Source organism: Esox lucius, chromosome 15, assembly GCF_011004845.1.
Source record: "Esox lucius isolate fEsoLuc1 chromosome 15, fEsoLuc1.pri, whole genome shotgun sequence".
Lineage (NCBI taxonomy): Eukaryota > Metazoa > Chordata > Actinopteri > Esociformes > Esocidae > Esox > Esox lucius.
This window is the reverse complement of record NC_047583.1, coordinates 33,647,823-34,197,500: the sequence shown is the minus strand read 5'-3', so window position 1 is coordinate 34,197,500 and position 549,678 is coordinate 33,647,823. Positions and strand designations below refer to the sequence as shown.

The following is a 549,678-nucleotide window of genomic DNA, read 5'->3' as shown; positions in this document are numbered from 1 at the left end:
CCCCAGAGTGGCGCGATGATATTAAGGTCAGGAGACTGATGGCAACTTCAGAACCTCCCTTTTTCTGCTGTAACCACTGGAGGGTCAACTTGGCCTTCTACTTAGGGTCATTGCCGTGCTGGAAAGTCCAAGAGCGTTCTACGCGCCACTTGTGCAGAAGAACGCAAATTGTCTGCCAGTATTTTCTGATAACATGCTGCATTCATCTAGCCATCAATTTTCACAAGATTCCAAGTGCCTTTAGAGCACCCCCCCAAAACATCAGCATGCAACCACCATGCTTTGCAGTGGGGAAGGTATTCTGTTCTCTATAAGCCTTGTTGACCCCTCTCCAAACATACCGCTTATGGTTGTGACAATGAAGCTCTATTTTGGTCTCGTCGCTCCAAATTATAGTGTGCCAGAGGCTGTGAGATGTGTCAAGGTTTTGTTGGGCATATTGTAACCAGGCTTTTTTGTGGCATTGGTGCACTATAGGCTTTTCTGGCAACTCGACCATGCAGCTCATTTTTGTTCAAGTATCGTCGTATTGTGCTCCTTGAAACAACCACATTTTTTCCCAGTATGTATTTTTCCTGATGTTACCTGTGGGTTTATCTTTGTATCCGGAACAATTCTTCAGGTAGTTTTGGTGGAAATCTTTCTTTGTCTACCTGTCCTTGGCTTGGTATCAAGAGATCCCCGAAATGTCCACTTCTTAATAAGTAATTGAACAGTACTGACTGGCATTGCTTTGGATATTTTTTTTAATCATTTTCCATCTTTATAAAGTTCCATTACCTTGTTACACAGGTCTTTTGACTGTTGTTTTTATGCTCCCTATGGCTCAGTATCTAGCCTGCGCAGTGCAACCACATGAGAGCTAACAAACTCATTGACTATTTATACAAAGACACTAATGGCAATGTAAAAAGCCACAGGTGTGGGAAATTCACATTTAATTGCCATTTTCACCTGTGTGTGTCACCTTATGAGTCGGTAATAAGGCCAAACATTCAAGGGTATTTAAACTTCTGATCAGGTCCATTTTGTTGATTTCTGTTATCATTATGATTTAGAAAGGAAACAAAACAACTGTTATAATAATTGGCTTCAAATTATCACTATCCGTAAATAAACTTTTTTGCATGATCAGTCATTTTCAAAATCAATGTCAACATTTCACTTTCTACCAGGGTATGCAAACTTTTGAGCACAACTGTACATATTCACATCTATACATATATATATATACATGTACACACAAACATGCACACGCATATATACAAGCATACACATACAGCTCCGAAAAATATTAAGAGACCACTGCGCCTTTTTCTTTTCTTTCCAAAAAAGTCAAAAAGATTTAAAATTAAGAGACCAGTGCAAATTGAACGCTTCTGTTCCTCAAAACTTTCCTTTTCAACTTTTTTGGAAAAGAAAGAAAAGGGTGCAGTGGTATCTTAATTTTTTCTGGAGCTGTATATACACTCACACACACACACACACACACACACACACACACACACACACACACACACACACACAGTGTGCGTGTGTGGCTATACATGCAAGCCTTATTCTTGCATTGCTTATTCTTGCACACAAATATACATGGGTCTCAAGTGGCTGAAATAACCTAAATCTAAAGCAATTGCATGCATACAGTGTGTGATGAAGAAAACCTACATGTTTCCCATCCAACTCAATGTTTCGTACTGTAGCCTGTCCTCACTGATTGCCCGAGAAGGATCTCCTAACAACCTGGCATACAGAGGATATAACATTTGCTGGTTTCCTGACAGTGACAACCTACACACGCCAAGTTTGATTTCTCACCCCCTGTCTGTTATTTCTTTGTTCTGTCAAGGCCTATTGAATGAACTTCTTAAGTATTCTCTGTTAGCCCAATTTTTTTTTATATAACTCTAGTTTTGTTAGCCTACCTTTAAAAAATTTTCATAAGCCTATTAAATGTGCATTTTCAAGATTCGCAACATTCTAGGCTACTTAGTTTTGTAGGGTGGGTGAGACAACGGGTAGATTTCTTTCTGCATGCATGCATGTCTTGACTTGACTTGAGTAATTCTGACAGAACATGTTTTTCTACTCACACTCCTCTTATTAGATAGTATCAACATTTGTCATGTTTGCACAATTTGTTATTAATGAATAACTTAAAGTAGCAGTAGACATCGTGGTGTTTTTTTCGCAGCAGCTTGACCATAAAGGCCTGATTTACACAGTCTTCTCTGAACAGTTGATTTTGAGATGTCTGTTACTTGAGCTCTATTAAAGGATTTATTTGGAATGCAATCTGAGGTTGGTTAACTACCAATTTCTAAGGCTGGTAACTTTAATGAATTTGTTCACTGCAGCAAAAGCAACTCTGGGTCTTCCTTTTTGCGTTTGATAGTTTTTGTGACTGCACTTGATGAAACTTTCCTAATTGTTTGATTTTGCAATTGACTGACCTTTATGTCTTAAAGTAATGCATTACTGAAGAAACACCCTTCAATGAGTAGGTGTCCATATTTTTGACTGGTACTTCCTTTGAGGCAAGTTGTGTACTCTGTTGGTCAATAGAAAAGTCCGAAAAGCTGCAGTGGAAACCTACTCCAAATATTTCAAACTAAGACTAGTGGTGTTGTTTACCTCAAAGAACTTGTGTGTTGTATTCCTCAAAATAATATTTTTATTTTTGCTATATTAACCTAATTCTCAACTAAACAATACAAGAGTACATCAGGCTTTACCAAGCAAAACAGAACACCAAAGTAATCAGGAAAATATGTAGCGTGTTGCAGTGTCAGCAAATGACATCAGCTTTTACTGGAGATCTTCACAAGTTTTAAAAACAAACAGTAATAAACAGCACAAGCTAAAAGTGTCAGTCCTTTTGCAACTACAAAATTGATATGTGTTCTGAAATCAATCGTCTAAACTTGTAGAATCCAGAAACACACTTGTCCCATTAATGTGTTTATATTCTAACCGTGTTTCTCAACCCTGCTCCTGGACACCCCCCTGCCCTGCATGTTTTAGATATCACCCTGCCCTAACATAACTGATGTAGCTCATGAAGGACTTGATAATGAGCTGATCATTTGAATCAGGTGCGACAGAGCAGGGAGAGATCTAAAACATGCAGGGCCCAGGAGCAGGGTTGAGAAACACTGCTCTAACATCAGCATGGACTCTGTCATAACCTTGTATTTTTTTTATAACCTAGGTTCCCTCCCGGGAAAAACACTAGCAATATAAAAAAAAATACTGATAAGTTACCCTAGCAGATAAAAAGGATGAGAATGAACATAACACCTTTTATTTTTCAGGGTAAAGAACTAATGTCTGTACTATGTGGAACAATATGAAATGGGCCAACCTGAACATCTTCTGTTTTGGAATTAATTGCTTAAACAGTGCAAAAGAAAATGGTCCCATTCTTCACAATTTAAGTGTATGTCTCAAATGCATTGAAAATGTAATAATTACTATAATACATCAAGAGGTATGCACTGCTTTGTGATTATTGCTCTTGACTGCAGGAAAAGTTGTTCAGGTGTTCAACATTGCAACATTTTCCAAGCTTGGCCACATTGCACAAACACATAACTGCATAAAAAGTGTGCAACTCCACGCAGTTTGATTAGCCTACATGAAGGCATGATTCAGGCTTAATTCTCTTTATACTCAGTAACGCAAAATCACAAAGTAAACACCCATAAGAAAATTATTCAATATTAAATAAGCATAAAGATAACATTATTTACAGACGTCTACTGTTTAATTATATACCTGAATACTCAGAGTGGCTGCTCAATAGCTACCAACGAAAGTGATACTACAAAGTATTCAACGGAAAGTAGCACTCATAACTCCCAAAGCGACTCAAAACAGCACTAGACAACATCAGCAATTGCTACTTTAGTACAATAAGCTTGAATGAAACGTGGACTAATAAAAACAATTAACACACCTCCAAGATCCTGTCCAAGTCAGATTTGGTGAGACAGGGGTAGTCTTTAAGTATTTTATCCTTTTGTACATGGTATTGTTTTGCAGCAAGTTTCCAGTTCGGTTCCTCAAGAACTTGGAATATTGCAGCCCCGATGGACAAATAAAAAATGATTGCAGAAGTTAACAGAGGACCTTTATCCACCATACTTGCAATAGTTCAATTTAAAAGTTCGCGGGAGAGTGGCCCCAATTTAAATGTCAAGCGGTTGTGCCAAGCACATGGTTAACACTCGACTTAAACCAAGCTTGACTTTTCTTCCTAACGAGTTTTTTGGAAAAACTTGTCAAAAATATTTTCGGTAACATTTGCTCTGTGGCAAAATAATCTAAAATGTTACAATAACGTGTCCGAAATCCGCGAATAGGAAAGCTGTGGTAAAACTCCAACACAGAAACGCTGGCAATCTGCGGAGCATGCTGTCCGTCTGAGCCGTTCTGATGCAATTTGCAAATTATTGTAGACGCGTTGCCTACTCAACTACTAAAACAGACCGGCAAACCGAGGAAGCATAGAGCATGATAGAGGACTCAAGGCGCAAACAGACAGCATTGACACAGCGCATGAGGAAATTGATAACTAGCAACTGGGTGGGATTTCCTATGGGTCAAGGACATATAAATTGATTGACAACTGACATAATACATGTTTTAGGTCTCTCCCTGCCAAACACACAGCTCATCTAGGACTTGATAATGAGCTGAAAATTTGAATCAGGTGTCATAGAGCAGGGAGAAATCTAAAACATGCAGGGCAGAGTGCCTCCCAGAGCAGAGTTGAGAAACATTGCATTATTCATTGCCATTCATTCCACCATTTAGAAATAGTCAACGAGTGGCTCCTGTGGTGTTGGACTGGGGGTGAAAGGGGTACTAAGTACATAGGGACCTAACATGTAGAGGGGCCCTTGAAAATGTCTTGAATAAAGGGGGGGGGGGGGACTACTTCAAAATGAAAATGAAATCAATGGCACTGCCCTTGCGGTCACAGACAAACATAAGAAGACACATATTGATATGTGAAGTCTATCTAAGTCTATGGATAAGGAACATAATTATTAAACCTTTATTTCAACAAGGAACACAGACTGAGACCAAGGTCTCTTTTACAGCTGGGCCCTGCCTATACATGTTAACACATACAGTTCAGGTTCAATGATTAAAAAACAAACAGAAAAAGAAAAAAACACAGTGTACAGACAAAACCAGACGCAGATAATAAACACAAGACAAAGAACATTGCTTTAAACACCGGTGTTATTCCCTCAGTGGCCTGTTTTTAGTAGGTATTGGGCCTAGCAAGATCTGCACTGTCCCTTAGGTGTACTAAACAAATGCAGTTAACTTGTTTTCGGGACATACATGTCTATTCAAATACATATAACACCCCCAAAAGAACAAATCATGTGTTACTCTCGAGCTTTACATACAAGTCATGTATAATCAGAGAATGCCTGACGTACCACTCTGGAGGATTTATGTACACCAGATACCCTAACCCAGGGACCTACCCACCATGCACAAGGCCCTTCAACACATCAAAACATGTAGCTTATTTTAAGTTCTATACTTATGTCAGTGCACAATCAGGCAAAATGATCACAGACAGGCAACACAAAAATAAAAATCAGTTAAGGTACAAAAAATCTATTTAGGTAAAACAAAGAAATTAAAATCAGTTAAGATGAAACGATCAGAGTAAACAGAAAGATAGCAGCTGATTGATACATTTACACAGAGGTTATTCCCTTGATAGCATAGAACTTGCATTACCCACAACAGTTATAAGCAAAACAGAAATTAAAATCTTAATCGTAACAGGAAAGGGCAGTTATATCTAATGTTGATAAGTGATGATAAACAAGAAGGTCGTTTATTTAGAAGTGCTTTATTGAAAAACACGCAAGCGTATTGTTCTTGTCTCAAGGACAGCAAAGTCCAGCCCACACTTTGATACAAACTAAAGTGGTGAGTTCTGTAGCTAGCACCCGTAATAAACGTGTATAAAAAGGCACAATGGTAGCATTCAGTGGTTTAAGTGTGGATGCCGTAGCATCAGGGGCGACTGGTCATTAGGGGCAGGTGGGGCACAATATTTTTATTTCTCGAAGATTATAATTTATTATCTATGAATATAGCATCTTCCTGAATTGCATATCATTTGTGTTAGGATTTTATTTCATGTTCATTGGTCCCTGCCTTGCTGCTTCAGACTGCGTTCTGCCGATTCGAGTTCACAATAGTAGGCCATAGGCTATGCGTGAAACCCCTCTCTCACAATGTAATGTACATTGTACGTGTCAAAATATTAATACGCATGCTCAGAATGTAAGTGTGATCAATGTAGATCACACAAATTTGATGCCAAGTGGGGCTGACAGCCGGTAGACCCACTACAGCGTCATTTCAAATTTCAGACCTGATTGGCTGTCTGTCTGGCGCCAACATTAGTCGGGAAGAAGAGTGAGGAGGGTAGATTGTCTTAGCTAGCTTGTTAGCTTCACAAATGCCAGATAACTTGAGAGAATGAAGTGGCACTGGTTTGAAACCCTTAATTTGGAGGAGAAACTTGAAGTAAAGCGACTTGGTGCCCCCCAGCCACGGGATATTGTCATCACTCAAACTGCTGGTAAAAGTAACCGCGGGTTTAACGTGGAGAGTTTTTTTAAGAACAAGTGGCAAACGGTTTGCATACAAAAGAAGGCACTCTTCTGTTTTCCATGTCTGCTATTTGGTGGAGATGGTACTTGGTCAAGGACAGGTTACAAAGATTTGAAAAAAAATTCTGAGAGGATTGCAAAACATGACAGCAGTGGGAGTCATCTGGACAATGCTGTGAAATTGGGCTTACTTGGAAGGGTAACTGTCACAGACCAAGTTGACAGTGCATACAGGCGCTTCATTGAGCAGCATAACAAACAGGTGGAGGAAAACAGGTACGTTCTCAGTCGGATCATAACATGTATTAAATTGTGTGGAAAATGTGATACCACACTGCGGGGGCATGACAAGTCAGTGGACTCCCTGAATCCTGGAATATTCAGATGCATATTCGAGACTATGTGTGAGGGCAGTTCGAGACTTCAGAGGCACTATGACGCTCAGCTCATCTTCAAAGGGACATCCAGCACTGTTAGACTGTATGTATAAAGTGTACAAGGAGGAGATAGCAAAGCAAGTGGACGAGACATAATTTGTTGCCATACAGGCAGTTGAGACAACTGATGTATCCTGTAAATCACAAATGGTGGTTGTGTTGCGATACATGTTGCCTGATAATACAATGACAGAGAGGTTTTTGGAGTTTGTGGAAGTCAAAGATAAAACTGGACTCTGCCTCTCTTATAGCATCAATGGTGTGCTGGAACCACTGAAGCTAGGAGAAAAGCTGATTGCTCAGACTTAAGATGGTGCGTCTGTAATAATTGGAAACATCCGAGGGGTACAGACGCTAATGAAAGAGACAAACCCAGGCGCTCAAAAACGTGTTGCAGCACTTGCTGAGGCAACATAGAGATGCATTCCAAGGCCACCCGATTTACGATGGAACTTTATAAGTAGAACTGTCAATGCAGTTTGGGAAAACCGTGCTGCGCTGCTCCTGTGTATGGAGGACATACGCACACAACCAGGATGGGGTTAGGCATACGGCCTGTCAAAAAAACTCCGGGGCCGAGCCTTTCTGCAGCTGCTGGAATGTTTTTTCTTCCTTATGCCAAAAGTTGATGTTTTATACAACACTCTGCAAAAACAGAGCATAGATGCATCTGGGATTAGTAGTGCACTCATCCATTTCAAGGAGAATGTCCAGAATATGCAGAAGCAAACTGATGAATGGGCTGCCACCGTTCACAATGGAACAGACAAGCCAGGCCAACGAGTAACCAACACAGCGCCTGTGATGAATGAGGCATGCAACACAGTTATCTCCTAGGTGGAGCAGAGGTCTTCACAAAGGGACCACCTGATTGCTGCCAAGCTGGTTGACAGCTCGCTCTTCCTACAATTTGTCCTGTCATTCCCTACATCTGGGCCTGACTGTGCGGTGAAACTATGGCCTCTAGAAAACGAGGAAAAGTTTAAGTCTGAGCTGACCACTCTTTACCGCCATACTGCATCACACTGGTAAGAAAGCCCTGTCTCTGTCTCTATCTCTGTTAAGATCCATCCATGAGAACAACCTAGAGGAGGCTTTTGCTGAGACCGTCACTCTGCTGAAAATTATCATAACACCTATGACGACATCCGAGTCAGAGAGGAACTTAATTACCAAAGTCATCGTAAAGTTTGCCCAGAGGAAGAACCGCCGTGCCACCTTTCTCTTCAAGTGAGGCCTCAGCCTTGGTGAGTGAAAGCATGTTTTATCATCCTGCCTTTGTGGTGCTGGTCCGTGCATTGGTCATATTTTTGTGCTGGATTGATTGATATAGATGGTGACGAGTGTCAGTGTGTCCATGCTTATCTATTAAGGTTGTTGTCATAGAATGGATCTGTATCCCTAAAAAGTTGTCTTTCCGCTTCGTTGTGGCCTTCAGTAGTGTTGAGCTCATTGATGTTCGCGTATGGCCCTGTAGGCACATTTGATCAGAGCTTGGTTGCATTCCTAATTTAAGTTTGTAAAAGTGACAGTGGTAATTTTACTGTGTGTGTCTGAGAGAGGAGAGCAATTACACAAGAAGGTATCTCTCTCTCTCTCTCTCTCTCCAGTATGTGTACTACAACACCTGGTAGAAGCAAGCCGCCCTGCAATGTTTCTCAAGTGTTTTGTGGAACCATGCTGTTAAATAAACACATCAATAGCAAGAGGGAGTTTTGTAGCTTTACTGGTATGTATCCTACATTTTGAAATGGTTTGTGCACCACCAACTTTTTACATATAAAAACACCAATGCGTAGCATGCATGTAGATAATATCCCCATTGTCTATAACTGACATAAAAGTATCTTGCACAATTTGTTTTCCATTTGTGTAGGACAAACATGTTCTATTTCTATAGAGGAAGCCTAGTTTGATCTTTAGCCTTTTGCAGAGTTCATCAGCATGTATTTTGAAAGACAATTTATCCAGCCAAATCCTAATGTATGTATCTTAAAGTATGTATATGCAGAGGCTTGATTAATTTGAGACCCATCTAAGTACATGAGTGCAAGTGTATTTTCAACCTGCTTTTTCGACCATAAAATTAGTTTTCTTTACATTTAAAACCAGTTTAAGTTGTAAAAAAGGCCATTGTAGTGTCTTGAAATCAGTCTCCTGCTGCAGTTATGCTTGGTCAGCCAACGACGCAGTAGAGTGCATGACAGTGTCTTAAACATACAGATGAATATTTCTCAGAATTGTTACAATTCTTTCAAAACTCTAAGCAAATCTGATATTGACTGAGTACAGCAAACAATCTCAAAAGACAAGATTCAACTGAAATACATTATGTTCAAACAAAGTACATGCTTACATTTTGATTATATTTTCTTCTCTATTGTTAATGAAATGACTTAAAATCACTATGTTCGTTGTTCCCAATTGATCATCACTCAAACGTTTTGATTATGCTGTATGTATTTTACATTGTTTTGCCTACTATGCACAGATTTAAAAGTACAGAATCACCATCCTAAGGCCATAGATTACTGTGTAACTTCAGTGGGATTCAAACCCACAACTTTGTTGTTGGTTGTGAGCAGGCCCAGTTTTAGATGGCTTTGATTGAGTGGGCATTGGGAAATGCTGTGGGGACAAGATGTGGTCCTTGCCATTACTGAGGACAGTCAGGATGGGGGTTGAGTATAATAAGCATAGTATTGATTGAAATATAAAGACTGGTAATTGTAAGAGTTGAAATGTATATATTAGCAATAGGTAGTACGCATGTGATTGGCAGAGTCAGCTTGCCTATGTTGTTTGTGCCAACAATGGTAAGAGATATGTCGGGTTAATATTAGGTATGTTGAAGGTAATGGATAAATTATAAATGAATACAGTATTGTTGCATTATTGTCATTACAGAACCATACTAATGCATGATTGTGCAATGTTACTTCTGTAACAGGTGACGGACAAATGATTCCCCAGGTACAAAAGCACGGATGGAAAGGTTCCGGGATGGTACAAAGGAGATGTTAACATGGGTGTGGAATAAGGTTATAATTGTTTTAGGTGTGATTCTTCTAGGAAGAGTTATTTAATAATACAATGAATTTTGAATGCTTGTTTATTGTAATTTATACTTACCTTCAGCAGAGCAGTACTTCCTTATAAGTAGCACAAGTACTTGTGATTAGTTTTATTATTTTAAGAATTGTTTTGTTTTCTTTGGGATCCTGGCACTGTAATTGGTCTACTGGAAAATAAAAAGGGGAATGAGACTGTTGCAACCCTGTTCTTTGCTCCCTTTGTTTGCTATGCCAACACCACTTAGACTATCCTTTCACAAGTATATGATGCACAATATAAGGCTATTAGCAGCTTTGAGTCTTGACTACTATGTATATAACAAATATGTGACAGAATTCAGAAACGGGGGCGTATGTCACATGTCACAAATTTTCAGGAGAGCCTTTGTAAGAATAAAAACGTTTTGGCACATTTTGGTTTTAAATAAAAATATTGGCCACCTACCACAAAGAGACCCAACCCAAATCAACAACAGGGTGCACAATAGGCCATGCCCTGATAATGTTTTCCCACAATTATCAAATTTTCACCCCAAATGACCTTGAATGCTGTTTTTTGTGTACATGCCTCATTCCCCAGGAGGTACAAAATCCTCCATCTTGGATTTTTCTGTACAGTGAAAATTTCATGAAACCTATAAAAATGTACTTCAACTGAAAAATAACTGTGATTAACCTGTCCAGTGGCATACATGTGTCTTATACATGTCTACCCTTTGGGTGGTAAAAGCTAATAGATAATATACAAGATGGCTGTCCAGTGTAAAATTATATATCTAAACTTCATTTGAGAATAATATTATGGCATAATGAAAATATTGCTCCACATATAACTACCAGACAGACAACTGTCCCATTTCACCCACAGAGGGAGCTACTGGTCACGTCTTAATGCATTTTTTCTACAATGATGCTATTTCCACCCCGATTGACCTTGAAGAGTGATTCTTTGTGTACATGCGCCATTCCCCAGAAGGTACAAAACTGCATCAAGAAACTATCGTGTCCGTCACCTTGGATTTTTTTTGTAGGGTGAAAGTTACATGAAGCCTAAAAAAAACTTTAAATCAACAATAACTCAGTTTGACCTGGCTAGCTTCATGCATGTCTTACAAATGTCTGCCTATAAGGTGTTTAAAGCTAAGATAATTAATAAAAATCTCTCAGTATGTCTGACCAGAGTAATAATAATATTATACTGCTTACCATGGGATTATTTCTGCCGCCATATGCTTACAAAGTTGTTTTGGCTGCTTCCCCATGCTAACCATGTCACAGGAGAACTCCATCTCATGGGTGCTTCCCACTATATTTAGGGGTTCTCCGAAGGGGAAACCCTTTTGTTATGAATAGTATTCTTATAAGGAGTTCTCAGAAAGAGAAATCCTATTGTTATTGTTAGTATTCTAATTCTTATTATTTTATTATAATTAGGGGTCATCTGGTACCCTATTAAAATTGTTCGTTTTATTATTATTATTATTAGGGGACCAAGCAGCGAAGCTGTGGAACCCTTTTGTAATTGTTAGTTAGGGGTTCTCCGGAAGGAGAAACGAAATTGTAATCATTAGTATTATTATTAGGGGTTCTCCAAAGGAGAATTTCTGTTGTCTTTGTTAGTATTTCTATTCAGGGTTCTCTGGTAGGTGAAACCCAATTGTAATCGTTAGTATTATTAGGGGTACTCCGGTAGGAGAAGCCCTATTGTAATCAGAAGTATTATTATTTGGGGTTCTCTGAAGGAGAAACCCTACTGTTATGTTAGTATAATAATAATAATAATTATTATTATTAGGGGATTTCTGAAGGAGAAACCATGTTGTTATTGTTATAATTGTTTTTATTATTAGGGGTTCTCTGTTACATTTCCACCCCAATTGACCTAAAATGCAGATTCTTTGTGTACATGCCTCATTCCACAGGAGCTACAAAACTGCCTCAATACACTATCATGTCCACCCTTCTTGGATTTAGTTAGCCCTTTACACTAATGCTAATGACCACTATTAAAATGAACATAAAATCAATTACGATTTACAGTTGGGAAAAAAGAATTTGATCCCCTGCTGATTTAGTGCATTTGCCAACTGACAAAGAAATGATGAGTCTATACTGTGTGTGTGTAATGGTTATTAAAATGGTTATTTGAACAGTGAGAGACAGAATAACAACAAAAAAATATAAAAAATGCATGTTAAAAGTTTTATAAATTGATTTTCATTTTAATGAGTGCAATAAGTATTTCACCCCTCTGCAAAACATGGCTTAGTACTTGCTGGCAAAACCCTTGTTGACACGACACAGAGGTCAGATGTTTCTTGTAGTTGGCCACCAGGTTTGCGCACATCTCAGGAGGGATTTTGTCCCACTCCACTTTGCAGATCTTATCCAAGTCATTAAGGTTTTCAGACTGACGTTTGGCAACTCGAACCTTTAGCTCCCTCCACAGATCTTCTGTGGGATTAAGGTCTGGAGACTGGCTAGGCCACTCCAGGACCTTAATATGCTCCTTCTTGAGCCACTCCTTTGTTGCCTTGGCCATGTGTTTTGGGTCATTGTCATGCTGGAATACTCATCCATGAACCATTTTCAATGCCCTGGCCGAGGGAAGGAGGTTTTCACCCAAGATTTGACTGTACATGGTCCCGTCCATCATCCCTTTGATGCAGTGAAGTTGTCCTGTCCCCTTAGCAGAAAAACATCCCCAAAGCATATTGTTTCCACCTCCATGTTTGATGGTGGGGATGGTGTTCTTGGAGTCATAGGCAGCATTACTCCTCCAAACACGGTGGGTTGAGTTGACGCCAAAGAGATCGATTGTGGTCTCATCTGACCACAACACTTTCACCCAGTTCTCCTCTGAATCATTCAGATGTTCATTGGTAAACTTCAGACTGACCTGTACATGTGCTTTTGTGAGCAATGGGACATTGCGGGCGCTGCAGGATTTCAGTCCTTCACGGCGTATTGTGTTACCAATAATGTTCTTGGTGACTATGGTCCCAGCTGCCTTGAGATCATTGACAAGATCCTACCGTGTAGTTCTGGACTAATTCCTCACCGTTCTCATGATCATTGCAACTCCACGAGGTGAGATCTTGTATGGAGCCACAGACAGAGGGAGATTGACAGTTCTTTTGTGTTTCTTCCATTTGCGAATAATTGCACCAGCTGTTGTCACCTTCTCACCAAGCTGCATGGCGATGGTCTTGTACCCCATTCCAGCCTTGTAGGTCTACAATCTTGTCCCTGACATCCTTGGACAGCTCTTTGGTCTTGGCCATGGTGGAGAGTTTGAAATCTCACTGTGGCTAGTGGTTTTCCAAAGTTACTAGCCATAATTTTGTTGTTGGGGAATTATATTTTATTTGATAAAACTTGACTATGGTCAGAGGTGTCAAAAGTATTCACATTCATTACTCAGGTAGAAGTATAGATAATAGGTTTTAAAAAGTATTCTGTAGAAGTATTAACTCAAGCTTTTTACTCAAGTAAAAGTGTAAAAGTTCTGGTTTCAAAACTACTTAAAGTATAAAAGTAAAAATAATGTAAGGGTGGGGGGAAATGCCATTAAGGACAAAAGCTTAGGCCGCGCCACAGGGGCCTATAGTGCACTACCCCACCACCACAAAAAAACTTTTAAAATATTTTTTTTATTAAAAACATCTCTCTGGGTGTCATCACCTTATCGTGGTGGAGAGGTTTGTGTGTTCCTATGAACCTGAGGGCTGTGTTGTCCGGGCCTTAGTGCTCCTGGTAGGGTTTCCCATGGCAAAGTGGTCTAAGGGGAGGAGTCTAAGAATGGTTCAAAATACCCCTATGTACAAACGAGGAAGAGGAGGAGTTACCCCTGTTCCCCTGTTCAAAAAGGGGGACCAGAGGGTGTGTGCCAATTGCAGGGGTATCACACTTCTCAGCCTCCATGTGAAAGTCTACTCAAAGGTACTGGAAAGGAGGGTTCGGCAGATAGTCGAACCTCAGATTGAAGAGGAACAATGCGGATTCCATCCTGGTTGCGGAACAACCGACCAGCTTTTTACTCTGCAAGGATCCTGGAGGGGGCCTGGGAATATGCCCATCCAGTCTACATGTGTTTTGTGGATCTGGAAAAGGCGTATGACTGGGTCCCACGGGAGATACAGTGGGAGGTGCTGCGGGAGTATGGGGTGAGGAGGTGCCTTCTGAGGGCTATCCAATCCCTGTACGTCCAAAGAGAGAGCTGTGTTCGGGTTCTCTGTAGTAAGTCGGACTCGTTCCAGGTGGGGGTTGGCCTCCGCCAGGGCTGAGCTTTGTCACCAATCCTGTTTGTAACTTTTATGAACAGGATATCGAGGCGTAGTCGGAGGGGGGAGGGGTTGCAGTTCGGTGGCCTGGGGATCTCATCGTTGCTTTTTGCGGATGATGTGGTCCTGATGGCATCATCGGTCTGTGACCTTCAGCACTCACTGGACCGGTTCGCAGCTGAGTGCGAAGCGGTTGGGATGAGGATTTGCACCTCTAAATCTGAGGCCATGGTTCTCAGCAGGAAACCGATGGAGTACCAACTCCGGGTAGGGAATGAGGCGTTACCCCAAGTAAAGGAGTTCAAATATCTCGGGGTCTAGTTCGCGAGTGAGGGGACAATGGAGCGGGAGATTGGCCGGAGCATCGGAGCAGCGGGGGCGGTATTGCATTCACTTTACCGCAACGTTGTGACGAAATGAGAGCTGAGCTGGAAGGCAAAACTCTCGATATACCGGTCAATTTTTGTTCCTACCCTCACCTATGGTCATGAAGGCTGGGTCATGACCGAAAGAACAAGCGGCTGAAATGGGTTTTTCAGAAGGTTGGCTGGCTTCTCCCTTAGGGATGGGGTGAGAAGCTCAGCCATCTGTGAGGAACTCGGAGTAGAGATGTCATATTAATATGTTAATGTTGAAAAATTTGGGGTGGACCTGTCTGAACCGCATTCATGCCCATTGAAAATGAACGCATTTTAGTACAATGCACATACATTAAATAACCATATACAGTGGGGAGAACAAGTATTTGATACACTGCCAATTTTGCAGGTTTTCCCACTTACAAAGCATCCAGAAAATCACATTGTATTATTTTTAAGTCATTCATTTGCATTTTATTGCATGACATATGTATTTGATACATCAGAAAAGCAGAACTTAATATTTGGTACACAAACCTTTGTTTGCAATTACAATTGCTGTAGTTCTTGACCAGGTTTGCACACATTGCATCAGGGATTTTGGCCCACTCCTTCATATAGACCTTCTCCAGATCCTTCAGGTTTCGGGGCTGTCTCTGGGCAATACGGACTTTCAGCTCCCTCCAAAGATTTTCTATTGGGTTCAGGTCTGGAGACTGGCTAGGCCACTCCAGGACCTTGAGATGCTTTTTACGGAGCCACTCCTTAGTGGCCCTGGCTATGTGTTTTGGGTCGTTGTCATGCTGGAAGACCCAGCCACGACCCATCTTCAATGCTCTTACTGAGTGAAGGAGGTTGTTGGCCAAGACCTTGCAATACATGGCCCCATCCATCCTCCCCGCAATACAGTGAAGTCATCCTGTCCCCTTTGCAGAAAAGCATCCCCAAAGAATGATGTTTCCATCCCCATGCTTCACAGTTGGGATGGTGTTTTTGGGGTTGTACTGGCAATTTGGCTTTCTCATCCAATGGGTTTTGAAAAGGAGAAAGGAGAGAGAATGCAACCGGTGTGCAATCGACATCTTCCCACAGTTCAAGTAGGATTGTTGAACATTATAATTGGTTGAATGATCAATGGATGTTCAAAGCATCAACCTTATACAGTGGATATAAAAAGTCTACACACCCCTGTTAAAATGCCAGGTTCTGGTGATGTAAAAGAATGAGACAAAGATAATTCATGTCTTTCTCCACCTTTAATGTGACCTAAAACGTGAACAAATCAAACTGAAATCTTTGAGGGGAAAAATTCAAAATATAAGGCTCATAATATACCTGGCTGCTGTGATGGCAATTTCTAAAGTCCAAACTATTTACGAAAATGGTAGGTAAGACAGAGGAAAACTCAATTTGCACAATAATCAGTTTATTCTTGCAAGGAGAGAATACACAGGTTACAAAGTAACAATGAATAATCTCTAAAGTAAAACAGGACAAGCATCATCATTTAAAGAAGAGTAAAAAGGGGTGTGGTAATATGTATGTCAATAAAACACATTCACATGGTAATCCTTTTCAACCTTTTAGGAGTCACAATGTCTGGACACCCAAGGATATACCCTAAAAGTGTTATACAGATTAACTAATTTACGAGTAACTAATCCACTAGTGCCAGTCAAGGATGATGTTCAAGGATGTCTCCCTGAGACAAACACCAGACCCCACTCTACCTACATTCCTTTACTTATCTAAACATGGGGACTCAGTCCTTTAATCAGTAAGAACACATCAGTGTAAGAAATTTCCCTGACAATCCGCCCTATATCATTAAATGTCATGTAATACAAACATGCAACGTTTAACCAATCAGACCATTTACATCTATTCATTAAGCTTCAGACTACTACAAACAATGCTCCTGAACAACATGATCTTTTATGATATCATCATCATCCCAGTAATTTGGGAACTGGAACATCTCTGAAACATCGGAATCCTCATTTACATGCTGCTGGACCATTACCTGTATGGCAAATTTAGAAACACACATTTTTATTAGACAAGACAAAAATATACCACAAACAAAACAAAAAGGCAATGGCGGCTAAAGCAGTAGTCAATAACTTGTATATTGTCATCCCCCAGGGACCTACCATAGAGGAAAGTCCTGAGAATGGGTCCCACCCATGAACTGTATGAAGCTCTTCTATTCCTTTATTAGTTTCTTGGACTAAATTAATTACCTTTTGTGATGCATCTGAAATGTATGTACAACATTCAGATCCCACCACCTTACAGATACCGTCCTGAGAAGCCAAAATCATATCTAGGGCCATTCTGTTCTGCAGAGCATCTGAACGGGTTTCACTCAGCTCCGTGCCTATTGCCGCAATTGTGTCAGTTGTCAAATTCATGTGTTTCTCCAACACTTTGGACAGAGCCATTATCTCTTCCTGTGAGGTATATGTGCCATATCCTGGGATCAGAACACTAAATATATGTTGAGTTCTAGTAAGTGTTCGCTTATGGCGAAATTGGGACTGATATAAGGCTGCCATTTCCCTGTGATCTGCTCGCCTAATCAAAGGGACCAAGTACGCCATATAGCATACTCCACCTGCGTCTCTAGGAATGCAACTGTATGCTTTCCCTCCACAGACTATATAGACCTGCTCCGGCAAAGCCCCTAGAGTCGTGAAGTTGGTTTGAGTTGTGGTGGAGCAATCACTTTGTCCTAAACTCTGTGTGGCTCCTGAAGCACCTGTAATACAGAGTGAGACATTATGCAATTCATAAACAGGTATTGGTGACCAAATCTGGGCACAATCACGCAACCTGAGTTTCTCAGGTATAGCTGGAGTAGAACAATTATGTAAATTGATGGTCATTGAATCTAAATTCATATATCTCTCCCATGGGATATAGTTAACCACCGCATCAATACGAATAGAGAAACCTGAGGGTAAGGGATTACAGGTCATACCTGATCTGACTTCATCCTCCTCAGTGCGACAGTCTGTCTGCACCAGGATCATTTGCATCCTTACAATGAAGCCACGTGCTCCTACTCGCTCGGTGTAGGTTAGCCTAAATAATTTGGATATATTCACTCTCACAGGACGACGGTGATTGTTAAATTCTACTATCACCATATAGACCAAATCTAAGTTAGCCCCACCCGGGTGGTCAGGAACGGCAGACGGGGTATAACAGTCCTTATCTGGTGGTGTCATTTGTGCTGCCACCTCGGTCCAACCGTGTGCCTGCCAGTCTGCTACTGAAAATGGGATAGGGGTTAACATAGGTGAACGTGAAGATGTAGGTATGTGTTGACAGATCCAACAATCAGTCATGTTCTTGTGTTTTGCATAGTCAACCATTATCCTAAGGGCTATGTTGTCTGGCTCTAACAGTGCTCTCCTTACTCTATTTGGTTCAGGACGTCGTGGTGCAGGAGTAGGAGCTACAGTAGTACGTGCAACTGTTAAGGGACATATCATAGCGGGTCTACCTTTAGGGAAGTCAGGTGATCTGCAAGGGGTGTCATCCTCATCGGTACTGAAACACCAGTAATCCTGGATTACTCCTAGAGGTTTGGAAATGTTAACAGTACAATAATCATTATCATAACATCTCCACCTATTCACATGGTTAGGCAAATAGTATGAGGGAAACATAGTGTTCCCTCCTGTATATAGGTGAGTCCAATACCACTTATTATCCTTCAACACTGGGCTTGTCAGTACATAGCAATCCCCATCCGGGGGCAGTTCATCATGTCACAAGAGATTAACCTAGTCTGTTCAAAATCAGGCCCTATCTGTCGTTCTGACCTTTTCTTATGTCTCTTTCCTTGCTTCATTAGGTGTCATATTTACAATCTGTCCAGAATCATCACAGTGCGGTTTGGAAATCCACACTATCGGTATGACGTTGATAATACTCAAAATCAGCAGGCACCCGATGGTGCATCTTGATCCTCCAGACCTCCTGAAGGGGTTCCATGGTTCTTGTCTCTCTGGCTCCATGGTCGCAGGATGTGTTGGAGTTGTTGGTTACTAGCACCACAACCCACGCCGCCCTTAGGTAACTTCAATTTACCTATTCTTTCGCCGTATCTTCTAACGCTGGAGCCTTCTTACAGTGCGTGGCGTGGACCCAGGTTCCTCGTTCAGCAACCTTGACAGCAGACTGAGTGACCAGTTGAACTTGGTATGGACCCAACCAGCGTGGCTTGCTCCAGTGCTTTCTCTTGCAGTCCTTGATGACTACCCAATCCCCAGGCTCGATGTCGTGCAGCGGGCCGTCAATGGGAGTTGGTAGAGCAGCTTTTACACTCCTGTGGATGTTGTTCAGAACCTTTGACAGATTAGTGCAGTAAGTTAACATTGTATCATTCACATGTTCTGTGGTGAGGTCTGTATGAGTAGGGGCACCTAGGCCTGTGTTCATTGGCCTTCCAGTGATGACCTCATGAGGGGAGAGGCCTGTTTTCACCCTGGGCCTTCCTCTCATGTATGTAAGCACAAGGGGGAGTGCTTTAACCCAGGTCAACCCTGTCTCCTCACCCAACTTTGAGAGTTTCATTTTAATTGTTCCATTTTCTCTTTCCACTGCCCCTCCACTCTGCGGGTGGTGGGCACAGTGAGTCTTTAGATCAACTCCTAGGTACTCAGACATCTTCTGAATAGCTCCGTTCACAAAATGTGATCCATTGTCACTTGACAGTTTTTTAGGAATACCCCATCTGGGTATGATTTCAGTCAATAGTGCCTTAGCAACCGCCGTTGCATCAGCCTTCCCAGCCGGGAAAGCCTCAACCCATTTGGAAAACATATCAACAAACACAACACAGTATTTCTTTCCCTCGCAGGGGTTCAACTCTAAAATCCATCATTACATGGTCAAAAGGACCATCAGGAGTAGGATGGCTGGACTGGGGGACTGCTTGTCCCCGCCCTATATTAAACCTCAAACACACTAGGCATTTTGAACAAAAATGTTGAGCATAATTCGTAAAGCCCTGTGTGTACCAATACTTATTTACAATATTCACCATCCCCCCTTTTGAAGCGTGATCTTTACCATGAGAGAGCACCGCATAGAAATGAAACAGACATTTTGGTATGCAGGGATTACCATTAGGACCTATCCAAACAGTATTCACATAGGATGCCCCTGCATTCTTCCAAGCGGTTCTCTTTTTAGGCGAAGCCTGAGATTGCGCTTCAACAAGATCAGAGAGGGAAACTGTGGGGGTCAGATGGGTCATCTGCAAAGCAGAATGAGGGGGTCTGAGCAGCGGCTTTAGCAGCTGCATCTGCCCTGCGATTCCCAAGAGAAACAACATCTCTGCCTGTAGTATGGGCCTCACATTTACAAATGGCTACTTCCTTAGGTAACAAAACAGCTTCCAAAAGGTTACGAATAAGGTGGCCATGTTGAATCCGTGTACCAGAAGAAGTAATAAACCCCCTCACTTTCCACAATGTACCAAAGTCATGTACAACACCAAAAGCATATCTACTGTCAGTGTAAATGGTAACACTTTGACCCTCAGCAAGGATGCAAGCTCGAGTGAGAGCAAACAGCTCCGCAGCCTGAGCGGAAAGGTGGTGTGGCAGTCTGTGACCCTCAACCACATCATGATCAGTGACAATGGCATAACCCACTTTATTGACAGCAGAAATAGGAGATTTACCAGCCGAACCATCAACATAAAAAACAAGATCACAATTCGGTAGAGGTTCATCAGACAAATCATCACGAGGAGTACACTGTTGGTTAATAACAGAAAGGCAGTCATGCGGCTCACCATCCACCTCTGTGGGGAGGAAAGTGGCCGGGTTCAAAACAGGACTCCTTACAATAGTGACATGGGGTAAAGACAGTAGAACGTTATGATAATACAGAAACCTAGCACCTGACAAATGACTAGTCTTGTGTTCCAACAAAATAGAGGCAACAGAGTGAGGAACTTGTAGCTCAAGTGGGTGATAACACACCAGAGGCCGAGACCGCAAAACAGCATCTGCTGCCGCTGCCACAGCCTTCAGACAGTAGGGAAGGCCTTGTGCAACAGCATCCAGTCTAGAAGAAAAGTATGCAATTGGCCTCAACTTATCACCATGTTTCTGCATTAAGACTGAGGACATATAACCATTCTTTTCACAAACTGCTTGAACAAACTTCTTCTTAGGATCAGGGAGCCCTAAAGTAGGAGAGGTAGCCAAGGCCTGCTTTAAGGACCTAAAAGAAGCATCTCCCTCAGGGGTCCACACTACCCTATCATGAGACGCAAGCTTCTGGCCATGGGCCATGTCCTGTAAGGGCCGTACCAAACGGGCATATTCAGGAACCCATTGTCTACAGAAACCTGTCATGCCCAGAAAAGACAGAAGTTGAGTTTTAGTGAGAGGTTTTGGGATGCCAACAATGGCTTCTATTCTGTCTGCACTGAGACTTTTACCCTCTGGTGTTAGTTTATGGCCCAGAAAAATAACTTCCTGCTGGACTAGCTGCAGTTTATTCAAACTGGCTTTATGACCTTGGGAGGCCAAGTATTGTAACAACAGTCCTTTTCACATGCATCTTTATCTGGGGAACAGACAAGAAGATTATCAACATATTGAATAAGGGTGCTTCCATGTTTAAAGTGGAACCCTTCCAAGTTATCTTTTAGCGCGGATGCAAACACGGCAGGAGATTCACAATAACCTAGAGGCAATCTGGTCCATGTGTACAATTGGCCAGAGAATTCAAATGCAAACCAAAATTGCGAGTCCTTGTGCACCACTGAGAAAAATTGACTATTACTTGGAACTTGAGTCATGATTGTATATGGATCAGGTACAATCGGTGCGCGCGCATATACAGCCTCATTAACTTTTTTAAGATCTTGTACAAATCGCCAAGCCACAGGTTGTCCAATCACTTTGGCTTTCTTTACTGGGAAAATAGGAGTGCGACAGGGGCTGTTTGGACATGGGACAATTATACCTTTTTCTAACAATGCTTTAAACACGGGAGCTATCCCTTCAATAGCCTCCGCTTTCAGTGGGTATTGAGCCTGGCATGGTCTATGGGGTCCTCTAGGCGTAACTACAAGAGGCTGTGCATTGTTAATCAACCCAACATCATATTTATGCTGTGACCACAAGGAGGGTGGAACTTCCGCTAACCTAGGATCTGTAGCAGCCACCTGGACTGCACAGACCTGACGGACCCAGTCGTCATGCGGCACAAGATGTACTTCCCGTTTACCCAAAACGGTGCACCCAAACCTCTCTCTATAGGCCTGGGCTGCCACGGAAAATTCCACTCCCACCATGTGACAAGGGACCCAGTCCAACACTTCCTTGCACCCCTTCACCCAAGGACCCAAGCTTGCCCACGTGCCAAACACAGGTTTAGCAAGCGGGACATGGGGGTCTGAACCCTCCACATCAAAAAAGCGAGACACCTCTCTCACATTCCACACAGACCATGCACAAAACCCTTCCGAAGACCAGTATACATATTCACCCGTCAAAAAATCACTTTTACCATCACCAAACCACACATCCTCAAAACCAACATCCTGACTTTCTGAAACTTTCGCTGAGCAACGCAAGTCGCCCATTTCCATAAACTACCACTCAATTTCGGAAGCGGATCCCATTCCTGGGTTCTAAGGACAGAATATCCAGTTCCAGAATCAACCAAAAATTCTATCTGTTTACCATTAATTGTAAGAAACATTGTGGGTTTCACTTGGTACTCTACGTGTTCTCTAAATGCTTGTACATTAAGTGTCTGCATAACATCAATATATGCGGGGTCATGTAATGGATTGATCTCACCGGTAGATGGGTCCTGTCCTGCCCCCTCCGAGCGTCAAAACCCCTCCTCCTGGTAGCCTTCGTTTCTCCGAGTTCCCCTTGGATTGTTCACTGTAAATCCACTGGAATTAAAATTGTCTCTATTGTTTTGTCCATCTTCCCTTGTGTCTTTTTCAGGACAATCGCGTACCCAATGTTCAAACGAGCCACACCGATGGCAACCTTTGTCATAGTTGTTTCGGTTAGCAGACCCTCGTCCTCTGCCTCTAGTCTGTGTTCGTCCTCTCGCTCTGCCCCGTCCTCGGCCTCTTTGGTCGTAGCCGCTGTAAAAACCTAGTTGGGTCATCTGTAATTTTGTTTCACGTTTCCCTTTATCGGTTTGTCTCTTGGTCCTCGCAGACTTTTTCAGCGTGCTTGATATATGGCCAAACGATTTCCATGCGGCCCTCGTCCAAGGCCACACAGTGTTTCTTTACATGTTTCTGTAATGTTGGGAGCAGACCCGCAAACAGTCTCATCTTACACTGTTGTTCCCAGGGAGAATCATTACCTCCATCTGGCTTGCGGCCCATTCCACTGTAAATTTCGAATTCTTTCTCAAATCTATTACGATAGTCTGTAACTTTTTCTCCCTGTTTCTGTTTGCAGTCAGAAATTTTCTCCCAGTTCATCCGTCTCGGGAAAAAAACACCTATACGTCCACATAACGCCATGATTATCAGCCTGTATTGAGAACCAATGGCCCAATTATACGGCCCATTATGCACGGGCCAGTCTCCTTTCACCCTACCCCACCGTAACTGTAATGCTTTCATCATTACCATTTCTACTTCAACTATATTCGGTTTATATTGGTCAAGCATCTGAAGGAAAACACGATTGAATTCCTCTTCACCTTCTTTCTCCGGGTTGGGCAGCGAACCGGCTACGTCTCTCAGGTCGGCAGGAGACCATAGGCGGTAGACTAAAAGAGTTGGGGGCGTGTTGCCTTCACCTCCTGCAGCAGGATTCGCAACTTCTACCATCGGGAAATGACCTTCAGGCTTCCCAGACGACGTGACGCTCCTGGTCCTCCCAGCAATTGGGGATGTCGCACCAAGGTCGGCCACGAGCGAAGGATAAAATTTCCGGGCAGGAGGGGGACTATTTTGAGACAGCTTCGGTGGCTTTTCCGCCATTGATTCAGGTACAGCTGCAGACTTTTGCACAGTGTTATAAGGAGGAGGTCGTCGAGGAGAGCAGTCCAGGTCCACATCCACTCTAGTAGGAGAAGCCAGAACACATTGATCAGTAGTCCCTACACTACTCTGTCTAAATCTTTTATCAGTCTCTTCTTTCCACATACCATAAGCTTTCCAATCAACTTTTCGTTTCCCTTTCTGTATTTTTTTAATTTTCCCCTGCTCGTATTCCTCCAACTTCTCTTTCAATCCATGCAACTGTCTTTGGCTAAAGCTGCCATTTTTCGGAAAACCCAAAACTTCCCAGAGATTCAATTGTTCACAAGTCCAAACACCATACTTATCTTTCATTATCTCTGCTGGCCCAACGTAACTACGAGGGACATTTAATGGTTTACTGCCGGACTTACCCATGTTCAGAAAACCTGGCAAATTAACGTGGCGAAATGCAAGATCTATTTTAGTCTAAATAGTGTGCTCTAACACATATACTTGCGTCCTAACGCAAAAAGGGAGTCCTAACTCTTAGTATACTCGCGCCCTAACGCTGAAGTGCCCTAACACTCTTATCTCAATTAACGTGTTCCTAACACCTGTTAATAGACCCGTCAGCCCGTAAGTGAGATAATATAACTGCAGTTTTAAAATGTGCCCTAACACATATCCAATGGCCTTTTCCAGACTGTATTGTGTTCTTACCTCCAAATTCAATTTCCACGGGCAACCTGTACTGATCATGCACGAGTCTCAGCTCCAGCCAGGCACTCCTTCTCAACCCCACAAAGGATAGCCTTTTTACGGGGGATAATGGAATTTCCAGAAAATCTCTCTCTGGCCGTGCACGGTTAACCTGTTTGGAAAAAGGACTCAAGCCGAGCAGGATTAGGATCCCGGACGAGCACCCCAAATTGTGATGGCAATTTCTAAAGTCCAAACTATTTACGAAAATGGTAGGTAAGACAGAGGAAAACTCAATTTGCACAATAATCAGTTTATTCTTGCAAGGAGAGAATACACAGGTTACAAAGTAACAATGAATAATCTCTAAAGTAAAACAGGACAAGCATCATCATTTAAAGAAGAGTAAAAAGGGGTGTGGTAATATGTATGTCAATAAAACACATTCACATGGTAATCCTTTTCAACCTTTTAGGAGTCACAATGTCTGGACACCCAAGGATGGACCCTAAAAGTATTATACAGATTAACTAATTTACGAGTAACTAATCCACTAGTGCCAGTCAAGGATGATGTTCAAGGATGTCTCCCTGAGACAAACGCCAGACCCCACTCTACCTACATTCCTTTACTTATCTAAACATGGGGACTCAGTCCTTTAATCAGTAAGAACACATCAGTGTAAAAAATTTCCCTGACACTGCATAAGTGTGCACACCCTTAAACTAATACTCTATTGAAGCACCTTTTGATTTTATTACCGCACTCAGTCTTTTTGGATAGGAGTCTATTAACATGGCACAACCAATCTTCTTTGCAAAAGTGCTCCAAATCTGTCAGATTGCAAGGACATCTCCTGTGCACAGATGTTCAATTGGATTCAGATCTGGGCTCTGGCTGGGCCATTCCAAAATGTTAATCTTCTTCTGGTGAAGCCACGGTTTTGTGGATTTGGATGTGTGCTTTGGGTCATTGTCGTGCTGAAAGATGAACTTCCTCTTCATCTTCAACTTTCGAACGGACACCTGAAGGATGTGTGCCAAAATTGCCTGGTATTAGGAACTGTTCATAATTCCCTCCACCCTGTTATTTTAAGGGGACAGCAAATGTACACTGTTGTACAAGCTGTACACACACTACCTTACATTGTAGCAAAGTGTCATTTCTTCAGTGTTGTCACATGAACAGATATAATCAAATATTTACAAAAACATGAGGGGTGTACTCACTTTTGTGAGATACTGTACCATTATCCTTGTAGGAGATGTGCGCGTCAATGTGCAAAACCATGCCCCCACATATGTTCTGTTGTTATAGGAACTTGTTAAGTTATTTAGCTAGGTAAATTTAAAAGGTAGCTACTATTAATGTTAATGGTTTTAAATATGGACCAAGTACAATGTTGGTCTTAGGTGACGTTTCTTAGTGTCTGGTGGCCACCAGATTTAACCAAAACACAGTACTTAGTAGTAATAGTAATGGGACCTGTCTCAATAGTATTGTGTATTAATTGAGAATAAATCAGCTTTTCAGCGTTTGTGTATGGGATGACCGAAAGCATTACATTCAACAACTATGAGGCAGGTTATGTCCATGACCATGGCAGCAATAATGACACAACAGGTCTGGTTTCAGGTAAATAAAATGTAATGTCTTTAATAATATTGTCACAACAGGTGGTGTAGTGCAGTGTTGCAAGTGCAAGGAACCAGGTGCAGGCAGGTGTAGTCGGTGTTGAGTCTTTAATTTATAAGAAAATAAACAAACACCGAGCACAAAACACACAAAAGCAAAGGGCTGACTAAAGCAGCAAAAACGACTATAAGAAATGGTACAAGTACTTACAATAAACGGCAACACACACAACATCCAAACATGACAAGCACAATGAGCCACCATGTGGGGAGCAGAGGGGAAACATATATTCACATACAAACGATTCAAATTGGGACCTGGTGTGAAGGATTGAAAACATGTGACAGTCCGGGATGTGTTCGTGAGAATATGGGAACTTGTGAAAATATGGCACGGTGGCGCTGCTGCTCACCGCACCATGACAAATATATAACAATACAGACACAATTGCAGGGTACTTAATGCTCACTGTGCTGGGACATGTAAGTAACCTAATTGTTTTACTTGGTAAGAACTAATGAGGTCTTTGTAAATTAACAGGTTTTGAAATGAGAATATATGAGAATTGAAAAGGAAATTAAAATATGTATTGTAATACAAAGGCAGTTATTTAAGTTGTGTTAGTAACTGTCTTATAAAGTTTTATGATTTTGTATTGTCTTTAAAGGGTGTCTTGCTTGTCTTGTAGTAAGTAATCGTCAACAGCCAGCATTAGTTGTAGGGAGTCATCATCTGGCAGGTAGTCTTCACTCTCTGTGATTGTAGTGTTGGTGTTTGGGTTTAGTTGTTGTGATGGTACATTCAGTGTGGGACAAATGCTTACTGGTCATCTTTGGCGGATGTGGATAATCACCTTGTCCATCATCAGCAGGGTATCTGTCATGTGGTTGGGGTTAAGGTTGTCAAAACTTCCTGAGGAATAGTTTGTGTGATGATATGCAAGTCCAGTTTCAGGTCCATTGTGGTGCCGTCATCCTTCAGGACAGTTAATTGTCCGGTGTAACTAATGAGCATCTTGGTTTTATACTTCATTTTACAGTCTTTACAGAATATTAACTGTGTTTCAGGGTTGTTATCCAACTTGTGTTGCTTAATACAGGTGTTCTTTATTTCAATGTTTGCTGCCATGACTTCACAACTGATTTCAGTGGCAATGTATGGGAGAGGTATGGGAGGGTTTTGCCTTTGGATTGGGTTGGTGTAACTACTGTGTCGGTGGTTGTGTTGATTGAGCCATTAAACGATGTGAAGGAAACCATGATGATGTGACTCCACTTGCCTAAGTTCTGTGTTTGGTTTCCCCATAGCGTCAGATGCATGCTGGCAGTGTGATCTGCAATGGTGTACAGTGTGGTTTGAGTATCGTCTCCATTGTGGTTTTGTGTCTTCATCTGTTCTCGTAGCTCTTAAACAAGAACTGTTATGTTGTACTATAAGGAAATAGGAGAATGGAAAATTATAACAGGTTATATTAGTAATGTATTGATATTTGTAAAAGTTTAAGAAACACTGATATTGACATTTATATTTGTTGTACTTTTTAACTTTGTAATATAGAATGCTAAATATATGTTAATAATGTGTAACAGTTGTTGTTGGCAATGAGAGTTTTTACACATTCTATTAAAACAATTAGGTATGTAATATAGGTTTTATGAAGTATCAGTAAGCCTTGCTGGTAGAGTTAGTTTAAGAAATTATGAATAGTGTGTTTGTGAACCTTTAATGTTGTCAGTAGATTTTAGGTGGCTTCATTGTGTCATTTGTTGTTGAAATATATTCATAAGAAATAATGACAGAGTATAAGTGAATGCAAAGGAGGGAAAAATAGCTACTTATTTTACTGTGTTATTCTAATGAGGAAAATAAAACGTTATTATTACAGTGCAGCAGCGAAAGATATGTATGCCTTAGTAATGGTGTTACTAAGAATGATTGGTAGGACCACTCTTGATAGTGGGAAAAGTGTGTTTGCAACCCGTTGTAGTACACCTGTTTTCATTAACTTATAATAAGTTTAGTGTTACTTACTTTCTTTCCTTGCCGGTTTTCTTCTTGGATTTGTTTCAGGGTTACATTCTGTATGTGATCTGCATCATCAGGAAGGTGTTTATATTGAACGCTTGGGATGACCGTAAATGACGGCCCACTGTTTATCAGGACATCCCCATTGGCAGGATTTTGTGATGATGGCTGGAGCTTGGAATTGGTGATTTTCAGTAGGCTTCTGAAAGAGAGATGTGAAATGAGGATTAATGTGGTAGGCATGGTTAATTTAAAGTTGCATAGAAGAAACATATCACGGATAATAATGTAATTTAGTCTGTTAAAATATCAAGTGTATGGCCACATACACTTGAATTACCAATAAAGGATTGTTTCAGATGAAAAGCGTACATGTTTTGGTATAGGACATTATAGGTAGTACCTGCAGTTTAACATATAGGTTGAACACATGCAGGTGTCAGGAAATATTTATGTAAAGAAGTAATTTATGTGAGTCCTGTAGTTTGATGTATGTTTTGTGAAGTTTTAGCTTACTGGTCTTTCTCCACAGTGGTGAAATAAGGGTGATATTTTGGGTTGAAAACCAAAACCTTTCGATATTTTCTGTCTTCCTGCGAAGTAGCTGTAAAGTAAGGGACGTTCTTGAGGCTTAATTTCACTGGGGACACTTTGTGAATGTAGCCGATAAGTTGCACGTGGGATGTCTTGGTAGGAGATGCCATCTGTTGAGAGAGAAAATAAGATGTTGAGTTACATCCTATAACAGGGGCATAGAAGAATTAAGGGAAGGAGGTGGTCATGACCCCCAATATTACAGATGGGTCAATGTGATCCCCAGGATAAGAGTGAAAATGCAATACAAACCTACACAGGTGTCTTATACCAATGCAAGTATATGTCATATGGATGTTAGGCAGCATTTTCAGTTACTTTTGGTGTAAGCATGATTTAAAATGTTTAAATTGGTAAAGATTGTTCCTGAGTGACATTTTGGGCGGAATAGCAAATTGGTGAGCTACATTTAACATTACATTCAGAAGAACAGCATTATGTTTTCATTCAGGTGTGATGTAATTAGGCCAGTATTCCCTATGGCATATTTACTTCAAGGAAAAAGTGAATAGAAAATGAATGTAAGAGGAGGCTCTTCCCAGCAAGCAACTGTGGCGGGCGTTTTTATATAACGTGCGTCGCAGTCGGGCCGCCCGTGGGCCGCTTTTATGACAATGCCTTCTAATAGAGCTTTAGGCTCCAGAATGGAAACACTTTCTTAACTAATGCTTAACAGTTGTCAGATGTCACAGTCCACTGAATAACTGTAAGTTCAAAAATAAATGTAAAAGCCAATATGTTAGCCTCATCTTATAGGTCTTTATCAGATCTGTTAGATTCTGTCCATTTCTGATCCATGAACAAAATGAATGCAACCGGAAGTCAGGGGAGAGCCTTTATTCAGCATGAGGTTTACAATGATAACCTTCCATAGTTCTTTCATTTTTCTCTCCAAATGATTACAGCGTAAACACAGTCATATATACCAGGAAACACAGGAGGTGGTCAGTGTTCATAGCCAACCATTACACAGACTATTATAAGAAATAGTTTATCCTACAAAATACCCTTGTATGGCGTATTCCAACCTATGACCCAAGGGTCTATTCAGAGAGTCCAATGACAGTCACATACACAGTTCCTAGCAGTTGATATGGACAGGGTGTTTGGGACTCATCAGTAATGAGGCATCACATTTCCTACCTAGTGTCCTTGGTACAGAGATAGTTAGTACTCTCATACATTGTGTCTTAATTCAATTACTTTTCATGCTCAATATCTCTCAGATCTGAAATTATCCTATAGGATTATCTGAGCCGAATTGTATACCTGAACTTCCTAATCCGATATTTAAAGTTTACTTTTCACATGCTTTTGTTATAGTTCGTTCGTGTTTAATACATGGATTATGTAATGGTCCCTTCCTGAAGGGACCATTCCACTTCGTGTTTTCTGTGTGTCCTTGTCTTGTCCTTGTATGGTCTTTCCTGTTCTTGTTTCAGTTAATCGGTATATTCAGTTCACCTGTGTTTTAGCCCCCACCTGTTTCTGTTCTCCTTGTTTCTCAGTGTATTTAGTTCAGCCCTTTTCTCCTTGTCATTGTTGGTTATTGTGTGTATATGTATACCTGTCATGTTTGTGTGCGCCTGTGCTCTAGAACCACGGACCCATTAAACTTTGGGAATTGTTGTAGTACCCGGCACTCCGTTTAGTTTTCTTTATTTTTTGTTTAATAAAAGGGGGAAACCCACGAGCTTCTGCGCTTGCCTCCGTCTCCATATCTTCAAACGTGACAGTTTAGTCTATGTTGCATTTTTTAGGTTATCAATACGTCTAATTTAAAACGTAGACAATTGGTCTGTTGTGATGATACACTACATGTGTTTCTCCAAAATGCTTGTCTTCTGCTAAATTGTAGGCTTTAGGCTAATTTATTTGTTAAATATAATAAACTGATTAAGCACATCCGTTTTATGGCCATGTGCACACATGTAGGCCCATCACAGTGCATGTGGGATGTATTATAGTTTTTTTAGAACAATTGCATTAACTGCAGTCCAGAGCTGCTGAGCTTCTGAAATAAATTTGTCGTCACCTCTCACACAAAGTCAGCCGCGTTGCATATCATGCGATTGTGAATAACAGCCTATATTTGAAATGTATTTACAACAGTTCTACCCAACAAGAATCGTAAGTTAAAGGCATCTGATCGCATATCTCCATTTAAATATTTATAAAACAAGCTACCTGAACCGTGGACTACAGGCAAGTTTAGTAGAACCTCAAACCAAACATGCTGAAGAGTGATGAACGCTCAAATAACCTGTCCTTAACCAACTGCGAATCATAGCTGTTTTGAATGATATGATGTTGTAGAGAAAATTACATCAGAATCTCTGAAGAAGGAGAGGCTTTGGTCCATATGAATTTATTGATAAAAAAGTAAAAATACATGAATTACACTGCAGCGGGCCTGTAAATAGTTGTTTTAACCCTTAAGTCTCCACATCTATTCGCCCAGATCTATGTCCCTCTACCGGTTTTATTTCTCTAGTACCAGGGGCGGTTACTTTTCACTCTTGTGAGTAAAAAAACATCCTTATTGGCTCTTCGTTGGCGTGGTGACATGTTGGACGAATCTCATTGGTTTCTTCGCTGTCCAATGAGGGAAGGACATGCTCTAAACTCTGCCCCCTTGGGGGTCATTTTCGGTCACAGATCAACAGATTCTTGCATACAGATGTGAAATCTTTTACAACCTAGTCTAGGACATCAGAGGGTGGAAGACAGAAAGTTTCTTCCTGTTGTATAGGAGGCGGTTTAATTTGCATGTTAATTGTTGGGTTTTAATCCTCTCTCTCTCAATAAGACAGGTGAAAAGTCAGAGTGAGTGTGGGTGGGTGTGAGACAAAAGGCTGTCTTCACCTATTCTTCAGAGAGACAAGGTGTGAGAATTACAACAGCATGATGGAGTTTTAAACCTTGACAGTTATTGTATTCAATCATATTTTCCTAACCTGGCTGCAGCATACAATTTAATAAAACAGAAACATAGAAATACATGGTTATTGAACGTGACATCAGGCCAGCTTTCTTGAAACCTTCTTGAAAGATATCCCCTTCCCCATTACATAATTTATAACTGTGATGAACCTTATCATAAAACGTATTTAGCTCGACTGCTACGATTAACTATATTATAACATATACTTACAAAGCATGTAGAGGTCTGTAATGCAAATTAACATAAAAATCATTCAAGGTGATTTTCTGGATTTTTGTTTGAGATTCCGTCACTCACAGATGAAGAGTACCTATGATAAAAATGACAGACTTCTACATGCTTTGTAAGTGGGAAAACCTGCAAAATCGGCGGTGTATCAAATACTTGTTCTCCCCACTGTATGTGGCATCACATCTATGATAAATGTTTTCATAACATACACTCACCTAAAGGATTATTAGGAACACCATACTAATACTGTGTTTGACCCCCTTTCGCCTTCAGAACTGCCTTAATTCTAAGTGGCATTGATTCAACAAGGTGCTGAAAGCATTCCTTAGAAATGTTGGCCCATATTGATAGGATAGCATCTTGCAGTTGATGGAGATTTGTGGGATGCACATCCAGGGCACGACGCTCCCGTTCCCCCACGTCCCAAAGATGCTCTATTGGGTTGAGATCTGGTGACTGTGGGGGCCATTTCAGTACAGTGAACTCATTGTCATGTTCAAGAAACCAATTTGAAATGATTCGAGCTTTGTTACATGGTGCATTATCCTGCTGGAAGTAGCCATCAGAGGATGGGTACATGGTGGCCATAAAGGGATGGACATGGTCAGAAACAATGCTCAGGTAAGCCGTGGCATTTAAACGATGCCCAATTGGCACTAAGGGGCCTAAAGTGTGCCAAGAAAATATCCCCCACACCATTATACCAGCACCACCAGTCTGCACAGTGGTAACAAGGCATGATGGATCCATGTTCTCATTCTGTTTACGCCAAATTCTGACTCTACCATCTGAATGTCTCAACAGAAATCGAGGTGAGCTCGTGCAAATTGTAGGCTCTTTTTTTTCCTTTTTGTAGTGGAGATGAGTGGTACCCGGTGGGGTCTTCTGCTGTTGTAGCCCATCTGCCTCAAGGTTGTGCGTGTTGTGGCTTCACAAATGCTTTGCTGCATACCTCGGTTGTAACGAGTGGTTATTTCAGTCAAAGTTGCTCTTCTATCAGCTTGAATCAGTCGGCCCATTCTCCTCTGACCTCTAGCATCAACAAGGCATTTTGGCCCACAGGACTGCCGCATACTGGATGTTTTTCCCTTTTCACACCATTCTTTGTAAACCCTAGAAATGGTTGTGCATGAAAATCCCAGTAACTGAGCAGATTGTGAAATACTCAGACCGGCCCGTCTGGCACCAACAACCATGCCACGCTCAAAATTGCTTAAATCACCTTCCTTTCCCTTTCTGTAAGATTCAACATGATGCCAGAAATGTTAGATTACAGCATTCCTTTTACTAATAAGCATGCTTTAGCAGTCATTTCTATATTGACATTGCCAGGTTAGAGCTTTTATAGAATGTTCTGACCATTTTATAAGATCATCATTGTATAGTTAATCATGTGCACTGACATCTGTACCTATTCAACAAGGCTATTCAAGTCTATAATATAAATAAATGTTTGATTTCCAGGGAATGCCACAGAAATACATGTGGACGATTGAGAAGGAGTGTGAGGACTGGGTAAATTTTCTATCAGTCCCACTCCAGGCTTTTTACATGGATGAAATACCTTCTTAATATGTATTTGGTTATAAAACAGCAAATGAAGATATAAGGAAACTGCAGTAACTTGCATTGATTTCAGGGGGTTCAAATGACTCCCTCAGGTAGGTTGGAAGCCTGAAACTAAAGGTCGACAGGCAAGTGACATCTCACACGCTGACTTGTCTGACTTTCTGGTTGGACAAGCAATGTAGAAAGAAGTAAAATTGCATGGCACTAATGTCCAGAAGCAAGGCTTTCTTCAACTCTGTCTGCATTTGTTGAGTTTCAAAAATGAGACCAGCTGCAAGCTCAATAGCAGTAGAAGGCCAGAGAAAGCATTCCATCCGGCATAAGGAACTTCCTAGTTGAGTGAGCAGGTTTAAAAGATATGATGTGCTTCAGAAGACACAACTTTGACAATTGTTAAACAGCATTAATTACTTGCATTATATAATTAAAATCCAGTTAGGTTGGTTATGCCATTAAATTAAACACAATATTTATTTGAATTTAACATATTTCACATTTGTTTCATGATTTTTTATTGTGCTTTTAAATTGTTAAAATTGCATTGTTAACACAGATGACAATACAAAAATCTGACATAGTTTTTGCATTGGACACAGTTACCTGATTTGACTTGTATATGCACTTAATATCTTTCAGTTTGGCCTGGAATTTATATTTAATAACACCATTGCTCCTGAAAACATTTAGTGTTTTCTTTTTCATGGTGCAGCTATATTTCTTTAGAGCCATTTTAGGGTATAGACCTGCTGGAATTTGGTTGTGTTTTTAACTGATGGTTGAAAGCGTAGTCAGGACACTGGGAATTCAACAAATATACAGGCTTGTTTTAGTGGGTGAATGATGGTGTAAATTTCCTTTATCAATTTCTTAACTGAATACTACCCAAGACCTCTCACTTAAACTGTATAATGTCCAGTGGGAATTAGCCACATAATGCTAAATTATCTAAAAGTAAAAATTGCTATGAGTTACAATAATTTAGATTTTTATTTCACAATAATGAATTAAATGTTTTTTCTAGATTTTCGCAAGGTTTATGTTTGCGGCACGTGGACATGTTGCAAGATGGGATTTGTAAGAGCAGCACCACACTTTCAAGGATGGCAAAGAAACTTTGTCACATCTGTCTTAAAAGCATGAGAAAGCATTGGAAGCAAAAAGGGCAGAGAATAGGTGGAGTTGATGTCATCGTCTACATTGATGAAAGCAAGTTCTGTCATAAAAGAAAGAAAGCATGTATTCTATTGCTAACCTAGTAATTCTGTTGAAATCGATAATTGAAATGATTGCTTTAAAGTCTAAATCTGCAAAATCTGCGCACAGAAAAAAGAATATTGAGAATATTGAGAGGACCTGGCAGACCTACAAGAAGGAGGTATGGCGTTTGCGGTGCAACCGGACAGAAACGTCGCTGAAAAGGCAGCTCTGCTTTATAGAATGGACATACTGGTTTGGCAAGAGACACAAACTTGGAATCCTTGGTAGACTTTTCAAGGACATAAGGAACATTAAATAATATATTTTTTCAATTGTTCAACGTTTTTACATGCTTCCTCCAAGCAAATGTTGCAGAGCCAGTAAAATGTTGCAGAGCCAGACATACTAAATGATTCACTTGCATTTCACTTTATTTGGATAGTCGTAAGGTATATTTATAGATGATTACTAGAGTTTGTGAATGCACTGAAGATGTTGATTTGTGGATATTTCTTTTATGTGAAGTAGATATGCCATAAACAGTCAACTAATCTTCGCTTGTGTTTCACTTCATTTTGATGTCATAAGACATATCTATAGATGATTACTAAAGTTTGTGAATTCACTGAACATGTTGATTTGTAGATATTTATTTTATGTGAAGAAGATATGCCATAAACAGTCAACTAAGCTTCACTTCTGTGACGGTAATTTTATGGATCAGAACTCTTTTAGAAGGAAGTACAGAGACGAAATACTCTTGGCACAAAGTAACAGTTCATTTATTATTTGCAAATAAGAGAGAAGCGTCAAACGCTTACATACATAATCATCCGAGGAGTCTCTAACTCAATATAGCTCATTCAACTGTATATAAGGGAGGAAAAGGGGTGTGGTAAGATGCCCTGTCTCATGTCAATAAAACACATTCCCTTTGTTCTATCACACAAGTCAAATGCTATCCTCCCCCACCTTATCCTTCCTGCCATAATGTTTACTGTTGTGTTTACCTAAGCTTCACACAAAGGACAGCTCTCCTTCCTGCCATGAGTAACTTCTTCAATTCTAAGAGTTCTTATAGCATCTGGACAGACAACAGATGCCCCCTATGCAAATACCAGATCCCCCACATTCCTGAGGAACAAAAGACTGACACCCTTCTTCTAGGCAGGAGGATATGGCCCAAATACCTGTTAATCCTCTGATATTATACAGACATGTGTGTCACAATCAAAGTAAAGATTTACATATCAGCCAATGGAAAGACAGACATTTCTCAAATGCACCTTAGTCAAAAAGTTCGATAACACTTCTGTTTAACTTTATTTGGATAGTCACAAAGCATCCTGTATCTACAGAATGACATCACGTCTTGTGAAATTGTTACAGATACATTAGAGATGCTGCTAATATACTCCTACATCTTTTCTACAGATGTAATATAGATTACCCAAAATAAAAAATACTTTCTGAGATGGTACTGATAAGCTACAAATGTGCTGTAGTAATGCAGTTGAGTATCTATAGATACAATGAGGATTTCTCTAATGAAAATGAAAAGATACATTCAGGACATCCTACTGATATGTTACAAAGGTGGTTTAAATGCTGTTAATGTGTTATAGATGGTTTGTTGAATATCTACAGATGGACAACAGACACTTTCTTGCTGAATGTCTACAGACATTCACTAGTGAATTTACGATATTTTGTTGACAGTTTGTAGATCACCTACAGATTAACTGTCGAAAGTCTGCAGACATTCAGTTGAGAAATGATATTGATATTCTGTTGATAATTTGTAGAACACCTACAGATTGACTATCCAAATAAAGTGTTACCGAAATTTGTGCCCAAGCATATTCAAGGTCACCATGCTATAGATCTATTTGCATTGACAATCTCTTTCACCATCACCAAACTGTCATTTTTACTGGTGACTGCACCTTGTTGGTAGAAATCTTAAAATGTTTCAAACAATTGTGGTTTTAACTGATTATCTTGGTAATATGGAAGAAATAGCTGCAATAAACTATGGTAATACTTCTCAGAATCTTTGGTAGGTGAAATGCGTGCATATCTTATCACTGCTGATTCTGTTCGTGTTCTTTTGATTATGAAGCCCATATTATTTGTAAGTTTGACAATGTTAGGTTGATTAGCAACGTATGATTTTGATAAAACTCTGAAGTCAGAGCAGAACTGTCCAAGGCACATGTGTTGAAATTGTTCAGTTTGTGGTCTGTTTCTATATCGGTCTACCAGACTTGTCATCCAAATGTTTGCATCTTGTGTGCAATTGTCTGTTGGTATGTTTTTAAGGACATTTAAAGGCAATGACATCTTCACTGGGTGTTCTCCAGTGGGAATGAACTGGACTAAGCGAGAGCTTTCTTTTAAATGCATTCCTGTCAATTTATATGCAGCTTTTTGAGCACATACTTCACAATTATGCAAGTATATGCTACGAAGTCTCTTGAGTGATTGTTTTGCATCTAAGTTTCCATTGATTGCTTCTTTTTTTGCACTTTCCAGTGGTAAACCCATCTCTCGTTCTGCTTTGGAAATATATGAATGTCCATGTTAGCATTGCAACTATGCAATAAATGTGGATTATATTGGTTTATCCAAGCATGATTTGGTAGTCTTGGCAAAACCACACTTGTTTTATTTGTAAAATTGGCATTTGCTTTTTCAAAATCACTCTGAGTCATACCCAAGTCTTCAAACAGAAGGTCAGAAGTTGCAAAGTTGCTGTGCATTTTCTTGTTGAGATTTTATGTTGGCAGAGTTATGCATGTTTCTTGCAGTTGAGTCATTGTCAGCTCTTGGCCTGGTTATGAATGTTTGTTTACTGGCAGGTCTAGGATATCCAAATCTGCATTCCTTCTTGTTTTTTTTGCAAGCTTTTGAATGTCTTTTGCTATGCATTTGAACATCACTTACTGTTATATGTAGTTCTTCATCGTCTGCAGACGGCAGGTTGCATTTCACAAATTTGTCCACAAAGTCAACAACCTCAGTATCAGTATTTCTATCAATTTGTGGTGCATCTTTCACCCAAAAAAGACAATGAACATGATGTGAACCTCTCTTTTGGAATTCCACTCTGTACCAGTAGTCAGATATATTACCTATAGGTGCAGCTGGAGACATTATAACATATTTTAAAAAGCAATGCCACCTGTGGTCAAACATTCTTGCTGCTGTCACAGGGTTGCGTTGAAGTATTCCACACTTTTCTGACCAGGTGAAGTCATCTATATTCAAATCTTGACCTTGTAATCTGATAAATGTGTTAAGCATTTCTGGCCATCTCATATCAGCTGGGGAAAATAAGCAAAACCCGGTTGGAATACAAAGTTGTCTTATCATAGCAAAAACATTTTTTTGTGCTGCTTGCCAAAATGGAGGTGTACCATGAATAGGTCTCAAAATATTGTATCCTTCATCACGGTGTAACATAACAATGGAAAACATTGAGCTTTGTTTCTTTTATCTGTTAGTAATCAATTATTTGATTCTGCAGGTCCAGTTGATATGACACTGTTGAAATGCTGATCCAGCACTTCTTGACCCAAATCTACAGGTTGTAAACAGGTGTCCAAAAACATTCCATGCTTTGTTTCAGTAAATGTAAAATCCTCTTCCTCTGGTGTTTCATTGGTATTGTCACGTCCCGGCTGTGCCCCTAGCCATCTCTGCGCTGGGCTCGGGGCATAGCCGGGACAGGACAGGAGGTGGCCTTTAGCCACCTCTACTCCTTTTTTTTGGTTTCCCCAATTGGAGGCAGGTGTTAGTTATTGCCTCCAATTGGGGACCCTATTTAAGTTTAGTTTGTTAGGCCCCAAGGCGTGGTTCATTTTGGTTTTGTGTATCCTGTGTAAGGAAGACCCACGTCACTGGTTGCTGCCTTTTTGTTTGTTGGAGTCCTTCTTTCTTTTGTTTGATTAAAAATGGATTACCTTCCCTACCTCTACTCTGCGCCTGTGTCCTTTCCATCCCACGACCGTGACAGAATGAACCACCACCAAGAGACACAGCAGAAATGGACGGTAGGGGAACTCCTCGGTTGGCCGGACAGCGACACCGAGGAGGAGGAGAACCCCTACTGTCCTCTGCGGCACACCGGGCCTCCACAGCATCCACCCCGGAGGAGACGTCGACGGAGGAGACGTCGACGGAGGCGACGTAAGCAAACCTCCGTGTGTCCGCCCCAAGAATTTCTTGGCGGGGTGCAGTGGGGGCAGGCGGAATGGAAGGACGCGGCCGTGCCACCCGTGCTCACGTGTGGGGTAGTCCAGGTGCCCCAGCCCTGCCCGGTGCCAGCTCCTAGGCGTCGGGCAACAACGCCGGGGGGGCCTATGAGGGCTTTCCCTGATGTTGGGAGATGTGAGGACTGGTGGGGCTATCGGGACCCGCCGTACCGGTTCTCGCAGCCAGCGCCCCCCGCTGCCCAGGAGCCGCAGCCAGCGCCCCCCGCTGCCTGGGAGCCGCAGCCAGCGCCCCCCGCTGCCTGGGAGCCGCAGCCAGCGTCGCCAGCGCCCCCTGCTGCCTGGGAGCCGCAGCCAGCGCCCCCTGCTGCCTGGGAGCCGCAGCCAGCGCCCCCTGCTGCCTGGGAGCCGCAGACAGCGCCCCCTGCTGCCTGGGAGCCGCAGCCAGCACCCCCTGCTGCTTGGGAGCCGCAGCCAGCGCCCCCCGCTGCCTGGGAGCCGCAGCCAGCGCCGCCAGCGCCCCCTGCTGCCCAGTGGCCTCAGCCGCCAGCTCCTCCCGCTGCCCAGTGGCCTCAGCCGCCAGCGCCTCCCGCTGCCCAGTGGCCTCAGCCGCCAGCGCCCCCCGCTGCCCAGTGGCCGCAGCCGCCAGCGCCCCCCGCTGCCCAGTGGCCGCAGCCGCCAGCTCCTCCCGCTGCCCAGTGGCCGCAGCCGCCAGCTCCTCCCGCTGCCCAGTGGCCTCAGCCGCCAGCTCCTCCCGCTGCCCAGTGGCCTCAGCCGCCAGCTCCTCCCGCTGCCCAGTGGCCTCAGCCGCCAGCTCCTCCCGCTGCCCAGTGGCCTCAGCCGCCAGCTCCTCCCGCTGCCCAGTGGCCTCAGCCGCCAGCTCCTCCCGCTGCCCAGTGGCCTCAGCCGCCAGCTCCTCCCGCTGCCCAGTGGCCTCAGCCGCCAGCTCCACCCGCTGCCCAGTGGCCTCAGCCGCCAGCTCCTCCCGCTGCCCAGTGGCCTCAGCCGCCAGCTCCTCCCGCTGCCCAGTGGCCTCAGCCGCCAGCTCCCCCCGCTGCCCAGTGGCCTCAGCCGCCAGCTCCTCCCGCTGCCCTGTTTTCGCCGCCGCCAGGACCCGCCGTGGACTGGCCGCCGCCGCCCGGGCCCGCGGATGACTGGCCGCCGCCGCCCGGGACCGCGGATGACTGGCCGCCGCCGCCCGGGCCCGCGGATGACTGGCCGCCGCCGCCCGGGCCCGCGGATGACTGGCCGCCGCCGCCCGGGGCCGCGGATGACTGGCCGCCGCCGCCCGGGCCCGCGGATGACTGGCCGCCCGAGGCCGCGGATGACTGGCCGCCGCCGCCCGAGGCCACGGATGACTGGCCGCCGCCGCCCGAGCCCGCGGTTGACTGGCCGCCTTGTCCCGCAGTGCCTTCACCTGCCCAGGAGCCCCCGCATCGTCCCACGGCGCACTCTCCTGTCCCGGCCTCAGCGGCGCCCTCGCCTGTCCCGGCCTCAGCGCCGCCCTCGCCTGTCCCGGCCTCAGCGGCGCCCTCGCCTGTCCCGGCTCCCCCGTCTCCGGCTCCCCCGCCGGCCGTCAACCCTCCGCCGGCTCCCCCGGCTCCTGTTCCTCCGCCGGCTGCCGACCTGCCGCCGGCTCCTATTCCCCCGCCGGCTCCCCTGTCTCCTATTCCTCCGCCGGCTCCCCCGGCTCCTACTCCTCCGCCGGCTCTCCCGCCGGCTCCGGACCCTCCGCCGGCTCCCCCGGCTCCCCCGGCTCCTGCTCCTCCACCGGCTCCTATTCCCCCGCCGGCTCCCCCGTCTCCTATTCCTCTGCCGGCTCCTATTCCTCCGCCGGCTCCCCCGGCTCCTACTCCTCCGCCGGCTCTTCCGCCGGCTCCGGACCCTCCGCCGGCTCCCCCGGCTCCTGCTCCTCCACCGGCTCCTGCTCCTCCGCCGGCTCTCCCGCCGGCTCCGGACCCTCCGCCGGCTCCCCCGGCTCCTGCTCCTCCACCGGCTCCTATTCCCCCGCCGGCTCCCCCGTCTCCTATTCCTCTGCCGGCTCCTATTCCTCCGCCGGCTCCCCCGGCTCCTACTCCTCCGCCGGCTCTTCCGCCGGCTCCGGACCCTCCGCCGGCTCCCCCGGCTCCTGCTCCTCCACCGGCTCCTGCTCCTCCGCCGGCTCTCCCGCCGGCTCCGGACCCTCCGCCCGCTCCCCCGGCTCCTGCTCCTCCACCGGCTCCTATTCCCCCGCCGGCTCCCCCGTCTCCTATTCCTCTGCCGGCTCCTATTCCTCCGCCGGCTCCCCCGGCTCCTACTCCTCCGCCGGCTCTTCCGCCGGCTCCGGACCCTCCGCCAGCTCTTCCGCCGGCTCCGGACCCACCGCCGGCCCTTCCGCCGGCTCCGGACCCTCCGCCGGCTCCCCCGGCTCCTGCTCCTCCGCCGGCTCCTACTCCTCCGCCGGCTCTTCCGCCGGCTCCTGACCCTCCACCGGTTTCCCCGGCTCCTACTCCTCCGCCGGCTCTTCCGCAGGCTCCTGACCCTCCGCCGGCTCCCCCGTCTCCTATTCCTCCGCCGGCTCCCCCGGCTCCTACTCCTCCGCCGGCTCTTCCGCCGGCTCCGGACCCTCCGCCGGCTCCCCCGGCTCCTGCTCCTCCACCGGCTCCTGCTCCTCCGCCGGCTCTCCCGCCGGCTCCGGACCCTCCGCCGGCTCCCCCGGCTCCTGCTCCTCCACCGGCTCCTATTCCCCCGCCGGCTCCCCCGTCTCCTATTCCTCTGCCGGCTCCTATTCCTCCGCCGGCTCCCCCGGCTCCTACTCCTCCGCCGGCTCTTCCGCCGGCTCCGGACCCTCCGCCGGCTCCCCCGGCTCCTGCTCCTCCACCGGCTCCTGCTCCTCCGCCGGCTCTCCCGCCGGCTCCGGACCCTCCGCCCGCTCCCCCGGCTCCTGCTCCTCCACCGGCTCCTATTCCCCCGCCGGCTCCCCCGTCTCCTATTCCTCTGCCGGCTCCTATTCCTCCGCCGGCTCCCCCGGCTCCTACTCCTCCGCCGGCTCTTCCGCCGGCTCCGGACCCTCCGCCAGCTCTTCCGCCGGCTCCGGACCCACCGCCGGCCCTTCCGCCGGCTCCGGACCCTCCGCCGGCTCCCCCGGCTCCTGCTCCTCCGCCGGCTCCTACTCCTCCGCCGGCTCTTCCGCCGGCTCCTGACCCTCCACCGGTTTCCCCGGCTCCTACTCCTCCGCCGGCTCTTCCGCAGGCTCCTGACCCTCCGCCGGCTCCCCCGTCTCCTATTCCTCCGCCGGCTCCCCCGGCTCCTACTCCTCCGCCGGCTCTTCCGCCGGCTCCGGACCCTCCGCCGGCTCCCCCGGCTCCTGCTCCTCCACCGGCTCCTGCTCCTCCGCCGGCTCTCCCGCCGGCTCCGGACCCTCCGCCGGCTCCCCCGGCTCCTGCTCCTCCACCGGCTCCTATTCCCCCGCCGGCTCCCCCGTCTCCTATTCCTCTGCCGGCTCCTATTCCTCCGCCGGCTCCCCCGGCTCCTACTCCTCCGCCGGCTCTTCCGCCGGCTCCGGACCCTCCGCCGGCTCCCCCGGCTCCTGCTCCTCCGCCGGCTCCTACTCCTCCGCCGGCTCTTCCGCCGGCTCCTGACCCTCCACCGGTTTCCCCGGCTCCTACTCCTCCGCCGGCTCTTCCGCAGGCTCCTGACCCTCCGCCGGTTTCCCCGTCTCCTATTCCTCCACCGGCTCCCCCGGCTCCTGCTCCTCCGCCGGCTGTCGACCCTCTGCCGGCTCCCCCGGCTCCTGCTCCTCCACCGGCTGTCGACCCGCCGCCGGTTCTCCTGCCGGCTCCTGTCCCTCCGCCGGCTCTCCCGTCTCCTGACCCTCTGCCTCCCCGGCCTGTCCCTGCGGCTCCGCCTCCCCGGCCTGTGCCGGCGGCTCCGGGCGCTGAGCCTCCACCGGTCCGGGTGTGGTCGTCCCGGTCTTGCGGTCGGGAGCCCGCGCCTTTGGGGGGGGGTACTGTCACGTCCCGGCTGTGCCCCTAGCCATCTCTGCGCTGGGCTCGGGGCATAGCCGGGACAGGACAGGAGGTGGCCTTTAGCCACCTCTACTCCTTTTTTTTGGTTTCCCCAATTGGAGGCAGGTGTTAGTTATTGCCTCCAATTGGGGACCCTATTTAAGTTTAGTTTGTTAGGCCCCAAGGCGTGGTTCATTTTGGTTTTGTGTATCCTGTGTAAGGAAGACCCACGTCACTGGTTGCTGCCTTTTTGTTTGTTGGAGTCCTTCTTTCTTTTGTTTGATTAAAAATGGATTACCTTCCCTACCTCTACTCTGCGCCTGTGTCCTTTCCATCCCACGACCGTGACAGGTATTACTTGTTCTGTTAATCTCACTTGGTTGTGCTTCATCCTCAATATCATCTTCATGATTAATATCAGTAGCATCATCAGGTCTAGTAAATAGGTTTTCCCAGTTTAAGTTGTAACTTACATCATTATAATATTTGTAATTTTTTACTAAATATGTCAAAGCATCTCTGAAATGTTGACTTTGAACATACTGATATTCATAGTGGCCCTTGTATGTAAGTTTGTGTTTCAATTTAATTCTTACCATTTGATTCTCATTTTCATTCCTTGGTAAGACATTTGTTACATGTGATAAATTTGATGGTACGCATATAACAGGTCCAACTACTTCATTCTGTGATACTTTAGGTAATGACACAACTTTCATAAAAGGCAGGTTTTTAGCCACGATGTTGTTCTAAAGAATTAAGACATTTTAGTTCAGATGGAACTGGATCTAAATGTAAATTAATTACCACGCTTTCTGAAGGCATTTTACCATTCAGTATTTTCAGTACTATGTGTAACAAATCCATAGTTTGCATGATGGACTTTCATGATGATTAAAATCTTTAGTACAGTTTCTTTCACATTCGTGTAGGTATGTAGATGTAACGCATTTCTCAGCTAAAAAAAACAATATCAGGACCTTTTGCTGTGTGACTGCTAGACGACTGGTCCATTGGAACAAAGTGAACATAATTTTTTGCATTAACAGCTTCATTTATCAGAGAAAGGTTGTCACAAACATTAGTTTGTGTTGCATGTGTCAGTGGCCTTAAGAAGGCTGTTGCTATATTACCCATTACTATATCATCTTCCTTTTCAGTCATCTCAATGTCATGTGCATTGATTTGCTCTGTGGCATTACAAGTATCACTTGATAACACATCTGTTTCTTGTTAAAACTCAGATATAGTGTTATATTTGGGTGTGTTTGACCTTTGGTATTGGCCAAGTACTGTTGTATGTACAGACACATATCCTTCATTACTGGCCATGTTTATTTTCATACTGTGTGTACCTCTCATAACTTCACTGTACAGTGGTTTTCTTGTCATTTTGGCACTGTCATACATTGCATCACCGGCCATCACCTGTAATTTCACCCCAGTAACTTCAAACTGTTTGCCACGTGCTCTTAATGAGACTGCCAAGTTCCACATATGTTGATTGAGCTCCTGGAATGTCACATGATGGTTAAGTTGCTTTATCTTCAGAGTGGAGGATGTGGTGCATGCATGAGTCAAAAACATTAAGCCATTTGTCTCTTTTTAGAATTACACATGTACTGCCTCCAAATGTTACAAAACATTCATCATATTCTTGAAGGATTTTCTGAAGTGTCTCATTTAATGTCCTAAACACATTCTGAAGTTCTGCATAATACACAGAATCACCAACAGATCCTACTTGAGTTTCTCCAAACTTTGAGAATATGGTATTACATATTGAGTGTATGCATGTCAATTCAGCCAACAAAATGAACCCATTTTCGTTGTTGGTAGGGTCTATCTTTCCATTCATTTTCATGGAATCATACAAGTCATTACCTTCCAAAAGAATGGTGTCAATGTCATCCGGCTGCCAAGAGAGAACATCTGTCATTTGACTCATCATTACTGCTGTTAAACTGTTAGTCATACATTGCTTACCACCATTTCGATAAAACATCTCATGTCCCTGGTGGAATGAAGACTGCACAAAAGGTACCTGTGGTTCTTCACCAATCACGTTATTTGGAGGTATAAATCTTGGTTAATAATTTGCAACATTGTATGGGACATGTTGCAACAGTTGTAGAAGGGTTTTCAGAAATATGATAGGATGTATAATACATATTGTCAGCTTGTTCAGAGTTGTTAAATGTTTTAGCATTTTCAGATTTGTTTGCTAGTGAGCAAGATTGAGGTTTGTTTGCTAGTGAGCAAGAAAACTTGTCAGGTTTGCAGGTAACCCAGTTGTTCTTCCTCGCTTGAGACCTTCAATGTCCTTTTTTGCATGGCATCTAGAAGAAAGCAAACATAATTACATATTATGTATCTTATAGTAAAACAGGTAAAGTAGAATAAGACATGTAGCTTTGCCTCCATGCATCTATATGGTCAATGTTATAGAAACAGCTGAGCACATTATGCAATGTTTTATTTACTAACCATGATCATGAATAAATATTGTAAAGGTTAAAACCATTAACATCACTAGACCAAGTATGTTGTCCTCCAGCCAAAAACTCACTAAAATCATACTTGAACAAACCAAAGAACATTTCCCATTTGCAGATTAAACATTAGCCTATATTTCATTGAAGGTCTACATGATAAGTAGCTACCTTAATTTAACCTAATTATTTACAAAGGAGACAGTGGGCAAAGAAAAATGTTACAGACCAAGGGAATACTTTAATATGTATGTTTAGACCATACTAGCTAATGTTAAACCATTTAATGAAAAATATTTCAAAGCCAAGTGAGAAATCTGTGCCAGAATGTAATAATGCCCTCAATTTCCATACTATATGACATTAAGTACAATCCCATTATCCACATATCCTACAACAGTTTTGAAATATATTATTTTACAGAGTAAATTTCATTAAGTTGTCAATTTTTTGTGATTATTACTGACAAATACTGTTCACGAGAATTACATCAGAAAGCATTTCTAACATTTTAGTGGTAAAATATTATTTCTAGGCAGTTGGTTATAGCGACGTAGTAAAATTTGTAGATTTGTTTAATTTCGATGATCAAAAGACTATACCATGAGGCAACAATAAAACCCAGGTTTTCATTTATTAGACAAATGCCCTCCCTATTCTTACTATGAAAATATGTTGACTTTGGTAGGGCATGGGCATATAGCCTATGTACCCATGTGTTATTGCTAAATAACAAACCCAGATTTCATTTTAATTGTTACAATTTAAGTTACAATTGATACGTTCAGCTGTAGAAACCAATGATTACAGCGAAATGACTTAACTATTGCGAATGCATTATCTACCGAGGCTTAAACCCACAACACCCTCTCTACCAAAGGCACATTTTTAATAACTAAATCATTGGTTATAATGTTCATGTCACCAGAATGATGTAAGGTGAACTAATGCTAGATTAGGCTGAGACACTTTTAGCATTTATTTTTGATGAAATAATCATGGCAACGTTGCATTCCACTAAACATTTGCTTATATTAGGAAGTCATTGTACAAATGAAAAGAGAGAATTAGCCTAATTACATGAGCACAGATTAGCTACTAAGGCTTGAAAGCATGACATCATCTCTAAATGGTCAAATTATTATTAGCTAAACCATATGTTATATTCTTCATGTCACCAGAATGATTTTAGATAGACTAACGTTAGATTAAACTGAGGTTAGTTAAACCTATTTCCATTAGCTAACATTACTACCTAGCTAACGTTGATGGCACTTATCGCTAACGTTAGCCATTGTTTGACTCTGCTAGGTAGATTTTTATAAATGAAATCATGGCAACGTTGCATTCCACTAAATATTTGCCTATTTGTGGAATTAATTAGCTACTGAGCATAGATTAGCTACTGAGGCTGGGAAACATAACACCATATCTAAAATACAAATTATTAATAGCTAAACTGTCTGTTATAATGTTAACGTCATCAGAATAATTTTAGATCCAGTACAAGCCAGACTCCTAATAAAAGCCACTAGCTAACTAATGAGGCAATATGAATTCCATGAATGGTATAATGTGTGGCATTGGGGGTTAAAGAGGGACAACAATTATTGTTTTGCTGGATGTAGCACAGTCACATTATATTCGTAATTTTACAAACTCTCCTAAGTATTTCTGAAAATACTTAAACAGCGGTACTGAAGAATTTTCCTGCAAAAAGTATCCAATGTACATTACAGTGAGGTGATGGAAAATAAGGCCTTTACACACTGCATTGTTCCAGGCTAAGGCTGGCCCCGGGTTAGCTCAGCCTGTGTTCACACAAGAGTTTATTAACCCTGGGCTAAGGTTTAACCCAAGGTAAGGATTTACACTCGTGTTCCTAAGCCCCCAGGCTAACAGAAAAATACGACCTAATACCATTTTACATTCTATGATAAGCTGCAAATGTTTCGTTCTCTCTGGCATGCGAATAATGCTACAGTAGCCTACATAGCTGACACATGATCAGTGTTACGCTACCACGATTCAATTCATGAGTTCATGACATCGATTGATCAAGATGCCCATCCTGTCGGTATTTGCTTGAACATCTTTGTTAAAACTACGCAAAGAAAGAGAAAAGAGAAAACGCTGGGCAACCTTCATTCATTCGACATATTTACTGCATTTACATCCAACGCAAACTGGAATAGCTACTACACTAAGATTTAGTAGGTCTAATGAAATTACAAAACATTGCAGAGTGAAAAGACCAAAATGGACAGAGCTGTTGGTAACGGTGCGGGTCTCCAGTGTATGTAAATTAAGTGAAAGGGCACGTTTTGTGACTGGACAACAGACATTAACAGCATTTTTATGTCACCATTAACAGAGGTTACAAAATAACAAGGGTTATTTCGTCATTTCGTGCTAACCCTGCTCCAGAGAATGGCCAGTTAGCCCTTGGCTAAGGGTGGTGCATTCCCACTTCAAAATATCCAAGTGCGAACATGTGATTAGCACTGAGCTTAGTGGGCCCTTAGCCCAGGGCTTTGCATGCTCTTAGCCCTAAGCAAAGGTGCAGTGTGAACACATCAAGTGTGGTTGGATGTATTAAACAATCTCCAAAGCAAATGAGCACAAGCAAATAAAATAGGGTTATAAATAAAAACAATAACATTAAAATAGGATTTTTCTAAATATTGGATAATGTTCTCAACATTAGCTTACATAAGCTCTAATCATTTATCAGTGGGCCCCACTTTATAATATTCTTTAACCTATGTTAAGTATTATTGAAATTGTAATTTTGTTTCATTTATAATTTCCCCCACATAGTTCTCCCTTTGAAAATGTAGCCTACAAAACAAATTATAGACACAACACAGACCTTTATTTTGAAGGCAACACGAAAATCAGAAGTCTTATTGTTTCTGACTAATCTCTAATGTAGAGTCTTACTGTTGCTAAGTTAACTAAATAATAGGTCTGCAAGTATAGAGCTGTATAGTTGTTTTTAACGGTTTAATTTGTTTAACGGTACACTAACGGTAATTGCATGGATATCGTGGAGGTAGTGACAACTGGCCACAATCAATGACATGCGGATACTTCACAGAATTCGAAACTTTAAATTTTGCAGTTCGAAATCTAAACATTTTCTAACTACAATCGATATCGGTTAGATATCAGTGTATTTTCTAAGCTCATATAGCGTAATTTAAATGACCATGTAATCATCCCCTCTTTAAAGTCAATAGCCGCTGCACAAGCTTTGTACTTGGCAGCTACATTTATCTACTACCTTGCTGGTTAAAACAAACTATTAGTTGGTTACAGTCCTAACCTGCATACCAGTCAAGTAAATACAGTTCAGTAACCAAAACAAATGTGTTGGACGGGCATTTGATTTCCAAAGTGGAGCACTTTATTCTTACCAAGCAAAGAAATAAGGAACGTACTCTCAATAACAATGTCCATTCCACGCTGTAAGCCAGCATACTTTTCGTAGTTGATCGATTGAAAGTGCCACACAAATCCTTTCCCTGACTGATACAGCTGGTTGCTCGCAATTTCTTTGTTTTCTCTAATAAGGCTTTGCCAGTATATCCGCCAACAAATAAAAATGTTCTCCTCCATTGTATATTAAGAAACAACTGGGCGCAGTACAAATCTGAACAAAAAATCTAACAGAAAGCACTGCATCTACTACATCCTTAGCCTGAATGGTTGCTAGTTGGGGGTTCGGTCGACCCTTCCTCACAATTTCCATGTTTTCCCCAAAAAGGCTTTGCCAGTAAATCCGCCAACAAATGCATTTCTTCTCCTCCATTGTGCGTTAAAAAGACAACAGGGCTCAGTCCATATTTAAACAAAAAATCTAACGCAAAGCACTACATCTTACAATCCAAACCCCACTAAAGGAAGTTAAAATAAATCTTAGATGTTCCTACATTAAGTTCTAACTAGTTTTATCTCAGTTAGGTGGGATAATACCACCTGAAAAATGGCCATAGGTGCGTCCTGCTGGCGGGGATGAAGCGTTTGCCGCTTTTACTTTTTTGTGTGTAATGTAGGTTCAGAATTACCATATGCCTTTGATTTTGTAGCTTAGGATGACAGCGGCTCACTTCAAGAGCAGGTGAAGCAAGTAGGGACAATGTTGAAGACGTTTGCTCTCACTTGGCAATCAGGTATAACTTGCAAACAACACCTGTGGTTGTTAGTTTAATACCTGTACATGTAGTAGACCTAGATATAAATGTCGTAGTTTAGTATTTGAGGGACCAGGACTGACTACTTTATTCTTTTATTCTGGGAACCCCTGTAGGTGCGTTACCTGAAAGGAGCATCTGACCGTGAAGGCAGAAAAAGCCGCACAGCTGAGAAGGACCCACAGCCGACCCCTTAAACCTAGGCTGACTACTGACACCCCAGCATCACTGAACTGGAACACTTTCTTTATCCTGCAGTCAGTAACATCAAGAAGCCAGAAGTGCCAGACTACACTCACCAAATCCACTCTGTTTTTTTGTATTTTAACTTCAGTATTGGCTTATTTCATTCCGTCTTAACGATTCTATTATAGTTGGTAAATCCTATTTCATACATGTTACTTGATATTGCACATTAACTAGTACCAAAATTCTACTTTCATTTCATCACTGTGCTTAACTGTTATTCTATTAATAATAGCTTGGAAATACTATTTCGTACCTCTGATACTTGATATTGCACATTACCTGGTACCAAATATTCTATGTACTCTGTTTTTAACATCAGCATTTTTCATTCCATCACAGTGCTTAACTGTTATTCTATTGTTAAATATAGCTTGTAAATCCTTGTGCCACAGGTCAGCATTGCAGTTATAATGGTCTGTTCTACTACTGTTTTTACCTCTGTATTTTTATATAAATATATATATCAAGTTTTGTTTATCACAGATACAAGAGACACAGATCTTATTGCAGCACGGTGTAAATCTTGTGCTCCAGGTCAGCAATGCCATTATAACGGTCTATTCTACTCTAGAGCTTTACTCTAAATTATTACCACTTTTCCTATTGTTAGAAATGGCTTGACAATGTGATGTTATACCTTGATTTATTTGGTATCCTGCACATTCTTTGGTACCAAATATCCTCATTACTTATGTTTACTGGTAATTATTTTCATCCCAGAGCTGACCTCTTTATATTATTAACAATTATTGTGTTTGTGTTATAATTTGCTTGTATGGCTGTTTTTACCAAAATTTAATTGGAAACCTGCATGTTCTGTAGTGTGTATTTATATGTATATTTTTTTCTGCCTGTTATTTATTTCAGTGATCTGACACATCTTGTTTGAATGACAGTTACTGTACTTTGAAATGTGGAATTAAAACACCAAATGGAAATGTCTGGTTTGATCAATCATTATTCTCGATAAACTGCATGCTATGAATATTACATATATATATATATATATATAAAAGCGGCAGATCGCTCGAAAACAGCGTTTGCCGCGGAAGGTCCGCCTTTTAAAAAGCGGGTGAGCCGGCAAACGTGTTTGCGATTTAGACATTCTGATGCTTCTACTGTCTCTGGAGGACCGCCTCCGGTCCGCCGACTCATTGCTATCTGAGCTGCTACGTGCCGAAAGCCAGGCTTATTATGGCAAACTCCAAAGTTGATTGGTTGAAGAATATGACAATCAACAACCTCCCGGAAATCTATAGGTCTCAGAAAATATTTTCCCGGAGACAGCACCCCAGATAGCAATGAGTCGGCGGACCGGAGGCGGTCCTCCAGAGACAGTAGAAGCGTCAGAATGTCTAAATCGCAAACACGTTTGCCGGCGCACCACCGGCGGCAGCCGCTTTTTAAAAGGCGGACCTTCCGCGGCAAACGCTATTTTCGAGCGATCTGCCGCTTTTATATATATATTTAATATTTATAGCATGCAGTTTATCGAGAATAATGATTGAGCAAACCAGACAAATTTCCATTTGGTGTTTTAATTCCACATTTCAAAGTACAGTAACTGTCATTCAAACAAGATGTGTCAGATCACTGAAATAAATAACAGGCAGAAAAAAATATACATATAAATACACACTACAGAACATGCAGGTTTCCAATTAAATTTTGGTAAAAACAGCCATACAAGCAAATTATAACACAAACACAATAATTGTTAATAATATAAAGAGGTCAGCTCTGGGATGAAAATAATTACCAGTAAACATAAGTAATGAGGATATTTGGTACCAAAGAATGTGCAGGATACCAAATAAATCAAGGTATAACATCACATTGTCAAGCCATTTCTAACAATAGGAAAAGTGGTAATAATTTAGAGTAAAGCTCTAGAGTAGAATAGACCGTTATAATGGCATTGCTGACCTGGAGCACAAGATTTACACCGTGCTGCAATAAGATCTGTGTCTCTTGTATCTGTGATAAACAAAACTTGATATATATATTTATATAAAAATACAGAGGTAAAAACAGTAGTAGAACAGACCATTATAACTGCAATGCTGACCTGTGGCACAAGGATTTACAAGCTATATTTAACAATAGAATAACAGTTAAGCACTGTGATGGAATGAAAAATGCTGATGTTAAAAACAGAGTACATAGAATATTTGGTACCAGGTAATGTGCAATATCAAGTATCAGAGGTACGAAATAGTATTTCCAAGCTATTATTAATAGAATAACAGTTAAGCACAGTGATGAAATGAAAGTAGAATTTTGGTACTAGTTAATGTGCAATATCAAGTAACATGTATGAAATAGGATTTACCAACTATAATAGAATCGTTAAGACGGAATGAAATAAGCCAATACTGAAGTTAAAATACAAAAAAACAGAGTGGATTTGGTGAGTGTAGTCTGGCACTTCTGGCTTCTTGATGTTACTGACTGCAGGATAAAGAAAGTGTTCCAGTTCAGTGATGCTGGGGTGTCAGTAGTCAGCCTAGGTTTAAGGGGTCGGCTGTGGGTCCTTCTCAGCTGTGCGGCTTTTTCTGCCTTCACGGTCAGATGCTCCTTTCAGGTAACGCACCTACAGGGGTTCCCAGAATAAAAGAATAAAGTAGTCAGTCCTGGTCCCTCAAATACTAAACTACGACATTTATATCTAGGTCTACTACATGTACAGGTATTAAACTAACAACCACAGGTGTTGTTTGCAAGTTATACCTGATTGCCAAGTGAGAGCAAACGTCTTCAACATTGTCCCTACTTGCTTCACCTGCTCTTGAAGTGAGCCGCTGTCATCCTAAGCTACAAAATCAAAGGCATATGGTAATTCTGAACCTACATTACACACAAAAAAGTAAAATTTAAGAAAGAATGCACGTTCTCACCTGCTTGTGCATTGCATTTTCTCAGGGCTTGGTTCTCCTCCCTCAGAGCTTGGTTTTCATTCTGGAGTCACTGGAAATCTACATAAAAAAATAAAAAACAGATTATGGATAAAAGGATTCCTAATCTTAAATAGAAGCAATAGTTTCCAAGACAAAAAACGTCACAAATAACATCACTTACTTGTACTCAAACTCTTGGCTCTGTGAAGTGGAGTCTGGATTACTGGGGAGAAACCTGGTTCTGAGAAAGAGGGAACAGAAATTTGAAAATCTAACAAAGTGTATAGTTTAGTTACAGGATCACAAATTAAGCATCACAGCAATACATTTTACATACCAGCTCTGAAGTCTACAGATGGCTCAACATTTTCCTGGTTTTCTGGAATCGATGCAACTTCTGTAGAATGTAGTGATTCAAGTGAATGTCCTGTTTGTCCCTCTCAACTCTTCAATATTATTTTCCTTTTGGCCCAGTAACTAAACATTGTGACTAACAATGCATTTACCTTTAAAACTAAAACGATTGACCAACAGTAGGTCTCTTGGGTGAAGATAATCGGTTATGCTCTGGCCAAGGTATCTGCAAGAAAACATGAACAAAACCGGATTGTTAACGTTAGGAATATACAGTAGCTATGCTGTGGGGGGGAAACATTATCAGCCAAATGTGGAACAGTGAAATTGTTAAAAATAAAATGTATTCACCGAGTGTTGTGATTCAAGTGAACACAGAATTTTCCTCAAACATAAAAAGTACAGCAGTTCAGAGAATTAGAAATCATAATCGCCTTAAATCCAGTACAGTAGCAACACAGCACAAAACTTGCTAGCCACAGTGTGTACTGTAACAAAGGCAAAACAGCATGTGCTAGCTAACACTTACTCTAGCTACTGGACTAGCAGCATACTTGTTCAGGCAAACAACATAATTTAAACAACATATATACATCGTTATTTTTTTAAGAAAACACTAAAAGTTAAACTTAGTCTTTCTAGATGTAAAGCTTTTGCTACCTATTATAGCTCATAATAGTTCAACATGAACTAACAACATTGCGTAAACAAGGCTACTTTAGCTAGTTAGACAAGAACAAAGATGACTACACATTTTAAATGTATAAACTAAAAACAATGTAAACATAATATTGCGTTACACAAAAAGGAAACATGTACTTACTTAAACGATGGTAGTCGATGACTTTGCTAGCTAACAAACTGCAGGCTGTAACTCGCGATTGAGCGACGAACTGATGCGAATGTGTGTCCAAACCAACATGGCCGGTCGATTTTGAGAGTAGCCTTGTATTTAAAAGCGTCTTGCCGTTGGAGGACCGCGGTCCTTTGGACCGAGGCAACTGCCAGAGAAAATGAAGCAGTCAAGAAATCTCGCAAGAAATGGGAGTGACGTATTCGGCGGCAAATGTTTCATCCCCGCCAGCAGGACGCACCTATGGCAAGCGTGCCGCACAAGCCCTGAAAAGTGAAGCCAAAATGTCTCGATCGCCCCCTGGTGAGTGGTCCCAGTATAGGTCATAAACCCCGCCCTCCCCATGTTATTCAATGGGACGCGAGACCAACTAAACAATTAAATTACCATTCAAATATATTTTTTCCGAAGCTGGTTTCTGTCATTTACTGTAGTTTGTATCACGCTAATGTAAATTCAAGAGTTTGTTTTTAAAATAAGTTTGTTTTTAATTAGTTATTTAATGCTCTAAAAACGGTGGTGTGACGTCGTGATTCACAGCTGTGATTGACAGCTATCTGAGCCGAGGAGCCACTGAATCTTCGGAGGACTGAGGAGATTGGAACTTTACATTTAATCTCTAAATTTCTATAATTGATATAATTTCACACGGACATAATGGGTTGTTCTGCAGTACATTGTGCTAACCGATCTGGCATTTCCAATCGATCTTTGAATTTTTTTCGGTAAGTTACATTTATAAGCTATTTAATTAGTAAATAAATGTAATGGGCTAGCTAACGTTAGCTAAAAGACAACAAGCCTCGTTAATAGCCATGTTAATAGCTAGCAGGTGATCGTTAGCTAGAAGTTACCAATTATTTTTGTATTAGGCCTATTCTAAATTAAGGTTAAACATGATGTAAGTTAGGCTATAACATATCGTCTAGGTTTAACAAGCAAAGGTTGTACTGTACTTGGACTTGCGATTGATTACGGTATGCGCATTCTGCGAGGGAGAGTGAGGGCGGGGCACAGGGGTGGGGCCGTTGATTTCGCGGCTTTACGGCTTTACTTCCTTCTCGCTACTGCGCATAACTACTGCGCAGAACTGGTCCCAAGATCGCTATCTGCGCAGACGCAAGTCCAAGATGTCAGCGCCGTATCAGGACACTGGTGGCTTCATTTTTCACCAATGGAAAAGAGCGAAAGGGCGTCGTCCATTATTTATACAGTCTATGACCTATGGCCGACAGCTTAGGGCAAACAGAAGCCGTGCGGATATTTTTTGCTATCTGGGACATGCGGAAAATCTGATTGGATAAAAGCTCTGATTTATCTGAGCTGCACTGGAAACAGCACAACCTAGGGAGAGAAAAGCAATGAAACTATGTCAGTAGACTCGTTGGAACTAACTGTAAAATACATCTAGGGTTAATGAAAATATATATTAAATTAAACAAATTTAATTTTCTAGTTCTCTTTATCACAAAAATGGCATCGGGTCAGCAGCAGTTTAGAAAAATATTGTATTGTATACCAAATAATAACTTTATCAGGTCGTCAACATTTTGTAATTATTAGCGACAAAATGTTAACTAGCATATCATTAATGACCATTTCTGAAATTTCCGACATAGATAAAAAATACAAACCCATTCCCAATTATCATCTACCTACTTTGTTCAATTGCATTATGTTTTTATTGATGTTGCAAAAGACTAGAGAATTTTACCTACCTTACTTGCTGTTCGGTGAAGAAAAAAGACTGATCAACTTAACATTACATGATGCCTGGTCTGCCGCATACAGGTGCTGGTCATAAAATTAAAATATCATCAAAAAGTTGATTTATTTCTGTAATTCCATTCCAAAAGTGAAACTTGTATATTATATTAATTCATTACACACAGACTGATATATTTCTAATGTTTATTTCTTTTAATTGTGATGATTATAACAGATCATGAAAAAGACCAATACAATATATATATATATTTTTTAATGTTGGCCAACTGAAAAGTATGAACATGAAAAGTATGAGGATGTACAGCACTTTGGGGCTGTTTTGCCTGAATTAATTCAGCAATGCAGCGTGGCATGGAGTCGATCAGTCTGTGGCACTGCTCAGGTGTTATGAGAGCCTGGGTTGCTCTAATAGTGGCATTCAGCTCTTCTGCATTGTTGGGTCTGGCGTATCGCATCTTCCTCTTCACAATACCCCATAGATTTTCTATAGGGTTAAGTTCAGGCGAGTTTGCTGGCCAATTAAAAACAGGGATACCATGGTCCTAAACCAGGCACTGGTAGCTTTGGCACTGTGTGCAGGTGCCAAGTCCTGTTGGAAAATGAAATCTGCATCTCCATAAAGTTGGTCAGCAGCAGGAAGCATGAAGTGCCCCAAAACTTCCTGGTAGACGGCTGTGTTGACCTTGGACCTCAGAAAACACAATGGACCAACACCAGCAGATGATAAATTATACAAGTTTAACTTTTTTAAATGGAATTACTGACTTTATGATGATATTCAAATATTATGACCAGCACCTGTATGTGGTATTTCACGATTTGCAACTTGTCTGCTAAAGATTGTTTATCAAACAAAGTCAGCTACTGGTGACAAGATGAGTGACTCAAAGACAGGAAGGTAATCAAGATTGGAACTTCCGGTCAGATTGGTGAATCGTCTTGTTCAACCATCTTTGATCGCAGAGACATTTGGTCCCAGAATTCAGTGGAATGAAAACAAAAATAGCTGCGCACGTAAACAGTAATTAGCCAAACAAGCACAACATAACCTTAATAAAGGTGTTTTTCACTGATTGTATTTGTCCATTGCTAAATATGCAAGAATCGGAATTCATTATTTGTCACCATCTTTAGTGAAATAGGGAATAATCATGTAAATAAGGCATTATTAACACAAACCATTGTCTGCTGGTTAGCATATGTTTTATTGATAAGAAATGTGGAGTAATCCTCAGGAAAATAACACGTCTTAGAAGGTTGCTCAATAAATATTCAGTATACTCTTTAACAGTACTACTGCCCTAAATAGTTTCAAAATATAATATTAACCAGTTGAAATCAGAATACTGCTCCATATCTAATAAGCAACATGGTGTTTATGGGCTGCTGTGGTGGAAATTTATGTTGTCATAATATACAATTGTGGAATTGTCAGTGCATACTGAAATAATATGCATTAAGAAATCATGCTGAGGGGCCTTCAGTGATATTTCAAAATGTACTTTGTAATTAATGTAATTTGATGCAATAGAAGTAGCGTTTGAAGCTTTTTTCACAAGTTCAGAATTGCTGAAAAACCATTACTCCTGACTTAATGGGCCCCAAATATTTTCCTTTAGAGGAGACGGACTTATACACCTCTTTTCAAGATTTTATTTTAAACATGGTGAGTTTGCAAATGTGGGGAAAATCTTTGGCGTCATTATTGTCGTATTGTCTTTTTTAACATATGCACCAATTAGAATCATGTGTCTATATGTATTCAAAACCACGCCCCTACCCATGTTCATCTGTCCATGGTGACTATGTTTTTTAACATACTGGCCTGACTGACATAGCTTTTGAAGATCATTGTCCATAGATGCCAAATATCAAAGTGTGTGAAGATCGGATATTTGTTGCCAGAGGAGTAAATTTTTTTAAAACGTTTTTCACAAATTCAAAATGGCCACCAAACAATTAAAGCAAAGTTAATCAGTCCAAATAGCAAATATGTTCTTTGTCAGGAAGTGGACTTATCTACTTCTTTTCATGGCTGTATCTCAAACGGAGCGAGTATGGTGACCTTGCTAATGTGAAAAACCTCAATAGCCCCACTGTGTGGTTGATATGAAAATCCTTGCAGTCAGTTTTTCCGTATGGCCCTTGTCAACATACACACCAAGTAGAATTATTATACCTTTATCATTATATCATTACATCAGTGAACTGTTGAAACCTTAATAATAATAATAATAATAATGAACCGGATCAAACACAATAGGCTTTCACCAGTGAACTACTGAAACCCTAATAATGAACAGGAACAAACACAATAGGGTTTCACCAGTGAACTGCTGAAATCCTAATAATAATTAACTGGAACAAACACAATAGGGTTTCACCAGTGAACTGCTGAAAGCCTAATTAGTTAGGGTGGCTGCTGAAATCCTGAAGGACTATAAGTGATCGATATTTGTGATCACTATTGCAGGGCTTCTGGTTTACGAAGTACACAAATGAGACATTGTTATTTGCAGCGGAATGTCATTGTTCCCGTGGAAAAGAAATGAAGCCTCTAACCTCTACTGTTCTGGAGCAATGAATAAAAATGTGTGACCTGGACGCGCCAACACGTCAACTAGATCTTTTGTGATCGTAACTGTGGGGCTTCTGGTTGACGAAAGTACAACCATGTTGTTATTTACAGCAGAATTTCCATATTAATGTGAAAGAAGAATGAAGCATCTAACTTCTACAGGTACAGAGCAGTGAATAAAAATGTTTTTCATTGACGTGCACACGCATCAACCGACCTTAGACGGTGAAGGAGTGACGGTGATAAAGTGGAGAAAGCATTGGATCACTTGACAGCTGAATAACAGCCTACTGTCTTTATATTTATTGTAGCTAATGTTGAAGTATAACACTTTCCTGAGTTGGTTTGTTGGAAAGGAGAATAACACACCAGGAGTCAGGTCAATTACCGTACCGTATATTCTGTTTATTACAAAAGCTTTTGGAGACAGAGTGTCGCCACACAATGTCTAAAGATCAATCAGTCACATCAGCATTAATTATACTTCAAACACGCCTAAAAGTGGGGGCTGAATATGGCAAGCATGTGTGCCATTGGTCCAGTTTATGTTCTATACCTTATATGTGTAAATGCAGCACAAACGTCATCTTGCCCTTTGTGGTTTCTGTCTTGTCTATTCTTAATCTGACACACAAGCTCAATCTGCTCTCTCTCCCCATCAACAGCCTAAATATGATTTCCTGTTTTCTACTTGCAACTTTCAGTTTCAGCTTATGCTACAGACATTCAACATTTTGCTTCAATGCTCACAACAGTTTGACAGCTTATACACTCAATGTATCCACAATTCCCCCTTTTGATCTCTCGCCAGAGAGATCACCCCTATTCGCCAAGCTCCAGTTCTCCCGGGTCGTGCTGCTCCAGTAGAGGCATCAGCATCCCTGGTGACGGTCCTGGAGCCTTCTCAATGGCTCTAGAGATCACCCTCATGGCGAGCCCTCTTATGCATGGGATTCAACAACACCCACAAGTAACCATTATAGCACAAAATGTAGCAAGCGATAAAAGAACAGACATTATCAATCAATCAATCAATCAATTTATTTATAAAGCGCTTTTTACAACAGCAGTTGTCACAAAGTGCTTTACAGAGACACCCGGCCTTAAACCCCAAGGAGCAATTATCAAACCTTTCCACTGGCCGAACATCTAGGTCATCCATTCCTCCAGCAGGTTGTCTATCCCAGAATGCTCGTGCATAGTTCGCGAGAGAGTCCTAAGGCCCTGCAGTGCCTTAGCAACCGACCCGTCAGGAGCTGTATGAAAGTACAACACATGTCCCCAAACATCGCACAAACCCCGCCCTTCTCTGCCAGTAACATATCAAGGGCTATGCGATTTTGCACCGCCATCAACGAGGTGGGGCCCAGCTGTTCTGACAGGCCCTCGAACGCATCGCAGGTCAAATTAGAGAGACGTAGGACATTATAATGGACGTAGTTAATACGGTCTACATTCTTGTTTGGGGTGACAGGGAACAAAGCCGACAAAATGGGAATATTTTCAAAGCCATCTATATAGGTCGGGGAGTCCGCAGTGAGGTTGAATGTATCAGCCAAGCGACGGCCTATTATGTTTCTACGCTGGCGCCGGGTGAGAGCGTCGCTCCTTTTTGCCTGGAGTGATATAACTCAGCACTAAGGGTGCTGCTAAACGAACCATCGCACATACCCCCTGGATGCCTTTTGAGATACGTATCAGGAGTCGGGTGCCCCCACAATAGTAATACAGGCCAGACCGGGCCCAGGGTCCGATAATAGATCGGCTCTGGATCGTGACATAGCACCACTGCGAGGGGATCTCCCCAGCGTTCATTATGTGGAAACAGGTATATCCCCCTCCCCCTTTATGGGGAGTGAACGGCCCGGTCCTGGTGTCGTTAGCTATCGGAGGGAACATGCTTGCCAGGGTGGTACAGTTCGCCAGGGAAGCACTATGTGTAAGAGCTAACATGCACTGATATCCCCAAGGGTCCTCTTGGTGTATAATTGAGGTCGAGAGGCGGCACATGCCACACAGTCCCCTAAATCTTGTTCTTTGGCATTTTGCAACATCCAATCAAGCCAAATATTTCTCTTGCGATACACTGTGGCTCTCTCGATCACCTCTAACGGTTTCAGTTTGGTGTAGTCAACTTCTACCACTTCCCCGGATTGCGCATGGTGAGGTGTCCACAGTCCCTGTGGCTGTTACAACTGGGGAGCTGGTGGTCGGCGCCTTAATGTTGACCTTAATAAACACTTTGTTGTCTGTTCCTGACTGTTCCACTCCGAGAACCAAGTATACGCTCGGACCTCGTCCCATCCCGGGCACCAACCATCAACCGGCGGACGTCCCCACATGGAACATGCCCCATCTATCACTGGCGTGTGACACACATACAGGTCGTAATCTCTCCACGAGCCATTGAATCCCCCGCAATCTATAAGTCAAACGTGAACGCAGTATGTGACCCCTTGACATAATCCAATTCGATACCCCTGCCTTTTTTCAGGCAGGAGTCCTCTTTTTGTGTCACATGCCTCTTCGCTGGGGGAGTGGAGACCCGATGCCAACCGGGGAAACCTGTAGCAACATACAACACACATATCATTATTCCACCAATGCCCATGTACCACTTTCTATTATCATCTCCCCAGACCTTTCTCTGTAACCCTGTCATCTTGGTACGAGTGGTAGGAGCCACTCTGTGTCCTATACCCCCTTTTGTTATAGTATTCTTCAGTTCCTTCCCCTAAAAGTCTATTCCCCTGGCACCGTCCTTTTTCTCCTTCTCTCGCTCATAGTCCCGCAGTTTCCTGGGGTCCGCTCCTGGCACCGGTCCGGCTGGTTTTGGTCCTCCTTCCGTCCACACTGGGGCAAGCTCCTCCTTCCCGGTTTGGATGAGGTCCGTCCGATGGTGTACACTGGCTCCAATGATACCACGTCTCTCCTTTGTCCCTCAGGCGGGCCGCATGGCTCGTTCTCTCCACCACCTGATGAGGATCCGTCCACCTTGGCTCCGACCACTTTCGCTTGATGACCTTCAGCAGCACCTACTCCACCTGGGGCAGGTTTTGGTCCAACGGGTGCAGGTTCCATCTTTCTCCAATTCTGTTGGTGAATTCTGAAACGAGAGCTCGCAATTCATCAAAATACATTCTTTGATCTTTGGGCCATTTCTCCCCTTCCGGGACCGCAGGCCCTGCGGCTGGTATGGGGTGAACCCGGTGGTCTGGTTTAACGAGCATTGAATCGTCATGAGTGCCAGTGGCAGTGCATCTACCCAGTTCAATTTGGTCTGTGCACATATTAAAGCCAACTTGTTCTTTAAATTTTGGTTCATCCTTTCTACCCTTCCCTGGGACTGTGGGTTGTATACAGTGCCAAAAGCATGTTTTAGGCCCAATAAGCTCTCTACCTTCTGTAAGTCACTGTTCTTAAAGTGAGTCCCGTTGTCTGACCTAATTTTCTCTGGGAAGCCGTGTCTGGGAATGTACTGGTTTATTAAACACTTGATCACTGTCTGACTGTCCTCCCTTCTTGCCGGCCAGGCTTCTGGCCACCCTATGAACACATCCACACACACTAACATGTAACGGCACCCCGGTACTGTTTCCCCCATGTCCGTGTAGTCTATCACTATCTCTTGTCCACGTCTCGTTGTCATGGGGAACGCCCCCATCTCAGGTTTAATCGTTGGTTTTGGATTGTGGTGAGTGCAGATGGTGCATGTCCTAGTGTAGTTGTGTACCATGTCTACCATAAACGGATGCCACCAGTGGCACAAGTTTCATAACATTTGAGCCAGCCCTACATGGCCCAGCCCATGGGCTTCTGTAAATCTCCTCGCATAGCTGGTGGAAGTATTACTCTACCGTCTGGCGCTCTCCAGTTCCCTCGCGTCTCTGTTGCTCCTCTCTGTCGCTGTAAGAAGTTAATGTTTCATATAGGATCTGTCTCTATCATTGTGAAAGCTTTCGCCAGTCAATCTAAATTACGTTCAGTATAAGCCTAGAATAACATGTTCCAATTGAAACAGTTATGTGGTTTTCATTACTGTCAGATATGAAACACCATGCTTCCTACCTATAACGCTCAGAGACAGTACAACCTTTGAGTAATAACAAGATGTTCCAGTATGCAATAACAACTAGAGATAACCAAGAGGAAAAGGACATGTGTGTTATGACTACTGAACGCTGTGCTTCTAAATAAAAACAAGTCCACCCATGGAGAAGTGTGAGTGGCTGAGTTGAATCCTACTGGCAGGCTCGTTCCTGGCTCAGTTGAGATCAATGGCTCTCTCCCTTCTGCAGAAGTGACTTCTAAAACGTCTTTCTGACTCTTGGTGTGGTTCTTTCTCATTAGACAAATTAGACTATATAGAAGTTTGGTGAACTGAACCCAACAGTCGCCAAATTGTTTTCTCTTGTGGGGATGCCCCCTTTTGATGTCTCACTAGCTCGTCTCTCTCAGGAGTCTTGCCGTGGCTGCAGGGTGATCCATCTTTTCCCTCCCATGATCCCGAGTTATCTCCCTTCACTCTAAATATACCCAATCGGTCTCTGGTGCCTGGGTGAGTACCATACATTTGACGCCTGAGTGGTTGTCCAATCATTGCATTCGACCGCCCTTTTAACCATGGGCCCCAGGTCTTTTGCTTGGTGTTTAGGATGCAGGGCCAGTGACACATGCGGGACGGACTCCTCCGCCATCATGTACCACTGCTCCTGCTTGTCAGTCAACTGTACATCTGCCGCTACCCCTTCAGGGCCTACATATATGAATTTAGACCTGATCTGCCACGTGTCCCCAAACACTGCATCCCCAAACCCTTCTCTATACACCTCGTCACCCTGACAATCATAAAATAGGGTCACGTGAGGGGGGTCTGGTGGAGGAAAGTACGGCTCGAGGAGGGAGATCCACGGCCTCCACTTGAAGTACTGTGACAGAATGCCCTATTTGTCCGCCTTTACCAGTATCAATAGTCCCCAGTATATCTCTGCTATTTCACCCTTCACCGGTTGTACCAGGTACTGCCCTTTGCGTGTGGTTTCAGGTCCGCATACCGCCGACGTCCCGTCCGGTAACGTAACAGTTAGTCTATCTGGAGAACATAAAATAGTAGCCCCCAGTTTTATTAGTAAGTCTCTTCCCAATAGGTTCACTGGTGTGTTTGCCGACACCACATATGGATGGCTGAGGGCCTGTTTGCCCAGTATCGTTTTAAGAGGAAATGTCACTGGCAAAGTCTGTCCCACCCCTTCAAACACCACAACCTCCACTCTCTAGGAGGATAGTAGTCCTGTGGCGGGAGGGGAGGGGATGGTGGAAAAAGTGGCACCTGTGTCGACCAGAAAGGGGAAGTCCCTCCCGTCGACATTCAGGGACAGCATAGGGTCTGCCTTTCCCCCGCTGTCCCCTCCCCTCCCTGTGGACCGTCATTCCTGGTCCCACCCTCCCTCATAAGAGAGTGGGTACTGGCCAGGCGCACTAGGTGGTGGCACGGCGTTTGGGTTGGGGACTGGCGCTGCCCCTTGGTTTGGGTATCCTCTGCCTCTTCCGGCATTCTGTGGGCACTCCCTGGAACAGTGGTTCATATCCCCACACGTAAAACAGGCTCTGTATGGGACTTGGGCTCCTGGAGCCCCTGTTATGGAACCTTTTGACTAAGCTGCATTTGAGAAATGTCAGTTTTTCCATTTGGCTGATATGTAGATCTTTACTTTGATTGTGACACACATGTCTGTATAATATCAGAGGATTAACAGGTATTTGGGCCATGTCCTCCTGCTTAGACAAAGAAAGGTGTCAGTCTTTTGTTCCTCAGGAATGTGGTCCTTGGGAGGAAGTAAGATCAATTGGATCTTTAGGTAAACACAACAGTAAACATTATGGCAGGAAGGATAAGGTGGGGGAGGATAGCATTTGACTTGTGTGATAGAACAAAGGGAGTGTGTTTTATTGCTATGAGACAGATGCCAGCATCTTACCACACCCCTTTTCCTCCCTTATATACTGTTGAAATGACATGTATCGAGTCAGAGACTCCTCGGATGATTATGTATGTAAGCGTTTGACGCGTCTCTCTTATTTGCAAATAATGATTCATAAACTGTTTAATTGTGCCAAGAGAATTTTGTCTCTGTACTTCCTTCTAAAAGAGTTCTGATCGATAGAATTACCATCACACCCCTCTACCTCTACCCCGCCCCCTCCCCCTCCCCCTACCGTAACCTCCCCTCGGAGTCCCTGGCCGATAGGGCGCGGTGAATGCCCCTTGGCCACGTGAGGTTGGGGTGCCCATGTGGGAACAGGGTATAAATCGGGTGTGTCAGGTTCTCTCGAGCCTAGGGCTGCCATCTGTATGTCTCTTTCTCCCTTCATTCACTTTCGCTTTTGCCTCTCCCAGCTGTAAGCGCAGCAGTTTCTCTTTCAGTTCCTCTATCTGCTTCTCTTTTTCTGACTCCTCGTCCTTAGCTCCAACTGTTGCCGGTTCACCGCCTTTCCTTCCTTGGTCCACTTTTGATAGGTACTAACCACTGCAGACCGAGAACACCCCACAAGGGCGTTCTCGGTACAGTCCTTTCGGGGCTGTCGCTGGGCAGTACGGACTTTCAGCTCCCTCCAAATATTTTCAATTGGAAATGCTTTGACCCAGTCGTCTAGTCATCTCAATTAGGCCCTTGTCAAAGTTGCTCAGATCCTTACAGTTGCCCATTTCTCCTGCTTCTAACACATCAACTTTCAGCAAAGAATATTCACTTGCTGCCTAATATATCCCACCTACTGACAGGTACCATGATAACAACATTATCAATGTTATTCTCTTCACCTGTCAGTGGTCATAATGTTATGGCTGATCAGTGTATTTTTCAAGAAACAATAAATTGTCTCCGTTTCAACATTTGATATGTTGTCTTTATATAATGTTTTATTGAATACAGGATTTAAATTATTTGCACGTCATTGCATTATGTTTTGAGTTACATTATAAGCAGTGTCACAATATTTTAGGAATCGGGTTTGTACATTGTTATCTATTACTCAAGGTATATGATGATATTATTCATCTTATTTTGTTGGCTTATACAATGGGTGGATACTGATGAATAACACACTGCAGCTATTCTGTAATCGTTGAATGAATCTCACCCATTGAGAGGCAGCAATCCATCCACACAATGGGGACGTCAAGTATTGTCTCACCTGGATGTCATCACGAGAAGGAGCCCTTGAGCGGTGTAGGTGTAGTGATTGTATGAGTTAGTGAACTGTTGTAAGCTGTTGTATCCAATGTAGATGTATTGATTGTATAAGTTAGTGAACTGTTATAAGCTGTTGTAACCAATGAAACAAAATATTAAATGTTTATAATATGAGCTGAAACTGAAGGAGCAAGTAGGAGAATAGGAAACCCTGTTCAAGCGGTTGCCGGGGAGAGAAATATTTAGTATGTCTGTCTTTTGAGAAACAGGACACAGGTTAGAGACACACACACATAGTCTGACAGGCCAGACAGAAACCAGGAGGGGACAAGAAGATGTTTGAGTTTATCCTTATAAGGAATAGAACTGGAACTGGACCAATAGCACACTTGTTTTGTGAATTTAACGACTCTATCTTTTGGGCGTAGTAGAAGTATAAAATTATCTGTTGAATGTTGATCCTTAGACATTGTGCGGCGACGCGTGTCTCCAGAAGCTTCTGTAATAAATGGACATATGATACGGTAATTGACCTGCTCCTGGTGTTTTATTCTCCTTTCCCACAAACCAACTCGGGGAAGTGTTAGACTTCAACAGCGGATACAGAGCAGGATTGATGGGCGCTAAGGGATGTTAACAATAGGGCCCCCAAATGCCAATGCGAATTGGCGTTTGAGTTTGATATTAAAATAAAGCTGCCATTTTAAAACTACCACACTCTAACGTTGTTTGAATAGGTACATTTTACAATGTTCAGTGACTTTTCCTGGGGTATTTAACATTGTTCCATTGTCCGAATTCTAAACTCATAAACTGAGATGAGAGACGAACTGAAAACTATTTTGAGACTATTAACTAATTGTTCTTTTACCCCATTTTCCTAATCTGCCAAAATACCACGTCAATTGGTGTTGGAACCAAGGGAGGCGCTAATTGTTATTCAGGCTCTCATCATCCCTTGCTGAATGAATGTTGTTAATTGATGAATGGGGGATAACTCCCAGATAAAAGATGATAGTCTTGGCTGAGGATGATGAGGTGTAATGAAGATGAAAATGATGGCACCAGCATGACTCAAATCCTTTTTTTCCCCCTAGGCTTAGTAATAAAATATAATTAAGTAGAGAAGCAAAATATCAAATACAGCCTAAACTTTGTAAATTTTCACTGATTATTTTACCGGACATTCAATTCCTGACACTCCTACCACTCTGGCATCGAGTCACCATACGCAGGAGATTTCCTCACTGGTGCGAAGGAGAAGGTGAATTGAAGGTCTGGGCCTGGCTCGCCATCTTGAATCCCGTCTATGCACGTGCACACCTGCACGCTGCAGACCAATCCTCGCTCCGACCAAGCTTCAACACCAAAAAAACTGACTAAAACTGATGTGGCTTAGTTCTCATAAAATCCCTGTCAGTTCCCGACCAGGTAAGCTATGTTTTTCAACTGCAAAATCAACTTTTCTACTCTTTTCCCTGCTTATTGGCCACCTTTCGGGGCTGTCACTGGGCAATACAGACTTTCAGCTCCCTCCAAATATTTTCAATTGGGTTTAGGTCTGGAGACTGGCTAGGCCACTCCAAGACCTTGAGATGCTTCTTACGGAGCCACTCCTTAGTTGACCTGGCTGTGTGTTTCGGGTCGTTGTCATGCTGGAAGACCCATTCCTCCTCTGGATCATCTAGATGGTCATTGGCAAACTTCAGACAGGCCTGGACATGCGCTGACTTGAGCAGGGGGACCTTGCGTGCGCTGCAGGATTTTAATCCATGACGGCGTAGTGTGTTACTAAAGGTTTTCTTTGAGACTGTGGTCCCAGCTCTCTTTAGGTCATTGACCAGGTCCTGCCGTGTAGTTCTGGGCTGATCCCTCACCTTCCTCATGATCATTGATGCCCCACGAGGTGAGATCTTGCATGGAGCCCCAGACCGAGGGAGATTGACCGTCATCTTGAACTTCTTCTATTTTCTAATAATTGTGCCAACAGTTGTTGCCTTCTCACCAAGCTGGTTTCCTATTGTTCTGTAGCCCATCCCAACCTTGTGCAGGTCTACAATTTTATCCCGGATGTCCTTACACAGCTCTCTGGTCTTGGCCATTGTGGAGAGGTTGGATTCTGTTTGATTGAGTGTGTGGACAGGTTTCTTTTATACAGGTAACGAGTTCAAACAGGTGCAGTTAACACAGGTAATGAGTGGAGAACAGGAGGGCTTCTTAAAGAAAAACTAACAGGTCTGTGAGAGCCGGAATTCTTACTGGTTGGTAGGTGATCAAATACTTATGTCATGCAATAAAATGCAAATTAATAATTAAAAAATAATACAATGTGATTTTCTGGATTCCGTCTCTCACAGTTGAAGTGTACCTATGATAAAAATTACAGACCTCTACATGCTTTGCAAGTTGGAAAACCTGCAAAATCGGCAGTGTATCAAATACTCCCCACTGTAATTGTGAAGTGGAAGCGTCTAGGAGCACATCAATTGTTGCATCACTCACCACAGAGTTCCAAACTGCCTCTGGAAGCAGACATCAGCACAAGAATTGTGCGTCGTTTCACGTTTCCATGTTCGAGCAGCTGTTACTCAATTGGGTGCTTCCAACTTTGTGGTGACAGTTAGGGGAAGACACGAGTGGTAATATTGGTGATCACATAGGAAGGGAAGAACATATTGGTGTGATGGTCGGGAGTCTACATACTTTTGGCCCTATATCGTATCTGTGAAACTACACAAAAAAGCTGAGGTTGGCTCTACTGAAACCAAGCAGTAGCCTTACAGCATCATAGACAGTGCTAGTGAACTCACAAAATATTTATTGTTCACATTCTTTGTAAGACTGCTGCCGACAATAATACGAAGTGTTCAGTTCCACTGACACCACAGACAGTACAGTTTGACTGACTACAAACTGCTGTAAAATAAAGCTGCAGCATATGCTACCACAGGCGGTTCATTATGATATTAGACTGATCTAGGCCTAATTTCATTGGCACTCAAATGTATTCCTACCCCTTCCACATTTTATTGTGTTACAACATGAAATCAAAATGGATTAAATAAATGTTTGCCACTTATGAACACAAAAGAAGTCTATGATTTAAAAGTGAAAAAAAATTAAAAATAAATACCAATTCAAAACAGAAAATAGTTAAATGCTTATGGAAATGCTTCTATCATGCTAATGTTCTTTTGTTTCTCTACTGTCTCCTTATATCTTCCTTTGAACTTTAAAAATATTTTCCAAATGCTGGGCACTGTCTGGACATTTGTTTCCCTCTGCAACTGTTCAAACCAGTGTCACAACTAACACTAAAGGAGACATTGAAAGAATATACAGAGTAGTCCTAGGCCTTTCTGTGCACTTTCCTGACACAAGGTCCTGAACCTACAAACCTGTGTTGTGCTGAATTGTACCCCCATTTGTGTGAACAAACCCACAAATCTCTAGTGCTGCGACTTTCTTTTGTAGATGTTTTCCCATCATTATGTTGTCAATTTAGCCTTTGTTTCACTGATGTTAGTAGCAGAAAACAATGTATTTCTGTCCTGAATGAAAACAGTCCAAATCACTTTTCTGCATTGTATTATTGAAAACACATTTTGTTCGCCCAGGATGCACACGTAATGTGTGAAGTGTGTTGGTTGACATCTCAATAAATACATAAATGCACTTTACCAAAATGATACACCATCAGCTCCGGCATCTCGCCAATTTTATTCAACTAGTCTAAATTTATTAATGCGTCATTTTAAAATCTATCATATGCAAAATTCAGGTTTTTTAATTAGATCTGTCTGTGCTCTGCATTTGAAAACACCTACTCTGGGTAATTAACAAAATGTGACTTGTTTTGGGCAATAAAAATTACAAAAGTAAATCTCAAGAGCAAAGAAAACAATACCAAATGTCCTGCCGACCAGAGCACAAACTGGCACAGACACTAGTAAGTTACATTTCAGTAACTAGTTTGCAAGTATTTCTGTTATTAGCTGATTAGCCAGTTTTTAAGCTAATAAGCAAACTCAACTTATTCAGTCGGACCGTAGTTACAAGTAGCTACTTTCACAAGCTAGGTCTTTAATGTGAGTTTTTTAAAATATAAAAAGATATCCAAAGACTTTTTTTTAGCCAAAACTGCCAGAAGAATTGTTTGGGATACAGGAAAAATAACCCTATGTACAAACGAGGAAGAGGAGTTACCCTGCCCGGAGGATGCCCGGGGCCCCCATCTGGAGCCAGGCCCAGAGGGAGGGCTCGCTGGCGTGCACCTGGTGGCCGGTTTTGCCACGGAGCCCGGTCAGGGCTGCACCCGACCCCAGCGGTTCCTCCCATGAGTGGTGAGCCCTAAGCCCCCTCTCCATCCTATGGGCTCACCACTCATGGGAGGAACCGCTGGGGTCGGGTGCGCTGCCATATGTGTGGCAGTGAAGGCCAGGGGCCTCGATGGACCAGACCCGGGCACCATGGGGACATGGAACGTCACCTCTCTTTGGGGGAAGGAGCCGGAACTTGTGAGGAAGGTGGAGCGCTATCAGTTAGATCTGGTGGGGCTTACATCCACACACAGTCTCGGTTTTGGAACCGTACTCCTGGATAGGGGATGTACTTTATTCTTCTCTGGAGTTGCCCAGGGTGTGAGGCGCCAGGTGGGGGTAGGGATACTCACAAGCCCCCAGCTGAGTGCCGCTATGTTGGAGTTTACCCCAGTGGATGAGAGGGTTGCCTCCCTACGCCTACGGGTTGTGGTGGGGGGATCTCTGACTGTTGTTTGTGCATATGCCCCGAACAGCAGTTCGGAGTATTTGGCCTTCTTGGAGACCCTGAATGGAGTCCTGTATGGGGCTGCAGTAGGGGACTCCATAATTCTGCTGGGGGACTTCAACGCACACGTGGGCAAAGATGGAGACACCTGGAGAGGTGTGATAGGGAGGAACGGCCCCCCTGATCTGAACTCGAGTGGTTGTTTGTTTTTAGAGTTCTGTGCTAGTCATGGATTATCTATAATGAACACCATGTTCTAACATAAAGATGCTCATAAGTGTACGTGGTACCAGAGCACCCTAGGCCGGAGGTCAATGATTGATTTTGTGATTGTGTCATCGGATCTGAGACCGCATGTTTTGGACACTCAGGTAAAGAGAGGGGCGGAGCTGTCAACCGATCACCATCTGGTGGTGAGTTGGGTCAGGGGGTGGGGGAAAACTCTGGACAGACTGGGAAAACCCAAACGAGTAGGGCGGGTAAACTGGGAACGTCTGGAGGAGGCCCCCGTCCAAAAGGGCATTGAACCTGAGTGGTCGATTTTCAAAGCCTCCATTGCCGAAGCTGCGGCGGGGAACTGTGGTCTAAAGGTCTTAGGTGCATCAAGGGGCGGTAACCCTCGAACACCTTAGTGGACACCAGTGGTCAGGGAAGCCGTTCGACTGAAGAAGGAGGCCTTCCAGGATATGTTATCCCGGAGGACTCTGGAGACGGTTGCAGTGTACTGACAGACCCAAAGGGCTGCGACCTCTGCTGTGAAAGAGGTAAAACAGTGGGTGTGGGAGGAGTTTGGGGAAGCCATGGAGAAGGACTTTCGGTCGGCACCAAGGTGTTTCCGGAAAACCGTCCGCCACCTAAGGAGGGGAAAACGGGGAACTATCCAAGCTGTGTACAGTAAGGATGGGACACTGTTGACCTCAACTGAGGAGGTAATTGGGCGATGGAAGGAACACTTTGAGGAACTCCTAAATCCCACTAACACGCCCTCTATATTGGAGGCTGAGCTGGAGGCTGATGGGGAAGCATTGTCAATCTCCATGGCTGAGGTAGTCACTGAGTCACTGAGGTAGTCAAACAACTCCACAGTGGCAAAGCTCCGGGTATTGACGAGATCCATCCAGAAATGTTGAAAGCTTTGGGTGTGGAGGGGATGTCTTGGGTGACACGCCTCTTCAACATTGCGTGGGAGTCGGGGAAAGTGCCTAAGGAGTGGCGGACCGGGGTGGTGGTTCCCCTGTTCAAAAAGGGGGACCAGAGGGTGTGTGCCAATTACAGGGGTATCACACTTTTCAGCCTGCCTGGGAAAGTCTATTCAAAGGTACTGGAAAGGAGGGTTCGGCAGATAGTCGAACCTCAGATTGAAGAGGAACAATGCGGATTCCGTCCTGGTCGCGGAACAAGCGACCAGCTCTTTACTCTTCCAAGGATCCTGGAGGGTGCCTGGGAATATGCCAATCCAGTCTACATGTGTTTTGTGGATCTGGAGAAGGCGTATGACCGGGTCCCCTGGGAGATACTGTGGGAGGTGCTGCGGTAATATGGGGTGAGGAGGTCTCTTCTGAGGGCTATCCAATCCCTGTACATCCAAAGTGAGAGCTGTGTTCGGGTTCTAGGTAATAAGTCGGACTTGTTCCAGGTGGGGGTTGGCCTTTGCCAGAGCTGCGCTTTGTCACCAATCCTGTTTGTAACTTTTATGGACAGGATATCGAGGCGTAGTCGGGGTGGGGAGGGGTTGCAGTTCGGTAGGCTGGGGATCTCATTGCTGCTTTTTGCGGATGATGTGGTCTTGATGGCATCATCGGTCTGTGACCTTCAGCACTCACTGGACCGGTTCACAGCCGAGTGCACCTCTAAATCTGAGGCCAAGGTTCTCAGCAGGAAACCGATGGAGTGCCTCCTCTGGGTTGGGAATGAGGCGTTACCCCAAGTAAAGGAGTTCAAGTATCTCGGGGTCTTGTTCACGAGTGAGGGGACAATGGAGCGGGAGATTGGCCGGAGAATCGGAGCAGCGGGGGCGGTATTGCATTCGCTTTACCGCACCGTTGTGATGAAAAGAGAGCTGAGCCGGAAGGCAAAACTCTCGATATACCGGTCAATTTTCGTTCCTACCCACACCTATGGTCATGAAGGCTAGGTCATGAAAGAACAAGATTGCGAGTACAAGCAGCTGAAATGGGTTTTCTCAGAAGGGTGGCTGGCTTCTCCCTTAGGGATAGTTTGAGAAGCTCAGCCATCCGTGAGGAACTCGGAGTAGAGCCGCTGCTCCTTTGCATCGAAAGGAGCCAGTTGAGGTGGATCGGGCATCTGCTAAGGATGCCCCCAGGACGTCTCCCTAGGGAGGTGTTCCAGGCACGTCCAGCTGGGAGGAGACCTCGGGGTAGGCCCAGGACTAGGTGGAGAGATTATATTTTGACACTGGCCTGAGAACGCCTCGGGATCCCCCAGTCAGAGCTGGCAAATGTGACTTGGGAAAGGGAAGTTTGGGGTTCCCTTGCTGGAGCTGCTTCCCCCGCGACCCGATACCGGATAAGTGGATGAAGATAAGATGAGAAATGAGACAAAGAAAAACCCACAGGTAATGTCAGGAGAAATACATGCTGCTCTGGAAAAAGATGATGTGGTTGTTTCAAGGAGCACTATACAAAGATACTTTAAAAAAAATTGCTGCATGGTCAAGTTGCCAAAAAGAAGCTTTTACTGCCCCAATGCAACAAAAAAGCTCAGTTACAATGTGCCTGACAACACTTTGACACGCCTCACAGCTTCTGGCACACCGTAATTTGGAGTGACAAGACCAAAATAGAGCTTTATGGTCACAATCATGAGTGCTATGTTTGGAGAGGGGTCAACAAGGCCTACAGTAAACAGAATACCATCCCCACAGGGGCCATCACTGGCTCCTGACCTTAAGGTTTTAATATCATCTAGCCACTCTGGGGAGATCTCAAACGTATGGTTCATGCAAGACGACCAAAGACTTTGCATGACCTGGAAGCATATTGCCAAGATAAATGGGCAGTTATACCACCTGCAAGAATTGGGGGCCTTATAGACAACTATTACAAAAAACTGCACACTGTCAGTGATGCTAAAGGGGGGCAATAGACAGTATTAAGAACTAAGGGTATGCAGACTTTTGAATCAGTTCATTGTTTTCTTTGTTCCCATGTTTGTTTTATGATTGTGCAGTTCTGTTATAACCTACAGTTGAATGTGAATCCCATAAGAAATTAAATATGTTTTGCCTGCTCAGTCATGTTTTCTTTACAAATGGTACATATATTACAAATTCTCCAAAGGTATGCAAACTTTTGAGCAAACTTTAACTAGCTACTGTTCACTAAGATACTGCAACCAAGTGTCTGCTGCTTATGGTTGCCAGATGTTATTGACAGTATACCACACAAAAAAAATATGTCCATACAAACCTGTACATCAATACGTCCAAGCACATTTTTGCTCGCACACATAATTAAAAATAGCCTGATTGTGTGGGAAACCGCCCCATCAGGTGACACTGCTGCTAAAGACTGTTAAAAATCAAATGTTTTGTTTAGTGATTAAAATAATGATCGCGTACCTGGTCGTCAAGGGAGAGAGTAATTCAATTATTTATTGCAGCATTTGATAGTCCATTGTTCGTGATGTTACAGACTCGATTTCATCTCACTCAATCTCAAAGAAACTTCCGGTCGTACCTTTACTTTATAGAAACTGCAACCTGGAATACACATCACAATACTGTGAGCCCATTGGCTTATTACTGTCATGCTTTGACTGAACGTGACTTCCTGTGTATGGATAAACAAATATTCTGTTGTAAAGTAAACATACACTTCAACACACATTACATGTTCATCACATGTTTGATAAAAAAGTACAATAAAATTCCTAATGAAAAGAAAAGGCCCATACACTTGTATGACTAAGACAAAAAAAAAGAGTATCTGATAAAAATGAATGTAAAAAAGACACAATTGACACACCCCACTCTGGCACATTACTCAATGTATGACAGTCATCAGATCCTCCCCCACCTCAGATTATAAGGGTTAAGAAACATATTGACATCAACAGGCTACTATGAATGGTAACAGTGTTCAGCAGAAAATCTGACCAAAACATAACATTATGATTAAACATTCCATCAACGTCCATTGAACAATAAAAAAAAAAAAATTGTCCGTATCATGATCCATGCTATAATATAATACAAAATACTCATGCATATCCTGTTGTACCTTTTATTTTTTTTTACCTGTTAATAGGGAAACATTCTACCTTAAATAGGGAACGATTCACTATCCAAACATACCATGACAGCTGTCATAATGTCAGTCATTAAGCATCATCACAGAATACGTCGAAGTCCAATATTGGGATTGTCATTGTGCAGAGTTTCCCACCTATCTTGCAAGAAACAAACCTTAATACATATGAATTTACCATATCAGTTCATTTAGGAAAATATTTGATTGTAAGGAATTAAGTTAGTTTCCAATCAAGTGTCCTGTAATTCTTGTCTGCAGTCTTCTCAGTCTAGTATCAGTGATGAAAAGTTCCAATATCAGTTATTGCAGTCAGTGTGATGTGGACCCAGCAACTTGCCTGGTTGTCCTAACAAGTCAGTGTAGGTGTGCATGGAATAGTGAGTTTCCAACACTTCACTAATTCAAGATTAACACCACAACAGTGTCTTCCAATGTGTTGGGACCATGTGACCTTTCCAGTCAACTCGCCCGTGGTACTCTGTATATCGAGTCCTTCAGGACTCAGGTGGATTCTCCTCTCATCTCACTGTCGATGAGTCATTCATTCATCAAATGGAGTGTGAAGACAAGTGATCTGACCCTGGCATTGTTTTGTAGAACTCTTTCTTGAACATGTTGCTGGTACTCACACACTCAGTTGTCTATATCCAGTCTGTAACGTGATGTATCATCAGAAAATTGATTGTGATGTCCCGATCTGTCCCGAACAGTCCAAACTACCATCCACTGGATATTGTTGCTTCAACTCCCAACAAGCAAGACAATAGATCAGTCCTGAAAATGTGTGGATCTCAGAAGTTCCATCATTAGTTTGAAACTTCAACCCCATTAACACAATTATAGTCTATGTCAAATTTCCTATTCATCTAGAACTGGCTTGGTTGATGTTTGATTCCTTGTGCTATAATTATGAAACTCCTGTAGTTTCTTGGCACATGCCTTACTAAATTGGTTTGCCCTCTAGGGGATAAACTGCTCAACAAAATTTTAGGAGAGAAAAACTCCAGCCCATGTTCCAGGCGTTCACCTGCTGCAACCACCACAGGGATTGTATTAGCATATCTACAGCACCCAAATTTTGCATTTTTACAGGCAATGGCCAAACTACTTCATGTAAAACACAAACACGGTCTTATTTAAACTCCTAAATATTAGGGAAATTCTCCAACTTTGATTCATTTTTATTCCAAATGACAGCCTACAGAGGGAAAATCCATTTTGGAGTTATATGGTAGCCTAGAATTCACTTCTGAAAATTTGTGCCATTGGGAGGGATTCCATCTGGCAAGCTTCAGTGATTCAATTACTTTGTGCTAAAAACCCTCATTCTTCTGTTCATTGTTGAATTGTAAGATGGTATTGTCTTGTCAACTCAAAAATGGTGCCTTACATTTACATTTAGTTCACTGATAGTGTTTCTAATTTATCTAGGCTTTCAGTTGGTGTCAGTGCTGTGCTACACCAAAATTACTTGTTGGGAGCCAACATTGGGGAACAGTGATCTAAAATAAAGATCTCGCTCCACCTGGTTTGGTAATGGTCAGTTAGTTAGAACCAGTAAAGCTTGAGTTACAGCCCTGAAGCTGGTAAACTTGCAGATGGTCATACCAGCTATAGCTACTACACGAACTGGTAGATGGTAAGAACTGGTTTAAACAGGTCCAACCAGCTACTAGCGAGCACAGCTACCTGCTACATAAAATCGGCTTGGAGCTGGTAACATCTTAGCCTGGTTTTCAAGCTGGGCTAACAAGCTCTCAAACATGATACAAACCACCTAAGGGTCCCTCAGGGTACAATGCCCCATTTCATTATTTTTACTATTTCCCACATTGTGAAGACATCAAAACTATAAAATAACACATATAGAAGCAGAGTGGAAATGGAGTTTAGTTAAAATTTGTGCAACATCATTGGGGACAAGCTGATAGGAGCATTTAGATTGGATACAGTGGTATTTCTCTACTGGCTGGGGAACAACTTGGACAAAGTCAGTGGAAAAATACAATTCATACTGTAAGTGGTCAAATAAAAACATAAAACATTCAAATTTTATGTTGTAATTCTAAAATAGCATTACGTCACTCAGACTGTGATATCACATTGCTTGTACATATCAGCAGCTAGTTCATTAACATGGATGAGTTCCCAAATGTAATTTGGCTGCAACAATGCCATGATGAGTAAAAAATTAAGTGTTTTGTTATGTTTATTGCACACACACACACACATATATATATATATATATATATATATATATATATATATATACACACCGATCAGCCATAACATTATGACCACCTGCCTACTATGTGTAGGTCCCCCTTTTGCCTCCAAAACAGACCTGACCCGTCGAAGCATGGACTCCACTAGACCTCTGAAGGTGTGCTGTGGTATCTGCAGGGTTGGGTAGGTTACCTTTTAAATGGAATCTGTTAGTTACAAGTTTCCGGTCCACATTTGTAATCAGTAACGAAACATTCTGATTACTCAAATTCAGTAATGTAATTTGAGTTACATTAAAATGTGGGTGTTTTCAATTACTTTTGGATTACTTTCATATTAAGAGGCATTAGAAAGCAAATAGGGATAGCCTATAACCAGTTGAACACATTTTGCAGGATCAATCAATGTTAGCTTTTTACTTCAATATGATTGGGCTACATCTCCACATTACACACTAAAGGTCTGTCAGATATTACGTCGTTCCAATTAATCCAATAACCCTCGATCTTTCAGAATCAGGCTGTTTATCTGAACATAATCCAAAATCGAAGGATGTGTTAGCCTTTTCTGTAATTTGTTTTATTCAAATGTTTTATTGTTTCAAAACATTGTTGTGTAACGTTCCCAGCCAGACGGGACCATTGTGCTTCGTGTTTTCTGTGTCCTTGGTTTGTCATGTCTTTGTTTGGTCTTTCCTGTTCTCGTTTCAGTTAATCAGTATATTCCTTTCACCTGTGTTTAGCCCCCACCTGTTTCTGTTGTCCTTGTTAGTCTGTGTATTTAGTTCAGCTATTTTCTCCCTGTCCTGGTCGGTAATTGTGTTGTTGTGTTGTTAGTGTCATGTTTCACGGTCCTGTCTCCTAGTTATGTTTTTGTAGTGCATGGCACTCTGTTTTTGTTTTCCTTTTGTTGTCATTAAAGACACCGTTTTGACTCTGCATTTGCCTCTGTCTCCCTTAAACCGTGACATAAATAAATATACATTTCTCAAAAAGGGTATTGACGTTGTATATAAAAATATTTTCTTGTGTACACTTTCGCGCATACAGTAAATCTGCAGTAGTCTGATGTTTTGCTCCACAACCACCAACACTGTCAAAACATCACAGAAACCCAAGGCATGGGAATGCACATTTGCAATCATGAACTTACGCACACAAATACGTTTTACCTGATTATTAGGGCCACCAGTGATGGATTTTCAAAACGCAAATGAAAGAAATGTACTGCTTAAAGTCAATGTCGTCAGTAGGGTTGCCACCTGTCCTGTATAATACAGGATAGTCCCGTACTGAAAAACAAGAAACCAGGCAAGCCTAATTCAGCCGGCCCACAGTGGAAAGGGTTGCCATCTTGAGATTCGAACCCAGTTCACTCACGTGAAGGGCTGTGTCGTTAACAACTACACCACAGAGCTACAATTATTCTGGGTGTCGGTATAGCCTCTTGTCTCTATACTGAATCCTATTTTGCCCCTGGCCATTCGTGAATTCAGTTGATACAGTTAAATTGACTAATGTTTCCCACTAAATTTACCTCTACCACAAATGGAGGCTATGTATTGCCTTTGCCACTGGTCGTTTTAACAGCGTATATGTCAGTAATAAGCTTTACCGGTATCTACTAACTTACTGGAATAGTCATAAGTCATAATTGAGTGAGGGTGAGGAGGGGACTTAGCCTCTCCATTTCCACAACACTTAAATTTGGAGAGCTGACATACAGGTTCCCAGAATCTTTCACTCTATAAACATAAAATAGTAGTTAGAGCATGACGGACGTCATGCATGCATGGCTTGCTGAGGCTATATGCTAGCAAAATGCACAGCTGTCAATAACATTTGAAAGTTGTATTACCTGCAGAAGTTACGCATTCTTTGTAGCTTAGTGATTACATCACTTAAAGCACATCGCATTTGCAGATGAAGGCAAGAGAGCTAGCCTACATTCCTAAAAGTAATTAGTGAATTACAGTATTGGGAAGAATCTTACCCAAACTATTTTTGGGGGGCAAATAATTCTTGCTGGGGGACATTGCCCTAATGCCGCCAGGTCTGTTTACATGATTAAAGGAATAATACATAAAAGGCAACAATACATAATAAAATACAATAGTACATACACTCACCTAAAGGATTATTATAGGAACACCATACTAATACTGTGTTTGACCCCCTTTCGCCTTCAGAACTTCCTTAATTCTACGTGGCATTGATTCAACAAGGTGCTGAAAGCATTCTTTAGAAATGTTGGCCCATATTGATAGGATAGCATCTTGCAGTTGATGGGATGTGGGATGCACATCCAGGGCAAGAAGCTCCCGTTCCACCACATCCCAAAGATGCTCTATTGGGTTGAGATCTGATGACTGTGGGGGCCATTTCAGTACAGTGAACTCATTGTCATGTTCAAGAAACCAATTTGAAATGATTCGAGCTTTGTGATATGTGGTGCATTATCCTGCTGGAAGTAGCCATCAGAGGATGTGTACATGGTGGTCATAAAGGGATGGACATGGTCATAAAACAATGCTCAGGTAGGCCGTGGCATTTAAACAATGCCCAATTGGCACTAAGGGGCCTAAAGTGTGCCAAGAAAACATCCCCCACACCATTACACCACCACCACCAGCCTGCACAGTGGTAACAAGGCATGATGGATCCATGTTCTCATTCTGTTTACGCCAAATTCTGACTCTATCATCTGAATGTCTCAACAGAAATCGAGACTCATCAGACCAGGCAACATTCTTCCAGTCTTCAACTGTCCAATTTTGGTGAGCTTGTGCAAATTGTAGCCTCTTTTTCCTATTTGTTGTGGAGATGAGTGGTACCTGGTGGGGTCTTCTGCTGTTGTAGCCCATCTGCCTCAAGGTTGTGCGTGTTGTGGCTTCACAAATGCTTTGCTGCATACCTCGGTTGTAACGAGTGGTTATTTCAGTCAAAGTTGCTCTTCTATCAGCTTGAATCAGTCGGCCCATTCTCCTCTGACCTCTAGCATCAACAAGGCATTTTGGCCCACAGGACTGCCGCATACTGGATGATTTTCCCTTTTCACACCATTCTTTGTAAACCCTAGAAATGGTTGTGCTTGAAAATCCCAGTAACTGAGCAGAATGTGAAATACTCAGACCGGCCCGTCTGGCACCAACAACCATGCCACACTCAAAATTGCTTAAATCACCTTTCTTTCCCATTCTGACATTCAGTTTGGAGTTCAGGAGATTGTCTTGACCAGGACCACACCCCTAAATGCATTGAAATAACTGCCATGTGATTGGTTGATTAGATAATTGCATTAATGAGAAATTGAACAGGTGTTCCTAATAATCCTTTAGGTGAGTGTATAATACATAGAGGGCAAGACTAAAATGGAAAACTTAAGACTACTAAAATTATGTAAAAACACTGCCTCCACCGGCTTGCCAACTTCCCATAGTGCATCCTGGTGCCATGTGTTCTCCAGGTAAGTGACACACATGCACCCGACCATCCATGTGATGTAAAATCCATGTGATTCATCAGGCCATGCCAACTTCTTCCATTGCTTCGTGGTCCAGTTCTGATGCTCACATGCCCATTGTAGGCACTTTCGGCAGTGGACAGGGGTCAACCATGATAAAGAGATTATCAGTGTTATTCACTTCACCTGTCAGTGGTCATAATGTTATGGCTGATCGTTGTGTATATATAGTGCTATTTATTTCAAATCAGGCAAAACATCATTTTGTGTTCAACAGTTCAGGTCCACTGTGAATAGCAATGCAGTTTTTACACACACAAAACAGTCAAGATTGACGGAAAATCTAATTTCACAATTTCAGTAAATTCATTCAGTGAACTGAAATTAAAAAGGGTAAATTTTTTTTCCATAGGCACTTTCAATTTGGTAATAGAATATCTTTTAATCTTCTGGAAAGACTGTAAGTGAAATGGATTTGACCTCAACCACAAGTGCAGTGCCACCATACGGTGCTGCGAAAAGAGAAAAATTGCATTATAGTCCATATCAAAGACAGTTATTCAAATTAATAAACAAATAAACAAACCAAATAGTTTCATAGGTTATGAATGAAATGAGTTTCATGATGTGTTCTTAATGATTTTTTCACATTATGGGTGGGCTCCTTTTTATGACTCAGAAAGTAAATTATTGAGCAAACAGTTCATCTTCTTCCTCCGATTTTTTTGGTTCCAGGCTTGCGTTGTCATTCTCAAGAAGGCTGCGGGAGAAAGTCAAAACAACAGCATTTACCCAGCACCAACACAACAACAGGGATATTCAAACAGCCAATGAAAACAAATATGAACTAGTGAACCAAAGTACTCTCTAGAATGCAATACAGGATACACGTGGACTTCATAACAATGAAACTGCATTGGCTCAAACCCTATTGTCTCTCTTGATGTGAAATGTGTTATTTCACCTTTCCACAATGTTGTCTGTAAGCATATTCTAACTAAGGATTCTAATTTATCTGTGCCATTGTGATGGCTAGTATTTGAGAGTGAATTCACAATGCTACATCTACAGTGTATTCAAGCAAGTTCTTGTGAATTTGCATATAATTTGACTGCTTTGCTTTCAAAAATCAAAAGTAAAAAATGATCAGACTAAGGATTTATTTCTTAAAGAGTATAAGAAACAGCTAACAAGTGTAACACTATCACACCAATATATCTGATAAGGAAAAGCAAGTGAAACGGTGGAAAGTCTCAATAATTCATAATGCACAATTAACCTCTCCCTCCATGGTCATGTGATATGGGGGAACATTCCAAGACCATTTCAAGAGCAAGTATTGAAAAGCAGACTAAAGTATGAGACATTTTTCTCAAGGAGACTATCTTGCTCTCAATCTCAAAATTGCTTGTTTTTGTGTTCACCCAATTCGTTCTTGAGTAATTTACGATAGGGAGACACACTGGTTGGTTATGCAAGTGGTTCCATACACATATGCTAAAAACCCAGCCAGGGTAAATAACCAGCCTAACATTTAGTTTCACATACATTGCTCAGGCTGGCATCCAGGCTAGTATCAACACACTATGCCTATTAGCAACGAGGTTTACAGAAATGTGAAACAAGCAAGTCTACCGTTCATTATTGGATGTACAGGTATACAAAGCTTAACCAAACAGCAAAAGACAAGTTGGGTAGGGGAATTTGGCCAAGGTCTGAGCCTGATGGGAGTAGAGGATTAATACGGCCAGGTAAAACGCTCTGTGGGGGTGAGGAGGGGACTGACTGGCCTCTCCATTTCCACAACACAGAGCTGACATACAGGTTCCCAGATTCTTTCTCTTTAGCTACATCAAAGATAGGACATTCATATATACCACAGGTTTTGGTCTTAGCCCCAACAGTGTTAATATAAATCTTTAAATACTGTCTTGTATTTAAGGCTTGTATTTAAGCCCAGAACCTGAAACTAAGAATGAACTATTGAATTAACTAAGAAATTGACTTTTGGTGAACAAATCTGCCATGCAGAATCACTTCATAAAATCATGACTGAAAGATTTTGTGTTTACATTATTATGAGATCTAATTTAACACATCTTATTCAATGAAACAACACTTTCCCATTGTCAGACACTTTCAGACATTTCCCATGTCCATTCCTGTAAGTTGCTAGACAAAAAAGTGAAATTTGAAAATCAAACTACCTTTAGTTTTCTGAGTTCAAATTTGACTGAAACCAAATGGAGAGTGTTCATGTTCTTGCTAACAGACAGTAATTGTCTTAAGACCCTTGATTGTCAAGCATGTCTGGTGCTAGCCGTCATGAAAGGAGATTTAATTAAGCTGGGTTTGCATCAGGTAAAAAGTTACTGCAGAAAAAAACACTTATAGATAACATGCTTTCCTTGATCTCCAACTGCCTACTGAACTCAAGTAAAACAAAATGCATGCTTTTAAATCAAAATACGATATTGACAATTCCTCCATGCAGATCTCCTCTAGAGCAGTGATGTTTTGGGGCTGTTGCTGGGCAACAACAGACTTTCAACTCCCTCCAAAGATTTTCTATGGGGTTGAGATCTGGTGACTGGCATGGCCACTCCAGGACCTTGAAATGCTTCTTACGAAGCCACTCCTTTGTTGCCCGAGTGGTGTGTTTGGGATCATTGTCATGCTGAAAGACCCATCCACGTTTCATCTTCAATGCCCTTGCTGATGCAAGGAGGTTTTCACTCAAAATCTCATGATACATGGCCCCATTCATTCTTTCCTTTACATGGATCAGTCGTCCTGGTCCCTTTGCAGAAAAACAGCCCCAAAGAATGATGTTTCCACCCCCATGCTTCAATGTAGGTATGATGTTCTTTGGATGCAACTCAGCATTCTTTCTCCTCCAAACACGACAAGTTTAGTTTTTACCAAAAAGTTCTATTTTGGTTTCATCTGACCATATGACATTCCTCCTCTTCTGGACCATCCAAATGCTCTCTAGCAAACCTCAGACGGGCCTGGCCTTTTACTGGCTTAAGCAGGAGGACACGTCTAACACTGCAGGATTTGAGTCCCTGGTGGCGTAGTGTGTTACTGATGGTAACCTTTGTTACTTTGGTCCCAGCTCTCTGCAGGTCATTCACTAGGTTCCCCCGTGTGGTTCTGGGACTTTTGCTCACCGTTCTTGTGTCTTTTATACTGATAACAAGTTCAAACAGGTGCCATTAATACATGTAGCCAGTGGAGGACAGAGGAGCCTCTTAAAGAATAAGTTACAGTGAGAACCAGAAATCTTGCTTGTTTGTAGGTGACCAAACATTTATTTCATAGTTGACGTGTACCTATGATGAAAATGACAGGCCTCTCTCATCTTTTTAAGTGGGAGAACTTGCACAATTGGTGGCTGACTAAATACACTTTTTCCCCACGGTATGCAGTTTGCCACTGGCCATTTTAACAGCGTATTAGCCCCATATGGAAAATAAATGTATTTTAAATATATTTCTGAATACATTTTGAAAATATATTTCCGAACACATTTGAAAAATATATTCCTGAATACATTTGGTAAATATATGTATTTATTTTTTAAATTGGCCCCTTCAATTTTTAAATGCATGTCTAAATATATCAGAGAATCGCCAAGGTGGTGTTCCGAACCTGCAAACTTATGTTCCACACTCAGGCGCGCTAACCACTACTCCAAACAGGATTAAGTTGATACGAGAAGCAAGTAGTGCGATAATCAAGTTTTCCTCAGTACGTTAGACTATATTTGTGACTAAGAGGAAATGTATTTTGGTAATGTACACATCTATAAAATGTGTGTGAAATTACATTTCATCTTTTTACTTTCACAGGACCTGAAAAATGCATTTTAATATGGGCTTCAAAATACCTTTGAATACATTCAAAAGAGCATTGTTAACGGTGAAATACATTTGGACAAAACTGAAATGTATTTATACATTTTCAAATACATTTCAGAAATATAAGTTGAAATGTATTTTGAATAAAGTTAAATGTATGTATACATTTTAACATACATTTCAGAATAAAAGGTGAAATACATTTTGATACCTGAAATGTATTTTGAATAAAGATAAATGTATGTATACATTTTTAAATATATTTCAGAATAAAAGGTGAAATACATTTTGATGTATTTTGAATAAAGTTAATTGTATTCGACATATATTCATCAAACATTCTACATACATTTTGCATTGCAAAAATATATTTATTTTCCATAGGGGCCGGTACTAAGTTTTCCGGTATTTACTAACTTACTGGAATAGTCAGAAGAATTGAGCAATTGCTAGCAAGTCTTCCAAAGCTATTTCATTTCATGGCATAAGAACATATTTTTTTCTTTCATGGCAAAACAACATACTTTTTTCTTTCATTCATGGATGACATTTATACAGTAACTATCAACAAAGGGAACTAACTTTTTCATCAAGTGAAAAGATGAAAGTATCGTGGAATCCACCAGAAATAAAAATGCTGTTGCTCTCAATAGATTCGAACTTAGGCACATCTTCCACATGAGGCACATGTCTTTAACCACTATGCCACAGCATTACAAGTTTCAGCAGTTGCTAGACTCCATTGAGGATTGTGTTAAACTGACTAATGTTTCTTATTAAGTTTACCTACATCTTAACTGTATTACTTTTGCCACTGGCTGTTTTAACAGCTTATTAGCCAGTAATAGGCTTAATAGTATCTGCTAACTTCCTAGGAATAATCATAAGAATTGAGCAATTGCTAGCGAGACTGAAGATTAACTTTTCCATGCCAGAAACAGTCGCAATATAACAGTCTACAGTTTCAGTTAAGGCTTACTATAACGTAACTACTGTATGCTAAGCCAGCAAATGTGTTTGTCTATCCTGACCCAAAACGCATGCATGGATGCATACTTTGAAAATCCACCAGAAACAGTCACAATATAAACATAACGTTTTTTATTTCAGGCTTACTATAATGTAGATACTAACAGTTTTAGCCAGGGAAGTTTTCATCCATACAGAATAATTCATAATGCGTACTTCCCTTCACCTGCGAGGAGATACAAACTCAGGACCTGTAGTTCACAAGTCCATGTCTCTAACCACTAGACTATTTAACAAGGGGCAGTCGCACACTCAGTAAGAGACATTCTCTCTTCTTAGCCGGCTCCGCTTATGCGGTCCGGCAGAAATTCCTGACAGATTAAATGCGTAAATTATACTTTTACATTTTTCATAAATATACATTCAGATCACTAGATAAGTAAGACTGGCTATATTATTAGGCTAGATTATATCAGATTCATGATCAATCAAAATGTATTAGACTTATGGGAACTGACATAACTACATTGCACTTACTGTTAATTAGCCTAATTCAGTGAGGCTTGAAGCCTTTCTGACCTAGTAACCCTTGGCATATTCATTCTCGGCGGTTACATCTCAACAGGGGCCAACTGAATAGCCAAAAAAGAATGTGGCAACAGCTTTGATATTAGATATCATGCAACTTCCATCGCAGATCATCTGACAGCATAAAGGGTGAACAATTATGTAGCACACTTGGCTTGGCAGAGCATTCATTTTAAATTGCTCAGCGTGATTAAGAAGAGTTGATGCAGTGGTGTCATTCAAAATGTAAATTCCAGTTCCAAATGATCTCAACATTGCTCACATTCCAGAATAGTATTTGTAACTTTGGGTCTGACATTGTATGAGGTTTAAAATCTGGTTTTGCATAGGCCTTCTGTGGCTAGATGTTAGTGCTATTTGATATACTTGGTTAGGAAAGGAAATACCTGATTGTTTCCTGATTGATCTGTGCTGATAAGGTGAAACATTATCTCTGTACAGTACAGATACTACTTTGTGTGAGGCAGACATTGAAATCTTTCCATAGTTAAGGCTATGGAAAGATTTCCGATCGGCATAGTCTGCCTCCACAGGTCCAGATGGTGACTGGCATGCACATGGGTACAGTCCATTGCGCCTAAAATATTGGCGAAGCCTGAAAAAGTGGATTGAAGCTGGTCAACCTGTAGGCTATTTTAACTGTCACATACCTGCAAATTAATAAAACACCTCCTTGATTCTTTGTGTTTCAATATGACCAGTGAAAGTGATGAAAATATTCAGGTACTGGTTTAGAGCAAGACATACCCTTATTTCCTGGCAAGCAATTGCCTTCGCAAGACCTTCTGCATCACCAACACTCTACAAGAATTTCCCACATGCAAAGAGACGCAGAGCAATGCAGACAGACTGAACAGTGGTTCCTGCAGACTGCATAGGTAAACTTTGCTGGGCCTACTGAACCTGTACCTCTCCCACATATACTCATCAGGGAAGCCCTGTGGAGAACCTCTGTCTCTGAAGACCCTTGGGGCTGGTGGTGTAAAAGCATTTGGTAGATTCTGAGCACCTTCATCCACAGGGTTGAGACACATAATCATGACAAGGTAGGTCCCAATCAGTCCCAATACTGGCATACTATATAGGATATATACAAGGATTTGTGGTTGATGGATTTGCTAATTTAGTTGTTTTATGTTCTTGTGTATTCTGTGTTGTATGTATGGTTGTACTGCTGCCTGTCTTGGCCAGGACACTCTTGAAGAAGAGATTTTTAATCTCAACAAGTATTTTCCTGGTTAAATAAAGGTTAAAAAAAAATAATATATATATATATATATATATATATATATATATATATATATACACTAAACAGTACATACTTTACCACAATCCGCAAAGTACATACTGTACTTGTAGTACGTAGTATGCGATTTGAGATTTAGACAGTCTAGGCCTATTTCAATTAACTATTGGCTTTTGAAGACATGAAAGTGGTAAGACATGCTTTTCTTAACTTGTTTATTTCTATTGATATGTTCTTTGGAATTAAATTAAACACGTCAATTCATGCTTGGTCACAATGTCTGAACTTATGTTTCTGAACATGGACAGGACAAAAGTGATGCGAGTAAGAAAATACACAGAATTGTCTTTTGGGATTCTGTTTCCACCCATTGGTCATTCTTTGAAACACAGCTAAATTAAGCTTGACAGTTAGCCGGGAGGGAGCAGGCTAATTCAGAGGTATAAATTACTGAAGAGGGACTCCTTTAAGTCACAGTAATGGAACGGAACTCTGGTTAATTTAAGTGAGACTTATCGAAATAAGCCTGGATTTTCCTTTATCTGCCTTGATGGAATAGCCCCCTGGACTTTGGTGACACTGTTTACAGACACAGTGGTGTCTGCTGATCAGGTAGATCAGGGGCTATTTTATTTTTTATATTTTTTTGGGTACATTTTTTATTTAGGGCTATTCATAAGATCCGGGGCTATAGCACAGACGCCCAGGCCTAACAACGCCACTGAGTTCTCCCATTTTCTAATGCAATATTTAAATATGTGTGTGTATGCCGCGGAAGAAATTTAGAGGAAAGGTTATTTGGCAATATAGTTGCTAGATGCTTTGTACGGTGTTTGCAAAGTTTATATGAAAATGTTTAAGGCTGTGTGATTTCTGTAATTTAGTTTCTTTGAATATATTACATAGCCTAACCAACTTTCAGTATTGAAACTTAGTCACCTTGTTTTTCATAAATTACAATCCTTGTGATTTGAAGGTTAATTATACTATTTCACACAACGCCTGCAATCTCCCCAATATTGCATGACAAGAGGCAAATGTTCTTTCTTCCTTTTCGGTAAGTGGGTTAGTTTGACTCTGTTCGCCTACAACGACCATGTCCGACGAAAAGGCTTGGAACCCCCTATATCCAATAGTTGGAAAGCGCTTTGTCTTTTAAAACAAGTATGTTCTGTAATCTGTGACGTCCGCAATATCACCCAACAAACTGGGTTGAGATTTCGAAGCAAGCCTCGCTTCATGTGTCCCATCACTACCCTTTCCCGTCGACTGGATACCTGGTGTTCCGAACCTCCTGCCTGGTCTCTGGACTACCCTACTAGCCTTCAGATTTTTCTTGGTGTCATTTCGTCTGGCTTTCCTTTTAATTTTATTTTTTAATGGTTATTTTTATTAATTAATGGTTATTTGAGCATTAGTTGCCATTCTTTATGTCTTAAAGGTTCTGGCCATTTTCCTCTCTCTAATTAACAAGAGGTTTTCACTCTCATTTCTCCTGTCTCAAATCGCAATACTGCAGTGTGTAAAAATCCCAGGTGGTCAGCTCTGTCTGCTGGAAGTGCGTAACTGGCACAAGCACATGCCATGCAACTGTCAATGTCGCTAACATCATGTGTCTTCCGTATTGTAATATCTGGTCAAACCGTGACAATATCTCTTTACTAAGTCTGCATGCTATGTTCTATGTTTTGAGTTATGGGAAGATGATTCACAACCCTAACCCTAACAACCAGGCGTACCTAATGAAGAAGCTGGTGAATTTAAATCAAAGAATATTCTAATTTCTTCGCTAACCAGATTATGAGAACAAAACATACCCTCACCTTTGAATTGCACCCTACCATAACATTATTTGAATAAATATATGTAAATATATATATTATAATGGTCAATATACACTCACCTAAAGGATTATTAAGAACACCTGTTCAATTTCTTATTAATGCAATTATCTAATCAACCAATCACATGGCAGTTGCTTCAATGCATTTAGGGGTGTGGTCCTGGTCAAGCCAATCTCCTGAATTCCAAACTGAATGTCAGAATGGGAAAGAAAGGTGATTTAAGCAATTTTGAGCGTGGCATGGTTGTTGGTGCCAGGCGGGCCGGTCTGAGTATTTCACAATCTGCTCAGTTACAAGGATTTTCACGCACAACCATTTCTAGGGTTTACAAAGAATGGTGTGAAAAGGGAAAATCATCCAGTATGCGGCAGTCCTGTGGGCCAAAATGCCTTGTTGATGCTAGAGGTCAGAGGAGAATGGGCCGACTGATTCAAGCTGATAGAAGAGCAACTTTGACTGAAATAACCACTCGTTACAACCGAGGTATGCAGCAAAGCATTTGTGAAGCCACAACACGCACAACCTTGAGGCGGATGGGCTACAACAGCAGAAGACCCCACCGGGTACCACTCATCTCCACTACAAATAGGAAAAAGAGGCTACAATTTGCACGAGCTCACCAAAATTGGACAGTTGAAGACTGGAAGAATGTTGCCTGGTCTGATGAGTCTCGATTTCTGTTGAGACATTCAGATGGTAGAGTCAGAATTTGGCGTAAACAGATTGAGAACATGGATCCATCATGCCTTGTTACCACTATGCAGACTGGTGGTGGTGGTGTAATGGTGTGGGGGATGTTTTCCTGGCACACTTTAGGCCCCTTAGTGCCAATTGGGCATCGTTTAAATGCCACGGCCTACCTGAGCATTGTTTCTGACCATGTCCATCCCTTTATGACCACCATGTACCCATCCTCTGATGGCTACTTCCAGCAGGATAATGCACCATGTCACAAAGCTCGAATAATTTCAAATTGGTTTCTTGAACATGACAATGAGTTCACTGTACTGAAATGGCCCCCACAGTCACCAGATCTCCACCCAATAGAGCATCTTTGGGATGTGGTGGAACGGTAGCTTCGTGCCCTGGATGTGCATCCCACAAATCTCCATCAACTGCAAGATGCTATCCTATCAATATAGGCCAACATTTCTAAGGAATGCTTTCAGCACCTTGTTGAATCAATGCCACGTAGAATTAAGGCATTAAGGCATCTGAAGGCGTAAGGGGGTCAAACACAGTATTAGTATGGTGTTCCTAATAATCCTTTAGGTGAGTGTATATAAGAACAATGATTCACTCCCAAACTCACATACACTCAAGCACAGCTTTCTCCACAGTGCATTGACTCACTTGCAAACAGAAGACAACTGCATTGGTACCAATTCATTTTGAATTAACTTATGAATGTCTATTTCCCTGTTTAAAAATATTTTTTTAAATCAGATGAAATCGGAATTTGTGTTAAAAGCCAATTCCTTTTCAAATTCATTTGGAATATTTTACTGTAATTAACATTTATTTTTTGTAATACCAATAAATAATACCAAAATGATCAATATTACGAACATTAAGGTAACACTTAAATCACACATCGGGTCTCGATGAAGGAAATATAGTAAAGATCAAATTCATTACGGTACATTGTGTAATTAATTGAGAACAAAATGGCATAACAATGGTCAATGGAAACCAAAATAACCAACCAGTTGAGGGCTGGATTTAGTTGAAAATCACAGGCTGTTCCAACTTGCGTAAACAATTGAAATCACAGGCTGTTCCAACTTTCATGAATATCATCACAGCAAATCATTATGTGACTCAGTAATGTGTGTGGCCCCCACGTGCCTGTATGCACTCCCGACAACATCTGGGCATGCTCCTGATGAGATGGTGGGTGGTGTCCTGGGGGATCTCCTCCCAGACCTGGATCAGGGAATCAGAGAGCTCCTGGACAGTCTATGGCGCTATTTTGGAAGCACTGATACATAACGTTCCAGAGGTGCTCAATTGGATTCAGGTCTCGAAAACATGAGGGCCAGTCCAGTGCAGCATACCTACGTCATCCAGGAATTGCCTCATCATTGCCTGCACCAAGAGGAACCCATGGCTCACTGAACTTGAAGATGTGTCTGAGGATTTCATCCCTGTACTTGATAGCAGTCAGGGTACAGTTGGCTAGCATGTGCGACCCTCCAAGGATATGCCTCCCCAGACCATCACTGACCCACCTCCAAACCGATCATGCTGGATGATGTTGCAGGGCAGCATAACGTTCACCATCGCTTCCCCAGACTCTGAAATAACTGTCACATGTGCTCAGTGTGAACCTGCCCTCATCTTTGGAGAAAATGGGGCCCATTGGCGGACCTGCCAATTCTGGTGTTCTCTGGCGAATGCCAATCGAGCTGCATGGTGCTGGGCTGTGAGCACAGGTTCCACAGTAGCCCGCAGAATGTCATTTTGTAGGACTCTGGCACTGCTCCTCCTGTTCCATCTCACACACAGGAGCAGATACCGGTCCTGCTGCTGTTGGGTTGATGCCTTTCTACGGCCCTGTCCAGCTCCCCTCGTGTAACGGCCTGTCTCCTGTTATTTCCTCCATGCTCTTGAGACTGTACTGGGAGACACAGCAAACCTTCTCACTACGGCATGTATGGATGTGCCATCCTGGAGGAGCTGGACTACATGAATGGGCTGCAGGTACCGCCTTATGCTACCCGAAGTGATAAGGACACTAGCAAAATGCATACGTAGAGAAGAATCTTTCAGGAAGGATAAGGAGAGAGCAATGTTCTGAAGCCACCACCTGCAAAACCATTCTTTGTTTGGGGGTTGTCTTGTTGTTGCCTCTCCGGTGCACCTGTTGTCATTTTCATTTGCACCAAAACAACTTACGCTGATTCACAATTGCTTATGCTTGCTTAAACTTCCTTAAACCTCAGGAATTGATATCCCTGAAGTTTAATTGACTTTGCATTATACTGTGATGATTGCGTGTTCTCTTAATTTTTTAGAACAGTATATATAGACTTTAGAATGTTCTCATACATTTTCCTGCATATATGAAATAACACCTACTTTTGTAAGACTTAAACTTCTCTTTTCCACAACCACAGCAATGATACATTCTTGAGATTGAAGTTTTCAACTGGTACTTACTGTTTTTTTAACTAGTAGAATAATCACAGTCCCAGATAGCCAAAAATATCTGCACGGCTTCTTTTTGCCGCCGGCCCTAAGCTGTTGGCTATAGGTGCGTCCTACTGGCGGGGATGAAACGTTTGCCGCCGAATACGTCACTCCCATTTTTTGCGAGATTCCGCCGGCGATTAGCCGTCGGTCTGACTGCTTCATTTTCTCTGGCGGTTGCCTCGGTCTAATGGACCTAGCTAGCAAAGTCATCCACTACCATCGTTTAAGTGAGTACATGTTTCCTTTTTGTGTAACGCAATATTATGTTTATATTGTTTTTAGTAGCCTTGTTTACGCAATGTTACTAGTACATGTAGAATTTTAATGAGCTATAGTAGGTAGCAAAAGCTTTACATCTAGAAAGACTAAGTGGAACTTTTAGTGTTTTCTTACAAAAATAACGATGTATATATGTTGTTTAAACTGAACAAGTATGCTGCTAGTCCAGTAGCTAGAGTGGCTAGTAAGTGTTAGCTAGCACATGCTGTTATGCTTTGTTACAGTAGACACTGTGGCTAGCAAGTTTTGTGCTGTGTTGCTACTGTACTGGATTTAAGGCGATTGTGATTTCTAATTCTCTGAACTGCTGTACTTTTTATGTTTGAGGAAAATTCTGTGTTCACTTGAATCACAACACTCAATGAATAAATTTTATTTTTTAACAATTTCACTGTTCCACATTTGGCTGATAATGTTTCCCCCCCACAGCATAGCTACTGTATATTCCTAACGTTAACAATCCGTTTTTTTTCACCTTTTCGTGCAGATACCTTGACCAGAGCATAACCGGTTATCTTCACCCAAGAGACCCACGGTTGGTCAATCGTTTTGGCTTTAAAGGTAAATGCATTGTTAGTCACAATGTCTAGTTACTGGGCCAAAAGGAAAATTATATTGAAAAGAGTTGAGAGGGACATTCACTTGAATCACTACATGCTAAGTTGCATTGATTCCAGAAAACCTGGAAAATGTTGAGCCATCTATAGACTTCAGAGCTGGTATGTAAAATGTATTGCTGTGATTCTTAATTTGTGATCCTGTAACTAAACTATACACTTTGTTAGATTTTCAAATTTCTGTTCCCTCTTTCTCAGAACCAGGTTTCTCCCCAGTAATCCAGACTCCACTTCACAGAGCCAAGAGTTTGAGTACAAGTAAGTGATGTTATTTGTGAAGTTTTTTTGTCTTGGAAACTATTGCTTCTATATAAGATTAGGAATAATTGTATCCATAATCTGTTTTTCATTAGGGCACTTGACTTTCTGGATAAAAGGTGTCGAGGTGTGTTGTACATTCCATTAGCTTTGCACAGTTCAATTATTGTTTCATTACTGAATATGCAATCTCTGCAGTGAAATTACAGCTGTTATGTTTGTTCCCCCAGCTCGTCAAGTACTAAGCTTTACACCCCCAGCAGCAAATGTACCTTGGCAGCATGTGGGTGGAAACGCTGGAGGTATGTAATATGTTGCGCTAAACTAAGTTTTACATTTAAGTCCAATTCATTAAATGTATGCAATTACTTCAAACATTTTTACGTCAATGATTATCAATAGGAGAAAGTCATCGCTTTGTTATTGGCCCTTGGACGCCCCTGGCATCTCGTTTTACAGCACAAAGTTTTCAGCTATGAAGGTATATTCTAGGGCTATGTCTTATTGTCCAGTGTTTTAACAGTATTGAAAATATTGCCTTTAGCAGTTTATTTTTTTATTTTTTATGTAGATTTCCAGAGACTCCAGAATGAAAACCAAGCCCTGAAGGAGGAGAACCAAGCCCTGAGGGAATGCAATGCACAAGCAGGTGAGAACGTGCACTCTTTCTTAAATTTCACTTTTTTGTGTGTAATATAGGTTCAGGATTACCATATGCCTTTTATTTTGTAGCTTCGGATGACAGCCGCTCACTTCAAGAGCAGGTGAAGCAAGTAGGGACAATGTTGAAGACGTTTGCTCTCACTGGGCAATCAACTGGAACAACTTGCAAACAACACCTGTGGTTGTTGTTTAATACCTGTACATGTAGTAGACCTAGATATAAATGTCATAGTTTAGTATTTGAGGGACCAGGACTGACTACTTTTATTCTGGGAACCCCTGTAGATGCGTTACCTGAAAGGAGCATCTGACCGTGAAGGCAGAAAAAGGCGCTGCACAGCTGAGAGGGACCCACAGCCGACCCCTTAAACCTAGGCTGACTACTGACACCCCAGCATCACTGAACTGGAACACTTTCTTTATCCTGCAGTCAGTAACATCAAGAAGCCAGAAGTGCCAGACTACACTCACCAAATCCACCCTGTTCACTGTGTTTTTTTTTTTTTGTATTTTAACTTTAGTGTTGGCTTATTTCATTCTGTCAGTGCTTAACGATTCTATTATAGTTTGTAAATCCTATTTCATACCTGTTACTTGATATTCCATCAGTGTGCTTAACTGTTATTCTATTAATAATAGCTTGGAAATACTATTTCATACCTCTGATACTTGATATTGCACATTACCTGGTACCAAATATTCTTCTTACTCTGTTTTTAACATCAGCATTTTTCATTCCGTCACAGTGCTTAACTGTTATTCTATTGTTAAATATAGCTTGTAAATCCTTGTGCCACAGGTCAGCATTGCAGTTATAACGGTCTGTTCTACTACTGTTTTTACCTCCGTATTTTTATATAAATATATATGTCAAGTTTTGTTCTGCCGCTTTTGGCGGTGAGCCGGCAAACGTGTTTGCGAATAATAATGTGTATTTACACAGAAATAAATAATTCCTTCCATTGTATGTATTATTAGTTACGCATTTGTACAGTTCATAACCTTTTTCATGCTGTTTATAATTTTATTGTTTGGTCACAAACTGTTATTGTTATTATTACAGTAGTTAGTAGTAGCCATATAGTTGTCCTAGATACAAAGTATTATTAATGATGTTTGTGTTGTGTGGTCACTGTGGAAAAAAAGCAGATGCTCTTCTGTCTTGCATTTAACTCAGACCACAATTCGTTGTTCTAGCGGCCACTACTGGCGAATGTTATATTTATTGTGTTTGCACTTCAACCTACCAAACCAGAAAGTGTTAATTCTGTTACAAGTTTGCCTGCTGTGGAGGTTCCGGCAAGATAGCGGATTGAGCCGTCGCGATTTTCAGAACTCTTCACAAAGTAGTCCTTAAATATAGATAGAAGTTGTTGAATTTCCACTCTGAAATGTGATAATGGATCCGAAACGTGTCATTAAACCTGCAACACTTAAAATAGAACCCAAAGAACAGAAATCCTCGCCTAACGTCAAAAGAATTGAAAACGTGCGTGAATGTATCTCTGCTAAATAAAAGGGACCAATGTGGTAATGATTCCGCTCCACCAACGCCTACCAAGCAACCTGTGGAAAAAAAGGCCAGGTTGACTGAGGTCGGTGTGGGTGATGAAGTTTCTAAGAAGACTATTTTAGAGGCGATTATGGCCCTGGAAAAGAGAGTGGATGTGCAGCTAGCTGACTTAAAAGAGAAGGGCATCCGTTTTGCCGAGGTGCTGCCACGGGAGGATTGTTAAGAAAGACGGAGGTTGTGGCCTCTAATTGAACAAGCAAGGCGGTCCGGGAAACTTGCTTTCTTTCGGGGTCCACGTGGATCTGTCGACGGACGGCGGATTGGAGACGACAGGTGAAGTTGAGGGAACATGGGCTGTTTATGCTTATAAAGCAGTGGAAACTTTTGGAGGGACGAAACTTTCCCCAAAGCCTAAGTTTTTTCCTCGTCTGATGGGTTAACAACTGTTAAACTAGCATTCTTCTGTTTTCTCATTTGTGGTGTTCATGGAAAATGTGAATCTGTTTTGGTTCTTTGAATGTTATGGTCTTGAAAGACATTGTTAAATGTTTTGTTTTGTAAAGGGCGGAAATCTCACTGTTTGTTTTTACAAGAGACTCATTCTTCTAAAGCTGATGCAGCTTTTTGGACTAATGGGGAGACAAAATCTTATTTAGTCATGGTTCTAACCAATCTGGAGGTGTGGCGATATGCTTCAACAAGTTCCCTGGAGAAATACCGACTCATCAAGCCAATGGAGATAGACATTATTTGACGGTGGTAATGAAGGTGGAAAGTTTATTCTTTATAATAACCACCTTTTTATGGTTATAATAATGATGGTCAAAACAGAATACTGATGGAAAATATCACAAATGTGATTTCAGAGATAAAAGTACTGTACCCTACCGATTACATTTTAGCAGGAGGTGACTGGAATATGGCACAAGATGAATGGGATGATAGAATGCCTCCTAGACTAAGGAAAGTTTTATAACAGACAACAATTTGATGCATAGAGAATCCTTAATCCTGGGGTTAGAACATTTTCATGGTTTAAGCCTAATGGAGATAGTAAATCTAGGATTTATTACTGGTTGGTAAGCAATAACTTTCTGGCATATGATAAACAAACTCAAATTTCTAGAGCGCCACTATCTGATCATTGTTTCATGGTTCTGATTTTAGAACCCACAGTGAGGGTAACCAGAAATAAAGGATATTGGAAGTTTAATTCTAAGATGTTAAAAAATGAATATTGTATGAAGGTTAGGGAAATTATAAGAGATAATGAAAAGGATGATTCAATTGGAGGTTATATTGGTAGGTGGGAATTTACTAAATTTAAGAGAGAATTCACAAAAATAAATTGCAAAGAATTAAATAGGGAAAAAAGACAATATGACAGTAATTTGTTGCGGGAAATTACCCAGTGTTGTAGTAATATGGACCTAAATTATCAAGGTAAAAACAAGTTAATGGAGTTACAAGTCCGATTAGATGAGCTTTAACTTGAAAGAGCACAGAGGGCCTTTATAAGGTCAAGAGCGAAATGGATCAAGGCAGGTGAAAAGAACTCCTCATAACTTAGTAGTTTGGAAAAAAATTGACATCAGCGAAACTCAATTATTAGTTTAATGATAAATGGGGTAGAAAGCAAAGATTTCAGGAGTATAGATAAGCAAGTATTCTCATTTTACTCCACATTGTACACATCAAGTTATTCTGGTATAGAGGCTGATTATTTGTTTGATAAAATCCAGAATGCTGAATTGATGATACCTTTGAAGATATTTGCGAGTCAGATCTGAGAATCAAGGAGTTGGATTCAGTTATTCTCAAGATGAAGTTGAACAAATCTCCAGGGAAAACCTGTCATCATTTTGGATTTGGGGAGACATTTTGGAATATAATTGGGATGCTATTTAATGGAATAAATAGTTCTGTAGCTCTAGGGCATGGCATCTTTCCCCGATTTGAGATTAAGAAAGGAATTTGTCAGGGTTGCAGCAGCTCTCCACTTTTATTCATAATGGTAGCAAAAATGCTGTCCATTTTGATCCAGAATAGTTGCATGTAAGGGTTAGTTGTAAGTGACAGACGAATTACCATAAGTCAATTGGCTGACAACACAACTTTATTTGTTAAAAATGAAAATCAAATTCCCTTAGCCTTACAAAATATTTACCAGTTTTCAAGAGCTTCAGGCTTACAATTGAATTTAGATAAATGTGAAATTACATGATTATCCCCTGCAACCTCTGTAAAACATAATGGTCAAGTCACAAGTTAAATACTTGGGGATTGTTATTTCCAAGGATAAGAAAACTACAGACATAATGAATATATGGAACAATATAGACAAGTGTAAATTAATCTTAAATAGGTGGGTGCAGAGAGATTTTATCCAAAATGGACAGCTTATCCAGACTTATTTATCCGGCCTTCTCTTTACCCATCTCTACAAATATGATTAAAGCCATAAACAGGGTCAATTTTAATTTAATATGGAGAAACAAATGTCAGTACATAAGGAAAATTGACATGGTTAAAAACTATGAATGCGATTGATTTTGATATAATGAATGGTGTCTTGAAAATGAAATTGTTAAAATCTTATTAATAACAGGCAGTCCTTTTGGTTTATTGTCCCCAATAAATCTTTTTTTAAATGGGTGGAATAGACTTTCTTCTGCGATATGATTTTGAATGCAATTCATTACCAGTCAAACTTTCTGCTTTCCTTTAGCAGGTCCTTCTCTATTGGAAGTTAATCTACAAACATAATTTTACACCTCATAATACCCCAGTCTGGAATAATAGATACATATTGATAAGCAGAAAATCTGTGTACATGGGTAAATGGAAATCCAAGGGAATCTGGGCAATTGCTCATTTTATGTACGGTAATGGAATCTTGTTACAGCATGAGGAGTTTTATTTAAAATATCAACTTCAATGGAATGTCAAGTGTTATGATACAGTGGGGAGAACAAGTATTTGATTATGTTTTAGTTAATATTTTTCTGTGTACTGTGTAGATGAACAGCCCAGCTGAAGCACTGGTGGTTTGATCGTGGTCTACTTCCTGCTATGTAAATGTAGTAGCATATTTTGGAATGCACATTTGTATTTTGGGGACAGATTAATTTTGATTGCATTACGTAGTCTTTATTTTACAGTTTCACTCCTTTATCTTTTTTCACAATCTGTCTTTAATAAACCTGGAGCTAGAAGGCTATTTCCTGACTCTTGTATCATCTGTGATAGGAGTTTGGCTGGCTATCAAATTTGTGTTAAGGTACACCTTAAGGAGGACAGTACAGATACATCTAAAGATATTCATACTTCGAAATATCTCAGAAACATAAAATATTGAACAACAGACTTGTTTCTTAGAAACAAAGTACCTAAAATATTGGATTAATTACTATAAGAGTGCCTCTGGAAAGTATTCAGACACCATCATGTTCTCCACATTTTGTTGTGTTGTAGACACATTTTATAATTAATTGTATTCTTTTGTTGCCATTAATCTACACAGAATACCGCATAATGATAAAACATGACATGCCAATTATTGTAGCATTTGGCATCGATCACTGCTTTGAGTCTTCATGGGTTTGTCTCTAACAACTTTGCAAAATTGGTCTGTTGTAATGCCAGATGTATCTTCGCCCCAATCTAAGGTTCTGTGCACTCTAAAATGGGGTTATCTTAAAGGCTCTCTCTGTATTTTGCACCATTCATCCTGTCCTCAATGCTGACCAGTTTGCCATAGTTGGACAACACCTTCCTTAGACAACTCAATGATGATCAAAGGACCCAAGATTAATCTGAGCTCAATATGGAGTTTTATATCAAAGGATCTCAATACTTATTTTTATAAAATACTTCAGTTCCTCCTTTTCAGTTGGCATGGCATGCATTTCTAAAATGTTTTTGTCTGGTCATTATGAGCTATTGTATGAAGATTGATTTTGTAGATCATGTGGATTGATTTTACTATAATCAATCTCTGAAACCAACAAAATAATTTTTTGTCTGCTGTGTGTGTGTTTCTTTCAACATTTAATTGATAATAATGCTAAATTACTGAACACATTTCTTTCCATTTCAGGTTATTTTTTAACATATCATATGTCACAGTAGTCCTTAAATAGTCCTAGTCCTTAACAAAAATATGAAAGAATGCTCTAGAGTTATCTTGCCACGTAATTCCATAAATAATCTTCACTATCCACTCTATACATTTTATTTTCACTATTCCAACCTATATCCATAAACAGCTGCCCAATCCATAAACAGCTGCCCAATTCTAAATTGAAATACTTAAACATTATAATGTAATATAGACAAGTAAAATCATTATTGAATTAAATGTAATTATTAAATAAAAATCTAGAATGTGCCTTTATAAATGGTTGCTGAAGTTTGCAGTTAAGAATGAATGCTGAATTTCGCTTCTGGTTTGGTGGTTGGCATTGGCCCACCACACACATGCAATGCATATCTTATTCATGTTCGTTTTTAGATTATTATGACTTACTAAAATAGCATACTGTAAATCATTTTGAGTAAAGTTAGGCTTTATGTCATGCAAAAAGAGCAGAGAAGGCACATTTAACTTAAATGTTATTATTTATTATTATTAAGGACTAAGTACCCCTCCAAGAACTGCCACCTTAACGTGGTGGAGGGGTTTGAGTACCCGAGTGACCCTAGGAGCTATGTTGTCTGGGGCTATATGCCCCTGGTAGGGTCTCCCAAGGCAAACAGGTCTTAGGCGACGGGTCAGACTAAGAGCGGTTCAAAACCCCCTAAATGAAGAAAAAACATTTTGAGTACCGTGACGTCGCCCGGTATGGCGCAGCCGGGGCCCCACCCTGGAGCCAGGCCCGGGGTTGGGGCTCGTATGCGAGCGCCTGGTGGCCGGGCCTTCCCCCATGGGGCCCGGCCGGGCTCAGCCCGAACGGGCGACGTGGGGCCGCCCTCCCGTGGGCTCACCACCCACAGGAGGGACCATAAGGGGCCGGTGCGAAGAGGATCGGGCGGCAGTCGAAGGCAGGGGCCTAGACAACCCGATCTCTGGACACGGAAACTGGCTCTAGGGACGTGGAATGTCACCTCGCTGGCGGGGAAGGAGCCTGAGTTGGTGCGTGAGGTTGAGAGGTTCCGATTAGAGGTAATCGGGATCACCTCTACACACGGCTTGGGCTCTGGAACCACACTCCTTGAGAGAGGATGGACTCTTCACCACTCTGGAGTTGCCCATGGTGAGAGGCGGCGGGCTGGTGTGGGTTTGCTCATAGCTCCCCAGCTCTGCCGCCATGTGTTGGAGTTTACCCCGGTGAACGAGAGGGTCGTTTCCCTGCGCCTACGGGTCGGGGATAGGTCTCTCACTGTTGTTTGTGCCTACGGGCCGAACGGCAGTGCAGAGTACCCGACCTTCTTGGAGTCTCTGGGAGGGGTGCTGGAAAGTGCTCAGACTGGGGACTCTATTGTTCTACTGGGGGACTTCAACGCCCACGTGGGCAACGACAGTGACACCTGGAGGGGCGTGATTGGGAGGAACGGCCCCCCGGATCTGAACCCGAGTGGTGTTCAATTATTGGACTTCTGTGCTAGTCACAGTTTGTCCATAACGAACACCATGTTCAAGCATAAGGGTGTCCATCAGTGCACGTGGCACCAGGACACCCTAGGCCGCAGGTCGATGATCGACTTTGTTGTCGTCTCATCTGACCTGCGGCCGTATGTCTTGGACACTCGGGTGAAGAGAGGGGCGGAGCTGTCAACTGATCACCACCTGGTGGTGAGTTGGATCCGATGGCGGGGGAGGAAGCTGGACAGACTCGGCAGGCCCAAGCGTACTGTAAGGGTCTGCTGGGAACGTCTGGCCGAGTCTCCTGTCAGAGAGATCTTTAACTCCCACCTCCGGCAGAGTTTCGACTGGATCCCGAGGGAGGTTGGAGATATTGAGTCCGAGTGGACCATGTTCTCCACCGCCATTGTCGAAGCGGCCGCTCGGAGCTGTGGCCATAAGGTCTCCGGTGCCTGTCGAGGCGGCAATCCCCGAACCCGGTGGTGGACACCGGAAGTAAGGGATGCCGTCAAGCTGAAGAAGGAGTCCTATCAGGCCTGGTTGGCTTGTGGGACTCCTGAGGCAGCTGACGGGTACCGACAGGCCAAGCGGGCTGCAGCCCGGGTGGTTGTGGAGGCAAAAACTCGGGCCTGGGAGGAGTTCGGTGAGGCCATGGAGAAGGACTATCGGCTGGCCTCGAAGAGATTCTGGCAAACCATCCGGCGCCTCAGGAGTGGGAAACAGTGCCCTACCAACGCTGTTTACAGTAGAGGTGGACAGCTGTTGACCTCAACTGAGGATGTCGTCGGGCGGTGGAAGGAGTACTTCGAGGATCTCCTCAATCCCGCTGACACGTCTTCCATTGAGGAAGCAGAGGATGAGGGCTCAGAGGTGGACTCGTCCATCACCCGGGCTGAAGTCACTGAGGTGGTCAAGAAACTCCTCGGTGGCAAGGCACCGGGGGTGGATGAGATCCGCCCTGAGTACCTCAAGTCTCTGGATGTTGTGGGGCTGTCTTGGTTGACACGCCTGTGCAACATCGCGTGGCGGTCGGGGACAGTGCCTCTTGGATGGCAGACCGGGGTGGTGGTCCCTCTTTTTAAGAAGGGGGACCGGAGGGTGTGTTCCAACTATAGGGGGATCACACTTCTCAGCCTCCCCGGGAAAGTCTATGCCAGGGTTCTGGAGAGGAGAATACGGCCGATAGTAGAACCTCGGATTCAGGAGGAACAGTGTGGTTTTCGTCCGGGCCGTGGAACACTGGACCAGCTCTATACCCTCTACGGGGTGTTGGAGGGTTCATGGGAGTTTGCCCAACCAATCCACATGTGTTTTGTGGATTTGGAGAAAGCATTCGACTGTGTCCCTCGCGGCATCTTGTGGAGGGTGCTTGGGGAATATGGGGTCCTGGGTCCTTTGCTAAGGGCTGTCAGGTCCCTGTACAACCGAAGCAGGAGCTTGGTCCGCATTGCCGGCAGTAAGTCAGACTTGTTCCCAGTGCATGTTGGACTCCGGCAGGGCTGCCCTTTGTCACCGGTTCTGTTCGTAATTTTTATGGACAGAATTTCTAGGCGCAGCCAGGGGCCGGAGGGTGTCAGGTTTGGGGACCACACAATTTCGTCTCTGCTCTTTGCAGATGATGTTGTCGTGTTGGCTCCTTCTAACCAGGACCTTCAGCATGCACTGGGACGGTTTGCAGCCGAGTGTGAAGCGGTGGGGATGAAAATCAGTACCTCCAAATCTGAGGCCATGGTCCTCAGTCGGAAAAGGGTGGCTTGCCCACTTCAGGTTGGTGGAGAGTGCCTGCCTCAAGTGGAGGAGTTTAATTATCTAGGGGTCTTGTTCACGAGTGAGGGAAGGATGGAACGGGAGATTGACAGACGGATCGGTGCAGCTTCTGCAGTAATGCAGTCGATGTATCGGTCTGTCGTGGTGAAGAAAGAGCTGAGCCGCAAGGCATGTCCCCATGTCAATCTACGTTCCTACTCTCACCTATGGTCATGAGCTTTGGGTCATGACCGAAAGGACAAGATCCCGGATACAGGCGGCCGAAATGAGCTTTCTCCGCAGGGTGGCCGGGCGATCCCTTAGAGATAGGGTGAGAAGCTCGGTCACCCGGGAGGAGCTCAGAGTAGAGCCGCTGCTCCTCCACATCGAGAGGGGTCAGCTGAGGTGGCTTGGGCATCTTTTTCGGATGCCTCCGGAACGCCTTCCTGGGAAGGTGTTCCGGTCCCGTCCCACCGGGAAGAGACCCCGGGGAAGACCTAGGACACGCTGGAGTGGCTATGTCTCCCGGCTGGCCTGGGAACGCCTCGGTGTCCCCCCGGAAGAGCTAGAGGAAGTGTCTGGGGAGAGGGAAGTCTGGGCATCCCTGCTTAGACTGCTGCCCCCGCGACCCGGCCCCGGATAAGCGGGAGAAGATGGATGGATGGACTAAGTTAAAAACTGGTCCATACCTGTCTTTAATAGCAACTTGAACACCAAACTGTTCCTTTTATTGCAGATGACAGGGAGGAGAGAAAGAGACAGCATACGCCATATCAAGAGTGGGAAGGACATTCAATATTTTAGTATTTCAGCAACATACATTTCTGTCTGAATGAAAATTGCTTATCTCTCATAAATACGGATGTCAGCACCACACACTCACCATGTTAAAAAAGAAAAAGACGTTCATAAAAAAAATTATATGGTGGCAAGCTACAATTAAGCAGCGGAGGATCAGCAATATCTCAATGGGAAACACTGGGATCAGTTAGTAGTCCATTGCGCTTAAAATGGTATTGCCATTTGTATGTACTCAAAACTGAGTCACTCTCAAGAAGAGATTTGTGTGACTTAAATGTAAATTTAAAATTGATGTAAAATTAAGTAAGGTGTTACAGAAGTAACATTAAATAACACAACCACTATTTGACTAGCAACAAGAGTGACCCTTATGGCCTGTGCCACTTACGGCCACAATGCCACTTCCAGATGTTATTTCAAATGAAGTACTTCACAAGAAGTTTGTTGTTGCTTACGTATTCACGCTCATAAATGTAGCGTCTTTCATTGATATTCTCTTCTTTATTTTGGTCTGGTCCTTGTAGCTTTTTTAAACATATAAACATTAATCAAATACGTTCAACTACCTTGAGTGTTCAATGTCCTTGAGCGGCCCAGTCAAAGCTCAGACCTGAAACCAATTGATAACATTTGGAAGTAGCTGAAATTTGTTGTTCAAAGGTCCCTATATAAATTGTCGGAGCTTGAATTACTTTGTCCAGATGCGCAAAGCTGGTGGAGACAAAAAAGAATCCTGGCTGTAATTTCTGCCAAATAGGTCTACCAAATATTAACTAAATAATTACAACATTTTAATTTTTATATATGTAATTAATATACTTTTAGTGTTTATCTCGAAACATCTACTAATTAAATCCCTTTTGATGTCATGTTGGAAATGTCAAAGGGTTGATAAATGAGAGCTGCTTTAAGGGCTTGGTCACTAGTAGTACCATATGTCTGCAAAGATCTTGCCCTTTAATTAATGTCAATGCTAATAGTCCGTTTGGTTTGCCTCACTATGCAAGTCACCGACACTGGATCCAGTAAAAAGAACCACAGACCATCATGCATCCCCTTCCATGTTGGACAGTTGATGTCACACACTGAGGAACCATTCTTTTGCCTACTTATCAGTGTAAAAAAACCCTGTGTGATGAACAGCAGGGTCATAGATCAGTCTTTTTCATATTTGGCCATGCTTTCTTACCACCACTTGACCTGTCAAACCTGCAGCTCGAAGTCTTCTCTTCGCAGTTGAAACTGAGACTTGCTTATTTCGACCAGTGTTAACCTTGATTGCCTTTTTCTCACCATTATCTTAGCAATATACTACTTCCTCTAGTTTCAATTCAGTCCAAATAAAACTTAAGAGGGTGTAGTGGCACGGCGTCTGTTCACACACTGCTTTTATTCAGTGTGCATCCACTTTCAAGCATGTATCCCTCCTGAACTGAATTTGTAATTGGCGGTTCCAAAATGATACTGCACCCGAATGCAATATTAATGCTGAAAGTTATGTCTATATCCTACAGCATTATTTCTCAAACGTTTTGCCACTAATGTCCCCATGTCACCAAAATATTTTAATAATAAAAGATATACAATATTTCTGGACCCCCTTACATAATATAAACTCTTCTCCATTACATTTTTGCTAAAGGTATGGCAAAAGTGAACAATAAAAATTTGCTGTTTGAAATGAAACTGCAATCAGACTATATTTTGTATAAAAAAAGAAAAGAAAAAGGGCTTATTTTTTGTGGGTTATTTACACACAATTTAGTCCACATTTGATGTAAGCCTGGCTTCCATGTAATTATACAAGTCACAGTACAATGTAGGACTTACAGTACTTCTAACAATCTTCACATTTTATTAAGAGTCATGGTATATGTAACAATTTCCATTCTTTACAACAAACCCTATAATAAAATGTTACATTGATGTCACAGTACAATTTGTACAGTATATTAAAAGCAAAGAAACATAGCTGTTGTGACCGGCTGAGTCAAAGTTTGACCAATTGTATGTATCTCTTTAGGTATCCATACCAGAACAAAGAATCTTAAACAAAAAAGTGAATTAGTGCATAGGTGAATTTGATTAACCTTGTTGTGTTCAACTTACCTTGATGAGAGGGTTAATTACTCCAACATTGGGGCTGGTGTTGAACACTTTGTTGAAGCTGGACTCTCTGTTGACCAGCTCCAGCTGATAAAACTTCTTGTCATCCTACCAACAAAATAGGAAATACTTTTTAATGTTCTTTATGAGGACTACTTCAGAAAACAGTTATATCCTGTTTTATAATGTACCTAAAAAACCTAGTTCCCAGATACTTCTTATCAAATTTGCGGAACAATGACTTCAGAAGCACCCATCATAGCCTATAAGAAAAATGCCAGAAATTGACATAACATGAGTTTTTTAACTTAATGTTAGATGGATTGTCACTTTATTTACTTCCATGGATTTTAAGCAATATTGCATTCGGAAATTATTCAGACCCCTTCACTTTCTATCACATTTTGTCATTGTCCAAGCAAAATCAGGTATTCAGAAAACAGAAAAATCATAGGACTGGGTGGAGGGGTCTGAATAATACATTCTGAATACCAATGTATTATAAGTATTCAGACCCCTTCACTCAGTGCTACGCTCCTTTGGCTGTGATAACAGTCTAGAGTCTTCTTGGGTATTCAAGCTTGGCTCAAGCTCAAGTTCCGGCAGGTTGGATAGGTACATAGCCATTTTCAGGTCTCTTCAGAGTTGTTTGATTGGTTTCAAGTCTAAGGTCTGGCTGGGCCACTCAAGTACATTCACAGACTTGTCCCGAGATCACTTCTGCATTGTCTTGTCTGTGTGATTTAGGGTAGCTGTCCTGTTTGAAGATGAACCTTAGCCCCATAGTGCTCTGGAGCAGGTTTTGATCAAGGATATCTACAGGTGCTGTAAATCTCAACAACAACAAAAAACGGACACCTTCATGTATTCTAGATTCATTACACATAAAGTGAAGCATTTCAATACTTTTTCGTGTCAGTCTTGATGATTACAGCTTGCAGCTCATGGAAATCAAAAATCCGGTATCTCAAAATATTAGAAATGAAAAATGTACAATACAGAAATGCCGACCAGAGAAGAGCTAATTCTAATCAGCTAATTCTTGTGAGATACACCTGTATGTACTACATGCTCTGTTAATCTTTCCCTTGATCCTAACTAGTCACCCAGTTCCTGCCGCTGAAAAATATGATCCCAGCATCATGCTTCATTAAAGAGATGGTATTGGCCAGGTTGATAAGTGGAGCCTGGTTTCCATGAAATAAATCTTTGTGTTAAGAGACCAAAAAATCTCGTATCTCATGATGAGTCCTTTAGGTATCTTTTGTAAACTCAGAGTGGGCTGTCATGTGCCGTTTAATGAGTGACTTCTGTCTGGCCAATGAGTAAAGGCCTGATTGGTGCAGTGATGATGAGATGGTTCCCTTCTGGAAGGTTCTTCCATCTCCACAGAGGAAAACTGGTGCTCTATACAGAGTTGACATCGGTTTCTGGACACAACCAAGGCCCATCTCCCCCGATTGCTCAGTTTGGCTGTGTGGCCTGCTCTAGTAAAAGTGTGGGTGGGTCCAAACCTATCCAATTTAAGAATGATGTAGGCCTCTATGTTCTTAGGAACCTTCAATTCAGCAGAAATCTTTCTGTACCCTTCCCTAGATTCGTGTCTAGAAACGGCGCTCAACAACCAATTCCTACAATCTCATTGCTTGGTTTTTGCTCTGGCATACACTGTCAGCTGTGCGACCTTATATAAACTGGTGTGTGCATTTACAAATCGTGTCTAATCAGTTGAATATAGCACAGGTGAACTTCAATCAAGTTGTAAAACATCTCAAGGATGACCAATGAAAACAAGATGCACCTGAGCTCTAAGCCAAAACCTGTTCAAGTCAAACCTACGCTTTTGAGTTGACCACCCACCACCAGTTTTTTGACAAGGGCCTCTCGCTCTGTCACCATGCTCTTCAGCTCTGAAATGACCTGTAGGTCCTCCTGACGACTCTCTCTGTTCCGAAACTTATCCTCTGTCCCCTCTAATCTGCAAGTGGGTGACACATGAAAACAAGACATTAGTATTAGACAATCATAAAAATAGAACAATAGAAATCCAGACATTATCACCACTTCTAATCATAAACCCTAACCGTATTATCGATTCTAACCTAAACTTGTCATCGTGACACAAATGCATTATTTTTCTCCATCTAGTGTACACATACAGCAGTACCTTATTTGACATCCAGATGGTGCATTCAAAGAGACCAAATTAGTGCATCACAAATTGCATTACGTGGGGCAAAAAAGTATTTAGTCAGCCACCAATTGTGCAAGTTCTCCCACTTAAAAAGATGAGAGAGGCCTGTAATATTCATCATAGGTACACTTCAACTATGAGAGACAAAATGAGAGAAAAAAAATCCAGAAAATCTCATTGTAGGATTTTTAATGAATATATTGGTAAATTCCTCTGTAAAATAAGTATTTGGTCACCTACAAACAAGCAAGATTTCTGGCTCTCACAGACCTGTAACTTATTTTTTAAGAGGCTCCTCTGTCCTCCACTTGTTACCTGTATTAATGGCACCTGTTTGAACTCATCAGTATAAAAGACACCTGTCCACAACCTCAAACAATCACACTCCAAACTCCACTATGGCCAAGACCAAAGAGCTGTCAAAGGACACCAGAAACAAAATTGTAGACCTGCACCAGGCTGGGAAGACTGAATCTGCAATAGGTAAGCAGCTTGGTGTGAAGAAATCAACTGTGGGAGCAATTATAAAATAATGGAAGACATACAAGACCACTGATAATCTCCCTCGATCCGGGGCCCCACGCAAGATCTCGCCCGTGGGGTCAAAATTATCACAAGAACGGTGAGCAAAAATCCCAGAACCACACGGGGGACCTAGTGCAGAGGGACCTGCAGAGAGCTGGGACCAAAGTAACAAAGGCTACCATCAGTAACACACTACGCTGCCAGGGACTCAAATCCTGCAGTGCCAGACGTGTCCCCCTGCTTAAGCCAGTACATGTCCAGGCCCATCTGAGGTTTGCTAGAGAGCATTTGGATGATCCAGAAGAGGATTGGGAGAATGTCATATGGTCAGATGAAACCAAAATATAACGTTTTGGTAAAAACTCAACTCGTCGTGTTTGGAGGAGAAAGAAAATGCTGAGTTGCATCCAAAGAACACCATACCTACTGTGAAGCATGGGGGTGGAAACATCATGCTTTGGGGCTGTTTTTCTGCAAAGGGACCAGGACGACTGATCTGTGTAAAGGTAAGAATGAATGGGGCCATGTATCGTGAGATTTTGAGTGAAAACCTCCTTCCATCAGCAAGGGCATTGAAGATGAAACGTTGCTGGGTCTTTCAGCATGACAATGATCCCAAACACACCACCCGAGCAACAAAGGAGTGGCTCCGTAAGAAGCAATTCAAGGTCCTGGAGTGGCCTAGCCAGTCACCAGATCTCAACCCCATAGAAAATCTTTGGAGGGAGTTGAAAGTCTGTGTTGCCCCAACAAAGACAGTGTGTGAAAACCTTGTGAAGACTTACAGAAAACGTTTGACCTCTGTCATTGCCAACAAAGGATATATAACAAAGTATTGAGATTAACTTTTGTTATTGACCAAATATTTATTTTCCACCATAATTTACCAATAAATTCATTAAAAATCCTACAATGTGATTTTCTGGATTTTGTTTTCTCATTTCGTCTCTCATAGTTGATGTGTACCTATGATGAAAATTACACAATTGGTGGCTGACTAAATACCTTTTTGCCCCACTGTAAGCATGCAAGCAGAAGAAGAGGGGATTGTACATCTGTTTATTAACATTTGAACAGCGCCATTCATATGCACACACAGCCCTTACAGTATCTGGAGGGCAGAGATCTTGTCCTTCAGTAGCTCCTGGGCTTTGTTAAAGTCTGAGAGCATGATCTGTGTCTCTCTATGGTGAACAGCGCTCAGCTCCCCCAGTTCTCTTTCATGTCTCTTTGTCAGGTCCTGTTCATGAGCCCTGAGGCACAAAGAAATATGGAGAGAGTGAGAGACACACACACAGTCACATACTACCACATTAGTTCCACAATTTCTAGTTCAGCAGATCTGATATGTAATTTTAGTTCAGTTTTAGTTTGTTCCTTTCACACCTTTACTGTTCAATCCTCAGTAACTGGTTTCACAGCCCACATAAATCATGCAGACATTTCTCTCATGCTGGGAAAATGCCTGATTGCAGAGAGCTATTAACTATTTGCTGCAGGTGCATTGTTATAGAGTAATTTTTTTATTTTTTTTTTAAGTCTGATGGCAGTGTGTCGATACAACATGTAGAAGTTTCTTCTAGGGATTTTTGATCAATTGTATTAAATTGCAACATAATAACCAAGTTATGTCATGGTGGTCGTGGTGACGGTACAGAGTCCTTGTTAGACTGTGTAGTTCTGATGGTCCGTCAAATACTCATAATTTTTTCCCTAAAGGAACACGAGAATTCATTGCATTTCACAGTGGACAGTGAGTTCTGATGGGTTAGTAAGCTTGTCAACCATGACAAATAGTGTGGGTATTATTGATATTCTTGTTGATCATTCCAGATAAATGTTGCTGTCTGGCCCTGCGTAACTCATTGTTGAAGCTACCAAGGCTTTGTTTATAGATGTCATAATGAATTTGAAGTTTTGTTTTCCTGCACTTACATTCCGCTTTCCTACATTCTCTTTTCAGTGCGCTTACCATCATGTTGATTCTCCATGGTGTTTTCTGTTTGCGCATAGTTTTCTTTACCTTTACTGGTGCAACACGATCCATGACATTCAATATCTTGGTATTGGAAATATCAAGGAGTACATCAACTGACTCTGCACTTATAGTTGAGAGATAGCTATGGCTTCCATGAAATGAGCATTGGTACTCCCATTAATGTACCTTTTCTTAACAGAAACAGAGTTTACTGGAACATTTGGGGTGATAAGTGATTAAAAAAAGACACAGAAATGATCAGACAAGGCCATGGCTTTAACCCTGACAGAGGAAATATCAAGACCTTTTGAAATAACCAGATCTAGAATTTGGCTTTGAGTGTGTGTATGCTCTTTCACATGTTGAGTGAGATCAAAAGTGTCAAGTAGTGCAAAAAGTTATTTATTGTCTGTACTATTATCTATGTGGATGTTTAAGTCCCCTGTAATAATAAACAAGTTATAATCAACTGATATAACAGAGAGTAGTTCAGCAAAACGTTGGGGGTACCCTTCAAGGAAAAACAGAGGTATTCAAAATAAATAAAATTACCTAGTGTATTTTCTTTGCACTGGAATGTATCTTTGAATAGGGCAGCCACTCTTCCTCCTTTCATACCATTTCGATACGTATTCATATAGTCAAAGAGGGGGAGGGGGGGTGCGATTGAGGTGGAGAGGGTGAGTGTGGTGGAGGGTGGGGTGGGAGTTGTTGTGACCCCGTTTGGGACAAGGACAACTTCTCAAAGCATTGGGCGATTTTAGTTAGAGGGTCAGGAGAGGGAGGGTGGATTCTCTTCCTATGACTACTGTCCTTCATGGTTATCTTGTTTGGACATGACATTCCAAGAATGTGACGTAAGTTGGCACCAAGCAGCCGGCATCCCATGATGTTTGGATGAACCCCATCAGGTCTAAAGTGGTCTTTACAGTTCCAAAAAATTATGAAATAGTCAATAAACCTTATCCCGTAGTTGAGGCATGCTGATCTCAGCCATGTATGTTCAGCCCAAGGAGTCTGCTAAAAGATTCAATTCCTTTCCCCAAGGTTGGAATGAGCCCTGAGATGAAAATAAGTTGTTGAAGTAGTTTATTTTCCCAGTGTGGATAATAATCTGCATGTTGCTTGGATGTGTAGGGAGAATAACTGGTAACATTTCTGTTAGAACTCTGACTGATGTGACAGCCATGGTTAGGATTTCAGTCTTGGCCATTCTGATATGCTTGGTTATGTCATCCCCAATCAAGGTAGTATAAGGTTTATCAGATGTGGAGTTAGCTACGTTTCTTATTTCCCTCGTCGTATAGGTGGTTTTAGGGCTATTTCTTGGATTGTGGTTAGCCCTAATACTAGTGTTGCGGTTAGCTTCCCTAGGTTAATTTACACACATTTCGTTCTGAGTCAATGGATCGTACAACGTCAGACCAAGTCCCCACTGGAGTTGATGCCTTCAGTCTAGCCCCGGTGCTATGCCAGTAAGATGTGTCATTGGGGATAGCTGGTTTGAAAGCCTCTGCAGATAATCCATTGGCATTAGCACATGTCCAGGGGAGAGTGTCAGCCAGGTCCGTGACAGAGTAGTCTAAATTTGAAGTAATCCCTTGTATACCAATCTGTGTCTATCCATTAGCGTTTGTTAGCTCAACCCCTAGAGTAGCTGCTACAGAGTCATTAAATTGTTCACTCTCACATATTTCAAATTGTGCTATCGTCTCATTCAGTCACTCGCTCTGAAATTACTCTGATCAATTCACCAGTTTTGACTGCGTTCTGTTGTGGAAATTCTTGAACTGATGTATTCTTGGTCGTCCTATACATGTATGAATGAGTTACTAGTTAAAGATGCCGAGAGGGATCTGGTGTTTGAATAGGCGACATCCTTGACCGGCACCGGTGGATTAGAGGGTTACTCGTAAATCTGTATAACCCTTTAGTGTCTCTGTTGATTATCCAGACATTGTGTCTCCTCAGGAGTTGAGAAGAATAAGGTGGGGGGACAGCCCATCCTTTGGGTAAATGTTACACAAGACAGATGGGCAACAACTTACCACACCCCTTCTAACATTTAAAATAAATACGGATTGTTCATGTCTTACGGCAGAGACTCCTCGGACGATTATGTTTGTAAGCGGTTGACGCGTCTCTCTTATTTGCAAATAATTAATAAACTGTTAATTGTGCCAAGAGAATTTTGTCTCTGTTTCTTACTCTTTTGAGAGTGTCGATCGATGGAATTACCTGTAACGATGGTGGCGATAGTGGAGGAACCAGGCACAGGCGAATACACTCAATGTAGTCGTGTTTAATAGAAAAACAAGCACAAAAAAATCAAAATCAAGAAAATCAAAGGAGCTGACAGACAGACAGCAACAACAATGATCGACAAATGTGGGGAGCAGAGTGGAAACATTTAAACACATACTAACGAGATGATTGGGACCTGTTGTGAATAGTTGAAGACGTGACACGAAGACAAGTCCGGGATGCGTTTGTGGAGTGATGGGAACTGTGTACGGGACGGTGGCAGTGATCCTCACCGCACCGTGACAGTACCCCCCCCAAAGGCGCAGGCTCCCGACCGCAAGTCCGGGAACAACACAGTGGGGGAGGGCGGGACGACGGCACCAGGACAGGCAGAGGCTCGGCACCCGGAGTGGCTGGAACGGGCCGGGGAGGCGGACCCGGCGGAACGGGCCGGGGAGGCGGAGCCGGTGGAACGAGCGGAGGGTCGAGAGCCGGTGGAGGAGCAGGGAGAGCCGACGGAGGAGCAGGGAGAGCCGGCGGAGGAGCCGGGGGAGCCGGCGGAGGGTCAGGAGATGGGAGAGCCGGCAGAGGGTCAGGAGATGGAAGAGCCGGCGGAGGGTCCTGGGCAGGAGAGGGCACCGCTAGACGAGGCGGCCAGTCATCGGCAGGCTCGGGCGGCGGCGGCCAGTCATCGGCAGGCTCGGGCGGCGGCGGCCAGTCATCGGCAGGCTCGGGCGGCGGCGGCCAGTCCACGGCGGGCTCGGGTGGCCAGTCCACGGCGGGCTCGGGCGGCGACCAGTCCTCGGTGACCACTGGGCAGCGGGAGGAGCTGGCGGCTGCGGCCCCTGGGCATCGGGAGGAGCTGGCGGTTGCAGCTCCTGGGCAGCACGGGGCGCTGGCTGCGACTCCTGGGCAGCAGGGGCCGCTGGGAACACCCGGCACCTTGGGGCTGGCACCGGACGTAGGGACAACTGCGGAGCAGCAGCTGGGGGAGCAGGGTGCCGTGGGGTAGGCCGCAGAGCAGGTAGTGGAGCACGCCGGATGGCCAGGGGACTACCTGTCCCATCTAACCTGTGGCAGGCAGGAGGCATGGGCTGCCACTTCCTCCTGCGGCCTCCTCTCCTATGTCCCGTCCTCTCCGCCTCCTGCATCTCCTGTAGGTGCCCCTTTATCACCTCCTCTTCCTGCCGAGTGAGGGGCTTGACCACTCCCCATTGGTCTACGCCCCATAGCACCCCCCCAATGTCTTGGGGCGACCTCCATTCTTGCTCCCCCAGGGGTTCTTCCACCACTCTCCCGTAGTCAACCTCCTCATCGTCCGAGGAGAGGGTGTCAGATCCCGAATCGCCCTTCATGGAATACTCCCCTCTCTTCGGATGAATAAATCTTCTAAGTGGTTGATTCATTCCTCCAACAGCTGTCTCAGCTCCTCCATCAGAAAAAATCCCTCAAAAATACTAAAGAACTATGCTGAGGTCCTCTTTTAAAAATTACATACAATTGTAAAAATATGAGTAAAATGAATACAAAAAAGAAAGGGTGGCAAAATGCAGGAAGCAGGGGAGTTGTGTTATGCGACTAACAGGCATGAAAGCAGAAAGCAGTCCACAGGTAATTGGAAATTTAAATATGTTTTGTTGTTTTGGCTGTGTACTCCCGCATATTGGATTTCCAATAAGACAATGACTAAGAGGGTCAGGTGCAGATGGTCAGCTTCAATACAATTTTATTTATATTCATAAACAGTGAACCATATATGAATTACAGCCCTATTCATAGCACCCCCCCACCAAAATGAATACGGAAAATAGCTGCTCAGCTGTTTCAGGGCCAGGTGCAGGTGTGTCCATGCATTTTGATCATGCACAACCGAGCTAACAGAGGTGATTCTAGATATGACGTTTGCATTTGGAGTCTGTTGCTGTTGTATCGGCCTCAACATGAGGAGCCCAGAAGTATCAATGCTAGTAAAGGAGCCTAATATGAGGCTAATATCTAAATAAATATGCCAGAGACATAGCCAAAACATTAGGTGAGTTAAAACCAGCATTCTGGTAATTTTTAAGCAAGAACGCATTGGTGAGCTGAGGAATAGTAACCGATGACTGTTAGACCACTGTAGTGGATGACCAAAGAATTCTTTCAATCCTTTTCAACTTTATCAATTAAATTTTAACCATGCATTTTAACTCATGCTTTGGTATTACAAACAATTCAACATTTAGGTAATTTGTGCAACCCAACTGGCTTGGTAAATATCATGCTGGATGGTTCCGTCTACTTTTTACCAAGCTCTGGGTTTATCTGATCAACCATACTGACTTAGTTTTAGGGGAGCATTAGATGAAGAGCATATCTATTTTGTAACATAACAAAAACAGAATAGTGGAGCATTTATTTTCTGGTACAGAATTTATTTAAATGCAGACATTCTCCAGAATAATATTCAGATTTAAAATGAGTTGATTTGGAGTGTTTCACAACATACTTAAACACATTTTCAGAATGCCAATATTTTAAAATGTTCAATGCCATGGTTGCATTTATAAAGGGGATTTTAACTGGGGTCAAATGTAACTATTCAAAATAATGTACAAAAGTAATTTACCATCACTTGAAATAGATGGTGAAATTCTGATTAACCCTAAATAAATTTCTTAGTTGCATACTGCATAACCATGAAAAAGCTGTGAAAAGGGAGAAAGAGAATGTCAGGGAATTGGCTGAACAGAAGCAGAAAAAGGAGGAGAAACTGAAAAGTCTGAAGGGAGGGAAAGTGGACACAGTGGCTCCTCCCTCAGTTACGATAACACCCTCTCCATGGTACCCTCAAGCTGAAATGAAAAAAGCAGCCAAGGCATCAGGTATCTGGAACCACACATGGACTGACCTTCCTTGTTGGGACTCATTAGACTCAGGTGACGATTCTGCTGATGATGAAATAAATGTCAGACAGACTGAAGTCCAAGTTAGTGAGACCAGACAAAGGGGGAAAGAAGGTTTTAATGACTTATCATAACCCTGCTGAACCAAAACAACTTGATGAATGGTCTAAACATCAAAAACATCCCAGTGAGGTGGGAATGAAGACATGGGTTGCTATTAAATGCTAGAAGACCATCTACAATTTCCATCCCATGGATGAAGTGCAACTCCTTGGATTTGTTTTGACAAATTGAGAGAGTCCATTCTCTTACAAGATAAGGGCCAGGCCTGATCTGCTGAGGAGCGACGGACTCCATCCTAGCTGGAGTGGTGCTCTTCTTTTGTCTAGGAACATTGACAGGAGTCTCACTCCTATAGCTTTAACATGAGATAGGGTGCAGGTCAGGCTGCAGGCTGTTAGCCAGCCTGCTAGCATAGTGGAGTCTGTCAATAGCATAGCCAGAGTAGTTAGTACAGCTTTACCTATTGCCACTGTGACTCGTTCCAGGCTGAGAAAAGTTAAACAAGGTAGTGCTAACAAAAACAACCTTATTAAGATAAAGCCTTCCTCCACCTCGGTCAAAAATAAAAATAATTGTATCACTTCGCATCTCAAAATGGGACTCCTAAATATTAGATCTCTTGCTCCAAAGGCAGTTGCGGTAAATGAATTAATCTCTGATCATAAACTAGATGCTATTGGTTTATGTGAAACGTGGCTAAAGCCTAAAGAATTCACTGCCTTAAATGAGGCCTCTCCTCCTGGCTATACTAGTGATCATATCCCTCGTGCATCCCGAAAAGGAGGGGGTGTCGCTAATATTTATGACAGTAAATATAAACTTACTCTCAAACATATCACAGAGTTTCATTCTTTCGAAGTTTTACTCATGAAAGTGAACCAGGCCGATAAATCATTTTACATAGCTACTATTTATAGGCCCCCCGGGCCATACACATTGTTCCTCAATGAGTTTCCAGAATTCTTGTCTAACCTTGTAGTCATGGCAGATAGTATTCTAATTTTTGGCGATTTCAATATCCATATGGAAAACCCCCATGATCCTCTTCAAAAAGCCTTTCAAGCCATAATCGACTCAATGGGTTTCATCCAACATGTCTCAGGTCCAACACATTGCCACAATCATACCTTAGATTTAGTCCTGTCACGAGAAATAGATATTGTAGATCTAATAATTTACCCCCAAAATCCTGGATTATCGGATCATTGTCTTATTACATTTACCGTTAAAACAAGAAATTCACTTGCCCCCCAAACAATGAGTTTCAAAAGCCGTACTATAAATTCTCGGATTACAAATAAATTCCTTGATATTCTTACTAGTTCGCTCTTAAATGACAGAGTAAATAAATCTGTAAACGATCAAATCGAGGATCTAAACTCAATACTGCGAAATACATTAGACATAGTTGCACCACTAAAAACTAAAGAAATACGCAACAAGAAACTTGCTCCTTGGTACACCGACAATACTAGAGCACTTAAGCAAGCCTCCAGAAAATTGGAGCGAAAGTGGCGCTCCACCAAGTTGGAAGTATTTAGACTAGCCTGGATAGACAGTACAGTACAATACCGAAAATCACTCACGTCTGCTCGATCAGCTTATTTCTCCAACCTGATTGAGGCGAACAAAAACAATCCAAAATTTCTCTTTGATACAGTTGCAAAGTTAACAAAAAAGCAAAGCTTAGCATGTGAAGTGGGTCTTCACTTTAGTTGTAATGAATACATGAACTACTTTGATGAAAAGATCGTCACCATTAGAAAACAAATAACTGAATCCCTAAATAGTTATGGTCCTAAAAATCTCGGTTGTCCGGAAAATTTCCGGAGCCTCCCTGATCAGGTGTCAATGGGGACACTTGAGTTTTTTGATACCGTATCGCTCGACACATTTACAAAATTTGTAATGAGTTCTAAACCCACAAACTCTCAGCTAGACCCGATTCCTACAAAATTACTTAAGGAGTTATTTCCTGTGCTAGGTCAGCCAATGCTGAACATAATAAATTGCTCCCTTTCCTCCGGATGCGTACCAAACTCACTAAAAATTGCGGAAATTAAGCCTCTTCTAAAAAAATCGAATCTAGATCCCGACATATTAAACAATTATAGGCCAATATCGAACCTCCCGTTCCTCTCAAAAATCTTAGAAAAATGTGTTTCCCAACAACTGAATGCCTTCCTAAAGACAAAAAACATTTATGAAATATTCCAGTCTGGTTTTAGATCTCATCATAGTACTGAGACTGCACTCGTGAAGGTAACAAATGACCTTCTAATGGCCTCAGACAAAGGTTCCGCATCCGTCCTGTTGCTTCTTGATCTTAGTGCTGCTTTTGACACTATTGATCACTCCCTTCTCTTAGAGAGACTGGAAACCAATATTGGGCTACGTGGACATGTTCTAGCCTGGTTTAAATCTTATTTATCTGAAAGATATCAGTTCGTTAGTGTGGATGGCATATCCTCTGACAAGTCAAAGGTATGCTTTGGAGTTCCTCAAGGCTCGGTTCTGGGCCCATTACTTTTCTCACTATACATGCTCCCTCTGGGCGATGTAATCCGAAATCACAATATTAACTTTCACTGTTATGCTGATGACACACAGTTATATATTTCAATGAAGCATGGAGAAGCCCCTAAATTAGCTATTTTGGAAGCATGCGTTTCAGATATTAGGAAGTGGATGACAGAGAATTTCTTGCTCTTAAACTCAAATAAAACAGAAATGCTCCTTTTAGGACCCAAAAAACAAATAGCGTTGTTAGCAGATCTCACTGTGAACCTCGACGGCTGCATGGTCGTATCCCAAAAAACTGTAAAAAACCTTGGCGTTACCCTTGACCCTGACCTCTCCTTTGAAGAACATATAAAATATGTCTCAAGAGTTGCTTATTTTCATCTTCGAAACATCGCAAAAATTAGAAACTTCCTATCAAAAACTGATGCAGAAAAATTAATCCATGCTTTCGTTACTTCTAGATTAGATTACTGCAATGCTCTTATCTCTGGTTATCCAGACAAATTAATAAATAAACTTCAATTAGTGCTGCACACAGCTGCTAGAATCCTAACTAGAACAAAAAAATTTGAACACATTACTCCTGTCCTGGCATCCTTACATTGGCTGCCTGTTAGGGTTAGGGCTGATTTTAAGGTTTTACTCTTAACCTATAAATCAATACATGGACTTGCTCCTACTTACCTTGCTGAAATGATCCAGCCATATATACCTACACGTAACCTTAGATCGCAAGACGCAGGCCTTTTAATTGTACCTAGAATTTCTAAACAAACAATTGGCGGCAGGGCCTTTTCTCATAGAGCTCCACTCCTGTGGAATGATCTGCCAATTAAGGTTAGAAATGCAAACTCAGTGCAAACTTTCAAGTGTCTACTAAAAACTAATCTCTACAGCACGGTTTATAATTAGGTGTAGCCTGGCCCGGGGGCGTGAAGGTGACCAGTAGGCTTGATACTGTCCACCCTTGCTGTCTTGCCAGGTGGGCTCTCGTCGCCACTGGGATGCCCTCCCTCCAATGCCCTTCGGGGGAAGAGTCACTGGCTTGTTGTTGACTCTCTATTGCGCACTTGTGCAGTTGGGCTGTACGCTCCTAGCAATACTCGGCCCTCATTCAGGGGGGTTGCGGTTGGTGAGTGTCCCTTTGGTTGATGCCTGGCAATGTGGTTGGATTGATTTCCTGCCTGTTGGGCCCTGTCCGGGGCCTCCCCCGGGTAGGGCCACAGTGTCACCGGACCCCCCCGTCTCAGTTTCCAAGGTGTTACGCTGCTATATTATTGTGCTGGGGGACATGAGGGATGTACTACTAACTTTTCTCAGTTTCCTCCAATTTTAAATTTTAGAAGGAGATGAGGTCCTGGTCCACACCTGCGGATTACCTGGTTTGGGGGGACCATTGCTGTTCCTGTCCTTGTCCACTTGGTCATACTTCTGACCTAGTCTAAAATCAAATATACTCTGGATTTAGCCAAGAGAAATTTATTTATTATTCCAATTGGACTCTTAATATCTCACCCGGCACAGCCAGAAGAGGACTGGTCACCCCTCTGAGCCTGGGTCCTCTCTAGGTTTCTTCCTAAAATTCGACCTTCTTAGGGAGTTTTTCCTAGCCACTGAAATTCAACACTACTGTTGTTTGCTCCTTGGGGTTTAAGGCCGGGTGTCTCTGTAAAGCACTTTGTGACAACTGCTGTTGTAAAAAGCGCTTTATAAATAAATTTTGATTGATTGATTGAAGGTTGTAACCACATTTGGTGAGGATGCCCAAGATAACAGAAGTGGATGGAAGACCGTACAGGCCTATGTCAAAGACTTTACCAATGTCACAAGACATTGGGGAAAGATAACCAGATGTGTTCAGAAGCAAAAGGAATCATTCTTAGATTTTGAAGAACGATTTAGGGCTGTCGTGATCAGACAGTTGTTTACCTGGAGTGGAGGAAGATGGTGCGCTTACTGACATAAAAAATTGCGCTATTCTTCATCAGTTGATGCAATCCATACAAGAAGATCTGAGAAAAACGTATGTTGCTACTACTAAAAATTGGGATGAGTCTACATACGGAGAAACAGCTGATCCTGTAGCATGACTGGATAGAGACATGAATCAACACAATGTCACTAAGCCACCTGTCATCAGGCGGATGCAGGTAGGAAACACATCTAAAGTAATTCAAAACCAATCAAGTAAGATACAAGGGGCATGTTATTACTGTGGAATCCCTGGCCACAGGGAAAATTATTGTTATAAGAAAAACAAAAGGGCCAAGACAGGTTCAATCAGAAACCATGGTACTTGGAAAAAGGTCAACAATCCTAATGACACAATGCTAATGCACAAAGGTTGCTGGAAGTGGCAGAAGGAAACTAACAGACCCCCTTGGCCCATCTCTGCTGGAGTACACATGAAGTCTGATGGGATATATGTGAATATGTTAGTAAACAACAAAAATATTTTTTTGTGGACACAGGAGCTGAAGTTACTGTGATGCCCACATCCTATGTAAAACACATACTTCCTGTGTACAACGGCTAGAAGATGAGAGCTACGGATGTGGGAGGGGGGAAAACAGACACGCAACAAACAGAACCATTATCATTTTATATCTTGGGCCTAGATGTTATTATGAAACTGAAGGTGGAAACCACAAACTTGAAAGACTACCCTATATGGACCACCAAAAAGAACAAGTGTGGTTTATTGGATATGGACCCTGTATGCCTAATAGGTGAAGCACCACCTTGCACAAAACAATACCCTATCAGTAAAGAAGCCATGGCTGCAACAAAGGTAGTTATTGGAGATTTACATAACATGGGCGTTGTGGAAAAGTCACATTATGCTTCAAACAGCCCTGTCTGGCCGGTGAAAAAACAAACAGGCGCATGGCGTGTGACTGTAGACTACAGCAAATGAAACCATTTCCAAACTCACCCCACTGGTGGCAGACACATCTACTATTTTCGCCTCACTGTCACGTGAACACAGTTTTTTTCCTTAATTGACATGGCTAATGGCTTTTGGTCAATACCATTACATCCTGATGTCAGACCGTGGCTTGCCTTTACTGTAGTCAGTCAGCAGTATCAATGGACACGTCTACCACAGGGTCCCCTCCATATACCATCAGTTGTTGCGGAAGCACCTACAAGATTTGCCTTCAAGTGTATTTGACTGTGCGGTTCTCCACACTTGAAAAGAGACAGGTTCTCACTCTTTGAAGTTATAAACTGGATTCCACTCAATGATTAGGCCATATGAATTATTCCCATTCATTTATTAGCAATCATGAAGGTAAAAAACCTTTAAAGAAATAAACATACACACAACATGCTGTTAATCACCAATAAAGTGCATAAATGGCAAGTTTTAACATGACCCAATTATTTACATGCAAAACTACATCAAATATATATTACTTAAGCTTAACCATTTAAACATGATTATTTAATCAAGCACACAATATATTCTACATAGAAAGTTAGATGCAAAGTATAAAGATAGTAGATATTGCACAACTTCTTAACTCTGACACATTTACCTAATTAACTAGATTTTAACCATTAGGAAATGCTTTTAACCATAATTATACCTGCATTGATATTTTAACAATTGTACAATACATTTTTAATTAAATCATTAGTTGTATTTAAACCAATATATGATCCACCATGTGTCATGAGTACTATATTCCAATACTGGTACCAATAACTAACAGCATATCAAAGATCGGCGTTTCTAAATCAGGAGAGTTTAGAGCTTACCGGCTGTCACTTTATAGTTCCTTTAGTGAGTCCCCATTTGCACAGTATTTAAACAGATTAAGCTCTATTTCTCGAGCTAGCACGGCTGTCTGCCGTTACATCAGCTCCTGATGCATACAAACAATAGCAACAGTGCGTTGCCTTATCCTTTGCCCAAGCATGCGCAACTGATTGGCGAATTAGTATCACCTGGTACAAATGAGAGTGCGCAGGTGACGGACGAGTTGCGCAACACCTCCCACTCGATCTTTCATAGTCCTCTTTGAAGATCGCACAGCGTAGCAACCGTCTGAAGCCTCTATTCCTCCTTCATCTGCTCTTCAACTGGGAGAAGAACGACAAGGCGTCTAATGTCCCTGTGGAGCACAGTACCTTGACAGACCCTCTTCCCATCACGAGATACCGATTCTTTGATCGTTGACTCCTGAACAGGGACACACAGGCTTGGAGAAACTCGAACATTTACGTCCCTTACGATGCCCCTTGGATCAGAGTTTACACTGACGACTCTTCCAAGCTTAAACTGCCCCCTTAATGCATTTTGATCACATAGCCAGACGATGTCTCCAATGGCGACGTTCCTCTCTGCTGTATGCCACTTGTTCCTCACAAACAGGTTTGAACCAGCAAGTTGGCTCCATGATCTCCAAAAGCAGTTGACTTCAGTTTGCATTTCTCGCAGCCTTTTATAGGGGTAACTATCAAAGTCAAACGTCTTGTAGTCCCCTGTCGGTGTGGCTCGACCAAGCAGTAGTGTATTTGGTGTCACATATTGTATGCAGCCCTCCTGGCTCTGAACTCTCGCATCAATGGGACGTTCGTTTGCCAGATTGGCTGCTAACTGAAGTGCTGTTAAGAACTCGCTGAAAGTGAGATTTGACCCTTTTCCGAGACTCTGGAAAGCTCTCTTTGTAACACGCACTGCAGCTTCCGCAGCTCCGTTTCGGTGCGGTGAATCAGCTGGATGCACCTTCCAGGTAAACAGTGTTCCTAACTGCATAGTATTCTTAACTGCATACTCCTCCAATGTGGCTTTATCTTGACTTTCCAGGAAAGCATACAGATCTTTCAATACAGGTTTTGCACCAATGAAATTGGTTCCAGGGTGACCAGACCTTTTGGGGATGACCCCTGACCGCAGTGAACCTTTGGTATGCCATTAGAAAGCTCTCCGTAGATGGTGCATTGGCCCGCTCTGCATGAATAGCTCTACTTGCCATGCAGCTGAAGACAACTCCCCAAACTTTCATTGATGCTCGTCTCTTGACATCATCCCTTACTAAGTAGGGTCCGAACAGATCGATGGCGGTGAACTGAAATGGTGCAGCAGGTCTAGTTCTCTCTTCAGGAAGGTTACCCATTATTTGCCGGCATGCTCTGGCCTTTGCTTTTTTGCAGTGGACGCACTGGTCAACAACCTTTTGAGCAACTCTTCTTCCTCGACTTCCGGTTATGTCGGGTTGCTGAACGGTCACGTTTTTCAACGCTCTCGGATAATCCTGTTTTAAAATCTTTATCTAGATCCCATAACCAAAAGAAACGTTTTATTTTTTGTCGGCTGATCTGCAAAACATTCAACATGTCTTCACGACAGCACAAAAAGAAGAAAAAAAAAAAAGATAATACCGATTCAGCTGTTGACGACCCAGGACCCGCGTCTGAAGCTGATAGCACACCGGTCGGCCCAAACACTCACACGGAGGCTGATAACGTTACTCCACCCGATAACAACGTAATCCTTTCAGCTATAAACGGTTTGAAGAGTGAGTTTCGATCCCAATACAAGGAGGTTCTGGCAGTGATTAAAGAAGTTAAAGAGGATCTCTCTACTTTCACTGAAAGACTTACTGAAGCGGAGAGTCGAATTAGCCAAGCCGAGGATGACATTAGCGGTCTGCAAGGAAGGGTTGTTAAACTCGAAAAAGCAGCATCGGATCTTGCCTCTGCTCTTGACATGGCCGAGTGCAGAAGCCGACGCTCTAACATTCGGATTCTGGGACTTCCAAATGGAATTGAAGGAAATAATCCTGTTAAGTTTTTGGAAAGTTGGCTTCCACAGCTCCTGGGTGCGGATACCTTCCCGGCGCCGGTGATAATTGAAAGGGCACACAGGCTACCCAGCAGTGGCAAACAAGCTGGTCGAAACGCATCGATAGGCCTAAAACAATGATACTGAAATTACTCAACTATGCTGACAAGGAAAGAATACTGAGAGCAGCCCGGGAAAGAGGTACAGTGATGTTCCAGGATCACCATATTATGTTTTTTCCTGATCTATCGTCCGAGGTGTTGAAGCAACGAAAACGATTTGAGGAGGTGAAGCTGGCGCTCCGAAAGAGGAAGATTACGTACGGGATGATTTTCCCCGCCAAACTTCTGGTGATCTTTGGAGACCGTCGTCATTTCTTTGACTCCCCTGAAGAAGCAGGCAAATTCATTGCGACATTGCCAGAGAATGTTCGTGAAGCGGAGCAGCCAACGCCTGAGTAACTCATTTGTTCTTTGACACTTTGCATTAAAGTTTAACCGTCCACTTTACTGCTGAACTCTCATAAAAATTTTTGTTGGACGATTAGTTTGAAAATGCCCTATAAAACGTAAGTTTTTATTTTTTATTTTTTCTCTCTTTCCACAATTCGTAAAGGTTGGCTTTGATTTGAATATTAAGCAGAATCATTAAGTTGATAATTCAGCATATTTTCTTTTGGTTAAACGGTCACAATGCTTGGTCTTGAGAGCGTGCATTTATTATTTTTTGTTTCGTCAACCTAATAGCGTTCCTATTAGAGGACCGTTAGAGTACGTAATGACAGTTCGAGTCGAAGAAAAAGGGATGTTCGCCGTGCATCTGTGTGTTCTAGTGCATGAGCTGGGGATGGGGTTTATTTATTTTTTTTTATTTTTTTTTACATCTATACTTGCAGTTCAGTTTTTCTGGTACATTTTTGTACTTTACAAAAGTTACAGGGTCATTAACGTTGGGACTACCAAGAATATTTAAAATATTTAATTTTGGTGCAAATGTCAAGGGATTCTAGTCTTACATTCACATCTTGGAATGTGCGGGGGCTCTGTAGCCTAACTAAACTGAAACAAGTGATGCACAGAGTTAATTACCTCCATCCTAAAATATTATTCCTGCAAGAAACGCATTTATTGTCCAGCGAAGTCATTAAACTGCGTAGAAGATGGCCAGGGCAGGTTATAGCAGCATCACATAGCTCGCGTTCAAGAGGGGTAGCTGTGCTGATACATAAATCAGTTCCATTTCATATATTAAAAACTGTCCGTGATCCATTGGGTAGATATGTTATAATCAGTGGTAGGATGTTCAATGAATATTGTAATCTTGTAAGTGTTTATGGCCCTAATGCAGATGAACCAAATTTCTTTAATAATCTTTTCTTAATTTTGTCTTCCCTTCAAGGTAGCTTAATAGTTGCTGGTGACTTTAATTGTACCTTAAATCCTAAATTAGACCGTTCCACAGGTATTGACACTTCACATTCGCAAAGTAGGAGTAGACTTAATCAATACATTAAGGACCTTGATTTAAGTGATGTCTGGAGGCTTCAAAACCCAACGAAGAAAGAATTTTCTTGCTATTCCTCTTCTTTCCATACTTACTCCAGAATAGACTATTTTCTAATTTCGAAGGATTTGATTGATTATATATCTAACTGTAAATATAGCAGTATTGTTTTATCAGATCATGCAGCATTATCACTGGAATATACTCTTAGAACCATAATCAAAAGCCCCTCTAGATGGCGTCTAAATATAAAGTGGCTACATAACCCTGAATTTCTGGATTTTGTTGGCAATCAAATAGACATATTTTTTGAGTTTAATACAAACCAGACATCAGCTTCAATAAGATGGGAGGCATTTAAGGCCTACATTAGGGGGCAAATTATCAGCTTCACTAGTTCTAAGACAAACAGATCTGTCCTTAAAATGATGGAATTGGAACAGAGTATTAAAGACTTAGAAGAAGATATTTTCAAACAAGATACTCCTGAACTGAGACATAAACTTTTGCTACTTAAAGCAGAATTTAATGACATATCTACTAATAAAGCTGCAGCTAATATAACTAGGCTAAAACAAACATATTATGACCAAGGAGAAAAGGCTGGAAGATTATTGGCATGGCGAATTAAGGCTCAACAAAATGAAGGGGGAATAAACAAGATAGAAACTACAGATGGGCAAAACACCTCAATTCCAATTGAAATTAATAATGCTTTTAGAACATATTATGAAGGTCTTTATAAATCGACACCTCCGGAGAATTCCCATCATTATAACACATTTATGGATGAGATTCAGAAACAGTCACTGTCTGAGGAAGATTCCAAAATATTAGATCAACCAATTAAAGTGGCAGATCTGAACGCAGCCATTAATTGTATGAATAGTGGAAAGGCTTCAGGCCCTGATGGTCTACCCATAGACATTTATAAGATCTTTCGTGACAAATTAATAACCCCATTGATGGACATGATAAATGAATCATTTAATAATGAAGAGCTTCCCCTTTCCTTGCGTTCAGCCCTTATAACTTTAATTCCTAAGCCAGGGAAAGATCCCACGAAATGTGGCTCTTACAGGCCCATTAGTCTTTTAAATTCAGACACAAAGATCATTTCTAAAGTTTTAGCCAGTAGACTCGATAAGTATTTACCTTTACTGATTGATCCGGATCAAAATGGCTTTATAAGAGGTAGGCAAGCTTTTCATAATATTCGTCGTGTGCTAAATGTCATACACTCAGCAAAAGGAGTCTCGGATACAGCTTTACTTTCTTTAGATGCCGAGAAGGCTTTTGATAGGGTGGAGTGGGATTACCTTTTTGATACACTCTCTAAATTTGGTATCGGTCCGTATTTTATAAAATGGATAAAAATTCTATATTCAAAACCCACAGCAGAGATATTGACTAATAATATAATTTCTAAATCTTTCCTAATGTCCCGCGGAACACGTCAGGGATGCCCCCTCTCGCCGCTCCTTTTTACATTAGCTATTGAGCCTTTGGCTATTGCAGTACGAAGAAGTAGAGATATCTCAGGGATTACAATTGGTGGTCTTGAAAATAAAATATCTTTATATGCTGATGACATTATATTATTTCTATCCAATTTAACTACATCTGTCCCTTCTTTATTGTGTTTAATTCAATCATTTGGATCTTTTTCAGGTTATAAAGGGAATGAGTCCAAATCTATGATCTTATTTCTAAATGAAACTGAACGTCTCGCACCTCCCTTCCAGACCCCCTTTAAAAATGCTCATGAAGGTTTTAAATATCTTGGTATTAATATCACAGCAGACATAAATAGTTTGGCTACCAGTAATTATAATCATACAACTAAATTAATCAATGAATCAATTAATAAATGGTCATCCCTACCAATTTCTCAGATTGGACGTATCAATATATTAAAAATGAATGTTCTCCCAAAATTCTTATATTTATTTCAATCAATTCCTCTGCCTCCACCACATAATTTTTTCTGTAATATGAAGAAGCTTTTCACCAATTTTATTTGGGCAAATCGTCGTCCCAGGCTGAGGCTCTCTCTTTTGTATTTACCATATGAAAGAGGAGGGTTGCAGTTGCCTAATCTTAAGTGGTACTACTGGGCAGCTCAGCTAAGAGCAGCAATGTTTTGGTTTACAAATGATAATTCTATCCCTTGGGTAGAGATAGAAGCGAGCACAACTCAAAAATTGCCGTTGAATCTGTATCTGTATTCAGCACCCTTGCCCAAACTGAAAAAAAACACTTCCAACCCATTTGTTAAAAATACTATTGTGGTATGGTATGACGTTTTGAAACATATTGGACAGATTCCACAATTATCACAATTTGCTCCTATTTGGGGAAACACTATGTTTACACCAGGGACGCATGATGGTGGTTTTAAAATCTGGGCATCAAAAGGTTTGAAAAAGGTGGCAGATTTATTTAGCAATGAGACTATGCTTAGTTTTCAAGAATTAAGACAAAAGTTTGATTTGCCTAAAACTCATTTTTTAAAATATCTTCAAATTAGGAATTTTATCAATAAATCACAGCATCATTCTCTTCTCTTACCAGAGCTGTCCCCTTTAGAAAAAAGTACTTTGAATCACCTTAATGGCGCTAGGCAAGTTTCCTTGTTTTATAAACTGATTTCCACAAGCTGTAAAGAAAATACTGAGAAAAAGCGTTTGGCTTGGTGTCAAGATATAAGTGAAAATATAACAGAAGATGAATGGCAGAGTATCTGCTTAAAGGCCCAAACCCAGACAATTAATACCAGGTTTAAACTTCTACAGTACAAGTGGATAATGAGGGTATACATAACTCCAGAACTGCTTCATAAATTGAATTCTAACATTCCCGATCAATGTAAAAAATGCAACATAGATATAGGAACTTTATACCATTGCTTATGGAAATGCCCTCAAGTTCTACTATTTTGGGGAAAAGTTTTGGACTTTTTGTCACTGGTGGTGAAACAGAATGTCCCCAAATGCCCTAAACTTTGTATATTTAATATTTTCCCTGCAACTTGCACTTTAACTAATTCTAGTAAAAAAATTTTGACCTTCTGTTTATTACAAGCAAAACTTGTAGTTGCCCGTTATTGGAAAAGCACAGAAATCCCTAACTTTAAACAATGGTTGCAAGAATTGTCTGGTTGTTTAGCTATGGAGAAACTCACATATATTGTTAAAGGAAAACCTGGAAAATGTTTCAAAGTATGGAACCCTTTTATAGAATTTTTGAAAGAAGCTGAACCAAATAGTTTATTTCCTGTGTAACCTTGATATCACCTTGTCTTGATATAAATGTACCATTGTCTTGATACTTGCATAGTATAGATGTTGTAGTTATTTTATATTTTTTTATTATTATTTCATTATTATTTGTATTGTAATTATATTCTTATTATTTTCTGTTTTTTTTTTTGTTTTTTTTTTATGTAAATGTGTCTAAAATGAATAAATACAATGTTGAAAAAAAAAAAACTCTTCTTCCTCCCAAAACCCATGCTTTCTTTCTCATCCTCAGCAAGGTGCCTGCCACTCCATCATGTCCTTCATTATGAGCTTCACGAGCCAACAAGTTTGCAATCCAGGCATCAAAAGGCAAGAGGGGCACAGTTTTGAGGTCCTCATTAAAGCCTTGAATTCTGCCACCACACACCAACAGTCCAGTTGCCATGTCTCTGTAAACAACCAGACGGTCTATTGTGGTATTTGAGAAGACTACATCTCTTTGCACTGCTAGGCAGAGGTCCCTGAATGCATCTCCTCTTTCTTGGAGAGTGACAACACCAGCTGATGATACCGCCTCCCACTTTAGTCTGTCCATTTTCTTGACTTTAAGGAATTTCTTGCCAGCTCTCCAGACCAATGCCACTGTTTTGATGAGTCGTGTTAGGTTGCTGAATCTTTTCACATCAATTAACATTTGAACAGTTGTTCCACCAGGTGGCCTACTTGACACCATCTGGGTTGAACTCTGTTTTTCTTCTGGCTCTTGCTTCTTCAGCTGAGCTCTGGTAAGTACAGCGACAAACACCTTCTTTTGGATCTTGGCAATGTTCTCCCTGGCTGCAGCAGCAACATCTTTAGCAGATTTAATGGGCCACTCATTTACTGGTAGACTGAGGAACTTTGGACCTGACTGCCACTCAGAGTCCTCACCTAAATCCTTAGGGCCAGCTCCTCTCGTGATGATATCTGCAATGTTCATTTGCCCTGGAACCCACCACCAATCATGGACGTCAGTGCTACTTTGAATTTCTCCAATTCGGTTTGCAAAGAAGGTTTGGTAACCATAACTCTCTCTCTGTACTGCTCCTAAGACTGTCTGACTGTCAACCAGATGGTACCACTTGTCAATTTGAATCCTGCAATGTCTTTGGAAGTACTTTTTTAACCGGGCAGCAAACACAGCTCCACAGACCTCAGCTTTTACAACATCACCCTTGTGATCGAGGGGAGTCAGTTTGGCCTTGGACTCAACGAGCCTCACGGTAATGCCTTGACTACAGCTCCATCGCAGATACAACACTGCTCCATACGAATGTTCACTGCCATCAGAAAAGGTGACACCAAAGGGTTCAGTGGCGGCATCTAAGGGTGTCAGAGGCCTGATAAATTTTACTTGTCCCAGCTCAGCATATTCTTCCAAGAGTTTGATTGCATCGTCCCGAAGCCCTTCCGATAGAGCTGCATCCCAGGTATTCTCGGTTAAGCCATAGTTAACTTTTGCCTCCTGAAAGGCTCTTCGCACCAAGATTGCCCCTTTTTGCTTTGCAGGGGCCACCAAGCCTAATGGATCATACAGACCTGAGACTTGACTTAGAAGTTCTCTTCTGGTAAGTGGATTTGGCGTGTGTGATCTCACTTGCTCTCCTGATAAATCTTGGCCAAGTCTCATTTTTCTCTTCTTCTTTGAGAAGTTGACGGCAATCATGACATGGAGCCTGTCCTCTTGTACCATGTAACCAAAACCAAGAGCCTTGTTATCCTCTTCCGACAGCTGATTTGGTAAGATGAAAGTCTTTGGCTCAGTTTTCCTTCCTCTGGACTCTCGCCTCCCACTTTGATCGGAGTATACCCAGGGCTTTATGTGGAACCCGCCAACCTTTAGGATCTCCTCGACATTGGACGTTATAATTTTCAGTTGATCCATGCTGTTGTGGGAAGTCAAAATGTCATCGACATAAGCATCTTCTTGCAGCACCCGTCGCTCTTCCTTGAGGTGGCTGAACATAGGTAGGTTTGCAGTCTCTCGCATGGCCAATTGAGCAATACAGCCTGCTGGTTTGTCACCTATATTTACCCTTGTTACGGCATACTCTTCAATTTCATCTTCTCCAGAATCACGCCAGAGGAACCTGTGCAGATGGACTTCTCGGTCCTCCAGCCAGACAGAGTTATACATCTTCCGTATGTCACCCAAGGCAGCAAAGACTCCAGCTCGAAACCTTAGCAAGACAGCACGAATGGGGTTGAGAACGTCGGGACCTTTGAACAGCAGGTCATTCAAGCTCACACCTCTAAAATTTTGGCTGCTGTTCCAGACAAGCCTCACTGGAGTCGTGACAGAATGAGGATTTGGAGCGATTAGGTGACTGATGTACCAAACTGGTCCGATCCAGCTCTTAATTACCTCTTTCGACAACTTTATTGCAGCCTTACGATGGACCATGTCATGGACTTGCGCTGTGTAGGCGACTTTCCATTCTGGTTCCTTGGCCAGCTGTCTTTCTGTCCTAAGGAATGTTGCTTCGACGGCCCTTCTGTTATTTGGCAGGGAAACTGGATCCTCCTTCCATGGATATTTTGCATGCCAGTGGGGTTCCTCACAGTGCTCATCTCCAGTTACATACGTCAAGCCACTTTTCACCATTTCCACCTCTCTTTCTTCAGCGAGCGTCATTTCCTTGCCACCTGGCTGGCAACTTCCGCAGCGACAACCACCACACTTGGGCTCACAAGCGGCTCCAATACTGTCCCATTTCCACCATTCTAGGAAGTCTCGCTTGAGCGCTGCAGTGCTAGATTGACAAGCAGGATACACAGGAGAGTGACAAGTAACTGGATTTTTACAGGTAAACTCTTCGTACTTGACTGCTGCAGTCCTCATTGAGCGTGCAAAGTGAGTTTTTGACATGTGCGCGGTTACAGCAAGCTCCTCAAAAAGATCAGGGTGACTACCTCTAATAGTTTTCCCGAGTGGGCCCTCCCAGAGTACAAGGTCTCCAACTGCACAGATCTTCTGGGGTACCAGTTGTCCTTCCTTATGACTTATAAGAAGTTGGATTTCTTTGGGTCTTACCAGTTCATGCAGTGGAACGTCAGGGAATATTCTTTGTAGCTTCTTGGCTTGGCAATACTGTCGAGTCCATAACACACTAATTGGTGTGCCTTAAGAGTGCCTTTAGGGGTGCTTACTCTGATCTTCAGCAGGTACCGCTTGGTTTCAACGGATACCTTCATTCCACCGACTCCATGGACCACTAGAGTGACTTCTTCACTTCGAAGGTTCAATTCACTTGCAGCTTTATGAGTGATGTAGTTCGTGTCCGAGGCCAGGTCAATCAGTGTTCCAACCTTTTGTCCAGCATTAGCCGTTGTCTGTTGTAGCATCATGATGACTGGAAATTCTTGCATACCACTTTCTGCTAAAAGCCCCTGCTCACTTGCCCCAGAGTTGAAGGTCCTGGATGCTGAATTGCAGAATGCATCTCGACACTGCTGAGCCATTTCAGGTAACAGCCTGGAGAGGAACTCCTCCTGAGCCTCTGTGCACTTTCCATCTCCCGTTGAGCCAAACTTTGACCTTCTCTGGGGTGTACCTTTGGTTTCAGCATATGGACACAGGTAATAATGGTGTACGGAGTTTTTCAGGTCCTTGCATCCTTCCTTTCTGCACAGGTAAGTGGTTTTGCAGTATGCACCCTCATCATGGATTTCCAGACATCTTTTGCATGCCCTGAGTCTCCTTACTGCATCCTCTCTCTCAGAAGGTTTCAGCGTCATAAATTTTTTGCAGAAAAACAGCTTATTCTTGTGTTTGCTGTCTCCACAGACAATACAACCTGCTTGGTCACTGCTCAATTTAGTGGCTCTTGTTCTGGCATGCTTCGGATCAGACCTGGTCTCCTTTCTACTGGGTTTGTCTTCTCTTAACTGCTCCAGCTGCTCATATATTGCCTCCTGCTCTTTGAGGAATTCGAGGAGCTTGTCGAAACGGGCTTGTGGTGCAACAGCATTCTTCCCATCAGCAACGTAAACCAGCCATTCCTTTTTTAGTGACTCTGGGAGTTTACTCTCAATGGATTTTGTCACCAAGGGATTTTTCATTGCGCCGGTGTCTCCAAGCTCAATTAGGTCATACAAAGCCTTTTCAATTGATTGAATAAGCTCCACTATTTTCCTAGCTTGGTGACCTCTTACTGACGGAATTGCTTGAAGCTCTTCCACAATTTCAATGGCAATAGCAGCTCTATTTCCAAAGCGATTCTCCAGGACACGGAATATTTCTTCTGCTGTATTGTAAGTTGCTAGTCGAAGCTCTCTGGCCACTCTATCATCGAGACTGTCAAGCAGCTGAAATTTCTTCACTTCTCTTGATCCGGTTGGTTCGCCTTGCCTCTGGAGCGCTTCCCACTCCTTCCTCCATCGATAAAAATCACGTTTACATCCAGCAAACTTAGGGAGGGAAGTAGGCTTCAACTTGATGGCTGGCCTTGGACTATAAGTTGTAACATCTCTTTCAGAATCCTGCTCGGTTTTTGCTTGAATAAATTCAGCTTTTCTGGAAATCAGTCTGGGGAGACAAACCTCGAGCTCCCTCAGACGGCCTTTAAAGTCTTCTTTTTCAGCCGAGGGGGCCCAACGATTCCACTGGACATTTGCTTCTCTTGCGGCTTTAACCAACCCTTCCAGGTGGTTCAGCATGAAATTGTATGCTTCCAGGTTTGCACAAGGTTGAACAGAAGAGACTCGTTCACTCTCTGCCTCAGCCACTTCGAAAGCCAGGGAAATTTGAGGGTCCCCAAAGCTGGCCCAGAGAGTTTTCAAAATTAGATCTTTACCCTCATTCAGCTTCTGATCACATTCTCTTGCCGTCTTCTCTAGGTCATCCTTTTGTTGTGAACTTAATTCTGGCTTGTCCTCAGCCTCCATCTCTGCGATGAAACCAGCTTCCATGTCCTCATTTGCTTCCATGACTTTTGTGGCTTGTAGTGAAAGATCTTTGAAGCTCTCCTTGAGTTCCGCCTCACACATGTCCATATGATTCCTCGAAATGGAATTTTTGAGTCGAGAAAATAGTCTTTTTGCGCTGGTTCTTTCAGCTTTAAGCTGCTCCAACGATTTTGCCTCTGCCATCTTCTGGTTAGGGCAATGTGAAATTTATGCACAACTTGGGATGGCACTACGGCAGTTTATCTTCCTTCTTTCAGGCCTCCAGGTGAGTCTCAAGCCCTCCTGACAGCCGGTTTTTTACTGGCAAGTGTATTTGACTGTGCGGTTCTCCACACTTGAAAAGAGACAGGTTCTCACTCTTTGAAGTTATAAACTGGATTCCACTCAATGATTAGGCCATATGAATTATTCCCATTCATTTATTAGCAATCATGAAGGTAAAAAACCTTTAAAGAAATAAACATACACACAACATGCTGTTAATCACCAATAAAGTGCATAAATGGCAAGTTTTAACATGACCCAATTATTTACATGCAAAACTACATCAAATATATATTACTTAAGCTAAACCATTTAAACATGATTATTTAATCAAGCACACAATATATTCTACATAGAAAGTTAGATGCAAAGTATAAAGATAGTAGATATTGCACAACTTCTTAACTCTGACACATTTACCTAATTAACTAGATTTTAACCATTAGGAAATGCTTTTAACCATAATTATACCTGCATTGATATTTTAACAATTGTACAATACATTTTTAATTAAATCATTAGTTGTATTTAAACCAATATATGATCCACCATGTGTCATGAGTACTATATTCCAATACTGGTACCAATAACTAACAGCATATCAAAGATCGGCGTTTCTAAATCAGGAGAGTTTAGAGCTTACCGGCTGTCACTTTATAGTTCCTTTAGTGAGTCCCCATTTGCACAGTATTTAAACAGATTAAGCTCTATTTCTCGAGCTAGCACGGCTGTCTGCCGTTACATCAGCTCCTGATGCATACAAACAATAGCAACAGTGCGTTGCCTTATCCTTTGCCCAAGCACGTGCAACTGATTGGCGAATTAGTATCACCTGGTACAAATGAGAGTGCGCAGGTGACGGACGAGTTGCGCAACAATGTCCTCATTCGTCATACAACATGTGGACAACATCCTATTGGCATTCGAAGATGAGATGACACATGCATGAGACCTCCGAACACTGCTGGACCATCTACATGCAAAAGGTCACAAGGCCAGCCCCGACAAAGCACAAATCATGCAGCCACAAGTCACCTATCTATCTGCAAAGGAACCCACTACCATTAAAGAAGTATGTTCTTTCATGGGCCTGTGTAACTACAACAGATTTGTTTGCTGAAATAGCACAACCCCTCAACAATCTCCTAAATGGCAACCCTGACTCAAAATTTCCTGTTCAGCTTACAGAACAACAGAAAAATGCCTTTGTCATACTCAAGATGGCAGTGTCGTCAGTACCTTCTCTGGGCATTCCTGGCTCAGGACGACCATACACCTTTTTATGTGGCTTAAAAAGACCATGGAGATTGCCAAAAGCCTGTGGTTTACTACTCTACGAAATTGGATGATGTGGCCTTAGGCTGGGGTCCTTGTCTGATAGTAGCAGGCAACCTACATTGTGGTGTTCCTGGAATCACCACTTGTTCTTGACCAACAGCTTATCATCAAATGCCCAAATGCTGTGCACACTCTCTTGACTATGAACCGAGCTGCACAAAGGCGCCTAATATCAGCATACAGCGTAGTACACCCTCTAATCCTGCCACCTTGATTCTTCCGCCTGATTCAACATTGCTTGAACACAACTGTTGTGAGTAGGCTTTAGACCAGCAAGTCCATCCCCTTGTGAATCCTTTACTTGGTCTCCACAATGACAGTTCCAGCATTGTGGAGGGGGGGAGGAGGAAAGAGGGTTGGGCAGTTACTACATTAAGTGATGTAGTGGCATCTGGTGTTTTACCAGCAGGAAAATTCAGCGGCAAAGTGGCAGAGCTAGTGGCTCTGACAGAAGCATGTAAACAGGCTTAAGGGAAAACAGTGTTTGCTTCTGTCCACTTTTGATCCATGAACAGATTCTTTAAACAAACAAGTCAGGGGAAAATCTTTATTTAGCATGAGTCCAAAATGTTGATCTTCCATAGTTCTTACATGTTCTCCAATGATTACAAATTTAACACAGTCTTTAATGCCTGGACACACAGGAGGTGGTCAGTGTTCATAGCCAACCATTACACAGACTATTATAAGAAATAATTTATCCTAGAAAATACCCTTGTATGGTATATTCCAACCTATGACCCAAGGGCCTGTTCAGAGCAGGCCCAGTGCCAGGACGAAGTGACTGAGGGGGCAACTAAATTGAGAGGGGTCAAATTTTTTTGGCTACTTTATTATAGGGTATTTAACCCTTTGATCCATACAATCACACCAGTGTGATCAGGCTAGAGCGGCCCCTGGAGCATACGATCAGACCGCGCTTTTATTTACTCTCATTTAGCTCAAACAGTGTTTATAACTTTACTTCCTAATTGTAATTGTCTGTAGATCTACACTATGATATTAACAAGGTAGCAAGCATTCAAATCGGGACAAGAAGGGTTGCTAATGTACCAACAAGCAGCCAACACTAGCAGTCATATTTTTCAAAAATGTAACATGTCTGACACAAAAAAAAAATGCCATTAGTGACTAGAACATCTTCAGATTGAGAAAGGTGATTAGATGAGTAACTCCGGATGATTATTTACATTTGCTCGTCTTCCGGACAGATTTTTCATACTGGGAAAACTATGATTTGTCCCTCCCCAATATATCACTGTAGAAATAACTATGTCATTTCAATAATATTTATAACACGCAATGAAAGCACTTGAATATAGCACGCTGATTATAGATACTTAATAGCGTGTTTTTAAGTTTCAAAAGATTGCGACCGCCGCCCATTGCCTCACAAAGGTTCGGTCCAGTCCTCAGCAGTGGCACATCATGCAGGTACTATAACTATAGTGCGTGTGTGGGAATCTGAGGGACTGTGTCGTTTGTGGCTGACTATCAGTAACTACATCAAACAAAGGATATGTAAGACATTTCTTTACTTCTACCACTCAATACAATAGGACACATTCATAACCGTTACCTACATTTCTTCTGCAGTAAATTACAGGTCACATTGTTAGCTATAGTGGTTCGTTGATGTTTGCTAGCTACAGTAACACCAGTGTTTGCAGCTGTTTGAATTCAATGCAATGTATGTAGTGTTCCATACCTGGCAAAGTGACTGTGTTCATGTCAACCATCCGAAAGACACTCAATGCGCGTAGCTAAACCAGACAGTTTATTTTATATTGGTAGGGTTCACACACACACAATAGCTGAATTTTGCAGAGCTACAGTAGTGAGCAAACCAATGGTGCAAACTAAAACAGTATACCAACACTACTTTTCGTGTCCCCCTCAGGAATTGCTCTTCAGAAAAAAGCTCAAAGTAACCTTCAAAAATCAATTTTTTCACTGATCGTATTTGTCCATTACTAAATATGCAAGAATCGGAATTCATAATTTGTCAAACTATAGAAAGCTTCTGAATATTTACGTAAATAACTTATTTACACCACCTATTGTGTGATAGTGTATGTTTTATTCATACCACAAGTGAAGCCTGTCAGAATCTTTGGCGCTGCAATCTTAAGAAAATGGATAGCATTTTTTATGGTTGGTCAATGATTATTCAATATACCTTTTTATCAGTAGCCTATTACTACCAGTAGTAGTTGGCTAATATTATTGAAATATAAAATTAGATGCATAACTAGTAAGCAGCATGGTGTTTTTGGGAAGCGGTGGATGAAATGAATTGTGACGGCATAAGCACACACTGAAATCACGCGCAGAAAAACTCAAGCTCAGGGGGCCATCCATACCATCATCTACCGCTTATCCAGGGCCGGGTCGCGGGGGCAGCAGTCCAAGCAGGGATGCCCAGACTTCCCTCTCCCCAGACACTTCCTCCAGCTCTCTCGGTGGGACACTGAGCCGTTCCCAGGCCAGCCAGGAGACATAGTCCCTCCAGCGTGTCCTAGGTCTTCCCCGGGGTCTCCTCCCGGTGGGACGGGACCAGAACACCTTCCCAGGAAGGCGTTCCGGAGGCATGCGAAACAGATGCCCAAGCCACCTCAGCTGACCCCTCTCGATGTGGAGGAGCAGCGGCTCTACTCTGAGCTCCTCCTGGGTGACCGAGCTTCTCACCCGATCTCTAAGGGATCACCCAGCCACCCTGCGGAGAAAGCTCATTTCGGCCGCCTGTATCCGGGATCTTGTCCTTTCGGTCATGACCATAGGTGGGAGTAGGAACGTAGATTGACTGGTAAATCGAGAGCTTCGCCTTGCGGCGCAGCTCTTTCTTCACCACGACAGACCGATACATTGACCGCATTACTGCAGAAACTGCACCGATCCGTCTGTCAATCTCCCGTTACATCCTTCCCTCACTCGTGAACAGGACCCCTAGATACTTAAACTCCTCCACTTGAGGCAGGCACTCTCCACCAACCTGAAGTGGGCAAGCCACTCTTTTCCGACTGAGGACCATGGCCTCGGATTTGGAGGTACTGATTTTCATCCCCACCGCTTCACACTCGGCTGCAAACCGTCCAAGTGCATGCTGAAGGTCCTGGCTTGAAGGGGCCAACACGACAACATCCGCAAAGAGCAGAAACGAAATCGTGTGGTCCCCAAACCTGACACCCTCCAACCCCTGGCTGCGCCTAGAAATTCTGTCCATAAAAATTACGAACAGAACCGGTGACAAAGGGCAGCCCTGCCGGAGTCCAACATGCACAGGGAACAAGTCTGACTTACTGCCGGCAATGCGGACCAAGCTCCTGCTTCGGTCGTACAGGGACCTGACAGCCCTTAGCAAAGGACCCAGGACCCCATATTCCCGAAGCACTCTCCACAGGATGCCGCGAGGGACACAGTCGAATGCCTTCTCCAAATCCACAAAACACATGTGGACTGGTTGGGCAAACTCCCATGAACCCTCCATCACCCTGTAGAGGGTGCCTTGCCACCGAGGTGGTTAAGAAACTCCTCGGTGGCAAGGCACCGGGGGTGGATGAGATCCTCCCTGAGTACCTCAAGTCTCTGGATGTTGTGGGGCTGTCTTGGCTGACACGCCTGTGCAACATCGCGTGGCAGTCGGGGACTTCAGCCCGGGTGATGGACGAGTCCACCTCTGAGCCCTCATCCTCTGCTTCCTCAATAGAAGACGTGACGGCGGGATTGAGGAGATCCTCGAAGTACTCCTTCCACCGCCCGACGACATCCCCAGTTGAGGTCGACAGCTGCCTACCTCTACTGTAAACAGCGTTGGTAGGGCACTGTTTCCCTCTCCTGAGGCGCCGGACGGTTTGCCAGAATCTCTTCAAGGCCAGCCGATAGTCCTTCTCCATGGCCTCACCGAACTCCTCCCAGGCCCGAGTTTTTGCCTCCACAACCACCCGGGCTGCAGTCCGCTTGGCCTGTCGGTACCCGTCAGCTGCCTCAGGAGTCCCACAAGCCAACCAGGCTTGATAGGACTCCTTCTTCAGCTTGACGGCATCCCTTACTTCCGGTGTCCACCACCGGGTTCGGGGATTGCCGCCTCGACAGGCACCGGAGACCTTACGGCCACAGCTCCGAGCGGCCGCTTCGACAATGGCGGTGGAGAATATGGTCCACTCGGACTCAATATCTCCAGCCTCCCTCGGGATCCAGTCAAAGCTCTGCTGGAGGTGGGAGTTAAAGATCTCTCTGACAGGAGACTCGGCCAGACGTTCCCAGCAGACCCTTACAGTACGCTTGGGCCTGCCGGGTCTGTCCAGCTTCCTCCCCCGCCATCGGATCCAACTCACAACCAGGTGGTGATCAGTTGACAGCTCCGCCCCTCTCTTCACCCGAGTGTTCAAGACATGTGGCCGCAGGTCAGATGAAATGACAACAAAGTCGATCATCGACCTGCGGCCTAGGGTGTCCTGGTGCCACGTGCACTGATGGACACCCTTATGCTTGAACATGGTGTTCGTTATGGACAAACGGTGACTAGCACAGAAGTCCAATAACTGAACACCACTCGGGTTCAGATCAGGGGGGCCGTTCCTCCCAATCACGCCCCTCCAGGTGTCACTGTCGTTGCCCACGTGGGCGTTGAAGTCCCCCAGTAGAACAATAGAGTCCCCAGTTGGAGCACTTTCCAGCACCCCTCCCAGAGACTCCAAGAAGGTTGGGTACTCTGCACTGCCGTTCGTCCCGAAGGCACAAACAACAGTGAGAGACCTATCCCCGACCCGTAGGCGCAGGGAAACGACCCTCTCGTTCACCGGGTAAACTCCAACACATGGCGGCAGAGCTGGGGAGCTATAAGCAAACCCACACCAGCCCGCCGCCTCTCACCATGGGCTCAGGGGGCCGTTAAGGGATCTTTGAAATGTATGCGTGAAAAGGTTAAAACTTAAAAAAAGGGGGACAGAAAATACAACTAAATGGGCTAAGCCCCCTCTTGCCTCCTCGTGGCGCCGTGCCTGATTCAGAGAGTCCTATGACAGCCACATACACAGTTCCTAGCACGTGGTATGGATAGAGTGTTTGGGACCCATCAGTAATGGGGCACCACATTTCCTAACTAGTGTCTTTGGTACAGAGATAGTACTCTCCTACACTGTGTCAAGGTTAATTAAATTACTTTTCATGCTCAATATCTATCAACAGCAAACATCTACATTGGTTCAAGGTAAGCATTTGGTGTCACACATGATTTTGGAAAAATCTGGAAGAACAGAGGATTCATGACGTCACTGTGGGCTCCCATATAGAATAGACCAAAAGATTAAGTATGGGAATGGATGTCAGCAGGATGCAAATTCAACAAAGGTGTGTGGAAATACAACCTTAGGTGGATAGCACCAAACGCACTCCTCCCATGCCTGATAACTCAGTCTCACTCTTTTGGGACATGTTGGCATTGGCAAAATAATGTACCGTTTTGTTGGAACATGGTGGAACCGTGGTGAGTGGAAGGAAGATGAAACTATTGTAGCGAACTGCAACATCTGTATGGGAAACAATACAAAGGGAAAATGTGAAAGTGCAGAGATGTCTGGCACCTGCCCCGCCAGGACCCTTCAGACACTTACAGCTTGACTACATTACTCTGCCTAAGAGTAAAGGATTTGAAGATGTGTTGGTAATTGTTGACCTTTTCTCACAATGGGTGGAGGCTTATCCTACCGAGAAAGGGACACCACAGCACACAGCGAAAGTTCCCAAATGGGGATTACCGGAACAATTGGACTCTGATCAAGGAACTCACTTTCCTGGGAAAGTGTGTCAGGATGTAGCTCACCTCCTGGGCATAAACTGGCGACTAAATTGCCCTTATCATCCCCAACCAAGTGGTCATGTGGAACGCCAGAACCAGGTTGTGAAGAGCAGATGAGCAAAAAAGAAGGGATAGCGTGGCCTGATGCACTTCCTACCGTCATATGCAATCTAAGAGCTACAGACAACAAGACTGCAGGTTTTAGTCCATTTGAGGTTGTCACAGGCAGGCCTATGTCACTACCTGGCATGCTAGACCAGAGAAAAGCAGAAATAAACATCATGAGTGATACTATGCTTTATTACTGTATGCAACTGTCAGAAGCAGAAGCAGGGGCAGACAGACAGGTGAAGGAAGTTAACCAGATGGGGGAGGACAACATGTGACTTGTGTCAAGCCCAGAACATGTGATAGAACAGAGGGAATGTGTTTCATTGACAAGACATATGGGCAACAATTTACCACACCCCTTTTCTATGTGATATATACTGTTGAATGACCTGTATGGAGTTAGAGACAATTATGTTTGTAAGCGGTTGACACGTCTCTCTCATTTGCAAATGATTAATAAACTGTTAGAATGTGCCAAGAGAATTTTGACTCTGTACTTCCTTCTTTAAGAGTTCTGATCGATAAAATTACTATTACAATTTGGGGTGCTCGTCTGGGATCCTAATCCTGCTTGGTTCAAGTCTTTTTCCACAACAGGTTTACCGTGCACGGCCAGAGAGAAGTCTCTGGAACTCTAGTATCCCCCGAAAGAGGCCTATCCTTTGAGGGGTTGAGAAAGAGTGCCTGACTGGAGCTGTGACTTGTGCCTGATCAGTACAGGTACCCAGGCTTAAATTTCGAACTCTGGAGGTACGTGCACATTACAGTCAGTGCTTAAAAGGAAACTGTTAACAGTACGGTGGTTGGACCACTGTGTTAAACACTAGTGTAGGGTGTATCTCACGACTGGGCTTGAGGTACCGGGGTGACAGATGGCGGCTTGACGGCCGCTCCATTGTGTTCGCTCTGGATCCGCATCTTCGCCGCGCTTGGTTTGCTGGGTTTAATTATGGGTAAGTGCGGCGGTACATCTTTGACGGTCTCTTGTGTTTACGCTGGACCGGCAAACATTGTGTCTGTCGTTTATGGTGTTTGGACATGTTTCTTTGAGTGTTATTAGGTTTTCCGGTGACTGGCGTTTTCGTTCGGTGACGGATGCGCGGCCTGCCGGGCTGGTTGGAGGTAGATGGCCGTGGTAACGTATGGAAGTTGCAGGAGGTGTAATGTGAAGTTGTTTGGAAGGCGTAGGCTACGGTGTGTAGAAAATGTTGACTGATGGAAGCTTTGGGAAAGTTGTGTGGGGTGTATTGATCTGTGTTGTAGCCCTTTTCGTTCAGGTTGTCCCCTCTGACCGCCCCCAACCCCCCGCTAGGACTTCTTGGAGGTTTGCGTGGTCCCATCATTTCCCTGCAATCGGCGTAGCCAACCCCCGCCGGAGGCCGAACTGGCCCCCATTTGGTTTTGCTCTATGGACCTTTTCATTGTCCATGGTGGTGTTCGCTCCGCTTTGGAAGTGTTGAGCTTGTCTACACGGGTCAAGAAAATGTCCAGAAGTGGGGAGTCTCAGGTGTTTGCGGTGACTGAGACCAAAGAAGACTACAGACCCGGGGTTGAGGGAGAGTTTTTCCTAGCCACTGAAATTCAACACTACTGTTGTTTGCTCCTTGGGGTTTAAGGCTGGGTGTCTCTGTAAAAGCACTTTGTGACAACTGCTGTTGTAAAAAGGGCTTTATAAATACATTTGATTGATTGATTATCTGCTTAACCTGCAAAAAAAACTAAGAGAGAAAGTGAGAGTATGGGTGTTTCTATGAAAAAGTAAATATCCTGCCTCAGTTTTGCTAAATTACAGTTGCAGTGGTTTCATAAAAATGTATCAGATTCTGATCCCTTTTTATGCATCTTCACCCGAGATAGGCCCCTGGTTGCCTATTGCGACTGGTTCTGTAGTCTCAAGGCTCTGCTTTTTCTCATGTTGTACTACCTTGCAATGAGTAACATACTGTATATATATATATATATATATATATATATATATATATATATATATAATTAACCTTTTTTAGCCTCAGTAGCTAATCAATGCTCAGTAACTAAATTAATCCACTATTTTCATTTGTACAATGAATTGCTTTTATGCCCATGCCCTAACATATTTTTACAGTAGGAATAGGGTGGGTATTTTCCAAATCAATAAAAATCTGGAAAGTTATTGGTTTTATTGTTGTCACCTGTAATAGACTTTTGATCATCAAAATGAAATAATTCTAAGAGAAACAGTTAGCTTAATCATTGATGTTATAACAGATACCTTTGAAAATTATAATGATTATCTCTTCTGACACCATCAGTATCTTACAACAAGCAATACTTCCAGTCAGTTACATTTATTACATTCTGAAAAGTGTGAAGCGGTGGGGATGAAAATCAGTACCTCCAAATCCGAGGCCATGGTCCTCAGTCGGAAAAGGGTGGTTTGCCCACTTCAGGTTGGTGGAGAGTGCCTGCCTCAAGTGGAGGAGTTTAAGTATCTAGGGGTCTTGTTCACGAGTGAGGGAAGGATGGAACGGGAGATTGACAGACGGATCGGTGCAGCTTCTGCAGTAATGCAGTCGATGTATCGGTCTGTCGTGGTGAAGAAAGAGCTGAGCCGCAAGGCGAAGCTCTCGATTTACCAGTCAATCTACGTTCCTACTCTCACCTATGGTCATGAGCTTTGGGTCATGACCGAAAGGACAAGATCCCGGATACAGGCGGCCGAAATGAGTTTTCTCCGCAGGGTGGCTGGGCGATCCCTTAGAGATAGGGTGAGAAGCTCGGTCACCCGGGAGGAGCTCAGAGTAGAGCCACTGCTCCTCCACATCGAGAGGGGTCAGCTGAGGTGGCTTGGGCATCTTTTTCGGATGCCTCCGGAACGCCTTCCTGGGAAGGTGTTCCGGTCCCGTCCCACCGGGAGGAGACCCCGGGGAAGACCTAGGACACGCTGGAGGGACTATGTCTCCCGGCTGGCCTGGGAACGCCTCGGTGTCCCCCCGGAAGAGCTAGAGGAAGTGTCTGGGGAGAGGGAAGTCTGGGCATCCCTGCTTAGACTGCTGCCCCCGCGACCCGGCCCCGGATAAGCGGAAGAAGATGGATGGATGGATGGACATTCTGAAAAATTCTAACAACTTCCTAGTTATATCGTTTGGTGCTTAAGTTGTTGTCCTGCTCTGATTGTGTCAGAATTTTGAAGTGTCCATATTTATCTGATGCAGAAAATGTTATTATAATAACATTTCAGGTAAATGTTACATTGCAATAGTTTTCAGGACATGCAAGTACACTCAGTTTGTCCAAACAGTGGCGGCATATTAGCCATAACACAATATCAGTTGTTCTTTGTCACTCAGTGAGATTACATTTGGTACACATGATCAGGGATCAGTGTGAATGTTTCAAGTTGGCCACATGGGGGCACTATAGGTAAGGAAAAAACATAGATGTCGTATTGCTTGCAACGATGGATATTGTTATGGAACTTTTTGACTAAGGTGCATTTGAGAAATGTCTGTCTTTCCATTGGCTGGTATGTAGATCTTTACTTTGATTGTGACACATATGTCTGTATAATATCAGAGGATTATTAGGTATTTGGGCCATGTCCTGCTGCCTGGATAACGAAGGGTGTCAGTCTTTTGTTCCTCAGTAATGTGGTCCTTGGGGGGAGTAAGGTCAGTTGGCCCCTTTTGTAAACACTACAGTAAACATTATGGCAGGAAGGATAAGGTGGGGGGACAGCCCACCCTTAGGGTAAAACCTATGTGACACAAGACAGATGGCTAGCCACTTACCACACCCCTTTTTCTATGTAATAAATACGGATTGTGCATGTTTTGAGTCAGAGACTCCTCAGATGATTATGTTGGTAAGTGGTTGACACGTCTCTCATATATGCAAATATTAATAAAACTGTTAGAATGTGCCTAGAGAATTTTGTCTCTGTTTCTTACTACTTTAAGAGTGTGGATCGATGGAATTACCATCACAATATACATTGAAAAAAGTGTAATCTGGCTAATTGTAGCTTCAATGCTGAAACCGGCTAAATGCTGCTTGCAGCTTTAATTATTATTATTATATTTTTTTTTGCAAATTCCTGTGAGATAAAATGGCTTAAAGGTGCCCAAATTTTTATGGTAGTAAGGGACAAAGGGCCGCATATTCTGGTGCAGTGGCATGCATGTTGGCCTCATCGTGGCACTTTCACAAGCCTCTACAGTCACACCATTTGCAAGCTCACCACGCCGACCCCTTGTGACCTAGAGTCTTGAAAATTGGAACATAGGTGTATCTGTGCATGATGAAAATCTTTGCCATTGGGACCCATAAAGTCCACAATGAAGGATTTTCCACCATAATATGATTCTACTTGGTGTGTATGTTAACAAAGATGATACAACAATAATGACTGCAAAGATTTTTTTATCATCCACACAGTGGCGCTATTGAGGTTTCCCACTTTTGCAAGCTCACCATGCTCAACCAATTTAAAATAAAATCTTGAAAAGATGTGTATTAGATATAAGTCCATCTCCTCCCAAGGAACATATTTGCATTTGGGACCCATTAAGTCGGGTATAATGTTTTTTCAGCAATTCTGAATTTGTAAAAAATGCTTTAAACACAACATCTATAGAATCAAATGACCGATGTTAAGTGTGTTTTAATTTGGCCACATGGGGATACTAGTGAAAAGGAGAAACCGAACATGTAATATTGTTTACAGCTATGGACATGAGTTGGTAATATGTCCTTTTGGAAAAACTGCAATCTGGCTACTAATAGCTTAATGCTGAAACCCCGCTAAATGCTGCTTGCAGTGTTAATCTTTTCTTATTTTTACATGGGTAGTGTTATTATGCTATAAAGACTTGTTGTTATGACATATAAATGTAGTACTTTAATGTCATGGGGGGAATTGTGAGAAAGCATGTCTTTTCCTGATAATATAGATAATAAAATAGTTCTATACTTTTGTTAGAAAACACAACACAGAAGAATTTTGCTCTGCAAATATGTGCCATTTTCTTTCCATTCTTGGAAACGTGATGCTCATTACCCCATAAATCCCCTATATATCCTGTCCATACATCCTGTGTGTGGATCCAAGAACAATGGACACTATAAAATAATGTAGGGAGGTTGGAACATACATTGCACTTACATGATTGGAAGACAGCCAGATAGTGGCAGGGATGTGTTAAAATGTGTTTAGTATAAATGTACTGTTAAAGACAGACATTTGGAGAAGCACACAGACATCTGGAAAGACCAAGAACAGAGAGATGGAAAGAAGGCTGAACAACTAGGAAAGACATCTACTATAGTTTGTGAATAAATAACAAGGAACGCTTCTCCCCCTGACTGGGTCCGTTAGTTTCTGGCTCTTTTGCAGAATAATAACAGTGTGCTCACCCAACAAGTAATACTACTGTAATACTACTGTATGCTTGTATAGGTCTCTTAAAAACCTTGCAAAGCTGGATTTTACAATTTTCTCCCACTCTTCTTTGCAGACCAGTTTAAGGGTAGTCCAATTGTGAGTGGATTTCATTGGCACAGCAATTTTTAGGTTAGTCTGCAGATTATATACAGATCAGATCTCTGTTTGTACTATTCATAGGTATGTGTTCAATTAAAATGAACATTTTTGTTTCATTCTATAAACTACTGACAACATTTCTCCCAAATCCCCCCCCCCAAAAAAATGTGTAGAAAACAACTGTTCAAAATAACCAAACAAATCTGATTTTTTTTCAGACCTCAAATAATACAAAGAAAACAAATTCATATTCATTTTTTAACAACAAAATACTAATGTTTTAACTTAGGAATAGTTCAGAAATAAATATTTGGTGGAATAACACAGATTTTTAATCACATCTTAAATGCGTCTTTGCATGCTATCCACCAGTCTGTTACATTGCTGTTGGGTGACTTTATGCCACCCCTGGCAAAAATGTAAGTAGATCAGCTTTGTTTGAAGGCTTGTGACCATCCATCTTTCTCTTGATCAAATTCCAAAGCTTTTCATTGGTATTCAGGTCTGGAGATTCGGCTGGCCATGACAGGGTCTTGATCTGGTGGTAATCCATCCACACCTTAATTGACCTGGCTGTGTGGCATGGAAAAAACAATTCTCAGAGTTGGTGAACACTTTCCGAGCAGAAGGAAGCAGGTGTTCTTCCAGGATAACCTTGTACTTTTCTTGATTCATGCCTCCTTCACAAAGACAAATCTGCCCGATTCCAGCCTTGCTGAAGCAACCCCAGATCATCACCAATCCTCTACCAAATTTCACAGTGAGTGAAATTGAGTCTCTTCAGGTCTTCGTCTAACCATTAGATGACCAGGTGTTGGGCAAAGCTGAACATTTGACTTGTCAGAGAAGACCTTATTCCATTCCTCTACGGTCCAATCCTTATGGTCTTTTGCAAACTTCAAAAGCAGGGTTTTTCACAACATGTCTTGATATTCACTGTCCCCTATAAATTATTGGTACTACATATTATGGCCGTAAAAGGACTCACATTTTCAACTGTACTGTACAATACGGGAGCCTCGAACTTTATGGTTTATAATTATTCTTGTTGCTTTTCCAACACCAAGAGGAACAGACAATTGTTTCAGATGGGTGCAAATCTAAATTTATAGCAGTTCAAAAAGGAATTCCCCAGGGTTTGATTGTGGATCCATTACTGTTTACAATATATATATAAATTGTATTTGTAAGAAAATGTAGTTTTCACTTCTGTGCAGAAGACACAGTACTGTATGTGGCAACTCCTCTTCTATTTGCACTTGCAGTCTGACTTTTAAGCTTTACAAAATTCCTTTACAGATCTTCGTCTGGTTTTAAATCCAAATAAAAGCAAGTTTATGGTATTCTCGAGGTCCGGAAACATAGGTGTGAATACCATATAAATATCTTGGAATTTGGTTAGATAGACTCTCTTTTAAAATTCACACTACTGAGTTGGTAAAAAAAAAATTAAGATCAGAATGGGTTATTTTATGGAAATAAAGCGTGCTTGTCATCTCGACATAAAAATGTAATTGTTCAGACCACTTTTATGTCGGTGTTAGATTATGGTGATATACATGCATGCCTCAGCTTCTGTTTTAAAAAGCCTGGTCTCTGTTTATCATGCCGCTTTATGTTTTATTACCGAGGCAAGCTTTTATACACACCACTGTCTTTTATATACTGCTCTTAGTTGGGATTCCTTGCAATCCAGGAGGGCAAGACACTTTTTGTATGTTTATAAGGCAATCCTGCAGAAACATACATATTATCTTACCTCTGAAATTATATTGAAAAACAACTTAGGTAGGTACAACATAATTCTCCATCTGTGCCCCTAAAACTTGGAATGAGCTACAGGATGATCTTAGGTTGAAGGATACTGTGTCCATAATACAATCAAAAAAGTGTCTGACTGAACATTGTACAGTGAATTGTACTTGCTGTTTTTGTTTGATATCAGTTTTTAAATCTTTTCTAATTCATGTTTTTATTGTTTGTTGTAATACATGGCACCACTGTAAATGAGACCTTGGGTCTCAGCTGGTTTTTCCCTGTATAAATAAAGAATAAACAACAGGGAGTGGTGGTGTAGAAAAATGAATGACCCAAAAGTACATCATGATACAGTGGGGAGAACAAGTATTTGATACACTGCCGATTTTTCAGGTTTTCCTACTTACAAAGCATGTAAAGGTCTGTAATTTTTATCATAGGTACACTTCAACTGTGAGAGACGGAATCTAAAACAAAATCCAGAAAATCACATTGTATGATTTTAAAATCATTAATTAGCATTTTATTGCATGACATAAATATTTGATCAGCTACCAACCAGTAAGAATTCCGGCTCTCACAGACCTGTTAGTTTTTCTTTAAGAAGCCCTCCTGTTGTCCACTCATTACCTGTATTAACTGCACCTGTTCGAACTTGTTACCTGTATAAAAGACACACACTCAATCAAACAGACTCCAACACACTCAATCAAACAGACTCTAACCTCTCCATAATTGCCAAGACCAGAGAACAGTGTAAGGACATCAGGGATACAATTGTAGACCTGCACAAGGCTGGGATGGGCTACAGGACAATAGGCAAGCAGCTTGGTGAGAAGGCAACAACTGTTGGCGCAATTATTAGAAAAAGGAAGAAGTTCAAGATGACGGTCAATCTCCCTCGGTCTGGGGCTCCATGCAAGATCTCACCTCGTGGGGCATCAATGATCATGAGGAAGGTGAGGGATCAGCCCAGAACTACACGGCAGGACCTGGTCAATGACCTGAAGAGAGCTGGGACCACAGTCTCAAAGAAAACCATTAGTTACACACTACGCAGTCATGGATTAAAATCCTGCAGCGCATGCAAAGTTCCCCTTCTCAAGCCAGCGCATGTCAAGGCCCATCTGAAGTTTGCCAATGACCATCTGGATAATCCATAGGAGGAATGGGAGAAGGTCATGTGGTCTGATGAGACAAAAATAGAGCTTTTTGGTCTAAACTCAACTCACTGCGTTTGGAGGAAGAAGAAGGATGAGTACAACCTCAAGAACACCATCCCAACCGTGAAGCATGGGGATGGAAACATCATTCTTTGGGGATGCTTTTCTGCAAAGGGGACAGGACGACTGCACCGTATTGAGGGGAGGATGGATGGGGCCATGTATCGCGAGATCTTGGCCAACAACCTCCTTCCCTCAGTAAGAGCATTGAAGACGGGTCGTGGCTGGGTCTTCCAGCATGTCAACGACCTGAAACACACAGCCAGGGCAACTAAGGAGTGGCTCCGTAAGAAGCATCTCAAGGTCCTGGAGTGGCCTAGCCAGTCTCCAGACCTGAACCCAATAGAAAATCTTTGGAGGGAGCTAAAAGTCCGTATTGCCCAGCGACACCCTCGGAACTTAAAAGATCTGGAGAAGGTCTGTATGGAGGCGTGGGCCAAAATCCCTGTGGCAGTGTGTGCAAAACTGGTCAAGAACTACAGGAAACATATCATCTCTGTAATTGCAAACAAATGTTTCTGTACCAAATATTAAGTTCTGCTTTTCTGATGTATTAAATACTTATATCATGCAATAAAATGCAAACTAATTATTTTCATACAATGTGATTTTCTGGATTTTTGTTTTAGATTCACAGTTGAAGAGTATCTATGATAAAAATTACAGACTTCTACATGCTTTGTAAGTGGGAAAACCTGCAAAATCGGCAGTCTATCAAATACTTGTTCTCCCCACTGTATAAACATGTTACACTTTTACACAAGGAAATAAAGAATCCAGATACAATTCCCATCTTTTTGTACTCTTCAACTCCCGTCTGTACTAGATAAACTCTCAAAGTAACTTGTTCTCCCCACTGTATATTCAAGATTTTTTGTTGAGACAATATTCATGATGTATTTATTTGTGTGTGTGTGTTTAAATATGTGTATATATATGTGTGTGTGTGTGTCTGTGTGTGTGTGTGTTGTCATTATAATCATAAAATATACTTAAAATAAAACCTTTTGTTGTTTATATACTTTTTAACCTTAAAGGAAAATACAGGAGAAAGTTTGAAAATATTTGTTTTGTACAACTTTTAACCATAGCATTTTCTAAAACATTAACAAATGAAAAAAAAACACTGGTGTGCTGCATTATAACTATATCCCAAATGTAATATATTTCATATTTGGAATACAGTTATGTCCATAAATATTTGGACACTGACACAATTTTCATAATTTTGGCTCTGTACACCAACACAATGGATTTGAAATGCAACATCCAAGACACAATTGAAGTGCAGACTTACAAAAATGTATTCAAGGTGTTGAACAAAATGATTGTATGAAACGTTTAGGAATTACAACCATTTTCATACAGTCCCCTTATTTCAGGGGCTGAAATGTAATTGGGTAAATTAAACAATCATAAATAAAATGTACATTTTTAATAATTTGTTAAGAATCCCTTGCAGGAAGTGACTGCTTGAGGTCTGGAATGCATGGACATCATCAAACGTTGCGTCATTCAACAAGTTGGTTGAATGACGGTTGAAGACAGCAATATTCAAATAGTACAACAGATTGTCGATGGGTTTGAGAGCAGGTCTTTGATGGAGTCACTGTACAACATTCAGGTTTGTGTTCTTGAGCCACCCCAATGTTGCATTGACCTTGTACTTGGTATAATTTTCCTACCGAAAGGTACATTTCCTCCCAAACCTGAGACTTTTAGGAGACTAAAGCAGGTTCTCTTACATTATTTTCCTGTGTTCTGCTTCTTCCTTCATGTATATGTGACAAAATGTAATGTTTTAAGATTGTTTTGGTTGTTGAACTTGCAATCAAATCAATGGATTAATCAATGAATGCACCAATTAGTTTGTAATTTAAGCGTGACTAAACTAAATTAGTTTGGAGTTTTGTACTTAATGTTTAAACAAATCCAAAATGTAAATGGTAAGGGTAATGTCTTTCACATTCATATTGATTATTTAATTTTAGACATACTGAGAGCTGTGAAAAACATTATTTCTCCTCAGGGTTCACTAACCACTGACGCCAATGTTGAATAGACGTCTGAATACTTAAAAGAACATTTATTCAAACACGCATAGATCCAGAAGCAACCCAGAAAAAATGCTTACTTAATTTGCTTATCCTAAGTCCATGGTTAAATGGGATCCTGGAGACAGTGAGTCAACCACACTTTCCAGGGAGCAACCACACTTCCAAGGGCACTAAATGTCCATTATCAATTATCCTTTCAAGGCAGATGGGCTACATATGCACATCTTTAAAGAAAAGATGGACTACAAACAAACTTTCCCCTAGATTAAACAGAGAATCCATAAATCAAGATCAAATCAAGATCTTGTTCACAGATTAACAGAGCCCTGTGGACCAAGTTACTGAGTTGTATAAACAGGGTCCTGTTAATTACTTGCTCAAATGTACTCTTCCACACAAATTACTGGGTACCTGATTTGCAGATTGGCCTCACTGCGGACCCGGAGCACCTCCTTGCCCTTGAGCTCCAGCTCTCTGGTGAGGGTATTGATGGTTTCATTGAGAGAATGGATCTCGTGGTCTAAGTTTGTGATTCGGTTTGTTCTGCAGCACACATCCTGCTGTAGGGCTGATATACGACCCAGCAGGTCTTCTTCCTGGTTTCGAGTCAGAAAAATAATGAAATAACATAATCACAGTCGTAGGACAGACAATTACATTGAAATGCAGTCAGTTTAAGAAGTGATTTTAAATTCCAATGCTTTAAAAATAAATGTTAGGATAATGGGAACTGTTGTTTTCTTTTCTGCAAGTCATTTATCGACTGTAGTAATGATGTCACCTCACGTAGAGCCACAAATATGCATTAAGCAGAGTGTTACTGATAGAACCAAAACTCTGCACTCGATTTTATATACTTTTTTAATCACCCCAACTTCAGGGTTCAACTTCATATCGTTAGACCTGCAAATGTAGCAACATCCCACAATCGTAATGAACCCCAAACATAATACAGATCTGCAGCTTTTAATGTAATAATCCCACTAACATAATAAGTTTTCCAACAAACTCAATAGCAGTTGCCAACCACAAACGTATTACATCATAATTAGCGTAGACAGTTTAGCCAGGAAACTTGAATGGTAACTGGTCACCAACGCATCAGCTGATGCATGATTGCTCCTATTACCAGGTCAGATTGTATACTTGTCTACTTAATCATCAGGTTACTCAGTCAGATGTTGGTGGTTGTAAGAACAAGAGGGATGTTGGTGGTTGTACTTCACCCAACTTTGGCTAGCTCTGGTAGCTGGAGGTTGTATGATGTCAACATCCAGCTACCTCAGCCCATGGCACTGGGGTAGTAACGGACACCTCGTAATCTATGGAGTTAGATATCTGTCAAAAGGTTAAGCGTTCGTATTGTTAGGATTGTAAGAAAATACATTCAGAAATTGGTATGACTGTACAAAAAGTAATATGTAAAACATAAAACGTGTGAAATGGACACATTAAGTAAAAGTTGAAGTGTACCTATGATGAAAATTACCGGCTTCTCTCATCTTTGTGGGAGAACTTGCACAATTGGTGGCTGACTAAATACTTTTTTGCCCCACTGTACCTATGTTTTCCTTTCAATAGCTTCATGTCAAAGTGTATGGTTTTGAAACTTACTTGTAGTGAGAGTAGAGACCATAAAGTCATCCCCCATTGTTAATTGCTAGAACAATCTTGATGTTGTTGTATGACATATGCATGAAAGTAGCGATTTTGGCTGACCGCCACTATTTGGTGTAACACACACATGCATTAAAGTGGGACAAATTAGGCTAGTATAACTTACATATTTAATCTGTCAGCAATTTTTTTACCAAGCCATCTCCCTTGCCTTGTTAAATGCGGCAGTATTGCTCTTTTTGGTGATGTAATGTTCAGCAGGATTTGTTTCGCTGTTGAGAAGATTTCGCTTTTTGACGATTGCTTGTTCTGGGCTGCTTATGTATTCCGTGCACGTGCACAATGCAAGCTTGTTCAAGCCTGGTTTGAGTAAACTTCCACCAGACACGGTTACCTTGTGTTAATGGAATGACTTGATCCTTAAGTGAAAGTTGGCATTCATTCAAACCAGGTTTTTTCAAATAAGTGCAGATTTCATTAGCTGTGTAGCTGTGTTGATGGAACACCCCCCGTTCAAAACTGTGTCAAGTAATCAGGTTTATTTGAATGGGTGAGCAAAGTATATGAGCCCTGAATGTATTCTGATCCTAGCAATGCCTCTGGTGGGAACCATCTTGTCAAGGATGTCGTGGTGGTGTGAAGAGAACAGAGCCAAACGCAGGAATGTCGTTGTCTATTCTTTATCCATGTGCAATAGGTATACTAAAAAATTTTTTTTTACTGAACTTCTCTATACAAGGCGAGATCTCTTCTAAGAGGGAAGAGTTTTGGACTCCCCCTCTATACCAAGCTGGATAGAGGCTGTGTGGTTACACAGAATTTCAAATGGCGTACATGGACAGCACACCGGACCAGCAAAGCAACCTTTTGGATATACAGATGAACTCTGAATTGCTTTCAATTAAAAATAAATATATATACATATATTTATTTAAAAACAAAAGGTTCAGATAGCAGTGGTGGTACAGTAGTTGTTTGTAATAGTATTTTATTGTTGGTTGTTATTTGTTTTAATAAAATATTTATAATTGACTGATGTTTTTTAAATGTCATTATATCTCTGTCCAACTGGTGCAGATATCTAGATTCCGTTTTGATACATTTCCATTTTGGGTTTACTTTATTTTGAACATACCCTCTCATTTAAAATTGTCATTAATTAATTAGTTTGTGGTGTTACATGTTTTAACTATTGTGAATCAGACTCTGCTTCATTTGTCTACACCAAAACATACTTGCTGAGTAGGTGTAACTACTGTGTATCTATGTGGGAACAGACACTGCTTCAAATAACAGCCTTCTTTCCTTGTAACCACAGTGTATTTACGTGGGAACAGACACTGCTTCAAATTACAGCCCTCTTTCCTGGTACTTACACTAAAAGTGTTGTTTGTACCATGTAAAAACTAGTTACAGATGATGGACTTGCTAGGAACTTACATGGTAAGTAAGGGTGAAGTTCAGAAGGTACTGCAAAGAATAAGCTACAACAGGATGATGGTGTGAAGATGTGTTATGGAGTATTAACTGAAAACAAATGATAATTTATCACATTTATTTTATTTTTATCAGGTGTTATTACGAAATAGAGTGGTTTTAATTTGTATTTCCACCACAAGCTAATGGATTTGTATCTACATTTGGAAAGAACACAACATTTAGGAGATTTGCATAGTGAGACAGGTTTATCCACATTAAAGTATGCCTTCTAATTTTAGAGTTTAATTTTCCTCAACAACAGTAAAATCTGACAAACTCTTATTTGTTAAGCCTATCAATTTCATTAGTCAGTTTCTTCCTTTCAATGCGACGAAATAATAGCCTACATTGGATCGCTTTCGATCCGGCATATTGGAGAAAAAAACTTTCATGTGGGTGCCTATTATGAGGAGAAGCATTGGGGCCTGTAGGACATCTAACAGATAAGTGCTTTCTGTGGCTTGATTCGTAACACGCAACTATAATCAATTCATACATTTGTGATTGAGGTCAACGCAGCTTTTGGTTTGGCAAGAACCGTTTGCCCAAAGCGTGTGTTGGTGGTGAAAAGTTGTGCAAAGCAGAGAAAAGCGCATCATCTTTCTGTTCCTTCTCAAATCCTTAATGCTGCAAGTGAACTTGCAATAAAATAATTAGTAAAGTCACATTTAAATGGTAAATTCACAAGCACAAATAAGAATGACAATGATATACTTTAAAAATTGCTTTTTTATCACCTGTCTGTTCAATAAGTAGTTTTGGAGTAGTATATAAGAATAAGTACTCATAGAAGTACACATAACACCTTCATTGTTCCTACATAACTATCCATTCCTACCATGTACTTACATTCTTGTTACTAAATAGTTACTTGGAAACTACCCTGTAAGTAACAGGCTGAAATTTTAAGGGTTACCAAGAATTCTTGTTGTGGGGCGATGCCCTCATGCAACTGGGTCTGTATACATGATTAAAGGAATAATACATAAAAGGCAACAATACATAATATAATACAATACATAGAGGGCAACACTAAAATGGAAAACATTTTGTAAAATCAAATCAAAGTAATACAATAAGAAGTTAAGAGAAATTGTATAATACCATCAATAGATTAAAACACAGTAAGAGGATGTTAAAAATAAGTAAAGAGTGGACTTGACAAAAACCAAGGGACAACCTCAGACTGAACTAAAAGCAAGAGAAAAAGGTGGGCCTTTAAATTTAATTTAAAATTGCAATGGTGTAATGGGACTTAATGTGGGATGGGAGATTATTCCAGAGCATGGGACCAGCAACAGACAAAACTAGGCTACCCCATCCTTCCTAGAGGGTGGGTTCTTGCTTCTTCCAAATATACCAAATAGTTTATTTTGAATGACAAAACATCTTGTTCATGTCTATGATCAGATGTTTTAATCCGTAATATAATTGATGCAACTGTTCTTAACTCTTATTTACTCTATTTACATTACATTCATGTTCACAGTAGCTGATGACTGAAAATTATGCTTAATAGCACAAATTGGTGCATAAATATTCACCAGAATGCAGGAAATAAAGCATCTGACACTCTCATAGGGGAGGACCCCCAAACCCCCGCTTCATTTGTGTTCCCCAGGCTTGGGGCCACTGGCAAAGTGTCCCTTATTTTCCCACATTAAAAGTGGCAACCCTGTGCCCAGCTGCTCCCAAATCAGCCATTACACACCTGCTTTGCCAATCACCAGCAGCTTTCAGGAGAAGTCCTGACGTCTCGTCCCGGCCGGATCATTTGTCATGTTTGTTCGTTCCTGCCTTACCAGCAATTTTCTATAACTCATTGTTCACTATTCCGTTCATGTTTGCCAGTTCGTGTTTTTCCTGTTTCCAGTCCGGTAATTCAGCTCTCCACACCCGTTAGGAATACCTACCACAAAGGACTCACTCTCTCTTGCACCTGGGATTTTGGCCCTGTCGCCCCCTCGAAAATAATTGCTGTCACCATCTTACCTGGACCGTCTGATCCTGTTTGTATCACCACCTGGATACTCACCTGTACCACCTACCCTGGATTACGGACCCCGTTCACAGAACCCACCTTTCTTCCCAAGCCCTCCTCACGCGTACCCTCCTTTATCACTATTTTAAAAAGGGGCATTATAAAAACGTATCCTATTTATGTGCCACTTACAATAAAAATATTTATTGAATTAATTATTTATATATTTAGACCCGTTTGGTCTTCCATTGAAAACCAGCTAGCTAGAACTGGGTAGCTAGTCAGCTAACATAGCTACCTGGAGGTCATTTGGTAAGAGTTATATTTTCTGAGGGCGATGTATGGGTGATACGCTGTCGAGTAGGTTGATTTCCAGACCAGCACTATGGCTGGTACAACTTGCTCCTGCGAGGCACCCTGCGGTGGGAATGAATACTCAGTCTGAGAGCGCTCCTAACCAGTATCGAAACTCCAGTAAGTGGGCAAAGTGTGACAGATAATTTTCCCATTGACTAGCAAATCGCTGGCATCATTGGGGAGATCTGAGTGGAAAAAACCAAGATGGGCACACTGACATGTCGCTGTGGGATGTTTGCAATAAATGATCATTTGCCACTAGGCTAATCATAACATTTCAGCTTCACATTGGTCAAGCCCAGTTCAAGTCTTGTGGGCTTAGCATTTAGCAGTTATTTTCGCTATAGAACAAGTATCGGCAGTGGCATACTAGAGTGGGTTTACGGGGCTCTGCCTAGAGAGCTTAGAGAGTGTGGCCAAGAAAGTATATAAGATTTCAGAAGTTTTATATACGATCAATGATTCTTGGAAAGACCTTGTGTTAAAATGATTGTTAAATTTTAGAGGACTGCTTTTTTCGTTTAGTGCTGTATAGCAATAGACTATTACTTTTATACTGAGTAGGCCTATTGGCTGTTTTATTCGATTTGTGGTGATTATGCATACCTTTTTTATGTTCTATTCATTTTATGAGAATTTTAAATAAAAGTAATTCCTGAAATGTATTGACAATTTTCTCAAATTACAAATTGTAAGCCAATATGTGTGATAATGCTGTTGCTCATTCAAAAACACAAACTACCTCTAGGTCGTAAAAGTGAGCATCTTTAAATAAATCGGAATATTGTATGGTATAGTGTACGGTAAAATATGAAATGTTGAATGTGTTGCTTTATGCACATGCAAAAAAAGGCTATTGTTCATCTTGTTTTCAAACTGTATGGATATACACCAGTAACGTGTGGTGAAATCTTGTCATGGGTAGGCTGTTACCTATCAATGTGGCATATATGTTTATATATTCATTCAGTTAATGTAGCAACCCAAGTTCATATCAGGCATCATCACATCGCTGCCTGGCGCCTGCATACAGCAAAGTCAGTCATATGTGAGGCAAATGCACAATCAAATCTAATAATCAGATTAATGGACACATCTCTCTTATGACTTATACAACAAACAAATGTTTTGTGCGGTAAGAGAGGGAGGCGGCGCGGTGTCAGCGAACCGACAAGCAGCCTAGTCACTCCTTCAAAATGCGCAAACGTGTACAGACAGCCACACACACACACTATTGGTCTGGTGACGGCGCACCATGATTAAAAAAAGGTAACTACAAAACAGCATTTTAACCCACGAAATGCACCATAATCGCAGACAGACATACAGTACAAATGTGGCAGAGGTGACGGAGCACCAGGGTATGGAAGAGAGAACATTTTGTTGTCAGCGCACAGCAGGCCTAGCCCACCATCAGACAACACACACAAGCCAATATAAGGGTTTTTAAAAATAATAAATAAATGAATAGTTTCCGTTTTAAAGGGGGTGCGTACTTTTATTTGTAGACACCCTCTGGACAAAGATGTCAATTACTTTGTTGTAAAAGTCCTCTTTGTTGGGTGTATTTCTCAATTTCATGAGTCTCTCTTTTTCAATGGTAATAAGAGCCAAGGAGGAAAGTCTGTTCTGCTCCATTCTGTTACGGCTGTAGGTTTTTATGCGCTTTAACGCAGAAAAGCTCCTCTCCACAGATGCGGTAATAGATGGTATTGTTAAGACCAGCTTCAAAAGTTTTGTGGCCTAAGGAACAGTCTCCTGCAGATCATGCTTGGTCAAAAAAGTTAGCAGCTGCACAGGAGTTTTTCCTTGGACGGTTTGCGAACAGTATAGGCCCACCAAATCAGACTTTAATCTAATCAGATCAAAGAATTTTGCATATGTGGACAGGCTCTCTAATTTTTGATCATCAAATTTACCTGACGGTTCACAGCCTTTGAACTATGTTGACAGCCAACGCTAGGCGCCACTAGAAGCTATTGCTAATTATCGGGAGCGCGGATTGAGAGCGAGTGGATCACGTGACATGAAGCAAGCTCGGTCTCTGCCTCAATGTTGATAATTCAAGACAACATGATAACTGACTGCGCAATGCGCAAATCTACGTTAACTACGTTCTATGGACCAAAGAGGCACTGCTAACCTCTGCTTCAATGGCCATTGCCTTGAATTTCCTGCATGAAACAATGTTTTTTAGGAGCAATCAATGGCAAAATGAGTATATTATATGTATTCCTGAAGATTTTTGTTACAAAAATGTATATTTGGAATAAAATAAATGCAATTAATAATGCGGTGAATTAATAAAGGTCTTGGAATTAATAAATGCAATGTCAACATTTCCTTTGGTGAGGCACTGCCTACCCTGCCTACCCTGACCGCATGTCCCTGATATACACACTGAAAGGGCAACATTTTACAACCTATTAGTTCTAATCGTTTTTGGATCAGCTACAGGCTGTAGGGTTATAAGCCTACGATGTTGCAGGTAACAGTTTGCGCATTCCTGTAGGCCATTCATATTTCTATTGATAAGATTTTTCCCATGTGTTTCAGTTGACATTCCTCTACCAGCCTTTCCGAAATAGCATGGTAGTTCTTCAATTCAACCACTAGGCTGTGCATACACATGGGTTTAAATTTGCGTAGAAATACACACACTTTCCCATCAAGTTCAACATTGATAAATGCCAACTGTAGTGACAAAACTGGCATACGCATGGTTTACGCATGATTGATACGAGGCCCCTGCAGTGGGCCACTTTTCCTTGCATTTGATGTTCATTCAGGATGATATGAATGAGGGTGCATTTCGTTTAAATGAGGGGGCATGCCTAATCACTGCATGCACCCTCGAAACTCGTTGGTCTGTGATGAACGCAACGTGTTTACTGTGACTATTGTCCTGGTCAAACCCATACGATCGGCTATATGGGGAAACAAAACTGAGGGGGCACGAATTTGCCTCCCCGTGGAACCAGGCCTGTGTTCATTACATTAGCATTGATAGCTCTTCGGATAGCCCAAACAGGCTAGCGCATCCAAACTCAATAAAAGTCTTACAAATCGTAATCCAATACCTGCCAAAATATTTTGTCAACTACTAACAATGTTATATCAATCTTGATTATGAAGCATTAGTGTTTGTCACTTCACTAACCTGTAAAACAGGATAAATAATATGACACAATGATTGTGCCAATTTGTTGTGGTTTCTCTTTAAGGTTAGAGGATCGCCTGACCTACTCCCCAAACATAATGGTCCTGTGCTTGCTATTTCCCCCAAGCGGTTGCATGAGGTATAAGTAATTATCAATGAACCCCAGTGGAGTTTCTCACTTGAAAAAATACTGAATACAGCAAACCTATAAAAAACTATTATTTTACATATTTTAGGTACAAAATAAAGAATATTTCAACTTGACAGTTAATAAGAAAATAATTACATTGTTCATACATAACATTTGATTGTTTGAAGAAAACATTGTAACCAGGCATTAAGCATGGGAAGTTAGCCAGTTGTGTTTGTCAGTTAAAGAAGCATTACTGATTACTGATACTATTTATTAAACCTCCAATATTAGGTGAGATGTGTAATATATTGTGCATATCTACTCAATCTCTAAGTAGAATTACTCTTACCTCTGAAATCAGATGTCAGGTTATGTTTGAGGGTCAGCATCTAGCTGTAGGAGGGACAGCTACCGTTAGGATTAACTACAGAGACAACATATTTGGTGTAGCTATTCATATGGAGCAACAGAGCCGACTGCAGAAGTGTAATTACAATGTTTTTTTTTACATGTGTAATAAGAGTGTAATTGCTAAAACAAAAATAATGTGCAATAACACACTTGGAATAGCATTTTACAGGATGTCTATTCATAAATCTATTCATCTAAGTTTAGTTTGGCTGCTCTGGAGGCAGGTTTAGTTGTTTCTTAAATTGTACCATAACTTTAAATGGTATGCACCGCAATATCTGCACTTAATGAATTTAATCAAATCTTGAAGTAAGGCAGGTGTAATGAATATCACCAATAAAGTCACTTGAGTCTAAATCACTCAGGTCTGAATCACTCCTATTTTGTTTTTAAGACCTTATGATCGTCGTCTCATTTTAATACATACAATGATATGTTTTTAATATTTTCAATGTCTACCGTAATTTGAATGCATACAGCCTACTGCCTATTATTTCCCAAATCAACAAGCAACTGATCAAACAGTTAGCTTCAGTGCTTATCTCAAGCCAGTGTCTCCTCAGATTTGTGCGCTTGGCACATAAAACATTGTACCTAAACATGTTCAGTTCATAAACTTCAGGATCATTCTTTGCCAAGAAGGGCACTCCGGGAGTTCTTTTGTCCATCTTAATGTTTTGTTTTTATTGGTCATTATGGCCTTTTCTTTGCAACTCTGCCTAGAAGGCCAGTTGACACTGTTGACACTGACACTGTTGTTTTGCAGGTACTATTTAACCTTTTCACGCATGAGTTTCAAATATTCCCCACCGACCCCCCAGCGTGAGTTTTTTTGCGCTTGACTTCAGTACTCTCTCCAGCATTTGACCTCACGCCAGCATTTGAACAGTCAACTTGCTAGGTAAGGAACACTACACTACCGATTTGAATGCTTTCTACCTGGTTAATATCATAGTATGGTGTTGAAACAATTACAATAAGTTATAAACACTGTTTGAGCTAAATGTGAGTAAATAATAGCGTGGTTTTACCAGCCATTGTTACGTTACTTGTAGCTATGCATGCTAATGGTGCGTTCTAAACAAGACGTTCTAATCACACCAGTGTGATCGTACGCTTCAGGGACCACTCTAGCTTGATCACACTGGTGTGACCGAACGCGTCAAACGGTTAATGAATCTGCCAGCTGAGGACCTGTGAGGTGTCTGTTTCTCAAACTAGACACAATTGTTTTCTTGCATAGTTGTGGAACGTGGCCTCCCACTCCTAATTCTCATCTGGTTAGAGCCAGTGCTCTGTGAAGGGAGTATGTAGTATGAGCTCATTATCATTGTATGACATCTTCAGTTTCTTGGCAATTTCTCACAAGGGATAGCATTTATGTCTCAGAACAAGAATACACTGATGAGTTTCAGAAGAAAGCTCTTTGTTTCTGGCCATTTTGAGCCTGTAATCGAACCAAAAACGCTGATACAGAATATACTGAACTAGCCTAAAGAAGCCCAGTTTTATTGCTTCTTTAATCAGTACAGTGCTAATCAGCTGTGCTAACATAATCGCAAAAGCGTTTTCTAATGATCAAATAGCCGTTTTGGAATTTTAAACTTGGATTAGCAAGGGCAACGTGCCATTGGAACACAGATGGTTGCTGATAATGGGCCTCTGTATGCCTATGTAGAAGAAAATATCAACATTAACCATGTGTACACTGTGTTTCTGATTAATTAGCTGTTATTTTATTAGACACAATAATTGCTTTTCTTTCAAAAACTAGGCATTTGTTTGTTTTGAACGGTAGTGTAAATTTTTTATCCCACCAAAAAAATCCCATAAATTGAAAAGGGGGAAATGGAGCAACATATAGCAAAACAGAAATGCAGTTTTATGATAACAGATTTTTGAGAAATGCACATGTTTGACTATAGACACAAGACCATGTTGAAGTACAGTGGCTAGAAAATCTCCATAGAACAACTGGAAGCATAAAGACATCTTTATAGATGCCGGGGTCAGATGGTTCAGAAACCAACATTGAATTCAGGTGCATATCATAATGAGAGAGACTGAAAACTACATTAGGTAAAATAAGCTCTTCTTTAAAAAGGGACATCCTTTTCAGATACTGTTTTAGCTCTTTGATAGGCTAATGATTTTACAGCAAATGTTCACTGCCATCTGGTGATTTTTTTTTTGGATATGGTGTCTGAGAAATGCGAGCGCCTTGTGGCCAGGTCTTTCCCCACAGGGTCCGGCCGGGCTCAGCCCGAAGGAGCGACGTGGGGCCGCCTTCCCGTGGGCTCACCACCTACAGGAGGGACCATAAGGGGTCGGTGCGTAGAGGATCGGGCGGCAGTCGAAGGCGGGAGCCTCGACAACCCGATCACTGGACACGTAAACTAGTTCTAGGGACGTGGAACGGCACGTCGCTGGCGGGGAAGGAGCCTGAGCTTGTGCGTGAGGTTGAGAGGTTCCGACTAGAGATAGTTGGGATCCCCTCTATGCACGGCTTGGGCTCTGGAACCACACTCCTTGAGAGAGGATGGACTCTTCACCACTCTGGAGTTGCCAATGGTGAGAGGCAGCGGGCTGGTGTGGGTTTGCTTATAGCCCCCTAGCTCTGCCGCCATGTGTTGGAGTTTACCCCGGTGAACGAGAGGGTCGTTTCCCTGCGCCTGCGGGTCGGGGATAGGTCTCTCACTGTTGTTTGTGCCTACGGTGCAGAGTACCCGACCTTCTTGGAGTCTCTAGGAGGGGTGCTGGAAAGTGCTCTGACTGGGGACTCCATCGTTCTACTGGGGGACTTCAACGCCCACGTGGGCAACGACTGTGACACCTGGAGGGCTCAGAGGTGGACTCGTCCATCAGCCGGGCAGAAGTCACAGAGGTAGTCAAGAAACTCCTCGGTGGCAAGGCACCGGGGGTGGATGAGATCTGTCCTGAGTACCTCAAGTCTCTGGATGTTGTGGGGCTGTCTTGGTTGACACGCCTGTGCAACATCGCCTGGCGGTCGGGGACAGTGCCTCTGGGATGGCAGACCGGGGTGGTGGTCCCTCTTTTTAAGGAGGGTGTGTTCCAACTATATGGGGATCACACTTCTCAGCCTCCCCGGGAAAGTCTATGCCAGGGTACTGGAGAGGAGAATACAGCCGATAGTAAAACCTCACATTCAGGAGGAACAGTGTGGTTTTCGTCCGGGCCGTGGAACACTGGACCAGCTCTATACCCTCTACAGGGTGATGTAGGGTTCATGGGAGTTTGCCCAACCAATCCACATGTGTTTTGTGGATTTGGAGAAGACATTTGAATGTGTCCCTCGTGGCATCCTGTGGAGGGTGCTTCGGGAGTATGGGGTCCTGGGTCCCTTGCTAAGGGCTGTCAGGTCCCTGTATGACTGAAGACCCCGGGGAAGACCTAGGACACGCTGGAGGGACTATGTCTTCTGACTGGCCTGGGAACGCCTCGGTGTCCCCACGGAAGAGCTAGAAGAAGTGTCTAGGGAGAGGGAAGTCTGGGCATCTCTGCTTAGACTGCTGCCCCCGCGACCCGGCCCCAGATAAGCGGAAGAAGATGAATGAATGAAGTGTCTGAGAAACAATATTGGTTTAACCCACTCCACTCCTCCCTGCAACTCAGAACTGACCTGTTGCTGACTCTGTTCCAGAGCACCCTCCAGCTTTAGTTTGGCAGCAGTGTTATCCTTCAAGTGGATCTGGCGTAGGTGCTCAATGGCTGTAGCATGGAGGTGGTTCAGCTCAGAGCGCAGGGAGGCTACAGGGGAGAAGGAGGAGTGGGGGTAAATGTTTCATGTTAAATTTGTGTCAAGCTCTCAAAATTAACTAATATAGGCCAGGGATTCTTGGCTGTTTAATATGAACATAAAATGAACATTGTGGGGTGACTGTGCCAGTCCTGCATCAGCATCATGCCTGATTGGGCACACCTGCCCCCAATCAGGGGGAGGATAAAAAGGATCTTAGAAAAATAGTTCTGGGAAGCAGTGGAAGAAGAGTATGATGCATTCCTCCAGAAACACCAGTGTTTGGCACTAGATGTTGCTGCCTCACCACTTTTCCCATATAGAGTGCCTTTGGATTTTCTTTTATACCCTTTCACTATCATATTCCATTGTATTATGTGATACATTTAGAATTGAAAAAAAAACTACTGCCATTCATCTGCACACATAGCAGTATAGCAGTAAATACAGGGCGGCTTCTGTCACTTTGATGTCTTCTGTCACTTCGGGACTTTCAGTTTGGTTGGTGAGCAGATTTTGAAGTGTTTTATTTTGGGCCAAAACCAGGCACACTGTTATGGAAATTCTTGAACTGAGTCCTATACATGTATAAATGGGTTACTAGTTTAGATAAGAAAAGGAATGTGAGAGAGGGGGATCTGGTATTTGTTTTTGGTCATCATTGAATGGTATCAGTAGATCATTGGGTTCTCAAATAAATCTGTCTATCTGTTTAAACCATCAGTATATATGTCCTTTGTCCAGATGCTGTGTACCCCTTCAGAGTTGAAAGGGTTACCCACAGGTCCTTGGTTTAATGTGGGGGAGGACAACCTGCCCCTTGGATAAAACCAAGGTTTTGACAGAACATAGGGAATGTGTATCATTGACATAGGACAGCTGGGCAGTATCTTACCACACCCCTTTTAACTGTAATAAATACTGACTGTTCATGTATTTACCTCAGAGATACCTCAGACATTTTTTCTGTAAGCTTTTGACACGTCCCTATAATTTAAAATAAACTGCTAAACTTTGTGGAACTACCATCACTTTGTGGGCCTCTACCAACCTTTCCCATTAAATCAAAGTTGCCTCTTACTTGGGGTTAAAATCAAGTGTTCAGACTGGTCTCATCTGTGGTCATATTCCCAACATGAGTATATTCAGTTTTGGGTTAAGTGCGAGCTAAATATATTTTCTTTCAATAGCTTTCATGTTGAAATGTCTATGCCCCCAGCCCAGCGCAGAGATGGCTAGGGGCATAGCCAGGACGTGACAATATGCATGAAAGTTGTGATTTTGGTTTTGGCTGACCGCCACTATTTGGAATAAGCTAGACATGCTTTGAAGTTGGAGAAATTCCCCAAACTTTAGGGGTTTATCAAGACATTATGTTTGTGTTGTGACAAAGTACTGTGGCCATTGCCTGTGACAATGAAAATGTTTGTTACGGTTCATATGCAAATATGAGGGTTGTTTCACTGTGTAAGGCACATTTGTCGATGGGTTATATAGTTTATAATTCCCTCACACAAGCGACCGTGTTGCGACTTTGTTGTTTTTGATTTTGTTTGTGGATGTTGTGTTTTTATCGTAATTTTTTTTAATGAATATTAGATTAGATTTTCTTTTCTCATGTCCGTTCTGTGTACTGCTTTCTCTCATGAGTAATTTTGTGACTTCATGACGTGAAAGCAGGGGGGAATATATGATATGATTAATTATTAAAAGAGCTGACCTAAAATTTCAGAGCGAATTAAATAGTTACATGAAGAATTGGATTTTAATGTTTGCATAGTTATAACATAGTTAGAAAATTGACATCTGTTAAAATTGGCATCCCTTAGTGTCCATTCACAGTATTAGTTTTTTTTGGAAATTGTTTGTTTGATGTAAAATCTAACATGTTTATGGTTGAATAGAATACATCTTACCATTTTGATTTGGTTTAAAAAATTAAGAATTAATTTGTTGGGATGAATAGTGACTATGAGAATGTGACTGTTCAATTTGGTTGTTTGATATTTGATTGTAAGTAATCATATTGATCTCATGCATTATGGAATAAGTGGGTAGAAAGTTGCATGGAGCACATTTTTTTTATTCCTTACATGTTTACTAAGTTTTGTTATATTTTTATTGAAACTGAGAAAATATTTCTGCATCAAATGTTGTTTTATAAAAACCAATTTGAGAAGTTTATTTGATCTAAATTGTAAAGACACAGACCACAAAAGTGCAGACGCACTAACAGGGGGTTGTATAAATTGGGTGTTGGACTCATCTGAACTCTTTAGAGTTCATTATTCTGGTTTTGACTTGAAGAAACCGGAAAATGTTAATTCCATGTTTATTTACTTTATTTATTTTTTTATAGACATGTATACCTATGAACTTCATTTCTGTCCTAGTAGGCAATCACTGGAATGTTCACAGTTAACAGATGTTTCTTTAAGGTGTGAATGCTGGGAGAAAACAGTTTGCTTGCTATTGCCTAACTGGCTTGTTTCTCAAGATAACATCACTCAGTCATATGAGATGGCCCCAGAACAGATTGGAATGTGTCCTTAATTGATAAGCGGTTTATTCTTCAGGACAAGGTTTTGTTATCCTTAGGTCAGTAAATCATCCCCCGCACCTTATAAACCAGAGTAGAGTTTGGGAAAGCATTTTTCATCACTCCTGCCTGCATCTTCAATCTCCAGAGAACTTCCTGTCTTTGATACGTGTACTGTAATTGTAATACTCTCTTTATAAATTATATTCATTAATTACAGTAATTCATTGGCTATTTGGAATAAATCTTAAAAGGGTCAAAATCCAGTTCCTTCAGACTGGTTACGACCATCAGTTAGCCCTCAAACATCAAATAGGTTGAAAGACACACTGGGTTGAGACTTTCTTTAAAATAGAGGTTTTTAAGAGAAAATTGTAACTGTTACTTTGAGAGTTTATCTAGTACAGACGGGAATTGAAGAGTACAAAAAGATGGGAACTGTATCTGGATTCTTTATTTCTGTCACGCTGTTAGGTATGGAGACGGAGGCAAATGCAGAAGTCCATAGGGTTTCCCCTTTTTATTAAACAAACGAAGGAATAACGTAAACGAGTGCCGGGCACTACAAAAAGTCCAATGGCGCAGGAGCACAGGCACAACAGGCACAACAGGCACAACAGGCACAACAGGCACAACAGGCACAACAGGCACAACAGGCACAACAGGCACAACAGGCACAACAGGCACAACAGGCACAACAGGCACAACAGGCACAACAGGCACAACAGGCACAACAGGCACAACAGGCACAACAGGCACAACAGGCACAACAGGCACAACAGGCACAACAGGCACAACAGGCGTACACGACATATACACACACAATGACCCACAAGGACAAGGAGAAAAGGGCTGAACTAAATACACTGAGAAAACGAGGAAAACAGAAACAGGTGGGGGCTAAAACACAGGTGAACTGAATATAACGTTGAACAGAAACAAGAACAGGAAAGACCATACAAGGACAAGACAAGGAAACACAGAAAACACGAAGCGGAATAGCCCCTTAAGGAAGGGACCATTACACATACAAGGACAAGACAAGGAAACACAGAAGACACGCAGCGGAATGGCCCCTTAAGGAAGGGACCATCACAATTTCCTTAGCAAAAGTATTTGATAACCTGTCGATTTTGCAGGTTTTCCCACTTACAAAGCATGTAGAAGTCTGATTTTATCATAGGTACTCTTCAACTGTGAGTGACGGAATCTAAAACAAAAATACAGAAAATCACATTGTATGATTTTTAAGTAATTAATTTGCATTTTATTGCATGATATAATTATTTAACACATCAGAAAAGCAGAACTTAATATTTGGTACAGAAACAATTGTTTGCAATTACAGAGATCATACATTTCCTGTAGTTCTTGACCAGGTTTGCACACACTGCAGCAGGGATTTTGGCCCACTCCTCCATACAGATCTTTTCCAGATCCTTCAGGTTTCGGGGCTGTCGCTGGGCAATATGGAATTTCAGCTCCCTCCAAAGATGTTCTATTGGGTTCAGGTCTGGAGACTGGCTAGGCCACTCCAGGACCTTGGGATGCTTCTTATGGAGCCACTCCTTAGTTGCCCTGGCTGTGTGTTTCAGGTCGTTGACATGCTGGAAGACCCAGCCACGACCCGTCTTCAATGCTCTTACTGAGGGAAGGAGGTTGTTGGCCAAGATCTCGCGATACATGGCCCCATCCATCCTACCCTCAATACGGTGCAGTTGTCCTGTCCCCTTTGCAGAAAAGCATCCCCAAAGAATGATGTTTCCATCCCCATGCTTCACGGTTGGGATGGTGTTCTTGGGGTTGTCCTCATCCTTCTTCTTCCTCCAAACATGGCGAGTGGAGTTTAGACCAAAAAGCTCTATTTTTGTCTCATCAGACCACATGACCTTCTCCCATTCCTCCTCTGGATCATCCAGATGGTCATTGGCAAACTTCAGACGGGCCTGGACGTGCGCTGGCTTGAGCAGGGGGACCTTGCTTGCACTGCAGGATTTTAATCCATGACGGCGTAGTGTGTTACTAATGGTTTTCTTTGAGACTGTGGTCCCAGCTCTTTTCAGGTCATTGACCAGGTCCTGCCGTGTAGTTCTGGGCTGATCCCTCACCTTCCTCATGATCATTGATGCCCCACGAGGTGAGATCTTGCATGGAGCCCCAGACCGAGGGAGATTGACCGTCATCTTGAACTTCTTCCTTTTTCTAATAATTGCGCCAACAGTTGTTGCCTTCTCACCAAGCTGCTTGCCTGTTGTCCTGTAGCCCATCCCAGCCTTGTGCAGGTCTACAATCTTACACAGCTCTCTGGTCTTGGCCAATGTGGAGAGGTTAGAGTCTGTTTGATTGAGTGTGTGGACATGTGTCTTTTATACAGGTAACGAGTTCAAACAGGTGCAGTTAATACAGGTAATGAGTGGAGAACAGGAGGGCTTCTTAAAGAAAAACTAACAGGTCTGTGAGAGCCGGAATTCTTACTGGTTGATAAGTGATCAAATACTTATGTCATGCAATAAAATGCAAATTAATTATTTAAAAATCATACAATGTGATTTTCTGGATTTTTGTTTTAGATTCTGTCTCTCAAATGTACCTATGATACATATTACAGACCTCTACATGCTTTGTACAAGCCCTGAAAAGTGAAGCCAAAACGTCTCGATCGCCCCCTGGTGAGTGGTCCCAGTATAGGTCATAAACCCCGCCCTCCCCATGTTATTCAATGGGACGCGAGATCAACTAAACAATTAAATTACCCTTCAAATATATTTTTTCCGAAGCTGGTTTCTGTCATTTACTGTAGTTTGTATCACGCTAATGTAAATTCAAGAGTTTGTTTTTAAAATAAGTTTGTTTTTAGTTAGTTATTTAATGCTCTAAAAACGGTGGTGTGACGTCGTGATTCACAGCTGTGATTGACAGCTATCTGAGCCGAGGAGCCACTGAATCTTCGGAGGACTGAGGAGATTGGAACTTTACATTTAATCTCTAAATTTCTATAATTGATATAATTTCACACGGACATAATGGGTTGTTCTGCAGTACATTGTGCTAACCGATCTGGCATTTCCAATCGATCTTTGAATTTTTTTCGGTAAGTTACATTTATAAGCTATTTAATTAGTAAATAAATGTAATGGGCTAGCTAACGTTAGCTAAAAGACAACAAGCCTCGTTAACAGCCATGTTAATAGCTAGCAGGTGATCGTTAGCTAGAAGTTACCAATTATTTTTGTATTAGGCCTATTCTAAATTAAGGTTAAACATGATGTAAGTTAGGCTATAACATATCGTCTAGGTTTAACAAGCAAAGGTTGTACTGTACTTGGACTTGCGATTGATTACGGTATGCGCATTCTGCGAGGGAGAGTGAGGGCGGGGCACAGGGGTGGCGCCGTTGATTTCGCGGCTTTACGGCTTTACTTCCTTCTCGCTACTGCGCATAACTACTGCGCAGAACTGGTCCCAAGATTGCTATCTGCGCAGACGCAAGTCCAAGATGTCCGCGCCGTATCAGGACACTGGTGGCTTCATTTTTCACCAATGGAAAAGAGCGAAAGGGCGTCGTCCATTATATATACAGTCTATGGCTTTGTATGTAGGAAAACCTGCAAAATCGGCAGTGTATCAAAAACTTGTTCTCCCCTCTGTATATAACCAGTTCTTTTCCAAGTTGTTTCATTCACAGAAGGACAATTCACCTGTTTTTGTGGTTCACAGCCGCATTCATTATTATCTGGGTATCCAAGGCTTTTGTTCTTTTAGAGTTGATGGCCAGCAAGGAAGTTGCAGTTTTGCGCATCTCCCATACTGTACCTTAGGTACGTTTTCAACCACTTGATGCGATCAGTTGTAGAGTTCACTGAATCATGAGTGCCAATTGTTTTTATTCAGCATTGTGGGAAACCAAACTTGGGGTGACCTCAGATGATTTAGCGACTGTGCAAAGTCTGCTTAGGTGGGTGCAACCATTTAGAAGAGCAAACCCATGTCTTCCATTAAAAACAATGCAATATTTTTTTAATTAAAATATGGAATCATGCTGCTGCCATATTTCTCAACCCTAGGCCTAACCTCTTTGTCCTCATTTTTAAATTAATTCCAATTCACCCTAGGCTCTGATCTTATTTCTGGGAGTATCGCCCATTCATCCATTGATTTCATTTAGTGAAGGGTGATCAGCACCTGGGTAAATATTAATACCTGCTCTGCTAGCATGAATTTGGCAAATTAAGTAGGAATATGATGGAATCATTTGATTATGGAATCAAACTCAGCAACACAGCAATCCATGAATAGGATTATAGTAGACAATATTCCGCTCATTTGAATGTTTTCTTATGGCCATAGGTTTGAATTAGAAGCAGTTAACACTTCAATAACATAAGGTATTGACGTTCCCTCAGATGCCCCCCGTGGCCATTCTTATTTTTTATTTAATGTTTTTGTCCATGCCGCATGGCAGTGTAGCGTGCTGCGGTATACCACAGTATAACGAGGCGTGCCCCATTGCGGACCGCCCACTTGGAGCTGGAATTAGATGAGCAACATCTGCACCACCCTGGCAATTCTGTCCTGGTAAGCTGATCTCAGGACAGTAAAGACCCTGACCATCTTCCAAATGCATCTGAAACCTTTTGTGGAGTACAAAATCACACAATAATGGACATTGGCTTATGGCAGTTCTAATGTCTGAAAAATATTGTCTAATGTATGACACTCTCACCCAGCATGGCCTTGCCTTCGTCCTCCAATTCAAAGCGCAGTGTCTGCAGCTCCTGTTCAGACTGCTGTCTGAGGATGTCCAGTGTGCGTCTGTGGACATCTTTCAGCGCAAGCACCTCCTCCCTCTGCTCCTGTTTCAAACGTTCCTCCAAAGCCTACCTCCCAACCACACACACAAAATTTAATTGATCAACAAATCATTGTAAATAAGGGTTAATATGTACTACATAAACTCCTTCATGTATATATATTAACACTGCATGTAGGAGGCAGGACACATAATATAATAAGTAAGACATAAAACTAAACATGATATGAACAGAATCAAAAACAATGACAGACAAGATACAAAACTTTTAAATAGGGACAGGAACACAAGAGGGAGGGAGGGCATTGGGTACATTAATATATAGAGCTCCGGAAAAAATACAGAGACCTTACAATATATTCATATCATGGACCAAATAAGGAGTATGGCCAGATCCTTTGCCTATAAAACAGCTCCAATCCTTCATGTAATGCTGTCATAGAAGTCCTGAATTAAGTTTAGAGGGATATTCTTCAAAAAGGTGAGGAGGAATGAAGGATGTAGAAATCTTCTTTGCACTCTGCGCTCCAGATCTTCCCTTAAAGGTTCAATTATGTTAATATCTGGTGATTGGGGTGGCCATGGAAGGTGTTTGATGTTATCAGGGTGTACATAAAAAAACTTTTAAAGCATTTAGCAGTGTGTATGGGGGTATTATAATCATAAGGAAACAGTGTTTAAACCATAAGGTGCACTTGGTCCTATAAAATAGCTTCATATTGCTTGGCTATTAAACAACTATGCAGAGCAATCAATGACCCCCGCAAGATGGCTGCCCATACCATTACAGATCCCCCACATCTTTAACAGTTGGCAGCAGACATTGTTGGCTGGAAGCATCCTTTGGCTTTCTTCAAACTTAAACCTATTCAGATGTAGGAAATAGGTTTGCTCAGCTGTCTAGGTTTTGTGCTCCTTACACCAAGTTGTGTCTTTGTGTGCTAGCCTTGGATAAAAGTGATGAGCTTTGTGAAGCTCATGACCTACACATTATTTTGAGACTGGGTCACAGAGGTCAAACACATCTGCATGTCCGTGTGCCATGCACAGACCGACGGCCTTTTGAAATACTTTAATCAGTGTTCCAAAGGGTAACGACCAAGAATGGCTGTGACTGGGACCTGCCGTATGTGCTCTTCGCACAGCACATAGCTCTCCACCGGTTCTCCACCGTGTTTATGCCCTTAAGAGTTGTTGTATGGCTGACGGCCCGATGCCTACTGGATATTGCAAAAGAGGGAACAGCAACCGTCACCATAGAGGTCGATTGTAGAGCACATTCAGTGCATGAGGGACCAGATGAATTGGGTCCTCCAAAGACCATCAACAGCGAGCCTGCCCTCATCCGTGAGTGTTGGTGCTGATGCACACCAGTGCCTGCAAATTTCTGGCAACCTGACAAGGCCCCTATTCCATCACATAGCAAAGAGGGACAATAAAATACTGGCCTGGCAACTGCCAAGGCGGCACCTTGAGTGGGTCTATCATGACAATTGAGAAATGGGAGAAGCCACCCCCTCCCCTCGCGGCCCTTGCTACCATCACCCGGGAAGAGGTTGCCCTAGGGGAACTGAAAGAGCTGATGGACCAGTTTTCCAAGGTCTTCTCCTTGGTCCCTGGATGGACTCAGGTGATAAAACATCAGATCCATATCAAGCCAGGGCTGGTGGTGAGGTTACAACCGTATAGGTTTCCAGGCAGGCCGTAGAAGAGGAAGTGGAGAGCTTGATATCTTTGAGAAGTCCCATAACATGGAGAAGTCCCAGAACATGGATATCATCGAGAAGTCACATAGCTTGTGGTCCAAAAGCCGGATGGCACACTGAAGTACTTCAACGACTTCAAGAGGCTGAACAAAGTGCTCATTTCGAAAGCTTCCCCATGCCCAGGGCAGAGGACCTGATAGATCTGACAAAGGGCTATTTGCAGTTGCCCCTAGTCCCATCTACTAGGGCTAAAACTGCCTTCAGCACCCGTAGTGGCCACTGGCAGTATTCAGTCTTTCCGTTAGGACTCCATGTGGTCCCTGCTACCTTCCAGCACCTCATGGACGGCTATCTCAACTATGTGGTTATCCTTGCCAGGACCTGGGCGACAAATCAGGACAGTCTCTAGAAGGTCTTGGGGGAGTTCCAGCAGGCCGGCTTCACCACCAACCCCAAGAAGAGCCACCTGGGGCTGTCAGAACGTCAGGACAACAACAGAAAGTAGAGACAGTCCGGTCATTCCCACAATCCACCACCAAAACACAGGTTTGTGGTTTCTTGGGGTTGGCCGGCTACCACCGCTGGTTCGTGACTAATTTCTCCTCATTCACTGTTCCCCTTACAGACCCGACCAAAAATTGCCAGAAGGAAATAGTGGGATGGACGCCGAACATGCCTTCCAACAACTGAGAGGAACCCTCACAACCAAACCCATCCTGAGCATGTTGGACTTCAATATGCCCTTCTCTGTGCAGACGTATGTGTCAGAGATTGGCATAGGTGCAGTGCTGTTCCAGGAGGTTAATGGTGAGGAACACCTGGTGTTATTCATCAGCAAGAAACTGAAGCCACCCAAAACCAGGTACTTTTCAGTGGTCAAGAAGGAGGCTTTGGCCATACGTTGGGTGCTCCAAGAGTTGAAGTATTACCTCCTGGGATGGCGCTCTTCATGTATTTTCCTCAGAGATTCCTCACAGGTTTATTTTGTAAGCTTTTGACGCATCTCTCTATTTGCAAATAAACTGCCAAGAGAAATAAATGATGCCAAAAGAATTGTCTCTGTGCTTAATTCCATTAAGAGTTTCTAATGATGCAATTATCACCACAGCAGCCACTGTTTTTTTTTTTATATATTGTGCAGCCTTTCACCTGACCTCTTAGTTTGGTTGGAAATAAAGTACCTTTGGTCACGTCTCTGAACACTACCCACTTCCGTGTCTTTTCTGTGTTTTGTTGCAATATATGTATATACATATATTGCAGTTTCCCAGTCCACATGTTTTGTGGATTTGGAGAAGGCATTCGACTGTGTCCCTCGCAGCATCCTGTGGAGGGTGCTTTGGGAATATGGGGTCCTGGGTCCTTTGCTAAGGGCTGTCAGATCCCTGTACGACCGAAGCAGGAGCTTGGTCCGCATTGCCGGCTGTAAGTCAGACTTGTTCCCAGTGCATGTTGGACTCCGGCAGGGCTGCCCTTTGTCACCGGTTGTGTTCGTAATTTTTATGGACAGAATTTCTAGGTGCAGCCAGTGGCCGGAGGGTGTCAGGTTTGGGGACCACACAATTTCGTCTCTGCTCTTTGCAGATGATGTTGTCGTGTTGGCCCCTTCAAACCAGGACCTTCAGCATGCACTGGGACAGTTTGCAGCCGACTGTGAAGCGGTGGGGATGAGAATCAGTACCTCCAAATCCGAGGCCATGGTCCTCAGTCGGAAAAGGGTGGCTTGCCAACTTCAGGTTGGTGGAGAGTGCCTGCCTCAAGTGGAGGAGTTTAAGTATCTAGGGGTCTTGTTCACAAGTGAGGGAAGGATGGAACGGGAGATTGACAGACGGATCGGTGCAGCTTCTGCAGTAATGCGGTCGATGTATCGGTCTGTCGTGGTGAAGAAAGAGCTGAGCCGCAAGGCGAAGCTTTCGATTTACCGGTCAATCTACGTTCCTACTCTCACCTATGGAACGCCTTCCTGGGAAGGTGTTCCGGTCCCGTCCCACCGGGAGGAGACCCCGGGGAAGACCTAGGACACGCTGGAGGGCCTATGTCTCCCGGCTGGCCTGGGAACGCCTCTGTGTCCCCCCAGAAGAGCTGGAGGAAGTGTCTGGGGAGAGGGAAGTCTGGGCATCTCTGCTTTCAGACTGCTGCCCCCGCGACCCGGCCCCGGATGAAGCGGAAGAAGATGTATGAATGAAGTGTCTGAGAAACAATACTGGTTTAACCCACTCCACTCCTCCCTGCAACTCAGAACTGACCTGTTGCTGACTCTGTTCCATTTTATTAAAGCCGATATACATTGTGAGTGGCAGCATGCTGCACATTTGGAATATAAACACAAGTCAACTGCTGATGATCTGCAGCTTCCTTGGTTTATATAAACCTGCAAGAAGACAATTACATATTGCAATACCCTATTCAGACATTTTTAAACACTTCAGTGTTTCTGATTACGAACAATCATCATCAACTAACAACAGTAAATGTTTATACAAGTAAAAGAAAAGATTTACACACCTACTCATTCACAGGTATTTCTTTAGTTTTACAATTTTCCACACTGTACAATTTTACGGAGGACCTTATATGAAATATGAAATAACATATATGGAATAATGGAGTCACCAATTGTGTAAAACAAATCATAATATAAAACATGTTGTTGCCATCTTAATGACAGCTTTGCACACTTTTTGCATTCTCCCCACCAGTTTCATAAATGTGTTTCCATTAATAAATGTGCCTTGTTAATTTGTGGAATTTTGTTCCTTCTTAATATGTTTGAGCCAATCAGTTGTGTTGTGACAAGGTAAGTTTGTTATACAGAAGATCAATATTACGTCTGTACTATAGAAGTCCATATTATGACAAGAACAGCTCAAATAACCAAAAAGAAATGACAAGTAACAGTCACATCTCAACAGACTGTAATAATCTGGCATTCATGGTTATATTGCTGCAAAATAATCTACTACTGAATGACACAAATAATAAGAGACTAGCTTGGGCCAAGACACAAGATAAATGGAAATTTGACCTTTCTTTTTGATGCTTGGTTGGCTTAGTCTTGCTAGTTTTTACAGTGAAGTAGTTTTTTTTGCTCTAAATGGGTCTGTGAAGTATTTAGGCTTGTTAATTTCCTCAAACATCAGCATGAAGCAGCATTTTGTCCATTGTTGTCACCTGTGACAAAGACTGCAGCCGAAACAAAGACAGTTTGCTGAGTTGTTCTGACTGCCGCTGAAACAAAGACAGTTCTGTCGAGTTGTTCTGCCAAGATAAAACAGTCGCCAAAACAGACAGTTCTGCCAAGTAGTTCAGCAGAGTTATTCAAGAAAGATAAATTAGTAAAATTAATTGAATATGTTCCTATGATACTTATCTGTTGCCCCGTTTAAAATATATATATTTTAAATGATCCTGTGTAAATAATAAAATTGTGAAAGTTTTTTGCAAAGTTTCACTTTCCCATCCCTGTTCTCCTGTCTTTATCATATCTATAGTCACACCAAATGCCTTGGCCGAAACCTTTGTGTTCCCTGGCTGAATAGCCCATGTAGAATACCTACAATGTGTTTGTAACATTTGATTTGCTTTCAACAAGACCAAATTCATCAGAGCCTATGCTGCCCTCCAGGCTCTTGACTGGTCCTTGCAGAAACATGGATTTCCCAGGAAAATATTTCCACTCTGGTTGCTCTCGCTTCATCTGATTAAGTGTTTCCCCATAGTCCATGCATCAGGTCACTTCTTTAAATTGGAGATTCTCTCTCTTTCCTCTTAAGCTGCACTTCCACAGCAGGAACTTAACACAGCAAATAGGACATTTTCGAGGAACTCGACCCTGGTTTCCACATCAGGGACCAGGGTCTAAATTAAGTTATTTATTTTACCCCTCAAAAAGTCCCTGCTTGGAGTGTAGTACTTTCCCAAAGTACCGGAACTTTGGGGGGTAGGGCTTGCAGTACAGAACATTCCTGATTGGTCGAGTAGAGGTTACTTGCAAAGGTTTTCAACCACCATTTTTAAATGTCTGCGGCTGTCCTCAGCATATAGTAAAGGAGTTAGTAAAAGTGTGTATTCTGCTTATTGTGTACCCAAATGGATGGTGAAACACGACACATTCAGTAGTACTTACATATCTGAAACACACACAAAAAGGTGCCACAAATAATTCTATGTGGTCTTTAATAACATTATTCATAATTGTGATTTACTTAAATGTATATACTAAACTCTTAGCAGTCTTGTTCTCTGTGCGTAATGGCGTCAATCCATCTCCGTCATCTCACGGTCAATCTCCGCAATAGCTTGTAAAAATCTGTTTACTTGCTTTAAGTCTAGCATTTTGAGCATAATGCTAGACTTAAATAATAATAATAAAAACTTTATTTGTATAGCGCTTTTCTAGTACAAGTAACCAAAGTGCTTTAAAACACAAAAACAGAAATAGAAATACATTAAATAAAAATATAAAAACATGTATATGAAAACAAGAAACCAGGCAAGCCTAGTTCAGCTGGCAATAGAAAATGCTGCCCTCTCAAGATTCAAACCCAGATCACCCACATGAAAGGCTGTGTTGTTAACCACTACATCACAGAGCTGAACATCTGCCAGGTGTCAGTATAGCCTCTTGTGTCTATCCTGAACAAATCCACTTTTGCCACTTAACTGTTTAACAGTTAATTGGCCATTCATGGATGACATTGATACAGTTAAACTGACTAACGTTTCTTACTAAGTTTACCTCCACCACAAAAGGTGTCTATGTACAGTGGGTATAGAAAAGAAACACTCCCGTTTAAAATAATCACATTTTGTTGCTTTGCAGCCGGAAATGAAAACGGACAAAAACTATTTTTGTTTTATTCAGCTGTATTTAAAACTTATAACATCCAAGTGAAAGATATAATACCAGACAAATTAAAAAACAGAATCACCCCCCTCCTAAAAATGACTTGTAAACCCAACCAGGGGTAGTTAATCACCTTCTCAATAGCACACAAAGCCAATTGACTTTCAACTGTTATCAGCTGTGGTCATTTTGATTAGCTCTGCATGAAGCTTTTTCTGAAGCATTTCAGTCCTTGGTAGTGCAACTGAAGACAACAATCAACAATGTCAAAAGATCTCCGGGATAAAGTTGTGGACAGGCACAAGTCAAAGAAAAATTCAAAGGCTTTATCAATGCCTAGAAGCACAATGAAGTTTATTATTAAGAAGTGGAAGGTAAGTGGTACAACACAGACCCTCCCTGGGTCAGGACGTCGCTCCAAACTGGATGAACGAGCCAGGAGGAAACTGGTCAGAGAGGCTACAAAGAGGCCTACAGCAACTCTGAAGCAGTTGCAGCAATTCATGACAAAGAGTGGTCATTGTGTGCATGTGACAACAATATCACAAATTCTCCACAAATGTGGCTTGTATGGGAGGGTTGCAGGAAAAAAAACACTCCTCAAGAATGGCCACATGCAGTCACGACTGAGCTTTGCCAAAACGCACCTTAAAGATTCTAAGGCCACGTGGAAAAAGTTGTTATGGTCAGATGAGACTAAAATGTTATTATTTGGCCTCAACGCCAAACGATATGTCTGGCGAAAATCCAATACAGCTCACCATCCAAATAACAACGTTCCTACAGAAAAGCATGGAGGTGGTAATATCATGTTATGGGGTTGTTTCTCCAGCAGGGACTGGAGCACTTGTCAGGATAGAAGGAAAAATGGATGGGGCAAAATACTGTCAAATTCTTAAGGAAAATCTTCTGTTCTCAGCCAGAAAGTGGTCAATGGGAAGAAAATTTACCTTCCAACATGACAATGACCCAAAGCACACAGCAAACTGACCTCACAGTTCTGCAAAGAAGAGTGGTATAAGTAAGTTGCACTGAGTAAATACAGCTGAATGAAACAAAAACTGTGTCTGTCTTCATTTCAGGCTGCAAAGCAACGAAATGTGATTATTTTAAAGAGGGGTGATTATTTTCTATACCCACTGTATGGCGTTTGCCACTGGCCATTTTAACAGCGTATTAGTCAGTAATAAGATTTACTGGTATCTACTAACTTACTGGAATAGTCATAAGAATTGAGCAATTGCTACTGAGACTGAAGATGAGCATTTCCATGCCAGAAACAGTCTCAATATAACCGTATACAATTTCAGTTAAGGCTTACTATAACATAACTACTGTATGTTCTAGCCAGCAAATGTGTTTGTCTATCCTGACCCAAAACGCATGCATGGATGTGTACTTCAGAAATCCACCAGAAACAGTCCCAATATAACTATAAACTGTTTTTTTCAGGCTTACTATAATGCAGATATTGACTGTATTAGCCAGCAAAGTTTTCGTCTATACAGAGTAATTCATAACGTGTACTTCGCTTCACCTGCGAGGAGATACGAACTCTGGACTTACAGGTGCTGGCCTTAAAATTAAAATATCATCAAAAAGCAGATTTATTTCAGTAATTCCATTCAAAAAGTGAAACTTGTATAATGTACACATTCATTCCACACAGACTGATATATTTCAAGTGATTATTTCTTTTAATTTTGATGATTATAACTGACAACCAATGAAAACCCCAAATTCAGTATCTCAGAAAATTAGAATATTGTGAAAAGGTTCAATATTGAAGACACCTGGTGCCACACTCTAATCAGCTAATTAAATAGTCTCCCAGTCTAGTTCTTTAGGCTACACAATCATGGGGAAGACTGCTGACTTGACAGCTGTCCAAAAGATGACCATGACACCTTGCACAAGGAGGGCAAGACACAAAAGGTCATTGCTAAAGAGGCTGGCTGTTCACAGAGCTCTGTGTCCAAGCACATTAATTAGAGAGGTGAAGGGAAGGAAAAGATGTGGTAGAAAAAAGTGTACAAGCAATAGGGATAACCGCACCCTGGAGAGGATTGTGAAACAAAACCCATTCAAAAATGTGGGGGAGATTCACAAATAGTGGACTGCAGCTGGAGTCAGTGCATCATGAACCACCACGCACAGATGTATGCAACACATGGGTTTCAGCTGTCACTGAAACCCATGTGTTGCATACAAGCCACTCTTGATCAAGACACAACATCAGAAGCGTCTCGCCTGGGCTAATGACAAAAAGGACTTCTGCTGAGTGGTCCAAAGTTATGTTCTCTGATGAAAGTAAATAATGCATTTCCTTTGGAAATCAAGGTCTCAGAATCTGGAGGAAGAGAGGAGAGGCACATAATCCACGTTGCTTGAAGTCCAGTGTAAAGGTTCCACAGTCAGTGATGGTTTGGGGTGCCATGTCATCTGCTGGTGTTGGTCCACTGTGTTTTCTAAGATCCAAGGTAATCGCAGCCAGGAAGTTTTAGAGCACTTCATGCTTCCTGCTGCTGACCAACTTTATGGAGATGCAGATTTCATTTTCCAACAGGACATAGCACCTGCACACAGTGCCAAAGGATCATGGTATCCCTGTTCTTAATTGGTCAGCAAACTCACCTGACCTTAACCCTATAGAAAATCTATGGGGTATTGTGAAGAGGAAGATGCGATATGCCAGACCCAACAATGCAGAAGAGCTGAAGGCCACTATCAGAGCAACCTGGGCTCTCATAACACCTGAGCAGTGCCACAGACTGATCGAATCCATGCCACGCCGCTTTGCTGCAGTAATTCAGGCAAAAGGATCCCCAACTAAGTATTGAGTGCTGTACATGCTCATACTTTTCATGTTCATACTCTTCAGTTGGCCAACATTTCTAAAAATCCTTTTTTTGTATTGGTCTTAAGTAATATTTTAATTTTCAGAGATACTGAATTTGGGATTTTCATTAGTTGTTAGTTATAATCATCACAATTAAAATAAATAAAAATTAGAAATACATCAGTCTGTGTGTAATGAATGAATATAATATACAAGTTTCACTTTTTAAATGGAATTACTGACATATATCAACTTTTTGATGATTATCTAATTATAAGACCAGCACCTGTATAGTTCATAAGTCCGCTTCTCTAACCAATACGCTATTTAACAAGGGCAGGCAGGCAGGCAGGCAGGCACTCACTCACCCACTCTGTAAGAGACATTTGCTCTTTTTGGCTGGCTCCGCTTAAGCGGTCCAGCAAAAATAATAAAGGAAGTAAAAAGATTAAACAAAATATTAAGTCACAATGATAAAATATTTGTAAAAGCCATCTTATAAAAACAAGTTTTTAGGTAAGATACACTAGAATGCATTGACATAACATCTCAGACATTCTGTGGTAGGCTGTTCCAGAGTCTAGGTCAGCAAAGGCCTGGTTCCCTATAATTTTCAATCTAGACTCTGGGACAGCCAGAAGTCCTACTACAGCTGATCTGAGAAGCCTAAAAGTACAGTATGGGTTTAGCATGTTACTAATATAATCAGGTGCCAGACCAATTAAAAGTGATAAGTAGAATTTTAAACTCTGAACTTCACCAGTAACCAATGTAGAGCTGCCAACAACAGGGTTATATGAGACCTTGATTTTGTCCTTGTAAGAAGTCTGGCGGCTTACCTAGGGTGTTTACCTATGGACTTATTGTTGAGGCATGTAAACAAAGCATTACAGTAATCTAGGTGAGATATACTAAAAGCATGTATAATTTCCTCAGTGTGCTCAAAAGATAAAACCAATCTTATTTTGACAGTATTTGATTGTGTGAGAAAGCATGTATTTTCCTGATAAAATACAGTATCTCACAAAAGTGAGCACACCCCTCAAATTTTAGCAAATATTTCATTATATCTTTTCATGTGACAACACTGAAGAAATGATACTTTGCAACAATGTAAAGTAGTGAATGTACAGCTCGTAAATTTGTAAATTTGCTGTCCACTCAAAATAACTCAACATACAGACATTAATGTCCAAACCCCTGGCAACAAAAGTGAGTACTACCTAATGGAAGCAAATACAGTGAAAACAGGATTGGTCTTTTATTTAAAGACAGTGATGATAGTAATTTATTATCACATAGTTGTTTGGCTCCTTTTTAAATCAAAATGATAACAGAAATCCCCCAAATGGCCCTGATCAAAAGTTTACATACCCGTGAATGTTTGGCCTTGTTACAGACACACAAGGTGACACGCGTGAAAATGGCAATTAAAGGTGAACTGTATCTCAGGAAACATACAGGCTGCTCTGGAAAAAGACTGTGTAGTTGTTTCAAGGAGCACAATACAACGATACTTGAATAAAAATGAGCTGCATGGTCGAGTTGCCAGTAAGAAGCCTTTACTGGACCAATGGCACAAAAAAGCCTGGTTACAATATGCCAGACAACACCTTGACACGCCTCACAGCTTCATGGTAACAACCATACGCGCTATATTTGGAAAGGGGTCAACACAGCCTATAGTGAAAATAAGACCATCTCCACTGTGAAGCATTGTGGTGGATCACTGATGTTTTGGGGGTGTGTGAGCTCTAAAGGCATGGGGAATCTTGTGACGACCAAAGACATTGCATGACCTAGAGGCATTTTGCCAAGACGAATGGGCAGCTATACCACCTGCAAGAATTTGGAGCCTCATAGAGCCTCATGTTTTGTTTTACCATTCTGTTAGGACCTATAGTTTAATGTGAATCCCATGAGAAAATAAAAGATGTGTTTTGCCTGCTCACTCACGTTTTCTTTACAAATGGTACATATGTTACCAATTCTCCGAGGGTATGCAAACTTTTGAGCACAACTGCACAGCTCTGGAATAAATTTAAAGACCACTCCAAAATGTTCTTAAATCAGCATCTCTTCATGTATGGCAGCCATTCCATACCAGTGTCAAATTCCAACATAGGCACACCTCGTTTTACTTAATGAGATACTGATTAGGAGATTACCTGAACCAAATCGAATTTGATGAGGAAAAGTATAAAAAACACTGCTGTGGTCATCACTATCCTCTTGCAATAGGACCAGTGCAAGTAGTACCTCAAAGGAAATTTGAATTAAAAACAACGATTCAGCATGACAAAAGAGTTGAATAGAAAAGCTTTGTGTGAGGAAAAGAAGGGTTAAATTCTGGCTTTACTGGCAGAGGTGTACAGTGAGTGACAGGTTGCTTCCATCCTGAAAATGTCAAAGACGGCGGTTCATAAGAACGAGGTCAAGCAACAGACATTGGGGACAACAGAGCTACAGACTGGCAGTGGACGAAAACGACTGTCCACTGACCGAGATGACCGTCAACTCATTTGAATGTCACTCAACCTTAGGATGACATTAAGTGACCTACAAAAAGAATGGCAAACAGCAGCTGGGGTAAGTGCATGGCGAGAACTGTTTGTAACAGGCTCTTACGGGCAGGGCTAAGTCATGTAAAGCTAGAAAAAAGCCTTTCATCAATGAGAAGCAAAGAAGAGCCAGAGTGAAGTTTGCAAAAGACCATAAGGATTGGACCATAGAGGAATGGAGTAAGGTAATCTTCTCTGAAGAGTCAAATGTTCACACACGTGTATTTATACAGCTCCGGAAAAGATCAAGAGACCACTGCACCTTTTTATTACCTTTCCAAAAAAGTTGAAAAGGAACGTTTTGAGTGAGGAACAGAAGCATTCAATTTGCAGTGGTCTCTTAATTTTAACCGGAGGTGTATGTTGTAGATGTATTGATTGTATGAGTTATGAGTTCTTGCCCACCGGTCACCTTTAAAATCGGACCGGGAGAGCCCATATGGCTGCCCCAATAACCACACAAACCAGAGGCAGAGGAAGGGTTAGATGTGACATTGAATGGTTTGTGGCCCACAGGGGTGTTGGAGGAGTCAGGTTCCGCGTGGAACACACCTATCCTCCCGGTAGAAAAGAAAGGGACAGGGAAATACTGTATGGCCCATGATCTCAGAGCTATAAACAACATTTTACTCACACCCACTATACCGGTACCTAACCCGTATGTAGCACTCACTAATTTGACCCCGGATCAAAAATGGTTCACCTGCATTGACCTGGCTAACGCTTTTTTCCGTCTCCCACTAGCAGAGGAACTTCGTGATATTTTTTCTTTCACACATAGGGGTCGACAATGGCGATACACGACCTGCTGCTGGCGGCCCCGACGGTGGCCGCCTGCATCCAAGCTACGATGTCGGTCCTCACCAGACTGGCAGAGAAAGGGTTCAAGGTGTCAAAAGACAAGCTACAGCTGGTAAGGACACAGGTCTCCTTTCTGGGCAGAGTAATCTCGCAGAAAGGAGCAGGGCTTTCCCCAGCTCACCGCACAACCATCCTCCACCATCCTAAACCCACTACTGTTCAGGAAATGCTATCATTCCTGGGGCTCACGGGGTACAGCCGCAATTACATCCCAAACTATTCAGGGCTCACAGAGCCACTTAGAGCGCTAGTTAAGGAGCAGGGAATGCGTAAACTTAAAGCCACTCTCAATTGGACTTGCCCGGCCGACCAGGCCTTCATTTTGCTGAAACAACAACTAGCCACCGCAGCTGATTTGGCAATTCCCAACTACACAAAACCCTTTTTTCTAGATGTTTCTGAAACAGGTCAAGTAATGAACAGGGTCCTGTTTCAGAAAAAAGGGGGAGAAGGCTCTGAGAGAGACGAGCTAGTGAGACATCAAAAGGGGGCTTCCCCACAAGAGAAAACAATTTGGCAACAGAGAGGAGCAACAGAGACTAGCGGGCTCTGGAGAGGGCCAGACGGTAGAGTAATACTTCCACCAGCCATGCGGGGAGATAAATTTGCAGAAGCCCACGGGTTGGGCCATGTAGGGCCAGCACAGATATTGAGAAACTTGTGCCATTGGTGGCACCCGTTTATGGTAGACTTGGTACGTAACTACACTAGGACATGCACCATCTGCACTCACCACAATCCAAAACCGACGATCAAACTGGAGATGGGGGCGTTCCCCATGACTACGAGACCTGGACAAGAGATAGTGATACACGGACATGGGGGAAACTGTAAGGGGGTGCCGCTACATGTTAGTGTGTGTGGACATGTTCACAGGGTGGCCAGAAGCCTGGCCGACAAGAAGGGAGGACAGTCAGACAGTGATCAAGTGTTTAGTGAACCAGTACATTCCCAGACACGGCTTCCCAGAGAAAATTAGGTCAGACAAATGGGACTCACTTTAAGAACAGTGATTTACAGAAGGTAGAGAGATTATTGGGCCTAAAACATGCTTTTGGCACTGTATACCATCCACAGTCCCAGGGAAAGGTAGAAAGGATGAACCAGAACTTAAAAAACAAGTTGGCTAAGATATGTGCACAGACTAAATTGAACTGGGTGGATACACTGCCACTGGCACTCATGACGATTCGATGCTCGTTAAATCAGACCACGGGGTTCACCCCATACGAGCTACTGACGGGGTGACAGTTTCCAGGACCAGCCGCGGGGCCTGCGGTCCCGGAAGGGGAAAAGTGGCCCAAAGACCATAAAGTGTATTTTGATGAATTGCAAGCTCTCGTTTCAGAATTCACCAACAGAGTCGGAGAACGGAGGGACCTGCACCCGCTGGACCAGAACCTGCCCCAGGCGGAGTGGGTGTTGCTGAAGGTCATCAAGCGAAAGTGGTCGGAGCCAAGGTGGACGGGTCCTCATGAGGTGGTGGAGAGAACGAGTCATGCGGTCTGCCTGAGGGACAAAGGAGAGACGTGGTACCATTGGAGCCAGTGTACACCAGCGCAGGAGCCAGGAAGGTCGCTAACGGACCTCATCCAAACCGGGAAGGAGGAGCTTTCCCCAGCGTGGACGGAAGAAGGACCAACACCAGCCGGACCGGTGCCAGGAGCGGATCCCAGGACACGGCGGGACTACGAGCGAGTGAAGGAGACAGAGGACGGCGCCAGGGGAATAGACTCTTAGGGGAAAGAACTGAGGAATACTGTAACAAAAGGGGGTATAGGACACCGAGTGGCTACCACTTGTACCAAGATGACAGGGTCACAGAGAAAGGTCTGGGGAGATGATAGTAGAATGAAATGGTACATGGACATTGGTGGAATAATGATGTGTGTTGTATGTTGTTACAGGTTTCCCAGGTTGGCATCGGGTCTTCATTCCCCCAGCGAAGAGGTCAGCGACCCCACCTGAGGACACCTGTTTGAGGAAATTTGGGGGATTGAATTGGACTATGTCAAGGGGTCGCATGCGAGCATTCTGGGATAGATAATCCGCTGGAGGAATGGATGATCTCGATGTTCGGCCAGTGGAGAGGTTTGATAATGTCTGTTCTTTTATTGCTTTCTACATTTGGTGCTATAATGGTTACTTGTGGGTGTTGTTGTATCCCATGCATAAGAGGGCTTGCCATGAGAGTGATCTCTACAGCGATTGAGAAGGCTCCAGGATCGCCATCTGGGATGCTGATGCCTCTACTGGAGCAGCATGACCCGGGAGAACTGGAGCTTGGCGAATAGGGGTGATCTCTCTGGGGAGAGATCAAAAGGGGGAATTGTAGATGTATTGATTGTATGAGTTAGTGAACTGTTATAAGCTGTTGTAACCAATTAAACAAAATATTAATTGTTTGTAACATGAGCTGAACCTGAAGGAGCAAGTAGGAGAATAGGAAACCCTGTTCAAGCGGTTGCCGGGGAGAGAAAGATTTAGTATGTCTGTTTTGTGAGAAACAGGTCACAGGTCAGAGACACACACACATAGTCGGACAGACAAGACAGAAACCAGAAGGGGGGGGCAAGGGGATACTTGCAGTTATCCTATAAGGAATAAAACTGGGATTGGGCCAATGGCACACACTTTGTAAGTTAACGCCTCCATCTTTTTGGGCGTAGTAGAAGTATAAAAAGGATGTTTTGAATGTTGATCCTTAGACACCGTGCGGCGACACGTGTCTCCAGAAGCTTCTGTAATAAATGGACATATAATACGGTAATTGACCTGACCCCTGGTGTTTTATTCTCCTTTCCAACAAACCAACTCGGGGAAGTGTTAGACTTCAACAATGTATACATATACACATACATAAATTTTACTTAATAATCAAATATTTTCTGATTAAGAAAGTTTAAGAACTTTTCACAGTCTGCAGCAGTTGAGGACATGGCCCCGACTGGTGCTGGATTGACAACACGGTCAATAGTTCTAAATAAGAATTTTGGATTATGACAGTTATGAAACCCAATTGTCACATCCTTAATTGTAAGATAATAGCAGCTACTTCATATTGATGTAATGAACATGTAGTTTAGTCATTTTACATTTTCGTTCTGCTTTTCTACATGTCTTTTTAAGGTTCTTATCTAACCAAGGGTAAAGTTTAGATTCAGGCCTTGACCTAGATAACAAATGAGCGATTTCATCAAGAGTGCTTTGTGTTAGGTTCTGTTTTTGTTCGGTTTGGTTTTTGTTCTGTTTGGTCTTCGTCCTTCTGTCACAACTCAACACTCCTCTTCCCCTGCATATTGAACTGTCCCAACAGACACTCAGAACTCCTTCCCCCTGTTAATCTCCCAGATGGTTTACTGTCTCCGCCATCCTGTTTGCACCACACCCACTCCTATCATTTGCCATTGTCTCACTGATTCCTGCACACCTGTGTCTTATTAGCCATCATGATGTCTGTGTATTTTTACCCCTGATCTCCGTTTCCCATGCGAAGTCTAGTTGTCTGTTCTGAGAAGCATTTCTGAGCGCTTACTTATCTTGAGCATTTCACTTGTTTGACTGATCAGCTGCCTTCCCTTTGGATTATGATTCTTGGATTTTCCCAGACACAGCACTTGTCCCTGTTTTACCTGTTTCTGTACTACCTGATTGTGGATTGCCCTTTCTGGAAATTAAACTCTGAAAATAGGTCTTATTCTGACTCTGGTCTCTTCGGTGTTACACCTTTGTACTTGAATTTAGCTTTTATTTAGTTTTATTATTAAACCCTTTTTGCTGTACTTTAACTCCGCGCCTGGCGTCCTGCTTACCCCAAAATGTTACACCCTGACAAAGTTTACTTGATTATGTTTAGTGATACATCAGTACAACATGTGACATACAGGTTTCCACTATGACTACCATTTTAAATCCTACCCGAATGTGTTTAATAACAATTTATCAAACAACTGTTGAACAAGCAGAACATAAACCGAAGGCTAATGAGAACCTCTATCATCTTCTTCCGCTTCATCCGGGGCCGGGTCGCGGGGGCAGCAGTCTAAGCAGGGATGCCCAGACTTCCCTCTCCCCAGACACTTCCTCCAGCTCTTCCAGGGGGACACCGAGGCGTTCCCAGGCCAGCCGGGAGACATAGTCCCTCCAGCGTGTCCTAGGTCTTCCCCGGGGTCTCCTCCCGGTGGGACGGGACCGGAACACCTTCCCTGGAAGGCGTTCCGGAGGCATCCGAAACAGATGCCCAAGCCACCTCAGCTGACCCCTCTCGATGTGGAGGAGCAGCGGCTCTACTCCGAGCTCCTCCCGGGTGACCGAGCTTCTCACCCTATCTCTAAGGGAACGCCCAGCCACCCTGCGGAGAAAGCTCATTTCGGCCGCCTGTATCCGGGATCTTGTCCTTTCGGTCATGACCCAAAGCTCATGACCATAGGTGAGAGTAGGAACGTAGATTGACCGGTAAATCGAGAGCTTCGCCTTGCGGCTCAGCTCTTTCTTCACCACGACAGACCGATACATCGACCGCATTACTGCAGAAGCTGCACCGATCCGTCTGTCAATCTCCCGTTCCATCCTTCCCTCACTCGTGAACAAGACCCCTAGATACTTAAACTCCTCCACTTGAGGCAGGCACTCTCCACCAACCTGAAGTGAGCAAGCCACCCTTTTCCGACTGAGGACCATGGCCTCAGATTTGGAGGTACTGATTCTCATCCCCACCGCTTCACACTCGGCTGCAAACCGTCCCAGCGCATGCTGAAGGTCCTGGTTTGAAGAGGCCAACACGACAACATCATCCGCAAAGAGCAGAGACGAAATCGTGTGGTCCCCAAACCTGACACCCTCCGGCCCCTGGCTGCGCCTAGAAATTCTGTCCATAAAAATTATGAACAGAACCGGTGACAAAGGGAAGCCCTGCCGGAGTCCAACATGCACTGGGAACAAGTCTGACTTACTGCCGGCAATGCGGACCAAGCTCCTGCTTCGGTCGTACAGGGACCTGACAGCCCTTAGCAAAGGACCCAGGACCCCATATTCCCGAAGCACTCTCCACAGGATGCCGCGAGGGACACAGTCGAATGCCTTCTCCAAATGAGAACCTCTAATCAATGTTATTTTCCCATATCGGGTTATAAATTTTTTTTAAATCCTGTTAATACTTTCCCCTTAAAAACATACTAACGCGTGTGTAGTCACATGACTCCGCCTTGTCCAGTCAGCGGCATGGAAGCAACATGGAGGAGAACTCAAACGCTGAGTCAACTGAGCTAATTGTTCCAAAGAAAAATGCAGTGTCCGTTGTTTGGACACAGGCTGCACCTTGCAATCGCTAAGTGCACATCAGCTTAACAGACAAAATGCTATAATATTCAATAATCTAATTGGGGATATCTGGGTGGTGACAGGCTGCTATATTTTTCTGTGTTTATTTCTGTGTCATAAATGATAATGTTTATAAGTTTTTATATTACTTTTTTATTCTCCTTTTCTTTGCTGTGCTGATGCTATTGTTCAGCACTTTGTTACATGTGTTTAAAAAGGTGTTTAAAAAGAGGATGGTGAAATACTCTGAAGCAGGATGTGACCTCTGCAACTGACTGCCTCTCCCAAACCCACACCCCTGTCCCTCAAACGCACTTCCAATGTTGTAATATCATTATTTTTTTAATCAGTTTTGTTAATGGGGTTTTATTTATTCAACCATGATAGACATTTTTTTTAATCAAATGGTTAGGAATAACAAGAAAATGCAGTAGTAAATTTAGGGTATATTGTGTCAGATTGGTGATCTATGACTGATTGGTGGGCGGGGCTTCCAGATTGATTTGACAGGTGGGCAGGACATCCGGTTTGCAGGGTAGGACTTCCTGTATGACGTGAGTTAGGGCAGAACTTCTGGAATGACGTATGCATGTCCGGTAACTTTAATTCATGATTACATTGATGTGTCCATGTTTGAGGTTTTACAACGACTGGTGAGCACCCCGGACGAGTGTTATAACAGGTGGGTTATGTATGGTGTTTAACAAATGGGTCTTAGGGATCCGGATTGTTAAATTCCCAGGCAATAAGTGTTATATCAGCGGCAAGATGTTTGGTGTTTAACAAAAGGGCGCCAGGGTTCAGCAATGCTATAAACCCCCCAGCATTTTATGTTCTGACAAGTGGTACAACAGATGGTCCTACAACCAGTGGGTGGTAACCTCCGATGTTTTACAATGTATGTGTAGCATGGTGTTTTTCCACAAGCACATAATTACATGTGGGAGACATGCTTTTGTGTAAGATATAATGAAGGGGTCAGGACTTAATATTTTGGAGAGTTTCAGCACTTTTTTCATTTTAAAAAGAGATGAGCCTTAAGATCAGATCTGCCCATAATAATATTCCCCAAATAACCACTGGATTGTTGTCCAACACAGCACTACAGTAAATAAACATCACATTTTGAACAATGCTATTATTTTGAAGGAAAAATCATGGCCGGGGCCGACCCCACATTGTGACTAGATTAATTGTATCATGGTTGGGTTTAAAATATTGTAAAAAGCAAAAACAAAGATTTTGGTAAATGTGTATGTATGAGCAATGGTTATTTTGGTAATAATAATGGTTGAACTTTTAAGTTGCATAATATGGCAAAACGTTAAAAAGTTACCCGGAAGATAAAGCGTATAAATTTGCATTAACAACGGTGAATTGTCAACATCATCTGAACTAAATAGTAAAGTTTTATCCAGAATTTTATTCATTGTAGCCTGTATAGTTCTAACACAATTTTAATCTAACGTGAAGACTGATGACATGTAACCAATGACAAAGTTAAGAGGTGTGACCTGCTGGAGGCACCCTGGCTGTGATGTAAAGACTATTAAATCAGCTATAGTTTTCTAGCACGGTGTATGCCATTTATGTTGTTATTTTATTTGAAGACATTTATTTGAATAGTGTTGCAATTACAAACGCTAACAAACAACACATTTGAACTTTTTAAGAGTGTGTAAATACATTTTACGATTGAGCAATCCATGCACTTTTATCCATCTTCGATATTGTCTGTTTAAATCTCTGGTTTAGGTTCAGCAAAATTAAACCCAGCCGTGTTTGGTAAACACATTTTTGGGACTTCAAATCTTGGTAAGTAGACTTTTGACATTATTGTTAATCAGCTTTAATTACTTGTATACGCTTGTTAACCCTCTTTGTATTTATTTCAGACCAAGTGACCAGCATCAGTGTCAGTTGGACTGGGCGGTTGTGATCTTACACAACCTGAGCAGATACTTTTTGTGTAAGTCTGATTATTTACAGAAATGTTTAGTCGGTTACTAAAATGTTATAAAAAATTACGACAATATTTTAACCTGTTAGTGGATTGTTATTTACACGTTAAAGCTAGAGAAATGGTGAAAGATAATGCTAACAACAGACCAGACACGAAAAAAAAAAAGCATCTACACATAATGAAACAGACCACACCCTCAAATACAAATGAACCGGCCATTACTTTGTTACACAGTGATGCACACAATAATCCTCAGATGCAAGGTTTGTTAACCAAGCTAAGTAGCCCCCATTTTTGAGGATCTAGTTGACTCTCCTCCAAGCTCTCTGATGCAAACTCATTGAAATGATAGCGATGTTAGAGTTATACAATGTAATGTGTTTGACAATGTTGACAAATATACAAAATACTGGCGAAGTTGGTGATTTTGGCACATTCTATGCAATCATTATGGCAAGCTTGGATACTTTGATTGTTAGAGCTTCAGACTTTGTACACAGGCCTGGTGATCGTCTGCAGATTGAGTTTATTGGTGAATCTCTGATATCCCCCTTACATGTGACCATGAGAGCAGAGGAATATAATGAACGCACGTTTGGTAATTTACTTGAAAGTGTTATGCAGAGTAATGCTAAGATTATGATTGATGAATCACTAGAGCTGGTGGTACAACTGTGAGGGTGGTGCCCCGCGACGTAAAGCTCAAACACTGTTGATAGAGCAGATTGTCAATAAAAAAAGAAGGCATTGATATGTGACTGTGAATAATGATTCTACATGTTTTTCCGTTTATTTGATGATTATGTTGAACCCAGAGTACACATATGCTGAGGCCCTTGTTAGTGGTCGTGAGCTACATAGGGGAGCTGGTTTAGCGTTTGATGATTGTGTGGCATTCAAGATATTGATTGGTTTGAAGAAATGACAGGGTGTAAAATTATTGTCTTTCATTGAACACAGGATGGTCACTTTACCAAGTTTCAAAACAGTGAGTCCACCCACCCTAGAACTGTCTTTTTGTACCTACACAAGAACCATTTCTATGATATCTTGAATCTGAAGGTTTTTCTGGGTGTGTTATATGTTTGTGAGTGGTGTTTTAAAGGTTTTAATACCCGCGGTGATCATGGCTGTAAACATAGTGGTAGGGTCTGTTTTCAGGAAGATTGTCATACACAACCCCATAACACAAAGCAGTGCCCGGACTGTAAGCAGATATATTATTCTGACTTTTGTTATAGACAGTATGAACGCTTGAAGCACCACATGAGTGTGGGTCGTTGGGTTAGCAGGTGTGACCCGAAGAAATACTGTGTCAATTGTGGCCATCATTACAACGTTAGTATTACCAACTATAAATTGTAACGTGGATCTGGCTGTTGAAATGAATCATCAGTGTTTCATAAAACCCTCTAAGCCCGAGGACCCCAGTGTGCGCTACATATTTTATGATTTTGCCAATCTGGTGAATGGTGTACACACTGCAAATTTTTTGTGTGCAATAAGCTTTGATCACGAGACATGTGGTTCAGCCGGAGATTGTTGTTTTCTCCAAAAGTTTAGGCAACCGAAATATAATGACTACACATTTATAGCACACAACTCTAAAGGTTTCTATGGTTACATCTTGATGCAACAATGGTATTGTCACAACACTTATTGCTAATGGTAGCAAGCTCATGATTTTTACAGACAGCACATTCAATCAGAGATACATTGACAGTCATTGCTTCATACCGATGAAGCTGGCGGGCTTGTCATGTGCTATGGGTTTTAAGGATTTGAAAAAAATAAATCACCAGGACATCAGGACATCTTTTTGCAGATTACATGAGAACATTCCTGAAGCACAAGCAGGAAGATAGCGGCGTCCCGCCATCTGTGCTTGACAATGATGCTAAAGACCAGTATATCCGTGAATATCATGAAAAGGAGGGTATGCAGCTTGACAAGGAAAACATTGTTGTAAACAGTGCTAGGCGATCTTTGGCTAAATTGTACGAGGCGAGGGTGGTGATGATGATCACATCTTTGCTAATGCAGACACAACTGCAAGAGATAAAAGAACATTCACATTGAAAAACCGAGTAGTGTCTAAGCGTTTCAGAGTTGTGTACAACAAGCGTGTACTGCTCCCTGATTACAGCACAAGGCCTTACGGGTACTAAATCACATTCACGGATGGATAGCCGTTTTGACCCATGACTTCAACAACCCTTCAGCTATGTCATTAGTGGCCCCAGTAACCCAGTAAACTTATTTTGTGAAGATGTTGTTGGATAATGCTGACATTGTTTTCTCCAAAGAAATTCTGAATATCTTCTGGGTTTATTCATGTTGGCAACCGCTGTATGACAAAATGTTGAAGGTGAGGGAGATTACATTTAGAAAAGGTGTACTAACATCGCTATGTGATGACAATCTGCTACCGATTCAGAAAAAAAACCTTTGAATTGTTGATGATTTATTGAAAATTGTGTCAGAGAGTTTAGAGAGAGTTTTCACACAATATTCACACCACAGTAACCTGAGTGCAATTTACCTTTTGCAAAACATGTTTGTTAAAGTCAAATCTAGTAGAACTATTAACTTGAACACAAACTACCTCATCTTGTATAAAAACCCCAGTGACAATCAGCAGATTAGTATTTTAGGGCAGACAGATATACTTTGGTCTTTCTTGATTCTTCATGGAGAGTTTTAAAGACGCAACACATCCGCCTATTGGTTATTTACTTATTGACTTTAAAGCTACAACACCAAAAGACTACCATCTGAGAACTGGGTTATTTTCAGGGTTGTGTATGTTCCTAAGAAAGTTTGATCATGTCTAAACGCATTCATAGAAATTTACCACTTTTGAAGATGTTATTTAAGGCACCTGCAAGTCAACAAAAAGTTATTTTAGAATCAGCTTCCACCGATCTCATTCTATCACTCTGTGAAATAACGCTTAATTTAAGGCGCGGAAATATACCCTTAACAGAATCTCTGCTCCAAAAAGTAAAGAGACAAAAAGCCAAAATTATATACATGTCTAGAAAGAACACTTCAGTCGCAAGGAAAAGATAAACCATCAACCAATCTGGAGGTTTTCTACTACCGTTACTAAGCGTTGCAGTTCCATTCATAACCAGTCTAATTGCATCGAGACACGTTTAAACAACATGGATAATGCTCGGAAAATGTTTCTGGTGTGTTGTGGAAATTCTAGAACTGATGTATACTTGGTCCTATACATGCATAAATTGGTTATTAGTTAAAGTCCCCATGTTTGGATGACAAAAGGAATGTAGGAGAGGGGGATCTGGTATTTGCCTAGGGGGCATCATTGACTGGAATCAGCTGATTATAGGGTTACTCGTAAATCTGTATAACCCATTAGTGTCAATCTATTGTTTGTCCAGATGCTGTTAGTCCACTTCTAAAGTTGAGAATGTTACCCATGAGGTAAAGGACAGCCAGAATCCTTGGGTGAAACCAAGGAATGTGATAGAACAAAGTGGAATGTGTTCTGTCAAGTTAGGACAGATATGTGGCATCTTACTACACCCCTTTTCCCACTATAATGACTGTTCATGTATTAAGTTAGAGACTCCTCGGATGATTATGTTTGTAAGCATTTGACGCGTCTCTCTGTTTGCAAATAAACTATTAATTGTGCAAGAGAATTTTGTCTCTGTCCTTACTCCTTTAAAAGTTCTGATCGATGAAATTGCCATCACAGGTGCCACAACATCAGTTAGAAAAACTGCGACAATCCAAAATGACTAGCACCGATGTAAGAAAATCTGTTGAAAATGATTTGGACTCATCGATTTGCAATATACTGTTGAAGCCTGATATAGATTTACATGAGAAAGCTAAAAGATACTCTGCCATTTCACAAAGATTTTTCACTGTGAGAAAGGTGGAGCTTGACACAAATACACTGACTTTAAGTCAACCCGGGTCTGAGACTGGGGCTCATTGACTTGGGAAAATATGTAAAACCTTCCAATGCCATCGTCTGTTATGTAAATAAACAGCCAGTTCTCCCTGGGGTGATTGCTCGGGTGTGTATTAACAATCATCATTGATGCAACATCTCGGACTGGTCCACTAGGTAGTTGGTCGCCTGCCAGCACACCACAGAAATGGGTCCTAGATGAAAATTGGTTTACCACACCGGTCAACTCTCCGGTATTTATTTCCACACCGTTTTCCTAATAGTAGTCAACCATGACTTGTTGCCGGTTTGACACTTCGATAATGGAGTCAAAGATTGAATAAACAACCAATTTAATTGTGTGGGGTAGTGGTTGTCTGAACCTCATCTCAAGTCATACATTCCCTGGCTTGATCAAGGATAGGTGCTGACCCATGCCTTATCCGGCGCACAGTTGAATGCATAAAGGGCATAACCTTGTAAGAAGTCAGACCTGTCAGTAGCCAAGGTTTGGTCCTTTAGGTGTTTTCCTGAAGCTAAGGCCAATTGGTAAAATTCATGCACTGCTGACCCCGTTGTGTAATTTGGCCAATCCAATGACAATACATTTTGGCAGAGGTCCTAAAAATAGGTTTTCCAGGTTGCAAACACGACCCTCTGCCGGTAAGCTAAATGTCTCCATACACACTCTTTCAATTGGGTACTTGGCAGTGATTGAGAGTAGCGCTTGAGCATGTCCAAGTTTCACGGCTGGTGAAACAGACACTTACTTGATAAATAGTGACCCAGATAATACATGCAAACGATAACGCACATCCCCTACCCCCATAAGACAGAACTCATCTTTACCACGGACCATCCTAACCTTTATGTCAAGCCGTTTAAAGTTTCTCTTGCAAGAAGAAATCACTATGAACAGGGCCAACCATTTCAAATGTTGTACTATCCACTGAATAGGCCGCCCTTTTCGTGAGTCCATCGTTCTCGTCTGTAACATCCATGTGACCTGCGGCATCCTTGTAAAACAAACCAGTTCATAAAACCTTTGAAAATCTGTCTTCAGGTATTTCTTTGCCCAATCTACATGCTTCAAAATGTGAATCTTACTCAGTGGTGGTCTTCTTTCAGCCTTCTTGATCTTGGCCATGTCTCTGAGCACTTGACACCTTGTACTTCTGGACACTCCAGGTAGGTTGCCGTTCTGGAATATGGTGGCACTGGAGGATAATGGGTTCCTGGTAGCTTCATGTTTAATTCTTCTGAAGTCTTTTGCAGTTAATTTGCATACATTTCTTGCACAATAGTTTTCTTTGTAACAAAACATTTGAGTGTCCGGTGGTCACGCCCCAATAGTTTAGCTATTTCAAGAGTGTTGCATCCGTCTGAAAGGCATTTTAGAATATATGACTTTTCATTGTCAGATAAATCTCTTTTTTGGCCCATTTTAGTTGAGGTCATGAAGCTGCCTAATAGTTATGCACACCTTGATATAAGGTTTTATTCACTGTTGCCATACCCTCCCTCATTACACAAATACATGTCACCTGAACATGATTCAATCCAATGAGCATTCAAGTTTATATGGTTTGGAATTGGAACATTTTCATATAAATAATAACACGATCAGAATACTCAATTGCCAATAATTGTGCATGCAGTGTAGACCGATAACTAGCTAGCTTGCTTACATGCATGTAGTCCTTTCTTGTGGTTGTTTTCATTTGCGAACTACAAACAAACAGACTGCTGACCGTGGGATTTTGATAGTAGCAAGGGCACAAAGCTATGCTGGCCATAGGGCGTACAATGATTTTAGGGGCATTTCAGCCAGAGCGAAGTGCAACGATGGCCATGGCTGTCATTAAAATCATATGCTGAATTTCCAACATCTATGTTTGATTTGTTTCTTCCCTATTCTATTTTTCCACTCATTTCCTGTTTTGACCTCACCCTTTCCTTGTCTACTCACAAAGCAGGTAATGTACTTGATCTAATCTTCTCTATATAATGGGCCTGTTTTGCAGACATGGATTAACACTAGAACCACCAGGCCTATCAGACCCCAATTATCCCCCAGAACCAAACATTGTTAGGCATCATTAGCATACGAATCAACCCTTTTAGCATATACATTCTCCTCCGCAGCATCACTATTCAGTCAGAGCATCAGTTCATCTACTGGGTCGTTATCAACCTATATAGAATAGTATAAAAAGTAATGAATTACAGAATTTGATTGTTTTAAATGGTTAATGAATTAGAAAAATATAATAATGTTTGAATTGAGGGTCTTATCAAATGGGGAAAAAACTATTAAGAAAATAATACCAAGAACAATTATTTCAAAGAACAGAGGCTATAGTTTTTTCATTTGTTTATTAGGCCCTACAAAGTGAAAATGACACAACCTTTCAATTATTCAAAGAAAAAGACAGTTGCATTGCACACAGTTCTCATTGGTCTTGTTTCGTGTGCACTAACTTGACACTGTTCTCTTGCCAAGTGTGAGCTGCTGAGGTGGCTTGCTTGTTGGCTGTCTTTGCGTTAATGTAGTTTTCATGAAGCTCACATACTAAATCCATTATGAAATGTCTTCTGCTGACTCCCTTGTCAAGACATTGCTTGTACTGCACATGTGCAATGATAGCAGACATGTCTCAGAGGTTGTAGAACACCGCTACAGGCCAGCGATGAATACCTCCTTTTACAGAGTACAGTCTTGCCATCTACTCGAGGGTATTCACGCCCACCTGTTGAATTAAAAAACAAGGTTAAGATTATGTAGAAAACTAACACCAATAAGAAGTGCAATAATAAAATAATAGGATATAATTTGGTGAAAGGTAGACAAAGGCTATAGCTATTTGGCAGACATACCTCAGAGTGATTGTAGTGAGTCACTGTCTATGTTTTTTTCTTGGGTCTTCTGCTGATGGCGACGGTTGGATGCATGGTGCTGAGAAGGCAAAAACTCTTGTTCTTCTTATATCTGTACACTGTGAGTGTGTACATATGTACATTCTGTACATTCTCTTTCACTGTTGTGGAGTAGAGCTCCACACAGGGTGGCAGCTGTACTCCACAACAGTGAAGTAGAGCTGCTCCCGTCTCTGTTTGTTCATGGTTCCCAGAAGGCTTGTTTTCTTCAACACCAATTTCTCTGCCAGGGAAAGTGATGAAAAGATGATGTCCATTGTCACATTTCTGTCTTTGCCCATGAAAGGCTCTGTGTGACTCCAAACCACAGTCTCCGAAAGTCGCTAAACCGGTGGCCTGGTTCCATCCATTCCCAGGTATGGATAGCCATAGAGCATGTACTTTGGAAAATCAGCTGCTAACCATAATTATATCCCAAACTTTTGCACCAAGCTTTTGCACCAAGCTATTGTTGGGAACAGTTGCTCATAAACAGTTTTGTTCACTCCTGGCTTGTAACAAGCAATGCAATTCTTCACAAAACTTTTCCAGGTATCTGAGATTGCAGCAAATCTGTCAGTTTCCAAGCGTAGTCTTCTTGTCTCCTTGTTGTCAAAATGCCTGTGTCACATCATCTCTCCGAAGAGATTGCATGGCATGGTCTCTTAGAAAAAGTCCACCCCATATCGATCAGATCAAAGTGACTCCACATCCATGCTCTTCCCACCCTATGCGCCACAGACATACAAGACCACAATGAATGCTTTGAGATCCGACATGTCCCACGTACTCTCATCTAGTAGCAGTACAATCTCCGAAGTGCTTTCAGTGCTCACAGTGGCTGTTGGGAAATCTGTTAGTTCAGTTTTGTTGTTTTTTTTGCAACGAGGATAAGGCATTGGAGGTAGCGAAAATTCATAGATAATAGGATGTTTGATATTTTATTTATTTAATATTAAAAAATTATTATTCAAATTCAACCAAGGCTCTGATCGTATATCTGTATGGCTCATTCTTTCCATGATTAGAACAAGGGTACCATTAGCGGCTGCCTGGGTACCAACGCCAAATGTAACAGCCCTGTCTCCTGGTATCTCCTCTATGTCCTTGAGTCTCTACTGGGAGTCACAGCAAACCTTGCAACGGCACGTATGGATACAGTGGATATAAAAAGTCTACACACCCCTGTTAAGATGCCAGGTTCTTATGATGTGAAAGAATGAGACAAAGATAAATCATGTCAGAACTTTTTCCACCTTTAATGTGACCTATAATGTGAATAATTCAATTGAAAAACAAACTGAAATCTTTGAGGGGTAAAAATGAAAATAAAAAACTCACAATAACCTGTTTTGTTTTTGCGCCAAACATACATTTTGGAATTATGGCCAAAAAGTTTAACCTTGGTTTCATCAGACCGTAACACATTTTCCCACATGCTTTTGGGGGATTTGATGTTGTTTTTGCAAACTTCAGCCAGGCTTGGATGTTTTTCTTTGTAAGAAAATGCTTCCCTACCCCATAGCCCACTCATCCTTTAATGTTGCTTTAGGCCTCTTGGAAGCATCCTTGACCAGTTTTCTTCTCGTCTTTTCATAAATTGTGGAGGGATGTCCAGTTCTTGGTAATGTCTCTGTTGTGCCTTATTTTCTCCACTTGATGACTGTCTTCACTGTTCCATGGTATATCTAATGCTTTGGAAATTATTTTGTACCCTTCTCCTGACTGATATATTTAAACAAGGATTATGCTTTGGAAGCTCTCTGCGGACGATGGCATTTGCTCTGTGATGGAACTAAGAAAATGTCAGGAAACTCCTAACAGCTGACCTTTATTTGTGATTAATCAGTCACTTTAAATTATGTCAGGTGTGTAATGACGTCTATTTAATATGAGGTTGAATGTGATTGGTTAATTCTGAACAAAGCCACATCCCCAGTTATAAGAGAGTGTGCACACTTATAGAACCAGGTTATTTTAAGGTTTTTATTTTTCTCCCTTAGAAGATTTCTTTTTCAATTAAATTGTTCACATTATAGGTCACATTAAAAGTGGAAAAAGCTCCGACATGATTTATCTTTTACATAAAAAAAACCTGGCATTTTCACAGGGGTGTGTAGACTTTTTATATCCACTGTATGCCATCATGGAGGAGCTGGACTACCTGTGTAACCTGAATGGGCTGCAGGTACTGCCTAATGCTACCAGTAGTGACAACAACGCAAGCAAAACTAGAGAAGAATCAGCCAAGAATGATAAGGAGAGAGTAATTGTCTGTGGCCACCACCTTCAAAACTATTAACTTTTTCCGGGTTGTCTTGTGTTCAGGGGCATTAATGAATGGGATGTCGGCTGAGCAGGGCCTTGGCTCCTTTTAGCAGTAAGAGAAACAGGCCTCTGCCTGTGCCATTAAACCGCCATAAGATACTGTTCTCTAGGAGAAAGCTCTTGAACAGCAGAGGGTTATTATTACTTACATCCTACAGGTGAACAGCGCTCTATTCCTTATTAGGAAGTTAACTTGAGTCCCCATATAGTAACTGTCCAGATTGTTATATCTCAGCCATTCTGCAAATGCTAATTCCGTCATCTGTACTGTTGGAGGAGGATATAAGCTTGAAACTTGAAATGCATAATCAGAACAATCTGTCATAATGCTACTTTGCTAGTCCCTGTACTGATTCTCTGTCAGTATTGTGATGGTTGTTCTCGTAGTGCCACGTAATTAAACTTGAAATGATCAACTGTTATACCAGACTCTGAGAAGTTTTTATTGTAATAAATTGCCAACATCTTCCACAATAGCATTCATTGCCGTCACCTTTCGGATGATTGATTGACAGTAGGCTGGACATCCGGTTTGTGGATGGGACTTCCAGGTGTGGTAGGGGGGACTTCCTGTGTGTTGTATGCAGGGGTGGGACTTTGTGTGACATATGTTCCGGGGGTGGTACTTCTTGTGTGATGCACACTCACCTAAAGGATTATTAGGAACACCATACTAATACTGTGTTTGACCCCCTTTCGCTTTCAGAACTGCCTTAATTTTACGTGGCATTGATTCAACAAGGTGCTGAAAGCATTCTTTAGAAATGTTGGCCCATATTGATAGGATAGCATCTTGCAGTTGATGGAGATATGTGGGATGCACAGTGAACTCATTGTCATGTTCAAGAAACCAATTTGAAATGATTCAAGCTTTGTGAGCTTTGTGCTGGAAGTAGCCATCAGAGGATGGGTACATGGTGGTCATAAAGGGATGGACATGGTCAGAAACAATGCTCAGGTAGGCCGTGGCATTTAAACGATGCCCAATTGGCACTAAGGGGCCTAAAATGTGCCAAGAAAACATCCCCCACACCATTACACCACCGCCACCAGCCTGCACAGTGGTAACAAGGCATGATGGATCCATGTTCTCTTTCTGTTTACGCCAAATTCTGACTCTACCATCTGAATGTCTCAACAGAAATCGAGACTCATCAGACCAGGCAACATTCTTCCAGTCTTCAACTGTCCAATTTTGGTGAGCTCGTGCAAATTGTAGCCTCTTTTTCCTACTTGTAGTGGAGATGAGTTGTACCCGGTGGGGTCTTCTGCTGTTGTAGCCCATCCGCCTTAAAGTTGTGCGTGTTGTGGCTTCACAAATGCTTTGCTGCATACCTCGGTTGTAATGAGTGGTTATTTCAATCAAAGTTGCTCTTCTATCAGCTTGAATCATTCGGCCCATTCTCTGACCTCTAGCATCAACAAGGCATTTTCGCCCACAGGACTGCCGCATACTGGATGTTTTTCCCTTTTCACACCATTCTTTGTAAACCCTAGAAATGGTTGTTGGTGAAAATCCCAGTAACTGAGCAGATTGTGAAATACTCAGACCGGCCAGTCTGGCACCAACAACCATGCCACGCTCAAAATTGCTTAAATCACCTTTCTTTCCCATTCTGACATTCAGTTTGGAGTTCAGGAGATTGTCTTGACCAGGACCACACCCCTAAATGCATTGAAGCAACTGCCATGTGATTGGGTGATTAGATAATTGCATTCATGAGAAATTGAACAGGTGTTCCTAATAATCCTTTAGGTGAATGTATGTTCCGGGGGTAGTATATCTTATGTGACGTCTGTTAGGGGTTGTAACATCCTGTATGACATATGCATGTTTGGGGGATAAAATATGGGTTGGGGGTGTGTGGTATGTCATTTATGGTGGCTTTGATGTTTAACTAAAAGGCACCAGGGTTCGGGGGTGTTAAATTCACCAGACGTTCGATGTTAAGATAAGTAACAATAGGGCGCCAGGGTTTGGGAATGTTCAATCCCTCAGGCAATCGATGTTAACATAAGTGTATGGTTTTTAACCAACCAGTGTTGATCTTTCATGTTTTTCAATGCTTGTGTAACATGGATTTGTGCCAAGTATAGAATTTCTAGTGTAAGATACAACGCTGATTCATTGACAGCATAAGATATATTATTTCTGGTAAACAAACGTCTGTAAGCGCATCATTGTGCAACGGGCATTATCACGAGAATGTTTTCTACACAATGGTAAAATTGTTTAACAGGCAACGATGCTTCTGAACTGTAGTGTTTTAAATTCATAAATACCTGTCTGTGTGTGTGTGTGCGTGCGTGGATGTGTGACTTCCAGGTATTGGAGCATGTCGTGAATTCAGATTTTTGCATACTGTATTTTGGACTTAAATGTTAAATGTTGTTTTGAATAATAAGATGAACGCTGACTGGTGTATGAAAGTGGATGAGATTGTCATTAATAGATCAAATCAAATGACGTGATGTCGTGGAAAAGATGCAATAACTAACAAGATCAGGGTTTCTACCGGACTGGAAGTATAAATCAGTGTAACTGGGTGTCAAATATCAACAAATACCTGAAATAAAAAGTTTAGCTTTATCAGTATCACAGCTTTATTTAATGTTAACGATATAGTTCTGCTCCTTGTATTATGGAGGAGAACAGGACTATTACTTATTGGGAAAGTTGAGTTAGCAAAACCACCAATAGTAACATGCCCCAGCTGTCCTGTGTGAGCTTTCACCAAGTTGTCTGGGCAACTGACATTCTGTGATTACCTATGTTTCCTGGATCTATGTCTGTATGCAACCTTGCATTCTCTAGGCTACAAAAATTCTTAGTATGTACATTTTACAAGTGCTGATGCCGTCAACTGTACAGTTGGGAAGGAATATAAGTTGAAAATTTGGCAATGTAAAATTAGAGCAATTGTCATGACACAGCTCTGTGTTAGTCTCTGTACTTTTTTTGTTATGATGCTTGTTCCTGTATATATGATTAAACCTAAAATAATTAACTGTATGCTAATAACTGAAGATGTTTTTACTTGATAAATTGCAGAAATTTTCCATATTCCATTAACATTTAGTGATCATCAGCTTAAAATTCCTTTAAATGCTTGGTCTTCTGTTAACCCTCAATGTTTTTATTTTAGACAAAGTAACCAACATTGTTGTCAGCTGGACTGCACGGCTGTGATTTCAACATACGGCAGATTGCGTCAAACTTTCCAAACACATAGAATGCTGAAAATGCTATTAGTTCTCAAAAAATATTTTCTAAACAACAGTACTCAAAAAGTTATTCTGAAATAACAGGTTAGCTATAATACATTTAAATGCAAAATGTTTCTAGTTGCAACTTCATCACTGATATAATTATGAAATGTTTTAATAAAGAAATACACCAATAGCCTACACAGAAATAAAGAAGATTTTTTTAAACATTTGAATTATCTTTAGAAATAATCAAATACAAAGCAGAACTATTTGTTACAATCATAGTTTTGAAGTACGGCATGGTAGATAAACATCTTATGACAGTTGGCAAATAGGCTGTCAGAGTTTACTCTAATACTGTATTTAATAGACAAATGCGTCAGTTGCTTATTTGTCGCATTAACTCATTTGTTTTTAAATCAGCAAATATGGCCGTTAAAATTTCCGAATTCCAGCCTTATAGAATAGCTACCAAACATGTTTTAAATAGCCATACTGTATAATAGCCTACATTTAAACAGGAATAAAATAAATTCTATGATCCAAAATTTGTATTTATTTAGTCAGAACTCTTCACAATCTTTGGGAACTGAGCATACAGTATAGGCTACACCAGAGAGGTTGCTATGATCTCATTGTCCTTTGGTAATCGATCCTCTTCCTCTTTTTAACAGAAAGCCATAATCGTGGTAAGCGAATTGTGCCGGTCGCTTGCCAGACTCCAACCTTTATACTAATAATCTGAATTATTATTTTTAAGTAGGCAAACGGATTTTAAAATCAACTCCTAATTAATTGTATACAAATACGAAAATATGACATTGTACCAGTAAAAATTATCATTTTGATTGAGCATAAAAATTAAATAAATAGCATCTTAGCATCGCAGCTTTCTGCGCTTGAAACCGCACATGTTCAAATTGTGATTCCAGATTATTAGTATAAAGGCTGGAGTTTGGCAAGCGAACAACACGATTATGTCAGTCTACACAGTCTACGCTCTCACAACACATCTTCCCTTTTGCTATTTTAAGACAATAAAGGTTTACCATTCAAAAGTCCAGCTGTATGTCTCAAATCGGTCAATTAAACTTTACAACACATTCTACAACACAGCCTCTCACTCGTCCCAATTTATTAAAAGTGAGTTAAAATGAGTATTCTTATAACATCCCAATTCTGTGATGGCTCTATGACTAACGAAAGTAATAGCCACAACCCAATACAGTAACATCATGAGCAGGTCGGGGAAACAATAACCGCTGTGCTGGTACTCTGAACAGCAAATTAACCAGTCAGAAACATGAAGATGCGGCGTAGAGCCCACTGTGAAAGAACAGTGCGGAGTAGGGCTTGCTGTTAAGGAGAGGAAGATGAACGATTAAGAAAATGAACACTGAGGACAATGAGATATAGAGACTAGGGATGATTTGGTGTTGAAAATAAATAATCTACTGATGTTTGAGAATATTTCGGGTTCCAGAGAGATGTCACAAACTAATGTAGGCCTAATATTAAAAACTGGTAAGACGGTAGTTAGAACAACACATGGCATCACAACAAATCCATGAAAAATGTGTGGCAAAGAAGTCTCCCCTAGGGGTTGGGCGGGTGCTAAGCCTGGAATGTATTGTGATCATAGCAACGCCTCTGGTCAAGGATATTGTTTTTATTTTGTTTCACTAATAATGAATTACTGTGACACCTTTGATGAATTACATAGGAAGCTGGAGCATCTTCATGGTCCTATAAAATAATTAGCAATATTTCTTATTCAGATTATATATTTCATAGTTTGTTTATCTCCTAAAAAAGGAAGTTAATAAGATTGTGAATAAGATTGTAAAATATTAAGTATAGAGGTAAAACTATCATCAACATTACACTTCATTCTCATTGTTAAGTTAATTCACAGAGAGCGTCATCCTTTATCTGGGGCTATCGCCCATGAAGAGTGATTTGCGTCTGCCTTGGTATTCTCTGGCCACTTGGCTATCACCATTATTACACTGCCTGATCGAAATAATTTGAGCCAAATTATAAATAAAAAGACAACAATCTTTTTGCACAATGTTTTGATTTAAGAATCATGTTTCCAATCTGAGTAACGGATTTTATATTAACTGTACACCTGAATTCATTAACACATGTGGTTAAAATGTTTTTCTCATGTGTCTAATAGTACATTTTAATCATAATGTAGTGTCCCACTTTACCCAACAAAATGTTCCATTCTAAAAAAGAATAGCTTATTATAGATTATTTCTAAGAACACAGGCAATTATATTTTAATTTGTTTATTAGGCCCTAAAAATGTTATAAATGACAATTACACAACACTCATATTATTAAAAATAATTCCATTAGAATTTTGTTTTAATTTTCATCTCATTGTGAAGAAAATACAAGGTAAAATAAGAGACACTGTCGACCGGTTTGGTACAATCAAAGGATATCGGCATAAAGTGCCTTACAAGCAACCTAATGCATGGTTGCTTGATAAACACAATACATTTGATAAATAAATAAAGGAAAGGATGATTTACAGTAACCTACACTGTCACGGTGCCACCCGTGATCAAGCCAGTCTCCCACCGTAGGCACCGCTATCATGGTGCCACTTTCACTGTGCCGCATTCACAGTCGCCACTATTAAACACATCTGTTCCTCATCTCATTACCCAAGACTTTCCATTATTATGCACAATAAATACTCATTACTAGGCCTACAACTAAGAAAACTGTGCACCAGGGTTTACGTTAGCTGGCACAGGCTTTTCACCTGTATCAGGTGTATTCTGCCAGATGAAAATATCAACGGTCCGGTGAGAAATATGCCAAATGAATAAATAAGTAGATTAATAGCATATTAAATAGCCTAATATTGTGTGACCTGTAATATCTGTTGCCAAGAAAAACAGCCAGCCTCCACTCACTCTCCCAATAAGATATTACTGAGTCATGTGACTAAGCTCGGCGTGAGAATCAAGAGCAGCACACACCGGCACCAGCTCAAGCAGACATAACCGGGCCGGTTTAAAAAAAACTAGCTGATGGTGCTACTGATGCCAGCAAACGAGGTTCAGTAAATGATCTGAGGCTATAGTACAACATTCTGCAGAGCCTATCAAATGCTTTTTTGCACGCATGGACTAGACATCCTATGGAAAGTGACATCATTCGCGAAGTAGCCTATTTTTGAGACGTTTCAAAATCCCATCAAAATATTGTGCAAAGAGATATATGCAAAAATATTTAGATCAGGCAATTATATAGCTAATTGCAACAGCCCTACAGTTGGTATACTGTATTTAAATTGAGTATATGTTCAGTTCACAAAGATTGTGAAGAGTTCATTTTGCTGACTAATTTCAATAATAAATATTTGTTGGATCACAGAGTTTGTGTTTTATTGCTGTTCAAGTGTAAGCTATTATACAGTATGGTTATTTAAAACAAATGTACATTAGCTCTTCTGTATGGCCGGAATTCTGGAATTTTAACGCCATATTGGCAGTTTTGATAAGACAAATAACAATGGAATAACAACTGCACTTGTCTATTAAAAAAATATGATGCAAAATTATGCTATTGTGGCATTGCAAAACTATTCTAAACTTTATTTAAAAATACTGAAATGTTTACACAACTTTTATTTATTTGTCAATGCAATTGATTTGGAACATACCATTTTAAACACCTTCCTTCAATGACTTTTCCTAAATATATTACATTGTTCCATTGTCATACTGACAAACTGAAAACTATTTAGTGACTAATTACCGTTTGTTTTACATTGTATTCCTACATAATAACTGCATGTGAGGGTAGAAGTATTATAACAGGCTTGTCAAGTGTATGCCTGTCATGAAACGTCTGATTTCTAAAATCATGCTGCCGCGACCGGATGGTTTAAACGATTCTACTGAACTTCGGCTGGAGAGCTCAGGGGCTTGTTTTGCAATCGTGAGGAAGAAGTTGTTTTTCCCGGTTACTGCCCAGTGAGCAATCGATGGCGGCCAGCTTTTGCTGCTTTTCTCTTGATCTCAATTTGCATAAGCTAATTTGCATCTCAGGGCGCTTTCCACCAGCGACACGACTGCTTTACGCCGGTGGCTATTTTGGTCAACATTGGTAGTTTATAAATTAAATAGACTTTGACTTTTGCACTATTGCTTGTGTAAAGGACCTTCGTGTAGACATGTACAGTAAACACATAGAAACCACTGTCTCTCGCCATTGCTTACCATAATTTTTTCCAAACTAATGCCCATTTTCCACTGCATGGTGCCAGCTCAACTACTCGCCTATAGCCTTGACTTTAATGCTTCATGGGGGACAGTTCTTCACTCTGTTAAACCCCACTGTGTCTGTAGATGGCACAGTAGCGAATGTGAATTGCACGCAAGGCAAGACAATCACCATTTTGCAAGCTAGGAATCCCACGTTCTAGTAATGTGAAAACTGAATCATTTTAGTGACTTGGATCTATAAGTCTCTTTCAGGAAAAGGAACAACTCTTTTTGAAAGTGTGTAAGGTATAAGCTATATGCTGTGAATTGGACAATACAACATGTGGATTATGACATTGTTTTACTACAATTTGATGAACTCCCGAAACAAATGAAGAATACAGATTTCTTTGGACATCGGACTGAAAATTCTTGAACGCGGAGTCACCTACATAGCTATGGTTCTGTTCTGCGTTATTATAAATAACTAAGTGTTGTTAGGTTACTGAGTAAGAACGTACTGACTGTTTTGTATTAAACAATGACTGTTTGCAATATTCTATTAACATTCTAATCCTTTAGTCAAAGTCACTGGTAGCTGACCGCAAGTTCTAAACCATTGGCGGGAAAACAAGTTAAAGAAACTGAGCTTGAAAAAAACAGCGTTGGCCTGAGATTAAATACCTACAATAACCCTTGTGTTTCTTCGTGTGTCCACAAGTTCGGTTGCTTACTATTTTTTGTTTCTTTGTCTATCCTCAAGTTCGGATGTTTTGTGCTTCTTAACATATCAACAGTTGAACAGGTATGATAACATCGTTAGCTAACTTGTCTAAATTGTGTTTCTTAGTGTATCAACAAGTTAGAATGTTATAATAGATATGCTTATTCCTTGTAAACTTTATCAACTGATACGTAACGTTACCTAAAATGTGATTCTTTGTGTAACGTTATCCACATCATGTGGATAACGTTACTCTTGACAGTAACATTTAGTTAGACTAGCTAAACCTGCAATTGTTACAATTCCCTTACTGAGGTGTCTTGTATGTCTTTGTGTATCCACATTGTTCTCAGCTAGCCTGTGTGTGTCTTATGCTGCCGTTTTTTAAACATCTTTTCTAAACATTTCTTTCAGGTTATGATGTTTTCTGTAGTTTTGTTCCCAGAGGAGGAGAATTGTGTGGCAGTAGTTCCAAGCCTCTGGCTCAAAGGGGGAGTTTGCTACTGGCCACCACATAGCATCACCAACAGGATGTCCTTCAGCCACGACAAGTTTGCCAGAACTTGTTCACCACCTGAAGACACCTGGGAGGTTGTCCCTTATAAGCTCATCAAGCATGCAGGTGAATTTGAAAATGTAATAATAATTTGAAACTTGGAATGAAAATATGTTTTGCAGGGTAAATGCTTACAAAACCTTAACCTTTCCTAGACACATGAGACAACGGACGTGTGTATTGCCAAAAGAGCGAAAATTGTTCCAGCGTGGGCCCCTACCACCGAAAGGATGCACATCTACACCACAACAGCCTGTGGATTGCAGCCCTGGAAGTATGTGAATTATATGTTGATCTCGTAAATGCTGCAATGTTTACTTGGTTTCACCATATTTACCTGTTTTTTTAACTTTTATGTTTATTTTTAGGATGGAGCAAGCACAGTTCTCCAAGGCACCAGAGAGGTACTCCACGCCACCCTGTGGAGGACTGCTACATAGGTATGTGTGGGTTCATTCACATAACCCAGCTGCTTAACTTGTTATTAAAGCATATTGCTTCCAATTTTATTTGTCAATTTATTTTTAAGGGCAAGTGGTAGGGGGAAGTTTTAGCTCTGCACATGTTGGCGGACACTGTGATTGAGTTCTGATTGTAAAATAACCAGATATTTAGGACTGAATAATTAACTGTCTGTCTTTACTTTCAGAGCATTTGGAGAAGATCAACCAGATGACTGAAGAGAATGTCAAGCCAAGGGCACAGCTGGCTCTACAATCAGGTAAAAACAAGACTATAGTTGCGCTAGCATGTTGTCTTCATGAAACATGTTATTTGTCTTAAATGTCTTTTAAAATCATGTCAGACCATTTAAGTACAATATCTGATTACTGTATTACAGGAGTCATAAGGAAGAATCCTTCCAACCGGGATGCCAATGATGAGGCTGGCCAGAACCAGGTCCCCAGGTACCAGAAAGGGGCAGCTGACCGTGCAGGTGGGAGAAGACTTCGCGGCTGTACAAGGGACCTGCCATGAATATGAATGACATCTCCAGCACAACCCAAATTGCTGTTAATCTACAGTATTTTTGCAGTGTTATGTATATGATTGCATTATCTTAATATATTTAAAGTTGTGTGTGAATGTTCTTAATTCTGACTGTAGTTGTAGTGTGCTATGCCACCATTCATAAGCTTATTGTACTGATGTATCTATAATATTCAATAACAATCGATTGCTGCTAGGTCACACTTATGTATATTACTGCCATTCTAGCCTTTGTTTATTTTGTACAGTTCTGTTTATTTTGTACTTTTTCACATTCAAATACTGTAATTGTATTATATCTGTTGCTGGACACATTTTCTTGCACTATTTCATTTTTCCATTGTATTTCAATTACTTTGCACATGTTTGTTTTGTATGCTTGCTGTATAATGCATGTATTTTTGTATGCATCTTGCACTATTTGAAATAAATTGCTGTGATTTTATTCAGTTCATTGACATTTGCGATATGACCAAAATTCTCGTTGCGGATCGCCCCCTTGGCATTGGAATTAAACAAACGACATCTGTAACATTATGACAATCTGCATGCAGCTGAATCTTTGTACTCTATATATCAATAAACAGAGTGGACCAAGAGATGTTGGAGACTACTACAACCCCATAATGGCTTCAGTTACGGAACACCCCACCTTGTGGCTGTACAGTGTCAGTTTCATAGTTACCCCATTACACAATGCTTGAAAGCTGAAAGTAATACATCTTTACAGTCAACTCATCAAAACTGTGATGTATGTAAATGTACATTTGAGTTTGAGAATAATATTTTAACATGTAGTCATTATTTACATGTTAAGCTAGAGAATTGGCGAAAGATAATAACAAAAGACCAGAAACTGAACAACCATCAACCACTACACATATCCAACAGACCGTACCTAACACAGGTGGACACAGCTAAACGCCCATGTATAATACTCACAATACAGTGAAAAGACCCCGCATGTCGGCACCAGGGTCACCCCATCAAGAGGTACAAAACTGTTAATCTACAGATTAAATGGGAGCAAGTTAATACATTGTTGCACAGTGATACAGACATTAATCCACAGATGCAAGGTTTGTTAACCGAGATTAGTAGCCCACATTTTTTGGATGATCTAGTTAACACACCTACAAACTCTCTGACGCATACTCATTACAACAACCTGGCTGATTTTGAAAGGTTCAAATCTTTAACACAGACCGGGGATGGTGATGTGAGAGTGAAACTACGGAACCGATTTGACATTGTGGCATTACAATAGTCTGTACATTTCCAAAATATTGGTGAATATGATGATTTTGACGCATTCTATGCTCGTTAATCGAAAGGGTTATGCACCCAAAGACATATACGCTAACAAAACCGTAGTTTCCAAGCGTTTAAATTTGTGTACAACAGGCGTGTTCTTCTCCCCGATTATAGCACAAAGCCTTACGTGTACTAAATCACATTTTACAATGGATATTGACCATGGCAGGTTTGACCCACGACCACAAAACCCATTCAGCTGTGTCATTAGTGGACCTAGTAACTCAGGTAAAATGTATTTTGTGAAGATGTCGCTGGATAATCTGGATGTTTTCTCCAAAGAAATTAAGAATATAGTGGGTTTATTCGTGTTGGTAATCGCTGTATGATGAAATGTTGAAGTTGAGAGAAATTACTTTTGTAGAAGGTTAACCCACATCGTTGTGTGATAATATGTTACCGATTCAGAGAAAAAACCTTTTAACTATTGATGATTTAATGAAAAGTGTTTTTCACACAATATTGAGAGAGTTTTCACACAATATTCACACCACTGTAACCTGAGTGCCATCTACCTTGTCCAAAACATGTTTGTTAAAGGCAAATCTAGTAGAACTATTAACTTGAACACAAATTATCTCATCTTGTTTAAAAACCCATGGGACAATCAGCAGATTAGTATTTTAAGAAGACAAATATACCCTTTCCTTTCTTGGTTCTTCATGTAGAGTTTTAAAGATGCAACACACCCATCCTTTGGTTATTTACTTATAGACTTTAAGGCTACAACACCAGAAGACTACCATCTGAGAACAGGATTGTTGTTGTGGAAATTCTTGAACTGATGTATTCTTGGTCGTCCTATACATGTATGAATGAGTTACTAGTTGAAGATGCTGAGAGGGGTCTGGTGTTTGCCTGGGGAGGCATCCTTGACCAGCATCCTTGACCGGCACTTGTAAATCAGTAAATCTGTATAACACTTTAGTGTCTCTGTTGATTATCTAGACATTGTGTCTCCTCAGGAGTTGAGAAGGATAAGGTGGGGGGACAGCCTGCCCTTTGGGTAAATGTTACACAAGACAGATGGGCAACAACTTACCACACCCCTTTTTGTATGTGATATATACTGTTGAATGAGCTATATTGAGTTAGAGACTCCTCGGACGATTATGTTTGTAAGCGGTTGACACGTCTCTCTTATTTGCAAATTATATTAAAATGGTGCCTAGAGAATTTTGTCTCTGTTTCTTACTCCTTTAAAGAGTGTCGATCGATGGAATTACCATCACAATTGTTTTCCGGGGGTTGGCCTGTTGTGTACCTTTGAACAATGTCTAAACGCATTCGTAGATATCTACCACTTTTGAAGATGCTGTTTAAGGCACAGCCTAGTCAATGAAAAGTTATTTTAGAGACCGCTTCCACAGACCTCCTTCTATCACTCAGTGAAATTGCTCTTAATCTAAGGCACAGTAATATACCTTTGACAGAACCACAGCTGAATAAAGTGAAGAGAGAAAAATCCAACATCATGTCTAGAAAGAACACTTCAGTCGCAAAGAAAATAAAAACCATCAACCAATCTGGAGGTTTTCTACTACTGTTACTGAGCATAGCAGTTACATTCTTAACCAGTTTAATTGCATCGAGACACGGTTAAACAACATGGATGATGCTCAGAAAAGATTTCTGGTGCCACAGCATCAGTTAGAAAAACTGTGAGAATCCAAAACGACTAGCACCGACGTAAGACAATCTGTTGAAAATGATTTGGACTCCTCAATACGCAATATACTGTTGAAGCCTGATATGGATTTACATGAAACAGCTAAAAGATACTCTGCCATTTTACAAAGATTGTTCATTGTTAGACAGGGTGAACTTGACACAAATACACTGACTTTTAGTCTACCCAGGTCTGAGACAGGGGCTGATGTAGTAAACATGACTGAGACTAATCAAAATGCTGATCAAAATATTAAGTTTGTTGATGACATTTTGGATAATGTGCCTGTGAGGAGTAAGAAGAATGTTGAATATATTCTAAATGGAATGCACAGGTCTAAAGATTTGACTTCATGTATTTCAAATGGTGAATTCATTTTCAAAGGAGAGATAATCAAGGATTCGCACCTGTTGGATCTGGTTAAAAGTGTGACAGCAACCAACAAAATTGCTGATGCTAGAAGGCCTTTGGGGTGGGGGGAGTTCTTAGAGGCCAGAGCATTTTTTTACAACTATTCCAAATGAGCTTGTAAGGCGTAAAATCTATTTGTATAAACAAACGCCTGGCGACACACTGGATTAGCCACATCCCTGGCACCTACTTATACTACCACTCCCCCCGCAACTGGTTATCAACCAACCAAAGCTTTCTTTGTATCCCCTACCACAGACCCCACAAATTGGCTTTTTTTTAATCATTTGTTATTCATTGTCAAAATGTATGTTTTTGCCTTGACAATTTGTTATATGAATGATACTATGTAAACATCAATGTTGTTTTTTCATTTTTGAATAGTAAAACAGGCATAAGATATACGTTTAACTGTCTTTCTTTTACAACCGTGATACACATGAAATGGTTCACAAGGTTGAGCATGCTATCACGCTTACTTTGATACATCTTAGATACAAACTTGGAGACTAACATATCATATTTTCATAAATAATCAGTATGAAAATACAACATCTTTGTAACTCAGACTTCATGTCATTTGATAGAGAAAGAACACACAATGTTGTCCACAAGTGGTAGGAATCACATACTGGACTTGTTTTGAGCTGTATTCTACACTCTCAGAGGTTTGCAGAAAAGCTTTGATTGACTTGGGAAAATATATAAAATCTGGGGAGTTTCCAAAACTGTCATAAAATCTTCCAACACCGCCGTCTATGATATAAATAGCCAGCCAGTGTTCTCCAGGGTGATTCGATGGGTGGGTATTAACAAGCATCATTGATGTTACATCTCGGACACCAGGTATTTGGTATATGCTAGCACACCATAGAAATTAGTCCTAGATGATCACCACACCAATCAACTCTGCGGTATTGATTTCTCATCTGTTTGGATAATGTTTCCTAATAGTATTCAACTATTACTTGCTTCTGGTTAGACACTTCGATAATGGAGTAAAAAATTTAATAAACCACCAAATTAATCGTGTGGGGGAGTGGTTGACTAAACCTCATCCGGTGCAAAGCTGAATGCATAAAGAGCATAGCCGTGTAAGAAGTCAGACCGGTCAATAGCCATGACTTGGTCCTTTAGGTTTTTCCTGACGCTAGGGACAAGTGGTAAAATTTGCACACTGCTGATCCCAGTGTGTAATCTGGTTGGAATGGTTTGCTAGGAAAATGTTGACTGTCCACATACATAAACTACAAATTATAATGTTTGCAATTAAATTGATTTTTTGCATAACTTCCTGTAAAACTGTTATTGTCCACCAATCCAGTGTGACTTTTACACATAGGTATAGCAAAGTATTGTTCAGATCAATGTAATCTTCACCATTTCCAGCAATAAAGAACTCCAGAGGGGCTGCATCTGATATTGCTGATAGGGTTGGTATTTCAACATAGGTCATTTTCTCAATAGATGTCTGTGTGAAGGTGTTAGATTCTTTCCAAGTTTGATCCATGAACAAAAGAAATGCAACCGGATGTCAGGGAAGAGCCATCTTTATTCAGCATGAGGCTACAATGTTAACCTTCCATCTCTTTCATTTTTCTTTCTCTCCCATAATTACAGAGTTAACATAGTGTTTTATGCCAGGATACATAGGAGGCCATAACCAACCATTACACAGCCCAATACCCTCCAATAAAAAAGGTTTATCCTACAAAAGACCCTTGTATGGTATGTTCCAACCTATGGTCAATGGACCTATGTATATAGCCTATGTCAGTCACATGGGCAACTCCTAGCAGGAGGTATGGACAGAATGTATGGACAGGATGTGTGGGGCCCATCAAAAACAGACAACACGTCCTATCTATGGTCCTTTGTTCAGAGTTAGTCAGCACATTAAGTTTCTCATGCCCATTTCCTATCAAAGGGGACTGTAAATAAATCCAACTCGGTTTTCATATATTCACCAGACATACGGTGTAAGAGTGGCATCTTTAAAAAAATTATCAGTCTTGCGTTGTTGCCTGGTAAACCGTTACCAGTCTGCGCTCTATAGTATTCAATATACCTTTGAGGATCATCATAGAGTTCCTGAAGCTGTATCTTATAGTCTAAAAGATTGTTTGACTGGTCTGAAGTATAATTTTACAATCACCTTTCCCACAACAAATGAAACGATCACATCACCTTCGTAATCTTTTATTCTATACACAGGAGGCACCCTAAGAAAAAATTCTGTTATTGTAAAATATTCATCTGTGTAACCTTTTTCATAACCCTTGGTAAATCTCAACTTTGAAAGTCTCACAGTATCTCCAATTCGGGACTTGTAACTTTGATTAACACTTTTCATCATTGTTGTAACATACAGGCCTGTGTAGCGTGTATCTATCCTGGGCCTATAGCCAATCATTCCCCACACAATTTTTGAGGATCTCCCCAATCTTTCTCCAAGTATGCTCTTTTCAATCCCTCTCTACCCAAGCACCAGGATTTGACGGGTCGTAGTAAATACTTTTCATAATCTGTTCAGACATTGTTGAGCATTGGGTCAATAATGAGACCTGTTTAACACAATTTTATTCAAGTCTTTGGAGTTACATGTCATCCAAGAATTTCAGAAAAGTTACACGAACATTCAGATTTCTGCTGTTCACATAATCTGTGAACATTTAAGAACATCCACAGCTTCATTACTCAACACATTTAACACACACACATCTGTTACTTACGTAAACACACATAACAGGTGCCCAATTGTAAAGTCTTTGTTGTCTGCATTTGAAAATGTTAGAAGTTTATACATGAAGTTGTTTAGAGCATTTGTTTCAACACCATTTGACACCAATTGCAGCCAATCATCCGATGTGTTCCTGACCATTTCCATATGCTTGTTCAGATTAATAAAACACTTTATACTGACATGGTCTTAGTTATTAAAAAGTCTACAACCATCAAATCCACTCTTGATAGCTTTGTGCATCAACTGTTTCAATGCTAAAGCCATAAATAATTTGTTTAGATATATATGTAAACAAGACAACTGAAGTCATCCAAGGCGTCACACAGTCATTCTTCAGACTTGGGTTCTTCAAACTCCGGTTGGTTGTATTCCTGGGACATGTTTGTAAAGTCTGCCGTCTGCTTGATAGTCACAGGCAGACTGGCTGTTTTTATGCTGTGTTGAGGACTGTGTTAGCTTAAGGCGGAGCTTCAGGGTTGTACATCAATGGAACAGTGCGCAGTCGCATTCATACTCTAACTTGCTGAAATTTTCTGGAAATAGCTCCAATCTAACAGTCTTACTGCTTCATTCCTTCGATGACTTTAAACCACAAATCTACAGTATTATGTGTACCCTGTTTTGGCCCTAAATAAAACACTTTTCAAAAGGTGCTCCATTAAACTAGCACAAAAGGTCATTTGATCAGTCAAACCCTGTTTAAACACCTTGCCTTCGGACAATTCCTAAAATCTCTGGATTGAAAATGTATCCACCAATCCGGCCGTCTTCCAACTTCCACTCCTGTGCCAACATATCCTGCTGTAGTTGATGAATCCGAGCTAAACACTACATCGGTTTCTTCGGGGGTGGCATCTTCATCGTGTCATCGTCACCCAAATGTATTCTCTTGCTAAATAGCTGTGCAGCTGTTAACCTTCATCAGTGTTTCAAACCCAATGTTGATCACTGTAGAATCCACCATTTTTAATAATGTACACATTTAGTTTTACTCAGCCTAGTCTGAATGACCAACACCTGGGGTCTGTGTGGTTTAAATACACCGACCATGCCAGCCACCTATGGCGTTGTAAAAACATGAAAGGTACCACCCACTGGTTATAGATCATCTGTTGTACAAACATGTCGTAACATCGATTGCCTGTGGGATTAAACGTTTCAGAACCCTGGTGCCTTTTTGTTGAACAGCAAATATCACACTACATATCATAACATCTTATGCTTTGGGAATTTAACATTCCCGAAACCTGGTGCCCTATTGTTAAACATCAGACTTATCGTAACATTGAATGTCTGGTGAATTTAACATACCCAGAACACTGGAGCCCTTTTGTTAAACATCAAAGTCACCATAAATTACATACCACACACCCCCATACCGTAATTCATCCCCCAGACATGCATACATCATACAGGAAATTACAACCCCTGTCACACAGGAGGTACCACCCCGGAAAATACGTCACAACAGAAGTCCTACCCTGGAACATACGTCACACCGGAAGTCCCACCCCTGCATATGTCACACAGGAAGTCACACCTACCAAACCTGGAAGTCACACCCACAAACTGGAAGTCTCACCTACTGTCAATCAGTCATACGAAAGTGACACAGTATGTCGTATATTAACTACTTAGGCTGTTTCTGGCACGGTAACCCAAAGTGTCATTGTTCAATAAGCACCAACCTGGTGACAAAGAGTCCGGGTTGATGCACCAGCAATGGCTCGCAAAACCTGAAGCTTTAAAAGAACAACACAACATACATGTTCAATACATATGGTAGTGTGAATGGAACCAGCTCAAAAACACATCCGCAGATGTCAAAGTTTTCTTGAAGACCTTTGATACTCCAGAGCGCCTTGGCACTCGGGATGCTCTTTTCAGTGGTCGTACCAACGCAATTCATTTGAAGATTACAGTTCAAGAAGGGGAGACTATTCAGTAACACCAACAGCTGTAGTCTTTACTGTTTGCCATCACTCCTCGTTGAGTGAGGCGCTATTTCACAAAAACAGTAAAGTGCCTGTTATGATGGACTAACGAGCTGATTGAAAGGCAACAGTAACTGAAAACACCACTTGTTACAATCAAAGCATTCAGAGTATCTCTGAATGCACAACTAGTCGAACCTTGAAGCAGATGGGCTGCAGCAGCATAAGACCACACCAAGGGCCACTTCTGTCAGCTAGGAACAGGAAACTGAGGCTACAATTTGCACGGGCCCACCATATTTGGACAATAGAAGATTGGAAAAACGTTGCCTGAAATGATGAGTCTTGATTTCTGCTGCGACATTCAGATGGATGGGTCAGAATTTGGTGTAAACAACATGAAAGCATGGATCAATCCTGCCTTATCAACGGTTCAGGCTGGTGGTCGTGATGTAACAGTTTAGTGGATATTTTCTTGGCACACTGTGTGCATCTGACAAATCTGCAGCAACTGCGTGATGCTATAATGTCAATATGGACCAACATTTCAGAGGAAGGTTTCCAGCTCCTAGTTGAATCTATGCCATGAAGAATCAAGCAGTTCTGAAATTTCGGCCAGTGAGTGCACATCTGCATTTAGATCTATGGGAAAGACATCAATTAATAGGGTCGGAAACTTTGGTTGAAAGCATTCATTTGATGGCTGTGCATGTGTATTACTGCAGTATGAAGAAAAAACAGATGAGCAACTCTATACGAGGTGACTGAGAATATCAATGCCAGACATGATCAGATTGATAGCATAAACACTCTGTCAAGAACTACACAGAGAGGGATATTATAGTAAGGTTGCAATGCATAAATCTCTCATTACAAAAACCAATGCACTTTTGCAAGTTCAATGGTTCATATGCACTGCTCTACAGAGATGTGGAAAAAAGTGATATGGTCATGAGTCACCCTTAACCATATTCTCAACAAGTGGGCGTTTGCGGACACTTCTGATCTAAAGTTTAAGAACACCTACATTTTCTTATTTTTTTATTGAAATTCATGCAGTTTAATATCGTACTGTACACTGAAATTAAAGCATGGAACAAAAACAACTGGAGACAAGAAATAAATCATGGAATTATTTAGTTTTACAAAATCTAATCACAATTTTGGACTCATCAAAGTAGACACCTTTTGTTGATATAGCAGCCGAACACACTAGTAGTGTTCTTTCTACAATGGAAATCAAATATTATTTAGAAAGTTCTTCCAAACACTTTTGCAGAAGTTCCCCCAAATGTGTTGCACTTGCAGGTTGCTTTGCTTTCTCCTTATGCCCAGTTCATCCCAAACCAGCTTGATGGGGTTTGTGTCTGGAGTCTGTGCTGGCCATTCCATGATTTGAAGCTTACTCTGTTGTTCTTTTTTTCTGTAGGTATACCTGGAGCTATGTTTTGAGTGATTATCTTATGGCAGGATGAACCCCTGACCAACTAGGCGTACATCAGAGGGTATTGCATGGCAGTGCAAAATGCTTGGGTAGACATTTTGGATCAGCCAACTGGATTCAGCAAAAGAGCCCTGATCATAAATCCTCTTCCTCCATGTTTGACATCTGTTGTCACACTGAAGAACCATCCTTTAGCGTACTCAACGAAAGACTGCTCGAAGTCTTCTCTTCACAGTTGAAACTGAGATTTGCTCACTTCGACCAGTGTTAAGCTGTGCTTGAAGCTGTTGTCCTATGCTCCATCTATCATGCAAGCTGTTGACTTTGAGAAACTTGTCTTCAGATTCTGTTGTGGGTTTGGGTCTGCCAGATCTCTTGTCAGAGTTTAATCTAGTTTCAAAGTGCTTTTCAATGGTGTAAGAAACTGCTCACTGACACATTGGCTTTCTTTCTCTAAAGGAAAGACATACACTTAACTAAGGGTTATAATGGTCTATTTGTCTTCCTTAGTTAATATCCCTTTTCTCGCTATTATTATAGCAATATACTACTTCCTGCAGTACAATACTGTTGAAATAATGCTTAGGAGGGTGTTGTAACACAGTCTGTTCCAACACTGCTTTTATACAGACAGAGGGTTTGTAAGTAATCAACAAAAGTTGGGACACCTGTAGGAATTGTTAACATGACCTTTTCAAGGCTTTGTTTACTTCCATTGCTGCAGAACAGCCGTAAGTTGTTAACCATTAACTTGTCCCCTTAAAAAGCCCTTTTTTATAAAACTGAAATTTACATACATTTTTCAGCTTTTGGTAACCTAATCTTTTTTTTGTACAAAGGGGCGGTGTAGGTGATCGAACTGATCACCTTTATCCTATAGTGAAACATTTCTGTCCTGATAGGTGCAGCCTTTTCAAGGATGATCTCGCCATCCACTGGCAAGGAGGGGTCACTGAATGGTTTGATGATTAAAGAAAATTATGTGAATTATATGGTATGGCCTTTGCATTCACCAGATCTCAACCCAATTGAATACTCATAGGAGATTGTGGATAGACGTGTTAAAATGCACTCTCCAGCACCAACATCAAAACACCAAATTAGGGAATATCTTTTGGAATAATGGTGTTCCATCCCTCAAGTAGTGTTCCAGTGACTCTTAATCTATGCTAAGGCGTATTCAAGATGTTGTGGCAGCTCATGGTGAGAGTTGCACACAGGTGTCAAGCTTTTTTCTTCTTTTTTTTTTTATTGTCACCCATTTGTATGTCTCTGTGTGTTTATGTAAAATAACATATTCCTTAGAGTGTGGTCACTGGTTTGGTCCCTGAGCCAACAAGGTGAAAATACATTCTGTGCACTTAAGCAAGATAAGTTCAAGTAAGTTGCTCTGGATAAGAGCATTTGCTAATGTAAAATATAGACCTCACCCTGAGCTGGTGTTGGCGGGTATCCTCCAGTGTGCCCAGGGCACATTGTTGGACCTCCTGCAGCCGGTGCTCCCTGTGATGGTGCTCCAACTGTAGCTCCTTGAGCTGCTGGCTCAGGTGCTCTCTCTCCTGGCTGAACTGGGTCTGCAGCTGCTGCAATGCACCCTGAGATTGGGAAAGCTGCAGCTCTAGACTCTGTTTCAGCAGTGAGATCTAGAGTTAGATGGATGAGAGGGAAGGGGGTTATAAGCATTTATTCACTTTCCATTAAGTGAATTATTGTTAAACATCTTTTTGTTGTGTTCCCAACATTATTAAAAGTAAAGTATGTTGATATTATTGATCTAAATTCTGATTATGTCAGGCAAACATTGGTAATCAGGAGTTAAAACCTCTTGAGGGTAAATTAAGAAATTGAGATTTCCGCCAATACTGCATTTGACCATTATAACTGCAATTTAAGTGCACATATGTTGTCAGAACATGCACGGTGAAGGTATTGTGTATAAAATATGAGGAATGAATCAGAATATATATTGGAAGAAAAAAGGTTTTCATGCACAAGCTAAAACACACCATTTCATGGACAGGATTGATATTCTGTGCTATACACACATCCAATGGTTTCCCAAACAAGTCAACATTATCAGAAAACAATTGGGGAATGATAGACATAAGTGCTAGATCTGGGCAGCTATTTTAATAAGTGGTGTCAAGAGCCATTTCCAAGTGTCCTCTAACCTCAAATCTGTATATTACATCATTCCACTGTTTGATGTATACCTGTAATATTTTTTATGCAAGTTGTTTAGTATAAAAAATACATCTTCTACAATAAAAACACATTTTCATCCCATTAACTTTCCATGGGACCTTTGATCTATTGCACAATGACGATCGATATAGAGGCACTCCCTTGTATGGGAAATCTGCCAACCACTGAATGGACAATCTAATTGGCTACTAGACTTATCAATCCAACCCAGAGCTAGGCTTATGAAGGCTAACAGAGGCTAACACAGCGTTAGCAACGGAATGCTTCACCAATTACCACATCCAAAGTGTAAATATGCATCTGGACTCTCTGGACAATCTGTGTTTTATCAGTCATACATGATTGGATAACATTGCCAATAGGCTGGTTAAGGTTCTAAGAACCTGACATTTCATTTGGTACCAAACTGGAAGCATTATCTCAAGCACAGACCATACCAGAGTTTACCTAGTAAGAGGAAAGTGGTTCACGAAAACCTATTTTCCAATAAAGATGTCGATTCTTGGACGTCTGGATCGATAAATGTAAGGCCCAGGCACCCAAAATATATGTCCTTATGATTGAGGGAGTGTCTGGCTTCATTGTGAATTAAACTTTCGACTATTTTTGTCGGACAGCTCTTTTGTTTACAAGTGGCAGCTGTGCCGGTGCGAGCTGTGATCACCCGCTGGGGATGGGGGGTGGTCATAAAACTCTGTATGCCCATAAAAGGTAGTAAGACCTAGACCAGAGTTGTTTTATTCTGCCAGAAAGGGGAGATCCGCAACTTTCAGAAACAACTGCAGCAAATAGCACAGGTGGGACCGTTCTAATGTTCTATGCAATTAAATCAATTCCTGGGATGTAAGTACCCTTCAAGAGGTTTTAAGTGTGCTTGTCATGTTAACCTAGGCACGCTGGGTTTGCTTTTTCACCAAAGGCATTAATTCACCAAATGTACCTCTCTATCCAACAGCAAAAATTCTGCCCATTTGCATGTGCACCCCAAACATGTTCGTCTGTGCATGCTGGCTTTCCCTTTTCACCAAATGCATTAATTCACCAAATGTACCACTCTACCCAACGGCAAAAACTCTGCCCACACGCGTGCGCACCCCAGAGTTAATTAAACCACAAATGACCAAGGCATGTACTGGCAACTACCTAACTCAAGAAGCTGGCTAATCAATTAGCGTAATCTAATAGCCCTGGTTATCTATCTAAATGTTGTGTTAAATCAATAAATTAAATAAGAAAAATGAAATGCTAAAAAATATGTCATGCCAATCGAATTATAATTTCAAACATTGTTTTACAGAGTGTAGTGAGACAGACACTACAAGGAACACAGTGGTGCTGAAGCAGGTTGCAATGGATGAAGACAGAAGAAGAGAAGAGAGGTTAGTGATTTGGCACTGGCACTAATATCTTTTGTTGATAAAAGGGCCTACATATTTTTGCTTAATCCTTCGAAGTGGTTAAATGCATACATGTCCAAGGCACTACATTCCCCAAGTTCAAAGTTAATTGTTTTAAGATGAATATTGCATAGATCATTTTGTATTTTGATACAGATTTTCCCAAAAACATTATGGACAATGATTTTGGGAACACTTTCCGATAAGGGTACATGACCTACAATTAAGGAAAACAATAGATGATATGTTCTGATGATGAACAAAGACAAAACAAATGGTTAACAATGATAAACCTTACTTTATTAATGATTTACGAATGCATTAACTACCAGTGTACTGTCATTTGTTCACACATACACATGACATAAACTCATTTCGTTTTTTTGCAGAAACACAAGAAGAATACAGTATACGGCTCCCCACAGCTCGAGTGATTTTTGCTTTGACCTTTTGGCAGCTGCATATGTGTGAGAATATAAAAATTATTCAATGATTTATGACCGGATGGTGCAGTTGTTTTCCTGGGTGTACATGTCCGGTTAGAGAGGGAGGGGTAGAGCAGGTGATTCTGTGGGATGAGAGACGTTAGGTCAAAAGGATTATGAAAAATGACATTTTAATGGTTGTTAATTTATGTACGGTTAGGTAGGGAGGGGTTGAGCAGGTGATTCTGTGGGATGAAAAATGGAGAGGAGCAGAGCAAGAGGGTGGGGGTTGAGAGCAGGTTTTTCCAGGGCTTCATTCTCTGGGAAAAGAGGGTGTGCAACTGTTGGTGTAGCGTTTCTGGAGATGCAAGGGGGTTGGTGTCGAGGGTTGAGCAGCAGTTACCTTTGGTTCATTCTCTGAGAGTTACCAATAAATAGGAGCTAGACTTCTCCTGGTTTGCAGTTGAAATAGTTTTTTACTCTGTAAAAGAATCAAGATGGCGTCTGTGCTTAGTGATACATCCGTGACAACCCAGACTTATGAAATAGGCAGCATACCTGAGGAACGAAAAAAAAGATACGTTCCAGAAATATACGATGCGCCAAAGAAGTGTTTTCTTAATGTTTATAGGACACAAATAGCCCCATTAAATCAGCATGACATTGCAAATGGAAAAATGGTCGGCTTTGCATTTGATTACCCGGCTTCTAAAAGTTGTACATTTTAGCCATGGGAGCTGAATATACAAATGACACTTGTGGCGTAAACCTCAACAGTGGTCCCATACAGACACCAGCGTTGCGGCAGTCCTGTGGGCAAAAATGCCTTGTTGATGCTAGAGGTCAGAGGAGAATGGGCCGACTGATTCAAGCTGATAGAAGAGCAACTTTGACTGAAATAACCACTCATTACAACCGAGGTATGCAGCAAAGCATTTGTGAAGCCACAACACGCACAACCTTGAGGCGGATGGGCTACAACAGCAGAAGACCCCACCGGGTACCATTCATCTCCACTACAAGTAGGAAAAAGAGGCTACAATTCGCACAAGCTCACCAAAATTGGACAGTTGAAGACTGGAAGAATGTTGCCTGATCTGATCAGTCTTGATTTCTTTTGAGACATTCAGATGGTAGAGTCAGAATTTGGCGTAAACAGAATGAGAAAATGGATCCATCATGCCTTGTTACCACTGTGCAGGCTGGTGGTGGTGGTGTAATGGTGTGGGGGATGTTTTCTTGGCACACTTTAGGCCCCTTAGTGCCAATTGGGTGTCGTTTAAATGCCACGGCCTACCTGAGCATTGTTTCTGACCATGTCCATCCCTTTATGACCACCATGTACCCATCCTCTGATGCCTACTTCCAGCAGGATAATGCACCATGTCACAAAGCTTGAATCATTTCAAATTGGTTTCTTGAACATGACAATGAGTTCACTGTACTGAAATGGCCCCCACAGTCACCAGATCTCAACCCAATAGAGCATATTTGGGATGTGGTGGAACGGGAGCTTCGTGCCCTGGATGTGCATCCCACAAATCTCCATCAACTGCAAGATGCTATCCTATCAATATGGGACAACATTTCTAAAGAATGCTTTCAGCACCTTGTTGAATCAATGCCACGTAGAATTAAGGCAGTTCTGAAAGTGAAAGGGGGTCAAACACAGTATTAGCATGGTGTTCCTAATAATCCTTTAGGTGAGTGTATATTCTATTGTGAATTAAATATACGTTTATGAGATTTGTAAATTATTCCATTCTTACTCACAATTTGTACAGTGTCCCAACTTTTTTGGAATCGTGTTTGTAAATGTATCAGGCTCCAAAGATCCGCAAGATGGCAGTGCTGATCAACTTGCCCCTCATACTCCAGAGCAAGATGGCTTGATGCAAGATATCTTGACGAGCGCAAGTAGTAATAATGGTGTTGTTCTGGGGGTAACCGTCTTGTTGCTTCTATAACCCCACCTCGTGACTCATTGTTTGAGAGTTCTAACTGTGAAGACGAAGCAGATCCACATCTGTTATTCAGAAAAGAGCTTGCACGGCTTGTAAAAGCTAGGGAAGATCAGTTACACACACGTATACTCGATCTATTAAGCTACCAAAGGCATCAAGTTAAAGCTTTCCGGAAAAACAAGCTTCCAAGGGTCATATGCAAAAATCTGAAAAATGGATCCACCACCAGATCCAAAACACGATTATAAGGCATTGATAGATCAAATTAGATCATTAAATCCTACTTCTAACATAACACCATCACAACATTTAGATACAGAACCATCAGACATTGATTATTCAGCACTGTTTGAACAAATTAATGAGTTAATCCTGCATCGAGTCCAGAAGCATTACACATAAACCCTGGCTATGATGCTCTGATTAGTCAAATAAAAGAGTTAAATCCTGAACCAGCTTCTCACATGACACCGTCAACTCCTTTAGAACCACAGGCTTCCCATTCAAGTTTTCAAATTATGGAGTTAAATCCTGAACCATCAACTCCTTTAGAATCACGCAAGTATTATGGCAGGCTTGGATACTTTGATTGTTAGAGCTTCAGACTTTGTACACGGGCCTAGTGATCGTCTGCAGATTGAGTTGATTGGTGAATCTCTGATATCCCGCTTACATGTGACAATGAGAGCGGATGAATATAATGAACGCACGTTTGGTAATTTACTTGAAAGTGTTATGCAGAGTAATGCTGAGATTATCATTGATGAATCACTAGAACTGGTGGTACAAATTGTCAAAAACCGTGAGGGTGGTGCCCCACGACGTAAAGCTCAAACACTGTTGATAGATCAGATTGTCAATAAAAAAAGAAGACATTGATATGTGGCTGTGAATAATGATTCTAAATGTTTTTCTGTTTGTTTGATGGGTATGTTGAACCCGCAGTACACATATCCTGAGGCCCTGGTTAGTGGTCGTGAGTCACATAAGGGCGCTGGTTTAGCATTAGATGATTGTGTGGCATTCACAGATATTGTTCGGTTTGAAGAAATGTTGTCTTTCACCGAACACGGGATGGTCACTTTACCAAGTTTCAAAACAGTGAGGACTCCCACCCTAGAACTGTCTTTATGTACTTACACGATAACCATTTCTATGGCATCATGAATCTGAAGGTTTTTTTGGGTGTGTCTTATGTCTGTGACTGGTGCTATACCGGTTTCAACACCCGTGGTGATCATGGTTGTAAACATAGCTGTAGTGTCTGTCTTCATGAAGATTGTCATACCCAACCCCGTAACACAAAGCAGTGCCCTGACTGTAAACGGATATGTTATTCAGATTTTTGTTATAGCCAGCATAAACGTTTGAAGCACCACAAAAGTGTGAATCGTTGTGTTAGCAGGTGTGACCAGAAGAAATATTGTGTCGATTGCGGCCGTTATTACAATGTTAGTGTTACCAACTATAAAGCGCACAGGTGCATGGCTAACATGTGTCACAATTGTAACGTGGATCTGGCGGTTGAAATGAATCATCAGTGTTTTATAAAACCCTCCAAGCCTGAGGACCCCAGGGAGCGCTACATATTTTATGATTTCGAGACAATTGCCAATCCGGTGAATGGTGTACACACTGCAAATTTTGTATGCGCAATAAGCTTTGATAAGAAGACGTGGTGTTCAGCCGGAGATGGTTGTGTCACTGCTTTTTTCCAAAATTTTAGGCAACCGAAATATAATGACTACACATTTATAGCACTGAAAACCAGGTAACTGATTGTTCACATACTGATTCAGAAAGATCTTTAACCGGTACCTGGGTTTCTATTGAGCTGGTTAAGGCTATTGAGAAAGGTTATCGCATTGTGGAAATATTTTAAGTCTGGGATTTCACCAGGACATCAGATGATCTTTTTGCAGATGAGAACATTCCTGAAGCACAAGCAGGAAGCTAGCGGCTTCCCGCCATCTGTGGTTGACAATAAGGCTAAAGACCAGTATATCTGTGAATATCATGAAAAGGAGGGTGTGCAGCTTGACAGGGAAAACATTGTTGTAAACAGTGCTAGGCAATCTTTAGCTAAATTGGCAATGAATAGTCTTTGGGGTAAGATGGGTGAGCGGACTAAACTTATGAACACAATGCTAATTACAGATCTGGAGGAGTTTAGGCACTACCTTTTTTCCAGTGAAATAGATGTTGGTTATTTCTCATTCATCTCAGACACTGTTGCGATGGTACAGTGGCGTTACACAAAACAGACACCAATCAAACCACGTAATGGCAAAAATTTTATTGCCGCGTTCACAAACACTTATGCAAGACTCGAGTTGTATTCACTCTTGGAAAAGTTGGATAGACGTGTACTCTACACAGACACTGATTCCGTGATCTTTGTCACACGCCTTGGGGATTGGGTGCCACCACTTGGTCCGTTCTTGTGTGACTTGACTGATGAGTTACCGGATGGTGACAGCATAGCTCAATTTGTTAGTGGTGGGCCAAAGACATACGGTTACAAAACCGTTAAAGGTCTGACCTGTCTCAAAGCAAAAGGCATTACGCTGAATAGTTACAACACAACCATTATTCATTTGAAGACGCTGACACAACTGGTTGATAACTTCGTACGGGGCGAGGGCAGTGATGATGATCATGTCCTTGGTAATGCAGACACAATTGCTAGAGATAAAAGAACATTCACATTGAAAAACCGAGTAGTGTCTAAGCGTTTCAGAGTTGTGTACAACAAGCGTGTACTGCTCCCTGATTACAGCACAAGGCCTTACGGGTATTAAACCACAGTCTAGGATGGATAGCGGTTTTGACCCACGACTACAACACCCGTTCAGCTGTGTCATTAGTGGCCCCAGTAACTCTGGTAAAACATATTTTGTGAAGATGTTGCTGGATAAGGCTGACGTTGTTTTCTCCAAAGAAATTAAAAACATTGTCTGGGTTTATTCATGTTGGCAACCGCTGTATGATGAAATGTTGAAGGTAAGGGAGGTCTACCAACATCGCTGTGTGATGACAATCTGCTACCGATTCAGAAAAACAACCTTTTAATTATTGACGATTTAATGAAAAGTGCATCAGAGAGTTTGGAGATGGAGAGAGTCTTCACACAAAATTCACACCACCGTAACCTGAGTGCAATTTACCTTGTCCAAAACATGTTTGTTAAAGGCAAATCTAGTAGAACTATTAACTTGAAGACAAACTACCTTGGGACGTGGAATGTCACCTCGCTGGCGGGGAAGGAGCCTGAGTTAGTGCGTGAGGTTGAGAGGTTCCGATTAGAGGTAGTCGGGATCACCTCTACACACGGCTTGGGCTCTGGAACCACACTCCTTGAGAGAGGATGGACTCTTCACCACTCTGGAGTTGCCCATGGTGAGAGGCGGCGGGCTGGTGTGGGTTTGCTTATAGCTCCCCAGCTCTGCCGCCATGTGTTGGAGTTTACCCCAGTGAACGAGAGGGTCGTTTCCCTGCACCTACGGGTCGGGGATAGGTCTCTCACTGTTGTTTGTGCCTACGGGCCGAACGGCAGTGCAGAGTACCCGACCTTCTTGGAGTCTCTGGGAGGGGTGCTGGAAAGTGCTCCGACTGGGGACTCTATTGTTCTACTGGGGGACTTCAACGCCCACGTGGGCAACGACAGTGACACCTGGAGGGGCGTGATTGGGAGGAACGGCCCCCCTGATCTGAACCCGAGTGGTGTTCAGTTATTGGACTTCTGTGCTAGTCACAGTGTGTCCATAACGAACACCATGTTCAAGCATAAGGGTGTCCATCAGTGCACGTGGCACCAGGACACCCTAGGCCGCAGGTCGATGATCGACTTTGTTGTCGTCTCATCTGACCTGCGGTCGTATGTCTTGGACACTCGGGTGAAGAGAGGGGCGGAGCTGTCAACTGATCACCACCTGGTGGTGAGTTGGATCCGATGGCGGGGGAGGAAGCTGGACAGACTCGGCAGGCCCAAGCGTACTGTAAGGGTCTGCTGGGAACGTCTGGCCGAGTCTCCTGTCAGAGAGATCTTTAACTCCCACCTCCGGCAGAGCTTCGACTGGATCCCGAGGGAGGCTGGAGATATTGAGTCCGAGTGGACCATGTTCTCCACCGCCATTGTCGAAGCGGCCGCTCGGAGCTGTGGCCGTAAGGTCTCCGGTGCCTGTCGAGGCGGCAATCCCCGAACCCGGTGGTGGACACCGGAAGTAAGGGATGCCGTCAAGCTGAAGAAGGAGTCCTATCAAGCCTGGTTGGCTTGTGGGACTCCTGACGCAGCTGACGGGTACCGACAGGCCAAGCGGGCTGCAGCCCGGGTGGTTGTGGAGGCAAAAACTCAGGCCTGGGAGGAGTTCGGTGAGGCCATGGAGAAGGACTATCGGCTGGCCTCGAAGAGATTCTGGCAAACCATCCGGCGCCTCAGGAGAGGGAAACAGTGCCCTACCAACGCTGTTTACAGTAGAGGTGGGCAGCTGTTGACCTCAACTGAGGATGTCGTCGGGCGGTGGAAGGAGTACTTCGAGGATCTCCTCAATCCCGCTGTCACTTATTCCATTGAGGAAGCAGAGGATGAGGGCTCAGAGGTGGACTCGTCCATCACCCGGGCTGAAGTCACTGAGGTGGTCAAGAAACTCCTCGGTGGCAAGGCACCTGGGGTGGATGAGATCCGCCCTGAGTACCTCAAGTCTCTGGATGTTGTGGGGCTGTCTTGGTTGACACACCTGTGCAACATCGCGTGGCGGTCGGGGACAGTGCCTCTGGGATGGCAGACCGGGGTGGTGGTCCCTCTTTTTAAGAAGGGGGACCGGAGGGTGTGTTCCAACTATAGGGGGATCACACTTCTCAGCCTCCCCGGGAAAGTCTATGCCAGGGTTCTGGAGAGGAGAATACGGCCGATAGTAGAACCTCGGATTCAGGAGGAACAGTGTGGTTTTCGTCCGGGCCGTGGAACACTGGACCAGCTCTATACCCTCTACGGGGTGTTGGAGGGTACAGGGGAGTTTGCCCAACCAATCCACATGTGTTTTGTGGATTTGGAGAAGGCAGTCGACTGTGTCCCTCGCGGCATCTTGTGGAGGGTGCTTGGAGAATATGGGGTCCTGGGTCCTTTGCTAAGGGCTGTCAGGTCCCTGTACAACCGAAGCAGGAGCTTGGTCCGCATTGCCGGCAGTAAGTCAGACTTGTTCCCAGTGCATGTTGGACTCCGGCAGGGCTGCCCTTTGTCACCGGTTCTGTTCATAATTTTTATGGACAGAATTTCTAGGCGCAGCCAGGGGCCGGAGGGTGTCAGGTTTGGGGACCACACAATTTCGTCTCTGTTCTTTGCAGATGATGTTGTCGTGTTGGCCCCTTCTAACCAGGACCTTCAGCATGCGCTGGGACGGTTTGCAGCCGAGTGTGAAGCGGTGGGGATGAAAATCAGTACCTCCAAATCCGAGGCCATGGTCCTCAGTCGGAAAAGGGTGGCTTGCCAACTTCAGGTTGGTGGAGAGTGCCTGCCTCAAGTGGAGGAGTTTAAGTATCTAGGGGATGGAACGGGAGATTGACAGACGGATCGGTGCAGCTTCTGCAGTAATGCTGTCGTGGTGAAGAAAGAGCTGAGCCGCAAGGCGAAGCTCTCGATTTACCAGTCAATCTACGTTCCTACTCTCACCTATGGTCATGAGCTTTGGGTCATGACCGAAAGGACAAGATCCTGGATACAGGCGGCCGAAATGAGCTTTCTCCGCAGGGTGGGCGGGCGATCCCTTAGAGATAGGGTGAGAAGCTCGGTCACCCGGGAGGAGCTCAGAGTAGAGCCGCTGCTCCTCCACATCGAGAGGGGTCAGCTGAGGTGGCTTGGGCATCTTTTTCGGAAGGTGTTCCGGTCCCGTCCCACCGGGAGGAGACCCCGGGGAAGACCTAGGACACGCTGGAGGGACTATGTCTCCCGGCTGGCCTGGGAACGCCTCGGTGTCCCCCCGGAAGAGCTGGAGGAAGTGTCTGGGGAGAGGGAAGTCTGGGCATCCCTGCTTAGACTGCTGCCCCCGCGACCCGGCCCCGGATAAGCGGAAGAAGATGGTATGGTATGGTACAAACTACCTTATCTTGTTTAAAAACCTCCGCGACAATCAGCAGATTAGCATTTTAGGCAGAAAGATATACCCCAGTCTTTCTCGATTCTTCATGGAGAGTTTTAAAGATGCAACAAATCCGCCTTTTGGCTATTTACTTATTGACTTTAAAGCTACAACACCAGAAGACTACCACCTGAGAACAGAGTTATTTTCAGGGGATTGGCCTGGAGTGTATGTTCTTAAGAAAGTTTGATCATGTCTAAACGTATTCGCAGAAATGTACCACTTTTGAAGATGATATTTAAGGCACCAGCAAGTCAACGAAAAGTTATTTTAGAATCAGCATCCACCGACCTCATTCTATCACTCTGTGAAATAGCGCATAATCTAAGGCGCGGAAATATACCCTTAACAGAATCACAGCTCCGAAAATTAAAGAGACAAAAAGCCAAAATTATATACATGTCTAGAAAGAACACTTCAGTCGCAAGGAAAAGAAAAACCATCAACCAATCTGTTTTTCTACTGCAGGTTTTCTACTGCCGTTACTAAACGTTGCCGTTCCATTCCTAACCTAATTGCATCGAGACACGGTTAAACAACATGGATCATGCTCAGAAAATGTTTCTGGATAATGTGTTTTCCTGAAGCTAAGGCCAATTGGTAAAATTCACGCACTGCTGACCCCTTTGTGTAATTTGGTTGGAATGGTTTGCTAGGAAATTGCTAACCATCCACATACATAGCCATAAACTCCAAATTATAATGTTTGAAATTAAATAGATTTTTTCGTGTAACTTCTGGTAAAACTGTCATTGTCCACCAATCCGATGACAATACATTTTGTCAGTGGTCCTAAAAATAGGTTTCCCTGGTTGCAAACGCGTCCCTCTGCCGGTAAGCTAAATGTCTCCATACACACTCTTTCAATTGGGTACTTGGCACTGGTTGAGAGTAACGCTTGAGCGTGTCCAAGTTTCACGGCTGGCGAAACAGACACTTTCTTGACAAATAGTGACGCTGATAATGTATGCAAACGATAACGCACATTCCCGACCCCCATAAGGCAGAACTCATCTTTACCGCGTACCATCCTAACCTTTATATCAACGCCGTTTAAAATAAGTTTCTCTTGAAAGAAAATATCGCTATGAACAGGGCCAATCATTTCAAATGTTGTACTATCCGATAATAGGCAGCCCTTTTCGTGAGTCCATTGTTCTCGCCTGCAGGGTCCGTTACATCCATGTGACCTGCGGCATCCTTGTAAAACAAACCAGCTGAAATCTGTCTTTAATGTATCACATCCATAATTCAGAATGCTCTCTATAACGGCTCTGTTGGGGTATGTGTTGCTACTCTGACTAATTAAACGATCACCCAAGGAGACATCCACTTGTGAAAATAGGGTGGCTATCGGATATTTGATAACTCCAACATGTGCTCCGGCATCAATATTAGTTCTGTCCGGTTTAGTGTCTGTTACATGTAGGTACAACAAAGTATTGTTTAGATCAACGTAGTTTTCACCATTCCCGGCAATAAAGAACTCCAGAGGGGCTGCGTCTGATATTGCTGATAGGGTCGGTATTTCAACGTAAGTATTTTTCTCGATAGATGTCTGTGTGAATTGAACTGTGAATAAATCCAACTCTGTTTTCATACATTCATTTCTCATTAATGTTTTACCATACAGGTTCTTGAGAACTAATCTAACATTTTCTTCACAAACGTCAGCAGGCTTCATCTTAATAGACCGATGGTAGCTATGGTTGTATCCGTGAACTAAATCTTGAATAACCTCAACATAGCGATTAGTGTTGGCAGCTGTGAGATACCTCCATATTCGTGATTTAATTGTTTTATTAAATCTCTCAACGATACTCGCTTTGACATAATTTCCTGTAGCAAAATGTTTTATGTTGTACTTCTTCATTAACATTTCAAAATGTGAATTAAAAAACTCCTTCCCCTTGTCCGTTTGGACTTTTTGCGGTGTTCTTCCTTCTTTTAATATGCCTTCAAATGCTCGCTTTACCTCGATAGCACTTTTATTTCTCAGCACGCGAATCCATGCGTATTTGCTTAATACATCTATGCATGTTAACATAAATTTCATGTTATCGTTTTCCACACTGTAAGCACTCATGTCAACCAAATCCAGCTGAAATTGTGCATTCATATCATGAACAATAACTCTATTTCTTTTAAAATGTATAGCTACAGGTCTGTGTAGCGTGTATGCATCCTGGGCGAGCAGCCAGTCATCAGCCTCACCATTTTTTAGGATCTCCCCGTTTCCAAGTATGCTCTTTTCAAACCCTCTCTACCCACATAAGCACCAGGGTTTGCCGGGTCGTAGTAAATACTTTTCATAACCTGTTCAGACATCGTAGAGTGTTCGAGCAATAATGAGAATAAATACATGTTTAACATCGTTTTATTTGAGTTTTCGAAATTACACAACCAAGATATTCAGAAAAGTTACACAAACATTCAGATTTCTCATAGTCTTTGTTTGTATACTTGTTAACATGAGAACTGAAGTTACCATGCCTTAGACAACAGACTCTTTGCTTTTAATCACACCATGACGCCACTGCATTGCATACAGCATCCTCATTAAATTTGTCCATGTATTCATCCCTATTCTCACTCAGTCTCTGTGTGATGTTCGGCTCCAACTTGAGCTCATGCAGAAAGTTCTCAGCAGCCTTGTGATCATCAGTCATCGGTGCGTGAAAACCCGATGTGTTCAAAGCCTTGACCAACACATGTTTCAGTCGCGGTGTTAAAACCGTTGCCACAATGTCATCATAATGGGTCTCAAAAAAATACTCAGGCGGTTCGAGACACGAATGTCTTGTCTGGCTCGGGTGGTCCACTTCACATCCGATGCATGCTTTGTGTAGAATAGCCCCAACAACGTTTTCCAGAATCGTACCCATTGTTGCTTTGATGATCTTTAAAACTTTTGGTACAAGGTGTTTGTCCATTTTGTGATAACTCTTGTTAGCATTTGAAATGTATGACAGATTAAGAGGACCACCAATCCGGTCAATCCAGTGGTAGTTTCTTGCTGGGTATGCCGGTGGAATAGAGCTGTCGGGGTCAGGGGTTCCATAGAAGGCTTCAGCGTTGTCATCCCAGGTGTCACACAGCCAGTTCTCGGCCTTGGGTTCTTCAATCACCGCTTAGTTTTAATCGTGAGACATGTTTCGTAAATTCTTCCGACTGCTTGATAGTCTCAGGTGGTCTGTCTGTTTTTATGCTGTGTTGAGGATGGTGTTAACGTAAGGCGGAGCTTCAGGGTCTTACGTCAGTCGAACTGTCGGCAGTCACAATCGACCCCACTGACATTTTCCGGAAATAGTTCCAATCTAACAGAGTCATACACTTTCAGCCCCTCGACAACTTTAAACAGTACATCTACTGTATTATGTGGGCCTTGTTTTGGCCCCAAATAAAACACTTTTTAAAAGGTGGCCCATAATCCGGCATTAAAAATCATTTGATCGGTCACACCAGCCTTAAACACATGGCCTTCGGGTAATTCATAAAATGCCACCTCCGGTAGCTCTGGGTTTAAGATGTTAGCTTTCACCGGTGTTTCACCCAAAACATTGATCGCAGCACAATCCTCCATGTTTTGTATTGTGTAGGTAAGTTTGCTCAGGCAAGACTGAATGACCATCACCGATGTCTGCGTGATTTAAATATGCAGACCACGCCAATCAACCCATAAAACATGAAAGGTTAACAACAACCGGTTGTAGGCCATCTGTTGCACCGGGGGTTTTAGATCTGACGAACACCATTTGTTGAACACCAAACAGCTTACCGCTGACACAACCCTTATTTATTGCAATGGAATTTAACATTCCGGAACCCTAAGAACCATTTGTTAATCATCAAACATAACCCTCCTGTTATAACACTAATCTGTTTTGCTCATCAGGCGTTGTAAGATATCAAACACTGACACATCCATGTAATCATAAATTACAAAGTCACCGGACATGCGTACGTCACTCCTGAAGTCCCGCCCGTACACACAGCATACACACGTCATACAGGATATCCCACCCTAACATACGTCATACAGGAAGTCCCACCCTACAAACCGTATGCCCCGCCCACCTGTCACATCAATATGGAAGCCCCGCCCTCCAGGGCCATAAATCACCATTCTGACACATTGTACCCTACATTAACTACTTCCCTCTCTTATAACACAAGGAAGCAAGGTGTTGAGTTTGACAGATCACGCATTTGATCAACGATATATTGACAGTCCTAGCTTTCTTCCTATGAAACTCTCTCAAATGCCGGAAGCTCTCGGCTTTGAAACAGCTGTTAAAGGTTGGTTTCCAAATTTTTTCAGCTCTGAGGAGAATCTCAATTACATCGGACCTTACCTCGGTCCTGAAATGTATGGAGCTGATCAAATGACAGTCAAAGTGACAGAGAAGTTTATTATATGGTATGAGACAGTCCGTAATGAAACCTTTGATTTTCATAAAGAGATGGAAATGTATTGTGACAACAATGTGGCTATCTTGTGTGAAGGTTGTCTTAAGTTCAGAGAGAAAATAATCAATGACGCAGGCGTTGATCCCTTGAGTTGTATAACTATTGCATCAGCTTGCATGAAAACCTATCGTACTCATTTTATGACAGAGGAATCTATAAACATTCTCTCAACTGATAACTATAGAAGGCTGTACAAATCATAGTCTAGTGGTTCCATCCAATGGTTGTAGTACCTAGCTGAGACAAAAAACATATTTAAAAAAAAAAGTTTGGCCCATGTAGATGGTTATGCAGTTATCGACGGTGTCGAGACAGCTTTTGAGTACAACGGGTGTTTCTTTCATGGATGTACATCCTGCTTTTTGACACAGGAAATGTGTGCTTTAACCCAAAAGAGCTTTGATGACATGTATCTAGAGTTCCAAGACAAACAGAAATCCTTACAGGTTGATTATGGTCTGAAAGTGGTGGTTTTGTGGGTGCACGGGTGGGCTCACTTGAAAAGGTCAGACCCTCAGGTTCAAGCTTTTATGGATAGATTTGGCATGCCAGAACCCCTGGAACCCAGAGATGCATTATTTGATGGTCGCACCAATGCTTTGGCTTTAAGGCATTTAGCCCAAGAGGATGAAACAATAGAGTACAGTGACTTTACATCCCTTTATTCTCATGAGCAAATATCACTTTCCTCTGGGCCATCCTGAAATCATTCATAGTAACTTTGACTTGCCCCAAAACTATTTTGGTCTGATTGAGGCAACAGTTTACCCGCCTCAGGGTTTGTTTCTTCCAGTGTTACCAACCCATGGTCCTAATAGGAAGCTTTTCTTTTCTCTTTGTCGCACATGCAGTGACAACAATAATCAGCAACATCCCTGTGATCATTCTGATGAAGAGAGAGCTCTGACAGGTGTATGGATTACTGAGGAGTTTAATAAGGCTCTAGAGAAAGACTACATTGTGGCTAAAATCTAAGAAGTATGGAACTTTGCCAGAAAATCAATCTTTTTAAAGAGTATATCAAGACTTTCTTGATTGGTGGCTGATGCAGGATAACCCGAAGCCATCTGCTTGCAGGATTTCAGTCCTTCACAGCGTAGTGTGTTACCAATTGTTTTCTTGGTGATTATGGTCCCAGCTGCCTGGGTGAGATCTTGCATGGAGCCCCAGACGAGGGAGATTGACAGTTCTTTTGTGTTTCTTCCATTTGCGAATAATCGCAATATTGGAATGACTTATACAACTGACGTTGCTAGAATGGTAGTGCTTTAATATCAACCCCGTCAAACTGCAGTAACAATGGAAGACCGACCCATCATACCTGTTGATATGATGATGAAATGGGCATGAGAAACTTAACACAAAACATATGTGCTGACTAATGCTGAACCACGGACAATAGATAAAATGTGGTGGCCCCACACACCCTGTCCACACCTCCTGCTAGGAACTGTCCATATGACTGTCATAGATTCTATCAATAGACCAATGGACCATAGGGGAGGTTGGAACATACCATACAAGCGTATCATGTAGGATAAACCTTTCTTATTGGAGGATAATTGACTGTGTAATGACTGGCTACAATCATTGACCGCCTACTATGTGTATTGGCATAAAAGACTGTTAACTCTGTAAAAATTGGAGAGAGGAAAATGAAAGAAGGAAGGTTAACATCGTAGCCTCATGCTCAATAAAGATGGCTCTCCCCTGACTTCCAGTTGCATTAATTATGTTCATGGATGAGAAATGGACAGAATCTAACAGGATGAAACCCTTCAAACTGTTAAACTCGGTCCATTTTTGAACAAAATTATAAAACTGGATGTTTGGGGGTAACTTTCTTTATTAGATTCAGTCCAAGATTTTATCCAAATAATCAAAAGATAACACAGTATTATATGGCAGAACACATAGGAGGTGGTCAGTGACCATTACCAACTATTACCAACCAGTCTATTATTCTCCAATAAAAAAGGTTTATCCTACATAATACCCTAGCATCGTATGTTCCAACCTCCCCTTTGGTCCATGGGTCTATTCAGAGAGTCTATGACAGTCACAGTTCCTAGCAGGAGGTATGGACAGGATGTGTGGGCCCCATCAGTAATGTCCTATCTATTGTCTTTTGTCCAGTTGTCAGTTAGTAATTATTTTCACACCCATAACCCATTCTGCTTTCTAAAAAATCTGTACCCTAACTGTTATTAGAAATAGATTTGATAGAATGGAATAGAATATAATTGCTCATAAAAGATTAAATACATCTACTTTAAAGAGAGGGATCCATGCAAATATCATTACTACATTTTCATAAAATTCCATTTAAAATATATTCTTTCTAGTGCAAACAAAAATGTATTTTGATTCCTTTCCCCTTCTTCTTGACACTTTGCTCTAGACCTCACAAATGCCCCTTCAGCTAAATCCCGGTATAGCTTGACCAGTTGTAAGCGATATAAGTCTGATAACTGAAAATATTTTCCAATTAATAGCTTTTTAATTTCTTCTTTTAATAGCCAGTGCCCTTATCTTAAATATCCATCTCTGGATACAAATCATGATTATGTCTTCAGCGAGAGACACAAGGAACAGACACAGAGGGTGTATTCAGGGACCGGGAAGCCTTTTATTAACTGCAACAGAAAGGTGAGGGCAGGAGGTGAGGGTGAAAGGAAAACTAAAGGACAAACCCCTTTTCTGGGCAGGCAGCGTCAACTCTCAGACAGTATCCATGATCTGTATCCAGAGATGGAAATACTTTAAATTCAAATATGTCTATCTTATCTATGCTCTACAAACAGGACCGGAGCCACCTCTGTCATCTGATTGGCCACCCCGGGTGCCACCCCAAATTATTATTTGCAACTGCACGTTTGATTCGCTACTGGCCGCTGACTGACATCTCATTTGACCTCTTCTTGAAAGAGGCATTTATTTTGAAGTTTGGCTGTGCTTTTATTCAAATCAATGACAAGGAAGAGAGAATTTTGAGGTTGGTTGTGAGATACAGAAGAATAATTGGCTACATGCACATTACAACGTTGTTGGTGATGGCTCTTAATGAAGAGACTGTTGCAACTTGCGAGCAAGCCGTGAGAGGCAAAGGAAAGTACAACTTTTCCCAACTTTAAGCAAATCACCCATGGCCAACACAGGGAACTGACAATTACGGGATTTGTATAGATGATTGCGCAAGGAAAGAGGAGGGTTTTAGAATGTTTTACAAAAACGAGCATAAATTTAGTTAACAAAGCCAGCAAAAACTGAAATTTATAGACACATTTAAGAGATTTGGCTGAACATGACTGCACATAAAGTATACTTATGTTTCAACAAAGCTAGCTAGCTACTGTTTATATGTTAGTATTTGAAAAAGTTGTATGAAAATGTGCATAAAATGCAAATTTGTGCAAACGCAACAAAAACTGTACTTTATAGAAAAATACAAGATTTGGCTAAATGTGACTGCACATACAGTATATGTTTCAATAAAGCTAGCTAAATGTTGTTTATAAGTTACCCTCATACATTTATAAGTTACTCCCAGATTACCATGCTTTAAATATTTGGGTTTCACTACTTTTATATTTGGGCTTATAAACAATATGTAATGTAAGTCGATCATTGTGTATTTGGCATCAAATTAGTCCAAAGTACCTTAGCTAATATATGCATGCATGTTAATGTTTTTATAAGGTAGTGTTTTAGGGAAACATGCAGAATAAAGTAAATAATTTCATAAGCAAAATCAGATTTTTTCTATATATTATTGAATTCTGATCATAACACACCCATACAGAGTTATACTCCCAATACAAATGTTCTATGCAAACACAATGCACATTTGTGTAAGAAAAGGCTTCACAATGAATCTTTTTTTCTACTTTTTTTCTTTTTTTTCAAAACAGAACAATGAACAGAACAATGAAATGAGTCCCTTTTTGTGCAAGCAGTCCAATATGTTTATGACACCCATAATTATGTCACTATTTATCATTGAAATCAGACCACAAACAGCCTTGTGGAACTGTTCTGCCATTCCAAAAACACTTTTCAAACCCTTTTTCTTGCACAAAAATGCAGTGTATCGCAATAAATATGAACAGAACAATGAACAATGAAATTAATCACGTTTTGTGCAAGCAGTCCATACAGTATAATAGCCTACCTTAAACAAATTCTATGATGCAACATAGGTTTTTTATTTAAATTAGTCAGCATAAAGACATTTTCACAATCTTTGGGAACTGAGCATACAGTATAGGGCCGAGGTAAAGTTGGTTTCACAGAAGTGTCAGAGAAACTTCATTCCAATTTCAAAATATTCTCCATTAGGTTGGACAACTTTTACAACCTTTAATTTGACTGATATAGTGCACTTCGATTTGATACACAATTTCAAACTTTGAAAAACGCAGTTTTAATGCAATAACTTTTACAAAAATGTTTACACTATTTATGAGTTAGAATTAGAATATACACTCACCTAAAGGATTATTAGGAACACCTGTTCAATTTTTCATTAATGCAATTATCTAATCAGCGAATCACATGGCAGTTGCTTCAATGCATTTAGGAGTGTGTTTCTGGTCAAGACAATCTCCTGAACTGCCTTCTTAGGGAGTTTTTCCTAGCCACTGAAATTCAACACTACTGTTGTTTGCTCCTTGGGGTTTAAGGCCGGGTGTCTCTGTAAAGCACTTTGTGTTGAGTCAGAATTTGGCGTAAACAGAATGAGAACATGGATCCATCATGCCTTGTTACCACTGTGCAGGCTGGTGGTGGTGGTGTAATGGTGTGGGGGATGTTTTCTTGGCACACTTTAGGCCCCTTAGTGCCAATTGGGCATAGTTTAAATGCCACGGCCTACCTGAGCATTGTTTCTGACCATGTCCATGCCTTTATGACCACCATGTACCCATCCTCTGATGGCTACTTCCAGCAGGATAATGCACCATGTCACAAAGCTCAAATCATTTCACATTGGTTGACAATGAGTTCACTGTACTGAAATGGCCCCCACAGTCACCAGATCTCAACCCAATAGAGCATCTTTGGGATGTGGTGGAACGGGAGCTTCGTGCCCTGGATGTGCATCCCACAAATCTCCATCAACTGCAAGATGCTATCCTATCAATATGGGACAACATTTCTAAAGAATGCTTTCAGCACCTTGTTGAATCAATGCCACGTAGAATTAAGGCAGTTCTGAAGGCGAAAGGGGGTCAAACACAGTATTAGTATGGTGTTCCTTATAATCCTTTAGGTGAGTGTATTTGTGTCCTTGTTTAGGCAACTTCTTTAATATGTTAAATTGTGAGTTTCCAAAGCATATAGGTGGAATACTTGTACAAGCAAAATATTTCAGGTTTTTATTGTTCATAAAAAAATGCCCCAGCATAAAACAAGTTTTTCCCCAAAGCATGTTCATTGTTTTGAACTAAAAGACTAATGTGTCAGGAGTCTGTATATTATATTAGCAAAGCACTGTATCTATCTACACACACACATACACATATAGATACACATATATATATATATATATATATATATATATATATATATATATATATATATATATATATATATATATATATATATATATATATCTGGAAAAATGTAAGAGACCACTGCAAATTAATCAGTTTCTGTGGTTTTAGTATTCATAGGTATGTGTTTGAGTAAAATGAACATTTTAGTTTTATTCTGTAAAATACTGACAACATTAATCCCAAATTGCAAATACAAATATTGTAATTTAGATGCATTGTTTTCAGACCTCGAATACTGCAAATACATTTTTCAACAAAAATATACAAATATTTTAACTTAGGAGGAGTTCAGAAATCAATACTTGGTGGAATAACCCTGTTTTTTATTCACAGCTTTCATGCATCTTTGTATGCTCTCCACCAGTCTGTCAGATTGCTGTTGGGTGACTTTATGCTACTCCTGGCACAAAAATTCAAGTAGCTTGCCATTGTTAGATGGCCTGTGACCATCCATCTTCCTCTTAATCAAATTCCAGAGGTTTTCAATGGGGTTCAGGTCTGGAGATTGAGCTGCCCATAACAGGCCTTGATTGACCTGGCTGTGTGGCAAGGAGCATTGTCCTGCTGGAAAAAAACAATTCTCAGAGTTGGGGAACATTGTCAGAGCAGAAGGAAGCAGGCGTTCTTCCAGGATAACCTTGTACTTGGCTTGATTCACAAATACAAATCTGCCTGACTCCAGTCTTGCTGGAGCATCCCGAGATCATCACTGATCCTCCACCAAATAACACAGTGGGTGCGAGACACTGTGTCTTGTAGGCCTCTTCAAGTCTCCGTCTAAACATTAGACGACCAGGTGTTGGGCAAAGCGTGAAATTTTGACTCGTCAGAGAAGATTACTCCATTCCTCAACGGTCCAATCCTTATGGTGTTTTGCAAACTTCAACCTGGCTCTTCTTTGCTTCTCATTGATGAAGGGCTTTGCCCTGCCCCTAGGAGCCTGTTTCGAACTGTCCTCGCCATGCACCTCACCCCAGCTGCTGTCTGGCATTCTTTTTGTAGGTCACTTGATGTAATCCTACAGTTAAGTTCACGGTCATATTGGTCAATGGTCAATGCCCTCTGTCAGTCTGTAGCTTTGTTGTCCCCAATGTCTGTTGCTTGACCTTGTTCTTATGAACCGCCATCCAGCTGGTCCTATTGCAAGAGGATAGTGAAAACAGCAGTGTTTTTTATACTTTTGCTTGTTAAATTAGATTTGGATCTGGTAATCACCTAATCAAAAATAGTGAAGTCTCTCAGTGCATCAATGGCACAGGTTCCACAGGATGGAATACAACCACCTCTATCAGAGGCAGCAACACTGGACCCCCAGATTCAAAAAGCAAGACTTTGTTGAGAATATAGCTGCTGACAAGGCTTTATAGCCCATTGCTGTAGCAGCAGGGACAGTAGACCTCAGCAGCCAGCAGTCAGATGCAGATCAGAGAGCAGCGGGCACAGTGGATCCAGAGGAGCATGTTTGATGAAAAGGTGACAGGAGGTATTGCAAGAAGAAATCCTTCTGCAGATGCCATCATGCAGGTGAGGTCTTATCTGGAGGAGCCCCTGTTTCAGAGATCTGCAGACCCCCTTGAGTGGTGGAAAAGTCAGGCTTTGGTTTACCCCAGGCTATCCAGAGTCATGTACAGTGGCAACATCAATTCCATCTGAGAGAGTGTTAACCAAAATGGGAGAAATTATAACCGAAAGGAGGAACAGAATCAGCCCTGCAAAAGTGAGACAACTTCTTTTTTTTAACACTAGTCTTCCCTGAAGATAGATCTCCTTATCCAACTACTTTGTGACTCACTGGATAAGAATAGACTAGTTGAACCCTGAGACATGTTTATAGTTCGGCCAACGATTAGAACTGCCATGTTGATCTGCTAATAATAACATTACTCAGTAAATATTTTTTTTAACCATTTTACATTACTAGTTAATGTGTTTTACAATGTTTTGTTATTGTATTCTACTGTGATCTGTTCTAGTGTCATTTCAATTTTTAAAATGTTTCAACAGAATGAAGAGTTATTGAATTGTTAACAAGATTTTGCACTTATTTTTTTGATGCATGGCACCTGCAAAGATTAAAATGCATAATTTTTAGTGAAAGATAAATTAACAAATAAAAGTGTTACTTTCCCCAGGTTTACTAAGGCCAGTACATGTTATTACAGCCGTTAGAAAATTTGGGCTGATAAGAAACATTTGCATAATCATATTTGCAATAAAGTGTTTTGAACGAAGAGCAGTTTTGACTGGTCCGAGTGAGCCAGATCACTAAAAAGACTCGGCTGTGGCATGTGACGCAGTCATTCTTACTAGCCACTTTGGCAGGTGGCATTCTGTATAGCTATACACAGGGTTTTTCCAGCATTCAAAACTCAAAAGCCTTCCCAAAATCTAGCACTGCCTCTCTGTGTTGGCATGGTAAAACATCATTTTGTGCTCATAAAATAAAAAACTGCGAAACACTGCAGTTAATGTGACCGTAGTAGGAAACTTTTTCCATATTTGCATTGTTCCAAGGTGGGGTATTTTCTACACTGAATTGGGCTATTTTCAATGGGCTTGGCCGGGTCGATTTTCTATGGAGTTTGGGAGAAATTCTCTTTACTGATATTGAAATCTGACAACCACATAGGACTCGACGTCACGGAATGAGTAATGTCAGGAAAAAAGTGGATCCTAGGTTTTCTTTTGCACCCTTGCATGTCAAAAATATTTAATCAAAATGTAATAGGGGGCAGCAGGAGGAGGTAGTGTGTGTGTGTGCTCATGATGGCGATGATTAAATAAATGAATGTAGATGATAATAAGATAATATAATCGTTGTTGCTATCATAAGGTGAAACTACTGCTGTTGGTCACTCAGTCAATGTCAAATAGTGTAGCATAAACTACTTGGCACTGCTTTTGTAGCTAGCATAGTTCCCTTATGCAGTGCAACTTCGGCTGACTATTCTAACATTAACCCTTCCCAACCGGAGCCTTTTGATTTCAGAATCCTAATTCCGAAGGTTTTTCTCTTATTATCGCTGCTGTCAAATCACATATTTTAATTCTGAAAATGAACATAAATACTATAAAACATTATCTACAAACTATTAGGTCATAATTGGCAGGAACCCTTTTTTTATTGTGCACCTAATATGATGGGGCAAAACCCCCATTTTCCCATGGCAATTTTAGACCACGGGCAGAAGAATGGATCTAGAGTCTTACTTTCGCAGATTTTATGTACAAACCAAGTCAATCATTTGAGGTATGGAAGATGTAAAACTAAAATGTGGATTTCTTTGTGCACAACAATGGGTTGATAATGGCTAAGTCACCAGTATTAAGCAAGTAAATATAATTAGGTACTATAGCCACAAGCTGGCTAGCTAGAAAATATTACATTGAACGTTTTGCATATAGAATGTATTAAATGAGGTGTGTATCATGTATCATGTTTGTCTCTATGATGTAAATATTATTTTAGAAAAAGGCAAGTCTGATATACCTAACTAGCGACCATCAATGTAAAATAAATCTACAAACTAGGCAACAGTTACAGTCATATTCAGTCTGATGTGGTTTTCTATCCTGGCATATATATTTCTAAGTACTATGGCTCTGTTACTATACTTGAATAGTTTATCATTACTAAATCCAAATTGTGCCTATAAATATTTAATATACAGTGGGGAGAACAAGTATTTGATACACTGCCAATTTTCTTACTTACAAAGCATGTAGAAGTCTGTATTTTTTATCATAGATACACTTTAACTGTGAAAAATCAGAAAATCAAGTTTTTTTAATAATTAATCTGAATGTTATTGTATGACACAAATATTTGATCACCTACCACTCATTACCTGTTTTAACTGCACCTGTTTGAACTCGTTACATGTATAAAAGACACCTGTCCACATACTCAATCAAACAGACTCCAAACTCTCCACAATGGCCAAGACCAGAGACCAGAGACCAGAGACCGGAGACCAGAGACCAGAGAGCAGTGTAAGGACATCAGGGATAAAATTGTAGAACTGACATAAATGTTCCTGTAAGTGCTAACAGCTACGCGTTTTACATGATCAGATCAAGTTGCCACAGTGACTCTGGACTGCTTTGTCCCGCTCATAGGCCAATGCTTCTAGCGCCACCTACTGGCCAAAGATTCGATTTTCAAAAGCTCATAACTTTTGCCCCAAAAGAAAAGTTGGGAAAAGATATGTAATGCTAAAAAAATTACAACTGGTGGAATATCACACAACTAATTACGTCAATTGGCAAAAGGTCAGTAACATGATTGGGTATTAAAAGATCTATCCATAGAGGATGGGTCTGTCAGAAGTGAGGACCGGGAGGGATTCACCACTCTGTGAAAGAGTGCACAAATAGTGCAACAATATAAGAATAACGTTTCTCAACGTAAAATTACAAAGAGTTTGGGGATCTCATCATCTACTTTACATAATTTCATTTAAAGATTCAGAGAATCTGGAGAAATCTCTGTATGCAAGGGACAAGGCCGAAACCAATATTGGAATGCCATGATCTTTGGGCTCTCAGATGGCACTGCATTAAAAACACACATGATTCTTTAGTAGAAATCACTGCATGGGCTCATCAGGAACACTTCCGAAAATCATTGTCTGTGAACACAGTATGTCGCTGCATCCACAAAACGCAAGTTAAAATTCTACCATACAAGAAGAAACCATACATAAACCAGATCCAGAACCGCTGCCGCCTTCTCTTGGCCGGAGCTCATTTAAGATGGACTGAGGCAAAGTGGAACATTGTCCTGTGGTCTCAATTTTTTAATTTATTGTAGGTAATGTAAGGAACCCTCCGGGTTCTTATAAGCACAGTTCAAAAGCCAGCATCCATGATGGTATGGGGATGCATAAGTGCACATGGCATGGGTGACTTGCACCTCTGTGAAGGCACCATAAACAATACATACCTGTTTTGGGGCAACATATGCTGCCTTTCAGACGACTTATTTTTCAAGGGAAGGTCTTGCTTATTTCAGCAATACAATGCAAAACCACAATCTGCGCATACTACAACAGCATGGCTCTGTAGTAAAAGAGTCTGGTGCTAAATTGGCCTGCCTGCAGTCCAGACCTGTCACCCACTGAAAACATTAAACAAAAACTACGACAAAGGTGACCCCAAACTGTTGAGCAGCTGAAATCCTATATCAAGCAAGAATGGGGATACACTTCAAATTACAGCAATGGGTCTCCTCATTTCCCAAATGCGTGTAAAGTATTGTTAAAAGAGGTGATGCAACACAGTGGTAAACATGCTCCTCTCCAAACTTTTTTGAAACCTGTTGCTGGCATCAAATTCAAAATGGGCCAGTATTTTTCCAAAAACAATAAGATTTCTTAGTTTCAACGTTTGATATGCTGTCTTTGTACAAATTTAAATTAAATACAGGGATAAATGATTTGCACATAATTGCATTATGTTGTTGTTCGCATTTTCCCACCTTTTTACAAACATTAAATTTTTCGATGAGCAGTGACTAAACAATGGTGTGAAATTAAAGATGTATGTGCTCTTTAAAATAAATTAAACTAAACTAATATTATTTTGTGTTAGGTCTATTTTTAATTTTTTAGTGTGAGAAAATATGATTTATTTTCAGAATCCTTAGTAATCTACAGCAGTGCTCTAGAATTCAAAGGGTATTGTGGTAAACAACATCTTGTCTATATGAAATGGAGCTAGTTACACTACCTGTTCGAGCAGGTCCTCCACTTTCCTCTGCCAACCCTCTCGGGCTGCCATCAACTCTAGCTCTTTCTGTTGAGACAGCTGGGTCAAAGACGCCTGTCTATCAGCCTCATATTCCTCTGTCAACTCCTCCCTCAGCAACCTTAACTCGACCCTATTGAGTGGGTGATGGGGGTGATGGTGTGGGAGAGAAAGAGCAAAGGAGAGAGCAAGGAAGGAATTAGAAACATTGATTATCCAAAAGTCTAGCAATCTACATCACAAATTCTGGGTCAGACAGCCCTGATTGGTAATCTTATTCACCAGAATATTCTGCAAAAAGCATGAACAGTCTGATGGATTAATGTGTCAAATATGGCCTTTGTTAACCCATTTGAAATTGAAAAAGTCCCAATCTATATACAGTGCTTAATCCATTATCATCTGCCAAAACCGTTACAATAATTAATTATTTGTCTCACAAACTCCTAATCACTACCAAATCTTGTGTAAATATTCAAAAACAAGCTTGGCAGTTGTATAAATTGCTAAGATCAAATATCAAGAAAAAACCTTTAAATTTGGTTTACCAACATATAAGTCAGATTTGAATGGCTTATGTGTTGTGATTGCAGACTTATGAATGCCATTCACAATAGTGGCAGGGTACTAATGAAATAACTGTACCAGTCAAACACTTTGGATACATCTACTCATTAAAGGGTATTTTTTTATTTTTACTATTTTCCACATTTTATAATAATACTGAAATCTATCTATTAAAGCGTAGTGGTTAGAAAAGCGGACTTGTGAACTGTAGGTCTCCTCGCAGGCAAAGCGAAGTACACATTGTGATTTATTCCGTATTGACGAAAACTTCGCTGGCTAAACCTGAAATTGTATATGGTTATATTGCAACTGTTTCTGGCATGGAAAAGCTCATCTTCAGTCTCGCTAGAAATTGCTCAATTCTTATAATTATTCCTAAGAAGTTAGTAGATACCAGTAAGTCTATTACTGGCTAATAAGCTGTTCAAATGGAGAGTGGCAAAAGCTAACAGCTCATAGACGCTATTTCTGGTGGAGGTAAACTTAATAAGAAACATTAGTCAGTTTAACACAATGCTCAATATTGTTTAGCGACTGGTGAAATGCGTAATGCCATGGCATTATGGTTAGACTGTGCCTTTCACGTGGAAGGCTTAAGTTCAAATCTATTGTGAACGACAACATTTATTTATTTTATTTCCAAGATTCTCTCGTCGTTTCACTTGATGAAAAAGTTAGTTATCGTCTCCTTTCTTGATAGTTATTGTATCAATGTCATTCACAAATAAAAGAAAAAAGTATGTTGTTATGCCATGAAAGAAAAAAATACATTCTTATTCCATAAAATGAAATAGCTTTGGCAGACTCGCTAGCAATTGCTCAAGTCCTATGACTATTCCAGTAAGTTAGTAGATACTGGTAAAGGCTATTACTGGCTAATAAGCTGTTATAACAGCCAGTGGCAAAAACGGCCAGTGGTTCCCAAGTTGAGCAGCCTTACAACCTATGGAAGGAAGCTGTCCCGTAGCCTGTTTGTTTTGGACTGAATACTCCTGTACCTTTTGCCTGACGGCAGCTTGGTAAACAGTCCGTGGCATGGTTGGCTGGGATATTTAATGATCTGTTTGCTCCTCCTCCTACACCTCTCTGTGTAGAGATCCTGCAGGGATGGCAGGTCAGACCTTGTGATGCGCTCTGCTGTTCTAATCACCCCCTGAAGTGCTTTGCGGTCAAGGGCGTTGCAGCTGCCATACCAGGCGGTGACACAGCCGGTCAAGATACTCTTGAAATTGCATCTGTAGAAGTTGGTGAGTATCCTGGAATCCATGCCAAATCTCCTTAATCAGTGTAGGAAGAAAAGCCTTTTCCTGGCCTCCTTCACCACAACGTTAGAGTGATGAAACCAGGTCAAGTCATCGCTGATGTTGACCCTGAGGAACCTGATGATGTGAACTCTCTCTACTGCAGACCCATTGATGTGTATGGGGGCGTGGTCTCCCTGCCGCTGCTTCCTGTTATCAACAATCATCTCGTTAATTTTGCTAATATTGAGCTGGAGGTTGTTATCCTGACACCACAAAGTCAGTGACCTTAACTCGTCTTTATAGGCTGACTCGTTGTTGTCAGAGATCAGGCCTATGATGGTGGTGTCGTCAGCAAACTTAACCATGGTGTTGGAGACGTGAGTTGCCAGGCAGTCGTGGGTGAAGAGAGAGTACAGGAGCGGGCTCAGAACACAGCCCTGGGGGGGAGCCAGTACTAAGAGTCAGTTAGGAGGAGGTATTGTTGCCCATCTGCACCACCTGGAGTCTGCCCGTCAGGAAGTTCAGGATCCATCTGAATATAGCAGGGTCAAAACCCAGAGCCCTGAGCTTAACCACCAGCTTGTGGGGCACAATGTTGTTGAAGACTGAGCTATAGTCAATGAATAGCATTCTCACATATGTATTCCTTTTTGTCCATATGAGAGAGTGCAGAGTGGAGGGTCAGAGTGATGACATCCTCTGTGGACCTGTTTTGTTTGTTGCAGGCATGGAGTCTGTAATGTGTTTTAACTAGCAGCTCAAAGCACTTCATTCATGCAGAGGACTTTTTGCTTTTTTGGAAATTTTGAAGCAGGTGGGGACCACAGACTGCTGTAGCGATAGGTTGAAGATATCAGTAAAGACATCAGCCAGTTGGTCAGCACAGACCTTGAGAACAATGCCTGAGATGTTGTCTGGTCCAGGAGCCTTGTGGGTGTTAATCCTTTTTTGGGCTTTACAGACGTGGAAGAGCACGTGATAGACGTGAAAAAGTCTGAAGATGCCGTGGTGAACATTCTGCTGCCTGCAACACCATCCAAGATGACCGGTTTGGCAGTGAGTCAGTGATGGTCTGGGGAGACATATACCTGGAGGGTCGCACAGTCCTCCATGTTCTAGCCAATGGTACCCTGACTGCTGTTAGGTACTGGGAAGAAATACTTTGGTGCAGTGGGCCCTGGGTTCCTCATGGTGCAGGAAAATGCCTGGTCTCATGTGGCCAGGGTGTGTATGCAGTTCCCGGATGATGTAGGCATTGATGCCATTGACTGGCCCTCACGTTCCCCAGGCCTGAATCCAAATGAGAGCCTCTGGGACTTTATGTATTTGTGCATCTGACACTACCAAATAGCACCAGAGACTGACCAGGAGCTTACTGATGCACAGATCCAGGTCTGGGAGTGAGATCCCCCAGTACACCATCCGCCATCTCATCAGGAGCATGCCCAGACATTGTCGGGAATGCATACAGGCACGTGGGGTCCATACACACTACTGAGTCACATTACGAGTTGCCATGATAAAATTCACGCAAGTTGGAATAGCCTGTGATTTCAATTGTTTACTTAGATTTTCGGTGTGAGTTTGAATCCAGCCCTCAATCAGTTGGCGATGTTGGTTTCCATTGACTGTTGTTATTTTATTCTCAACAAATGACACAATGTACAGTACATTTTTTTATATTTAATACATTTCCTTCATCGAGACCCAATGTGTGATTCAAGTGTTCCCTTAATTTTTTTAAGCAGTGTATCTCAAGAGCAGCCTTTTCTATCTTCTGAACATTAAAATCTGGGACTTTATATCAAATAATGCAGAAAAGCTAATCCATGAAAAAAAATCTCCTATTGTTAACCTACAAAGTGCTACATGGACTTGCTCCCACTTACCTCTCTGATTTGGTTAAGCCATACATACCAACAAGTAACCTAAGATCTAGAATTTTTATTTTCTATTTGACCATAGGAGGACATGAGCGCTTGGATCAAGCCTCAGATTTACCTTGCCCAAAGGACTCGAAGCTGTCCATGCCTGAAGTTCTCCTGGTTGTGTTGCAGATCTGGTTTCTGCCGGATGACTCTTGTGGCCACTGCCCACTAGGGATGGGCGGATCGATACCAAAGTATTGCTACTTTTGATTCTCACTTTTCTTTTTAGAATCGATCTTCACATAAAAATATCAATACCAGGTGCTCTGTTCGACCAGTTATTATTATTATTTATTCTATCAATTCGATGTGTTTTCGGTGCTGAAAATTTTTTGTTTATAGAAACTATTTCTGCTGTCTCCTTTCGCTCCTACATCCTACACACAAACATGCTGTGAACACTCAGTCACAGTATAAGAAGGAGTAGACTAGGTAACCTGTGCGTTTATTGCAGAATGGAAACAAAGCATTGTTTGGGGTTATTTCATCTTTGTAAAAAGTCTGTATGATATTTTGGCAATACTACAAACTTATTAAAACACCTAAGAATCAGCCTCATAAAATAGCATGATAAAGTACAGTGGAGGCGATCAGAGGAGAGAATGCAGGCAAATACCATTGACAAAGTGCAACCCAACAAGAGGCAGTTGTCTGACACAAGCCATATGTATCCTCACAGTATAGTATTTGTGTATAGGTAATATTAGTTTATTTTGATAATTTCAATACAAAGCATTACAAAAAAATAGGCTATCACAGCGCAGAATATTACAGTGGGTGCATTTACATTTAAACGAGTACTCTGATACACCGACTAAGGTTAATATTCCCAACTATGTTGGGAAAACAATATCTGAATTCATTATCAATTTTGAGGAAAAACAAATACAGCTCTGGAAAAAATGTAAACCACTGCACCTTTTTCTTTCCAAAGAAGTTGGAAAGGAAGGTTTTGAGGGAGAAATAGAAGGGTTACAATTAAGGGACCACTGCAAATTGAACGCTTCTGTTCCTCACTCAAAGCTTTTTTTTTCAACTTTTTTGAAAAGGAAAGAAAAAAGTGCAGTGGTTTCTTAATTTTTTCCAGAGCTGTATGTATCGGGATACCAGCCTTGGTATTACTTGATATTGGATCGAAAAGAAAATCTGTGGTATCACCCATCTCTACTGCCTACACCCCACCCGACTGACCTAGTTCTGTCCACCTGGTTATGCAGTGGACTTTGATTCTGTTTAAGGACTCAACACATTTGCATTTATTGACCTGCTAGTATTCTGATTATGCAAAAACATTGACTTGGCCCATAAGATTATGTACTCTTATAATCTTCACCCAGAACAGCCAGAACAGGACTGGCCATCCCTCAGAGCCTGGTTCTTTTCTAAGTTTCTTCCTATTTTTGGAGCCTACAAGGGAGTTTTTCCCTAGCCACTATGCATTAACACATATTACTTGCTCTTCAGAGTTTTAGGCTGGGTGTCTGTGCAAGCACTTTGTGACAACCACTGTTGTAATAAAAAGGGCTTTATAAAATACATTTCATTGATTGATTCTTCAAAGTAGTAACCCTTTGTCTTGATAACAGCTTTGCACACTCTTGGCATTCTCTCAACCAGCATCATAAAGTAGTCATCTGGAATGAATTTCCACTAGTCTTGGAATTCCCACACATGAGGAGCACTTGTTGGGAGTTTTCCATTCACTCATCCCAAACCATCTTAACTGGGTTAAGGTTGTAGTGTGAAGGCCAAATAATCTAATGTAACAATAGCACTCTACTTCTTGGTCAAATAGCCCCTGCAATAGCCAGAGGTATGTCTAGGATCATTATCCTGTAGAAAAATAAATTGTAATTTCACTAAGCACAAACCAGATGGGATGGTGTATCGCTGCAGAATGTTTTGGTAGCCATGCTGGTTGAGTGTGCCTTAAATTCTACATAAATGACAGTGTCACCAGCAAAGTACCCCCACGCCATCAGACCTCCTCCATGCTTCACACATGCAGAGATCATCAATTCAATCACTGTTTGTCTTACAAAGACGCAGTGGTTGGAACCAAAAATGTCAAATTTGAACGCATCAGACCGATGGACATATTTCCACTGGTCTAATGTTCATTTCTTGTGAATTCCTGGCAAAAGCAAGTGTCTTCTTCAGTAGTGTCCTTCAGTAGTGGTTTCTTTGCAGCATTTCGACGATAAAGTCCTGACACCTTAAAAGAGTTGATTTTGATAAGTGTCTCTTTCTTGAACTCTGTGAAGCCTTAATTTTGGTTGCAATCTGAGATGCGGTTAATTGACAACTTTAATAAACTTATCCTCTTCAAAAGAGATAGCTCTGGGTCTTCCTTTCATGTGGCAGTCCTCATTAAAGGAAGACCCAGAGCTACAGTGAGGGAAAATGTTCTTTTGATCTCCTGCTGATTTTGTACGTTTGCCCACTGACAAAGAAATGATCAGTCTATAATTGTAATGGTAGGTTTATTTGAACAGTGAGAGACAGAATAACAACAAAAAAATCCAGAAAAACGCATGTTAACATTTTTATAAAATGATTTGCATTTTAATAAGTGAAATAAGTATTTGATCCCCTCTGCAAAACATGACTTAGTGTTTGGTGGCAAAAGCCTTTTTTCAATGTGGAAAATTGTGAAAATAAGAAAACCCCTTTAATGTGTCAAGACTTTTGATTTTACAATTTAAAAGGCTGTAATTAATTTTTCTGAACACACAAACTGTATTTTTCCAATGTCAAGAAAAAAAGTCTAAAATGGGTTTACCAACACAATCTAAGCCACATTTGAATTGTTGAGATTGCAGGCTTATACATACCATGCACAATAGCAAAGTGGCAGGGTAACAATGAAGTAACATGAAGGCCTACCTGAGAGTCTCTGTCCATTTTTGGTCAAGTTCTTCAGCCATTTTGTCAATTTTCTGCTTCTCCTCTGTCCTTATTGACATTAACTTGGCTTCATGCTGCTGTTTCTGGGTCTCAATCTCCTCCTGGACACATTGATACATTTACAGCAATGACCTGGGAGCAATTAGGGTTAACTTTCTCAGGCACAGAACGACAGGGTTTCCTGGCCCAACGCTCTTGACCACTAGGCTACACTAGGCTAAATAATGCTACCCATCCGTCCCATTATGTTGCAAAACATTTTTAAATGACATATCTGCATCATAAATTATCACCAGACCTTTTTTTTTTTTTACATATGGGTGGCAGCCTACAAGAACCCACTGGAAGTCATGCTCATTTTTGTTTATTCACAAAAATATTTTTTTGGCGTAAGAATCAACATTTTGGATGTTTTGGATTGTTTAAGCCTTGTATTCCATGGGAATGTACAAACATGATAATCTATGATTACGGATGGGAAATAGTACATTTCCAACTGTTTTCTGACATATAAGCTAACATCTGCTCTAGTTAACACAGCTGCATCTTCCCAGATAACATTCAGATCTATGAAATCAGGCTGTTTTAGGCTCCAAATAACTAGCTTGCTGGTTAAGTAGCATTAAACTGACATATTTACGATGCAGTTGTGAACACACCCAACACCACCTACCTACATCCTCACCTTTGTTGTTGAACTTGACTGAAACTGGGTCAGACTCAAACACATGCTACAGTGGTACAATGTGCTCCCCCTCATGATCCGTTCGGATTGTAATGAGGGAATCAAATGACTGATGAGTTCATAAAAGTCAAGAACCCATAACTAATGACCAGACTGGAATCAAATGACTGATGACCCACATGCCTCAAAGTGGATGACCTGGAGGGATCAGCCAATGAATTTGGAAGTCCCAATACCAAGCTGATTACTGAACAATGTCAGAAGCCCTCAAACTCACTGCTTTTGCGCTCACAAACGTGTTAAACAATATATATATACATACACACAGCTCCGGAAAAAATGTAGAGACCACTGTTCCTCACTCAAAACCTTCCTTTTAAACTTTTTTGGAAAGGAAAGAAAAAGGTGCAGTGGTATCTTAATGTTTTCCAGAGCTGTATATATATACACACACAGAGACACACACTACCAGTCGCCTAGAAATGTACTTCTTCTAGAAAGAAAAGCATTTTTGTCCATTAAAATAAAAAAAATTAACAGAAGTGATGATCATACAGTGTTGACATTGTTAATGTTGTAAATGAATATTATATCTGGAAACGGCTGATTTTCAATGCAATGGAATATCTACATAGGCGTACAGAGGCCCATTATCAGCAACTATCACTCCTGTGTTCCAATGGCACGTTGTGTTTGCTAATCCAAGTTTGTCATTTTAAAAGGCTAATTGATCATTAGAAAACCCAGAGTTTTTCCTCCGTCCAGTGTCAGTGTTCTTTTGTCCATCTTAATAATTTCTTTTTATTGGCCAGTCAGATTTATGGCTTTTTCTTTGCAACTCTGCCTAGAAGGCCGGCATCCTCGAATTGCCCCTTCAGTGTTGACTTAATATTTAATTAAGCTGCCTTTTGAGGACCTGTGAAGCATCTGTTTCTCAGACTAAACACTAATGTATTTGTCCTCTTGATCAGTTGTGTACCAGGACCTAACACTCTTTCTATTCTGGTTAGAGCTAGTTTGAGCAATTCTGTGAAGGGAGTATCTTCAGTTTCTTGTCAATTTCTTGCATGGAACAGTTTAATCCAACACCGTCTCCCCCTCACTTCATCATGGACACCGGTTTTCATTAATTATTGCCCACACCTGTTTTCCCTCATCACTCACCCAATTGAAGTTCCGCCTTCCCCATTGTGTCCTGTTGTTCTTTGTTTTTGTTATAACAAATGTAATGTTGTTACGTTTTTGTTTCGTGTTTTATTGCCGGACCCGGCCAAGAGCGAATATCTCTTACTGAGTACCTGACTGACAGAGTGCCTGATTGACTGACTACACATTGTTAAATAGTGTAGTGGTGAGAGACGCAGATCTTGCCACTGGCAAAACAAATTAGGCGTTAGAATTGCTCAGACTAAACCTTTGCTGGCTACAAGCTTCTGTGGCTACATTATAGGAAGTCTAAATTATACTGTTTATGGTTATACTGCGATGGACAAACTGAACTTACAACGAACATATCGCTTTTGATTTCGATTGACAGCCTAGTTCACATAGCATTTGAGGTTGCAAATGCTACCTCATTCCTTCAGTTTGCCTCACATGCGCATCTAAAATGCCTTTTAGATTCCACTTGCAACATACACTATAGTTAATACTTGTGCATTTTCTGCCCTCCTCTGCTTGCCTTAATTGCATAATTAGTATTGCCATTTGTACTGCATTTGCACTCATTGCACATTTATACATTCCACTTGTAATATACATATACATAATACTTGTAAATACTTCTGCCCTCATGTATTTGCTCTTGTGGTTAGTGTTAACTTTACTTCAACATCTGCATCAATAATGTCCCCAACCATAAACGAATAAAGGCCTTCCCCAACAAGAAGCTGTGAAGGAACAGAGAGGTCCAACAACTGCTAAAGGCACGCAACGCTGCTTTCAGATCTGGCGATGCAGAGGCCAACAGCTCATCCAGGGCCAACCTGAAAAGGGGCATCAAGATGGTTAAAAATGACCACAAACTGCGGATTGAGGAGCACTTTAACAACAACTCTGAACCCCAACGCAGGTGTTAGGGCATCCAAGCCATCACAGACTACCGGCCAAAGAATCCTACCCCCACAGCTAGCGATGTTTCCATCACCAACAAGTTAAACAGGTTCTACGCCCGCTTCAACAGAAACAACAAAGAGCCAGCCATTAAAAGCTGAACTCCCCCAGATGATGCCCCCCTCAGACATCTGCACTGAGCAGGGTGATGAGGTCACCAGGTGTGTACTCAGAGCATGTGCTGGGCAGCTGGCCAAGGTCTTTACTACATTGTCACACTCACCACTACAGAGGAAACCATCTGCACAGCTTTACACTCTGCCCTGACCCACCTGGACAAAACACCTATGTGAGAATGCTATTCATAAACATCAGCTCAGCATTAGATATGGTCATCCCCTCTAGGCTGGTCAACAAACTCCATGACCTCAGGATCATCCCCTCTCTCTGCAACTGGACGTCGGACTTTCTAACTAACAGACCCCAGTCTCTCAGGTTAGACAACTTCACCTCCTCCACCCAAAACCTGAACACTGGTTTCCAACAAGCCTGTGTGCTGAGCCCCCTCCTGTACTCCCTCTTCACCCATGAGTGCATTCCTTGTGGTGGGCCTGATCAGTGACAATGACGAGTCAGCCTACAGGGAGGAGTTCAAGCACTTGGTGCCATGGTAAGCTGGCAACAACATCCTGGCCCTCAATGCAAAGAAAACCAAAGAGCTCATTGTGTATTATAGGAAGTCAAAAGGCTGCATGTGTCCAGCTTCAAATTCCTGGATGTCCAAATCTCTGAGGACCTCTTCTGGACCCTCAACACCTCAGCCCTGGTCAAAAAGGCACAGCAGCGCCTGTACTTTTTGAGGAGGCTGCAGAAAGCCTGCCTGTTTGTCACGACTCCCGGGACTCAGGACAGAGGTAGGATCCAGAAGCAGATACAGACACCGGGGTAAAAGGACAATGATGATGATTATTGTAGTAGTCGGAGATGACAGTGGAGATACGTAAGAATTACGTAGGCGGGTATGAATGTATTGTTGGAGGGTGGATAGTGGGTAGCAGAGGTACGAAGTCCGGGAGGCAAGAATGGTCGAATGGTCAGGCAGGGTTCAGTTAACAAATCGGGGAGTCAATACAGGGGAAGGTCGATAACGGGAAGGCAGATGCAGGACGGGTCTCGCAATAAGGGTCTGGAAACGACGGAAAAAACACGGTGAGCAGAAGACAACAAATAAAACAGGATACTAGGGGAATTCGGATAGCTTGCTTAATTAAGTAGAGAACACTATGATAATTACGTGGCTGTACAATAATCCGGCAGGGACTGAAAGCAGAACTCTCCTATTTATGTCCATCCCTTTATGACCACCATGTACCCATCCTCTGATGGCTACTTCCAGCAGGATCATGCACCATGTAACAAAGCTCGAATCATTTCAAATTGGTTTCTTGAACATGACAATGAGTTCACTGTACTGAAATGGCCCCCACAGTCACCAGATCTCAACCCAATAGAGCATCTTTGGGATGTGGTGGAACGGGAGCTTCATGCCCTGGATGTGCATCCCACAAATCTCCATCAACTTCAAGATGCTATCCTATCAATATGGGCCAACATTTCTAAAGAATGCTTTCAGCACCTTGTTGAATCAATGCCACGAAGAATTAAGGCAGTTCTGAAGGCGAAAGGGGGTCAAACACAGTATTAGTATGGTGTTCCTAATAATCCTTTAGGTGAGTGTATATTGTGATGCGTTTTTTATAAAAAATTTCCCAGGATATTTTGTCCATAATAAATATGACAATTTCACTTGTGGATGTTAAAGCTTGTTATGTTTTTAGCTCTTGAAAGCCAGTTACCAACCTGCTTAATGGGTTCTAGTAGCAGAAAAGACAGCTAAATATTTTCCCGCTTGTGAAAAGGAGTTGGACCAACAAGGTGTGAGAAAGCATGTCTTTTTCCCTGATATACTTTTGTTAGAGGACACAACACGGAGTACTGCTTTGCAAATATGTGCCATTTTCTTTCCTTGCTTGGAAACTGCACAAAGGTCAATGGTTGGACATCTGGTGTTCATTACCCCACACATCCCCCATACATTTTGTCCATACATTCCTGTATGGGTCCAAGGAACATAGGGAGGGTGGAACATACATTGCACTTATATGATTGGAAGACAGCCAGTGTGATATAGGTTTGTCTAGTATATATATGCTGTTAAAAACAAAGACATTTGGAGAAGCACAGAGACATCTGGAAAGACCACGAAGAGAGAGATCGGAAGAAGGTAGAACATCTAAGACAGACGTACTATATTTTGTGAATAAACAACAAGGAACGCTTCTCCCCCTGACTTGGGTCCTTTATTATTCTACAAAAGAGCCATAAGCCAACAGTTGGTAGCCGAGACCCGGATAGGTTGGGTTCTGAGATCAAATTCATCAAACATCCATCGTTGATCAAGAGGAAAATATTGCTGACAGTGCACACCCATTTGGGAGTTGGTTTCCTCATCCTCTGACAGTGGTTGGTGAGTCAGAATCTACACCTTTTAAAGAACCAATGGTCAGGTTATATGTTGTGATAGTACATGCAATTGAGTGATATGTATCCAAGTACACTATCTGTAGTGTGAAATCTTCCCTGTTGTGATGGGAAGTGCTTACTAGACTGAGTAGTAAGTGACACATGTGTAAAGTCCTAATATAGGCCACTGTTTAGTGCAAAGCTTCGTTATTCATCTAGGAGTCCTTGTTATTTGGATAGCAGGTTGACACGTGTGTAGTAATTACAATAATAATCGTGTACAAGTAAGGTGAAGAAAAGAAATGTCTTTAATTGAAAAAACAACATTAGAAAGAAAGGGGACTGCAGCCCCGACTAATATTACAATTGAGGAAATCACTAAATCATTAGCTGATGACATAAAAAAAGCCTGAAATTAGATGAGTGTCTCCAAGAGATATTGAAAAAATATGCCATTATTCCAGGAAAAGTTAATTCATGGAATCTTTCTGATATACACAAAACATGGGGAAAATTTCAGAGAATGTCTGATGGATTACAAAAAACACGCTGGTCGTTGATTGTATTATCAGAGATCAGGAAAAGGAATGATACATTTCTTAAAGATAACCATGAAAAAGCTGTGAGAAAGGAGAAAGAAAATGTTAGGGCGTTGGCTGAACAGAAGCAGAAAAAGGAGGAGGAACTGAACAAGCTGAAGGGAGAGAGAGTGGACAAAGTGGCTCCTCCCTCAGTTAAAATAACCCCCTCCTCATTGTACCCACAAGCTGAAATGAAAAAAGCAGCCAAGGCATCAGGTATCTGGGATCCAACATGGAGTGACCTCCCTGGCTGGGACTCTTTAGACTCAGATGACGATTGTAATGATGACGAAATAAATGTCAGACCTCTGAAGTCCAAGTTAGTGAGACCAGACAAAGGGGGAAAGAAGGTTTTAATGACCTATCATAACCCTGCTGAACCAAAACAACTTAATGAATGGTCTAAACATTTAAAACATCCCTGTGAGGTGGGAATGAAGACATGGGATGCTATTAAACGCTACAAGACAATCTACAATTTGCATCCCATGGATGGAGTGCAACTCCTTGGGTTTGTTTTGACAAACTGTGAATCCATTCTGTTACAAGACAAGGTTGTTACTGCATTAGGTGTGGACGGCCAAGATAACAGAAGTGGATGGAAGGCAGTACAGGCATATGTCAAAGACTTGACCAATGTCACCACAAATTGGGGAGAGATAACCAGATGTGTTCAAAAGCCAAAGGAATCATTCTTAGATTTTGAAGAACGATTTAAGGCTATTGTGATCAGACACAGTGGTTTAACTGGAGTGGAGGATGATGATGCGCACACTGACATAAAAAATGGCGCAATCCATACATGAAGATCTGAGAAAAACATATGTTGCTACTACTAAAAACTGGGATAAAGCTACATATGGAGAAACAGCTGACGCTTTAGCAAGACTGGATAGAGACATGAATCAACACAATGTCACTAAGACACCTGTCATCAGGTAGAAAATGCAGGTAGAAAACGCATCTAAAGCAATTCAAAATCGACCAAGTAAGATACAAGGAGCGGGTTACTACTGTGGAATCCCTGGCCACAGGGAACAGGATTGTTATAAGAAGAACAAAAGGGCCAAGACCGGGTCAAACAGAAACCAAGGTACTTGGAAAAAGGACAACAATCCTAATGACACAATGTTAATGCAAAAATGTAAAGATCTCACTCATGAGCAACATCAAAGGTTGGTGGAAGCGGTGGAGGGAAACTAACAGACCCCCTCTTACGGCCCATCTCTGCTGGGGTACACATGAAGTCTGATGAGATATATGTGAATATGCTGGTTAACAACTACCCGATTGATTTTTTAGTGGACACAGGAGCTGAAGTTACTGTGATGCCTACATCCTATGTAAAACACATACATCCTGTGTACAACGGCAAGAAGATGAGAGCTACGGGTGTGGGAGGGGGGAAAACAGACATGCAACAAACAGAACCATTATCATTTTCTATTGGTCCAATGACGATTGATGCTGAGATATGGGTTGGTCCGTTTGATCAGCCTATCTTGGGCCTTGATGTTATCATGAAACTGGACTCCACATTGGACATCGATGAAGGAAAGGTGACATGGCGAATCAGAAAGGTTGAAACAACAAATTTGAAAGACCACCCTATATGGACCACCAAAAAGAATGAGTGTGGTAAATTGGATATGGACCCTGTATGCCTTATAGGTGAAGCACCGCCTTGCACAAAACAATACCCTATCAGTAAAGAAGCCATGGCTGCAACCAAGGTAGTTATTGGAGATTTACATAACATGGGTGTTGTGGAAAAGACACATTCTGCATCGAATAGCCCGGTCTGGCAGGTGAAAAAACCAACAGGTGCATGGCGTGTGACTGTAGACTACAGGAACGCAAATGAAACAATTTCCAAACTCACCCCACTGGTGGCAGACACATCTATTATTTTCACCTCACTGTCACCTGAACACTGTTTTTTCTGTGATTGACATGGCTAATGGCTTTTGGTCAGTACCATTACATTCTGATGTCAGACCATGGCTAGCCTTTACTGTAGACAGTCAGCAGTATCAATGGACATGCCTACCGCAGGGTCTACACAATATCCCCTCCATATACCATCAGGCGTTGCAGAAGCATCTACAAGACTTGCCTCCAATGTCCTCAGTTGTCATACAATATGTGGATGACATCCTATTGGCATCTGAAGATGAAATGACACATGCACGGGACCTCCAAACACTTCTGGACCATCTACATGCAAAAAGTCACAAGGCCAGCCCTGACAAAGCACAAATCATGCAGCCACAGGTCACCCATCTAGGGCAGCTAGTCTCACTGCGGCCATTCAAGCTGCAAAGGAACCCACTACCATTAAAGATGTATGTTCTTTCATGGGCCTGTGTAACTACAACCGATGTTGGGTGGATTCGTTTGCTGAAATAGCACAACCCCTCAATGATCTCCTGAAGGGTGACCCTGACTCAAAGGATCCAGTTCAGTTCACAGAACAACAGAAAGATGCCTTTGTCAAACTCAAGATGGCACTGTTGTCAGTACCTGCTCTGGGCATTCCTGACTCAGGACAGCCATTCACCCTTTTTGTGGCTGAAAAAGATGGCTACATGACATCAGTTCTGACACAAGACCATGGAGATCGCCAAAAGTGGGTTACTACTCTAAGAAATTGGATGATGTAGCCTTAGGCTGGGGTCCTTGTCTGAGAGCTATGTAGGCCACCTACATTGCTGTATCCCTGGTATCACCTCTTGTTCTTGACCCAACAGCGTATCATCAAATGCCCACATGCTGTGCACACTCTCTTGACTATGAACCGAGCTGCACAAGTTACAGCTGCACGCTGGAACAAATGGTCCACAGTCTTAGAGGCGCCTAATATCAACATAAAGCGTGGTACACCCTCTAATCCTGCCACCTTGATGCTCCCGCCTGATTCCACATTGCTTGAACACGACTGTTGTGAGTTGGTTTTGGACCAGCTCTGTGATGAATTCACGAAAGTCCATCCTCTTGTGAATCCTGAACTTGTTTTCTATACTGACGGTTCCAGCATTGTGGAGGGGGGAGAGAGGAAGGCGGGATGGGCAGTTACTACATCAAGTGATGTAGTGGCATCTGGTGTTTTACCAGTAGGAACTTCAGCACAAGTTGCAGAGCTAGTGGATCTGACAGAAGCATGTAAACAGGCTGAAGGGAAAACTGCTAACATCTACACTGATTCAAGGTATGCATTTGGCGTCACACATGATTTTGGAAAAATCTGGAAGAATAGAGGATTCATGACATCACTGGGGGCTCCCGTGAAGAATGGACCAGAAGTAATGGCACTACTGGAAGCTCTCCAGTCACCAGTTCAAGTTGCAATCATGAAAACAAAAGCACATGGCAAGATTCTCACAGAAGAGAACAAAGGCAATGATCTGGCGGATAGGGCTGCGAAGGCAGCTGCCAAGCGGACACCACTATCACCCAGACTCATGAGAAGATATACATTGGACACTCTCCAACACATCAAAGAAATGCAGAACAATGCACCAAAAGATGAAGTATGGGAATGGATGTCTGCAGGATGCAAACTCAACAAAGAAGGTGTGTGGAAATACAACCTTAGGTGGGTAGCACCAAACACACTCCTCCCACACCTAATAACTCAGATTCACTCTTTGGGAAATGTTGGCGTTGACAAAATAATCTACCGTTTCGTTGGAAAATGGTAGAACCCTGGTGTGCGGAAGGAAGCTGAAACTATCGTAGCAAACTACAACATCTGTATGGGAAACAATACAAAGGAAAAAGTGAAAGCTCAGACACGTCGGGCACCTGCCCCGCCAGGACCCTTCAGACACTTACAGCTTGACTACATTACTCTGCCTAAGAGTAAAGGATTTGAAGACGTGTTGGTAATTGTTGACCGTTTCTCACAATGGGTGGAGGCTTATCCTACCAAGAATGGGACAGCACAGCACACAGCAAAAGTTCTGATCCGATAAATAATTCCCAGATGGGGATTACCGGAACAATTGGACTCTGATCAAGGAACTCACTTTACTGGGAAAGTGTGTCAGGAGGTAGCCCGCCTCCTGGGCATAGACTGGCGACTACATTGCCCTTACCATCCACAATCAAGTGGTCATGTGGAACGCCAAAACCAGGTTGTGAAGAGCAGATTAGCAAAAATGCATCAAGAAGGAATAGCGTGGCCTGATGCGCTGCCTACCGTCTTGTGCTGTATAAAAGCTACACACAACAAGACTACAGGTTTAAGTCCGTTTGAGGTTGTCACAGGCAGGCCTATGTCACTCCCAGGCACTCTAGACCTGAGAAAAGCAGATATACACATCTTGAGTGATACTATGGTTAATTACTGTATGCAACTGTCAGAATTAGTAGCAGAGGCAGACAAAAAAGGTCAAGGAAGTGTGGGGAACAACCCCTGAGGGGGGACATGATGTAGTGCCAGAACAATGGGTAATGATAAAGAAACACCTTACAGAGACATTAGGAGCTAAGTGGGAAGGCCCTTACCAAGTTTTACTTGTCACTAGATCAGCAGTGAAGGTACAGGGTAAACCGAGGTGGATACATGTTACTCATTGCAAAGTGGTACAACATGACGAAGAGCAGAGCCTTGAGACTACAGAACCGGTTGCAATAGGCAACCGGGGGCCCATCTTGGGTGAAGATGCATAGAAAGGGATCAGAATCTGATACATTTTTATGCAACCACTGCAACTGTCATTTAGCAAAATTGAGGCTGATTATCTACCTTTTACATAGAAACACCCATACTCTCACTTTCTCTCTTTGTTCTTTTTGCAGGTTATGCAGATTATCTACCTGAACCTACGACAACACAAACTGTATCCTGGTCTTTCCTGACTCTACACAGATAAAGTGACATATGGGATCAGCATCAAGACCATCCTAATTGACCAACGGACAGGAAGAAGAATTCTTCACAATTGTTATGTGCCAAATAGAACCGTTGTGATTGATATTTGTGTTGGATTAAATACTAGTTAGGAATTAGTTAGCCACTAGGGAAGTAGATTCTTACACTACTGAGGTATATAGATCACGATGTTCATGGTAATTGTTTCTTTGTGTTTCCTGGTGGTACAGTGTGGTGGTGCTCTAGTCCCAAACATTGATGCACATAGACACAAGGATGGTCATCATGGAATTAATACATTTTTGGCCCTACAATTTGCCAGGACGATTAACCAGAGTAGTTGTTGGATTTGTACCCATACACCGTTCACTGCTAAAGGAGGTATTCCCTTAGGAGTCATTCTATTCAATCAGTCTGAGATGTTAGGGATCTGAAGAGACCTCAGTTGGTTAAAATTTTCTATATGCAATAATTGGGGTGTTAATGACAGCTACTTGCACTCTCGCGGACCAAATTCTTCTGAGGGAACCTAAACGATCTGGATGCATTTCCGTTCAGGATCATGTAACATCTTTAGGTGTGCCTGTGAAATCATGGCGTCATAGTTGCCAGCCTTTGATAGAAACAGCCCTGATTTCTGGCGTCATCCGTCACATATAGTAGTTACTAATCCACCTAGGGGATGGTTGTGTATACAGCGAGAACAATCCAAAAGCCTAATGGACCAATATTCGAATGCTTTTGTGTTTGTAGGCCGAAGTTATTGCAACCAAACAGCGGATCTCTCTATATGTGATGGTACTACTATCCCTGAGTGTTTGATGTATGCCAATATAACCCTCCATAATGGCACTGAATCTGTATTTTATGCTAACACCTTAGGCAACTTAATAACTACGGGTATGATTGCTCCTAATGGAACTCATTTCATTTGTGGCCCCAATGCCTATCCATGGCTCCCACCTTTATGGCGAGGATCATGTTATTTGGGTTATGTGATTCCACGTGAGTACATAGTCTCCCTTTAAAACACGACATATACGATCCATCACAGAAACTAAAAGGTTTTTTGCTATTGCATTCCCTTCCTATGGCACTGCCATGTTGGCAAGAGTATTAGTATGGCTAGCTCTTTGGAGGCTTTAGCTAACATGACCTCTGAAAGTCAGAAATTGCAGTCAGCTGAAATGGTTGCCCTTCGTACTGTTGCAATGCAAAATAGACTTGCTCTTGATTACATGGGGGGAACCTGTGCAGTTATCGGGACTGAGTGTTGTACCTACATACCTGATAACTCTGAAGAACTGACTGATTTGTCTGGTAAGATCCGTGAGGAAGGTGCTAAATACAATAATTACAATCCTGATGATTTAGGTTTTTCTACATGGTTGTCATCTATTTTTGGTAAATTGGGAGGTTCTCTGCTGACCATGATTATGCCAGTGGTGGTTGTAGTGTTGGTCTTTTTTATCTTAATAACACTTGCCAAGTGTGCTGTCGACAGGTGTCTGTCACTCAAAGTAAGGCGCATACTCCCACGGGACCTACACGATCACAGGCCGTGCCCGTATCAGCTCCAGTGTGCCCAAGGTGGCTGTGATACCTGTGCTGACCAACAACGTTCTCCCTCACAGGATTGTGTTGTAAAGGAAAAGAGTACCATCACGCCCACCGTCTATCTCTAATTTTAATATGCATATATAGGTAACCACAAGTGTACCTCTTACGTCATTAGGATGTGAGATGAATTAGCTCACCTTATTATTAGTAACTGTTTTCCTTCTCTTATTTTTACATGGGTAGTGTTATTATTCTTTACAGACTTGTTGTTATGACATGTAAATGTAGTGCTTTAATGTCATAGGGGGGAATTGTGAGAAAGCATGTCTTTTTCCTGATATACTTTTGTTAGAGGACACAACACGGAGTACTGCTTTGCAAATATGTGCCATTTTCTTTCTTTGCTTGGAAACTGCACAAAGGTCAATGGTTGGACATCTGGTGTTCATTACCCCTCACATCCCCCATACATTTTGTCCATACATTCCTGTATGGGTCCAAGGAACATAGGGAGGGTGGAACATACATTGCACTTATATGATTGGAAGACAGCCAGTGTGATATAGGTTTGTCTAGTATATATATGCTGTTAAAGACAAAGACATTTGGAGAAGCACAGAGACATCTGGAAAGACCACGAAGACAGAGATCGGAAGAAGGCAGAACATCTAAGACAGACATGTACTATATTTTGTGAATAAACAACAAGGAACACTTCTCCCCCTGACTTGGGTCCTTTATTATTCTACAAAAGAGCCATAAGCCAACAAAGGGTATCATTTCATTAAAAGGTTTATCAGAAGGTGTCAACACAAAAGGTGTCCTAAAGTTGTCAAGTATTTTTGACAATGTAAAGGTTGTTTTGGCCCTTACCTGCAGGTCAGTAAGAAGGTTGCTGGTCTCTCTCACTCTGGCCCTGGTGGCATCCAGCTCAATGCATAGTTTCTCCTGGGTGTCCTTCAGACTGGAGATGCGGCTGTGCGCAGAGCCAAGGTTTTGCTCACTTTCCTTCACCAACTCCTGAAGATGTGACACCTATGTGGATGGCAAGGAGGATATCATCCAAACTACGGAACAAATAAGCAGGAGTGAGAAAGAGGAACAGACACAGCAATGGGGCTGGGTCTTTCAGAATATCTATCTGACCAGAGGAGGTACAATTTGCATTGATTTCATACATATGTTATGCTAAAGGTAGTTTGCCGTACATGTGCAATAGTGCTATGGTGACAGAGAGCACGATGGGAGAAGGTATGATAAATCAAGTAAATAAAGTTTGCTGTAATGAATGTTAATAAATTATTTAAAAACTTCAACTGTTTAAAAGGGCTTTTGTAAAGGGTTTATGAAATCTGGGTAACACTTTATAATAAGGTGCCCTTTGTAAAGGGTTTATGAAGGATTTATAATGATGCTTTTAATGGTTGTATCATCATTTGTTAATGTATTATATATAATTTATAAACCATTAAAACACATTGCTCAAAATAGTGCGATAGCTGATCTTTTCTTGCTAAATTATGAGACAATATTTTCTTTCAGTTATTAAGTATTTCTAAAGCATTTACAACTGCTTCTATGATAAACCATTATGTATCTGGTTGTAAATGTTTGCAGTTGAACAATGCAGTTTTTTGCTGGTTTTTTTTCCCACTTCTGGGTATGACGCGTTGTTGCTGTCCCATGAACAGGGGTTGTTTTTTCAACTAATGATGTCTAATGAAGTCTTGAAGTTACAAGCAGGCTTGTAATTTTGCTATTTTAGGGGCAAGGCCATTTGGTGTCACAAAAATGTTTAGGGCACAAAGGCCACACGCCAGGGCACTAAGGCCATTGAGTGAAATAGCTAGGAGGCTTTGGAGCTTACAAATAATCAGAATTGCTGATAAGGAACAAGAAACCAGGCAAGCCTAGTTCAGCCGGCCCGCAATAAAAAGCATTGATCGTTGTTGCCCTCCCAAGATTCAAACCCGGAACGTCCATATGAAATGCTGTGTCTTTAACCACTACACCACCAAGCTATACATCTGCCAAGTGTCAATATAGTCTCTGGACATTATATAATTCTGTCACGCAGAATTCTGTCAACATCACATCAAGTTTGAATATGTCTTTAGACACCATTAAACATTGTACTGAATAACTGACACAACGGTGAACGAGTGGGGACCCAAATGCGGACACAGAGGCAGAGGAGGGCGGTCCAAAGTATTTATTGAACAAACAGGTAGTGGGCAGGCTCATAGTGGTGGACAGGCAGGGGTTGTTATCGGAAGATCAGATGGTCGAAGGTGCAGGGGAGGGCAGGCAGGCTCGTAATCCGAAAAACAGGCAAGGGTCGTAACCGGGGAATGGAAGGACAGGAAGAATGGAGAATGCAACACATAGAACGCTGGAAATGACTGTACAAGACAAGACGATCTGGCAACTGCCAAACAGAGAACAGGGTTTAAATACACAGGGTTAATAGGGAACTGGGAACACCTGGTGAGGGGCGTGGACAAGACAACAGGTGAAACACATCATGACAGTAACATTTCTTATTAAGTTTTCCTCCACCACAAATAGCATCTACTAACTGTATGGCTTTTGCCACTGGCTGTTATAACAGCTTATTAGCCATTCGTGAATGATATTGAAAATCCACCAGAAATAGTCCCAATATAACAGTAAACAGTTTAATAATTGAACAGTGAGAGACAGAATAACAACAAAAAAATCCAGAAAAATGCATGTCAAAAGTGTTATAAATTGATTTGCATTTTAATGAGTGAAATAAGTATTCGACCCCTCAGCAAAATATGACATAGTACTTGGTGGCAAAACCCTTGTTGGCAATCACAGAGGTCAGACGTTTCTTGTAGTTGGCCACCAGGTTTGTACACATCTCAGGAGGGATTTTGTCCCACTCCTCTTTGCAGATCTTCTCCAAGTCATTAAGGTTTCAAGGCTGACGTTTGGCAACTCGAACCTTTAGCTCCCTCTGCAGATTTTCTATGGGATTAAGGTCTGGAGACTGGCTAGGCCACTCCAAGCCTTAATGTGCTTCTTCTTGAGCCACTTCTTTGTTGTCTTGGGCGTTGGTTTTGGGTCATTGTCATGCTGGAATACCCATCCACGACCCATATTCAATGCCCTGGCTGAGGGAAGGAGGTTCTCACCCAGGATTTCACGATACATGTCCCCGTCCATCGTTTCTTTGATGCAGTGAAGTTGTCCTGTCCCCTTAGCATAAAAACACCCCCAAAGGATAATGTTTCCACCTCCATATTTGACGGTGGGGATGGTGTTCTTGGGGTCATAGGCAACATTCCTCCTCCTCCAAACACGGCGAGTTGAGTAGACGCCAAAGAGCTCGATTTTGGTCTCATCTGACCACAGCACTTTCACCAAGTTCTCCTCTGAATCATTCAGATGTTCATTGGCAAGCTTCAGACTGACCTGTACATGTGCTTTCTTGAGAAGGGGGACATTGTGGGCTCTGCAGGATTTCAGTCCTTCACGGTGTAGTGTGTTACCAATTGTTTTCTTGGTGACTATGGTCCCAGCTGCCTTGAGATCATTGAGAAGATCCTCCCGTGTAGTTTCATGGCTGATTCCTCACTGTTCTCATGATCATTGCAACTCCACAAGGTGAGAGCCCCGGACCAAGGGAGATTTAAAGTTATTTTGTGTTTCTTCCATTTGCAAATAATCACACCAACTGTTGTCACCTTCTCACCAAGCTGCTTGGCGATGGTCTTGTAGCTCATTCCAGCCTTGTGTAGGTCTACAATCTTGTCCCTGACATCCTTGGACAGCTATTTGGAGAGTTTGAAATCTGATTGATTGCTTCTGTGAACAATTGCCTTTTACACTGGTAACAGGCTGAGATTAGGAGCACTCCCTTAAAGAGTGTGGTCCTAATCTCAGCTCGTTACCTGTATAAAAGACACCTGGGAGCCAGAAATCTTTCTGATTGAGAGGGGATGAAATACTTATTTCACTCATTAAAATGCAAATCAATTTATATATTTTTTTTACATGCGTTTGTCTGGATTTTTCTTTTGTTATTCTGTCTATCACTGTTCAGATAAACCTACCATTGAAATTATAGACTGATCATTTCTTTGTCAGTGGGCAAAAGTACAAAATCAGCAGGTGATCAAATAAGGTTTTCCATCACTGTATTCCCTTAAACTTTTCAATTATGGCTTTTATTGTGATAAAGAATATCTGAGTGCTGCCAGCAAAATATCCTGCTTCTAAGATTACGCTAATGAAGCCTCGAATGGCCATCACTAGGTGACAATAACTGACTTTTTAATCAAGTGAAAAGATAAGATATTTGGGGCCTCACGGCCAGATTGAAGGGTAACGACAGCCATAGCCAAAGTAAACAACTGAAATCACAGGCTGTTCCAACTTGCGTGAACTTCATCACGGCAACCCATAATATGACTAAGTAGTGTTTATGGCCCCCACGTGCTTGGACATGCTCCTTGGACATGGTCCCGCCTCATGCTACCAGTAGTGACAAGGACACTAACAAAAAGCAAAACTAAAGAAGAATTGATCAGGAAGTATAAGGAGAGAGCAATTGTCTGTGGCCACCACCTGCAAAACAAATCATGCCCAACCAGAAAGCATTCATCAGTAAAAGAGAGTAATCCCTGTTTAGCAACCACAATAAAGCTCTTTGGTGCCTGACCTACTGTGTGCAGTTACTTGAGCAAGATTGAGGATAAATAAATAAATAAAAAATTGGGCAATGTTGTAGCAATGACAGTGTGATTGCTCAGAGGACCTCACGGATCTTGTCACGCTTGATGTCCACCAATTCTAGAGGCTGTAGGATGGATTAAGGTTTGCTCCTGTATATAATGGTTTTTGGATATTAAATTGTTGATTTTGTGATGTGGTCAACTTAGTAAATGCATTTTCCCTTGTACTATTCCCTGTGCACGTTGGTTCAAATTGGCTGCATTTTGAATTCTTTGGTGGAATATATATTTGGTCTTGTTCACCAATATTGTTTTTATTAGCCAGGGTTTGCTTTGTTTGGTGTACACTTGAGCCAAACGGCATTCACTGTGTCGTTGATGAGTTTCTCTGGTCCACTCTACCCGTCTTTGTTAAAAATACGATTTCTGAAATCTAAACCGAGTGAAAAATGTTATATTTGTACAATGATGATTTTTAAATTTGGTCAAATATAGTCTCATGGTTTTCTTACAAAAGTCTTTAATGTTTAACATTACAAAAACACCATAAGGTTGAGTAGATATGACAAGCAACACCATTAAAAGGGGTAGGACAATAACTCTGAACCTTCAGTTAAAATAGGATATCGGCTGAGTTGGAAGTATAACATATCTTAATACAGACAGTCTGAGGACCATGTCACATTCTTGATGTGTGGATACTTGATGTGTGGATTTTCCTTCATTTTGAATTTGGTGAAAAACTCGTTAACGACATCTCCGAGACCGCTGAACGGATTTGCATGCCGTTTGGTGTGAAACAGCTATGAAACGAAACATACTAATACATGTGTCTCTCAAGAATGGACAGAAAAAGTCCCATACAGAAATACCTCTTGGGGACGCTATAAACATCACTGATGTTTCTCACAATTTTGCCGTTAATAAAAACACCTTTAAACGACATCTCCTCCGAAACCACTGAACAGATTTGGTTGACAATTGGTGTAAAGTACCACAGGACCATTATCTTTAAAAGTTATATTATTGTAAATGTTTCTGGTGGATTTTCAAAATATGCATGTGTGCTATTTCGGGTATTATAGATCACAACCCGATGAGACTATTCAAGCTGCCAGCCGGCCCTGTGGTGTAGTGGGAACATCCTGGTCCTTTAATATTATGACCCCAGTTCAATTCCCTTCTCAGACATTCCAAATTCTGTATCTCATAAATGCTTTTCCACTAGGTGCTTTTCAGCCTTTACACAACAATACATATCTGAAATACCATGATTTTCATTTATTTGTGGGAATAATTGTATTACATGACCGTTTTATGTTGTTATTGTTTTCCAAAGAAAGGAACCAGCCATGGAGTGATTGGAGTCATTGATTTCGTTTTATGTTGGCTGTATAGCTATTAGCTAGCGATCTATAATAATCTTTGTACAACAGTACACTTTAATTCCGTTACAAACGTTTTGTTGCCCACTTAATCTCAGCAAAATTGTAACTGGGATGTTTTCAGTTTCCAGGAATTGTGTTCAGATCCTTGCAACATGGGGCCGTGCATTATCATTCTGCAACATGAGGTGATGGTCGTGGATGAATGGCACAACAATGGGCCTCAGGATCTCGTCACGGTATCTCAGTGCATTCAAAATGCTATCAATAAAATGCACCGGTGTTCATTGTCCATAACACACACATGCCCATACCATAACCCCACCGCAACCATGGGCCACTCGATCCATAACGTTGACATCAGCAAACCGCTCACCCACACAACACAATACACGCTGAAAACCAGGATTCATCCGTGAAAAGAACACCTCTCCAAAGTGCCAGATGCCATCTAATGTGAGCATTTGCCCACTCAAGTCGGTTACCTTAACTGCAGTCAGGTAGAGACCCCGATGAGGATGACAGGCATGCAGATGAGCTTCCCTGAGATGGTTTCTGACAGTTTGTGCAGACATTTTTTGGTTATGCAAATCGATTGTTGCTGCAGCTGTCCAGGTGGCTGGTCTCAGACGAACTTGGAGGTGAAGATGCTGGATGTGGAGGTCCTGAGCTGGTGTGTTTACACGTGGTCTGCGGTTATGAGGCCTTGTGGATGTATTGCCAAATTCTCTGAAACACCTTTGGAGACAGCTTATTGAAGAGAAATGAATATTCAATTCATGGGCAAAAGCTCTGGTGGACATTCTTGCAGTCAGAATGCCAATTGCACGCTCCCTCAAAACTTGCAATATCTGCGACATTGTGCTGTGTGATGGAACTGCAAATTTTAGAGTGGCCTTTTATTGTGGCCAGCCTAAGGCACACCTGTGCAATAATCATGCTGTCTAATCAGCATCCTGATATGCCACACCTGTGAGGTGGATGGATTATCTTGGCAAAGAAGAAGTGCTCACTAACACCGATTTAGACAGATTTGTGAACAATATTTGAGAGAAATAGGCCTTTTGTGTACATAGAGAAAGTCTTAGATCTTTGAGTTCAGCTCATGATAAATAAAAAAGTGTTGCGTTTATAATTTTGTTCAGTGTATTTTATTATTATTATATATTTTTTTGTTTTATTTGATTGGGACAGTGCATGTTAATGAACAAGACATGGAGTACATGCATGTAAAAATGCCGGATTATAGCCAAGGGCTAATTTCCATCCGTAGTCCCACGGGCTAAGATCACACAGCTCACAAAAACATTGCAAAATAAAATGTACATCTACAGTCAGTTCATAAATTAGCTAAATCCAATATACAGTATTCACACAAGACTACATTCAACTTCACAAACACTAATACATATACATATTACAAAGTAAAACAATTTAAAAAAGGATAAAACATACATACTAATGTGTGCAACTTTGATTTGCCCATAGCCATTTCTTCAACTGGACTTTAAAACGAGCTATATGTAGTACATTCTCTTAGTGTTAGAGGAAGACTATTCCACAGGTTTGAGTGAATAATTGTCTTACGTGACCCTTTTATACTGTCATTGTTTTCCAAAGAAAGGAACTAGCCATGGAGTGATTGGAGTCATTGATTTTGTTATAAGTAAGCGGTATAGCTATTAGCTAGTCATCTATAGCTGTGGTTCCCAACCAGGGGTACTTGAAAACACTCATGACACCATAGACTTACTAGTGAAATGAACATGAGGGGGTACTTCAGGGGTACTCCAAGCAGTGCAAATTCTTTTTGGGGTTACAATAACTGAAAAAGGTTGGGAGCCACTGATCTATATGTGGATTGATGAAAAGCTAACCTTCAAAGTTCATATTGATAAATTAGTGAGAAAGCTGAGAGTAAAGCTTGGCTTTTATTTTAGAAATAAATCCTGTTTTACTCTTCAAGCTAGGAAGAAATTGATCAGTGCCACTTTCTTACCAGTCTTGGACTATGGGGATGTTATTTATATGCATGCTGCCTCTACCATGCTGCATGCACTTGACACAGTCTACCATGGTGCATTACGGTTTATTACTAATGCCAAGACACGCACTCATCATTGTCATCTTTATGAGGCGACTGGTTTTAGCTCTTTAGGTCTGCGTAGATGGTTCCATTGGCACATTTTTATTTATAAAGCTATCAATGGTATTTTACCCAGCTATCTTATTAGCTTGTTAACCAGGAAACATTCCATTTACAATCTCCGCTCCAATAACATTCTGACTCTGAATATCCCACGTGTAACATCTGAATTTGGTAAGACTGCTTTTAGTTATGTTGCTCCTTGGTGTTGGAATTTGCTCCAAAAAGTTTTGAAGCTTTCTGTTTTTATCCCACTTGAACATTTTAAACAATTACTTAGGCAATCCAAATCTGAACAATGCGCATGTTTTAAATAACCCCTTTATGTTATTTTTAATAATTTCATATGTTTTGTAAATTAATTTTGTTGTTGTGACTGTTTCTGTGATTCTGTGTAATTTGTGTAACTGTTGCCCCAGGGCTCCCTTGTAAAAGAGATTTGATTATCTCAATGGGACATCCCCTGGTAAAATAAAGGATAAATAAAAAAAATAAAAAAAATAATAATCTTTGTACAACAGTACACTTTAATTCCATTAACAAACATTTTGTTGCCCACTTTATCTCAGCAAAATTGTAATGGATGGGATAAAATTTACATTTGGAGAAGATAGAGGGTTGAAGGGACAACAAGTAGTCCCTGTGGTGTAGTGGGGACATCCCTGTTTTTCAATATTCTGACCCTGGTACGATTCTCTTCTGAGCTGTTCCAAATGTTGTATTTCAAAAATATCCACTCAGTACATTTCACCCTTCACACAACAATATATATCCCCTCTGGAATACCATGATTTTCATATGTTTAGGAGAAGAATTGTTTTACGTGACCCTGATATACTGTTATTTACCAAAGACACAAATCAGCCATGGAGTGATTGGAGTCATTGTTTTCATTATAAGTAGGATGTATAGCTATTAGCTATATAGTCTTTGTGCAAGACAACTCTTTAGTTCTGTTAATAAATGTTATTTTGTCCACGTTATTTCAGTAAAAATTGAATGGGTGAGGTAAAAGTTGCATTCTGCTGTTTAAATAGTGTAATGATTAAAGACAGTCTGCCACATAGAAAACCAGGGATTGAAACCTGCCAGCAACAACAATATTCATCCCTCCTAATCGGCTGAACTAGGATTGCCTGGTTCCTTTTCTGGTTTCAAGGTCTTTTTGTTTTGTTTTGATTTCTTCTCCTTTGATTGGACATCCTGACTACTAGCGGCATTGGGCATTTTTAAATAGCAAAAAAATTCTCTAGTGAGAGCATGCAGTGAGATGCTTCCTGTGCCCCGCTTGGCCCCCTGAAACGCTGCTCGCAGCTTTAATTTGTAAATTGTTTCTTTAATATAAGGTGTGTCACTTTAAAAAACTTTATCCATTCATGAAAGAAAACGATTTGTAAATCATTCACAGATGGTCATCTAGGTTACAATAATTATTATTTTTTTTTAATATGAAGATTGAACACCAAATGAGAAGATTGAAGACCAAAGGTATGTACAGATACAATCAGGGGTGTGGTATTTGGGGGAAAGTTAGGAAGATTTTAAGGGCCCGTGACTGACAGGAGCCCTAATAAAGCCAATATTAGGAAAAAATAAATAACATTCAATTATTAAACTAGCCACCAATCCTAATGTATTTTCTTGTTTTTGGCAAAAAGTAAAAATCAAGATAGCCTTTGTTTTGTGCATTCCGCAACCGCCCCCCATCTCCACATGAAAGGATTGGCAACAGTATGTTATCCAAAAAAGAAGGTAGGTGCAGTCTAGTCTTAGTGAAATAGGCTATTTTTACTTCACTAACGTTAGTTACTTAATATCTTCGAAAATTAAGCATGTTTACATTTCATTCCTCTTTTATTTAAACATTTAATCAATGCAGGCAAACATTTAGCAAACTATTGATAATAAATCAGTTGTCCCTGCCCCTGCCAGGTACCAGGACCAACAGATGCATCTTCAGGCCCATCAGCCCGGTCTGCCCATCCCCATACCTCTGAACCAGCCCTACTCCCAACTGAAGGAGGTGAGCCCCATTGTGTTGAATGGCATGTCAGTTTGCATAATTGCACAGCGACCGTGGAATTTTTTTGATAAAGACGAAAAGAAAAATGATGATAATAATAATAATAATAAGTCAAACCCAAATTATTTTTCCACATTATTATCATTTTATGAAACAAAAACATCCTATAGTCTGTATGGGATGCTGGACATTCTGAAGCATTGAGAGACTCAGCCTCAGCCTGTGTGACAGCCAATGTTAAAATAATTTATGTCAACAAAATGGTAGTAATTGAAATGTGGCTATGATGTTATTACAAATGGTATTGTATTAAAATATATTATCATAGGTGTGGTAGAAAATTAATTTATTTTCATTCTTATTTATTCATTATCTTACTAGAAGGGATTTGTACTCTGTATGCTTGATCAATTACACGTATGCTGACAAGCTAGTATGCTGACAAGCTAGTCTCTCTGTTTACAACTTATAAGGTCAGTGTCTTGTGTTCAGGGGCAGTGATGAATGGAAAGTCGGCTTAGCAGGGCCTTGGCTCCTTTTAGCAGTAAGAGAAACAGGCCTCTGCCTGTGCCATAAAACCGCCTTAAGAAACTGTTCTCTAGGAGGAAGCTCTTGAACAGTATGGGGTTATTATTACTTACATCCTACAGGTGAACAGAGCTCTATTCCTTATTGGGAAGAGCATTGTCAACTTGAGTCCCCATATAGTAACTGTCCAGATTGTCATATGTCAGTCTTTGATCGGGTTGTATGGGCAACCGACATTCTATGATTTTCTGTCTCCTGGAGCTATTTGTGCAACCTTGCATTTTTAGACTACACCGTAGTGGCTACTATGCCTTGTATGTACATTCTGCAAATGCTAATTATGTCATCTGTACTGTTGGAAGAGAATATAAGCTTGAAACTTGAAATGCATAATCAGAACAATCTGTCATGACGCTATTTTGCTAGTCTCTGTACTGTTTCTCTGTTAGTATTATGACGGTTGTTCCCATGGATCCACGTAATTAAACTTGAAAGAATCAACTGTTATACCAGACTCTGAGAAGTTCTTATTGGTATAAATCGCGAACATTTTCCATCTTCCACAGTGTCATACACTCTACAGGACCAGGACCCTTTTCAAGTGATACAGTTTGGTCAAGAAGGAGTGTGGAAGTGGAGGAAAAGGTGAGAGACAGTGAGGGCAGTACCAATGCAGATGATGAGGATGGAGTAAATGAGAGATGTTGCACAGAAAGAGACAAAGTCAGGATGTTGAAAACCAAGCAGTAGATGACAAGTTATGTGAGATTTAGAGGAAGATTTTTAGATGACCCAGTTTTGTGGCCAGCAAAAATAACAGATATGGACAGGAAGACTATTGTAAGGATTCTCTTGCTGAGAATCCTAGATATAACACTGCACTTGGCATAAAGGAATTTACCTTTCAGGAGTAAAACTAAAGACCTAGATAACATCCACAATGGTAATTTCCTAGGTACACTAGAGCTCTTGTCTCATTACGGTCCACTGCTGAATTGGCACTTACAAAAAATCTGAAGAAAAAAAAAGAAACCAGGCTAACATTATCTGAGCTCCGACCACTGAATTATGTTGCAGAAGAGTTTTGAAAATAATTTAAGGGAAGATGCTATTTAATATTTAGTCATCTGTGATGCTATGCAAGACCGGTTTCATACGGAGCAGAATGTTTTGCTCATTAGATATGTGAATTATTACAAAGAAACAGATGACTGGGAGAACGGTTTCTTGAATTCAAGAACTTTCTCAAAAAGACAGGAAGTGAGATTGCAAAGATGATTGAAAATGTGCTTCATGACAAAGGGATAGACATTGGAGATTGCAGAGGGCAGAGGGGCAAACATGTCAACAGGGCAAACATGTCAGGGAACGTCAAGAGAGTCCATGCCCATACTTTAAAGAAAAATCATCTGGTTGCATTTTCACCTTGTGCCTCACACACCTTGAAGCTTGTAGGTGTGCATGCTGCAGAGTCAAGCCCAGAAGTATCAAAATGTTTTGGCTGTATCAATCGCCTTTACACACTTGTTAGCGCCAGCCCAGAGTGATGGGCCATCTACAAATAGATCTACATTGTCCTACATTGTCCTCTACATTGTCTACAACTATATTGACCTCCTCACTCTCTTGCTGAATGTACTGCAATGCATTGAGAACAGGAATATGATTCTCCAGTCAGGAAAAATCTCACTTGACAATGTCAGAACCTTAAAGGAACAGATACAGGCTCTTAGAGATGAATGGGAGTCTCTCCTGTCGGAGGCAACGCTGTTTGCTAAGCAAATGGATGTTAAATCTCAATTTAGCAAGAAACACAGCTGCCAGAGGAAGAGATTCCATGATGAGACCACTCAAGAGGAGACAGCTCAAGACAGGGCAGCAACGGTGTTTCGGAACAAAATGTTTTTTACTACTATGGACAACATCAATAGTGATTTGGACACTAGTTCCCACACCACTGCAAACATTGTAGAATGATTTTCTGCTGTTCTGACAGTTGGGCAGATTAGTGAGGATAAAGACCCTTCTATGTGCCAACCACTGATCATGAAGTATTCCAGAGATCTTACATCTGAGTTTCGAGAGATTATGGGCATGAGAAACTTAACACAACGCATAAGTGCTGACTACCTCCGAACAAAGGACAATAGATAGGACGTGATGTCTGTTACTGATGGGCCCCACACATCCTATCCATACATCCTGTCCATACCTCCTGATAGGAGTTATCCATGTGACTGTCATAGACTCGATGAATAGGCCCATGGACCATAGGTTGAAACATACCATACAAGGGTAAACCTTTCTTATTGGAAGAAAATGGTCTGTGTAATGGTTGGCTATGACCACTGGCCACCTCCTATGTATCCTGGCATAAAATACTTGTAATCATTAGATAACATGTAAGAACTGTGGAAGATCAACACCTTGGACTCCCCTAAAGAAAGTTCTTCCCTGACTTCCGGTGAATACATTTTGTTCATGGATCAAACATGGACAGAATCCAAAAGCATGGTGCCGTGACTATGGATAGTTGGAATCTGATGGTGGGTCAAACCACACTATCTAAAAGAACAAGTCAGTTTAAAGAGCATGAGTACCCAGATTAACACATCTGGAACATGAAGACCTAGAAACTTTGTTTTTTTAGGCCATAGAAACCCGTGGTGAGGACACATAAGATCTACAGCCTCGGAAAATGTAGAGACCACTGCACTTTTTTCTTTCCTTTCCAAAAAAGTTGAAAAGGAAATTTTGAGCGAGGAACAGAAGCGTTCAATTTGCAGGGTTCTCTTAATTTTAACCCTTGTGTTCCTCACTAAAAACCTTCCTTTTCGACTATTTTGGTAAGGAAAGAAAAAGGTATCTGTTGACACTGAAAAAAGTATTTGATACACTGGACAAACACACTGAAAAATGTGTTAGTCCAGAGATTAAACAGGAGAAAGCCGGACTAACAAATCTTCCGTGTTGTGATGAGAAGTGCTTACTAGATTCAGTAGTAAGTAACACTATGTCATGCAATAAAATGCAAATTAATTACTTAAAAACATACAATGTGACTTTCTGGATGTTTGTTATAGATTCCGTCACTCACAGTTGAAGAGTACCTATGATAAAAATTACAGACTTCTACATGCTTTGTAAGTGAAAAAACCTGCAAAATTGGCAGTGTATCAAATACTTGTTCTCCCCACTGTATGGTGCATATCCATCAAACTGGCTTCTAACAAATAAAAGGCAGTGCCTAGTGACGGCAAGAATCAATCATCATCATCTTCAGTATACAAATGAAGACAATTTAATCTACAGTATTCCATTCCCCTGTGAAGTTCATCATATATTACTGGTATTATGCATGATTTTTCAAGTGTAGTTGGTAGATGGACCACAAGCAAATTGTATGACATTACTTTGTTGTGATGGTAGTTCTATCAGCAATTGTACAAATAATGGTTTATACCACAATGTCTTATATAATCCAATCATGTACCAAATAAATATTGACCCTGGTCTTTTTAGAGTATTTGATCAAGTATGGGGATATAGTGAAATTTGGTTTGTGTCAAAGTCAGAGAAAAACAACAAGCAACAGTACCTTCTCCAGGTACAATTAACCACATGTTCTTCCAGTGATTGTCCTCACGTCTCCCTCAATTTAAGTGCAGCTGAAAAAGAGCTCAATCTCTTAACAGCAGTTACAGGGAACATCTACTACAAAGCAAGCATCTACAACCCAACTTGTAAGGTTCTGCTCTATGATAGCATGTTAGCAGTGGCTGACTAGGGGTCCTCCCCTACAGTATACTCTAGAGGCTTCAGTGAAAGGCAGGTTCGCCTGAGTTTGCATTTGCTGTTTTGTACCCACAGTCTTATACAGGCAGTTATTATTTTACTACCTGTTTGGAAGGCTGTCATGTACTATTTGAAAGAAGAAGCTTTTGTTATTGGGAAAGGAAAAGAGAAGAGAACAATAACACTTTACTGACAATGTACTCTAGAAACGTGCCCTCTGCCCCTGGTCTCTTTGTGTAATGCTATCCCATTCTGAGTTACTGTGTACTAGACGCATAACCTGTCACACAAAGTTTGGGAAATTAACTGCCAATCTAAATAAATCATGACTGGCTTTCAGCCAGTCATGATTTATTTCAGATACACACTTACATAGAAATGACTGGTTGGAAATTTGGTTTGTTTCAAAGTCCATCCTTACCTCCTGATTGGCTATGTTGAGCTTTGCAGAAAGCTCCTCTTTCAGGTTGTCAAGTTGCTGTTGGAGACAGTTCTTCTGCTCCTCCAAGGAAAGTCGACGAATCTCAAACTCTTGCCCCATTTCCTAAAGTAATGATCAAAACCAAAGACTTACTTGCAAACATTAGAAAAATATACTAATGGGGGATTGCATGCACCATTGTACTCCAACATAAGCATTGATACCAAAGCATAACCAAGAAGAAGTGCCACTTTAATTGCTTAGTTTCACTTTTCTTGCCCGTAATGAAACAACAACCTGTCATTACCAACGTGAATTGTTAGGCTGATGAATGCACAAGTTAAATAAGATGTTCTAGATTTTATGAAATTATCCTTTTTAATGGCCAAAAAAATGTACGTGCCACATGAAATTATAATGTATGCTACACTTAAAGTTAACAAATAACTACCATTAATCAAACAACAATAAAATGAGAAAAAAGTGTCAACAAGTCACTTTTTTTGTTGAATAATTGTCTTCCAAGAGTTCATTGTGTGGGATAAATAAAATGTCTTTAAATCATAGTATATACTGAACGTGACTATCTTATCTGATATGGGGACTGTTGTGGAAATGTTTATTCCTGTGTTCTATTGTTAATGAAGGTATTAGTTAAAAGATAGTCATTGGGATATAAGTTTCAAAGAGGAAGAATATAATAAGCAAAAATATAGCCGAAATTATGCAACACTACACATAACACTGTACACTAGCAGCAGTTTAAAAAAAAAGAGTACTGTAAAATAGCAGCAATCTAGGCAGTATTATTGAACATTGTAGATTTGGCAAGTATGGCAATAATATACATAAGGTAAACTAGCAGCAATTTGGTAGAATGATTGAATGTTATAGATACTTTATATGTATCTCAAAAAAGTGAGTACAACCCTCATATTTTTGTAAATATTTGATTGTATCTGTTCATGTGACAAAACTGAAGAAATGACACTTTGCTACAATGTAAAGTAGTAAGTGTACAGCTTATACACTCACCTAAAGGATTATTAGGAACACCTTACTAATACTGTGTTTGACCCCCTTTCGCCTTCAGAACTGCCTTAATTCTACGTAGCATTGATTCAACAAGGTGCTGAAAGCATTCTTTAGCAATGTTGGCCCATATTGATAGGATAGCATCTTGCAGTTCATGGAGATTTGTGGGATGCACATCCAGGGCACGAAGCTACCGTTCCACCACATCCCAAAGATGCTCTATTGGGTTGAGATCTGGTGACTGTGGGGGCCATTTCAGAACAGTGAACTCATTGTCATGTTCAAGAAACCAATTTGAAATGATTAGAGCTTTGTGACATGGTGCATTATCCTGCTGGAAGTAGCCATCAGAGGATGGGTACATGGTGGTCATAAAGGGATGGGAAACAATGCTCAGGTAGGCCGTGGCATTTAAACGATGCCCAATTGGCACTAAGGGGCCTAAAGTGTGCCAAGAAAACATCCCCCACACCATTACACCACCACCACCAGCCTGCACAGTGGTAACAAGACATGATGGATCCATGTTCTCATTCTGTTTACGCCAAATTCTGACTCTACCATCTGAATGTCTCAACAGAAATCGAGACTCATCAGACCAGGCAACATTCTTCCAGTCTTCAACTGTCCAATTTTGGTGAGCTCGTGCAAATCTTTTTCCTATTTGTAGTGGAGATGAGTGGTACCCGGTGGGGTCTTCTGCTGTTGTAGCCCATCCGCCTCAAGGTTGTGCGTGTTGTGGCTTCACAAATGCTTTGCTGGATACCTCGGTTGTAACGAGTGGTTATTTCAGTCAAAGTTGCTCTTCTATCAGCTTGAATCTGTCGGCCCATTCTCCTCTGACCTCTAGCATCAACAAGGCATTTTTGCCCACAGGACTGCCGCATACTGGATGTTTTTTCCTTTTCACGCCATTCTTTGGAAATGGTTGTGAGTGAAAATCCCAGTAACTGAGCAGATTGTGAAATACTCAGACCGGCCCGTCTGGCACCAACAACCATGCCACGCTCAAAATTGTTTAAATCACCTTTCTTTCCCATTCTGACATTCAGTTTGGAGTTCAGGAGATTGTCTTGACCAGGACCACACCCCTAAATGCATTGAAGCAACTGCCATGTGATTGGTTGATTAGATAATTGCATTAATGAGAAATTGAACAGGTGTTCCTAATGGTTCCAGTATTCCATGTCCTTAGTCTGCTTATCTTCAGCAAACTGTTTGCGGGCTTTCCTGTGCATCATCTTTAGAAGAGGCTTCCTTCTGGGACGACAGCCATGCAGACCAATTTGATGCAGTGTGCGCCATATGGTCTGAGCATTGACAGGCTGACCTCCAACCCCTTCAACCTCTGCAGCAATGCTGGTAGCACTCATACGTCTATTTCCCAAAGACAACCTCTGGATATGACACTAAGCACATGCACTCAACTTCTTTGGTCGACCATGGCAAGGCCTGTTCTGAGTGGAACCTGTCCTGTTAAACTGCTGTATAGTTTTGGCCACCCTGCTGCAGCTCAGTTTCAGGGTCTTGGCAATCTTCTTATACCCTAGGCCATCTTTATGTAGAGCAACAATTCATTTTTTCAGATCCTCAGAGAGTTCTTTGCCATGAGGTACTATGTTGAACTTCCAGTGACCAAGTATGAGGGAGTGTGAGAGTGATGACACCAAATTTAACACACCTGCTCCCAATTCACACCTGAGATCTTGTAACACTAATGAGTCACATGACACCAGGGAGGAAAAATTGCTAATTGGGCTCAATTTGGACATTTTCACTTAGGGGTGTACTCACTTTTGTTGGCCGCGGTTTAGACATAAATAGCTGTGTGTTGTGTTATTTTGAGGGGACAGCAAATGTACACTGTTATACAAGCTGTACACTGTTGTGGAAATTTCTTTATACAATGTATTCTCACTGAGTAAAGGACTGAGTCCCACTGTTTAGATAGGTAGTAGGACAGGATAGGAGAAGATACAACAGGGGGCAGTAAGGTCAGTTGGCCCCTTTGGGTAAACACTACAGTAAACATTATGGCAGGAAGGATAAGGTGGGGGAAGATAGCATTTGACTTGTGTGATAGAACAAAGGGAATGTGTTTGATTGACATGAGACAGATGGCAGCATCTTACCACACCCCTTTTCCTATGTAATAAATACTGTCGAAATGATGTTTTTATTTAGAAACTATTCACTGTTACTTTGTAACCTGTAAGAGTAGGATGGGGAGTATTAACAGTATGGTAGAAGTATTTAATATTATACATATAATATGCTTATGAATTGTACATGCAAATGAATGAGCTATAGGCGGAGGACTGTTCACATCGGCAAAACAAATCCTGTAGAGCAGCTTGTATATCATGTGTTTTTCTTAACATGACAAATTAGGCTCAATACAAAATGTAATTGGGACTTCCAAGTAACAGCATGTGTCATGTAACAAAATCTGTTGAATTAATGAACATAACACAGCCATCTTAAAAAATAATGACAGATACTAACTCCCACACGAGAAGTAAATGTAAAGACAAGCCCAAAAATGTGTATATTTGCAGTATGGTTATTATGACTCAGTACATCTGATTTAAAAGATGTGATTTCCATTACAGAATAAGTATTGCAAGTGTTTACTAATTATATATATATATATATATTATAAAACATGAGGCAGCACTATGTTTGTGATTGTCTGGGGTTGTGTGTATTATTTATACAGTGTGCACAGAGTGCAGCATAAATAATCACTATTGGAGAGTGTATATTGCAATGCATGGGTGTGTACATTATACTCACGGCCATCAACAGGTTCTTCTCCTTCTCTGCAGCGTTGTGTGCACTCTCCTGTGCCAGCCTGTGATTTTCTGACAGCTCCTCTAGGCCCAGTGCCTGGGCTTCTTTAAATCTTACAGCCTCCTCTTCGTATTTGCCCCTCAGCAGTGCTAGCTCCTTCTCATAGCACTGCCTTTCCTCACGAAGAGACTGTGGGGTGGTAGCACAAACTGGTTTCAAACCACAGCAGATACAGAACGCACATATGTCAATAATAAATGTTATAATGAAATGAGGCTGAAATATAATGTTCCCTACCACTGGACAGCAAAAGGGCAAGATCACAGCAGAGGTCAAATTTATATTTTTACTGTACACTTAAAGCATATAAAAATAAGAGGAAAATATGAAAATAACGCAAAAGTACAGACAGAAATAAAAGATGACAGTCTGTTTCAACACACATACACTGATCAGTCATAACATTATGACCACTGACAGGTGAAGTGAATAACACTGATAATCTCGTTATCATGGCACCTGTTAGTGGGTGGGATATATTAAGTGCAAAGTGAACTTTCTGGCCTCAAAGTTGATGTGTTAGAAGCAGGAGAAATGGGCAATCTGAGCGACTTTGACAAGGACCAAATTGTGATGGCTAGACGACTGGGTCAGGGAATCTCCAAAACTGCAGGCCACTGGTCTGCCGGCGGAGTCAGTGTGATACTTTGGGCAATGTTCTGCTGGGTCCTGCCATTCCTTGGGTCCTGCCATTCATGTGAATGCCACTTTGACACGTACCACCTACCTGAGCATTGTTGCAGACCATGTGCACCCTTTCATGGCAATGGTATTTCCTGATGGCATTGGCCACTTTCAGCAGGATAATGCGCACTACTACAAAGCAAAAATCATTCCGGAATGGTCTGAGGAATACAACGAGTTCAAGGTGTTGACTTTGCCTCCATATTCCCCAGATTTCAAACCAATCGAGCATATGTGGTATGTGCTGGACAAACAGGTTTCGATCCATGAAAGCCCGACCTCATAACTTACAGGACTTCAAGGTCTTGGTGCCAGATACCACAGCTCACCTTCAGAAGTCTAGTGGAGTCCAGGACTTGACGGGTCAGGGCTGTTTTGGTGGCAAACACAATAGGGGAACATAAGAGGACCTACATAATATTAGGCAGGTGGTCATAATGTTATGGCTGATCGGTGTATGATTTGCCAAAAAAGAATAACAGCACCTTCAGGGTTCCATCCCCCATTTAATGTGACCATAAGATTTGGGACAATTATATTTCAAGTGACTGTTCGACATAGATTCACATTTGGGTGAAATTACGCTTACCCTTAGTTGTTCTTGAGTTATATTTCACAACAAGCCATTACTCACCTCTGTCCCAGCTAGGAATAGCATTATTTGCATTGTCTGAACTTTAACTGAAACTGTGTGACCCGAGCTACAAAAGAGGGAATGCCTTTTAGTGAGTGAGCGAGCGAGCAACCAACCCTTGTTAAATGGTATAATGGTTAGAGACATGGACCTGCAACCACCAGGTCCCACGTTCTCGTCACAGTCAGGGCAAATTATGCATTAGGATTTGTTCCGGATAGATAAAAACTTTGCTGGCTACAACTTTCAGTAGCTGCGTTATAGTAAGTCTAAAATAAAACTTTCATGGGTATGTTGCAACTACTTCTGGTGGATTTTTAAAGTACGCATCCGTGCATTCTTTTTGGGTCAAGATAGACAAAAACTTTGCTGGCTACAACCTTCAGTAGCTACATTATAGTAAGCCTAAAATAAAACGGTTTATATTTGAACAAGTTCAAACAGGTGCAGTTAATACAGATAATGAGTGGAGAACAGGAAGGCGTCTTAAAGAAAAACTAACAGGTCTGTGAGAGCCGGAATTCTTACTGGTTGGTAGGTGATCATATACTTATGTCATGCAATAAAATGATTCCGTCTTACACAGTTGTGTACCTATGATAAAAATTACAGACCTCTACATGCTTTGTAATTATGAAAACCTGCAAAATCGGCAGTGTATCAAATACTTGTTCTCCCCACTGTAACCCCAGGGAATAGAGTCCTTAAGTTACATAACTGGTCCTTAAGTTACATAAGTATCGGCAAAGTTACATAAGTATCGGCAAACAAAGCCGGTATGGGCCAAATTACACGCCTTTATAAGACTCACTAAGAGTTAGCTTGAGCCGGACAAAGGCGCAGACAACATCATAGAGACTCTGGTCATTGATAAAGTTCTGCTCAAACTCCCAGTAGACCTCAAAAAGGTTGTCAGCCAGACAAACCCATGAGCAGTTGAACACCACAAATTGTGAAATCGTGGAATCATTCCACCTGTGAAATAATCAGGCCAGACAGGGTGGAGAAATCATTAAGATCATTATGCACCCCAGTGTTCTCTCAACAATGTTATGGTGATGGAAACCTCGGCTGCCCGAGGGGTTCCCTCACAAGGCAGTGCAACGCAGCCCTGCTGGTTGACTGCGATGGTTGCCGCTCAAGAAGTTCCAGTGCACCTACACAACAGGGACATGGTAGCCGTGGTTGACTCGGGATGTAGTGCAGGAAGAAGTGGTGAGCCAGCTAATCCAGTTGCCTGAGGAGGGCGCCATGTCCTGCATCCATGGTGACACCCATGGGTACCCCACTGTGCTCCTGTCCCTGCTGACTCGAAAAGGGATATGCCAAGCACGTGCAGGGGTGGTTCCCCTATTGAGGGTCCCTGTGTTGACAGGGCTTGGCACATAGTGCCAGAAGAATGAGACGGAACAGCTCCAGAGTGAGGAATGGACCCTGGTCGGCGCTGCTTGGGGACATCCCCCCAGTAGGGATGGGCATGGATAGTCGAATATCCGAAATGTATTTAGTATTCGAATACTTGTGTGTATTCAATTAACAGTTGAATAGTTTCGCTGGTCAACCACATGCCTTCCTCAATACACGCATTAACTTTTTTGTCACACAAACATTGAGCTAATGTTACATGAGAACAACACCCTGTTATTGGCACATTATGTATGTATGTATGTATGTGGTATCGGTAGTTTTTAAAACCATGTATTTCAGTTAACCAAATACTATTCAAATAACAACACATTATTTGCATAGCCAAATATGGGCCAATGCACATCCGTACCCCCAGACCGTTTTCAGAGGCCAAAAAGGAAATACAGGAAAAGATGTTCCAGGAGACCTCAGATGACACCTTCAGAGGCCTAGAGACAGATGATGAGTCCGAAGACCAGGAACAACGACTGGTCTTTTCCACAAGACGTTGCAGGAGGGAATGTGACAAGGTTTCTCTATGGGCTCCTGCGACAGGGAATTCGAGCAACCCCTGCCTGGAGAGACAGGGAGGCCGGTGGACCTCTCGAAGGAGTTGGTGGAGCAGTTTGGGACAGCGCAACACCAGGATCTGGACCTGTGCCCCGGCCATGAGACAGGTGAAATTGGTGGACGACCGACCCGTCAACAGCCATGGTAACCGCTCTCCCCCATATTACACAATTAAACAGGGTCTTCTGTATCAAGGAGAAGTGGGTAGGAAAGGAAATTACTGATGGTGCCTCGGTCGTGCCGAGATACTGTGTTACAGCTGGCCCACAGCCACATCCTCAGAGGACTTCTGGCCACCATAGAGACTCCATCCAAGAGAATTGCTGTAGACCTGGTGCAGCCCCTTCCCAGATCCATGTGTGGACACAAGTACATCTTGGTTAGTGATGGACTAATGCCACCAAATATCCAGAAGCCATTCCCCTTCATACCTTAGCCTCCAAGGGCATAGCCAAGGAGCTCTTCATGATGTTCTCCCATGTAGGGCTTCCGGGTGCTATCATCACCGACCAGGGAACGTCGTTTATGTCACGCCTGATGAAGGAGCTGTGCAGGCTGTACAGAGTACAACAATTTCAGACCAGTGTATTTCACCTGCAGACGGACAGACTCTGCAAACGCCTTAAGACAACCAAGAGCATGCTGAGAAGAGTGATATCCCGAGATGGGAAGGACTGGGACACGCTATTGCCACACTTGATATTTTCACTAAGGTAAGTCCATCATGTATCAATGGGGTATTCCTGGCCAAGGAGACCTGGGAAGCCCATCCATGCCCCTTTCGAACGACCATAGAACACGTCACACTAATGAAAGACATCCTTGCAGAAATCTGGCCCATTGTGAGGGAACACATGCAGAAAGCACAACAAACACAGACACGTTCCCATTACAAGACTGCTGGACCCCAGAGAGTTTAACGTGGGGGACAAGATGTTGTTACTCGTTCCCACAGCGAACATTGATTCTTGGCCCAGTGGAAGAGGCACTATGTGGTGCTGGAGAAGGTGTCTCCTGTCAACTATTGGGTCCAGCACCCAGGGAGAAGGCGGGAGGAACAGATATACCATGTAAACCTCCTGAAAAAATACAATGAGAGACATGGCCTGGATGATTACCAGGGGAAGGGAACCAACTACACCAGCCGCCCCGGTGCACATGAGTCCTGCTCACACAGTCAGCGACACGAGGAAGAGCTTGTGCTACATCAGTTCTGAAACGTGTTCTCCCCTAACCCGGGCCACACCACCCTCATCCAACATCATATCCATACCCCACCTGGGAAAAGGTGCGTATACACCCCTATAGGATACCTGAAGCGTGTCGGAAAGGGAGCAGGAGATAAGAGAGTTTCAGCGGCTGGGGGTCATAGAACCCTCAACCAGTGAGTGGTCCAGCCCCATAGTCGGATGGGACCATAAGGCTTTGCAACGATTTCCGGGGGATCAATGCAATATCCACGACCTACCACATGCTGGGTGAGGACGAGGCGGAATGCACCGCCAACCCTAAGTGTCGTTTGGGGTTATTAGAGGCCGAATATCTTGGGTATTCTGTGGGCAACAGGAAGATCAGGGCAATCCAAGTGCTCCCGACAATCACTGCATCAGTACTTAGGCACTGGCACAATGACATGAAACCAAATTGTTTCACATGTTAAGCTATCCCCAATGCAAGTTATGAAATTATTTATTTTACGTATGCTAATTAGCTTTAATTAACTATTAGGCTGTATCTTTTGAATAGTTTGAGCTACAGACACAAAACCAACTTTGAATCACTAGTGTAGCCTATCCCAATCTCATATGATGAAGTCTATTCATTTTACAGAGGTTAATTAGCGTTAATGAACTACAAGGCTGTATCTTTAAGTATCCTAACTAGCGTAATTAGCGTTAATTAACTATTGGGCTGTATGACATGTTTTGATTCACTGGTTAAGGCTATCCGCAGTTCATATGATGAAACATTTATTGATTTTACAGATGCAAATTAGCATAATTAGAGTAATTAGCATTAATTAGCTATTACGCTGTATCTTTGAAGCTATTCAAACTACAGACAGGAAACCAACTTTGTTTCACCAGTTTAGCTAGCCCCACTTCAAATGATGAAACATGTATCAATATTATGTATGCTAATTAGCATAATTAGTGTTCATTAACTACTAGTCTGTATCTTTTGAACTGCTAAATCTAGAGAAACAAAACAACCTTTGTTTCACCAGTTTAGGCTATCCCTACTTCAAATTAGGAAATGTTTATTTTTTCCTAATTTGAATATAAAATGTCATTGTATATAGGCAAATTAGTGTAATTAGCAGTAATTAACTACTAGGCTGTATTTTTTTAACCACCTGAGCTACAGACACGAAACCAACTTTAACAAGTTTAGGCTATCCCCAGTATACATGATGGAATGTTCATTGATTTTACAGATGCTAATTAGAATAATTAGTGTTAATTAACTACTTGGCTGTATCTTTACAAATGCTAATTAGCATAATTAGCATTAATTAACTGTTGGACATTATCATAGGTTTTGTTTCACAGGTTAAGGCTATCCCCAGTTCATATGATGAAACGTTTATTGATTTTACAGATGCTAATTAGCATAATTTGAGTAATTAGCATTAATTAGCTATTAGACTATATCTTTGAAGCTGTTCAAACTACAGATAGGAAACCAACTTTGTCAGGGAAAGGATTTGTGTGGCACTTTCAATCAAAAAAGTACACCTGGGTTACAACATCAAAGGAACATTGTTGTTGTGAGTTTGATCTTGTTTCATTTGATAATGACATGATCTGGCCTTTGTGATGTCTGTGTTGCAGCATCCTGATATACTGCATAATGGTGTCGTACATCCTTGGTGGTTTCAGTCACGATGTATTCATGTTTCTGTAATTAGTGTATTGTAAGCCTCGTGTTAATTCACTTTATTCCACTTTCACTCTTGCTCACAGTGCTGTTTGCTATGCCATTATTGAGGGTTCTATTCGGGCTGTTTTGAAAAGAAAGATACGGCAACACTAGGTAAGGGCATGCTAGTCACCTATTTATCATTGGTTTATGCTGAAATAACAAGGAAACTGTAAGGAAAGTTCCACAAAACAATACAGAATGAAAATCGCTACTACAACTTCAGAATGTGTCAATTTGATATGTTGCACTCCTGTATTTCATTTATTTCCTGACATTACTGTAATTTCAGCACAACTCAATTGTTATATTCCCCTGAATTTAAAACACAGTGTAGTTTTACTACAATGCTGTTGTATTATTAACGTGCAATACTGCATTAGCCTTCTCCCTTTTCAAATGGTGTTAACCTTTTATTTCATGTGTATTTCAAGTGTACCTACCGGTTCCTTGGAAACTCATTGTTCTTTTTTTGGTGCATAACCTACAATCCTACTGGATAGCAAACTGGTTTTACTCTCTTTCCACTATAGCTCTGACACTATCGGTAAGAAAGCAGTTGCAAAAACAAACCTTTACTGGCACAAAAGAAGCACAAATGATTGAGCCTCTTTTGAGTGATTGAGCCTCTTTTGAATTTTTCCAAATTCACCCATAAAAGTCTTGTTTGTTTGTGCGGTTACACATTTTGTTAGTGCTGCTACATGTTTTAAATAATAGACATTTCATTATAGGGTATGGTGTCACCAGCCCCCCAATATGCTCAAAATTCCTTTGAAATAGGCTCAATCGTTTGTGCTCCGTTTGTGCTGGTTTGGATATTTACATTTTTCCTTTGTGCTGATGCAGCGTTTTGAGGTTGAGGTTGTGTAAGGAAGACCAGGTCCATAACCACATGAACAATACTTTCTAATGCTGCAATAAATAATATAATTTCTCTCTCCCTTCATAAACGGGTATGCAATAATCACTATTCGATCCTAGCCGATTTCTAACAAAGGCAAGATCCTTTGGATATAATAATGTAAACAAAAGAAATCCCGCACACAGTCTGGGTAACTTGCAATAAGAATTTAATAACAACATTTCGGTACCAAGATTTCAACAGTTTACACTCAGCAGGCAACCTAAAGTTGGTACCGAAACATTGTTTTTGCAAGTTATGCAGACTGTGTGCGGGAGTTCTTTTGTTTACTTGAATCAACCTTTGGTTTTCTCCGATGCACCGGTTGAGCTACAGGTCTGCAAAAGTTTGCTTTCTCAATGGATATAATAACGTGAAAACCCTATGCAAATCTGAAAATCAGAATTTGATATGACAAACAGCTTTTTATGGGGAAGGCAAATAATATCAGAATTAATTGCAAAAGAAACACTGGTCAGTTGGTTATTCTCACTCTTTTCAGTTTCTATTGATTTCCTCTCTGCTTTTGTCTTAGCTTGTGTCCACAAACTTCTTTGCACTTTGTGCACACTGCAGCATTGGCCTGTTTCATCTGCCTTACGCTGCCTTACGTCATTTGACTGGACACAAATCCGGTAGAGCAAATTACGTTTAATGTGATAAATAAATAAAAGAGCGAAGATGACACAATGTTTACGACTATGTCTCAAAACTGGACAGTCCGGGCACATACTGTATGTTTCGATGGCCAATGGAATTAATGGAATTAGGAGGGTGTAGTGATGGCAAAAAATATCCGCACAGCTTCTTTCTGCCGCTGGCCCTAAGCTGTCGGCTATAGGTGCGTCCTGCTGGCGGGGATGAAACATTTGCCGCCGAATACGTCACTCCCATTTCTTGCGAGATGCCGCTCGCGAACAGCCGGCGGTCTGACTGCTTCATTTTCCCTGGCAGTTGCCTTGGTCTAATGGACCGCGTCTGTCTGGCGGCAAGACGGTTTTAAATACAAGGCTACTCTCAAAATCGACCAGCCATGTTGGTTTGGACACACGTTCGCATCATTTCATCGCTCAATCGCGAGTTACTACAGCCTGCAGTTTGCTAGCTAGCAAAGTCATCGACTACCATCGTTTAAGTAAGTACATGTTTCCTTTTTGTGTAACGCAATATTATGTTTACATTGTTTTTAGTTTATATATTTAAAATGTGTAGTCATCTTTGCAGGGTCCCCGCGGGTCCTTAAAAAGTCTTAAAACGTCTTAAATAACATTTTCCATTTTTAAGGTCTGAAAATGTCTTGAATTCTGGAAGTTTCGGTAAGGAGGTCTTAAATTTCATGTGGGACCTTAAATTTCAATTTGACCAGCACACCATTTGGGGGCAGCACTTCGATTTATGTGGGTGCAATCTGCATCTATAGGTGACATTCGAGTAAGTGACTGACGAATGCGTTGCGTTGATGGGATCGCTATCACAGCATTTAGCTAATTCGCAAGCATGGGCAAATGTGTATTTAATGATAACTGGTTGGAGGAGGAAAAGTATCGGGGGTGGCTGAAGAAAACAGCCAGCAACCATGAAGCGAGATGTGCTTTATGTAAAAAAACTATACAGCTGGGGACAATGGGCCACCTAGCGCTCGACTCGCATATGAGAGAGAAGCACAAGAAGTATGTGTCGTCGCAGGCAAGTAGTTTGCCCATAAGTATGTTCTCATCTCGTGATGAACCGAGCACTTCGACCTCTCAGCCTTCCACAAGGCCGTCCACTTTATCAAGCAATGCCTTCGGCAGCTTTGCGAATGTAGCTACACTTAAGGCCGAAATACTGTGGGTTTTTCAAACCGTAAGCCGCCACCACTCGTACACCTCAAATGAGGACATCCACCTGGTTTTTCAAGCAATGTTCCCTGACTCAGATTGTGCGAGTACGTTCACATGTGGGAGGGACAAAACTGCATACTTAGCACGATTTGGTATTGCCCCATACCTAACGAAGGAATTAATTTCATGAGCAAACAAGGACACTTTCGTCATAATGTTCGATGAGTCCATGAACACAACAACAAAAAATAAACAGTTGGACTTGCATGTCAGACACTGGTCAACCGACGAGACTGGCGCCCCGATTGTCAGATCTCGCTATCTTGGTTCTCAGTTTTTGGGCCACTCAACGGCAGAAGATTTGCTGGAGCATTTTAAGGTAAGACTCAAAATAACATTTAAAATGCTTTGAATATGTTAAAATACTTAACCAATAAAAAAAAAAAATTATATATATATAAATATATATATATATAGTGACTGACATGGACAGTGTCACATACCTCTTTGGTAGTCTGAGGTATGGTAGTCCCCAGACCAAAGTTAGATAATTACTACTTAAGATAAACCAACTAAGCTGAGTGAACATGAATGAAAACTTTATCATTCTTGAGGTAGACTTTGTTTTGTATTTTTTTTATAATTTCAGGAGGGCACCAAGGAACTTAATTTAAGGAACATGCTTTCTGTGTCAATGGATGGACCTGCAGTAAATTGGAAATTCATGGATCTCCTACAACTGGAACATGGAGAACAGTTTGGGGGGATTCAACTCCAAGTTGTGGGAAGCTGTGGTATCCACACCCTACACAATTCATTTAAAGGTGGATTTGAGGTGTGGCATGTAGAAAAGGTGCTGAGATCTCTCCACTATCTCTTTAATAATGCCCCAGCAAGAAGAGAGGATTTCACATCTGCAACCCTGTCATCCACATTCCCCTTATCCTTCTGTGGCCATCGTTGGCTTGAAAATGTGCCTGCTGCAGAGAGGGCCATTGAAATGTGGCTGTCTATTGAGAAGTTTGTTGACCAAGTGTCAACAAAGAAGGTGAAGAACCCAGGGAATGCATCCTTTTATCTGTGCCAAACTCCACTTCTTTATGTTCATAGCAAGAGCCTTTCAACCATTTCTGGAAAAGTATCAAAAAGATGCTCCCATGATGCCTTTCCTGTGGAATGACTTGGAGGATTTGATAAGGGTAATTATTTGTCATAATGCACAACACCTTTAGTACACATAAGTTCACTGATCTAACTCCAATATATATATTTATTCCAGCCCTGACGAATGCCTACAGAAACTGAAACGCCTCATTGAGAAGTTTTTGCTGGACAAACAGTTGACAGGCGGGATATCTTCTGGTAAATTACAGGAATAAGAATAGAATGGCACTCACTGTTTACACAAATCATCCCATTTGTATCAGTTTTAAGACCAATATCTATAACATAACCTGTAACATAAAATTCAACATGTATTCCCATTTCTGTGTACATATTTGATACTATTTCACTGACTTCAAATGATAAGGTTATGTAGTCTATTTAAACAGGCCATTCCACACAAAAAAATTTTTTAAGGTTGGCATATAACTTGAGTGCAAACCAATGAGCTGCAGAACTCTGGGATTTTCTTTAGTACAAATATTTCTCATGGAAGAGGGATTAACAGAAAATGGATAGAATCTGGGTGGATTGGGCTCTTTAAAAGAACGCAACTTTGCCTTTTATGTTGTGATGCTAATTTTTTATTCACACTGGCTCTTCTTTATGCATTATTACAGGTGATGTGATTTCTCTACAGTTTGAGAAGGCCCTTTCCAATGAGGCCAAATCGCTGGAATTTGCCAATTTCCAGCTTTCAGTGTCCAGGGTTGATGCATTCCTGTCTCAGAATCTTAGTTCCTACACTGACCTGTGGAACTTCTGCAAGAAGTTACTACTCCTCTCACATGGACAAGCTGAAGTGGAGCGGGGCTTCTCAATCAACAAAGAAGTGGAGACGTGCAACATGTCTGAGGAGACAGTTGTTGTTCAAAGGCTCATCTGTGATCAAGTGAATGTTTGTGGAGGGGTGACACGAGTGCCACTTACAAAAGAGCTAATCAGTTACTGTTCCTCAGCACGGAGTCGTTACCGGGCACACTTGGAAGAGGAAAAAAAGAAGAGAGAGACAGAAGAAAACTCCAAGAAAAGAAAGTATGTCGAAGAGGACCTGAAAGAGCTAAAGCAAAAGAAAAAATCAATTCGAGAAATTTGCACATCTTTGGAGAATGATGCAGATAGAATGGCAGTGCAAGCCGAAAGTTCATGTGGTAGTAAAATGGCCACATTGATCACAGAATCCAATTCTTTGAGGAGACGAGCTAAAGATAAACATAAAGAACTTATTGAGTTGGATGCAGAAATTGAAAACAAGATTGTAGAATTGACAAAATTGTCATGAGGGCTTTTAGTTTCAGAACTTGAAAGTTTACATACCTTTGGTGATTTATTTAGTTTATTTATTTGATTTATTTGCTGAATGTTACTGACTGGGCCTAGTTCCTTTTTTGTTTGAGCAGCACTGTGGCTTTATAGGTTAGTCCAAAGCCGTTTCTCAATTTTTTTTCTCATCCTATGTAAGCATGACTGTTTTCATGCTATTGTTTGTATACTGTTAGTAGTAACTGAACAAAGCACTTTTAAATAAATTTCTGATCCTGATCTTTCCTACAATTGTCTGACTGGATCTTCAATCATTACGTCTATGCATAGATTATTGCATTTATCTGTGTCTGAAATGACATGGAAAACACTAATCTGTCCCTAAACCTTTCCTTGGGGGAGAACCCCTAAACCCACCTCAACAAGGCTATTTGACAGCCACATTAACTTGTGTATTTGTGGGTTTTGTAATGTCCTGGGGCTGTCTTCCGTGTCTTTTTCCAACTGCTAGGGGCCAAAATTTAGAAATTACTTGAAGTACCTTAAAGGCTGAAAGTTCATCCATAATCAACCATGTCAGGGTTCAGCAGGAATCAGGACTTGCTATAAAAGTTTTTTTAAGAAACGGTTAACGCTTCGTCCCTGTGACTTGTCTGGAGCGTGGCTCTTTGTGAGTTGTGCTGTGCTAATGCTTCGCCACATCATTGTGTTGTCGCATTGAACATTTTTCAGTTTTTGGTTGTTGTGGTGAAGTCTTACATTTTCCTTTTAGAGGACTTAAAAAGGTCTTAAAAGTTATTAAATTTGCTGTTACAAAATGTGCAGATACCCTGTCTTTGTTCTTACCTAACTAGCTAAAATAGCCTTGGTTACGCAATGTTGCTAGTACATGTAGAAATGTAACGAGCTATAGTAGGTAGCAAAAGCTATACATCTAGAAAGACTAAGTTTAACTTTTGGTGTTTTCTTACAAAAATAACGATGTATATATTTTGTTTAAATTATTTTGTTTGCCTGAATAAGTATGTTGTTAGTCCAGTAGCTAGAGTGGCTAGCAAGTGTTAGCTAGCACATGCTGTTTTGTCTTTGTTACACACTGTGGCTAGCAAGTTTTGTGCTGTGTTGCTACTGTACTGGATTTAAGGCGATTGTGATTTCTAATTATCTGAACTGCTGTACTTTTTATGTTTGAGGACAATTCTGTGTTCACTTGAATCACACCACTCTATGAGTACATTTAATTTTTTAACAATTTCACTGTTCCACATTTGGCTGATAACGTTTCCACCCCACAGCATAGCTAATGTATATTCCTAACGTTAACAATCTGGTTTTGTTCATGTTTTCTTGCAGATACCTTGACCAGAGCAGAACTGGTTATCTTCACCTAAGAGACCTACTGTTGGTCAATCGTTTTGGCTTTAAAGGTAAATGCATTGTTAGTCACAATGTCTAGTTACTGGGCCAAAAGGAAAATAATACTGAAAAGAGTTGAGAGGGACAAACAGGACATTCACTTGAATCACTATATGCTACAGAAGTTGCATCAATTCCAGAAAACCAGGAAAATGTTGAGCCATCTGTAGACTTCAGAGCTGGTATGTAAAATGTATTCCTGTAATGCTTAATTTCTGATCCTGCCAGTAAACTATACACTTTGTTAGATTTTCAAATTTCTGTTCCCTCTTTCTCAGAACCAGGTTTCTTCCCAGTAATCCAGACTCCACTTCACAGAACTAAGAGTTTTAGTACAAGTTAGTGATGTTATTTGTGATGTTTTTTGTCTTGGAAACTATTGCTTCTATTTAAGATGAGAAATCCTTTTATCTATAACCTGTTTTTCATTAGGGCACTTGACTTTCTGGATAAAAGGTGTCGAGGTGTGTTGTACATTCCATCAGCTTTGCACAGTTAAATTATTGTTTCATTACTGAATATGCAATCTCTGCGGTGAAATTAAAGCTGTTATGTTTGTTCCCCCAGCTTGTCAAGTACTAAGCTTTACACCCCCAGCAGCAAATTTATCCTGGCAGCATATGGGTGAAAACGCTGGAGGTATGCAATACGTTGCGCTAAACTAAGTTTTACATTTAAGTCCAATTCATTAAATGTATGCAATTACTTCAAACATTGTTACGTCAATGATTATCAACAGGAGAAATGTCATCGCTTTGTTATTGGCCCTTGGACGCCCCTGGCATCGCGTGTTCAGCACAAAGTTTTCAGCTATGAAGGTATATTCTAGGCCTACGTCTTATTGTCCAGTGTTTTAACAGTATTGAAAATATTGCCTTTAGTTGTTTTTTTTGTTTTTTTTATGTAGATTTCCAGAGACTCCAGAATGAAAACCAAGCCCTGAGGGAATGCAATGCACAAGCAGGTGAGAACGTGCACTCTTTCTTTTTTCCTTTTTTGTGTGTGTAATGTAGGTTCAGAATTACCATATGCCTTTCATTTGGTAGCTTCGGATGACAGCGGCTCACTTCAAGAGCAGGTGAAGTAGGGACAATGTTGAAGACGTTTGCTCGCACTGGGCAATTAGGTACAACTTGCAAACAACACCTGTGGTTGTTAGTTTAATACCTGTACATGTAGTAGACCTAGATATAAATTTCATAGTTTAGTATTTGAGGGACCACTTTGAGGGACTGACTACTTTATAATTTTTTTCTGGGAACCCCTGTAGTTGCGTAACGCTTTACCTGAAAGGAGCATCTGACCGTGAAGGCAGAAAAAGGCGCCGCACAGCTGAGAGGGACCCACAGCCGACCCCTTAAACCTAGGCTGACTACTGACACCCCAGCATCACTGACAACTGGAACACTTTCTTTATCCTGCAGTCAGTAACATCAAGAAGCCAGAAGTGCCAGACTAGCCTCACCAAATCCACCCTGTTCACTGTGGAAATTACTTTTTTATGTGTATTTTAACTTTAGTATTGGCTTATTTCATTCCGTCAGTGCTTAATGATTCTATTATAGTTTGTAAATCCTATTTCATACCTGTTACTTGATACTGCACATTAACTAGTACCAAAATTCTACTTTCATTCCGTCAGTGTGCTTAACTGTTATTCTATTAATAATAGCTTGGAAATACTATTTCATACCTCTGATACTTGATATTGCACATTACCTGGTACCAAATATTCTACTTACTCTGTTTTTAACATGAGCTTTTTTCATTCAGTCATAGTGCTTAACTGATATTCTATTTTTAAATATAGCTTGTAAATCCTTGTGCCACAGGTCATCATTGCAGTTATAAGGGTCTGTTCTACTACTGTTTTTATCATGCTACGCTGATTGGTCCATACCAGGTACATCTCATCTGCTGTCCAGGTAGCTGAGAGAGGAACCTGCGGTCGACGACACACGCTACAGGAGGGCTTCGGTGTTTAAAGGTTAGGCACAGTGAATTGAAGTCACTTTCTACCTGGCCTTTAGCTATAGAACCTTTAGCTAAAACTGGTCATCTTGGAATTCACAAGGGAGAACACACAGATTCTCCTGGCCTGGCTGATAAAGCAGCTAGAAAGAAGGACAACACCTTGGAATATACATCTGACTTTTACGTTCTGTTACACTGGCCTGCTGAAGAAATGGTTCATAACTGACTGTCTGACATTTGGAGGAGCAGAACATTTGTGATGACTTTGGAAGTACATCTAAATAGAACCACGGAGAGGACTTTTCAGTGAATCAAGCAATTGGCATGAGAGGACTTTGTAACAGTGAGAAATTGAAGGATGCATTCAGTAATATGTGTTTACGCACTCCCGTGTCGATGCTGCATATCCCATACTGTCAATATGTCACCTGAAATCATTTCCTTTGACCAATGATTTTAACATAAAAGGTGTTGTTGTACCATGTTATGATTCTGTATAATGAAAACGTGTGATCTTGGAGTTTATACAAAGGTAATGATCTAGAAGAATGTAAATGAAGATCCAGACATTTCAGATTTGTTCCGTTCTCTAATCATTAAGGGTAATGATATTGACTGGGTCATGTTGTTAAATAGTACTGTTTTGTTGCATTCTACATCCTAATGAGTGAACTGTTTAAGGATTGATACCAAGGTTTGACATGGTATCAAGAGGATGGAGTGTTATGGAAATTTTGAACTAAGGTGCATTTGAGAAATGTCTTTCCATTGGCTGATATGTAAATCTGTACTTTGATTGTGACACACGTCTGTATAATATCAGAGGATTATTAGGTATTTGGGCCATGTCCTCCTGCCTAGAAGAAGGATGTATTCTTTGTCGTCCTATACATGTATGAATGAGTTACTAGTTAAAGATGCCGAGAGGGGTCTGGTGTTTGAATAGGAGACATCCTTGACCAGCACAGGTGGATTAGAGGGGTACTCGCAAATCTGTATAACCCTTTAGTGTCTCTGTTGACTATCCATACATTGTGTCTCCTCAGGAGTTGAGAAGGATAAGGTGGGGGGACAGCCCGCCCTTAGGGTAAACTCTTGTGACAAGACAGATGGCAGCATCTTACCACACCCCTTTTTCAATGTAATAAATACAGATTGTTCATGTATGGAGTTAGAGACACCTCAGACGATTATGTTGGTAAGCGGTTGACACGTCTCATATTTGTATAATAGTTAATAAAACTGTTAAAATGTGCCAAGAGAACTTTGTCTCTGTTTCTTACTCCTTTAAGAGTGTCGATACATGGAATTTCCACCTCGGTTTTTGTGAAATGTGGAATTAAAACACCAAATGGAAATTTGTCTGGTTTGATCAATCATTATTTTCGATAATCTGCATGCTATAAATATTAAATATATATATATATATATATATATATATAAAAGCGGCAGATCGCTCGAAAAAAGCATTTGACGCGGAAGGTGGAACGGCGGTGGAACGGCGGTTGGCCCACGGGCCGTACGCAGAACAAAGGCGGTAGGAAGGCGGCTGCCGCTGGCGGTGAGCCGGCAAACGTGTTTGCGATTAAGACATTCTGACGCTTCTACTGACTTTGGAGGACCGCCGCTGGTCCGCCGACTCATTGCTATCTGGGGGAAAACTAATTAACCCAATCTGGCGAAGAAAACCAGTGAGGGTGGATTCAGAGGATTGGCGTTCACTACCACCCTGCTTATTTTTTAAACTCACAAGAATGTTTTACTTCGCAGTTGTGTTTTACTGGTGGTTGTAAACAAAGTCTAACATTTCAGTAAAGCGTAGAGAATGCATTCCAGTAATTTCTATTCAACTTGCCAAGCCATGGAAATGGCTACTGAAAACGTGACAACAGATTAAGACAGTCAGTTACTACAAATCAAGGTAATCGAAAAAAGAGCTTACAGCTAGCAGTACGTTCGGTAATGAGTTGTTTTGTGTTCCAGCTATCTAGCTTGTTGGGTGCTATTGTTACATACAATGCGCTTAATATTGCTTTTTGTAACTACATAACTAACCATAGTAAAACATTATATAGAAATATTTATACACATACATACCTAGCAAATTAACCAGTCTATTGACTGTATTTCTAACAGTTTGCTCGACCAGGCCCCGCCTGGTCTTCGTTGAGCAAGACAAAATATATCATCTGTAAGTTGAACATTTAACTACAGTATGTATGTTAGATTTGTGCGGTTTTTAATTGTATTATAATTTGTATCATTTGCTAATTGCCAGGATTTACCCCATTTTCAATACTGCTGGCGAGGATGAAAAATATATGCTGCATGATAGTTGAATGTGAATTTATATTACCTAAAAAAAAAAAAAGAATAGTCAAAGGAAATAAATCAATAAGTGTTTGGTGGCTGCGTGAAATAGAACATTCCTCATGCACATGTATTAAACAAGATTGGTTTTAGTTTGTCTGGATTGTGGGCTTTGGTGAGGAATAATTTGGCGGGAATAAAACTCCAATGAACACTACCTAGTTATATAAATTGGTTAACACCTTGTAATTGAGTTTAAGTTGTTAATTATAATTTATCTATAGACATTTATTTGTTAAGCGTAGAAGGGGCAAGGCAAAAAGATTTTCACATTTATTGCTTTACTGCATTGGTTTACTGCATATTATAATTGCTAAAACACCACACTTGACTTTTCAGATGCAACTGCAATCCGATACTGGACAAAGGGAGAAACATTGTTCATAAACAACTTGGACAAAGCAGCCAAGAGAAACATCAAACAGCGGACACGGCGCCGCAAGCGACAGGTTTGTTTATAAATATGCAAAAAGAAAAAACACATTTTGAGAATGTGATGACTAATTTTTCTTACAAAATAAATAAGGCCACCTCTAAAATGGGTGTAAATCCCTTTTTATATGAAGGTAAAACAGCAACAAAAGTTTAAATTTTTTTACTTTGCACACTTGGAATTACTTGGAATTACTTTTGTAGTTGTATAAAAAAATGTGTATAGTATAAATAACTTGATATTTGGAATGTTGGAATCTTCAGTTCATTGGTCAGAAAGGGCTATGGCCTGCCAATCAAAGTTATCAGGGGTATATCCACTTGCAAACACTGTGAAACGTACTTCCGCAGACTCATCTCATCTTCATCCGCTTATCCGGTATCGGGCAGCAGCTCCAGCAGGGGACCCCAAAATTTCCCGAGCCGCATTTCCCAGCTCTGACTGGAGGATCCCAAGGCGTTCCCAGGCCAGTGTCGAAATATAATCTCTCCACCTAGTCCTGGGCCTACCTCAAGGTCTCCTCCCAGCTGGACGTGTCTGGAACACCTCCCTAGGGAGACGTCCTGGGGGCATCCTTACCAGATGGCCGAAGCACCTCAACTGGCTCCTTTCGACACAAAGGAGCAGCGGCTCTACTCCGAGTTCCTCACGGATGGCTGAGCTTCTCACCCTATCCCTAAGGGAGAAGTCAGCCACCTTTCTGAGAAAACCCATTTCAGCCGCTTGTACTCGCAATCTTGTTCTTTCGATCATGACCAAGCCTTCATGACCATAGGTGAGGGTAGGAACGAAAATTGACCGGTATATCGAGAGCTTTGCCTTCCGGCTCAGCTCTCTTTCCGTCACAACGGTGTGGTAAAGTGAATGCAATAACGCCCCCACTGCTCCGATTCTCCGGCCAATCTCCCGCTCCCAACCGCTTCGCACTCGGCTGCGAACCGGTCCAGTGAGTGCTGAAGGTCACAGACCGATGATGCCATCAGGACCACATCATCCGCAAAAAGCAGCAATGAGATCCCCAGCCCCCCGAACTGCAACCCCTCCCCACCCCGACTACGCCTCAATATCCTGTCAATAAAAGTTACAAACAGGATCGGTGACAAAGCGCAGCCCTGGCGGAGGCCAACCCTCACCTGGAACGAGTCCGACTTACAACCGAGAACCCGAACACCGCTCTCACTTTGGACGTACAGGGATTGGATAGCCCTCAGAAGGGACCTCCTCACCCCATACTCCCGCAGCACCTCCCACAGTATCTCCCGGGGGACCCGGTCATACGCCTTCTCCAAATCCACAAAACACATGTAGACTGGATTGGCATATTCCCAGGCCCCCTCCAGGATCCTTGCAAGAGTAAAGAGCTGGTCGGTTGTTCCGTGACCAGGACGGAATCCGCATTGTTCCTCTTCAATCTGAGGTTCGACTATCTGCCAGTACCTTTGAGTAGACTTTCCCAGGGAGGCTGAGAAGTGTGATACCCCTGTAATTGGCACACACCCTCTGGTCCCCCTTTTTTAAACAGGGGAACCACCATCCCTGTCCGCCACTCTTTAGGCACTTTCCCTGACTCCCACGCAATGTTGAAGAGGCGTGTCATCCAAGACGTCCCCTCCACACCCAAAGCTTTCAACATTTCTGGACAGATCTCGTCAATCCCCGGAGCTTTGCCACTTTGGAGTTGTTTGACTACCTCAGTGACTTCTGCCATGGAGATTGACGATGCTTCCCCATCAGCCTCCAGCTCTGCCTCCACTATAGAGCACGTGTTAGTGGGATTTAGGAGTTCCTCAAAGTGTTCCTTCCATCGCCCAATTACCTCCTCAGTTGAAGTCAACAGTGTTCCATCCTTACTGTACACAGCTTGGATAGTTCCCCGTTTTCCCCTCCTGAGGTGGCGGACGGTTTTCCAGAAACACCTTGGTGCCAACCGAAAGTCCTTCTCCATGGCTTCCCCAAACTCCTCCCACACCCGCTGTTTTGCCTCTTTCACAGCAGAGGTCGCAGCCCTTCAGGTCTGTCGGTACACTGCAACCGTCTCCGGAGTCCTCCGGGATAACATATCCTGGAAGGCCTCCTTCTTCAGTCAGATGGCTTCCCTGACCACTGGTGTCCACAAGGGTGTTTGAGGGTTACTGCCCCTTGATGCACCTAAGACATTTCCACCACAGCTCCCCGCCGCAGCTTCGGCAATGGAGGCTTTGAACATTGACCACTCAGGTTCAATGCCCCCAACCTCCACAGGGATGCCAGAAAAGCTCGGCCGGAGGTGTGAGTTGAAGATCTTTCGGACGGGGGCCTCCTCCAGACGTTCCCAGTTAACCCGCACTACCCGTTTGGGTTTTCCCGGTCTGTCCAGAGCCTTCCCCCACCCCCTGACCCAACTCACCACCAGACGGTGATCGGTTGACAGCTCCGCCCCTCTCTTTACCCGAGTGTCCAAAACATGCGGTCTCAGATCCGATGACACGATCACAAAATAGATCATCGACCTTCTGCCTAGGGTGCTCTGGTACCACGTACACTTATGAGCATCCTTATGTTCGAACATGGTGTTCGTTATAGATAATCCATGACTAGCACAGAACTCTAAAAACAAACGACCACTCAAGTTCAGATCAGGGAGGCCGTTCCTCCCTATCACACCTCTCCAGGTGTCTCCATCATTGCCCACTTGTGCGTTGAAGACCCCCAGCAGAATTATGGAGTCCCCTACTGGAGCCCCATACAGGACTCCTTTCAGGGTCTCCAAGAAGGCCAAGTACTCTGAACTGCTGTTCGGGGCATATGCACAAACAACAGTCAGAGATTCCCCCCCCCACAACCCGTAGGCGTAGGGAGGCGACTCTCTCATCCACTGGGGAAAACTCCAACATAGCGGCACTCAGCCGGGTGCTTGTGAGGGTTGTGCATGAAATGCAAATTAATTATTTAAAAATCATACAATGTGATTTTCTGGATTTTTATTTTAGATTCCGTCTCTCACAGTTGAAGTGTACCTATGATAAAAATTACAGACTTCTTATCTCTACCCATACCTCTATAAGTATTGAATGTACTTCCAAATGCTTTAGAGACTCCTCAGATGATTATCCTCTAAGCTTTTTACACATTTCTCTATTTGCAAATAAACTGTTAATTGTGCCAAGAGAAATGTGTCTCTGTACTTACTCCTTTAAGAGTGTCTATCGATGGAATTACAATCACATTATACATGAAAATAAGTACTTTTGTAATTATATTACTTATATATAATATTATATTATTACAAAACAAATGTCTATAGTGCCTTGCCATCTTAAACATAAAACAGATTCCGCTACTCCTTAGACATTTTAGAGTATACAATAAAAATTTATATATTTGCATGTCCAGCAGGGGACCCCAAATTTCCCTTTCCCAAGCCACATTTGCCAGCTCTCACTGGAGGATCCCGAGCTGCTGCCCCATGTTGCATGTCAATTTTTCAATGAGATTGTTATTAATCTGAGAAATTGCATAGATTATACATGTTTTTCAGTGGTTGTACAGCAATAACGTATTGAAGTATCAATAATTTACCTGTTGTGTTTAGGCTAGACCATAAACAATTTTATTATGATTATTACATACATCATTGGTGTTACCACAGATAGATACCTTCTTCACTTTATCACTATGTCGCACATTACCAAAACAGACATGCAGCTTTATAATATTACAACCGCTAATACTAGCCAGCAGGATTAAAACAAAGCATTTGTCTGTTTTCGCAACATGTGGGTTGACACCTATTCTGCTGTACTCAACATTTTGACCTTGGCAAATATCACCCAGGATAACACTCTGGGCTTAAACCACTACTTAAGAGTTTTAAGCACAACATAGGCCCCAGAACTACATTAACAGTGCAAAATTGTTCAGGGGACAGAGTCATTTTGCAAGCCACTGTGTATATAATACTGTTCAGCAAAAATAAAGAGAAGTTGAATACCTGCTCTAGGGATAGGACCTGCTGTTTGTGTTGCTCGTCAGTGGTCTGGCTCTGATTGAGCAGCCTTTCCCTCTCCTCATCCAATCGGAGAATCTTCTCTCTCAGACGATTCTGCTCCAAGTCCAAGTCCCTGATGGTGGCCTCATGGCTCATATGGGTGGCCTGTAGAGAGCCTATCTGACCTGGGATGCATATCGACAACAAGCAAATTGTACGTTTATGAAGGGCAAGGACAGAAAGGCAATGTTTTCCAATTAGGGGGTCTGATCTGGATCTGATCTGCTGAAATATCAACTGCTGGCAATACTCTGCCCTCATTTCAGGGTGGTAAGTGGGAGTCCCTTTGGTTGATGCTTGGCAACGTGGGTGGAAGCATTAAGTGTTTGTCACTTTGAGGGATAATATAAATAGCTGGTCAAACAAGCATCTAATAATTGTTATTTGGATAAAAACTATATCTGAGCATGCCCTACTTCACTAAAAATAACTTACTTAACCCTCATTGCTTACCCCTATACCACAAAAACTAACATTTGAAAAACTACAAGCAGCATCACAGTAATTAGCAATACATAACATACTTAAATCAATGCAAAATGACATAAATGAGTGTCCTTCATCCAAACCCTCAAGCTAAATGAAGAAGATTTTATATCTCACTGGCTTTGTGAAGAATCTCAGTAGCCTGCTGCTGCACTCGATCTCGGCTTGCCTCCAGCTCATGCTCAGTGTCCTTCAGCTGCATCACCCAGATCTCCCCATCCTGAATGGCCTCCTCCAGTTGTTTGTGTAAGTTCTGAGACATCATGTCAAGAATAAGGTCAAAATACCACAATGATAATGTATTCAATAATATCAGTGATGTATTCCAGTCACTAAACATCATGTCTTGGTCAAGTCCCTAGTGTTCAAGTAGGAGTTAATTGTATTTAATGAGGCAACTCAGTAATTAATTGTTGACTTTTCACACTGTGGCTCATTGTGAGTATAACTAAATAGTACTAACATTTGCTTTTGAAAGAAATTAAGAGTCCATCTGCATCTGAATATACATTGATTATAAATTCTAACCACTAGACTGCCTCCCCTTAAGTCAAGTCAAGAGTCCTGAACTTGAGTAATACAACATTAAAAATTTTATGTTTCACAGATTTTGTTGTGCCTTCAAATCTTTACTTTGTGTTAATTCTTCAATTATAATTTAGGATAATTTCACACCAAGGACACCAGGTAGTATTCTGTTAAAAGCCCCTCTTTGTTGAATTATTCACACACAAAATGTATATCTTGAAGTTCAGCAACTTATTCTGCTCTCTTAGTCAAGCACAAGATGAACTGCACCTACAGTGGGTATAGAAAGTCACCACCCCCTTTCAGAATGTTCTAAAAAACGTTACAACAGTAACATACCCTAGCGAACATCCCCCTTTTAGAATTGGAATTTTCAAACATGCTGAGGTATAACCAACCACCTTTAAGATTACAAACAAAGCTAATTGGCTTCCATCTGAAATCAGTTTACTTTGACTAGTTCAGAATTGAAGTAGGGACTCCACTGCTTAGTAGTGCAATTCAAAGCAAAGAATCCACTCTGGGCGGAAAGGTACTTTCAAAAACTCTACAAGGTTTGAAAAGGCACAAGCCACAAGATGGATATACAAATATTTAAAAGGCTTTCTCTATCCCTTGGAACACAGTTAAGATCATTATTAAGAAGTGGAAGGCATATGGCACTACCCAGACCCTGCAAAGATCAGTCCGTCCCTCCAAATAGGATGACCGGGCAAGGAGGGGAATAATCATAGAACCTACCAAGAAGCCGATGGTGACTGGCAAAAATGGTCAATGTGTGCAGGTGATCAAAATATCACAAGCGCTCTATGGGAGGGTGGCAAAAACAAAAAAAAAGGCAATATCAAGTCTTGTTTGAGCTTTGCCAAAAAGCACATTGTAAATTCCGAGCCAAAGTGGCAAAACATGTTGTGGTCAGATGAGACCAAAACTGAACATTTTGGCCCGAGCACTAGTGATGGCCAAACAAGGCTTCATTAGCGTTATTTTAGCAACAGGATATTATGCTGGCAGCAATCAAATCTTCTGTTCAAAATAAAAGCCATCATTGTAATTTACAAGGCAATATAGTTAATCTATTCTGTAAAAAAGAACAGACAAGAAAAACATTGGAACAGACATTAAACATAAAATGTACTGACTAGATTGTTAACTATATTGCCTTATTGTAACAGTCCCAGCCTGATGGGACCATTCTGCTTTCTTTTTGTCCTTGGCTTGTCTTGTCCTTGTATGGTCTTTCCTGTTCTTGTATCAGTTAATCAGTCTATTCGTTTCACCTGTTTCTGTTCTTGTCATTAGCCTGTGTATTTATTCATCAATTTTCTGCCTGTCCTTGTCGGTCATTGTGTGTGTTTCTATGTGTCACGGTTCTGTGTTCCTGACTCCTGAGAGTATTTTGTAGTATACGGCACTCCGTTTTGTTTCTCTCCTTTGTTTACATTAAAGACGTCTCAATCACTGCGCTTGTCTCCATCTCCCTCCTTGGATCGTGACACTTATCTATTTCAATGATGGCTTTTATTTTGAAAATGAGTTAGCGCTACTAGCATAATATCTTGCTTCCAGAAGAATGGTAATGAAGCCTCAAAGGGCCATCACTACTGAGCTCAAAATAATATGTCTGGCGAAAACCCAATAAATCTTTCCAACCAAAGAAGAACATGCCTACAGTAAATCACGGCAGTGGCAGCATCCTGTTTTGTGGGTGTTTCTCTTCAGCAGGGACTGGAGCACTAAGAGTGGCACATGGCGGTAATTTAAGCAAAAGGGGGATCCACCAAGTATTAACTGTGGGGGGTGTTTACTTATCCAAATAGAGTTATTTCCATTTTTTTTTACTTGGATATTGTGGATTACTATGTGTAAATAAAGTTTTTATATGGCAACAAAATGTGAACATTTTGAAAGAGGTGGTTACCTTCTATACCCACTGTATGTATTTGCTTTCATTTAAGTAGACCAAGCTACAACCATGAGCGGAGAAGAACTGGAAAGTTTTGTTAAATTTCCAAGAAAATTAAAATTTCTCAGCTTCAATATTATATATTATGTATTTATTTGTCTTTCCATGCACATTTTTCCCCCTTTCTAAAGGGTAAAAATATGCCAAACATCCCTGAAATTACATAACTTGTTCATCATTCTTGCTGCTTCAAGTTCAGCAGGATACCTCTCTTAAAGTGCCTGACAAACATTTGTGAGATGACAGTCTGGTTTGGGACAAGTTATGTGTAGGAGTGGGTGGCAGTTGGACAAGAGGCCAACAGTTGCATGGTTTAGTCTACAGGAGCAAGTAGGAGGATGGAACTCGTCCCAAAAACTCCTGGCTCTGTATATGCACATTTTATAATAATATATAATACGAATCTGTTGCCATTTATACCAAATCTTCAAAGAAAATTAACAAAAACATGTTTTCTGTAAGGAAACACACAACAATTAACCCATGAATATGCATGACAAATGTACCATTATGGTGCCCTCTGCATTTGTGAGAGAGGCTTGTAGCCTGTTGCTCTTGTCCCTGCTCTCTCTTCCATCTTCTTGTGCCCTCTGTAGTTCAGCCCGGAGCTTTCCCAGGGTTCTTTGCAGAGTTGCTTCTTGTGCCTGGAACTCCTTCCTCAGCTCCACCTCTGTCCTCTTCCAGGCCAGCAGGTTCTCAGCTGTAATATGCTGTGTGCGCCTCATGGCCTCTAGTTCACGTTCATAGTATCCCTGAGCCTTGGTGAGCTTGGCTTCATATTCCTCCACCAGACAGACTTTTTCCTTGGTCAGCTCCTCAACACGCTCCATGAGAGCCTCCACCTCAGCCCTGTGCAGTTCAGCCAGCTTCTCTTGGTCCACAGTAGAGTTGGCACTCTGGTTCTGCTGGCTGTGGAGCAGCTCCTGAACCTCTTGGCGCTGGGAGGCACGTAGTTCATCAATGGCCCTCCGCTTGTCCTGCTCAAACTGGGCCTGCGCATGGCCAAAGGTGCACAGCTTCTCTTCAAAGTCGCGCCGCATCTCCTCCACCTCACGAGACATGGAAACCACCCGCTGTGTGTGTTGCGCTTCAGTGCAAAGCTGTGAGTCCTCCATGCGCTGCCGGTACATTTCAAATTCTGCCAAAGCCTGCCTCTTCATGTGCTCGTGCAAGTCCACCGACTCCTCAAGTGACTGCAGACGACGCTTAAGGTCGGCCTCGTCAGCCATCTTGCTTTTGTACTGCATGATCTTGTCAAGTGTCTCTGTCACAATGTGCTGCACTTCGTCCTCATGGGCCTCCCGCATAGACTCCATCTCGTCCTCATGTTCATCATTCTTGGTGTTGAGGGCGTATATGACCTAGAGCAAGAATACAAGGAAGAAGAAAATGATACAGATGAAATAAATACTTCAGGATGTTGGCAAAGAGGCTCTTTATTTCCCCAGAATCTGTGAACACATGGCTTAGAGCTGGACGACTTTTGTAAATATGTAAATCCAGACACTGCAAGCCCTAATGTGACTATGTTTCAGCATCTAGTATGAAGGAATACAAAGGTAGTATCATAAAGCCAACTAATAAGAGCAGTGACTGGATAAGTCATACTAAGAGACAAAATACACTTCCTGTCATTGCGATAACAATATTTGCAAATTAGAAACATAATAATGCTTTTGGGGAATAATGCTTTTTGGGAATTTTGGGGAAGTAGAAAAGGGCATGAAGGCCAAGATTCTGAACACTCTCTTAAAAATGATTACTTTATGGAGTTAGATATCTGCCAAAAAAGTGTACGTATTGTTGGGATTATAAGAAAATCCATATAAAACATGAAACGAAAGGGAGAAATTAGATCTGTGAATGTACCCTGTTACAATGGCGGACTAATATTTTTTGCTTGTACGAATCTAGTTTTACAATTCTAAAGTACAACATCACAACCTGGAGTTTTGGCAGTTTCATCTAATCCTCCTAAAAAACATAACTGATACTTTCCAGGAGTGCTAATATAAAAAGCATAGGCAGTGTGAAAACAGGAAATTAGTAAAACCAGCAATAGGTATCCTACAATATTTCAAGTTAAAATGCTCTTCTCTCTTCATGCATCCATAGTGAAAGCTTTCATGTGCGTAACTGTTCTGTGTCCTTAAGTAAAAAATATTTTACTTAATGCCTACTTGTGTAATGACGTTATGCAGTCTTAAAAACCTACTATGGACTTTTATTTTGGACATGAAATCAGGAATTGCTTTGGTAGAGCACTAGGCTAGCGGTCAAACGTATTTTTGCTAGTTTTACAGTTTTGAAGAGCTATGTTCGGGTCATATCTTTGCAGATTTTTTTTAATGTAAAGTAAGAATTTATCGTAAAAGGGTGTTTCTACGTTCACAGATCTATTTTCATGTTTACATTCCATGTTTTACATATAATTTCATAACAATTTACTAATGTATTTTCTTACGATCCTAAAAATACGTACGCTTAATCTTTTGGTAGATATTTAACTCCATAGCACTGAAGATGAATATCTAATGAAAGTTGACAACACAACTATGAACATAATCTTATGGCAATATGTTGCTGCTGGGCTACATTATTCACTTTTCCCTAGTCATTCCAGCTTGCATCCCTACATGACTTCTATAGTTGCTCAATCATTTTCTTTCAAAGCCAAGACTTGCAACAACCTAACAACAGTCCACACGAATTATTAATATATGCAACATTTGTTTATTTTTTGCAATATTTCCTTTCATTTTCTTCTAAGACATTCAATTCTTATCTCCTAGCAAAAATGTATTCATCCAAAATACTTAGTTCTAATCCATTGGTTTTATAATCATATTATGCTTCTCCAAAACACTGTAATGGTAGTGTTTTTCACAGCATGCCAAAGGAATTTGTACCTGTGAGTTTGTGTATGTCAGTTAATTAATTATTCATGAATTCATATAAGATTCTTGCAATTGCTTGTGTACCTATTCAGAGCCAGTATGATGGAAGTTAAATGTAGTTTCTTGAGCCGATTGAAATTAATGTTAGCTCAAAACTTGCAGTCTACAGCACAATGAGTTGACTGATCTCAATTTGACTGGAGCGAAGAGCGTTATTTGATTGAATGCTCAATCGCTCAAGTACCGCTCCAATACCACTCAGAGTAGTGCTCACTTAACATGGTTAGGGCATGCTCAACCCAGCATGCATTTTTAAGACACTGGTGAGTTACTTAGCTCCTTGCTTTACCTATCATGGAGTTTGCAAAAAATGTGGATTACAAAACTGATAAAACCCACAGGTGCCAAATAAAGGTAACTTACAGGAATTAGGAGAACTAAGGGGCCTAAAGTGTGCCTAGAAAACATCCCCCACACCATTACACCACCACCACCAGCCTGCACAGTGGTAACAAGGCATGATGGATCCATGTTCTCATTCTGTTTACGCCAAATTCTGACTCTACCATCTGAATGTCTCAACAGAAATCGAGACTCATCAGACCAGGCAACATTCTTCCAGTCTTCAACTGTCCAATTTTGGTGAGCTTGTGCAAATTGTAGCCTCTTTTTTTTTTTTTTTTTGTAGTGGAGATGAGTGGTACCCGGTGGGGTCTTCTGCTGTTGTAGCCCATCCGCCTCAAGGTTGTGCGTGTTGTGGCTTTCAAATGCTTTGCTGGATACCTCGGTTGTAACGAGTGGTTATTTCAGTTGCCCTTCTATCAGCTTGAATCTGTCTGCCCATTCTCCTCTGACCTCTAGCATCAGGCATTTTCGCCCACAGGACTGCCACATACTGGATGTTTTTCCCTTTTCACACCATTCTTTGTAAACCCTAGAAATGGTTGTGCGTGAAAATCCCAGTGAATGAGCAGATTGTGAAATACTCAGACTGGCCCATCTGGCACCAACAACCATGCCACGCTCAAAATTTCTTAAATCACCTTTCTTTCCCATTCTGACATTCAGTTTGGAGTTCAGGAGATTGTCTTGACCAGGACCACACGCCTAAATGCATTGAAGCAACTGCCATGTGATTGGTTGATTAGATAATTGCATTAATGAGAAATTGAACAGGTGTTCCTAATAATCCTTTAGGTGACTGTATATTATAGGCCTAGACATGCAATTTAGTTATTTGCCATTGTTGTTGAGTTTCAAGAAAGCTAGACAGCTTGTGTCAGCCATTCATGTCAGAACCTCCACGCATCAAGATAACAACCCCTTACCACCTTCTGGGAACATCATCAAAATAAGTTTAAAATAAACATTTGATTTATTCTGAAGAATGTTCATGTGGTGTATTTTACTTTAAATCACTTTTAGAGCCTAAAAAACAAATGGAAGTGATTGTGTGTTCCTTGAAGTTACAGTTTATTTGGTCTTCTAATCATAAGACCTGAAATACACATTCTTCAAATTCATTTGACATTTAAAACAAAGAAATCCTGTAATTCATTATACAGTGGGGCAAAAAAGTATTTAGTCAGCCACCAATTGTGCAAGTTCTCCCACTTAAAAAGATGACATTCACTCTGGCCGTGATGCCCCAAAAATCATTGTACGTCCTACAGTCACCATGCTCTCTGTTCCCCTGCTTCTGTCAAAATCTCATGGTCAGCAGTTTGTTCGTAATTTTGTTTGTAGTATCTAACTGAGAACGGACTACATGCCTGTAGATAGATAGCAGAATTATTTAGTGCTCATCACTCAAGATGGCAGCGTTTATGGTGAAAGATTTAAAAAATAAAATACTTGCTTCGCGCACAAATAAGTCACTATATTTGTTTGTTTATGTCGTACTCATTAGCACAGGTGATTGTGATGTTAAACGATACTTTGCGGTTTACTTTTGGGCAACTGAGGTAATCCTTCTGGCTAGCTAGCTTTAACATTACTTGTGTGGTCTTAAAGTTACACAACACAGGTAATGTTCCAGACTCATGCTGATGAAGATCCAGACATTTTCTGACTTATTCCGTTCTCTAATTATTAGGGTAATGACATCTTCAGTATCAAGAAGACAGATTGTAATGGAATTTTTTGAAATGATGTATACTTAATTCTTTACTTGAGTAACTGGTTAAAAGTACTGACTCCCCATGTTTAGATGAGAAAAGGAATGTATTAGAGGAGGATCTCTCTATCTGTTTATTGTCCAGGTGGTTTGTCACTTCTGAGTTGATTCAGTTACCTACAGTGTCCTTAGTTCCTTGGGATAAGGTAGGGGGACCACACGCCCTTTGGGTAAAACCTATGTATTGTTGAGATAAGACAGCTGTGCACAATCTTACCACACTCCTTTTAAATGTATAAATACTGACTGTTCTGTGTTTTGCTCAGAGATTCCTCATAGGTTTATTCTGTAAGCTTTTGAAACCTGTCTCCTTGCAAGTAAATAAAACTGCTAATTGTGCCAAAGGTATAATGTCTCTGTACTTACTTCCAATAAGAGTTCCTATCGATGAAATTACCATAACATTTGGTGCTGCAAGGGTTAATTCAAGCACCAAACAATGTAACTAGGAAGTTGTTTGAAATTTTCAGAATGTAATATACAGTGGGGAGAACAAGTATTTGATACACAGCCGAATTTGCAGGTTTTCCTACTTACAAAGCATGTAGAGGTCTGTAATTTTTATCATAGGTACACTTCAACTGTGAGAGACAGAATATTAAAAAAAAAACACTGTGTGATTTTTTTATAATTCATTTGCATTTTATTGCATGACATAAGTATTTGATCACTTACCAAGTAAGAATTCCGGCGCTCACAGACCTGTTAGTTTTTCTTTAAGAAGCCCTCCTGTTCTCCACACTGCACCTATTTGAACTTGTTACCTGTATAAAAGATACCTGTCCACACACTCAATCAAACAGACTGACCACAATGGCCAAGGCCAGAGAGCTGTGTAAGGACATCAGGGATAAAATTGTAGACCTGCGCAAGTCTGGGATGGGCTACAGGACAATAGGCAAGCAGCTTGGGGAGAAGGCAACAACTATTGGTGCAATTATTAGAAAATGGAAGAAGTTCAAGATGACGGTCAATCTCCCTCGGTCTGGGGCTCCATGCAAGATCTCAACTCGTGGGGTATCATTGATCATGAGGAAGGTGAAGGATGAGCCCAGAACTACATGGCAGGACCTGGTCAGTGACCTAAAAAGAGCTGGGACCACAGTCTCAAAGAAAACCATTAGTAACACACTAAACCGTCATGGATTAAAATCCTACAGTGCACGCAAGGTCCCCATGCTCAAGCCAGCGCATGTCCAGGCCCGTCTGAAGTTTGCCAATGACCATCTGGATGATCCAGACGAGGAATGGGAGAAGGTCATGTGGTCTGATGAGACAAAAATAGAACTTTTTCATCTAAACTCCACTCGCCATGTTTGGAGGAAGAAGAAGGATGAGTACAACCCCAAGAACACCATCCCAACCAAGAAGCATAGAGGTGGAAACATCATTCTTTGGGGATGCTTTTCTGCAAAGGAGACAGGATGACTGCACCGTATTGAGGGGAGGATGGATGGGGCCATGTATCGTGACATCTTGGTCCTGGAGTCCTGGAGTGGCCTAGCCAGTCTCAGGTTCCTGGAGTGGCCTAGCCAGTCTCCAGACCTGAACCCAATAGAAAATCTTTGGAGGGAGCTGAAAGTCCGTGTTGCCCAGCGACAGCCCCAAAACCTGAAGGATCTGGAGAAGGTCTGTATGGAGGAGTGGGCTAAAATCCCTGCTGCAGTGTGCAAACCTGGTCAAGAACTACAGGAAATGTATGATCTCTGTAATTGCAAACAAAGGTTTCTGTACCAAATATTAAGTTCTGCTTTTCTGATGTATCAAATACTTATGTCATGCAATAAAATGCTAATTAATTACTTAAAAGTCATACAATGTGATTATCTGGATTTTTGTTTTAGATTCCGTCACTCACAGTTGAAGAGTACCTATGATAAAAACTACAGACTTCTACATGCTTTGTAAGTGGGAAAACCTGCAAAATCGGCAGTGTATCAAATACTTGTTCTCCCCACAGTATGTACCAGAATCACATGGTTAATATAACTGAATGGAAGTTTCTCCATCTTCCCCAGCGCAGAGCACATAAATGATTTCAACTTTTGCTTGTTGTAGGATAGTGATCGGGACAGAACAATTTAATCATTAGCATTTTCAAAGTTATGTTTACTTGAGTATGCGTATTAACATCAATGCTTGAGCAAAGTATTTCTTAGAATTGTTAAATTTCGATGATCAAAATACTATTATAGGTGGCAATAATAAAATATTTTTTTTAGGGCATGGGCATAAAGCATATGTGCCCATGTGTTGTTTTAATTTTAACTGTCATGACTACAATTAAAAAGGTGCAATTGATAATTTTTGCCCTCAGTTAGAAGTGGAATGGTGGAAACAAATGAAAACAGAAATTACTTAACTACTGAGGATGGATTATCTACTGAGGCCTGAACACATAACACCCTCTCTACCAAAAGCAAATTTACAATAGCTAAAGCATCATAAATCAGCATCTCTACATGTATGGCAACCATTCCATTCCAATGTCTGTTAAATTCCAATACAGGCACACCTCATTTCACTTAATGAGGTACTGATTAGGTGATTACCTGAAACAAATCTAATTTAAGGAAAATTATAAAAACCACTACTGTGGTCAGCACTATTCTTTTGCAATAGGACCAGCTGGATGGCAAATATAGTGCAAGTAGTACCTCAAAGGTAAATTGAATAAAAATATAACTATTGCTTCCATCCTGAAAAATTCAAAGAAGGCGGTTCATAAGAACAAGGTCAAGCAACAGACATTGGGGACAACAAAGCTACAGACTGGCAGAGGGTGAAAACGACTGTCCACTGACTGAGATGACCGTCAACTCATTCGAATGTCACTCAACAACAAAAGATTACATCAAGTGACCTACAAAAAGAATGTCAAACAACAGCTGGGGTGAAGTGCACGATGAGGACGGTTCGAAACAGGCTCCTAGGGGCAAGGCTGAAGTCATGCAAAGCTAGAAAAAAGCCCTTCATCAATGAGAAGCAAAGAAGAGCCAGGCCGAATTTTGCAATATTAGTATTTTGCAGTTTTTATTTGCATTATTTGAAGTTTGAAAACTTGATTGAAAAAATATGCATATACTTTTGGTTATTTTGACCAGTTGTTGTTTTCTACAAATAAATACTCTAAATGACAATATTTTTACTTGGAATTTGGGTGTAATGTTGTCAGTAGTTTATAGAATAAAACTAAAATGTTCATTTTACTCAAACACATACAGTGAAGGATTATATTTTTTTTCATCCCCTGCAGATTTTGTATGTTTGCCCACTGATCAGTCTATAATTTTAATTTAAGGTTTATTTGAACAAATTATAAATTGATTTGCATTTTAATGAGTGGAATAAATATTCAACCCTTCTGCAAAACATGAATTAGTACTTGGTGGCAAAACCCTAGTTTGGCAATCACAGAGGTCAGACGTTTCTTATAGTTGGCCACCAGGTTTGCAAACATCTCAGGAGGGATTTTGTCCCACTCCACTTTGCAGATCTTCTCCAAGTCATTAAGGTTCTGAGGCTGACGTTTGGCAACTCGAACCTTCAGCTCCCTCCACAGAGTTTCTATGGGATTAAGGTCTGGAGACTGGCAAGGCCACTCCAAGTCTTAATGTGCTTCATCTTGAGCCACTCCTTTGTTGCCTTGGCCATGTGTTTTTGGTCATTGTCATGCTGGAATACCCATCCATGACCCATTTTCAATGCCCTTTGACAGTACATGGCCCCGTCCATCATCCCTTTGATACGGTGAAGTTGTCCTGTACCCTTAGCAGAAAAACACCCCCAAAGGATAATGTTTCCACCTCCATGTTTGACGGCGGGGATGGTGTTCTTGGGGTCATAGGCAGCATTCCTCCTCCTCAAAACGGCTCGATTATGGTCTCATCTAACCACAACACTTTCACCCAGTTCTCCTCTGAATCATTCAGATGTTCATTGGCAAACTTCAGACGGGCCTGTACATGTGCTTTCTTGAGCAGGGGACTTAGCGGGATTTCTTAATGCATATTAAGAGGGTGCTCCTAATCTCAGCACGTTACCTGTATAAAAGACACCTGGGAGCAAGAAATCTTGATTGAGAGGGGATCAAATACTTATTTTACTAATTAAAATGCATATCAATTTATAGATTTTTGACATGCGTTTTTCTGGATTTTTTTTGTTATTCTGTCTCTCACTGTTCAAAGAAACCTACTATTAAAATTATAGACCGATAATTTGTCAATGGGATGAAGTACAAAATCAGCAGGGGATCAAATACTCTTTTCCCTCAATGTACATATAAATAGTAAAATCTGAAAAAACGATAATGTTGCAGTGGTCAATTTTTTTTCCAGAGCTGTATTTCCGTTAGCTAACGTTGCTAGCTAGCTAACGTCGATAGCATTTATCATTAACGTTAGCCATTGTTTTGACTCTGCTAGGTATTATACATTTTTTTATGAAATTATCATGGCAACATTGCATTCGACTAAATATTTTCCTATAGTAGCAAGTCGTTGTACAAATGAAAACAGTGGATTAATTTGCAACAGAGCATAGATTAGCTACTGAGGCTTGAATTCATAAAACCATTTCTAAAAGGCAAATTATTATTAATAGCTAAACTGTCTGTTACAATGTTCATGTCATCAGAATAATTTTAGATGGAGTAACTACCCATACTCCTAATGAAAGCCATTAGCAGCTAACTAATGGGACAATATGAATTCCATGTCCAGCATAGTGTGTTGCATTGGGGGTTAAAGAGGGACAACAATATACTATTTTGCAGGATGTAGCACAGTGCCCCATGATTTCACATTATATTTGTAATTTTACAAACTCTCCTAAGTATTTCGTACAATACATTCACAGCGTTACTGAAGAGTTACTGAAGAGTATCCCATGTACATTACAGTGGGGAATGGAAAATATACGTCCTTTACACACTGCATTGTCCCAGGCTAAGACTGGTCCCAGGTCAGCTTAGGCTGCGTTCAAACAAGAGTTTGTCAACCCTGGCCTAAGGATGCACGCCACAAGCGTAAGTAAATTAAGTGTAAGGGCAGCTTTTGTGATTGGACAATAAATGGTTCTATGGTTTGTTCTTGACCCTGTTTCACACTGGTTATTTTGTCACAATATTTCTGGAGCTAGCCCTGAAAAGTAGGTGCTAACACTGCTCCAGAGCATGGCCAGCTAGCCCTAGGCTAAGAGTGGTGCTTTCCCACTTCAAAATATGCAAGTGTGAATTCTTTCTTAGCCCTGGGCATAAAATGCTCCTAGCCCTAGGCAAAGGTGCAGTGTAAACACATCTAGTGTGGTTGGGTGTATTACACAATCAATCTCCAAAGCAAATTTGTAGAAGCAAATAAAAACAACAACATCTAAATAAGATTTTTTTAAATATTAGATCATGTTCTCTACATTAGCTTACATAAGCTCTAAACATTTCTTCTGTGCTCCACCTTATAATATACTTTACCCTATGTAAAGTTTTATTGAAATTGTAATTCTGTTTCATTTATAATTTCCCCCACATAGTTTTCTTTTGAAAATGTAGCCTACACAACACAAATTATAGACAAACCACAGAACTTCATTTTGAATATTCCCATGAAAATGGGAAGTCTTATTGTTGTCCAAGTTAAATAAATAATAGGCCTGCAAGTATGGAGCGGTATTTTTGTTTTTAATGGTTTAATGAGTGCAATTCGTTTAATGCCAAATCCTTTACATGAACCGTACATGACCGGTTGCATGAATATCGTGGAGGTAGTAACAGCTGGCCACAAGTAATGTAAACTCCTCTTAAATTTCAAGATTGAACCAAAAAAATTCTAACTAGAATCGAAATCAGTACACCCCTATATGCACATGTGAGTGTATTTTCTAAGCCCATATAGCGTAATTTAAATGACAAAGAAATCATTCCCTGTCGAAGCCCCGGCCCCTGGACAACTTTTGTACATTGCAGCTACATTTATTTACTACCTTGCTCGTTAAAACAAACTATCAGCTGGTTACATTCCTAACCTGCTTGCCTGTCAAGTAGATACAGGTCAGTAACCAAAACAAACATGTTGGACGGGCATTTGATTTTCAAAGTGGGGCACTTTATCCTACTTACCAATAACGATTAGTAACTTCAGCACAATGGACGCAAAGCTAATAATTCTATCATGTATGGCGGCCTAATCCTATGGGCTATTAGGCTATTGTCATTCGACCATCCCATATTCACAGTGACAGTGGGAATAATGTGATTTAACAAGAGGCTTACAACACTAGTAATTACAGAAACATGAATACATGGTGAATGAAACTATCAAGGATGGACAGTACCATTATGAAGTATAACAGGACACAGCAACACAATTATACATTGCAAAGCCAAAATGAATGACATTACAGATACCAAAGAAACAAGAATGTACTCAGAAAAACGTTGTTCCTTCGATGCTGTAAGCCACTCGAATGGATTGAAAGTGCCACACAAATCCTTTCCCTAACTGGGACAGGGCTGCTAGGTTGGGGGTTGGTTCCTCGCAAATTCCAGCTTTTCTCAAAAAAGGCTTTGCCTGTAAATCCACCACCAAATCCATTTCTTCCCCTCCATTGTGTATTAAGAAACAACAGGGCTCAATACAAATGTAAACAAAAAATCTAACAGAAAGCATTGCATCTATTACATCCTTACCCAGAACGGTGGCTAGTTGGGGGTTTGGTCTACCCTTCCTCACAATTACAATGTTTTGCAAAACATGGCTTTACCAATAAATCCACCACCAAATGCATTTCTTCTCCTCCATTGTGTGTTAAAAAGACAAAAGGGCTCAGTAAAAATCTAAACAAAAAATCTGTAAGGTTGAATATTATTTGCATATTGCCTGACCAAACAGGAAATCTGGGAGGCATTCCCCCATTTCCCAATGGTTAATGTGTATGGAGACGCTACAGTGCAGCTTGCCCATGCTCTGCCTTGCGTGGCACAGTAGAATTTTGCACCCTCAATAATTCTTTCCTTGTGAAATGTGGGAATGCGTTCCAGTTTTCCTGTCTGGTCGGGGAATAATAACGTAATTTCTTCTCTTACTGTACATATTAACTATTTGATCCCCTGCTGATTTTTCAGGATTTTTTGTTGTTATTCTGTCTCTCACTGTTTAAATAAACCTACCATTAACATTGTAGACTGATCATTACTTTGTCAGTGGGCAAACGTTCAAAATCAGCAGTGGATCAAAGAAAAATTCCCTCAATGTATACTGCACAGTTTCTGAGGGAATGTGTATCATTATTTTATCACAATGTATAACCAATTGCAAACTAACTGATCACTCAATTGTTTTGCAGGTGTCTCTTGTGGCAGGCTCTGATGTCCAAGTCCCTATAAGAAAGCTTAAATGTCTGCGGACTGCAAATCCATCAGTCTACATCGGGGACCTTGCAGTGCTTGTCTATGGCAGGGAAACACTGTCCCATTGCATTAGTGTTCAGAAACTTATCTGATCAAAATCAAGCTCAAGTTGAATTGCACATCCCAACATGCTGCTTTGGGCTGTTTTATCATGCTAATTCTGGATGGTGAATTTTAGCTTGGGAAAAAAGCGCGAAAGTAATTTTTTGTTTTGTTTGTGTCTGTGTGTGTGTGTGTATGTGTGTTTTAACTCACAGGCCATGCTCTGTCAAAGTTCCCTGACATCAGCATTCAAGATGTGAGACGTATCATAAGAAAAAAATGCAACAATGAAAGCTACAACAAACAAACCACTGAAAAGAAGACATGAAAATAATTTTTGTTTCCATTTAGTTGATCATTTTTGGGTTGGATTTGTGGTTCCTCTGCATCAGGATGGCCATTTAACAGGGAAGAAATTGTAGAGAAGTACAACAGTTTTGTAGCCAGCCAGTAACTGATTTCAGAGAGGCTCTTGCATGACATATTCTAATATTAACCTACCCTAAAGACTGTTTATACTGTGTGTTTATTGGGTTTTGAACTGGGATGTCGATTTGAGTTTTCATTGTTATGTTTTGGCGTCCAATACAATTTTTGTTAGAAAATTCTGATTTATGTGAATTTTTATGTGTATTGTCCACTGGTAGTGGTACAAGTGAATTAACTTCAAATCCACTTCAAGTACAGTTACAGGTATATTTCAAGCGTGAAAAATAATACATAGATAGAAACCTAGTAGTATACTTTAAAGTTAAAAAAGAATGTATAAATAGTAAACTATAAATATGATGTTAACTTACTACAGTAATATACTTGCAGTGTAAAAACTAGTAGTTTACTGAGAGTATACTTAAAAGTGTATTCTCATAAACGAAAAAGTTGGCTAGAAGTATATGACTAGTAAACTAAAGGTATACTTATAAATTCACTTAAAGACAACTTATAGGTATACTGGTAGTTTACTATTAATTTATTTCTAGGGCACTTTATTGTTTATGAATATACACTTAAGTATACTCTCAGTAAACTACTAGTTTAATAGTTTTTATACTTCAAGTATACTAGTAAGTTCACTTGTAGTATAGTTGCAGTACAAAATAAAACTTGTAAACTAGTTCTTAACTCAAACTGTACTACTCTTACACTTCAAGTATACTTAAAAGTATACTTTTATAAACTAAAAAGAGTGCCAATTTAGTCCCAAGAAGTATTAAAATAGTACATTTACAAGTATACTAATAGTACCTTGATATTAGTATACTTACTACATCAAGTATACTTGGGAAATATACTTGAACGTTACTTAAGTATACTTAATAAAATTTACTTGAAGTATACTTATTTTTGGTAAGGGTACTTGCCTTCCTGTGAATATTTTTTTTTTTGTGGAGTGATCCTCAGGAAAAATAACACATCTTAGAAGGTTGCTCAATAAATGTTCAGTATACTCTTTAACAGTATTACTGCCCTAAATAGTTTTAAAATATATTTTTAACCAGCTTAATTTGTGATCCTGCCACTAAACTATACCCTTTGTTAGTTTTTCTAATTTCTCATCCCTCTTTCTCAGAACCAGGTTTCTCCCCAGTAATCCAGACTCCACTTCACAGAGCCATGAGTTTGAGTACATGTAAGTGATGTTTTTTGTCTTGGAAACTATTGCTTCTGTTTAAGATGAGGAATCCTTTTATCGGCGGAAAAAGGTGCTGCACAGCTGAGAGGGACCCACAGCCGACCCCTTAAACCTAGGCTGACTACTGACACCCCAGCATCACTGACAACTGAAACACTTTCTTTATCCTGCAGTCAGTAAACTCAAGAAGCCAGAAGTGCCAGACTACACTCACCCAATCCACACTGCTCACTGTGGAAATTACATAACTTTTTTTTGGGATTTTATCTTGAGTATTGGCTTATTTCATTCCGTCAGTGCTTAACGATTCTATTATAGTTTGTAAATCCTATTTATACCTGTTACTTGATGTTGCACATTTAACTAGAACCTAAATTCTACTTTCATTCCATCAGTGTGCTTAACTATTATTCTATTAAAAATACCTTGGAAATCCATACCTCTGATACTTGATATTGCACATTACCTGGTACCAAATATTCTACTTTGTTTTTAACATTAGCCTTTTTTCATTCCGTCAGTGCTTAACTGTTATTCTATTGTTAAATATAGTTTGTAAATCCTTGTGCCACAGGTCAGAATTGCAGTTATAATGGTCTGTTCTACTACTGTTTTACCACAGAATTTCTATTTATATGTCAAGTTTTATTTATCACAGATACAAGAGACAGATCTTATTGCAGCACAGTGTAAATCTTGTGCCCCAGGTCAGCAATGTCATTATAATGGTCTATTCTACTCCAGAGCTTTACTCTAAATTATTACCACTTATCATATTGTTAGAAATGGCTTGAAAATGTGATGTTATACCTCAAATTATTTGGTATCCTGCACATTCTTTGGTACCAAATATCCTCATTACTTGTTGTAATGTTTACTGGTAATTCTTTTCATCCCAGAGCTGACCTCTCTATATTATTAACAATTATAGTGTTTAAGTGTTATAATTTGCTTGTAAGGCAGTTATTTTTAACCAAAATGTAATTGGAAACCTGCATGTTCTGTAGTGTGTGTGTGTAATTTATATTTCAGTGACCTGACATCTTGTTTCAATGACAGTTACTGTACATTGAAATGTGGAATTAAAAAGCCAAATGGAAATTTGTCTGGTTTGATCAATCATTATTCTTGATAAACTGCATGCTATAAATATTATCTATATACAAGCGGCAGATCGCTCGAAAATAGCGTTTGCTTCCGACGGACCACGGAAGGTCCGCCTTCGGTATAACGGCAGTTGGCCTGTGGGCCGGCCGCGGAACAAAGGCAGTAGGAAGGTGGCTGGCAGTGTGCCAGCAAACGTGTTTGCGATCAAGATATTCTGATGCATCTACTTCCTCTGGAGGACCGCCGCTGGTCCGCCGACTCATTGCTATCTGGGGCACATCCTATGATACTTTAATTCTACTAGCAATAGGAATGGGCACGGATAACTGAATATTCAAATACCCAAAATTAATTTAGTATTCGATTACGTACGTGTGTGTGTATTACATTTTGCCTCCAATTTGTTTTATGTAAATGTTGAAATAGACCTTAATATTATTTTTCTAACTGAACTTTCCGATTGAGGAAAAGGGTGGCTTGCCCACTTCAGGTTGGTGGAGAGTGCTCGGTCACCCGGGAGGCGCTCAGAGTAGAGCCGCTGCTCCTCCACATCGAGAGGGGTCAGCTGAGGTGGCTTGGGCATCTGTTTCGGATGCCTCCGGAACGCCTTCCTGGGAAGGTGTTCCGGTCCCGTCCCACCGGGAGGAGACCCCGGGGAAGACCTAGGACACGTTGGAGGGACTATGTCTCCCGGCTGGCCTGGGAACGTCTTGGTGTCCCCCCGGAAGAGCTGGAGGAAGTGTCTAGGGAGAGGGATGTCTGGGCATCTCTGCTTAGACTGCTGCCCCCGCGACCCGGCCCCGGATAAGCGGAAGATGATGATAACTGATTTTTTTTTTTTTACAAATTACAATACATGTTGTAAGTCGTTTTTATAAAATGCGCTCCTTCACATATGTAATTTGTTTACAATCGTCAGTCAAAGCGATAGTAGTGTGGTGGGGTCCAGTCAGTCAGAATGACGCAATATATACTATATAGCCTACTGTTAGCAAGTGGATGAAAGTCTACCAATTCAAGGGAAGATGCAATATATTAACATATATTATATTAACATTAATTCAGTGTATAAATTTGGCCACAAAACACTAGAAAGACCCTCCCAGAAAAGAGTGAAAACCCCCAGGATCAATTGAACCTGACCTCACATCAATATGCAACACAAACCTATGCCCTTGAAATTGGTAATGGATTGTCTTATAATCTGGAAATCTGTTGATCATTATTAAAAGAATACATAATTTGAATCATCAGCTGCACATTAATTTGACTTTTACATCAGCACCTACAAACTGAATAGGTGTGGGAGGCTGGTCACAGGAGGCCAGAGCACCAAGTAAAGTTAACTGCACAAGGGCAGAATAGTGATAGCAGCCAAATTTCTGAGACAAGATAGAAAAGGTTAAGATATTTAAACCGTACATTCAACAAGTTCATTCAATCAATTATCTGTAAAATAATAATATTTAAATGTAAAGTTGTACTCATAAGTTTGCATACCCTGGCAGAAATTGTAAAATGCTGGCATTGATTTTGAAAATATGACTCATATGATGACTTTCTTTTATTTGAAGAAAGTCATCATATGAAGCCCTTCATTATCACAATGTTGTTTGGCTCCTTTCTAAATCATAATGATAACAGAAATCCCCCTAATGGTCCTGATCAAAAGTATACATACCCTTGAATGTTTGGCCTTGTTACAAACACACAAGGTGACACACATCGATGAAAATGGCAATTAAAGGTGAATTTCCCACACCTGTGGCTTTTTACATTGCAATTAGTGTCTGTGTATAAATAGTCAATGAGTTTGTTAGCTCTCATGTGGATGCACTGAGCAGGCTAGATACTGAGCCATGGGGAAAAGAAAAGAACTGTCAAAATACCTGCATAACAAGGTAATGGAACTTTATAAAGTTGGAAAATAATATAAAAAGATATAGCGTCTGGCCCACTAATTTAGAGTGACAAGACCAAAATAGAGCTTTATGATCAGAGGGGTCAAAAAGGCCTATAGTAAACAGAATACTGTGCCCACTGTGAAGCCTGGTGGTGGCTCATTGATGTTTTTTTGGGGGAGTGAGCTCTAAAGGCATGGGGAATCTTGTGAAAATTGATGGCAAAATGAATGCAGCATGTTATCAAATTTGCATTCTTCTGCATGAAAGCTGTGCATAGAATGTTCTTGGACTTACCAGCACAACAATGACCCTAAGCACAAGGCCAAGTTGACCTTCCAGTGGTTACAGCAGAAAAAAGTGAAAGTCCTGCAGCAGCCATCACAGTCTCCTGACCTTAATATCATCAAACCTCTCTGGGGAGATCTCAAACTTGCAGTTCATGCAAGATGACCAAAGACTTTGCATGACCTGGAGGGATTTTGCAAAGATGAATGGGCAGCTGTACTACCTGCAAGAATCTGGGGCACATAGACAACTATTACAAAAGACTGCACGCTGTCACTGGTGCTAAAGGGGGCAATACACTGTATTTAGAACTAAGGGTATGCAGACTTTTGAAATGGGGTCAGTTAATTTTTCCAGATTGTGCCATGATCTACAGTTGAATGTGAATCCCATAAGAAATAAAATATGTTTTGCCTGCTCACGTTTTCTTTACAAATGGTAGAATACCAATTCTCAAACTTTTGAGCAAAACTGTACATATATCTTAGTTGTTGAGCAATATATAAAGTAGGATTATTACTAAAATGTTTTATTGTTCAATTAATTATACTGTGAGTTGTTTTTGAATTATATATACTTTTATTTCACTACTGAATACTTTTTACAGTATGACTGTAAATAAAATGTTGACTACATTCCAATGAAAAGTACCATCTTACTCCACCAGTAGTCACTGGTTCAAGTCCCGCTTCTACATGTCCTACTTTCGACTGCAAAACCTATTTGGGGGACTCCTGTTTGAAAACACATTTTGTGCATCATAATACTTACATTGGGGTATACTTTATTTGGAATAGCATTTATTAGGATGGGGGCCCTACTTTTTCATGGTTTCATTACATAATAACTGTGTGATTTTTGAGTCTTTCTATTTCTATGTTCATACAGCCCATTTTGTTTGAATTGTTATATAAAACAATGTAGTTCCTGCTGTAAAAAAAAATCCAAGCTTGAAAAAACGGCACTATTCATAGGTGGCGCATTAACAACATTTTACAATCTATTTCCTCAGCAATTAGAAATGTTAAGCATCAGAGTATGTTGTTTATATTGAGCCTTACTGGCTTCTGCCATTCACATTCCACTGACACCGTAGCTCAGGATACATTCTAGCGCTTGCGAAGCTAGCATGACAAATAAACAGGCTGCATTATATAAGAGATAAAAACGTGCGCATTACGAACCTTAGTCAGCTGTGCAATTTTCTTACTCATTTTCAGATGCAGGTCTTGAGTATATTCCATCGTTAAACCTGCCTCATAAAACATGATCGACGTTTAGATGTATTATATTTCCTTGCCCAGCTGGTAATGATAGATGGGTTGCCAGATGCGGTACTGTAGCTTATGGATGCTGACATAGCGTTCCAGTCGCCATTTTCACACACCACGCTCACGACGGTCCAACCACACAACGGTTCACCCACCGTTTGTACGGTTTAGTTATTGTGGTATTCCCTTTTACCGCAGTACATTTGGTTTTCTGTTTCCCTTTTGCTGTTGATAATTACCATTACCGTCGGACCGGGTCGGTCCATGGGTCCGTGAACCTTTCTGTCATTGGATTATGTCTTAATACAGGAAAAATGATATTTGATTTCGGATTTCAAAGATTTTTTACCAATCAGAAAGCGTTTCGTTTTTCATTAATAGTTTTTGGATCCATAACAAAAATAATATTAATTCTAATTTCCTCATAACTGTAAAAGAAAAATATTTATCCTTTCTATTCATGTTTCTCGTTCTGTTCTTACCAAGTGCATATAATATTCCTAGCATCCTCCTCAAAGAATAGTCATAGCATTCTTGTTATACTATACTCCTGTTAACTCTTAATGGTTCTAATTATTGTACTTGGCATCATTCACTATCATATTTTATATTGGTTACACATAAACAATTCTTATTATATGTTCAGTCAAGCCATATGACAATATGACAAAAAGTTTGTTACTTAATTAAATTATCCACCAGGATTGTAGCTCCCAATGTAATACATTTAAAGCTTGTTTGTAGGCATGCATCACGTTAAGTCTTTAAACCTTCTCTTATTTTCTTTTTACTTAGGTCACAGTATAAAAGTCACCCCACAAGCACCTCAAAATCTCCATCCACTGTCTTCTGTGTAAAAACCATGTTACAAAGGACATTGTGCAATTTTCCCATTTCACGGTTCAAATCCAGCTTATGAGTTGTGTGGCATATTGAGGGAGACTGAAATCAGTGGGCCAACAGGATTGTCATTTTCTTCCAAGGGGGTCAAACTGACCTGCATGTAATATTTGCCGCAAAGCAGATACTACAAAATATATATAATTCCGACCTGCATGTGTGATATCAGATTAGTAACCATTTACACCACCCAGTGAGCAACCGCTTTTCTCCTGATCTCAATTTGCAAAAGCAAATTTGCATCTCACGCCTTCCACCAGTGCCCCAACTGCTTTTCAATGGCGGCTAGCTGCCGAAGAGAGGGCGTGCGCTGTGATTTGTTGTATCTGCTTGCCATTTTCTACCAGCAGAAAAGCAATTGTAAAGCTATTGTACCCCTTTTACTCTTGTACTGATTATTTGTATTAACTTTATTTTAATATTGTAAAATCTTAGTGTACAGAATTTTGGTCAACATTGGTAGTTTATAATTAAAATAGACTTTGACTTTTGCACTATTGCTTGTGTAAAGGACCTTTGTGTAGATAGGTACAGTAAACACACAGAAACAGCAGTCTCTTGCCATTGCTTACCATAATATTTTCCCAAACTAATGGTCATTTTCCACGGCATGGTACCGGCTCAACTACTCGCCTATAGCCTCGAATTTAATGCTTCATGGGGGACAGTTATTTACTGTGTTTAAACCCTACCATGTACGTAGATGGCGCTGTAGCGAATGTGAATTGCACGTAAGGCAAGACAATCACCATTTTGAAAGCTGGGAATCCAACGCTGTAGTAGCATGAAAACTAGAAGGATCATTTTAGTGACTTGGATCTTTTGTTCAGGAACAGGAACAATTCTTGTTCAAAGTGTGTAAGGCATAAGCTATATGCTCTGAATTGGACAATACAACATGTAGATTATGACATTGTTTTACTACAATTTGATGAACTCCCGAAACAAACGAAGATCATGATTTTTTGGACATCGGACTGAAAATTATTGAACGCTGAGTCACCTACATAGCTATGGTGAGTTCTGTTCTGCGCTATTATAAATAACTAGCGTTATGTGTTGTTAGGTTACTGAGTAAGAACGTAATGACTGTTTTGTATTAATTAATCAAGGACTGTTTGCAATATTATATTAACATTCAAAGTCTTTAGTCAAAGTCACTGGTAGCGGAAGGCATGTTTTAAACCATTGGTGGGAAAACAAGTTATAGAAACTGAGCTTGAAAGAGATCGCGTTGGCCTTCAATGAAATACTTCCAGTAACCGTTGTTTCTTTGTGTGTCCCCAAATTTGGTTGCTTACTATATTAGTTTCTTCGTTCATCCTCAAGTTCAGAAGTTTTGTGCTTCTTCATATATAAACAGTTGAACAGGTATGGTAACATCGTTAGCTAACTTGTCTAAATCGTGTTTCTTAGTGTATCAACAAGTTTGAATGTTATAATTCATGTGCTTATTCCTTGTAACTTTTATTAACTGATACGTAACGTTAGCTAAATCATGTTTCTTTGTGTAACGTTATCCATATAATGTGCACTGCAGCAAGGATTTTGACCCACTCCTCCATACAGACCTTCTCCAGATCCTTCAGGTTTCGGGGCTGTTGCTGGGCATTACGGACCTTCAGCTGCCTCCAAAGATTTTCTATTGGGTTCAGGTCTGGAGACTGGCTAAGCCACTCCAGAACCTTGAGATGCTTCTTATGGAGTCACTCCTTAGTTGCCCTGGCTGTGTGTTTCAGGTCGATGTCATGCTGTAAGACCCAGCCACAACCCATCTTCAATGCTCTTACTGAGGAAAGGAGGTTGTCTTGCAATATATGGCCCCATCCATCCTCCCCTCAATACGGTGCAGTCGTCCTGTCCCCTTTGCAGAAAAGCATCCCCAAAGAATGATGTTTCCACCTCCATGCTTCACGGTTGGGATGGTGTTCTTGGGGTGGTAGTCTTCATGTCTTCTTCCTCCAAACAAGGCGAGTGGAGTTTAGACTAAAAAGTTATATTTTTGTCTCAACAGACCTTTTCCAATTCAGACGGACCTGGACATGCGCTGGCTTGAGAAGGGGGTGTGATGGCAATTTTATCGATCAGAACTCTTTAATGAGGAAGTACAGAGACGAAATTCTCTTGGCAGAATGTAACAGTTTTATTAATTATTTGCAAATAAGTGAGACGTGTCAAAGCTTACAAACATAATCCGAGGAGCCTCTAAAGTAGATACATCAAGTCTGTATTTATTACAGTAAAAAAGGGGTGTGGTAAGTTGTTGCCCATCTGTATCGTGTCACATAGGTTTTTACCCAAAGGGCAGGCTGTCCCCCCCACCTTATCCTTCTCAACTTCTGAGGAGTCACAATGTCTGGACAATCAACAGATAGACACTAAAGGGTTATGCTGATTCACGAGTAACCCTCTAATCCGCTGGTCTACAATTTTATCCCTGATGTCCTTACACAGCTCTCTGGTCTTGGCCATTGTGGAGAGGTTGGAGTCTGTTTGATTGAGTGTGTGGACAGGTGTCCTTTATACAGGTAACAAGTTCAAACAGGTGCAGTTAATACAGGTAATGAGTGGAGAACAGGAGGGCTTCTTAAAGAAAAACTAACAGGTCTGTGAGAGCAGGAATTCTTATTGGTTGCTAGGTGATCAAATACTTATGTCATGCAATAAAAAGCTAATTAATTATTTAAAAATCATACAATGTGATTTTCTGGATCTCACAATTGAAGTGTACCTATGCTACAAATTACAGACCTCTACATGCTTTGTAAGTAGGAAAATCTGCAGTGTATCAAATACTTGTTCTCCCCACTGTAGTTCTATTTCCAATTGCCAATTATATTGAGAGTACATAATCAGCTCTCCACTTGAGATATGTTTTTGTTAAAAATTGTTCCTGCATATAAAATAAAAATACATCCTATTTTGCATTTTAAAGGTACTTTTAGGTCTGTTGAAGAAAATGTGGGCATACCAGGTGTCCTGTGAGAATTCTATGCATGAACCACTCTTTTCACACCAATTTGACAAAGCTGGCATGTTAGGTTTGATGTGCAGTACTTCACCAGGCTGTCCTCCATATCAATATCCTCCTGGTCCCACAAATGAGCAGGGTTTGGAAAATATTACAAGACCATTTTAAACTGAGTGAACTGGTACCTCTGGGGTAATTCAAAATGATGAAGCAATATGTTCATGAACAATGTGTTTTAATGAACCGATTGTTAACATTTTCTATTAAAAGAACAACAATTTATTGTTTATTTCGTTTTCATTTGGAGTGTGCTCTCCCTATATTATTTGTGTAACACAATGCATGGCTCATCTGCTTTGATCTCAGGATGAGTGCCCCTGCTAAAACGTTAATACAAATAATAATATGTAGGCTACTTAACATTTTAACACCATATAAAACCTAAAATTACATTTTAGGCGATCATATCAATCAGAATAATGGAAGATTTATTTAATTCCAAAAGCTATGTTGTGTTTAAGGAACAAAAAAGGCTTAACCTGCACAGTGATGCAATGAACTCTGCAACCATGTTGAGGATTTTTCAAGTGCATAATTGCTTGTCTGTTTATTGGAAAAAACAACTATAAAGGCCAGTTACTTAGTAGATTGTGAACAGGTGCTAGCTACAACCTATGAACTGTACCATATCATTAGGGTGTTGGTATATTTCATAGTATTCTAAACTAATTTCTCAGATTAGGTACACAGTAGAATTTCTTCATACAGATATAGCCTACTCGCTTGGCAAAAAGTATTGAATATAAATGTAGGCCTACTGGCCAGGTCATATAATGCACGATAACAAATGGTATCCACACCAGATCCATGCTGGATGGAGTGCAACATCTGTTCCAGATGCGTGTTACGGACACAGTCTGGGGTCCAGATGCACAAAGGGTTAATGCCAATACAGATCTGGCATCCGGATCTAAAACAGACTTGAGCCAGTATAGGCCCAGCTCAGACCCAAATCTACCATAATTAATTTTACCTCTGGATTGGCTCTGTGCCAGATTGGTTTAAGTTCCGGTTTTTGACTCACTACTAAAGAGGTGGACTCGTCCATCACCCGGGCTGAAGTCACAGAGGTGGTCAAGAAACTCCTTGGTGGCAAGGCCCCGGGGGTGGATGAGATCCGCCCTGAGAACCTCAAGTCTCTGGATGTTGTGGGGCTGTCTTGGTTGACACGCCTGTGCAACATCACGTGGCGGTTGGGGACAGTGCCTCTGGGATGGCAGACCGGGGTGGTGGTCTCTCTTTTTAAGTAGGGGGACCGGAGGGTGTGTTCCAACTATAGGGGGATCCCACTTCTCGGCCTCCCCGGGAAAGTCTATGCCGGCAGTAAGTCAGACTTGTTCCCAGTGCATGTTGGACTCCGGCAGGGCTGCCCTTTGTCGCCGGTTCTGTTCGTAATTTTTATGGACAGAATTTCTAGGCGCAGCCAGGGGCCAGAGGGTGTCAGGTTTAGGGACCACACGATATCGTCTCTGCTCTTTGCAGATGATGTTGTCGTGTTGGCCCCTTCAAACCAGGACTTTCAGCATGCACTGGGACGGTTTGCAGCCGACTGTGAAGCGGTGGGGATGAGAATCAGTACCTCCAAATCCGAGGCCATGGTCCTCAGTCGGAAAAGGGTGGCTTGCCCACTTCAGGTTGGTGGAGAGTGCCTGCCTCAAGTGGAGGAGTTTAAGTATCTAGGGGTCCTGTTCACGAGTGAGGGAAGGAAGGAACGGGAGATTGACAGACGGATCGGTGCAGCTTCTGCAGTAATGCGGTTGATGTATCGGTCTGTCGTGGTGAAGAAAGAGCTGAGCCGCAAGGCGAAGCTCTCAATTTACCGGTCAATCTACGTTCCTACTCTCACCTATGGTCATGAGCTTTGGGTCATGACCGAAAGGACAAGATCCCGGATACAGGCAGCCGAAATGAGCTTTCTCCGCAGGGTGGCCGGGCGATCCCTTAGAGATAGGGTGAGAAGCTCGGTCACCCGGGAGGAGCTCAGAGTAGAGCTGCTGCTCCTCCACATCGAGAGGGGTCAGCTGAGGTGGCTTGGGCATCTGTTTCGGATGCCTCTGGAACGCCTTCCTGGGAAGGTGTTCCGGTCCCGTCCCACCGGGAGGAGACCCAGGGGAAGGCCTAGGACACGCTGGAGGGACTATGTCTCCCGGCTGGCCTGGGAACGCCTCTGTGTCCCCCCGGAAGAGCTGGAGGAAGTGTCTGGGGAGAGGGAAGTCTGGGCATCCCTGCTTAGACTGCTGCCCCTGCGACCCGGCCCCGGATAAGCGGAAGAAGATGACATGACATGACATGACATGACACTTTGATGTGACATGATGTCTGGCCTGTCACGCAAGTAAAATTTCACGAGTTGCAACTTGTCTTAAACAATTTCCATAAATTAAAATTTTACATCTAAAAACAGTATTTAACCTCCATACATTTCTATAAAACATGATGATTGGCTAGCTGAAAGGGTATATTTAACAGGCAAAATATTCAGATGTTTTCCAGTGCATTTAAATTTTGAACTTGGGAGAATTTAGTTCTCCCACCGATAGAAATGGCCAATAATAGGGGGTGGCCGATAATAGGGGGACATTAGCTACTTCACTGTCAATACTTGTTCTGGTTGAGAAATGTAAATTTTCTTTTCTAGGCTGCTGTGCATCATTGGTGTTGTGAGTGTAGCGCCTAGTGGCGTAAAATGGGTAGTGCAGTTTTAGAAGTTACTGTTGTTAACTAGTGGATGAGTTTAGTTCCCACACGTGGCTGTTTTCAATAGACTCCTAAATATGACTACAACACAATGTGTTGGGAGGTCTCTTTAATGAGGACAAACTAAAATATCTTTTTGGAGACAAATCTAAAACACTCCCCCAAATAGTCATTAGCATTACCTTACTTTGGCAAACACAATGAACACAAAGCACAGGAACTGTCCCACATAATCAATGCAAAATAATCGAATGGACGGGGTGTTGCTGCCAGTTGTTGTCAGACATGCAACAAGGACAATAATTTCTACAATCTACAATCAGTTCTTGTGAAGTTTGACCCATAACCCGTACATTACAATAAAGCATATCAGCCTACTCAGGTTTTTCCATAGAACAGGGGAAATCCAACCACTACAGATGAATGTCCACAATATAATGTATTTAGTTTACACTCCAGTTTGCTCAGTGTTTCACACCTCTCCAGGTGAGCTCAGAAAGTTGGGGCTGATGGTCTACACCTGGTGTTCCAGATCTTTAGAGAAGCAAATGTTACCCAGGATACACCAAGGGTGTGTTAGAGACTTGGTGGGGCCAGATGTGCTTCTTTGTCAAATACACTTCCACTCTTCCTCAGCAGACATTTGTCATTACACTACAGCAGTTGCCAGAAAGTGCTTATACTAAACACTCAGCCTGAAACCCCAAAGAGCAAGCAACAACAATGTAGATGCACAGTGGCTAGGAATAACTCCCTAAAAGGGATGAAAATTTGGAAGAAATCTAGTGCCACCAGGCCCTGAGGGATGGCCAATTCTCTTCTGGCTATGCCGGGTGAACATTTTAAGACCACAAATTGTAATAATTAATAAATGCGTATAGGTTGTGTCCAGAGTCTGTCAAACATAATCCAAGTCCACTGCATGACCAGATGGACGAAGATAGGGACAGGAATGGTCGGTGGAGGGGCAGCTGAAAGAATCAGGTTTCATCAGCTTCTTGATCTGCAACCAAACTAGGAGGATACTGGACAGGGACAGCTACGTGACTTTTGGACCTGGTAGTCCTGAGGTGTGGTCCAAGGGCTCCTGTCCTCCTATGTTAACGCAGAGCAGAACACAAGGACCATTTAGAGAGAATTACTTAGATTCACAAAGGATAACTGATTCTACTCCCCCGGCACAATGATATAGAAGTGTAAAATCTTGGGACTGAGACAGAGGTCATATTTTTTAAGCAATGTGGTGAAACAGTTAAACTCACCTCAACCAGTTGGATTTGGAGAAAAAAATTGCAGGGTTGGTGTCCACTCTGAGATGCTGAAGACGAAGAGAGAAAGATAAAAATATAATGTGATTGGACCTAGGCACAAAACTAATAGAAAACATGTCAAGGAATGTGCAGTTGTAACTTGTATGTGCACATTTGACTAAGACACATTGTTACACTGGCTAAGTTAGTACCTACCCTTGGCTGATCCTTTAGCAGGAAAACTGACCAACCAGAATCTTGGCCAATCAGTTAATGTTTAACATTAATTATAAGTACATGAATTAAAATCTAAAGATAACCTTGCTTACTACAAGTGGCTATTTATAACATTGTGTAACATTATTTACACACATGTTGTTGTTGGCATTCAGCAAACATTAAACTAGCAAACTAATACTCACAAGTATGCTGAATAACACATTCTTGTTTGACGGTTAAAACTAGCCACCTGTAGTAAGCAAGGTTATCTTTAGATTTAAATTCAACACTACTGTTGTTTGCTCCTTGGGATTTAAGGCCAGGTGTGTCTGTAAAAGCACTTTGTGACATCTGCTGTTGTAAAAAGGGCTTTATAAATACATTTGATTGATTGATATGACCAACGCCCCAAATGCATCAAATGGCAGTGTAACAGCGAATGATTGGTGATTTCCCTTGTCACTCCATTTACTCTGTCTTCATCTTCTGAACAAACATTCTCATTGGTTGGTTTGTGTAGCTTGCACACAAACCAACTGAAGCGCTGGCCATCCTTGTGTACACCGCAGAGCCCAGCCCAGTGAAGACTACCGCGACGCCGGCAAAGCCAGCGAGCTGCCTAGAGGGTAGATGTGTTCAAGATGTGTTCAAGATGTGTTTGATTGAAATAGCTTTTGATTTCAAATATGACCTTCTAATGCTGCCAGTTCAGCAAATGACAATTTTCAGTTCTTTACAACCTATAAAATATTTTGCAACTCTGTTGTGCATGATAATTTGGAACACTGCATTTTGAGGTTTTTATTTTTGGAAAACATACTGTTTTCATTGGGTGGTTTGTTCAATGAAAATCAACTTATACCCTGACAGATGATGACTTGAAAATTATACTGACTGTCATTTGCATCGACTATTTTTGGAAATCAGTGTAAAATATAATTTGCATAATAATTTGGAACGCGGTGTATGCTCGTTTGGTACAGCCCTTGCAGGACATGGCCTACGACCAGAAGTTTGCATCGCATGATCCCTATTTTCACCCTAGGTCTTCTGTGACGGAAATTCCATATATCGACACTCGGAGTAAGGGACACTGAGACAAAGTTCTCTTTGTACATTCTAAGTTTTATTAACTATTATGCACATATGAGACTATTTTGAGAGACGTGTCAACCGCTTACACACACATAATCGTCTGAGGAGTCTCTAACTCAAAACATGCACAATCCGTATTTATTACAGTGAAAAAGGGGTGTGGTAAGATGCTGCCATCTGTCTCATGTCAATCAAACACCTTTGTTCTATCGCACAAGTCAAATGCTATCTTCCCCCACCTTATCCTTCCTCCCATAATGTTTACTATTGTGTTTACCTAAGCTTCACACAAAGGACAAGCTCTCCTTCCCACCATAAGTAACTTCTTCAATTCTAAGAGTTCTTACAGCATCTGGACAGACTAGATGCCCCCTATGCAAATACCAGCTCACCCACATTCCTGAGGAACAAAAGACTAATACCCTTCTTCTAGGCAGGAGGACATAGCCCAAATACCTGTTAATCCTCTGATATTATACAGACATGTGTGTCACAATCAAAGTAAAGATCTACATATCAGCCAAATGGAAAGACAGACATTTCTCAAATGTACCTTAGTTTAACATTACCATAACACTTCCTCTCATGTATGTGAAGTGCTTTAACCCAGTTCAACCCTGTCTCTTCACCCAACTGAGAGTTTCATTTTAATAGTTACATTTTCTCTCTCCACTGCCCCTCCACGCAGTGAGTCTTCAGATCAACTCCTAGGTACTCAGAAATCTTCTGAATGGCTCCGTTCACAAAATATGATCCATTGTCACAGTTTCTTAGGAATTCCCCATCTGGGTATGATTTCAGTCAATAGTGCCTTAGCAACTGTTGATGTATCAGCCTTCCCAGCCGGGAAAGCCTCAACCCATTTAGAAAATATATCAACAAACAACACAATATTTCTTTCCCTCGCTGGGGTTCAACTCAATAAAATCCATCATCACATGGTCAAAGGGGCAATCAGGGGGAGGATGGCTGGACTGGGGGACTGCTTGTCCCCTCCCCATATTAAACCTCAAACACACTAGGCACTTTGAACAAAAATGTTGAGCATAATCCGTAAAGCTCTGTGTATACCAGTACGTTTTTACCATATTTACCATCCCCCCTTTTGAAGCATGATTTTTTCCATGTGAGAGCACCGCATAGAAATGAAACAGACATTTTGGTAAACAGGGGTTACCATTAGGGCCTATCCAAACCGTATTTACATAAAATGCCCCTGCTTTTTTCCAGGCGGTTCTCTCTTTAAGTGAAGCCTGAGATTGCACTTCAACAATGTCAGAGAGGGAGACTCTAGGGGTCAGATGGGTCATCTGCAGGGCAGAATGAGAGGGGCCTGAGCAGAGGCTTTGGCAGCTGCATCTGCTATGCAATTTCCAAGGGAAACAACATCTCTGCCTGTAGTGTGGGCCTCACATTTACATATGGCCACTTCCTTAGGTAACAAGACAGCTTCCAACAGGTTATGAATAAGTGGGCCATGGATCTGTGTACCAGAAGAAGTAATAAACCACTGCATTTTCAATAATGTACCAAAGTCATGTACAACACTAAAAGGATATCTACTGTCGGTGTAAATGGTAACACTGACTCTCAGAAAGGACACAAGCTTGAGTGAGAGCAAACAGCTCCGCAGCTTGAGCGGAGAGATGGTGTGGCAGTCTGTGACCCTCAACCATATCATGATCAGTGACAATGACATAACCAACATGATTAACAGGGGAAGTAGGAGATTTACTTGCAGACCCATTAACATAAAAAACAAGGTCAGACAAGTCATCACGAGGGTACACTGTTGGTTAATAGCAGAAAGGCAGTCATGCGGCTCGCCATCTACCTCTGTGGGGAGGAAAGAGGCTGGATTCGAAACAGGACTCCTCACAACAGTGACATGGGGTAACGAAAGTCAAATGTTATGGTAATGCAGAAACCTAGCATCTGACAGATGACTCGTTTGTGTGATGCTGCTGCTGCCACAGCCTTCAGACAATAGGGAAGGCCTTGTGCTACAGCATCCAATTTAGAAGAGAAGTATGCAATTGGTCTCAACTTATCACCATGTTTCTGCATTAATACAGAGGACCATCCTTTTCACTCACTGCTTTAATCAACTTATTTTTAGGATCAGGGAGCCCTAAAGTAGGAGAGGTAGCCAGGGCCCGTTTCAAAGAAGTAAAGAAAGCCTCGCCCTCAGGACTCCACACTACAATACTTATGTCATGCAATAAAATGCTAATTAATGACTTAAAAATCATACAATGTGATTTTATGGATTTCTTTTTTATATTCCGCCACTCACAGTTGAAGAGTACCTATGATAAAAATGTCAGACTTCTACATGCTTTGTAAGTGGGAAAACCTGCAAAATTGGCAGTGTATCAAATACTTGTTCTCCCCACTGTATACCAGTGGCTAAGTCTACGAGATGCTAGGGAAGAACATCCAACTCCAGCATATAAAGTGCAATGGTGTTTAAGTGCCTGACAGTTTAAGATAAATCTCAGTGATTCATGATAAAGGGTGTCAATAGATCTTAAACATTGAGCAGAGGCATTCATATATAAAATATCACCAAAGTCCGGTATAGGCATAAATGTTCCTAAAATAAAAACATTTCTGGCATTAAAAGAGAAAGATGCCTGGTTCCTAAAATAAAATCCCAACTTCAACTTAAGTCTTTTTGCAAGTTGATGTATATGCAGTTTGAAGGACAAGTCATCATCAATTAAAATTCCAAGATATTTATATGAAGTTACTGTCTCAATCACATTACCCTGGTAGGTAGTAATACATGATTTAGAGGTTTCTTTTTTGTTTTAGAGAACATTTGTTAGGTTTTGTCCACATTGAGAACAAGTTTCAATTGACACAAGGTATGTTGAACAGAATTAAAAGCAGTTTGTAAATGTTGAAAAGCTATCTCTAAGGTCAAATTTCTGTCTCTGCTCACAGGATGTTATTTTACTTACTGTGCCAACAGTCAGAACAAATTTTGGGAAACGTGCCTTCATGTACTCTGCTCCATCAGCTTGGAACACCTTTCAAAATCGTTTTAAACTACAAGATCTTGTCTCTCTTAGCATTTTTAAATCATTGATGATGGACTTGGAATCTGATTCCCTTACTTGTCAATGTTTTTAATTATGTTCTGTCAACATCTGCAGAATAATGGTGTAATTGTCTTATGGGTGTATTGATTATACTTGAACTTGTATTTGTTGTATTGTATTCTGAAACATTTTATGTTATGACTTACGGCTGCCTATTCTTGGCCAGGACGCTCTTGGAAAACAGATTTTTAATCTCAATGAGCCTATCTGGGTTAAATAAAGGTTTAATAAAATTTTTAAAAATTAAATAAAAAAACAGAATTGTTGCAAATATGTTGTATTTTGTTTTTTTGAGAGAAAACATACTAGCACCAGTCACCAGGTTCGAATGTTATCATTGGATTGAATGGGCGTTATCAGTGGTTATCAACTATGGGTCAGAAGGGGCTGCTATGCCTACTGGTAGGCTCAGAAGGCTGTTATCATCCATTAGACATGGTTAATCATGAATAAATACATGAGAAGGACAACTTAAATAGATCCAATCCCAGACAAATTCAGGTCGCTGCTACAAGTAAGACCATTAAAATGAGTTAATGTTAGGGTAAGTCTACAGGTAAGACCATTAAAATGAGAGCCTTTAAACTGTGATGATTTCGTCAATACTAAATTATCTAAATACTAAATTAACCATGCGAATGGATGATAACAGCCTTCTGAGCCTACCAGTAGACATAGCAGGCCCCTTCTGACCCATATTTATGAGGCTGATAACCACTGATAACGCCCATTCAATCCAATGATTACATTCTAACCGCCTGCACCAGTGGTGGGAATACTCTCAGCTAGTTTTGAGGATGTTGTGGGCAAGATGTCCTGTTTCCTTTAGTAGTTTGGGGTATTGTTTGTGGGCCGGTGTCCCCTTCCCTTCTGCAAGTTTCAGGAAAATTTGTTTGCAAGATGTTTACCTACCCTCCTGAAATTCAAAAAATGTGCACATTTTAGTAGTGTTTGATCCTTTTAATCAGTGACAAATAACAAGTGACTCAGCAACATCCTTCAGTCTTTTAAAATTTGCTTGGTACCATTTTTTTGTTTTAAGAGTGCCTGTCCACAAGAGATTATGCAAAAGTTGAGACTTATACAACCAACGCAGTGGGATGTGTACTGATTCTTCATTGATCTTGACCACGTCTGTAGCCAGAAAACATCTGACAAACATTGTCTGTGTAATTTTCCTTTAAAAGTTCCTTTAATAGAGTATGGTGTCGGGCCACTTTCTCAGTTTGTCATTTTTGTCACCTTGTAGGTCAATATTATCATGCAATTCTATCAAGACAACAAGAAACGGCATGAACAGATTCTAATTTTCCCAAGTTCCCAATCAACTTCAGATCTCCACAAAATCAAAATCAACACCAAACTTCAGCTCTCCCTCCCTAGTTTTAATATCCACGAAAGCTGCACCAGCTCCACCGGCTTTGATTTATGAGTGGATGGAACCGACGAAGACGGCATTCAAGTTCCTTTCTCCGGGGGGAAATAATAAGGCAGCGTGTCAATCAACTGTGAGTGACACCATAATGCCACTTTCATTAAAGATAGAGGAAAACACGAAAAACAGCAACCATCACAGAGATGCAATTACTGCCAGCCTCCGACAGCCAGCGTAATCAGGGGACCTATCGTTGGTTTGTGTGTTGGGGGGGACTTGAGGGAGAAAGGGGAAATGTAAGCATTGAGAGACAGCTAGAGAGAGGCTGTATATAATACAAATATTCTGATTTGTTACATTTTCAGACACAGCCCCAGGTAGTGTGTAATACAGAGAGACTTGCTCCTTGCTGTGCTCTCAGTAGCAATTCCATGGGCAGGCATTTGATGGATAGACTAATACTTCCATAATAATTCCAGATGCCCTTCCCTGATAGACTGATGATGAGCAACCATTAACAGCTATTTTAGGTGCTCCCATTTATGTTGTGAAATTACACATACAGTACACACACAAACTCAAGGACACAATCATTTTTAAAAATGTTCTCCTACTGGGTCTCAGTTGTCATGCACAGTGTGAGGATATGAGCTAGGTTGGTAAATTTACAGAGATATAAACCTAACTGTTTGCCAACAGGTTTGTTAAAAAGGAAAATTCACTTGATGCTACAAGGCTAACTATGTAATATTTCAGACAGACTTTGATCTATGCTGACAACTATTGTCACAAAGTTGTACAATAACATTATTTTTATTTTTGAAGACTTTTTGTCAGACTAAGTCAAAATGCTCTTGACCACTAGACTAAATGCCACCCAAACCTGTTGAAGAGCTACTGGATCAGTAGTGTTTTGTTTCTGGCTCTGCTTTAATGCACATGAAACAGCTGTAAAGGTTAATGATGCAGCAAATAAAGGTCAGAGTAAAAGCCAAAAGAATGTAGCTCTCCAATAACTGTGTAGATGCTGTCTTATTCTGTACAAGCCTTCAGTAAAATATCAGAAAAATACTGCATACATAAATAAATACATAAATCTGTCATTAGTACATTTGTCATTTCACTGGTGTTACACTGGGGTTGAATTACTGAGAAATGCCTTCTCAGCTTTTCTTACTTGGTCAAATAGGGGAGTGATTTCTGAGGATAAAATAGAGACCTACTCCCAACCAATCAAGTTTTTACTTTGGTTCTCAATTGACTTATCTATTTAAACAAGAGTGAAAAAGACAAATGAAGGAGGATGGCTGGGAGGTATGAGGTGATCAAGTGTAGTTGCTTGCTTCCAGTTAATGACCCATCATGACTAATTCTCCTTCACAATATGTTCGCACATTATAATGTAAATTGACATGCATAACACCGGAGGTTTCAGAAACAAAAACTGCTTGACAGGTGAATTAATGGCAAGAATAATTTGCATATAACACATACATAATGTGATTTTGACCAATTAGGAGGGAAATTCACACTGTGATTATAAATGTACATGCATGATAACAGTGTTTAGAAATGTGGCCTGCTTGAGAGGTGATTTATTGGACAAGAATAATTAGCATATGACACATATAGTACTATGATGTTTTTTCTTTTTGTGGAACATTTATAGGTATTCAGAACTACTATATTAAACTATTAAAAAACACACTTACACCCGTCTTGGAAAACAACTAACGGATGAAGTAATCAAATAAGTACCCTCAGCTATAGATGCTTGTACTGACAATCTGTAATACTGATCTTCTCATCGTGTTTTGAAATTATACAGTTCAAAAAGAAAGGAGTGAAACCAACTTATATTTTAGGTTTTAGTGAAATAAGACTGAAAATAAGATCATAAATAAGTTAAATACTTCTAGAACTAATGGCTATTACATTGATAATTAATTAAGCGGATCTCAGGATACCCCATCAGTCTGCGTCACAGAAACCAACCCATGACTAAATTATATGATAGAGAGAATTTCTCAGTTGCTTATGGATGCTGAGCTAAAAATGCCACTTTGTCAGTCCCTATGGTAACACAAATCAGATAATTTTTGCAGAAAAAAAACAGGTAGAGATAAGAAATTATGAAACCCAGTTTCCAGGATAGTCCAGTTTGCATTTTTCATGACAATCTAATACTCATAATTAAAACAGAACATTTACTAATCCTACAATTATTTCTACACCAACTGTACCATCAGCAGCCTTGCTCTCTGTGTGCTGTATAGTAGCATTTATATTAGAATTTCTGGGTGACAATCAGTTAACAATAAACAATGAAATTATCAAAAGACATACAATATTACATCAACATACATTTTTGTTGGACAAGCTTGGTTTGTAAATCCTGTACTTCAAATTGTTATCTTCTGTTTTGTCCTGAATGAACACTAGCTTTGATTCAAAGTGATATGTATTGTGCTTCAGTCAATTTAGATTACTAGGATAGACCTAAGCAGTTTTCCACAAGAGGGTGCACTAAGATAAGCATTGGTGGCTGATGTGAATTGCTTCCAGTACTGAAATCACTTTCCTGCTATAAAGTCCCACCTCTGTTAAAAAATTCATTGGTTTAAAAGACAGAAAATAATAACAGTGACCTCAATAGTGTTCAAGATCTAAAATAATTTGATATAGCTACTGTGCTGTCTAAAAGTTTGTGAACCCTACATGGAGGTCACGGTAGGGTACTCATATTATCCTTATTTAAACCCCAATTCGTAATAAAAACATTCCAGATAAAGGACACAAATAGGACTTTTACTTGACCAATCCAAAACAAATCTTTCTCCTGAGCATTTCTTTGGTAGGTTTTCTTGAATAATTTTGGTCATTGTCTTGTTGGAAGACCCATTTGCGGCCCAGCTTTAGCAATTGACTGATGGGCTGACATTCTTTTCAAGAATCTCCTGGCAGGCACGTGCACAGGGAGGGGCAAAGGGGGGTGACGGAAGACTGACAAAGTGCACTCCTGTCTGGATGTTCTTTTTTTAAGAATATCATATTTATCTAAACACAACCAAAGAGTACGTAGTAACATGAAGAATAACCAACACCCCACTCCTTCCAAATGGTTTTTCCTAACTTGAAACATAATGCATGTCCTGTATTTATTGCGCTGCCTACTGGCTGGTTAGCTCATAATTCAAGTACCTTGGCTAATTAGCTGTAAGTCTTCTACAACTACAAGATATTACATCAGCATATGAACAACCAGCTAGCTAAAACTACCACTTTGTCAGTCCCTATGGTAACACAAATCAGATAATTGTAGAAGAGAGAAAACAGGCAAAGTTGAGAAATTCAACAGCCAGCTAGCTAAAAATACAACATACACTGGTTTACTGGTCAGTGTGAGAACAAATTCTTCCTGCTGCTGTTTTCACCTTCCCTGTCTGACAATTTAAAGGTCATCCCCTAACAACTCACATAGTTACAAATATATTTTTTAATACCTAGCTAGTTACCCTAAGCTTTAATGGTGCTGGCTTGGAATGTATTGCTCTGAAGCTACAGTGCATTGCTATAGGTAACCGCTCATGGATAAGGCAAAAAAAGTCAATTTCCACCTAAAATTGTGTACCCAGATCTAAATGCTTGTAGCTAATGACCTGAATATAGTAGAAACATATTTATGGTTCCATTTGAAAGTAGACACACTGTAGTTTGTAGGAATTAGGAAAGTATAACAATAGATTTGGCAGAAGATAAAACAAACCAAAAACATGCATCCTTTGTAAAAAAACTAAATTCCTCCTCATGTTTGAATTGCAGTGAGGAAGGCCAAACATGGATTATGAACGTGGAGGAAATTTCCACTTGATTCAATAGATGTCAGCAGGATCTGGGTAAAGTTCCATGGCCATTTGATATAAAATTCAGTGATCTACTTAATCATTTTTAAAGCAAGGCCAAAGTGTCCTTTCCAGATTGGCCACTTTGTGGATTATGAATTTTCAAGTTCATAACTAGCCAGAACAAACAACAGTGCAAAGATGATTAAAATAAGGGTTACACACTCCCAGGAATGTTATAGATGATGGAAAATTTGCTTCCCTTCATAAAGGTACTAACAGGAGGCACGACAAGCAGACGGATCCAATGATCTAACATGTGTGGTGTTTGCATCATATGTGGTGATCTAACATCATAATTGGTGTTTGCATCATATGTGGTGATCTAACATCATATTTGATGTTTACATCATATGTGGTGATCTAACATCATATGTGTTGTATGTGTCATATGTTAGATCACCACATATGACGTTAGATCCTATGTGGTATCTATGCCTCCTTACACAGATAGTAAGCAAACAGTTGGCAGGAATAAAAAGGAAAAGAGTAGAAGGGAAGAGGAGAAAGAAGGGGTAGACTTCTCGACTTCTGGGAAAACTCTGTGTAGTGTTCTCAGTCAGCGTGTTACAACACTGATTTAACACTGAGTTAAACCATAGCCAATGAAGACAGACTTGCAGTAAGTTTGGACCTTTTACTGAGCAACTCCGTCAGTGACATGCTGGTGAAAACTGTAAATAAAGACGACACAAAAAATTCAATTATTTCTCTCTAAATAAACATACTGCTTAACAAATTGTCAATGATACATACTCTCTAACATTAACATGTTAATTGTTAAATAAGGACACTTATGGCATTGCCTCTATGATCCTTTTCGAGTGGATGCAACCAGATTGTAGGACAAACATGCACTGCCTAGCTGTTTCTCAATGTCAAGGATCCTTCCTTGGTAGGACTAGTCCTTCCAAGGAAGGATCCTTCAGAGGCTAGGCCAGGCTCCTCCTTAGCATTCAAAGAACACTTACAATGGAACAGGCTACCAAGTGCATGTCATTACGTCATTACGTCAGTGAAAAGGCCCGCCTTCGTCCCGCCTTTGTCCCGCCTTCAGCCCTACGGTTAACTTTACTTTAGTCTGTACAACTTATCTAGTGATTTATAAAACAAATGCTGGTGACGGCAACCAAGCTAACAACTGTAAGCTAATATGACAGGTCCGGTTCGGTTCATTTAGCTAGCTAGCTAGCCTACCGTTAGCTCGTGTATCTAGCTAATTATCAATAGCAATTTCTACAGGCATTTTATGTACTACCGTTTTAACAAAGGTACGGTAACGTTAAACACTAAACTAAAGATACTTACATTACTTACTAGGACTCAGTCCTTGGTGGGATTCGGAGGATCCTGGACATTGGAACGGTCCTTCGACGGACGTCGATGACGTAGCATCCTCCAAATTCTGGCTTCGAAGGATCCTTCCTTGACATTGAGAAACAGCTCCTGTCTGCTGTAAGCAGGAAGTGGCTGAACCAGAAGTACTAGCAAACTGGAAGTGACGTCATAGTAAGCCGACAATATAAAACGATGCAATGTGAAAAATATTATTAACTACTTTTCTAAAAATGATTATTTACACATTATTTAAAGAAAATGCCGTAGGGCAACACACTCTGAAATGTCCAGCCAGATGACGGCGTCACAGTGGGGTGGGTTCAAGAGCCAGAGGGACCTCCTGAATCACTGTTCGGTATTCAGGGAGAAATACGGGGATGAATAGGCCATAAGAAACAGACACAAAATGGCATAGCCAAATCACATAGACAATTGGTTACATAGAAGGACATTATGAACTGAAATCTAATGCTAATGCCAATGTCTTGGGTAATCTATCTTATTGATCTTACCAAGTTGCTTGACTCACAGTCTATGATTTCTTCAAAAAATCTAGTCCAAACAAGTAGCCATTTAAACTTTAAATGCTGAGTATAGTTTTGTGAGCAGCAACAGCTATGCGTCTTGCGCAGTAGTCAAGTTTGGTTGAAGATTTGTGTGGGGGGGTGCGCACTCTTGGTGTGTCCTGTGTGTGCGTCTGAAGGTGATCGTTCAACAATTGCCGTAAAGTGTGGCTCGTGTGCTCTCAACCTAGCAAGTTTCAAATCCATTGGTCGTCGTTTGAGGAAGACACATGCTACAAAACACAAAAGCCTGTGCGTAAACGGTGCCAGACTGCATGTCTTTGTTGACGTTGTGCAAAGCTTAGAGGATAAACTATGTCTGGTTAAATCTTTTCAGAAATACCAATTATGCTGTGTTAAAACCTAGTAGGGGTTTTGAATATCATGAATACTTTTTCGCTTAGTTAATCGAGTTGGATTTCGCTGTGAAGAACATGAATCGTTGTCAATTTAAAAACTGATTTTATCAAACAAAACAATGCTTTGCTATATCTCTGGGACCATCAAAATAAGAAATCAGAAGAAGGCTCATTCTAATTACAAAATGTACCATCAGATCAGAAACCAACAACACTGGTGCCTGTTGTGTGGATGTTGACTATACTCAAACACTTGCATAGGAGTTATTCGCCGTAAAAGCTACATTAAATTGTATTCTGCAGTTTGATTAACGAGATTCTAAGCTTTCTGCATATATATAATATGCCTATGACAAAAAAAGAAAATTCAACACTTTGCACACTTTGTGGCATAAAGGTTTTGGTGTCCCGGCTGTGGTACGCCTATTGAGGACAGGTTTTTAACTTAAGGTTACTAGGCTCAACTGGCTCACATCCTCTTGGCTGGCAGACACATTTTTTATACCATTAGTTAATTTATTATCAGCTCAGGAGGACCAGGTTTTGGGTGAGGAACAGAAGCGTTAAAATGAAGAGAACACTGCAAATGAAGAGACCACTTTTTTGGAAAGGTAAGAAAAAGGTGCAGTGGTCTCTTTATTTTTTCCGGAGCTGTATATTTGCAAATATATTCATGAATAAAAACAAGAAACCAGGCAAGCCTAGTTCAGCCGGCACCCAATAAAGTTTGTTAATCGTAGCTGTCCTTTCGAGAACCGAATCCGGGTGACCCACGTAAAAGGCATTGTCGTTAACCACTATGCCACCGAACTGCACACATTGGGCATTAGTATAGCCTCTTCGAATATTTTGTTAGACACCATTAACTAACTTTAAACTGAGTAACGTTTCCTATTAAGTTTACCTCCACCACAAATAGTATCTATGAACTGTATGACTTTTGCCACTGGCCATTTTAAAAGCTTATTAGCAAGTAATATGTCGCTAGACGGCCATTATATTGTGTTAAACCGAGTGAAGTTTCTTATTAAGTTTAACTCCACTACAAATAGCATCTATTTACTTTATGGCTTTTGCCAATGGCCGTTTTGAATGACATTGATACAATAACTACTGTATCAATATAGGTGACAATAACAGACTTTTCTGTCAAGTGAAAACACGAGAGAATAGTTTAGCCAGCGAAGTATTTGTCTATCCTGAACAAATCCTTAGACATAAATCGGAAATCCACCAGAAATAGTCGCAATATAGTTAACAGTTTCATTTTATGCTTCCCATGACGTATCTACAAGGTTGTAGCCAGCGAGGTTTTGTCACTGGCTGTTTTAACAGCTAATTAGCCATTTGTGAATGACATAGATACAGTATCTATCAATATAGGTAACAATAACTAGTGATGGCCATTCAAGGAAAGGAATACAAAGAAAATAATACAAAGAACGGTTATTAATAAGAACACAGGCTATAGTTATTTTCATTAGTTTATTCGGCCCCTACAAATGTGCATAATTTTTATTACACAGCCAATCTATAGGTGACTTGAATTGTTTATAGGTGACATGAATAAGTTATCGAAAAACCCAGAGGAGCTTTTAGAAAAGACGAGGTGAATTTCTCCAAAAGAATGTGAATGGTGCATCTTTGCAGGTCTCTCCCGGGGGTTCTAGTGGTGCTATCCAGTTGATGCCAAATTGTCGAGTAGCCTATATCGTTTGTATTATACTTCAATAATAGCCTAATTCATTTGTTGAATGGTCATAGAAGCCTTGTATTTCATTTCTAAGTTCATTCAAATTCAACCAAGGCTCTGATCATTCACCTGGGAGTATCGCGCATTCATCCATTGACGTCATGCATTCAGTGAGGGGTGATTAGCACCTGGGTACCATTAGCATCTGCCTGGGTACCAACGCTAAGTGTTGTGTGCTTTTGGAGAATTAAGTCAGAAAATGGGCTAAAAAATCTAGTTAATAGTCCCAAAATAGTTTTCTATTTGTGAGTTTAGAATTCTGACAACGGAACAATGTAATATACGCCTCTTTAGGAAAAGTAATGGAAGGAGGAGGGTGTAACTTTCAAAATGGCAGTTTTATTTTAATTTCAAACTCAAACGACAATTTGCGTCGGCAGTTGGTGGTTCCAGTGTTAAAAACAGTTCAACCCTCTGCTAAACGTCTCACACTTGATCCAGATGACATCATAATTATTACAGACCTATAAATGTGTCAGTAACTTTACTTTTCTGGCCAGCAAACAGATCATGACATACACATTTTACAACAAATACAAATAAATTCAGCCCTCAGTTGAACTTCAAAATTCCTATTTGGGCCTTAAACCAAAAGGTTTGCCCACTGCTGTTATGCAAACTATACTGCTGTGCTTTAGTGACCCAGTTGGGACATTTTGATGGTTGCAGTGCAAACATGCTGGAGGTTTTGGTTACGTTTTAACCATGTGTTAAAGGCCAGTACACACTTGGCATTTCGTACCATTTCTCAATGTATTATACAATAAAGTGGCAAATATGAAAGGAAGGAAGCTCAGTTAACTTTGTGGTCAGAATCACAAGCACATAATATATACAAGGGATACTTATTAAATTAATAATTTGCAGGCGACCAGGTCCAGAAGAAGATAAGTAGCCGCAGATTTTGACAGTGCCACCACTATGCTTGACTGTTATTTGGTGGTAGGCAGTGTTGGGTTATATATCTTGTGTCTCTTGGGGATATTTTGGAAGGGTGCCACTTCTAGGCCGAGTTTCTGTCATGTTAAATGCTCTCCATTTCTAAATTATTTGCCTCACAGTGGACAGATTGTAATGACTGCTTAGCTCTCTAAAGAATGCACATCCACATTTGTTCACTTCGTACATCACTCAGCCGTTTATGAACATGTGGCACACATTCTGACAACCCATTCATCCTTAAAGCAATACGCAGTCATAAAGCATAACAATGTACAGTACAGTGCATTGTATGACGTACTATACATAATGATGGGACACAAATCATTTTGAGATATAGCCTTCCCCAGACTCATGTCCTCTGAAATCTCCTTTCCTCTCGGCATGGTATTATGCATTCATCTGTATGGGTAACACTAAAATGACCAGGTTTTTTGTTTCTATCACCTGATTTTACTTATCTACATGATTTAACCAATCCAATTTGAGTTTAACTTATTTTTGCATTTTACTACTATGTAGGGTATTCTTCTGGGTATTTTACTTTTTTATTTGGATAGTTTGGGTTACAATTTTATTTTCACTTCGTTAATGTGGGTTACTGTGTGTAAATAAAGTCGGAAGAAGTCTGATTTGGCAGCCAAAGGTGAATATTTTGAAGGGGGGTAGTGGCTTTCTGTACCTGTATTACCAGTTTACCAAATTTAGACCTTGTCTAATGTACACCCATTAGATCCACCATTTGGAATTTCCTTGATTTGACATGAAAGTGATGATTTATGAAGATGTTTTCATTAGCTCACTATCCATCTGAGGTAGAGCTCTTTGAAAAAGTGTGGTGTGTTTCCCTAACTCCTCACAAAGGTTCACCTCTTACTTTTTTCCAAATGTCTTCAAATGTATACCCATATTTTTCCTATTACAGCTGTATCATATAATTCATGTGAATATGTTATTTGAATACGTGATATAGCTGTAAAACCAGTTGTACTTTTGTTACTACCCTTGTCCAGAGTACAGCCATTAAAATCAGCCATTTTCAATTTCACTGATTTTACAATAATCTCCGCTGCTAAATGGCAGTTTTTTAATAGCTACAGATATACCGAAAAGTGTGGTATGCTTCTTTACTTCTTTACTCAGTGGTATGCTTCTTTACTTTTTTACTTTTTGTCCTATAACCGGTCTGTCAAGTAATTCACATGTTCATGTTTTCTTATAGATTCCTATTTAGATGACAAAAAATGTGATACTTTAGTCATTGACCTTCCTTGTTCCTTGAAATATACCTCTAAAAATGGTTGTTGGGGTAACTGTCCTTTCTTGTCCAGAGAACACCCATTTGATTTCCTGTTCTTTATTCCAACCATTTTGAATGAAATTATCTTTCTGCATTCGTATTCGTCAGTTGCTCACAATCCATGTGAGCTAGAGATCGACATAGATGTTTTGCTTGTTCCTTTGCCACTCCTCACAGATGTGTATCTCTTTGATTTAAAAACTCGACATACAGCTCTGGAAATAATTAAGAGACCACTGCAAAATTATCAGTTTCTCTGGTTTTACTACTCATGGGTATGTGTTTGAGTAAAATGAACATTTCTTTTTATTCTATAAATTACTGACAACATTACTTCCAAATTCCAATTAACAATATTGTCATTTTGAGTATTTATTTGTAGAAAATAACAACTGGTCAAAATATCCCAAAAAATATGCATTGTTTTCAGACCTCAAATAATGCAAGGAAAACAAATTAATATTCATGTTTTAACTGGTGGTCCTCCATTCACATCTTGATTGACCTGGCTGTGTGGCATGGATCATTGTCCTGGTGGAAAAACCAATTCTCTGATTTGGGGAACATTGTCAGAGCTGAAGGAAGCAAGTGCTCTTCCAGGATAACCTTGTACTTGGCTTGATTCATTAGTCCTTCACAAAGACAAATCTGCCCGATTCCAGCCTTGCTGAAGCATCCCCAGATCATCACCAATCCACCACCACATTTCACAGTGGGTGCGAGACACTGTGGCTTGTAGGTCTCTCCAGGTCTCCATCTAACCATTAGACGACAAGGTGTTGGGTAAAGCTGAATATTTGACTAGTTAGAGAAGATTACCTTAATCCATTCCTCTACGATCCAATCCTTATGGTCTTTTGCAAAGTTCAGCCTGGCTCTTCTTTGCTTCTAATTGATTAAGCGCTTTTTTCTAGCTTTGCACGACTTCAGCCCTGCCCCTAGGAGCCTGTTTCAAATCGTCCTCGCCGTGCACTTCACCCCAGCTGTTTGCCATTCTTTTTGTAGGTCACTTGATGTCTAAAAAGGAAATATGTATTTCCTCATATGCAACCACCTGTGTTGCACTTTCATGATGGTCCCTAAACCACTGACGTGACAGAAAACAGCATATTGCAATATTTTGGGCACAGCTAAAGATAATGTTTAATTATCAATAAATTCCAAGGGTGTTCCTTGCAGTCTAATTTTATCTGATTTTATATGTATCACTGTCGTCTTAGTAAGATATTTTTTGCAAGAACTATTGACGAGAAAACCCTAAATATCAAACCTGAAACTAAATCTGTACAAGTTGCATCGAAATGGAGAAATGTTTGGGGAATCGAGACATTTTTTCTCCATGAATTTTTTTCCTAATTTATCAGAAATATAGTGTAGACATTGTTTATTTTGTAAATGACTACTCAAGCTGGAAACAGCAGATTTTTTATGAAATACCTACATTGGCCTACAGAGGTCCTGTGTTTCAGTGGCAAATGTTGTATTTGGTAATCCAGGTTTATAATTTTAAAAGGCTAATTGATCATTAGAAAAACCTTTTGCATTTATGTTATGATGTGTACTGAGTCCCTGTGTTTAGAAAAGAAGAAGAATGTTATATTGTCAAGAATGTGGGAGAGGGGATCTGGTATTTGTTAACCTGTTAATGGTCATCATTGAATGGTAACAGAAGATCATTGGGTCCTCTGTCAATCTCTTTAAACCATCAGTGTATCTGTTGTTTGTTTTAAAGGTATGTGGCCAGTTGAAAAAGCCATGCACCATGACCCTTAGCTCCTTGGGGGAATGAGGGGCAATTTGCCTACTTGGGTAAACACTTAGGAAGGGAACATTTTGTTGACATAAGACAGCTGTGCTGTATCTTACCACACCCATTTTCTGATGATTCTCTGAGCTACCTGAGATGTCTCATGGTTTGTTTGGTAAACTTGGATAACTCCTTGCAAGAAATATGACTGCTAATTGTGTCAAGATAATTTTTTTTTCCTGTACCTACTTCCAAGAGGGTTTTATTTGATCACAATTAGCACAGCTGAAAACCGTTGTGTTGATTAAAGAAGCAATGAAAATGGCCTGAAGCATATTCAATTGTGGGTTTGATTACAGGCTCAAAATGTCCAGAAACAAAAAAATATGTCTGTCTATTCTTGTTCTGAGAAATGGAGGACTGAAATGTATCTCATACAACACTGTGTACTACTCCCTTAAGAGAAAGGTCCAAACTGGCTCTAGAATAGAAAGAGGAGAGGGAGGCCCCAGTGCACAACTGAGCATGAGAACAAATACATTTGAGTGTCCAGTTTGAGAAACAGACACCCTACTGGTCCTCAACTGGCAGCTTCAGTAAATATTACCTGCAAAACTACAGTCCAAAATCAATCAACCCTGTTGAGCTATTGTGGGAGCAGCTTGACTACATGGTATGTAAGAAGTGCCCACCAAGCTAAACCAACTTGAGGGAGGTGCTTCAGGAAGAATGGGGTGAAATCTTCAGATTATCTCAACAAATTGACAACTAGGATGCCAAAGGTCTGCAAGGCTGTAATTGCTGCAAATGTTCAAAAGTTTGAAGGACTAAATTATTATTTCAATTGAAAATCATTATTTCTAATCTTGTCAATTACCATTCTTCCTATTCATTTTGCTACATTTCCTATACTTATTTTGTGTATGTTTTAATGGAAAACAGTGACATTTCTTTGTGACCTCAAACTTTTGAACGGTAGTGCGTGTAATATTTATGATAACGTGTGTTGATTATGAGAGAAAAAGTTGACTTGGGCATTACATTTTGATTTGTTATAAAACATTAAAAAATATATAGTTGTGCCTCCCATGGACTTTGAAAACACTTGCTCTCAGGCTATCGACAACCCTTTTGTAATTGGTTACTCATATGCATTATTAATTGGGTACATACTGTGTTCTATCTTTATTTGTTATTCCTCTATGTCTTACTTTTTAACTCATTGCGCAGCCAGGGGCCGGAGGGTGTCAGGTTTGGGGACCACACAATTTCGTCTCTGCTTTTTGCGGATTATGTTGTCGTGTTGGCCCCTTCAAACCAGGACCTTCAGCATGCACTGGGACGGTTTGCAGCCGAGTGTGAAGCGGTGGGGATGAGAATCAGTACCTCTAAATCCGAGGCCATGGTCCTCAGTTGGAAAAGGGTGGCTTGCTCACTTCAGGTTGGTGGAGAGTGCCTGCCTCAAGTGGAGGAATTTAAGTATCTAGGGGTCTTGTTCACGAGTGAGGGAAGGATGGAACAGAGATTGACAGACGGATCGGTGCAGCTTCTGCAGTAATGCGGTCGATGTATCGGTCTGTCGTGCTGAAGATTTACCGGTCAATCTACGTTCCTACTCTCACCTACGGTCATGAGCTTTGGGTCATGACAGCAAGGACAAGATCCCGGATACAGGCGGCCGAAATGAGCTTTCTCCGCAGGGTGGCTGGGCGACCCCTTAGAGATAGGGTGAGAAGCTCGGTCACCCGGGAGGAGCTCAGAGTAGAGCCGTTGCTCCTCCACATTGAGAGGGGTCAGCTGAGGTGGCTTGGGCATCTGTTTCGGATGCCTCCGGAACACCTTCCTGGGAAGGTGTTCCGGTCCCGTCCCACCGGGAGGAGACCCCGGGGAAGACCTAGGACACGCTGGAGGGACTATGTCTCCCGGCTGGCCTGGGAACGCTTCGGTGTCCCCCCGGAAGAGCTGGAGGAAGTGTCTGGGGAGAGGGAAGTCTGGGGACCTCTGCTTAGACTGCTGCCCCCGCGACCCGGCCCCGGATAAGTGGAAGATGATGGATGGATGGATGTTTAAAAGATCCCATAAGTGTATATTTCATTGTTAGTCTAAACATTTTGTTTACGAAGCATGTGATAAATAATTTACATTTGATTTAACCTTTCTGCTAGAGTTATCAAAATCATAAAATATAGTTTCAGCCTACAAAACAAAACAAAGGTTTTTACTGCGTCTATATACACCTATATATAACCGAGACTGATACTTTTGCCATGCATTTCTTTGTACTGTATTAAACTATTCACTCCTAAACATACTCTAACCCTTCGTTGACAACTACTTTGAATTACATACATGTAATTGGCTTAGAGCAATAAGATTTACTGTACCCTTCCACGCAGAGGACAGTCATATGAATCATTATGGCTTTGCTGTCTTCATTATAATGTGTCTAAATCTACCTTCCAGCATTTTAATGTGGTTTGGCACGATTTGCATTATCTACATTCACTAACCACCAACCGTCTGAAGAATGACCTACGGACTCTCCCTGACTGTGACTCCTGAGATTGACTTCCTTCACAACATCAAACTCATTCTACATTCTCCCTGTTTTCTCGCTTTTGCCTTCACACCTTCTTTCTCCCTATCCTCATCTCTGTCTCTCTCCCATTTGCCAGGAGGTTTGTTTCTTTCCATATTCTCTTTGATCTCCCTCCCCTCGCTCTTTCCCTCTTTTCTCAGTTTCGGTGAATCGGGCCCCTTTCCCAAACTATAATTAAGCACTCGCTCTAGGGATCTGTGGTCGATACCAATGTAATGTCACCTGCGGTCAAACCCAGGTATCAGTTGCTAGCACTAACTATATCCTGAAATATGTATCTGTGCATTACACATCCCTATAGAGCTTCTATCTGTTCTGCCATTTATTTTCCCCCGCAAACATCCCAAGGGGGAGGGATACAAAAAAGAAAAAAGCCCCTTGCTTGCTAATTGCAGGGTGCTCTGCAGCACTCTCCTGTGCTTCCCTCTTCCATAGTTTCTGGCTGTTTAGCACCACTTTGATCAGCAGATGGGAGAGAGGCCCGCCCTGCCAGCTTCTTCTGCCTTCCCGCTCCCTCGCTCACAGTGGGAGACCAGAGAGAGAGGGAAGGGACAGGGAGAAAGGGTTGAAAGAGAGAGAAAAGGAAGAGGGGGCAGAGAGAAAGCTAGAGGGCAGAAATAAATAACAAATGTTGTATTGGGAGGCGTTTGCATCGCTCTTGTGTGGCTCTGCAATTCCAAGTCTAACAGATGTTGTTGCTTCCTCCACCCCACCCTGAATCAAATTAGATATTTACCTTTCTCATTTTTGTGTGTGTGTGCTTCACAATGCTGGCCAGAACCAAGTGCCTGCTTGAGCCTTGTAGAAAATGTATTAGTCTGCTGCCTCTCATTGAACAAATACTGGCCTTCTACTGTTATAGTAAATAAGCATTTTGAGTAACAAGAGAGGTCTATACCAACATTGAAGTAAAAATGTTTTTTTCAACATCTCTATTGTTGTGCTTACAATAAATTACAAAATTGCGTAGCCAGGTGCAATCGAGAATCTGACGTGAGTTGGTATAGAACTGGATAAACGAATGGCCCTGCTGCTATAACAAGGTTAAGGTACAGCTCTCAGGAGGGACATAGCCTGCAAGAACCCCTTTGTTATCCCACCAGCAGATCTATAACCACTAAAACGCCACTCCATGCCGCCAATAACTGTCAGACCCAGTAGTCTGGGGAGGGTATTAAAAGATAAGAAAGGCTCTCATTTATGGACAAACATGTACGCGTATGGATTTCCCATGTGATCCATGATGACGCTGCTTTGGCACAGCCAGCCTCTCATATTAGCGGACATGAATCAACTTTTGTTATTGACAGGTTTGGTGTTCACAGTGTACCCTAGCTTAATCAGCTGGTGTTGTACATGGGCGATGATTTGTGTGAGCTTGTGTTATGGTGCAAATAGCTATTACAGTACAATGCTGTGTGAGCCCAGGCATGCTGTTTGCAGCACTGTATAAAGCCATTGTTTTGCCCTCAATCATCTCAAAAGTATTAATTTATTTTTTTTATCCATTATGTACTGTATTGAATGATTGTATCAGTATACAGTACACACTACCTTGTTTCAAATGAGTGTTCTTACAATCTGATCTACAGACATGGAAAAAGTGTTAACCATGCAACCTATTATCATCAGCTCTCCCTTCTTTACAATGTGTGTGCCAAAACATGATCAGATTTGCCTGGGTTGATGCCAATGCAAGTGGCATGGCCATAAAATAATATTTTTGGGGGAATTTTCATTTCTGATTTTCTCACTCAAAACTTTCCTTTTCAACTTTTTTAGAAAGGAAAGAAAAAGGTGTAGTGGTCTCTTAATTTGTTCCGGAGCTGTAGATTATTTGAAAATTGGAATGTTGCCCATGCCCTTACAAGGCATCCATTCCCAAGTCATTTAATCTTTTGTCCTGTGAAAGAGATTAGAGCATTTGCCAAAACCTTCAACTTTGCTAATAAGAAAGATTAATAGTTTTAAATGTTGAACTTGGTGCATTGGTCTCATTGGGCATGTATTAAAAAAGTTGCATTGTATGTATATGTGTTGACTGAGGAGATCTCAGAAATGCTTCTATGGGAAGGGGTGTTGGTCAAAGATGGGTGGCTCCATTGTTTCAGAGAAGAATTGTCTGAAGGGTCTAGCCCTGTGTGAGGTAGGCAGACAGCCATCTTAATGTAATAGAAGGGGATCATAAAAAAGAAGCTAACAGTGTGTCAGTGTGGTGGGTTAAGGTGTCTAGAGATCTTAGAGATTACTTTAAGGGAAAGGGGGCTGGCCAAGGATGGGTGGCAGAAGGGGGATTCATTGTTTCAGAGTAGGGGATACGGTAGTTGAAGGGGGTCCATTGATTCAGAGAAGAAAGATCTGTGTCTTGTACAGAACAGGTTTGTGTTTGACCTACTGAAATATGTCAGCTTTTGTCAGATTTTGTGATACTAATATCAATTGGTAGGCTACATACTGTAGATAATGTACTAATCCATTATCTCAGAGTAAAGACAATTGAAGCTCTTTCCTGCCACTTGCACCTTGCACTGCTGTTGGATGTTGAAGAATTTACATGTTTCTGTTGCTTTGGTTGTATACATACAGTCGATATAAAAAGTCTACACACCCCTGTTAAAATTCTGGGTTTTTGTGATGTAAAAGAATGAGACAAAGATAAATCATGTCACAACTTTTCCACTTTTAATGTGACCTATAATGTGAACAATTCAATTGAAAAACAAACTGAAATCTTCGAGGGGGAAAATGAAAAATAAAAACCTTACAATAACCTGGTTGCATAAGTGTGCACACCCTCTTATAACTGGGGATAGGGCGGTGTTCAGAATTAACCAATCACATTCAAACTCGTGTTAAAAGTAATTACACACCTGCCATAATTTAAAGTACAAGGTCCTGCTGTTTGTATTCAAGGCCATCAATGGACTGGCCCCGGCCTACCTCACCGAATTAGTAACGGTCTACCAACCTGCTAGAGCTCTCCGCTCCTCTGAACACACCTCTCTGGTTGTTCCCAAATTCAAATACATAAAGTTTGGAGGCCGATCATTTGCAGTTCAGGGCCCAACTCTGTGGAACGCTTTACCACCGTCCCTGCGTAACATTACCGTGTTCAGTGTTTTTAAAGCGCAGTTGAAAACACATCTGTTCAGACAGGCTTTTAACACGTAATCTCTGACTCGACTGCTCATTTTATATATTTTATGTGTATGTATGTGTATGTGTGTGTATATACGTATGCGGGTGTATGTGTATATATATGTACATATACATTTTTCTTCATTTATCTTATATTTTTATATGTTTTAATATTTTTTATATTCTGTTGTCTACTGAAGCTTTTAATGGAAAGCGCCTTGTGCACCTTTTGGCTGTTGCAAGGCGCTTTACAAATAAAATTTGATTGATTGATTGATTGATTGTAAAGTGACTGATTAATCACAAATAAAGTTCAGTTGTTTCCCGGGCATTTTCTTAGTTGCATCTCAGAGCAACAGCCATTTTCCGCAGAGAGCTCCCAAAGCATCAGAGGGATCTCACTGTTGAAATATATCAGTCAGGAGAGGGGTACAAAATAATTTACAAAGCATTAAATATACCATGGAACACAGTGAAGACAGTCATCATCAAGTGGAGAAAATATGGCACAACAGAGACATTACCAAGAACTGCACGTCCCTCCAAAATTGATTAAATATGAGAAGAAAACTGGTCAGGGAGGCTTCCAAGAGGCCTACAGTAACATTAAAGGAACTGCAGAAATGTCTGGCTAGTACTGGCTGTGTGCTACATGTTACAGAAATCTCCCGTATTCTACATATGAATGGGTTATGGGGTAGGGTGGAAAGACGGAAGCCTTTTCTTACAAAGAAAAACATCCAAGCCCAGCTGAAGTTTGCAAAAACAAACATTAAGTCCCCCAAAAGCATGTGGGAAAATGTGTTATGGATTGAACTTTTTCGCCATAATTCCAAAAGGTATGTTTGGTGCAAAAACAACACTGCACATCACCCAAAGAACACCATACCCACAGTGAAGCATGGTGGTGGCAGCATCATGCTTTGGGACTGTTATCCTTCAGCTGGAACAGCGGCCTTAGTCAGGGTGAAGGGAATTATGAACAGTTCCAAATACCAGGAAATTTTGGCACAAAACCTTCTGTGGGGTGATCTGACGAGGGCTGTGCACAGGAGATGTCCTTGCAATCGAACAGATTTGGAGTGGGCAAATATTGCCATGTCAAGATGTGCCATGCTAATGGACTCCTACCCAAAAAGAGTGCTGTAATAAAATCAAAAGGTGCTTCCACAAAGTATTAGTTTAAGGGTGTGCACACTTAGGCAACCAGGTTATTGTGAGTTTTTATTTTTTTCTCAAAGATTTCAGTTCAGTTTTTCAATTGAATTGTTCACATTATAGGTCACATTAAAGATGGAAAAGGTTCTGACATGATTTGTCGTTGTCTCATTCTTTTACATCACAAGCACCTGGTATTTTAAGAGGGGTGTGTAAACTTTTTATATTCACTGTACATAAATAATGTTTTTATTTTTCAAATAAAAAGTCATAATCGTGTAAAATGTATGACCCTGTATCAAAAATGTTGGGAGGCTGCGTAAAATTTTTATAAATACAGAATGCAATGATGTACAAATAATTGAAACCCTATATTAAATAGAAAATAGAACAAAGACAGCATATAAAATGTTGAAACTGAGACATTTTATTGTTTCTTGAAAAATATATGCCCACTTTAAATTTGATACCAGCAACACGTTCCAAAAAAGTTGTGAGAGAGGCATCAAAAGACAGGAACATTTGTGTAATGCTAAAAAACTAAACCTGGTGGAATATCACACAACTAATTAGGTCAATTGGCAACAGGTCAGTAATGTGATTGGGTATTAAAAGATTATTCCCAGAAAGGATGGTTGTGTCAGAAGTGAGGATGGGGAGGGGTTCACCATACTGTGAAAGACTAGGCAGGCAAGTAGTGCACCAATTTAAGAATAACGTTTCTCAACGTAAAATTGCGAAGAGTTTGAGGATCATCTATGGTACATAGTATCATTAAAAGATTGAGAGAATCTGGAGAAATCTCTGTTTGAAAGGGACTAGGCCGAAGACCAATATTGGCATTGCATTAAAAACAGACACAATTCTGTAGTGGAAATCACTGCATTGGGTCAGGGACACTTCCAAAAACCAATGTTTGTGAACACAGTGTGTCGCTGCATCCACAAATACAAGTTAACACTAGGACCACCAAATGCCTAAGGGAATTGGCTTTTAAGTTTGTAATTAAAATAAAACTGCCATTTTGAAAGCTACACCCTCCTCATCCCATAACTTAGCGTAGGTACTCAGGTACTAATCACCCTTCACTGAATGCATGATATCAATGAATGAATGTGTGATACTCCCAGATGAGTCTTGGTTGAATATAAATGAACTCACAAATGAAATACAAGATTTCCATGACCATTCAACAATTCAATTAGGCTATTATTGAAACATAATACAAATTATATGAATATAGGATATTCAGCTTCTTGTGTAGGCTAATTCCTCAAAAGTAAATCTAAAATATAAATTGAAATATATTTTTTTTAAAAACAAAATACCAGATATTCTTTCACAATGACCAACTATCAAGAGAAAAAGAAACAAAATTGCATACACATCCTATCATCTGTCTTTGAATTTTCTCTGCTTATTTTACTGAAGAGTAATATTCTACAAATGTATTATGAGAAAAAATTATTCAAGGCATGAAAATTTATTACACAAATTTACTGTTTTTCATCAATACAATCGACAAAGGACTTTTCTATATTTTCATGAACAGTTGTGCTCATAAGTTTGCATAGTCTGGCAGAAATGTAGACTTTTTGGCATTGATTTTGAAAATATGACTGATCATGCACAAAAACTGTCTTTTAATTAAGGAGAGTGATCATATGAAGCCATTTATTATCACATAGTTGTTTGGCTCCCTTTTAAATCATAATGATAACAGAAATCATCTAAATGGCCCTGATCAAAAGTTTACAGACCCTTGAATGTTTGGCTTTGTTACAAACACACAAGGTGACATACACAGGTGAAAATGGCAATTAAAGGTGAATTTCCAACACCTTTGGCTTTTTAAATTGCAATTTGTGTCTGTGTATAAATAGTCAATGAGTTTGTTAGCTCTCACGTGGATGCCCTGTGCAGGCTAGATACTAAACCATGGGGAGCAGAAAATAACTGTCAAAAGACCTGCGTAACAAAGGAAAGCGACTTTATAAAAATGGAAAAAGATATCAAAAGATATCAAAAGTCTTTAAGAAGTGAAAAATGTGGGGATCTCTAAATACCAAGCCAAAGTCAGGTAGAGCAAGAAAGATTTCAGCCAGAATTGTTTGGGAAACAAAGAAAAACCCATAGGTAACCTCAGGGGAAATACAGGCGGCTCTGGAAAAAGATGGTGTGGTTGTTTCAAGGTGCAAAATACGACGATACTTGAACAAAAATGAGCTGCATGGTCGAATTGCCAGAAAGAAGCCTTTACTGCGCCAATGCCACAAAAAAGCTGGAAGCCTGCACTTTAATTGCACCTCGGTTGTTTAATTTCAAATTAATTGTGGTGGCATACAGAGTGTGAAGTTCTGTATTCAGTTTTTGTTTTGCGTTTTTTCTTGAACTTTTCTGTTTTGTTTTCTTTCTTTGTTTCTGAACGTAGCCTTTTCATTTGTCATTATTGTATACACCTGTGTCTTATTAGCTCCCTCTATATTAGTTCTGTGTTTTCTTTTGTTCATTGTCAGGTATTGTTTGTTCAAGCAACAAACTGACCCTGATCTTCAGTAGTGATTTTGTGCATTGAACTTAGCCCTGTGTTTCTTCGAATATCAATTCTGCATAGCTCTAATGTTTGCCTGCGTAGAAAGGTTTACGAACTGAGCGTTGCGTTTTAACTGCGACTTTTGCTTTAACCATTTGGAATTAAATGCTATGACTTAAATCAATCTCTGCGTCTGGGTCCAATACCACTCCTGACTACCTTACCTAGAGACGTGACAGAATTCCTCACCATCAACAAAGGACACAGCAAAGGTACACCATGCATTGATGAGTTGTGCCAGCTACTTTGCCGACACACCATGGCAGCGAATCAGGTACACCAACTAATTTCACTGCTCAACCGTCTGTGGCTGTCCCTACAAAATATGTTTACCTGGTCAATGCAAGGTCTTTCTGATGCAATACTCTATCTACTGTTTCCACAGAGCACAGAATATACTAAGTGATGTGCTTCGGGTCCCTGCTATTGTGAAAATAGCAATGCCAACTGTTTTGAGTACAAGCTAGGACCCGGTATCTCTAATCCTGTGCTTATTAGCAATAGAAGGAATCGAGTGCATGCAACTTATAATGTAAACCTGTCTAATCTGTTAACTGTAACACATCAACCTAATAGTCCAGGAACCCCTATTACATCTATTAAGCTGGATTTACTTAATATCAGATCTCTCACCAACAAATAATTCCTGGTAAATTACATTATTATATCCTAAAACCTAGATTTTATGTTTCTCACTGACACGTGGCTAACCGAAGATTGTAGTGCTACAGTTCTCATCGAGGCTGCCCCCGAAAAATGTGGTTATATGAATACATGTCGAAATGGTAGGAAAGGAGGAGGATTGGCTGCCCTATTCAAAGATACATTCCAGTGCAAAGAAAATACATTTGGTAATTTCATTTCTTTTGAATACCTCTGTTTTACATTGAAGGGTACCCCCAATATTTTGTTTTTAACCATTTACAGACCTCCACGATATTCTGCAAATTGTATTGATGATTTTGCTGAACTACTCTGTTATATCAGTTGATTATAACATGTTTATTATTACAGGGTATTTTAACATCCACATAGATAATAATACAGACAATAATGCCAAATAACTTTTTGCACTACTTGACACTTTTGCTCTCACTCAACATGTGAAAGAGTGTACAGACTTGAGGCCACATTCTAGATCTGGTTATCTCTAAAGGTTTCTATATTTCCTCTGTCAGGGTTAAAGACATGGCCCTGTCTGATCATTTCTGTGTCTTTTTTAAATCACTGATCACCCTGGCTGTTCCAGTAAACTCTGTTTCTGTGAAGAAAAGTTACATTAATGAGAGTACCAAAGCTGAGTTTCTGGAAGCCATAGCTATCGCTCCAAAAATAAGTGCTGAGTCATTGATGTACTCCTGGATAATTTTAATGCCAAAATATTGAATGTCATGGATTGTGATAAATCGGTAAAAGTAAGGAAAACTATGAGCAAACAGAAAACACCATGGAGAACCACCATGATAGTAAGCGCCCTGAAAAGAGAATGTAGGAAAGCAGTACTTAAGTGCAGGAAAAATAAACTTAAAATCCACTATGACATCTATAAACAAAGCTTTGGTAGATTCAACAATGAGTTACGCAGGGCCAGACAGCATCATTTATCGGGAATGATCAACAAGAATATCAACAATATCCGCACTCTATTTGCCATGGTCGACAAGCTTACAAACCCCCTAAAGCAGATAGCATCAGAACTCATGTCCACTGCTCGATTAAGAAGGAAAAAGAGAATGTAAGAGCTTTGGCAGAATTGAAGCAGGAAAAAGAAGAGGAATTGAAGAAAATAAAAAACGAACTGTCTGAGATAATGAAGACGATGGTTGTAACAGATGTTAGTTCTGTTCCTCCCCCCACTACCCACATGCTGAGTTGAAACAAGTGGCAAAGCAATCTCACACGTGGTATGAGGAGGATCTGCCAGGGTGGGGGTCCAGTGAAACAGAAGAGGAGAAGACTATGAATGCGAGACCAATAAAGTCTAAGCTAATGAGAGGTCCATATGAGGGATATTCTCCTATAATAGTTTATTCTCACAAAGCAGCTTCCCCCAAACAATTGGATGAATGGTCCAAATTATTGAAACACCATGGGATTGGTTCAAAAACATGGGATTAACTGAAAAGATACAGGAAACTATATAATCTGCATCCATCTGATGCAACACAACTTTTGGCTTTTATTCTCAACAATAGGGAACATGCTGACTTGGCAGATAAAGTGAAAACCGCCTTATGTGAGGATAAACAAGACCTCACACAAGGATGGCGAGCAATTCAATGTTATCTCAAATTGGGGCGAAGTCAAATTATGTGCAGAAGCCAAAATAATTGTTCTTTGATTTTGAGGATCCGTGCTATAGTAATCAGACACAGTGGCATTTGCGATGATGATGATGAACAATATGAAGAACGGTGCTATCACTCATCAGTTATGGCAGTCTATTAATGATGATTTGAGGAAAGCATATGTTTCTACAACACCAGAATGGGATATAATCTCATATGGTGACACAGCAGATCACCTGTCTAGGTTAGATCGAGACATGAATCAACACACAGCTACATCAATGGTCCAATGCAACTTCAAGATGCCTTTGATAAGAAGTCCATCAAGTGTCACAAGTGTGGGAAGTTTGGACATTTTCTGAAGGACTGTGGATTCCAACCTCGACGTCAAAAACGAAGGAATGGATCAAACAAATGTGGTTGGACAAAGGAACAAGGTTCCACCAAAACAACGCTGATGCAGAAGTTTAGCAGTCTTTCTACCGAACAGCAGCAGAGACTGCTGGATGCGGTGGAGGGAAAGTAACTCACCCCCTCTTGCGGCCTATCTCTGCAGGTGTACACATGAAATCAGACGGCATATATGTTAGCATATTGGTAAACCAACATCCAGTTGAAATTTTGGTAGACACAGGAGCTGAAGTGACCGTGCTACCTATTTCCTATGCACAACATATATTGCCCCAGTACACTGGCAAGAAGATGAGGGCTACGGGAGTCGGAGGGGGGGGAAACAGAAATTAAACAAATGACACCTTTGCCTATCTCTATTGATCCTATGATAATCGAAACAACATTGTGGTTTGGATCTTTTGATCAACTCATATTGGGTCTTGACGTCATTCTGAAATTGTACTCCACTTTGGACAAACAAGATGGAAAAGTCACTTGGAACCTCAGAAAAATGTAAAACACAAACCTGTCTGCACATCCTATTTGGACTACCTCAAAGAATGAGTGTGGTAAATTGGTCATGGACCCTGTGTGCCTAACGGGTGAAGCACCGCCATGTACTAAACAATATCCTATCAGTAAAGAGGCCATGGCTGCGACAAAGGTAGTCATTGGAGAGTTACATGCTAATGGGATTGTTGAAAAAACACACAGTGTTTTCAGTAATTGATATGGCTAACGGTATTTGGTCTGTGCCCCTACATCCTGAAGTGAGACCTTGGCTTGCATAAACAGTGGATGGTCAGCAGTATCAATGGACCCGTATTCCGCAGGGACTACACAATAGCCCCTCCATCTACCACCAGACATTGCGGAGACATCTCCAGGATTTGCCTCTGATGTCTTCTGTTATCATACAATATGTGGACGACATCTTATTGGCTTCAGAACATGAGATGACTCATGGGCGAGACCTACAAATTCTGCTTGACTTCCTCAGTGAAAAAGGGCACAAAGCCAGCCCTGACAAAGCACAACTCATGCAGTCCCAGGTTGTTTACTTGGGTCAACTGATTTCTCAGGGGAAAAGGGAAATAACACAGAGCCGCACAACAGCCTTAGATACTGTCAAAGAACCCACCACCATAAGAGAACTACGTTCTTTTATGGGACTGTGTAACTACAACAGGTGTTGGGTGGATTCATTTGCTGAAATAGCACAACCGCTCAATGATCTCTTGAGGGGTGACCCACAATCCAGAGACCCTGTTCAGTTCTCTGATCAACAGAGAAACGCATTCATTGCATTGAAGAAAGCACTGTCTATGGTTCCTGCATTGGAGATCCCTGATACGGGGCAGCCGTTTACTCTCTTTGTGGCTGAGAAGGATGGCTACATGACATCAGTTCTCACTCAGGACCATGGCGACCATCTGAAACCAGTGGGTTATTATTCCAAGACATTGGATAATGTGGCCCTGGGATGGGGCCCCTGCCTGAGAGTGATGCAAGCCATGTACCTTGCAGTTTCAGTGGTGGCACCACTAGTCCTTGACCAACAACTTATAATCAAGTGTCCACATGCCGCGCATAGTCTCCTCACGATGAATCGTGCAGCTCAGGTTACTGCCGCCCGGTGTAACAAGTGGTCTACTGTCCTAGAGGCACCCAACATTGTTATTCAGTGTGGCACAACCACAAACCCTGCCACATTGTTGCTTCCTTCAGATCCCACATTGCTGGATCATGATTGCACAGAGCTGGTTTTGGATCAGCTTGCTGACGAGTTCACAGTCCTACATCCTCTTGTGAACCCAGACCATGTGCTGTTTACAGATGGTTCCAGCATTGTGGAGGGGGGAGAAAGGAAGGCTGGATGGGCAGTGACTACAGTAACAGATGTTGTTGTCTCAGGAATCTTAGCAGCAGGAACATCTGGGCAGGTAGCAGAACTAGTAGCATTAACAGAGGCCTGTAGATATGCTGAAGGGAAAACAGCTAACATACAGTATATACAGACTTGAGATATGCTTTTGGCGTAACACATGATTTTGGAAAGATATGGAGAAACAGGGGTTTCCGGACATCACTGGGAACACCTGTACGAAATGGACCTGAAGTGTTGGCACTGCTAGAAGCTCTCCAGTTACCAGCACAAGTAGCCATTTTGAAGACGAAGGCTCATGGAAAAATCCTCACGGAGGAAAGCAAAGGCAACGATCTAGCAGACAGAGCTGCAAAAGCAGCAGCAAAGAGAACACCAACCCCACCAAAACTTGTTCGACAATATGTAATGGATACATTGACGCATATCAGAGAAATGCAAGACAGCGCTCCAAAGGATGAAGTCTGGGAGTGGATGTCTGCTGGATGCAAAATGGATGCAAAATGGATGGAGCGGGTGTGTGGAACACTTCACGCACCAGCCCCAGCGGGTCCATTCAGACTTCTACAAATTGACTACATCACTTTACCCAAGAGTAAAGCTTACAAAGACGTGTTGGTGATAGTGGATCGTTTTTCATGTTTTCATGTGGAAGCATACCCAACCAAGAAAGGAATGGCGCATCACACAGCAACAATATTAATTCTGGAAATAATTCCCAGAACATATTGATTCCGACCAAGGGACACACTTTACAGGAAAGGTGTGCCAAGAAGTGTCTCGGCTGATGAATATGGAATGGAGAGTGCACTGTCCATACCATCCCCAGTCAAGTGGACAGGTTGAACGATGCAATCGTGTACTGAAAGAGAGATTGTCAAAAATGCACCAAGAAGGAGTGAAATGGCCAGATGCACTCCCTACTGTTCTCTGCAGCTTGGAAGTGAATGTGCCTAGATAATGAAAACAACAGAAACCTCTCTGTTTAGATGCGCTCTGATAACCACAGGAATGTTTACACTGACCATTTGGCATGGGGGTAACTGTCATTTTAACTGATCATTGCTAGGTAAACACGCCCTTCAGTGTATATATCAGCTTGTAACCAACATTACAGTGAGAAATGAAGAAAAGAGATGGAGCCTGTAACATCATGAGTGACGCTGACCGCTGGAGCCCAGACGCACCAGCTAGGGTAGCCCCAGGAGAGGGAGTCGTGACAGAAATGTAATGAATTTAGCGAAAAAAGTATTAAACGCACCATCAGAACTATACAGTCTAAAAAGGACACTGTACCATCACTACGACCACCAAGACATATCTTGGATATTATGTCGCAATTTAATACAATTGATCAAAGATCCCTAGAAGAAACGGTAAACCTTCCACATGTTGACGCGACATGGTGCCATCAGACTTTTTTAAAACAATTTTTAACTCTATAACAATGGGCCTACAGCAAATAGTTAATAGCTCTCTGCAATCAAGCATTTTTCCAACTTCTCTTAAACCAGCTGCCATTAAGCCCCTAGTAAAAAACAGAACACTGGATGCTTCTATATTGAACAACTATAGACCTGTATCAAATCTCCCTTTTATAGTCAATATCATTACGAAGGCTGTCTTCAATCAACTCAGCAATTTTGTGAACTCAAGCGGTCTCTTAGACAAATTTCAGTCAGGCTTCCAACCTCACCACAGTACTGAAACAGCCCTGATAAAAGTTTTAAATGATATACGGCTGAATACTGATTCAGATAAGATAACAGTTCTGGTTCTATTAGATCTCAGAACTCTTCTAGATATGTTGGAAAATTCGGTAGGAATCTCCGGGACACTCTCCGGGACAGTCCTTAATTGGTTCAGATCTTATCTAGATGGCCGGAGTTACTTTGTCACCATTGGAAATCATGAATCTCATAGGGTGGCTATCCTTAGGGATCAGTTCTTGGACCGCTTCTGTTCAATCTCTATATGCTACCTCTGGGCCAAATTCTACAGAATAACAACATTTACTACCATAGCTATGCCGATGATACACTAATATATACAGGGGCAACGGGTCATTAGGGGCAAGTGTTTTCAACAGAAAGAACTGCAACAAAATTATGTAATGTAATTATGTAATTATGTTAGTGTGATCAATGTAGATCACATTAATTTGATGCAAAGTGGGGCTGACAGCCGGTAGCCCCACTACAGCGTAATTTTGTCGGCAAGAAGAGCGAGGAGGGTAGATTGTCTTAGCTAGCTTGTTAGCTTTACAAACACCAGATAACTTGAGAAAATTAATAAAGACAAAGATTTGAAACATCTTTCTGAGAGGATTGCAAAACATGAGAGCAGCGGGAGTCATCTGGACAATGTTGTGAAATTGGTCTTACTTGGAAGGGTAAATGTTGCAGCCCAAGTTGACATACAGTGCATACAGGCGCTCCATTGAGCAGCATAACAAACAGGTGGAGGAAAACAGGTACGTTCTCAGTCGGATCATAACATGTATTGGAAAATGTGAAAACGCACTGCGGGGGCACGACGAGTCGGTGGACTCCCTGATTCCTGGAATATTCAGATGCATTTTCGAGACTATGTGTGAGGACAATTCAAGACTTCAGAGGCGCTATGACGCCCAGCCCATTTTCAAAGGGACATCTAGTACTGTACAAAACAAACTGCTAGACTGTATTTATGATGTGTACAGGGAGGAGATAGCCAAGCAAGTGGACAAGAGATAATTTGTTGCCATACAGGCAGTTGAGACATCTGATGTCTCCAGTAAATCACAAATGGTGGTTGTGTTGCGATACATGTTACCTGACAATACAGTTACAGAGAGGTTTTTGGAGTTTGTGGAAGTCAAAGATAAAACTGGATTCAGCCTCTCAAATAGCATCAAGGGTGAGCTGGAACCACTGAAGCTGGGAGAAAAGCTTATTGCTCAGACTTAAGATGATGAGGCTGTAATGAGTGGAAACGTCCGAGGGGTACAGACATTAATGAAAGAGACAAACCCACATGCCCAGTTTGTTCACTGCTATGCTCACCAACTGAAGCTAACCTTGCAGCAACTTTGTTTAGCAAATATGAGCATCCTGAAAGTGTTTATTTTGCCATATTTTCCTCTGGCGCTCCAAAACGTGTTGCGTCACTTGCTGAGGCAACACAGAGACGCATTCCAAGGTCACCCGCTGTACAATGGAACTTTAAAAGTAGAACTGTCAATGCAGTTTGGGAAAACCGTTCTGCGCTGCTGCTGTGTATGGAGGACATACGCCCACAACCAGGATGGGATGAGGCCACCATAAGTTAGGCATATGGCCTGTCAAAAAAACTCAGAGACGCAGCCTTTCTGCAGCTGCTGGAAAATAATTATTCCTTATGCCAGAAGTTGATGTTTTATACAACACTCTGCAAAAACAGAGCATCGAAGCATCTGGGATTAGTAGTGCGCTCATCCGTTTCAAGGAGAATGTCCAGAATATGCGGAAGCAAACTGATGAATGGGCTGCCACCGTTCACGATGGAACAGACGAGCCAGGTCGACGAGTAACCAACATAGCGCCGGTGATGAAGGAGGCATGCGACACAGTCATCTCCCAGGTGGAGCAGAGGTTTTCACAAAGTGACCACCTTATCGCTGCCAAGGCTAAAACTGAAACTGTATACGGTTCTATTGCAATACGGTTCTATTGCAACCGTATACAGTTGTTTCTGGCATGGAATCGTTCATCTTCCGTCTTGCTTGCAATTGCTCAATTCTTATGATTATTCCTAGGAAGTTAGTAGATCCTAGTGTTGGAAATCATATGTTTCATATAGTGGTTGAAATAATGAATCGCGTACCCGGTTGTCAATGTAGAGAGTAATTCAAATATTTATTGCAGCATTTGATAGTCTATTAGCTCATGATGTTACAGGCTCCATCTCTTTTCTTCATTTCTCACTGTAATGTTGGTTACAAGCTGATATATACACTGAAGGGCGTGTTTACCTAGCAATGATCAGTTAAAATGACAGTTACCCCCATGCCAAATGGTCAGTGTAAACATTCCTGTGGTTATCAGAGCGCATCTAAACAGAGAGGTTTCTGTTGTTTTCATTATCTAGGCACATTCACTTCCAATGAAACATACATTCATATTGTAATTGTTAATGCTCAGATTCCACACTCCCCCCTATCAAACATTTAAAGGAAAACATTACATGTTTGATAAAACTTTACAAGTACAATTCAATTCCTACTGAAAAGTAAAAAGGCCCATACACTTATGTTACAATTGACTAAGACGAAACAACAAAAGGATTATCTGACCAATCAGGTCTTATTGTCCCTCAAATGAAAATGAATGTAAACAAGACAATTGACACACCACACTCCGACACATAACTCAATGTTTGAGCCATCAATTCCATACCCACCTCAGATCATAAGGGTCGAGAAACATCTACAGGCTACTATCAGTGTTAACGGTGTTCATCAGAAAATCTGACAAATACATGACATTGTGATTAAACAGTTCCCCCAAAATCCATTGACAATCAAAACCCCCTTTGTCCATATCATGATCCACGCTACAATATCATACAATAGACGTGTGCATATCCTGTTGTACCTGTGAAAGATTCTACCTTTAGAATAGGTACAAATTCCCTATCTTTAATAGGGAAAAATTCACTATCCAAACATACCATGATAGCTGTCATAAAGTAGATCATTAAGCATCATAACACAAACGTCAAATTCCAAAATTGGGATTGTCAGTGCACATTTTCCCACCTGTCTTGCAAGAAACAAACCTTCATACATACGAAATCACCATATCAGTTAATTTAGGAAAGTCTTAGATTGCAGGGAAAGAAGTTTGTTTCCAATCAAGTGTCCTTTAGTTCCATACCATACCATACCATCTTCTTCCGCTTATCCGGGGCCGGGTCGCGGGGGCAGCAGTCTAAGCAGGGATGCCCAGACTTCCCTCTCCCCAGACACTTCCTCTAGCTCTTCCGGGGGGACACCGAGGCGTTCCCAGGCCAGCCGGGAGAGTCCCTCCAGCGTGTCCTAGGTCTTCCCCGGGGTCTCCTCCCGGTGGGACGGGACCGGAACACCTTCCCAGGAAGGCGATCCGGAGGCATCCGAAAAAGATGCCCAAGCCACCTCAGCTGACCCCTCTCGATGTGGAGGAGCAGCGGCTCTACTCTGAGCTCCTCCCGGGTGACCGAACTTCTCACCCTATCTCTAAGGGATCGCCCGGCCACCCTGCGGAGAAAGCTCATTTCGGCTGCCTGTATCCGGGATCTTGTCCTTTCGGTCATGACCCAAAGCTCATGACCATAGGTGAGAGTAGGAACGTAGATTGACTGGTAAATCGAGAGCTTCGCCTTGCGGCTCAGCTCTTTCTTCACCACGACAGACCGATACATCGACTGCATTACTGCAGAAGCTGCACCGATCCGTCTGTCAATCTCCCGTTCCATTCTTCCCTCACTCGTGAACAAGACCCCTAGATACTTAAACTCCTCCACTTGAGGCAGGCCCTCTCCACCAACCTGAAGTGGGCAAGCCACCCTTTTCCGACTGAGGACCATGGCCTTTAGTTCTTGTCTTCAATTTACTTTGTCTTGTATCAGTGATGTAAAGTTCCAATATCAGTTATTGCAGTCAGTGTGATGTGGACCCAGCAAATTGCCTGGTTGTCCTAACAAGTCAGTGTAGGTGTGTAGTGGAGTAGTGAATTTCCAACACAAATTTAGATTAACACCACAGTGTTGGGACCATGTGACCCATGGTACTCTGACCTGTAGTATGTGTAGTCCTTCAGGACTGGATTCTCCTCTCATCTCGATGTTGATGAGTCATCTAGAAATGGAGTGAGAAGCCAAGTGATCTGACCCTAGCATCGTTCTGCCATGTGAGTGATCAGGAAGATTTGAAACAGATTCAACCAGTGTAGTTGTAGAAATCCTTCTTGAACATGTTGCTGGTACTCACACACTCAGTTGTCTGTGTCCAGTCAGTGACGTGATGTATCATCAGAAAAGGGGTTGTGATGTCCTGATCTGTTGAAAGTATAAAGTGGGGAGAACAAGTATTTGATACACTGCCGATTTTGCAGGATTTCCCACTTACAAAGCATGTAGAAGTCTGTTATTTTTATCATATATACTCTTCAACTGTGAGTGACGGAATCTAAAACAAAAATCCAGAAAATCAAATTGTATGATTTTTAAGTAATTAATTAGCATTTTATTGCATTGTAAGTAGGAAAACCTGCAAAATCAGCAGTGTATCAAATACTTTTTCTCCCCACTGTAACTGCAAAACAACAATTAGTGTGGTTCAACAGTCCATCAGACTTTCATACACTGGGTATTGTTCCGTAAACTCCCAACAATGAAGACAATAGATCAGTCCTGAAAACCTGTGGATCTTAGAAGTTCCATCATCAGAGTGAAGCATACACCCTATTCAGACAAGTTTCCATAATAGTCTATGTCAAAGTTCCTTTTCCATCCAAGAAATGGCTTGGTTGTTGTTTGACTCCTTGTGCTATATTAATGCCCGATAGCAGCTAGCAGTGGAATACGATTGTCAGACGTGACTTTGCTTCGCCAAATCAGAAATGGTTACATCTATTCTATTGAACCATTCAAATGTTAGACATTACATCAAACAAAACAATTTCCAAATAAACAAATTAAAAACAAATCCTATGAATGGAAAATGGAAAACATAAAAGATGCCAATGCTCCATTATAACTATCCAAACAGGAAAACTAAATGTTTTACTTAACTCCTTATAAATACCAATTTGATTTGCTTTGAGCCCTAAGCTCAACTCTTTACAATCATAATCAATTTTCATACATCCCCCCCAGCCTTCACTTCATTATGTCAATGGAAACTGACACCATGAGTGAATGCATAACAATGACAAATACGGTCACAGGAGGCGCCATCCTAAACCATCCTATAATCATTATAGGACAGACATGAAAAAAATAGAGAATTGGTAATGTGAGTTGCATCCTGTATATTCATTGAAAAAATTTTAAAATGTTAAAAATATTGAACTAAATTATAGGAGTGAAAAACTCCAGGCCTATGGTCAAACTACCTCATGTCATAAAAAAAGTGTCTTGATTAACCTCCTAAATTTTATTCTAAATAGTGTCAGTCAGCCAAACCCAAAATCACAACTTTTCTGCATTTTCTTTGACCACGTCTGTGGTTCTATTGATTGTTCCATCAGCAAAAATGGGGGATGACTTTAGGTCTCTACCCTCAAATCAGTTGGTTTTAAAACCATACATTTCAACATTAAAGCTATTGATAGAAAATTTTGCTTTCTAACTCATTGTTTGATTATCGCCAAACTGAATATGCTTTTTTGGGAAATTACCACAGGTGAGTGAACTCATTAGAATTTAACCCTTAGTAAAAGGTTACTCTGATTTAATGGGAAAGGTTGATTGAGGCCATCCCAGTGAGTCTGCCCCCTTTCCTGAAGCCCTAAGCTTCACCCACATATGGAGAGCCTTTTAAAAGTCCTCAAACTACTATAGCAAGAAATGTTAGATTTCTCAAATTATCCAATATCCTTTGTTTAACGCTTAGTAATAGGTTACTCTGATTTAATGGGAAAGGTTGGTTGAGGCCTTCCCAGTGGGTCTGCCCCCTTTCCTGAAGCCTTAAGCTTCACCCACATATGGAGAGCCATTTAAAAGTCCTCAGACTACTGTAGCAAGAAATGTTAGATTTATCAAATTAGCCAATATCCTTCGTTAACTGAAGATTTAGATGTAGTGTCCAACCCAACTAATATTGTTGCAGTTAGTAAAAATGTGCCTATCTTTATTTACAACAACTCAACATTAGGGTGGAAATTAAGAAAACTATTAAGAATGGCGATGTAGACCGAAAACAGATGTATGACATCATTAATATCAAGGTACAATAACTAATCCAAAGGACACTCAATGTAGGCCTTAAACACTTCAATACCCTAATTTGTTCATCAATCAATTTACCATTTTTGAATTTATACTCCATTAACGAGTATCAGGCATCTGATATCCCAGTTATCGTTGGTATATACAAACAAGAGAAACTATATTATTTGACCAAACTAAATTCAGCAATTAAAATACAACATCTAATTTTATTGTGAGGAGTAAACTCGCTTTAGCTGTATTACCCTCTTTTATAGGCTATGATTATATTGGATTCAAATTCAGTCCTCATGGGACACAGCTTGTCTCCTTAAGACTATCACCAAGTGGATTCTTCATTCTACCACTTACCATACAATATATAAGGAGAGAGAAAACACAATTTTAACCTTTTGTAAGAAAACCATGAGACTATTTTACCAAATTAGAAAATCATCATTGTACCAAATTTTTATTCATCACTGGGCCATACCGGGCGACATCACGGTGCTCGAAATGTAACTCATCATTAAAGGGTTTAGATGATGAAAAAAAATACTTATTAGTGTCTATGCCCAAACAAGGATTTCCCCTCAATTTCTGAAAAACATGGATGAATATAGCTGCAAGCAGCATATAAGGGGTCCAAACAATAAAAATTCCTTATAGCTTGGACCCCTTATAGGCCTGAAAAGTTGTAATATCCTGTTTGTGTTCAGGATTAATGAGTGTTTAAAGTGATTTTCTGGAACAGCGCCACACACTGCAAGTTTCCTCACCTTGTCATACCAATTAGGCATAACACGTTTGGTGAGAATTGGGCAAACAGTTGTGGAGATAATACTTTCACTTCCTGTGAAATTGTAGGACTCAGGAAGTTGTTGACATATGACATCTGTCTGTGTTTGAAGTGTCTAATATTGTTAATAGTTATTGATGGGCAGCATCCACAGAAGCTATTTGTTAAGTTTCTTGGAAATGTGACAAATGGCTTTGGACTGCTTCTCAGAGGAAGGTTTTTCACAAAATTCTAAATAGTTGAAAATGTAGGCGGAAATGAAAACAGCCTTTTGCAAAGTTGTACAGCACCTGTTTCCACATCATATTATACCAGTTTTCTGTCTGTACCACAATAGGTGGCGGTAGAAGCATTCGCCTATGTGCGGTGTGAAGCAGTCCAGAGTCACCATGGCAACTTGATCTGATCATGTTAAACAAGTAGCTGTTAGCACTTATTGGAACGTTTATGTCAATTGACCAGATTGGGTGTGTGCTATTCACATGTCTTTCACGAGCTTGAGAAATACACTGACTGGCCAAAAAAAAGTTGCACACTCTAATATTTTGTTGGACTGCCTTTGATAACGGCGTGCATTTGCAGTGAACTTTTTTCAACATTTCTGTCCAGAGTTGCGTAAATGTTTGGCTGAGATCTTGTATTGATCGCCAGATGCAAACCAATCAGTAAAGTCTTCTCCAGCACATCCCAAATACTTTCAATGGGCCTCTTTCAAGTTCAGGACTCTGTGGTGGCCAATTCATATTCATATGTTGAAATGATTCCTCATCATCCCTGAACAAATCTTGCATAATTTGTTCCAGAGGAATTCTGGCAATTTTTGTCCTGGAAAATACCTGTGGCATCAGGGAAGAAAAAATAAATTGATGGGATAACCTGGGGCCTCATGTATCTACCGTACGTATGCACAAATATCAGTGGGAATTTCTTTAAGACTGCAAGTGAAGCTCGGCTTCCCCTGTAATGTAAAAAAAAATAATGGTCAAATATGTACTATTGTGTAAACAAAAAATGCATTAAAACACGTTAATCTCTAAAACTAGTTAGTTCAGAATCAGCTACAGGTCGGGTGACTCGATTTTCTTCTCATACAATCCCGCAGCGTCACAGTGCATTTCCCTGTTGAAGCCAAGCAGCCATTGACTTCAATGGGGCTGCTTAGAACAGTTTTTTTCAGTGCTCCGAAAGTAGACGGTGATTGGATAAATGCTGCGATTGTGTGGGCTGGCCCGGAGTGGGTTGGCCCGGACTCCGGGCTTCCGCGTGATGATTGGAGGATTTGACGATCTGTCAAACTGCATCTCCTTTTGACTGACAGCGGTCTGTACTATATGAAGTCACTGAAGCTATTTTGTGCTCAGTCCCATTGCAGATTTCTCAAGTGTATTCAAAAGACAAACTGTTGCAATATGTCTTGATATTTGTTTGGCAAAATTGCTAGCCGATTTGCATCAAACATTTCACACAATTATAGGCTACACCACAATCCTTGTTTCAGTTTTACAAAGCTTAACATATATTTTATTAGATAGTCCATTCATTCCTATACAGTAGTAGGCTAGACTAGTGTAGATGTAGTGATTGTATGAGTTAGTGAACTGTTGTAAGCTGTTGTAACCAATGTAGATGTATTGATTGTATAAGTAGTGAATTGTCAATAGCTGTTGTAACCAATGAAACAAAATATTAAATGTTTGTAATATGAGCTGAAACTGAAGGAGCAAGTAGGAGAATAGGAAACCCTGTTTAAGCGGTTGCCGGGGAGAGAAAGATTTAGTATGTCTTTCTTTTGAGAAACAGGACACAGGTTAGAGACACACACACATAGTCTGACAGGCCAGACAGAAACCAGGAGGGGACAAGAAGATGTTTGCGTTTATCCTTATAAGGAATAGAACTGGAACTGGACCAATAGCACACTTGTTTTGTGAATTTAACGACTCTATCTTTTGGGCGTAGTAGAAGTATAAAAATGATGTTTTGACAGTTGATCCTTAGACATTGTGCGGGAAACACGTGTCTCCAGAAGCTTCTGTAATAAATGGACATATGATACGGTAATTGACCTGACTCCTGGTGTTTTATTCTCCTTTCCAACAAACCAACTCGGGGAAGTGTTAGACTTCAACACTAGCGTCGTACGCAGGTGAAACTGCGCACGATGGCAGACAGTGCTAATATTGTCAACCTGATTTTAGCAAAGCCATTAATAAAAAGAGTAAAATTATATTTGTAAAAAAAATTTGAATATTGTTCTGTTACAAAATTTAATTTTATTGTCTGGGGTCCAAAAGACCCCAAAGACCCCAAGGGTCACTACAACTGAAGACCATCAGAGGGTTATAATGTAGGCCGAAAATGAGCTTCCCCTCTTTGAAAGACCAGCAGCCGCCACTGACAAATATGTGCGTAAACAATGCGTACACCAGTTTTGACACAAAAGCTGGCATTTATCAACGTTCAACTTGACAGGAAAGTGTGCGTATCTCTACGCAAATGTCAACCCATGCGTATGCACAGCCTAGCGGTTGAATTGAAGAAATACCATGTTATTTCGGAAAAGCTGGTAGAGGTATATCAACTGAAGCACATGGGAAAAATCTTATCAATAAAAATATGAATAGCCTACAGGAATGCGCAAACTGTTTCATGCAACATCGTAGGCTTACGGATGTAGCGTCAAAATCCTACAGCCTGTAACTGATCCAAAAACTATTATAACTAATAGGTTGTAAAACGTAGCATTTCTGTGTGTATATCCATACAGTTTGAAAACAAGACAAACAATAGCCCCATGTGCATATGCACAAAGCAACACATTCACCATTGCATATTTTACCACACACTACAATATGTTGATTTATTTAAAGATGCTCACTTTTCTACAATCTTGTCTATACCGCCACGACCCAGTACAGTCCTCACTCAAAACCATACAGAATGCGGCCGAACTGCAGAGCCCCGCAACCCCACTCTAGTATGCCACTGCAGATACTTGTTTTGTAAAGAAAATAACAGCTAAGCTTAGGCCCACATGACTTGAACTGGGCTTGACCAATTCCCTTTGATTTTATGTCTGTCTTGATAGGTTTCTTGTATGTGAAGTTGAAGTTATGATTAGCCTAGTGGCAAATTATCATTTACTGCAACCTTCCCACAGCGACATGTCGGTGTCCCCATCTAAGACTTTTCCACCCAGATTTCCCCAATGATGCAAACGATTTGCTAGTCAATGGGAAAAATATCTATCACACTTTGCCCACCGCATATAGTATGGATTGTCACAACTCCTGGGACTCAGGACAGAGATAAGGATCCAAAATCAGATACAGACAACAGGGGTAAAAAGGACAATGATGATGTTAATTGTAGTAATTTGAGATGACAGTGGAGATACGTAAGAAATACGTAGACGGGTATGAGTGTATTGTTGGAGGGTGGATAGTGGGTAGCAGTGGTACGAAGTCCGGGAGGCAAGAATGGTCAGAGGGTCAGGCAGGGTTCAGTCAACAGTGCGGGGAGTCAGTCAAGGCGAAGGTCGATAACGGGAAGGCTGATTGGTGATCCAGGTAGTTGGGAGGAAGGTGCAGGACGGGTCTCGGAACAAGGGTCTGGAAACAAACTGAAAAAACACGGTGAGCAGAAGACAACAAAAACAGGGTACTCAGGAAATTCAGATAGCTTGCTTAATTAAGTAGAGAACACTGTAATAATTACGTGGCTGTGCATTAATCCAGCAGGGACTAAAAGCAGACCTCTCCCATTTATAGGGAGAGTGGCAATCAGCCCCCAAGGTGTGTAGACTGGTGCAGGTGCTCAGGATCAGTGGTGCCTTCTGGGAGTACCGGGAATAAGGGAGATGTAATGACAGACAAACATAGAAACGAACAAAATGCACACATAAGGAACCAGAGGCAGTGAGAGACACAAAAGGAAAGGGAAAAACACGCCCCGAAAGGCTCAGGAGGGCCGATTCCTGACAGGGACCCCCCCCCTCGAGGGAAGCCACCGGGTGGACCACCAGGGGCGTCTGGATGTCCTGCCCCAGGAAAGGAGATGCTCTTCTCTTCGGACAGTGGAGTTGTTCACAGAGTTTGGCAGGGCTCCAACGTGAGGTATGACTAGCGCTACACTATCAATGGCCATTTTATGTTTGTGTGCACACTAGTCAGAAATCCAATGCATTGGTGGTCAAAGGCAAATGACAATTGACTTTGTGAACTACTGAACTACTGAATTGACCTAAACAATGGATGCGTGTGAAACCGTGGATAGGCCTGAGGCTATTGCGCAATCGGCTGAAACGAACATTAATGAGAGTGACTGTGATACACAAGAAGACAAAAGGAAAAAAAATTAACTGTTGTGAAATTAACTGCTAAAGCACATATTGAAAGGCTAGATATGTTACAGAGTGACAGGAAAGCTATGCTAAATAAGGCTAGTAATTTGAGGAAAAAGATACATGAGCTTAAACAAAAAGGTGATAATAAAACAGAGTTAAAGTGTTGCTCTTGATGATCTGGTAAATGTGTGTGTTGAAGCAAAAGCTATTCATGGTTCTTTAATGGGTTTGCTACCTGATGATGAAAGGGAAAAGAATAACATATGGTTCAAAGCAAAAATGTTATGTAACAATGACCATATTTCCAATGTGAAAATGTGGGCATCAGGTTCTGAACAGCATGAAGATAACGTTGACATTGATGATGATGACGATGATGATAAAGTAAATCCAGAGGACAGCATTTCAAATGTTTTAAGCAAACACACAAGTAAAAAGAGTGTGTGCTGTGGAAAATCAAGCACTGCTTCTTCTGCCAGAGACAAGGAAGAGGCAGACAGAGCTGCACTGCTCGTTCGTGTGGAAGCTTTAAAGAAAATACAGGCTTTGGAAGAGCAACAGCAAAAGCTAAAAAGGCAAAAGGATCAGCTGGAGCTTGATGCTTTGCTAGAAGCATCCACTGCTAAATTAGCAGTTTTACAGGCCTCAGATGTGCAAAGCATTTCCAGGACGTCATCAAATGCAATGAATTCCTACCACAAAGAAAAGAAGCAAGTGAGCTGAATGTAATGGCAAAGGAGTACCAGCCGGTTCAGCAGAACAAACTGGAATCAAATAATGATTGGTCATTGCCAGCAACTTACCCAACACAAAATGTAAAGGAGCCACAGGAGGCAAGTTGGCAGCTAATAACTCAATCAAAGGAGTGGACCACAAACCCATGTTTATCCTTGCAACTCACAACAGTATAGTTACACGGATCCACAGTTACAACCCTCTTTGCTTCATGCTCAGACAGCAAATAAAAGGCATCCTACTCGGCGTAACCTGCAGCTAGAGGATGAAAGTTAGCCTTATCTGTTCAAGCGTGTTGGAGATATTTGCACCATTATGCAATGGCAAAATTAAATCACAAATGCCCTTGTTCAACAGCAATGTTTAATGGTATTGCCCGCCAGAGATATTCCTTCAATATATCTCATTCAAAAGAGCATTTGAACAAGGTGTGGAGGAAAAGGTCAGCACTGGTGACTGCTTGTATTACCTGGAGCAGTTTACTAGAGGGGAGCCAAGGGATCTGGTACGTAGTTGCCAACATGTTGAACCAGCTGAAGGTTATGCTCATGTAAAAAGGTTATTGCATGAACATCTTGGAAATTAATATAAAATTGCTGCTGCATACATGGAAAAGGCTTTGGCTTGGCACTCAATAAAATCAGAAGATGTGAATACATTACAAGCCTACTCTCTGTTTCTACATTCATGTTGTAATGTCATGGAGAAGTTGCAGTACATGGAAGAGTTGGATATGACAAGCAACATGAGAGCAGTGATGTCCAAGTTGCCATTTAGGTTAAGAGAACGATGGAGAACTGTTGCATATGACATTCTGGAAAAATCCAACCGCAGAGCTCTGTTTAAGGATTTGGTTGCATTCATTGAAAAACATGTCAAAGTTCTCTCAGACCCTTTATTTGGCGACATACAGGAAACGTCGTCAGGAAATTCTGGATTAAAAGTTGTTAACAGATTAAAAACACAGACCGGGAAAAGAGTTAAAGGAAATAGCTTTGCAAACATCGTTGCACCTGTGTCATCAAAGGAGAGCCACAGAGACTTAAAGGCGGTCTCATATGTCTCTACAGTTGTGTCTACTTGTGTGTATTGTTCTCAAGATCACTCTTTGGTAGATTGTCAAAGGTTCGAAAGGAAGAAGCATCGAGATAAAGTACACTTTCTGAGGGAGAAAGAGCTCTGCTTCGGTTGCTTATGTGCAGGACATAGGAGTTGTGACTGCAGTGAGCGTCTGACCTGTAGGAGTTGTGGTCAGAACCATCCAAGTGTGCAGGAGAAATGGAGCCAACACAGACAAAGAACATTCCAAAGAAAAGGTCACACAACATCACAGCATCTCATAAAACCTGTGGTCATACAGGGGCCGGTAGGGATCGCTGCCTTCTTTCCATCCTGCCTGTCCAAGTCAAAGCCATCAAAGGAGACCAGACAATTGACATCTACGCATTTTTGGACCCTGGCAGTACAGCCACCTTCTGTTCAGAACATCTCATGAAAAGACTCAAGCTGTCTGGTAGAAGAACACTCTTTTTGCTGCAAACCATGGGACAGGAAAAGGTTGTGCCGGAATATGAATGTTCTGACTTAGAAGTGTCTGGGTTGGAGAGCAACCTCTTCTATAACCTACCAGAAGTCCTCACCCAAGAGAAAATGCCTGTCAGTACAGATAACATTGTGACTGAAAGATATTTGGCAAAATGGCCGTATCTGTCAAAGGTTCAAATCCCCAGCATTAAGGCTAATGTGGACCTGTTGGAAGCAACGCACCCAAGATGTTGGAGCCTTGGGAGGTCATTAACAGCTGGGGGGACGGACCATATGCTATAAGGACAGCATTGGGTAGGGTTGTTAATGGACCTTTAAAAGGTAACGACTGCAACATTTCTTCAGCAGTTGTCAATAGGATTTCTGTGTTAAGATTGGGGGAATTGCTGAGTCAGCAGTATAATCATGAGTTCAATAAGAGAGTTACAGACGAGAGAGGTCTATCAAGAGAAGACATCAAGTTAATGGAAATTGTGGAAAATTCTGCAACACTTGTAGAGGGTCACTACAGCTTGAAATCACCCTTTAGAAACGAAAATGTTTCTCTGCCCAACAACTTCTCTGTAGTGAAGCAAATGCTATTTAGCCTGAAGAGGAACTTCCTGAGCAATAAGCAGTTTTATGAGGAGTACACAACATGTCTTAACGATATGATAATCAAAGGCTACACAGAGTGAGTACCTACACAGTAGCTGGATCATATCAGCGGCAAAGTGTGGAACATCCCTCACCATGGTGTATATCACCCAAAGAAGAGGACGCTAAGGGTTGTTTTTGACTGTGGGGCATCATTCAAGGGAACATCATTGAACCATCAACTCCTGCAAGGTCCTAACCTTACTAGCACATTGCTTGGAGTTCTACTCAGATTCAGACAGAACACTGTAGCTGTCATGGGTGATATACAATCAATGTTCCATCATGTTAAAGTGGTTGAGGAGGACAGGGATTTCCTTCGGTTTTTGTGGTGGCCAGAGGGAGATTTGGCCAAAGAGGTGGCTGAGTTCCACATGACTGTCCATCTGTTTGGCACGGTGTCCTCTCCAAGTTGTGCCAGCTTCGCACTAAGGAAAACAGCAGATGACAATCAGTCAGACTTTCCACCTGAAGTTGTTGAAACTGTTAAGGAGAACTTCTACGTTGATGATTGTTTGAAGAGTATGGACTCTGATGAAGAAACCACTCCTTTGGTCAAACATCTAATTGCTCTTTGCCAGAAAGGAGGATTTATTCTGACCAAATGGATGAGTAACAGTCGCACAATATTGCAAACTATACCTGAGGAACATAGGGCAAATGGTCTGAGGGAACTGAATCTTGACAGAGACCATCTTCCTGTTGAGCGAGCTTTGGGTCTGCAATGGTGTGCGGGGAGACAGATTCTTCTCCGCACACCATTGTGTTCAAAATGGAGCTTCCTCAAAGATTTTCCACTAGACGTGGAATTCTGTCAGTGACGAGTTCTGTGTATAATCCCCTCAGATTTCTTGCACCAGTGGTGTTGCCTGCCAGAATTATTTTGCAGGACCTTTGCAGAAGAAATTTGGGATTGGATGAACCCATACCTCAGGACATGTTGCATCAGTAGAGTAAATGGTTGAAGGACTTGGATGTGTTGTCCAAGTTTAAAGTTGAGAGGTGTATTAAACCTAGCGGCTTTGGAAAATCCGAAAAGGCCCAGCTTCATCATTTCTCGTGCTAGTGAAGTAGAATATGGAATAGTCACTTACCTTAGGATGCAGAATGACAGAGGGAACGTCCATCTTGCATTCCTGACGGGTAAGGCCAGAGTAACACCTTTGAAAACTATCACCATTCCTCGTCTAGAGCTGACTGCAGCTGTCCTTGCTGTTCGTGTTGACCTGATGCTGAAAAGTGAATTAAGGCTCAAGTTGCAAGAGTCCATTTTTTGGACTGATAGCACATCTGTGCTTAAGTACATAAAAAATGAGGACAAACGTTTCCATACCTTTGTGGCTAACAGGGTCACGACAATCAGGGAAGCCACCAAAACATCCCAATGGCGACATGTCGGATCAAAGGAAAACCCAGCAGATGATGTATCCAGAGGAGTGCGGGTTGGAGATTTCATGCGGAGTCATAGGTGGATTGGTGGACCAGAGTTTTTGCATGGACCCGAAAAGGACTGGCCGGCAAATGTTGTGGAAACTGCAACCGGAGAAGATGACTTGGAGGTCAAGCAGGAAGCCATAGTGAATGTTGTTAATGTGGACGACTTACCTGATGCCACCAATCGATTTCTGGCCTACTTTTCAGATTAGAAGAAGCTAAAAGTAGCAGTGGGCTGGTTCCTCAAGATCAAAAAGACTCTTTTGGAGATGAGTTACAGGAAGCATGTGCCAATAATGCAATATCAGCAAAAGAAACAGGGGGTCAGCTTTTTTCAACAGGTGATCTTTTGGAGGCTGAGCATGCCATTATTCGATATTGTCAGCAACAATGATTCGCAGAGGAGATTTCTATGTTGTCATCTGGGAAACCCACAATGAGGCAGAGTGCTATCTACAGGTTGGACCCATATTTGGATAATGGGCTTCTGAGAGTTGGAGGACGGTTGACAAAAGGCTCCTTAACAGAGGAAGTGAAACATCCAATCATACTCTCAAAGGACCAACACATAGCCACTCTAATCATCAAGTACATACATCAACAGCTTACCCATAGTGGTTGTAACCATACGCTGTCCACGTTGAGGAGAAAGTACTGGGTTACAAGGGCTAACTCAGCTGTGAGGAAAATCATAACTGAATGTTCCTTCTGTAGAAGATACAATGGCAGAATGTTGGAGCAAAAGATGGTGGATTTGCCAAAGGAGAGGATTCTTCCTGATCTTCCGCCATTTACTAGTTTTGGAATCGACTATTTTGGACCAATTGAGGTGAGGAAAGGACAATTAAGCGCTATGGAGTGATACTCACTTGTATGGCAAGCAGAGCAGTACATCTGGAAGTGGCAAATTCTCTGGATACAGATGCATGTATTAATGCTTTGCGTCGTTTTATCGCAAGGAGAGGTCAAGTTGCTCACATCCAATCTGACAATGCAACTAACTTCAAAGGAGCGGAAAAAGAGCTAAGGGAGGCTCTGTCAACTCTGAATCATGCACAGATTCAAGGAATGTTGCAGCAACATGGAGTCAGGTGGTGTTCTAATCCTCCTGCAGGCTCACATCATGGTGATGTATGGGGTCATGTAATCTGCATGATAAGAAGAATTCTCAGTTCCGTTCTTCGACAGCAGACATTGGAAGACGATGGGCTTCATACAGTTATGTGTGAGGCTGAGGCCATTTCAAATGATCGGCCTATCACCAGGCTGTGGGATGATCCACATGAGCTTGAGCCACTTACTCCCAACCATATTCTCCTAATGAAAGGAAAACCATCATTGCCACCTGGATTGTTTGAATCGCATTATCTTTATGTAAAGAGAAGGTGGAAGCAAGTTCAGTACATCTCTGATCTTTTTTGGAAACGTTGGATACGAGAATATCTACCTTTGCTGCAGGAAAGGCAAAAATGGAATCAAAAGAAGAGAAATCTAAAATCAGGAGATGTTATTGTCATAATGGATCCCTGTGCCTCATGGGGCTCCTGGCTGCTCGGAAGAGTATTGGAGGCTTTCCCGGACAGAAATGGACAGACAAAGTCTGGAGTAATTACAAGGCCCGTGAGTAGTTAGTGTAGGGTATATTGTGTCAGAATGGTGATTTATGGCCCTGGGGGGCGGGACTTCCATATTGATGTGACAGGTGGGTGGGACATCCGGTTTGCATGGGTGGGACTTCCGGTATGACGTATGTTAGGGTGGGACTTCCTGTATGACGTATGTTAAGGTGGGACTTCCGGTATGACGTATGTTAGGGTGGGACTTCCGGTATGACGTATGTTAGGGTGGGACTTCCGGTATGACGTATGTTAGGGTGGGACTTCAGGAGTGACGTATGCATGTCCGGTGACTTTGTTATTTATGATTACATTGATGTGTCAGTGTTTGATGTTTTACAACGCTTGATGAGCAAACCAGACTGGTGTTATAACAGGTGGGTTATGTTTGATGATTAACAAATGGGGCTTAGGGTTCCGGAATGTTAAATTCCCAGGCAGTAAATAAGTGTTGTGTCAGCGGCAAGTTGTTTGGTGTACAACAAATGGTGTTCGACAAATATAAAACCCTGGTGTTTTATCTTCTGACAAGTGTTGCAACAGCTGGCATACAAACGGTGTTTGTTAACCTTTCATGTTTTATGGGTTGACTGGCGTGGTATGTGTATTTAAACCACGCCGACATCGGGGTTGGTCATTCAGTCTTGCCTGAGCGAACTTACCTACACATTACATAACATGGAGGATTGTGCTGCTATCAATGTTTTGGGTGAAACACCGGTGAAAGCTAACAGCTTAAACGCAGCTCAGCGATTTGGTAAGAAATTGCAAATGGACCGCAGAGATGCAATCAACATGCCAGCCCCGAAGAAACCGATGCAGAGTTTAACCCGAATCCATCAATTACACCCGGATATGGTGGCACAGGAGTGGAAATTGGACGATGGTCGGATCGGGGGATACATCTTCAACCCAGAGCAACCGGAGGTTGCATTTTATGAATTACCCGAAGGCCAAGTGTTTAAGGCTGGTGTGACTGATCAAATGGTTTTTAATGCCAGTTTATGGGCCACCTTTCGAAAAGTGTTTTATTTGGGGCCAAAACAAGGCCCACATAATACAGTAGATGTACTGTTTAAAGTTGTCGAGGGGCTGAAAGAGTATGACTCTGTCAGATTGGAGTTATTTCCGTAAAATATCAGCGGGTTAGTTTGTGACTGCGGACTGATCGACTGACCTAAGACCCCGAAGCCCCGCCTTAAGCCAACACCTTCATCAGCACAGCATAAAAACCGACAGACCGCCGGTGACATTCAAGCAGTCGGAAGATTTTACGAAACATGTCTCAAGATTACAACCAAGCGGTGATTGAAGAACCCAAGGCTGAGGACTGGCTGTGTGACGCCTGGGATGACAACGCTGAAGCCTTCTACGGAACCCCTGACCCAGACAGCTCGATTCCACCGGCATACCCAACAAGAAACTACCATTGGATTGACAGGGTTGGTGATCAACTAGGTCCTCTTAACCTGTCATACCTTTCAAATGCTAACAAGAGTTATCACAAAATGGACAAACAACTTGCACCAAAAATTTTAAAGATCATCAAAGCAACAATGGGTATGATTCTGGAAAACGTTGTTGGGGCTATTCTACACAAAGCATGCATCGGATGCGAAGTGGACCACCCGAGCCAGACAAGACATTCATGTCTCGAACCGCCTGAGTATTTTTTTGAGGCCCATTATGATGACATTGTGGCGACAGTTTTAACACCGCGACTGAAACATGTGTTGGTCAAGGCTTTGAACGCATCTGGTTTTCACACACCGATGACTGATGTTCACGAGGCCGCTGAGAACTTTCTGCACGAGCTCAAGTTGGAGCCGAACATCACACAGAGACTGAGTGAGAACAGGGATGAGTACATGGACAAATTTAATGAGGATGTTGTATGCGACGCAGCGGGGTCATGGTGTGATGAAAGCAAAGAGTCTGTTGTCTAAGGCCAGGGTAGCTTCAGTTCTCATGTTAACATGTATATAAACAAAGACTATGAGAAATCTGAATGTTTGTGTAACTTTTCTGAATATATTGGTTGTGTAATTTCGAAAACTCAAATAAAACATTGTTAAACATGTATTAATTCTCATTATTGCTCGAACACTCTACGATGTCTGAACAGGTTATGAAAAGTATTTACTATGACCCGGCAAACCCTGGTGCTTATGTGGGTAGAGAGGGTTTGAAAAGAGCATACTTGCCGGGGAGATCCTCAAAAATGGTGAGGCCGATGACTGGCTGCTCGCCCAGGATGCATACACGCTACACAGGCCTGTAGCTATACATTTTAAAAGAAATAGAGTTATTGTTCATGATATAAATTCACAATTTCAGCTGGATTTGGTTGACATGAGTGCTTACAGCGTGGAAAACAATAACATGAAATTTATGTTAACATGCATAGATGTATTAAGCAAATACGCATGGATTTGCGTGCTGAGAAATAAAAGCGCTATAGAGGTAAAGCGAGCATTTGAAGACATATTAAAAGAAGGAAGAACACCACAAAAAGTCCAAACGGACAAGGGGAAGGAGTTTTTTAATTCACATTTTGAAATGTTGATGAAGAAGTACAACATAAAACATTTTGCTACAGGAAATGATGTCAAAGCGAGTATCGTTGAGAGGTTTAATAAAACAATTAAATCACGAATGCTATGTTGAGGTTATTCAAGATTTAGTTTGTGGGTACAACCATAGCTACCATCGGTCTATTAAGATGAAGCCTGCTGACGTTTGTGAAGAAAATGTTAGATTAGTTCTCAAGAACCTGTATGGCACAACATTAACGAGAAATGGTAATCAAAGCTACAAGTTCCAGGTTGGGGATACTGTGAGACTCTCAAAGCTGAGAGGTGCGTTTACAAAAGGCTATGAAAAAGGGTACACAGATGAATATTTTACAATAACAGAATGCATTCCTCGGGTACCTCCTGTATATAGAATAAAAGATTACGATGGTGATGTGATAGTTGGGACCTTTTATGAACAGGAATTGCTGAAAATAATCGTGGCCAAGGATAAAACTTTTAAAGTGGAAGCAGTTTTGAATGAGAAAGTACAGAAAGGGAGGAAAATGTGTCTTGTGAAGTGGCTTGGTTGGCCTGAGAAATTCAACAGCTGGATACCATCGGAACAGGTGGTTGACCTAGAAACTGGATAAAACTCCAGGGTTTACAGGATCACGTCATTTACATTGACTGCGATCAGCATGGGTGACGGTGGCTTCTACATAACGCTGCCCAGTAACTCATCGAGACATGTCTATCCAAGCAACACGAGTTCGTGCTATACCACTAAATTTGCCAAAGGTATAGATTTGAAAGGCGATTGGGAAGTATCTTTGATAGAGTTCCAATACACGCATACGTGGAAAACTTTTACACGGGGCGAAAACGCATTTGAAATACTTGACTTGAAAAACGACAAAACTTGGAAATATGAACTTGACACCGTTTATTACAGCAGCATATTAAAACTAGTGATAGAGCTCAACAGTCAAAAAACACATGGTTTATCGGGTACGATGAATTTAAAAATAGAGTGTTTCTAAAAGGTGAGCCCCAGTTTAGTTTGAAATTTAACGCAAAACTGGAACAGATATTGGGGTTAAAACCAGGCGAGCGGTGGTCCGCCACATGGTACGGAACATACCCCACAGATATTCTGGCAGGGTTTAACACCCTATACATCTACACAGATATAATTGATTATCAATGTGTTGGTGACAGTCATGTCCCACTGCTGCGAACTGTACATATTACAGGGAGAAAGAATGAAGTTGTCACAGTGACGTACGACAAGCCACACTACGTACCTCTTAGTAAGAGACAATTTGATGAGATCTGTATTGAAGTAAAATCTGATCAAAACCAGCTGGTTTCATTTGTAGTGGGGAAGGTGATTGCAAAATTACACTTCAGACCCGTCAAACAATCTTTTAGAGTTTAAGATGCAGATGCAGAAGCTCTATGATGAACCTCAAAGGTATGTTGAATACTACACAACACAGGCCGGTAACGGTTTACCAGGGTATCATGGTAGCTCAGCAATGTATGGGGCCGGTCTAGGGGGCCTTTTCCGAGGGCTTTTCCGGATGGCAATACCTTTGTTGAAGCGCGGGTTCTCCATAGCAAAACCACATCTGAAGAGTGCGGCTAGGAATATAGTCGGCGATGTTGTCAACAGTGTTATGTCACGACAAACAAAACAGCAGGATGGTTCTGGATTAATGGTTATGTCTCGAGGTGTTAGAAAGTGACCCCCTGGTAGGCGGAGCCTACCCAAGAGTAAAAAACGCAAGAATGAGACAAAAACAAGAGCCAAGGTTAAAAGAGGACATACACCACGGAGGACACTCAAAGGGAACACGACAAATCTGATTAAGAATATATTTTAGAGAGATGGCACTCCTACACCGTATGTCTGGCGAATGTATGAAGACAGAGTTGGATTTATTCACAGTTCCATTCACACAGACATCTATTGAGAAAAATACATACATTGAAATACCGACCCTATCAGCAATATCAGACGCAGCCCCTCTGGAGATCTTTATTGCCGGGAATGGCGAAGACTACGTTGATCTAAACAATACTTTGCTGTACCTACGTGTAAAAATCACTAAACCGGACGGAACTAATATTGATGCCGGAGCACGTGTTGGGGTTATCAACTATCCGATAGCCACCCTATTTTCACAAGTGGATGTCTCCTTGGGTGATCGTTTAATTAGCCAGAGTAGCAACACATACCCCTACAGAGCCGTTATAGAGAGCATTCTGAATTATGGATGTGATACATTAAAGACACAGTTTTCAGCTGGGTTGTTTTACAAGGATGCCGCAGGTCACATGGATGTTACAGACCCTGCAGGCGAGAACGATGGACTTACGAAAAGGGCAGCCTATTCGGCGGATAGCACAACATTTGAAATGATCGGCCCTGTTCATAGCGATATCTTCTTTCAAGAGATACTTATGTTAAACGGCGTTGACATAAAGGTTAGGATGGTGCGCGGTAAAGATGAGTTCTGCCTTATGGGGGTCGGGGATGTGCGTTATCGTTTGCATATACTATCAGCATCACTATTTGTCAAGAAAGTGTCTGTTTCGCCAGCCGTGAAACTTGGACACGCTCAAGCGCTCCTCTCAACCAATGCCAAGTACCCAATTGAAAGAGTGTGTATGAAGACATTTAGTTTACCGGCTGGGGGTCGTGTTTGTAACCAGGAAAACCTATTTTTAGGACCTCTGCCAAAATGTATTGTAATCGGATTGGTGGACAATGACAGTTTTACCGGAAGTTACAAAAAGAATCCATTTAATTTCAAACATTATAATTTGGAGTTTATGGCTATGTATGTAGATGGTCAGCAATTTCCTAGCAAACCATTCCAACCAAATTACACAACAGGGTCAGCAGTGTGTGAATTTTACCAATTGGCCTTAGCTTCAGGAAAACACCTAAAGGACCAAGCCTTGGCTATTGACAGGTCGGACTTCTTACACGGCTATGCCCTTTATGCATTCAACTGCGCGCCAGACGAGGAATGTGGTCAGCACATATCCTTGATCAAGTCAGGGAATGTATGACTTGAGATGAGGTTCAGACAACCACTACCCCACACAATTAATTTAGTTGTTTATTCAATCTTTGACTCCATTATCGAAGTGTCAAACCGGCGACAAGTCATGGTTGACTACTATTAGGAGAACGGTGTGGAAATGAATACCGCAGAGTTGACCAGTGTGGTGAACCAATTTTCATCTAGGACCCATTTCTATGGTGTGCTGGCAAGTGACCAACTACCTAGGGTGCCTGTCCGAGATGTTGCATCAATGATGATTGTTAATACACACCCAAGCAATCAACCTGGGGAGCACTGGCTGGCTGTTTACATAACGGATGATGGCATTGGAAGGTTTTATGACAGTTTTGGAAACCCCCTGGATTTTACATATTTTCCCAAGTCAATCAAGGCCTTTCTGAAAACCTGTGAGAATGTGGAATACAGTTCAAAACAAGTACAGGACCTGGTTTCAACCACGTGTGGACAGCATTGTTTGTTCTTTCTCTTTCTAATGACAAAAGGTCTGAGTTATAAAGATTTTATGTCTTTTTATGCTGATGATTTACGAGAAAATGATGCCCTAGTCTCAAAGTTTGTAGCTAAGATGTACCAGAGTAAGCGTGATAAGCAAATGTTTAATTGCATACAACATGCTCAATCTTGTGAAACGTTTAATTTGTGCCATGGTTGTTGAAGAAATAGAAAAGCCAATCACGTGTATGTCAACTTTATTATTAAAAAATAAAAACATTTGTAAAACCACATCAATGTTTACATATTATTTTTCATACAACATTTATTCAAAATAAAACAAACATACAATGTATCACAAATCAAATAAAAACATTAAAATGGAAGCCATTTTGCGGGGTCCGTGGTATGTGGTTCAAAGAAAGCTTTGGTTGTTTGAAAACCAGTTGTTGGTGGTGTGGCTAAATCATCCATTGTGTCACCAGACTTTTGTTTATACAAATTGATTTTACGTCTTACATGCGCATTTGGAATAGTTGTAAAAGGCATGTTGAGACATGCCATGGCCTCTAAAAACACACCCCACCCCAACGGTCTTCTATCGTCAGCAATTTTATTGGTAGCTGTCACACTTTTAACAAGATCCAATAGGTGTGAGCCCTTGATTATCTCTCCTTTGAAAACAAATTCACCATTTGAATTCCATGAAGTCAAATCTTTAGACCTGTGCATTCTATTAAGAATATATTCAACATTCTTTCTACGCTTCACAAATTTCAAAATTAAAAATTTCATCAACAAGGTCAACATTTCGGTCAACAGTTTGCTTATTCTCAGTCACGTTTACTACAGCAGACCCGGTCTCAGACCCAGGTAGACTTAAAGTCAGGGTGTTTGTATCAAGCTCCCCCTGGCACACAACAGTCAAAAATCTTTGTAAAATGGCAGAGTATCTTTTAGCTTTCTCATGTAAATCCATATCAGGCTTCAACAGTATATTGCGAATCGATGAGTCCAAATCATTCTCAACAGATTGTCTTACATCGGTCGTTTTGGATTCTCACAGTTTTTCCAACTGATGTTGTGGCACCAGAAACATTTTCTGAGCATGCTCCATGTTGTTTAACCCTGTCTCGATGCCATTAGACTGGTTAAGAATGGAACTGCAACGCTTAGTAACGGCAGTAGAAAACCTCCAGATTGGTTGATGGTTTTTCTTTTCCGTGCAACTGAAGTGTTCTTTCTAGACATGTATATAATTTTGGCTTTTTGTCTCTTTACTTTTCGGAGCTGCGACTCGGTTAAGGGTATATTACCGCGTCTTAGATTAAGCGCTATTTCACAGAGTGATAGAATGAGGTCGGTGGATGCTGATTCTAAAATAACTTTTCGTTGACTTGCCGGTGCCTTAAATATCATTTTCAAAAGTGGTAAATTTCTATGAATGCGTTTAGACATGATCAAACTTTCTTAGGAACGTACACGACAGGCCAATCCCCTGAAAATAACCCTGTTCTCAGACGGTAGTCTTCTGGTGTTGTAGCTTTAAAGTCAATAAGTAAATAACCAAAAGGCGGATGTGTTGCATCTTTAAAACTCTCCATGAAGAATCGAGAAAGACCGGGGTATATCTGTCTGCCTAAAATACTAATCTGCTGATTGTCGCGGGGGTTTTTAAACAAGATGAGGTAGTTTGTGTTCAAGTTAATAGTTCTACTAGATTTGCCTTTAACAAACATGTTTTGGACGAGGTAAATTGCACTCAGGTTACGGTGGTGTGAATATTGTGTGAAAACTCGCTCCATCTCCAAACTCTCTGATGCACTTTTCATTAAATCGTCAATAATTAAAAGGTTGTTTTTCTGAATCGGTAGCAGATTGTCATCACACAGCGATGTTGGTAGACCTTCTATGAAATGTATCTCCCTTACTTTCAACAGTTCGTCATACAGCGGTTGCCAACATGAATAAACCCAGACGATATTTTGAATTTCTTTGGAGAATACAACCTCTGCATTATCCAACAACATCTTCACAAAATATGTTTTACCAGAGTTACTGGGGCCACTAATGACACAGCTGAACGGGTGTTGTAGTCGCGGGTCAAAACCGCTATCCATCCTAGACTGTGGTTTAGTACCTAAAAGGCCTTGTGCTGTAATCAGGGAGCAGTACACGCTTGTTGTACACAACTCTGAAACGCTTAGACACTACTCGGTTTTTCAACGTGAATGTTCTTTTATCTCTAGCAATTGTGTCTGCATTAGCAAGGACATGATCATCATCACCGCCCTCACCCCGTACAAAGTTGTCAACCAGTCGTGTCAGCGTCTCCAAATTAACAATGGTTGTGTTGTAGCTGTTGAGCGTAATGCCTTTTGCTTTGAGACAGGTCAGACTAACGGTTTTGTAACCATATGTCTTTGGCCCACCACTAACAAATTGAGCTATGCTGTCACCATCCGGTAACTCATCGGTCAAGTCACCCAAGAACGGGCCCAGTGGGGGGACCCAATCCCCATGGCGTGTGACAAAGATCACAGAATCAGTGTCTGTGTAGAGTACACGTCTATCCAACTTTTCCAAGAGTGAATACAACTCGAGTCTAGCATAAGCTGTTGTGAACGCTGCAATAAATATGTTGCCGTTACGTGGTTTGATTGGTGTCTGTTTTGTGTAACGCCACTGTACCATCGCAACAGTGTCTGAGATGAACGAGAAATAACCAACATCTATTTCACTGGAAAAAAGGTAGTGGCTAAACTCCTCCGGATCTGTAATTAACATTGTGTTCATAAGGTTAGTCCGCTCACCCATCTTACCCCAAAGACTATTCATTGCCAATTTAGCTAAAGATCGCCTAGCACTGTTTACAACAATGTTTTCCTTGTCAAGCTGCACACCCTCCTTTTCATGATATTCACGGATATACCGGTCTTTAGCCTCATGGTCAACCACAGATGGTGGGAAGCCACTAGCTTCCTGCTTGTGCTTCAGGAATGTTCTCATGTAATCTGCAAAAAGATCATCTGATGTCCTGGTGAAATCCCAGATTTCAAATATTTCCACAATGCGATAACCTTTCTCAACAGCTTTAACCAGCTCAATAGAAACCCAGGTACCGGTTAAAGATCTTTCTGAATCAGTATGTGAACAATCAGTTACCTGGTTTTCAGACTCTGCACATAATCTACACAATGGAAAGAACAGCTTACCGCCAACCCTGTGTGGTAAAACGGGGTGATAAAGGCCTTTCAGTGGACACACTGTAGCCTTAACAATACCAAAGTAAGTGTCTAGGGGTTTGAAATCTCGAAAGATTATGTCTGGATGCCCAATCGGATAAGTCTTTGTCTTGTTGCAGAATGGGTAAAGACTACAGACATCGTTATACTGAATAGTCTCCCCTTCTCGAGCCGTAAACTTCAGATGAATCGCATTAGTACGACCACCAAAAAGAGCATCCCGAGGGTCAAGGCGCTCTGGAGAACCAAAGGTCTTCAAGAAAGCTTTGACATCTGCGGATGTGTTTTTAAGCCGGTTCCACTCACACTCCCATATGTATTGAACATGTACGTTGTGTTGTTCTTTCAAAGCCTCTAGCTTTGTCAACCATTGCTGGTGCATCAACCTATACTGAATCTTTGTGATTGGATTGATGCTTGCTGAACAATGACACTTTGGGTGACCGTGCCAGAAACAACCTAGAAATTCATAGACTGTGCTAAAACCATCACGTTCAGTATAACCATCAACGTAGTAGGGACCGATTTTCACTTCACCCCTGTTCAGGGCGTGCTGTATTGATATATTCTTATCGGAGGCCACATATTCAAGCCACTGTATTGAGCTGTTTGAGAATGTCTTCTGACAACGGTTGTAGTTGTCTGAGGGGACCAATGCAATGGTGTCCTTGGTGAGGAATCTGTTGCAAAAGACTTTCATGCAAGCCGAAGCAATCGTAATTGACCGGAATGGGTCAACACCACCACACTCCAGGAACTCGAGTCTGTAGCGCATGCAACCCTCTCTCAAGATGACCACATCATTCACGCAGTAAGCCTTTATTTCATCCTGCATGACAAAGGGGTCTGCGGAAACAGTTGCATACCATTGCAAAAACTCATCTTTTTCTTTAGCCATCATGGTATTCACGCCATAGTAATGCGGTTCCGGATGGGGGCCAACATAGTTCTCATTCTCCTTGATGTTAAACTTGTAAGGAAAGTAGCCTTTTTTCGAATCCTTAAAACCCATAGCACGTGGCAAGGCTGACAGCTTCATAGGTAGAAAGCCATGACTATCAATGTATCTCTGATTGAATGTGCTGTCTGTAAAAATCATGAGCTTGCTACCATTAGCAATAAGTGTCGTGCCAATACCATTGTTAGCAAGGTACTGCATCAAGATGTAACCATCGAAACCTTTAGAGTTGTGTGCTATAAATGTGTAGTCATTATATTTCGGTTGCCTAAACTTTTGAAAAAAAGCAGTGACACAACCATCTCCGGCTGAACACCACGTCTTGTTATCAAAGCTTATTGCACACACAAAATTTGCAGTGTGTACACCATTCACCGGATTGGCAATAGTCTCAAAATCATAAAATATGTAGCGCTCACTGGGGTCCTCGGGCTTGGCGGGTTTTATAAAACACTGATGATTAATTTCAAAAGCCAGATCCACATTACAATTGGGGCACATGTTAGCAATGCACCGGTGTGCTTTATAGTTGGTAATACTGACATTGTAATAGCGACCACAATCGACACAGTATTTCTTCTGGTCACACCTGCTAACCCAACGATCCACACTTTTGTGGTGCTTCAAACGTTTATGCTGGCTATAACAAAAATCTGAATAACATATCCGTTTACAGTCAGGGCACTGCTTTGTGTTACGAGGTTGGGTATGACAATCTTCATGAAGACAGACACTACAGCTATGTTTACAACCATGATCACCACGTGTGTTGAAACCGGTATAGCACCAGTCACAAACATAAGACACACCCAGAAAACCCTTCAGATTCATGATACCGTAGAAATGGTTATCGTGTAAGTACATAAAGACAGTTCTAGGGTGGGTTTCCTTGCTGTTTTGAAACTTGGTAAAGTGACCATCCCGTGTTCGGTGAAAGACAACAATTTTACACCCTGTCATTTCTTCAAACCCGAACAATATCTGTGAATGACACACATTCATCTAACGCTAAACCAGCCCCCTTATGTAGCTCACGACCACTAACCAGGGCCTCAGGATATGTGTACTGCGGGTTCAACATACCCATCAAACAAACAGAAAAACACGTAGAATCATTATTCACAGCCACATATAAATGTCTTCTTTTTTTATTGATAATCTGATCTATCAACAATGTTTGAGCTTTACGTCGTGGGGCACCACCCTCACGGTTTTTGACAATTTGTACCACCAGTTCTAGTGATTCATCAATCATAAGCTCCGTATTACTCTGCATAACACTTTCAAGTAAATTACCAAACGTGCGTTCATTATATTCATCCGCTCTCATGGTCACATGTACGGGATCTATCAGAGATTCACCAATCAACTCAATCTGCAGACGATCACCGGGCCCTTGTACAAAGTCTGAGGCTCTAACAATCAAAGTATCCAAGCCTGCCATAATACTTGTGTAGAATGTGCCAAAATCACCAACTTCACCAGTATTTTGTACATTTATAAACTGTCGTAATTCAACATTGTCAAACGCATTACGCTGTATAACTCTAACATCGCCATCACTGCACTGAGTTTGCATCAGAGAGCTCGAAGGAGTGTCAACTAGATCGTGTGAAAAATGGGGGCTACTAAGCTCGGTTAACAAGCCTTGTATCTGAGGATTATTGTGCGCATCGCTGTGTAACAAAGTAGCGGTTGGTTCATTTGTATTTTGGGGTATGGTCGATTGATTATTTGTAAAGGTTGTTGGCTGTTCCGTGTCTGGACTGTCGTTAGCATTATCTTTCGCCATTTCTCTGGTTTAACGTGTAAATAACAATCCACTTTTCAGATTTAAATATTCTAACTCAAACATACATTTACATACAGCGCAGTTTTGAAGAGTTGGCTGTATTACCTTCAGCTTTCAAGCCTGAAAGAAAACAAAAATCCCCTCACGCTGTGCAGCCACAAGGAAGGGTGTCCGTAACTGACCCCATTGTGGTAATGTACTTTGTATCATCACCCGGCTGTCCTCAATCTGTTGGAATATAGAATGTTGTACCAAGGTTCAGTATGCATAGTCATAATTGTTAATAACACTTTAGAACAAGACTAAAAATGTCTGTAAATAATTATACTTACACAAAGTATCTGCTCAGGTTGTGTAAGATCACAGTCTGACCACCCAGTCCAACTGACGCAGATGCCGGTCACTTAAACTAAATACAAATAGGATTAACAAGCGTATACAGGTAATTAAAGCTGATTAACAATAATGTCAAAAGTCTACTTACCAAGATTTGGAGGTCCAAAAATGTGTTTACCAAACACGGTCGGTGTTCAAATCCGCTCAACCTAAACCGGAGATTTAAACAGGCAATATGAAAGACAGCTAAAAATGAATGGATTGCGCAATCGTAAAATTGATTTACAAATTCTTAAAAAGTTGCATCACAATTCAAATAAATTACTTGTACTTACAACAGAAACGATATACTCCACGCTTGAAACACCTGCTGTCTTTTGCGGATGCTGCAGGGTTTAATTACTGTCTTCACATCGCTGCCGGGGCTCCTCCAGCAAGTCACGCCTCTTAACTTTGTCATTGGTTACATGTCATCGTTCTTCACGTTAGATTCAAATTGTGTTAGAACTATACATGCTGCAATGATACAAATTCAGGATAAAACTTAACTATTTAGTTCTGATTATTGTAGCCACTTGGCAACCAAATATATTGCTATATCACGTCTGGTAGAACAGCCGTTCTCGTTAATTTTCGCGGCTCAGCCGTGACACACGTCATATAATTGTATATATTAACGATAAACTCATCTGCTTACATATAAACGCTTGCTATTGTCACCATATCGATATTATTCAGTTCAACATTTAACAAACACAGGACCATAATGCAGCAATACAAAATCAGATTTCACGAGTTGTTCATTAAGAGAATGCAGCACATCTTCACCCGGAAGTGACAGCATAACCCCATACTAACACAAATACTATAGTATTTTTTTTTAACCAACGTTGCCTATTATTAAACATTTCTACCAATGTGTAGAAAACAATCTTGCGTTGATCTCTGTTGTACAATTTCAAAAGACGCCTTTACGAATGTTTTAATTACCTGAAATAACCTATACCTGTCAACGATTCCCCATTTACATCTGTACCACAAGGCATTGGAACCCTGGCCCCCTTTTGTTTAACACCAAACACCATACCGCTGACACAACACTTATTTACTGCCTGGGAATTTAACATTCCGGAACCCTAAGGGCCATTTGTTAATCATCAAACATAGCCCACCTGTTATAACACTAGTCTGGTTTGCTCATCAGGCGTTGTAAAACATCAAACACTGACACATCAATGTAATCATAAATCACAAAGTCACCGGACATGCATACGTCACTCCTGAAGTCCCACCCTAACATACGTCATACCGGAAGTCCCACCCTAACATACGTCATACCGGAAGTCCCACCCTAACATACGTCATATAGGAAGTCCCACCCTAACATACGTCATACCGGAAGTCCCGCCCCCCAGGGCCATAAATCACCATTCTGACACAATATACCCTACACTAACTACTCCCGTGACTAAGATTTGCCTTCTACATGAGGGTACAGGTTAGCAGTGCATTCAAAGTGTGTTTTTGGGAAATGAGAAAGATGTCTAATTGTCTTTTGAACCACGGCTCTTTACTTTATGAATGTTTGAACTGTCATACCCATATGTTCTTACAATTAGGGGCCGGTATGTAAGAGACACTTTTTGATGTGTTATGGGTGTAGGACATAAATTGTCCACTGGTGGCACTGGTGTGCTTATGAGTGACATCTATTTAGGTAAGAACCTTTCAACAGTTGATAGGGGTGCTGTTAATTGGGGAGCAAAAATCTTTTTTGACCGCATCTAAGCTACATAGTGGCGCAACGCTCAGGGGAATGATGAAATATTTGTTGATGGAGCTTAATGGATACATAGATTCTTGCACGTTGATATGAAGAACTTTGTGATCAATAAACGACCATCAAAACGCAACGATGACTATTGGAGTCTGTGATTGCAACAGGAGGTTACTGAGTGGTGTTAGGTAGAAGAGAGCGCGTCAGCTAGTTTACCAGCCTCACCCCTCGGTGGCTTTAAGTTTTAGGCTTAGCCATTATAGCGAGGATAACAAACTTTCATTAAGTGAAAAGAAAAGAGAATCATGGAATCTACCAGAAATAAGTAATAAATGTTGTTGCTAAGTAATAAATAGATTTGAACGTAGGTCTTCCATATGAGAGACACTTTTGTTAATCACTATGCCACGGCATTACAAGTTTCAGCAGTCGCTAGACTCCATTGAGCATTGTGTTAAATAGGCTTACTAGTCTCTACTAACTTCCTACAAACTTCATAAGAATTGAGCAATTGCTAGCGAGACTGAAGATCAACTATTCCATGCCAGAAACCGTCGCAATATAACCGTATACAATTTCAGTCAAGGCTTAGGATATCGTAACTTCATTGTTAAGCCATGTCTGATTATTTTGCTTGTTTTAACCCCAGACGAAGTAAAGCACACAGTGCCAAAGATAATTGATCTTTGCTGTCGTGCAGAAACACCATGTCATGGAATAACTGAACTACAAATATTTTATTCTAAAATTGTTTCATTAAAAGTGCAACAGTTTTTCTAGCTTGAATGGCCATAACGGTCATATTGACCATATGCATTAGGCTACAGACAGTGTATAATTTCTGTGTTTGCTCCTTTTTCACGCTCTTGAGAATCACCAAAACAAAGGACACTTTGGATAAATGTCACAAGGTAGGCCTTGTTCAAGTGAACATACTTGGAGGAAAATATTTCCATTATAATTTTATGGCATGACATTTTTACTCACTAAAACAAATATTGCTTTCTATATCAGTTTGTTTTCCTGCAATTTAGTGATTTGTCATGTTCTTTTCCTTTGACTGTCAGATTAACTGTTTTGGCCATTTTGGAGTATTTGCATTTCGTAGGTGTCAATAAAGCATTTACAATGCAGTGAAATGCATATTGGTGATGTTTTCATATGTTATTGGATCCTAAGATCCAAGGAAGTATTAATTTGTTTGTTTTTTACAAAAGAAAATAATATAATATTAATCTAATTTTAATATCTATCTGTAATTACAATATCAGATACTGTGGTTGTCGAACTAATACTATATACCATTCATTAGAAGAGGAAAATATAAAATACCTATCCTAACATTACAGATCAATTTATTCTTCTATTTTATATTGATATGCAAATGATGTATGAACAGTCAGAATGAACTGCATGGCCATTTTAGTAATAGAATTCTGGCAGTACGTGTGTTAATGTCTCAGATTTTGGCTATGTGTGTGGAAATGATGCCTCCTCTAAAGATTCCCTGAAAATGCTGGCCTGTGCTGTTGATATGATATTCTGAATGTGTCATTACAGATTTTCTCAATTGCTTGAACACAAAAACTGGTTAATGTAGCACAGAAATCCATATCCTTACGTCATTCCCAAAAACACACACCTTTCCCATGACGGTAAACACTATTAATCTGTTTCCACACATTTCAGTATTCAAAACTCTTCTGCAAAACCTTACACAAAAGTGAACAAATAAATCATTCATTGCACTATATATTCATTCAGCAAACGCATGCTCTCATTATAATTAACTCAAGTCACCATAATGAGAATTGCAGGATCAATAAATAGGGCCTAGTGGCATATCCATGTGCTTTGGAACAATGAATCCTAAAAATGCTGTAGTATATTGCAACTATTTCTAGTGGATGTTTTTAGATATTGGAAAACACAATAACAAAATCAAAGACACTCCCATGATCAACCATGGTCGGAAAAGTTCTTAAACTTTCAAACATTGGCAGTTTTTTCACTTCCTGGGCACCAATATTGCTGAGGACCTCAAATGTGAGCTGAACAACAGGCTCACTCACCAGGAAGTCTCAACAGAGGATGTCCTGCGGCATCTCAAGAACTACAAACTACCAAATCCAACGGTGGTGCACTTCTACACTGACATCATATCTACACTCTATCCTCAGCACCTCCATAACCGTCTGGTATGCTGCTGCTACCACTGCCAAGGATAACTGCATACTGCAGTGTATTATTCGCTCTGCTGAGAAAGTGATTGGCGGTAACTTGCCATCCCTACAAGACCTGCACGCCTCCAGGGCCCAGAGGCGGGCAAGAAAACTGTGGCTGACCCCTCCCACCCTTGGCATGAATTATTTGAATCGGTGCCCTCCGGCAGGACGCTGAGATCCATCAGGACCAAAGTACAATTTCTTCCTGATGCAGCTGGCCTCATCAAGGGACTCAAGTCCCTCACTGACACTGACTGTAATGCTGACCCCCATTGACACCAAACAATCATATAGAACCTCATTCATATTAGTAGTAAAGGTAGGGTATAATCTGTCATATAATCTGTCAGAATGGTGATTTATGACCCTGGAGGGCCAACAGAAGGGTGACAGGGTCCAGCAATTCTATAAACCTCCCAGGGATTTTAACTTTATCATCTGTGGTGCAACAGATGTCATACAACTGGTGGATTTTACAATCTGTGTGTAGAATGGTGTTTGTGTTTTTCCACAAGCACAGAATTACGTGTGGGAAACAATCTTTTTCTGTTTAAGATATAAAGAAGGGGTCGGGACTTACGATTTGGAGAGTTTCAGCCCATTTTTCATTTTAACAAGAGATGGGCCATAAGATCAGATTTGCCCTGTAGTTATTTAATAACCACTATTACAGACTGTAGTATATGCAGGTTGAAAATTATCCCACGTTTCATGGTTTGTAGTCCAAAACAGTACTACATCAAACAAACATAAAACAAACAGCTATGATTTTGAAGGAACAGTCATGGCCTGGGCCGACCACACATTATGCTTAGGTTGATTGTGTCACGGTTGAGGTATAGAATATTGTTAAAAATAAAAACAAGGATTTTGGTACATGTGCAATGGTGAATTTTGTAATAAAATATTTTGTTTTAAGTCAGCATTAACTTTTAAGTTGATTATATAGCAAAACTTTCCAAAGTTGCCTGGAAGGTAGCATTTAAATTTGCATGAACAACGGTGAATCATTGACAGGTGAAGATATTGTAAAGGCGTCTGGTGGACAGTGTCTCGAACCCGCAAGCTTCGGCTCCCCAGGCGGGATATCCCTTTTGGAGGGGCGTGTAGTGGCCTTACCAAGGTCACTACAATATGTTATTTCAGGTAATCAAAATATTTCTAAAGGCGTCTTTTGAAATTGTACAACGGGGATCAACGCAAGATTGTTTTCTTCACATTGGTAGAAATGTTAAATTTGCAATGACTGTTACAAACTAGTATTTGAAAATACCTGTCTGTGTTAGTGTGGGCGGATGCTGTGACGTCCGGGTAAGATGTGCTGCATTCTCGTAATGACCAACTCGTCAAAATCGATTTTTGATTACTGTATTATGGTCTTGTGTTTGTTAAATGTTGAAGAGATTAATGGCGATATGGTGACAATAGCCAGCGTTTATATGTAAGCCAGCCAGCGTTTATTTGAACCATATAGTTAAGTTTTATCCAGAATTGTAATCATTGTAGCTTGTATAGTTCCAACACAATTTGTAGAGCGATGACATGTAACCAATGACAAAGTTAAGAGGCGTGACCTGTTGGAAGCGCCCTGGATGCGATTTAAAGACAATATTAAACCCCACTGCATCCACAGAAGTAAGCTGTTTGGCAGTGATGCACCAATCGCGTTGGTTGCCAATCGCCGTTAAACCCCACAGAAGAAGTCAGCTGTTTTTTTCTGAAGTAATAGATTTGAACTGTGTCACAATTACAAACGCTTACAAATGACACATTTGAACTTTTTAAGAATGTTTAAATACATTTTACGATTGAGCAATCCATGTGCTTTTATCTGTTGTTCATTTTGTCCGTTTAAATCTCTGGTTTATGTTGAGCGGGATTAAACCCATACTTATTTTGTAAACCCATTTTTGGGCCTTCAAATCTTGGTAAGTAGAATTTTAACATTATTGTTAATCACATTTGATTACCTGTATATATTTCAGACCAAGTGACAGCAACAGTGTCAGTTGGACTGGGCGGTTGTGATCTTACACAACCTGAGCAAATACGTTCTGTGTAAGTCTAATTATTTACAGATTTTTTTTTCTTGTACTAAAATGTAATTAACAATTACGACAATATGCATACAGCTGAACCTTTGTACTCTATTTACAAACCAACAGATTGAGGACCCCCGGTGATGATACATAGTACATCACCATAATGGCTTCAGTTATGAACACCCCACTTTGTGGCTGCACAGCGTCAGGGGATTTTTGTTTCATTGTTTTGTTTCATGCTTGAAAGCTGAAGGTAATACATATTTTATTGTGAACTCATCAAAACTGTGATGTATGTAAATGTATGTTTGAGTTAGAATATGGTAACCTGTAAGTGGATCGGTATTTACACATAAAGCTAGAGAAATGGCAAAAGATAATGCTAACAACAGACCAGACACAGAACAACCAACAACCTCTACACATAATCAACCGACCACACCCCAAAATACAAATGAACCAACCATTACTTTGCCATTACCATTACAGAGCGATGCACACAATAATCCTCAGATGGAAGGTTTGTTTACCGAGTTTAGCAGCCCCCATTTTTCAAATGATCTAGTTGACTCTCCTTCAAGCTCTCTGATGAAAAGTGCAATGATTGCGATGTTAGAGCTATACAATGTTGAATTACGACAGTTGATACATTTACAAAATATTGGTGAAGTTGGTGATTTTGGCACATTCTATGCATGTATAATGGCAGGCTTGGATGCTTTGAATGTTAGAGATTCAGACTGTACACGGGCCTGGTGATTGTCTTTCAGATTGAGTTGATTGGTTAATCTTTGATATCCCACGTACATGTGACCATGAGTGCGGATGAATATAATGAACGCACTTTTGGTAATTTACTGTTATGCAGAGTAATGCTGAGATTATGATTGATGAATCACTAGAGCTGGTGGTACAAATTGTCAAAAATCATAAGGGTGCTTGATCCTTACTAGTTGAACATCAAGGAGAATGAGAACTATGTTGGCCCCCATCCAGAACCGCATTACTAAGGTGTGAATACCATGATGGCTAAAGAAAAATATGAGTTTTTGCAATGGTATGCAACTGTTTCCGCAGACCCCTTTGTCATGCAGGATAAAATAAAGTCTGACTGCGTGGATGATGTGGTCCTCTTGAGAGAGGGTTGTATGCGCTACAGACTCAAGCTACAGACTCAGTGTCGTGGTGTTGACCCATTCCGGTCAATTACAATTGCTTCGGCTTGCATGAAAGTGTTTTGCAACAGATTCCTCACCAAGGACACCATTGCATTGGTCCGCTCAGACAACTACAACCGTTGTCAGAAGACATTCTCAAACAGCTCAATCCAATGGCTTGAATATGTGGCCTCCAATGAGAATATATCAACACAGCACTTCCTGACAGGGGTGAAGTGAAAATCGGTGGCTACTTTGTTGATGGATATGCTGAACTCGATGGGGTGAGCACAGTCTATGATTTCTATGCTGTTTCTGGCACAGTCACCCAAAGTTTCATTGTTCAGCAAGCATCAATCCAGTGACAAAGATTCAGTACGGGTTGATGCACCAGCAATGGCTGACAAAGCTAGAGTCTTTAAAAGAACAACACAATGTACATGTTCAATACATACGGGAGTGTGAGTGGAATCAGCTTAAAAACATCCACAGATTTCAAAGCTTTCTTGAAGACCTTTGATGCTCCAGAGCACCTTGACCCTCGGGATGCTCTTTCTGGCAGTCGTACCAACACAATAAATGGCTCGAGAAGGGGAGACTATTCAGTATAACGATGTCTGCAGTCCGCTGAACACCTACCTTGGTATTGTTAAGGCTACGATGTGTCCACCGAAAGGCCTTTATCACCCCGTTTTACTGCAGAGGGTCGGCGGTAAGCTGTTCTTTCCCTTGTGTAGATTATGTGCAGAGTCTGAAAACCAGGTAACTGATTGTTCACATACTGATTCAGAAAGATCTTTAACCAGTACCTGGGTTTCTATTGAGCTGGTAAGGCTGTTGAGAAAGGTTATCGCATTGTGAAAATATTCAAAGTCTGGGATTTCACCAGGACATCAGATAATCTTTTTGCATTTTACATGAGAACATTCCTGAAGCACAAGCAGGAAGCTAGCGGCTTCCCCCCATCTGTGGTTGACGATGATGCTAAAGACCTGTATATCCGCAAAAATCATTAAAAGGAGGGTGTGCAACTTGACAAGGAAAACATTCTTGTAAACAGTTCTAGGCGATCTTTGACCTAATTGGCTATTAATAGTCTTTGGGGTAAGATGGGCGAGTGGACTAACCTTATGAATACAATGCTAATTACAGATCCGGAGGGGTTCAGCCACTACCTTTTTATCCAGTGAAATAGAAGTTGTTTTTTCTCTTTCATCTCAGACACAGTTGCGATAGTACAGTGGCGTTACACAAAACAGACACCAATCAAACCACGTAACTGCAAAATTTGTATTGCCAATTTCACAACCACTTATGCTAGACTCGAGTTGTATTCACTCATGGAGAAGTTGGATAGACGTTTACTCTACACAGACACTGATTCAGTTATCTTTGTCACACGCCACGGGAATTGGGTGCCCCTACTGGGTGAGTTGATCGAGGAGTTACCAGATGGTGACAGCATAGCTCAATTTGTTAGTGGTGGGCCAAAGACGGTTACAAAATCGTTAATGGTCTGACCTGTCTCAAAGCAAAAGGCATTATGCTCAACAGCTACAAAACAACCATTGTTAACTTGGTGACGCTAAAATGTCTAGTTGTTAACTTTGTATGAGGCGAGGGTGGTGATGATGACCACATCTTTGCTAATGCAGACACAATTGTGAGAGATAAAAGAACATTTACATTGAAAAACCAAGTATTGTCTAAGCGTTTCTGAGTTGTGTACAACAAGCGTGTACTGCTCCCTGATTACAGCACAAGGCCTTACGGGTGCTAAATCACATTCTAGGATGGATAGCGGTTTTACCCGCGACTTCAACACCCACTCAGCTGAGTCATTAGTGGCCCCAGTAACTCGGGTAAAACATATTTTGTGAAAAAAGTTGTTGGATAATGCTGACGTTGTTTTCTCCAAAGAAATGTAGAATATCGTCTGGGATTATTCATGTTGGCAACCGCTGTATGACGAAATGTTGAAGGTGAGGGGGATTACTTTTATAAAAGGTCTACCAACATCGCTGTGTGATGACAATCTGCTACCGATTCAGAAAAACATCCTTTTAATTATTGACGATTTAATGAAAAGTGCATCAGAGAGTTTGGAGATGGAGAGAGTTTTCACACAATATTCACACCACCGTAACCTGAGTGCAATTTAACTTGTCCAAAACATGTTTGTTAAAGGGAAATCTAGTAGAACTATTAACTTGAACACAAACTACCTCATCTTGTTTAAAAACCCTGTGACAATCAGCAGATTAGTATTTTAGGCAAACAGATATTTCCCGGTCTTTCTCGATTCTTCATGGAGAGTTTTAAAGATGCAACACATCCGCTTTTTGGTTATTTACTTATGACTTTAAAGCTACAACACCAGAAGACTACTGTCTGAGAGCGGGGTTATTTTCAGGGGATTAGCCTGTCGTGTACGTTCCTAAGAACGTTTGATCATGTATAAACGCATTCGTAGAAATGTACCACTTTTGAAGATGTCATTTAAGGCACCGGCAAGTCAAGGAAAAGTTATTTTAGAATCAGCCTCCACTGATCCCATTCTATCACTCTGTGAAATAGCGATTAATCTAAGACGCAGCAATATACCCTTGACAAAATCACAGCTCTGAAAAGTCAAATTATATACACGTCTAGAAAGAACACTTCAGTCGCAAGGAATAGAAAAAACATCAACCAATCTGGAGGTTTTCTACTACCGTTACTAAGTGTTGCAGTTCCATTCCTAACCGGTCCAATTGCATTGAGACAGGGTTAAACAACATGGATCATGCTCAGAAAATGTTTCTGGTGCCACGATATCAGTTAGAAAAATTGAGAGAATCCAAAACGACTAGCAACGATGTAAGACAATCTGTTAAATATGATTTGGACTCATTGATTTGCAAAATACTGTAGAAGCCTGCTATGGATTTACATGAGAAAGCTAAAAGATACTCTGCCATTTTACAAAGATTTTTGACTGTTGTGAGACAGGGGGTGCTTGATACAAATACACAGACTTTAAGTCTACCCGGGTCTGAGACTGGGTCTGATGTAGTAAACGTGACTGAGACTAAGCAAACTGTTGACCGAAATGTTAACCTTGTTGATGACATTTTGGATAATGTGCTTGCGAGGCGTAGGAAGAATGTTGAATATATTCTTAATAGAATGCACATGTCTAAAGATTTGACTTTATGGAATTCAAATGGTGAATTCATTTTCAAAGGAGAGATAATCATGGGTTCACACCTGTTGGATCTGGTTAAAAGTGTGACAGCAACCAATATAATTGCTGACGATAGAAGGCCGTTGGTATGCCTTTTACAACTATTCCAAATGCACTTGTAAGGCGTAAAATCAATTTGTATAAACAAACGTCTGGCAAAACAAAGGATGATTTAGCCACTCCCCCAGCAACTGGTTATCAACCAACCAAAGCTTTCTTTGTACCCCCTTCCATTTTAATGTGTTTTTATTTTATGCTTATTTATAATTTGTGATTCATTGTCAAAGTGTATGTTTTACCTTGAATAATTGTTGTATGAAAAATACTATGTAGACATTGATGTGGTTTTACAAATTATTTTATTTTTGAATAAAAAAGTTGACATACACATTCATTACTTTTCTATTTCTTCAACAAGCATGATTCACAAGATTGAACATGTTGTATGCCATTAAACATTTGCTTATCACGCTTACTCTGGTACATCTTAGCTACAAACGTTGAGACTAGCGCATAATTATCTCGTAAATCATCAATATAAAAAGACATAGCATCTTTATAACTCAGACCTCTTGTCATTAGATAAAGAACACACAATGTTGTCCACACGTGGTTGAAACCATGTCCTGTACTTGTTCTGAACTGTATTCCACATTCTCACAGGTTTGCAGAAAGGCATTGATAGACTTGGGAAAATATGTAATATCCAGGGGGTTTCCAAATTCCAAAATTAAACCTTCCAATGCTATTGTCTGTTATGTATTTAGCCAGCAAAGGCCCCTCTGGGTGATTGCTCGGGTGTGTATTAACAATCATCATTGATGCAACATCTCGGACTGGTCCGCTAGGTAGTTGGTCGCATGCCAGCACACCATAAAAATGAGTCCTACATGAAAATTGGTTCACCACTCCGGTCAACTCTGCTGTATTCATTTCAACACTGTTTTCCTGATGGTAGTCAACCATGATTTGTCGCCGGGTTTACACTTCGATAAGGGAGTCAAAGATTGAATAAACAACCAAATTGATTGTGTGAGTTAGTGGTTGTCTGAACATCATCTCAAGTCGTACATTCCCTGACTTGATCAAGGATAGGTGCTGACCACATTCCTCATCCGGCGCGCAGTTGAATGCATAAAGGGCATAGCCGTGTGTTAGATTCTGTCCAAGTTTGATCCATGAACAAAATAAATACAACCAGAAGTCAGGGGAGAGCCATCTTTATTCAGCATGAGTCTATGATGTTTTCCTTCCATTTCTCATTTCTCTCTCCCATAATTACAGAGGCAACACTGTCTTTATGCCAGAATACATAGGAGGTGGCCAGTGGTCATAACCAACCATTACACATTCCAATACCCTCCAATAAGAAAGGTTTATCCTACAACAGACCCTTGTATGGTATGTTCCAACCTATGGTCAATGGACCTATCCATATAGCCTATGTCAGTCACATGGGCAACTCCTAGCAGGAGGAATGGACAGAATGTATGGACAGGATGTGTGGGGCCCATCAGTAACAGGCAACATGTCCGGTCTATGGTCCTTCTTTCAGAGTTAGTCAGCACATCTGTGTTGTGTTAAGTTTCTCATGCCAATTTCCCATCACGTGTAAGAAGTCCAACCTGTCAATAGCCAAGGCTTGGTCCTTTAAGTGTTTTCCTGAAGCTAAGGCCAATTGGTAAAATTCACACACTGCTGACCCTGTTGTGTAATTTGGTTGGAATGGTTTGCTAGGAAATTGCTGACCGTCTACATACATAGCCATGAACTCCAAATTATAGTGTTTGAAATTAAATGGATTTTTTTTGTAACTTCCAGCAATCCGATGACAATACATTTTGTCAGAAGTCCTAGAAATAGGTTTTCCTGGTTGCAAACGCAACCCCCTGCCGGTAAACTAAATGTCTTCACACACTCTTTCAATTGGGTACTTGGCAGTGGTTGAGTGTCCAAGTTTCACGGCTGGCGAAACAGACACTTTCTTGACAAATAGTGATAATATATGCAAACGATAACGCACATCCCCTGCCCCCATAAGGCAGAACTCATCTTTACCACGGACCATCCTAACCTTTATGTCAACGTCGTTTAACATGAGTTTCTCTTGAAAGAAGATATCACTATGAACAGGACCAATCATTTCAAATGTTGTACTATCCGCTGAATAGGCAGCCCTTCCATCGTTCTCGCCTGCAGGGTCCGTAACATCCATGTGACCTGCGGCGTCCTTTTAAAACAATCCAGGTGAAAACTGTGCCTTTAATGTATCACATCCATAATTCAGAATGCTCTCTATAACAGCTCTGTAGTGGTATGTGTTGCTACTCTGACTAATTAAACGATCACCCAAGGAGACATCCACTTGTAAAAATAGGGTGGCTATCGGATATTTGATAACTCCAACACGTGCTCCGGCATCAATATTAGTTCTGTCCGGTTTAGTGACTTTTACATGTAGGCACAACAAAGTATTGTTTAGATCAACATAGTCTTCGCCATTCCCTGCAATAAAGAACTCCAAAGGGTCTGTATTTCAATTCATGTATTTTCTCAATAGATGTCTGTGTGAAAGGAACTGTGAATAAATCCAACTCTGTTTTCATACATTCACCAGACATACGGTGTAGGAGTGACATCTACGGTGTAGGAGTGACACCGCTGTTTTGTTTGTCGTGACATAACACTGTTGACAACATCTCCAACTATATTCCTAGCCACATTTTTCAGATGTGGTTTTGCTATTGAGAACCCACGCTTCAACCAAGGTATTGCCATCCAGAAAAGCCCTCAGAAAAGGCCCCCTAGACCAGCCCCATACATTGCAGCGCTACCATGATACCCCGGTAAACTGTTACCGGCCTGTGTTGTGTAGTATCCAACATACCTTTGAGGATCATCATATAGTTTCTGAGGCTGCATCTTATAGTCTAAAATATTGTTTGTCTGGTCTGAAGTGTAATCTTGAAATCACCTTCCCCTCTATGAATGAAACCAGCTGGTTTTGATCAGATTTTACTTCAATACATATCCCATCAAACTGACTCTTACTAAGAGGTACGTAGTGTGGCTTGTCGTACGTCACTGTGACAACTTGGTTCTTTTTCCCTGCAATATGTACAGTTCTGAACAGCAGGACATGACTGTCACCAACATGTTGATAAACAATTATATCTGTCACGATTGTAGAGTAGGAGACGGAGGCAGGCGCAGAAGGGTTTCCCATTTTTTTTTTAAACTAAATAAAGACAAAACCAAACGGAGTGCCGGGCACTGCAAAATACTCAAAAGTCCAAGGGTTCAGGAGCATGGGAGCACACAAACATAACAGGCACAAACGCACAATGACCAACAGTGACAGTGAGAAAATGGCTGAACTAAATACACAGACAAACGAGGAGAACAGAAACAGGTGTGGGCTAAACACAGGTGAAATGAATATACTGATCAACTGAAACAAGAACAGGAAAGACCATACAAGGACAAGACAAGGACAAACAGAAAACACAAAGTGGAACGGTCCCTTCAGGAAGGGACTGTTACAATATCTGTGTAGATGTATAGGGTGTTAAACCCTTGCAGAATATCGGTGGGGAAAGTTCCGTATTATGGGGCGTCCCACCGCTCGCCTGGTTTTAAGCCTAATATCTGTTCCAGTTTTGCACAAAATTTCAAACTAAAATGGGGCTCACCTTTTAGAAACATTTTTTAATTCATCATACCCCATCCATACACCATGTGGTTTTATATAACTGTTGAGCTCTGACAATAGTTTTACTATGCCATTGTAATAACCAGTGTTGAGTTCATATTTCCAAGTTTTGTTGTGATTCGAGTCATGTAGTTCAAATGCGTTTTCACCCCATGTAAAAGTCTTCCACATGTGCGGGTATTGGAATTCTATCAAAGATACTTCCCAATCACCTTTCAAATCTATACCATTGGCAAGTTTTTTGGTATAACTCAAACTCGTATTTTTTAGATAGACATCTCAATGAGTTACTGGGCAGCGTTATGTAGAAGCTCCCCTCAGAAAGTATAGAGTAAAAGGCCGAAACAATGCATGGTTCACTGTAGATCTAGCCAGCTCTCTTCACGAGCGTAATAAGGCCTGGGCAAAAGCCAGGAAAACAAGCCTGGATTCTGATTGGCTGCTCTTTAGGCGACTACGCAATATGTGCACACAGTGGCTATTAGAAAGGCTAAAGCAGACAACTTTTTAACGGAAACTTCAAATAATTTAAATAATCCTTTAAAATTTTGGAAGACGATCAAATCCTTGGCTGGAAATATAAAATAATAACTGGCATCCAGCTGCCACCATGTATTCTTAAGGACTCCCATGAATTATCTGATAAGGCTGAAATGCTTGGTTGTTTTAATGAGCATTTTATTTCCTCTGGTTCCTTATTCGATTCCCTCAACATCTCGCAACAGAATCATCCTAAAGGCCATACTCAGGGTCATACTAGAGTCAGTAATTCTTTTAGTTTTAATCCATTTTTAGTCTCAGAAGTGCATAAAGCCCTTACTCTTTTAGACACTAGAAAATCGGCTGGTCCTGATAACTTGGAGCCTTATTTTCTACAGTTAGCATCTGATTTCATTGCACAGCCTTTGACTTATCTTTTTAATCTATCTCTGGAAACCAATGAAATTCCAATTATTTGGAAATCTGCATTTGTTGTTCCTCTCTTAAAAGGGGGAGACCCGACAGATTTAAATAATTACAGACCCATCTCAAAACTGTCTGTCCTGGCCAAGGTTATGGAAACTCTGGTGAATGAACAACTTAAAGAATTCTTAACTACCAACAATATTCTCAGTGCGTACAGGCAGATGGTCTCACTTCCAGCCCTCTTAGTATATCCAAGGGTGTGCCCCAGGGGTCAGTGCTGGGACCACTCCTATTTATATTATACATCAACATTCTTGATCAAAATGTCTCCAATGCAAAGTTTCATTTCTATGCCAATGATACTGTGATATACTGCTCTGCTCAAACTCCCAACCAAGCTCTCTGTCAGCTACAACTTGCTTTTGATACTGTACAACGTACCTTGTTCGATTTAAAACTTGTTTTGAATGACGACAAAACAAAACTTATGTTGTTTTCCAGTGCAAAATCAAAGTCACAGAACCTTTTACCTATCACCACTTCTCAGGGCTCCGAGATTGAGTTTGTATCTCAATACAAGTATCTTGGTATCCTAATCGATGATTCACTCTCATTTAAACCTCACATTCAGCAGTTGGTGAAAAAACTGAAGCTGAGACTGGGTTTTTATTTTAGAAACAAGTCATGTTTTTCCTTTGAGGCTAAAAAGAGGCTTGTTGCTGCAAACGTTCATGTCAGTGCTGGACTATGGCGATGTTATATACATGCATGCGTCCTATACAAGCTTGAAATTGCTGGATACTGTTTATCACGGAGCTCTGAGGTTTATCACAAACTTTAGAGCACTTACTCATCACTGTTCTTTGTATGATCGGGTTGGTTGGTCAGCATTGTCCACCTGTAGGCTTAATCATTGGTACATTTTCATTTATAAATACTCTTGGTCTGCTTCCCCCATACCTTCAATCTTACATCACAAAGAAAGGTACCGGAAGATATTGTCTTCGTTCTGAGGATCTAATAATTTTATCTGTCCCTCACGTCCGGACTGAATTGGGAAAAGGGGCGTTTAAGTATGCAGCCCCCAGTGCTTGGAATCAGCTGCAAAATGTCCTGAAACTTCAAGCGCCGGTTTCGTTAGTTGGTTTTAAATTACTTTTAAATGACATGCAGGCTACACAAACCGGCTGTAGATGTTATGCCTGACTATTCGGACGATCCTTGCTGTTGTCTATTGCTTGTGATAAACATTAATGAAACTATGATATTTTATGACTTTGAAATTCACTATTTATTATTGCCATAATTTGTTATATGTTGATGTTATGTTTTTATGTCTGCAACCTTGTTAATTGTGCTGCTGTCTGTCTTGGCCAGGACGCTCTTGGAAAAGAGATTTTTAATCCCAATGAGTTATCTTTCTGGTTAAATAAAGGTTATAATAATAATAAAAGAAGCCACCGTCACCCATGCTGATCGCAGTCAATGTAAATGAGTTTCTAGGTCAAGCACTTGTTCCAAGGGTTTCCAGCTGTTGAATTTCTCAGGCCAACCAAGCCATTTTACAAGACTAATTTTCTTCCCTTTCTGTACTTTCTCATCCAGAACTGCTTCCACTTTAAAAGTTACAACTATCACATCACCATCATAATCTTATATTTTATATACAGGAGGTACCCGAGGAATGCATTCTGTTATTGTAAAATATTCATCTGTGTACCCTTTTTCGTAGCCTTTTGTAAACGCTCCTCTCAACTTTGAGAGTCTCACAGTATCCCCATCCCAGAACTTGTAGCTTTGATTACCATTTCTCATTATTGTTGTACCATACAGGTTCTTGAGAACTAATCTAACATATCTCAACGATACTCGCTTTGATGTAATTTCCTGTAGCAAAATGTTTTATGTTGTACTTCATTAACATTTCAAAATGTGAATTAAAAAACTCCTTCCCCTTATCCGTTTGGACTTTTTGTGGTGTTCTTCCTTCTTTTAATGTCTTCAAATGTCACTTTACACATTACACATCCAAGAAATTCAGAAAAGTTCCACAAACATTTAGATTTCTCATAGGGTTTGTTTATATACATGTTTACACCAGAACTGAAGTTACCCATCCTCATACATCAGACTCTTTGCTTTCATCGCACCAGGACGCCACTGCGTCGCATACAGCACCCTCATTAAATCTGTCCATGTATTCATCCCGGTTCTCACTCAGTCTCTGTGTGATGTTCGGCTCCAACTTGAGCTCATGCAGAAAGTTCTCAGTGGCCACGTGAACATCGGTCAGCGGTGCATGAAAGCCTTATGTGTTCAAAGCCTTGATCAACACATGTTTCAGTCGCGGTGTTAAAACTGTCTCCACAATGTCATCATAATGGGTCTCAAAAAAATTATCAGGCGGATCGAGACAAGAATTTCTCGTCTGGCTCGGGTGGTCCACTTCACATCCGATGCATGCTTTGTGGAGAATAGCCGCAACAACGTTTTCCAGAATCATACCCAATGTTGCTTTGATGATCTTTAAAACTTTTGGTACAAGGTGTTTGTCCATTTTGTGATAACTCCTGTTAGCATTTGAAAGGTATGACAGATTAAGAGGTCCTAGCTGATCCCAAATCCAGTCAATCCAATGGTAGTTTCTTTTTTGGTATGCCAGTGGTATCGAGCTGTCGGGGTCAGGGGTTCAATAGAAGGCACACGTCATACAGGAAGTCCATACGTCACACCGGATGTCCCACCCTACAAACCAGATGTCCCACCCACCTGTCAAATCAATCTGGAAGTCCCGCCCTTCAGGGTGAGAAATCACCATTCTGACACATTATACCCTACATTTACTACTCATATTCTTTAAACACTAAATATTCTATTATTGTGTCAATTATTTGTACTGTATTTGGCATTTGGCACTGCATTTTCCTGTTATTTTCTCTGCACTATATGTTTATTGTTATGCATCATCAGTCTAAAGCAAGTTCCTTGTATGTGAAAAGTTACTTTGTAATAAATGTGTTTCTGATTCAAATTTTTTTTGCTATTGTGCTTGAAATGATATAAGAGATAATATTGTAATTATTATTAGAAACAGTATAACAAACTATCAAGTGATTATACAGATAAAAGAGATTATACAGTTGGTCTATGTCCCTAGACATTTATGGACCACATACAGTGGTCTTTGTCCAACACGTGCACATTTTGTGTAATTAGAATATGATACACACTTTGAAATACATTTGGTGACTGTAGGTGAAAGGTGTTCAAATTTATGGTGATTTTAAAATCTCAGGTTTAATGATGCAAATTGTTTTGGTGGTCATAGTCCTTTAAACTAAACAAGTATCATGTTAGTGCCCCATATGCCCCATCACTTTGTACAAGGCTGTTGGTGACAACTTGCCAATCCGCTGTCACAGACACATACTTAGAAAGCCATTAGAGGTTTTGACATATAATTGTGCCTTTTAACCCGTTTACATATAACATATGCCTTTTAACCAACCTATAGGGAGACATGTAAAGGACACAGGTTTGGAGATTGCCAGTTCAATCACACTTATTGTTGATTTTAAGTACATTTTCATAGGTTTCATAAAATGTTTGCTGTACAAAATATTGAAGATGGTGGACATGATTGGTTCTTGATGCAGCTCCTGGGGAGTTAGCCATGTTGACAAAGAATCAGAATTCTGGGTCAGTTGGGGGGGGGTGTAAACAGTGTCAGTGTGAAAAAAACATATTTGGGCATGACCTTTGGTTCCCCCTGTGGAGGAATTGGGTCCAATGTCTATGTGGTAAGTATACATGGTCTATATATTCATAGTTCCACAATGTAATGCACACATGAAGTTTATGGATGCATTTGTTTTACACAGGTCAGCTATTTTGTCCGCAATGTTGTAATATATCCCTTAGCCTTTACCACCCTATAGGGAGACTTTTATAAGACACAGGTATGCCAATAACCAGGTAATTTGGAGTTATTGTTTATTAATTCCTTAGTTTCACCAAGAAACAACAAGACCTCTTAAATATATTGCAAGCCATAAACCAAGGCCAGTTTTGTCATATATCAAATTTCCTTTTCCACAAGCCTTTCTGAAACTACATGTATAAGGCAGATAGTTTTTTCACTATTAAACTATTGACATTTCTTTGTGCTTTTTAGCTTCAGATATGCGGCTGACTGAAGAGAATGTCGAGCTGAGGGCACAGCTGGCTAAAAACAAGACTATAGCAACGCTAGTGTCTTGTGTCTTAATAAAACATTTAATTTGTTGTGAATGTTGTGCAATTTGTCAGTGGTATGTGATGGTGAAGAATGGGCACAATTGGTGGGGGAGTTGTCTTTATCCAATGTTCAGGGTATTCAGCCCCCCCTGGACAACCTGGAATACCTGCGGCAGTTTGATTTATAGTTGAGGCAAGGCAAGGACGTTCAGGACAAACTGGTAAGCAGTTTTCTTTTTATAATTTTTGTAATAATTTTTTGGGAGTGTACTAATGGAGGAAGAAGAGTTAACGAACATTACAACTTTATCTCAGAGTCCATGTGATTTCATTCAATATCTTTTGTCAGGTGGGGGTTGGCCTCAGCCAGGGCTACGCTTTGTCACCAATCCTGTTTGTAACTTTTATGGACAGGATATCGAGGCGTAGTCGGGGTGGGGAGGGGTTGCAGTTCGGTGGGCTGGGGATCTCATCGCTGCTTTTTGCGGATGATGTGGTCCTGATGGCATGTGACCTTCAGCACTCACTGGACCGGTTCGCAGCCGAGTGTGAAGCGGTTGGGATGAGGATTAGCACCTCTAAATCTGAGGCCATGGTTCTCAGCAAGAAACCGATGGAGTGCCTCCTCCGGGTAGGGAATGAGGCGTTACCAAGTAAAGGAGTTCAAGTATCTCGGGGTCTTGTTCGCGAGTGAGGGGACAATGGAGCGGGAGATTGGCCGGAGAATCGGAGCAGCGGGGGCAGTATTGCATTAGCTTTACCACACCGTTGTGACGAAAAGAGAGCTGAGCCGGAAGGCAAAGCTCTCGATATACCGGTAAATTTTCATTCCTACCCTCACCTACGGTCATGAAGGCTGGGTCATGACTGAAAGAACAAGATCGCGAGTACAAGCAGCTGAGCTGCCTTCTCCCTTAGGGATAGGGTGAGAAGCTCAGCCATCCGTGAGGAACTCGGAGTAGAGCCGCTGCTCCTTTTCGTCGAAAGGAGCCAGTTGAGGTGATTCGGGCATCTGGTAAGGATGCCCCCAGGACGTCTCCCTAGGGAGGTGTTCCAGGCACGTCCAGCTGGGAGGAGACCTCGGGGTAGGCCCAGGACTAGGTGGAGAGATTATATTTCGACACTGGCCTAGAAACGCCTCGGGATTCCCCAGTCAGAGCTGGCAAATGTGGCTCGGGAAAGGGAAATTTGGGGTCCCCTGCTGGAGCTACTGCCCCCGCGACCCGATACTGGATAAGCGGATGAGATGAGATCTTTTGTCAAGATATGTCACTAGGTTCAAGTGGTTCAAGCGTTGATATAGAAAACAAAAGTGCATTTGCTTTGACTACATGTTGAACAATCACTCTAGTGTGATTATGCCAATTATGTAAAATTAAATGGTGTTTTCCAATAGCATTTTATTGCATTTTGTTTCAGGATTAAACTTGTTTGATAACATACAACTGAAATATACACTCACCTAAAGGATTATTAGGAACACCATACTAATACTGTGTTTGACCCCCTTTCGCCTTCAGAACTGCCTTAATTCTACGTGGCATTGATTCAACAAGATGCTGAAAGCATTCTTTAGAAATGTTGGCCAATATTGATAGGATATCATCTTGCAGTTGATGGAGATTTGTGGGATGCACATCCAGGGCACGAAGCTCCTGTTCCACCACATCCCAAATATGCTCTATTGGGTTGAGATCTGGTGACTGTGGGGGCCATTTCAGTACAGTGAACTCATTGTCATGTTCAAGAAACCAATTTGAAATGATTCGAGCTTTGTGACATGGTGCATTATCCTACTGGAAGTAGCCATCAGAGGATGGGTACATGGTGGTCATAAAGGGATGGACATGGTCAGAAACAATGCTCAGGTAGGCCGTGGCATTTAAACGATGCCCAATTGGCATTGGTGGTTTAGAAAGCTGCTGAGTGCAGTTATAATGCAGACATGCATGCATTCACATGAACCGTCATACTCACTATGCCTGCCATGGTCAGTTTTTCTTTGAGTAGCCATTGCTTGGTTATATGTGATACAGTAGAGGGCCATCATTAGGAGGTTGATGGTTGAGAATGCTGCTTATTGCACTTACAATATAGTTGATCTGAGCTCTACATGTTACAAAGTGAAACAGTCCTCCCTTTTGCACAAATGTATACAGGATTACCATTTATGCATTTTCCATAGATTCAACATATTACACAAATGTGAACATCCTGTGTAAAGTACATTGTGCAGTGGACCTGTGAGCAACAACTTAAGTGTTAGCTAAACATCCTTTTCTGAGACCTGCGGGTTCTGCTGTGTAGATCTGACCAGTTTTCATACAAATTACATTGTAATGGTTTATCCTTCCTTTGACTTGCACTGTTCAATTTAACAGCATTGTTCTAGAAAATTGAAATTGGTAAATGGAAGTGTTGAATTTTCTATAGCCTGTTGCGGAAAGGGGCATGTTTTAATTTGCATCATGTAGAGGCCAGGAACAAGCACATTTAATTATAGAGTAATGACGTGGTTATGGACTTAACACATTGTTGGGAGGAATATAAGTGTTACATGTCTTGGAATTGATTATCTGAGGTCTAATTTATCCAAAAAGTTGATTTAATTACATAAATTACAGGTGGAACAGGTCCAAAAGAGCACAACAGACATTATTGAAATGTGTATCCAGCTTTGCCCAGATTCTGAAGGCTTTGGTTTCATCCTATCTTGTGGCATGGCCAGGAGAACACTTGCAAAACACTGTCCAGTTTACTCTTGCTAAACAACTGATGTTTCTTGTCTCATCAAACAATATTGTGTTTTCCTTCATCTTGTAATGTTGTGTGGAAACCAACATTAGCTGATGGTTTAAAGGCAGCTAATAGTTATCCTCATCAACAAAAATAATTAACTGAGAAGCTCAAAATTATCAGTAAGTCCTCTTTTGTCTAGTCCATAAATGTTTCAGTGTCTTCAAAATTATTAAACAAAAACATGAATGGGGAGAGTGCTTCTTGTTCCTCCTCTAGAGTTGAGGCCTCTCTGAACATCTGCACAGCACCCTGTATTTCCTCATCATTCATGGGTGAAGACTGGTACCGGTCTCAGAAGAGGCCCATGTTGGCATTTACCCAGGCAACAGCATCCCCCAGGTCAACAATGCATCTTGGCAAATGAAATTAAAGGTATACAGAAGTAGAGGTGTACAAAGTACTCAACTGGGTTTGGCTGTGTTCACCACTTTAGGGATCTAATTACGATCTAAGTATTCAGGTAAATGGAGTTAAAAACTAACCAGTGATCAATAAAATAAAAAGGAAAAGTGTAATTTTACTGGTTAGTTATGAGCTCTGTTTAGGTAATTTAGCTCATCCTTAGCAACTTCCCAAAACTGGTGAAAACAGCCAAATACCTCTACTTTTGACATCACTGCATAGAATATGACCATGACAAGTTATTATTTTGTTTACATTTCAATATAATGTCAACCTAGTATATATGAAGCTAAAAAAGAAATGGATATTTCCTGTTTGCATAAGGTGCATCATGCATCTTTAGTTAGTTATAACGTACCCTAATTGACTAGAGCTGGCTAACAAGTAGCCAACCTCGTCACATAGCTAGCTATATCTTTAAAAGTTATAAGGGTTGTCGTGTTTGTGTTCTGTCACTGGCAAGTTATTCGAATCTCAGATTCAAAGAATTTAGTAAATAAGTGATCTTAGTGAACAAGTTAACTATCCCTAAATACACTCACCTAAAGGATTATTAGGAACACCTGTTCAATTTCTATGCAGCAAAGCATTTGTGAAGCCACAAAACGCACAACCTTGAGGCGGATGGGCTACAACATCAGAAGACCCCACCGGGTACCACTCATCTCCACTACAAATAGGAAAAAGAGGCTACAATTTGCACATGCTCACCAAAATTGAACAGTTGAAGACTGGAAGAATGTTGCCTGGTCTGATGAGTCTCGATTTCTGTTGAGACATTCTGATGGTAGAGTCAGAATTTGGCATTAACAGAATGAGAACATGGATCCATCATGCCTTGCTACCACTGTGCAGGCGGCTGGTGGTGGTGTAATGGTGTGGGGGATGTTTTCTTGGCACACTTTAGGCCCCTTAGTGCCAATTGGGCATCGTTTAAATGCCACAGCCTACCTGAGCATTGTTTCTGACCATGTCCATCCCTTTATGACCACCATGTACCCATCCTCTGATGGCTACTTCCAGCAGGATAATGCATCATGTCACAAAGCTCGAATCATTTCAAATTGGTTTCTTGAACATGACAATGAGTTCACTGTACTGAAATGGCCCCCACAGTCACCAGATCTCAACCCAATAGAGCATCTTTGGGATGTGGTGGAACGGGAGCTTCGTGCCCTGGATGTGCATCTCACAAATCTCCATCAACTGCAAGATGCTATCCTATCAACATGGGCCAACATTTCTAAAGAATGCTTTCAGCACCTTGTTGAATCAATGCCACATAGAATTAAGGCAGTTCTGAAGGCGAAAGGGGGTCAAACACAGTATTAGTATGGTGCTCCTAATGATCTTTTAGGTGAGTGTATATAGCTAGAGGTTGTCATATGGAAGCACTTAATGAAATCTTCGTAATTGACCCTGTAATTGTTCCTTCATAAACGCATGCACTTAATCAAAAACACCACACCAATGGAAACCGTCAATGGGTGTAACTTAATATTAAGGAGCCCTCATATTAAGTTGCGGTCTGCAAATATACCCTCCTCGACATTTTGGAGAAAAACTCTGCGGCCGCAGCATCAAAAAGGTATCAGGCCTCCGGTGAGCCACTGGCGTGTTGCTTGCTGAGTAGCTATTTCTAAGAGCATTTATATAAAAAAAAAAACATTCATATCTTGTAAGAGCAAGACTTTGAAATATATTTCATTGATGCCGTTTTACATTCTTTAGCTCTGAATTGATCCATCAACCCTTTAGTAAGAAGCCCAACATGGTAATCCCTAGATTTTCTGCCCACCCTTGCTATTCCGCTACCAGTATTCCACTCTCATTAGTGCCCTTCAATCTCAGTAAAGAGAAAATACTAAAACATTTTAATAAGCTTATTGTATTTAATCGGTAATACATTTGTTTTATATTTTTCGTGTTTTATGTAGATATGAACAGTTGATTGCCCTGTATTTTAAGTAGGCCTAGTTGTCAGACACCTCAAATAGAATGTTGTTTTGGATACCCATGTAGATACATTTTCTGGCCTTCTTTACCATCAATGTCTGGACAGTGATGTTAATAGAATATTATTCTACCTATAAATCTCTACTAATTCCGTATTCTCATATTCATATTTTTATTATGTAACAATAGTTGTGCATAATACAAGATGTTTAGCATACTACTAAGCTTAAAAGACTGGCAATTTTGAATGGCAGTGTCAGATAGCTGAGGATCGGCCGCAGGTACAGTGATGAGGCGGAGACAGAGGTCCAAAAAGCCCAAAGTGGCATTAATTTACACACATAACTTGCACCAACCATGGTCACAACATTTCAGGTGCTGGTCACATAATTAGAATATCATCAAAAAGTAGATTTATTTCAGTAATTCCATTCAAAAAGTTAAACTTATATAATGTATACATTCATTCCACACAGACTGATATATTTCAAGTGTTTATTTCTTTTAATTTTGATGATTATAACCGACAACTAAGGAAAACCCCAAAATCAGTATCTCAGAAAATAAGAATATTGTGAAAAGGTTAAATATTGAAGACACCTGGTGCCACACTCTAATCAGCTAATTAACTCAAAACACCTGCAAAGGCCTTTAAATGGTCTCTCAGTCTAGTTCTGTAGGCTACACAATCATGGGGAAGACTGCTGACTTGATAGCTGTTCAAAAGACGACCGTTGATACCTTGCACAAGGAGGGCAAGACACAAAAGGTCATAGCTAAAGAGGCTGGCTGTTCACAGAGCTCTGTGTCCAAGCACATTAATAGAGAGCTGGAGTCAGTGCTTCAAGAACCACCACGCACAGACGTATGCAAGACATGGGTTTCAGCTGTTGCATTCCTTGTCAAGCCACTCCTGATCAAGACACAAAGTCAGAAGCGTCTCGCCTGGGCTAAAGACAAAAAGGATTGGACTGCTGCTGAGTTATGTTCTCTGATGAAAGTACATTTTGCATTTCCTTTGGAAATCAAGGTCCCAGAGTCTGGAGGAAGAGAGGAGAGGAATCCACGTTGTCAGTGATGGTTTGGGGTGCCATGTCACCTGCTGGTGTTGGTCCACTGTGTTTTCTGAGGTCCAAGGTCAACGCAGCCGTCTACCAGGACATTTTAGAGCACTTCATGCTTCCTGCTGCTGACCAACTTTATGGAGATGCAGATTTCATTTTACAATAGGACTTGGCATCTGCACACAGTGCCAAAGCTACCAGTAGCTGGTTTAAGGACCATGGTATCCCTGTTCTTAATTGGCCAGCAAACTCGCCTGACCTTAACCCTATAGAAAATCTATGGGGTATTGTGAAGAGGAAGATGCGATACGCCAAACCCAACAATGCAGAAGAGCTGAAGGCCACTATCAGAGCAACCTGGGCTCTCATAACACCAGAGCAGTGCCACAGACTGATCGACTCCATGCCACCCTGCATTGCTGCAGTAATTCAGGCCAAAGGAGCCCCAACGAAGTATTGAGTGCTGTACATGGTCATACTTTTCATGTTCATACTTTTCAGTTGACCAACATTTCTAAAAATCCTTTTTTTTGTATTGGTCTTAAGTAATATTCAAATTTTCTGAGATACTGAATTTGGGATTTTCATTATAATCATCACAATTAAAAGAATTAAACATTTGAAATATATCAGTCTGTGTGTAATGAATTAATATAATATACAAGTTTCACTTTTTGAATGGAATTATTGACATAAATCAACCTTTTGATGATAATCTAATTATATGACCAGCATATGACTACACCTAACTGCCCTCCTTCCATCCCCAATCTTACCCTGTATCTGGTGCCTTCCTTGGGTGTCCACATTCCACTGTTCCTGCCACACATTCCTCACCTCTTTCCATACCACCACCTTAGCCTCTGCCCTGCTCAAGGACACCACCACGTCCACCACCCCCCTCATCAGGGCCTGTTTCGCTAATTTATCGTCTGCTTTGTTTCCCGCCACCCCAGCATGAGCCGGAACCCTCATGAATGCGACCTCCATCCCATCCCTTCTTACTCTATCCTGTGCTTCCAACACCCTGTTTAAAATGTCCTGCCACCTAGTGGACTTGAAAGACCGCAAACTAACCAACACTTCACATGAATCAGACCAAATAACGACCCTATCCAGATTTGTGTCCTCCACCCACCTCAATGCAAACTGCACCGCCAAAAGTTCAGCTGTGTAAACCGCCAAATGACACTAACACCCGCTCCCCTACTACAAAAGCTGCCCCCGTCCGACTCATCCCTGGGTCCTTTGATCCATCCATGAACACCACTACACACTCCGGGTACCCACCCTCCAGGCGCCTCTTAACTACCTCGGCAAACCATAGGCCCAACCGATCCTCTCGCACCATCTCCAATATTCCAAGAACCACCACTGGAGGCAAAAGCGTCAAATCCACTGTAGGACTCAATTTCCTCCCTCAGAAACCTACGTCTCTGGCCAGGGCATCACCCACCCACCCAAAGCTCATGATCTCCCTCCCACAGTGTTCCCAGCACTCCAACAACTCCTCTTTTATAGGGTGCAAACCCCCATGTCACTGCAAATTAGCCCAGTAATTAATTAACAATTGCCTTTTCCTCAAGTGTAATGGCATCTCCCCCACCTCCACCTGCAGTGCTGATACAGGAGATGTCTGAAATGCCCCACTACAGACTCGAAGCCCCTGTGCCTGCACTCTATCCAACCTTTCCAGAGTGCTCACTGCTGCTGACCCATAAGCTATACAACCACAGTCCACCACCGAACTAATTAATGACACATACATGGTCCTCAACGCAGCTCTACCAGTCCCCCAACTTTTCCCCGTCAGGCAGCGCATCACATTCAAAACCTTCTTACACCTCACCACCACCCTCTCAATGTGCTCTCCCACGTCATTCTGGCATCAAAGACGACACCCAGAAACTTGAAAATGTCAACCTTCCCCACAGTCTTCCCATACAACTTAACTTTAACCTTGTTACCCACCTTCCTCCTTGTGAAAATAACCACCTTTGTCTTTTCCACTGAAAACCTAAAACCCCACTGTCTTGCCCATCTTTCCACCCCATCTACCGCTTCCTGAACCTTCCTGACAACATACGTCACATTTCTACACCTCTTCCATAATGCCCCATCATCAGCATACAGCGATCTACCTACACCCTGCTGTACCCAACAGTACACGTCAATAATCATTATAGAAAACAGCACAGGACTGATCATGCTCCCCTGAGGGGTTCCATTCTCCACATCAAATTTCCTGGACATTGCCGTCCCCACCCTCACCTGAATTGACCTACCATACAAGAAGTCTCTAATCCAATTGTTAGTCCTACCACCAACCCCCATGATTCCGAGCTTAATCAGCAGCCCCTCCTTCCACAACATGTGATATGCTTTCTCCACATCAAAAAAGACAGCCACCACTGCCTCCCCATTCACCTGTGCCTTCCTGACCTCCGCCTCTAAACACAGAACAGGGTCCATAGTTCCCTTTCCTTTCCTAAATCCACTCTGATACGGAGACACCAACCCCCTGCTTTCCATGTAAAACACCAATCTCCCCACAATCATCCGTTCCATAACTTTACAGAGATGTGAAGTCAGTGCTATCGGCCTATAGTTGGACGGTCTCGTCAAATCCTTCCCAGGCTTCCTAATAGGCACCACCACCGACTCCTTCCATGCCACCGGTAGCTTCCCCTTTACCCACACTCTGTTAAACAGGCCCAATACTTTGCCCAACATCCCATCACTGAGATGGGCCAACATTACACACCTGATTCTTCCCAGGCCACATCTTCCCCACCTTATACAAAGCCCTCCTCACCTCAGCCACAGTGAAGAGTGCATTCATATCCCCCTCTACGTCCACCCTCCTGTCCAGTGCCCCCGGATACTCCCTCACCGTTCCTTCCCTCCCCCCGTTGTTCATCCCCAGATAAGTTAGACGAGCTATGGACCAGTACAAACACTTTAGCCAGCATTTCTGCTTTTTCTACATCCGACACCCCAACCTCATCCCCATCACCAAGCACTGGATAATCCCACTCCCACCTTACCCCACTCATCCTTTTGATCAAAACCCATACCTCCCCCACCTGCGTTTCCCGCCCAATTGAATCACAAAACCTCCTCCAACAAGCCCTCTTGGCCTGCCTAATAGTTCTCCTCAGCAGTGCCTGACTCTGTTAATACTCAATCATACTCTGCAAATGGTGTGTCCTTTTCTACACTCTAAACACCATGGGACTGCCTTCCTCTTCCCTCTCCTCCCAGAGCCCCCCATAGCCCCCATTGCCGCCCCAACTATTCCTGCCCTCACCCACTCCTCCATCCTATCCACCTCCCTGCCCCCGTCACCAGCACCCAACAGCTGATCACTCCCCTCTCGGAACCGCTTCCAATCTGCTCTATCAAACAGCCACATCCCCACTCCACTCTCCAACTCCTCCTTTTCCAGTCTCCGGCCTACTTTACACCTTATGGGGTAGTGATCACTCCCTATCGCCGAGGCCACCAAAACCTCTCACACACACACAACCTCCGTCCACCCTACTGGAAGCCAACGTCAGATCCAATACCGACTCTTTCCCTGTCCTGAAATCAATCCTAGTCTCACTACCATCGTTAAGGCACACCAGGTTGGCTACTTTCAAGAACCCTTCCACAACTTGCCCATTGCCATCCGTTCGCAGCCCACCCCACAAATTACTGAGCACAAAGTACCAGCCTTTTCCCACCCCCTTTCGTACCTCCCCTATCCCACTCCTTATGTTTACTTGCCTTACCTGTACCGCTATGCTCCATATCAGCTCCACTCTCCCCTTCACTATCACCCATCACTGACCCAGTCACAACACAGCCGTGCCGAACCACCATCATCCCGATAAGCTAGCCCATCCCCCAAACACTAAAACAGGCCTCCTTTTATAGGGAACCGCGGAGATAATTGGGTAAGCTTAATCCCTAGGGGTAATTGGGTAAGCTTAATCCCTAGGGGTCACAACAATGTATCCACCAAACATTCTATATTTACAGGTTTTGTTTTAAATAATTATTACACTATTCAATAAATACTTCTAATCTTACTCCCCCCTTCCCCATGTTATCCAAAAATAAATTTGCATCAACATTACATTAATTCATCACATGTCAAATCACCCCTCTGAAAATATGCCCTTTGGTCTGGCACAGAACCCATTTTATCTGTGCACTAGCTCCCAGGAAATCTTTGCCTGAAGAATTATCGGTCAATTTGGAGGATCGAACCACATGGTAGTACATGCATTTAACATTTAGTTCAGCCAACTATTTTGGCACTTCCAAACATCCGTTTGTCACATCGGCACAATGGGGATGTTATACGTTACTATCTGGCACGACAACACTAATGTTACGTTCTCCTTGCAGGCCAAACCACCAACCAATGCCGACGGGGCCATCCTGCAACACCAACACAACAGCTTTGAAATGCAATAAATAATCTAAATCCACTGCGTTGTTAGTCTGAACATTGTTGATTGCTATTAGCTATCACTATATGCTATAAATAGTTCGAATTAACTTAATGCTTGTAACCTAACGGCATGCAAAATTAGCCCGGGAGTCTAGGTAACGGAGAAGACCTTCGTTACAGGTGGATATTCCATTTTCAATATTCCATATACAATATCAGACTCAACAAACAACCTACAATAGACTTTTTACTAAGATTTAACCGTTTAGTAATGATACACGTATGCTTACAAATCTAGACGTGTGTGCCTTTACAAAAAATATATAATTTAATATTTTCACTATGTGGAGTTTATCAACCTCCCCTCTTACCCTCATTGGTTTCTCCCTCACTCCAGATGATCGTTCTCGATTACCGGTGCTCTCTGTAGGACTGTCCGCGGCCGTAATTTATAATTATCTGTACAAAACTGTGGCCAGTTGATAGTGGCCGCGCGTGTGAGCAGAACACCATACTTTTCCTCGCGTTTTCAATTGGAAATGATATTGGATATTATATTTTAGATATTCTATATATTTTATTTTTGACTGTGGATGTTTTTTTTTAGTTTATTTCGTGTCTTTGAATCTCCCTACCAAATCTAGGCCGCAACTCAGTCCTGGTGCCACCTACGAGTATTTTACCATCGACTGGAGAGAAACATGGGGGACACAGGCAGTGAACGAAGCAAGCCGCCCAGTATCCCACCGCGCTGTCCTTGTGGATTCTGGGGGTAAGAGTGCTTTACAGCTAAGTAGATTATATCATTGGTTTGATACTACTAATGATGGATTATTGCCCAATGCTTTCACAATTACAAAATATATTGTGCAGTTACTGTACCTAACTACCGTTAGCTTACATAGTCAGCTAAGCTAGCCTATATGAAGAGATCCAGATGTTACGAATAGGGGATGTTTATCAGCTAGGTGCAAATGCTAGCTAGGTAACATTAACCAACTTTATAGCTCGCTGTCGGACCTTTTATTTCTTTTTTAAATCGCTAGTACTGCCAATTAGCTAGTCATACGTTAGTAATTATCCATCGAACTACTTTCTGTGCTAACGATTTAGCCAACTACGTAGAGTACTGTAGCTACTTCATGTTAGCATCACCTTGACAGCTAGCTAGCTAATTAGAACACATCAATTTGAGTTTTCTGGTGTTACTGGCTGATGTTGCGAACTTGGCAACTGAAATTATAATGACACGTTTAAAAACGTATTTAAATTAACATAACGCTAACGTTCTTTTTGTATACATTTCAAGAGAATGACAGTAATACCATAATGGTGTATGGTTGTGAAATATTCCGCTAACGTCAGCTATTTAGCTATCGTGCTAACGTTATTTCTGTGGTAAGTAGCGCGAACACAGTTCTGGTTGATTCTCTTAACTATATCATCTACAATGAATACGTTTATAAACTGTTCCAGTTTTAGCGGATAAGCCAGGAAAAATTAATGTATGCTGTGTTACTTGAACTGAAAATAATGTTTTGGTGTTAACATTTTTATGAATAGCCGACTGTCAAAACATGAGCTTCCCATGCTTCACCAAAAGTTAACCTGATCATCCAAACAAAGTAATTTCCAAATGAAATCATGTTCCTTATTATAAGTAGTTCTTTGTTTTATAAAGGCAATCTGGTGTTGCTACAATTTTTGCCAAGAAATCATGTTTATCAATTCTAAAAGAATGTGAGGTATAAATGTATCCATGAGCTTTAACTGTTGAGTCCCATTAGAACCCACAATATCATCTTTCTTCCCCAAGGTTTGTAAACAAAGAAAATGCAAACAAACACTCTATGGCATTAAAACATTGTTCAAATTATAATTGAATAACTTTGATGTGCTCATATTGAGTACATTATTATGCAAATGTAGGTGGAAAATGCATTAATTATTGGCTTTATAAATTAGGTGGCAGAGTCTTAAGGCATTTCATTGAATACTTTTTCATGACATTTAGGAAAGACTGTCCCTGCGCTAGATATTTAGGGGGGTAATTCAGACCTAATTGAAGTGTTTACAATAATTTGTATGTGCTCTACAGCGGTGGTTCTCAACTTCTTTTAACCTGGTACACTTTGATGGTATATACAATTTTGTGGCACACCTAAAATGTCCCTGTTCCTTCATAGCATTCCTAGCTTTATAAAATAGTCATTTAGTTCTGAACACTGAGGTAGAGACAAGTGGTTTTCTGGATTGTAAAAGCACTATCATAAAAAGCAAGCCGTACTGCTTCTGTTGCAGAGGAGTAGTATAGCTAAGCCTATAAGCTTCACTGTACTAATCATTCTCACTCTAGTGAGCTGGCTCGTTCGGCAGGAGATCATCTTTTGGCTCCTGAACGGCTCTTAATTTTTTATTTTATTTTATTTTTTCATATCAGTTTGATGTTTTGACCGTGATTGTTAAAACAATTCTAATTAAATGAAATCATACTCTACCTTAACCTTAACTTAATTCTTATTTCACAAACGGGTACTTCCTGTGTCCACATGTTCGTTTGGAAAGTGAGTGTAGACACAGTAAACAATTGTTAGTATTCGCTAGCTAGAAAGCAAGCTACCTATTTTGTCTTTGATATTCACCTCAGACTGTCAAACTTTATTTGCTTGAGAGAGAAAGGAAAATAAACATATATGTTTGTCTCTGAATACGAGCAGTAAAAGTTTTTAGGGGGATAGAGCTTGTTTTAACAATAATACACAGATGATGAATTGACCGAATAGAAGCTTGGAGAGCAGCTAAAGGGGGGTGATGGTGAACAGGTGTTAGAAGTGTTCCTTATCTTTTCTCCAAGGGCTGAACTGGGTAACTTGATGGAATTGCATTTGCCTTTAGTCCTTTAAGTGAACGTGTTGCACGATCCTCTATATTAAAATGTTTCTTGCAAAAAGTCTGTCTAGTTGGCGAAGTTGCTTTATTGATTGTCCCACAATACGACTCGGGAGTGGCAGAGGTATTGTTACATTTGCACATGACATCTACGTAGTAAGAATTAAGTATATTAAGCCACCAGAAATGGAACCAGGCAAGCCTAGTTCAGCCAGCCCGCAATTAAAATAAATTACAACAATACATATTGTTCTCTCTGGATTTGGACCCAGGTCTCCCACGTCCCACTATCTTTAACCACTATGCCACGGCAATGCAAGTTTTGACTGACTAACGTTTCTTAAGTTTACCTCCACCACAAATGGTGTCCATGAACTGTATGGCTTTTGCCACTGTCTGTTTTAATAGGTTATTAGCCAGTAAAGGGCTTACAAGTATTTACTAACTTCCTAGAAATAGTCATAAGAATTGAGCAATTGCTAGCGAGACTGAAGATAAACTTTTCCATGCCAAAGCTATTTCATTTCATGCCACAATGTACGTTTTTCTTTGATTCGTGAATCACACTTATACCATAACTATCAATAAAGGTGACTATAACCAACTTTTTCATCAAGTTAAAAGACGAGACAGTCGTGGAATCTGCCAGAAATAGTCGCAATACTGTATAACCATAAACAGTTTTTAAGTCTTACTATAACGTGCAAGTGCAAGTTTGTATTCAGCCAAATCCGCCAGCTGTTTCATCAGTGTACAGCAGTGTCTCCCAACCTTTTTCAGTTACTGTACCCCCAAAATGTTTTTGCACTGCTTTCAGTACCCCTGAAGTACCCCCTCATGTTAATTTCACTAGTAAGTCTATGGTGTCATGAGTGTTTTCAAGTACCCCCTGTGGAGAGGCCAAGTACCCCCAGGGGTCCTAGTACCCCTGGTTGGGAACCACTGGTGTACAGTATAAAAAAAATCGACTGTGACAGATTACTGAATGTAGTTTGAATTCGTTTTCTGCTTCCAGTACAGCTTTGCGATAGCGGAACGAAACAGACTGGGACAGAGCTGACTAATGGATTGTTTGAAAAAATAATTTTGTAAGTAAACTTTGAGAAAAACAGATTTTGTATTAACTGTTATTTAATATGATCTCAAATTTGAATGGTTGGCACTGACATTTGTGTTGGTCCTTATTTATGAAGTCCCTTTCTATTTTGGTTTGAAATGCCATTCCAAGCAGCGTATTTTACTATTACAAGCAGTGTATTTTAACCAAAAGGTCAAATACCTCTTAGCAGACAGGTTTCTTTGGGAGTTTAGAGAGAGAGGGCCAAGGGGGGTTTATTGGGTCATTGTAAGCCAAAGGGCAATGGCTGTCAAATGCTGCAGGACTTAAAAGAAAAATGACTGCAAGTGTCACTTTGTTGCATTCTCAATGATCTCTTGACGGGTGTTGCAAAAGAAGCTGAATATTGCTGAATTGCTTGTACAGTTGGAGTCTTGGGTGTCAATAGGGACTAACATTAAGCTATTCATTAGTATCTCAGTGCTCAGGACAAGGATAGAGATTGACATGAGTTTGGTACTCTAGGCCTCTTGTTTCTGCATTTAGCCTAGTCTGTGATATTAGTCTTTATTTTTTATTTTTTAGTGAGGCTAGACACAGGCCTACTTTGAAAAAATGCATATGATTATGTAAATTAGTTAATTATTTTAATGTGGATTAAAACAAATGCGCCCTGAGCGGTGCAGTTGTTTGGCTTTGGAACTACCACCATGTTGTTAACTATTGCTGTTCACAAAATGCAACCGCAAAGCAGTGATAATAACATTTCCCTGCGCATCCTGACGTTTCTCCTCTCGCTCTGCTGCAAGGAATATAGCCTTTTTATTTGAAACAGCCTTGCCTACATAGCAAAGTGTGTTTCAACGTTGAATATGCATTGGGAGAAGGTGTTTCTATCCATATAATGTGTATTGTCTAATTAGGAAATATGGTTGGAAAAGGCAAAATTCGAATGACAATATTAGTAAAAATATTTCACACATGCTTTTTTTGTCTTTTGTCGATCAGAGTTGATGCAACAGAAGTGACTGAAACGTGTCTATTCAATGATATTTTTTGCGAAGTTACATTACTGTGTGTAGCAAAACCATCCTAAACTAGGGTTAAACATACTGAAATTAGGAATGTATTTTCTTAGGCCCAGACTCATAGTTTAAGCACATGTATTGTTCTCTATAGATGACATGAATAAGATATTGAAAAACCGAGAGGAGTTGTTGGAAGAATACATCGTAATTTTCGCCTAGTGAATAAGGTGTTGTATTTGTATTATTAACATACCATAAAGACATCTGACTGAACAGTCCACTCTAAAGCCGTAGACAAAAACACTGGCAATGGAGAACGCATTGGTAGGACCCTGCAAGTATGTTTTTATTCTTGACGTAGTTACTCTGGGGCCCTAATTTAAGTTATAGCATTTTTTACCAGGGACTTTTTATTTAGCAGTTTAGGCAACAATAATAATCCTAACAATTACAATACTGGAGGAGTGTGGTCCTACCGGATGGAGTGTGGTCGAGGACCTGGGACCCTGGAATAATCCTATCGGAGCTTAGTCGAGGACCTGGGATTCCACGGACTGTTGTCTCATATGGAGCCCTGCTACAATCTCCCAAGTCGTAGATATTTTGCTGATGTTGAACTACAGTAGCTACATCATTCTGCCGTTATTCTGCTCCTGTTGTGTCAACGGTATACGTGTTCCAAAAGAGGAATATTCACAAAAAAAGGTTTTCATACTACGAGACAATGCCTGAAACATGGTTAAATGCATGCAATACACTTCATTGCCAAGCTTACCATGCTTGGCCCACATGCTCCAGCTTGTTGTACATGACGGGGTGCTGTCTCAGCGCCACATTAGTGATGTAGTAGCTACCGGGAGACAAATCGTTGGCCACTTTTTAAACATTTGCATCCCGCCTACTCCAGGTTAAACTATGCAGACAACTAAACCAGCCGATCAAAAGGCTGCAACAGGAAGTAATGCTAACTTTTTTTCTCACTGTAATCTACTGGCCCGGACTGTATTTTTACTGGCCTGAACTGAATTATGAATATACGGAAGAGGATTAGTGCCAAGCAATAATAAAAAAAATAAAATCATCTTGACATTAAAGTCATTATAATGCAAGATTAAACTTGTTATATTTCGAGAAAAAAGTCAATACAATCTTGAGAATAAACTCATTAAATATCAAGAATAAAAGTCTAAATTAAATATAGAGAATAACGCATTCGATCAGTGTGCATTGCATAGCCTACTGATAGAGGACATGGCAGAGTTGGATCAATTAGTCAAGCTATATTATAAACTTTCTTTCAGTAACAAAGAAATACTATCAACTTTAGCTAATTATGACAGAATTATAATTAGCATATGAACTTTAAATAGAATTTGCAAGCGGCAAGGTCTTTTTAGAAGAAAAATCTGACTAATTTAATCTCAAGATGGTTTTATTTTTTTTATTATTGCTTGGCACTAATCCTCTTCTGTATTTTTGGAGACATGAGATCTGAGATAAGCAATTGATGCTTACATAAATAGGATGCAATGCACATCATTACTTTTTGTATATAAATATTAGCTACTTTAAATTGGCTACTATAAATATAATCTTTTCATGAAGATGCTTGCTTTTTTTATGTGACATAAAAGCATGAAAAGAAAATAGTTAATATATTTATGGAAACATAAATGTGGCGCTATACAATACTTGCACTAGTTGGCTGACTGGCAGTGTGTGTCACTGCTAGCAAGCTCTTAGACAGGCGTAGTTAACATGACACTTACTGTCGACAAGCCATGACTGTATGGTTTCTCTATCCGTATTAACGGGCTATGTCATGGACGTAGTCACAATGATAGGCGGTCGTAGTTAGTTTTTAAATTTGGTTAAGCATTACCTCATTCATTCGAAAAAGCCAGACGTTCATTGGTGCAGCCGCAAAGTTGTCAACAGCCCGTTTAGCAGCAGTACACACGACCAGTGTCGGAAATTAACTTTTGGCTCACCTGCAAGGGGACTGGTAGATGAAAAAATCTTGAGTCTGCCTGGAGTGCAGGGTCGCTGTGGGTCACTTCCGTTTGAAGGCTCCACTCTAGTCAGAGCTCCAATGTGGGTCGCTTCCAAAACAGATTTCTTTATAGAGTTGTCATGGAAACAAAAAAAAAAAACCTTGGTCCAACGTGAACACAAAAGAAACATCAGTTTTTTTACCTTTGTCACGGAAACATGTAAACAAAAATGTACCTTGTTGAGACCCGCTGTTGGGCGCTTCCGAAACAAGCCGATTTTATTGCCCATGCCAATAACCATTTAATTAACATGTATATATTAGTTATGACGTTTTGTGCATGTCTTTAGTGATCACTGACCTTGGAACTGTTAAATGGATTTTAACTTGCATAAATACGATTTGTTTTTAATTGCAAATCACAAGTTTATTGTAGAGAACAGATTGTTAATTCTGTTGAATAAGTAATGTTGTTTTTTAACCAATGCCAGAAAAGTCCAAGCAAAATACATTAACGTGTGCATTCATGCTTCATTGATTCTATTAGTAAAGACTGAACAAAAATTATAGATGTTGTGTGCATTCATTCTTCATTGTTTCAATTAGTAAAGACAGAACAATTGTAGGATTTTGTAGGCTTTCTGCTAAAAACAAATGACTATCGTAAAATATACAGTGTTCCAAACTAGTGTTGTCACGATACTAGAATTTCTAACTTCGATACGATACCTTGAAAAATATCGATATTCGATACCATTTTCGATACCACAGAGAAAAAAACTGCCACAATATTAAGGGGTTATTTTTTTATTTAAAGCTAAATATAACAAGTCTAGAACATATATTTTACATTAACAAAAATGTCCTGAGGTAGTGCACTTGTTCAAAAGCCTCTCAGATTGCATTACATTCAAAAACCAATAAAGTATGCCAAGAAGTGTGCTCAGTGTTGAGCCCAACACAGCCCAAACACCAGCTCTGCATGTCCCAGGTTTCAGGGACAAATTGCAGAGTTACTGCCATGAACGTGGAAGTGGCTCTGCTTGTCCACAGATCAGTGGTGCATGAAAAAAAGGTTTTCCTTCCAAGATGGTTCATTACTATTTCTTTTGTTTCGTTATATAGGGCTGGGATTTCAGTGTGCATGAAAAAGTTGCGTGAAGGAAGGGCATACCTGTTGTTCAAATGTTCTAGAAGTTGTTTGAAGCCAGGTTTCTCAACAGTATACACAGGAACCTGATCCATGCAGATGTACACTGCTACAGCCCTGTTCAACTTCTTGGCTTCATTTGAGTTTGCTTCATACTTACTTTGCTGTTCAAATACAGCTGGTAGTGTAGGTTGTGATTGTGTTGTTTTTGTTGCAGGTCGAGTCTCATCTTCTTTCTGGTGCTACAAGAGAATGCCAAACTTTAATAAACATTTTTTTTTTTAGACCACACTTTTAAAATGAACTGAATGAACTAATCTAAAAACTTAGGTTAATGGTAATAGATATTTGTTAACATGAATAAGCAATGAAAAATACTTACAAAACATTTTTTAATCAAAGTTAAAAGTTGATTTAAACTAACATTCACTAATACATGTACTGATTAAAATCCAAAGTTCTATTTGTTAATATTTTTTCATTGGACCAGAGCTAACATGATCCGTTATATTTTTATTACCTAATACCTACTGTTATCAAAGATTAAAATATACTGTAACAAATGCATTGCTCATCGGTCATAAAAGCTGGTTAATACATTAATTTGATGAACAGATTTAAACGCAAACGTGCGTGCATCACACGCGAAAACTGTGCTCACTGGATCGACATGAAGTCCTCAAGTCACCTTTATTTATATAGTGCTTTTAACAATACAGATTGTGTCAAAGCTCTTAACAGTATCAAATTGGAGGATAGAGTGTCAGTAATGTATAATAATAATACCAACCTTGAGAAATTCTTTATACAGATCCGGGTGTCGGTCTCTCAAGTGCTTTGCTATATTAGTGGTGTTAGCGCCTTTTGTTAGCGCTGTTCTGTAGCATCTCTTGCATATTGGCTTGCTTGTGTCCTTCGGCTTTCCATGTTCATTTGCCTCATATGCAAAATATTTCCAGATAGCACTCCTGCTGTGTTCCTTATCAACCAAAGCCGGTCGCACGGGCGCTGCACTCGCCATCTTTCCATTCACTTCACCTTTGCTAACCAGAGCGAATGAGACGAGTGGGAGTGCGCGTGCGCGTGCGCGTGTGGTGGTTGTCAACGCGCCTTTGGAGACAAGTGAAAGTGAAAGCGCGGCTAGTATCGATACTTCGGGAAATGAGTATTGGTACCGTTCAGAAATTTCAGTATCGATATTTATCAAAATATCGATATTTTTGACAACACTATTCCAAACAAAAGAGCAAATAGGATACTGTTAAAAATCTTTTATTAAAATAAAACTCCAATGAATAGGTAGGATAAACATAAGCAAGCTTGAGTGACTGTTAAACATTTTTTTTTTCACTGTGAAGAGAACAGAAAAAGACAGGCAAAAAACAACATTATCTACCTTCATTAAACCGTAGTATCCTTTTCAACGTCTCACTGATGTATGAAGTAGGACAGCATAATTAACATATCTCTTGATGCAAGAGTGCAAGTTTAGCAATTTTTCAGATTTCCTTAACTTTTCAAAAAAAGGTGAAGAGGAGAATCTGTGAACAGTGAATCAACTTTGTTTTGGCCAGTCTGCAAGATGTTGTGCAAGGATCGAAGGATGCATCTGCAAAAGACAGAAAATGGGTACAAATGTTATGATCATAGTTGGGCTACACAATATATTGTTTCAGCATCGACATTGCGATGTACGCATCCGTAATAGTCACATCGCAACACGATGCAACACAACCTATTTGTTTGATAATTTAAGGCGCCACCACAAATCTTCGTATGACGAGTGCAAAGCATCTCAATGCCATCCAAAGCAAAAACACCATACAAGAAAGGCTCCAAATGTCAGAGAGAAATCACAGATTTGCCAAAGACATGGTACCAATTAACATGGTTACCAAAGAGGGTTTTAAAAACATGATCCGTTTACTTGACAAGCGGTATGTAATGTCATCATGCAACAATTTTTCTCAAGTTGCCATCCCAGAGCTGTATGAGAAATGCAAGACACAAGTTGGATCAGAGCTGTCACAAGTGGAATATTATACAGCAACAATAGACTAGTGGTCCAGCCGGACAATGGAGCCCTACATAAGTCTGACCGTGCACTTTATTAATGAGGACTTCCACCTGAAAAGTCGCTGTTTACAAACTGCATTTTCCCCAGTAGATCATATAAGTGAGAACATCGGTATAGGGATGAGAGAATCTTTAGGTGATTTGTGCCTAGATGAGAGTTCTCTAGTCTGTATAGCAACAGACAATGCCACGAACATGGTGAAGGCTGCCGCCCTGAGCAAGTGGACCAGATTGCAGTGCTTTGGCCACAGACTGCACCTTGCCGTTGGTCATTTATGCCCAATTGCACATTCTATTTTACTACTGTTGCTATTACTATACTATTACTGTTACATATTATTACCTAGCAACCTGTTCTGAAATATAAATGTTTTCCTAAGTTTCATAAATCTTAATTGTAGGGGATGGGGCTGGGAAGAATTAAGGATACTGAATGTCAGGTTTATAGCCAAAGCTCTTTCTGAAGACATCGTCTTTTTTCATATCACAATATATATCGCAGAAAAACTGTCTCAATGCAGTTATTACCAATATCGTGCAACCCTAGATCATAGTACATAAACGTCAATTCCTATAAGATTTATTAATACAGCCAGGTAACACTAGAACCGCCAAATGCCGACTCCAATTGGCGTTTGAGTTTGTAATTAAAAGAACAAAACCATCCTCCTCCCATGACTTTTCCCAAATAGGCGTATATTACATTGTTCCATTGTCTGACAAACAGAAAACTATTTAGACTATTTTCCTTTTTTTCCCTTTACCCTTATTTTCCTGCTTAAACAGCCCACGCCACTTAGCGTTGGTACCCAAATGGTACCCAGGCGCTATTCACCCCTCATTGAATGCAGTACGTCAATGGATGAATGCGTGATACTCCCAGATGAATGATCAGACCTAATTTGCATTTAAATGAACTTATAAATGAAATAGATTTCAAAAACTTAAGCCTATGGTATTGAAACATAATACAAACGATATAGGCTACTTATCACACCTTATCGTTTTATAATAGGAGATTTAGCTTATTGTGTAGGCTTTCTTCAAATGTAAATCTAAATTATAAATCTAAAAATGTATTATGCTAAATAATTATTCACTAAACAAAATACCAAGGATCGTATTTGAGTCACCAATTACCAATTAATCAAAGGTATTACAAGTACATTTTTTTAATTTAGAAGGGAAAGAGAAACTAAATCGTACACACATCCTGTCGCCTCTCTGAATGTTCTCTTATTTTATTGAAGATTAGTACTTTACTAATGTATTAGGTTAGATAATTATTCACGAAACGAAATTTCAAATTCCAATCTTTTACTCAGTAATCGTGTGTTATTTATTGTTTTATATTTATCGTGTTTACCAAGCAACCATGCTTTAGGCCTATGTAGGCTATTCATGCATTTATCCTTTGATTGTTGCAAACTAGTCAATGTCTCTTTTATTACCTTATGTGTCATCAAAATGAAAAATCCATTAGAATTAAATTATCTTTGAATAATAAGTCTTGTGTAATTTTCATTTTATACATTTGTAGGTCCCAATAAACAAAGGGAAATACTATAGCCTTTGTTCTTAGAAATTATCGTATTTTTTTATATTTTTTTTGCATTCTTGTATTTTTCTAATTCATTAACCATTTAAAACAAGCAAATTCTGTAATTCATAATTTTTTAGACTTCTATATAGTTTGATAACAACCAAGCAGATGAACTGATGCTTTGGATGGTGATGCTGCGGAGAATGTCCATGCTAATAGGGACGATCTGTATGCTAATGATGCCAAACGGCGTTAGGCTGTGGCGGTTATAGGGGGTTAAAAAGGCCTGGCTGTTCTAGTGTTTAGTCTTTGCACGCTTTTTAGGTGTCAAAAAGCTTATCTGAGCAGTCTATACATTTTTGTTTATACCAAAGGGCCTGAATGATATACAGGTGCTGGTCATATAATTAGAATATCATCAAAAAGTTGATTTATTTCAGTAATTCCATTCAGAATGTGAAACTTGTATAATGTATACATTCATTCCACACAGACTGATATATTTCAAGTGTTTATTTATTTTCATTTTGATGATTATGACTGACAACTATTGAAAACCCCAGATTCAGTATCTCAAAATTTGAATATTGTGAAAAGGTTCGATATTGAAGACACCTGGTGCCACACTCTAATCAGCTAATTAACTCAAAAGACCTGCAAAGGCCTTTAAATGGTCTCTCAGTCCAGGTCTGTAGGCTACACAATCATGGGGAAGATTGCTGACTTGATAGCTGTCCAAAAGATGTCCGTTGATACCTTGCACAAGGAGGGCAAGACACAAAAGGTCATAGCTAAAGAGGCTGGCTGTTCACAGAGCTCTGTGTCCAAGCACATTAATAGAGAGGCGAAGGGAAGGAAAAGATGTGGTAGAAAAAAAAGAGTACAAGCAATAGGGATAACTGGACCCTGGAGATGATTGTGAAACAAAACCCATTCAAAAATGTGGGGGAGATTCACAAAGAGTGGACTGCAGCTGGAGTCAGTGCTTAAAGAACCACCACGCACAGACGTATGCAAGACATGGGTTTCAGCTGTCGCATTCCTTGTCAAGCCACTCCTGATCAAGACACAGCGTCAGAAGCGTCTTGCCTGGGCTAAAGACAAAAAGGATTGGACTGCTGCTGAGTTATGTTCTCTGATGAAAGTACATTTTGCATTTCCTTTGGAAATCAAGGTCCTAGAGTCTGGAGGAAGAGAGGAGAGGAATCCACGTTGTCAGTGATGGTTTGGGGTGCCATGTCCCCTGCTGGTGTTGGTCCACTGTGTTTTCTGAGGTCCAAGGTCAACGCAGCCGTCTACCAGGACGTTTTAGAGCACTTCATGCTTCCTGCTGCTGACCAACTTTATGGAGATGCAGATTTCATTTTACAACAGGACATGGCACCTGCACACAGTGCCAAAGCTACCAGTACCTGGTTTAAGGACCATGGTATCCCTGTTCTTAATTGGCCAGCAAACTCGCCTGACCTTAACCCTATAGAAAATCTATGGGGTATTGTGAAGAGGAAGATGCGATACGCCAAACCCAACAATGCAGAAGAGCTGAATGTCACTAACAGAGCAACCCAGGCTTTCATAACACCTGAGCAGTGCCACAGACTGATCGACTCCATGCCACGCCGCATTGCTGCAGTAATTCAGGCTAAAGGAGCCCCAACTAAGTATTGAGTGCTGTACATGCTCATACTTTTCATGTTCATACTTTTCAGTTGGCCAACATTTCAAAAACATTTTTTTTTTTTATTCTTAAGTAATATTCAAATTTTCTGAAATACTGAATTTGGGATTTTCATTAGTTGTCTGTTTATAATCATCACAATTAAAAGAAATAAACATTTGAAATATATCCGTCTGTGTGCAATTCATTTATATAATATGACAGCCGCTTGTTGACAGTTCCACACAAACGTGCGTGTAAACATATGCAGCCAGTTACATTTCTCTGACCTCACTCGGTAGTTTGGTACTCTTAACGTTGGGTGCATGTTGCTTTGGTCTGATGCTTGTGCTAAATGCAAAATGCGCTAAACGTGGTTAAAAACAAAATCGCAAATATTCTGTCTTTCGGTTGTGGCGCGTCACAACTTAGCAGTGCCACTCTCCACCTCTTTGATTACAATAAGAGGGACACTTTGGGTAAAAACACTTACCTGCCAGTGTGGCAGATAGACGTCTGAGATTTAGTTGCCAAATGAAAAATCTACCTGCATTTGGTGCTTGGCGGGTGTTCATTTCGGACCCTGCACGCAACATGCTGCTGGGACTTAAGAGCAGGTTTTCGGTAGTTGTTCCCTTAATAAACGACTCTGCTTTATTGGCTTTGGTCGGGAACGCACAACATGCACGGCAGTACATACGTTCTTTGCCATTATCGTTTTCGAATCATGGAACCTGTTCTTTCCACAAAAACCAAAAGTATTATTGGTGAAAAAGACAAACACCGGTACTGTACCACACCGAGGGGGAGAAGCGCCACAAAAAATCTAATTAGTAAGAGTGACAAAGATGTCAAGCAAATGTTTTAATACGGTACTATGTGATGGTACCAGTGACTGTCTGTCAACTGGCCAGACCTTAGGTCTTAAGTGCCCCGGGCCATCATTAATGTTTAACCCTTGTACCCACCAGGTGGATTAGCACCTTTTATTTAATGCAACGTGGAACAGAAGCATGCTTTGGGAGCTTATTCAGATGGTTACAATTTACCCGCCAACTTAACGTCCAATCAGTGGGAACTGATTGATCATATTATATCCCTTCTGGCACCATTTGAGGAGCTCACCAGAGAAAGCTGCTCATCTGCATCTACAGCAGATCTTATACTATCCATAATTGCTCTGAGACAGATCTTAGAGTGGAAACTTCAAAAACCACATTACTGTAAGCCGTGAATCAAAGATTTGTTAACGTCGAAACAGAACCTCTTTACAGTGTGGCTATAATTATTGACCCAAGATGAGAGAGCGAGAGAGAGAGAGGCTTAGACCAGAATAATTAACACATAATTATAGGGCCAATGTGAAATCAAAAGGTGAAAGAGTAAAGTTTCCCTATTTACGCTAGGTTGAATATTAATATTTCTGTGCAAGGTATATGAAATAAAAGCTTTTATTAAGCAGATACACCTGGCCAATGCATTATAGAATTAAGTTGAAATCGATCAACTTAATATTTAAAAAAAAACTTTCCCGTGTGCTGGCTGTGAAAGACCTTAGCCAATGTGATGAACAGAGGCTGTGTCATAGAGCATCTCTGGGGAGAGGGAAGTCTGGGCATCCCTGCTTAGACTGCTGCCCCCGCGACCCGGCCCCGGATAAGCGGAAGATGATGGATGGATGATGGATGTTGAGAAATGGTTAGATTTTTTTTCTTTGTAGTCAATGTTTTTCCATCAATCAAATGTATTTATAAAGCCCTTTTTACAACAGCAGTTGTCACAAAGTGCTTTACAGAGACACCCGGCCTTAAACCCCAAGGAGCAAACAACAGTAGTGTTGGATTTCAGTGGCTAGGAAAAACTCCCTAAGAAGGCCGAATTTTAGGAAGAAACCTAGAGAAGACCCAGGCTCAGAGGGGTGACCAGTCCTCTTCTGGCTGTGCCGGGTGAGATATTAAGAGTCCAATTGGAATAAAAAATACATTTCTCTGGGCTAAATCCAGAGTCTATTTGATTCTAGGCTAGGTCAAAAGTATGACTAGGTGGATAAGGACAGGGACAGCAACGGGCCCCCCAAACCAGGTACTCCGCAGGTGTGGACCAGGACCTCATCTCCTCCTAAAATTTAAAACTGGATGAGACTGAGAAAAGTTAGAAAGTGCATTCCTCATATCCCCCAGCACAATAATATAGCAGCGTAACACCTTGGAACTGAGACGGGGGGGGGGGGTCCGGCGACACTGTGGCCCTACCCGGGGGAGGCCCCAGACAGGGCCCAACAGGCAGGAAATCAATCCACCCCTATTGCCAGGCATCAACCAAAGGGACACCCCCCAACCGCAACCCCCCTGAAAGAGGGCAGAGTATGCCAGCAGCGTACAGCCCAATTGCACAAGTGCGCAACAGAGAGACAACAACAAGCCAGTGACTCTTCCCCCGAAAGGCATTGGAGGGAGGGCATCCCAGTGGCGACGAGAGCCCACCTGGCAAAACCGCAAGGGTGGACAGTATCAAGCCTACTGGTCACCTTCACGCCCCCGGGCCAGGCTACACCTAATTATAAACCGTGCTGTAGAGATTTGTTTTTAGTAGACAGTTTGCACTAACCTTAATTGGCAGATCATTCCGCAGTAGTGGAGCTCTATGAGAAAAACCCCTGCTGCCAGCTGTTTGTTTAGAAATTCTAGGTACAATTAAAAGGCCTGCATCTTGCGATCGTAGGTTACGTGTAGGTATGTATGGCTGGATCATTTCAGCAAGGTAAGTACGAGCAAGTCCATGTATTGATTTATAGGTTAAGAGTAAAACCTTAAAATCAACCCTAACCCTAACAGGCAGCCAGTGTAAGGACGCTAGGACAGGAGTAATGTGTTCAAATTTTTAGGATTCTAGCAGCCGTGTGCAGCACTAATTGAAGTTTATTTATTAATTTGTCTGGATAACCAGAGAGAAGAGCATTGCAGTAATCTAGTCTAGAAGTAACGAAAGCATGGATGAATTTTTCTGCATACATTTTTGATAGAAAGTTTCATATTTTTGCAATGTTTCCAAGATGAAAATAAGCAACTCTTGAGACATATTTTACATGTTCTTCAAAGGAGAGGTCAGGGTCACGGGTAACGCCTAGGTTTTTTACAGTTTTTTGGGATACGACCATGCAGCCGTCGAGGTTCAGTGAGATCTGCTAACAACGCTATTTGTTTCTTGGGTCCTAAAACAAGCATTTCTGTTTTCCTTGAGTTTAAGAACAAGAAATTCTCTGTCATCCACTTCCTAATATCTGAAACGCATGCTTCCAAAGTAGCTAATTTAGGGGCTTCTCCATGCTTCATTGAAATATATAACTGAGTGTCATCAGCGTAACAGTGAAAGTTTACATTGTGATTTCGGATTACATCGCCCATAGGGAGCATATATAGTGAGAACAATAATGGGCCCAGAACCGAGCCTTGAGGAACACCAAAGCATACCTTTGACTTGTCAGAGGGTATGCCATCCACACTAACAAACTGATATCTTTCATAAATAAGATTTAAACCAGGCTAGAATACGTCCACGTAGCCCAATATGGGTTTCCAGTCTCTCTAAGAGAATGGAGTGATCAATAGTGTCAGAAGCATCACTAAGATCAAGAAGCAGCAGGACGGATGTGGAACCTGAGGCCATTAGAAAATAATTTGTTACCTTCACGAGTGCAGTCTCAGTACTATGATGGGATCTGAAACCAGAGTATTTCATAAATGTTTTTTGTCTTTAGGAATGCATTCAGTTGTTGGGAAACCCATTTTTCTAAAATTTGAGAGTAATGGGAGGTTCGGTATAGGCCTAGAATTGTTTAATATGTCGGGATCCAGATTAGATTTTTTTAGAAGAGGCTTAATTTGGTACTCATCCGGAGGAAAGGGAGCAATTTATTATGTTCAGCATTGGCTGACCTAGCACAGGAAATAGCTCAAGTTATTTTGTTGGAATCGGGTCTAGCTGAGAGTTTGTGGGTTTAGAACTCATTACAAATTTAGTAAATGTGTCGAGTGATACGGTATCAAAAAAGTAATGTGTCCCCATTGACACCTGGTCAGGGAGGTTCATTTTTAGGACAATTGAGATTTTGAGGACCATAACTATTTGAGGAGTCAGTTATTTGTTTTCTAATGGTGATGATATTTTCATCAAAGTAGTTCAACTAAAGTGAAGACCCACTTCACTTGCTAAGCTTTGCTTTTTTGTTAACTTTGCAACTGTATCAAAGAGAAATTGTTGATTGTTTTTGTTCACCTCAATCAGGTTGGAGAAATAAGCTGATCGAGCAGACGTGTGTTTTTCAGTTTTGTAGTGTACTGTCTATCCAGGCTAGTCTGAATACTTCCAACTTGGTGGAGCGCCACTTTCACTCAAATTTTCTGGAAGCTTGCTTAAGTGCTCTAGTATTGTCTGTGTACCAGGGAGCAAGTTTCTTGTTGCGTATTTCTTTAGTTTTAAGTGGTGCAACTGTCATCATTATCATCATCATCATCATCTTCCGCTTATCCGGGGCCGGGTCGCGGGGGCAGCAGTCTAAGCAGAGATGCCCAGACTTCCCTCTCCCTAGACACTTCCTCCAGCTCTTCCGGGGGGACACAGAGGCGTTCCTAGGCCAGCCGGGAGACATAGTCCCTCCAGCGTGTCCTAGGTCTTCCCCGGGGTCTCCTCCCGGTGGCCCGGGACCGGAACACCTTCCCAGGAAGGTGTTCCGGAGGCATCCGAAACAGATGCCCAAGCCACCTCAGCTGACCCCTCTCGATGTGGAGGAGCAACGGCTCTACTCTGAGCTCCTCCCGGGTGACCGAGCTTCTCACCCTATCTCTAAGGGATCGCCCAGCCACCATACGGAGAAAGCTCATTTCGGCCCTGTATCCGGGATCTTGTCCTTTCGGTCATGACCCAAAGCTCATGACCATAGGTGAGAGTAGGAACGTAGATTGACCGGTTAATCGAGAGCTTCGCCTTGCGGCTCAGTTCTTTCTTCACCACGACAGACCGATACATTGACCGCATTAATGCAGAAGCTGCACCGATCCGTCTGTCAATCTCCCGTTCCATCCTTCCCTCACTCGTGAACAAGACCCCTAGATACTTAAACTCCTCCACTTGAGGCAAGAACTCTCCACCAACCTGAAGTTGGCAAGCCACCCTTTTCCGACTGAGGACCATGGCCTCGGATTTGGAGGTACTGATTCTCATCCCCACTTCTTCACACTCTGCTGCAAACGGTCCCAGTGCATGCTGAAGGTCCTGGTTTGAAGGGGCCAACACGACAACATCATCCGCAAAGAGCAGAGACGAAATTGTGTGGTCCCCAAACCTGACATAAAAATTACAAACAGAACTGGCGACAAAAGGCAGCCCTGCCGGAGTCCAACATGCACTTGGAACAAGTCTGACTTACTGCCGGCAATGCGGACCATGCTCCTGCTTCGGTCGTACAGGGACCTGACAGCCTTTAGCAAAGGACCCAGGACCCCATATTCCCGAAGCACTCTCCACAGGATGCCAGTGTTCCACGGCCCTGACCAAAACCACACTGTTCCTCCTGAATCCGAGGTTCTACTATCGGCCATATTCTCCTCTCCAGAACCCTGGCATAGACTTTCCCGCGGAGGCTGAGAAGTGTGATCCCCCTATAGTTGGAACACACCCTCAGGTCCCCCTTCTTAAAAAGAGGGACCACCACCCGGTCTGCCATCCCAGAGGCACTGTCCCCAACCGCCACTTGATGTTGCACAGGCGTGTCAACCAAGACAGCCCCACAACATCCAGAGACATGAGGTACTCAGGGCGGATCTCATCCACCCCCGGTGCCTTGCCTCGTCCAGCACCCGGGCTGAAGTTACAGAGGTAGTCAAGAAACTGGTGCAACTGTGTCTAATGTATTTCGCAGTGTTGAGTTTAGATCCTCAATTTGATCATTTACAGATTTATTTACTCTGTCGTTATTGAGCGAAGTTGTAAGAATATCAAGGATTTTATTTGTGGTCCAAGAATTTATAGTATGGCTTTTGAAACTCATTGTTCGCGGGGCAAGTGGATTTCTTGTTATAACGGTAAATGTAATAAGACAGTGATCCGATAATCCAGGATTTTGGTGGGTAAATTATTAGATCTTTAATATCTATTTCTCGTGACAGGACTAAATCTAAGGTGTGATTGTGGCAATGTGTTGGACCTGAGACATGTTGGATAAAACCCATTGAGACAATTATGGCTTCAAAGGCTTTTTGAAGAGGATCATTTGACTTTTCCATATGAATATTGAAATCGCCAAAAATTAGAATACTATCTGCCATGACTACAAGGTTAGACAGGAATTCTGGAAACTCAGTGAGGAACATTGTGTATGGCCCGGGGGTCTATAAATAGTAGCTATGTAAAACGATTTATCGGTCTGGTTAACTTTCATTAGTAAAACTTCAAAAGAATGAATATCAGTGATATTTACTGTCATAAATATTAGCGACACCCCCTAATTATGTCCAAAAAGAGTCCTGGTGTAGTAAAGTTGGGTAAGAGGTTAATAGAAAATATTGCATTGGTAAAACTCTTAAAATAGAATTTTGACCAATTAGTTTATATAGAGTTAATTTAAAAAAAAGTTTGGCAGGTAGCCAAGTAGGTAACAGCAGGCAGCGTACAGCACGTCAACAATCCGCAATCTCAACAATCCCACCATGCATTTCGTTCGAAAACCTGTTTTTGTTGTGTTCCCAAAATACAGAGAATTCCCATACCCCCCCCCCCCCCCCCACACACACACACACACACACATTGGGTACATGAGAAACAAAACACTTCGGTTACATTGTAAGGAATTCACCTTACCTGGCTTTGGAATCACTGTAATAAGCTCCCTATGGAAGTGACCCTTTTTGATCACTGAATTTGAAGTAAAAAGCCATATTGGGCCCAAAATGTTCCATAGTGCTAGAATATAACTCAGCTGGGATGCCGTCAATACCTGGGGAACAGCTTGCATTGGTAGATTTCAGAGCCAGGAATAGCTCTTCCAAAGACATTGGTAAGTGTATTCTCTGAGTCCACTGGTATCAGAGTAGGGAGCCCTAGACCGAGGAAGAAGTAATCATACATTTCCTGAATCTTTATATGCTTGAATGTTGACTTCAGTCCCCTGACATTAAGCGACAAGACATTGTAGCTAGCCATTATCAGTATACACCGAGCACAGAAAGTTGAACGTATAAAGAACAAAGTAATTGTAATAGGTACCGAAAGCACGAAGGAGTGACTTGTAGTAAGTTCCAAAAGCGCTTTGGTGCTCCCTCCCCCTCCCGAAACCCCTCTTTAGCTAACATCCATGAAGAACACAAAGCAATGTCTAACAGTGCGCTGGGCCTCAAGCCCCCTTCTTAGTTGTCAATTGTCAACCTTTAAGAACAGTGTCCTTTTTAACACAAATTTGGTTTAATTAAACTAAGCTGGGAGTCAAACCAAAGCATTTTGCAGTAACTTCACAAGCACAAAAAAAGTCCCGCTAGAATGCAGTACAAGTCACTTAGTCAGCTCTATCACAGTATCATGCGGGCTGGCCCCATAACAGAAAAAAGGCACTCGGTATGCTAATTCCAGTTCAAGTCCATACCTTTGGCGGTTGTGTAATATCGGACGTCTGTGTGGTATGGATGATCAGCAAGCGGAGACTCTTCTAAAAACCTCCATGTCTGTTGCACTTGTAAAACGCAACAAAGCTTAAGTTTTTACATTTGGGGCTGCAGACGTCCCATTCGGTCCGAGGTTCACGAGGAACAATTCTGCTTCCTTTGCTGACTCAAAGGACATTTTCTCCCCTCGAATGTTGACTCTCAGAATAATAAGTTATTATTGTCGAATAATAAATTGACAAGGAAGAGAGACTTCTGTAAAGAGATGACGTTATTGCAGTACATAAAACACGTTTGTAGCATCACATCAAAAAAAACTTTTGTGAGGAATGGAGGTTTGGAGATAAAGGAGTTTTAAGAGGCTGGCTACAGTATGATGCTGAGGCTGTGGTGAAGAGTTGTTCTGTGTGTGACTAGTATGCTAAAGATAAAAACATAAAACTAATTTGTCCTTGGGAATAAAAAGTTTGTGTTAAACATAATACCGAAATACAGAAATTGATGTATACGTGACAAAAAGTTAGTTTCAGATACTGCCTCTCAGAGGCACCCATCCCACAGAGTGCACAACCACTGGCTTACTGGCAGAACAACAGGGCCATTTTCCTGCTCTGGCAAATCTGGCACGAGCGTACATCTCTGCACCCTGTGTGGACAGCAAACGCTTGTTTAACTCTATTTCACATATCTTGGATGTGAAAAAAGGAACAGACTGACTTCTGAAAAAGTGGAGAAGCTTGTCTTTGTTAAAAATAATCTACCATTGATACTTACCAGTCAGCAATAAGAGATTTAGCCACTTGCCATAGCCGAACTAGCCAAATTTAAGTGTGTCTCACTGCCTCATTTATTTATTAGGTCCAGGCTTGAATTCATTTCTGGACTATTTTGCGGGCTGAAAATCTGCAAACCGTATTGGCCAAAATAAATAGATCAGTATGTCTCTAATTGAAATGGTTTCAGCAGTTGCTGGTCAGCCATCATCTGCTTTTTAAACAAATGTTTAACCTCGCAGCTGTCTGACTGATCTACAAATGACTTGGCATCATAACTAGTGACCATTATTTGGAACTCAGGCAGTCATTTTCTTTTGACCCACAACACATCACAGACTATATGCTCTCAAACACGTCTGTCAGTGAGGCCTGGTCTGTTGCCATCAAAGCTTCCTCTTATCTCACTGTTCTGTTTCTGTACACGGTCTCCACCTACATCTTCCCTGTTTTCCCTGCCTTCTTTATCACTAGTTTTGTCCCCATAGCGACAGAGCCCAGCCTGCCTGTCTACCCTAATCAGAGAGCTCTGTAAGCTGTGGCAGAGCTTTCCGTTAGCCTGCTGTGCCTGCTTAAAACTGCTCTTTCTCTTTCAGTTGGTGACATCTGTCTCTTGCTGAGTGGCATCTCTTTCTTGGTTCACTTGGTGGCATTTTTCTCACGCCCTTTTCACACTCTCTCACACACTTTCTCCCTTTCGCTCTTACACACTTTCTCTCTCACACACTCTTCTCTCAGGTTTTCTCTCACTCTTTTCTCTTACTCATGCATACTGTGCTGGATGTTTTTTTTTTATCTACGATTTGTTCACCTGGTTCTTAGTGGTTCTATTTATTGGTTCCCTTTTTACGTTTTACTTGTTTACCAAAACTAGTCTGATTTAAAAAAGTGTGCCAAAATGAACACTGGTAAGCGGAGCTGGCCAGGAAGGGCGAATATTTGACTGACTTGACTACCCATTGTTAATTAGTGTAGTCGTTAGAGACACAGAATGCTACCCAATAGACAGAGTATCGAATCTGGTCAGGGACACAAAACATTAGCTGAGGATAAGCTGGCTACAAGCATCAGCCGATATGAAAATACAGCCGCCTCGGCTGAACTGTCAGCGGAGAAAATTCACCACTAATGCGGTCCTGTTTACAGGCTTTGGAAATGCAGAGCTAAAATCCACCATGGAACACCAAAATTAACAGGTTAAATAAAAATATTTGATGTATTGAATGAGCCAATTGAACAATCATTACTAGAATATGAACTTCGATCACTTATTTCTTTGCTTGTTTTTGTGTAAATATCTTTACTTTTATAGTTTTACTCATTTGTACTTTGACTTATGGTTTGTAATACATATGTCTCAGTGAGTCATTGGTATGTATTTAATGATATCCCAACAGTTGTGTTGCACACCTGTCATTGCAGGAAAGGCAGCCTACAGTACTTCGGTCGTGGGTAGAAGAAAGGGATAAAACTCCCATTCCCTTCCTAAAATGGGGCAGAGTGTGCATTTCATATTGCTGATCAATTACTTAAAAGCAGTGTTTCCCAATCCTGGTCTTCAACACAAAGAGGCGCACATTTTTGTTTTTGTCCTAACATTCACATGCCTGAATCAAATTAAATTATTATAGGTTGATGTCTATCAAGTGTGTAAGTGGTAGGGCAACGTTTCAAACCAGTGTGTGAGTACCTGGTCTAAAACAAAAACATGCACATCTTTGGGTCCCAAGGACTAGGATTGGGAAACACTGCTCTAAAGACATGTTCGCACTGCACAATAGTCTAGGGTTAAGAGCCTCCTAAGCCCCGGGCTAAGCAAGTTCACGCTTGCATATTTTGAAGTGGGCTAGCACCACCCTTAACCTAGGGCTAGCTGGCCCTGCTCTGGAGCAAAGTTAGCACCAACTTTTCAGGGCTAGCCCCAGAAACACGGTGACAAAATTACCAGTGTGTAACGGGGTCAAGAACAAAACCATAGAACGTTTGTCCAATCACAAAAACCTGCCCTCTCACTTAATTTACGTACACTCTTGATGCTCAACGTAACCATGTATTTCTGTTTCAGTCCTTTCTGCCAACTTATTTAATTATACCTGCTAAATCTTAGCAAAGTAGTTCTAGCAGCTTGCTTTGGATGTAAATATAGCAAATATATCGAAAGAATGGTTGACTAACAGTTTCTTTTTTTGCATATTTTTAACAAAGTTGTCAGAACAAATGCAGACCGGGTGGGCATCTTGATCAATCATAGATATGTAAAATGGTGGTGTTCTATTTGTCTGTTAGCCCAAGGCTTAAGAATGCAAGTGTGAATCCTTACCCTAGGTTTAAACTTTATCTCAGGGTTAACAAACTTGTGTGTGATGTGATGACAATTCCATCGATTAGAACTCCTAAGTAAGGCAGAAATCAAAATACTCTAACACAAATACAGTTTATTATATATTAGCAAATAGAGACCGAGACACACAAGATAAGTGACAGTCTGTCTATACTTGTTATTAAAAACTACCAATACCACATGAGCGCTACTACATAACGCACAAGAACAGGGTGGTGTTCTCATGTAACATTAGCTCAATGTTTGTGTGACAAAAAAGTGAATGCGTGTATGGAAGAAGCCATGTGGTTGACACGCTAAACTGCAGAACTAGAAGACAAAATTAATCAACAAACATTGAGTTCATTGGATGGAAGTGTCTAGAGAAGCTAGTTAGCTGAGCTAGCCAGCTATATGTCATTTGCTTAACTCACCGTTTTCTGCACTCTCAACCCCCTTTCGATTCTACAGCTGAACTTCACGTAGCGTTTTGTGGCAAAATATCTTTTCTGGAGGTAACATTAATTCAGTATATTCAATCTTCCCGTGAATTAGCTGACTTTCATCCACTTGCTAACAGTAGGCTAAGAAGTATATATTTCGTCATTCTGACTGACTGGGCTTGACCACACTACTACCGTTTTGATTGTGGAATGTAAACAACAAACACGTGGGAAGGAGCGCATGTTATAAAAACAACTTAAAACTGTATACTTTTAAAAAATTGCATGGTATATCGACATATGTAAACATTTTAGAATGGAATTTTAAAAGTATTTAGAAAAATAACATTCAAGTTTATATATACATTTAAAAAAATGGGGGTTAATTGAATACACACAAAGGTATTCGAATACTAAATACATTTGGGCTATTCGAATATTCGACTACCCGTGCCCATTCCTGGTGTGGTTTGAAAGTCCAGACTACCGGTATGACCCAATGGTGCTTCTCATTCCTCCGGTCCTTCTGAAGGGGTTCCGTGGTCACAGCATGTGTTAGAGTACAGAGGTTACTAGCACTTGTCTCACTCTGCTTGTTAAGGTGAACTTCAGTTTCACCTGTCTTTTGCTGTATCTTCTAACTTTCTGCAGTGTGTGGCATGGACCCAGGTGCCTCTCACAGCTACCTCAACAGCAGGCTCTATAACGAGGTGTAACTTGATATGGATCTAACCAGCAGGCCTGACGTCATGTACTGTTCAGAATGGGAGCTTTCCTTCCATATTGCCTCCTGCAGTTGCAGGTTGTCCTCTTCATCTCGAGGCAGGATCATCAGGACTAGAATTAGTCCAGCTGTCAGGAACTGGCATTGCATTGCTGGAGACTCGCTGCACCCAGAGAGTAGGGTCCTCTTGTAGCTGTGGAACAGTTTGTGTGTGGGTGATCCGTAGGGCGGCTAGGTTCTTAGATGAACTCACCTCACAGTTGTCCAGGGTCTCAGTAGAATCTAGTAATCTTGTTGACATGGGGTCCGATGATCTGTACCTTTCATGTCCTTTAATTAGAACCCTATCTCTGGGCTCTAAACAACAGCAGTCCTTGTCATTGAATCGCTTTCAAGTGTCCTCGCAGTGAATTCTCATTGAAGGTTAGTTGCAACTGCACGATAGACAATCAGAAATATGTCCATTATATTAGTTTGCTTATTCTTAATGCATTCTTAGACATTGGTACCTAAGATGGACCTGGAATCCAGCCCATATTGTATTGCAGTCTGTATTCATCAAAAAAGAAAGTAAAAATTTGAAAAACTTTTAGTGTGTTAGTGTGATTTAGGAGTTCCTCAAAGTGTTCCTTCCATCGCCCAATTACCTCCTCAGTTGAGGTCAACAGTGTCCCATCCTTACTGTACACAGCTTGGATAGTTCCCTCGTTTTCCCCTCCTGAGGTGGCGGACGGTTTTCCAGAAACACCTTGGTGCCGACCGAAAGTCCTTCTCCATGGCTTCCCCAAACTCTTCCCACACCCGCTGTTTTGCCTCTTTCACAGCAGAGGTCGCAGCCCTTCGGGTCTGTCGGTACACTGCAACCGTCGCCGGAGTCCTCCGGGATAACATATCCTGGAAGGCCTCCTTCAGTCGGACGGCTTCCCTGACCACCGGTGTCCAACAGGGTGTTCGAGGGTTACCGCCCCTTGATGCACCTAAGACCTTTAGACCACAGCTCCCCACCGCAGCTTCGGCAATGGAGACTTTGAACATCGACCACTCAGGTTCAATGCCCCCAACCTCCACAGGGATGCCAGAAAAGCTCAGCCGGAGGTGTGAGTTGAAGATCTTTTGGAGAGGGGCCTCCTCCTGACGTTCCCAGTTCACCCGCAGTGCCCGTTTGAGTTTTCCCGGTCTGTCCAGAATCTTCCCCCACCCCCTGACCCAACTCACCACCAGATGGTGATCGGTTGACAGCTCTGGCCCTCTCTTTACCCGAGTGTCCAAAAAATTCGGTCTCAGATCCGATGACGCGATCACAAAATCAATCATCGACCTTCGGCCTAGGGTGCTCTGGTACCACGTACACTTATGAGCATCCTTATGTTCGAACATGGTGTTCGTTTTAGATAATCCATGACTAGCACAGAACTCTAACAACAAACGACCACTCGAGTTCAGATCAGGGAGGCCGTGCCTCCCTATCACGCCTCACCAGGTGTCTCCATCATTGCCCACGTGTGCGTTGAAGTCCCCGAGCAGAATTATGGAGTCCCCTACTGGAGCCCCATACTGGACTCCATTCAGGGTCTCCAAGATGGCCAAATACTCCGAACTGCTGTTCGGAGCATATCAAATAAAATGTATTTATAAAGCAGTTGTCACAAAGTGCTTTACAGAGACACCCATATGCACAAACAACAGTCAGAGATTTCCCCCCCCCACAACCCGTAGGGAGGCGACCCTGTCATCCACTGGGGTAAACTCCAACATAGCGGCACTCAGCCGGGGGCTTGTGAGTATCCCAACCCCCGCCCGGTGCCTCACACCCTGGGCTACTCCAGAGAAGACTAAAGTCCATCCCCTATCCAAAACTACAGTTCCAGAACTGAGACTGTGAGTGGATGTAAGCCCCACCAGATCTAACTGATAGCGCTCCACCTCCCTCACAAGTTCCGGCTCCTTCCCCCACAGAGAGGTGACGTTCCACTTCCCCAGAGCCAGCTCCTGCCGCCCGGATTGAGTGCTGTACATGCTCATACTTTTCATGTTCATACTTTTCAGTTGGCCAACATTTCTAAGAATCCTTTTTTTGTATTGGTCTTAATTAATATTCAAATTTTCGGAGATATAATTTGTCATCATTTGTCATTAACTTTTGATATCTTCTGAATAATAACCTATTGTCTGCTAGATAGCTTTTTATTGACACAAGTGACAAGTGAATCGTGCCAGTAACCTTTGCGCCGATACTCAGGAAAACATGAAATTTTTTACGGTTGGTTGATAATTATTTAGTATACCTTTTAACAGTATTACTGCCGGTAGTAGTTTGCTAGTATAATTTTAACCAGCTTTGGATGAAATGTCATAATCCAATTCTGGGATCTGAGCATGTACAGAAATAACGTGGAAAAAAACTCCTGCTGGGGGTGCGGTTAAGTGATATTTTAAACTTGCGTATGAAAAGGTTGAACATTTTTGGTTTTTGGAGACTAAGTATTACCCGAAGTAAGGCTTTCTACTAGCTATTTGGATCAACATTGAATGGGCCGACATTGTACATTGACACCATACTAGCACGAAGGATTATATTGCATGTTTATTTGCCAAATGCCTTATTCCCAGCCTCCCGTACAGGCCTGCCGTCCAACCCGTTTTTTCTTGCAGTTAACCAGAAATGCTCTAGGGGTCTACTGAGCTCCACTAGTTTTGAGTGGGATGCAAGTTGGATGTTTTCCACAGTCAGGCACCAAGTCCCGGGCAGGTGGTGGGAAAATGTACGTAACGTTTTGAAATGCTTCCTTCAGAGCTACCATATTTCTGATTGACATACAGCTTGCAATAAGTAACCCAATTCATTCCAATGGGAGTAACTTTTAGGGGCCAAGGGTGACTTCCTGTGGCCGCAGGATGCTAAAACTCATCGGGTAGACTAGTCCACCCCCCGATGAACATTGCGGGAGCTCAGCTATCTATGAAAAAATATGAAAAGACAATGCAGAAAAGCAGAGCGCATGTGGCGCTTGAACATCGACCACTCAGGTTCAATGCCCCCAACCTCCACAGGGATGCCAGAAAAGCTCAGCCGGAGGTGTGAGTTGAAGATCTTTCGGACAGGGGCCTCCTCCTGACGTTCCCAGTTCACCCGCAGTGCCCGTTTGAGTTTTCCCGGTCTGTCCAGAATCTTCCCCCACCCCCTGACCCAACTCACCACCAGATGGTGATCGGTTGACAAAACTTGTAGTCCATTACAACATCTATAAAGACACCATCCATGCTTTCAACATGGAATTAGGCAAAGCTAGACAGATTTTTTTCTCAAATATTATAAACAGAAATCTAAATAATACACGCATTCTTTTCGCTACTGTCGATAGACTAACAAATCCCCCAAGCCAGATTCCCAGTGAAATGCTCTCAGACAGCAAGTGCAGTGAGTTTGCATTCTTTTTCTCTGAGAAAATCAATAATATCAGAAAGGTGATCAGCACATCCTCGAGTAGTGCTGGGGTCAGACAGATCCAACCACAACCTGAGAAAGTAGTTACTATGTCTGATTTCGAAGAAATTGATTGCAAAGTTTTGGAAGAAACTGTTCAACACCTTAAAACATCAACATGTGCCCTTGACGCACTTCCCACATCTTTTTTCAAAAGTGTGTTAAACTGTTTAGAAGTAGATCTCATAAAAGTGGTAAATGCCTCACTTCTCTCTGGAAGTTTCCCAAACTCCCTGAAAACTGGTGTTGTCAAACCCCTCCTGAAAAAGAGCAATCTGGATAAGACCATATTAAACAACTATAGACCGATCTCAAATCTTCCTTTCATAGGCAAGATCATTGAAAAAGTTGTCTTCAATCAGCTGAACAAATTCTTAAGCTCAAACGGATACTTTGACAATTTTCAATCTGGTTTCCGACCGCATCACAGCACAGAGACAGCGCTCATTAAGATAATAAACGATATTCGCTTAAATACTGACTCAGGCAAATTATCAGTGCTGATACTACTTGATCTCAGTGCTGCATTTGACACTGTCGATCACAACATACTTCTAGACAGGCTGGAAAACTGGGTGGGGCTCTCTGGGATAGTCCTAAAATGGTTCAGGTCATACTTAGAAGCAAGAGGGTATTATGTGAGTATAGGAGACCATAGGTCTGAGTGGACGTCCATGACATGCGGAGTTCCTCAAGGCTCAATTCTTGCGCCACTCCTATTCAACCTGTACATGCTCCCAATGAGCCAAATAATGAGAAAGAACCAAATCTCTTATCACAGCTATGCAGATGACACACAGATCTACTTAGCCCTATCGCCAAACGATTACAGCCCAATTGACTCCCTGCTCCAATGCATTGATGAAATAAATAGTTGGATGTGCCAAAACTTTCTTCAGTTAAACAAAGATAAAACTGAAGTTATTGCGTTTGGAAATAAAGATTAAGTTCTCAAGGTGAACGCGTACCTTCACTCTAAAGGTCAAACAACTAAAAATCAAGTCAGGAATCTCGGTGTGTCTCTAGAGTCAGACCTTAACTTCAGTAGTCATGTCAAAGCAATAACTAAATCAGCATACTATCATCTGAAAAATATTGCAAGAATTAGATGCTTTGTTTCTAGTCAAGACTTAGAAAAACTAGTGCATGCTTTCATCACCAGCAGGGTGGATTATTGTAATGGACTCCTCACTGGCCTTCCCAAAAAGACCATAAGACAGTTGCAGCTCGTACAGAACGCCGCGGCCAGGATTCTCAGCAGAACCAGAAAATATGATCATATCACACCAGTCCTCAGGTCTTTACACTGGCTTCCAGTTACATATAGGATCGATTTTAAAGTATTACTACTGGTATATAAATCGTTCAAAGGCCTAGGACCTCAATACATTGCAGATATGCTCAATGAATATAAACCCAAACGAACACTCAGATCATTAGGATCACATCAGCTAGAAATACCAAGGGTTCACTCTAAGCAAGGAGAGTCTGCTTTTAGCTATTATGCCAGTCGCAGCTGGAACCAGCTTCCAGAAGAGATCAGATGTGCTCCTACAGTAGTCACATTCAAATCCAGACTCAAAACACATCTATTTTACTTTGCATTTAATGAATGAGCACTGTGCCACTGTCCGTCCGACTGTTTTCACTGTCCTTTATTTTATTATATTTTTTATTCTAAACTGTATTTGACTTTATATTCTTAACGGTTTTAATTTTTCTTATTTCTTCACTGTTCTGTATTTGATTTTATATTCTTAATGGTTTTTATTTTTTCTTATTTCTGTAACAGTACCTCTGTCAAATGGATGTAAAGCACTTTGAATGACCATTGTGTATGAAATGTGCTATATAAATAAAATTGCCTTGCCTTGCCTTGCCTATGATTTGGAGGTGCGGAGTGATAGAGGTGCTGTGGAATGATCAAGGATGCTTGGAGTGATGGAGGAGGCATGAACTGCAGTGATAGAGGTGGAGTGGAGTGATTGAGTAGGTGTGGAGATAAGTAATAGAGGAGGCAAAGAGATGTAGAGCAGTGTAAAAGAGCTGAGGAGTTATGAAGCAGTAAAGGACCTGTAGAGGGGTGAAGTGAGGATTTCTAGTGGTAGAGGAGATGTAGAGCAGCGGAAGAAGAGATGTAGTACAGCGATAGAGGGGGTGTAGACAAGAGGTAGAGTAGATAAAGAGTTTGAGCTCCCCTGACCACATCAAAATGGATTGCCTCTATAGGTCACCCTAAGTATTCCATTGGGAGAAACACTTTTTGGGAGATCACGTATGACTTCCTGTGGATGCAGGACGCAAAAAATCAAAGAGGTTGGACTAGGCCACCCTTTGATGAACATTTCCGATGCACAGCTCTTTACGAAACTGAAACCCTTTAAAGGTTCAATTTGAAATTTGAGGAGTAGGCAATGAGGACTTTGTAACACATTTTGGGGGTCTCCTGTGGACACAGGCGGCTGCGGATCATATCTAGTAGACTAGGCCAACCCCTGATGAACAAATCCAAAGCACAGCTCTTTACGACATTCTAGGGAGGCCCCCCAATAGACACTTTGAAAAACTTTTTCTACCCTAAACAAATTGTCAGTCATGGACATCTCAAAAGTCAAAAAATTAACTATGTATTGTTATTATATTTTTTTTTTACCTTTCCTTGTGTACAAGGTCCTGTTAAAGGGTGGGGGTGTCAAATGACTACAGTAATTTGGGCATTGGGGACACAGATCCTTTCTGTACATTTGCATTTTGTAAAATAAATACATAATGGACAAAACCGTACCCACAATATGGTCATTGGTAGCCCCCCAAGTCCATGTACAATTGGTGGATATTTCAACCCTATTCAAATACATTGGGACTGTACACAATCCACTTTCAATGTATATCATTGGGATGTACATTTCCACTAATTGTACAAAATATTTTTTTGTTTGGGCCTATAGAAAGGGCCTCTTGATTAATGAATTCAACTCCCAAGTCTGGTAAGGTAACTCATGTATAGTGGGGAGAACAAGTATTTGATACACTGCCTATTTTGCAGGTTTTCCTACTTACAAAGCATGTTAGAGGTCTGTCATTTTTATCCTAGGTACCCTTCAACTAGTGATGGAATCTTAAACAAAAATCCAGAAAATCACATTCTATGATTTTTAAATAATTAATTTGCATTTTAGTATTTGATCACCTAACAACCAGTAAGAATTCCGGCTCTCACAGACCTGTTAGTTTTTATTTAAGAAGCCCTCCTGTTCTCCACTCATTACCTGTATTAACTGCTCCCGTTTGAACTTGTTACCTGTATAAAAGACACCTAATAGACACACGGCAGTGTTTCAAATACTTGTTCTCCCCACTGTACATTAGCAATGTACATGAATGGGTAGGAAATACTGCGCAATTGTACTGGGTAAAAAACGCTTAAAATGCTTAATTTTAAGGCCTATTGAAAGGGCCACTTGCTGTATACTTGACAAATCCAACTCCGATGTTTCCTCCTTTTGTGCAATTGAGCAGTAATTGCTCCTCATTCATATACATTGCAATTGGATTGTGTCCGGTTGAGGTGTATTACATTGCCGGTGCATTCCATTGCAAGTGGCAGTGTATTACATTGTCATTGTACTACATTGCTCCTGACATTGTGTTGCATTGCCCTATCCCTGTTTTGTTGTGTATACCCAATCCTTTGCTTCTCAGACATCAGTTTTTGTCCAGTTGGCCAGTATTGATTCCCCATTCATATACACAGAGTTGGGGAGTAACAAATTACAAGTAATCCTTTACATGTAACTGATTACAAAAAAACAGTAACTGTTTTGGTTTTGGTTGGCTGGTAAAAACAGTCGGCTATATGTACGATAATATTAGCCGACCCATATGAAATGTACTATCAATGCATCTTTCTCAGAACAATGATAGGCAATAGGCCTACCTGGTGTTAAATCTTTCAAGGTTTATTTGCACCAAGCCACACAGCCAGGAAATTAAGAAGATTAGGCAACTATCTTTTAGATCGTCTCGTCAACTCCACGTCGACTGAATATTCAAGGGAGGGGACTAGGTGGATGGGAGGCCAGTATGAAATCCTATCTTTTACTTGGCTCCCGCCGGTATAAGTCGGTGGGACTTCCTCTTGGTGCAGGATAATGCCCATATGGCCAGTGTGTCGGCAGTTCCTGGATGATGAAGGCATTGATGCAATTGACTGGCCCTCACGTTCCCCAGACCTGAATCCAATTTAGATCCTCTGGGACGTTATGTATTGCTGCATCCAACTCCACCAAGTTTCGCCACAGACTGTCCAGGAGTTGATCCAGGTCTGAGAGGAGATCCCAATGGACGCCATTCACCATCTCATCAAGAGCATGCCCAGATGTTGTTGGGAGTGCACACAGGCACGTGGGGGCCATACACACTACTGAGTCACATTATAAGTTGCTGTGATGAAATTCACACAAGTTGGAACAACCTGTGATTTCAATTGTTTACTATGATAATTGGTGTATTTGGTGAGGTATATTTCGATTAATGATCTTTAACATATTTCCTACAGAGACCCAATGTGTGATTTAAAGTGTTCCTTTAATTTTTTAGAGCAGTGTATTTGTGACTCGCCACTTACAAGTTTACAACATTTTGATAGACATCTATATCCATAGAAAAACTCTTGCTCGAACTTGAGTGCTCTCTCACGTGGAGGGTAAGCTGGGAGTGAGTGTGGTAGTGGGTGTGTGTGTGAGAGAGTGGAGGCTGGAGGGCCATGATTCTGACTGCTATATGTTGGTTGGTATGGGTGTCTTTGATATGAATGCAAATGGAGAACTTGTTGAAATGCTGCATATTGAAATATCAAAAGATAATGCACTCCTTCGCTTGCAGTCTGTCTTGTTCCCATTCTGTCACTCTCTCTTTGCACTCTTTCACACTGGCTCGCTCGCACTCTCTTGCTCTCTTGCTCTCTCATCTCTCTTTTGCTCGCACTCTATAGCAGTCACTCAAATTTACACCATGCACTCTAATCTCTTCTACCAACACATTCAAACACACTCACATACGCATCCGTCATCCACACTTCCTCATTTGCCTGTGATTACAAAGATTACCTGTGATTTCCAAACCGCTATATATTGCTGTCGACTTGGTGATTGTTGTTGGTACCGGCGCTTCCGGTAACCCGCATGTCCCTCCCAAAATGGCGGAATACCTTCCTGTATGTTCTGGTAACAGGACACACTGGTGCTTTGGTCGGCCGGTCTATCACGGATCCCTGCATTTAGAAACGGGTACAAGGACTCAAAGGTAGCAGAGCGACATGCACAAAATAAATAGGACGACTCTAACACAAGTCTTTCGACCGTCACAGCTGGCTAGTATGCTCCGAGAGCAGGGACCAGAGAGCAGTCAACAGTAACAAGCACTGTTTTACCAGCAAATATACAAGTGGCATAGCCCATTTGTTTCTCCACTCACCCAGTTCCATCTGTCTAGTAGAACAAACAAACAACAGAAAGTCACTAAGTTCCAAGTATTTCTGGGAAGGCTACACAATTGTAAATGCTTAGCACAACAACACCCAGCACACATGTATATCCTACAGCAGTGGTTCTTAAAGTGGGGTCGCCTGATAATTTTGGGGGGTCGCAAGATGATTTCCAAAATTAAATTAAAAGCGCTGTTTTTAATAAACTTGGAAACTGCTATAATGTAGATGAGGGGGAATACAACTAGAGTAGGCTAAATATGTAAAATATTAATATTTTTTAATTTATGTCGTCGTCAAAAAACAAACTGGTTGATTGAATCTTTTGCGTGGGTTAACAGTAGCCTATCTACAGAGCCACGCTTAAACAGTTAATGCTGTGTGCACACTTTTTGTTATCTAGCAAATAAACAGCTACAAGCCTACAATGTGGATCGGTGCCTTATCCGTTGCTTTACAAACGAGAAGACATTGCATGACAACAGTCCCTCTCTAACAGCTGATGAAAGCACTCCTTCAGAAAAGCAATCAACAATATATGAAAATAAGCCTACAGGAAATGAGAAATGCAAGGTTAAGGCCAGTGAAAGTGAAAAGACATTTGCAAACCAAGCATCTCTTTCATATTAATAAATCAAAATGTTTTTTTCCGCCGAAAGGAGGCAGAGCTACATGCTATTAAAATGGTAAACTCCATTAAATCACGTCCCAGGAACACAAGGCTGTTCGCCACCCTCAGCCATGACATCAAACCCAGGATGCAGCTGTTGTGCTACAAAAAGCAGGCACACCCATCTCATTAAATAAGTTGCTCAGACTTCACTTACCAATTAATAAATAATACCTGAGAGAACAGGTCATTAATATGTAGGCTAATAGTTGATAAGGGTTCTTTTATTAAAGACATTTGTTCTTTAATGACATACCTTATGTCATTACAGAAAAAACACTGTCTATTAACGCAGCGAGTGGAAAATATTTGTACTAGTATTGTAAGTTGACTTCTCATTTCCATCCATATTTCATAATTAGATAATGCATGTTAAAATGCATGAATAGCAGAGTGAGAGGTGAAATGTCACAATGCAATTGTTAACAACACTGATTTAGTGGTAGTTCCAAAGCCGAACACAACTGCACCACCCTGGGCGCATTTTGGTTCCAAGCTAAAGAGCGAATGTCTCTTACTGACTGAGTGACTGACTGACTACCCCTTGTTAAATAGCGTAGTGGTTAGAGAAGCAGATTTTTGAACTATTGGTATTTCAGGCGAAGCAAAGTATGCATTATTAATTATTTCATATAGATGAAAACTTTGCTGGCTAAAACCATTAGTATATCTATATTATAGTAAGCCTGAAATAGAACAGTTTAGTTATATTGTGACTTTTTCTGGTGGATATTCGAAGTACGCATCCATGCATGCGTTTTGGGTTAGGATAGACCAACACATTTGCTGGCTTAACATACAGTAGTTACGTTATAGTAAGCCTTAACTGAAACTGTAGACTGTTATATTGCGATTGATTCTGGCATGGAATAGTTCTTCAGTCTCGTTAGCAATTTCTCAATTCTTATGATTATTCCTAGGAAGTTGGTAAATACTTGTAAACCTATTACTGGCTAATAAGCTGTTAAAACGGCCAGTATGAAAAGCAATACAGTTCATAGACGCTGTGGTGGAGGTGAACTTAAGAAACGTCAGTCAGTTTAACACAATCCTCCATGGAGTCTAGCGACTGCTGAAACATGTAATGCTGTGGCATTGTGGTTAAAGACAGTGCCTCTCATGTGGGAGACATAAGTTAAAATCTATTGAGACCAACAACATTTATTATTTCTGGTAGATTCCACGATTTCACTTGATGAAAAGGTTAGTTATTTTCACTTTTATTGATATTTATTCTATAAATGTCATTCACAAATTATTTTAAAAAGTATGTTTTGCCATGAAAGAAAAAAATACATTCTTATGCCATGAAATGAAATGGCTTTGGCAGACTCGCTAGCAATTGCTCAATTCTTATGACTATTCCAGTAAGTTAGTAGATAACGGTAAACACTTACTACTGGCTAATACGCTGTTAAAACGGCCTGTGACAAACGACATACATAGACTCAATTTGAGGGGGAGGTAAACTTAGTAAGAAACGTTAGTCAGTTTAACTGTATCAGTGTCATTCGCGAATGGCCAATTAACTATTAAAACGGCCGGTGGCAAAAGAGGATTTGTTCAGGATAGAGAGAGGAGGTTATACTGACACCCAGCAAATGTACAGCTCTGTGGTGTAGTGGTTAACAAAACAGCCTTTCACCTGGGTGTCCCGGTTTTGAATCTCAAGTTGGCAACACTTTCTTTTGCGGACTGAACTAGGCTTGCCTGGTTTTTGTTCTTTGCAACTCTAGAAGTCCAGCATCCCGGTGTTGTCTCTTCTTTGTTGATGTTGAGACTGATGTTTTGAGCATACTGTTTAATGAAGATGCCAGTTGAGGACCTGTGAGGTGTCTGCTTTTCCAACTAGAGACACTTATGTATTTTTCCTCTCACTCAGTTGTGCACCGGGGCCTCCCACTCCTCTTTTTATTAGGCAATTTCTTGCAAGGAATTGCCTTCCTTTCTAGTAATAGACTGACAAGTTTCAGAAGACAGTTCTTTTTTTCTGGCTATGTAATCAAACCCACAATTACTGATGCTCCAACTAGTATAGTTTTGTTGCTTTTTAATCAACAGTTTTCAGCTGTGCTAACACATTTGCAAAAGGGTTTTCTAATGATCAATTTGCCTTTTAAAACGATGGACTTGGATTAGCAAACACAATGTGCCAACACAGGCCTCTGGATGCCTATGTAGATATTTCATTGAAAATCCTCTGTTTCCAGCTACAGCAGTCATTTACCACATTAACATTGTCTACACTATTTCTGATCAATTTTGTTATTTTTATGGATAAACATTTAAAAAACGAATTTCTAAGTGACCCAAAACCTTTGAATAGTAGTGTTTGTAGCAATATTATTTAACAAGAATATTAAACTTGGTCTTAGTTAGCAAAAATGTTGCCTTTGTCTAAGAATTTGAATAATTCAGTTAAACTTTTATTAGTATTTTTTCTGGGCAGAATCAACATTACACTAGGATTTCATCTATAGTGTTATTACTACTTATTGGCATCAAATGTAGATCTCCATATGTAATTATGCTGTGATTCATCCATAATCATCCTTTTAGGTTTTACCTGATAACCATTGTCAAAGCTATAAAGATAGCTTCAAGTTGTTTTGGCTATCTTGGTGTATAGTTTACGACAGAGTCCTTGGGTTGAAGTAGTTGAGAAAGGTTTGACAGTAAAAGTTAGGGCACACGTGCCTAACATTGTGTGCACAGTCAAGGCTGGCAGGAGTGGGGAAGCAGTGATATATTAAAGTTATGAGTTTGGCAAAGCTTAAGGAGACAAAGGTTCATGGAAGGACAATGGATTGGAGAAGTAAGAATTTCATTGGTAGACTCGTTTTTATTTATTGTTATTTATATCTATGGCTGAGTACATGTTCTCTTATGCTGAAAAAAATTTAGGAGCACAATTCAAATTGTTGAGGTAGGCCTAGTTAAGTTTTAGTTCTGTTTTACATTCTCTCAAATTCAGTTTTCTCAGTTGTATTTCTTCTGGCTTAAGTTTATTTTTTAGGATTCATATCTACTAATTACAAAATTATTCTGATGTGATTAAATCAATTTAATGGGTTGCTGTTCAATCCATTTCAATTATTCAGTTACATAAAAATGAAAAGGTAAGGCTGGAAAAGTATATTTGTTTTGTGTAATAGTCTTTAAATTGTGATCCTAGCCATCTCATTGCTCTTATAGCAAAATAAATGTGTGGTCTTTGATATATGTAGTGTACTGCTGCTGCTATTTTATACAGATAACAAATAGATCCACGTTCTAACACTTTACATTTGCCATGTAGCAGGGAAAATTGCTGCACTGAGGAAATGTTTATGTATTGCAAATAGGCAAGCCCAGTAGCTCCTATACGCTAACAATTAAACATTCTCAGTTATATTGTTAGGTTTAGTATTTAAGCCAGTAGTGTGTAAATGGGTCAGATCATTTCAATGATGCTTGGATTAGAAGGTAGCTTGGAGCCTGCAGTGCCTGATAACAGGCGATGTGCCTGGAAACTGCATTTACTTCAGAATTGTTTAACAAACTACTTTAGATGAGAGCTGGGTTTCCATAGTGTGTGATTCTTTCCAATTGCGCAGGGTAGTATCAAACGACAACTTAGAAGGGCTTTTGGGGTGGAAATCAGCTTTTTTTGTTATATATTTTAATTATCTGAATCTTTCAGTATCTGATAATGCCCTCACTGGTGTAGGCTCAACCCTTTTGAGGCAGGATGCCAGACTCATTTGTGAAGCAGTGATTAGGCAGGTCCCACTGGACTTGCAAAGGCACACCTGTCTTGTGAATAAAAACATGTTGACCTTTATGGAGCCAAACTGAGCTGTAAGAAAAGAAAAATCTAACTGAAATATTTCATAGTATGAAAAAACAAAATTCAATCATATGAAAACATTTTATTCAAGCGTGGAAAAAGTGTATGCTAAAATCATTAAATGGATTTTCTTGTCCGATCTTAAAATGTCTTAATTCAAACACTTTTTTCAACGTTCGCTTGTTCTTATGATTACAATTTCTTCCCACAGTTTTGAGCCTCTATTGGCATGGAGGCGGGGCTTAATCTAGGAATTGAAATCTCACACCTGATTAGCCATGAATCACACCATTATAAAGTGAAAATCATAGACTTTCCATGCACTGCTTTCCCAATACAACCTGTGGAGAGAATTTTAAGAATTGCATACATTTAAACAGAATAATCTGTTATTCCCTGGGTGACTTCAATGTTGCCATGGTCACAGATATTAATGAAAATTATGTGTTCCAGTGACTGAAGTTAGACAGGGGCTAATTACCATTTGTTCTAAGCCTAATGGTTTGGAAACATCACAGCAAAAAAGATCCAGTTAATTGTATACACTTTTACCGCATTTGAAATATTTTTTTTGCCACCCCAATACATTTGAACTCAATTTTGCTCCATAGACCTCATTTCATTAATTTGCATCAATACATATGTATATAATATGTACAGTGGGGAGAACAAGTATTTGATACACTGCCAATTTTGCAGGTTTTCCTACAAAATTGATTTTCTGGATTTTTGTTTTAGATTCTGTCACTCACAGTTGAAGAGTACCTGTGATAAAAATTACAGACTTCTACATACAAGTGGGAAAACCTGCAAAATCAGCAGTGTATCAAATTCTTGTTCTCCCCACTGTATCTAATTCGAACCCATACTGCAGTGGTACTTGTTCATCAGAGGCAGTGGCTTGGCCCACCTTAGGCTTCCTGGGATCTTTTCTAATCAATCATGGTCTCTTCTCTTTTTTAGGTCCAGCGAAACCATGAACCTCTGCTCTAAATGTTTTGCGGGTAGGTGTGTCTAATCAGCCCCTCTCTGCACCCCCTTTCCTCTCAAGTTAAGAGGGTGTTCAAAGCAAACAGCTTTGTGTCATGCAGCAGTACCAAAGATTTTTGTGTGTGTGGTGTGTGTGTATCTAGAAAGTATGTGAGAATCAGGGTGATTGTGAGTACATGTGCTGTGAGAAAATTGTGCACCTGATTGGACAGAATCCCTTGTCTGCCGTGGCTGGCCTGGAGTGGATTTTGAGTGGCAGATGTATGTAAACAAGGGGATTGTGTGAAGAGGTGGAGAGAGTGAGAGAGATGGTGCAGCCTTTCTTTTAAAAATCTCTCTCCACCACATACCTCGGCAAGACCTCCTTGCTGGATGGTTGAGTTACACTACCCTGCCGCATATGAAGAGTGCAACCACTCACCTACAGTCGCACATGCTCAATCATACACACATGCACATGCACACAAACATGTCTGGAAGAATCACATAGTAAACCAATATTACCATGCCAACGGTTTTTGCCTTGTTTGCTTATGCCTATCCAAACTATTCGAATCACATTCAAGTGTCTGGAGCTGGTTGGAATCCAGCATTCCTCTCTTACATACTGTACAGACACAAGTTCCCTTTGTCACTTTCGTATAACCGACAGACATTGAGAAGAAGCAGCCAGATGTGGACTGTGCCTCGAACCCCCCTCCCAGCTCCAACAGCAGCAGCAGCAGCCAGTCAATTGTATTCTGCAGCGAGACCAGCAGTAGCCAATCCCTGTCGCTGTCGGTCAGCTCAGAGGAGTCGTCGCCAGATGACACAGAAGCCACACCTCGACACGCACAAGAGGGTAAGGGCTGGCCTATGGCCTTGATTTGGAAGGCTGTCAGTTTAATTGTAATTTCAAAATGTACTTTGCTTATACTGTACATTTCCAATAACTTGACAGAGATTGCTAGTTTTCTTTGTGCTTCCTAGACCACCTGTAAATACACTCACCTAAAGGATTATTAGGAACACCTGTTAAATTTCTCATGAATGCAATTATCTAATCAACCAATCACATGGCAGTTGCTTCAATGCATTTAGGGGTGTGGTCCTGGTCAAGACAATCTCCTGAACTCCAAACTGAATGTCAGAATGGGAAAGAAAGGTGATTTAAGCAATTTTGAGCGTGGCATGGTTGTTGGTGCCAGACGGGCCGGTCTGAGTATTTCACAATCTGCTCAGTTACTGGGATTTTCACACACAACCATTTATAGGGTTTACGAAGAATGGTGTGAAAAGGGACAAACATCCAGTATGCGGCAGTCCTGTGGGCGAAAATACCTTGTTGATGCTAGAGGTCAGAGGAGAATGGGCCGACTGATTCAAGCTGATAGAAGAGCAACTTTGACTGAAATAACCACTCGTTACAACCGAGGTATCCAGCAAAGCATTTGTGAAGCCACAACACGCACAACCTTGAGGCGGATGGGTTACAACAGCAGAAGACCCCACCGGGTACCACTCATCTCCACTACAAATAGGAAAAAGAGGGTACAATTTGCACAAGCTCACCAATATTGGACAGTTGAAGACTGGAAAAATGTTGCCTGGTCTGATGAGTCTCGATTTCTGTTGAGACATTCAGATGGTAGAGTCAGAATTAGGCGTAAACAGAATGAGAACATGGATCCATCATGCCTTGTTACCACTGTGCAGGCTGCTGGTGGTGGTGTAATGGTGTGGGGGACGTTTTCTTGGCACACTTTAGGCCCCTTAGTGCCAATTGGGCATCGTTTAAATGCCACGGCCTACCTGAGCATTGTTTCTGACCATGTCCATCCCTTTATGACCACCATGTACCCATCCTCTGATGGCTACTTCCAGCAGGGTAATGCACCATGTCACAAAGCTCGAATCATTTCAAATTGGTTTCTTGAACATGACAATGAGTTCACTGTACTGAAATGGCCCCCACAGTCACCAGATCTCAACCCAATAGAACATCTTTGGGATGTGGTAGAACGGGAGCTTCGTGCCCTGGATGTGCATCCCACAAATCTCCATCAACTGCAAGATGCTATCCTATCAATACGGGCCAACATTTCTAAAGAATGCTTTCAGCACCTTGTTGAATCAATGCCACGTAGAATTAAGGCAGTTCTGAAGGCGAAAGGGGGTCAAACACAGAATTAGTATGGTGTTCCTAATAATCCTTTAGGTGAGTGTACATATTTTGCACGGACAATTCCTAATACATGATTTGGTGTTCTAATCTAGAGTAAATCGCTGAAATAATCATTCATGGTTTCAAGGTTTATTTGTTAAATGTGCATCATCCTGCACAATGAAATTCTTGTGACATTGCACCCAACAACTACATAGTGAGAGTTAAGAAGAATCTATTAGCGAAAATATAGCTAGACAGAAAATTAGATAATAAAGCAACAATATACATAACGCTCGGTCGCTCACTCGGTCGGTCGCTCGCTCGCTCGGTCGGCCACTCGGCCGGTCGGTCACTCGGCCGGTCGGTTCGGTCACTCACTAAGAGACATTTGCTCTTCTAGGTCGTTTTTGCTTACGCCGTCTGGCAAAAAGATTACTGTAAACAAGCAGGACTATTGGTAGTGGTATTGAATATTGTAGATATGGTGAATATGACAAGGATGTCGTCGGGCGGTGGAAGGAGTACTTCGAGGATCTCCTCAATCCCGCTGTCACTTCTTCCATTGAGGAAGCAGAGGATGAGGGCTCAGAGGTGGACTCGTCCATCACCCGGGCTGAAGTCACTGAGGTGGTCAAGAAACTCCTCGGTGGCAAGGCACCGGGGGTGGATGAGATCCGCCCTGAGTACCTCAAGTCTCTGGATGTTGTGGGGCTGTCTTGGTTGACACGCCTGTGCAACATCGCGTGACGGTCGGGGACAGTGCCTCTGGGATGGCAGACCGGGGTGGTGGTCCCTCTTTTTAAGAAGGGGGACCGGAGGGTGTGTTCCAACTATAGGGGGATCACACTTCTCAGCCTCCCCGGGAAAGTCTATGCCAGGGTTCTGGAGAGGAGAATACGGCCGATAGTAGAACCTCGGATTCAGGAGGAACAGTGTGGTTTTCATCCGGGCCGTGGAACACTGGACCAGCTCTATACCCGCTACGGGGTGTTGGAGGGTTCATGGGAGTTTGCCCAACCAATCCACATGTGTTTTGTGGATTTGGAGAAGGCATTTGACTGTGTCCCTCGCGGCATCTTGTGGAGGGTGCTTGGGGAATATGGGGTCCTGGGTCCTTTGCTAAGGGCTGTCAGGTCCCTGTACAACCGAAGCAGGAGCTTGGTCCGCATTGCCGGCAGTAAGTCAGACTTGTTCCCAGTGCATGTTGGACTCCGGCAGGGCTGCCCTTTGTCACCGGTTCTGTTCGTAATTTTTATGGACAGAATTTCTAGGCGCAGCCAGGGGCCGGAGGGTGTCAGGTTTGGGGACCACACAATTTCGTCTCTGCTCTTTGCAGATGTTGTCGTGTTGGCCCCTTCTAACCAGGACCTTCAGCAAGCTCTCGATTTACCAGTCAATCTACGTTCCTACTCTCACCTATGGTCATGAGCTTTGGGTCATGACCGAAAGGACAAGATCCCGGATACAGGCGGCCAAAATGAGCTTTCTCCGCAGGGTGGCCGGGCGATCCCTTAGAGATAGGTTGAGAAGCTCGGTCACCCGGGAGGAGCTCAGAGTAGAGCCGCTGCTCCTCCACATCGAGAGGGGTCAGCTGAGGTGGCTTGGGCATCTTTTTCGGATGCCTCCGGAACGCCTTCCTGGGAAGGTGTTCCGGTCCCGTCCCACCGGGAGGAGACCCCGGGGAAGACCTAGGACACGCTGGAGGGACTATGTCTCCCGGCTGGCCTGGGAACGCCTCGGTGTCCCCCCGGAAGAGCTAGAGGAAGTGTCTGGGGAGAGGGAGGTCTGGGCATCCCTGCTTAGACTGCTGCCCCCGCGACCCGGCCCCGGAAGAAGCGGAAGAAGATGGTATGGTGGTATGGTATGGTGAATATGACAGTAATATACATAAAGAATTTATCAATTTTGAATGAAATAGTATCAATTTTGAAAGGGTAGGATGGGGAGTATGAACAGTATGGTAGAAGCATTGAGTATTATAGAACCTTATGAGTGCAATGCGCTTATGAATGGTACATGCAAAGGAATATTCTAATCATGATCATGGATCAGTGTTACTGGTTGAGGAGCCTTATGGCCTGAGGGGAAAAACTGTGTGTCTGGAAGTACGTGCCCCGATGCCACTGATGCTCTGGTAGCATCTACCAGACGGCAGCAGTGTGAACAGACCATAGCCTGGGTGGCTGTGATCTTTGATGATGTTCCATGCTTTCCTCAGGCATCATGTATGGTATAATTTGTCTTCTCAGGAAGTATAATCGTTTTTGTATTATTTTTTGGACCAAGTGAGGTCATCCTTGATGAATACACTGAGAAACTTTAATTATGAGACTCTCTCCACTTCTGCTCCATTGATGTGTATGAGGGCATGACTCCCCCTGCTGCTTCCTGAAGTCCATGATCATCTCTTTATTCTTACAGATGTTGAGAGAGAGGTTGTTGTCCTGGCACCATGTAGCCAGGTTCTTTATCTCCTCTCTGTAAGTGTTTTCATTGTTATTGGAGATGAGACACTGGATGGCAGTGTCATCTGCAAATTTGAGAATGATGTTAGAATGATGGTCGTGAACAGGGAGTATAGGAAGGGGCTGAGTACGCAGCCCTGTGCTCAGGGTCCATGTAGAGGAGGTGAGGTTGCCCATTCTCACCACCTGGAGTCTGCCAGTAAGAAAGTCCGGGATCCAACTGCAGAAGGAGATGTTAAGTCCCTGGGTCCTGAGCTTAGGAACAAGCTTGCGGGGCACAATAGTGTTGAATGCAGAGCTGTAGTCCAGGTGGGAGAGGGTGGTGTGCAGGGATGGAAATAAAAAAAAAATTCAATATCTACCAGCCACTCAATGTTTTTACCAGCCACTTTCTTGTTTTTAACCGACAATGTGTAACTCCCAACAATGAAACCATTAGTTTTGGCATCTTCTGAGTGTTGACGACATACAGAGCAGTACATTAACAGATTTGTCTCGTCGTAAACTAACCAATCGCGGGACTCCCCATTGTCTGCTTTTCTCCATCGTTCTTTAAAAAAAAGTTTTTTGACTTTCACCTCTTTGTTCACTGGCTCCTCCTGAGATGTTTTCTCAGCGGACCTCTTAACGCCTGCAATGTAACGCCACATTATTTTTTTTATGTGCGCCGCCTCTAAAGTGTCTGGGTGAAACAGTATGCCATCTTTATTTACCCGCCACGGTGGCCGGTAGGTGAAGCGAGTTTACCCGCAACAACACAAAATCACCCGCATTTGGCTGGTGGCGGGTGCTAATTTCCATCCCTGGTGGTGTGTGTCGTCAGGGTGATGGCATCGTCTGTAGATCTGTTGGGGTGGTATGCGAATTGAAAACGGTCCAAGGTGTCAGGAAGGGTGAAGCAGATATGATGGTCGAGGACAGTGCTACAGTGCAGTAGTCATTCAGGCAGGTGATGGAAGGTTTCTTCAGTACGGGGACGATGGTGTTTTTTTTTAAGCAGGAGGGGACTCTAGACCGAGACAGGGAGAGGTTGAATATGGATGTGAAAACCTCCGCTAGTTGGTCAGCGCACCCCCTGAGGACACGGCCTGGAAAGCCATCTGACCCTGGTGACTTGTGAGGGTTCACTATTTATAAACTCCCCTCATGTCAGCCGTGGTTAGGGAAATAATGTAGTCGTCCTGGTCCTCAGCAAGCCTCACTGAAGGAATTGTTTTGCTCGCCATGCGTAGAAGGAGTTGAGCTCATCAGGGAGCGATGCGGCGGGACATGCATCATTACTGTTTTTCCTTTTGTATTCTGTGATGTGTCGCAGTCCTCTCCACATGCGCTTTTGGCTATGGAAAGTCCTGACGTTGACCCTCGAGATGACATCGTCGATGCATTTGGAGATATATGCTGAGACAGAGTCTTTGTATTCAACAAGGTTCCCATTGGCTGCATCACAGAATACCTGCCAATTTGTTGTATCAAAGCAGTCCTCTTGGGCAGTAATGGATCCCTCATTCCAGTGTTGAACTGTCTGAGAAACTGTTTTTCCTGTTTTAGGTGTTGTCTATAGGATGGGAGATCCTGGGAGCAAAATTACAAATAACAATGTTCAAGGGGTGTTTGCCCCAGGTAAAACTTTACTCACATCTGCTTTTAAAATCGCCAACCACAACAACAGCAGCTTCCTCAGGGTGGGCGTCCTCTAGTTCGTTTATTACTCCATATAGGAGTTCCAATGCATGCATTTCATCCTCCTGTGAGAGTATATAGACTGCGGTGATAATAGCTGAGCTGAATTCCTGCCGAAGGTCCGTATCTTCACAGACAGTAGATCCAGGTCTGGAGAACAATGTGTAGCAAGCACTGCAACCTCTGTTCCCCAGCAAGAGTTAATCATAATGCAGACCCCTCCGCCCTTACTTTTACCTGACTCCTACATTCAGTCCTACCGGTAGATAGAAAAGCCACCTGGGGTGACGCACAAGTCTGGTTTCACAAACGCTAGCACACGGCAGTTTGCAATATCCCATTGAAAGTTAATCTGTGCGTGTTGTTTGTCCATTTTATTGTCCAGGGATCGAACATTTGAAAGTAGAATGGTCGGTAAAGGTGGATTGCAATATCTTGTCTGAGATCTGTCATAAATTGAGTAGTTGCTTAATTGCAGTTTTCTACGAGAGGCTGTGATGTGATCAGAATGACCCGAACCCCTATTGGTAATGGTTGCCCACCGAGTCTACTAGCCTTGAATCCCATGTCTATATTAGTCAGTCTCTGGTTTAGAAGGAAAGAATACATCTATAATCTCAATCAAGAATGTTTCTCTCCCCTTTCACCTCCCTGATGCTTGTACAGGTAGTTTAACAATTCTCAATTTCTCTTTATTTATTGTTTGTTGAGAAGGGTCTGTGATAACTGAAAACACATGTTATTTTCTCCAGCAACAGTGGAACTGCACAGACCATTTTATATTTGTCCTGGCATAGATACTCAAGAGAGAGAGAGGTGTGTCAGTCACACATTGATTCCGTTCTTCAGCTTCAATCGACTTGCAACGTAAGGTACTAAAGGTGAAGATCTGTCAGAGAGATTTGATGTAATATCCTAGTAGCTACTATGCCAAGTTAGCCAAATGTACAGTAAATATGAATGGCATTTATTGAGGGAGGGGAATATGTCCCCTTCATAAAAAAAGATGAATGCTGCCAAGTTGGTGTTTCTGCAAGTCTAAAAGGGTTTAGAAGGGTCAGAGAGTATGCAGAGTCTGAAAATCGCTGTCTTCAGAGATTAAGCAGCACAGTACGGGTGGGACAATGTGAGTATTTCATGCCACGATTATCCTGGCCAAAATTATCATGGATTACGATTTTATCTCGATTAAACTGGGGCTTGGCGGGGACACCTAAGAGACAAAGAGGTTGTCAGCCCAATAACAATTCTCCATTACATAATTTTTGTTCTTGTACATTTAAAAATGCCATTATGATAAAATAACAATGAAGGTCTTTATTGCATTAATGCGAGATCATGTAAATCTCAATGTAAATGATTTCCTGCTAGCAAAGCCAATCAGCTTCATTGACAATACATTGCAGAGGATGTTTACTGGCATAGTAGCCTACAACTTGAGATGTGCGTTCCACTTGTAAAATATAATAAGTTGTCAGGTACACTTGTGACTGTCAAGAGCTTTTTCAAGTCGTCTTTTGAGGATCTTGGGTGAAAGTAGATTTCATTTATTTCTGGTAATGCATTTTATGTGCCTTATTAGGCAACGATAGGCCTATTTGATGTGTTGATTCTTTATAATAACTTTACAATGGCTCCCGGTTATGTTGTGCGCATTATGTATTGTGGAGATCACGTAAATAGCCTCTGTTATTTTGGCCTGTGCACATTACATTCTATTTGTCTTATCTTGTCACTTGCAATTTTAGGAAAGTGTTAACAATTACACTATAAACAAAATTATGAAAAAATAGAAAGAGATCTACAGCTCTGGAAACAATTCAAAGACCCTGCACCTTTTACTTTCCTTTCCAAATAAGTTGGAAAGGAAGGTTTTGAGTGAGGAACAGAAGGGTTAAAATGAAGAAACCAATGCTAATTGAACGATTCTGTTACTCACTCAAAACTTTCCTTTTCAACTTTTTTGGAAAGGAAAGAAACAGATGCAGTGGTTAAAAAAAAATTCAGAGCTGTACATTTTGTGATCTGACAAAGACCTCCGCCATGAGGACACATTCTTGGCTGACACTGAAGCGCATTCAACTTGTGCTCAGTAGTTTATTTTCGCGCTTCCTCCGTGGAGAGACCAATAACATGCTGATGGAAATAATGGGCCTTTTTGTAATTAGGGGTCCTTATGGAGGTACATTTGTGTCTTTTTGTCGAGCAGATCTTTTTTCAATCAAACATAATTGTTCTAAAAGCAAAAATAAGACTTCAAAGTAAAAATAAAAATAGGTTTTGCATTCATATGTTTAGTAATAGAGGGCAAAAACAATATTTTGAACAGAAAATGTTTTTAAAAACAAAACTCGCTATCAACAACATTCTATGTTTGACTAGACAGCTCCCTTTATTTCCAGTGTTTGTTTTTTTGCTTTTGAAAATATTATTTTAATTGAAACACAAGTTCTTCGTTTGCACTTTAACCCCAAAGCTGTGGGCTGGCTGTCGTGGGAGGTGTGGATGATGCTTCTCCATTGGTTATCCATTTTTTGTCAGTTTGGCTACAACCAATTTTGTTCAGCCTTTCTTTCCAACATAGCGGACACCTAGGAAGGACAGTGTCTGATTAATCTCCGATCGCATACTATATATGTACTGCAAGTTGCCAACGTACTTCGTGGGTGATGAACTACGAACTGTTTAGTATAGTAAACTAGTATGCCAGTACTTGGATGGATTGGAACATACACTGAACAAAATTATAAACGCAAAACTTTTATCATGAGCTGAACTCAAAGATCAAAGACTTTATGTACACAAAAGGCCTATTTCTCTCAAATATTGTTCACAAATCTGCCTAAATCTGTGTTAGTGAGCCTTTCTCTTTTGCTGAGATAATCCATCCACCTCATAGGTGTGGTATATCAAGATGCTGATTAGACAGTGTGATTATGGCACAGGTGTGCCTTAGGCTGGCCACAATGAAAGGTCACTCTAAAATGTGCAGTTCCATCACACAGCACAATGCCACAGCTGTCGCAAGTTTTGAGGGAGTGTGCAATTGGCATGCTGACTGCAGGAACCTCCAAGATCGTCAGAGACCATCCACCCGGACAGCTGCTGCAACAATCGGTTTGAATAACCAAAGAATTTCTGCACAAACTGTCAGAAACCATCTCTGGGAAGCTCATCTGCATGCTTGTCGTCCTCATCGGGGTCTCAACCTGACTGCAGTTCGTCGTCGTAACGGACTTCAGTGGGCAAATGCTCACATTCGATGGCGTCTGGCACGTTGGAGAGGTGTTCTCCTCACGGATGAATCCCGGTTTTCCCTGTACAGGGCAGATGGCAGATAGCATGTATGGCGTCGTGTGGGTGGGCGGTTTGCTGATGTTAACGTTGTGGATCGAGTGGCCCATGGTGGCGGTGGGGTTATGGTATGGGCAGGCGTTCATCCACAATCATCACCTCATGTTGCAGCATGATAATGCACATCCCCATGTTGCAAGGATCTGTACACAATTCCTGGAGGCTGAAAACATCACAGTTCTTGCATGGCCAGCATACTCACCAGACTCACTGAGCATGTTTGGGATGCTCTGGATTGGTGTATACGACAGCGTGTTCCAGGTCCTGCCAATATCCAGCAACTTCGCACAGCCATTGAAGAGGAGTGGACCAACATTCCACAGGCCACAATCAACAACCTGATCAACTCTATGCGAAGGAGATGTGTTGCACTGCGTGAGGCAAATGGTGGTCATGCCAGATCCTGACTGGTTTTCGGACCCCCACGGACCCCCTCAATACAGTGAAACTGCACATTTTAGACTGGCCTTTTATTGTGGCCAGCCTAAGGCACACCTGTGCAATAATCATGCTGTTTAATCAGCATCTTGATATGCCACACCTGTGAGGTGGATAGATTATCTCGGCAAAGGAGAAATGCTCACTAACACAGATTTAGACAGATTCTCATGATCATTGATGCCCCACAAGGTGAGATCTTGCATGTTCTAATAAATGCGCCAACAGTTGTTGCCTTCTCACCAAGCTGCTTGCCTATTGTCCTGTAGCCCGTTGCAGCCTTGTGCAGGTCTACAATTTTATCCCTGATGTCCTTACACAGCTCTCTGGTCTTGGCCATTGTGGAGAGGTTGGTCTGTTTGATTGAGTGAGTGGACAGGTGTCTTTTATACAGGTAATGAGTTCAAACAGGTGCAGTTAATACAGGTAATGATTGGAGAACAGGTCTGTGAGAGCCGGAATTCTTACTGGTTGGTAGGTGATCAAATTCTTTTGTCATGCAATAAAATGCCAATTAATTATTCAAAAATCATACAATTTGATTTTCTGGATTTTTGTTTTAGATTCCGTCTCTCACAGTTGAAGTGTACCCACAGTGGGTAGAACAAGTATTTGATACACTGCCGATTTTGCACGTTTTCCTACTTACAAAGCATGGAGAGGTCTAATTTTGTATTTTAGGTACACTTCAACTGTGAGATTAGCATACAAATCCGCGCTATTGGCATACACATTATCCTCCACATCATCACCATGTAGCCAGTGCATCAGTTCATCTACTGGGTTGTCATCAAACTATATACAGTGGAAAAAAGTCAAAAAAATAGTATAAAACATTTCAGAATTTGTTTGTTTTAAATGGTTAATGAATTTGAAAAAATACAAGAATGTGTTTGTATTGAAGGTCTAAAAAAATACATAAAGATTATTTCTAAGAACCGGCTATAGTATTTTTGTTTGTTTATGCCCTGCAAATGTACAAAATGAAATTTACACAATACTCAAAGGGAAAATAACAGACATTATCGACCAGTTTGCGATGATCAGAGGATTTCCGCATTAATAGCCGTACATAGGCCTAAAGCATGGTTTCTTGATTTCAACGCCAATGCATAGCTCTAGTCGTATTAGATTTGTCTGTAGGTGACATGAATAAGTTATTTTAGATAAAAATTTGATGAATTAACCTGCACAATAAGCAAAATTGCACAATAAGCAAAATTGTGATAAGTAGCCTAAATCATTTGTATTGTGTTTCAAGAATAGCCTAATTAAATTGCTGAATGGTCAAGGTAATCTTATCATATTTCATTTGTATGTTCATTCAAATTCAACCAAGGCTCTGATCATTTATCTGGCAGTATCGCACATTCATTCATTGACATCATGCATTCAGGGCACCATTTGGGTACCAACGCTAAGTGCCGTGGGCTGTTGGCGGATTAAGTCAGAAAACGAGTAAAAAAAAAACAGGTAAATAGTCTATAAATAGTTTTCTGTTTGTCAGTTTAGAATTCTGACAACGGAAAAATATACGCCTATTTAGGAAAAATCATGGAAGGAGGAGGGTGGCATTCAAAATGGCAGTTTTATTTTAATTACAAACTCAAACGCCAGTTCACGTAGGCATTTGGCGGTCCTTATGTTAAAAAGCAATTACAATAGAATATGAAGGGTTTTCTTGCATAATTACAAGAAAATGTAAATGTCTACATTGCCAGCTAGCAGAGCCATTCAGCTTCATAGACAATACAGTGCAGAGGTTTAGTGGCATATTACAACGTGAGTTGAGATATACGCTCCACTTAATAAATAAAACAACTAGTTAGGGACACTTAAGCGACTGGCAGAGCTTTTTCAAGTCACTTGTGGGGATTATTCTGATTTACGATTATCCTGATTATAGTAAATCAGTACTAACATTTTCTATCGTCCCTTCCCTACACCACTGTATGCCATATGTAATTATTCACTATTCAACAAATAGAACTGTTAAAATGCATCACTCTGTCCGAAGTTAAAATGTATGTAGAGGTTGTAATTGACTATACATTTTAGGCCAAAAAACATAAGTCTGTTGAACAACTCCCAGAAAAATACATGGTATACAAAAGCAAATAATTATTTAATATTAAATGCCTTCCTGAAAGACATGGATGACTACTGGATTGCATCATGGCTTCATGTAGAAGTCTTAAAGATTACCATCTAGAATTGTATTTGATGAATTGCACTAACTATAGGATTTTTTTTTTTCTCTCATCCCATCTTCATTCTTTCTTTTTCTTCCAGAAGTCTCCAGCACAGACACAGCCCATGGCACATTATCAACCCCCACAAAACGGCCATCCAACTCAGGTAGCTTACGCATTGACAGAACTTGGTTTCTGTATACATGGCCATGTTCACACTGTGCGTCTGTCATTTAATGGATCCGAAATGGAGAAAAGACTGGTGTCGTTGGGGGGAAATTGGAATCAAACACTGTGAATTGATCCAAAAGGGCCAAGTTAATTGACCCAATAGGAAGAGTAAAGTGGAAGCAATATCGGTATACTTGGTAAAGTAAGCTACTCTACTTTTGTTAGGTCGTTTTCATTAACTGTATTCCCTGGTCATTTGAAAGTGCACACACATTTCAAATTGAGAATGTCAGTGAAGTATTTATCACTTAGGTTGTGCAGTGTCATTTGGAATGGATGTAATATTTGACCTTCATATTAAGGTTTGTACGTTAAGGGGTGGCTGCAAAGGTGTGCGCTGTAACAACATTATGTAATAACACTGCATTATGTAATAACTTGACAAAATGTAATACATTTTCACTTCATTATGTAATAACACCTGTATTTTGTAAAAATCTGACACATTTTGTAATTAACAGCTTGAATGCAATATGTAATTAATTTCCCCACATTTTTAATAAATTATTACATAATGCAGTGATAATTACAAAATGTGGGAGTTGGACTTTTTTTTTAATGAAAATGTAATAATATGTTGCGTTATGTAATAACCAACCAAAATGGATGTCTTCATGTGTACAGTTACAATTTTAACAATTAAGCTGAATTAAACTTCTCAAATTTTAAATAAGACCCCAATAACCTCTGTGTCCCCCTTGGTGTTATAGTTCACCTAAATAGCCACATAAAAGCTTTTATTTCTTCCAGGGTTGACTACAGCAATGATCTTTTGTCTGGGCTCCCCAAAAAGACCATCAAAAAGCTTCCGCTTATTCAAAATGTAGCAGCTAGAGTTCTTACCGGAACTAAAATGTCAGACCACATCTCCCCGATTCCTAAGTCACTTGCTTCCTGTCAGCCTCAGAATTGAATACAAGGCAATGCTACTTGGGGCTAAACTTGGTGAGTTGCCAGGGCTAAACTGGGTGAAGCAACCCATGCTCGCATCTCTGGACCAGACTCCCTGTCTATTTTAAAAGTAGCCTAACCCTCAAAAACTTTTCAGGACTCAAAACCACACTGATCATGGATGCTTTTAGTTAAGATACTTGAGTCCTTTAAACATTTATTTAAAAAGTTGTTTTTAACTGCACCACTATTTATTAATTGTTCTTATAAATCAACTTTGCTTACAAATAGTCTACTAATATATGAATTGCCTCTCTTTCATAAACTGTCTTTTAATCTAAAGTTGTAAAGCACCTTGGATTTCCACTGTGTATGAAAAATGTGCTATGAATGTTTTTGAATTGCTTTGGGAGAAGGAGAATAAGGTGTGGTGTCTATCACTGGCCACTATTTGAAAAGCAGCATGTTGAAAGGTATGATATTGAGTAGGACTAGAATGTTATTTCTCTGCAAAGCACTGGATTTAGAGTTTCTCTTATTTAGAGTTTACTGTAGAGTAGCTCAAACCTTGTGCTTGTTAGCAATGACAACACTCGCTAGCCTAGAACATAATATTGGTCTTAGAAAGTTTCTGACGGGAACAATTTGTTTTACTTCACTCTGTTTAATGTCATAGGAATGTATTCATAGGAATAGTTTAAACATTTCCATGTTTATTTACTCTTGTTTTTTGGTAAGTTTTTTTTTGCTATGGCTTGGTAGAAAGTAGGCCTAATAGGCCTGCATAAATTTACAATGTGATCATGAGGGCTGCCAGTTCTCACGCATTGACTGCGAGACTCAGAGACTTGAAACTTTTCATATGCTCTCACGACACATGTCCATTTTCTCACCCAGTGAGATGTTTAAGTATTTAATAGTCTAAATGTTCATTCAAAGTGTTGTCAACCCCTACAGTGTGGTACATATTCTTTGCCTAAATATACCGTAATTGGGCATTGAGAGAATAAAAAACTTGAAAGAATTTACTGTTCCATATTGGTCTTTTGTTGTGCAACCATTTTTTGACTCTTTCTGTATAGTCAAAATTTGCATAATCCTTAATGGCAGAGCTGTGTGTGTGCACGCACGCACGCATGCATGTTCGTCCTGACATTTGTGTGTATACCAATACTTTGCTTGTGCCAGTATAACACTGAGTGTCATGCTTTTGAACTTACAAGTACAATTTCTATTAAATTAAGAATACAGTGACACTTGATGTAGTTTTGGCCAATACAGTTAGTTTCTGTCGATTAGTAGAATATTTTCTAAATAATTTTGAGTTAGTATGATTCATGCTAGAATGCATAAAGTAAACACACATAATTACAAGAACATTTAAATATCTACATTGCCAGCTAGCAGAGCCATTCAGCTTCATTGACAATACAGTGCAGAGGTTTAGTGGCATAGTACAATGTGAGTTGAGATATGCTCCACTTAATGAATAAAACAACTAGTTAGGGACACTTCAGCGACTGGCAGAGCTTTTTCAAGTCACTCGTGAGGATTATTCTGATTTACGATTATCCTGATTATGGACTTTTTTCACGATGTCATAATCGTTAGTATTTTCCATGACAAATGGTACTAACATTGTCTATCGTCCCTTCCGTACACCACTGTATACCATACGTAATTATTCACAATTCAACAAATAGAACTGTTAAAATGCTTTGTAAGTACATTACTCTATCTGAAGTTAAAATGTATGTAGAGGTTGTAATTGACCATACATTTTAGGCCAAAGAAACAAAGTCTGTTGAACAACTCCCAGAAAAATACAAATAAAAACAAAATACAAATAAACACCGTTGTCGATTTTAATGAATGAAAACATCAATTTTGGTTGGTTATTGCATAATGCACCATATTATTACACTTTCATCCCCATTTTTTTTATTACAAAACATTTTGTAATAATCACTGCATTATGTAATAATATATTACAAAATGCATAGAGATTGATTACGTATTGCATTCAAGCTGTTTATTACAAAATTGGCAGATTACTACAAAATGTGGGTGTTATTACATAATGAAGTGAAAATGAATTACATTTTGTCAAGTTATTACATAACACAGTGTCAGTAAGACCTAACATCAGGCCAGAAAACAAAGATAGTCACTGGCCCGTAGTGGCCAGCGCTCAATTTCCCCATGTAATTTCATAGTATCATATTAAAACATGTGCTTGTCATCTTTGTCTTCCTGCTGCGATTTTCACTTTTTTATACATTAAAATGCGTCTGTGGTGCTTTTTCTCCCCCCTCAGTCTGGTACCGTACCGGTGTCATCTTTTTTGACCAATAATATTCGTGGAGTCATCCGTTTGGACCAATCATAATTCTTAATGCATTCTAGAGCAATACCCAAATATGGTATCGTACGAGTTAAAGCAAAAGCAATCGTTTCGTGGGAAGAATAGGTTCCATGGGTCGAAAACGATAATGGCAAGGAACACGTTGGAACATGTTATGCGTTCCTGACAAAAGACGATAAGACCCGAAGACCCACTCTTAAGGCCCTGCAGCATGTCTCGTATATTGTGGCCAAACAGGCTTTTGACAACCCTGCGGCTGCACCAATGAACTTCTTCCTGCTCCGAATGAATTAGGTGGCACGTAACCAAATTGAAAAACAAATTACAACCGTTGTGAAGAGGGAGAAACCATTCACGGACTACGGCCATGACCTAGTCAGTTGAATATGGATAGAGAAACCATACACACATGGCTTGTTAACTACGCCTGTCTAAGAGCTTGCTAGCAGTGACACACAAGAAGCCACTCAACCAACTAGTGCTGTATTCTTTAATTCAGTTCGGGGCAGTACAAATACAGTCTGAACCTGTAGATTTCAGCACAACTGGCCCGATAGTGCCAATGAAAAAAAGAAAGTTACCGTTTGACCCTGAGCAGAGGCTCTCCTTATCCCTTTCATGAGTTGGTCCAACAGCCAGCCAATTGAAGGCATTAAAAAAAGTACTGAGGCTCGGGAAATACAAGCGAGTCTGTGTCTTAAATGGCACCTGACATTGTACCCAGCATTGTACATAGGAAATAGGGTGCCACCTGCTAGGTAGTGAGTAGGTTGCAATTTGGTATGCTTACATGACGATTCCTTAGGATATTTGCCGCAGTCCATTTGATAGTGTAGCACAGCAGTCAACTTGGCATAGTTTTCTGAGATTTATCAAGCCTAAGTCTTTGTTCTACAGCAAGGGAGGGAAAACATTTTCTGGGATTGAGGTGGAAAAAGTCAGACCTGACTAATAGGTAAATTCTCAATTCCATTCTGGCAGCCATTTTTAATGAAATGCTATCAGGATATAAATTGTGGATATGCTTTGATTAGACCAACTATTTTAATATTTCTCCTATGAGACCCCTCAGGAGTTCTTGTACTTTATGTATTCCAGAGCTTGTATACCTGGTTCAACTAATTTAGTAATCACCAAGCCTTGACTAGCTAAATCAAATGTGTGTTATAGAAGTTGACTGGTTAGGATTTTTAATTGCCTATTAAATAAGAATTACAACAATACTGAATAAACAAACATTTTTAATGTAATTTCTTAACAAAATATACATAAAATCGATTTACTCCCAAATACATATGAAAAATAGGTCAATTTTGATTTAAATAATGCAAAATGAAATGCATAAACGAAGGGTTTGGACCTCAAGTAACAGTGCAATTTGTGCCAAAAACATTAAGACACAGCTGTTTAGTTTCAGAGCTATTTAGTGGCACATCTTGATAAATCAACAATTGATGAACAATTTCTTTTGGTGCTTAAATGCACGAGTACAGGGGCCACGTTGGTCTTAATTTCCAAAAATCACTTGCTTAATTTTTTGGGTTTTGCCTGACAAAAATTTAGTAGGCATACCTTTATTATTACAATAATAATTATTATTAATGTAAATTCGTTACACCACCAAAGATGCCAGCCTAAGCTTGAAGTCCGAAACAGCACATTGTATCATACACATTGCAATAAGTGCTGCTAGCAAAGGCATTAACCGCTGCTAAATTAAAATGCTATAGAGCACAGTTTGCAACGAGTCGGGTGGCCCATTGATAGCGTGTGGTGCAGACAGACCATGGTTTCAATTCAATCCTGCAAAAAACAAATCTTGTGCATATGACTCCATTTGCGCTATGTTCCAGAGAAGTGACAAGTCCGTGGTTAATGTCTACTCTCAGGTATGTCTTTTTAGTAAATGTGCAGGTTTGAAAACATTTTAATTGTGTATTTCAAGAAGGCATTGTTGTTTATGGTTAGACAATTAACATTTCCGCAGTGGTTGAGCTTTCTTCGCAAATGCGCTTTTGTGAAACCAGCAACGGTTTGGCAAAGTTGATGTAGGCCGTTATTTAATTATAAATTAACAGGCTTTGCAATTATTATACGCAACGCAATTCATGCTAATTAAGCTAGTAACAACTGACCATGTGTAGCTAACTAGCGAATAAGTTATCATTTGTTGTTTTCTGATAAATACATTTCATGCCAGCTAGCAACTTATATACAAGGACGCGTGACGCAGCCTCCTTGTAGATTGCTATGTCATTTTAATCCGCCTCCCCCACACCAAAAAACAGTAGTGGTCATAATCGGTGTACACTGATTGATCTGAAACCTCAAATCAGCCCAAATTATTCCACCTGGCCAATCAATCGGCTGAGCTCTTGTGTGTTTATTAGCAAAATTAGCAAAACATGGCAAAACCTTTCGCAACACAGGGTGTTTCTTAGTGGACAGGTTATGCCTTCCCTCTTTGTTATTGTATTTATGTTTATTATTTATTGTTTTGAGCTACAAAAAAAAATGTCTGGGGGTCACCAAAGGGAGATTTGTTATAATATAGAACATGATGAATAAGAACACATTCTATTTCAATGAAAGTGGGGTCAACTTTTAATGGATTGGTATGTTGTTTTTGTGTCCCCCACATCACAATCTTTAATGTATACATAAGCAGCGTCAGAATCAGAAAACGACGCATCCCCAGAGAAACAGGCGCGGGTACATGACGGCACTGGGTCTGGGGAGTCGTCTTCGTCATCAACATCGTCATCATCCAAGCAGAGGAGCCGACGGCGCTGCCACCAGTGCCAAATGAAGTTGGAGCTGGTACAACAAGAGCTGGGCTCCTGCCGTTGTGGTCAGTACCAATGAGCACACACATATAGCATGTTTTTAACTTCTGACAAATTGTTTTGTTGTTTCAGCAGTTCACTGGTGAAACAATATTGTTTTTGTTCCGGTTCATTAGGATTTCAGCAGTTACAAATGGCAATTCAAAATGTGCAATGAAGGCAAATTGAGAGTGCAAGGGATCATGTGCAACTAAAATCCAGGGATAGCAGCAATGAGGTTCCTGAGGTAGCCATGTACATGTAACAATTATACACGTCCTTATAAGACTTTGCAAAGCGATGTCCAGTAGTACAGTGAAGAGTGCAAAGAGAGTAGTGCAACAAGGTCCCTAAGTGGCAGTACTAAGCGGTGGGAGGGTGTGTATGGTTAGTGCTGTCATAGAGTTCAGCAGGGTTACTGTAGCTGGAAAGAAACAGTTCCTGAGCCTGCTGGTGCAGGAAAGAATAGACCTGTACCACCTGCCTGATGGTAGGAGGGCAAACAGATTGTGTCATGGATGTGAAGGTCCCTGATAATGCTATGCACCCTCTGCAGACACCGCTTGCGCTGGAGGTCTATGATATCTGGGAGCTGGGTGGTTTTCACTCCTTCTACAGGCCCTCCTGGTCGACCATGAAGCATCCGCCTAACCACACTGTGGCGATGTTAGTCAGAATGCTCTTTGATTGTGTAGTGGTAAAAGTTCACAAGGAAGACTGGCTGGCCTTCTTTAGCCTCTTCAAAAAGTACAGGTGCTGTTGCGACTTTTTGACCAGAGCTGAGGTGTTGAGGGTCCAGGAGAGGTCTGGAGGGGGAGCTCATCTGTGGGGAGCTCCGCTTTAATGGCTAGATCTTTGTTGTCACTGTCGAAGCAAGCGTAGAACCTGTTTAACACGTTGGTGATGGAGACAATACTGGCTGTGGTAGGGTTCTTTGGCCGGTAGTCTGATGGCTTGGATGCCCTGCCACATGCGTTGAAGTTCAGAGTTGTTGTTGAAGTGCTCCTCAATCCACTGTTTGTGATCGCTTTTAGACAATATTTTGCAAATTTTTAGCCCTTTATCAAGTCGGCCTTGGATGAGCTGAAGGCCTCCACATCGCTGGATCTGAAAGCAGCGTTGTATGCCTTTAGCAGTTGTCGGACCTCTCTGTTCGTCCAAGGCTGGTTGGGGAAGGTCTTTAATAGTTTATGGGTGCTGACATTTGGGAAAAACTGTTTTGATTGGTTGAAATCCCCTGCAACGATAAAACACCATCTGGATGTGCAGTTTGCTAATAGCAGCCTTCAATTCTTTCATTGCTCGTTTAGTATTAGCATCTGGTGGTATACAGGCTGAAGTAACAACAGTGGATGTAAACTCCCAAGGCAAGTAAAAAGGCCTGCACCTAATCATCAGGTACTCCAGATTGGTTGAGCAGTGACTCCCGGTTATGTTAGTCTCAGTACACCATGCTTTGTTTACATAAATGCAGAGACCACCTCCTCTGGTCTTACCGGAGTCCTCTGCCTTACGATCAGTGCTGAAGATGTTGCGACCCTCTAGTCAAATTGCGTTGTTGGGTATGCTGTAGTCTAGCTACGTTTATGTGAAAATCATGAAGCTGCAAGCCATAATCCTTTTATCCTCAATAGCTAATCTATGCTCAGTAACTAATTTAATCCACTGTTTCAATTTTTACAATGACTTGCTAATATTGGCAAATATTTAGTGCGATACAACTCCATTAATATTTCATAAAAAAAATTGCTAGCAAGAGTCAGTAAAACATAGCTATTGATGCTAACATTAGCGATGAATGCTAATAACGTTAGCTAGCTCGTAATGTTAGCTAACTGAAATATGATAAATTAGCCTCAGTTTATGCCAACGTTAGTCCAACTAAAATCATTCTGATGACATGAACATTATAACAAATGTTTTGGCTAATAATAATTACACTTTTTAGAGATGGTGTCATGCTTTCGAGAGACAGTACCTAATCCAAAATGGCGAAAAACCCGGGGGAGGCCCTGGACAGGGCCCAACAGGCAGGAAATCAATCCACCCACATTGCCCGGCATCAACCAAAGGGACACCCACCGACCGCAACCACCCTGAATGAGGGCCGAGTATTGCCAGCAGAGTACAGCCCAATTGCACAAGTGCGCAACAGAGAGACAACAACAAGGCAGTGACACTTCCCCCGAAAGGCATTGGAGGGAGGGCATCCCAGTGGCGACGAGAGCCCTCCTGGCAAGACAGCAAGGGTGGACAGTATCAAGCCTTCTGGTCACCTTTGCTTTTCTAACCTTAATTGGCAGATCATTCCACAGTAATGGAGCTCTATAAGAAAAGGCCCTGCCTCCGGCTGTTTGTTTAGAAATTCTAGGTACAATTAAACGGCCTGCATCTTGCGATGTAGGTATGTATGGCTGGATCATTTCAGCAAGGTAAGTAGGAGCAAGTCCATGTATTGATTTATAGGTTAACAGTAAAACCTTAAAATCAGCCATAACTCTAACAGGCAGCCAGTGTAAAGACGCTAGTACAAGAGTAATGTGTTCACATTTTTTTGTTCTAGTTAGGATTCTAGCAGCCGTGTGCAGCACTAATTGAAGTTTATTTATTGATTTGTCAGGGTAACCGGAAAGAAGAGCATTGCAGTAATCTAGTTTAGAAGTAACGAAAGCATGGATTAGTTTTTCTGCATCCGTTTTTGATAGATAGTTTCGGGTTTTTGCAATGTTTCAAAGATGAAAATATGCAACTCTTGAGACATATTTTATATGTTCATTAAAGGAGAGGTCAGGGTGAAGGGTAACGCCGAGGTTTCTTACAGTTTTTTGGGATACGACCTTGCAGCCATCAAGGTTCACAGTGAGATCTGCTAACAATGCTCTTTGTTTCTTGGGTCCTAAAACGAGCATTTCTGTTTTTCTTGAGTTTAAGAGCAAGAAATTCTCTGTCATCCACTTCCTAATATCTGAAACGCAAGCTTCCAAATTAGCTAATTTTGGTGCTTCTCCATACTTCATTGAAATATATATGTGTGTATCATCAGCATAAGAGTGAAAATTTACATTGTGATTTTGGATTACATCGCCCAGAGGCAGCATATACACTCACCTAAAGGATTATTAGGAACACCATATTAATACTGTGTTTGACCCCCTTTCGCCTTCAGAACTGCCTTAATTCTACGTGGCATTGATTCAACAAGGTGCTGAAAGCATTCTTTAGATATGTTGGCCCATATTGATAGGATAGCATCTTGCAGTTGATGGAGATTTGTGGGATGCACATCCAGGGCACGAAGCTCCCGTTCAACCACATCCCAAAGATGCTCTATTTGGTTGAGATCTGGTGACTGTGGGGGCCATTTCAGTACAGTGAACTCATTGTCATGTTCAAGACACCAATTTGAAATGATTCGAGCTTTGTGACATGGTGCTGGAAGTAGCCATCAGAGGATGGGTACATGGTGGTCATAAAGGGATGGACATGGTCAGAAACAATGCTCAGGTAGGCTGTGGCATTTAAACGATGCCCAATTGGCACTAAGGGGCCAAGAAAACGTCCCCCACACCATTACACCACCACCAGCAGCCTGCACAGTGGTAACAAGGCATAATGGATCCATGTTCTCATTCTGTTTACGCCAAATTCTGACTCTACCATCTGAATGTCTCAACAGAAATCGAGACTCATCAGACCAGGCAACATTCTTCCAGTCTTCAACTGTCCAATTTTGGTGAGCTGGTGCAAATTGTAGCCTCTTTTTCCTATTTGTAGTGGAGATGAGTGGTACCCGGTGGGGTCTTCTGCTGTTGTAGCCCGTCCGCCTCAAGGTCGTGCGTGTTGTGGCTTCACAAATGCTTTGCTGCATACCTCGGTTGTAACGAGTGGTTATTTCAGTCAAAGTTGCTCTTCTATCAGCTTGAATCAGTCGGCCCATTCTCCTCTGATCTCTAGCATCAACAAGGCATTTTCGCCCACAGGACTGCCGCATACTGCATGTTTTTCCCTTTTCACACCATTCTTTGTAAACCCTAGAAATGGTTGTGCGTGAAAATCCCAGTAACTGAGCGGATTGTAAAAAACTCAGACCGGGCCGTTTGGCACCAACAACCATGCCACGCTCAAAATTGCTTATATCACCTTTCTTTCCCATTCTGACATTCAGTTTGGAGTTCAGGAGATTGTCTTGACCAGGACCACACCCCTAAATGCATTGAAGCAACTGCCATGTGATTGGTTGATTAGATAATTGCATTAATGAGAAATTGAACAAGTGTTCCTAATAATCCTTTAGGTGAGTGTATAGTGAGAACAATAATGGGCCCAGAACCGAGCCTTGAGGAAAGCATACCGTTGACTTGTCAGAGGATATGCCATCCACACTAACTAGCTGATATCTTTCAGATGAGATTTAAACCAGGCTAGAACATGTCCACGTAGCCCAATATGGGTTTCCAGTCTCTCTAAGAGAAGGGAGTGATCAATAGTGTCAAAAGCAGCACTAAGATCAAGAAGCAACAGAACAGATGTCTGAGGCCATTAGAAGGTCATTTGTTACCTTCACGAGTGCAGTCTCAGTACTATGATGGGTTCTGAAACCGGACTGGAGTATATCATAAATATTATTTGTCTTCAGGAAGGCATTCAGTTGTTGGGAAACACATTTTTCTAAGATTTTTGAATGGGAGGTTCGATATTGGCCTATAATTGTTTACTATGTCCTGGAGGAAAGGGAGCAATTTATTATGTTCAGCATTGGCAGACCTAGCACAGGAAATAGCTCCTTAAGTAAATAATTTCATAAGCGAAATCAGATGTTTTCTATATATCATTGAATTCTGACCATAACACACCCATATGGAGTGATACTCCCAATACAAATGTTCTGTGCAAACACAATGCACATTTGTGTAAGAGAAGGCTTCACAATGAATGTGAACAGAAAAATGAAATAATTTGCCCTTTGTCCAAAATGTTTTTGACAACATTTTTCATTGAAAACAACCCAAAAACCCTTGTGGAACTGTTCTGCCAACCCAAAAACACTTTTCAAACCCTTTTTCTTACACAAATATGCATTGTATCACAATAAAAGTGAACAGAACAATTAAATAATAATTCACCTCATGTGCATACAGGACAATATGATTATGACACCCATAATTATTTTTCTATATGATTGAATTCAGACCACACACAGCCATGTGGAACAGTTCTCCCATTCCAAATATGCAAAGCAGACAATATCTATAATGATCACATTTGTATTACATTATTTCATGATAAATAGGTTATTAGATGTTACTTACCAGACTGTTCTTGCGTTAGCATTAGCCTGTTGTTAGCATTCGTCCTTTGTTGTCTGGTAACTCAGCTATCCAGCGTTTGATAACCGTAACGGACTATGTCTACATTTAGTAAAAGTGTTTTTACGTTTTGACATTTTATACTAATAATAATACTTACAAACTGTTGAAAACACAAATCCTTTCTTTGTCTTTTCAACAAGTTAGCGTTACGCAAGGACACAATGCTAAAACGTTCGCTAATGCTAACTAAGCATGCTAGCTAAGCTGACATACTGCTACAACCTCTTATACAGTCAGAATGAGCAAATGAAGAAAAAGAAACTCATGTCCCACCCAGCAACCTCATGATTGGATCAAATACGCAACAGATACCTTCCCCAGATTGGGTAAAATAAACTATTCTGCATAGCAACAGCCTCCCATTGGATGCTGTCACCCAACAGCCCATCCATTGGTCAGGTGCACAAGGGTTTGGTTTAATTTGGACAGGATGACGACAACAAGGAAATGTGCCAAGTAAACACAAAGCGCATCTGCGTTTTCATCGGACTCTCCTTGAAACCGCAAAGAAAACAGAACCTCTCTATTACAAACCGTTTTGAAAATATGTAATACTATGTAATTGTTATGCAAATACGCCCCAGGCGTGGGCGTTACCGCCTAATCCATCCTCAGGGGGTTAATTGTGCATTTTTCCCTAAAACACTACCTTATAAGAACATTAACATGCAAGCTTATATTAGCTGAGGTAATTTGGAATAATTTGATGCCAAATACACAATGATCGATTTACATTACATATTGTTTATAAGCCAAAATATAAAAGTAGTGACACCCAAACATTTTAAGCATAGTACTCAGAGGGTTAAGTAATTTTGTTGGAATTGGGTCTAGCTGACAGTTTGTGGGTTTAGAACACATTACAAATAGTTTCCCCATTGACACCTGGTTCGGGGAGGTTCAGGAAATTTTTAGGACAACTGAGATTTTGAGGACCATAATTATTTGAGGAATCAGTTATTTGTTTTCTAATGGTGATGATCTTTTCATCAAAGTAGTTCATGTATTCATTACAACTAAAGTGAAGACCCACTTCACTTGTTGAGCTTTGCTTTTTTTTTTTACTTTGCAACTGTATCGAAGAGAAATTTTGGATTATTTTTGTTCACCTCAATCAGGTTGGAGAAATAAGCTGATCGAGCAGACGTGAGTGATTTTCGATATTGTAGTTTACTCTCTATCCCAGCTAGTCTGAATACTTCCAACTTGGTGGAGCGCCACTTTCGCTCCAATTTTCTGGAGGATTGCTTAAGTGCTCTAGTATTGTCTGTGTACCAGGGAGCAAGTTTCTTGTTGCGTATTTCTTTTGTTTTTAGTGGTGCAACCGTATCTAATGTATTTCTGTCGTTAATCAGCGAACTTGTAAGAATATCAAGGAATTTATTTGTAGTCTGAGAATTTATAGTACAGCTTTTGAAACTCATTGTTTGTGAAGCAAGTGGATTTCTTGTTTTAATGGTAAATGTAATAAGACAGTGATCCGATAATCCAGGATTTGGGGGGGAAATTATTAGATCTACAATATCTATTTTTCGTGACAGGACTAAATCTAAGGTGTGATTGTGGCAATGTGTTGGACCTGAGACATGTTGGATTAAACCCATTGAGTCAATTATGGCTTCAAAGGCTTTTTGAAGAGGATCATCAGACTTTTCCATATGAATATTGAAATCCCCAAAAATTTGAATACTATCTGCCATGACTACAAGGTTAGACAAGAATTCTGGAAACTCATTGAGGAACATTGTGTATGGCCCAGGGGCCCTATAAATAGTAGCTATGTAAAACGATTTATCGGCCTGGTTAACTTTCATGAGCAAAACTTCAAAAGAATGAAAATCTGTGATGGGTTTGAGAGTAAATTTATATGTACTGTCATTAAATATTAGCAACATCCCCTCCTTTTTCGGGATGCACGAGAGATATTATCACTAGTATAGCCAGGAGGAGAGGCTTCATTTAAGGCAATGAATTCATCAGGCTTTAGCCACGTTTCACATAAACCAATAACATCTAGTTTATGGTCAGAGAAAATTCTTTTACTAACATTTAGGAGTCCCATTTTGAGATGCGAGGTGATAGTCATTTTTTTTTTAATTTGTGACCGAGGTGGAGGAAGGCTTTATCTTAAGGTTGTTTTTGTTAGCACTACCTTGTTTAACTTTTCTCAGCCTGGAACGAGTCACAGTGGCAATAGTTAAAGCTGTACTAACTACTCTGGCTATGCTATCGACAGACTCCTGTCTGCGGCCTAACCTGCACCCTATCTCATGGTGAGGCTGTAGGAGTGAGACTCCTGTCAATGTTCCTAGATAAAAGAAGAGCACCACTCCAGCTGGGATGGACTCCGTCGCTTTTCAGCAGATCAGGCCTGGCCCTATTTCTGGGAGAGTCCCAAAAAGAGAGCCAGTTATCTACAAACTCTTATCTCCTGCGACGGACAGAACTCAGCAATTGAGTTTCGCAAGTCTGCTGTAGAGCTTGTCACTTCCCCTAGCTGTGAGGGGGCCAGAGACAATTACATCTTTCTAGCTAGTGTACATGCTGATGCTATGTTCTGCTTCGTAACCTCTGACTGTTTCATCCTAACGTTGTTGGTGCCAACGTGAATACACAATATCTCTGTACTCTCTATACTTGCCAGTTTTAGACTTTGCTAGCACCAGCCCCAGATTTGTGGCTAAGTCGGTGGCTCTGCCCCCCGGTAAACAGTGCACGATCGCCAGCTGATTGTTTAGTCTAATACTGTGGGTATTGGAATTGCAGATTACTTAAGTTTAAAGTTTTTCAAGGCCACCGGTAGAACATGCTTGCCGATCATTCCCCTCCGAAGACGGCTCGGGCCTTGACTCCGACTCCAGTGGGGAAAACCTGTTAAAAGTCTCAGTTGGATTTAGCAACGATTCAGGTTTAACTGGTCGAAGGCATTTCTTCCCAGTGACCAAGAGAAAGTTCTTGCCCAGCTGCAGGAGCTGTGCTGGGGGGCTAATAAGACTATTGTTTGTTCCTGGTGGCACATACGCAGTTTTTTCTGTATCTACACTAACATAATCCTTGCCTGACATTTGCGTCAGAAGCCAAGCCTCTGACTCTGCTATCTTTACCTGAAGACGATAGTTCTCCTCCGTGTTGTTGCTACAACAATTACAGTGATAAGGCATTTTAATGATACTTAGCGTCAGGTGTTCAGGGGTGAGTAGTTCTGTTAATTATGTCCAAAAAGTGTCCCGGTGTAGTCAAGTTGGGTAAGAGGTCAACAGATGAAAAATATGGCATTGGTAAACTCTAAAAGTAGAATTTGACCAATTACCTATAGAGTAAATTCAAAAAAGTTTGGCAGGTAGCCAGGTAGGTAACACCAGGCAGCGTACAGCACATCAATAATCCCACAATGCAATTGGTAAGTCACCTTGCACTTCTTAGTGGTCATCAACATAGCATAGCTAATGTAAGACTACAATTCCCTAAAGTAAACTTCTCTACGTCATTTCTAACCTTAGCTAACGTTGACCAGCACAATCATTCTGAAATCCTTGTGCTGTTGTGTTGAAATTAAGTGTTACATATCTTCCGTCCTCTTTCTATGCTAGTCATTTCCATTGGCGAGTTAGCAGTGCAGTAACAAATACATTGTTTTGTTTTACTTACAGTGGGGAGAACAAGTATTTGGTACACTGCTGATTTTGCAGGTTTTCCTACTTACAAAGCATGTAGAGATCTGTCATTTTTATCATAGGAACACGTCAACTGTTAGAGATGGAACCTAAAATAAAAATCCAGAAAATCACATTGTATGATTTATAAATAATTAACTTGCATTTTATTGCATGACCTAAGTATTTGATCACCTACCAATCAGTAAGAATTCCGGCTCTCACAGAGAGTTTTTCTTTAAGAAGCCCTTCTGTTCTCCACTCATTACCTATATTAACTTCACCTGTTTGAACACGGTACCTGTATAAAAGACACCTGTCCACACACTCAATCAAATAGACTCCGACCTCTTCACAATGGCCAAGACCAGAGAGCTGTGTAAAATTGTAGACCTGCACAAGGCTGGGATGGGCTGCTGGACAATAGGCAAGCAGCTTGGTGAGAAGGCAACAACTGTTGGCTCAATTATTAGAAAATGGAAGAAGTTCAAGATGACGGTCAATCTCCCTCGGTCTGGGGCTCCATGCAAGATTTCACCTCGTGGGGCATCAATGATCATGAGGAAGGTGAGGGATCAGCCCAGAACTACATGGCAGGACCTGGTCAATGACCTGAAGAGAGCTGGGACCACAGTCTTTAAGAAAACCATTAGAAACACACTACGCCGTCATGGATTAAAATCCTGCGGCGCACGCAATGTCCCCCTGCTCAAGCCAGCGCATGTCCAGGCCCGTCTGAAGTTTGCCAATGACCATCTGGATAATCCAGAGGAGGAATGGGAGAAGGTTATAAGGTCTGGTGAGACAAAAATTCCAGCATGACAACGACTCGAAACACACAGCCAGGGCAACTACGGAGTGGCTCCGTAAGAAGCATCTCAAGGTCGTGGAGTAGCCTAGCCAGTCTCCAGACCTGAACCCAATAGAAAATCTTTGGAGGGAGCTGAAAGTCCGTATTGCCCAACGACAGCCCCGAAAGGTCTGTATGGAGGAGTGGGCCAAAATCCCTGCTGTAGTGTGTAGAAACCTGGTCAAGAACTACAGGAAACGTATGATCTCTGTCATTGCAAACATAGGTTTCTGTACCAAATATTAAGATTTTTGTTTTAGATTCAGTCACTCACAGTTGAAGAGTACCTATGATAAAAATTACAGACTTCTACATGCTTTGTAAGTGGGAAAACCTGCAAAATTGGCAGTGTATCAAATACTTGTTCTCCCCACTGTATAGGAATATAACTAATAGTTAGCTTAGTTGGTCGACATTACTGTCAATTTCAGACCATATGTCATTTTTATGTATTAGCATTACAAGGGCAGAAGACCCCTACAAGTGTGGACATTAGCAGAGGTGCAGCAGTAGTGAAGGTTAGAAGTTTATCCTGTGTTGGTGAGTGTAGCTAACAAGATACAGTTAAGAAAACTCAGAATTGATATATTGTCAATAAACTTTATCCAGGATACTACCATGGAAACCATTAGAATTCCTAATTGTCATTATTTACTTTCTGAATATAATTTGTATAACCAGATCATATTGGAAGTTTGGGATTGTGTTTAATTGCCACACTCATAAATCTGGCCATGCAGCTGCACTGGCTATTTTTGAGCTGCACAACATCAGATGTACATGTGTCAAAAGAACTTCCTTTGAATAACCTTGACTTCACCACACAGATTGCTTTATTCCTGACACACAACTCCAATACTGTGACAAATGATAGAAAAATACATTGTGTTACCAAACGGTCCTAGACTAGAACGGTAAAACAATTCATAAGGCCCATGTTCCACTTCCCACAACTGCCTTCCTTTAATATTCCCCCAGTCAATGTGGGCACAACAGAGATTTCCAAATGCGGCTATCCTCCAATGTGCTAATAAGGCAAGCAAATGAAAAACTATGCACTCTGCACTCAATTGTATGGTCTACACTGCAACCAAGCATAAAGGAGAAACACCACAAAATCAATGGTTTTACACATAGTATGGGGTCCAACCCTTGCTTTAGTCTATCCTGTCGACCCTTTGAAAGGGTCACTTTTAGTTGTTGGGTTAACGCAGGAAGTAAACAGACTGAATGGAAAAGGCCATCAACATCTAACAATGTGCAGTCTGTTGAGATGTACATGGCTGATGACTATGACCCTCTGTCCAGAGAACCCACAGAGGAGGATCTTCTGTGGTTGATGTACTGTCTATATGGCAGGTTTACAGGCATGGCAGGATTCCTTGAACCTGAACCAGAACAACTGGTTCTCTCCCTGTCTGTACCGGGCATTGTTAAAAACCAAGGGAACCTGGGACCTGCAGGCATCCTGGCTGGCATGGTGATGTCTTTAGAGCAGCAGGAGGCTATGGCTAGCAACAGTGGGTTAGCGCGCCAACCCCTTATTGCACATCATGCGGAGTGGGAGGTTGAGGGCCAGCCATTTAGTATTTGTCTTAGGGCAAAACAAATTACTTCATTGCTAAAAAGGCTCACAAACGCTAGATGGGGGTTAAGTCTGTGAACTGGGGCTTTTTGACTTTTTTGGAAAGGATAGAAAAAGGTGCAGTGGTCTCTTAATTTCTTTCGGAACTATATTCTTTCATTCCCATATACATTAATTCTTTAACTTGATAATCCTAATTGCCCAACTGAATCACATTGGGCAAACCTGTCTGCATTTCTTAGTGGTCAGAGAAATCAAACTGCATACATATTTTGGCCTCATTCACAAATACATCTGTAATGGGAGCATTAGTACTGGACTGCTAATTTTTACTTGAACAAAAAACATAAACAAAAGCATAAAGCTCATTAAAGAAAATAACTGTGCTTTTAAGCAAACTACTTTGAGCTAATTAACTTGTGAATGTTCTTATTTTAAGACCTAATTTGTCTTGAGTAAATAAGCAATGCTACTTCTCAGATTTGACTCGTATTCTAGAACTGCAGATCTGGAGACCAGTATACTGGCGGGAAGGGATATGGAATTTCAGTTTCTCCTTGTATTGATCTAAATCAACCCCGGACCTTGGTTTAGAGACAGCTAGGGAGGGATTGAATGGATACAGAGAATCAGGTTATACCAGAATCCTCTAGTATCTTGTTTTATCTGTAATTAAATATTAATAAAATATATATAAAAAGACTGGCAAAAAGACAAAGGGTTATGGTTTGCTACGGTTTAGCACCAGTTTGTGTCAACGACCACCCCTATTTGCAAGTTTAAATTACTTTGAATGAACATCCTCTTTAAGGCTTAGCTAATATCTAATAAATCTGCATCATGTTAGTAAGCCTATCATTTTAGCCACAGAGCTGTAATTGCAGCCTATTTGATATATCATCACTGAAGCCACAGCCGTGCCTGTTAAGCACTTCAGTTTGTTATGACGACAAGGCATAATGATGGCTTAATGACATGTCTCACTATTAGGGACTGAAATCGCCACCACCAAATTGACGGCACCTTCTGTTAAGAGCTAGCAGCCGTTTGTCATTAATTCTAACAATGTCACTTCAGAATGTTTTTTTCGCTCTGCCGTTTTGTCAGTAGAAGCACTGCACTTATTTGATGTTTGTCAGAAGTTGTACTGCACTGGTAATCTTTCAATAGAAGCACCTCAGGTTATTTCTTTATCTATTGGCAGTGCTTTTTTTCCTTTAAGGAACAGAAGTCCTCATAAAAATTGTAAAACTTGATAAAACGATCCACACAGAAAGAATGCTGTTTTAAACTCAGTTCCCAATCAAAAGAATTATGTTTAGCACCACCGCACGCTTTTTCCACACCTGTTCACAGCTAAATAATCACCCCACCCTCATTATTTTAATTAATGGGTGCGTCAGCCACAGTCACTCGGAGCCTTTTAATCAGCTCCTGTCGGTGTCCGAAAAAATTCTCTCTTAACAAATTAATTAACACTGAAAACCTAACACAAAAAAACACATTTTTGCTTGCTCTCTCTGTTAACGTGACTGCTTTGAAATACCTGCCAAACGCTTTATGAAGTGCTGACACAATGGGGTATTGGGGAGGATTATGAGGGGTTGTGCCTGCAAGTGGCAGTGATACTCAAGGCAGCTTAGCTCCTAAGGGATGATTTGAGTCCAGGGTAGTCTCCCTGGCAGTGATACTTCTATGGGACTGTGTTGAAGACGCCAGGTATCATTGCTCCTAACTACTGACTGACTTGAGATGAGATAATTTGCCATTAAAGGTTTCAGACATTGAATGTGAAAGAGCATTACTCGTAAGGACTGATGAAAGATCACAAAATGCTTTGCCAAAATGCATTGTCCTATGGTGCTCTGAGCCATATCAGCCAGTGGCAAAGACAAGGTTCAAACCTTGACACAGAAGAGCTCCTTTTAATTGCAAATACAAAACATATTTAATGGAGTTAACTATTTGGTTACTACTATGCTCTTCCTTTTGTATCCTGTATATTACGCCAAGTTTCACAAATATAAACTTCAGAAAAATGAACAGAATTTTCTTCTATCAATCACATTTATTTTTTACATCAAGGTGTCGCAAAATGCCTATACAGATAGCTGGCCCTGAAACCCCAAAAAGAAAGCAACAACAAGAGTTGATGGACAGTGACTAGGAAAAAACGCCTAGTAGGGTCAAAACCTAAGAAGAAACCTAGAGAGGTGCCAGACTCTAAGGGGTGGCCGGTCCTGCATTACTTTTTTTTGGCCACATTAGTGTTTGAATGACCAGCAGGTCAAAAAAATACAGATTAGCTTCACAATCAGGTAGATGGGAACTGAAACGACATGGAGGGCTGTGGACAGTGACAGCGACTTTGGGCAGGATCAGATAGTTGTTAAGCCGGGTACTCCAAAGGCATGGTCCTCATTTCAGGTCCTCCTAAGATATGAAATATATCACATTATAGGTCACATTAAAAGTGGAAAAAAAATTCTGACCTGATTTGTCTTTGTCTCATTCTTTTACATCACAAAAACCTGGCATTTTTACAGGGGTGTGTAGACTTTTTATATCCACTGTATATGGGTGACAATGTCAGTGGTCGTACGCCAATCTCCAAGGTAACATGGGACCCTTTTCCCCACAGATATTCTCCGTGGGTCTAAAGACCATGTCTTGTTCAATGTTATTTGGAGTGTAATGAGTGGTGACATGGGGAGTCTGGATCTGTAGGTCCTTTCAGCTCCATTAACAATAAACAAATATTTGTATATCCACTGTATATTTTCATGTAGACTATTATAAATCATTCTTTGAAATTGTGTACATGTTGTTCACATTCTTTTTCAGTTGTTACATATACAGTTAAGCCCAAAAGTATTCATACCCATGCCAGATTTTGAGCCATAGTGAATTTTTATTTGACCAATATGTTTCTTCTGGCTGGAAATGACATAAACAAGTGACAAAACAAGGTAAGAAATTGTGGTGGAGATACAAATGAATAACATAACTATAGCTATCACTTGCAGTTGACTAGTAACTGACTAGATAACTACTGCAGTTCAGCTGTTCTCAATTTATAGGTGATTAGAATGCTCTCTCATGGTGGAAATTACAAGACCATTTTAAAAGGTATAGAAACTTTAGTTTAGAAATTTGCAACAATTTCAAGGGGTATTAATAATATTAGACATGGCATTTTCAAGCAATGATGTCAATGGAGGAATGGGCGATAACCCCCTGACACACCTATGCATGTGACTGAAGTGTAATGATGAAGAATGATGATGAGGGTAGACATTGTATATAATCTGAACTCAGTAAGCAAGTCACACACAACTCTGACACAATATACAGTGTATAGTTCACATAGGCATTTTTATTTTATTTCATTAAGCCTATTAAAGTATGTCATGGTGTGGTAAGCAAGGAGCCCAGGCACAGGATGAACGGTGAAACAAGGGTTTACTAAGCTGAATCGGCTAGAACTGATACAAAGGAACATGCGCACTAGGCAAGAAAAACAATGAGAACACACGGACAACTAGCAGACAAGTCTCTGACAAACACAAGGGCAATTTATAGGCTGTAGTAGTGAGGATCCAGTGTGTGTAATGATGGGAAGTCTGGGGTGATGTGATGAGGAACACGTTTGCGTAATAGTGGAGTCTGGGGGTGTTCCTTGAAATGCGGTCATTCTTTTAAATTTATCGTTTTTATCAAGCAACATGCTTTAGGCCTATGCATGGCTACTCAAGCATATATCCTTTGATTGTCGCAAACTGGTCGACAATGTCTCTTATTTTACCTTGTATATCATCAAAATGAAAACTAAATTCTAATGGATTTATTTTGAATAATTTAAGTGTTGTGCAATTATCATTTTCTACATTTGTAGGGCCTAATAAACAAATGATATACTATATCCTGTGTTCTTAAAAATAATTAAATGTATTCTTATTTTTTTCTTTTTCTTTCATAAGAAAATTATAAGTCCTTCAATACAAACACATTCTTGTATTTTCTCAAATTCATTAACCATTTAATACAAACAAATTCTGTAAATCATAATTTTTTAGACTGTTCTATATACAGTGGGGAGAACAAGTATTTGATACACTGCCGATTTTACAGGTTTTCCCACTTACACAGCATGTAGTCTGTCATTTTTATCATAGGTACTCTTCAACTGTGAGTGACGGAATCTAAAAAAAAAATCCAGAAAATCACATTGTATGATTTTTAAGTAATTAATTTGCATTTTATTGCATGACATAAGTATTTGATACATCCTTAGTTGCCCTGGCTATGTGTTTCGGGTCGTTGTCATGCTGGAAGACCCAGCCATAACCCATCTTCAATGCTCTTACTGAGGGAAGGAGGTTGTTGGCCAAGATCTCGCGATACATGGCCCCATTCATCCTCCCCTCAATATGGTGCAGTCGTCCTGTCCCCTTTGCAGAAAAGCATCCCCAAAGATTGATGTTTCCACCTCCATGCTTCACGGTTGGGATGGTGTTCTTGGGGTTGTACTCATCCTTCTTCTTCCTCCAAACACGGCGAGTGGCGTTTAGACCAAAAAGCTCTATTTTTGTCTCATCAGACCACATGACCTTCTCCCATTCCTTCTTTGGATCATCCATATGGTCATTGGCAAACTTCAGACGGGCCTGGACATTCGCTGGCTTGAGCAGGGGGACGTTGCGTGCACTGCAGGATTTTAATCCATGACGGCGTAGTGTGTTACTAATGGTTTTCTTTGAGACTGTGGTCCCAGCTCTCTTTAGGTCATTGACCAGGTCCTGCCATGTAGTTCTGGGCTGATCCCTCACCTTCCTCATGATCATTGATACCCCACGAGGTGAGATCTTGCATGGAGCCCCAGACCGAGGGAGATTGACCTTCATGTTGAACTTCCTCCATTTTCTAATAATTGCGCCAACAGTTGTTGCCTTCTAACCAAGCTGCTTGTAGCCCATCCCAGCCTTGTGCAGGTCTACATTTTTATCCCTGATGTCCTTACACAGCTCTCTGGTCTTGAGCATTGTGGAGAGGTTGGAGTCTGTTTGATTGAGTGTGTGGACAGGTGTCTTTTATACAGGTAACGAGTTCAAACAGGTGAAGTTAATATAGGTAATGAGTGGAGAACAGAAGGGCTTCTTAAAGAAAAACTAACCGGTCTGTGAGAGCCAGAATTCTTACTGGTTGGTAGGTGATCAAATACTTAGGTCATGCAATAAAATGCTAATTTATTATTTAAAAATCATACAATGTGATTTTCTGGATTTATGTTTTAGGTTCCGTCTCTCACAGCTGAAGTGTACCTATGATAAAAATGACATACCTCTAGATGCTTTTTAAGTAAGAAAACCTGCAAAATCGGCAGTGTATCAAATACTTGTTCGACCCAGCAGATTAACTGAAGCTCTGGCTGGATGGAGATGGTAATAGGGCCGATTCTTATGCTAATGATGAGTAACGGCGTTCAGCTCTGGCTGATACTGTTGGTCAGAAAAGGCCTTACGGTTCTAGTGTTAATTCTTTGTGGTATAGGTTCAACAAGGTGCTGGAAACGTTCCTCAGAGATTTTGGTCCATATTGACATTATAGCATCACGCAGTTACTGCAGATTTGTCGGCTGCACTTCCATGATGCGAATCTCCTCTTCCACCACATCCCAAATCGACTGGATTGAGATCTGGTGGCTGTGGAGGCCATTTGAGTACATTGAACTCAATTGCATGTGCAAGAAATCAGTTTAAGATGGTTTCAGCTTTGTGACATGGCGCATTATCCTGCTGGAAGTAGCCATTAGAACATGGGTACACTGTGGTCATAAGGGGATGGACATGGTCAGCAACAGTACTCAGGGTTAAAACATTTCTCATTTGGTACTAAGGGACCCAAAGTGTGACAAGAAAATATCCCCCACACCATTACAACACTTTCTGAAATACTCAAACTAGCCCATCTGGTACCATGCCACGTTCAAAGTCACTTAAATCACCTTTCTTCCCCATTCTGATGCTTGGTTTGAACTTCAGCAATGTCTACATGCCTAAATGAATTTAGTTGGTGCCACATGATTCACTGATTGGATATTTACTTTAATGAGCAGTAGAAAAGGTGTACCTAATGAAGTGGCAGGTGAGTGTAGTCCTTGACAAGGATAGAAATTATTATTTTTAATTGAAAGTTGGCTGAAAACTGTTATGCTGATTAAAGCACTAAAACTGGCCTTTAGACTAGATGAGTATATGGAGCATTAGCGACTGTGGGTTTAATTACAGACTCAAAATGACAAGAAACAAATAACTTTCTTCTGAAACTTGTCAGTCTATTCTGAGAAATGTAGGCTAATCCATGCAAGAAATTGCAAAAAAAAACTATTGTACAACACTGTGTTCTACTCCCTTCATAGAACAGTGCAAACTGGCCATAATAGAAAGAGGTGGAGGCCCTGGTGCACAACTGAGCAAGAGGACAAATACATTAGTGTCTAGTTTGAGAAACATATGCTTCACAGGTCCTTAACTGGCAACTTCATTAAATAGTACCCGCAAAACACCAGTCTCATTGTCAAAAGTGAAGAGGCGATTCCTGTAGGCTGTCCTTCTAGGCTGAGTTTCATAGAAAAAGCAATTTCTCAGACTGGCCAATAAAAAGAAAAGATTATGATGAGCAAAAGAAGACAGACCCTGGACAGAGGAAGATTGGAAAAATCGTGTTATGGACAGACAAATCTAAGTTTGAGGTGTTTGGATCACAAAGAAGAATATTTCTGAGACGGAGACCAAATGAAAAGATGGGTGTGCTTTGGTGGTAGTAAAGTGGAGGATTTGTAAAGGGTAAAAAGGATCTTGAAGAGGTAAAGCTATCACTCCATTTTCACAACGCCATGCCATACCCTGTGGACAGTGCTTGACTGGAGCCAATATCCTCCTACAAGAGGACCCAAAGCATAGCTTCAAGCTATGCAAGAAATATTTAGGGAAGAAGCAGTCAGCTGGTATTCTGTCTGTAATGGAGTGGCCGGCGTAGTCACCATATCTCAACCCTTTTGAGCTGATGTGGGAGCAGCTTGACCGTATGGTGCGTAAGAAGTGCGTATTAAGCCAATCCAACTTGTGGTAGGTGCTTCAGGAAGCATGGGGTGAAATCTCTCCAGATTACCTCAACAAAATGACAACTAGAATGCCAAAGGTCTGCAAAGCTGTAATTGCTGCAAATGGAGGATTATTTGACAAAAGCAAAGTTTGTAGGACACAATTATTATTTCAATTAAAAATCATTATTTCTAACCATGTCAATAGCTATATATATTCAAAATAATTTCATGTATAATTTAATGGAAAACAAGGACATTTATAAGTGACGGTAGTGTAATAGCAAAAGGATTTTCTAAGATCAGTTAGCCTTGTAAAATGATAAGGGAATTTCTAAGTGACTGCAAACTTTTTAATGGTAGTGAATGCGCCTGCATATTTAAATGGCAGCATCCATGGGTCTCAGTGTTACATTGAAAAGGCAACTCTGGCCCGAAACATTTACCTACCCATTCAGTTATTTGCACCCATTTAGTTATTTGCATGTGTAATCTGTAATATTTTTACATTGACATATTATTTTTTTATTACTGTTTGGCTGTCAACACATGCTTGTTAATCAACGTCAAAAGCATAGTGATGGTTAGAGGTCTTAACCAGGTCCTCCATTATTTTGTAGCCAGCGTGGCTTGATCCTTCCTGATGAGCCAGTGGTCATCTGGACACCAACAAGGTCATCTGGAGGTTATCGGCATACCAATTACAATAAAATTGACTACTTTAATATGGATACGGCCTCTGTCTGCTGGCACAGATGCACACAAATGAATCCCCATTGTTCCATCTTTTATGATGGAAAGTGACAAACGTCTCCTGTCTTTCTCTCCTCCCAGGCTACGTGTTCTGCATGCTCCACCGGCTGCCGGAGCAGCACGACTGCCTCTTCGACCACCTCGGGCGTGGGCGCGAGGAAGCCGTCCTCAAGATGGTCAAGCTGGAGCGCAAGGTGGGCCGCTCATGCCAGCGCATTGGCGAGGAGTGCTCCTGAACATACCCCTCCCTTAACCACAAGAGGGCGAGGAAGAGGAGAAAAACAGACTGACTCCCAGTTTGCCAAACTTTATTCAGGAGTGTGCATTTGTACAGTTCCCATTATCAAACAATATTATGTAAGTTTAGGATTCATGTGACGCATTGGCTGCGTTGTTAATTCCATGTGCGAAAATGTGTTAATTTAGACTTAATTCAGGGAAATTATGGAAATGGCAAAGCAGGTAAATACAACCCTAATATACCCGTTTGTCCCCAGTGCCCCACCTTTTGACTATGCTCATACCTCAAATAAGCAGAAGAAGCACTGCTACTTTGTGTACCGTGGCAAGGGACTGCTAAAACCTCCTGTCTATTGCTTCCTGGTTTGCCAAACTCATAATAAAGACCTGAGTCCCATCATTTCTCATGAAGTTCCCTGTAGATATTGAACTGAGGTCAGTTTTTAGTTGCGGTCAACCCAGGATACGATAAGGATATGATGCAGGGGAGCATAAAGGGGAAGTTCACCCATTTCTGAAAGAGGGGAATCAAAAATGTATTTTAATATGGGTTGGTTTGTTTTATATCATGCTTAGACACATTTTCATAACAAATTGTATTGAATTGTTATGAGTTATAAAATACATATAATTATAAAACAATAATTTCAGGGGCAACTACAAGCACAGGAATAGTGAAAATAATACTACATGTAAAAATGGGTCAGCTTTCTTTATCAGCATAAGGGGCTGTTATCACCAACCGCTCCCTCTTTTTCAGCCCTTCTCTCCACCGTTCCAAGTGTTTTTTGACCAATTATCTTTAGGCTCTTCTTCCCAAATCTGAATTTACCCCTCCCATACCTGGATCAGGGTATGTGGGGCAACTCTGTACGCTGATTAAAATGCTTAGTCAAAGTTCAGACAATAACACATCTGAACAAGCCAGATATTCTGAAGAACAATATCAGTTTTGTTCACATTTGTTTTTGTGACTGAATTAGATTAGGTACCCTGTTTACAGGATTTTGTCTTGTTCGAAGCAAAGTTCTCACTGCGCTGGCAGAATAATTTTTGCTTAATTCAAGCATTTTTTATTTGTGAGGAAGCATTTTTTGCAGTTTCTAAAAACAGTATCCCTTTGCTTCACTATTCTTCTTCCCTTATATTCATTACCACCACTACCTCAAGTAGTGGGAGAATACAATGAGAGGGGTTTATAGGGGAAGGGCAGTAGGGGGCTGGACAATTGCAAAGCTCAAACTAGCCCAAGTCCCTAAGCCTCTGACCTTTGGCCTCCATAGTTGAGGCTGCAGCCATGCAGGATGAAGAACTTAATTTCTTGACAACAGGCACCAGTCACTCCCAGGTTAGGGGGTTGGGATTCACAATGGATCAGTCTGTCAGCGATGTAATTGCCTCTAGCGAGCCTCAGTCACTGTGGAAACGGAAAGGCAGGAAACGTACTCACTGGCCGTGATGTTCAGGCTCCTGGTAACGGACAGACTTAAGGTGATGACATGGACAGAGAAAACAAAGAGTTATCACAAGATTGTTCTGTGCCTCCTATGGAATCTGTTGGCCCCTGCACAGTTCTCACATATACATAAAAAAAACGTTTTAACAGACAGTTCATGTGCTGAGCATACAGACAGTTCAGGAAAATCTAGTGGTACTCTTTGGACTTTGCAAAATTTGCAGAGCATCAACAAATTGCTGTTGTTCAGGTCTTGCTCGATGTTACCCATAATGTCTTAGCCTTGGACTTAATTTCCTTCCAGGACCCACTGTTTTCTTTTTTTTTTTCTGGAAAGTCTCTGCCTGACAATGGCAACCTGACCCCTTTGTGGAATAGGAATGCTCTGGCATCTCTCTCATACACTCACTCCAGCCTGCCCTTGGCCGTTGCACCCAACCATCTCTCTTTTTTCACTTTCTCCCTTTTGTTTCCGGCCAGCATGTCTCCCTCTCTCACCCTCCTTTCCATTAATCAATCCTTCCTCCTCATTTTTTTACAAAGCATTGATTTTCTAACTCACTCTCTTGCACACACACTTTCTTTCTCATCAAATACAGCAAACCCTGACTGAGAGCAGATCGCGGGTGACCACAAGGGGTCGGGGGCAAATGGGGAAAAAAATTGTCAGAGAATATTTCCTGCATCTTAAAGAAAATAAATCCTTGTTTAACCTTTTGGGTTTTCTCCTTTATTTTACATGCATATTAGCTTAAAGCTTCAGTTGATTTTGGTTAACGTTAAAAAAAAAAGCGTATGAGCATTCTGTAGCCTTTGTTTCCATTGTATATTTTGTGCTCTTTTTTGTTACTGAAAATTAAAAGAATAAACTGGATTTGAGGTGTCATCAATGTCTCATGTCTGCAGGAAGGAGGGGCTTTGTATGAACAAAAACACTGGGCACAACATTGAACTTAACATGTAACCTGGAAAAACATCCCTTTGATAGAAAGCTGTTATTTGTGTGTATTCTTTTCTTTTGTGGATAGTGGGGAGACCGTGGGAAACATTGACTGTGCCTAGGTAGCAGTAGGCTGGAATCAAACCTGTCTCCGGTGTACATGCAGTAGTGCATGTGCACCGGAGGTGACGGCTTACATTGCTAGACCACATCTGCCCTTTTCAAGGATGCGCATGCTGTGTTTGTGTGTGGTGTCTCAGCGTGTACAGATTCACACATTTTACAGGTAGTTTGCTACTTAGCTTTTAATGGTTTCTGGCACTGTGCATGCTGTTGGCTCTGTGCCCTGTTAGGTGTTAGAGTTTCATGGTGATGTAAAAAGCTGTTTATTGGCTAAGTTGTACACACTTGCAGCTGCTTTGAATTACTAAACAAGTTATGTTAGTTGTATGTCAGCCTGCCGTGTGTGTGTTAGTCTTTCACAAGTATTGTCTAATCTGTACACTCAAATCTGGGGAAGTGAAGGCATTTGCCCCATCCTCATTTACCTAATATGATTTTTCAGAGTTTGATATTGGGCTTATGTTTTTTTATTTTTTTACAGTACTTCATTTTTGGTCCTCACAAACACAGAAAAACAAGGATGTTTGACTGTGTTTCCATGTGCATCTGTCTGCATGGAAGTGTATGGAGTCTTTACAAACGTCGGTCTTGCAGGCCAAATAACACTAATTAGTGTTTTTGAAAAAATAACATGTAAGATCAAAAGGTGGCTTCAAACGAATACAAACGCCAACAGCACATGGGAATTTGTAGTACCTCTGCCCAATTTGGAAGAGAAGCCTAGTTCACCGATAAAACCAGTCTCCTATGGCTGCACACACAGCTTCCCTACTTTTTTGCTATATGCCCTTTCTTGTTTTAGTTTCTTGGTTGAGAATCATTCCTTATCAAATCAGTGAATTCAAGAAATCATCTGAAATTCAGGTTGGATCTTGTAAAGATTTCCTTTGGATCTTGTAAAAATGTCCTTTAGGACAAATTTTCTTGTTCATGTTTGGGATTTTCTGTCCATTCTCAAGTGTGTGTGTGTACATACACAGATCAGCCATAACATTATGAACATTGGTGAAGTGAATAACACTGATAATCTCATTATCATGGCACCTGTCAGTGGTTGGGATATATTAAGCAGCAAATGAACATTCTGTCCTCATAGTGGATGTGTTAGAAGCAGGAAAAATGGGCACGCGTAAGGATCTGAGCGACCAAGGGCCATATTGTAATAGCTAGACGACTGGATCAGAGCATCTCCAAAACTGCAGCCCTTGTGGGGTGTTCCCGGTCTACAGTGGTCAGTACCTATCAAAAGTGATCCAAGGAAAGAAAAGCAGTTAACTGGCAACAGGGTCATGGGCGGCCAAGGCTCACTGATGCACGTGAGGAGCGAAGGCTGGCCCGTGTGTTCCGAACTAACAGATGAGCTACTGTAGCTCAAATTGCTGAAAAGATTTATGCTTATACTGACAGAAAGGTGTCAGAACACAGTGCATCGCAGTTTGTTGCATATGAGGCTGCGTAGCCTAAGCATTGTTACAGATCATGTGCACCCTTTCATGGCAGCGGAATTCCCTAATGGCACTGGCCTCTTTCAGCAGGGTAATGTGTCCTGCCACAAAGCAAAAATGGTTCAGGAATGGTTTGAGGAACTCAACGAGTTCAAGATGTTGATTTGCCCTTCAAATTCCCCAGATCCCAATCCAATCGAGCATCTGTAGGACGTGGAAGACAAACAAGTCCGATCCATGGAAGCCCCACCTCGCAACTTACAGAACTTAAAGGATCTGCTGCTAACGTCTTGGTGCCAGATACCACAGCACACCTTCAGAGGTCTAGTGGTTTCCATGCCTCGACGGGTCAGGGATGTTTTGGCAGCAAAATGGGGACCCACACATTAGGCAGGTGATCATAATGTTATGGCTGATGGGTGTATGTACATGCAACTCTGTATGTGTCTACAGTATATGCTTGTTGGCTGTTGGGAAATATGAGCTGTAATTGCCAGTGGGTCAATAGTGGTGGCTGGGGATTTGTAGATATGGTCTTGATAAGAATAAGGGTGAAAACGAATCCGTTTAGCGAACAACCAAACATGAAGTCTCATCACAGAGCACTCCCACAGAGTACACATAATTTAAGGTCCAATTTGTTTTATTAGAATGTAATTGAATGCAAATGTGTTTATAATGTGCAATTCGAAGCATCTCTACATTTGTAAAGCATTAGAGAGAGTGGCCTTAGCTATGTATTTGAGGTTGCAAATTAAGCTTGGGCAAGAACATGCCTTTTGATGCAAAACCCTTCTATAAATGTTCATTGTCTCGTGATAACAATCATGCCAGGTAATTAACTGGTGGGGCTGTTGGGATTTGAGCCCCTGTTAATGCCTTTTTAAACTAGAGTCCAAATTGCTATCTCTCCTATGTGTGCATAAGTGTTCCATTAATGTCTCAGTGAACACAGTAGTTGGTACTCATATTCATTTAATGCAATAGAAGGGCTTAAATCTGGGCAGTGAGTGAAATCCAAGCAATAAGGAAGGTGTCTTAAATTAGATTCCAGAACAATTATTCTAAAAGCTTGGGTTCAATGAGAACACATCAGCCCTAATGATGTCAATTATAGTCAGTCAACAAGGTCTATAATTAGTCTATTGTCATATTACTTCATGCAACTTTGCAGAAGCTTTTGAAGACCCTAACATGGGATTTTGATGTTATCAAAATATTATTTACACTGATGAGCCAAAACATTATGACCACTTACAGGTAAAGCGAATAATGTTGATCATCTCCTAAGAAGGGCGCATGTCAAGGTCTGGGAAGATGAGATGGTAAGTGAGGGATCAGTTATCGTAATTAACGTGTTATATGTAGGAGAAATGGGCAGAAGTAAAGACCTTTGTGTCTTTGACAAGGGCCATATTGTTATGGCCAGACGACTGGGTCTGAGCATCTCTGAAACAACAAGGCTTGTGGGGTACTTCTGGCCTGCACTGGTGAGTACCTACTGACAGTGGTACAGGGAGGGACAAACCTCAAACCGACGACAGGGTGTGGGGCGCCAAAGGTTACAATGGCTATCCTGTCCGGTCTGAACCGACAGACAGTCTACTGTGTCACAGGTCATAGAACATTTTTAAGATGGTAACAGAAGGAACGTGTCACACCCTGCTTCATATAGGTTTGCGTAGCCCCAGACTGGTCAGTGCCCATGATGATCCATCCACCGTTGAAAGCGCCTGCAATGGGACATGAGCGTCAGAACTGGACCTTGGTTGCCTGGGGAAGTGATGGCACCAGAATACACTGTGGAAAGACGACAAGCCAGTGGAGGGAGTGTGCTGCTCTGGGCAATGTTCTTCTGGGAAACCCTGGGTTTCATGTGGACATCAATTTCCCACGTGCCACCTAAACATAATTGCAGACCAGGTACACCCCTTCTTGGCAATGGTATTCTCTGATGGCAGTGGATATTCCAAACTGCACATATTGTATGGGAATGGTTTGAAGAACATAATGAAGAGTTCAAGGTGTTGCAAATTCCCCAGATCTCAATCCGATTAAGCATCTGAGGAATGTGCTGGACCATGTAATGGAAATGTTGAACTAAGGTACATTTGAGAAATGTCTGCTTTTCTATTGCCTGGTATGTATTGCACTTTTATCTTTGATTGTGATACACGTCTTTATAAATATCAGAGAATACCTATGTACTCTGACCATGTTACTCTGCTTAAACCAAGAAGGGTATATGTCCTTTGTTTCTTAGGAATGTAGGAGAGTGGGATCTGGTATTTGCCTAAGGGGCATCATTGACTGGTATTGGCAGGATATAGGGTTACTCATTAATCTGCCCAACTGTATAACTCAGTCTGAAATCCACACCATTTAACGAACAAATTGAGTAATACAAGAGCACAGGTAGTGATAGGAGACCTAGTTACTGTCTAGGCCACAAATTGCAATCGTGTACAATATCTATAGGGGTGGATAAATTGGAGAGAAGACCTAGTTACTCCCTGACTAGGCCACAAATTACATTGTGTAACGTGTAAAATATCTCTAGGGGTGGATAAATTGGAGAGAAGACCTGGTTACTCCCTGACTGAGCCACAAATTACATTGTGTAACGTGTAAAATATCTCTAGGGGTGGATACATTGGAGGGAAGACCTGGTTAGTCCCTGACTAGGCCACAAATAAAATTGTGCAAAAGTCTCCAGGGGTGGATAAATTGGAGAGAAGACCTGGTTAGTCCCTGACTAGGCCACAAATAAAATTGTGCAAAAGTCTCCAGGGGTGGATAAATTGGAGAGAAGACCTGGTTAGTCCCTGACTAGGCCACAAATAAAATTGTGCAAAAGTCTCCAGGGGTGGATAAATTGGAGAAGCACTGAACTGTATTTCATTGACAATGCTAATTGCTTTAGGCGATTATACAGTGACTTGTACAAGTAAAATATAATGCCGTCCAGTTGTACAAATACGACGGGAAGCGGAGTGCAGCCTCTGGCATGACGCGTTCACATTTAAACATCATGGCGCAAATTGGACACCATCAACAACGATACATGGAGTCAAAACGGACAAGAAAAATAATGTTTTCCAGCTAAACAAGATGGATTCCAAGGATGTTGTATATGGACAGATGGAGAGTGTGGTACATACGAAGAGAGAAGACAAAGGAAAGTTAAGATGGCCGAGAAAGGACAACAGTCGAAAGGTGGGAAAGGAGACAATCATAATGGACGAAGATTCATTCTGTTTGACCACCTGGCTGACCGACAGTAGTCTCAAGATGGAGTCTCTCTTATGGGATCCTGGAATCATGGACGATACTAAAATTGACGTGAGCTTTCATAATAATTGATTCAGAGTTCTTAAATGTTTATTTTCTAAAATGTATCGTACCTAACCATTAAATGAAGGTGGAACTTATCAAGGAAACCTGATGTTGAAGTCTAACACTTCCCCGAGTTGGTTTATTGGAAAGGAGAATAACACACCAGGAGTCAGGTCAATTACCGTACTGCATATTCCGTTTATTACAAAAGCTTTTGGAGACAAAGTGTCGCCGCACAATGTCTGAACATGAACAGTCATAACAGCATTATTTATACTTCAAACACGCCTAAAAAGTGGGGGCGTTAAGGTAGCCAAGCAGTGTGCCATTGGTCCAATTTATGTTCTATACCTTATATGTGTACATGCAGCACAAGCGTCATGTTTGGGCTTTATGTCTTCAGCTTGAAGTTCCTCAGTATGTGTGCATTGTCAATCTGTGTCCTGTTCCCGGTGTGTCTGAGACACACAAGCTAAATCTACTTCCTCTTCCTAGCAAACTGCATGAATAAGATTTCCTGTTTTCTACCTGCAACTTTTAGCAGACATTCAACATGTGGCCTTAATGCTCACAACAGTTTAACAGCTTATACATTTAGTGTATCCACACTGATCACCTTCCTCTGTAATAGCTAAGCTCATTTAATTGAATATTACATGTAGTTTGAGAAGCACTTGGATGTTATATAGTATGTTTTAATAAGCTTTCGAAATAGCCTGTTTTCTGTCATGCTTGAACATATTTTAATGGGTATTCAAGAAATAACCTGTTTTGTTGTGCTTTTTCATGTTCACTATATCATTTTGAGTCAAACTTATTAATTGCATTGATGAGAATGTTTAAAACCGTAAGGCCTCAAGGGGGGGTCTCACAACAATGTATGTAGGCCTTAACAATGCCCCACCACGTGGTACCCGTCTGTTGTGTGCTGAGCTGTCTGCTAGCACAAGTGGGTACGTCTGACACTTAGTGATGAATTGGAAAATGGTACAATGATTTTCTAATCTGGTAAAATGGTCTCATGGTTGTCTTACAAAAGGTTAAAGTATTGTGTTTCTCTCTCCTTATATATTGTATAAGTGGTAGAACGAAGAATCCACACGGTGATTAGTCTTGAACGTTAAGAAGACACATGAGGACTGAATTTGAATCCAATATAGTCATAGACTAAAAAAAGGAGTAATACAGCTAAAGCTAGTTTACTCCCCAAAATAAAATCTGATGTATTTTAAATGCTGAATTGAGTTTGGTTAAATAATATACACTCACCTAAAGGATTATTAGGAACACCATACTAATACTGTGTTTGATCCCCTTTCACCTTCAGAACTGCCTTAATTCTACGTGGCATTGATTCAACAAGGTGCTGAAAGCATTCTTTATAAAATGTTGGCCCATATTGATAGGATAGCATCTTGCAGTTGATGGAGATTTGTGGGATGCACATCCAGGGCACAAAGCTCCCGTTCCACCACATCCCAAAGATGCTCTATTGGGTTGAGATCTGGTGACTGTGGGGGCCATTTCAGTACAGTGAACTCATTGTCATGTTCAAGAAACCAATTTGAAATGATTCGAGCTTTGTGACATGGTGCATTATCCTGCTGGAAGTAACCATCAGAGGATGAGTACATGGTGGTCATAAAGGGATGGACATGGTCAGAAACAATGCTCAGGTAGGCCGTGGCATTTAAATGATGCCCAATTGGCACTAAGGGGCCTAAAGTGTGCCAAGAAAACATCCTCACCATTACACCACCACCACCAGCCTGCACAGTGGTAACAAGGCATGATGGATCAATGTTCTCATTCTGTTTACGCCAAATTCGGACTCTACCATCTGAATGTCTCAACAGAAATCGAGACTCATCAGATCAGGCAACATTCTTCCAGTCTTCAACTGTCCAATTTTGGTGAGCTTGTGCAAATTGTAGCCTCTTTTTCCTATTTGTAGTGGAGATGAGTGGTACCCGGTGGGGTCTTCTGCTGTTGTAGCCCATCCACCTCATGGTTGTGCGTGCTGTGGCTTCACAAATGCTTTGTTGCACACCTCGGTTGTAACGAGGGGTTATTTCAGTCAAAGTTGCTCGTCTATCAGCTTGAATCAGTCGGCCCATTTACCTCTGACCTCTAGCATCAACAAGGCATTTTCGCCCACAGGACTGCCGCATACTGGATGTTTTTCCCTTTTCACACCATTCTTTTTAAACCCTAGAAATGGTTGTGCGTGAAAATCCCAGTAACTGAGCAGATTGTGAAATTACTCAGACCGGCCCGTCTGGCACCAACAACCATGCCACGCTCAAAATTGCTGAAATCACCTTACTTTCCCATTCTGACATTCAGTTTGGAGTTCAGGAGATTGTCTTGACCAGGACCACACCCCTAAATGCATTGAAGCAACTGTCATGTGATTGGTTGATTAGATAATTGCATTAATGAGAAATTGAACAGGTGTTCCTAATAATCCTTTAGGTGAGTGTAGGTTCTCTTTTGTTTATTTTAATTACCAATGATAACTGGGATACTACTTGTGTTTTAAAACAGACACCTGATACTGGTTAATGGACTTTAAATTCTAACAAGGTAAATTGACTAAAGAATGAATAGGGTATTGATGTAACTGTGTTCAAGGCTTACATTGAGTTTCCTTTGGATTACTTATTGTACCTTGATTTTAGTGATGTCTTACATCTGTTTTCTGTCTACATCGCCATTCTTAAGAGTTCTCCTAATTTACGCCCTAATGTTGAGTTGTTGATAAGCAAATTTTTACAAACTGTAGAAATATTAGATGGGTTGGACACTAAATCTAAATCTTCAGTGAACAAAAGATGTGGGCTAAATTGAAATTATAGTCTGAGGACCATGTCATATTTTTTAATGTGTGGGAATTTAAATCTCATATACTTTGAACAAACATTTGGCCTTTTTAATGGCTCACATGTGGGTGGAGCTCAGAGCTTCAGGAAGGGGGGCAGACCCACTGGGATGGCCCCTAACAACCTTTCCCATTAAATCAAAGTAGCCTATTACTAAGGGTTAAATTTAAGTTTCAGTCTGGTTTCATCTGTGGTAATTTCACCAACACAAGCATATTCAGTTTTGGGGTAATCAAACATTAAGTGAAACCTAAATATATTTTCCTCTCAATAGCTTTAATGTTGAAATTTATGATTTTGAAACCAATTGAAGTTAGGGTAGAAACCTAAAGTCATTTTTTGCTGATAGAACAATCAATAGAACCACCGACGTGGTCAAAAGCATAAAAGTTGTGATTTAGGGTTGGCTGACCTCCGCTATTTAGAATAAAAAATTCCCTACATTTAGGAGGTTAATCATGACAATGTTTATAATGCCATGAGGTAGTTTGGCCGTTGCCTGTAAAAATGCTACATTTGTGTGCTGAAGCTATGCTAATACAATCACTCTGGTGGTTGCAACAGGTAAACTACTGCAAACATCGAGTTTTTCACTCCCATAATTTAGTTGTATAGCTTATCCCCTAGGGGGCAAAGAATGTGTCAGGCATGTGCCAAGAAACTACAGGATATTATAAATGCAAGATAGCCAATTTCACAGACCTGTGTGATGGTACTGTGGTAAAATCAAATTTGAGAGCTGTTTAGCTATGTAAGACAAATTTGTTAATAGGTTATATGGTATATAATTCCTTTGCACAAGCGTTGCACATTGATGTCTTTGATGTGTTAGAGAATGTTTGTGTTTCTTTTAACATTTTCTCTTTGTTTTGATGAATATACAGGATGCAACTCCTTATCGAATGGATTCCAGATCCATCCCTATTACCAATTCTCTATTTTTCATGTCCGTCCTGAAAAGATGGCCAGTGCGAGTTCAGGATGGCGCCTCCTGTGGCCGTATTTGTCATAGTTCTGCATTCACTTATGGTGTCATTTTCCATTGACTTAATGAAGAGAAGGCTTTATGATATGATAATTGATTATGATTGGAAAGAGTTGAGCTTAGGGCTCAAGACAAATCAAATGGGTATTTATAAGGAGTTATGTAAAAATTTTAGTTTTTCCTGTTTGCATAGTTATAATGGAGAATTGGCATCTGTTATGTTTTACATTTTCCATTTACAGAATGTTTTTAATTGGTTTATTTGGAAATTGGAACTTTACATCAATGAAACAAGACAAAGAAAACAAGAACAAAAGGACACTTGATTGGAAACTAACTACTTTACTTACAATCTAAGATTTTCCTAAATGAACTGATATGATGATTTCATATCTATGAAGGTTTGTTTCTCGCAAGACAGGTGGGAAACTCTGTATAATGACAATCCCATTATTGGACTTTTGCAGCATATTTGTGATGATGCTCAATGATCTACATTAAGATGGCTATCATGGTATGTTTGGACAGTGAATTGTTCTCTATTATAGGTGGTTCCTGTCAAAGGTACATGTTTTCCTTATTTTAAAGGTAGAATCTTTCACAGGTACATCAAGATATGCATACGTATTTTGTATGATATTGTCGCATGGATCATGATAAGTACAAGGGGGGGTTTGATTGTTCACTGGACTTTGGGGGAATGTTTCATCATGACGTCATGTTGAGTCTGGTTTTCTGCTGAACACCGTTAACACTGATAGTAGCCTGTGGACGTCAAAATGTTTCTCGACCTTTATAATCTGAGGTGGGGATGGGATTGATGACTCTCATACATTGAGTTATGTATTGGAGTGTGGTGTGTCAATTGTCTTGTCTACATTCATTTTTATTTGAAGAACAATAAGGCCTGATTGGTCAGATTATCCTTTGTTGTTTCGTCTTAGTTATTTGTAACATAAGTGTATGGGCCTTTTTCTTTTCAGTAGGAATTGAATTGTACTTGTAATGTTTTATCAAATATGTAATGTTTTCCTTTAATGTTTGATTGGGGGGAGTGTGGAATCTGAGCATTAACAATTACAATGTGAATGTACATTTCAATGTACGCTCTGATAACCACAGGAATGTTTACAGTGACCATCTGGCATTGGGGGTTAACTTCTAGAAACATGACCTGTGCTAGGCATAAACGCCCTTAATGTATAGGCTAGCTGGCAATTATTTTTACAGTGAGAAGATAATGGAACATTCCCCGAATGACATCTGTGGTGCAATTTTCCAATAAACTTGACTTCTCCCTCGATTTGGTACAAGTTCTACATTATTTGACCACTATACATAACCGCCGATTTCTAACAGTAACAAATTGTATGGTTTGGTGACAAGTGCAAATATATCAATGTCTTCTTCATGAACTAAAACCTTTTTTGTCTGTGTTATCATCTGTTTTGAGTACCAGTGGCAGGGGATCGGATACACCATGGGGACTGGCAGCAGTAAGAACAATGCCTGCCTGCCATATCCACTGATCAGACCAGTAAAGATAATGGTGGATAAGTGGTATTGTGGCACCAAGTATCAGATTATTCATTAAAAGGAACATTTAGCGAGGCTAAGTTAAAAGAATATAGAAGGAAGTTAGAAAAGGTTAAAAAGAGTAAGAAAGGAAAGAAAGATAAAATAAAGTGGGATAACTATGGTAAGTGGGAGAGAGAGAGGCCGAGAGAAGGACTGAGAGTGGGGGTAAGAAGATAATGGTAATGGAAAGTGTGACAGAAGGTGATGAGAAAGTGAAGAGCATCCAAAAGACTTGGAGACAGGATGAACTGAAGGACATTGCTAATGAGATGCCAGATCCAACCAAGGACTCGGCTGGGTTTGGGATTCCCATGATCAAGTTGGTGCGCCTCTACAAGCCATCGGGGGAAGCAGAGATTGCACACATCACGCCTACTAGGATGAAACTACAGACATCCAGGAGGGGTTCATTGAGGACCTTCTCTGGTTCGCAGAGGGGACATACCAAATCTCAACTTACTCTTCTCCTGGAATGAAAGTTGCCTGTGGACCGGATATTCTTGTGATTACACAGCCACAGGAGGACTGTCAAATGTTGATGCTGTCTGACATTCACACAGGTCCAGATTGGCATTATGCATGGGATTTATGATCAGATGCCGACCTCTCTTTGGAAGCAACATGGTTCGTTTATGCCTGAAGCAGGGTTGCATTGCATTTCTCCCCACTGGCTAGGGACTTTGAGAAGAGATGGCTAGTCAAACCAGGGACAGAGACAATTCAGAAATGTATACAGCTCTGGGAAAAAATTATAGACCACTGCAACTTTTTCTTTCCTTTCCAAAAAAGTCAAAAAGGAAGGTTTTGAGTGAGGAACAGAAGGGTTAAAATTAAGAGACCACTGAAAATGTAATGCTTCTGTTCCTCACTCAGAACTTTCCTTTTCAACTTTTTTGGAAAGGAAAGAAAAAGGTTCAGTGGTCTTTTAATTTTCTTCGGAGCTGTATATAGGAACAGAACACTGTGTATTAGCGGTCCAATTAACAAGCAAACAACAATCATTGTTTATCTTTACAGATAGAATACCACACATTTCAACAGCAAAGACAGATCAGGTTAACTTGGAGGATGCTGGCCCTTGGCTGGAAACTGCTGGATGTGAATGATTGGATTACCATGAAAGATGGTTCTAAATTCTCCCTCACCTTGCATGTTTGGTGTGTTCCATTCTATTGGGCTGCCCGGCCCAGCGGGGTGTTCATGGTGTTGACAGATCTATGCCCCTATTGCAGATGATCTCGTTGCCAGTTGCTGTTTCCCGCTGCTTGAGGGCCTTCCTGATACACTGTGGGCTAAAGATAAGCTTGATATTGGACAAACGACGAGCGTTCAGTCTCTTACAGTCGTTTGCCCAAGTCCATGTTTAGGCCCAGTAGGACCCAGTACTCTATTAGTAAGGAAGCTGAGGAAGGGATTGCTATTGTTTATGATTCCCTGTTAGGGAGGGGTGCCATAATACTCTGCCCTGATTCTTCATATACAACTGCAATCTTTCCTGTTTGTAAAGCTAATTGGGATTGGTGATTTTTTCAAGATCTTAGACCTGTTAATGAAGTAATACATGATCATTCCCCTGCTGTCCCCAACCCCATCATTGTCTTATCTGATGTTCCACCCACTGCAAATTGGTTTTCCATTATCGATTTGCCTAATGCATTTTTCAGTATTCCTCCGGCAAAGGAATCTCAATATTGATTAGCTTTTTTACGTTCCATGGGAAGCGATGGACCTGGTCCGTCCTCCCTCAAGGGTACGGCGAGTCTCCGGCTGTCTTCTCTGCAGTGCCTGCAAAAATTTTGGAAGGGTTTTTACATCCGTCTGGAAGTAAGCTCATACAATATGTTGATGAATTACTCTTTTGCTCTGAGTCTCAGAAGGATTGCGAAACTGATACCAGAGCGTTGCTGGAATTCTTAGCTGAGAATGGCCACAAAGTTTCCAAAAGAAAATTCCAATTTGTTCAACAATCATTTAGGTAGCAAGGCCATGACATCACGCCTAACAGTAGAAGATAGATCTGCGCACACAATGTGTGGTGGCTTGGTTGAGAGAGCTAATCAGACTCTAAAAACCAAATTGACAAAATTGATGGCTGAGACACTGTTGTCATGTGTAAAAGTGATGCCTCTTGCCTTAATGTACCTGCGAGGCAGAGAGCATCGCAATATGGGTCTTTCTTCTCATGAGGTGTTTACAAGCAGAACAATGAGGATGATCACCACTCCTTTCCCACTGAGTAGACTAACGCTGTGATGACGGGATGGTGAGTTATGGCATCGCACTTAATGTGTTGAAGTATTTTTTTCCTAGGATGAAAGCAGCCCTGCCTGAGTCAAAAGGAGGACCACTCCACAAGATCCAACCAGGTGACTGGGTTGTCATGAGGGACCTTCGTAGGAAGTACTGGCATCAGCATAGGTGGTTGGGACCATACCATGTGCTACTGATCACCCAGACAGCCGTGAAGGTTGCTGAGAGAGCAACGTGGGTCCACGCCAGCCACTGCAGGAAGGTGCCATACGACCCTGATGATGATGCATCAGCTGATGCCAGGACAATGACCATCACGATGGCTATGGAGTAGCGAGGAGGTTTTGCTGAAAGTCACGTTCATTGCCGTCATCGCCAGTATTTCTGCCATTATCAGGACAATAGCGGCTGGGGGGGACAACGGAGAACCACCAGGAACCAACAACAGCATAATTCAACGGCAGGACCACAGCGGGCTCAAGACTGGAGTCTGGCAAATAGCAGCCGCCCCAGTCGTTACAGGAAGACCGCCGAACTGCTTGGTTGGGCAACAGTCCACAGGTAACGCCACCATGAGAATGGCTGGTTGATGCTGATGAACCACACAGTGAGACGTGTCATGAAGCACACCAGCCCGTTATGCCTATGCACTCATGCCCCATTCGGCTGGGGGCTCACTACCCTTCTACCCTGAACCAGTTGTCACCACTTGTATGTTACTGGCCCTGTATCCAAAACGTACAACTGACAAATTGTCTAGAAGCAATTGTAGGTTTCTCTTGTCTTGCGACTATGCAGCCTGGTGCGACAGAATCATTAACACACCCCCTTGAATCAAAGCCCGACCCGATTCCCTTGGTGCCATGAATTACCCCTTTCTCGACAACGTGTTATTGCAGAGAAGATAACAAAGGAACATTTATGGGACTATCGAAATGCCCTGATTATCCTTACTACTACTATAAGCCTAAGAACAGTGTACTCATGCTTGGGATGATGAATCCTAGTGAACTGTTTGCAGGAATCAGAGCTTCCTTGCGTTCGGTACCTGATTATAACCGCACCTCACAGCTCACACTTCTCATACTTAAACCCACTTTCATTTCTATACATCCAACCCCACAAGAGTGTGTTGGCACACATCACTGGGGCTGGCAGCTATACAGACCACTATTGGGCTTGTGGAAATAATGCTTATGTATACCTGCCCTGGGGATGTATTTAGTGTTTTGTTTTTGTTACTTTGAACACCACTATAAAAAAAATCCTATTTCAGGTCAATTATACCATTGGGTCCGCAGAAGTGAGATAGGCTCCCATAATCATGTTCCACTGGATGCCAGACGCTCCACTAGATGGCAGAGGTTCTGGCGTGGGTTAGTTCCATGGTATGTGGCTGTTGAGAATGCCCATGAGAAAGATAGAGTAGGTTATGAATTAGAAACACTTGTCAATATCACTACTGCCAGATTTATGATAATGAGACCCTAGCTCTGAGGGCTTTGCATGTTTTGGTACTGCAAAATTGTATGGTCTTAGACATGATGTTAGCAGAACAGGTTGGGGTATGTCATCTGGTTGGCCAGCACTGTTGTACTTATATCCCAGAAGGAGATCAACGCCTTACTGAGGTTGTTCAGCACTTAGATTCTCACCAGCAGCAGTTGACTAGCGAACAGGAGATCAGTGATGATTGGGATCCATTTGACTGGCTGGAATCATGTGTAGGTGTATGAGGTAGCAGGATTTTTCATTGGGCCATATATGGTTTGGTTGTCTTAGGAACTTGATTGTTTGTGGTCATGTGTATTAAGAAACTGTGTGCCAAAACTGTGGGGGTTGCATTCTATATGCCATTATTTACCCAAAATGATTCTGATTCTTCTGGTTTTGATTCAAATGGTGATTGAGGAGACATAAGTTGTTTTCCCAAATATCTATCCAAAGATAGAATAGCTGGATGCTTTTTCCTTTGGTTGTTTATGGTTTTTTTGGCCTTGTTCACAGTTCTCCCACTTAACCTCACTTACACTGACCTAGACAACAGGCAAATGAATGTTATGTGGTTGTACAGGGGATCAATAAAGAAGGCTGGTGGATGAAAACTGTAAAAAAAAACAAGTAAACATTACAATTTGTATAATCATTGCTTGCTGAAATTTATTTTGTGACTGTAACATAAATAATATAGTTTTTGTCATCTCCCATTCCTTAGGATATGGGAAGAAATGTTTATGCATTATTAAAAGATTGTTGATTGTTTTGCATCTAATCAATATTAGTTTAATGATGATTAATGGTAGAAGATTTTTTTTTAATAATCTTTTGTTTTTCATTGGTGGTACTGTGTAAAATGTATTTTTGTTGAGACTTAGTCTCAAAAGGAGGGAATGTGGTAAAATGTTTATTATTCAATAGTACAATGAAATCATATTGCTTATTCTAAGTATAATCCAGTAATTTAGTAAGGCCATTGTATGTTTCGGCTCTGCTCGGCTTTGTGCCTAGAATATACCTTTGGCTAAACTCCTCAAGGGGTGTAGACATATCTTCTTAAGACGAAATTCGCAGAGCAGCTGCTGAGACTTATAGACTAACCATGCAAAGGAGGGGGACACATTGGGCTCTACTGAATGTATATAGTCCTGAGCTCAAACTTCAATGCAGAGCTCTTGACCTGACTCTGCTAAGTGTTGTTAACTGCTTCAGGTTTATAAATCTTGAATAAAGCTTTACTTTAATTTACAGTCTCTGTGCCTTTCCCATTTAGTGATTTCCACGACACTGATACACCATTCCTATTTATTCTGGTTATTGAATAGGGTCAATTAATTCCCCCATAAGTATGTAGGAGAGTTTGCTGCAGGTAATCTGGGAGACACACTGTCTGTCTTTGAATTTAGTTTTTAGTTTTTCTTCTCTTATTCTGTTGTCAGGGAAGTTTTAATGCACAGGGGCTATAGCCAGCTGATAGTGGTAGTCAATTTCTTAGTCTGAGAGACGTGTGTCATTTTGTCCAACAATGTTCAATGTCTGTTGAATTCCACCAGAGCAATCAACCATTATAGTCAGCACTCCTTGCTCAAAAGATCCTCCTGCTGCCATTCCCAGGCCAGTGAAAGGTTTTGACACATCTATTCATTCAAGGGTATTTCTTTAGTTTTACTATTCTCCAAATTTTTGAATTGAAACAACAAAATTAGATAACACATATGGAATCATGTATGGAATCATATTTCATATTGTAGATTCATCAGATTAGCTACCTTTGCCTTGATGACAACTTTGCTTACTATTTGCATTCTCTCAACCAACATGAGGTTGTTACCTGAAATGCATTTCAAATAACAGGTGTGCCATGTTAAAGTTGTCTGTTCTGTTGTCCATATTATGGCAAAAATAGCTCAAATAAGCTAAATGAAACAACAATCCATAATTACTTTGACATAAAAGCCAGTCAATCTGGAAAATGTCAAGTAATTGAAAGTTTATTCAAGCACAGTTGTAAAAACCATCACACAGAGTTCAAGCAACAGACATCTTAACATCAGTTGAGGTGACCGCATTAATCAAGTCTTTATGGTCTAATTGCTGTATAGAAACTATTAGTGAAGTACACCAATTTTGGGTGAATGGATGGATGATCTCATCTGCATGTGTGGTTCCAACCGTGTTGCATGGAGGGGTAGGTGTGATGGGGTAGGGGTACTTTGCTGGGGACACCGATATATTTAGAATTCAAGGTGCACTTAACCAGTATGGATACCGTTGCATTTTGCAGCGATACACCAGCCCATCTGGTTTCCACTTAGTGGGACTAAAATTTGACAGTGACCCAAAACACACCTCCAGACTGTAAGGGCGATTTGACCAAGAAGGAAAATAATGGTGCTGCATCAGGTTCCCTTGCCTCCACAATCACCTGACCTCAACAAAACTGATGTGGGTGGGATGATTTAGACAGTAGAGTGAAGGATAAGCAGCATCAACTGTTGGTTTGAAGGATTTCTGTTGTGGAAATTTCTCTAACCAGTGTATTCTCATTGATTAAAGGACTGAGAGCCCCTTATTCAAATTAGAAAAGGAATGTGGGGGATCTGGTATTTGCCAAGGGGGCATCTATTGTCTGTCCAGATGCTGTAAGAACTCTTAGAATTTAAGAAGTTACCTATGGGGGAAGGAGAGCTTGTCCTTTGTGTGAAGCTTAGGTAGTAACATAAAAAAGGGAATGTGTTTTTTGTGACACAAGACAGATGGGCAACAACTTACCACACCCCTTTTCACTGTAAGAAATACGGATTGTGCATGTATGGAGTCAGACTCCTCGGACGATTATGTTGGTAAGCGTTTGACACGTCTCTCTTATTTGCAAATAATAAATGGTTAACTTGTGCTTAGAGAATTTCATCTCTGTACTTCCTTATTTAAGGATCGATGGAATTACCATCACAATTTCCCACAAAAACAGCTGATCTCACAGTGGAGTCAACTTTTTCAAGTTTAATATAAACTAATTTATGATGATTAGACCAGATTTTATGCCTTTCACAAATTCCCACAAATGGGCAGAAATAGGCGATAACTTTGTTTACCCTGGCCAGAAAGACAAGCTACATGTTAGTCTACCTGACAGATTTACATAGTCCTGTTTCCATGCAATACAGAATATCAGATCGTTTATAATGTTCAGCTGTATGCTGCTTCATTTATATAAGAGTTTTGAATGTGGCCTGTCAGGAGTGAAGTGTAATCAAATTTGCAAATACAAGAGGAGCTATTGGGCTTTAACTTTCAGGAAGATGGCTTGTCAGTACGTTGCACTAAACCGTGGTAAAGTTAACTTGATGTTTGATATTTAAAAGATATTCAAACGTTTAAAGCTCTATAGCTGGCAAATGACTTAAGCTACGGAGCTCTTGTTAATCTGTTTATGAACAAAAAAAGGTGTACAACAAGGGCTGTCGCAATTATTACATATTGCATATTATTATTACATTGATTACGATCTTTTAATGATCTTTTTGCACAATATTTCGATTCCAAAATCATATGTTTCCAATCTGAGCTGTATATTGTCCCATTACATGTTAAATATTGAAACATGTTTTGCTGTGTAAGGAAGGCTGTTTCAAATGACTAGGCTATAATATTTGTAGCAGAGTGAGAGGTGAAACGTCACAATGCGCAGCGACATTTTGTCATTGATTTTCGGTTGCGTTTTGTGAACATCAATCAAGTCAACGTTTGACTCCGCCCACATTTGACCCCGTCCACATTTTTTTTTGTCCATCTGAGGTTTGACAGTCACACACTGTATACAAACACACACGTTTGTGCATGGCACATGTTGAATACAAACATAGTTCATTTTTGAGGACAGTGAGAAATATTACATTATGTGATACCTTCCAGAGTGTTACATTTCAAGCGATGGTTATGCTCTGCTCCGTTCCGCTCCCCATCTTTCCCATCGCTCTGCTCAAAACCGCTTTTCACTCACAGGAAAAATTATTCATTTTTTGTTCAGTCATAATTCAATCAAAATCTGTCAATTTTGTGATTGTCTGTTGAGTATTTGTTTATAGATAACCAAGCCATACAGTAGTTTAATGAAGTTTATTTTGTTGTTTTTTTTAACAGCATGAAAGGATCCCAGTGAGCAATCGCTGGCGCGCAGCTGGCGTTTTGCTGTTGGCGGGATGCCGGCGGCTATAATGTCGTACAGCCAGCGGGCCACCAGCTTTTGCCGCTTTTCTCCTGATCTCAATTTGCATAAGCTAATTTGCATCTCAGGGGGCTTTCCACCAGCGGCCCGACTGCTTTACGCTGGTGGCTAGCCGCTGAAAAGAGGGCATGCGCTTCGTCTGCTGTATCTGCTTTTTTTCTAGCAGAGATGCTATTGTAACCCTTTTATTCTTGTACTGATTATTTATTTTAATATTGTAAAATCTTAGGGTACAGAATTTTGGTCAACATTGGTAGTTCATAAATAAAATAGACTTTGACTATTGCACTATTGCTTGTGTAAAGGACCTTTGCGTAGACATGTACAGTAAACACATCTCGCCATTGCTTACCATAATATTTTCCCGAACAAATAGCCATTTTCCACTGCATGGTACACGTTCAACTCGTCTATAGCCTTGACTTTAATGCTTCATGGGGGACAGTTCTTTACTGTGTTTAAACACTGCCGTGTCCGTAGATGGCGCTATAGCGAATTGCACATGTGTAAGGCAAGACCATATGTCTATGGGCAAGACAGTCGCCATTTGGATCCCACGCTGGAAGGAACATTCATTTTAGCGACACGGTTCTCTCGTCAACTCTTGTTCAAAGTGTATAAGGTATAACCCAGATAGCAAAAAATATCTGCACGGCTTCTTTTTGCCGCCGGACCTAAGCTGTCGGCTATAGGTGCGTCCTGCTGGCGGGGATGAAACGTTTTCCCCCCGAATATGTCACTCCCATTTCTTGCGAGATGCCGCCCGCGAACAGCCGGCGGTCCGACTACTTCATTTTCTCTGACGGTTGCCTCGGTCTAATGGACTGCCTTCGTCTGGCGGCAAGCCGCTTTGAAATACAAAGCTACTCTCATGTACATTTAATACATGTACATGTAGTAGACCTAGATATAAATGTCATAGTTTAGTATTTGAGGGACCAGGACTGACTACTTTATTCTTCTATTCTGGGTACCCCTGCTTACTTTGTTTTTAACCATCCATAGTCGACATCCGCGGAACCGCGGACAGTGCTCATTTGCATAAATATTTTTTATTTTATCGCCATAATCGTCCGATTCCAATGGTATATTATTTGTAGCCACTTTCGTGAAGCGTTCCGTGTATAATATGGGTTGTATAGTTGTATAGTTTGGGTTGCTATGAGAACCTTTCACCAGGCAACGACATTGACCATGCATCTTAGAAAGGCTAATGTGTACACTAGAATAGATATTACAAGGGTGTACATCACTATATATGATGTTTTGAACCATAATACATCGTTTGTATTATATATAAGATATAAAAATAAATATTTAGTCAAAATAGTATGGGGATGTTCTTGAGTTTTTGGGAAGAAGTTGGTAATTTTTCTATAAAATATATAAGTCCAAACGTAACTAGCAGTCTAGTGCTGGCCGTTTTGTGTCATTACACCTAAAAGAACCGTTAGATAGGGTTATGATCTTTCATTTTATAGTGTTTCATTTCTAGGTTGAAGAACCAAATTTTTTGGGGGTGCCTATATTTTTTACCTTCTATTATATATTTATTTCATTATTTTCAACCCAATTACAGTGTAATTTGATAGTAAAGGCATGAAAGTATGAGGAAATACCATTGACACAAAATCTCAATGCTTTCAAAAAAAAATCTTGATGCTGATTGGCAGAAATGTTTTCCGAAAACAATTTTTTTGCCTTTCAAACAGATGAGTTTCATAAATAGTGACCCAGAAGTCTGTTTTTATGTGTTTTTATTGTAGCCAGAGGGGTTGTTATTACCAGGATACATCATAATAGGTTGTATCTGTTACAGTAATGAATCTAGGACCCAAAATGTCCCAGTAGTGAAATCCGGCCGAAAGCCCCATAGGCTACCAATGGTTTTAACATCATTTTTTACTCCGTCACAGTGCTTAACTGTAATTCTATTGTTAAATATAGCTTGTAAATCCTTGTGCCACAGGTCAGCATTGCAGTTATAATGGTCTGTTCTACTACTGTTTTTACCTCCGTATTTTTATATAAATATATATGTCAAGTTGTGTTTATCACAGATACAAGAGACACAGATCTTACTGCAGCACGGTGTAAATCTTGTGCTGACGTCTTTATATTATTAACAATTATTGTATTTGTGTTATAATTGTACAATTAAACAAAAGAATAAGTACATCAGTATGTCTAATTTCAGAAATAGACACTTCACATCTTTAGCTTCATTTAATTCCTTTCTGCCATTTGTAACCTAATACCTACCTTAACACATGCCAGTGCAATACATACTGTGACAATTCAATAACAGACAATGTTAAGTTTAATATAAATAAACCAAATAGTTTTTAGCTGGGTTTAATATAATGAAAAATTATTTTCTAATACCAAACAAGCATTTTAGAATTAAGGATGAATAACATCCCTTACTGTCTTTCAGAATTCACCTAGCAAATGTACACACTGAAAAAGGAAAACACTATTGCAAAGATAGTTAAAAATTATTTTAATTTTTAATGTTGCTTGGCTAGTTTTAAATTAGTAAGATCCAGGGCTGGAACTTTTGTGTTTTTAAGTGAGGGTGAAACATTTTTGTAAAGCTCCTGAATTCTAATATTGTACACAACTGAACATCCTGCTGAGACATGGTGCACCAAGTCATGTAGGCTGAATTACCATGACAGTGAAACATGTAGAAAGTCATTACAGAGTGACAGAATGTTTTAATATTAAAGAATTTGGTAGATAGCTGAAAGACCCTCTGATAACTCTCCTATTATCGGTCGTCAATCTCTTAGATTATTTAATCTTTACTGATGCTAGATGAATGATCTATAGCCGGTCTTAAAACAGCTTTGTTAGTTGTCTATAGCGTAGCTCTCCAGCACAGCATTAATCAACTAGCTAGCGAACTTCATGTAGCTCAATTAGTAAATTAGCTCGCTATTTCAATGAGAGAGCGGCAATGTATGCTTTACCTGCTAATGCACAACATTGTGAGAAATTAGGTTGCTAACTAGCTCTATCAAACTCACCTTACTATGCGATATAATGCTTAGCTTCAGGAAGACTCACGCGCAAGCAGCTTCTGTTGGAAAGAAGTCTAGCTGCACATACCAGTACCAGAAACGATTATGAAACAAAGAGGCGAGATGTCAGAGTTTGAGTATTTTTTTGTTGTCTTGGCCTGCCTGCCACTCTGAAATTACTGCAGGTGCTGAAGCACGTCGTCCTAATTTGGAAGAGGCGACAATAAAGTCCCTAGTGAAATGTCCATCTTCGTAAGATACTGTTGAGATATATGAAGTTTAAATAATGCTGATTTAATAACCATGTATTCTTATGTTTTTCTTTTATTAAATTGTATGCTGCAGCCAGGTTAGGGAAATATGATTGAATACAATAACCATAAAAAGTTTAGAACTCCATACATTACACTCAGCCACACTCACTCAGACTTCACACCTGGCTCAGATAGAGAGACAGGATTGAAACCCCACAATTAACAAAGAAATGAAACTGCCCCCTATACAGCAATATAATAATATATAAAATACAGAAGCAGCACAAACAAATTAACGGCACAAACTGATACAAATGAAGCACAAACAAATGAGACTATTTTGATTTTGGATGATATTGGGGGGCTGGTGACACCATAACCTATAATAAAATGTCTAATATTTAAAACACAGAAGCAGGGCAAAAAACAAGATTTGTATGGGTGAATTTGGAAGATTTGGGGGGCTGAGTGACCTATAAAATATTATTTAGGACTAATATCTAAAAATGACAGCAGCACAAGTGATGAAAGTTATTTCACCTGCGTAAAGATGGTCCCCTATCCAGCGGAAAACTATGGCAAAATAGGCTTAATCGTTCATGCTGGTTTGTGCGGTAAAAATGTGTTTGTGCTGCTATAATTTTTTTGATATTAAATAATATTTCATAGGTCAAATTCACTCAAAATAGGCTCAATCATTTGTGCTCCTTTTGTGCCGATAAAGGTTTGTTTTTGCAACTGCTTTCTTACCAATAGTGACAGAGCTATAGTGGAAAGAGAGTAAAGCTAGTGCGCTATCCAATAGGAATGTAAGTTATGCACCAAAAACTTTAGCAGCACAAACAAACGTTTTAGCAGCACAAACTATTGAGCCTATTTTGGGGCAGTTTGGATCAAGTTGGGGGGCTGGTGACACCTCAAATTAAATGTATAATATATAAAATGCTGCATCAGCACAAACAAAACTTTTAACGGCACAAACCAGCACAACCGAAGCACAAACAATGGAGACTATTTTGGTTGAATTTGGAGCATGTTGGGGGGCTGAGTGACATCATGGCCTAAAATTGTATTTCTAATATTAAAAACATAAATGAAGCACAAATGAAAATGTTAACACAAACCAGCACAAATAAATTACAAACGATTGAGCCTATTTTGACTCAATTTGGAGAATGTTGGGTTGGCTGAGTGACGTCATTGCCAATGTCTAATATATAAAATACCAAAGCAGCACAAACAAATATTTAAACGGCAAAAACCGTCACAAACTAGAATATTTTGGTTGATTTTGGAAGATGTTGGGGGGCTGAGTGACAGAAATATTATTTAAAATCTATAAAATGATAGCACAAAACCAGCACAATAGGAGCACAAATTATAAAAAAAAATACAAAAGCAACTTCAACACTTATGTCACAGGTCCACATGGGGCCACGCCTTCCTCTCCCGTCACAGCCACATTGCTCCTCGTCATCGGCCTACTAGCTGCCATCACCCCAAGTCCCATCTACACACGAACGCATCCCATAAACTGCCTTTTTTATTGTGCACACCTGTCCACAATTCCCCAATCCTTAAATGTACATTCTGTATGCTCCCTCACTCTCCTGTGTCTTTGTCTGGAATTTTTGCGTGTCACGGTTACATTGTGGCTAAGAGCGCTTTGCCTTTGAAGTTAGCCTTCACAGTTTTAAGTCAGAGCTTTTCTTTTTGAAAGCGTGTTTATGCAGCAACCAGTTTGGGCACATCTGTGTTAAGAGGAATAAATCCTCTCCATCATGACTTCAGCATCTGGTTCCAATCCTTCCAATATTGTGACAACATAGTACATAATTTTTTTTATCATCATTCCTGTCCTAACCACCCTATATCCCATTTTCATACTGTAGCCTTCAATCATCAGAATAGAATAAACCAACTTATCTACCATATCATTTCCAATTAAATTAAATAATTTCAATTAAATAATTTCAACTCCCATCCCCTTCAGACCGATTGACATTTGATAACGTTAAAAAAAAAAAGGGAAGAATCCCAGTCACCTATTTGTATCTGTTTTTTCTTGTGACCTTTTACCAAGTCACTGACAGATAGTTTTCTGACCGGACCAAGATAAACCACTACATTTAAAATGTTAGTAATTTAGCAGCCACTTTTATCCAGAGCAATTTACAGCTCTGCTACAGTACAGCCATTTGCGTCGGGCATTGCCATCAGCCTTTAAGGGGTTGCTTCACTTGAAATCAATGAAAGCTGCTATATTGTCTGTGTTGTGTCTAAGAGTAGTGTCAAAGCTCAAGAATCGACAACATTTGATTTCAATGGCAGACACACACATCTATCCTGTGACTTGAAATTATGGGTAAAAAAGTTGCTTTGGGTTGGTTTCTAGTGTACCAGGTAGATTATCACCTACATATTGTTAGAAATCGGCCGTTTCGTATAGTGGTTGTAATAATTAGCATACCCGTTTGTCAAGGGAGAGAGAAAGTATATTATTTATTGCAGCATTAGAAAGTCTTGTTCATGAGGTTACGGACCTGGTCTTCCTTACACAACCTCAATCTCATCTCAGTCAATCTCTTCTCACTGTAATGTTGGTTACCAGCTAGCCTATACATTAAGGGCGTTTCTAACTTTTTAGGAGTCAACCCCCATGCCATATGGCCATCGTAAACATTCCTGTCATTAGAGCGCTACCTACTGAGAGAATCTAAACAGAGAGGTTTCTGTTGTTCTCATTATCTAGGCACATTCACTTCCAATGAAACGTACATTCATATTGTAATTGTTAATGCTCAGATTCTACAATATGATGCTGATGGCAACGCAACATGATGTTGGTAGTGGAGCTGTTAGTGATATAGGAGCATTTAGGGTTAAGTGCTATGCTCAAGGGCCCATCAACAAATCACCTTACCAGCATAACAAAAACCTTTTCAATAGCCCAAATTTTTAATTTTCCGTGGAACACTGGACCAGCTCTATACCCTCTACAGGGTGATGGAGGGTTCATGGGAGTTTGCCCAACCAGTCCACATGTGTTTTGTGGATTTGGAGAAGGCATTCGACTGTGTCCCTCGCGGCATCCTGTGGAGAGTGCTTCGGGAATATGGGGTCCTGGGTCCTTTGCTAAGGGCTGTCAGGTCCCTGTACGACCGAAGCAGGAGCTTGGTCCGCATTGCCGGCAGTAAGTCAGACTTGTTCCCTGTGCATGTTGGACTCCGGCAGGGCTGCCCTTTGTCACCGGTTCTGTTCGTAATTTTTATGGACAGAATTTCTAGGCGCAGCCAGGGGCCGGAGGGTGTCAGGTTTGGGGACCACACGATTTCGTCTCTGCTCTTTGCGGATGATGTTGTCGTGTTGGCCCCTTCAAGCCAGGACCTTCAGCATGCACTTGGACGGTTTGCAGCCGAGTGTGAAGCGGTGGGGATGAAAATCAGTACCTCCAAATCCGAGGCCATGGTCCTCAGTCGGAAAAGGGTGGCTTGCCCACTTCAGGTTGGTGGAGAGTGCCTGCCTCAAGTGGAGGAGTTTAAGTATCTAGGGGTCCTGTTCACGAGTGAGGGAAGGATGGAACGGGAGATTGACAGACGGATCGGTGCAGCTTCTGCAGTAATGCGGTCGATGTATCGGTCTGTCGTGGTGAAGAAAGAGCTGAGCCGCAAGGCGAAGCTCTCGATTTACCGGTCAATCTACGTTCCTACTCTCACCTATGGTCATGAGCTTTGGGTCATGACCGAAAGGACAAGATCCCGGATACAGGCGGCCGAAATGAGCTTTCTCCGCAGGGTGGCTGGGCGATCCCTTAGAGATAGGGTGAGAAGCTCGGTCACCCGGGAGGAGCTCAGAGTAGAGCCGCTGCTCCTCCACATCGAGAGGGGTCAGCTGAGGTGGCTTGGGCATCTGTTTCGGATGCCTCCGGAACGCCTTCCTGGGAAGGTGTTCCGGTCCCGTCCCACCGGGAAGAGACCCCGGGGAAGACCTAGGACACGCTGGAGGGACTATGTCTCCCGGCTGGCCTGGGAACGCCTCGGTGTCCCCCCGGAAGAGCTGGAGGAAGTGTCTGGGGAGAGGGAAGTCTGGGCATCCCTGCTTAGACTGCTGCCCCCGCGACCCGGCCCCGGATAAGCGGAAGATGATGCAATGCAATGCAAATTTTTAACCACTACAGTATGACAGCCAACTAAAAAATATGAATCTTTAATGAGGCATTACTGACGAATAGGGGACTGTGAAAGGGGAGGATGGGCTGGATGTCCTTTTTAGAACATTGTCAGGCTAAGGTGAACATCCATCAGACTCACATGGACATCTGACAGACTCAAGGGGAAAATCCTCTTTGACTATATTAAATAGCTTAATTTGCATGATTAACATGAATAAACCTTAAAAGAGTATCTGTTGAACAGTTTATGTTACAGAGACCAAACCAACTTTGCATAATTAGCATTATCTTTTGAACTGTTCAAGGCAGGGACATCCAAACATATCAAACTAAAAAATAAATTAATCTGAAGACCCAGAAGCCCAGGCCTAACAATGCCTCTGGTTAAAGTTAGAGACTAAACCAACTTTAGTTGTTTACAATCAATGTGTTTACAATCAATGTTTTGATGTTTACAATCAGTTTTTTCAGCATTTTTTTTTTATGTGATGACATTGTCTCATTTCATTTTGAAATAAAAAAAATTTAAGAAATGTTTGCCTACCAACCTAACCTATAACCATAATGCCATACTGTCCATTTGATTTCACAATAAATTCAGATTATTTCAAAATATCTAGTGCTGTTGCACAAAAATAATTTACGGGTGGCAGTGCGATTAGTATAGTTTTACATCGACACACAATGATCAGCTTAATAACTGCAATTATAGATTAAAAGCAGCATTGAGCGTGTTTCAGCATTCATATACTATTGTACCACTTATGTGATGGGAGATCCATAAGCACAATCTATTAATTGATTATCATAATGAAGCAAGATTTTTTTTTTTCAATAGTGCTCCCATGTGGCCAAACTGATCCAAATGTTAGCTAGATGTACACTCACCTAAAGGATTATTAGGAACACCATACTAATACTGTGTTTGACCCCCTTTGCCTTCAGAACTGCCTTAATTCTACATGGCATTGATTCAACAAGGTGCTGAAAGCATTCTTTAGAAATGTTGGCCCACATTGATAGGATAGCATCTTGCAGTTGATGGAGATTTGTGGGATGCACATACAGGGCACGAAGCTCCCTCTTCCACCACATTCCAAAGATGCTCTATTGGGTTGAGATCTGGTGACTGTGGGGGCCATTTCAGTACAGTGAATTCATTGTCATGTTCAAGAAACCAACTTAAAATGATTCGAGCTTTGTGACATGGTGCATTATCCTGCTGGAAGTAGCCATCAGAGGATGGGTACAGGTGGTCATAAAGGGATGGACATGGTCAGAAACAATGCTCTGTTAGGCCGTGGCATTTAAACGATGACCAATTGGCACTAAGGGGCCTAAAGTGTGCCAAGAAAACATCCCCCACACCATTACACCACCACCACCAGCCTGCACAATGGTAACAAGGCATGATGGATCCATGTTCTCATTCTGTTTACACCAAATTCTGACTCTACCATCTGAATGTCTCAACAGAAATTGAGACTCATCAGACCAGGCAACATTCTTCCAGTCTTCAACTGTCCAATTTTGGTGAGCTCGTGCAAATTGTAGCCTCTTTTTCCTATTTGTAGTGGAGATGAGTGGTACCCGGTGGGGTCTTCTGCTGTTTTAGCCCATCCCCCTCAGGGTTGTGCGTGTTGTGGCTTCACAAATGCTTTGCTGCATACCTCGGTTGTAACGAGTGGTTATTTCAGTCAAAGTTGCTCTTCTATCAGCTTGAATCAGTCGGCCCATTTACCTCTGACCTCTAGCATCAACAAGGCATTTTCGCCCACAGGACTGCCGCATACTGGATGTTTTTCCCTTTTCACACCATTCTTTGTAGAAATCGGCCATTTCGTATAGTGGTTGTAATAATTAGCATACCCGTTTGTCAAGGGAGAGAGAAAGTATATTATTTATTGCAGCATTAGAAAGTCTTGTTCATGAGGTTACGGACCTGGTCTTCCTTACACAACCTCAATCTCATCTCAGTCAATCTCTTCTCACTGTAATGTTGGTTACCAGCTAGCCTATACATTAAGGGCGTTTCTAACTTTTTAGAAGTCAACCCCCATGCCATATGGCCATCGTAAACATTCCTGTCATTAGAGCGCTACCTACTGAGAGATAATCTAAACAGAGAGGTTTCTGTTGTTCTCATTATCTAGGCACATTCACTTCCAATGAAACGTACATTCATATTGTAATTGTTAATGCTCAGATTCTACACTAGAAATGGTTGTGCGTGAAAATCCCAGTAACTGAGCAGATTGTGAAATACTCAGACTGGCCCGTCTGGCACCAACAACCATGCCACGCTCAAAATTGCTAAAAATAACCTTTCTTTCCCATTCTGACATTCAGTTTGGAGTTCAGGAGATTGTTTTGACCAGGACCACACCCCTATATGCATTGAAGCAACTGCCATGTGATTAGTTGATTAGATAATTGCATTAATGAGAAATTGAACAGGTGTTCCTAATAATCCTTTAGGTGAGTGTATATTCAGTGTATTGATCCCAGGATATGGCACATACACCTCACAGGAAGAGATAATGGCCCTGTGCACAGTGTTGGAGAAACACATGAATTTGACCAGTGACACAAATGCAGCAATGGGCACAAATCTGAGTGAAACCTGTTCGGCTGCTCTACAAAACAGAATGGCACTAGATATGATTTTGGCTTTAAGGTGGTAGGATCTGAGTCTTGTACATTCATCTCTGATGCGTTGCAAAAGGTAATCAATTTAGTCCAAGATACTAATAAATGTATAGAAGAGCTGCATATAGTTCATGGGTGGGACCCATTCTCAGGGCTATTCTCTATGGTTGGTCCCTGGGGAATGACAATATACAAGTTATTGACTACTGCATTAGCCACTATTGCCCTTTTGTTTCCTTGTGGTGTTTTTTTGTCCTGTTTAATAAAAGTATATGTTTACCACACAGGTAATGATCCAGAAGCATGTAAATGAGGATTCAGACCCGTTCCCAAATTATTGGGATGAAAATATCCATACCATACCATACCATCTTCTTCCACTTATCCGGGGCCGGGTCGCGGGGGCACCAGTCTAAGCAGGGATGCCCAGACTTCCCTCTCCCCAGACACTTCCTCTAGCTCTTCCGGGGGGACACCGAGGCGTTCCCAGGCCAGCCGGGAGAAATAGTCCCTCCAGCGTGTCCTAGGTCTTCCCCGGGGTCTCTTCCCGGTGGGACGGGACCGGAACACCTTCCCAGGAAGGCGTTCCGGAGGCATCCGAAACAGATGCCCAAGCCACCTCAGCTGACCCCTCTCGATGTGGAGGAGCAGCGGCTCTACTCTGAGCTCCTCCCGGGTGACCGAGCTTCTCACCCTATCTCTAAGGGATCGCCCGGCCACCCTGCGGAGAAAGCTCATTTCGGCCGCCTGTATCCGGGATCTTGTCCTTTCGGTCATGACCCAAAGCTCATGACCATAGGTGAGAGTAGGAACGTAGATTGACTGGTAAATCGAGAGCTTCGCCTTGCGGCTCAGCTCTTTCTTCACCACGACAGACCGATACATCGACCGCATTACTGCAGAAGCTGTACCGATCCGTCTTTCAATCTCCCGTTCCATCCTTCCCTCACTCGTGAACAAGACCCCTAGATACTTAAACTCCTCCACTTGAGGCAGGCACTCTCCACCAACCTGAAGTGGGCAAGCCACCCTTTTCCGACTGAGGACCATGGCCTCGGATTTGGAGGTACTGATTTTCATCCCCACCGCTTCACACTCGGCTGCAAACCGTCCCAGCCAATGCTGAAGGTCCTGGTTAGAAGGGGCCAACACGACAACATCATCTGCAAAGAGCAGAGACGAAATTGTGTGGTCCCCAAACCTGACACCCTCCGGCCCCTGGCTGCGCCTAGAAATTCTGTCTATAAAAATTACGTACAGAACCGGTGACAAAGGGCAGCCCTGCCGGAGTCCAACATGCACTGGGAACAAGTCTGACTTACTGCCGGCAATGCGGACCAAGCTCCTGCTTCGGTTGTACAGGGACCTGACATATTCCCCAAGCACCCTCCACAAGATGCCGCGAGGGACACAGTCGAATGCCTTCTCCAAATCCACAAAACACATGTGGATTGGTTGGGCAAACTCCCATGAACCCTCCAACACCCCGTAGAGGGTATAGAGCTGGTCCAGTGTTCCACGGCCCGGACGAAAACCACACTGTTCCTCCTGAATCCGAGGTTCTACTATCGGCCGTATTCTCCTCTCCAGAACCCTGGCATAGACTTTCCCGGGGAGGCTGAGAAGTGTGATCCCCCTATAGTTGGAACACACCCTCCGGTCCCCCTTCTTAAAAAGAGGGACCACCACCCCGGTCTGCCATCCCAGAGGCACTGTCCCCGACCGCCACTTGATGTTGCACAGGCGTGTCAACCAAGACAGCCCCACAACATCCAGAGACTTGAGGTACTCAGGGCGGATCTCATCCACCCCCGGTGCCTTGCCACCGAGGAGTTTCTTGACCACCTCAGTGACTCATCCTCTGCTTCCTCAATGGAAGAAGTGACAGCGGGATTGAGGAGATCCTCGAAGTACTCCTTCCACTGCCCGACGACATCCTCAGTTGAGGTCAACAGCTGCCCACCTCTACTGTAAACAGCGTTGGTAGGGCACTGTTTCCCTCTCCTGAGGCGCCGGATGGTTTGCCAGAATCTCTTCGAGGCCAGCCGATAGTCCTTCTCCATGGCCTCACCGAACTCCTCCCAGGCCCGAGTTTTTGCCTCCACAACCACCCGCGCTGCAGCCCGCTTGGCCTGTCGGTACCCGTCAGCTGCGTCAGGAGTCCCACAAGCCAACCAGGCCTGATAGGACTCCTTCTTCAGCTTGACGGCATCCCTTACTTCCGGTGTCCACCACCGGGTTCGGGGATTGCCGCCTCGACAGGCACCGGAGACCTTACGGCCACAGCTCCGAGCGGCCGCTTCGACAATGGTGGTGGAGAACATGGTCCACTCGGACTCAATATCTCCAGCCTCCCTCGGGATCCAGTCGAAGCTCTGCCGGAGGTGGGAGTTAAAGATCTCTCTGACAGGAGACTCGGCCAGACGTTCCCAGCAGACCCTTACAGTACGCTTGGGCCTGCCGAGTCTGTCCAGCTTCCTCCCCCGCCATCGGATCCAACTCACCACCAGGTGGTGATCAGTTGACAGCTCCGCCCCTCTCTTCACCCGAGTGTCCAAGACATACGGCCGCAGGTCAGATGAGACGACAACAAAGTCGATCATCGACCTGCGGTCTAGGGTGTCCTGGTGCCACGTGCACTGATGGACACCCTTATGCTTGAACATGGTGTTCGTTATGGACAAACTGTGACTAGCACAGAAGTCCAATAACTGAACACCACTCGGGTTCAGATCAGGGGGGCCGTTCCTCCCAATCACGCCCCTCCAGGTGTCACTGTCGTTGCCCACGTGGGCGTTGAAGTCCCCCAGTAGAACAATAGAGTCCCCAGTCGGAGCACTTTCCAGCACCCCTCCCAGAGACTCCAAGAAGGTCGGGTACTCTGCACTGCGGTTCGGCCCGTAGGCACAAACAACAGTGAGAGACCTATCCCCGACCCGTAGGCGCAGGGAAATGACCCTCTCGTTCACCGGGGTAAACTCCAACACATGGCGGCAGAGCTGGGGAGCTATAAGCAAACCCACACCAGCCCGCCGCCTCTCACCATGGGCAACTCCAGAGTGGTGAAGAGTCCATCCTCTCTCAAGGAGTGTGGTTCCAGAGCCCAAGCCGTGCGTAGAGGTGATCCCGACTACCTCTAATCGGAACCTCTCAACCTCACGCACTAACTCAGGCTCCTTCCCCGCCAGCGAGGTGACATTCCACGTCCCTAGAGCTAGTTTCCGTGTCCAGAGATCGGGTTGTCTAGGCCCCTGCCTTCGACCGCCACCCGATCCTCTTTGCACCGGCCCGTTATGGTCCCTCCTGTGGGTGGTGAGCCCACGGGAGGGCGGCCCCACGTTGCCCGTTCGGGCTGAGCCCGGCCAGGCGCTCGCATACGAGCCCCAACCCCGGGCCTGGCTCCAGGGTGGGGCCCCGGCTGTGCCATACTGGGCGACGTCACGGTGCTCATAATTGTTTTCATCATTAAGGGGGGTTTGAACCGCTCTTAGTCTGACCCGTCGCCTAAGACCTGTTTGCCTTGGGAGACCCTACCAGGGGCATATAGCCCCAGACAACATAGCTCCTAGGGTCACTCGGGTACTCAAACCCCTCCACCACGTTAAGGTGGCAGTTCTTGGAGGGGGGGGATGAAAATATCATAAAAGATAATGTTGTTTAGGAGCACTGTTAGTAGTAGTTTAAAGCCTGATGAGTTGATGACTAATGATCTATGAGTAAAATTGCTCAAGAGTTAACATTACATTACATTTCATGATATAGGGCGGATTGTCAGGGAAAATTCTTGAACTGATGTATTCTTATTGGGGGGGATCTGGAATTTTTTGTTCTTTGTCCAATCTGTTCTTTGTCCAGAGCTGTGTCCATTTCAGATTTGAAAGGTTACCCACCAGGGCCTTGGTTTAATGTGGGGGAGGACAGCCTGCCCCTTGGTTAAAACCTACAGTGGATATAAAAAGGCTACACACCCCTGTTAAAATGTCAGGTTCTTGTGATGTAGAATGTGACAAAGATAAATCATGTCAGAACTTTTTCCACCTTTAATGTGACCTATAACGCGAACAATTCAATTGAAAAACTAATTGAAATCTTTGAGGGGGAAAAATTTTAAACTCACAATAACCTAGTTGCATTAGTGCACACCCTTAAACTAATTCTTTGTTGAAGCACCTTTTGATTTTATTACAGCACTCAGTCTTTTTGGTAAGGAGTCTATTAGCATGGCACATCTTAACGTGGCAATATTTGCCCACTCTTCTTTGCAAAAGCGCTCCAAATCTGTTAGATTGCGAGGACATCTCCTGTGCACAGCCCTCTTCAGATAACCCTACAGATGTTCAATTGGATTTAGGTCTGGGCTCTGGCTTGTCCATTCAAAAATGTTAATCTTTTTCTCGTGAAGCCATGCTTTTGTGAATTTGGATGTGTGCTTTGGGTCGTTGTCATGCTGAAATGTGAACTTCCTCTTCAGCTTTTTAACGGACACCTGAAGTTTTTTTGCCAAAATTGCCTGGTATTTGGAACTGTTCATAATTCTCTCCACCCTGACTAAGGCCCCGGTTCCAGCTGAAGAAAAACAGCCCCAAAGCATGATGCTGTGGGTATGGTGTTTTTTTGGGTGATGTGCAGTGTTGTTCTTGCACCAAACATACCTTTTGGAATTATAAAAGAACACATTTTCTCACCTGCTTTTGGGAGACTTTGTTTGTTTTTGCAAACTTCACCTGGGCTTGGATGTTTTTCTTTGTAAGAAAAGGCTTCTGTCTTGCCACCCTATCCCATAGCCCATTCATATGAAGAATACGGGAGATTGTTGTCACATGTAGCACACAGCCAGTACTTGCCAGAAATTCCTGCAGTTCCTTTAATGTTGCTGTAGGCCTCTTGGATGCCTCCTTGACCAGTTTTCTTCACGTCTTTTCATCAATTCTGGAGGGACGTCCAGTTCTTGGTAATGTCTCTGTTGTGCCATATTTTCTCCACTTGATGTTGACCATCTTCACTGAGTTCCATGGTATATCTAATGTTTTGGAAATTCTTTTGAACCCTTTTTCTGAATGATATCTTTCAACAATGAGATCCCTCTGATGCTTTGGAAGCTCTCTGCGGACCATGGCTTTTGCTCTGAGATGCAACTAAGAAAATGTCAGGAGAATCCTACTAGAACAGCTGAACTTTGTGATTAATCAGAGTCACTTTAAATGATGGCAGGTGTGTAATGACTTCTATTTAACATGAGTTTGCACACCCACTTATAACTGGGGATGTGGCTGTGTTCCGAATTAACCAATCACATTCAAACTCATGTTTTGAAATAGAAGTCATTACACACCTGCCATCATTTAAAGTGACTGATTAATAGAAGGTTATTATAAGGTTTTTATTTTTCCCTCTTCGAAGATTTCAGTTTCTTTTTCAATTGAATTGTTCACATTATAGGTCACATTAAAAGTGGAAAAAGTTCTGACATGATTTATCTTTGTCTCATTCTTTTACTTTACAATAACCTGGCAGGGTTGTGCAGACTTTTTATATCCACTGTAGATGCTTAGTATTTAGAGTTCATAAGTGCAACCCCATTTCAAACGGGTTAGGATCGCATTACTTTTTACTGAAGTCTAATATGTTGTACATTTTTCTCTCTCCTCCAGTTCAAAGTGTTGCAGTCTGTCTGTATACATTTTGCTAATGAGGTTTTGCAACATAACAGGGAAAGTGGTTAGCCAGCTGATACAGAAAGACAAATGTGAAACAAGTACCACACACACACACACTCACAAATAGATAGATCAATACACACACATGTACACCTTTTTAAAACAAACCATTATCAGCAGCACTACTATGAGGTTCATTTCTGTGTCCACCTGTTTCATGAACAAACATTTATGCAATCGGAAGTCAGGGGAGAGCCATCTTTATTCATCATGAGTCTACGATGTTGACCTTCCATAATTCTTACATGTTCTCCAATAATTACAAAGTTAACCCAGTCTCGGCATCTTTAACTAGTAACCCGTTTATACATGTTTAGGACCAAGTATACATCTGTTCAAGAATTTCCACAACAGTGGTCATAACCAGCCATTACACAGTCCAATATACTCCAATAAGAAAGGTTTATAATACAAAAGACCCTTGTATGGTATGTTCCAACCTATGGTCAATGGGCCTATCCATAGAGCCTATGACAGTCACATGGACAACTCCTAGCAGGAGGTATGGACAGGATGTATAGACAAGATGTGTGGGGCCCATCAGTAACAGGCATCACGTCCTATGTATTTTCCTTTTTTCCGAGTTAGTCAACACATATACGTTGTCTTAAGTTTCTCATGCCCATTTCCTCTCAGTTCCCGCTTCATACATACAAATAATCATTACAGGTTGATAAAACTAGCAAAAATAAAAGTACAATCCAATTCCTAATGAACTGAAAGGGTCTAAACACTTCTGTTAGAAAACAATAAAGAAAAATATTAAAAAGGATTATCTGGCCTATGAGGCTTTATTATTCCTTAAATGAAATGAAAATAAGATGCAATGGACACAGCTTGCCCTGACACATAGCACTGTATGACATTGCAGTCGTAGTGACCAACCTGATCGATCTTTAACAAACACATCAGGTCCCACGCTAATATCAGTCTAACCTGTGTCCAAAAGAAATAACATATGAAATATTAATGACATGCATTGTTCATTCCCAATAAACCCAATAAACCATAAATAACTATGACAATTAAGCAACTTCACAAAGAAACAAGTATCAATTACCAATGTTTGGGTAGTGATCATATGTAGTCCTCTACCTGCTTTGTGAGGAATGAACATAAATACATTAGCTAGATTCCCACTAAATGTCCTGTAGTTCTAGTCTTCAGTCTTCTCTGTCTTGTATCAATTATGTAAAGTTCCAATATCAGTTATTTCAGTCAGTGTGATGTGGATGCAACAAATTGCCTGGTTGTCCTAACAAGTCAGTGTAGGTGTGTAGTGGAGTTGTGAGTTTCCAATTCAAGATTAACATCACAACAGTGTCTTCCACTGTGATGGGACCATGTGACCTTTCCAGTCAACTAGCCCATGGTACTCTGACTTGTAGTATGTGGAGTCCTTTAGGACTCTACTCTCATCTTGCTGTCAATGGTTCATTTTGAAATGGAGTGTGAAGCCAAGTGATCTGACCCTGGCATCGTTTGGCCATGTGATTGGTCAGGACGATTTGGAACAGATTTGACCAGTGTGGTTGTAGAATTCCTTCTTGAACATGTTGCTGGTACTCACACCCTCAGTTGTCTGTGTCCAGTCAGTGACGTGATGTATCATCAGAAAAGGGGTTGTGCTGTCCCGATCTGTTGAAAGTATAACTGCAAAACAACGATTAGTGTGGTTCAACAGTCCATCGGACTTTCATCCACTGGGTATTGTTCCGTCAACTCCCAACAATGAAGACAATAGATCAGTCCTGAAAACTTGTGGATCTCAGAAGGTCCATCATTAGAGTGAAGATTCCACCCTATTAAGGCACGTTTCCATAATAGTCTATGTCAAATTTCCTTTTCCATCCAGAACTGGCTTAGTTGTTATTTCATTCAATGTTCTATATTTATGCCCGATAGCACATGGCATTGGAATGAGATACCGTTGTCTGATAAGACTTGATTTTGCTTAGTCAAATCAAAAATGGTTACATCTATGTTATTCCACCATTGAAATGTTATACCTTACGTCAAACAAACAGTTTCCAAATAAACAAATTAAAAGAAGATCATTCTAATGAATTATTATGTTTGTGCTTTGTATGGATGCTACGGGACACCGTACTTGAGGAAGTGCACATGCGCAGTAGGTTTCAGGTTGGGGGGCACACCTCCCGCCAAGTTGTATTGCCTGTTACTCTGACTGAGTAAGTTCAATATTGTTTCTGGATTTTTATTAAATAAACATAACCAGCTTGAATTCAAAGTAAGGACTCCTCACATATGGTGTCATGGTGACATGTTGTCAGAAGAGGGATAAATTAATCACCTGTGAGTTCCATGTGATTTTCAATTTGTTTTGAGCGGAGCAGACAACTAAGCTAACGTCACATCTGAAAGAAATAATGGCGGATGGATTTCGCAGACCAGACTCCCTCGTTTTTGACGGGAACATCGCCAAGAATTTGCTGCTTTTTGAACAGGAGTATGATATCTTCATAGCAGCGGTGCACTCGGACAAGCCTGCCAAAATAAAAGCATATATCCTACTCAATCTTGTAGGAGTGGAGCCCATAGAACGGGAGCGTTAATTTTTTTACGCTGCAGAGGAGAGCTGTGCCTGGTGAAGATGGAGCCATCATCGTTCCAGCTGAATCCAGAAAAGGTCTGGGCTCTGGCTTGTCCATTCAAAAATTTTTATATTTTTCTCGTGAAGCCATGCTTTTGTGAATTTGGATGTGTGCTTTGGGTCGTTGTCATGCTGAAATGTGAACTTCCTCTTCAGCTTTTTAACGGACACCTGAAGTTTTTTTGCCAAAATTGCCTGGTATTTGGAACTGTTCATAATTCTCTCCACCTCTGAGTGCTTGAAACGGAAATTTCGTGAAGTATGTAACAAAAAAATGGGGAAACACAAGTTCCATCCATCCATTTATCCATCTTCTTCCGCTTCATCTGGGGCCGGGTCGCGGGGGCAGCAGTCTAAGCAGAGATGCCCAGACTTCCCTCTCCCCAGACACTTCCTCCAGCTCTTCCGGGGGAACACCGAGGCGTTCCCAGGCCAGCCGGGAGACATAGTCCCTCCAGCGTGTCCTAGGTCTTCCCTGGGGGCTCCTCCCGGTGGGACGGGACCGGAACACTTTCCCAGGAAGGCGTTCCGGAGGCAACGGAGAAGATACAGCAAGGGGGCAGTAAGGTCAGTTGGCCCCTTTGGGTAAACGCTACAGTAAACATTATGGCAGGAAGGATAAGGTGGGGGAAGATAGCATTTGACGTGTGTGATAGAACAAAGGGAAAGGTGTTTGATTGACATGAAACAGATGGCAACATCTTACCACACCCCTTTTTCCTATGTGATATATACGGTTGAATGAGCTATATTAGTTAGAGGCTCCTCTGACGATTATGTTTGCGTAAGCGGTTGACGCGTCTCTCATAATAGTCTCTGTGCATAATAATTAATAAAACGGTTATGATGTACAAAGAGAACTTTGTCTCTGTGTCCCTTACTCCGAGTGTCGATACATGGAATTACCATCACAATTTGGGGGCTCGTCCTCGGTTACTGATCCTGTGGTCTCCTACTTTTTGGGATTCCTCAGTACAGGTTCCCGGACTTAAATTTCGAACTCGGGAGGTAAGGACACTTTCTTTTTGCGTTAGGGCGCGTGTATACTTGGGGTTAGGGCTCCTTTTTGCGTTAGGGCGCGAGTATACTTGGGGTTAGGGCTCCTTTTTGCGTTAGGCGCGTGTATACTTGGGGTTAGGGCTCCTTTTTGCGTTAGGGCGCGAGTATACTTGGGGTTAGGGCTCCTTTTTGCGTTAGGGCGCAAGTGTATGTGTTAGGGCACATTTGAATTCTGCAGACAAGGTTAGGGCCTTGAACATCTCACTTACGGGCCGACGGGTCTATCGACGATGTTAGGGCACGTTGATTGAGATGACAGCGTTAGGGCGCTGGTATTTGTGTTGGACACATTAGGTTTGGATGGTTATGGGATTTGTTAATAGAATAGAGTTTGTTTCGCTGCGTTTGTTTTTTTTTTGCTGCTTTTGATGTTGGGTAAGCGTTGTGGTAAGTTTTCGGCGACGGTGTTTCTGTTTATGGTGTTTGGACATGTGGACAATTGTTCTTTGAGTGTTATTAGGTTTTTCGCGACTGGCGTTTTCGTTCGGTGATGGATACGCGGCCTGTCGGGCTGCTTGGAGGTTGATGGACTTGGTAACGTATGTGAAGTTGTTTGGAAGGCGTAGGCTACGGTGTGTAGACAGTGTGGAGTGTTGGAAAGCTTTGGGAAAGTTTGTGTGGAGTTTATTGATCTGTGTTGTAGTTTTTCTTTTGCTCAGGTTCGATGGCTCGATCCCCTCCGATCGCCCGTTTGCGTAGTCCCGACGTTTTCCTGCAATCATAGCCAACCCCGCTGGAAGCTATGCTCTATGGCCCTTTTCGTTGTTTGAGTCCAGAAAAGTTCCAAATGTGGGGAGTTGTACACACCAGGTGTACACACCCGTAATATCCGGTGTTTGCGGCTGAGACCAAAGAAGACTACAGACCCGGGGTTGAGGAAGAAACTTTGCTAACCGCTACGTTTAAAGTTATGAAGCTACCACTGGACATTCGACTGGACATTGGATTTGGGAAGATGAATGTGCGAATCAAGACAACGGCTCTACAGACGTATTGTTCCCTCAAGAATTGAGACAGTTTCGGTTTCTCTTTGGCCTCGCCATGAGCGATCCAACGGGAACACACAGGAACGCTGAACCGCCTGAGGGAGGTGTGCGGACGGTCAGACAGGGGACCAGAGGGAGCATCAACCGGTGAGATTGTTCCTTAATACTGTTTTCATATACTTTAGTAAACATCGTGGTTGTTTTTGTAAGTCAGATTTGATGGTTTTGTGGAAGTTGATAGATGGATTTGAGAAAGTATGGTGACTAGAAGTTTTTTTTGGAGTATTGCAGTCAGGGCGGCTGTAGTTACAAACATGTCGTTTTTGTTCCGTGTCCTGACACCCATTCCCATGCAGCAGTTGGACTGCGTGATGGAGTATAGCGTGCTCCTGTATATAATGGTTTTGGATGTTGAAGTGTGGTGTTTTGGTTAATAGCGACTGTAGTTAGGCCTGACAACCATTC

At 41.3% G+C, this 549,678-nt stretch overlaps 4 protein-coding genes and 1 long non-coding RNA gene across 8 annotated transcripts in view; 2 read left to right on the top strand and 3 right to left on the bottom strand.

Annotated features, from left to right (window-relative positions):
* The window catches only part of kcnk5a (potassium channel, subfamily K, member 5a), a 39,635-nt gene extending 35,172 nt beyond the window's left edge, over positions 1-4,463 (bottom strand). Inside the window, exon 1 of the mRNA XM_010868281.4 lies at positions 3,959-4,463. Coding sequence (XP_010866583.2) covers positions 3,959-4,144 — 186 coding nt within the window. The 5' untranslated portion in view covers positions 4,145-4,463. The remainder of the gene's footprint in view (positions 1-3,958) is intronic.
* Positions 4,464-32,791: 28,328 nt separating this feature from the next.
* LOC117595599 (vegetative cell wall protein gp1-like) lies at positions 32,792-41,918 on the top strand (the record flags this gene model as incomplete). Its single annotated transcript, XM_034297349.1, has 3 exons — positions 32,792-32,808; positions 40,736-41,120; positions 41,418-41,918. Coding segments are annotated over 3 exons (903 nt in total), but the record flags the coding sequence as incomplete, so codon positions are not given.
* A 38,207-nt stretch (positions 41,919-80,125) lies between these two features.
* On the bottom strand, positions 80,126-329,351 carry LOC105031273 (protein FAM184A). Of its 3 annotated transcripts, none has more exons than XM_020044400.2 (17): positions 329,041-329,351; positions 310,914-311,768; positions 308,031-308,166; positions 307,371-307,552; positions 285,780-285,965; positions 281,949-282,071; positions 267,821-267,982; positions 254,650-254,771; positions 248,007-248,157; positions 221,557-221,769; positions 171,546-171,699; positions 164,167-164,294; positions 151,800-151,984; positions 109,247-109,393; positions 107,261-107,399; positions 105,425-105,529; positions 80,126-80,909 (listed from the first exon to the last, which is right to left on the bottom strand). In XM_020044400.2, the coding sequence occupies exons 1-17, from the start codon at positions 329,122-329,124 to the stop codon at positions 80,901-80,903; spliced, it is 3,081 nt and encodes a 1,026-aa protein (XP_019899959.2). In that variant the 5' UTR covers positions 329,125-329,351; the 3' UTR covers positions 80,126-80,900. The 3 variants fall into 3 exon arrangements, with proteins under 3 accessions (XP_019899959.2, XP_012988235.2, XP_028981582.2); XM_013132781.3 differs by having other exon boundaries at positions 107,282-107,399; XM_029125749.2 differs by lacking the exon at positions 80,126-80,909 and having other exon boundaries at positions 105,416-105,529; positions 107,282-107,399.
* Positions 329,352-335,370: 6,019 nt separating this feature from the next.
* LOC117595589 lies at positions 335,371-429,539 on the bottom strand. Its single transcript, XR_004576847.1, has 3 exons — positions 429,448-429,539; positions 337,018-337,073; positions 335,371-336,850 (listed from the first exon to the last, which is right to left on the bottom strand). It is a non-coding gene; the product is annotated as an uncharacterized LOC117595589 (long non-coding RNA).
* Positions 429,540-430,516: 977 nt separating this feature from the next.
* On the top strand, positions 430,517-510,347 carry zfand3 (zinc finger, AN1-type domain 3). 2 transcript variants are annotated; one of them, XM_013132537.4, is made up of 6 exons: positions 430,523-430,887; positions 469,852-469,892; positions 470,531-470,719; positions 482,254-482,319; positions 488,309-488,491; positions 507,859-509,802. In XM_013132537.4, the coding sequence occupies exons 1-6, from the start codon at positions 430,817-430,819 to the stop codon at positions 508,011-508,013; spliced, it is 705 nt and encodes a 234-aa protein (XP_012987991.1). In that variant the 5' UTR covers positions 430,523-430,816; the 3' UTR covers positions 508,014-509,802. The 2 variants fall into 2 exon arrangements, with proteins under 2 accessions (XP_019900308.1, XP_012987991.1); XM_020044749.3 differs by lacking the exon at positions 482,254-482,319 and having other exon boundaries at positions 430,517-430,887; positions 507,859-510,347.
* The last annotated feature ends 39,331 nt before the right edge of the window (positions 510,348-549,678 follow it).

What these genes read in the sequence shown, in the direction of transcription:
- LOC105031273 (XM_020044400.2), bottom strand. Translation starts at nt 329,124, where the DNA reads ATGTTTTATGAGGCAGGTTTAACGATGGAATATACTCAAGACCTGCAT. An exon ending in AAATGGACAGAGACTCTCAG is followed by an intron (nt 248,158 to 254,649) that starts GTAGGCCTTCAT and finishes CCCACTCAATAG; the next exon opens with GGTCGAGTTAAGGTTGCTGA. An exon ending in CGAAGGCAAGGCCATGCTGG is followed by an intron (nt 164,295 to 171,545) that starts GTGAGAGTGTCA and finishes TCTCCCCTGTAG; the next exon opens with CCTCCCTGCGCTCTGAGCTG.
- zfand3 (XM_013132537.4), top strand. Translation starts at nt 430,817, where the DNA reads ATGGGGGACACAGGCAGTGAACGAAGCAAGCCGCCCAGTATCCCACCG. An exon ending in TGTCCTTGTGGATTCTGGGG is followed by an intron (nt 430,888 to 469,851) that starts GTAAGAGTGCTT and finishes TCTCTTTTTTAG; the next exon opens with GTCCAGCGAAACCATGAACC. An exon ending in GCTGGGCTCCTGCCGTTGTG is followed by an intron (nt 488,492 to 507,858) that starts GTCAGTACCAAT and finishes CTCTCCTCCCAG; the next exon opens with GCTACGTGTTCTGCATGCTC.